The sequence below is a fragment of the Mesocricetus auratus genome, unplaced genomic scaffold (assembly GCF_017639785.1).
Source record: "Mesocricetus auratus isolate SY011 unplaced genomic scaffold, BCM_Maur_2.0 Super-Scaffold_100025, whole genome shotgun sequence".
Taxonomy (NCBI): Eukaryota; Metazoa; Chordata; class Mammalia; order Rodentia; family Cricetidae; genus Mesocricetus; species Mesocricetus auratus.
Window position 1 is genome coordinate 14,211,085 of NW_024429206.1, and position 468,936 is coordinate 14,680,020.

At 46.4% G+C, this 468,936-nt stretch overlaps 11 protein-coding genes, 2 long non-coding RNA genes, 2 other non-coding genes and 1 pseudogene across 38 annotated transcripts; 10 read left to right on the top strand and 6 right to left on the bottom strand.

The window, feature by feature from the left end:
• The first annotated feature begins 16,465 nt into the window (after positions 1-16,465).
• Psmd9 (proteasome 26S subunit, non-ATPase 9) lies at positions 16,466-31,721 on the top strand. The gene is made up of 6 exons (XM_040731353.1): positions 16,466-16,679; positions 23,201-23,303; positions 26,513-26,721; positions 28,574-28,675; positions 30,637-30,725; positions 31,491-31,721. Exons 1-6 carry the CDS (start codon positions 16,542-16,544, stop codon positions 31,516-31,518), a joined length of 669 nt encoding a protein of 222 aa, XP_040587287.1. The 5' UTR covers positions 16,466-16,541; the 3' UTR covers positions 31,519-31,721.
• Positions 31,722-34,366: 2,645 nt separating this feature from the next.
• Positions 34,367-109,054, top strand: Cfap251 (cilia and flagella associated protein 251). Of its 6 annotated transcripts, XM_040731121.1 has the most exons (22): positions 34,511-34,706; positions 36,185-37,169; positions 38,440-38,784; positions 43,286-43,423; positions 45,879-45,988; positions 54,684-54,795; positions 55,054-55,134; positions 59,806-59,883; positions 62,424-62,474; positions 65,167-65,378; positions 68,516-68,710; positions 69,793-70,043; positions 70,282-70,433; positions 71,347-71,520; positions 72,892-73,076; positions 79,629-79,743; positions 80,573-80,736; positions 85,321-85,411; positions 85,585-85,728; positions 105,152-105,380; positions 107,059-107,160; positions 108,792-109,054. In XM_040731121.1, the coding sequence occupies exons 2-22, from the start codon at positions 36,303-36,305 to the stop codon at positions 108,902-108,904; spliced, it is 3,909 nt and encodes a 1,302-aa protein (XP_040587055.1). In that variant the 5' UTR covers positions 34,511-34,706; positions 36,185-36,302; the 3' UTR covers positions 108,905-109,054. The 6 variants fall into 6 exon arrangements, 5 of the variants coding, with proteins under 5 accessions (XP_040587059.1, XP_040587058.1, XP_040587056.1 ...); XR_005870929.1 differs by lacking the exons at positions 107,059-107,160; positions 108,792-109,054 and adding an exon at positions 99,890-100,892 and having other exon boundaries at positions 34,377-34,706; positions 105,152-105,274; XM_040731122.1 differs by lacking the exons at positions 107,059-107,160; positions 108,792-109,054 and adding an exon at positions 104,527-104,680 and having other exon boundaries at positions 34,379-34,706; positions 105,152-105,282.
• Positions 109,055-123,684: 14,630 nt separating this feature from the next.
• Bcl7a (BAF chromatin remodeling complex subunit BCL7A) lies at positions 123,685-154,317 on the top strand. 3 transcript variants are annotated; one of them, XM_040731128.1, is made up of 7 exons: positions 123,685-123,906; positions 124,289-124,384; positions 131,093-131,174; positions 134,934-135,030; positions 143,435-143,602; positions 148,567-148,688; positions 151,388-154,317. In XM_040731128.1, the coding sequence occupies exons 2-7, from the start codon at positions 124,293-124,295 to the stop codon at positions 151,457-151,459; spliced, it is 633 nt and encodes a 210-aa protein (XP_040587062.1). In that variant the 5' UTR covers positions 123,685-123,906; positions 124,289-124,292; the 3' UTR covers positions 151,460-154,317. The 3 variants fall into 3 exon arrangements, with proteins under 3 accessions (XP_040587062.1, XP_040587063.1, XP_040587060.1); XM_040731126.1 differs by lacking the exon at positions 123,685-123,906 and having other exon boundaries at positions 124,136-124,384; XM_040731129.1 differs by lacking the exons at positions 123,685-123,906; positions 143,435-143,602; positions 148,567-148,688; positions 151,388-154,317 and adding an exon at positions 135,105-135,529 and having other exon boundaries at positions 124,123-124,384.
• Positions 139,903-140,069, top strand: LOC121134072. The gene has a single exon (XR_005871102.1). It is a non-coding gene; the product is annotated as a U1 spliceosomal RNA (small nuclear RNA).
• Positions 145,013-145,125, top strand: LOC121134083 (annotated as a pseudogene).
• Positions 154,318-156,696: 2,379 nt separating the features above from the next.
• On the top strand, positions 156,697-221,101 carry LOC101838513 (MLX interacting protein). 4 transcript variants are annotated; one of them, XM_040731051.1, is made up of 17 exons: positions 156,697-156,842; positions 203,518-203,624; positions 204,272-204,357; positions 205,702-205,791; positions 206,155-206,196; positions 206,449-206,620; positions 207,210-207,299; positions 207,776-207,867; positions 208,978-209,632; positions 210,386-210,507; positions 210,631-210,760; positions 212,513-212,637; positions 213,179-213,277; positions 213,358-213,485; positions 213,872-213,995; positions 215,955-216,084; positions 216,643-221,101. In XM_040731051.1, the coding sequence occupies exons 2-17, from the start codon at positions 203,618-203,620 to the stop codon at positions 216,762-216,764; spliced, it is 2,214 nt and encodes a 737-aa protein (XP_040586985.1). In that variant the 5' UTR covers positions 156,697-156,842; positions 203,518-203,617; the 3' UTR covers positions 216,765-221,101. The 4 variants fall into 4 exon arrangements, with proteins under 4 accessions (XP_040586985.1, XP_040586984.1, XP_040586983.1 ...); XM_040731049.1 differs by lacking the exon at positions 156,697-156,842 and adding an exon at positions 168,676-169,208; XM_040731052.1 differs by lacking the exon at positions 156,697-156,842 and adding an exon at positions 195,229-195,390.
• Positions 221,102-241,859: 20,758 nt separating this feature from the next.
• On the bottom strand, positions 241,860-250,282 carry Il31 (interleukin 31). The gene is made up of 4 exons (XM_040731650.1): positions 250,200-250,282; positions 249,100-249,193; positions 243,624-243,772; positions 241,860-242,430 (listed from the first exon to the last, which is right to left on the bottom strand). Exons 2-4 carry the CDS (start codon positions 249,122-249,124, stop codon positions 242,119-242,121), a joined length of 486 nt encoding a protein of 161 aa, XP_040587584.1. The 5' UTR covers positions 249,125-249,193; positions 250,200-250,282; the 3' UTR covers positions 241,860-242,118.
• Positions 250,283-253,399: 3,117 nt separating this feature from the next.
• Lrrc43 (leucine rich repeat containing 43) lies at positions 253,400-267,861 on the top strand. The gene is given in 13 exon segments (XM_040731645.1): positions 253,400-253,737; positions 256,422-256,682; positions 258,287-258,397; positions 260,666-260,805; positions 262,762-263,000; positions 263,482-263,531; positions 263,533-263,697; positions 264,078-264,457; positions 265,923-266,064; positions 266,266-266,379; positions 266,475-266,663; positions 266,966-266,999; positions 267,703-267,861. Coding segments are annotated over 13 exon segments (2,085 nt in total). The 5' UTR covers positions 253,400-253,605; the 3' UTR covers positions 267,831-267,861.
• An 89-nt stretch (positions 267,862-267,950) lies between these two features.
• On the top strand, positions 267,951-273,275 carry LOC121134059. Its single transcript, XR_005871071.1, has 2 exons — positions 267,951-268,167; positions 272,218-273,275. It is a non-coding gene; the product is annotated as an uncharacterized LOC121134059 (long non-coding RNA).
• On the top strand, positions 268,183-273,275 carry B3gnt4 (UDP-GlcNAc:betaGal beta-1,3-N-acetylglucosaminyltransferase 4). Of its 3 annotated transcripts, none has more exons than XR_005871069.1 (2): positions 268,183-272,432; positions 272,828-273,275. XR_005871069.1 is itself a non-coding variant. In XM_013120981.3 (2 exons), exon 2 carries the CDS (start codon positions 270,247-270,249, stop codon positions 271,297-271,299), a length of 1,053 nt encoding a protein of 350 aa, XP_012976435.1. In that variant the 5' UTR covers positions 268,183-269,819; positions 270,237-270,246; the 3' UTR covers positions 271,300-273,275. The 3 variants fall into 3 exon arrangements, 1 of the variants encoding a protein (XP_012976435.1); XR_005871070.1 differs by having other exon boundaries at positions 273,159-273,275; XM_013120981.3 differs by having other exon boundaries at positions 268,183-269,819; positions 270,237-273,275.
• Diablo (diablo IAP-binding mitochondrial protein) lies at positions 271,520-281,382 on the bottom strand. Of its 2 annotated transcripts, none has more exons than XM_040731647.1 (6): positions 281,235-281,382; positions 280,349-280,475; positions 275,796-275,927; positions 274,184-274,294; positions 273,971-274,067; positions 271,520-272,319 (listed from the first exon to the last, which is right to left on the bottom strand). In XM_040731647.1, the coding sequence occupies exons 1-6, from the start codon at positions 281,330-281,332 to the stop codon at positions 272,123-272,125; spliced, it is 762 nt and encodes a 253-aa protein (XP_040587581.1). In that variant the 5' UTR covers positions 281,333-281,382; the 3' UTR covers positions 271,520-272,122. The 2 variants fall into 2 exon arrangements, with proteins under 2 accessions (XP_040587581.1, XP_040587582.1); XM_040731648.1 differs by lacking the exon at positions 281,235-281,382 and adding an exon at positions 281,116-281,134.
• LOC121134099 lies at positions 274,654-274,778 on the top strand. The gene has a single exon (XR_005871126.1).
• Positions 281,383-285,230: 3,848 nt separating the features above from the next.
• Vps33a (VPS33A core subunit of CORVET and HOPS complexes) lies at positions 285,231-309,336 on the bottom strand. Its single transcript, XM_040731646.1, has 13 exons — positions 309,181-309,336; positions 307,770-307,835; positions 307,229-307,356; positions 305,704-305,890; positions 302,555-302,671; positions 301,094-301,268; positions 297,372-297,568; positions 294,285-294,411; positions 292,611-292,678; positions 291,194-291,331; positions 289,551-289,688; positions 287,421-287,589; positions 285,231-286,811 (listed from the first exon to the last, which is right to left on the bottom strand). The coding sequence occupies exons 1-13, from the start codon at positions 309,280-309,282 to the stop codon at positions 286,630-286,632; spliced, it is 1,794 nt and encodes a 597-aa protein (XP_040587580.1). The 5' UTR covers positions 309,283-309,336; the 3' UTR covers positions 285,231-286,629.
• Positions 309,337-313,784: 4,448 nt separating this feature from the next.
• Positions 313,785-422,314, bottom strand: Clip1 (CAP-Gly domain containing linker protein 1). 8 transcript variants are annotated; one of them, XM_040731654.1, is made up of 26 exons: positions 422,220-422,314; positions 389,149-389,339; positions 386,433-386,995; positions 383,833-383,957; positions 382,043-382,265; positions 377,530-377,727; positions 376,895-376,998; positions 375,875-375,935; positions 370,655-370,759; positions 366,008-366,724; positions 358,972-359,029; positions 358,455-358,538; positions 357,681-357,837; positions 355,815-355,980; positions 355,511-355,726; positions 349,892-350,008; positions 347,652-347,758; positions 343,407-343,527; positions 327,555-327,607; positions 323,115-323,135; positions 320,525-320,642; positions 320,301-320,451; positions 319,256-319,305; positions 317,904-317,909; positions 316,048-316,172; positions 313,785-315,586 (listed from the first exon to the last, which is right to left on the bottom strand). In XM_040731654.1, exons 2-26 carry the CDS (start codon positions 389,231-389,233, stop codon positions 315,361-315,363), a joined length of 3,957 nt encoding a protein of 1,318 aa, XP_040587588.1. In that variant the 5' UTR covers positions 389,234-389,339; positions 422,220-422,314; the 3' UTR covers positions 313,785-315,360. The 8 variants fall into 8 exon arrangements, with proteins under 8 accessions (XP_040587588.1, XP_040587585.1, XP_040587592.1 ...); XM_040731651.1 differs by lacking the exons at positions 317,904-317,909; positions 323,115-323,135 and adding exons at positions 362,581-362,697; positions 374,424-374,456 and having other exon boundaries at positions 365,780-366,724; XM_040731658.1 differs by lacking the exons at positions 323,115-323,135; positions 422,220-422,314 and adding exons at positions 362,581-362,697; positions 402,870-403,464 and having other exon boundaries at positions 365,780-366,724.
• Positions 422,315-426,192: 3,878 nt separating this feature from the next.
• Positions 426,193-430,852, bottom strand: LOC121133978. 2 transcript variants are annotated; one of them, XR_005870987.1, is made up of 2 exons: positions 430,576-430,852; positions 426,193-426,595 (listed from the first exon to the last, which is right to left on the bottom strand). It is a non-coding gene; the product is annotated as an uncharacterized LOC121133978 (long non-coding RNA). The 2 variants fall into 2 exon arrangements; XR_005870988.1 differs by having other exon boundaries at positions 426,193-426,599.
• Positions 430,853-440,103: 9,251 nt separating this feature from the next.
• Positions 440,104-465,405, bottom strand: Zcchc8 (zinc finger CCHC-type containing 8). 3 transcript variants are annotated; one of them, XM_005080632.4, is made up of 14 exons: positions 464,985-465,405; positions 463,790-463,832; positions 461,117-461,191; positions 458,765-458,870; positions 457,674-457,751; positions 453,592-453,695; positions 453,402-453,467; positions 452,767-452,827; positions 451,815-451,957; positions 450,981-451,123; positions 448,890-449,008; positions 447,065-447,151; positions 446,637-446,754; positions 440,104-441,436 (listed from the first exon to the last, which is right to left on the bottom strand). In XM_005080632.4, the coding sequence occupies exons 1-14, from the start codon at positions 465,190-465,192 to the stop codon at positions 440,673-440,675; spliced, it is 2,115 nt and encodes a 704-aa protein (XP_005080689.1). In that variant the 5' UTR covers positions 465,193-465,405; the 3' UTR covers positions 440,104-440,672. The 3 variants fall into 3 exon arrangements, with proteins under 3 accessions (XP_005080689.1, XP_021088945.1, XP_040587202.1); XM_021233286.2 differs by lacking the exons at positions 463,790-463,832; positions 464,985-465,405 and adding an exon at positions 461,319-461,495; XM_040731268.1 differs by lacking the exons at positions 453,402-453,467; positions 453,592-453,695; positions 463,790-463,832; positions 464,985-465,405.
• Positions 465,406-468,936: the final 3,531 nt, after the last annotated feature.

Sequence of the window (468,936 nt, forward strand, 5' to 3'; positions counted from 1 at the left end):
CCCCCAGCTCTTAGCACCATGGGATGCTGGGAAGGAGGAACTGACAGCTCTTGAGGGGAGGAATGCCCAGGACCCTTCACTTAAATCTTTGGGTCTTCCTTTCTAGGAAGATGAAGTGACAACAGCTGATATTTACCTGAGGGCTCTAGAACAATACCTCCATCCCCCATCTTCACTCTGGTTTCACACCAGGGCCTAAAACCTCTTTTTGCTGGTTGACAATGGAGAGCCTGGCTCAGGTTTTGACAATGTAATTGACAACTGACGGAATGAACCAGCCCACTCTAAGTCCAGGGTTCACACTTCAAAGATGTGTTGTAACACCAGGCGGTGCTGGACCACACTGTTCATCCCAGCACTCGGAGGCAGGGGCAGGCAATCTCTGTGCATTTGAGGCCAGCCTGCTCTACAGAGTGAGTTCCAGGACACCTAAGGCTACACAGTGAGACCCTGTCTCAACCCCTGCCCTCCAAAAAATGAGGGTTATCTTGTTATCCCTACCAGTGAAATGGGGAGACTGGGCCAGAGAGGTAACTCTTGGCAAAGTACTTGCTTGTAAGCACGAGGGCCTAGGTTGAGCCCTTTAACCCACATATGTTGTTGTGAGTTCTTTTAATCTCAGCACTGGGAAGATGGAGACAGGAGGATCCCTGGAGCTCCCTGGGCAGCCAGCCTAGTTAACACGATGAGTTCCAGGCCAATCAGAGGCTCCAACTCAAAAAGCAGGAACAGGGTGAACAGTACCTGAGGAACAACACCTGTGATTGACCTCTACATGTACATGCACATGCACACACCAGCAAATCATACATGTACATTACACATGTACACCGCACACACACACACACACAGAGTTATGGAAATGGAGTAAACACATCTTAGAGGTTGCCCAGATACACACACACACACACACACACACACACACACACACACACACACACACACGTTTTGCAGGTTGCCCAGCTGGTGAGAACAGAGAACCAATCTCTAGCCTATTAATCTGACCCTTCTAGATGTCACTTTTCCATTGTTAAATCTCTGTATCTGGAGCAGCTAAGTAGGCAGGAGAGGCGGTCTCGCTCCCTTATTCCTTCCTCTCCTGGGTGACTCCCTACTTCCCTCACTCAGAGAAGGTTCCACTCGGGGAGAAGGCCATCCGCTATTGCCCTGCCCTGGCCAGCAGGAACATCTTGTCCTTTGTTTGCTGTGACCAGCTCACCCCCTGCTGCTGGAACCTGACCTGGCTACTAGCCTAGGCACAAGACCAGCTTGACCCAACCCAGCAAGCACGTCATGAGCAGCCCTAGGGTTCACAAGGCTGAGGGGCAGGGATCTGGCTCAGCTGGGCACAGGTGGTGCCTGGGTCTCTCTTCCCCTCTGGCCTTTACTTCCATAAACACGCTGGATCTCAATCATATTCTACATATGCCACCAGGTGCTTGTACATCTCTGGGCCGAGTCTAGGGAGGGGACTCTCAGGACTTAGCCTCTGGAACCCCCATGTCCCTTCGTCATACTGCGCGCTCTAGCTGGGCTCTGTTGGACATCAGATTAGTGGTGGTTGGGATGTTACCATTCTGCTCTTGATGCCACGCTGTGCTAAGGGGTAGGTTCCAGAAGCATTGCCCAAGAAAGATATATATATATATATATATATATATATATAGATAGATAGATATAGATAGATGGATGGATGGATAGATAGATGGATAGATAGATGGATAGATATAGATATAGATGGGGTTTCTTTGTGTAGTTTTGGCTGTCCTGGAACTAGCTCTGTAGGGCAGGTTGGCTCTGAACTCACAAAGAGAAACCTGCCTCATCCTCCTGAGTGCTGAGATTAAAGACATGCGCCACCACCCAACTTGTTTTTAAGGCACAGAACAATGTATGTAACATGTTACCATTCATGTAAAATAAACAAAAAGCCACCACACACACTGTTTATGGGTGGCTTTAATTTTGTGCCTGTAGTTATGAATTTTACAAACTTGCCAAGGGCTCTGAGCCACTTGATGATATTTTAAAAACTAATTTATTTATTTTTATTTTATGCGTGTTGGTATTTTGTCTGCAAGTGTGTCCATGTCCGGGTTTCAGATCTGGGACTTGCAGACAGTTGACCTCTGTCTTCCTGGCCTTGATGTCTCCAGGATTTCCCACTCAACCCACCTGATTGCTCTTGCCACAAACCATACCCATGTGATTTCCATTACAATTTTCACGTCTTGTAAATGTGGCTTGGGGAGTCACATTGACAGAAACATGATTTCATGGGTCGGAATTCAGCCTTCTTAGCGCACAGCTCTGTGAACCTCAAAAACACGTGCAGTTGTGGTAATATCACATCAGTTAAGACAAAAAACGACTCTGTGACCCCAATATGTCCCCACGCACTTTTCCACTCCAGTCCTCCTCTGGCCCCATGCCTCATGACCACTCTTTTTATCACCCTCTATTTACTCATTTAATTTGATATGTATGCTCGTGTGCCTGAGTGTATACATGTGTGCTACATGCATGCAATGAGCCACCTATTCTTGCCTTTTCTTTCTTTTCTTTTTTTTTGGTTTTTCGAGACAGGGTTTCTCTGTGGCTTTGGAGGCTGTCCTGGAACTCACTCTGTAGACCAGGCTGGTCTCGAACTCACAGAGATCCACCTGCCTCTGCCTCCCGAGTGCTGGGATTAAAGGCGTGCGCCACCAACGCCCGGCTATTCTTGCCTTTTCTGGAATAGCATGTGGATAGATCTCACAGTGTGTAGGCTTGTGAATATGCTTTTTCATTCAATGTATATATTTGAGGATTTTCTAGGTTGGTTATGTACATAGACTCTGCTTTGTTTTGTTCTTTGAAGTGCAAGAGACAGGGCCTGCAGAGACGATTCGGTGGTTAAGAGCGCCTGCTTCTCTTGCAGAGGATCCGAGTTTGACTCGCATCACCCACTCTGCAGCTCACAGCTGCCTCTAATTCCAGTTCCTGGGGGAGCTGACCCCCTCCGCGGCCTCTGAAATCTCCTGCGTGCACACGGTGCGCATAAACCCGAATGGGCTGACACACACACTCATCCCAACCAGTGTGGGAGATGGAAACCAGGGCGTGGTGCACTCTGGGAAAGTGTTTTCCCAGTTTGAGGAACTGCTAAACTTTCCCACAGTGCAGGCATCATTCAGAATTCTACCACTGGGTGATGAGATGACTCACTGGGTAAAGGCACTTGTCACCAAACTTGGGGACCTGAGTTCAGTCCTTCCTGCCTACGTGGTTGGAGGGAAAGCACCTGTTCCCACAAGTTGTCCCCTGACCTCTGCACTCCTGCTGTGGTACATGAACACCCACACACAAGTAAGTAAGTAAATAAAGTAAGTACATATGCTGCAAAAAGAAAAATGAAGCCGGGCAGTGGTGGCGCACGCCTTTAATCCCAGCACTCAGGAGGCGGAGGCAGACAGATCTCTGAGTTTGAGGCCAGCCTGGTCTTCTGAGTGAGTTCCAGGACAGCCAGGAGTACACAGAGAAGCCCTGTCTCAAAAAACAAAGGCGGGAGGGAGGTGGGAGAAAAAGAAATTATACCAATGAGTTACAACCACAATTCAAATCATGTATCTTTCCCCTCCCTCCCTCCCCTCCCTCCCTCCCTCCCTCCCTCCCTTTCATCTTTGTGTAAGTGTATATGTAATGTATTTATTATTATTATTTTGTTTTTTTTGAGACAAGTTTCTCTGTAGCTTTGGAGGCTGTTCTGGAACTTGCTTTGTAGATCAGGCTGGTCTCGAACTCACAGAGATCCACCTGCCTCTGCCTCCTGAGTGCTGGGATAAAAGGTGTGTGCCACCAATGCCAGGCTCCATTCATGTTTAAAAAGTGGGTATGGTCATGGTGCCTCTTCCATCAGGTTTCTGTGATGCCATTTGCGGTTTGGATATGAAATGTCTCCCCATTGTGCTCACAAACTGAAGGCTTTGGCCTTTGAAGCAAACATTGTTCAGAGCTGAGGTTTGGGGGGAAGTACTTGGATCATGAACGCTCTGCTTTGCCAGTGGATTGATAGAATCCAAATCTTTTTTTAATTTTTATAATCCAAATCTTTTAAGTCCATAAAATGACAGCATAAAATAAACTGTATTTTTAGTGTGGATGGATGTTTTGCCTGTGTGTGTCTCTATGTGTACAGTGTCCTCAGAAGCCAGAAGACAGTGTTGGAGCACCTGGGACTGGAGTGACAGACAGTTGTGAGCTGCCTTGTGTATACTGAGAATTGAACTCGGGTCCTCTGGAAGAGCAGCCAGTGTTTATAACCACTGAACCATCTCTCCAACCCCCAAGTCTTATTTTTGTCACAGTAGGTATTGAACCTAGGACACCACACATGTTATGCAAGCACTGTGGCATTGAACTGTATCCCCAGCTATAAATTTTAAATCTAATTGTGTGTGTGTGTGTGTGTGTGTGTGTGTGTGTGTGTATGCACACATGAGTGGAGGTACCCTTGGAGACCTGAAGAGGTCATCAGATCCCCTGGAGCTGAAGTTAAAGGCGTTTGTGAGTTCTCCAGCACAGGTGTTGGGAACCAAATACCATACACGATGCTCTTAACCACTGAGCCCTTTCTCCAGCCCCTGAATTTAATATTTTATGGAACAAAAGGGAGATGATGGTAGACAGAAGCGGTGGGTTTCAGAGGTACAAGCCTATATGCAGAATGTCTTTCTTGCAGCTGGCCGTACAGCCCTCCCGAGCAAGGGCTAAGATTGCAGTTGGAGACAGAGAAGGTGAAATGTGCCATGGCGCTCATCCCATCCGGTATCAGTGCTGGCACAGCTGGGCAGGGCCATTTGGGTGAAACGAGTTTTATCTTTTGAGGCACAGTGTTTTAGCCTGAACTTTAGGGTGACAGGCAACTGTATCTCCAGGCATCACCGAACTCTTTTTTTTTTTTTTTTTTTTTTTTTGGTTTTTACGAGACAGGGTTTCTCTGTATTGTTTTGGAGGCTATTGGTGTAGCCCGGCCTCGAACTCACAGAGATCCGCCTGCCTCTGCCTCCCGAGTGCTGGGATTAAAGGCGTGTGCCACCAACGCCCAGCCACCATAGTTTTTAAAAAGTTAAAAGAACAAAAAACAAGGAGCTCAGCGATTAAGAGCATTGACTGCTTTTCCAGAGGTCCTGATTAATTCCCAGCAACCACAAGGCGGCTCACAAGCACGGATAATGAGATCTGGTGCCCTCTTCTGGCCTGCAAGGACACATGCAGGTAGAACACTATGTACATAATAAATAAATAAATCTTTTTATTTATTTTTTTTTTTTGGTTTTTCGAGACAGGGTTTCTCTGTGTAGTTTTGGAGGCTGTCCTGGCACTCGCTCTGTAGACCATGCAAATAAATAAATCTTAAAAAAAGAAATCTATTGCTAGATGGTGGTGGTGCATGCAGACACAGGTATCTCTATGAATTCTAGGCCAGCCTGGTCTACACAGTGAGTGCCAGGACAGGCTCCAAAACTACACAGAGAAACCCTGTCTCAAAAGAACAAAAACAAAAACAAACAAACAAACAAAAAAACAACAGAGACATACAGGCAATGTCCATACACGTAAAATAAAACAGCGATGATGATAATAATAAAAAAGTTAGAACATAAGCCGGGCGTTGGTGGCGCATGCCTTTAATCCTAGCACTTGGGAGGCAGAGGCAGGAGGATCTCTGTGAGTTCGAGGCCAGCCTGGTCTACAAGAGCTAGTTCCAGGACAGCCTCCAAAGCCACAGAGAAACCCTGTCTCGAAAAACCAAAAAAAAAAAAAAAAAAAAAAAAAAAGTTAGAACATTTTTTAAGAAGTTAAAAAACAAAACAAAAATAAGACCTTTGAGCCAGGACTCGGATCCACACCACACTCCGTAGTGCATTCCAGTCATCTAAACAAAACTAGTTCCCATCTTCAGAATGTCCAGGTGCTGAGCCAGAAGCGTCACACATTCAAGACCAGCCTGGGCTTGACAGCAAGATCCTGATTCAAAGAGAAAAACAAAACAAAAACAAAGAAGCACACGAATCAAAAATTTAAAAACCAACAGTGGCCTGTCCGGATTTGAACCACGGACAGTACAAGCTAACTCCTGCTTGGCGATCCAACCTCGGCTTGTGACACTGATTTCTGTGTTGTGAGCACTCCCTGTGGCCCATTTCAAGCTGCCAGTGGGGGGTCACTGGACTTGGGGTGGGGAAGGACAAACGTGAGGACACGCAGGTACAGAGGGCATAATGAGTCATGCCAAGAAAAAATGATCAGGGAGGGTCGAGATGTGAATATTAAATATCTCTATTCTTTATCGTGTGTGTGTGTGTGTGTGTGTGTGACAGCGCACACGGAGGTCAGAAGACAGCCTGCAAGACTGGCTTCCTTCTTCCACCCTGGGGGGCCTGGGGGTTGAACTTAGGTCATCAGGCTTGTTGACAGTGCCTCAACCCACTGAGGCACCTTACTGGCCCCTATTGTCCCTGCCATCCAGTGTCCCCAGGTTTACAAAAATCTCCTGTGGTTCCATTTGAAAATGCTGATTTCAGTTTTGTCAAGGGCCATGGAATTCACTGTTGGCCTCTGGTTTGCTGGTCACCTCTACTATAGCATTAGCCTCCCTGGATTTGACTAGTTGTGGGAATTTGCTACTTATAAACTTGGTTAAAATCGTAGTTTAAGTACCTGAGAAAACAACCCACAGACTTTCTTAGGGGTCAACAGTGAGCTCTGAGGAGCCAATAGCAATTGTCCCTCCGCTTTGGTTTCAGGGAAGTCCCACGACTGGGGGGCAGGTGCAGGGAGCCGATCCAGCCTTGGGCACATCAAAAGAATTTTCTCTACACTCTAACCAAACTGCTTTGACATCAGTAGCTCCATTGCTTGCATAAGCTACGGGTGAAATTACTCAAGACCAACCATTGATCCCCTCGAGGCTAAACCTGTGTCCTTGCCACCCAGTGTCCCCAGGCTTGCAAAAACTCTCCTATGGTTCCATTTGGAACGCTGACTTTGAATTTTGTCAAGGACAACGGGGGAATTCGCCATTGGCCTCTGTAACCTTTCTTAACCTTCTTATTTTTAAATATTGAAAGAGAGCTCTTAGTGGCAGGGTATCTAGTGCATTCAGCCTCATAGCCTTATATTATCTTTTTTTTTTTTTTTTTTGGGTTTTTTGAGACAGCGTTTCTCTGTGGCTTTGGAGGCTGTCCTGGAACTCGCTCTGTAGACCAGGCTGGTCTCGAACTCACAGAGATCCTCCTGCCTCTGCCTCCCGAGTGCTGGGATTAAAGGCGTGTGCCACCAATGCCCAGCCAGCCTTATATTATCATTTTGAGACAGGAGCGGGTGTAGCCCAGGCTGGCCTCAGACTCACTGTATAGCTGAGAATAGCCTGGAATTTCTGATGCTCCCACTACCACCTGTCAAGTGTTGGAGTTACAGGTTGTGCCAGCCATACCCAGTTTATTCATGGCTGGAGTGCCTAGAGGAAACTAAGGCTTGTAGCAGCTAACAGGGAGAGATGGAACTCATCTCTCCTTATCCCATGTCCTAGTTAGGGTTTCTATCACTGTGACACAACACCATGACCAAAGCAACTTGGGAAGGGAAGGGTTTACTTCTCAGCACTATGCATCATCAAAGGAAGTCAGGGCAGGAACTCAAGCAGGACAGGAACATGGATGGAAGCAGGAGCTGATGCAGATGCCATGGAGGGTGCTGTTTACTGACTTGCTCCTCATGGTTTGCTCAGCCTGCTTTCTTATAGAACCCAGGACCAGCAGCTTAGGGATGGCATCACCCACCCATTACTGGGTCTTTCCCCATCAATTGCTAATTAAGAAAATGCCCTACATTTGGATCTTATGGAGGCATTTTCTCTATTGAGGCTCCCTCCTCTCTGATGATTCCAGCTGTGTCAAGGTGACATAAAGCCAGTATACCCTCTATACTCTCTTCTTTCTGGCGGTCTTGTTGCCTTGGGCTTTTTACACAGAGAGGGGTATGAATTCAAATGCCTTAGGTGTTAAGAGGGTCACAGAGAGGGCAGAGCCATTTGAGGCTGTGAAGAGTTAGTAGTTTCCCACAGTCTGTCAACAAAGGCGATAACAGATCTACACTGTGGGGACATGGACCAGGTGGGGCTCCAGAGATTGAAGAGAAGCTAGGAATCTGAATGCCCCCCCATGCAATCTGTTGATAAAAAGTTATATTGTGCCCAGGCATAGCAGCAGTTGCCTGTAATCCCAGAAATTGAGAAGCTGGGGACAGAAGTATCTTGAGTTCAAGGCCACCCTGGGCTGCATAAATTCTTGTCTCAAGTAAAACAAGTTGCATTGTTGGTAAAAGCCATGGGTAGTTAATACTGATGTCAATAGGACAGGGTCTACAGTCACCTAGGAAACAAGCCTCAGGTATGCCTGTGAGGCATTGTCTGTATTATGCTGGCCTCTGGTGTATCTCTGAGGGATTACCTCTATTTGGATAGCTGAGGTGGATGTGGGCAGCTCCATCCCATGGGCTGAGAAAACAAGTCAACATCCATCACCCTCTGCTTCTCCCCCCAAAACTACCTGGGATAGACAAATCCACTGACTCTGTTTGCCAAAGCCTAGGACAAGTAACACGTATCCAGTGAGTGTAGCGTTTCCTTCAGGGACTATGGGAAGAAATGTTCTGGAATTAGAGAGGTGGTGGTTGTACTACATTGTGAGTATACTGGATGCCACTGAAGGTCTTACTTTATCTATTTATTTAGAGACAGAGTCTCACTATGTAACTCTGGCTGTCCTGAAACTCACTACATAGACCAGGCTGGCCTCGGACTCTCAGAGATCCGCCTGCCTCTGCCTCCTGAGTGCTGGGATTAAAGGTGCGCGCCACCAACGCCCTGCTTTATACATACTTTATTTGTTGTTTTTTGAGGTAGATATTCATGTAGCCCAGGCTGGTCCCAAACTCACTGCATAGTCAAAGATTGATTACCGTAAGCACCTGGCCCTCCTGTCTCTACCTCCAAAGTCTGGAGATTTATCTTTTATTTTATTTTTAGAAACACTCTTATTTACATATCCATCCCCCATTTCTTTGCCCTCCCATCCCCCCATGCTTCCCACCAACACCCCCAATCCACCCACCACCCACTCCCCAGGGACAGTGTCTTTTCATATTTTTCTCTCCATTTTCCTGTGTGTGTATGTGTGTGTGTGTGTGTTTGTATATATGTTTGCATGTGTGGGCACACATGTGTGAGAGTCTATGTGTGTGTACATGTGGAAGCCTCAGGATGACATCAGGAAATCAGTCTTAATTCCCCACTTTATTCTTTGTAGCAAGGTCTCTCAATCAAACGCCGAGTTTACAAATATGGCTTGTCTTATGAGCCAGTTTGCTCTGGGGATCACCTGTCTCTGTCTTCCAGGGCTGGAGTCATGGTTGCACCACCTGGCTCACCTGAGCTCTGCACAGTCAAAGACTGATTACCTTAAGCATCTGGCCCGTGTTTGCATGACAAGTGTCTTAACTGTTGTGTCATTTCCTCAGCCCTGCTCACATTTCCTGATGCTTCACAGTGGGGTTTCTCTGTATTGTTTTGGAGGCTGTCCTAGAACTCGCTCTGTAGACCAGGCTGGCCTGGAACTCACAGAGATCCGCCTGCCTCTGCCTCCCAAGTGCTGGGATTAAAGGCGTGCGCCACCAACGCCCGGCTGGGAATTAAATATGAATACAGTTTGGGGGGGGTGCTTTGAGACAGGGTTTCTCTGTATAGCTCTGACTGTCCTAGAACTCATTCTGTAGACCAGGCTGGCCTCAAACTCAGATATCTGCCTGACTCTGCCTCAGAGTGCTGGGACTAAAAGTGTATACCACCACTGCCCAGAGTCAATACAGTTTTTTTTAAGCTTTATTTATTTATTACATATACAGTGTTCTATCTACATGCCAGAAGAGGGCACCAGATTGAATTGCAGATGGCTGTGAGCCACCATGTGGTTGCTGGGAATTGAACTCAGGACCTCTGGAAGAGCAGCCAGTGCTCTTAACCTCTGAGCCATCTCTCCAGCCGCGTCAATACAGTTTTTGATGGGGACATTTAAAACGATGGCACCTCCTTTGGTCCTTTAGGTTTAGGGTGGGGACAGCCCTCCAAGCTTGCTAACCCAGCGAGGCTCCATCCTACCATGCTAACAAAGCTCTGTGCAGTCAATTCCCTACTCCTCTTGTGTGGGCTCTGGGGATTGACCTCAGGCTGTCCAGCATTATGTGGTAAGTATTTTTATCTGCTGAGCCATCTTTCCTTCCCTCTGCCTTTGCTTTGGAGACAGAACTCTCACTGATCCTGTGCTGTCCAGTTCAGCGAGGCTACCTGGATGGAGAACATCTGTCTGTCCCCATCCCTCAGCTCTGGGATTACAGGTCAGCAACACCATGCTGTTTCTATGTTAATACTGCGGATCCAGCCAGGCGTTGGTGGCGCACACCTTTAATCCCAGCACTTGGGAGGCTGGAGAATCTCTGTGAGTTCGAGGCCAGCCTGGTCTACAAAGCCAGTTCCAGGACAGCTTCCAAGACAATACAGAGAAACCCTGTCTCGAAAAACCAAAAAAACAAAACAAAACAAAAACCCAAAATACTGCGGATCCAAACTCAAGTCCTCAGGATTGTGTGGCAAGTGCTGTACTGACTGAACCATCGCCTTAGCCTGCTTTCTCTCTTTCTCCCTTCCTTCCTTCCTTCCTTCCTTCCTTCCTTCCTTCCTTCCTCCCTCCCTTCCTTCCTTCCTTCCGGGAGTAAAGGCGTGTGTCCCCGCACTTGGCCATATTGCTTTGTTCATCCCATCTTGCCCGACTCTTGCTGGTCTCCCCCACAAGTAATCCTCCCTTATGCTTCCATGCCACAGGAATTCCACTGCCCCATATTTTTTTCAACACAGGGTTTCTCTGTGACTTTGGAGGCTGTCCTGGAACTCGATCTGTAGACCAGGCTGGCCTTGAACTCACAGAGATCCTCCTGCCTCTGCCTCCCGAGTGCTGGGATTAAAGACGCGCGCCACCACTGCTTGACCATTGCCCTGTCTTTACAAAGTGTGTGTAGGCCAAAAGCTGATGTCCAGTGTCTTTCTCCATCATTCTCCACCATATTGGGGGGGCATAGCTTCTTTTTTTTTATCATTTTTTATTTTAATTTTAAATAGCTTGTTTTACATGTCACTCCCAGTTCCCTCTCCCTCCCCAGGCATAGCTTCTTTATGGGCAGCAGGGCCCACAGGACTGTGCCAAGTAGCCGGGTCATGGGTACAGGTAGTCAGCCTGGACGTTGGTGGAGATCTTAGCCTCTCATTTGTCGCACCATGTTTTTTTTTGAGACAGGGTCTCTTCATTGAGCCCAGAGAACATCGATATTGTTAGACTGGCTGGCTACCAAGTTCAGGGGATCCAATGGCCACCGTCTTCCCAGTGTTGAGGTTATGGATGTATGTTCCACAGCTGGCTTCTCATGGGCACTGGGGTCCCAGCTCAGGCCCTCATGCTGGTGTGTCAAACACTTTACCCACAGAGCCATCTCTCTGGTCCCCTTCTTTCTAATTTCTTTAAAACTTTTTGGGTCCTAACTTGCACAAATCCGCTACCCTTTGGGCTCTCGAAATCTCATGTTTTTACTGTTAAGAAACTCAGGAAAGCCAGTCAGTGGTGGCACACGAGAAACCCTGTCTCGAAAAACAAAAACAAAAACAAAAAACAAAAACTGGGAGGGGGGAAAGAGAAGAGAGGAACTCAGGAAAAGAGAGGATGTGCTCATGAGTCGAAAGACAGAAATAACACCAGACTGCTGATTCTGACCCACAGATCTCCATAGGGTGGGCCTCTGTTGCTGGCTCCCTCTGCGGTTCCCTATCTTCTGGCCTCTCTTGTTCTGAAGGGAACATGATAAAGACATGTTGCATAGAAGAGACAAGCAATTTAGGTTCCTCTAGATCCTGGCAGCTACCTAAGACACAAGTCCTGTTAGGCTGTGTCACTTCGGGCAGTGAACCAAACAGCCGGGTGAAGGAAGAAAGATCGGCCCCTCCACCTCTCCTACACTGCGACCCCAACAGACACTCAAACACCTAAAGTTAAACAAGGCTGTATCCACAGTTTCTGAGAATCCGGGCCAAACACGAACATCCAGGGCAAACATTTACATACCACGCCAGGCAGAAAGGGCAGAAAACAGCCCAGCATCGGATCTGCGCACAGAGATTCGGGGAGGAGCTGATCAGCCGGGTCTGCGATGCTGTTCTGAGAAAGACCCTGAGTGCTAGAGACTGCTAAGATGCTCAGTAGCGCTAAAATCCAATAGTGTGAGTATCAGGAGGAAGGAGGGAGGCTGAGAGCCTGAGAGCAAACAGAGACCAGAAGGGCCGTAAAGCCCAAGAGTGCTAGAAAGTCGTTGAAAGCTTTTAAGCAACACGGTGGTAATGGTGCCCTTTAGAGAGGTTATTCAAGCTGGTGGGGAATGGATTAATAGAAGTCAGCTGTTAGGCTGCAATTAGGGAAGATGGGGTATTGGCGAGAGATGGAGGCGATGATGGATTTGAGAGCTACCCAGGCAGTAGAAAGGGTGGGGCATTCACAGGCTTCTTGATCACAGCCACGCTGATGTAACTGCGGAACAGTCACTTAGACAGCAGCCTTGGTTTTAGGAGGCTCTGGTGGGACTCTTGACCTTGTTACTTGGATATATTTCAAAGCCCAGAAGATTTGCCAGATAGTTCCATAGACATCCATACATTCTCCAAACTTATATATTGTTACATTTACTTCTTCACATCACCCTGTAGCTTTTAAAACTTAACACCACTTGCAAGGTAGTTGTAGAAATTGTGATCCCCTCAATACTAGGGTATTTATTGCCTTTCAGTAAGGAAATTTTCTTATGTAATTACAACATCATGCCTGGCATCACCATACCTGGCTCCAATAGCATCTTTTTTTGGGGACAAGGTTTCTCTCTCTCTCTCTCTCTCTCTCAGGTTTCTCTGTGTAGCAGCTCAAGTTGTCCTGTAACTCACTTTGTAGACCCAGATGGCCTCAAACTCACAGAGATCCACCTGCCTCTGCCTCCAAGTGCTGGGATTAAAGACGTGTGCCACCACCTCCTGGATGAAATGGTTTTCCTAGCTGTCAAATAAGGGCAACAATACACTTGGTTTCATTGGGTTGTAAGGCATGTAGAACAGTATTTGACATCTGTTTTTCTCTTTCTCATCAAGGCCCTACCACTAAGTTAAACTCCCATCCCATCCCTTATAACTACTACAATTTTTATTTTTATTATGTGTGTAGGCTGGTTTTTATGTCAACTTGACACAAGTTAGAGTTATCTGAAAGGAGGCTGGAACTTCAATTGAGAAAACGCCTCCTTAAGATCCAACTACAGGGAGGCTGGAGAGATGGCTCAGTGGTTAAGAGCACATAATAATAATAATAATATAAATAAATCTTTAAAAATCCAACTGTAGCCGGGCGTTGGTGGCGCATGCCTTTAATCCCAGCACTCGGGAGGCAGAGGCAGGCGGATCTCTGTGAGTTCGAGGCCAGCCTGGTCTACAGAGCTAGTTCCAGGACAGCCTCCAAAACAATACAGAGAAGCCCTGTCTCGAAAAACCAAAGAAAACAAAAACAAAAACAAAAAATCCAACTGTAGGGCATTTTCTTTGCGTGTGTATCATGTGTACAGTGTTCTGCCTGCATGTACACCTGCACTGCCAGAAGTAGGGAACCAGATCTCATTACAGATGGTTGTGAGTCACCATGTGGTTGCTGGGAATTGAACTCAGGTCCTCTGGAAGAGAAGAGCAGCCAGTGCTCTTAACCTCTGAGACATCTCTCCATCCCTGTAGGGCATTTTCTTAATTAGTGACGGATGTGGGAGGGCCTAGCACATTGTGGGTTGTGCCATCCCTGGGCTGGTGGTCCTGGGTTCTATAGGAAAGCAGGCTGAGCAAACCATGAGGAGCAAGTCAGTAAGCAGCACCCTTCCATGGCCTCTGCATCAGCTCCTGCCTCCAGGTTCTAGTCCTGATTTCCTTCAGTGATCAACTGTGGTATGGAAGTATAAGTCAAACCAGTTTGGTTTTTGTTTGTTTTTTGAGATGGGGTTTCTCTGTAGGTTTGGAGTCTGGCCTGGAACTCATTCTGTATACCAGGCTGGCCACGAACTCAGAGATCCACCTGACTCTACTTCCTGAGTGCTGGGATTAAAGGTGTGTACCACCACTGCCCGGCAAACCCTTTCCTTGCTAACTTGCTTTGGTCATGTTTTATCACAGTAATAGTAGCCCTGACTAAGACAGTGTGCAGGGGTTTTGCCTGCATACGTGAACGTGTACTGTGTGTGAGCCTGATGGTCACGGAGGCCAGATGAGAGCATTGGGTCCACTAGAACTAGAGAGACAGACAGTAGTGGGCTTCCATGTGAGGATGGGAACTAATCCCAGGCCCTCTGCAGGCGCTGTGAGTGCTCTCAACCTAGCCTTCTCCCCACCACCTCCCCATTTCTATTTTACCTACATGTACAGAGACACTGCTTCATGTTCTTCACCTCGCTAGCCCATAAGGCAGAAGGGAAATTCACTGAGAATCTGAACACCCTTAAGAGGCATATGGCTGTCAGTGTCACACAATGTGAGGTGAGAGGTCAGAGGGTGAAATTAGCTAAGCTCACATGGGCTGCAGTCAGTGGCAACAGTTCAGCTTCCAACTCAGGTTTGTAGGGATTGTACCATGAGGCATAAGAAACCCCAGAGTGGTTGGTAGGATGCCCTCTAGCAGCCATGAGACCCTGGGTTTGATCCCAATATTACATAAACCATGCCTGGTGGTATGTCTGCAATCCCTGCCTGAGGAGGGAGAATGGGAACGATCAGGTGTACAAAGCCATTGTTGCAGAATATTTTACTATGCAAAGATGTGCTGCATTTGTTTAACTATGTAAAGATGTGTTACATTTGTTTATGGTGCATTTATTTAACTATGTAAAGATGTGTTGCTGTTTTACCTGACTTGCCTAAGGTACCTGATTGGTCCAATAAAAAGCTGAGCTGCCAATAGCTAGGCAGAGGAGGTATAGGCAGGACTTGTGGGCAGGGAGAGTAAGTAGGAGGAGAAATTTAGGCTAGGGAGAATAAACAAAAAGAGACAACAGGGAGATGCCAGGGGCCAGCCAGCCAGACAGACACAGAGGAAGCAGGAAAGTAGGACACACAGAATGAAAGAAAGGTAAAAAGTCCAAGGCAAAAGGTAGATGAATAGAAACAGGTTATGTTAAAAGAACTACGGGGCGGGGCTGGAGAGATAGCTCAGAGGATGAGAGCACTGACTGTTCTTCCAGAGGTCCTGAGTTTGATTCCCGGCAGCTACATGTTGGCTCACAACCACCTGGAATGAGATCTGGTTCCCTCTGCTGACGAGCAGGGTACATGTAGGTAGAACACTGTATACTTAATTTAAAAAAATCTTTAAAAAAAAGAACTACTGGGTGAACATTCATAATTAATAACACGTCTCCATATCTCCATGTCTTTATTTGGGAGCTGGTTAGGAACCCAAAGAAAAATCACAACTACAGGCCATTGGACTCAGTAGGTTATTAAAAAGAAAACACTGAGGACTTGAAGGTGTGAAGAGGAAGTGGGGGGTGGGACCCAGGCAGAATGGGAGGGGGTGTTGATGGTGGATGTGATCCAGACACATTACTGTATACATGTATGAAATTGTAGAATATTCTAAAAAACTTGAAAAATGTTCCAAGGTCATCTTCTTCTATATAATGAGCTTGAGGTTAGCCTGAGATACAGGTGACTCTGCCTGAAAAGCCCAAAATGCTTAAAACCATTTTCTAAATGCGCTGAACTGGACAGCAGCACAGAACCCTCTCACATGCATACAGTTGGTGCACAGTACAGGCTGAGTGAATGAAAAAAGAAAGTGTAAACTGGACATGGCGGAGTAGGGGGTGTCTACACAGTGAGTTCCAGGACAGCCAGGGCTACACAGAGAAGCCTTGTCTCAACAGAAAAAGAAAGGAAGGAAGGAGGGAGAGAGGCAAGGAGGGAGGGAGAAAGGGGGGATAGGAAAGGAAGAAAGAAAAGAAAAAGGAAGAAAGAAAAGAAAAAGGCAGAAAGGAAAAGAAAGGAATGCAAGAAAAACGGAAAGAATGGAAAACGAAAGAAAAGAAAAGGAAAGAAAATAGGAAGGAAGAAAAGAAAGAATGAAAATGAGTCAGCTGTGAAGTTCTAGTAAGAAAAGCCTAGGTTGTGTGTGCCTAAGTTTGTCTGCCGGGTCATTGGAAAACCACGTGGTCTACCTAGTTGGGGCTTCCGGTGACCTGGTCCTGGTTTCAAGCTCCACCCTGTACATTTCCCCCGTGCACCAGCGTTGGCTGAGTGTTTTGGCCCTCGGAGGGACCCGTAGCGGCTGTCTCTGCTGGTGTCTGTAGCCGGGAAACCCGGCGTCCAGCGCATCAGGTCGTAGTTCGCGATGTCTGGTGAGGAAGCCCGCCACGGGGCAGAGTCCTCCGAGGCCCGTGCGGCTGTGGTCAGCGACATCCAGGAGCTGATGCGACGCAAGGAGGAGATCGAGGCGCAGATTAAAGCTAATTACGACGTCCTGGAGGGCGTGAGTGCGGCTCGGGCTCCGGGCGGGGAGGACCGGGAGGCCTGCGGATGCGCGGCCCTGGGGTTCCTGCCGAGCACTAAGCGCTTTCCGTTCGTTACCCCTCAGTGACCCCTTGACGTGGGATTTGTTTTCATTTTCCGAAGCTTTAACTTTGTGGTTTTTAGTTTTTTAGTGCAGCCCAAGCTGGCCTCGAACTCTTGATCGTCTTGCTTCAGCATGTCAAGTGCAGGAATTGCAGGCCTGTGCCACCATGACAGGCTTGAGGCATTAGTTAAACTACCTTGGCCACTAAGGTAGACTATTTGCTGAGGCATAGTGATAATCGCCACTGTCACGGTCCGTAGGTAACGTTACCAGGTGGGGCGTGGCTTGCCACCCGTTTTTCACTAGGACTTAATAAATGTCAGTCTGTGAGAATTAACTGGGCCTTAAAGTGCAGGTTGCAGCCAGGAGAGGCATCCTCACTTGTAATTGCGGCTCTTGGAAGGTGGGGGCAGGAGGATTTGAAGTTCAGGATTATTCTTGGCTACATAGTTAGCTCGAGGCCAGCCTGGGCTGTATTGGACTCTATTCCAAAACGAATAAAGTGCACATTCTAATTGGGGTGGTACAGACTCTGCATTTCAAGAAAACTCCCAGCTGCGCTGCTAAGGACTGCTTTGATTGACAGGTAAAGCCCATTATCCTAGCAGGCGGTGGTGGAGCACACCTTTAGTCCCAGCCTTCCTAAGGCTGAGGCTGGTGGATCTCTGTGAGTTTGAAGCCAGCTCTGGTCTACAGAGTTCCAGGACAGCCAGGACTGTCACACAGAGAAAAACCTGTCTCAAAAACCAAACCATACCAACCAATCACACAAACAAACAAAACCCAAACAACCCACCCCCATTATCCTTACTGTAAAAAGGGAAACAGACCCAAAGTGGAGCAAATGCTCGCCAGATTAGCAGGTGTCGGTGGTGCATCAGGTTCTGTGATGTCTACCTCCAAAGCAGACATTTTTTTTTCTTAAAACTGCAAATCAGTTTGTAGAGGAAAGGGAGCAAAAGCGGAGCTAGTTAGGCTGGGTAGAGCGACTTTTAGATGATGGACACAATATGATGTACCATGCAGAGGTGCCGTGTTGTAGACTATTAGCTAGATGTAGTTGGTTTCACTTTTACTCTTTGGGGACCCTTCCCCCACCCCCCCCAGCTCCCAAATAAATACACAGAGACTTATTCTTAAGAATGCCCAGCCTTAGCTTGGCTTGTTTCTAGCCAGCTTTTATGACTTAAATTATCCTGTTTCTCTTTAATTATGGTTTGCCTCTGGGGTTTTTACCTTTCTTTATTCTATATATTTTTCTTTCCTTCTTCCTGGGTGGCTGGTCCCTGGTGTCCTCCTCCTCTTCTTGATCCTCTTCCTCCTTTTCTCAGTCCTTCTATTTATTCTCGCTGCCTGGCAGCCCTGCCTATCCCTCTCCTGCCTCACTATTGGCCATTCAGCTCTTATTAGACCAATCAGGTGTTTCAGGCAGGCAGAGTAACACAGCTTCACAGAGTTAAACAAATGCAACATAAAAGAATGCAACACATCTTTGCATCATTAAACAAATATTCCATCGCATAAACAAACGTTACACACCTTAAACTAATATTCCACAGTAGTACCTTATGCCAGGTACCATCTTACTATTGGCTGACCATGTGCCTGAAAGGTACTGGCTTATATGTGCACTGTATCAGGAAACTGTCACAGCTACACTGTTAAGTTGGTGTGTGCCCCTGAAGCTCGAAGAGGCAAAGTCTAGGGTTGGAGAGATAGCTCAGTGGTTAAGACCACCAGCTGCACAATCGTAAGGACTGGAGTTCAAATCTTGCGCCTACTGTATAACAGTCCACATGTCCCACAAACACCTGTAACTCCATACCCTTGTGGAAACATTTCAACAGACACTGTAACAAACACCCGTGTGTGTGTGTGTGTGTGTGTGTGTGTGTGTGTGTGTGTGTGTGTGTACATACATGAAAGGAGAAATGTGCTTGAATTGACAAGTGAGGTTCAGACCTCAGGGTTGGTCAGGTAGAATCAAATAACTCATGTATTGGCCGACTATTCATCATTTAGCCAGGTGTGGTGTTGTACTTGCAATCTCAGCACTTAGGAGGCAAAGGCAGGGAGATTATCACATGTTCAGGGCCAGTCTGAGCTACACAGAGTTCCAGGGTTATATAGTGAAATAGCAAGACCCTTTCCTGATACAGCGCACATATGGTTAATAAACAAGCACATACATCAGCCTGGAGAGATGACTCAGTGATCAAGAGCTCTGGCTGCTCTTGTCGAGGACCCGTGATCAATTCCCAGCACCCATGTGCTAACTTAAAGCCACCTGTAGCTCCACTTCTGGGATCTGATGCCTCTTCTGATGGTTGCGGGCACTGCATGCCCATGGTTCGCACACATTCATGGAGGCAAAACACTCATGCACAAAATAAATCCTAAAAGTGAAGCATGAGGAACACTTCTAGCTGTTAGGGAAATGTAGTTAAAATCACTGTGACATACTACTTCATACTCACTAGGATGGGTGTAATGAAAATGTAGGTAACATCTTGGGGAGAATACGGAGAAATTGGAAACCAGACAACTGTATGATAGTATAGCTGCTGTTTAAAACTGTTTTTCAGTTTCTCAAAAATTAAACAGTCACATAACCCAGAAAATCCATTCCTCCCATGTGATAATTATGATAGTTGCAAATATATATTCATCCCAAAATTTGTATACATTGTTTAAATTATCTAAGAAATGGAAAACGATACAAATGTTCTTTGGGTGACAGATAAATAAAATAGTCTATCCATACAGTGAAATATTATTTGGAACAATAAAGGGAATAGTGAATCTTATTGGATAAGAAAAGGAATAGTGAATTAATCATACTAATTCATGTATTTTATGTGTTCTCTCTCTTTCTCTCATCTTGCTATGTACTTCTGGCTAGCTCCCTGTACTTACTATATAGCCCAGGCTAGCCTTGAGCTCTTGGCAATCCTCCTGCTTCAGCCTCCTGAATGCTGGGATTATAAGTGGGCACCACTATTCCTAGCTTTTTTTGATGTACATCTGGGTAAAAATTCAAGCTGCCTTGAACTCTCTCTAGCTCAAGCTGACCTCAAACTTGTAATTTTCCTGTCTTGGCCTGCCAAATGTTGGGATTATTAAGTGCGTGTCAGTGCCTGGTGTTTCATAGTATCATATATATGAAATATCTTGTTTTAATATGAGTCTCTTCCCTGAAGACCTGAAAGTTTGGTGCTCTTAGATATGGTGGGACCTTTAGGAGGTAGAGCTCTGTCAGTCATTAGAGTTGTGCCCTTGCTGGGTTAGTTACTGTTGATCATTGGAGGCGTGTCCTTGCTGGGTAATTACTGTAGGTCATTGGAGGACTGCCCTTGCTGGGTAGTTACTGTTGGTCACTGGAGGGGTGTCCCTGGTGGGTAGTTACTGTTGGTTATTGGAGGGGTGTCCCTGGTGGGTAGTTACTGTTGGTCATTGGAGACATGCCCTTACAGAGGTAGGGGAGCCCCAGACCTTCCTTTTTTCTTTTCTTGCTCCCAGGATCATGATGGAAATGGCTTCCTCCATCGTATGCATGTGGATGTTCTGTCTCTCCACAAAGCTAAACTAAGATTCTCCCAAAATACATACATATACACATAATACATACATACATACATACATACATACATACATACATACATACAGTGTCTGTCTAATTCTGTACTGAAACTTCAAAACTATGAGCCCAAATAAACCTTTTCTGTCTGTGATTGTAATGCTCAGACATCTTCAGGACACCTCTGGGATAGGAAGCTCTGTACGGAGTTGTTTAATGGTTTCCAAAGGTTTGGGGAAGGGGAGGATGCAAATGTCTTCTTACAGGTCCAGGATAGGTTGGTCAGACATTCTTTCTCTACACGCCCCTCCTGTGTCTTTAAGAAAAAACTTTGTTTTTGTTTTTTGCAGTCAGGCTGGTTTTGAATTCCATATCCTTCTGCCTCAGCCTCCTGAATGCTGGGATTGTAGGAGTGGGCTATCCAAGATTTGTTTTTTTAAGGGGGTGTTGATGCAAATGTACTAAAACTGATTGTAGTGGTGGGTGATTAACTCTTGAACACATTATAAACCATTGAATTATATACTTTCAGTGACTCAGTTAGTTACCTGTATATGAATTCTGTTGAGTTACAACTGGTGTTTTTTGTTGTTATTATTGTTTTTTTGGTTTTTGGAGACAGGATTTCTCTGTAGCTTTGGAGGCTGTCCTGAACTAGTTCTTGTAGACCAGGCTGGTCTTGAACTCAGAGCTCCGCCTGCCTCTGCCTCCCGAGTGCTGGGATTAAAAGTGTGCGCCACCACCGCCCGGCTGAGTTACAACTGTTTTAAATGCAGGATCCCAGAGTTAGCTCGGAATCTAGGCTTGTTGTACAACTATCCCCAAATGGAACTGAAGAGACTTGACCTAGTCCTTCCGTCTCACCTTCCCTTGAGATCCTTCCTCACAGTCACAGTCAGAAGTTCTGGGGAGTAGGGTGTGGCCGTACTCGGGAGCCGCTCCTCAGTCCACCACGCTGAACGTGCCTGGCTCTCTACAAGCGTTCTTTCACGTCTGTATTAGTCCTCCAGCAGGTGCCTGCTGCATTCATTCCCATTGTGCGGCCGAGGAAACTGGGGTCTGGAATGTGTCTTAGACAAACATGCCCAGCTTGTATAAAAGTCTGGGCAGCTGGGCAGCTCCCGCCCACTACGGTGCAACACATTCCATTGCTTTTGTGCTTTGCCCCCGATTTACGTAGGGAAACTTCAGAAAAAACTTCAGTTGTGGCGACTCAGACCTGTGATCCCAGTACTTGGGAGACTGAAGCAGGAGGATTGCCATGATTACGAGGTCAACCTGAGCTACAGTGTGAGAACCTGCTTCAAATAAACACTTGGTATAACAGGCCCTAAAGCATAGGTACCTCTGGTTCCAGTGACTCAGGAGGCTGAGGCTAGAGAATTGGTTAATCTCAGGGAATTGAGAACAGCCTGGGTAAACATAGTGAGGCTGAGTATAAATTGTTAAAGTGCATGTATTGTTTTGAATAGGGAATATATTCCCAGTGTTCAGATTCAGACCCCACTAATGGTTATCAAATGCAGAACTCTCCCTTCCGTAATTCCCAGCCACTTAGTTTCTTTCCCTGGAGGCAGCCAGTGCCATCCTTCCAGTGATGAAAAGAACCTTGGTGAGCCTCTGACATCTTTTTGTTTGTTTAAAGAGTCAAAACCTGGCCACAGCTGGATCTCTTTAGAATTTACACCCTTTGCCTTCAAAGCTTCAGCCAGGTGTCAGCTGTTGGGAAGGAGGAGTTGGAGGGGTCAGGTCAGGAATGGCACTGAGAGGGAACCTGGGAAGGCTCTTTGAGTGTTTTGTTGTTGCTTTAATTAATTGGAGAGATCTCATGTGTCCCAGGCTGATATGAACTTACTGTGTAACCAAGAATGACCTCGAACTTCTGATTCTCCTGCCTCCACATCATTCCCCACCACACCTGGCTTCTGCAGTGCTGGGAATGGAGTCCAAGGTTTTGTGCATGCCAGGCCAGCGCTACAGCAACTGAGGTGCATCCTTTCCCTAGCCCTATTTATTAATTTGTTTTTAAGCTGCAGGGAATGAAACCCAAGGTCTTACATATACTAATCAAGTTCTCTGCCACTGAGCTCAGTCCAACCCTGGGGCCTTTGGTTTTGTGTGCACTGTGCTCATTCATTGCTTGCCTACACTTTTTTCTTTTTCCCCTTTCTTTCTTCCTTTCTTTCTTTCTTTCTTTCTTTCTTTCTTTCTTTCTTTCTTTTTTTCTTGGTATTTTGGCAGTATTTAATGAATATTGCAAAAAAACAGACTAAACTACATTTCATAGGCTTTGTTTAGTTGCATTAAATTTTTCAAAGATTTCGTTTTATTAATGTGTGTACAGTGGGGGGGCATGTTGTGCACAGAGTGTGTATGGAGGTCAGAGGACAACTTTGTGAAATTTGTGTTCCTCTTCTACCTTCATATGGGTCCCAGAAATTGACCGCAGGTTGTTAATTTTTTTTGTTGTTGTTTGTTTGTTTGTTTTGTTTTTCCGAGATGGGGTTCTTTGTGTAGCTCTGACTGGCCTGGAACTAGCTCTGTAGAGCAGGCTGGCCTTGAACTCATAGAGATCCACCTACCTGCCTCTGACTCATGTTGTTAATTTGACAACAGGCGTCTTTATTCAGTGATTGATCTCTGTGGCCTCATTGCTTTCATTATTAAGAATTAATTTAAGAAGTAGTACCTGCTGCAGAGGTAGCTGCAAGGACACAGTCAAAGAGCCTGGTGTGTGCTGAAGAGATTACTGTGTGACTTTACTGTTACTTTTGTCATGAGTTAGAAGGACAAGGGTTCAGGGAATTTCATCATGATGCTCTTCTCTGTGAGATATTTTAACCACGTGTCTTTCCTCCAGCAAAAAGGAATTGGTATGAGTGAGCCGCTGGTGGACTGTGAGGGCTATCCCCGGGCAGATGTGGACTTGTACCAGGTCCGAACAGCAAGGCACAACATCATCTGTGAGTGACCCTCCCTGGGACTCTGTCTTAGCCTGTGGTGGGGGTGCTGAAGACACGGGAATGATTAGTGTTGAGCGTTACAAAGCTTTTCTGCTCTGACAGGATATCTTGTCACCCTTGTGGGACTGAGAACCAAGGGAATAGGACAGACTGAAGAGGTTCACATTGATGGTTTTATTTTTCTATTTTAAGTACTTGCTTTAAAACCTGGTGTGGTGGCCCATGCCTTTAATTGCAGCACTCAGGAGGCAGAGGCAGGGAGATCTCTGTGAGATCAAGACCAGCTTGGTCTACAGAGCAAGTTCCAAGACAGCCACCTGTAGAGAGACCCTGTCTAAAAACAAGCAAACAAATCCAAATAAACTAAAAAATACAAAACAAACAAAAAACTTGGTTTCAAGCTGGGTTTGATGATGCAGACCTGTAATGATAGGAGTTTGAGGCCAGTCTGGGCTGTATAAGAAAGTAAAAAGCAAGGAACGAAAGCTTGACTTCATTATGGGAACTTTATTGAATTAGCAGGAGAAGCCCGTTCCAGTGTTGCTTACCAGTCTCATCAAATCCATGAAGTTGATTCAGCATCTCAGGGTTGTCACCAGAGTGCCACCATTAAAACAGAATCGACCTGGACTGGCTTGAAGTATGCAGTACAGGGGTCAGCAGACACCAGCCAGGCTCTGCCTGTCTTCAGGGCTCACAGGCTGTGTTCTAGTCAGGAGGCAGGCAACAGGAGAGGTTGGCACCCTACCCTCAACACACTGTGTCTCACAGCGTCACTGCCTGCCAGGAAAGCTGGGCAAACCCATTTCACTGTAGGTCCATCGCTTTCTTAAGTGAATCTGTTTGTTTTAATGAAGTAACTAGCAGAGCCTGGTGCCTGGAGAGGATATCAGGTTTGTGTTTCTGCCATGACAAGCCACAGACATGTCTTATCTCTGACTGTTCTGTAGGTGAGAAGTCCAGATGGTCTCGGTGACAAAGTCAAGGTGTGAGCAGGGCTGGCTCCCCCTCGGCTGGAAGAGGTGTATTCTTTGTCTTTCCTGAGGCCACCTGTGTTCCCTGGCTGTTGGCCATCTTCTGTCTTTAGAAGTGATCACATCTTTCTAGCCTTTGGTTCTGTTATCACATCTTTTTCTCTGACCCGCCTGCCTCTCTCGTTAACTTGTTAAGACCCAGTGGTGATATCAGGCCCTCCCATGAAATCCAGGTGCCTCCCTCCTCTCAAGATCCTTAATTATATCTGACCTACACAGTCCATTTTGTTTCATGAGCTCCCGTGTGCACCAGCTTCAGGAATGAGGATGTGAGCATGGGTAGATAGATAGCCAGCCCTCCATCCCATTTACACTAGGCGATTAATCACCCATGGTTTACACTTAATGATTTCTGTTGAATGTGCCTCAACTCTGGCTTCATCTGCAGACTGTTTTGGTAATGAGGCCTGCTTCTCAAAATAGGGATGCAGAGTAAGAGACGGGTTCCTTAAAGCCACAGTGTGATGATAGAGCGAGCCCTGCAGAGCATCCTCCTCACCCGGAGTATCCTGGTTTAAAGTCTCAGTTTTACAATAAAACAACCAAGGAGATGCAGAGAGAGACACCAGGTGTGGGGAAAATTCTGGGCTTTACTCTAAAACACTACGCCCCCAGGGATGTGGCCATGTTATTAGCAAGGACCTTGGGGAAGTTTGAGGAATGCTTTTTATTCAAATGATTAACTTCATGTTTTAACACCATTCTTTTCCCATTAATTTGAAACAGTGTGTGTGTGTGCCTCTGTGTTGCTGGGGATGGAACTTAGGTCTTCATACTGAGTACTTATGTTCCACTGAGCTACTGCCCAATTCCAGCATAGGTTTTCAGTTATGTTAGCCTATTTCCGGACATTTTACACTGCTCTGCTCTGTGTGTTAATTTTACATCATCCTAGTGACTTTATTATGTGTTAAGAATATGGTTGAACAACTCTCCCTTATTAGTATTCTTCTGAAAAACTGTTCCTACCAGTTTATTGTATTCTTAAACAGGGACTTTTCTTAAGGAATAGTCCTAGGGTTATAATGAAATTGGGAAAATAGTGCAGAGAGGTCTCATAAGCTTTGTCCCCAGTCCCTAGTCACCAGCAAGTGTTAGCATGGTACATTTATGACTTAAGCTTGGTTTTGGAATAATTGCTGCAGAAGTATTTACCCAGGCGATGAAAGCCTTTTGCATTCTGATGTGGAATTGTAATGTATTAGCAACCAAGTCACTTCTCCTCTCACCAACAGCTGTGTGGTGAATGTGGGTTGTGCAGGCATTTCTGGAGGTTCTGCGGCTCCTCATGGGTTTTACCACCCGGGTGTGGGGATGGGCTTTTCTAGTCTCATGGGTGCTCACAAACACTCTGCTAACCCCCAACCCCAGTGAAATCCTTCCAGCAGCCATTCTGCCTCACTCTTTGTTTTTTTGTTTTGTTTTGTTTTCTCAAGACAGGATGTTGTGTGCCCTACACTGGCCTCCTGATCCTCCTGCCTCTGTCTCCAGGCACTGGGACTGCAGACGTTGCATCCTGCCCAGCAACCTTATTTCTGTCTGACTTCTGCCACTGTCCCTGTTCGTACATGAGGTCATGGCATGGTTGCGGTGGGAAGTCCCTGATTTCCACTACATTTCAGGTCTCAGCAGGGGCTGTGCTGCTTTTCAGGGGCCGCCTTGATGCCCTGATTTAGGCGGTCACCACCTGCTCTGTAGTGCCTTCCTGACTACACAGCTCCCTAGTGAGGCTAGGTTGGCTCTGTGTCTGGTTCACGGGGTTGTCTGCCCCTTGGACTCTGGCTTTGTGTCTAGTGTCTAGTGAGCACTCATTAAACATTCTGGTGTGTTGTTACTCTTTTGGTTGCTGTGATAAAATATCTGGTAGAAGAAACTTAGGAAGAAAGAATTTGTTCAGGCTCACAGTCTGAGGGTGCAGGAGCCTGCCCCAGGAGACAGAGTGTAGAATGCTGGACTTCGGTCCAAGACCATCTCGTGGGATGGTGCTGCCTACGTTCAGTTAAACTTTCTGGAAATGCCCTGAAAGACACCCCCAGAGGCTTTTCTTGAGTGATTCTCAGTCTCAGGAGTTTGACAAGATACAGCATTGCAGTGAGCAGATTCAGGTGTCCTGTTTCATCTGTCCTGTGCCCTGTGCTCTTGTCCCTTGCCTCTGACATGTTGTTCTCCTCCCAGGTCTACAGAACGACCACAAGGCAGTCATGAAGCAGGTGGAAGAGGCCCTGCACCGACTGCATGCTCGGGACAAGGAGAAGCAGGCCCGGGACATGGCTGAAGCCCAAGAGGAGGCTATGACCCGCAGGCTGGGCTCCAACAGTCCCGCGCCACCCCAGGCCTTCGCCAAAGTGAACAGCATCAGCCCTGGTTCCCCAGCTAGTATTGCGGTAATCCTGCCTGCTCCCCCAGATCCACTCCTAGGAGTGCTGTGAGTTAGGTAGCCCTGGGCTGCAGAGGCTTGCTGTTCTCTCATTCTGTGGCTCTGAATTCCTCTGCTCCTTTAACATTTGCTGGCCAGAGTTTGGTGTACCTGGGTCAGCCCGCTGGACTTAGGGAGAGACACGTTGTGGGACAACATATCTCAAGGAAGAAAGAAGGCGTTCTCCTTGGAACCATTTTCCCTGAACACTGAAGCAAAAGAGAATGAGAAGAGCTTGAAATGAATTCTGTCTTTCTCAGTAGATGCTGAGCACACATCTCAGCAGCATCACTGAGATGGTTACACTCACTAAAGGATACAGAGTAGTCTTAGAGCTGTGTGTCCAGGACTGCAGCCTGTTTCCCAGCATCCTCATAGGTCCTAGGAAGAAGCCCTGTGGTCCCAGACAAGCCACCAGTCTTGTTGTCTGGACAGATGTGCCTATTGTGTACATTTCACGAGAAGGCGGTCAGTCCTGTGATAGGTGGTCTTTTGTGTCTGCCTTCTTTTACTCGGTCCTGTTTTCAGGGTTTATTCAGGGCTTAGTCAGATATCTAGGCTTCATAACATTTTATGGCCAAATAATATCCCATGTACAATAGTCATGTTTTGTTTGTCAGCTCCTGTATGTTAGGATTGCTTCTACTTTGGAACTATTATCAATAATGCTGCTGTGAATATTCATGTAGAAGTTTTATGTGGGCATGCATTTCAACTGAATACTGCAGCCATCCTCTGGGGTGGGACTGCTGTTCTCCCTGTTTGACCCTGAGGAAGAGCAGCCTTCGCTAGGACACACAGCTGCTGAGAAGCAGAACTGGATTCTGAATCCAAGTCCTACAAGTCATCTGTTGATCGTTACTGGAGGGATGGCTCAGTGGCTGTTCTTCAAGAGGACCCAGGTTCAATTCCCAGCACCCACCTGGAAGTTCATAATCATCTGTAGCTCTAGTTCTAGGGGATCCAGTGACCTCTTCTGGTCTCCGTGGGCAGTTGGCACACACGAGTGGTACACAGACATACAAGCAGGCAAAACACCATATACATTAAATAATAACAATAAAAGAAGTAAAGAAAGAAACGGTTACAAGACTGCTGGGTATGGTGGCATATGTTCATAATCCCAACTACTCAGGCAGCTAAGGAAGGACTATCACAAATTTGGGCAATTTAGCAAAATCCTATTTTGAAATTAAAAGTGAAGTAGGATTGAGGATGTAGCTCTTTGGCAGAGCTCTTGCCTAGGTTGGATTCCTAGTGCTGTAAACAATTTAAGAAGCAAAATAAGGGAGGCCGAGGCAGACGGATCTCTGTGAGTTTGAGACCAGCCTGGTCTACAAGAGCTAGTTCCAGGACAGCCTCCAAAGCCACAGAGAAACCCTGTCTCGAAAAACCACAAAAAAGAAAAAAAAAAGAAAAAGAAGATCAAGTCACAGGCTGCCGACTGCAGTGTGCTCTATTTTAGTCCTGGCTGGATCTGCAGCATTGAGTGCCTAGCTGCAGTCAGCCTGTGGCAGGTGTTTGTTAAGAGATGAGTAAGTGAGCATCTATAGTCCTGGGATCTGAAATGAAAGGACCATGTTGGTTCTGGCTGGCCTCGTGCCTGTGGCTGCTGTTTAGGGACTTCTAGGGGCAAATATTTGTCTTGTCCAAAAAAACAGGCCTGGCTTTAGCCTGCCTCTTCTTGCCCTTGAGCCTGGCTCAGAAACTCCATGTAGGAAGTGAGCATTGACCTTGCCATTGAGTTATGTATTGAGCAGTAAAAATGACCAGAAACGTATTTAACTTCTTGGTTGGTTTTTAATCTCTCCTGTCTTTAGGGCCTGCAAGTGGATGATGAAATTGTGGAGTTTGGCTCCGTGAACACCCAAAACTTCCAGTCACTGCAGAACGTCGGCAGCGTGGTGCAGCATAGCGAGGGGGTGAGTTAGGGGCGCCTCACAAGCCTCAGAGGCAGCATAGCGAGGGGGTGAGTTAGGGGCGCCTCACAAGCCTCAGAGTTAGGGCGGTGGAATGGAAGCCAAGAGGAGGGTACTGTCGATTGAGAGTCTTGTAGGGATGTTCTCAAGTCTGCAGATGGCACAGTTTGCTCAAGTGATAGATCATTAATTTCATCACCAGGGCTACACCCTTCTAAAGCCCAGTCTCCTACTCTGTCACGTCGGGATTAGGTTTCCAGTATTAGAGTTTTCTGGAGTTAGCTAGGCGGTGATGTCACATGCCTTTAATCCCAGCACTCTGGAGGTCGGGGCATGCCAATTTCTGAATTTGAGGCCAGCTTGGTCTACAAGAGTATTCAGGCCAGCTTGGTCTACAGAGTGAGTTCCAGGACAGCCAGGACTATTTTTACAGAGAAACCCTGTCTCCAAAACAAAACAAAACAAAAAAGAATTTTCTGGAGAGAAGCAAACCCTCAGTTCAGCCCATAGCACTGGGCATCTGTCTGGGATTTGATCGTCAACACTGTTTTTGATTTTGTTTTGTTCTTCTGAGGGGGTGTTGATGCTGTTGCTGTTTTGATAGAGGGTTTCTCTGTGTAACCCTGGCTGTCCTGGAGCTCACTAATGTAGACCAGGCTGGCCTTGAACTCAGAGAGATCTGCCTGCCTCTGCCTTCCAAGTGCTGGGATTAAAGGTGTGCCCCACCACCACCATAACCTGCACACTGGTTTTTGTTTGTTTTTAAATATAAATATATGTGCATGCATTGCTTTGTTACAAAAACAGTGTATATTTAGTTCAGCCATAGGAATGAAGTGAGTTCTTTGTTACAAGGTGGTATTGAAAATAGGATTCAAAGCGAAAGCACAAGGCCATATGATCTCACTCAGTGAAACTGTCTGAATAGCAGATCCACAAAGCAGACAGATAGGAGATTGGGGGTTGCAGGGGCTGGAGGGATGGGACCAGGACTGACTGGCTGCTGACTGTCTTTTGAATGATGCAAACATTTCAGTTAGATAATTGTACTAGCTCATAACTGAGTATAGGAAACCCACTGAGCCATATACTTCATTATATGTAAATTGTCTCAGTAATAATTATAACGTCTATTTATCTTACAAACAAAATCACATAGTGCAAAAATGTTGAAAGTAAAATCCAAAGCCCTGTGTCTCTCGCTCCCTCAGTACCTCCCCTGTGTGTGCTCTCTTCCAGACTGGGGCCTGGGGTCCAGCAGGGAACAAAAGAAGGAGAAAGCCCTTGCATTGAGAGCACATTGTGGGGGCAGACATTAATTCAATAATCCCAGGCATGCAATTTCACACCCTGACAAATGTTACAAAGGAAGCACAGGAGGCTTGGGGGAAAGCAGTGGGGCCCTGATTTAGTTTGGGGTTGAAGGAGAGTGTTCTAAGAACTGAGCCCTGGTGTGGATAGAAGTTGATCAAGTGGGGCGGCCACCCCAGGAGAGCCTTCCAGGCAGCAAGAACAAAGCAGCCAAAGGATGTTGGTTGGAGGTTAGAACCAGAATGGAGACAAGGGCAGGAGGTGACCAGGTGTCAGGCCACTCAAGGCCAGTCTTGGAGTGCCTCACAGTGATGATTAATTGGTGCCTTTACCTGGGGAGCAGCAGGGAGCTGCTGTACCTCCCAAGCTGGGGAGTTTATCTTAGAAACTTCACCGGTGCTAGTTTGGGGGTCAGTTCCCAGGGAACCGTGGGGACATTCCTACCCAAATCAGTCCTTCCTGCCACCGTGTTTTGCCTCCCACTACTTTGAAGTTGTACACAGCCCCTTAACGCCAGCTTCAGGGACCAGCCAGCCAGGAGCCCGGCACGCGGTAATTTAATTTCACGTCGGGAAACGGCGTCTCAGCTTTCTGCTTGAGTCCATTTGGAGTGTTAAGGAAGCTGAGGTGAGAGTGATCTTTTTGCCTTTCAGAAGCCTCTGAATGTGACGGTGATCCGCAGAGGGGAGAAACACCAGCTCAGACTGACTCCTACACGCTGGGCAGGAAAAGGACTGCTGGGGTAATGCATCTGCTTCATTCCTTTTCTCACACCACGGTATTGACGGAGTGTTCTTAGATGAGGCTGCAGTCCTCGGGTCATCTGAGAGTCTCTGGTTCTTCCGTTACCTGAGCATCAGCTTTAAGAGAAGGCAAAGGGCTGCTGAGGTGGCTCAGCGGGTAAAGGCACTTTCTGTGAAACCCTGCGGTCTCATCCCAGTACCCACATGGTAGAGAGAACTGACTCCCGCAAGTTGTTCATGGCACGCACACTCAGACTCACACACACAATGAATAAATCGAAAACTACAGCTTTGCACTAGAGAGATGGCTCAGCAGTTAAGAACACTGCCTGCTCTTCCAGAGGACCCAGGTTCAATTCCCAGCAACCACATGATGGCTCACAACTGTCTGTAACTCCAGTTCCCTGTGTGACTTCCTCACACAGACATACTTGCAGGCAAAACGCCAATGCACATAAATAAATCTTAAAAAAAAAAGACAAATACTTTTTTCTTTTTTGCGAGTCAGCGTTTCTCTGTGTAGCTTTGGAGCCTGTCCCAGAACTAGCTCTTGTAGACCAGACTGGCCTCGAATTCACAGAGATCCACCAGCCTTTGCCTGCCGAGTGCTGGGATTAAAGGCATGCACCATCACTGCCCATCGACAAATACAATTTTAAGAAAAGAAAAAAAGTGTTGACAAAAAGCCTACTAGGCTTGCTTCGCCTGTGGGTCTCGCCGGGTGGAACCACCAAGCTTGAGCATGTGTCTGTTTCCTTTCACAGCTGCAACATTATTCCTCTCCAGAGATGATTACCCCTGGGACCTGTGAGAGAGCTGCTTCAGCCAGGCCCTGCCCTTGGGCCTGGTGGGAATTCCTCGTTCTCTTTGATCCCTGAAGCGTAAGGGTCTGGAAGAGAGTGGGTGAACCCTGAACATCAAGGTGGAGGACTTGCCCTGGCTGCTGGTGTAATTTGTCTGGATTGAGGCATTATTAAAATCGTGATTTGTGCCTAGCTAAGTGTGTGCGAATTAGGCCATAGGATTTTCTACATTGAGCCAGTGAGTTGGAATGATTCTGGCAGGTAATGATTTGACTTCATTTTCTTTTTTTGAGACAGAGTCCCAGTGTAGCTCTGGCTCTGCTGGAACTCACTGTGTAGACCAGTCTGGCCTCCAGCTGACAGAGATCCTCCTGCCTCTGCATCCTGAGTGCTGGGGCTAGAGGCATGCATCACCATGCCTGGGAAGACCCTTCGGGGTATTTTTATACATACATGATTTGTACTTAAGCCTTTGAGAATTTCATACATGCACACCATGTATTTCTCCCTACTTAATTCCACCTTCAGCTCCCACAGACCTCCCCTCTTATCCACTTACTAACTTCATGTCCTCTTTTTGTAAATAAATAACCTACGAGTGCAATTTGTGTTGCCCATATGCTTATGGGTGTGGGGTCCTCCACTGGAGGGTGAGTGGTCTACCTACCAGAGACCTCACCTCTAACAGCCACAGGCACGTGAGTGCCCCTCCCTTTTTATTTAGCAGGGTCTCATGTAGCCCTGTCCAGCCTCAGATTTGCCGTGTAGCTGAGGATGGCCTTGAACTCCTGGTCCTTCAGGCTCCAACTTCCAAGTGCATATCACAACACCTGCCTAGGTGTTTCCTCTTGTGGGGAGTGGGGTTTGGAGACAGGGTCTCTCTGAGTTCAGACTGGCCTTAAACTTCCTGCCTCAGTCTGAGTGCTGGGTTACAGTGTGTGCCACCAAACCTGGCTCCTTGTGTAGGTCTTCTCCTCAGATAAGCCCAGTGTTGTAGTAATTGTGACCACTGTACCGTCCCACCTGGATTTCTTACAATCCTCAAACCAAGCTCAGGAGGAGTTGGAAAGAAAGTTGGGCAAAGCAAACCGCTTCCTGGGCTGAAGCCAAGTGGATTCTTGTGCTGGAAACTGAAGCCTAAAGCTCATCATACTCTGGGCAAGTGTTCCACCGTGGGACTACACATCCTCTAGCCTGACGTCGGCAGCTGGCCTCTCTGCTTGGAGCAGTATGGCCATGGGTAGAGAAAGCGCTAGTGTTCCATGCTTCCTCCAAAGTTGACTCTGTGTGTCCACACAGTTCCTCGAACACATTAGCAAAGGTCAGGAGGCTTCACAGGTTACCTGTTCCAGTGACCACTGGAGAGCAGCAAGCTCCCTTCCCTTCTGTAATAAAGGACCCTGCAGATGGCTCCTGATTGGGCTTTTATAGTTGAGCCTTGGCTATGCCCTGGACCTGTGTCTTGGGAAGTTAGGGTGAACATGTTTATGGTTGCTGCTTGCGTCCTTTTATTTTCTGTCTTGAGATTGTAAATTTGGCGTGTGTGACTCCTAGGTACCGTTGTCTTCCTTTCTCCATGTGCCCCACTTCCTTTCCGCGGTTGCCACCAGCCTCTTCTGAATGTCTGGCACGTTCAGAGAGGAAGCGCATATCCTTGGATTGGGTTGCTCAGGATGGAGGCTGACAACTCTGATGGCAGTCGGTATCGGCGTGTGCTACCTGCCTTGTCCTCACACTCAACTTGAACGCCTCCCTCAAACTGCTTCAGCCAGACAGCCTCATGTATTCCTCTCTTGTAGCCAGACGTGCTGTGTTTACTAGTGTTTGCTGTTTAAATTGTAGGTTATAATTCCAAGTACTTCCCAGCCTCTTCCTAAGTCCCACACTACAATAAACACAGCTTGCACCATTCAGTTTAACCCTTTGAGATCTGCATATGATCACCAGCACTGGGACATAGTGGTGGGCTTGCTGGAGGAGTCACTCATATTCTAAAGTGGTGGCTGCCGAGTGTTCTGAACAAGGTCCGTTGGCCAATTTCCTGCAGGCCTCTCCTTGGACAGATCAGGAAAGCCACCTTTGGGCTCTTCTGTGAGACACTTTGACATGAATGGCCCTAATGGATTTGACCAAGGTAGGTTTGCATAAACTCTTTATGATAACAGCAAGGTCGTGCACTTCATGTAACTCCAGTCCCGCTTAGCTAAATTTCTCTTCATGCTATGCCTCGGGGGGTGGGTGGGGAGGGGTGTGGGAGAGGTGGGCATATGTGTGTGTGTATGTATACACACATTCATACATACACACACACACCTGCAAGGCCAGGGAGTTGGGTTCAGTGCTGAGGGGATTTTATTAAATGCTTCATACTACGTCTTGCATGGCTTGCTGGAGAGCCATGAACAGGTCTGTTCACCTTGTGCTGACAAAAAACTGAAGGAGCAGTCCACCCCGATCAACCAGGTGAACCAGTGGGTCTTCTGGGGTTACAGGAGCGTCCCACTACAACAGTGAGGGCTCCGTTGCACCGTGGATGTACGTCTTCCAAGCAGCTCCACTCAAGAGTCTCCTTCCCCCCCAGTAAAGCCTCATGTAGCCCAGGCTGACCCCCAGTAAAGCCTCATGTAGCCCAGGCTGACTTGGAGCTGATCCTCTGTCTTCATCTCCCTAGTTCTGGGTTCTCAGGTGTGCTACACCACACCTGGCCAGGAGAATGCGCCAGCTTTTTTTTTTTTTTTTTTTTTTTGACTTCAGGGTTGTTGGGGTTTTGTTTGTTTTTCTCAGTTTCTTGAGCATGCTCCCGTTTATCAGCCCAAATTCCCAATTTGGAGACAAAAACTGTAAACATTGCTTCCTTTCCTTTTGCCCAACTTTGGGAAAACCACAATTGCCAGTGTTGGGGCAAAGCTCTTTCAAAGGGTCGCTCAGCAAAGATCAAGAGGGTGAGCCGTTCGCCCGGCAGCCGGCAGGGGGCAGCCTGGTCCAGGTGGGCCTGTAACCACCATCCTGCTCCCTCCCTTTCCGGCCTGGGGCTCCTAGCTATTGCCATGGAGACGGAGCTTGGGTGGCAACCGTCACTAGGGAGCGCGGACAGAAGACGCTGGGCCGCTTGGGAATCCCAGAGGCAGGACGACGACCCAGGGCTTTTGAGGAACGAAGTGGGTGCCCCCCCTCCCTGTAAGTGCAAAGTGGAGGGCTCGGCCCGGGTGGGGGTCTCGCCCAGGTAGGGCAGCGTTGTGGCACCTGAGGCAACCCAGAAAGAGGAAGTGGCGGCACTTGGACCTGGTGGAAGGGTTACACACACACCTCTGCCCTGTATGCCTGGTTGTGGTTTTCCAGACTAACGCGCTGGCGCAGTTGACATTGGAAATCATAGTGGCGCATTTTCAAACAAATAAATTCTAGCTCTGTCTAAGCCATGCCTCTCAGAGCCACAAACTTTTTTTTCTTTTTAAATTAAATTAGGCTGGTCTAAAACTCAGTTTTTCTCCTGCCTCTACCTTCAGAAGGGATTACAAGTATGGTGGGAGCAGCCCTGCTGCTACCAAACTCTTGTCTGTTGTAGGGGTAAAATGAGAGAACTGTATCAGGAATTGAAATTTTTTAGGAATTATTTTTATTTTATTTTATTTTATTTTGGTTTTTACAAGACAGGGTTTCTCTGTATTGTTTTGGAGGCTATCGGTCCAGCCCGGCCTCGAACTCACAGAGATCCGCCTGCCTCTGCCTCCCGAGTGCTGAGATTAAAGGCGTGCGCCACCACCGCCCGGCAGGAATTATTTTTATGTCCTGTGTGTCTGGTCTGCATGCATGTCTGCACATCATGTGTGATGTGCCTGCAGAGTCCAGTAGAGGACGTCAGATCCCCTGGAACTCAAGTTACACATGGTTGTGACCCTGTATTGGAGCTGAGAATCAAACCTGTGTTCTCTGGAAAAGCAGCCAGTGTTTTTAACCACTGAGCCATCTCTCCAGCCCAGAATTACATTTTTAATTTTATTTGTGTACTTGTTTATTGGGAGTGGTCACATACCAAGTTGTATTGTGTTGAGGTCACATGACAACCATTGGGCATTGGTTTTCTTCTTCACCATGTGAGTCTTGGAAGTCTACCTTAGGTTGTAGGACTTGGGGGTCTCATCTCCCTCCCAGAGAACTTTCAAACTTTCACGTACTTTGCAAAAGCAGAGTTGCTTTTATCTACATAATACCTGCCCCACCCCTTTTTGCAAGCTCTGAGCTGTATCTGTAGTAAGCATTTGACTTGGTGCCCAGTCTTCAAATCATGCTAGAATTTAGGATTATCATTCTTACTTTTGAATGTGAGCAAATTTGACCTCAGAAGGAAAAAGTGACTTGCTTCAGGTCACAGAACAAGGGTGGTGGGCATGGGAGTATAGGGAACCTTTGACTGTAAAACCCACACTCCATTCACAAGCCCACAGCGGTCTCTTGTTCCTACCTAGCACTGGGGTTTTTGCAAATGTCTATCTTATGCATTTTGCTGCCTGTGGGAATACGAATTATTTAAAGTGAGTTAGAAGACACTAAGATCCTTCCTAGAAAGATGAGAAAGCTGGGGGTCGATATTTTAAAGATTTTTAAGATTCAAGCTTGGCTTTCCCGAGAAGACAGCATCCCTTTTATTCCCATAGGAAGGGACCAGAGCTGCCGCTGTGCATTTCAATACGTTAACACATCGGGAAACGAAAGGAGAAAGCAGAAGGACTGCTGAGTCTGTGTCAGAATTTTTCTAGAGGAAACTACAGAAGAATGTCAGATGCAGAAGAAAGTGTTGAAACAGAAAAAGAAGAAGAGGAATATAATCCAAATTATGAAGAAGAAAATCTGCAACAGAGCCTAACTGAAGACACATCATCATGGGAGGAGTCCCAGGAGGAGGCGGGGTTGGAAGGGAAATGGATGGAGGAGGAGGAACAGGTAGAAGAAGGAGAAGCAGCAAGAGGAAAGGAAGAGAAAGGGGAGGAAGAGGACGTAAGAGGGGAAGAAGAGGAAATGAGAGGGGAGGAAGAGGAAATGAGAGGGGAGGAAGAAGAAAGAGGTGAGGAAGAGGAAATGGGAGATGAAGAAAGAGGTGAGGAAGAGGAAATGGGAGATGAAGAAAGAGGTGAGGAAGAGGAAATGGGAGAGGAGGAAGAAGAAAGAGGTGAGGAAGAGGAAATGGGAGAGGAGGAAGAAGAAAGAGGTGAGGAAGAGGAAATGGGAGAGGAGGAAGAAGAAAGAGGTGAGGAAGAGGAAATGGGAGAGGAGGAAGAAGAAAGAGGTGAGGAAGAGGAAATGGGAGAGGAGGAAGAAGAAAGAGGTGAGGAAGAGGAAATGGGAGAGGAGGGGGGGAGATGGGAGGGAAAGGAAAAAGGTGAAGAAAAAGGAGAAGGAAAGGGAATTGAAAAAGAGGAAAGTGAGGAAAAGGGAGGTGAGGAAGAGGACAGGGAGGAGGAGGAGGAACATACAGCAGAAAGACAGGAGGAACAAGAGGAGGACGAGGGAGATATTGTCATAAAAGAAATTGAGGAAAAAATTGGAAAAGTCCATGAAGAAATAACAAAGAAGTCTAAAAAAACATTAAATTTAGATGATCTTGTCATCAGCTCTGAGTCGTCCACATCAGCATCTTCAGTGGTGAGTCCAAACTGTAACTCACCCATTCATTCATTCACACTGTAACTCACCCATACATACATTCACACTGTAACTCACCCATACATTCACACTGTAACCCACCCATTCATTCATTCACACTGTAACTCACCCATACATTCATTCACACTGTAACCCACCCATACATACATTCACACTGTAACTCACCCATACATTCACACTGTAACCCACCCATTCATTCATTCACACTGTAACTCACCCATACATTCATTCACACTGTAACTCACCCATACATTCATTCACCCTGTAACTCACTGATACATTCACACTGTAACTCACCTGCCCATACATTCAGAAGCATTAGTTGTGTGCTTAATTTTTGTCAGACTTACAAAACCAAAGACACAGTCCTGGCAGGAGACATGACTCAGTACTTAAGAGCCCTTGGTGTTTTTCCTGAAGGCTTGAGTTGGGTTCCCAGCACCCATGAGGAAGTGTCCTGTAACTCCAGCTCCAGGGGAATCTGATACTCTCTTCTGGACTCCTTGAGCACCTGTATAAAACACACACACACACACACAAACACAAACATAAACACAAACACTAAAAAGAAAGAAAGAAAACCACATGCTATGTACAATAATTGTGAGATGCAAGGAGGGTGGTTCAATCCAGTTTGGAGGATGGTAAAAGTAAGCTTCCATGAAGTGTGGTCCTGCCTTGGGAATGGCCAGTGGATTACCTGAAGGTGAGACACACTTGTCTTGGGATTGAGTTCCTGTGGTATAATAGTGGTATGGGTTTCCCACAGTCTGCTCCTCAAGAAAGAACTCAGTGCTTGTCCAAGGGCGGGACTCCTAGTCTTTCTTACAAGGGACTACTGTGTAGTCTGTGCTGTATGGGTCTACTGGAAGATCAAGAATTAACCTGAACACAGCCATGATTCATTTCTTTAGTACAAAATACCTCAGGCACAGGGCTGGAGAGATGGCTCAGAGGTTAAGAGCACTGACTGCTCTTCTAGAGGTCCTGAGTTCAATTCCCAGCAACCACATGGTGGCTCACAACCATCTGTAATGAGATCTTGAGCCATCTACTGGTGGTGCAGGCATACATGCTGACAGAACACTGTATACTTAATAAATAAGTTAAAATAAAATATCCCAGGCTCCCTTTTGAGCCACCTGTTATCATGAGACTGGGTGACTGGGAATGGAAAAAGACAGTAAATGGGAGAATGTAGCCTTGGGTACTACACATGCCGACTCAGAATTTTTTTTTCTATTTAAAGATTGAAACCTCAGAAAGTAGCAAGTCCTCCTCACACTCCCAAAGTCCTGAAGTAAGCGAGATTTTCAGAGATAATGGTACAGGGTTTGAAGTTACTAAGGCTGTCAAGTCTGAGGAGGAAAAGATCGATTCTCTCAGGAGGAAGTCATCAAAGGAAGTTGAGAAAACGGGCCAGAAGGCAGAAGGTGTTTCAGCCCAAGAATGGAGAGGCACAGAACCAAAACAGGAAGAGGAGAGACAGAAATCATCCCAAGCCGAAACCGGGAGTTCCCAGGAGTCACTGGTGTCCACCTCCACAGAGGACACCTTGTTCCAGAAAGAGGAGGGCTCCAAGGTGTATCCTTTGGTGAGTGTCACTGTGTGTCATTTCTGGGCTTGGACAGCAAGTACTATGCGCTGTTCTTTTGCTTAAGTTAGAAAGCACGCTATGAAACCAGTGCGATGGAACATGAGCCAAGAGAGTACATTAACCATAGAGTTTATTACAGGTGAGGGAGGGGAGGGCGAGAGGGGGGGGAGAAGAGAAGAAGATACAAGAAGAGACGAAGACGGTAAGAGGAAGAGCAGAGAGGGAAGAGGAAGAGGAAGGGGAGTTAGGTATTGGCCAACTGGGAGCAGAGAGAGAGGGGGGGAGGGAGAGAGAGACAGAGAGAGAGAGGGAGAGAGAGGGAGGGAGGGAGGGAGAGAGGAGAAAAGAGAGGGGTGTAAGAGAGCAAAGAGGAAGGGGAGGGGATACCACGAGGAGGCGCTCACTTAAAAGGGGAAGCTTGCACATGTGAACTGAGTCTTTACTACGCAGACCCTGTAACAAGTGTCATAGTGATGATGTGACCAGGACACTATTCGTGCCCTGCCCGTTGTCAGGGGATGGGATCAGCATGGTGTTGAGTTCCAACACCATGAGATAGGGTGTCTGTGCGTGTTGGGAAAGTTCCAGTGTGTATGTGCCTGTGTGTATGTGTTACGTGTGTGCACCCATGTGCATAAGAAGGCCAGAGGATAACTGTGGGTGTCTTCTTCAGGCTCTGTTCACTATTATTAATGTTATTATTATTACTTTTGCTTTTTTTTTTGAGACAAGGTTTCTCCGTGTAGCCCTGGCTGTCCTGGAATTCACTATGTAGACCAGCCTGGCCTCAAACTCAGAGCTTGGCATATATGTATATAGTTTCCCATGGCTTGGAATTTGTATTGTAAAGTAGCCTGAGCTGCCTGGCCACCCTCAACCACCCCCTATCCACCTGTCTCTGCCTCCCCAGCACTGGGATGACCAGAAACTCACTTCTGTCATGCCTAGCTAGCCATTTTGTTATTTACAAGGGTCCTAAGGATTTAACTCAGCACGCTCAGTTGGCATCCCTTCAACCCAGAAACCAGAAGAACGTTTTAAATTAATACTTTTTAGACAAACTTTGTCTTTTAAAGTTCTGTCAAGAGCTGGGGGAGGGGGAGGCACCCATGTGTTAGACCTGGAAGCTGATGGCAACATCTGGGTTCTATAGCACAGCTCAGCAGGCCGGAAATTCCTGGCATAGTTGGACTGTTGCGTTGACTGTTTCACGAGGGAGACTCCCTCTCTCTTTTCCCTTCCCAGCCTCTGTTTCTCTCCTCCCTCCCTCTGCTCTCTCTTCCTCTCAGGCACTACCAATGTTCCTCCTGACTTTTACACCTCTTCTCCTCCCTCTGTTTCTGCCTCCGCTAGGTGGAGAGCTTTGAGAGGAAGTGGCAAATCTCTGGCCTTTGCTAGGAATCTGTCCTTGCTGTTGCTGACATGTGTCCCAGGGAGGTGCCATCTGTGAGGCACAAAAGCTTTGTCATTTGCCCAGCCAAGGAGAAGGAAGAAGAGGCCCCTCCCCCATTTTCCCCATCTGCTGCTTTCTGGAAATCCTTTGCTAGGATTCGTTCTTGCTTTTTGCTTCTTTTTTTTTTTCTGCCCCCTTTTTTCCCCCTGAGGATTCTTGCCTTCAAGAAGATTGATTCTATGTAAAGAACTTAGTCCTAACACAGAGTGAGCCTTTGTACCCACTCACATTAGATTTTGGTTTTCCTGCTTTACTTTGAGACAAGGTTTTGCTACGTAGCCCAGGCTGGCCTTGAATTCACAACTCTCATACCCCAGTCCCCTGAGTTCTCAGATTATAGGCATGCATAACTGTCAATATTCAGGGATTTCTTCCACTACTCTCGGCGTTGTTTTATTTAAGGAAGATTTTATAGTGCATTTATTTGTGAGGGGACATGCGTAGGCTCCAGTGTGCATGTGACAGTCAGAGGGCAACTTGCAGAAGCCAGTGTGGCCTTTGCACCATGTGGGTCTAGGGGCTGAACTGATGTCCTCAGGGTAAGCAGCCAGCACCTTTACTTTGTGAGCCATCTTGCCCATGTCCCACTTAATTTTTTTGAGACAGTGCCTCTCACTTAGCTCTAAATGATTTCATTTAGACTGACTGGCCAGCCCGCTTCTGGGATCCTCCTGCCTCCATGCTCCTTTGCGGAGGTGTCTTAGTCTTGGTGCTGTTGTTGTGATCATGGCAGCTCTTATAAAATAAAGCCTTTTATCAGGGACTTACTTACAAAGAGTTAGTATGTGACCATCATGGTGGGGAGTGTGGCAAGCAGGCAGGCGGGCCAGCATGGTGCTGGAGCTAAGAGCTCGCAGTCTAATCCATCTGCAGGCAGCAGGCAGAGAGAGACCTGGAATGAGCATTTGAAACCTCAAAGCCCACCCTCAGTGACACACCTCCTCTAGTGAGGGCACGCCTACTATTCCTTCCTAAACAGTCTGTCAACTGGGGACTAAGCTCAAAAATATATAACCTATGGGGACCTTCTTCTGTTGTTTTGTTTTTCGAGACAGGGTTTCTCTGTGTAGCTCTGCCTGTGTCTCCTGAGTGCTAAGATCAAAGGCGTGCGCCGACACCACCTGACCCAGTGAGAGTTCTTCATGGCCCCTTGTTTACTTGTATATCCCAGGCTGGTTTTACATGCACTATGTAGCCAAGGCTAACCCACTTCCCTCCACCTTTGAAGTGCTGGCATTACAGGCACTCACCACCACACCCCTGGAGTCTTTCCTTTCTCATGACCCATATTAAAATGACAAAATGAAATTTCAAGATGAACATGATGATCCCTTTAGGATTAGCAAGTCTCTAAAAGAACAGTTTCATTTGCATAAGTCGGCTTTTTAGAACCAAGGCAAATATTAGGTAATTCTGTTCCTAGAAGGTGCAGCTTGAGACAATTATAATTCCACAGTTCTACCACTCACACCCACGCAATCCCAGATCTAAACAGAAACACAAGTTCCAGGGAGCGGGCAGAAGGAAACAAGAAGTGTGGGGAACAAACACCGTGACAGCGAAAAGTCACCATGCGTGTCACCTGCCGCGTCTGCCCCTCCATTCAACTTCCTAAGCATTGTTCCAAGAGGAGAAGGACAGCTTGCTGCTGTGTGCCAGTGTAACTCATGGATCTTCAGCCATTGGTTATTCCAACACCACCACTTTCAAAGACTGCTTTTTAATTGACCTGATGGTGTATGAGAGAGAACAGCTTCAGGCTCCAGGAAAATTTGAGGGGACAGTACACAGATTTTCCACACAACCCCTGGTGCCGCCCTCTCCAGATTCCCGTTTCGGTACTAGTTTGTGTCAGCGTAGCACATTTGCCAGCACCGCCAGGCCAATGTGCATGTCACTATTAGCAGATGGAATGAGCAGGCAGGTGTGCTGGGCCTTTTGTGGCGGTGACAGGGTGTGACATCCCTGGCCACCACACTGGAACACTCCCTGCACACCTCCTGTCCACTCTGCTGCCTTCTCTAGAACCCTGGCTGCCACTGGTCATTCCCAGCATCAGGGTTACTTTGCCTTTCCTGGAATGCCTTGGTTTCTCATTCCAGAAAGTTCTTATTTTGGCATCCTTCCCAAATATCTAGCATCTATAAGGGGTGCTGGTATTGAACCCAGGGGCTTGCCCATGCCAGGCAAGTATTCTACCACTGAGCTATGGAAAGCAGCAATGACAACAAAAACACAAAACAAGGCAGAAGTAACAGCTATTCAGACTGAATGATTTCCTTTCTTTTTTTTTTCTTTTCTTTTCTTTTTGGTTTTTCAAGGCAGGGTTTCTCTATGTAGCTTTGGAGGCTGTCCTGGAACTCACTCTGTAGACCAGGCTGGCCTCGAACTCACAGAGATCCACCTGCCTCTGCCTCCCGAGTGCTGGGATTAAAGGCGTGCGCCACCAACCTGGGTTTACACGTTCTGCATCCTACGTTTTCAGGAACTAATGGAATTCATCATATTAAATACTCACTCTGTGTTAGTACTAAGTGTGCCTTTAGACCCGGGAGTAGAGATCAAAAAAGTGTTTTTTGTTGTTGTTTTTTTTTAATTTATTTTTTAAGTTTTGTTTTTATTTTATGTGCATTGGACTCTTGCCTGCATGTGTATGAGTGGCCATGTGGGTGCTGGAAGCTGAACTCAGGACCTCTGGAAGAGCAGCCAGTGCTCTTAACCGCTGAGCCATCTCTCCAGCCTAGAAAAAGTGATTTGTATGATGTTAAAGACCTCCCTCCCTCCATTCTTTCTTTTTTTTTTTTTTTTTTTTTTAAGAAAAACAACAATCAGGAGGATGGGGAGTAAAAGGCTACTCTTTAGCTATGTAGTGAGTTTAAGCCCAGCCTGAGTTACATGTGACCCTGTTTCAAACAAATAAAAAGTTTTCTTTTTTCCCTGGGACTGTCAGAGACGTTCTCCAGGGGCAGGCAGGGCGAGGCATGCATGAGCCACAGCTCTGGGCTCAGCACGCTCACGGCTCCCGTGTTTGTCTTTGTTCTCCAGACCATGACCTGGTCCTTTGGATGGAACAGTTTCCTCCCTGTCTATTATCTCCGGGAGAACCAGAGAGTCCTTCTCTACGCCTGTGCCCACACCGCCGTCATCTACAACGTCTTCAGGAATACACAGTACCACCTTCAGGTATGCAGGCCTCGTCTCCCAGTGAACAAAAAGATGTGTTTGCTTAGTTTTTTTGAGATAGGGACTCAGATATGGAGCCCAGAATGTCCCTGAGTTCTCAAACTTCCTGCTTCAGCCTCTGAAGTGACCGGGATGGCTGACATGTGCCTCCAGGCCAGGCTGGAAGAAAACACCTGTAACCCGCATATAGAACTTTGCTTTGGGTCCCAGGGTAACTTTGGGGTCCAACAGTCATACCTGTTGGCCTCTCCATTTTTCGGCAAATTCTCCCTTGATAGCAGTGGTTCTCAACCTTCCTAATGCTGTGACCCTTTAATACAGTTTCTCATGTTTTGGTAACCCCCACCATAAATTTATTTTTGGAGATAGAGGTTTGCCAAAGGGCCACCACCCACAGGTTGAGAACCACTGCTTTAGAGACACAGGGTAAGGTGGCTCACCCTGCAAGAACGAAGCCTGATGACTTGAGCTTGGTCCCCAAGGCCCACATGGTGGAAGGAGAGGGACAACTCTCATAGGTTGCCCTCTGACCTCCACGTGTGCACTGTGGCAGGTATGTGCATGCACACCTACACACACACACACACTCACACACGAGGATACACAAATCAATGTCATAAAATAAAAAGAACCGGGTGTTGGTGGCACACGCCTTTAATCCCAGCACTTGGGAGGCAGAGGCAGGCGGATCTCTGTGAGTTCAAGGCCAGCCTGGTCTACAGAGTGAGTTCCAGGACAGCCTCCAAAACAATATAGAGAAACCTGTCTCGAAAAACCAAAAATAAATAAATAAATAAAAAGAAAAAGAAAATAATCATGTGCTGCTGCCCACCTTCCATGAGTTTAATCAGTACCCAGTGGCAAACAGCTGATACTAATTGTAACATTTCAAGAATGGAAACATCTGGATTTTGTACATTTCTGCAAAAAACAAAACAAACAAACAAAAAAACATGACAGCATAGATTATGTCCCCACAGAAGTGCGATGAGTTACGGAGGGCAGCAGCTCCCTGGGGACAAAGACCCACCCCACTTAGACTCGGGTTGCCACTCTAGAAAGTAGGTATTAAGATGTCTATGTGTCAGAAGAGGAAACAGGTTCAGAGTGTTACAGAGACTAGTCCAGGGCCTCAGGACTGGGAAGTGCTCAGAGGCCAGGGGTCCCCCTGTCCTTCCCTTACCTCCGCAGTGCTCTGATTTCACCCCCTCCCTGGGCGTCCTCTACACCTGCCTTCCTCACACTGCCTGCTTCCCCGGCCCTGAGAGTTTGACCTCTTTCATTGTCATCATTTCCCTACCTAAATGTCCTGTTTCTTTTTTTTTTTTTTTTTTTTTTTTTTGGTTTTTCGAGACAGGGTTTCTCTGTGGCTTTGGAGGCTGTCCTGGAACTCACTTTGTAGACCAGGCTGGCCTCGAACTCACAGAGATCCGCCTGCCTCTGCCTCCCGAGTGCTGGGATTAAAGGCGTGCGCCACCAACGCCCGGCTCTAAATGTCCTGTTTCTAAGTGTCTACTATTTACTGTTGACTTGGCTGTTAGTTATATGTTGGCTCTTCATGAATGTGTGATGTTATAGGACCTTCCAGTCAATGCCAAGGTCAAAAGGATCACAAAGTATTTCCCAAACACCTAGGCTGTGCTCAGTGTGATAAGGGGATATACAACCTAAGGAATCTTCTTTCTGATAAAAACATCAAGCAAGTCCCATTGAAGCTGGATTAAGCATGTGTCACCAAGTACAGGAACCACAGACGGAAGGTGCTGGGGTGAACAGGCAGCTCAGATGCATGTAGCATGACCCACAAGAGCCTAACCATGCCAGCGTGCAACTAGGACTGACCTTGACCATTTGTTCATGACATAACTGCATCATGACTGCTGCTGAGTGTCGAGTTTTGTATGTGGCCATGAACAAAGCGAACCTGGATATCCCAGTCTGTGATAAAAACGGGCATGCAGGAAAAATGGGGACCAGAGCTCTGGGTTTGAAGTCAGACTGGTCTACAGAGTGGGTTCCAGGACAGTCAGGGCTACACAAAGAAACCCTGTTTTTTGGGGGGGAGGATGCTGTTCTCTTTGAGTATGTTTCTGGAAGATTCCTGTGTTGTGTGGGGAAATGACCCCCGGGGTATTGAGACTGGATCAGAGGACCAGTGACCTGCAGAGCTGTTCAGTGATCTGAGGTGAGCACTGTTTGTGGGGGAATGAAGCCAGCAGGGAGTTCAGAGGTCCTGGTTGGGTTGGCCACTTACCTGCATCCCTAGGGAGGACTTATTCCTTTAGAGATTACAGCTCCTTCAGGTTCGCAGAGGAAGAGAAAGCTTCGGAACGCAGCCCCGCAAGAGATGGAGAGGCCTCCGGGAGGCCTCCAGGAGCTGCTTCCCTAGCAGGCAAGCGGGAGGACCCTCCTTGAGGGGGGCCCCACACTAAGTATGTCTCCTTCATGTCCATAGGGCCACCCCAACATCATCTCCTGCCTCTGTGTCAGCGAAGACAGGCGATGGATTGCCACAGCAGACAAAGGACCAGACTGCCTCATAATCATATGGGACTCCTTCACAGGGTAGGCTCTGTGTGGGCAAAAGGGCAAAATAATGTTGTTGTCAAGAAACTTGGTTTGTTGGTGGCCCAGAGAAGACTGGATGGAGGGAGGGTTGTGTCAGGGTGGAGGATATGCTGGATGTCAAATCTGTCACGGTGAGGAACCTTACTTCTACATGTGGCTTTCTCTCGAGTTTTCTTTTTATCTGTTGAGACAGGGTCCCCTGCAGCCTTTGCCTATATATAACTAGCCCCCTCTTCCACAGTCCACCATTCTCTGGTTCTCTGTGTATGCGTGTGTATAGTTTTATATTTAACTAACTATTTAATTTGTGTGTGTGTGTGTGTGTTTACACAGTAGGAGTTTACTCTCTCCCAGATCTAGAGATATTAATTGGGGTGTCATGAGGACTATTCCTTTGGAGCTCTGAGGGTGACACTGTCCCACTGCTCTCCATCTTCTGCTAGCTGCTGGCAGTCCTTGGTGTTCCTTGGCATTGGTCTCTGCCTCCTCCTTCTCGTGGCGTTTCCTCCGTCTCCGCGTCTCCTCTTCTGTAAGACCTGGGCTTTAGAGCCCTCCCAATCCGGTGCGGTGTCACCTTAGCCAACTGCACCTGCAAAGACTCAGTTTCTTTCTTTCTCTTTAAAATTACATTCTCTCTCTCTCTCTCTCTCTCTCTCTCTCTCTCTCTCTCTCTCTCTCTCTCTCTCCCTCCCTCCCTCTCTCCCTCTGTGTGTGTGTGTGTGTGTGTGTGTGTGTGTATACACCATGGCCAGCGCGTGAAGGTTAGTGAAGTTTAGAGGAGAACTTGGAGAGTGTGTTCTCTTCTGATCCCCTGTGAGCCCAGGGTATTGAACTCTCAGACTTGCTGGCAAGCACCCTTACTCACTGAGCCGTCCCACCTTCCCCGATGATTCCATTTCTAAATAGCATAACTCTTTCAGGTTTTGAGTAGACATGAATTTGTGGGGACCCTATTAACTCACTGTGCCCACTCCTCAGGATTGCTGTGAGGGTCAGTGGAGCATGCTTCAGTCCTAGAAGCAGAGAAGGGCTCTAGAGTCCGACAGAATATAAGACTCTGGCCTTTTTTGGGGGGCTAACAATTGAGTCAAGAGGAATAAGACAGTTAAGCAGGACTTCTGTATAATATCCTGGAGTGGGGTGCAAGGGTTGCTGTCCATCAGCCAAGCAGTGGCCCCCATAGGTCCTGCTACCCAATCACCAATCCTCGCCTAATTCACTTAGTGATGTCCAACCTTTTGTCTCCCAAGGTTGCTTCCTCCAGGCTCTCCTCAGGTTCTCCTTCCCTGGGCATCCCGTAAATGTGGGCGGTGGCGATAGGCCGCCATGATGTTCTCTGGACAAGAGACAGTTATCATCACAACCCTATCCACACTTCTTCCTCCCAGCAGGGAGGCTACAGGATGCCCAGGTGTCTCCTGCTGAGATGGCCGGAAGTCATGTGGTGTGTACCTCACAAATAGCTTCTTTGTTCATCTCCACAGCCTCTTCGACCCACACGCTAGACTGCTACAACAACGTTCTAGCTGACCCTCAGGTTCATTCTCTGACTAGTCATCTGTTGGAATGGTCTTATTTTTAAATTCTATTTTGAAGGTCTCACTCTGTAGACCAGACTGAACTCACAGAGATCTTCCTGCTTCTGCCTCCCTAGTGCTGAGATTACATGCCCTGCATGACTTTATTTTTTATTGTAGTAAAATATAGACAACTTACAAGTCACCGTGCTAACCATTTTATTTATTTTTTTACAGTTATTTATGTGTGTGTGTTCCCGTACATGCCACAGCACGTGTGTGTGGTTTTAGATGTTAGTGGGAAACGGCTCCCTCTGTCTATGTGGGCTCTAGGGTGTTGAACTCAGGCTATCAACCTTGCGGCAGGTGCCTGTTCCCACTGATTCATCTCACCAGCCCTGCTTTATTTTCATTGTTTATTTTTGGGATGCTTTGAGACAGGGTTTTGCTGTAGAATACAGCCTGTCCTTGAACTCACAATCCTCCTAGTCCTGGGATTCTAAGTGTGTACCTCCATACCCGGCAGCCATTGTTTTAATGTATACTCTAGTGGCATTAGTTACACCACAATGAGCTGCTTCCAGATATTGCCATCGCTGCAAATAGCAACTGTGTTCTGAGCAGCTGCAGTCCTCTCGTCCCCAGCTCCTCTGACACACTTCTGCCTCCATAGACGTGTCTACTCCAGACATTGCCTGGGAATGGAGTCACACAACACGTGGACTTTGTGCTTCTTTCCTGTAGCAAAACACCTTTAAAGCTCATCCCTGTTATAGGTGCCCATCTTTTTTTGGTTTTAAAAGTATATTCATTTGCAGGTAGTGGTGACACACACCTTTAATCCCAGCACTTGGGAGGCAGAGGCAGGCAGATTGGTGTGAGTTTGAGGCCAGCCTGGTCTACAGAGCAAGTTCCAGGACAGCCTCCAAAACAATACAGAGAAACCCTGTCTCGGAAAGAAAAAAAAAAAAGCAAAAACAAAACAAACAAAAAAACTCATAAAATACTTTAGAGGCCTGAGCAATGGCTCAGTGGTTAAGAGCACAGACTGCTCTTCTAGAAGACCCAGGTCAACCCACATGACAGCTCACAATCATCTGTAATTACATCTTTTTCCAGGGGGGTGGTCCTCGAGACAGGGTTTCTCTGTGGCTTTGGAGGCTGTTCTGGAACAAGCTTTTGTAGACCAGGCTGGTCTTGAACTCACAGAGATCTGCCTGCCTCTGCCTCTTGAGTGCTGGGATTAGAGGCATGGGCCACCACTGCCTGGCTAACCATCTGTAATTCCCATCCCAGGGAATCCTATGTCCTTTTCTGGCCTCTGGGGGCACTGCATGCGCACAGTGTACAGACCTATATGCAGGTAAAACACCCATACACAAACACACAAACAGTTAAATATTTAATTTTATTTATGTGTGTGGGAGGTCATAAGAGGGCATCAGATCGCCTGGAAACAGTTGCAGATGATTGTGAGCCTTCATGTGGGTGCTGGGAACCGAACCCAGTTCTTCTGCAAGAGCAGCCCTTGCTTTCACCTGCAGAGCCGTCCCAACAGCCCTGCACTTTCTTTCAAATTCCATTTGTCATCAGTGTAACAGGAATGAGGCATGGCTAGTCACTGAAGGCATTTGTCACAGTTTTAATGAAAAGCTAAGTGGATTATTTTAGCTGAAAATTGAAGTCTGCACTGGCCATCATCGCCAGTTACAGTGCTTTTTCCAGTGATAATCAGTCTAGTGCGCTTCCTTCTAGAACATCTGCTTCTGATTTAAACACACACAGAGGGCCTTCACTGTGTGGATTTTCTGCACAATATTTTCCCAAGAATACATCTGATTGTGTAGCTCTCCTCTGGAAGCCACCACTGACCCATCAGCCTAGCGTAAAGGATCCTCAGAGAGGGACCTGCCCCCGCCTGCTCGCCTGAGGTCCCTGTGGGCCGTGTGGCGTCCCACGTTTCCTTGCTACAGAGCCCCTGTTACAGCCTCTATAAACAGTTCCCTGTGTGTCACAGCAGTGACAGTTGGCTGGGACAAAGTCTGTGCTCCCATTGAAGGACACTGGTTCTCTGTCATTTGAGAAGCGGCGTGACTAACTAAAATGCAGCCCCTGACATTCACGCGGCAGCCCTCACAGCGTTGGGAATGGCAGCCCACAGTTCACAGGGGGCGAATGGATCTCAGCCCTGAAGAGGTTTCACGTTAAACACTGAGAAGACCAATCACCCGGATTTGTAGTATTAACATGAGTATGACTCAGAAACGTGTTCACAACTTTAGGGCTGTATAAAGTTTAAGAGAACTGGATGTAGCAGGGTTTTTAGCTTTTTAGATTTGCAATTCTAATTGAAAATATGTGGCTGACTTAGGCTTCCAATTTTAAATAGAAATCATTTTATCTTTATAAACAGTGTTAGAAATACTTGGGAAAGCTTAAGGTTTACCATATTTATGGATAAATTTATTAGATTTATAGCAATTCAGTATTGTTGAAAAATTTGTTTCTTAATTAGACCACAAGAAACTTAACCATAAAACTGAATATATTACATTTCTGCACCCAGCTTAAAATTTTTTAAAGTTAATAGCCAAATTTGGATACATTAATTCAAGTTGCACAAAGGTGACTGCAAAAACATGCTACGTTTATGAAACGAGCAGGATCTGTTTTGAAACAGTGGCCTCCTGGGTAGTCTAGGGTGACCTGGAATTCACTGTGTAGCCCAGATTGGCCTAACGCTCAGGATCCTCCTGTCTCGGCCCCCAGCTGCCGGGCCATGTTTGGCGCCCCAGTTGGCTGATCTTTTGCTGTGGTTGTGGCTGCCGTAGTAAGTCTGAGCCTGGGGTCACACACTGCTCTGCGGGTAGTCAGGGTAGTCAGTCTGTCACTGCGCTAGGGCCCTAGCCCTGAGTAAGACTTTTAAGTTGAACAGAAACCTTAAGGGAAAACAATGTTTTCCTTTAATTTGCCACTTTAATAAAGAGACTATTAGCCGGGCGTTGGTGGTGCACGCCTTTAATCCCAGCACTCGGGAGGCAGAGGCAGGCGGATCTCTGTGAGTTCGAGACCAGCCTGGTCTACAGAGCGAGTTCCAGGACAGCCTCCAAAGCCACAGAGAAACCTTGTCTTGAAAAACCAAAAATAAATAAATAAATAAATAAATAAAGAGAATATTAATTCTAAGACCAAAAACAGCCTCTGAATAATCTTTTATGGGCCATTTTATCAGGTTGGGTATCATAAAGCTCCAACCAGGCACCAAGCTAGGCAGACTTTCTCTGTCCCGCCAGCTGTCTCCCAAATAACCACACAGAGACTTATTAACCACAGACACTCAGCTGGTAGCTTAGGCTTGTAACTAACTCTTACATCTTAAACTGTTCTGCCACGTGGCAGCGCCTTTTCTCAGCAGGTCATGTTCCTCTCCTGTTTCCCCTCCAGTTGGCTGTCGACTCCACCCTTCTTCCCTATGTCCTCTCTGCCCCAAAGCTCTGCCTAGCTGTTGGTGGCTCAGCTTTTCATTAAATCAATCCGAGTGACAAATCAGTTTACAAAGAGTTTATTCCACAGCACCAAGCCGGGCTACATGGTGAGACTGTTCAAGGAAAAACAAAACAAACAAACAAACAAACAAACAAAAAACCTCAGAGTCTAGCCCATGTCATAAACAAGAAAGCACTGGTGGGTCATATTGGGTCTTGCCATGAAGGCAACTGTCCACAGAGGCTTTCAAGAGGAGACACAGCTGATGATGCCCCTTCTGTGGATAGATTATTGTGGACATCCTCTCGCATGGATCAGTTTTCCCTCAGGGTCACGTTGGATGTTCCATTCATTACTTACAAGGGCTGAGATCCATTCGCCCCCTGTGAACTGTGGGCTCCCATTCCCAACGCTGTGAGGGCTGCCGCGTGAATGTCAGGGGCTGCATTTTAGTTAGCCGCCGCTTCTCAAATGACAGAGAACCAGTGTCCTTCAATGGGAGCACAGACTTTGTCCCAGCCAACTGTCACTGCTGTGACACACAGGGGACTGTTCATAGTGGCTGTAACAGGGGCTCTGTAGCAAGGAAACATGGGACGCCACATGGCCCACAGTCTTGCTGCCACTTGGCCCCTCCTCCCAGTTTAAGCCATTGGCCTCCCAACCCCACATACTTTCTCCTACTGTCTCTTGTGTTCATGGCTCCCACTGGAGTTTACATGCCACCTAATTGAATTCTGTGTGTGTCAAGGCTTTGAATGAACTTCACTGTTGTGAAGTCTCAGCAGGATCACAGAGTAGGAGCGTGTAAGTGAAAACAGGAAAATGTCCACTCACTCAAACCCGGTTTCCAAACCAGAACTACGTATAGTTGGGAATGTGTTCTAGGTCTTATGTGTCTGAAGGAGTAGGCATGCCCACCCGAGGGAGCAGGCTGCCTTTGCCTGTTTGCTCTTGGATTTCTTTCACATGTTTTGGTCACTTATTCAGCTCAAACCTTATTTAAAAAATGTTTTAATTGTGGTCTGGAGAGAGGGTTCGGTGGGTCTGAGCCCTGCTCTTCCAGAGGACTCAGGTCGGTTCCTGGCACCCTCGTGGCGGCTCACAGCTGTCTGTGTCTGTAGTTCCAGGGGATCCAGTGCCCTCTTCTGACCTCTGTGGGTGCCAGGCTCTCGTGTGGTGCACTGATATATTGTAAGAGAAAACAGCCATACAGATAAGGACAAAACAAGATAACTAAAGAAGAATGTTTTAATCCCCTGTCTACCAGCAATTGCTTTTTTTTTGGGGGGGGGTTTCTTTTCTTTTTTTTTTTTTTTTTTTTTTTTTTGGTTTTTCGAGACAGGGTTTCTCTGTGGCTTTGGAGGCTGTCCTGGAACTGGCTTGGTAGTCCAGGCTGGTCTCGAACTCACAGAGATCCGCCTGCCTCTGCCTCCCGAGTGCTGGGATTAAAGGCGTGTGCCACCAACGCCCGGCTCCAGCAATTGCTTTTTAAAACATTTATTTTTATCACATTCATTTATCGGGGAGGCACCGGTATGCCATGACTCAATCATGGAGGTCAGGAGACAGCTTGTGGGGGTTCACGTGGGGTCATCAGGTTTGGTGGTAAGCATCCTTTCCCCAGTCTGTTGGGAGGTAGAGCATGGCGACTGAAAGTCACAGTACTGCCCTGGAGCAAAGCAGCTCACCTCACATTACCAGGAAACATACAGGAAGGGGCTGGGCCAAGCTATCTCTCTGGGACATGACTCAGTGACTATTTCCTTAAACAAGACCTCACTTCCTACTCCCCCATATGAATGTGAGAGTGTATGCGCACATGCGCACACACATTTGTGGCCAGAGGTTGACTTTGTGGAGTCATCTTCTATTGCTGTCTACCTTATTCACTGACATAGGGGCTTTCAGTTGAACCCAGTTTGTCGATTTGGCTAGTCTAGCCAGCCAGCTTGCTCTGGGGATCCCTGTCTCTGCTTTCTAAGCATTAGACGAACAGATGGGCCACCACACCCCTTCAGCGTTTACACAAACGATCTGGGGACCCAAACTCTGGTCCTCCTGCCCGCATGGCAAGGGCTTCCACTGAGCTATCTCCCTGCCCTACTGTCACCGAGTAATGCCATCACCCTGCGAATCCATTCAGGGAATTAACTTATTGATAAGCCTTCAGGACTCAATCACTTCCCCAAAGTCTCTGAGCTGATAGCCAGGTCTTTGTGGACATGTCTGGCAAAAGTGCCCTGCATAGAATCAGCACCAGGATCAATGACTGAACCACCCGAGTGCCCCTGAAGACAGCACACAGTGCACTCACCCTGCTGCTCCTGCTCCCAGTGAGGCCTACTGTTCTTATGGAGATAAAGTTAAATAACGTAAAACAGGACACACGAAAGCACAGTGAGGGTTGGCACTTAGTCACAGGGTTGCACAAGCACCATCTTTACCTTGCTGCAAACAGTTTTAATCGTCCCCCAGGGGCATTGGCTCTGCATGTCCCCTCCCCGAGGCAGTCTCCAGTGTGTTTTCTGCTCAGTCGGTACATTTCCTATCTGTGGGTGCGTGTATGTGAGCTTTTGTGTCTGGCTTTTGCACTAGTGTCACGTTCTCAGGGTGTGTCTGTGTTGTGGCATGTGTCAACTCGTCTTTTCTCTTTGTGGAAGAATGAATAATAATGACGGTTTGCTCATGTATTATTAATGAATAAAAATGAATTAATTCAACTTGCCTACTAGCTGATAGCTGTAACCCCAGAACTCAGGAGGATCAGAATTTTGGGGCCAGCCCCAGAGCAAGACCCTGCCGATAAAAAGGGGTGGGGTGGGGCTGGCAGCTGGTGAGATGACTTAGCCATTAAGAGGTTGGCTACTCTTTTTTTTTTTTTTTTTTTTTTTTTCGAGACAGGGTTTCTCTGTGGCTTTGGAGGTTGTCCTGGAACTAGCTCTTGTAGACCAGGCTGGCCTCGAACTCACAGAGATCCACCTGCCTCTGCCTCCCAAGTGCTGGGATTAAAGGCGTGGGCCACCAACGCCCAGCAAGGTTGGCTACTCTTGCTGGCTTCAGTTCTTAGCATCCATACCTGGCAGTTCACCTGCTTGTAACTTCAGCTTTTTGGCATCCAATGCCCTCTTTTGGCCTCCACAGGCCAGTCACATGCACATATCTGTGCACATATACACATAATTTTAAAATAAAATAAATACTACAAAAATTAACTGCTGGGTAGTGGTGGCACTTCGGCCTACAGAGGAGTTCTAGGTCAGTCAGGGCCACACAGAGAAACTCTGTATCAAAACAAACAAACAAACAAACAAACAAAAAGCCAAGGGCTGAAGAGATGGCTCAAAGGTTAAGAGCATTGACTGTTCTTCCAGAGATCCTGAGTTCAATTCCCAGCAACCACATGGTTACTCACAACCATCTATGATGGAATCTGATGCCTTCTTCTGGTCTGCAGGCATACATGCAGATAGAACACTGTATACATGATAAATAAAATCTTAAATACATGATAAATGAAAATAAGAAGATAAATTATTTGGACACAGATGTTAATTAGACATGAATATTCTTTGCATAGACAGATCATACTTTTTTATGTTTTTGGAAGGTGTTCAGCCTTGTCACAGCCTCACTGGGAAGCCAGGCATCCTTGGGCAAGGCCCGTCCCTGTCTGTCCTGTTTTTCAGAATCCCTGTGCACACCATATTTGACAGCTGTCCGGAAGGTAATGGCATAAGGTCCATAACTATCTCCCGTGACTCCAAGTTTCTGGCTACCATCTCAGATGCTGAAGTCCAGGTAAAGTGTCCTTTGGGTAGACCTCTCTGAGCTGGCCAACATTGCCAGATGTCTTTGCAGCCACCTCTGCACAGGCTATATGTGTGTGTGTGTGTGTTGTTCCAGGATGAGCAGACTTCACAGTACAGGGGCGGGGGCATGCTTAGGACTCAACAGTCCTTCTCAAAGTTACCTGAGTCCTCAGGGTTTCCATAGCCGTGGGCTTCTCCTTGCATGCTCCAGAGCCTCTTATGTCCTCCACTGTGCTCTTTCTTGCAGAAAGTGTGCATCTGGAAGTGGACTTTGGCAGTGGAGACACCTGCATGCACTCTCGACCTTCCCAAAGAGTATGGTCTCCAGGTGCGTTGTGTTTGAGCCTGTGACTGCCAGCCTGTGCTGACACTGAGGCTGCCCCCTGGGGGCTCTTGTGTTAGAGGGGTTTTGTAATGGTGCAGAAGGGCCTTTGAACAACACTTTCCTAGTCCAGATCTCACTTTATCCTTCCTAATAACAGCTAATGTGTTTGACACACTTGCTACGTCCTAGATTCTGCTCAGTTCTTTACTTCTGTTATCTCCCATAATCTACACAAATATGCAGGTGCAGAGTTATTAATGTCTGTAGACTGTCACTATTAATTATTAAATAATCCATCTAAAGCCACACTGCCTGCAGCCTTCCTTATTCCAGAAGCAGGTGCTCGGCTGCTTCTGACCTCGCAGTGAGACGGTGAGGTACATGGACACGTAGTTGTCAGCTTGCCTAAGAAGGCTTGTCTAGGACACCCCAAGTGCTCACGTCAGGTCTCTCTGTGTCCACTGCACTGCTCTCTGCTTCTCGTTTTCTCGTTCTTCCTCCAGTAAGCATAGAGAGGACTGGTGTGCACCTGACTCTGATACCTGGGTCACGGGACCTGAAACCCAGAGTATTGAGTGACTAACTCAGCGAGGCTCAGACCCTGATGCAGTCACAGGCCCAGCTGCCCCACCGCCACTATCCTGTCAATCACTCAGAAAAATAAATGCTTCTATTTTTAAAGTTTGCACTGATCCAACAGCCAGCCATATGTGGTGTGTGTGTGTTTGTGCGCGCGCATATGTGTGTGCACGTGCATATGTGGAGGCCACAAGGGTTTTTGTTTGGAATTACCCTCCCACCTTACTCACTGAGGCAAGATCTCTCAATCAAACCCAAAGCCAACTGATTGGGTTAGTCTTGCTAGCCAGCTCTCTGGGGATTCCCCCATCTGTGCCTTCTGAGACTGGGATTACACACAGGCAGGCCACCGTGCTCACCCAACATTTACATAGGTTCTGGAGATCCCAACTTTTGTCCTCAGGCTTGTGTGACAAGCGCCTTTAACGACAGAGCTATCTCTGTGTGCTCTTTCTTTAGACATATCTGGGAACGGGGACTCCAAATTGAGGAATTGCCTCCATTACATTGGCCTGTGGAAAAGAGAGACATTTTCTTAAATGCTAATTAATGTGGGAGGGCTCAGCCCACTGGGCAGTGACATCCATGGACAGTGTGCCTGAACTGTGTAAGAAAGCAAGCCATGAAGAACAAGGCAGTGACCAGCATTCCCCTGTAGTCTCTGATTCCTCCTGTGTCCTCACTCTGGCTTCCCTCAATCAAGCCCTCTCTGCTTTTGATCAGTGTCGCATCACAGCAACGGAAAGCAAACTAGGACACCAGTCCCAGGCTTGACATTTTTGAGACAAGTCCTGGATATATAGCTAGGTAGCCTTGAACACAAAGTGGTTTCGAGTCTTGGCCTCCCAAGTGCAGGGATTACAGGTGTGTGCTGCTACAGTTGGCTTCAGGTTTTTTTTTGTTTGTTTCTGTACAAAATGCCTTTAGGACTTTCTGCCCACTGAGTCCATAGATCACTGTGTAAAGTATTGTCATCTTAATTATATTGTTTTCCAGTCCCAGAGCACCAGGTGTCACACTGCTTGTTTATGCTGTCTTTGGTTCTTTTTTGGGCAGTGCTTTGTAATTTCTCGTGTACCAGTCTTTTTTCGACTCCTGAGTTAAATTTATTCCTGCATATTTTTTCCCTCTTTCTGGTGCTTTTGAAAGTAGAATCACTTCCCTAATTCCCCCTTTCAGGTTGTTCATGGCTGCTGCATAGAAACACAGCTGGATTCTGCCACTTAGTTTTATGTCCTGCAACTTTGCCAAATGCACTATTTAAATTTAAATTGATTACAATGAAATCAAATGACAAGTTTGGTTCTCCAGCTTTACCAGCCACATTTCAAGTTCTCCCCAGCCTCGGTTAGTCCAGTGGGCTGTTGTCATTTCTACCTTCCTATGGCTGACCGCTGACAACATTCCTCATATGTCGTTGAGAGGGTAGGGGTCACCAGGGGCAAACACTAGCTTGTTCCCACTCCAAAGGCTCCAGTCTGCCTCCAACCCCATAGTGTTTTCCCCTCCCCCTCTAACTAACTGCCCCAAGGAGGGCTAGCTCACCAGATCCCTCAGTCTCCTCTGGGTATTTCCTCTTGGGGCCCTCCACGCTGCCTCTCCTTAACCCTGAACCAGTACAGAGCAGATGGCATTGCTGGTCTCCAACAGACTCCTGTGGACACTGCAGCCCCTTCCAGCTTTTGCCCTCTGTCCTTAGTTAGGGTTTTTGTTTTGTTTTGTTTTTTTAACTGCTGTGAAGAGACTGCATGACCACGACAACTCTTGCAAAGAAAACATTTAATTGTGGTGGCTCACTCACACTTCCAGAGGCTCAGTCCCTTTCCACCATGTTGGGGAGCATGGCAGTGTGCAGACAGATGCGGCGCTGGCTACGTCCTGAGCAGAAGGCAGCGGGAAGTTGACTGTCAGTAACACCAAGGGAAGCTTAAGCAAAAGAGTCCTCAAAGCCTGCCCCCACAGTGGCACACTTCCTCCAACAAGGCCACACCTCCTATTAGTGCCACACCCTTTAGGGGACCATTTTCTTTCAAACCACATACTCCTCTTCCCATATAACTTCTAGAAGGGCGCTGGAAAGATGGCTCAGTAGGTAAGAGCAGCTACAACACAAACCTGATGGCCTGAGTCAGACTCGGGAACTCACGGCTGAGGGAGCGATCTCACTCTCCTCTGACCTCCATGTGAGGGCCCGCGCTCACACATCACCCATAATACAAAAAAAAATTAAACCTAGAAGAGCTCTCATCCTCTATTTTGAAGCTCACCTTCTCTCTCCCTTTCTTTTTTTTTTCAACACTGCCACCCACCCAGAAAGTTTTGGCTTCTTAACGTTTAATTTCATAATGATTACTGTTATGTGCATGTGTGTTTGGGGAGTTGTATGTGTAGAAGTCAGAAGACAACTCTGTGGAGTCAGTGTACTCATTGTCCACCATTACGTAGGTTTCGGGGATCGAACTCAGGGTGTCAGGCTTGCATAGTAAGTACCGGACACCTTTACCCACTGAGCCATCTGGCCAGTTCCATTTTTTCTTTCACTCAGTTTACTTTGGTCACAGATTTTTTTTTTCCCCGAGACAGGGTTCTCTGTATTGTTTTGGACTCTGTCCTGGAACTCGCTCGGTAGACCAGGCTGGCCTCGAACTCACAGAGATCCGTCTGCCTCTGCCTCCCGAGTGCTAGGATTAAAGGTGTGCACTACCAACGCCCAGCCATTTTCTTTATTTTTGAAGGCTATTTTCCCTAAATGATGGCCAATCTGAAAACCTTTAATCCTGGCACATGGGAGACAATGGCAGGTGGATCTCAGTGAGTTCCAGGCCATCCTAGTCTGCAGAGTGCGCCCCCTACCTCAGGGGAAAAGAAAAAGAAAAAAGGAGCTGGGCGTTGGTGGTGCATGCCTTCAATCCCAACACTCGGGAGGCAGAGGCAGGCAGATCTCTGTGATTTCGATACCAGCCTGGTCTACAAGAGCTAGTTCCAGGACAGCCTCCAAAGTCATGGAGAAACCCTGTTTCGAAAAATAAAACAAACAAACAACAAAAAAAAGAAGTTATTTGCAGTTCAGTAGATAACTTCCTTGGCAGAAAAAGCACTTTAACTAGAAAGTGTCCCAGTTGAAGGCTTGTTTTCAGCTGTGGGGAGGTCTGGTCCAAGCACCTCCATCAATCTGCATCACCTCCAGGCCTGTGTGCTGCCCTGCGAGTCTAACACAGCATTGGCGGTTCACATTGACATTGCACCGATAGGGAGAGCGGCTGGCAAGGAATAGGGCTGGAGGTGGGGGAAGTGGCAGGAGTGCGGCAGAAACAGTTTGCTCCACTTCAGCTCGTGCAAGGCCTCTCTGCCTCCAGCATCCCAGGCTGCAGCCCCCAGCTCTTACCTTCCATTCCCTGGGGTTTTCCGCGTTGGTAGTTGTGGTTATTGTTTGGTTTCTGCATTTAACGTTTCCCTCCCTTCGGTTTCTGCAGAGTTGATTTTTGGGAAGGGCGCCAACAACTCACACCATACTGTCTTGGCAGGAATCAGAATTCCCTCCCAAAGCTGCATATTCATTCCAAGATCGCTTGTGGCCCTGTCAGTCTCAGAAGCATGCATTCGTGGGCCTTTGTCTAAAAGAGCACAGAACAAAGATTATTAGTGATGGGGCAGAGACTGAGTACATGCTTAGCTGTGTGACACCCTGGGTTCATTGCCCAACGGGGGGAAAAGAATAAATGAGAAACTAAATGGTGAATATAGTTTATTCTTTGCTGCACATGGATGACTTGTAATAACTAAAACTTGTAAAAGGAACACATCTTACACTATTCACTTTACAGCTTTAAATGCTCTTCTTTTTGTTTCCCAGGTTCCAAGTCTTTTGCATTTTTATGTATATCCCTACTCATTTATTTATTTAGTTTTTCGAGACAGGGTTTCTCTGTATTGTTTTGGAGGCTGTCTTGGAACTCGCTCTGTAGACCAGGCTGGTCTGGAACTCACAGAGATCCGCCTGCCTCTGCCTCCTAGTGCTGGAAGCCCAGCCTCAGTTATTTATTTTAATTAAAATTGTTACTTAAGTGTAACACATTTTCATTCTTTCTGCGTCAGAGTCACCTCACCTTTAACCCAGTGAACAATAAAGAAATGGTGAGCAACAGCCAGACACAGGCGGTCTACTATCACTGGGTGAGTGGAGGCAGCGCTGTCTCAAACTGTGCTTGGAAACGCATGCGTAGTTTTGATTGCAGATATTCCATAGTATAACAATAGGGCATCCTCTTAGGAAACAATGAGCATATATGTAAACATTTTGATTTAATTGTGGCATTTATTCTAGTCTCATTGGAAATTAGCATATTAAGTTAGAATCAGATAATTAAACTTCATTTAATTTTTTAAAGTAATGAGGCAAATATTTATTTGACTATATTTAATAGGTCTAAAAGATGGGGTTTTGTTTGGTTTTTTTGTTTGTTTCTTTGTTTCTTTGTTTGACACCTTGAACCCTATTCCAAATTTCAGAAAGAATTTTTTTTTGACACAGGATTTCCCTATATAGCCCTGGCTGTCCTGGAACTCACTCTAGACCAGGTTCGCCTTGAACTATGAGATCTGCCTCCCTCTGTCTCCCAAGTGCTGGGATTAAAGGCATGCACCGCCACCGCCTGGCTCAGAAAGGAAGTTTTTTGTTTTTGTTTTTCGAGACAGGGATTTCTCTGTGGCTTTGGAGGCTGTCCTGGAAATAGCTCTTGTAGACCAGGCTGGCCTGGAACTCACAGAGAACCGACTGCCTCTGCCTCCCGAGTGCTGTATTATTTGAAAGCTTCATCCATGTAACAATGCATCTTAACCATGTGCGCCCCGGCCCCCTCTCCATCTGCCCTCAGGAGCCCTAACTCTTCCCTCCAATCCCTTCAGGAGTCCCCACTCTTCCCTCCATTCCCTTCAGGAGCCTCCAACTTCTCCATCTACTCCCCTAGGCACCACAACAGGTCTCCCCTCCATTTTATGTCATGTATTTATTTAATGAGATTAAAGAAACACCCAGACAGCCCCATTGGAACACAGACATACTGTGACTCAGTTCCTAAGTGTTTACCTTACAGAACTACAGTCATTGCAGCAGCACTACTAACAACCAAAATGTTTGGTGTGCACATCTTTAATTCCAGCACTAGAGTAACAGAGGCAAGAGGATCTCTGTGAGTTCGAGGCCAGCAAGGTCTCATGGCTAGCTCTAGAACAGCCAGTACCTCACAGAGAGACCCTGTCTCAAAAACCAAGCAAATAGCATGAAAAGAAATGGCCGGCAGCCAGACCTCAGTGTCTATCAGCTGATGAACACGCGGGCGAAGTGTGGTCCGGCCACACAGTGAGTAGCGCTCATGCCTGCTGTGATGTGGATGAGCAAGAGAGAAGCTGATGCTCGGATGGCTCAGTGGGGTAAAGGTGCCTGCGGCCACATCTGATGACCCGAGGGAGTTCCATTCCCAGAATCCCTGTAAAGTTGGAAGGAGAGAACCAACTCCACAAAGTTGTCCTCTGACCTCCATACACATGCCATGGCACATGTATCCATACACACACACACACACAAATAAATAAAATGCCATGCTGGAGCCGGGTGGTGGTGGTGCATGCCTTTAATCCCAGCACTCGGGAGGCAGAGGCAGGTGGATCTCTGTGAGTTCGAGGCCAGCCTGGTCTACAGAGAGAGTTCCAGGACAGCCTCCAAAACAATACAGAGAAACCCTGTCTCAAAAAAAAAAAAAAAAAAAAAAAAGGCAAGCTAGATGTAGTAGTATAAGCCATTATCCTAGAATTGAGAGGCTAAGGCAGGGGCATCTGTATGAGTTTGAGACCAGTGTGCTCTAAAAAAGGAAAAGAAGTAAAAAATAAAGACAAAGAAGAAGCCACACCGTAGCCTTTAATTCCAGCACTCAGGAGGCAGAGGCAGGTGGATCTCTGAGTTCAAGGTCAACCTGGTCTATAGAGTGAGTTCCAGGACAGCCAGGGCTACACAGAGAAACCCTGTCTCGGAAAACCAGCCAATCAACCAACCAACCAAACAAACAAACTGGAAGCCACACCATTTGGTTGTAAAGCGAATGGTAAATGCTTCCATTTGTATGGAATGTGGGATCAGGTAAGTCCACAGAGACAGGGAGTAGATTCTTGGCAGTCAAAGGCTGAGCAGAGCAGGTCTCCCTGGCATGACAGGAACGGTCGTTGTGAGTATCACACATGCCACTGACATGACATTGTGAGTATCACACATGCCACTGACATGACATGACATTGTGAGTATCACACATGCCACTGACATGACATGACATTGTGAGTATCACACATGCCACTGACATGGACACCCAAGAAAATACACTTGCCTGGAAAAAAAAAAAGCAAAACAAAGCCAAAGACTTGCTGAAAAGCTGCCTGTCAGTGTGTTTACTGCTTTGGGTGTTAATTTTCCTTTGAAAGCCTCATTAGTGTAGAGCCCAGCTCTGCAGTAACCACCGTGCAGAGGCACAGTCACGCCTGGCTCTTACAAAGATTTGCGTTTCTTTTCGAATGTTTTTAGATATCCCCAGGTGACAGGTGTTCTTCCTATAGGAACTGCTCCCCTCCAAACCCATTTGGGTGCGTTTGCTTTGGGTTAGCTAGCACATGGGGCTGTTTTGGCAGCTTAGTCTTTAAATAGTAATGTCTTTTTCTGTGCTTTTCAGTTTGAAGAGAAGGGTATCCTTGCTCACAGTGCCCCAGTTTTAACAGAGAAAGTGAGTATTCCTGTTATATTTTCATTTCAGATACTGTGAAGGGTAAATACACTGTGCAGACCTAGTGGGTGTGGGCTGGGCCTTCATGTGAAGCCACTGGGAAATAATTTGAACTTTTTTTTTTTGGCTTGGATCCTCTATCCATAATGAATCGTCTTGCTAAAAATAACAGAAGTATCATAAAATAAAATAAAATGTTATGGAAAAAGATGTAATAATACAAAGGGGGACCTTGGAAGGGTCCCATGATAGGTGGGAGACAGCCAGAGACCTGCAGACATGACTTATGTGTAAAGTTTATCCGGGGAAGGGAAGGGAGTAAGGGAAGGAAAGAGAGAAGAGAGAGGAAGAGATAGTGAGAGGCAGACAGCTGTCTCCTCAGAGAATGACAGAAAGCGATTGAGGAAGTGGGTGGAGCTTGCCTCTTAAAGGGACCTCTGCACCTGCATCCAGAGCCAGGGTGCTGCTTGCCACGCACAGAGGTGGCACACTTTACCGGGTCCCCAGGGGGTGGGGCCAGGCTTGCCTGGATAACAATAATGAGAAAATATCCAGAGGATGGGTAGATTTTGTAATGTGTATAATAAGAATAGGTGTTAGAAGTATGACAGTGGGCACGCCAAAGCAAAAATATAAAGTTGAAACAAATGGACACAAGGAAAGATGGTTTTTCCTGGGTTCCATCCCCAGGACTATAAACCAACCAACCAGCCAAACAAAAACACCCCTCTGCCTGCAGACTTTGTTTTCCTGAATGAAAAGGTAAGAAATGTGGTCAGTGGTCATGACTACTGGTGGTCATGTCTTATAAAGTCCCTGTGAATAATGAGTTAGAAAGTAGTGAACCATTGCTCCTTAGGTCTGTAAGCCTGTACCATGTTTTGTGTAGGATCCTGCTTCAAAGATATTTTTTAGATGTAACATTGAGGGCCAGGTGTGATGGCACGTGCCTTGGGAGGCAGAGGCAGGCGGATCTCTGTGAGTTCGAGGCCAGCCTGGTCTACATAGCAAATCCCAACCAGCCAGGACCACACAGTATCTCAAACAAAACTAAATAAAGAGAATCCCAGCAACACTGAGGGCTGAGGATATATCTCAGTTGGTACGGTGCTTGTCTACCATTTGTCTAAAAGGAGGGAAACAGTTCAGAAAATGCCTCCATACAATCCAGCTGTAAGGCACTTTCTTTTTCTTTCCTTTCTCTTTTTTCTTCTTTCCTTCTTTTTTCTTTTTGTTTTTCAAGACAGGGTTTCTCTGTGTAACAGCCCTAGTGTCCTGGAACTCGCTCTGTAGACCAGGCTGTCTTCAAACTCACAGAGATCCACCTGCCTCTCCTTTCCAAGTACTGGGGTTAAAGGCGTGGACGTCCACCACCCAGCACATCTTTTAATTAGTGATTGTTGTGGGCAGGGCCCAGGCCCATGGTAGGTAGTTGCCACCACTGGACTTGGTGGTCCTGGGTTTTATAAGAAAGCAGAAGCAAGCCATGGGGAGCACGCCAGTGAGCAGCATCCCTCCATGGCCTCTGCGTCCAGCTCCTGCCTCCAGCTTCCTGCCCTGCTTGGGTTCCTGTCCTGACTTCCTTCAGTGATGGACTATGACATGGAAGTGTGAGCCAATTAAACCCCGCCCTCCCCCATTGCTTTAGTCATGGTGTTCCATCACAGCAGCAGAAACCATAACTGTGGTGTAAGCCTAGGATCTTCTAGGAGGGCAGAAACCATAACTGTGATGTAAGCCTAGGATCTTCTAGGAGGGCAATGGGCAGCTGGTTTGCCTTGTTATGTGATAGATTGCTGAGTTTCCTTCCTTCCTTCCTTCCTTCCCTCCCTCCCTCCCTCCCTCCCTCCCTCCCACCTTCCCTCCCTCCCTCCCTCCCTCCTTCCTTCCTTCCTTCCTTCCTTCCTTCCTTCCTTCCTTCCCTCCCTCCCTCCCTCCCTCCCTCCCTCCCTCCTTCCTTCCTTCCTTCCTTCCTTCCTTCCTTCCTTCCTTCCTTCCCTCCCTCCCTCCTTCTCTCCTTCCCTCCATAAATTCACTGAAGGGCTTCATCACAGCTCATGTCTTTTTCTACATTTTGAAAGTTTTTATTTTAACATTAAGTGTATGTGGCAGTGGGGTTTTGTGCTGTGAGTGTTGGTGCCCTTGGAGACCAGGTATTGGATTCCCGGCAGCTGAACTCACAGGTTGTTGTGAGCTGCCCAAACGGTGTCGGAAACCAGTCCTCTGGAAGAGCAGTGTGCGCTGTCTCTCCAACTCTTTCCTCTCTGAAACTTTGTGTAAGAAAGATGGCAAATGCTTTATTTCCCAAAGCAAAAGAGGTCTTACCAGAGTATTCTCATGTTAAGCCTGAAATACTGTCTTCTGATGAGACAGCAGGGTAATTACTTTATATTTTTCACCCAAAGCTCGCTCTTGCCCATGACAGACTGCGTTTAACAGCCTCCATGAGCGAAGCTGGGCAGGTGTCAGCAGTGATTAGTCACTCATTGGCCGAGTTAATCCGTGTCACTGAGCACAGCACATAACCTTCAGCAAACCTGCGGAGGGTCAACAGTCTACCAGTGGGCTTCCAGGCATTTCTTCTTTGTCTCACTGTATTTCATGCTATGTCATAAAATGCCGCACTGAAACATGTTTTGGTCTCCCCCACCCTGCCCCCAGCTGTAACTTATAACCTGTCTTTGAAACACAGACATTCAACAAACTTGTGGGAAAATTTAGCCAATCCGTCTTTCACTTGAAGTTATCACAAATACTGTCAGCCACAAAGGAAGGGAAGCTGGTTGTCTGGGACATCCACTACCCGCCTTCCTCCTCCTCCACGTTGGCTCTTCCCTTCATCAAGCCTTGTAAATTGGTCCATCTACAGAAGGAAGGCATCACCGTCCTCACCACAGTCGATAGGTAAGGAGCCCGATTACAGGGGATCCCACTGTGATCACACATGTAGGCCTCTGTTTTATACACACATATATTTGTAATTAAAATATAATTACATCTTTTCCCCTCTAACCCTTCCCATGTACCCCATTACCCTTTCTCCAATTCATGATCTCTTTTCTTAAATCGTTGTTACATATTATACACTATATATATATACACATATATATGTATATATATTCCTAAATAAATAGATACAATCGCCGGGCGTTGGTGGCGCACGCCTTTAATCCCAGCACTTGGGAGGCAGAGGCAGGCGGATCTCTGTGAGTTCGAGGCCAGCCTGGTCTACAGAGTTAATTCCAGGAAAGTCTCCAAAACAATACAGAGAAACCCTGTCTCGAAAAACCAAAAAAAAAAAAAAAAATAGATAGATAGATACAATCTACGCAGTCTGTATAATATTGCTTGTGTGTGCTACAATTTCAGGGTTGAACACTTGGTATTAGATAGATGTTTGAGGGGTTCTTTCAAACCATGTGGAAGACAATTCTTCCAGTTTTCAGCATTCCTTAGTGCCTGCGTTCTCTGTTAGACCCTTTTCGTAAACACAGTCACAGATACACAGTGTGTTTCTGGGGACAGTCAGAGCTAACAAGAATATTAGTTGTCTCTCAGCAGGAGAACTGAGCTCTTTGAAGTTCAAGATAGGAATGGGTTCTTTTTGTTTTAGTTTGTTCTTGAGACAGGGTTTCTCTGTAGCTTTGGAGCCTGTCCTGGAACTAGCTCTTGTAGACCATGCTGGCCTCGAACTCACAGAGATCTGCCTGCCTCTGCCTCCCGAGTGCTGGGATTAAAGGCGTGCGCCACCACCTGGCAGGAATAGGTTCTTGATACACCCTCTAACAGGATTCTACTTTAATATGTTTTCTTTCTTACTTTTTTGGGGGGATGGGCAGGTTCTCATTGAGTAGCCCTGGCTAGATTGGAATTCACAGAGATCTGCCTTCTTTTGCCTCTTCCCCCTGAAGTGCTGGAATTAAAGGCATGCACCACCATGCCCAACCCCTTGCTAGACTTTGAGAAAACTCATGGGCACGTATTGTGTTTAAAAATTCTTCTGTGTTAGTGAAACAAAAAGCGATTCCTTTACTTCTATGCCAATGAAACCTGTTTTGTTCCCCCAAAATTTCATGCTTTAAATTTAAGACAATACCTCAAGGGGCTGGAAAGGTGGCGCAGCCGCTAAGAACACTAGCCACTCTCAAAGAGGACCTGAGTTTGGGTCTCAGCACCACATGGTGTCTCACAGCCATCCATAACTCCATTTCCAAGGGGATCCAACACTCTCTTCTGACCTCTGAGGGCACCAAGCATACGTGTGGCACACATACATACATGTAGGCAAGACACTCATGCACAAAAAATTTTTTTAAACTAAAATAATTCTTTAAAAGAGGGCCCAGGGCGGCCGGAGAGATGGCTCAGTGGTTAAGAGTATTAACTGCTCTTCCAATGGACCTGAGTTCAATTCCCAGCACCCGCATGGTGGCTCGCAACCATCTGTCTCCAGTTCCAGGGGATCTGATGCCCTCTTCTGGCCTCCTCAGTTACCAGGAATGTATGTGGTGATACATACACATACATGCAAACAAACTATTCACATACATAAAATAAGATAAATAAATCTTTAAAAAAAGAGGGCCCAGATAGCTTTATCATTTTGGTTTTGAATGACATTTACACATTATATAAAGAGCAGAGATAGCTGAACTTTCTGTCCGTTTGACTGTGTGAGGCAGGGTCCCACTTTGTAGCCCGGGGCTGGCCATAACTTGCGGTTTTCCTGCCTCAGCCTCCGAGTGCTAGAAATCCTTTTGTTCGGGTTCTACCACCCCCAGCTTGCATATCATCATAGAATCTGCAACTCTTGGGCTGGAGTAAAAGCACTTGTCAGGAAAACCTGACAGTTTGAGTGCAATCCCTGGGGCCTGTGTAAAGGGGGGGGGGGTGTGAGAGCCGACTTCTCAAGTTGTTCTTTGACCTGCACGCTTGTGGCACCTGTGCTCATCCCCCAGCCATTTCATGAAGATTTCATGGATGCCGCCTGGCACACGGAGCCCTAGGTAAAATGCTACCAAGTGTGAGAAAATGTCTTATGTCCAGAACCTGCCCTGTGTCTGGTGCTGCTGTGCAGGCTGTCTTCACTGCGCGCATTTCATCTGCACTGCTCGGTGCCGGGGCGCAGGACAGTCCTGGCATCCTGGTATGCAATCACCATCTCAGAGGTGCGGAAAGACATGTTAACCGTGGGTTAGAGCCTTTGACGACCAGGCCTGGGTTCCCCTCTCCCCATAATAAGGAACACTAGCCAAGGGAAGGAAAAGGGTTCCACAAACACTGGGCAAGTTTTGCAGCTTCTCCCCAGCAGAGGGCAGTAGAAGCACTCCTGGCCAATTACTCTGCCCACCTGCCTTGCTTATTAATCAGAAACCTCATTTAATCACTCTGTGTAACATACCGAGAAAAATCACTCTTCCTCCCACTGTGATTAGAATTTTTAAGCCTTAAAAAATAAAAAAAGCTCTCTTGGGATGGATTGGAGGACTAGAAATAAAAGCCATTTTATCACCCGGCACTGTCTTTGCTTGTGATGACCAAGTACGACTTTATGATGATTCTAATATGTCCCACTGCTCAGCCTGTGTGACTGCCCTCCATTGTCATCTGGTAGTCATATGGCAGTGACTGTAAATCATTGTCACCCACTGTAGTAAGGGGCTGACCTTGGAGTCAGAAGAGTGTTTGAGAGAACATGCCATTTCCTTGAGGCACAATGGGCTCCTCTGTGCTCTGACCATGGAGTCCAGCTAGGTGTAAGTGGTGTTTGTTATATACTTATAGCAAATGATTATTCATTATTTATCTGAGATTCAGATAAATAGGACCTGCTGTGCAGTTCACCCACCATATCTGGCAACTCTAGGCTTTGAGCAAATCTCTTAACTTCTCTTTAGTGGGGTGCCAGGGAAAGCAGCCTCACTGGTGACTGTTGAATGGAGCGTGGCAACACCTGTGGTCCACAGCCTGGCACGATCAGATGCTCGATAAATGGCTTTTGCCATTAGCGCTGTTCTATAACCTGTTTTTCTCTGTTCCAGCTACATCGTCATAGGTGACATTAAGGGCAACATTAAGTTCTATGATCACACCCTGTCTGTTGTCAACTGGTACAGTACCTTCAAACTAGGTGCCATAAGGACTCTGTCCTTTTCAAAGACCCTGGCAAGTGCACCCACAGAGAGGTCCAACCTCCCCACAGACTGCACCTTAAAGGGGGACCTTTTCGTCATCAGGTGAGTCCTTAGTGAGTGTAGTGCCTCGGGTGGCAGTGCAATGAATGCCCTCTCGTTCCTAGGATATACAACGGAGAGAGCTGCTTTCCTAGTTTTTTTTTTTTTGGTTTTTCGAGACAGGGTTTCTCTGTGGCTTTGCAGGCTGTCCTGGAACTCGCTTTGTAGACCAGGATGGCCTCGAACTCACAGAGATCCGCCTGCCTCTGCCTCCCGAGTGCTGGGGTTAAAGGCGTGCGCCACCAACGCCTGGCTTGCCTTCCTAGTTTTACAGGTGGCTCTCCTTGGCTGATCACAATCAGTACTGGAATTTGGTTTTTGTTTTGTTCTGTTTTTGAGATAGAGTTTCACAGTGTAGCCCTGAGTATCCTGGAATGCACTCTGTATATCAGGCTGGCCTTGAACTCACAGAGATCTGGCTGCCTCTGCCTCTCAAGTGCTGGGATTAAAGGTGTGCACCACCACCACCCACCACCTCCTTGGTTTTATTTTGTTTTGTTTTCCAGACAGGGTTTCTCTGTGTTGCCTGGAGATTTTTTTAATTAGTTAAAGATGTTACTATGTAGAAGCCTGAGTAACTGGAAGCTGGATGCCTATATCCTTGAGTTCTCCGTCTCCTCTGTGCCTGGATTCCTTGGCCATAGGGTAGCCCTGTTTCTGGAGCTGAGCTGTCCTAGCCACTGAGGTTAAAGGCATTGGGTAATTAATAGCCATAACATTTTAAGACTGAATTATCTGTGAGTCTGCTTAATTACCCTTGCAGTCTTTACAGGCACATCTGTATGTGTGCACCCAACTCCATATTTGCATACACAAATGAATATTTGCATGTGTAGATTAGCTAATTGTACAACTGACTGTCCATCTGCATACTTAATGACTCAATTTACATGTGGAAAAGTGGGCTTTTTTCACTTGCAAATGGAGGCTGTTGGATGTTGGTGGTATATTTTTGGAGATGTTGGGTTAATAATGTCACCAAATTATAGACGACAAAGGCGGTTCATGTGCAATCAGAAGCAGAGTGGCTGGTGTGGCCGTTCCCTGCAAGCACTGATCCTGTCGGCTCTCTCCTTGGCAAACAGGAATTTTATTATTGGAACATTTGATGCCACCGTGTACCACATGACGGCAGATGGTACCAGACTTGAGAAGCTCTTTGTGGAGCCCAGGGATGCCGTGTATGCCATCTCCTGCCACCCGTACCAACCCCTCATCGCTGTCGGGAGTGTCTGTGGGATGATCAAGGTGTGGGATTATGAAAAGAAGGTGTATCTGTTCAGCAGGGCCTTTGAGAAGGGGCTTGGAGTCCAGAGTCTGACCTACAACCCCGAAGGTACGCGTACTCTCACGGGTCCCAGGACCCCAACAGGGGCTGTGCCCTGGGCTGTCACCAGCCAGTTGTCCCTTGCATACAGCTATGCCTTAGCGCCCTTCCCAAGGCATCTCTCTTCCGGTTTTTCTTGTGGTGGTTTTTCCTTTTGCTCATGGTTGTTGAGCAAAGCCTGCAGCAGACTCACTCCAGGAATAAAGGAAGTCCATTTTCCGTATTGCCCTTGGGCTTGTCTTTTCAGGAGCCCTGCTTGGAGCTGGATTCACCGAGGGGACAGTTTATATTCTCGATGCGATGTCACTAGAAAATGAAAGTCCAGAGCCCTTCAAATATTCCAGAACTAGCATATCTCACGTCAGCTTTTCGCACGACTCCAAGTACATGGCGACTGCTGTGAGTCCTTCCCTCTGCTCAGGCCTCTTCCTTACCAACAAAGGGGTGAGGAGTCTGAAGAAAGTGGGGTTTATGTCCCAGCCAAACTCTGATACACAGGGGAAGAGGTAAGGGTTGGTGAGGTAGAAGGAATTCCCAGGCAGACAGGAGCAAGGCCTCAGGACTGCCAGACTTGGATTCTGCAGACCCAGGGGCTGGCTGCCGTGTTTCTGGGACCCCGTCTCTTTGGCCCATCCTTCATCGTCACTCATTTTGACAAGGCAGCCTCCTCACTGATCTCAGTGTACTTCCTCAGGGTTTCGGGCTCCGTTCCTTTCCTCTGTGACTGGGGTGTGTGATCCAGGGAAGTGGTTCTGGCTGTCCCCTGGTCTGCCTTTCTGTCAGGTGTGGTAGCGGGGTGGAGGAGGAGGAGGAGGAGGGGGAGGAGGAAGAGGAAGGTCCTCGTGCGGCCACCTCCCTCGGGCATTCCACCCACACACACGGTCTGGCCCCTGGCTTGTACACACAGCACCGGTAAGGACCAGAGCTGTCCCGGCACCCAGAATGGACATCAGCTACCTGCTGGTTGCTCTGTGCTACTCTGGCCTGCTCAGACCTTTTATTTTTTTATAGCTAGACAGAGTAGGGAGGACAATGGTAAAAAGACTCAGGGCTCGGCTTTCCCTGGGGAGCTGTGGCAGAGCATGGGCAGAAGAGCGGGACTGGTCACGTGGTGCTCCCTCGCCTTTTACCTTTACCCACACGCCAGTAGCCTCAGTCTCCCGGTCTGCAGAATGGGCACTGCTCTTCCTACTTGTTCTGCTGTGCTAAGGTTTACTTGGATAGATATTCAGCAGGCCAGCAAGTCTGAAAACCGTGCCGAGGAGTTTTAGGTCCTAAAGTCAAGGGACAGCTTCTGCTCTTGCTCCTCTAGGATGCCAGTTTCACTGTGGCCGTGTATATGGTGGTGGTCAAAAACGGACAGAGGGTCTGGGAATACCTGGCGAGACTCCGCTCTCATCAGAGCACCATTCGAAGCCTCCTATTTGGGGTTCACCTGGACAGCAACGAGCCCAGGCTGCTGAGCCTCGGGAAAGACAGGTTCCTGGTGAGCTATCCAGTTTGGTTTGCTGATGACCAGTGTCGTGCCTGCCCCCACCCCCAATCCTGCCCATTCCGTCCCTGGCGTCGTGTGCAGACCCTGTCTATAACATGTCAAGAAAAATGACTGTATGGCAGAGTGTCACAGACCTCTCCATGTTGGCATCTCTGAGGTGACAGCTTACATGGCTCATGTCCTGAAGCGGGGATTCCCGGCAGGTGGGCAGCAGGGAGGGTGTGTCCCACATGGGACAGAAGACACAGCTGCCTTCACCTCCCAGAGGGCACTGGGAAAGCTGACACTTACTGAAACCTCCTCAGCATCCAGAGGTCAGGATACGACTCATGAGAGAGCAGCAGGAAGGCATCCCCAATTGCTTCCCGTTGCTGTGATAAAAACACTGAGCAAAACCAACTTGGGGAAGAGAAAAATTTACCTGACTTGTAGCTCACAGTCCCTCGCTTAGGGAAGCAGAGGCCATGGAGGAGTGCTGTCTGCTGGCTTGCTCTCCATGGCACGCTCAGCTGCTTTCTCACGCATCCCAGGCCTACCATGGTCATGGCCTCAGGACGGTCTGATGGCAGCAATTCCTCAAGTGAGGGTCCTTCTGCCCAGGTGAACTATTTAGCACCAAGTTGACAAAAACTAAGGAGAGCTGTGGGGGCAGTGGGGGATCTAACCCTAACCCACTCTCCCACCTGCCCCGCCCTCCTTCCCTCTCCTTTCTCCAGGCCGCCGCCTTCTCTTTATTTCATCTGTACCATCAGGGCCGGCCGGCAGATGCCGAGATTTAGGCTTGAGTTAGTTCCTAAGATAATGGAAAGGGGCGTGGCAGAAATTAATAAGTCATCAGAGTTCAGGTTTGGGGTCCCTTGGCTTACACTTAAGTTTTCACTCCTCCACTTCTTGGCGTGTGTCCCTGGGCAGGCCACTCCGAATGTCTCCGGTGCCGACTCATGGCCTGTGTGTAAAGAGACGCAGCACTGCAGGGACTTGGGGTGTCCACGGGCGTGATGGCTTAGGGTGCTGAGCCCACCATGCATCCAGTCACTGTGAGGGCTTCGTGAAGGTAGCTCACGGGAGTCAGGGAACTTCCCTCAGAGACCCAGCTGGTTACCATATAGCCAAGTTTTCCTCCAGCTGGGTCAGTAGTTCTCAACCTGTGGGTCACAACCTGTTTGGGGTATTCCCAGGGGGTCGCCTAAGACCATTGGAAAACACATATTTACATTATGATTCATAACTAACAAAATTACAGCTATGATAAAGCAACAAAAATAGTTTTATGTTGGGGATCACCACAACATTAGGAACTGTCTTAAAGGGTCACAGTATTAGGAAGCTGGGTCACCATGTGTCCCCTGTGCTCCTCTGCAGATAGAGTATAATCTTGTCAAGAGCTACAAAGACCACTTGGAAGTCCTGGACATTCATCGAACAGGCCAGGGGAGCTACCCCACCTGCATGATCTGGTACCCTCCGCTCACCAAGGAGCTGTTCCTCCTCATCTGCAACAGCTGCTACAAGGTGAAACTCTTCAATTCCACCACAAAGATGTGCAGGTAAGCACCAGGGCACCCCACTAATGTGCTGGTTACCTCCATTTCTCAGCCTCAGCTGGTAACGGCTTGTTGGTACCATCACCCCCTTCTCTTCTCAGAGGGAGACACTGAGTCACAGATAACATAAGTCAGGCTCTCCCAAAAACACACAGTAGGGTCATGTCTGAGGAAGGATGCCAGTCTGGGGTCCTTGCTTTAAGCCCAGACACCAGGGAGGTAAGGGACCCGGTGCTTGGTGCCCATGTACCCCTGAAGGACACAGCCCTGGAATCTGGAAGTCACTGGTGTCCCAAAACTAGTCATCCCTTTCCATATGGGAGAAAAAACAAACAAACCAAACCCCAAACCAACCACTTGACAAAACATGCCAATTGTTTGATTTCCGTTGTTTTTTATTTTGAGAGAGGGTCTCACTCTGTAGTCCTGGCCTCTGCCTCCTGAGTCCTGAGATCACAGGCGTGAGTACCACACCCAGCATGCTTGATTCTTCTCACGAGATTTCTCAAAGGAGTTTGGTGTCCGGCTGATCACATTCATTTGTTCATTCCTTACATGGGCCGGGTAGTGTTCGGGGCAGTGAAGGTGGTTACAAACCACCATGGGGACACTTCAGTGATGGGGACAACACATTAGTAAGTGGGCAGGGGTGATAGGGCTGTGCATAGTGACTGCAAAGACTGGTGTCCAGATGGCGCTCCTGGGGGGGACAGATGGGCTGCTGTCTTCAAGAGCACCAGGGTGACAGGGCGGGGGGTTGTCTTAGGGAGACACAAGTAAATCCGGACATGGGACATTTTGGGGAAAGCCCACAGTTAGGATCCGTAAGAACAAGGAAGGTGCTTGGGGTCCAAAAGGTTGTTAGAAAGGGGCTTGGTTGGAGTGGAATTGGGGAAGAGTGAGTGGAGAGGGTGAGGAGGACAGCCCGCCGGGTGACTGGCTGAGGGGTGCAGCGCGGGAAGGAGGCTGTTCTGTGGCCTGAAGCGGGCAGGGAAGGGTCAGACCCTGGGTTTGCTGAGAGCAAAAGCTAAGTGAGAGAGAGAGAGAGCCTATGAGGCCCAAGTAGCCAGAAAAATGGAATTAACCTTGAACGGGTAGGGTACAGACAGGGAAGGATGATTGATTTGAGTTCAGTAAGTTCCAGGTTTGGACAAGGCAAGTTGGAGATGTCACCACATATGAGATCACCGACTTAGACTCTTGATTCTGGGTGGAGGCCTAACTGGAGTCCAGAGCAGAGGGCATTAAAGCCGTGAGGCAGGAGACCATGAAGGGGAAAGGTAGATGGAGGTCGCAGACCACACCCAGGGCACCCACAGTTGCGTTTGGGAGGCATATCCTCCTCCCTGCAGAGGTGGCCTTCTCTTGGGTGTGGCCATAGGTTCTGTAAGACCCGTGGGTCCCAGGTTTCCCTCACCTTGGATACTGCCCTTGAGTGCTGTCCCTATAACGGGGCCACTGCCTTCAGCTTCCCAGAGCCTTATAAAGTACTGTCTCTCTGAGGTTTGGGGAGGCGTGGTAATTTCTGGCAACCATTAGGCAGGCAGGCCAAGACTCAACCCTTGGCTCTTGCTGTGTCTCCGCCCTCTCCTAGGGACTGCTCAGAGGGTTAGACCCTGTGGGGAGCGAGCCTCTCTGCCAGGGATTGGCTGCCAGTGGCTATGGCTGGAAGATGGAGGCAGAAGGAGTGTTTGATGGGGGAGCCAGCAGCAGCAGGGTGCCCAGGCTGCTGGAGGAAGAGCAGGGTTTTAATGGGTTGGTGGTTTTATTTCTGAGACAGGGTCTTGCTGTGTAGTCCAGATACTGGGATTGCAGGCATGAGCCACCATGCTTGGCCACATTCATACGTTGAAGAACATCTCAGATGGGATTTCCAAAGCTCCAGGACGCACCCCTACACCAAGATTCTCTTCCTCTTTGGTTTGTTTTTGTTTTGTTTTTCTTTTTGAGATGCTGTCTCATTCTGTGTCTCAGGCTGGCTTCCAACTTATAGTAAGGCCCCTGCCTCAACCTCTCAAATCCTGGGATTCCTCCTGCCCTCTGACCCCAAACCAAGACCAGTTCTTTTCCAGAAGGCAGGAAGGAAAACGACAGAGCCCTTACATGGAAGGACAGGAAACAGAATCTGTCTCGATGTTTAGAATCCTCAAGAGAATGGGTAACGAGCTTCAACGTGCTCTTCATGCTCCCTCTTTACCGGACACACACTTCTGAGCAGAGGACATCCCTAGAAACTGAATTCAGGGTAGGAGACAGCATGCTTACAGCTCCTGCTAACAGGTGATCACCAGTGAAGACAGTCAGCGGTACTGTGGTGTGTGTGTGTATGCAGTGTGTGTTTATATGTGGGGTGTGTGTATATATGTGGTATGTGGTATGTGTGTGTGTATGTGGTGTGTGTGTATATATATGGTGTGTGTATGCATGTGGTGTGTGTGTATGTGTGTATATATGTGGTGTATGTGTATGTATGTGGTGTGTGTGTATGTATGTGGTATGTGTGTATGCAGTGTGTGTTTATATGTTGTGTGTGTGTATATGTGTGGTGTGTGTGTATGTGGTGTGTGTGTTTGGTGTGTGTGTGTGTGGTGTATGTGTGTCTGTCTGTCTGTGTGTGGTGTGTTCATGTTTTTGCCCTTGATCATCCATCTGAAGTTAGTTCAAAGCATCGTTTAAGAAAATAGTGCAAAGGACTGGAGAGATGGCTCAGTGGTTAAGAACCCTGTGTTCAATTCCCAGCATTCACGTGGTAGCCTACAACTGTCTGTAACTCCAATTCCAGGGAATCTGACACAGACAAACATGTAGGCAAAACACCAATGCATATAAATAAAAATAAGTAAGTCATTTAAATAAAATAAGATAATCTATTTTTTAAAAGAAGAAGAAAATAGCCAGGCGGCGGTGACAAACGCCTTTAACCCCAGCACTCAGGAGGCAGAGGCAGGCGCATCTCTGTGAGTTTGAGACCAGCCTGGTCTACAAAGCAAGTTCCAGGACAGCCTCCAGAGCCACAGAGAAGCCCTGTCTTGGAAAAAGAAGAAAATCGTGTATAAGGCTGGAGGGAATGGCTCCTCGGGTAAAAAGTACTTGCCACACAAGCCCAGCATGGAGAACTGACCCTGAAGTTGTTCACACGGCGTGTGTGCACCACCTAGCCCATCAACACACACACAGTAACAAAAAATGAAATTAAAAACAAAAAACTACCATCACTTCTCAGCCTCTTGGCTAAACTCAAGTATAGGAAATAACTTAGCAAGGTTGGAAGTTAAATTCATACAGCATTTAGAAATGAAGGGCATATATAGCACTGTCTAACTGCTTCCTCCTCCCATAGTTCCAGAACTTTCCTATCCTTCTAAAATAAGAGCCCCTTGCATAAGGCGTCTCTTGAGTTAGAGAAATAGTAAGCCTGGCAATCACGGTTCAGTTGGGGAAGCATTGCCTTCTCCTGGAGAGTCAAGAAAGAATTGTAAAATGCATTTTAAAACATTTGAGAGGACACAAAGGTGGCTCACAGAAGAAGGCCAGTAGCCATAGGGGCAGGGGCTCAGCAGCCTCTCCCGATGAGGCAGATGCAAGCGAGACATCACTTTTTACAAATGGGATTAGTAAAGATAAAAGTGATTGATGGTGCTGAGCGTTGGCAAGGGTGTGGGGAAGTGGGCTTGCTTGTCCAACCACTGGTCGGAGTGTAAATTGGTGTAACCTTTGGGGAAAGCGATTTGTCATCCTCTGTTAAATTTTATACCCTCTGACTTCTAGGAATGGAGCCTGCAGAGGTGCCCGTGCACTTATGCCAAGACATAAGTAAAAGGATCTCTTGTATGGAAATACGGTTTGAGATGGAAGCAGGCCAAATGTCCATTAATAAGGCGTTAGTTAAATGATGTCTGTACACCAGAACACAATGACACTTCTAGCAAATGGGGAAAAAGACTAAGATAGCTGTCTATGCGGTAACATGGCAGTGTCACCAAGATGTAATAAGAGATAGAGCAAATCTCCAAATAAGCACGGATAGTATAGTCTCTCTTCCTATGAAATCATGTGCATGTAATCTTGGTGAGTCCGATGTGCCAAACAATCACCCGTGCCTTTCTTGGGACAGGATTCAGCATTGTAGAATGTGTTTGTCTTTCAATCAGAATGAAGAGATAATAATTTTGTAAAATTGATAGACAGGGTGACTGCCACTGGCTAATGGTTATGTACTCTGCTCCAGAAACTGTTCTGAGCACCTTCAGTAAGTTGGGCAGTTCAAGAAGCATCTGTCACACCCAAAGGGGACTTGGTTCCTGGGCTGGCGATTTGGTCTCTTTGTAGAATGCTTGCCTACCATGTACAAAATCCTGGGTTCTATACCTAGTACCTATTAAGCCAGGCATGGGTGCCTGGAGTGCCAGCACTCGGGAGTGAAGACAGGAGGACCAGAAATTCAGAGCTATATCCTTAGCTATGTAGTGAGTCTGAGGTCAGCATGGACCACGTGAAAAAGGAAAAAAAAGAATAAAGCAAAACAAAAATGAAAACTCTGGTTCCCATCAGTGGACCCTCCCCAGCCCTGCATCCCTGTGTGCCTGGAAACCACTGATCTGCTCCTGTCTTATAAACTCATCTACTCTGCACATGTGAGTATAAGTTCATATTCCTATAGATGGAGTTACACAGCATGTGGCCTGTGTCTGGTTTCTTTCATTTAACGTGTTCTCGCTACTCACTCCCTTTGTGATGTGAACTAGTGCTTGTTGTTCTGCTGAGGGTTGGCCCTATCCTGCCCACCCGTGATAGACATTTGCATTGTTTCTATTTTATCATCCTCGTGAGCACTTCAGTGTAGACAGACATGTGTATAATTTCTTGAATGGCCCTAGGATTGGAGTTCCCACAGCCCCCACTCACCACCAGGGACAAAGGTCCCAGTCTTTTCATACCTTGTCCCTGGGCTCTTGCCCCTGTCCCCTGCCTCTGTCCGCTTGCCAGCATTGGCTGATACACTGTCTAGCTGGCGGGCGCTGTAGTGTTTCCAGCGAGCTGAGCCTCCCACAGCCCAACGGAGAAAGCTCACTGCTCTGTCCCCTTGCTCTGCCTCCTAGAGCATTTATTTTCCCATCACTATTCACCCTTGCCTTCACCATTTCTTCCTGATGCCCATTCTCCTGCTACCCAAGCTGTTCTCGCTGCCTCTGAGCCATCATTCTAATCACAGCTGGCTGCCCCCCCACTCCGGGAATGCTTCACTCCAGACCCTGGGACTCAGCGCTGTCTCCACACTTCCCAGCTCACAACAGCTCTCTGTCTCCTGTCCCTGCTAGCCCATAGCCTCGGTGGCAGGGGCTAGACCTGCACATTTCTGCTGTGTGACATGAACCTGGTGCCTGACATGAGGAGGAACTCTCACGAGGCTGGTGTGATAGGATCAGCTGACCCTTACCAGCACTGACATCCCACAAAGGGACCTCACCTTAGGGAAGGCCCCTGTTCAGGGAAGCAGCTGGGGTTAGAGAAATCCAAGCTGGGTACAGCGGCGTGTGCCTGCAGTTATAGCTGGGCAGGAGGCTCTCTTGAAGCCAGCCTGAGCAAAATACCAAGATCTTAAAAAAAAAAAAAAAGTGGAGCCAGTGAGATGGATCTGTGGATAAATACTGCCACTGCCAAGCCTGAGGACCTGAGTTCAGTCCCCGGGATGGAAGGGGAGGACCACCTCCCATGAGTTGTGCACACCACCACACACGAACACAAAGGTGGAATAAATTTTAAAGTTGAATTAAAGAGGCCTGGCCAGAGTCACTACAACTTGATGCACGGGTGGATTTGGCGACCTATGCGGCTCGTGGACCTGTATTTAGGGATGACTAGGACAGAGGGTGGTGTCTCCCGGTCTGTGGGCCTGACCTGGGAATCAGATGCTTGCTTGCATCCTGCCAAGGCATGCCGTTTCCTCACAGGCTTCTTTCTTGTCTGTGATTCTCATAGTTTCTTAGGGCATAGTGTCAAGAGGGACAGGCACACCACAGCCCCTGGAAGAGCTCTTCAGTAAGTTTCCCTAGAGCATTTACTGTTGGGAGGTGATGCCCCTCACTTACAGCCGACACTAGCACCTCTTGAATGACAGATTCTGACGTAGGGATTAGCTGAGTGTCAGACAAGACAGGAAATTCAGAATCATAAATACACAAGGAGTCCAGCGTTAATGGTGCACGCCTGCGATCCCAGCACCAGGAGGCTGAGGCAAGGAGGATTGTGAGTTCTAGACCAGCCTGGACTACATAGCAAGACTGTGTCTCAAAAACAAGATGAAAACCCCAGAACAAAACCCCAAACACCAAATAATACATCACAAGTATGGTAGTGCTGATTCCAGTGTTTTTGTTTGTTTGTTTGTTTGTTTGTTTCAAGACAGGTTTTCTTTGTGTACCCCTGACTGTCCTGGAACTCCCAGAGATCCACCTGCCTCTGCCTCCCGAGTGCGTCACCACCTCCCAGCACCAATTCCAGTCTTAAAACATATTTTAAAGTTTATGGTATTTACACGTTTTTTCTCCTATCCAGAAAGACACTTCTCGGACCAGCTTATGGGTCTCCTATTGAGCACACACAGGTGCTCCCGGTGAAATCCACACTAGAGCTGCAGAAGCGCTACTTAGTATTCATCAATAAAGACAAGGTAGGCTTCCCTTCTCTGCCATGAGTCCAAAGACCGTGAGATCCAGGGCCAGGGAAGATGCCTGCTACCTCATCTGATGACCCCAGTTTGAGCCCTGGAACCTGGTGAGAGGAGAGACTGCCTTGGGAAAGTTGTCCTCTGACTTCCAGACAGGCCCTGTGGCACGAATGTCCTTTCCCAAATAAATACACTTAATAATAAAAGAGATGATAAGACTCGTGGGTCCTTAGTTCTGCCGCACAGAATTACATCCACATGGTCGTTGGCCAAACTGAAAATTGCCACACATTAGTGAGAGTGACTTCTGGGAAGCATTTCTTTTTGTTTTAATTTTTGTCTGTGTGTGTGTGTGTGTGTGTGTGTGTGTGTGTGTGTGTGTGTGTGTGTGTGTGCGCGCGCCTGTGCACACACGTCCGTGAATGCCCTTGCAAATATGTGCCAAAGTGTGCATATGGAGGTCAAAGGACAACTTTCAGGAATCAGCTCTCTCCTTCTACCATGTGGGCCCTGGGGTAGAACCCAGGCAGGCCTGGCAACAAGTGCTTTTACCCACTGAGCCATCCCATAGGCACCTAGGAGACATTTTTTTAATGGAGTTCTCAGAGTTTCCCAGTGAAAACTCATAGCCTTCCAAATGACGATTTTCTTTCTTTTTATTGGCCTGGAAAATTCTAATTTACATGGAAGACAGACAAATCAGTTGCACGTAGTCATATGTTAAGCTTGACTCTGACAGACGGCTCCAGATGTGTGCATGGCTTGGGTATGTCAACTGAGCGTGAGACTCGGGTACTGGAGTCTGAATAGCTAATTACATTTGCCTCTCTAGGTTGGACTCCAGATCTTACCTGTTGACGGCAACCCGCACAAAACATGTGCTATTATTTGCCACCCGAATGGGGTGGCTGGAATGGCCCTTTCCTATGATGGTCGCTATGCCTTCACAGCAGGAGGCCAAGATTGCTCAGTGCTACAGTGGGAAATCAACTTAAGGTACGTGAGGGGACATAATCTGGCTCTATAAGGAAATATAGACATCTGTTTAAAAAAATGTGTGTGTGTGTGTGTGTGTGTGTGCGCATGTTAGTATGCACTCATGTATGTGCGTGCCTCAGAAGGCCAGAAGAAGGAAGGCACTGGATCTCCTGGAGTAGGAGTTATGCAGTTGTGAATCACCTTCGTGAGTACAAGCGCTTATAACCACTGAGCCATCGCTCCAGCCCGTAGACACCTTCTTTTCGTTCAGTTGCAACAGACAGTTACAATTATATGCCCTGTGCTGTGCTAGGACGAAACCATACCTGGCTCTCAGGATGCTTCCTGGTGACATTATGTGTAGCTCAAAGGCTGCTGTGCAGTCTCATGGACCATGCATTACATTGCCAGCTTGGATGGTGAGAGTGCCCCTGGGTCCGCCTGGCTCCCTGAAGTATTTCTCGGTAGCTGTACAAACTCTTGCTGGCCAGAGGCCAAGGCCAAGCCTCCAAAGTAGGCATTACAGAAACAGTAAGGGTAAATTAAGAATCTGTTGTCAGTCGGCTCCTCTGCCCCTCTCTTCCCTGAGAGGTGACCTGCTCTGCCTATAGTGAGGCTGGAAAATGCTGGGCTTGTACATCAGAGTGAGACTATAGGGCATTTGCGTATGAGATGGGACAGGTGGTTAAGGTGACCCTCTCATCCACATAAACGCAGCAATCTGAACAAGGGCAGAGCCGAGAAGTGGGCAGCAGGACCACGTGTCCATGACCCCACCCCTGCTCCTGCAAGCTTCCTCCCTCAAAGAGCAGCCTGATGCGTGACTCCCCGCCACGTCTGCCCCTGCCGTCTGCACACCTTCCTCCCTATGGCAGATGCTAGTGCTTTCCTTCTTACCCCAAACTCGAGTGAAATAGCTGGCGAAATCTGTTTTGGTGCTGTGATGGCTTCAAATTGCAGGTGCATCTCTGCCTTTTGCCTCTGCCCTCCCGAGTGAGCTGATCCAGAGAACTCGGGGACTTGGCAACTGGAGGTGAGCTAGCTCTCCATCCAGAAGCACTTCTCCAATAGGCTCAATGTGTCACCCACTTGCCACCCACAGTCCTTGGGACCAGTGGCCCGCTGGAGGGGGGGTGGAATCTCCCCCTTTTGATTTTTTTTGTCCTCAGTCATTGTGGAATCCAGTAGGGATTTCCAGTAGCTTCCCTATGCTTGGCCAGAATCCAGGCTTCTGAGAATTTCAATTTAATCTGTTGTGGGGACAAAGGATCATTATAAACTAATTAGCACTTTATTGCTGCTTCTGGTGACTTAATATGTTCAGCATTTCACTAATGGAAAGAAGTGTAAAAACCCCAAACAAGTAAACAATGCAATTCTCTCCCAGGGCCCAGGCTGAAGCTTAATTGGTAGAGTGTTTGCCTACCATGCAACAACCTTTGGGTTCCATTCCGAATACCACATAGATGTATGTGCTGGCTAGTTTTGTGTCAACTTGACAAAGGCTACAGTCATCTGAGAGGAGGAAACCTCAACTGAGAAAATGCCTCCATAAGATCGGGCTGTTCACAAGCCTGTAGAGCATTGTCTTAACTAGTGTTTGATGTGGGAGGGTCTAGCCCACTGTGGGTGGGGCCACCTAGGCTGGATAATTCTTCTTCTTCTTCTTCTTCTTCTTCTTCTTCTTCTTCTTCTTCTTCTTCTTCTTCTTCTTCTTCTTCTTCTTCTTCTTCTTCTTCTTCTTCTTCTTCTTCTCCTTCTCCTCCTTCTCCTCCTCCTCTTCCTCCTCCTCTTCCCCTCCCCCTCCTCTTCCTTGTTTTAAAGACAAAGTTTCTCTGTGTAGTCCTGGCTGCCCCTAGACTCACTCTGTAGACCAGGCTGGCCTCAAACTCAAACTCACAGGGATCCACCTGCCTCTGCCTCTCAAATGCTGGGACTAAAGGCGTGTGCTACCACTGCCCAGCTGTCCTGGGTTCTATAAGAAAGCAGACTGAGCAAGCCATGGTGAGCAAGCCATTAAGCATCCATGGCCTCTGTATTAGCTCCTGCCTCCAGGGACCTGTCCTGTTTGAGTTCCTGTCCTAATTTCCTTTGATGATGAACAGAAGTGTTAAGCCACAAGTAGCTTTGGTCACTGGGTTTCATCACAGCAATAGCAACCCTAAGACAACCCAGTGGCACACGCCAACAGCCCCAGAACTTGGGAGGTGGAGGCAGAAGGATTTGACTTTATATTGAGTTGAAGGTTGGCCTGGGTTACATAAGACCTTCTCTAAAGAAAAAGTTTTGTACTAAATTTACTGGTGACAGAACTATAAAGTGAAGTGAGGTTGAGAAACCTCCCACCTCCACCGGATTCAAGTCCCAGCTTGATCAGACATGGTAGCACATGACAGTAATCCTAGTCCTCGGGAAGTAGCTGCAGGAGATCGGCAGTTCAGGGTCACCCTCGGCAACATAGTGAGGTCAAGGCTGACCTTGGATACATGAAACATAAACGACAACAACAAAGATAACCCTGGGCTATAGCTGCCCTGAGCCCCAGCTTTTCCATGCCTCCTTTGGGGACCATTTCCCAGGCACTTGCCTGATGCTGCTCGTGATGTACCTGGTGTCTCTAGCTTCTGCCCCTTGCCTAGAAGCACCACACTATTCCTGAGCACACATATGTTCAATACATGCCGCTTTCCAGGGCTGGAGAGCCGACTTAGCAGTTAAGAGCACTTGTTGTTTTTGCAAAGAACCGGGTTTTATTCTCAGCACCCACATAGATGCTCACCACTTCCTTAGGCACCAGGCATGCATGTGGTGCACACACACACACACACACACACACACACATGCACGCACGCACGCACGCACGCACGCACGCACACGCAGGCAGGCAAGCACCTGTCCACACAAAATAAAGTAAACCTAAAAACATAAATGCCACTTTCCTTCTGTGCCCCAGTGATGGATGATCTCCCTCCCCCTCTCTCTCTCTCTCTTTGTGTGTGTGTGTGTGTGTGTGTGTGTGTGTGTGTGTGTGTGTGTGTGTGAGTATTGAGACCCCAATTTAGGTACAAGTAGGCTTTTGGGAAGGTGGCTGGAATGCCCTGTGGCTGTTTGACGTGCAGGACCTACAGCATAGCTCGTGGCCCTCAGCCTTCTTTCTGCCTAGCTCTGCCCTCAGTGTCCTCCTCTGGCACAGACAATGAACCTCTCTCTTCTCTCTGGTTAGAGAAGTTTGGTCCCTCTAGGGTCAGCAGACAGTGGTGGGAGCGGGGCACGATGCTGACAGCAGAGCCGAGAACGCCGAAAGCCACGTGCATTTGCAGCCCTACCCTGAGGGGTTCCTGGTGGTGACCGGCTCCCATGTCACTTCTGGTCCTGATACCCTTGCTCTAGGCAGCATGCCCAGGCTTTGTCACCCTTTGGTCAGGAGCAGGCCAAGTTTGGCCACAGAGAAGGAACGGCCTGGATGATCTCCTGCCTTCGTAGCTTCCTGTCAGAGCAGGGCACTGTAAGCCAGGACCTCAGGCTCACGTGGAGAAGAAACGCATCAGGCCCTCCACTGGACTCCACAACAGGGCAGAGGACATAATGGGAAGGGTAAAGACATGTCAGTGCTCGTCAGCCCTTGGTACAGACAGAGCTGCGCTTCTGGGCTTGGCCCCTTCCTGGGCATTTTACACAGTCATCTTGACTTCATCCTCACAGCCATCCTGAGAGAAAAGTGCTCTTCTTCAAAATACAGGTCACTAAATTCCAAAGGGTCTACTGATAGCTAAAGTGATGGAATGGTACCAGGGAAAAATAAAGGGCCTGCAGCAAATCCTTCATGTGCGTTTCCTTATTTATTTCTTATGGCAGCCCTATGTGATCCTACCCATCTTGCAGATGAGTAAACTGAGCAGAGGCGGGTATTGCTCGTGGTCACACAGCTCGCAAGTGGCATAGTCGGGGCTCACATGTGTGTCCCTGTGATTTCAGTTCCCGATCCTTCAGCTCTCCATCGAAGGTCCCCACTGAAGTGGGTTCTAATTCTCTGAACTAGCAGAAACCCAGTGAGTGGCTTTTTTTTTTTTTACAGTAACTTTTAGATTGTTTGCCTTTTGTGTGAGGAAAAGTCAGTTGATCTCATGCAAAAGTAGGTTTTCTTCCCATTCAAAGGGACTATTTTTGGAGACTGACCCTGTGCTGGAGAGCAGAGGGGTATTTTTATCCACTTGGCATGGGTCCCTGCAATCTCTCGGGCTTTTCTGGAAGCAATTAGCGCTGGCGCTGCACCTGCACGGCGTCGGTCCTTTGGCGTTGGTTGGCTGTTCTCAGCTCAAGAGGGGTGAGGTCTCAAACTAGAGCCTCCCCTCACCCCCGGGAGAGATGTGGTCCCCAAAGATTGCAGACAAATTGCCAGTCACCCCCCCATCATCAGAATGAGCCTATCACAGTAATTAAAGTGGGTGCCCTGTACGGCTGTGTTCCACACCCAAAACTGAATTTTCTGTCACAGGCTTCATCACTGAGGGACAGAGACTCTGCAGAGGCCACCATCTGTGTGACAACTCCATGACTTCATGCATGAGTGCTTCCTAATGGTGATGTTTCTCATTGTTCCAGTGCCCTGGATGCAGCCGTTTCTCTTGGGGGTGAAGACTTGACCCCTTTCTACGGTCTGGTGTCTGGTGGCAGAGAAGGAAAATTCTATAGGGTAATTGTCGTCAAACATTTCCTGGGGACATCTAGTCAAGGCAAACATTAGAGACTAACCCACTTTCCATAAGGCTCCCTCCCCCCACTGAGCTTAGAATACATTTTCTGGAAAATGTCCCCTCCGTGGATGTATCTGACTTCCGAGCGCTGCTTCTGCCTGGTTCCACACAGGAGCTGGAGGACTATTTCTACTATTCTCAGATCCGCAGTCAAGGCATTGACACGATGGAGACCAGGCAGGTGTCGGAGCACATCTGCCTGTCGGAGCTCCCTTTCGTCATGAGAGCGATTGGCTTCTACCCATCAGAGGAGATGGTAGGTAGAACACACACAAGATCAGCACTGGGGTGGGCTATTTATATCAAGAGTCTCCGGGAACAGTCACTGCAGGCCAGCCTGGAAACATGCCGTTTTTCTTCTGAAGTAAACAGATCAGCAGGAAGATTCTGAGGACTTCAGATGAACTGAGTAACTAACTGGAGGTAAAGATGTGTCCGTTCCCCAAGAAAGATTCCTCGTGGATATGTGGTGTTACACGTAGTGGGGGCCTCTTTAACCTTTGCTGCTGTACCCCTCCTACCCCCTCTATTTTTTTTCTTTGAGACAGGATTTCTATGTACCCCTGGCTATCCTGGAACTCGCTCTGTAGACCAGGCTGGCCTCAAACTCAGAGATCCCTACCTCTGCCTCCCAAGTGCTGGCATTAAAGGCGTGTGCATGCCCAGCCTGCAAACCCTTTTTTGCCCAAGCATTTTTTTTACACAACCCTGGGTGTATTTGTGTATAAAATAGGTACATAAATCAAACATTTGCTGATAATAAACGAGGAAGAAACCTATTTCAAAGGAATTTTGTGGTTTCCATACAGTTTTACCATTTGCTGAAGATAAAAAACAAATTTGTATATTAGTGAGACACTGTGCTCATTTCTTCTTCCATAAAGAATTGAACCTCAGCTGAGTGTCCATGCTTCAGCGCTTTTCAGAGGTGCCTGAGATTTGATTTTGTAACTGTTAATACTAAACATACTGTTTCCCATAAATGTGTGATGCCAAAATAGTCAGGGTGTAGTTAGGGCCATTTCAGAAATTCTATCTAATCATGAGTCAAGATTCATTCAATGATTTTTAAAAAATGAAACTTGAGTCAGCAACTCAAACAGCAATTCTTTAATCAAACATTTTTGACTGAGGATCTAGCTCAACCACAGAACTCATGCCTAGCATGCCTGAGGCCCCAGGTTCAATCCCCAGGACCAGGGACAAAACAATGAAACTTCTCTCAGAGTACATTCTGAATATATTCTAATACTCACATGCCGAGTAGCGATGGTAGGGAAAATCTTTGTTTTCCATAGTCACACGACCACACCTCTGCAGTAAAGACACTGCAGTCTGCAGTGGGTAGCCTTGGATCCCTGCCGAGGTTTCCATGGGCACTCAGTGGTGTCTTGTGGTATGGCAGCATCCTGGTATGTTCAGAACCAAGGCTATAGCGAGGTTGCTTGATGCAGGATGGAGTGATGAGTGCTGCCACGCGACCCTTGGATTGATTGCAAGTTGACTTTAAACATATTTTCAGTTGTTGTGTCTTCAGAGAAACCATTTACTGTTGCCAAGCTTGCTGCAGTCATTTCATGACCCCATTTTGGGGACAGCAACCCATATCTTTAAAAATATTTATTTTTATTTAATATGTATGGATGTTTTGCCTCCCTTAATGTTTGTGTGTACCTGGTGCCCATGGAGGCCAAAGAGGGTGCTGGGTCCCCAGGAACTGGAGTTAAAGACAGCTGAGTCACCATGTGGGTACTGAGAACTGAGCCTATGGAAAGGCAGCCAGTGCTCTAACCACTGAGAAGCCTTTCCAGCCCTAAACTTGCAATTTAAGAAGCAGAGAGTCAGGGGATGACCTGATGAGCAGAACTGGGCATGTGATCAGGCAAGGACTAGAACGGGGGATGATGTGTTCGAGGCAGGGAGCACATCACCGGGCGAGAGAGCTCAGGGGTCGTGTTGTCCTTCTGTAGAGTTGCCGTTAACCTAGAGTGTGTTCTTGGGGCAGCTCTGGGAGCTGGGTGGATGCTGGTCCTGACTCTGTAGCTCAAACATCAGGCTGACCACATGGCAGGAATCCCCAAACACTAACAGTCTGCTCTAAATATAACTTACAGGGTTACATTCTCATTGCAGGAACATCTGGGAAAGATGCAGGTAAAGTGAAGAAAGAGCTACTTATAATCCCACCACCCAGCCTTGACAGTTACTACTGTTTTGCTAGTGTTTATGCATTTATACAGTGAATGGTCACCACACTGAATACATATGACTGTCTTGTCTCCTTACATTGCATGATATGTCATAAGCACTTTCCATTTGGTTAGAAATTCTCTAGAAAAAAATGTTCTTCAGATACTTATTTTGTGTTTGTATGTGGTGTATGCATGTGGGGTGTTACTACCTTGCCTATCACTTGCCATTTTAAAAATATTTATTTATTTATTTTTGAGATGGGGTTCTCTGTGTAGCAGTTCTGGCTGTCCTGGAGCTCACTCTGTAGATCAGGCTAGCCTCAAACACAGAGATCCACCCGTCTCTGCGTCCCCAGTGCTGGGATTAGTGTGTGGCTTAAATTTTGATTCTACTGGAGGTGTGTGCATGCCGTGATACGCCGGAGGACAACTATGTGGAGCCGGTTCTCTCCGGTGCTCTGGGGACTGAACTCAAGCTGCCAGGCTTCTTTTGCTGAGTGGCAACTACTTTTACCCTCGAGCCCATCTTTCAGATCCCAGCCTTATTTATCTATTCACCTTTTAAAATTTAATTATTTTGGGAACGGGCCTCTCACTGGGGCTGGACTCACACTTCTGGCTAGCTTCTGTGGCCAGTGGGCTCACAGCATGTGCCTGTCTCTGCGCTCGCCCAGCACGGGAGTCTCAGCTGCCCTTAGCTCTTTACATGGGTCCTTATGCTGGTTTATCCAGAAAGCTCTTTACCCACTGAGTCATCTCGATACGGGATACATTTTGTTGCTAGGGTATAGATCAACGGTAGCCCATTTACCTAGTGCATGTGAGGCCTTGGGCTCAGTCACTAATACAACACACACATAAAAAAAATGAATTTCAGGGCTGGAGAGATGGTTCATGGTTAAGAACACCAATTGCTTTTCCAAAGGACCCAGGACCAATTCCCAGCACCCACGTGGTAGCTTAGAGCCGTCTATAATGCCAGTTGCAAGGGATCTGTCACCCTCTTCTGGCCCCTGTGGACACTGCACACATCTGGTGCATAGACATATGTTCAGGCAAGCCTTATATACCTAAAAATAAGTAAAATCATAAAAATGTAAAAAAATAAATATTTGTACAACTTTTTGTAAATATAGAAAATAGGACTGTAGGCTGAGAATGTTATTGTATGGTCGAATCTTTGCCTGCCATGCACCAATCCCTGGCTTGAATCCCCAGCGCCATGTAACCTGGCTGTGCAGGTTTGTACCTGTAATCCCAGCCCTTGGGATGTGGAGGCAGGAGCTTCAGAAGTTCAGGGTTATCCTCAGCTACATAGCAAATTTGAGGCTAGCCTGCTTCAAACACCAAAACAAAAGAAAATCTAAGTTATTAAAGACAATCACTTAATATTTTGGTGAATTCTATTGTTTATTTTTAAACAAAGAATTGACATTCTGTGGTATAAATATGTACCGATATGTATGCCAGTGTTAAACTGCACATATATGTATGTAGCTTAGTGAGGTCATGTTTACTTATATAGCATCAGTATTCTAAGTTTCCACTCTTATGTGAGTTTGGTGGCAAAAATTTCAGTAATGTGCCTGTAAGAGGCGGGCCCAACTGGCTCCTCCCTCAGCATCCCTCAGCTGGTGCTATCTGAAGCATTTGGCTTTAGAGACCCAGCTGCCCTGAGCATCTCTGTGTGTGTGTGTCTTGTGTTCTTTTCATTTCCATGGTTCAGAGTCCAGGTAGAATGACTGCGGCTGAGCCCGTGAGCTTTCAGGCCCTGTTGCCAGCCGGGTATGGCGGCACTCACCTGTGACGTCAGAAAAGCCTGTGTAGCCCACATAAAAGTAGTATGTTGCCCTGCTGTTCTGGAAGCCAAGCCCAGGGATTCAGGCTTGACGGTTTTCTGAAACCCTATAATAGGTACCTTTTTAAATTCTTCTTTAGAGCTGAATTTTTTGTTGGGCTTTGGTTTTTTGATACAGGGTCTTCCCATGTACCTCTGGCCTGAAACTTGTTATGTAGTCCAGGTTGGCTTGAAATTCAGAGATCCACCTGTCTCTGCATCCAGAGTGCTGGGATCAAAGGTGTTAATGACACATTTCCCGCCCTTATGGCTGTATTTTACAAAACGATATTCTTAGACATTGGTTACCCAAACTGGCCTTCGTATTAGAATTACTTTGAACATTTGTCAAGTAAGTGAGATGGGATTCCTAGGCCTCACCACAGGCTGAGTACCATAGCCAGCTAGGACAGGGGCAGGCAAAGTAGGGTCTCATCTGTCCGGGGTCTTTCAGATATGCAGCCTCGTGGAAAACCCTTGCCTCAGACACTGGCTCTAAGTGGCATTTTCCAGGGCTACCCACCATCAAGGATAGGGGCTCAACACACACTGCAGGATTATTGGTCAGGAATCCTCTTTGGCTGTAAGTCACAGGTACCTAAGTCATGCCGGGCTTTGATTCTAAGAATCCAACTGTGAAGTAGAGACAGCGTGCAGCTTAACCAAACCCAGAGCCTCAAATGCGGCGCCAGGAAGCACCCTTCTCTCCGGGGCTCCCTTGCCTTTGTGTTGCCTTGGGCAGCGGCCTGTCCTCACCCCTGCCTGTGTCTATGCCTTGGACAGCGGCCTGTCCTCACCCCTGCCTGTGTCTATGCCTTGGGCAGCGGCCTGTCCTCACCCCTGCCTGTGTCTATGCCTTGGACTGTGGCCTGTCCTCACCCCTGCCTGTGTCTATGCCTTGGACTGTGGCCTGTCCTCACCCCTGCCTGTGTCTATGCCTTGGACTGTGGCCTGTCCTCACCCCTGCCTGTGTCTATGCCTTGGACTGTGGCCTGTCCTCACCCCTGCCTGTGTCTATGCCTTGGACAGCGGCCTGTCCTCACCCCTGCCTGTGTCTATGCCTTGGGCAGCGGCCTGTCCTCACCCCTGCCTGTGTCTATGCCTTGGACTGTGCCCTGTCCTCACCCCTGCCTGTGTCTATGCCTTGGACTGTGGCCTGTCCTCACCCCTGCCTGTGTCTATGCCTTGGACTGTGGCCTGTCCTCACCCCTGCCTGTGTCTATGCCTTGGACAGCGGCCTGTCCTCACCCCTGCCTGTGTCTATGCCTTGGACAGCGGCTGTCCTCACCCCTGCCTGTGCCTAGGAGGTCACAAACAGGAAAGAGCCTCCTTTCCAGAGCCCTAGTCACCACCTGGTAACACTGGGCCCGACCTCATCACTGTCCAGGAAGTGGTAGTGCACAATTTTAATCCCAGCACTCAGGAGGCAGAGGCAGAGGCAGGCAGGTGGGACTCTGTGAGTTCGAGGCCAGCCTGGTCTACAGAAGGAGCTCCAGGACAGGCTCCAAAGCTACAGAGAAACCCTGTCTCAAATAACAACAACAACAATAAGTTCAAGGTTATCCTCAGCTATGTAACTAGTTCTAGGCTATCCTGGGCTACATAAGACTGCCTCAAAAAACCCCAAATAACAAAAAAACATCTACTTGGGCTGGAGGCCTAGCTCAGTGATATGGGTGTTGCCTGGTTGAGGCTCAGATTCCCCCAAAACTCCACCCCACTGTGCACACAAACACTTTTACTCTTTGGAGACATTGTCTGAAGTTCCTGTGACCAGATGTGCCCCACACCAGCATGCAGACTTCGTTAGCTGATGCACAAAACATTTCTGATCCCGTTGTTCTCATGTCGGATTTATAGTGATTTTAAAGATTTTTAAAAAATCTTTTCATGGCTTTTAAATTTCTAACCCTGGCTCTGCTGAAGTCCACAGAACACTTCCTGTGAGACGTAACCCCCACCCCGCTCTCCTAAGAAGTTGTATGGAAAAGTTGGCCTAGCCAGCTTGAACACACACAAGACTCAGGTGCAGAGCCAAACCAGCCCCCAAGACTATTTAACAGTTATAATTGTCCTACGTCATTATAGCCACCTCTGGATTTAAAGCCAATGCAGTAGCTGAAGTCAAATTTCACAAGAAGACAGTCTTTCCCCAGAGTTTCCAGCCCCCTTTCTTCTCCAGAAAGGCTCATGTGCACAGAGTGACTGGATAAGCAGGGATCTAACCCTCCATTTTGTTTGTTTTGAATCTCAATCCCCCAGCCCCAGTCTCTGGAGCGATAGAAATGATAGGGTGTGTGCCACACCCTATTTTAAATGAACAGTGAGCAAAGCATCCAGCGGTATTGAAGGAGCCAGAACTAAGTGTCCAGTTCCTATGGCTGGTGTCAAGAAAATCGCCTCTGATGTCCGTCTGACTGGGGGCAGCCTGTGCACGGTGCGGGCTCCCACTCTCTGGCGGCCCTCTTTCCGTTTTGCTTACACAGCACGGTTTAATCGGGGCTGGGTTTTGTAGCGAATTAACATCAGTGCAACCTCTTTGTTCCATAAATTTAAGGCTAATCCTGGTAGAAACATATGTGCCCCCAGCAAGCGCCCCAATAGCAGGCACTCAGCAAATGTTAATTGAATGAATGAGTAAATGAGCAAATGGCGCCCAGTGGCCTCATTCAGCTGCAAGGACGGAGAAAAAAGTAGAATCCCTGACATTACTGTTTGGTCTCAGAATAATTATCAAGTTCCCTAACGTGCTGGGAAGAGTCAGGAGCTGTAGCATTGTACAAGAGTGTTTAGAGAGGAAATAAGTGATTGCCAGACTTCTCAATTTTGTGGTGTGTGTGTGTGTGTGTGTGTGTGTGTGTGTGTGTGTGCCCTAGTGTGTATGTGGAGATCAAAGGACAACTTGCTGGAGTTCTCTCCTTCTACATTGTGGGTCCCAGGAATTGAACCCACGTTGTCAGTCTTGGTGGCGAGCACCTCATCAGTCCCAACAATTTTGTTTTAAGAATGTGCCCTGGATGGGCATGGTGGCACACATCTTAATCCCAGCAGTGGGAGACAGAGGCAGGTGGATCTCTGTGAATTCAGGGCCAGCCTTGTTTGTGAGTTCTAAGACAGCCAGGACTCTGTTATAGAGAGAAACCCCATCTCAAAAACACCAAATAAGTAAGTAGATAGTATCCTAGAGCCTGGAAAAATGGCTCAGAAGTTAAAATCACTGACTTCACTTCCAGAATACCCAAGTTCAATTCCTGGCACCCATATGGTAACTCACGACCATCTGTTAACTCTAGTTCCAGGAGATTTGTTACCCTCTTCTGGCCTCTATGGGTATCAGGCATACATGAGGTGCATAGACATAAATGCTGGCCAAATACCCATATACATAAACAATAATAATTTTTTTAATTAAAAAAGGGTGTATCCTTCAGATAAAGTTTCACACATATAAGATGATTACACAGGGAAGGGAGAGTTATTTCAGCAAAAACTGAAAAAATAATTGAGGGTAGAGAGATGGCTCAGGAGTTAAAAGCACTGGCTGCTTTTCCAGAGGACCCAGGTTCAATTCCCAGCACCCACATGACAACTCACAACTGTCTGTAACTCCAGTCCCAGGGGATCCAATGCCCTCTTCCAGCCTCTGAGGACACTAGCCACACATGTGGTGCACAGATACTACTGCATGTAAAACACCACATAAAATAAATATATTCTGTCGGGTGGTAATGACGCACTGGGGAGGCAGAGGCAGGCAGATCTCTGTGAGTTTGAGCCCAGCCTGGTCTACAGAGTAAGTCCAGAGAAACCCTGTCTCAAAATCATTTTTAAAAAACTGGAGTAATAATGCTTAATGATGGAAGATATGATCAGTAAAATAAGGCAGGCCTATACTCAGGAGCCATTGAAAAGTGAAATTAGCCGGGCGTTGGTGGCTCATGCCCTTAATCCCAGCACTTGGGAGGCAGAGGCAGGCGGATCTCTGTGAGTTCAAGATCAGCCTGGTCTACAGAGCGAGCTCCAGGACAGCCTCCAAGACAATACAGAGAAACCCTGTCTCAAAAAACAAAAACAAAAACAAAAAGAAAAGAAAAAAGAAAAGTGAAATTAATGGGCTTGGCTCAGTGAAGTGCTTGCGTGGCATGCACAAAACTCTGGGTTCTCAACACCCAGCACTACATAAAATCAGGTGCATTTCTATAATCCCAGCACTTAGGAGGCAGAGGCAGGAAGATAAGAAAGGAATTTGGTGTTGACCTCAACTGTATAGACTGAGGGCAGTCTGGGACATACCTTGAAACTCTGTCTTGAGGGAGAGTGATGGGGGTTGTCCTTTTGTATGCTGTGAATATATGATTATCTTATTGGTCGATGAATAAAGCTGTTTTGGCCAATGTACAGGCAGGATGTAGCCAGGCAGGAAGTATAGGTGGGGCTGCCGTACTGGGAGGAGGCTGGGTAAGAGGACTGCAGAAAGGAGCTGCAGAGAGATGCCATGTAGCTACTGGGAAGAGAGGATGTGGGGTATTCTCCAGTAAGATAAGGCCACATGGAAATACATAGATTAATAGTTATGGTTAATAATTAAGAGAGAGCTAGCCAGTAAGAAGCCTAAGCCATTGGCTAAACAGTTTATAATTAACATAAGCCTCTGTGTGTTTATTTGGAACTGAACAGCTGCAGGATGGGGCAGAACAGAAACGTTGGTCTTCAGGAGAGCAAGAGCAAGGGTAGGGGCTCTAAGTTCTTTGATAATTGCTTTTATAGCCAGACCTGCAGGCCTGTCATCCTAACTACTCAGGAGGCTGGGGCAGGAGAATGATAAGTTCAAGCCTGTCTGGGCAACTCAGTTAGATTCTGTCTCAGTATGAACTTACCAGTGTCTCAGTGGTAGAACATTTACTTAGCATGTGTGAGGGTCCAGAGTTCAATCCCCAGTGCCACCAAATAATCATAATTATCATTATCTATTACTTGTATATTCATGTGCCTAACCTGAAGGAACAGGTTGCAAGCCTGTAATGACACTCATTCCTGGGGGGTGCAAGTTGGTTGGATACACTCTTCCTACTTTCTGCTGAGTACAGTCTGAGGTCAGCTGGGGCCTCTGGGGTCAACTGAAACCTGACAGTGGTTTCAGCAGGCTCAGGCCCTCCAAGCCTCCACACTCCCCCCAGGCCTGAGGCTCATCAATTCCTCACCCTGCACACAGACATGAAGCCCACTCCCTCAAGAGAAACCACCAGAAAGGATCACATATAACCTCATTCCATAGCAGTTTACCTCAAACTGCATGTGATAACCCTGGCTGGTCTCCACCCACTGGGCTCTCACCCTCTACTACCCCTAGCTCTTCCTGCCTCCTGCTGTGGGGACCCTGGGGACAGCCTCATTTTTCTTGACTCTTCTTGGCTTCTATCGCAGCATGCACCATCAGCCCATCAAGGGCCTAACCACGAAAAGCCTGCTTGCTTAACAGCTGTTCCCCGTTGGCAGTGTGGTTGTGAAGAGTGGAGTAATACAGTTTTATGTTATTGGGTTTTCTTAAGCTACCAGCATATAGTTTGTATTGCTTTTGTACTCAGGACCGAAACCCAGGAGATAAAAACACAGGATCCCCTGAAGGCCTTGTATGCTAATCTGCTAGAACTGGTCCCAGCTGGGGTAGAAACCACAGCCAGTTGGTGCAAGCTCACCCATAGGGAGGGGAGAAACTTGAGAACGAGATCACAGATCACGTGCAGTTTCCTTCTCTGATTAAAGCCCCCAGGGCGGCCCTTAGGGTGTTGGGTCCTGCTTTCTTTGAGAAGCAAATATCAGGTTATTTTCATCCTGAAAGTTAGAGGGGTGGTCTGCTGTTATAGGACCTAGAGTGAGACAACCCCCAGCGAGGTCCCTGCAGAAAGACTGCGTGGCAAACCGCGTGAGCATTTCAATAAATGAATCCCAGGCTACCTGAGTGGATAAAGCAAGCAGGTGATGACACTGTTAACACCAAGTGCAAAGCCGGTGGGGGTCTTCCTGTTGCCCCTCAGCATGCACCTCGCACCTTGAAGAATGCCCGTGGGGCTTGGTCTTCTCAGTGGCCTCTGGAAGCATGCTGGCCCTTGCCTTCTTTGTTCTGTCCATTTTACAGATGGTAAAAGTGAAGCTTGGAGCAGGGAGGAAGCTGGCGCTGCCACTCTGCTCCTGAGGGCAGAGCCAGAGTTTGGACCACACAGGCTGAGCTCAGACCTGGTGCTCTATGTTTGCACATGTGCCCTGGTACAAAGAGGGAGGACAACCATGGGAGTGGACACGCTGATCCCTGCATGTCTCTGGACTTCTGGGGATGTTTGTTTGTTTCTGTGCTAGGCAAGCACTTGGCCACTGAACTACACCCTGCCCAGGGCATTTAGTTTTTCTTAAGTCCCCATTGCTGGAAGCTTTCACAACAAGCATGCACTGATCTCTTCCAGCTTTGTGATTATAAGAGACTGGATGGAGCACCATGATGGTGGGAAAAATATATTTCCTAAGATACCGATGTTCTAAAATTGAACAGTTTGTTGCCTGCTTTTGCTATGGCTCTGCCTACATTAAAAAAAAGTTTTCTGTAACTTAACACACACCATATAATGCAGCTGTTTTCTGTGTGCAGTTCAATGGTTTTTGGGTTTTTCACAGAGTTGTGCAGTCATCAACCCTGTGCAACCCCAGGATATTACCATCCCCTTAAGAAACCCTATATTCGTTATCAGCCACTTTCTGCCCCTCCTCCCCCAGCCCTGGCAACTGCCAATCTGTCACTCATCCGTGTGGTCTTGTCTATTCTTGATTGCATAAAAATAGATGATACAGTATGCGATATGCCTGGCTTAGTTCACTCGGCCTGGTGTGTTCAAGATTCATTCAGAATGTAGCATGCTTCAGACCTCCATTCTTATTTTTTTAGGATTTAATTTTTTTGTTTGTTTGAGACAGGATCTCTCTATGTATCCCTGACTGTCCTGGAACTCACTCTGTAGACCAGGCTGACCTCCAACTCAGAGATCCACCTGCCTCTGTCTCCAGAGTGCTGGGGTTAAAGGTATGCACTACTACTGCCTGGCTCCTTAATTTTTAATTACCTGTGTGTTTTTGTGTCCCTGTATGGGTTTGTGCACATGAGTGCAGTTGCATATAGAGGCCAGAAGAAAGCATTATGTCCTCCCAAAGTGTAACAGGTACTTTTAACTGCTGAGCCTTCTCTTCATCCCCCTTGATGATGGTGGTGGTGGTGGTGGTGGTGGTGGTGGTGGTGGTGGTGGTGGTGGTGGTGATGATGATGATGTTGATGGTGATGATGATGGTGGTGGTGGTGATGATGGTGGTGATGATGATGATGGTGGTGATGGTACTGATGATGACGGTGGTGGAGATGATAATGGGTCTTCTTTTTAAATTTTTCGGATTTATTTGTTTTAGTTACCCAAATGAGTATTTTGTCTACATGTATGTATGTGCACCATGCTCATTTCTGGTTCCTATGGAGGTCAGAAAAGGAGATTAAATCCACTGAAACTTGGGTTACAGATGATTATAAACTACCATATGGGTGCTAGAATCCAGGTCCTCTGTAAGGACAGTCAGCATTCCTAAAAGCTGAACCATCTTTCCGATTCCCCTTCATTCCTTTCATTGTTGAATACTATTTTCTTCATTCCTGTGAGTTTGCCACATTTTATTTGTTCATGGTTTGATGAGCATTTGCGTTGTTGCTACCATTGCACTTTTATGAGTGATGCTATCGTGAATACTCGTGCGGTTCTAACACATTCCCCTGTGGATGGATAGCTTTCTGTTTCTCTTGTGCATGTACTCTTGGGGAACGGCCTTGTCAGGCAGGAGTTTTGATCTGTCTATTGGGGAACTTTCTATCCCTGTAATTTCTTGACTGGAACCAGCATGCATCTGGGTGCCTCAGAGTGTCCAGGACCTGATCAGAATTTCTGAGAGTGGTGGGCACCTAATCAACTCCTCCCTCGTGGCTTTGGGGGAAAGCTACAGGACTTGGCATTCAGGCAAGAGCATCTCTTTAAAACTTTAACAAGCGTCCATGCTATGAAGACTTGCCTCCGCCATTAGTTACTTAGTAGCTGTGCTTGTCTTTTGATAGACTGTTGCAATGTCACAAGGTAGTTTGTCACTCTCAGTATTATTGAAAGTCCCCATAGTGCAGACATAGTGGTGCTGAAAAGTGGCTATGCCACAGAAATCATAAAGTGCTGCTTCTGGTGGGAAAGTTAAAAGTTCTCTGCTTAAGCCGGGTGTTGGTGGTGTAAATTCCAGGACAACCTCCAAAGCAATACAGAGAAACCCTGTCTCGGGAAGGGGGGGAAGTTCTCTGCTTAATATGGTAGAAGGGCCAGGCAGAGTGCTTACTGAGCATGTACAATACTATGGGCTTGGGGCCAGGCGGTGGTGGTGCACGCCTTTAATCCCAGCACTCGGGATGCAGAGGCAGGCGGATCTCTGTGAGTTCAAGGCCAGCCTGGTCTACAAGAGCTAGTTCCAGGACAGGCTCCAAAGCCACAGAGAAACCCTGTCTAGAAAAACCAAAAAAAAAAAAAAAAAAAAAAAAAGCACATCTTTTGGGGCTGGAAAGATGGCTCAGAGGATAAGAGCACTGACTGCTCTTCCAGAGGTTCTGAGTTCAATTCCCAGCAACCACATAGTGGCTCACATCTGACATGCAGGAAGAACACTCTATAAATAAATAAATAATGATTAAAAAATACTATGGGTTTGATACCTCTGCCCACAAAACAGTGTCAATAACAACAAAGACAAAAAGACATGCTGTAATATCTATGGTAAGAACAGATCTTGTACCTGTCTGTGGGTTTTGAGGAGGACATTCTCCAAGTACATAAACTACGGGCATTCTGCATGAAAAGTGCCTCATTAATATTAAAAGGTGTGGCCATAGGAACTGGGTACGGTACAGTGGCACTTGTCCTCCCAACTTGAAGGTAGAGGCAGAAGGATCAGAAGTTCCAAGGTCATCCCGGCTGCATATAGAGTTTGAGGCTAGCCTGGGTGATGGGAGACCTTTTCTGTAAAAGAAAAGCAGTGATTAGACGGTTAGCACTCTCAGTGCTTCTGTTCCAGCATCTGTTGAGGTCTTGGGTACCATGTCCCCAGGATGAGAGGAGGCTGCTCAGGGATTTAAGAACAGAGTGGAGTGTAGGTAGCATTGGAGCTCGGGAGTCTCCAGACAGCCGCATAGAGAATCTGCCTGACTGTGGTTCACCCTCTGGAGCGCACTCGTCCTGCCCCAGATCAGTGTGAGATGGCTGGCGTGGACGACAGGAGAGGGAGAGAGGCCTGCAGGATGAGCTGTGGCGAAGGGCTGACACCCTTTGTCAAAGATGTTCTAGAGTCTTGTGCGACAGGAAGAGCGTGTGGGGAGTATGGAGCGTCCTCCAGCCCTGTGAGCCTCTGACACCCAGAGCCTTCCTCTGAAAATGGGAAAGGCCTTAGTTCAAGTGTATCATGTTCCTCTCCATTTAATAAGGAGCTAATAAAACTTAATTATAAAGCATGACTCAGAAGCCCTCAGTGGCTTCCTATGGCTGAAAACAGGGACTGTAAACCAAAAGGCCTTCAGGGTTCAGCAATGGGCTGAAGGGAAATTGTTCCACCGGAAGGACTCAGGTCACCCCTGTGTTGCAGGGTCTGTGGTAGCAACACCAACAAGGGCCAGCACGCTGCATGTCTAAAGGTTTAAAATATTCACAGGGAGGTGGTGGTGCACACCTTTAATCCCAGCACTCGGGAGGCAGAGGCAGGTGGATCTCTGAGTTTGAGGCCAGCCTGGTCTACAGAGTGAGTTCCTGGACAGCTAGGACTATACACAGAAACCCTGTCTCAAAAAACAAAAACAGATTATTCATCAGGTGAGAAATCATTCAATAAATGTTCTACCTCAAACTAATGCTGAGTCAGCACTAGACGTTGGGCCTCACAAACTCTGGCAGGAGGTGACTACTCCAAATGAGGCTTTTGTGATTTTTTTTTTGAGATGGTCTCTTACTAAATATCCTTAGCTATCCAGGAACTCATTATGGAGACCAGGCTGACCAAAAACTCACAGAGATCCACCTGCCTCTGCCACCCGAGTGCTGGGATTAAAGGCGTGTGCCACCACCACCCGGCCTGACTGATTTTTATTTTTAAGTGTGTGTGTGTGTGAATGCAGGTGTCCTCAGAAGCCAAAAGAGGGTGCGTCAGGACCTTTGAAGCTGGAGTCACAGGCAGTTGTGAGTTTCCAAACATGCGTTCTTGAAGGTGAACTTGGGTCCTCTAGAGAGCCCCAAGCACTCTTCACTGAGCCATCTCTCCAAGGCTGCTTTTGTGAATTCTAGGAGACGTCCCTCCCCCTCCGAGGTCCATCACCGCTTGCTTCGTTCATTCACTCACATATTCATTCATGTGAGGCCGGGCTCTGTCTACACAGCAGCAGAGGAAGTAGAGTTGAGAGCCACTTCTGCAGTTTCCCAGGGGAACAGATGCAAACCCAAAGGACCAGCTGCCACCTGCCCTCGCCCTGCTGAAAGCCACAGGCTTGGTGCTGACTTTCCGGCACGAATGTCACCTTTGTGGAACCCTCCCCCGCTGAACAGCGGCTCTAAGCTTAGAGTCTCCTGAGGATGTGCAAACACTCTATTCCCATCCCCAACTCCTGGCTCACTGAGTCAGTGGGAGTGCCCACTTGTTAACAAGGCCTTTCAGCCTGAGCAGTTGGAGAACCCTCGCCTTGGAGACAGGCTTCACAATCTCAGTCATACTTCACATAGTGTGACTGACTCTGTGCCCGAACTAATGAAATCGGGGTCTCTGGCCACAGGAGCTGCCCTCAGGACTTGGGAAAGCTCTCCATGCTGATGGACTGGCCCCCTGCCTCAGCGGATGACGGACTAGGGGAGAATACCACAGAAGGCCCGGCTGACGACAGCAAAGCATTCTATGTGATCATCTGGGCCACCTGAATCTCCAGAGTCGCCTCCACTCCAGGGCATACCGAAGAGGCTGGGTGGGACACTCCTATCCCTACAGTGCTCCTCCTGAGCAGGAACCTCGTTTTGACATGCCACAGAACCTGCCAGCAGACAGGCCCAGGAAGCAATTGGGGGGTGCCAAGCTGCCAACTTATTATGTGTGAATGATGTGTACTTGTGGAGGTCAGAGGACAACTTTCTAGATTCAGTCTCTCACCAGGGATTGAACTCAAGAAGCCAGGCTGCTGCAGCAAGCCCTCTTACACTCTGAGCCATGTCGACAGCCCAAGCAGTGATTGCTAGAGAGGAAGAAGCAAATCACCTGAGTGGTTTGTGCTGCCGATGCTTGTGAGACCTTGGGACTCTCTGGGTATGACTAATGCAGACATTTCAATTCCCTTTGTCATCATAGTCCCATACTTAGGAATTGAGCTAAATCATATATTCCATCAGTAATGTATATGCATTATAATTTATATACTTATTATTTATAAATCTGATCATATGTCATTAACATAGAATTATAATTTATATTGCAATTACATGAATTCTAATTAGTAAGCACATAGAAAATATAATAATCACAGTATAATTACTGTCTGTTCAGTCCCTACCCAATGCAGACACTTTACTTCCATGCTTCAAAACAACCCAGTGCAGGCAGGAGATGCAGCTGAGATGCAGAGGGCTCCCCTAGCATGCAGGAAGGCCTGGGTGTGGCCCCAGCACCACATAAACCTGGCATGCTGGCACACGCCTCTGAGGTCAGAAGTTCAAGGTCATGCTCCACTGCATAGCAAGGTCAGGCTACATGAGACCCTGTCTCAAAAAATTCTCAAAAATAAAACCCAGACTAAACAAAGCACAAGCCACCCCAGTGCGTATGTGTTATGCTTTGCTCCACTCTCAAGATAAGAAAGTTGGAAATAACTAGTATTAACTCACTCAGGAAGCCATACACAGAAAATGGCAGTGTTGGAATTTGAAGATAGATTGTTCTCTGAAATTACCACTTAACTTTACTCTCTACTAAGTAAATAATAGTGTGTGTGTATATTTTAACAATATTAAAATTAGTACATTTTACCTTTTAAAAATGTTTGTGTATATGGGTGTTTCACATGCATGTATATTTGTACATCTCTTACATGCCTGGTGTCCACAGAGGCCAGCAAGGGCATTAAATCCCCTGGAACTAGAGTCACAGTTGTGGGCCACCATGTGTGTGGTAGGAATCAAACCCGGGTGCTCTCAGCTACTGAACCGTCGTCTCTCCAGCCCTGATACTATTAAAATCATTAAAATTGGAACTGGAGAGATGGCTCAGCAGATAAGGGCACTGACTGATCTTCCAGAGGATCAGGGTTCAATTCCCAGGACCCACACAGCAGTTCACAACTGCCTGTAACTCCTGGACCTGACACTCTCACAGTCATACATGCAGGCAAAACACCAATGCACATAAAATAAAAATAAAAAAAAAGTTGCTGCTCTTGCAGAGGACCCAGGTTCACTTTCCAGTACCCACAAGACAGCTCACAGCCATCAGTAACTGCACATCAGGAGGTCTGACACACCCTTCTGTTCCTCTCAGTCATCAATCACATAATGTAAGCAAACATTCATACATATAAACTAAAAATAAATAAATCTTTAAAATTACTAAAATTAAAAACCTCTCTAGATAATATATATCTTTTTGCCTTGTACTATTCACATAGCATAACATGTTAATATCCTAACAGGTTTTTTTTTTTTCTGAGACAGGGTTTCTCTATGTAGTCCTGGCTGTCCTGGAACTCACTTTATAGTGAACTTACAGAGATCCACCTGCTTCTGCTTCCCTAGTGCTGGGATTAAAGGCATGCGCTGCTAACAGTTTTTAATATGCATAAAACTCATGTATAATCCAAGGCACAATTGTGTCTAATGTAAACCCAGTTAATCCTATGCAGCATTGTCCACAGTTTCGGTTACAGTTCCTCGTAACCAATAATGCTGTTTCCCAAGAGCGCAGGCTGCCAGGATCTAACAGTTCTACTTCACACCTTTTCCCTCCAACGTGACACATGTATCTACGCAGCAAAATTCTGCAAGGGAAAGAATGAAAACGGAGGCCCCAGCAGGCTGAAGTTGTGCAGGGAACAGATTGAGAGCAACAGGTTTTAAATCATCTGTTTTTAAGTATCCTTAAAGTGAAAGTAAATAACCCCTGGTTTGGAGACACGTGCTCAAGTAACAAAACATATAAACCAGTGAGGTGGTGAGAAATGAGAACCTGGGTAGTGTTTCCACGAAGCGTGAGATCCCTGACGTCTCAGGAAAGCGCCGCATGGAGGAATAGAGAGGTGCTGATAATTTTCTTCTTTAGTTAGTTGGTAGCTTTAAAAATCATAATAAAAAATGAGTAACTGGCTGGAGGCAATTGGATCACAAGCTAGGTCAGAAAAAATAAAAATTAAGCCAGATGTGGCGGCCCATGTCTTTAATCTTAGCACTCTGGAGGCAGAAGCAGGTGCATCTCTGAGAGTTTCAGGTCAGCCTGGTCTACAGAGTGGATCCTGGGCAAGTCAGGGCAACTCAATGAGACCCTGTCTCAAATAGAATAATAAAAAAATAAAATTAAGATTAAAACCAGCAGCCGGGCGTTGGTGGCGCACGCCTTTAATCCCAGCACTCGGGAGGCAGAGGCAGGCGGATCTCTGTGAGTTCGAGGCTAGCCTGGTCTACAAAGTGAGTTCCAGGACAGCCTCCAAAGCTACAAAACCCTGTCTCAAAAAAAAAACAAAACCAAAAACCAAAAAAAAAAAAAAAACCAAAAAACAAAAAGAAGGAAATGGGATTATTTCTTCATGGTGTCCATTGTATAAAAATACAATTGATTTTCAAATACTGAACTTTTTATTTTATGCATGTGAGTGTTTTACCTTCATGTATGTATGTGCACCATGTGTGTGCAGTGCCTGCTCAGGTCAGAAGAAGGCATCAGAACTGGAGTTGTGGATGGTTACAAGCTGTCGTGTGGGTGCTGGAAACCAGCTGTTACTGCTCTTAACTGTTGAGCCATCTCTTCAACTCTGATTTTCACATATTGATATCATGCCCTGAAATATCACTGAAACTTGTTTACCAGTTCTAATAGATTTTAGTGAATTTCTTAGAATCCTTTTCTTTTTTCATGAGACAAGGCCTCACTACGCAGCTCTGTCTGACTTGAAGCTCACTGTGCAAACCAGGCTGGCCTCGGACTTACAGAGGTCCACCTGCCTCTATTTCTGCCTCCTGAGTGCTATAATTACAGGCCTGCATCACCACAGCTGGCTGTATACTAACTTTAAAAATTCATTTAAAAAAATAAATTTACTCGGGTGTAAGTCACATATTTGAGTTGCTCTTTGAAATACTTATTCAGCTAAACTTATTTTTAAATTCTTTTTTTTTTTTTTTTTGGCTTTTCGAGACAGGGTTTCTCTGTGGCTTTGGAGGCTGTCCTGGAACTCGCTCTGTAGACCAGGCTGGTCTGGAACTCACAGAGATCCGCCTGCCTCTGCCTCCCGAGTGCTGGGATTAAAGGTGTGCACCACCAACGCCTCGCTATTTTTAAATTCTTGTAGGTTCTATCTTCATAGTTTTGGAAGCACTCTTTTTGCTTGTTTATTGAAACAGCATCTTGCTGTCTAGCCCTAGCTAACATAGAACTTGCAGTGTAGACACAGATTGGTCTCGAACTTATGACAACGTTGCTGCCTCTATTTCCTGACTACAAGGAAACAGGTGTGTACCAGCAAGCTTGGCTAGATTCTATCCTTAAAACGAACTAACACATATCTCAGGATAAGGAAGTGGTTAATCCTCAGGGTGAAAAGTGACATAGTAGAATAGTATTTGTGACAGCTACATGGTATGGACAGTGTGACATCTTCAGGATTGGGTGGCTTAAAAACAAAAGAAGCTAGGGACTGGAGAGATGGCTCAGGTGTTAAGAACGCTTGCTGTTCCTGCAGAGGACCAGAGTTTGGTTCCTGTACCATCGGGCAGCCTCACAGCCACCTGTGACTCCAGCTCCAAAGGGTTCCACATCCTCCTCTGGCGTACGCACGTACCTGCACTCACACGTGTGTATACAGAGAGACACGTGTGCATAGACATACTCAGAAAGTAAGTCTTCCAAAAAGTTACTTATCTGTTAGTTTATCTAATTTTGATGTAAGGACTGTGTCCAGGGCACTAGAATGAACAAAATCAACAAAATTTCATCCTCTGATAGAATCTAAAATCAGTGTCCTCGGTGCCATATGCTCCCTGTGACAGCTGTCGGGTTGGGGCTCCTCCTACATTCTGACACTTGCATTCTGTTTCCTGGCCACGAGGAAACAGGTGTGTGTGGCTCCAAACTGTAATGGCACAATGATGGATACATTGGATTGAAAGCCACCCTGCTCTAGCAGGACCTCATTTATAATTACATCTGCAGTGGCCCCATTTCCTACAAGGCCCCCAAGGTTAGGACTTCAGGACCATGCCTAGGAGGACATAGCACACGCTCCTCCAACAGCTTTCACGAGCAGCATAGCCAAGTATCTTTTGTGTGAACCACAGTCTTTGTTTTGTTTTCTGTTCTTTCTCTAGATTGATGACATGTTTAATGAGATCAAGTTTAGCGAATACGTGGACACTGGGAGGCTGATCGACAAAATCAACTTACCGGATTTCCTCAAAGTTTATCTCAATCATAGGCCACCTTTTGGGAACACCCTGGCTGGCATCCAGAATAGCTTTGACGTGCTGGGCTTCACCAATTCCCAAGGGAAAAAGGCTATTCGGAGAGAGGATTTCCTGAACTTACTCCTCACTAAAGGTAACATGCAAGCAAGGACATCTGGTGGCATCCTTGAGCCATTCCCAACAGAGAAGGTCTGGCCAGGGCACGCAGACTCGTGGGGATCTCCATCTGTTGTGAGGAACAGCCATGTGGCCGGGTGTCACCCTCCAGGGCCATCTCGTACTGTCTTGCATATCTGACAAGTATGGACTAATGAGAAGGTCCCTGACCTAGGAATGAGAAACATGTGACCCATGGACTGGCAAGGTGACACAGTGGGTAAAGGTGTTTGCCACAAAGCCGGATGACCTGAGTTCAACACCCAGAACCCACATGGCGGAAAAAGTTGTACTCCAACCTCCAAGCACAGGTCATGGCACGTGTGCCTCCCTTCATCCACAAAATAAATAAGTAAAAGTGCAAAACATACGTAAAGAAAAATGTGCTCCTCACGCAGCTTCCCAAGACTTCCAGTCTCGGCATGCTCCTGTGCTGTTTTTTTGTAGCCCAGGCTAGCCTTGAGTTGATGATGTTTTGTAGCTGGGGCTAGCCTCTTCATCCTCCTGCCTCAACCTCCCTAGTTCCGTCTGGGATTGGAGGCATACACCACCACACCCAGCTTGGCTTGTAAAATAGGGAGGTGTTTGCCAGTTTACCAATCTCCTTGGGCTATAATAAGGTCATGATGGTTCATGATATCACGACCACACCTCCTGTGTGAGGGTCTTGAACTGCCTTGCATATCTGACAAGTATGAGGGTTTTTCATCGCAGTCAACCTGGGATGGCTCTGAGAAGAGGGAGCTTGAAATAAAGCAGAGTCCAACCTTCGTGCATGCATTGCCTTGCCTCTTTCTTTTTTTCTTTTTTCTTTTTTTGGTTTTTATGAGACAGGGTTTCTCTGTATTGTTTTAGAGGCTGTCGGTCCAGCCCGGCCTTGAACTCACAGAGATCTGCCTGCCTCTGCCTCTCGAGTGCTGGGATTAAAGGCATGCACCACCAACGCCCAGCCCGCCTTGCCTCTTTCTACAAGCCCCAATGACTTCTCCCAGCATTGTAACACCGTATAAGGAAGTATTGTGACAGAATAGGACTCTGTGGGTTGTCCTTCTATTTAAGAATGGCAGAGTACAATTTTTAAGTTCTCTGGGCCAGTGAGATGGCTCTCAGCCGATAATGTGCTCACTGCTAAGTCTAGTGACCCAAGTTCAGTCTCTAAGACCCACAGAGAGGCGGGAGAGAACAGAAGCTGTCCGCTGACCTCTGAACATGCACACACACACACACACACACACACACACACACACACACACACAATGTAAAATTTAAGAAGAGAGAGCTCTCTAGCCTGAGGGGTGGCACACAACTGGGATCCCAGCACTCTGGAAGTCCAGGCAGGATGATGGAACGTTCCCAGCAGGGCTGGAGGTGTAGCTCAGTCATACAGTGCTTGCCTACCATGCTCCAAGATCTGGGTTGGATCCACAGTACCGCCTAAACCCGGTCTGGTGGCCCAAATCTATAATCCTAGCACTTGGGAGGTGGAGGCAAGAAGATTGGGAGTTCAAAGGTCATCCTAGCTTCATAGAGTTTGAGGCCAGGCTGTGATACAGGAGACCCAGCTTCACAACAAACAATAGACCTTCTCATAGTTCTCAACCCCGATGTTAGAGCCCCAAAGTTAACCAGACTCCTTTTACCCCCCCCATGCCCAGGCGAGCACATGACAGAGGAAGAAATGTATGACTGCTTCGCGACCCTGTTTGGCCTGAACCCTGAAGGGTGGAAATCGGAGCCTGCAGCCACCGCCGTCAGAGGTACTTGGCCTTTGTCTGGGCTTGTAGCAGCCGCTCACTAATTTGTTATAGACTTAAGTGCATTTGTTCCTCCCGACTGGTGCAGGCCACTCTCCTTAAGACCCTGCACACAACAGAGTCAGTCTGCTAGGAATCCCTTGAATAGGTGATGACAGCAAGTTTGAGCCAGATGAGAGCTCTGCTTGTCCTGGGATGTCTTCTGGCCTTGTGCCTTCCTCCCTTCCCTACCTCCCTTCCCTCCTTCCTTCCCCTCCTTTTCCTCCTGGCCTCCTTCCCTCTCTCTTTCCTTCAGACAGGATTTCCCTATGAAGCTCTGGCTGTCCTTGAAGTCACTAAGTAGTCTAGACTGACCTTGAACTCAGAGATCCCACCTGCCTCAGCCTGAAATTAAGGTCCTTGGCTGGCCTGGAACTCACTATGTAGTCAAAGCTGGCTTCAAGGTCACAGAGATCCACCTGTTGCCTCCTGAGTGCTGAGGTTAAAGACATGTGCAACCATGCATGGCTTTTTCTTTTTAATATGTGATTGGTCTCTTTATGTAGCCTGGGCTAGCCTTGGACTTCTGATCCTCCTGCCTCCCAAGTGCCAGGATTATAAGTGTGTACTGGCTCCAAGTTCTTTTTCTTAAAAGTTTCCTTTTATGTCTTTTTCTATTCTGTCTGTGTGTGCATGTGTCCCTGCATGTGTGCATGTGTGTGCGTATGTGTGTGTGTGCATGCACTTGCGTGTGTGCATGTGTGCATGCGTGTCTGTGAGTGCGCATGTGTTCTCTCTCCTCCTACCTTGTCAGTCCTGATGATAGACAGAGCCCATGTCTTTATGGAGACAAATGACGTCACCCACTGAACCGCCTCACGCATTTCTAGTTCTTTTATTCTTCTTGCGTGTGCACATGTGTACGATGCGCAGGTGTGAGTTCTTGTTTGTGTGTGTGCCAATAGTTATGCATGCACATGTGTCTGTGTGTGAGTGTGGAAGCTGAAAGCAAGCATCATGTGTCTTCCCCATCGTTTTTTCCTATATTCATGAAGACAGGGCCTCTCGTCAAACCTGGGGCTCTTCAGTCATGGAGGGTCCACTCAGTTATCGCCCAAACCCCCCGTCTGCCCACCTGGAGCTGGCTAGGAGGCCTCTCAGGCTGATGGACATGTGTGGGTCCTGGGAATCCGAAGTCCATCCTCACTTGTATGGAGAGCACTTTATCCTCCATGACATGTCCCCATCAGCTTCAAGCTCTCCCAAGTCATCCGAGCCTTGGAGTGTGCTTGATGGGAGGGGCTCTCCTCACATGCTCGGAGGTTAACAGGTCTCTCTCCATAACGACTAGTTTGAAGAGTCAAAGGTGGCCCTTAGCACACAGTACTGCCTGCTTCCTCTTTTCTGCCAAGGCTTTTGTTGTGTGTGTAGGGCGTTCTGCCTGAGTGTGTATCTGTGTTCCACGTGCATGCCTGGTGCCCAGGGAGGCCAGAAGAGAGCGCGGGGTCCCCTGGGGCTACAGATGGCTTGAGCTGCCTCTCCAGCCCGCCTCCCTCTTTCGCCTTGTGTCGTTCCCTTGGGTTTTTTGAGAACTCCCTCTTCTTGGGAGCTTCATCACCGCAAAGGCATTTGGTTTTCTTTTCTTGCCTGTCCAGATCCAGAAATCTGCCTGGAAAAAGAACTTCCAGACGAAATCACTGCAGAAATATTCACAACCGAAATTCTTGGCCTAGCCATTTCCGACAGTTCTGGACAGTCGCATGAGTGAAGTCACTGAGAATGTTGGCAGCGCAAAGGACTTCGTGTGTGCTTGCACACGCGTGTGCACTTCCCGAGAGTGTTCCTTTTTCTGTACGCGCCTACTCCCACCCTGAGTTTTAGAGCATCTAAGACATTAAAAGCCAATTTCTCACAGGCAGTGGAATTTGCAAAGGTGGACATTGCACTGTCTGTGAGTGAGAAGAGTGGGCAAAGGTGGGGACAGTCATGGCAGCTGGGTCCCCGGGCCTGCTGTGGGGTGGCTCAGCTGGCGGCAGGCCTTCCTCGTGGTGTATGTGCTCCGTGGACATCACCGTCAGCACTTCCTTTGGAGTGCTGTCTGCACTGCCGGCCTCCGTGACTGGGAGGAGGTGTTCTGGGCTCCTGGGAGTCCCAGACTGTTTTCTTTCTCAGCAGAACACCCAAGCAGTTGTGCGTGGCCGTTCCAACAAGCACCACCGGCCATGCTTAACTCTGGCGGCAATTGCCAAAGAAAATGCAGAAGCAGTCTGAGTCCCACGGACTGCACCCGGGTCAGAAGCCGCAGAGCCCGGCTCCTTCACGAGACAGCTGACAAGCGAGGCTTCCCCACCTCACCCTCTGCTGGACCGCAGTGCACTCAATGGGCAAAAGCAACGACATTAAGGGACATCTTTAAGTTCACAGTGATGTTTCGTTCCTGCGCTGTGGCATAATAAGAGAGCGCTATGGTCTACTTTTCGAGTTTGCCCTCAGTTCTAAGGTCCCGTTCCAGCAAGTATCCCCAGTGTTACCTCCATTAGACTCAGTCCAGCGGAACCTGCCCACCCCCACCAGGGCCTTCTCCGTACACAGAAGCATTAAGGAGACATTTCCCTTTTGGGGGGGGTAAACATTTAAGAAAAATGTTTTTTCTATTTTATGTACATTGATGTCCTGCCTGCATGTCTGTCTGTGAGAGGGTATCAGAGCCCCCCCCCCAACTGGAACTACAGACAGTTGTGAGATGGCATGTGGGAGAGAGGTGGGAATTGAACCCAGGTCCTCTGGAAGAGCAGACAGTGCTCATAACCATTGAGCCACCTCTGCAGCCCTGAGGAAACATTTCTGACCCTTCACAGAACATTTTTCCTGTGGCGCATGAGAGAGACAGAACTGTATCCGCATCTGTACATGCACCAAGCCTCCTCTTGAGTGTGCAGCTGCCAGTTTGTCGCACTGAGGGTCTTTGGAATAGTCTGGAACATAACCATCTTCCCCAAACCAGGCTGTGTCATGGTGACCTTGAGGCAGGCGGCAGGAGCCAAGGTTCTGCAGGCACCTGCTTGTTGGAGCATGTCACTAGGGCTTTGCAATTTGGTTTATGTTTTGTGCTTTAAAAAAAAATCAGGGAAAAGAAGCAAAAGCTTTATGAATCGATTTTGTAGCTGCTAAGGGCCTAGGAGATATATTACCAAGCTAGTTAAAAAGTTCCTGGGGACATTTTAGGGAACGGGAAACTCACAAATAACGTGTTCTCTTAAGAACAAAAAGGCTGGAATTGGGCACGGGCCTGGACACCAGGCAGGTCCTTCCTTTATCAAATATAGCACAAATATTCATCTCGCAGTTCCTGACTACATATATTGCAGGGGTTGTGAGCAAAATTGTTGGTGCCACTTGAACCCACCAGGGCTGCTGTCACCATCAGCGGCAAGTTAGGACTCCGTGCTCAGCCAGCCACAGAGAAGGAAGGCCAAGGTCGTAGCTATGGACATTTCTCCAGGAAGACCAAAAGAGCCAGGGATGGCAGAGTTTGTGGTGTCCCACCCTGTCCATCGCAGCATGGCCAAGGGACCCTTCCCCAGGGACACTTCCAGCAGGTGACTTGATTATGTTGTCTCTTGGTGTACTTGACCAAAGCAGAGTCAGTCAGCAGCTTCAGGGACTCCAGTAAAGGAGAGGACAGGCCAGCACCGTCCTCCCTGGCCACTGATCCTAGGGGTGGAGATAATATGGAGAGGCTCCGAAGTCACAGAGCTTGTCGGTTCAGAGCGAAGGACAGAAACCTGAACACTAAAATCCTTATCAGAATGTTTCTTTGAAAGATGAGCCTTCTGGCTAGGAGGCTGTGTGTTACTGTGAGACCGTGAATTCACAGACCTGTAGTGAGTGGTCTCCCAGAGCCACCCCCCCCCCCAGTACCCATGCATCTTCTCCATTCGGCCACCCATTCCCAGCATGCTCTGAGCACTGTGTGTGCCTAGGACAGCATTTGCACTGGAAACCCAGGGACTGGGTCTCTGGTCTGCTTCTGTTACTTTGTAGCTACCTGTGAGCCCTTGGGTGTGGCTAAGCCCTTAGACCTCAGTTTTGTCCTGGGGAGATGTCGAGGATTGAAAGTGACAAAGCAGCCGGGCGTTGGTGGCGCACGCCTTTAATCCCAGCACTCGGGAGGCAGAGGCAGGCAGATCTCTGTGAGTTCGAGGCCAGCCTGGTCTACAAGAGCTAGTTCCAGGACAGCCTCCAAAGCCACAGAGAAACCCTGTCTCGAAAAACCAAAAAAAAAAAAAAAAAAAAAAAAAAAGAAAGTGACAAAGCAGTCCTGGCACAGGGTGCCACTCCCAATAGGACAAAAGCTATTATTATCTCAGGCAGAGATTGTACCAGAGAACTGAGAAGTTGCCTGACAAGAATTAACTTCTCCCGGGACTATGGTTTGAGCATCATAACATACACTCAGAAGGGAGTCTCTCCTAGGTTAGAGCCTGGATCCGCAGTATTTGTAGACTGACTGAGCACACCAGAAACTTCAGTGTCCTTTACTGTTTATTTATTGATGGCTTTTATGTAGATGTTGATGTAGATGAGGATGGCTTCTAACCCTGTCTTGAAAAAAACAAAAGGGGGGGTGTTTTATTTTTGCTGTGTTACATTCAGGTTCCTGTCCATGCTAAGCAAATGCTTTGCCACTGAGCCACATCCCCAGCCTCTACGAAAGCTGGGGTCTCCATCACCACCCGCCTGTGCTGCCTTGTCTGTGTCTTTCCCCAGTGAACATTCCCGAGAGCACTGGCGCCTACCACACCAGATGCCCCGGGTTTCTGACAGTCTTAACTCATCCTAAGCAGTGCAAACTGCATGGATTTTCTTTGAGACATTTGCATCCTGGAGCTGCAGCTCCTGGAGCCACAGGTGCGTGTGTGGTGAGCATGTTCTCTAAGGGTTTGGCCAGCAGGTCCCCAGAGGCAGCTGTTTCACAACTGACTGCAATAAACAGAGGGCCTTGGGAACCAGGATCAAGTTGCCACCCTATGTTCATGTCATTTACCTACCCTCTGCTCTCTCTGCTTGCTGGGAGATGAAGAAGAAAGGAGTCAGGGACCTGCAATTCAGATACACACCTGTAACCCCGCAGTCGGGAGGCAGAGGCAACGATAAATGCACCTCGTGCGCGAAGCGACCTTCATAGTGAGAAGAGGGCATCAGATTTGCCTAGAACTGGAGTTACTGGTTGTGAGCCACCGTGTGGGTGCTGCGAACTGAACCCGGGTCCTCTGGATGAGCAGCAGCCAGACCTCTCTCTCAACCACTGAGCCATCTCTCCAGCCCAAACCTAGGGCTTTTATGCATGCTAGGCAGACTCCTTACATCTTAACTGCACCACCAACCCCTCATGTCTTCATTCATAAGCCAAGATCAAAGAACTTCATTGTTTACCCAATCCCGGGTTCCTTGTATTTACTACACGCCAGAGACTACTATGCCAGAGTTAGCTGTCCCCTGTGAAGTGCCTGTCCTCTGTGAATAAGACAGGCATGGCTCTTACCTCCTAGGGGCATGTGCTAAACAAATAGTCCCACTGTGTTGGGAGAGAAAGTCCTGGGCCCCAGAAGACTGACATCAGAGAGGACTGTATTCTGCAGAAGTAGTCAGGGTGAACCATGCAAGAAAGGAGAGCATTCCATACCGTGTACCCCCAAGCCGGGAGCTAGAGAAGGGTGGTGTGTGTGTGTGTGTGTGTGTGCGCGCGTGTGATGCCCTGACATGGTGATCTCTGAGTTACTTCCTTGGTGCCTTGTCATTTCACATGCGATCCTCCTGTGTCTGAACAAAAATGCTGCTTTCATACACAGAAGGGGCCGGAAGAACAGAGACCACCAAACGTTGTAAGTGGAAGCTTGCCCTGCCACTCTGTGTTCCCTTTCAGTTTTTTTTTTTTTTTTTTTTCTCGAGACAGGGTTTCTCTGTGGCTTTGGAGGCTGTCCTGGAACTAGCTCTGTAGACCAAGCTGGCCTCGAACTCACAGAGATCCACCTGCCTCTGCATCCCAAGTGCTGGGATTAAAGGCGTGTGCCACCAACGCCCGGCCCCTTTCAGTTTTATTGCGTTTATTTTCTTACTGTTGTGAGAGGAGAGACACATGCATACGAAGGTCAGAGGGCAGCTTTCAGGAGTCACTTCTGGCCTTCTACCATGAGGGTTTGGGGATTCAGATCATCAGGTTTGACAGCAAACACCTTTCCTTACTGAGCCATATAAGCTTCAAGTAGTACCAACCCTGGAGCTGATATGCTCTTTCGTGAAACTAAACCGAGGTCAAAACTCAAAGAGTATTTCAGTCCCACGGGTCTTGAGTCCTTGACGGGTACCTATTCAGTCTTTCAAGGTTTCCATTGAAGGTGATGCTGGGGCCTTGAACATGCTAAGCACATGCTAGACCACTGAGCCACACTCCTGGCTGAAAACTGTTTTTAATTCTTTTTTGCTTGTTTGTTCTGTATTGTTTACTATGCTGGGGATAGAGCCAGGGCAGAGCTTGCCACCCTCATATGCCCAAGCTAACAATGGCCCAGTGTCAGCCAGCCGTGAATGTGCTACTCTGTGCTACATTGTGACAGCCAGCCTGGTTCTTGCCTTAAGAAGGTTACATTACTGAGAAACAGGCCTCTTGAGAGAGACCTGGGGTCAGGGCAGGGACAGTGCAGGGGAGGAAGGGATCAGATGGGAAGGAGAAATTACATAAATGAAGCAAGATGTCCCAGGGGGTGACACCTGAGTGGGAACAGCAAGAGACAACTGGAGGATCCCAAGGGGGCCAGGGATGGGAGAGTGGGAGTACATCCGTCCAGAGGAGGCAGTGGATTACAGCTCTGGACTACTAAATCAAGAAGCGGGGTATGGCCGGTTGTGGTGGCGCACGCTGGTAGGATTTGCTGAAGGAGGCAGAGGCAGGAGGATCACGAGTTCGAGGCCAGCCTGGGCTACACATTTTAAAGCTGGGCGTTGGTGGCGCACGCCTTTAATCCCAGCACTCGGGAGGCAGAGGCAGGCGGATCTCTGTGAGTTCGAGGCCAGCCTGGTCTACAGAGTGAGTACCAGGACAGCCTCCAAAGCCACAGAGAAACCCTGTCTCGAAAAAACCAAAAAAAAAAAAAAAAAAGAAGCGGGGTATGGTTCATACCTTTTATCCCAGCACTTGGAAGGCATAGGAAGGCAGGTCTCTGGGTTCGAAGCCAGCTAGCCTGATCTACAGAGCAAGTTCCAGGACAGCCAGGGCTACACAGAGAAACCCTGTCTCAAAAAAAACAAAACGAAAACAAACAACCAAAAAAAAAAAAAAAAAAAAAACCAACCAACCAACAAACAACAAAAGCAAACAAAAAAGCTAGTTTGGATTAAAATGGAGGGGAGAGGAGGATCAAATTTGCGTATTTGAGTCTTGGAGGTGGAGGGACATAGGGGAAAAGGAACTTCGAAGTTCCGTAGTTCAGAAAAACAAAGGATTGTGTTGGAAGTGTACTCAGAAAGGATAAATAGGCTTAATAAGATGAAGGGGCGGCTGAGTACATATGGATCACGACCTCTAGTTTGTGGTAATAGAAGGTGGCTCTGGGTAGCTTAAGTGCGAAGGGGTTTTATCGGAAGACGTCAGATAATTGAGAGAAGCTGTGGCGAGGCAAGCTCTGAGATTGGGCAGGACCACCACTGCGCATGTCACCTTCCAGGCCCCACAGGCTGGCCAAGACCATGCCTCCCACACACCTTTCTCTTTCGCCTCGATGTTTCTTCTAAAGTGAAAATCAGAAGCTGAGTGTGTGCCAGCAAGATGGCTCAGCTGGTAAGGGGCTTGCAGACAAGGCTGACGACCTGAGTGGGAGCCCTGTGAGCCACGTGAAGAACTGCTCCTTGGACACTGTCTTCTGACCTCCACACATACCATGACACATGCACCGTGACACACGCACACGCCCGCAAGCATGAACACACAAACACACATACACTGTGTTTTTAAAAAACAATGGGAAGAGCTGGGTGTGATGGCATACACCTATAATCCCAGCACTCAGAAGACAGAAGCAGCACAATGGCCTCAAGTTTGGGGTCAGCCAGGGCTACATAGCAAGACCCTGTCTCAAAAATAAGCAAATAAATAAAGGCAAATAAAAACCACACTGTAATACCACTTCACTAGCCAAACTGGCTAAATAAAAAAGACTGCCAATGACAAATGTCGGTAAGGAGTCGGCAAAGTTAGACTCATCGCACATTGCCAATGGGATATAAAAAGGTCTTGCTTTGGAAAGTGGTTTGGAAGTCCCTGAAAATATTTAGCATAGCCAAACAAAGGGGAATTATCCACACAAAACCCAACACTAACATTCATAGCAACATCATTTGTAAAAGACAAAAGATAGAGGCAAGCCAGCGCACAGCAAATGAGAAGACAAACTCTAGCATAGTTATATAACCAAATACTGCTTAGCCATATTTTTATAATTTTCATTTTAGCCTCAAGAAGAAATATTAGTACATGCTACAACATGGATGAGCCTTGAGCACATGCTAACTGAAATCACACACACACACACACACACACACAGGCACACATTGTATTATTCTACTTTTGTGAAACACGCATGCTGCAGTTTGAATCTGGATGGCGCCCCATAGGCAATGTGTTAAAAGTTTGCTCTCCAGCCTTTAGCAGCCAGGCTGTGGGGAAGTTAGGTCACTGAGGTATGCTCTCAAAAGGTCTCTAGGGAGGCCTCTCCTCTCCCTCCTCCTTCCCTGCCCTTCCCTCTCTTCTCCCGTCTCCCTTCCCCCTCTGCACCCTGGCTGCTCCCTACCTATTCCCTGCATCTACCTTGCCACAGACCCACAATAGTGGGGCCAATCAACCACACAGTGTAGCTTCCAATCCTGTGAGACAGAATAAACACCCTGCCTTTGAAGTTGTACACCACCATCTGGGTGTGGTGGTGCCGGCTTTAATTGTAGCACTCAGGAGGCAGAGGCAGGTGGATCGCTGTGAGTTCAAGGCCAGCCTGGTCTACAAAGTGAGTTCCAGCCCAGCTATGGCTACACAGAGAAGCCCTGTCTCAAAAATAGATAGATTAGATAGATAGATAGATAGATAGATAGATAGATAGATAGATAGATAGAGTAAAATGGAATATGAGGCCAGCCTGGATGACAGAGTGAGTTCCAGGTCAGCCAGGACTGTTATGGAGAAACCCTGTCTTGAAAACCCTTTTAAAAAATTAATAAAATGAAGTATCTTTTCAAGTATTTTGTCAGAGTAGTAGGAAACTTTTAAAAAATTATTTAATATTTAATTTTGGAGGCAATGTCTCACTCTGTAGCCCAGGCTGGCCTCAAACTCACAGAGATCTGACTGCCTCTACATCCTGAGTGCTGGAATTGAAGGTGTACACCACCATGTCCAGCTAGAGCACTAGAAAACTTACTAATACAAGCTAGGTGTGGTGGCTCTAACCTATAATTCCAGCATGGAGTCACAAAGGACCAGGCTAGCCTGGGTTACAGAATGAGACCCTGTGTCCTAGAGGGGTGGGGAGTCAATTCATGAACAAGGCTGGGTGCCATACCCAGGACTGACATTCCCAGCTACTACAGAGAGATAGGTCCCTTTAAGTAGGTCCTGTCTCCAAACCCAAGGGCTCCCACCCAGACTGGAGTAGGATGTTCAGATGCAGTAAAGCCATACTCAAGAGACTCAAGGAGAAGGAATTTGGGCAGCTTTCTAGATCCGTGACTTTAGAATTTACTGATCCTAGTATAGCTGAGTTGGAGAGTTCTTGCCTAGCATGTGAGAGGCCCTGGGGTCAGTCCATAATCTGTGAAACAATATAAAAAGTGAAACTGTTCTGTTTTGAGACAGGGTCTCACCAAGTAGACCAGGCTAGTCTCAAACTCATAGACATTCATTTGCTTCTGTCTCTTGAGTACAGGGATTCAAGGTGTGTACCACCATGCCTGGCAACACGGAGTCTATTTATGGAAGGGTTCCAAACTTACTCCAAGTCACTAGGTCATAACCAGACTGCTGAATTTAATACTTCAATGTTAGAGGAGAATTTGGATATTATCTCACCTTGAACACATCAATCTTCCTTTCTTCCTACATCCCACCTTTGATAGGATGTCATGTAGCTCAGGCTAGCCTCTAACTCATTATACTGAAAGACCTCGGCATCAAAGCGCCGGGCACTGAACCAAACCCTCTGCCCAAGAACCGGGGCAGACCACTGGCTGCAAATGCAAGAGGTGATTTATTGAGTACACAGGCGCCTGCGGATGCTACTGCAACTCGGGTGCAGAACATACCGGGCTTTCAGGGAGTACAATATTTATAGAGTTTTAATGGTTACATAAGTAACAGGCATTTCATTGGCTCATCTTGGGGGCAGGGGTAGTTCCCACAGACTAAGTTTCCTGGTATTACTTTATGAAAGACCCCGGCATGCTTCAGCAATTATTATCCGGGTCCCATGACTGCTATAGTGATCAGACACAATTGGGAGCCAGGGTAGTTGCCAAGGACTAGGTTTTCTAGTATTGTCATATGAAAGTTCCCAGCACGCTTCAGCAATTATTATCCGGGTCCCATGACTGCTATCACAGACATCCTGTTTTGAGGGTGAGACACCTGGTCTGGGTTTCTTTCATTAGGCAACGGCCTGGCCTTGCTTTTCTTTTCCTAGGGGGTCCTGGGTAGGGGTCTTTCAATACAGTCAAGGATGACTTTCAACTTCTGATCCTTCTACCTCCACCCCAAGTGCTAGGATTACAGACAGGCCTGCACAAGCAGTTTCGGCTTTGCTGTGGAACATTACTTAATTAGGCAAAGATGTGTTACATTTGTTTATGCTGCATTTGTTTAACAATGTAAAGGTGTGTTGCTTTGCCTGCCTAAGGCACCTGATCCGTCTAAAAAAAAGCTGAACAACCAATAGCTAGGCAGTAGAGGGATAGGCGGGGCTGGTGGGCAGAGAGAGTAAGCAGGAGGAGGACTCTAGCTAAGTTCAGAGAGGAGAGAGCAAGGAAGACAGAGAGGGAGATGCCCAGGGTCAGTCATCCAGGCAGCCGTCAGCCAAACATGGAGTAGGACATAGAGAATGAAAGAGAGGTAAAGGGCTCTGAGGCAAGATGTAGATGAAGAAAAACAGGTCACAGACGTAAGAGCTAGTGTAAGCTAAGGCCGAGCATTCGTAACTAACAAGTCTCCGTGTCATGATTTGGGAGCTGTTTGGTGACCCAAAAGAAAAGCTTGCTACACTGCTTAGGTGTTTGAGGAGGGAGACGGCTTCAACTGGGTCTGCTTCATCAGCAGTATGACCTTTCTGTTCCTGTTTCAGAGGAAGGGACAATATTGTATTAGTGGCTGGAACTTTCCCATCACCCCCCCTTTGCTGGGCCGGGCTAATGTCCTACCCCCAAACCACAGAGCACCTCTGTCTGTGGATGCCACACTGGTGAGTTGCTAAGCGGCGAGAGCCCTGAAGGGAGGCTGCAGTTGCCTCCCAATTACACATCCCTATTCCCGAGATGGAAACCTCCTCCACCCAGCAGTGGTGAACCAGCCTCCACCTTGGAGGTATGCCTAACAGCAGACATGGAGAGTTGAATTTAGCAACCCAGGAAAGAGGAGAGTTTGACTTCAGTCTCCTGGATGGGGTTTCATGACGCCAGTGATCTCACAGGTCCTGTGTTTAGCAAACACTTCCTGGCACATGCAAACACATAAACAAAACTGTCTCATTCTCAGAAGACGCTGTGAGGTGACAAGTGTTAGTGCATCTTCATTTTAAAGACAAGGCAGGCTGGGCGTTGGTGGCACACGCCTTTATTTATTTATTTATTTATTTATTTTGGTTTTTACGAGACAGGGTTTCTCTGTATTGTTTCGGAGGCTATCGGTCCAGCCCGGCCTCGAACTCATAGAGATCCGCCTGCCTCTGCCTCCCGAGTGCTGGGATTAAAACAAGTTTGAGGCCAGCCTGATCTCTGTAGCGAGCCCTTGTTTCTAAAAGATAAAAAACAAAACCTAAGCAAGCATTTGAGTCAGCAAGAGGGCTCAGCAAGTAAAGCTGCCTGTCACCAAGTTGGACAACCTGAGTTTGATCCCCAGAACCCGTATAGTGGCAGGAGAAAACCTCTAAATCCCCCTCTAAATAAAGTAATTAAAATTTAAAAAGAAAGTATTTGGAAACATCTTAAGGCCAAGAAATTGGGAAGAGGCTAGACAACACTCCAGCAGGGAAGCTAACTTCTAACATTGTGGTACCTATTAGCTTTGGAATGATTCCTTTTTGTTTGTTTAGAAACTATTAATTTCTGTAATCAAGCCCACGTAGATAAGACCTTCCTTTTTTTTGGGTTTTTTTTTTTTTTTTGGTTTTTTGAGACAGGGTTTCTCTGTGGCTTTGGAGGCTGTCCTGGAACTAGTTCTGTAGACCAGGCTGGTCTCGAACTCACAGAGATCCGCCTGCCTCTGCCTCCCGAGTGCTGGGATTAAAGGCGTGCGCCACCAACGCCCGGCTTTTTTTTGGTTTTTACGAGACAGGGTTTCTCTGTATTGTTTTCGAGGCTGTCGGTCCAGCCCAGCCTTGAACTCACAGATTAAAGGCGTGCGCCACCACTGCCCGGCTCAAGACCTTACATTTTTAATACTGTGTTACCCATGTACAAATGGGGATAAATAAGTTTAATGTTTCTATACCAATATGAATTCAGTTTTATAGTGCCAGCTCAACAGGTAAATTAGGATTTTTTCCCCAAAGTTGATAGCTAAAGGTTTCCAAGGATTTGGGGCTGAAGAGCTGGCTCAGTGGTTAACAACACTTTCTGGTCTTCCAGAGGACCTGAGTTCAATCCCCAGCAACCATGTGACAGCTCACAACCATCTGTAATGAGATCTGGTGCCCTCTTCTGGCCTGCAGGAATATATACAGACAGAACACTGTATATATAATAAATAAATCCTTTAAATTTTTCAACAATTCAATATATATGTATATATTTGCATGTATAAGCATATAATGTTGTGTGTATAAAATGATCAACAATAGCAATATGTTAGGCAACAATAGCAACAACAGTTTTTCTGGGATCATGTGAACAAAACTGAAGAGATACCTAGCCAGTTCCATTTGAAAGGGAAAAAAAAAGCAAATTCTCAGGAAACAGCACAGTTTTGTCACTGTTGTGATAGCTTTGGCACATTTGAACTTGACCGTGAATGATTTTGTGGAGCAAGAGACCAGAAATTTAAATCTAAGCCCTACCAGGTATGGTGGCTCGTGCTTCAATTCCAGCGCTTGGGAGGTGAAGGCACAAGCATCAGGAATTCAAGGCCATCTCAGCTACTTAGTAAGTTCAAGGCCAGCCTGGGCTGTATGAGACCCTGTAGAGGGGAGGGGAAAAGAAGGAAGGAGAAGAAATAAAACAGTGTCTGACCTCGTAAAAGAGAGCTAGGCACATAATAAGGAAATGCAACACCACAAGCAAGACGTAGCAGAGACATTAGCACCGTCAGACACACACTATAAAACAACTGAATTTTGTTGAGAGAAAGAAGCTTAAAAATGTCTGCAGGGACAGGAAACTCTAAAAAATGACATACTAGATTTAGAGAGAACATTTGTAGAAAGCTTTATGGTTTAATCAGGGATCAGAACCACAAATACCTTCAGGGACTAGACAGCAAACAGAAATGAGTCAGGTTTGGGGGAGCAAACTGGTCACCTGAGTAGTTTGGAGGGCAAGGGCTGCTCGGCTCTCACTGCTGCTGTGTGAACTGGGGGCCCACTCCACAGAACTTTGGCTGGAGCTAATGAATTTAGATTTCTTTTTACGATAGTCAAATTCATGTAACATGACACTGACCGTTATGACCACTTTTCTCCTTTTTCCATCTTCATGAGTATGTGTGTGTGTGTGTGTGTGTGTGTGTGTGTGTATGTGTGTGTGTGAGTGTGTGGTCAGCATGTGTGTTGTGTATACATGTTTACAGGCATGGTATGGGTGCATAAGCACATGGTTGTGCGTGCATGTGGAGGCCAGAAGTTGAAGTTGGAATCATCCTCTATCTACCTTGCTAATTGAAGCAGCCTCTCTCAATCAAACCCAGAACTTGCCAGCATGGCTAGTCTCACTAGCTAGCTTTTTCTGTGGCTCTCCTGTTTCTGCCTTTCAAGGCTGGAATTGCAGGCCAGTTGCCATGTCTACCAGCACTTATATATGAGTTCTGGGGATCTGAACTCTAGTAGTTGTGCTTCCAAAGTCAGCATTTAAACACTGAGCCATCTGCCCAGCGCATTGTAACCATTTAATGTAATCAGTGACGTGGGACATTCACCTCTGTGTAGTCCCAGAGATCTTTCATTACAAAGGAAAGCCCACGCCCATTGGCCATCACTCTCTCTTCCCCTCAGTCCCTGCCTAGTCTAGACAGCTCATGTCAGTGGGGTCACACAGTATTCTTTCTTATTTATTTATTTATTTATTTATTTATTTATTTATTTATTTATTTTGGTTTTACGAGACAGGGTTTCTCTGTTTTGGAGGCTGTCGGTTCAGCCTGGCCTCAAACTCACAGAGTGCTGGGATTAAAGGCATGTGCCACCAACACCCGGTTTACAGTCTTCTTTCTTGTATTCACATATCTTCCCACTCAGCACACTTTCAAGCATGTTTAGCAGTGTGGGTATTCCTTTTATTTTTCATTGCTAAATAATCCCACTGTGTATAAAGGCATCCATTCATCAATTGGTGTTTGGATTTAAATTTTCATTGTATGTGTGTGTGTAAGCACGTGGCAATCAGAACAACTATCAGGAGTCTGTTCTCTCTTTCTATAATGTGGTTGCTGGGAATTGAACTCTTGTCTTCAGGCTTGGCTGCAAATGTATGTATGTATGTATGTGTATGTATGTTCGTTGTCTTTTTTTTTTTTTTTTTTTTTGGTTTTTCGAGACAGGGTTTCTCTGTATTGTTTTGGAGGCTGTCCTGGAACTCGCTCTGTAGACCAGGCTGGCCTCGAACTCACAGAGATCCGCCTGCCTCTGCCTCCCGAGTGCTGGGATTAAAGGCATGCGCCACCATCACCTGGCTACAAGTGCATTTACTCAGCCATCTTGCTGACCTGATATGTATATTATGTATATATATATCTTATTTTTAAAACATATACATACATACATACATGTACACACACGTATATTCTATGTGGGAACTGTGGTTCAGCACTTGTCTAGCACAATGCCTAGCACTAAACAAAAATTAATTCCCTTAGGCCCAAGCAGGGAATGGTCTGATGGACAGGCACAGAGGGTCAAAGTTATGAGACTTATGATTTATGGCATATTTTCCAATCCAGCACTCAGAATGGTTCTCTGACATAATTGTTCTATTTTTTTGTTTGTTTGATTTTCAAGACAGGGTTTCTCTATCTAGAACTCACTCTATAGACCAGGCTGGCCTCAAACTCACAGAGGCCCTCCTGCCTCTCTGCCTTGAGTGCTGGGATTAAAAGTGTGTACCACCAGCCGGGCGGTGGTGGTGGCACACGCCTTTAATCCCAGCACTCGGGAGGCAGAGGCAGGCAGATCTCTGTGAGTTCGAGGCTGGGTTGGACCGATAGCCTCCAAAACAATACAGAGAAACCCTGTCTCGTAAAACCAAAAAAAAAAAAAAGAAAAGAAAAGAAAAGAAAAAGTGTGCACCACCACAACCCGGGCGTTTGATTTTTGTTTTTGAGACAGGGTCTCATTATTTAGTCCTGGCTAGCCTGGAACTCCTTACATAAACCAGGCTGCCCTTGAACTCATGGAGATCTGCCATCCTTTGGCTCCCAAGTGCTGGGATTAAAGGAGTAGGCCACCATGCCCGGCTATTGTTATTTTTATTTTTCACATTAGGGCCATGTGTTTAAAATGGTAAAATGATATGCCTGGGGAAAAGCCCACAATTTTTTCACTCATTCTCCTCTAGCTCTCTCGACCAGACCCCTGCACTGCCCCCAAACTTCAGGGGAGATGCTTGGTAACACAATTGATAGTAGTCACAGAATAAGTTCATGGCTGCAACCTGGAATAACTCCTTGACTCAGTTTCCCCACCTGTGAAATGACTTGTGTTGGGTTAGTTCTTCTCCAGGCACTGGTTTGCCCACATTAGGTCATCTCTTTTCCCAGCATCCATCTGGGCAAGCATTCACTCTGGTCCAGTCGGTTTAGCCGCAGCTGCACACCTACCTGTTCCTGTCCTAATTGACCGCGGTAGATTCTGCCACCTAGCTCTGTCCTGGGATCGGGGGACAGCCTTTCAAAAGTCTTTCTGGGTTGGACCAGTCCAGTTTACCTGCTGCTCCTGGTCAGTAAACTGCGCTTCCAAATTAAGATTAATTTGTGGTCCTCTGACCTACGCCAGGGAGGTCTATCCCTGACTGGGGCAACTTATCTCCAAGTTAAAGGAAGCCTTGCGACAATGCCAGTAGCCACCGGCCTCGGGCACCTTAAACTACGACCCCGGTTTGATCATGATGAGGCAGACGTCCTAGCTCGCACATTTCAACAAGGCAGCTAGCTGGCTAGAAACCGGCGCCTCAACTCTTTCCAAGATCACGAGTCCGGAACCACCGCCTCTAACTCTGAGAAGTCAAGCGCCGGACAAGTAACTTGCACGATCGCGCCCGCGGCCACCAACCCAAGGCCAGGGCACCCACGGCCTCCTGTCTGCCATCCCCAGAGTGTGTGTCTTGCGGGGAGGGGTCCCCGCCACACCTGCGGCCTCCGGGGAAGTCCGCGCGCGGGCCAGTCCCGCGTGTTGGGAGGTCGGGTCACCCCTGATCGTTTCCCCGGGTGAGGTTCCCGAGGCTCCCCGGGGAGGGCGGCGGCGCCCGGAGGCCGCACTAGCGGCGGCCGCGCCGCTCCCCCTCGCTCTGTGCAGCTGCCGCCCGGCGCTTGCGCACTGGGCCCCGGGCGCGCGGCGGCACCAGGCTTTGTGTGTGCGCGTATGTGTGTGAGTGTGTGTCTGTGCGCGAGTGAGAGAGCGGGCGAGTGTGGCGAGCAGGACCCGGCGGGCGCGCTCTCCCAGCCTCTCTCTCTCCTCTCTCTCTCCCTCCCCGCCAGAACCATGTCGGGCAGGTCGGTTCGAGCCGAGACCAGGAGCCGGGCCAAAGATGATATCAAGAGGGTCATGGCGGCTATCGAGAAAGTGCGCAAATGGTAAGCCGAGGCGCCTGCTCGCTCTCTCGCTCGCCCCGGCTCGCTGCACCGCGCCACGGCCGCCAGCAAGCCGGGACCCAGCGCACAGAACCGCAGGGGCGCAGCGGCCCCGGGCCCGGAGTTGGCGAGGACGCGCGGCCCGGGTCACCTGCACCCCGCGGGGGCTGCGTCCGCTGCCCAGGTGTGCTTGGCGCGGGTCGCCCACCTGGCGCGGCGGCGAAGGCGAAGGCGAAGGCGACGGCGGCTGCAACCCGGAGCTCGGAGCTCGGGAGAGGGGGGTTCGCAGCCGGCCCCAGAAGCCATTTCGTTTTTTTGTGCAAGTCACATGAAAGCGGCTTCCCGCGCGCCGGGGCCGTGATGCCGGCGGCGGCGGGCAGAGCGCGAGCTCCATTGTGCAGCGCGGAGCGGGCCGCCGTCTCCTCCCGGGGCGGCGCGGCGCCGGTGTGCCCCCAACACACACACCCCACGCCCCGACCCGCCCGCAGCTCCCCGCCTCCCAGGCCTCGGCGCCCTCGAGTCTGCGGAGTTTGCAGAGCGCGAGCCGTTTAAATTTAGCGCTTTGGGCAGCCTGGAGCGAGGGCTCCGGGCGAGGAAGGAAGATGGGGGCGAGCGCCGGGAAGGCGGTGGCGCGGCCGGGGAGCGGGGCACCCACGGCTCCCACCCGCTCCGCGCGGCACCGGGAGCTCGGGGGACGCGATGTTTGCTTCCAGAAGCCCAGTCCTGGGCCGCGTCTGCCGTCTCCGAGCTGGAGCTGGTGTTTGTTTTGCGGGGAGAGCGAGCGACCGTTGTTTTTGTTCTCTGCACTGGGGGAGGAGGAGGGGACCGCGAGATTCGGTGTGGGCCGTGCGTGGTTTTCGAGCTCAAATTAGACCGTGCCCGGCGTGGCCTCGTTATAATTAGCAGGACGGAACATTTTCACGGGCCTCGGCCCCAGAGGCCAGGCCTGAGGCGCCAGCAGTCCACCACCAGGTTGGGTCAGACTTGTTGAAAACTCCCTGCTCCCTGATTTCAACTTTATTATGTTTTTTTTTCCTCACGACTTCATCGGGGTCCGAGAGGCAGACGAGCTGCCGCGAGGGTGGCCCCGAGTGTCAGCGGCCGTGGGCTGGTCCTGTCCTTCATAGGAACTGGCCAGGCCCCGCTGCAGGCTGTTCCTTTGGGGGGTGTCATTTCTTGAGTAACGTCTCTGTTGTGATTGTCTTTTTTTTTTTTAAACACTACTCGGAGGGGGGGCTGTCTCAGGTCTGGTGGTGTCACAAGTTAGCTGTCCTTCCAGAGTGAAACCCAACAAAAAAAGGCAAGGAGAAAAATCAATAAAGTCCACGTGCTCCCGGGCCTCCTATGGAAAGGGCTGTCTGCGGATGGCCGGATGCCCGCCGTGGGCTGGGTTTGGCTCCAATGGGACAAAGAATTTTCACAACCGTGAGAAGGGGAGGCTTTCCAAAGTTGAGATCCAAGTCCTGGGTGCCGGGAGCTCCCCTGCTGAGCAAGGCACCCAGTGCCCAACTGGAGCCATTTAAAAATGGCAGAAACAGCTGCAGGCCAAAACACAGAGGAAAACAACACAGTGCCCCTCTCCTGTGGGACTCTCAAAGGAAGGCTGGGGTGGCCCCCTCCCCTGGCTCGGTCCCGGTGAAAGAAGAAGTGATATCAGGGCGTGAGTCCCTTCTGTCTGTCACCCGCCTGGAGGGTAGAAAGGGGCCGGTGTAAACTGCCTTTCTGGTCCTGGAGCTGTGACAGCTGCGGCTGGGTCTGCCAGCTGCTCCGCGGGGCGGGCAGATGGAGGGACGGGGCTTTCCACCCCGCGGGCCCCAGAGCAGCAGGCTCGGAGGCTTCCATCCTGGCCGGTCCACAGCCTGGAAAGCCTGGGATTGGAGTGGGGGGTGGTGGTGGTGCGGCTGCCTCCTTCTCTCTGTTTTGGAGGAAATAAGCACATCATGACCTCCAAAGACCTCAGGCTTTGGGATCTCCTGGTTAAGTTCCTACTTCACTTCCTTGCTGTGACCTTGGGCAGAGTATGAAACTCACTTCACCCCGGAAACCCCAGGGATTCGGTGCCCCTACCTTCCTGAACTGTTGAGGACTGACAGACTAGTCAGGTGAAGTCATTGTAAAATGCCCTTATGTAAGGTGGACTTTGTAGAATTTTTGGGTTTGCTTCCCTCCCCGTTTTAAACAAAAATGAAGGGGACTTCCTTGAGGCGCAGAATCTGGTCTCTCCCTGTCTGTACAACAGTCTTTCCATCGACCCTGAAGGCTTTGGGGCTGTTTATTAACTGTGGTCACCAACCATGCATTTCACCACTGGCTGAACATGGGGTTGCCAGAATTAGCAAATGAAAATATAGAAAATACACCCATCTGAATTTGAATTTCAGATAAATAGCAACACGGTTTTTTAAAAAATAGACCTTTCTCCCCTGGTATGGTGGTGCATGCCTATAATCTCAGCATTTGTGAGGTAGAGGCAGGAGAATCAGGAGTTCAAGGCCAACCTCAGCCACATAGTGAGTTCAAGGTTAGCCTGGGCTACATTCAAGCTTCTCTCAAAAAAGCAAAAGTAAATGAATTTTTTTTTTTTGGTCTTTTGAGACAGGGTTTCTCTGTAGCTTTGGAGGCTGGCCTGGAACTCACTTTGTAGACCAGGCTGGCCTCGAACTCACAGAGATCCGCCTGCCTCAGCCTCCCGAGTGCTGGGATTAAAGGCGTGCACCACCAACGCCCGGCTGTAAATGAAATTTTCTGCTGAGATTAATGCTTTAGTGGTAGAATTGAGCTTAACATGCACAGGGCTCTGGGTTTTGTCTTCAGCCTGTACACACACACACACACCTTTGTGTAAGTATATATCCCACGAAATACACATACTGACACATATGGAAAAGTTATCCATTTATCTGAAAAAACTCAAAATCAATGAGTCATTCTGTGTTTTAACCAGAAGAGAGCTGAGGTGCCTGGCGACTCTTCAGTCTGAAAGGCTAGGGTGGTGTTTCTCCTCATGCCCACTCTGCCAGCTTTACCCTTCCATCGCCCCGCAGAGGAAGCCAGTGTGCGCCATGACCCCCCTACCCACAGCCGGCAGCAGTGTCTCTTTTCTGTCTGGTGTCCCTGCAGAGCAGGGTGGTGGGGTGTGAGGTGGCCCGCAGATCCAAAGATGGCTGAAGGAGGACAAAGTGTTTGATGCCCTTTTGGGAAACCGGGCCGGGCTTAGGGGGTCCAGGCTGAGTCGGAGCCGAGTAGCAGGCGTTGGTCCAGGACTTTCAGCACTAGGCCCAAGGGTCCTATAGGAACTGGGCACAGAGACAGAGGGGGGCCTTCCCACCCTCACTCAGAGAGGCCGTCTGAGTGAGGCACACCCAAACCTACCTGCTTAGGATGAGGACGGTTTCCCCGGTGACGAGTGTAGAGCTCTTTGGAGTCAGCAGGGACCCAGTAGAACACTGGGAACTTACCTTGGCCTCCACAACCTGAGAGGGACTCCTGTAGTTTGCGTGAGAGCCTGAGCTGGGGAAGAAGTTTGGAGCTGTGTGCCCACATCTGGGACCTTCCTTTCATCTCGGGGTACAATTCTGGGAGACAGGAGGGAAGCTGGCTTTCAGGGGCCATTGAGACAGGAGGACTCGGGCTCAGGGTAGAGTAAGTTTTGTGGCTAGGCTGAGCTGCAGCCTGGTGGTCCATGTGAATGCCTCCAGGTGGTGAGGTGGGGCTGGACAGCCAGTGTGTGTCTTCTGGAGCAAACTGCAGCTTCCAGGGGCCCATGGGCCCCAGAGCGTGCCTTGAGAGTAGTCAAAACTCTGGAGTTTTATGGCTCCCCCCTTTCCTTCATCCTTTCCTCTACTTTGGCAATTGAGTCAGCCTTCGAAAAGTACCATGAAGGTCAAGTCAAGCAAGATGTGCCTGCTGGCCGTTCCCTTGCCAGCCTTGCTGTAAGGCAATGGGGATGTCTAGTCCCCTTGTCATCGTGGGAGCAGCCAGCTGTGTGTTCCCCCATTGATGGGTTTAGGGCACTTGTAGGAGCTGCTCCCCTGAGCCAGTGTCTTTGTGAGAGCTCTGTCTGGCGTCCTGGGGAGGCAAGGGGCCAAGTCCCAGGTCAGAGGTCAAAGGTCAGTCCCAAGGTCTGTTGTTTTTTTCTTCTCCCCCCTCTCCCAAACAGGGTTTCTCTGTAGCTCTGGCTGTCCTGGAACTCGCTCTGTAGGCCAGAGATCCGCCTGCTTCAGCCTCCCAAGTGCTGGGGATTCTTTTTAAATTCTTTTATATTTACTTATTTTGTGTCTCTGCTTGCACAACAAGAGAGAAGGAGGGAGGGCAGGGGAGAGCACGCTCACACGTCCTGTGATGCTCTTGTGGTCACCAGAGGGGTAGGTCATCTTCCACCGTGCCGTTTCTGAGGATCTAAGGCCGTCAAGCACCCTTACCTGTGACCTACTGAGCCGTCCCACCAGGCCCTGTTATTACTGTCATTGTTATTGTTGAGCTCACCACGTAGCCTAGAACCTCTCGGGGCCTAGAGTCAGCAATCATCTTGCCTCAGCCTCCCAAGGTAGCTAGAACTGTATACCATCATGCCCGCCTCCCAAGTCAGGTTCATAACTCTTGCCTCTGTCTCCTCAGTGTCCACACCAAGTAATAGTGCGGCAGATTATTTCTATCTCTGAGGTGACCTGGGTACTCCAGTGATGAGGTTATCCACTGGGGATGAAGGAGCCAGTGCAAGGCTGGCGGCCCGTAATGCCTGATAACTTCAGACATTCACCCTGGTTCCTGTCGTCTTGGGAGGCCCAGAACTCTGGCGAGCTTTTCAACATGAACCATGGCCTTTCTGTTTCAAGTTACTTACTTAAATAAAAAAGTAAAATTAACATACTCCAACTTTGAGTTGGTTGATTTACTAAGGCTCAGACCAAGGAAGTCAGTAAAGGGCTTGTGCGTACCGACTGGGTGACTTTGGCCTTTTGATTCTAGAAACTTCTGCCCCCAGGTAGTCTTTAGAATGGACTTTCCTGTCTAGGACAGTACAATAGCAGAAGGCTGTTGTCAAAACCCATGTTCACTCTTTGTTTTACCACATGTTGCCTGTGTGACCCTGACTGTGGTAAAAGTTGCCGGACCACTTGTTTCCTCCTTGGTAAGACGTGTTCCTACCGTTTAGTACTCTCAGAGAAAGGAGGGGGAGGGCAGGGGTCATATAGCTTGGCCTCTAGTACACAGTGGCCATCAGGATTATGTCTCTCCTTGTCACTGACATTGTTCCTGGGAATAGCCCTGTCTCTGGGTACCTTCTGGGTCCTCCGAGTGCAGATTGAAAGATGGGGTTGTGGCTTGTGCACTCTGGCTCCAGGAGGCGGGAGAGGGATGGGTGATAGTCATCTGTCTCCACGCTCTCCCAGCTCAGAGGCGCATGGGCGGGACCTGATGGATGCTCTGCTAAGGGTTTGGATCCTCACCATGCAGTTATGACTTCACCTCCTCGGTCTCACTTCCTTGATCTGTCAATGGGAAGGTGACACCTGCTGCCACACATGGCCATGTAAACATCAGAGAGTATGTGGTGTATTGCTTAGCACATGGAAGCAATTAGAAATGGTGTCCTTAACAGCAAAGGCCAGGCCATGGCTGGCAGGAACTTGGAGACATGGGTGGGTGGAGTTTGTGGATGGAGGTGTATGGTTTGGTTAGCACACATACTCGCTCGCAGACACACAGACACACAGACACACAGACACACACACACACACACACACACACACACACACACACACACACACACACACACACACACACACACGCCGCTGCCCAAAGCCTCAGTAGGGGCATGGCAGAGACTGTAATGTGGTTCAGTCACATATGCGGGGAAGACCACAGGTAAAGTTTGGGTGGAGAAACCAAAGTCCTCATATCACCGGGGTAGCTTTGGGACTGATGTCATTGATCTTGACCCCTCACCTCATATGGGCCCCTCCCATCACCTGGGTTCCTCTCTGAACTCAGTGCAACTTCAGGCTGCCTCCTCCTGAGATGGCCAAGCCAGAGCCCAGAGTGTTGGGGTTCAAACCCCACCACTGCCCCTGGCTGTACCTACCCCATGCAGGTACATGGCCTCTGGATATTTAGAACAAGAAGGGACATCGTCTCACAGTAATAGTCTAGCAAATGGCAGTGGCTTGGAGAGGGCATAGTTATTATCCTTGATGAAACTAGTCACCGTTTCCCTTCTCACAGCCTCTAATTTCCTCTCTTATCTGTGTACCCATCTCTCTCAACTGGGCACTTGGATTCTGTCCAATGGGAATATAGAACCCAGGTGATCAGGGGTCTGTGTGAAGCCTCCACTGAAGGACAGATGCAAGGATCCATCCCCACAAGGCCAGACTCAGCTTCCTCCCAACACTACCCCCCACCCTCTACCCCCACCCTGCACCCCTGTACTGTTATGAAGGGAAGCTGCCAGGAGGGCAGGGCCATTGCTTGCTTTCTCGAGGGTAGGCAGTGCAAGGCTTACATAAAGCCAAGGGCTTTCCCAGAGGCCCCAGCCATCAAGGACCAAGCTGGGATTCCAGCCATATCTGTGTGATCAATCAAAGCTTGTTGTCTTAGCCCCCGGGCTACACAGACTTCTCTTTGTTGGTGTGACCTCTGCCACCCTCCCCATAAGCAGAGTCCTCGTCCAAAGCCCCCTGGTCATGGGCTCTTCCTCATTCCCTGCAGGGAGAAGAAATGGGTGACTGTTGGTGACACTTCCCTACGAATCTACAAGTGGGTTCCTGTGACGGAGCCAAAAGTCGATGACGTGAGTACATAGGGCTGTCACATCTTCATTCCCTACCCAGGGTGACCTCCACACTGCAGGGAAAAGAGGCTGTCGGTCTCTGTCCACTGGCCTGGGGACCTAAAGCCAAACTACTCGGAAGGCACAAAGCCCAGCCTAGGCCTAGAAAGCCTACTGAACTTGTGTCGTTAGTCCCTTACAGTCCTACCACAGAATCTGTCCCTCAGTGACGGGGGATGTCCCTTGAAAGTTGTCCTCTGTATGAAGAGACACCTTTTATATGGCTTCCTCCCCCTGGCACCCTGTGTACTCTGTGTAGGAACAGGCAGTGTGGTACCCAGTTATACCAAGCCTCTGCCTTCACCGTGACCCCATTTTTAAACACCCATCCTTCTGCTAGGCCACGGCTCATGCTTCATGCCGTCATGTGTCTTACTTCCTATCTTTTAAAACCTCTTTACAAGGGGAAGACATGGTTTCCAAGTACATCAGCTTACCTCAGAGTGGAGACTTGAACTCAAGTCCTCTGGCTTTGAGATGTGTGTGTTCTCTGTTCCTGGAGCGCCTTCTGACGGGGCTGTTTGTGAACCAGGAATGAGAGAGCCTGCTGTGGGGATGCCTGCACCACTCCCTAGAGGGGCTATAGGCAGATTAAGGGAGACAGGTGGGACCAAGCTGGCAGTGGTGACCATGCTATGTCCTGGAAAAGGGTGCTTACAAGCAGCCAACCTATTTCCTACCAAAAGGCCTTTGTACTATGGTCCTCTCCATGCCTGCCCCTGCCTGGATTTCCCACACTTGGCACCCTCCTTTGAGAAGATGAGTGTTTGACCCCCACCCCCGCTGCCTCAGGGAGCAATGTGGTCAGGGTTGATGTGTTTTGTTATGGGGCAGCGGCTTCCTCGGTAAAGACAGAGGCTAAGCTCTCTTTCGAGGGGCTTGCCTCTCTGGCCCATCCTCAATAACCTGCCCCTTGAGTGTAGGGCCTCTAGTCAGGGCTGAGATCACATGCTCACTAGGGGGTGGAGCATGGTGGATGGATAGAGACTGATACCGGCTGAGAACTTAGGTGACCGGCAACACTTCTCATTTTGACCTGGGTTTCTGAAGCCACTAAGGCCCCTCTTACCATAAAGGGATCAAGGCTTGGCCCATCCACATGGAACTGGACAGAGAGCAGCCCTAGTCCTCAGAGGCAGTTCCTGGCTACAGCCCCTGCCTGTGCCATTAGGTGGTATAGAAATGCTGGCTGTATCTGAGGAGACGTGGTCCCTGCTCTCAAGGAATTTCTAATCTTGTTGGGGGAAGATAATTATAGAATAGCATGAAGCAGACATCAGGGACGTGCCAAGTGGAATATGATCAAGGGGAACGTGTGATATATGGGCCGTGGGAAGGATGGGACAGCTCCCAGCTGGCAACCTGAGGCTGAAGGCATCACCTCACTGGGCCCCTGCCCTCTCCCCTGTGTAAAGGAGCCATGCCTAACCTGTGGTTTCTGTACCCAGAGTGTGCCCTGTGTCGCCTGGAGAATATTTAGCATAGCATAGTGTTCCAGAAATGCTGAGTCCCTCTGAGCCACGACAGGAGTGTGCTGCCTAACCCCTCTCTCTCTAGGGCTGAGCATCTGGGTAAGATGCAGATTCCTAGGCCCCACCCCAGACAGCTACTTTAGAGTCTATGAAGGTCAGACCAGGAATCTGCATGGCGTAGGGGAAGGGTCAGCTTTGTGGTTTTAGCAAATAATTAGGAGCCGGGCAGTGGTAGCGCACACCTTTAATCCCAGCACTTGGGAGGCAGAGGCAGGTGGATCCCTGTTGAGTTTGAAGTTTTCGTTCTTTCTGATAAGCAAAACAGGTGTCCTTCTTTTATTTGTTTTGTGTGAGTACATGCATGCGTGCACCATAGCGTGCCCCACAGCACAGGAGCGGAAGTCAGGAGACGACTCATGGGCATCAGTCCTCTCTACCATGCGGGTTCCGGGGATCCAGCTTAGATCTGCAGACTTAGCAGCCACTGCCACCTCGCCAGCCCCTGCTACAGAACTGTAGCCGGGAAATTACAATGACTATGGCCCTACTAACTCTGGAATGCACATTTTGGCTTTCATTGTTCATCTTATTTTATAGTTTTTGAAACAGGGTCTTGCTATACAGGCCGAGCTGGTCTTCAATTCTCTCTCCTCCTGTGTCTGACATGCTAGGATTACAGGCTGAAGTACATTCTTTGAAAGAGTCCATTTTGCTTTGAGAGTGTAGCTCCATGGTAGAATGTTTGCCTGGCATGCGTGAGGCTCTGCGTTCTTCAAACCACAGGATGCCAGTTGGAAGTGTCTACAACAGCTCAGTAGTAAAGCACTTGCCACCAAGCCTGACAGCCTGAGTTTGATTCCTGGAACCCACACAGTAGAATGAGGGAAAGTCTCCTCTGACCTCCACATATGCATGGTGCTCCCTCCCTGTCTCCACACCCCCCACACACACAATTAAAATAAATGTAAAAATAGTAATTCCATACCATTTCCTCAGTACCTGTTAGCAGTTACTCCCCGTGACACCGGTAGCTGTATATCCGTCCTGCCTCTGTTCGTTTGTACCTCCTTTAAATATTACTTGAAAGGAAAATGACTTAGTTCTTACATGCAAGAATATTTTGTCTGCGTGCATATATGTACACCCCATGCACTCGGCGATCAGAAGGGGGCATTGGATCTCCTAGAGCTAGAGTTACAGGTGGTTGTGAGCCACTAAATGGCTTCCCGGGAACTGAACCTTGGTCCTCTGCAGGAGCAGCCAGTGTCTTTAACAGCTGGGCCACCTCTCCAGCCCTATTTAAATATTAATTTTGCAGCATCCCTCTTCCTAAGTCTGCCTCTTGCCCTCGTGCACACAGCCCCGAAGTGTGGGTACCAGTGCGCCCACTTGGTGTTCATCCTTCCAGAGTGCACACAGAGATGCCGTCCCCTCAACACACCCCAGCAGTGCTGGCAGCTGCATTCTCTGCTCCTCTTTGTCTTGGGGATATTGAGGTAAAACATGTTCATGCCTCACAGATCTTTCTGATTAAAATCCAAAGAGAGCCGCCTTAGTCTCTGTAATTGTTACTTTGAGCAATCAGACCGTCCATGATTTATTTTAGGAGTGTTTTACCATCACTCATGGAAACAAAAATGATTCTTTTCCCTTGAGAGCTATGGGGCCGAGGGTGTGGCTTGCCCTGAGAGCACTCATCTAGTGTGTGTGACGCCTTGGGTTTGAGTCCCAGCACCCGAAAGCATCCCCTCCATTCCCCACTGCCTCTTGGGTTTGAGTCCCAGCACCCGAAAGCATCCTCTCCATTCCCCACAGCCTCTTTGAGTTTTCCATCCTTCCCAACACTTTGAGAAAGGCAGCCGCAAGGGGCTCAAGAGTGACCTGTGCCTTTGCTATGACTATATCTGCCCTCGCCAGCAGGATGGTGACCATGACCTTTCCCATAGTTTCTCCCTCTAGAAGAAGTTCCTACTAGCCAGGGCGTTTGTGGCTGTCTGCTGGTGACAGCCCCCCACACAGGTGAGATTATGTCTCAGAATCCCCCCTCAGTGAGACGCTTTGATTCCAAGGTGGGCACAGAGCACCTTGTGGACCTGCATTCAAATGCAGGCAAAGACAACCTGCCAAGGCTTGGGGGCTCTGACTGTTTGATGGAATTAAATATTCATGCCACTCCCCGGGGCCTCTTGTGTGCACACATACGTACGTGATTGACTGACTGGGTTTCTGTCCCCTTTTTCTCCTCTAGAAAAACAAGAATAAGAAGAAAGGCAAGGATGAGAAGTGTGGCTCGGAGGTCACCACTCCAGAGAACAGCTCGTCACCGGGAATGATGGACATGCACGGTGAGCCCCACCGCAGCCGGCTTCCCTGCCTGGGCCTCAGGAAGCCCTAAGTTGTGTTTTTGTTTCTCTAGCAGGTTTGTTCACATTCCAGGCAAAGGGTAGGAGGGCTGGGCAAGACTACCAGGCCTCTGTGCCAAGGAGGAGCTCTTCGGAGGAGACGTTTCTCTCCCTGGAGTACCTAGCCAAGAAACAAAGCAGGAGCAGAGAGATCACACCTCCTGCTCACCCAGGAGCGCAGTCTCACAGATGATCCCAGCAGCCCTGCCCACCCAGGAAGATTTGGGGGTGTGATGTGCCAGACTCATGACTGTATTTCTCATTCTCCATTTTTACTCAGAATGGATTTCTGAGTACTTCATGGTCACCATAGGAACCTGGGCACTGCCCTCTCTTGACAGCCTGACTTCCTGGGCTGTCTGATTTTAGAAGTTGTAACATGTGTCTGTTGCATCCGTTGGGGTGAGGCTGGGGCCATAATATAGCCAGTCTCCTGTTTTCATCTTGTCTGTCTGTCTCTCTCGCCTCATTGAGGTGAAAGGCTCAAATCACAGTCCTACGACTCCATGAAATGTCCATAAAACGTACACTCCTTAGAGCCAGCCCATTCCAAAGCACAAGATGGGCACAGCCTGTCCCAACAGGCCTCTTAGCCCCTCCTGGTGGCCCCATCCCTGCAAGGAAAGCCACCGTAGACATTTAGACCTGTAGATTTTGTGAGAAGTGATTAGCTTTCTGCCACTGTAAGACGATGCTTGAGATGATGCAGTCTGAAGGAGGAAGGGTTTGGGCTTATGGTATCAGAGGGCCTAGTCCATTCAGTTGATGGCGTTGTTTTGGGACGTCTGGTGGACTAGCACGTCATGGTGGGAGCATCAAGGTAGGGAAAGCTGCTGGCAAAGGAGGAAGAGGAGCCGGCTTCCTTGGAGACACATGCCTACAACCCCAGTCCTGGGGGCAGACGGGTAGAGGCAGGACGAGCACTACAAGTCTGGGGACAGCCTGGGCTACATAGTGAATTCTAGGCCAGCCTGGACAGTGACTCAAAACCCAGGGGGCCAGGGGACCCCTTCAGTAACCAGAAGATCTCCTTCCAGGTCCTACCTCTTAAAGTCTCTTCTGCCTCTGACTGTGCGAAGCTGGGATTTAGCCTTTAGGAACATTTAAGATTCAAACTATAGCAGCTTTTGATGTTTATAAATCAGAAACCCTGCTTTACTACTGTTGTTGGAGAAGTTAGTTGTTACTGTGCTGGAAGCAGCTGGCTAAGGCAGGAATAGCTTTCATCCCTTGGGGGAGACATGGATGCCCTATTCCCGCACCCTGTCCTGTCTCCATGCTGGCCCCACCCTACCAGAGTTTACTATGCTTGTCTTTCCCTCCCTCCCCCTCTCTCCCTCTCTCCTTAGTTTATTTATTACTTGTTTGTTTTGTCTGGAGAACAGTGTCTCACTGTTTAGCCCTGGCTGGCCTAGAACTCATTGTGTGGAGTAGGCTGGCTTGAAACTCAGTCATCTAACTGCCTCTGCCTCCCGAGTATTGGGATTAAAACCATGCACCACCACACCCCAAACATTTATGTAAGATATGTGCACACGCCATTGCATACATGTGGAAGTCAGAGGACGACTCGTGGGAGTCCTATCTCTCCCTCCACCGTGTGGGTCCCAAGGATTGAACTCAGGTCCCCAGGCTCAGTGGCAAGCATCTTTATCTACTGAGCCATTTTACCAACCCTGTATTGGGAATTTTTTTTTTAACAGCATTTTGCTCTACAGCCCAGGCTGGTCTAAAATTTATTATGTAGCCCAGGCTGTCCTTCTCGTCTCTGCCTCCCAGGTACTGGATATGAGTCCAGATTTTAATCTTAATTTTAATGTCTTTGCTTTTGAAGTTTTTTATTGCGTCTATTTCTTTTGTGTGTGAGTCAGGGAGACATATGTGTACTACAATGTCAGAGGACAACTTATGGGAGATGGTTTTCTCCTTCCACCAAGTAGGTTCCAGGGACCAAACTCAGGTCATCGAGCTTTAGTGACCAGTGCCTTTCCCACCGAGACATCTCGAAGGCCCAGGCGTGTGTGTGTGTGTGTGTGTGTGTGTGTGTGTGCGTGTGCGTGTGCGAGAGAGAGAGAGAGAGAGAGAGAGAGAGAGAGAGAGAGAGAGAGAGAGAGAGAGAGCTTTTGCCTCTCTAACCCTTTTATACAACAAGGTGGTATCCCATAGATCAGTTAAAGTCAGAGGGGAATAGTGGCTCTCTCGAGTTGCTGGTGCCCCCTGCCTAATCCTGGGAGGGCAGAGGCAGTAAGTACACTGTGCCTTAGCTGGGTTAATATTGCTATGATAAACACATGATCAAAAAGCATTCAGCTTACACTTTCACATCGCTGTTCATCATCGAAGGAAGTCAGGGCAGGAACCTCGAGGCGGGAGCTGATGCAGAGGCCATGGAGGGGTGCCGCTTACTGGCTTGTTCCTCATGGTTTGCTCAGCCTGCTTTTCTTATAGAACCCAGGACCACCAGCTCAGGATGGCACCACCCACACTAGGCTGGGCCCTGCCACATCCGTCACTAATTAAGAAAATGCCCTACAGGCTTGCCTGCAGTCAGAGCTTATGGAGACATTTTCTCAATTGGGTTCCCTTCTCTCAAGTGACGTAACACTATACAGCACTCCTACCTCATTTACCCAAACTAACCATTCTGGATCCCCAGTCCCTGGCACCTAATCAAGGAGTCTTATTTCTGAGTGACTTAGCTTCATAAAAACACAATGGGGTTTGCTGCTGGTTAATGAACAAACACCCAAGATCCCACTAAGTGTAGTGACACAGGTCTGTAATTCTAGCTTTCCAGAGATAGAGGCAGAGGGATCAGGAGTTCGAGGAAAACCTGGGCTACCGTGAGACTCCCCGTCTCAAAAAGAAAACCAACAACAACAAAAACTAGGGTTGAAGATGTGGTTCCACTGGGCTTGCACAAAAAGCTGTGGGTATGCAGGTACAGGTCTGTAACCACAGACATTGAGGGAGGAGCAGGAGAATCAGAAGTTCAAGGTCATCATCCGATAAGTACCAAGCTCAAGTCTCGAATTCATTTCCTTTTCAGGGTGAGGTATGGAATATGGCCTGGTTCCCTGGCGTTCCGAAGCAGTCCCTCTCTGACTTTCCCAGGACCTTCCCTAACTTGTGCCATCCTGAGTTAGTGATGTAACCTCTTGCCTTCTGGTTGGTTTTAACCTGTAGAATGCAGCGGCAATTCATGAAGTCCTTGTGATTAGATGAGACGATCTCTAAAGAGCCTTGGCATGTTGTTTGTGTGTTTTGCATTGGTGTTTGGCCTGCATGTATGTCTGTGTGAGGCTGTCAGATCGTAGTAACAGGTAGTTGTTAGCTTCCGTGTGGGTGCTGGGAATTGGACTCAGGTCCTCTGGAAGAGCAGTCCGTGCTCTTAACACTGAGCTATCTCTCCAGCCTCGAGCTTTGGCATGTTAACATGCTACCATGTATGAAACATTCACAATGTGCCAAGTGTCTGGTAACAAGGCGAGCCTCACAGATGAAGACAGAGAGATAGTCAACTCACCCCATTAGCAAGCTGATAACTTTCAGTGCTAGAGTTGACATGTGAGAGCCTTGTGAACAGAATCTAGACTTGCTGCTTGGACTGATTCAGAAAGAGCCGGCTCTAGACATAAGCAACATGTCTTCCTTCTCCATCATTATCATCTTAGCTCATGAACAACCAAGAGCAAGGCAGGGATGACCAAGCATGAAGGCTTGTGGGGAAATGTGGGCCTGGCAAGAATGTTCCAGAAGGCTGGGGAAGGGGCACAGCTGGAGCTGTGGAGGTCACCCACACTGGTGTCTACAGATTCAGCTGTGTCAGCTGTGAATCATGGTTCCCAGGCCCAATCCCAGCATCTGCCTGGTTAGACATTAATGTTCACTGTCATTTATTAACAGAATTTTCATCACATGTGCATTGGAGTCTTGACCTAGGAAAGTTTAGACCTTCTTGAAGGTAAATGAGGAGAGCACATATTTTTCAAGTCAAGAGGATGCTTTTATGTAACTGACATTCCAGAGCACAGTTAAATGAGACCAGTGGGCTGTGTGACTGCCTGGGGCTCCCTCGGGGTCTCGGTAAAGAGAGACTAGGGGTGGAGAGTTGATCCAAATCGAATGGGAGGCACACACCCATAATCCCAGCACTGAGGAGATAGAGGGAGGTTGGTGAGGAGTTTAAGGCCATCGTTGCTGTCATAACAATGAGTTGAGGCCAGCATGAGCTAGCTACACGAGACTGTCTTAAAACAAAACAAAAACAAAGAAACAGTAGATAAACCTGAGGGATGAATTCTCCCATCTGTAAAAACTTTGGTAGCAATGCTAGGTAGGGAGGTGCCCCTCAGTAGGTTGTTGATTAAATGCAGTGTCTGGGCATGGTGGTACCCCTATAGTCCCCAGCTATGTGAAAGCCGAAGCCAGAGGACTGCTCCAGGCTATAAGTTTTGGGATAGCCTGGACCACATGGCAAGACCTTGTTTTCAGAACAACGGGGTAATTGTAAATGCTGTTTCACAGTGCGTGACACATAGTAGGCCCAGAACGCTTGGAGTATCTCTGCCCTCCTCCTTTTTACAAGGTCCCACATGTGGCATCACCTACAAAGACAGCCTTAGATTATAGTGTTACTTAATTTGTTTGCATGTCAGTGTGAAGTCCTGGCTAGCCTGAGCTCACTATGTCTCAAATTATCAGTAATCCTCCTGGTTCTACTCCTGAGTGCTAGGATCATGGGCATGAGCTGCCGTGTTAGAGTGTTTCTGTGAGACCAGCCCTTGGGTATCTTTGGTCTAAAATGACTGTGTCATACTTCCTGGCAGAAGAGAGAGCAGGATTCAGAAGGTGGTTCCCAAGGGTTCCTCCATGACACTTGAGATCTGCTCATTCACACATCACCCCTGTGGTTCTCCCCAGTGTGGGAAACTCAGCTGTGTAATTTGTGGGAGTTGGGGGTGCGTTTATGCTTTCCCCTATAAAAATTAAAAATAAAATGACTGTACCCAAGAAGGGGGTTCAGGACAAGGGGAGGTATACCCTGAGCTCCAGATCTGTCTCCAACTTAACCATGAATGCCACTGCCCCATTATCTCCTCATCTGTCTCCTTGTAGAGAAGACGCGGTGCAATGAGCCCCAGTGACCCCCTGCTTTGGTTTTTATGAACATTGGGCTATATTTGCCACGTGCTTTTTAATGTGTTGTTTTCAGTTGACTTTTAATTTACATAAAAACCACATGTCTCGCCGGGTGTTGGTGGCGCACGCCTTTAATCCCAGCACTTGGGAGGCAGAGGCAGGTGGATCTCAGTGAGTTCGAGGCCAGCCTGGTCTACAGAGTGAGTTCCAGGACAGCCTCCAAAACAATACAGAGAAACCCTGTCTTGAAAACCAAAAACAAAAAACAAAAAACAAAAAAAAACAAAAACAAAAAACCACATGTCTCTTGGGTGTGAAGCCTGGCACCCTGGTGGTTGTCTGCAGTTTGAGCTAAAGTATATCTCCCTGCCTTGGCGTGTTTAGTCTGTACAACCCGTCTCAGCATATGTTGCCAAAGGGCGACATTTCCCCAGATTCACTGTGCCATTGTCTCTTCTAACCAAGTTACCCTAATTGCCGGGCGTTGGCAGCACACGCCTTTGATCCCAGCACTCGGGAGGCAGAGACAGGAGGATCTCTGTGAGTTTGAGGCTATCCTGGTCTACAGAGCGAATTCCAGGACAGGCTCCAAAGCCACACAGAGAAACCCTGTCTCGAAAAACCAAAAAACAAACCAAAAGCCAGCAAAATCCAAACAATAATCCCTAATAACTTGAATAAGAATCCAGGCCATAATCAAATTCCCCAGTTGTTCAAAAATGTGTTATAGCTGGTGCGTTCCAAATTAGACCCAAATAGTTGGCACATGTATTTACTGGCTAGGTCTCTTACATTTCTTTAATCTTTAGTATTCTTCCTCATTTCTCCTTCCTTGGTTTTTGTTTTTGTTTTTTATGATAGGAACGAACCCAGGACACTGTGAAGAGAGAAAAGTGTTTTACTGTGAGCCATACACTAGTCCTCTTTTAAAATTGATTTCTGGGTGGTGGTGTGGGAGGGGGATGGCTTAGTGTGCAAAAGCAAAGCCGGAAGACCCAAGATCAGATTCCTGGAAAATCTGTAGATGCTCTGACCTCCGCACAGGTGTGTGCCATTGCACACAAAATGTATGCACATCAAAATAAATAAGTGCATAGACCCTTTGTTTGGTTTTAAGTCAGGATCTTCCTAGGCAGGCGGAACTCGAGAGATCCTTCTGCCTCTGCCTTGAGTGCCAGGATTAAAGGCGTGTGCCACCATGTCTGGCCATAGAAGCAATGCTTTTTAAAAGTTGCTCGTGGGGTTAGGGTAGGAGCTCGGTGCTGAAGAGCATTGGTTGCTCCTCTGGATAACCCAGGTTCAGTTCTCAGCACCTAAATGGTGGTTCACAACCATCCGTAACTCCAGACCCAAGAGATCCAGTGCCCTCTTCTGGCTCCTGTGGGTACCGGGCCATGCATGAGATGCAGACAGACGTGTGAGCAGAGCATCATCCACATAAGATAAGTTGTGAAAGTTTATGGGTGAGGCTGGAGAGAAGAAGGCTCAAGTGGTTAAGAGCTCTTGATGTTCTTCCAGAGGACCCGGGTTCAGTTTCCAGCAGGAGTCAGGAGGCTTAAAACCAACTCCAGCTCCAGGGGATCCAAAGCCTCCAGTGGGCCCCTCCCCTCGTGTTCCTACCCACATGCCTGCCGCACAATTAAAAGAAGGGCACTCGGGGCAGAGGCAGGCAGATCTCCGAGTTCCAGGCCCAGCCAGGGCTACACAGAGAAACTCTTGTCTCAAAAAACAAAACAAAATTTTAAAGATAAATCTCATGAAAAAGGATTCCCAGGGTTGGAGAGAGGGAGGACCTGGCTTTGTTTCCAGCAACACTTTGCTTTGCACCTGCCCCCCAGTTTCAGGGATGCGGCTCCACCCTCCACAAGCACCTGGTGTGGCGACCGCACAGAATTGCCTGCAGGCACTCGCACACACTTAAAGAAATAAAGTGCTCTTATGACCTCTACATAGCCTTGTCTGCCCTGGAACTCCCAGAGAGATAGCCTTGTCTGCCCTGGAACTCCCAGAGAGAGATCCGCCTGCCTCTGCCTTCCCAGTGCTGGGATTAAAGGCGTGGCCACCATGCCTGACTAGCCCTTTGTTTTTCATCAACAGGAATTCAGTCTGGAGCTTCAGGAAATGAGGTGGAATGTCTTAATGATACTATTTATACCATTTCATGGCTAGCTGCACAAAATACCCGTTTCTTCTCCACCTAGACTAGGTTTCATTACCCCAAAGGGTTGTTTTTTTGATCAAATGTTTTTATTCTTTGAGAATTTGATATATGTATTCAATGTATTTTGTTTTAAAAAGATTTTTTTTTCTTTTTCTTTTGCTGTTCTGGAACTCACGCTGTAGACCAGGCTGGCCTCAAACTCACAGAGATTCGCCTGCCTCTGCCTTCAGAGTACTGGAATCAAAGGTGGGCGCCATCACTGCCCAGCAAGATTATTTTATTTGGGCAGTGTGGCGCACACCTTTAATCCCAGCTTTTGGGAGGCAGAGGCAGGTGGATCTCTGAGTTTGGGGGCAGCCTGGTCTACAGAGCAAGTTCCAGGTCACCTAAAGCTACATAGTTAAACCTCGTCTAAAGAAAAAAATGTGTTTTTATTTCATGTTTGTTTGCCACATGTTTGGAGGCAGTAGAGAGTCAGATCCCCTGGCAGTGAAGTTATGAACAGCCACATGGGTGCTGGCAGCCAAACCTCTGTAAGAGCAGCAAGTGTTTGTTCACTGCTGAGCTATCGCTCCAGTCCTGTGTGCTCCCTTTTTTTTGATAACCCACTGACTCTAATTTGTGCTGCTCATACATTCATGGGTCTGGCCCAGTCCACCGGAGCATGGTCAGCCTACCAAGGGTGGCACCCCTAAAGAAAACAAACTCCCTCCAGAAGAGTCAGGAGCCCTGCCTTCATGCTGATATGTTGCCTAGCTTCATCTTCAAGCAGCTAAAGCTATTGTGGTCCTGTCAAGGCCAGGACCATTCTCTGTTTTGTCTGGCAGGCCCCAGACACAGGGACCTCTTTAGTTAGCCAGGGGCTGTGGGGGAGGTGTAGGGAGGAGGAGGTAATCAGGCTAGCTCTGAGACTCCCTGGCCTCACAGGCTCTGAGGTCACTGGTGCATGGGAAAGCAGAGCCCCCTCCCACAGGCACCCATGTGCACACGCGCCCCTCTCCTCAGCAGCTATAGGATATCAACCTGTGCTCTGTTCCTGTGCAGATGAAAACAGTAACCAGAGCTCCATAGCAGATGCCTCGCCCATCAAACAGGAGAACAGCAGCAACTCCAGCCCTGCCCCAGAGCCCAACGCATCTGTGCCCAGTGACGGCCCTGAAGCCAAGGCTGATGAGGCACAAGCTGATGGAAAGGAGCGCCCTGGAGCTGAAGGTACTTGCTGTCCAGGGACAGGACACAGAGGGGCTGCTGCCCAGCAGCCTGCAGCCAGACAAGCTGTGGCCAAGCCTATGACTGTAGAAGAAAAGTAAGGCCTGGTTTAGAGACATTAAAAAAAGAAAAATCAGAAGGGCTATAGTGGCTCATGCCTTTAATTCCAGCACTCAGGAGGGAGAGGCAGGTGGATCTCTGAATTTGAGGTCAGCCTGGTCTACAGAGTGAGTTCCAGGACAGCCAGGGATGTTACATAGAGAAACCCTGTCTGGGGGAAAAAAAAACAAACAAAAAAAATTAAATAGCAATCACTAGAATTAGAAAAGGGAGTGAAAGTCTGGTTTAATTATGAAGTTGGTTAGGAAAGGCTTTTTTGTGGTGACATAAAGTGGGTGAAGATGTTGGGTGAGTAAACAATTCAAGAGGCTATCTAGGAGAAGAATGCTGAGCAGACAAGCAGGTGCTAAAATGCCCTGAGGCAGAGGCAAGGTCAGTGTGGCAAGAGAAGTGAGGGATTGGAAAAGTAAGACAGTCAGAGAGGGGGGTTGGGCTCCAAATGTGATGAGCTCATAAGGCCACTGCTCCCTGGCTTTTTTATGAGCAGTGAGACAAGACCATGGGTTGATAAGACCTAAAGAACTGGGAAAAGGTGATGTGGTGCTTAGGGTGGAGGTGGCAGCACCTTTATGAGATTGCAGCCATTGTCTGTGTGAGGGGGGTGGTAGCTGGGTGGCAGCAGCAGAGGGGGTGGTACAGAGCTCTAATCCCAGCCCAATGGAGCTGGTACAAGGTGACCAGTGTGAGGCCAGCCTGAGCTACAGAGCAAATCTGGGGCCAACCTAGAACAAAACGAAGAAGTTTGAGAGATGGCTCAGAGGTTAAGAGCACTGGCTGCTCTTTCAGAGGTCCTGAGTTCAATTCCCAGTACCCACATGGTGACTCACAACCATCTCTAGTGGGATCCAATGCCCTTTTCTGGCATACAGGTACACATGCAGATAGAGCACTTATACATAAAATAAATAAACCTGGGTTTTTTTGTTTTTTTGTTGTTGTTTTTTTTGGTTTTTTGAGACAGGATTTCTCTGTATTGCTTTGGAGCCTGTCCTGGAACTCACTTTGTAGACCATGCTGGCTTTGAACTCACAGAGATCCGCCTGCCTCTGCCTCCTGAGTGCTGGGATTAAAGGAGTGCGCCACCAACGCCCAGCAAAATAAATAAATCATAAAAAATAAAAAGAGTATTGGTTGCTCTTACAAAGGACACAGATTCCATTCCCAGCTACCACATGGTAGCTCACAAGTCCAGTGCCCTCTTCTGGCCTCCAAGGGCACTGCATGTATGTGGTGCACTTACATGCAAACACTCAAACACAAAGAATAAAAATAATAGATAAAAGGCTAGAAATTGTGCTCGCTTCGGCAGCACATATACTAAAAAAAAAAATGGAACAATACAGAGAAGATTAGCATGGCCCCTGCGCAAGGATGACACGCAAATTCGTGAAGCGTTCCACATTAAAAAAAAAAAAGGCTAGAAATAGCCAGGCAGTGCTGGCGCACGCCTTTAATCCCAGCACTTGGGAGGCAGAGGCAGGTGGATCTCTGTGAGTTTGAGGCTAGGCTGGACTGACAGCCTCCAAAATAATACAGAGAAACCCTGTCTCGTAAAACCAAAAAAAAAAGGCTAGAAATATAGATTGATGGTAGAACTCTGACCAGGCATGCAAGGACCCTAGGTTTAATCCCCCCTCTCTCTTACACACACACACACACACACACACACACACACACACACACACACACACACACACACACACACCAGAAAAGTTTCCTTATAATTGCCCTAGTGGCTTTGCTAAAGCCCTGTGCCATTTACATCTGTGAGTATGACCTCTCATCTCTCCTTGAGGGCTCTCATAGTCAGGGCGAACCCACTAGGCTTTCCAGCATCTTGCTGGTTAGATAACACTTAAGGCAGAAGGTGGAGAGGCTGGGATGTGACTGCTGTCTTTTATACCTCCACATTCCAATTGCACCAGATACTTCACAGGCCCAGTGGGAATCATACCAGGATCCTCTTCCGGTCACCCCAGGCCACACTGGGCTTGTACCCACCTGCCCCAGCCCTCATGCAAAGGGCATAAGCCCAGGGTCCATGTGACCTGTCCACAGGTCGGTGAACTGGGACCCGGTGGGTCGGCCACCAGCTGTTGACCTTGCTTTGAACTTGTTTATTGCTGGGTAAGCGCAAGGAATGACATAATGTCCAAGCTCCCCGGACTAAATTTAGGCCCCAGGAAAATAATTTCCCCTGGGTGCGTTCCAGAGGCACCAGGCTGCTCAGAGAACAGGCTGCCGTCCTGAGCCCTGGCGCACTGAGAGCACCATTGGCTCCCTCGGATCCCGCAGGCCTGGCAGTCAAGGAAGCCTCGAGCCCAGGCATGCCTGTGCCAGCAGACAGGCTGTGTGAGCCTCCAGATCTCTTGTGACTGCCTGGGGAGCCTTAAGCCTCCTCCCCCTCCATCTGCAGAGCCTGATGTATTCGTGCAGAAAACAAACTGGCCACAGAAGCCACAACACTGATAAGGCAGACTTTTTAGATCAGTTACAAATGTGTCTTGCTAAAGCAAGCAAATAGATTATGAAATAGAATGCAAATTAATGTGGATTTTTTTTCTTCTCTCTAAGCAGAGTGTCATGTAGTAGCCAAGGCTGGTCTCGAACACCTGACTTCCACCTCCCAAGTGCTGAGATTACAAATATGCACTGTCATGCCCAACTTTTTTTTTTGTCCCCCCCCCCCGTTTTTGTTTTTTGATTTTTGAGTGGGGTCTCACTATGTAGCCTGGGCTGGCCTGGAACTCACACAGATCCTCCTCTGCCTCTACCTCCTGAGTGCTAGGATTAAAAGTGTACTGCCATGACTGGCCTCTAACTTCTCCCTTTTTTGAAAAAATTATTTTCCACTTGTGTGTGTGTGTGTGTGTGTGTGTGTGTGTGTGTGTGTGTGTTTGCCTGTAGGTATGTATATGCGCCACATGTGTGCCTGATGCCCTCAAAGATCAGAAGAGGGCGTTACCGATGATTCTGAGCCACCATGTGGGTTCTGGGAACCGAATCCAGGTCCTCTGCAGGAGCAGCAGGTGCTCATGACCCCTGAACCAGCTCCCCAGCCCCTATTGTCTCCTATTCAGGAACTTGAAATTCATGGCCCAGGCCTGGCGGTGCTCGCATTGTAACCCAGTACTCAAGAGGCTGAAGCAGGAAGATCACAGATCGGAGACTAGGCTTCATGGCATCATTGTAAAACCTATCTCCAAAGAGAAACAAAAGGAAGTTTCACATGAAATGAGCCACTTTGGTGATGGTAAAGCCCAGCTGTAGCTTAGTCTATGAGAGAGCCTGAGGCCGGGCGTTGGTGGCGCACATCTTTAATCCTAGCACCAGGGAGGCAGAGGCAGGCGGATCTCTGTGAGTTCGAGGCCAGCCTGGTCTACAGAGAGAGATCCAGGATAGCCAGGGCTACAAAAGGAAACACTGTCTCAAAAAAAAAATGCTTAAAAAGTAGAAGGAGGAGGAGGCAGACAAAGAGACGTTAATCCTGGGTGAGGGCTGGACAGATGGCTCAGCAGGTAAGGTGATCTGAGTTAAGATTCCCAGCATGCATGTCAGGCAGCTTACAACTGCCTGTAACTCTGGTTCCCTGGAATCCGGCCTCTGTGGACTCCCTCAATGAGATGCATATACCCCCCTCCAATGATTAAAAATAAAATGTAAATAAAGTCAGTGTGATCTGTCACTGGGGCCGTGTGTGAGCAGCCCAGGCTCAGGTGGGCTCTTGCAGTGCCCCTCCCTTGTTCCCCAGAGAGCAGAGAGTAAAGGCATGCACCGCCTCCACCTGACACAGTTGATGGCAACTTCTTTTGCTCAATAGTTAGTCCTTGCTCTGGTCATCAGAGAAACACACTTATTAAGAGAAGTTTGGGGCTAGAGATTTGGCTCAGTAGGGTACTCACTTGGCCAAGCATTCTTGGAGCCCTGGATTTGATCCTTAGCACCAAGTAAACCAGTGCACACTTGTGGATCCCAGCATTGAGGAGGTAGGGTCCATAGGACCAGAAGTGCAAGGTTATTCTTAACTACATAGAGAGTCTGAGGCTGGTCTAGGGGCGGCAAGGCCACCCAGAGGTTGTCCCCTGACCTCCACATGTTCACTGTGTGTGCAAGCACAAATACTAAGCGAGCAAATGTGGAGTTTTTCCTTTTTTTTTTTTTTTTATGGTTAGAGGCTAGAGAGATAGCTCAATGGTTAGAGCATGTGCTGCTCTTGCAGAAGATCCCAGCTTGGTTCCAAACACCCCGTTAGTGGCTCAGAACCATCTGTAACTCCACTTCCAGGGTGTCAGACGTTCTCTCCGGGCCCCCACAGGCAGTGGGCATGCATGGTGCACAGGCATCCATGCAGGCACAAAACCCATCCACGTAAAGGAAAAATAAATAACTTGGAAAAACTTGCTTAGAAAAAGAGATAAGTGTTCGCCAAGAGTCAGCTCCCTGTGATGTTAGGAGAATGCTAGTTCTTTCTCTACAAAAGCCTGCTGAAGTTGCTTCCGCCATGGTTTCCCTGCTGGAGCCCTGAGACAGCATGATTGCTATGGTGCCTGGTGTCCAGCAGAGGGCGCCAGACGCTGGCAGCATTGCTTACAAAGTAGTCCTCTTCCTCCAGGCAGAGTAGGTATGTATGGGGGAGGGTTGGAGAACCACAGAGCTCACCCGTGGCCTGGCTGTTTATAACCACCTTGCTAGCAGATAAACGAGAAACTTCCCAAGCTTTAGCCCGTCTAGCTCTGGAAACCCCGAGCCACGAAACTACCCAGATCCGAGTATTTTTAGGACTTGGCCCATCTGGTGCTGCTTCTCATGTGTCTGAAAACAGCTTCTGTTATCTTGTCTTTGCTCAGACGCTTCTGATGAGCAGAATTCACAGTCTTCGATGGAAAACTCAGTGAACAGCTCAGAAAAAGCGGAGCGGCAGCCATCTGCAGAGTCGGGGTTGGCAGCAGAAACTTCGGCAGTCTCTCAGGTACCTGCAGCCAGGCCTCGGTGGGGCAGGGCTAGGGTTCTCCGTGGTCCATTGAAAGCCATGCCGTTTCCCTGTGGGACGGTGGGAACACTGCTTGTCCATTGGACAGCAGCTGAATGTGTTAGCCTCTGTCACCTGGGGCCACCGTGATCGGAGGGGCGTGTGGTCCTGCTTCCGGAAGCCTCTGGGGTAGAGCATGCGCACTCTGTTGTTCTAGTCTCAGTTTGGTGACTGTGTTATTCGGGTCTGTGAAGGTATAACCTCATCCCAGTGACCCCACATCCTTTAAGGTTAAACCTGAAGGCCAGATTAGCCTTTGGAATTTGGCTCCCGATCCAGCCCCCTGCTCAGACCTCCGTCTGTGTTATAACAGTGTCAGCATCTTTCTTGGACTGTTGGGTGCAAACACAAGTCCCAGGGCCAGGCGGCAGATACGATGGAATCTAGCCCAGGTTCGAATCCAGCTCCAATCTACTGGGTATGGAGGTGCAAGCCAGTAATGCCAGCTCCTTGGGAAGTTAAGGCAGGAGAATCCAAAGTTCAAAGCCAGCCTGGGAGACTTAATGAGAGTCCATACTTAATGAGAGTCTCTGTCTGGCCTGCCCTCTGTCCTTGCTGCCTGGATCTTTAGGAGATACTGGGCTAACCTTGATGAAGAGGCGCTACCGTAGGTGTAAGAAGGGTGTTAGACACGGAGACACAGTTGTTTCAAACATGACAGGACGTGGGGGGGAGCTAGGGTATAGCTCAGTGCAGAGCACCTGCCGACCATGTCTGAGGCCTCAGGTGCTACCCACAGCTGCAGCACTTAGCACCTGGGAATCTGCCATTGCCAAGCCTCGATCACTTAGCACCTGGGCACCTGCCATTGCCAAGCCTCAATCACTTAGCACCTGGGCACCTGCCATTGCCAAGCCTCAATCTGTCAAGCTACCAGATTAGACGAGAAAATATGGCTAAGGTGCCCAGCCAGAGCCCAGTGTAGATACACAGGTGTCATCCTCCAGGGCCACTGTGGCACATTGATATAAGAGGGGCTGGAGAGATGCCTGGGCGTTAGGAGCACTTACTCTTGCAGAGGACCCAGGCTTGATTCCCGGGACCCACGTAGGAGCTCACAGCCATCTGTAACTCTGGTTTCTGGGGGATCTGACAAAGGCACACGTGTACTTACATACATTCATTCATGCATACAAAGTAAGTAAATACACTTTTAAAGATGAAAATTTAGCTGGGCGGTGGTGGCGCAGGCCTTTAATCCCAACACTCGGGAGGCAGAGGCAGGCGGATCTCTGTGAGTTCCAGGCCAGCCTGGTCTACAGAGCTAGTTCCAGGACAGCCTCCAAAGCTACACAGGGAAACCCTGTCTCAAAAAACCAAAAAAAAAAAGCACAAAAAACAAAAATGAATGAATATAATCAAATATTAAATTCCAAAGACTAGTGAAGAAGAGGGCCAACTTCCCTGATGTCAAGTCCTGTCCACGGTCCTCAGAGAAAGCTCACTCAGCCTTCCCTTTAGTTCTGATGCCCAAGCTGGCGCCCCTCCCCCCTTGTCACAGTTAACACAGTTCGTACTACAGACCAAGCAAGCCCTATTCCAGGACCAGGGTGGCTGAGGCAGAGAAGTTTGATAGACAGACAGGGACACTAGGTCTCTGTGAGAGATGCTGCAGGTTGCTGGGAGGAAGCATGAGCCAGGTGACTTGGACCCGCTTTAGATTGAGAAGAGTCTCCTGTGTCTGAAGGTGGAGACCCGTGAGCCCAGGAAGGGGACAGGCTTCAAGACAGGACCAAGCAGAGAAACCAGCCAAAGAGCAGAGAACGCTGGGCAGCTAGAGCCTGGTGGCCCAGGACGAGAGCGGCCACTGGGGCTGGTCTCGGCCGCCGCAGGGCTGGAAAGAGGTCGGGCTTGTGTTTTAAAGTCAGTGGGCAAATGTCGGAAGCTTTGCTCCCGTGAGTGTTTACAGTTTAAGGGGGCAGGCTCAGGTGGTGTTCCGTGACACCTGTAAAGAGGGGTCTGCAGAGTTTATTCCATGCCTATGGTAACAGGAAGACACCTCAAAGGCCAGGGTGCCACAGTTAGCACGGAAACTGTCTGGAGTTTGGTCTCAGGTGATGGTTGAGGTCTGAGGACCAGAGGTGACTGCTGGTGAATGAATAACCTTTTGGATGGTCGTAAGACTTCTTGGGAATTCAGTGTCAAGAACAGACTGCTTCCCCCAGAATAATGGCCATGTGTCCATTCAACAAAGGCTGAGCATTTGCACCAAGTGAGGTGCCTGTAGCCCAAGGGACAGTAGTCCACACAGCAGAGCAGCCCTGGGTGTTTTGGGAAACCACCTTAGGGGTAGAGGTAGGGTTGCCAAACTGAACCTCACACTCAGATACTTACCTCCACAATTAATTACAGACTAGTCACAGGGGGAGCTTGGTCTAGACTGTGTGGAATCAAAGGCCAGGGGCTAAAAACACAGGGAATGGCACGTGTCATGGCTCAGAGTGACAGTGGTGACTGAGAAGGTAGGTTTCATGCGCTCTTCAAAGCATTTGGATTTAAAGTTTGCCATGTGTCTGGAACCTCCCCTCCTGCCCGGTGGTGCCCAGTCAGTTCCCTCTGGAGCCAGCCTTCTGTCCCGTCCCCCCCATGTCCAAGCCACCCTCCCTGCTGACACAGTCACTTCTCTTCTTCCCCTGAAGGATTTGGAAGGAGCGCCGCCCTCTAAAAAGATGAAGCTGGAATGTTCTCAACAGAACTCTGAAGAGATGTAGAGGCCCAGTGGAACCCTTTGGTCCATGTTTCATGGCAAGTACATCAGCAGGCTTAATTCTAGACGCTGCCCAAGCGAGTCCTCTTGGGTGCGAACAGAACTAACGTTTCAAGTTTACTAAGTGCAAATCCAAGAAAAACCTAGAACAGCGGAACTTCTCAGACACTGATGAACTGTGCTGTGAAGCGCAGCACTCGAACCTTCAAGCGACTGTCCTTGGGGAGGTGGGTTGACAGCTCAGGAGTGTCTGCACACTGTCTCGGAAGCCAAGATTGCATTTGTGTTGCTGCTGTAGTCCCCCGCCCCCACTCCTCTATTTAATGATATAAGCTATTTGAGGGTGGTACCAATCAGGAATTTGCTTTTCATCGGGCTTTTTCACTCCTCAACCAATTCCTTCCGCTTTCTTTTTTTGTGCCTTGTACCCTAGAGGTTACCTCTGGCATGCTTCCTGGTTTTTGCATCTCTCCTGGCGAAGTGCCCGTTGGTTTTGGTTGGCTGCTGCCCCCTTCCTGTCCCTCTCTTCCCTGCCCTGAGACTGCATCAGAACAGGTGGGGTAGATCAGCAGGAGATCAGGCTCTTGGTTCAGGTGGGCAGCGTTTGGGCACACCCCCGTGCCCTGCCTGGAGTCAGTCCCAGTTTCCAGGGCCCCTGGGGCTCCATGTGTCAGCCTCATTTCCCAAGGGCTGGCCTCCTTGGTTCAGGACATGCCCTCCCCTCCTGGAGCCATGGAGGCTAGGGGTTTGCAAGCCACAGTAGCCCAGATTGACACGCAAAGCCTTTGGATTCTTCCGGCACCTCCACCCCCGCTCCCTGACTCTAGCCACCACTGGCACCGCTTTTCTCCGGCCCTCCAAGGACGAAATGACTGACTGTGAGCTTGTCTCCTTAGGATAGTACAGGGCTGGGGAGCTTGGGAGCAGGCAGCAGGAATAGCTGGTGCTGAACTCTCCCACGGGACATTGATTGCTTGGATTTCAAATCCATGGAAACCTGCTGCCCTTTGTCCCTATCCCCTGTCCCCCCACACCCCAAATCCCAGGCAGGATGCTCCTGGCATCCTGTTCTGACTCTCAGAGGCAGCAGGTGGATGGCGTCTCATTCCCAGAGCATGCTGTTAGCCTCCACTGGGAAGCGGACCTTAATGATTGGGCCTCAAAGGCCAGAAACAAGGCACCGAGGAACTGGGAAGATTTGCACACACCCCCAGAAAGGAGCCACGGAGGCTCCCCCTTCCCCTGCCCTTGATTGCACCGAGACAGCTTTCTCTCACTCAGTGGAGACACCCTTTGGACGAACTGCCCGGCTGTTGAGTTCTGAGGCCTGGGTAGCCCCGAGTTCCTCCACGGACCCCGCAGACCTTGAAGCTTCCCCTACGCTCTCTTACTGCACCGGGGCTCTCACTCCCTACGAGTTGTGTGTTGGGGGTGGGGAGGGTGGGGCGTTTTGTTCTTTTGTTTTGATTTATTGTTCTGTTTGCTAACTGGTGCATATTCAGGTACCACCTTTTGACGTGTGGATCGTTCTCTTAACCACCATGAGAAGTGTCTGCCAGGCTCCATTTTCTAAGAGTTTCTGAGGGGAGAGCTCCTATTTCTTTTTCTGTTATCAAGGGAGCTGTCTATTTCCTATACTTCACGAAGAATCAAAATGTTCCTGAATTTTAAATACCTCATGCAAAAAATATCTCCTGAAATAAGGGAAGAAAAAAAAACTTTGAAAATCTTAATGTTGAAGTTAGCAATGCTAAAATGTTTCTGTCTTAAGAAAAAAAATTTTTCTTGTACTTAGCAATTTTGCCCCTCAGGCGGTCAGTTCTGTGAAGAACTGTGCTCTGCATCTTTGCTGGAATGCAACAGATGCATGACCTCCAACTTTTCTCAAGGTCAAGGCGGTTTTACCTCCAGATTCTAGAGTTAGGATAACATTTTTCTTTTGCAGCAAAACTCCGTTTTGGTGAAAGATGAATTTGGATATTTATTTCTTTTTCTGGGAAATGAGAGGTTGCAACATACACAGGTGAAAGAACCCAACACATTCACCCACGGAGCCAGCGGGGCCGCCAGGGCCGCCCGCACCCCGTCTGCCCACTGCAGCCTCTCCGGACAGTCAAGGGAGTTGACGCAGTTGAGGACGAGGACAACGATGAGGTCCACGGTACCCAGGCTGTCATTAGTTTTTCTCTGAAGTGCCTGAAGGTAGGAATGGGCCGTTGATGGGGACCATCCGGATGCCCCCCACTCCGACGGCCACGCCAGGCAAAGAGCCAGCAGCCCTGCACTGCGCGCTGGCCACGAAAGCCTTCCACGCGGAGCGGTCAGACTGCAAAATCCAATGTGCTTCCTTCCCCGCCACGGTCTCTCTCTGGAGCCCATGGTCCCCGTCCCCGAACCCCTCGCCCTCATCCCCGCCATAGAATCTAAGACCTTTCATCTGGCCGAGCCAGGACTGGGGATCCCAAGCAAATGCCTTCCGTGGACATCAGGCCCCATGGCCTAAAGGGCTCCCAGGGCAAACTTCCCCCCAAAACTTGAAGGCGGGGGGAATGGCGGCTACACACATTCCACAAAGTGCTGGCACTTACACCCACAACCCGAAAGGCTATTGACCGATTCTTAGAGGGTGGTGACTGCCCATCATCAGACGGTGTCATGGTTTGGAATGTTAATTATTGCCGAGGACCTGGTTAGAGATATAAAGACCTTTTTGTTTTCACTGTTACCTTTTTTTCTCTTACAATTTTTTTTGGTGTGTTGTACAGCAGTATAATTTTTCACTTATTTATTCCATCGGTAGATATTGTTTGTACAATGTACAATGGTTTCATTTCAGAAAATAAAAAAAAAATCAGATCCCGAGTTCGGTGGCTTAATCCATTGTAATAAAGAATAAAGTCAGGTGGATAATGAGATTGCCCTCCCCAGAGGCTCTTCTTCTGCACAAGTCTGCACAGGCTCGGCCACTGGCCAGAGTTATGATAGCAGCCATTATTAAACACCAGGTGGGTCCGAGGTCAGCCACTCCACACCCCTTTTTGTGGGTGAATGTTGTCAGTCACCTTGTAGACCAGAACGAACAGCTAGGTTGTACCTTGTCCAGTCTGGGGGAGAGCTCCAGTTTAAAAGCTATACCTGGGAGCCAGGATTTGTGGTGCAGACCCACAACCCCAGCCCTTGGCAGGCTGAGACAGAATTGCTGAGAGTTCAAGGCCTGGACTACAAGCTAGCCAGGCCTTGTTTCAATTCTCAGCACCACATAAAACACGGAGGTGGCGCATGCCCAAACTCTCAGCATCAGGAAGGTTGGTGGGAGGATTTAAAAGCTTAACGTTTTCCTAGCTACATAGCAAGTTCCAGATCAGCCTGGGCTACAGGACACCAGACGAGAAGAAAAAGACTGCCATGGTAGCAATTCTGGCAGGCAAATACTGAAGAGGATGAGGAGGGAGGATCAAAGGTCTGAGCCAGCTTGGACTAGACCTTTTAAAAAGGTTGAGAGCTAGCTCAGCAGCTAGTGGCACTCGCTGCCCAGGCCTTTGGTCCTGCTGCTGGCACCCACATAGCAGCTCACGGCCATCTGTGACTCCAGTTCCTGGGGACCCAACACACTCTGCTGGCCTTTCCAGGTACCAGGAATGCATGTGATGCACATACATATTGGCAGGCAACACACACACACACACACACACACACACACACACACACACACACACACACACACACCTAAAAACCCGTAGGTAGATATTTACATGGTGGGTGGCAGCTGGAGGACTGGTAAGATGGCCTAGACCAGTGCTTCTTACCTTCCTAATGCTGCAGCCCTTTGATTCAGTTCCTCATGTGACTCCCAACTATAAAAGCGTCTTGGTTGTTAGCCGGGCGGTGATGGTGCTATCAGTAGACACCTTTAATCCCAGCACTTGGAAGGCAGAGGCAGGCAGATCTCTGTGAATTCGAGGCCAGCCTGGTCTACAGAGAGAGTTCCAGGACAACCTCCAAAGCTACAGAACAACCAAAATTTAATTAGTTATTTGGTTAATTAATTAATTAATTAGTGAGCTGGAAATATAGCCTGGTTGGTAGGGTGCTTGCCTAACATGTTTGAAGCCCTAGGTTTGTTTCTTAGCACCTTATGAGCAGATACGGTACATCTCTGTAATTCCAGAGACAAGAAGATCAGAAATTCAAGGCTATTATCAGTTACACATTGTGTTTCAGTCAGCCTGGGCTAAAGACTCTCTCTCAAAGTAAATAAACAAATAAAATCTTCAGCATGGCAGATATATTTTTCTCTGGGGGGGGTTGTCTCTTGGTTTTGCATTTTTTCTTTGGGGTTCAATTTATTTTGCCTTAGGGTTTTTGTTTTTCGAGACAGGGTTTCTTCATGTACCCTTGGCTGTCCTGGAACTCACTCTGTACATCAGGCTGGCCTTGAACTCACAGAGATCTGCCTACCTCTGCCTCCCAAGTGCTGGGTGTGTGCCACTACTGCCCAGCCTGCTTTAGGTTTTTAAGACAAGGATTCACTCTCCAGCCAGGAGAGTGCCCCACACCTGAATTTCTTGTTTTTGTTTTAAAGCAGGGTCTTGCTATATAGCCTAAATTGTCTTAGAAGTTGTGACCCTCCTGTCTCAGCCTCTGAAGTGTTAGGGTTGTAGATCTTCACATAGGCAAGTACCACCATGCCTGGTTCAAAACAAAACAAAACCCTCCCTCCAGATCTGTGTTCCATCACAGATTGCTGCTGCTTCCTCGGTTGTAGGAGGCTCTAACCTACAGGAGAGACTCCGGTGGACACAATTGGGTTGTAGCCTCATCTTGACTGCAGCTGGGTATCTAGTCACTAGTGGTCAGGCCCAAACCAGAACCATCCGACTTGTTCTCAGCAGTCCCTCATGGACTTTTTCCTGCCTGTGCAACCTCACTCCTTCCAGCTGAAACTTGGCTCTGCTCCCAGGTGGTGAGCGTAGGAAGCTTGTCCAAGGGGTCTGGGAAGACGCCGGTTTTCTCCTTGTAGCTAGACCCTGTTCTTCCCGCTCCGGTCCTCTTCATCATGGACCCAGGTTTTTACCAGAACTGGTTGCTTAATTAAGTTAGCTCCCGCTAGGGAAAGTTCAGCTGAACAAAACACAAATCACGGGAACCTAGGTTGCTTAACTGGGTGGAAAAAAAAAAAAGCTGAATCCACAGCTGGCGCTCATCCGTACCTTGTTCCTGTCCTGCTCACTCTCCCAGCATCCACATCGCTCCCAAGTTGGCTCTCCGAGAATCTTGCTCTCTCTCTCCTCCCCGTGTCTCTACTCTCCAGCCTCCGTTCTGTCTCACTTTCTCCATGGCTCTGGACTACATGGAACTGCTCTCTCTGATGTCTCCCCTCATTGAGGGTAAGTCATTCGCAGATCCGGCGTTTGTTGAGATGTCTGTGAGCAGGGCCCTAGGCAGCTATGACTCACTCAGCAGAAAAGCCAGTCAGAACGCTGAGAAAGATGCCCAGTCTGGGTCAAGGGGATGTGCTTGAAGGCAGGGGTCAGTAGGGGTCCTCGAAGCTCCCAGGAGAATGGAGGAACCCCAGGATGGGAGCTGAGACATCCACTTTCCCCTGTTGACTGGAGAAGTGGCTGGTAGTTTCTGAGCCAAGGCTCCGCTGGACTAAGGACAGTGTTGCCAGTGAACAGCATGGGCTGAAAAAGGCTGCACCAGCGGTGGAGGCAGGGCAGAAGGAAACCGGGACAATAGGCCAAGCATTGTTAAGAGGGGCTTGTGTATTCCAGGCTGAGCTGAAGACAGCCAGTACTGGATCCAAATAATAGCAGGGAGGGGTCAGTGGGCTGAGGTAGGCAGACCAAAAAGAAAAGAAAAGAAAAAAAAAAAGCTCAAGTCCATGCTAAGTCAACAGTTTCATGGAGTTCAGTGATAGATTTTTTTGTTTTTGTTTTTCGAGACAGAGTTTCTCTGTGACTTTGGAGGCTGTCCTGGAACTAGCTCTTGTAGACCATGCTGGTCTCGAAATTACAGAGATCTGCCTGCCTCTGCCTCCTGAGTGCTGGGATTAAAGGCGTGCGCCGCCAAGTGGTAGATTTTTGAGGGTGGCTTGTAGATCCTACAGGCCAATTTAACTTCAAGGCTCATTACAGAACTGGACTTTGTCCAGTTGCATTTCCCCCTGCCTCCACCAGGGGACGCCCTTCATCACTATCTTTCTAATGGTTTGTCTGGGCTGTCCAGTTGACATAATCCCTCCTCTAGACTACAACTATTGGTTGAGGGATGGATGCATAACCTAAAGAGGCCCAATGAGAGCCAGCCCTGTGAATTTCGTGGGCACTGGAGAAATGATGGCTTCTGGAGCCAGTGAACAGTTTGTTAAATGTGACTGGAGCCAACATAAAGTTGCCGAGAGACGGTGGGCGAGGTTGAGCTTTGTGAGCGCAGCTTGGGAAAGAGCCCCAGCTGCCTCTCTCAAACCTGTTGGTTATGAGCTAATAAATGCCAGTTTGTGTGAGTCTTTCTCCAGGTGAGGCCTCAGCTTGGAGGGTCATATTTGATGATCAAGCTTGACCAAGCTCTCCAACTTGAGTCCTCTTCGCTAAGTCTTCAAGCCAAGACAATGGCAGGAATATATGTGCCTCTGCTCTAAATCATCCCCCTTTTAGAGCTCCCTCGTGACAAGGGCTTCAAAGTTTCACAGCTGGAGACAAGAAAATAAAAAGGATAGTAGGGTCCTAATTTGGACCATACATACAGCCTCTTGTAGACTCTTCAGCACTCCCTCAGGCAAGTCTTTTAAGTTTTCTCATTAGTAAACTGGGGAGAATAATAGGGCCTGCTGCTAATTTTTAAAATTCTCATTATATTTATTTGGGGGAGGGGGCGCGCATGCATGCCATAGCCGATATGGAGGTCAGAGGGCAACTTGCCTAAGCAGTGTGCCCTACCTAATGCACAGCTGAGCCAGCCCTCGTGGGATAAGTGGAGCTTGCAGGAAGCGAGAAGAGGCTCCAGGACTGAGGAAAGAGTAGGTCAGGTGAGATAGCACACCCCAGCCCTAAGCTGGGGCTCAGGAAAGCACGCCCTCAGTAGGTCAGCCCACCAGAGACCCATTCTTCTGGTACCGCCCTCCTGCTGTTCTCTGTTCGATCACTCAAACGGCCTCCAGGAAGCAAGGCCTTGGATGCTGTCTCCCTCTGGGACACCCCCTGGAATACGGGTATCCATGGATGTGGTTTGGCTTGAGGAGAAACCTTTCTCCAGACCTTGGAGGAAATAACAAAATGCTTTGCATCAAGGAACATCAAAAGGCCCTCACCCTACTCAGTTCTCCCTTAGGGCTCCCTCAGCCAAGAGCTCATATGACCTTTTTGCAAACCTTGAAAGGCAGCTTTGGCTAGAGAGTCAGCCCTCTACTATACAGCAAGGGAAACCGAGGCCAGCGACATAACTGAACAGGCTCCTATGGGGCTCCATAAGGAGATGTTGAAATCTAGTCAGTCATCTACTAGATAGGAGCTAGCTAATCCAGCCCACCCCTTGTTGTTTATAAATAAAGTTTTATTAGACCATAGCCATACTCATTCATTTACATTCTGGCCCTACCTGCTTTCACCATACAGTTGTGGAGCTCAGCCATGGCAGCAGAGACTATGACTTCCAATGCTTAACATACCCCCAGGCCCTTTACAGAAGTTTGCTAGCCCTTGGGCAAAACCACATTTTCCTGTAGAAACACTGTATAGTTGAAATAATGGTTTACAAGCTGGGGGTAGTGGGATATGCCTATAATCTCGGCAGTGGGGGAAAGCTGAGGCAGGAAGATCATGAATTCATGGTCATCCTGGCTACACCAAAAGTTGGAGGCCAGCCTGGCCTATAGGAGATCTTGTCTCAAGAAAAACAAAAACAAGGACTTCCTGCTTCCTGTGAGCCCTTGGGCTGCGATTTGCAGTCATGTGGAGATCGGTGGTGTGTTTACAGGACTTCTATGTCATTTCAATGCCTTCCTGATGTATCTGTACCGTGTTTTGAAGCCTGGCTCTAGGTCACAGTGAAATGAGTGCCCACAGTGGATAACTTACTACCTCAGCCAGTGAATTCTTCCAGAATATGCCTGCCCTGTCTCCTTCATTGATCAGGACTTGAATTCCTTTTTACTCTAACTTATTGTGGTCAGGGTTCATGAACCCCTATTAACTTTTTGCATTGAAAATTCAGTCGAGTATGACCTGGCACAGTTAGATTTACTGGCCACATCTCAGTATCATGTTGTCTTCAAAGGTATTTTCTAATCAGTTTGGTCGTGAAAGAGAAAGAGAGTAATAGGCGTGACTCTAAAAGGCCAACGGGACAGAAGTATTCAATGTCACTGAACACTGTTCGGGAAACCCACCAGGAGTGTTACCCAGGGATAGTCTGAGCCTTCTGCTTCAGTGTAAGAAGCTTTAAATTCTAGGAGGTGCAATTACCTAATAACCCTGCTGTGCTGGTTGTTCAAACCTTTCACAGCCTCTGGGGAGTGGAACTGGTGAATATGGACATCATCTCATTTTCAGGGTTATCTTTTGAAATGAAGAACTTGCTGTGGTGTCCATATTTATGAATGGCTTAGGTAGGATCAGGACTTCCCAAGACTTTTAATTTGTATGAAGACACTTTCTGGTAGTTTTATAGTTCTTAAAAGAGATAAACCAGTCGGGCGGTGGTGGCACACGCCTTTAACCCCAACACTCAGGAGGCAGAGGCAGGCAGATCTCTGTGAGTTCGAGGCCGGGCTGGACCGACAGCCTCCAAAACAATACAGAGAAACCCTGTCTCAAAAAAAAACAAAAACAAAAAGAGACCCTGTCGAGGGATGCTCTCTCAGCCTGGACACATGGAGAAGGGCCTAGGTCCTGCCCTGGGTGAAATGACAGGCTCTGGAGATCCCCCCAAGGAGGGGCTCACCCTCACTGGGGAATGATGTAGGGATTGGGCTGGGGGAAAAGGGGGGTTGGTGGAGGGACAAGGGAGGGGGGAGCTGGGATTGACATTAAAGAAAGAAACGCTGTCTTGGAAAAAAAAGAAGAAAACAGCTTGTGGTGTGTGTGTGTGTGTGTGTGTGTGGTGGATTGGATCCAGCTGGTAGCATGAACCTGCAATCCTAACACAGGAAAGAGACAAAGGCAGAATAATCAGGAGTTCAAAGTCATCTTCAGCTGCATAGCAAGTCGGAGGTTAGCCTCAGATACATAAAATCCGATTTCAATAGAAAAAAGTTGTTTGGTTTTTTAATATGTATGAATGTTTTGTCTGCTCCTGTGGAGGTGTGCTGTGTATATATATACCTGGTTCCCGCAGCGGCCAGACCACGGCTTAGATGCCCTGTGACCGGAGTCACAGGCTATTGTGAACTGTGTTATGGTGCTGGGAACGGAACACAGATCCTCTGTGAGAGAGACAAGTGTTCTTTGTTTTTGTTTTTTGTTTTTCGAGACAGGGTTTCTCTGTATTATTTTGGAGGCTGTCCTGGAACTCACTCTGTAGACCAGGCTGGCCTCAAACTCACAGAGATCCGCCTGCCTCTGCCTCCCGAGTGCTGGGATTAAAGGCGTGCACCACCAACGCCCAGCGAGACAAGTGTTCTTAACTGCTGAGCCATCTCTCCAGCCCTGGGTATGCATTTTTGATAAAACCGGAAAGAAATAAACAAGCCCGAACCTACACTTACTATTTCCTCACCCACCTATACTATATTTCCCTATCTGTAACGTTTGTTCTCACTATAACCCCTCTAGCCCCCGGAGCTTTGTGTAAGAACACGGAAACCCAGGTCATGGTAAGGTATGTAAGTTGCCTTGGGTGCTCCGCGGCAGGTGCTCTGCTGCAGAATTCTTCTGGGTCCTTCTAAGATTGGATGCTTGTTTGCAAAGGAGCCAGTGTCTCTCTGGCCAGAGGTGACAAGCGCAGTGCAGAGGATCCTGTTTGGCTCAGTGTATCGGACCTGCCCCGGGCCTGCTTGCCCAGCCACGCGCAGCGGATGCACCACCCCTGAACTCTTTCTCCGAGTGGTCCCCAGAGGCAAGGGCTGCCTTTCAGTTTCTCCGCTTGTTTATTTGCGAAGGGACGCTGCCAGACCACAAGGCCACCCCTGCCCTTTCATGGTTTGCTAGGGAGATTTCAGGAAGAGAGAAAAGTAAAGACCCAAAAACAAATCCTCTGCCAGCAAAGAACTGTAAGAGCCCCCACCCCCACCCCCAGCTGTTAATTGCAGGGGTTCATCCAGCAGGCCACTTGATTACAAAAATCAGGAGGTCCCCTAAAAACCAGGAACCGGGAGAATCCTGATAGCGTTGACTGTGATTTTGGCCATTTAATAAGTGATGCTGAAATAATCGGACATCTGTATACAAAAATAATGACCCTGATGCCAGGCGGTGGCAGTGCATGCCTACTTTAATCCCAGCCTGAATTTAGTTTGTCAAAATTGATTGACTGCAAGTGCCTTTAGTCAGTGAACTATCTCAAAGAACCAACCTTCCTTCCTTCCTTCTTTTTTTTTTTTTTAAACATCTGCTTGTTTGTGTGTCTCTGTGTGGGTAGGCACACACAAGGGCATGTGTCCACAAAGGCCCTGGAACCAGAGTTACAGAAGTTTGTGGCCTGCCATGTGTGTGCTGAAAATTGAATTCAGGTCCTCTTCAAGAGCAGTCACTGCTCTTAATCATCTGTGAGCCATCTCTCCAGCCCCCCCCCTTTTTGGGGGGTTGTTTTAAATATGCTCTCACTATTTAGTTCTGGCTTCCCTGGAACTTGCTATGAAAACCATACTGGTCTGGAACTCACAGAGATACACCTGCTTCTGCCTCCCAAGGACTGGGTTTAAAAGCATAGGCCATAGCCAAATGGTGGGGGTGCACACCTTTAATCCCAGCACATGGAAGACAGAGGCAGGCAGACCTCTGCGAGTTCAAGGCCAGTCTGGTCTACAGAGCTAGTACCAGGTTCCAAAGCTACACAGAGAAACTCTGTCTTGAAAAAAACAGAAAGAAAAAAGTGGGTCATTATGTTTAGCCAATACATGCTCTTAGCAACTGAGCTGACTCTCTGGCCCTTTCTGTGGGTTATTTTTGGTGACTTTTGTGATAAGGAACCAAGTACAGGGTTTTTTTTTTGGTGGGGTTGTTTTGTTTTTTCTTTCGAGTCTCTCTGTATAGCTCTAGCTGTCCTGGAACACTTGCTGTAGAACAGGTTGGCCTCGAACTCACAGAGATCCGTCTGCCTCTGCCTCCAGGTGTGCGCCACCACCGCCCGGCTCGTATCACTTTTCAAGTAATGTTACGGAATATTTGCTTAATTAAGTAAAGATGAATTAAGTAAAGATGTGTTGCTGTTTTACCTTGCCTGCCTAAGACACCTGATTGGTCTAAGAAAAATCAGGATGGCCAGCCGGGCGGTGGTAGCGCACACCTTTAATCCCAGCACTCGGGAGGCAGAGGCAGGCGGATCTCTGTGAGTTCGATGCTGGGCTGGACAGCCTCCAAAACAATACAGAGAAACCCTGTCTCGTAAAAACCAAAAAAACAAAACAAAACAAAAAAAAAACAGGATGGCCAATAGCAAGGGAAGAGGTACAGGCAGAACCTCCAGACATGGAGAGTAAGTAGGAGGAATTTAGGCTTGAAAAAGGAAAAAAGAAAGGGAGATGCCAGGGGCCAGAGGGACAAAGAGGAAGCAGGAAAGTAGGACATACAGATTGAAAGAGGTGAAAAAAGCCCTGAGACAAAATGTAGATGAAGAGAATTAAGTCAGAAGAGCTGGTGGGACAAGCCTAAGCTAAGACCAAGCAGTCATAATTAATAATAAGTTTCCATGTCTTTATTTGGAAGTTGGTTGGTGGTCCAAAGAAAAGTCCAACTTTAAAGTGATGTAAATTGGTTGTATGTAGTGCACAGACCTGGGGGAATCTTTGTGAGTTTGGGGCTAGTTTGAAGACAGGCTGGTGAGGAGTGAATTCCAGGGCCTGGGGAGATATCTCAGTGGTTGAGAGCACTGGCTGCTCTTCCAGGGGACCCAGGTTCAATCCCCAGCACCCACATGGCACCTTACACCTGCCTGTAGCTCCAGTTCCAGGAGATCCAACACCCTCACACAGACACACATGCAGGCAAAACACCAATGCACATAAAATAAAATAAAATAAAATAAACATTGAAAAACAATAGTGAGTTCCCAGGCCAGCTCAAGCTACAAAGCAAGACTTGTCTCAAAAAAACTAAGGATCAATTAAAGACACATGCCATTAATCCCAACACCTGGGAAGCAGAGGCAAGTGGATTTCTGTGAGTTTGAGGACAGCCTGGTCTACGTTGTAAGTTCTGGGTCAGCCAGGGCTAAATAGTGAAACCCTGTTTCAAAAACAAAACAGAAAGAAAAGGAAGAAAAGGAGTTGTACCGAATCATTCGTAGATAAACTGACAGACGATGTGACCACTCTGTGGTATGGCTAAGGGAAAGTTTTTTTTTTTTTTTTTTTTTTTTACGAGACAGGGTTTCTCTGTATTGTTTCGGAGGCTATCGGTCCAGCCCAGCCTGGAACTCACAGAGATCCGCCTGCCTCTGCCTCCCGAGTGCTGGGATTAAAGGTGTGCACCACCACCGCCTGGCAAGGGAAAGGTTTTTTATTGTAGATATAAGACAGCGAATAACTAGAGGCATCTGGAAAGAGTGAGAAAAAAAATGGACTGAACATGGCCGAAGACTGGACCTGGTCATGAGAAAAGCAGGAGCAGAGCAGAGACAGAGGGGGTGGGATGGGGGAATAGAGGAGCCTGGGGGGTCATGGAGAGAAAAAGTGGCATAGAGGGAGACAGAGAGCGAGCGTAGCAGGGTTATAAGGGGCTGTGCGGAGAGAAGCCCATGAGCTGGGGAAGTCTACGGTGGGCGGGGAGGCGAGAAGAACAAGGATGCTAGCATGGATTGTGAAATGTGTAACTAGTGGTACTGAGGGAACCTGAGGCCAGCATGAGCTTTGGTACACTAATAAGTGCCACAGATACCAGTTTGTCCCCTCTGCCTTTCAGTATTTGGAAAAATGGATTTGACAATGCTAAATTTAGGAAGCTACTGCAAAGGTGTGCAAGGTGGTACCTGTAATCCCAGGAGTCGGAGGGAGGAGGGTCAGAAGTTCAAGACCAGCCTCCATTGCACAACCCCCCCTTTTTTTTAAGATTTCTTTTATGTGTTTGCATGTTTTGTGTGCATGTTTGTCTGTGTACCATATGTATGCCTGGTACCTCTGGAGTTCAGAATAGGATATCAGATTTGGGACTGGAGCTACAGACAGTTGTGAACCACTGGGTGGGTGCTGGGAATTGAACCCAGATCCTTTAGAAGAGCAGCCAACATGCTCTTAACCACTGAGCCATCTTTCCAGCACCAAAATCCTGTCTTGAAAGAAAAATGAGGGGCTGGAGAAATGGCTCAGCAGCTAAGAAACACGATGCTTGTGACATGGAATCTTGGCTGTCATCCCCACACACCTATAAAGAAGGAATCTCAGTTGAGGAGTTGTCTCCACCAGATTGGCTTGTGGCATCTTGACTGCTAACTGTTGTAGGAGGGGTCAGCCCTCTGTGGAAGATACCATCCATAGGCAGGCAAGCCTGGGATGTTTAGAAAGGTAAGGGTGTAGTGGCAGTAATTGTGAATGCCTTTAATCCCAGCACTTGGGAGGCAGAGGCAGGTGGATCTCAGTGAGTTCGAGGCCAGCCTGGTCTAGTTCCAGGATAGCCTCCAAAACAACACAGAGAAACCCTGTCTTAGAAAAGAAAAAAGAAAAAAATCGGATATATTATTTATTTTTGTGCATATGCTGTTTGCCTACATGTACTGTGTATGTGAAGCATATGCATGCTTGGCACCTGAAGTCAGCAGAGGCCTTGAATCTCCTGGAGCTGCAGTCAGGGGTGGTCATGAGTCACTGTGTGGGTTCTGGGAATCCATCCCAGGCCCTCTGCAAGACAATAAGAACTCTAAACTGCTGAGCCATCTCTGTAGCCCTTATATGAGCTTCAGATAGCCTAATTGGAGCAGAGGCCAAAAGCTCTGCCTGATTAAATAGTCCTGCTCCAGGTGTGACTTGAGCGTTGTCTCAGTTCAGGTTCTGTCTGAGGGGTTCTGAAGAGGATGTTACAATGGCCATCACCAGTGGGGGACCAATAAGAACTGCTCCCGGGTGTAGCCTTCCCATCCTAGACTACTCCCATGTTTTAGAGGGGTTGGATGGGTGCAGAGGAAGGTGCTGTTACTGGGATGCTTTGTTCTGGAACCCAAGGTGACTGTCATTTAGGGAAATGACTTATTTTTGTGTCTTCAGCCTTAAAAAGGGATGAGATAGGCAGGTAGACTAGCACCCCTTGAGTGATTAATGTGCCTCTGCAGAGTTGAGCAGGCACGCAATGGAGGCAGAGATGTGGGAGGCTTTTATTTTGCTTTTAGTTCTCCTGTGGGCCAAAGAGAGAAGTCCATGCTTTTTTTCCTCCCAAAAAGCAGCTTGTAAATACCTGTGATGATGTGGCATCACTTGAACACACATCCTTCTTATAACCTCTTCTTTTTTTCTTTAATTAATTAACGAAACCCTGTCTCGTAAAAAAAAAAAAAAAAAAAAAGAAATACTCCCCAAGTTGTTTTTGGTAACCCTGAGAAACCTAATATAGAAAATATCAAATCATTTATTTCTTTTTTTTAACTCTTTTTTTTTTAAAGATGAATTTATTACATATACATGTGTTCTACCTACATTCCAGAAGAGGGCACCAGATTGAATTGTAGGTGGTTGTGAGCCACCATGTGGTTGCTGGGAATTGAACTCAGGACCTCTGGAAGAGCAGTCAGTGCTCTTAACCTCTGAGCCATCTCTCCAGCCCAAATCATTTATTTCTTGAGATAATCTCACTATGTACCTCTCACTGACCTAGGATTCACTATGTACACTAGGCTGGCCTGTCTCTGCCTCACAGGTGCTAGAAGTAAACGTGTGAGCCACTACACCTGGCACCTAGGCTAGTCTTGGACTCCTGCCTCTGAATTCCTAGTACCTAGGGTGCCAGCTATAACCTCCATTACTGTTTTCAGGTTTTTGTGAGTTGCTTTTTACTTTGTTTGCTTGTTTGTTTATATGAGAACTCTGCATGGATGGCTGCAGGCCAGAAGAAGGGGGCATTGGATCCCATTATACATGGTTGTGAGATGCCTTGTGGTTGTTGGGAATTGAACTCAGAACCCTTGGAAGAGCAGTCAGTTCTTTTAACCACTGAACCATCTCTCCAGACCCAACATTTTTTTTTTTTTTTTTTTGGTTTTTCGAGACAGGATTTCTCTGTGGCTTTGGAGGCTGTCCTGGAACTCACTTTGTAGACCAGGCTGGCCTCGAACTCACAGAGATCTGCCTGCCTCTGCCTCCCGAGTGCTGGGATTAAAGGTGTGCGCCACCAACGCCCGGCGATGCCTGAGTTTTTACACTTTTTAAAAATAATTATTTATTTATTATGTATATAGTGTTCTGCCCAGGCCAGAAGATTACAGATGGTTGTGAGTCACCATGTGGTTGCTGGGAATTGAACTCAGGTCCTGTGGACGAGCAGCCAGTGCTGTTAGCCTCTGAGCCATCTCTCCAGCCCCCTACACGTTTAAATATGATTTCACAGGTGTGCACTGCATTTGCATCATTTACACCCCACCCCCTCCAACTCCTGTCTTGTCTTCTCACCCTGTCTGAAGTAAGACCTCTTCTTCTTTAATTACTGTTTTTAAACATGCAGGCACACACATGTACATATATAAATATATCCTTCTGAGTCCCTTTAGTGTTGCTCTGTGTATTTAGTGGTGACTATTTGGATAACCTAACTATCTTCTCATTGGAGAAGATGAAAGAATTCTCCCTCTCAGCAGCCATTCTTTGCCTGTAACTCTTCATATTTCCCCCATCCATGTTGGGATATTAACTCATGCTGTCATTTTGTAGGTCTTGTTTAGCTCATGGAGATTTCATGGGTATAGCTTCCCTGTTATATATAGAAGACATTCTGGTATTAAAGGCATGTGTCACTACCATCCGGCCCTCACTGGATTTATTAAAAAAAAAAATCCCAGCCCAGCAGTGGTGGCACATGCCTTTAGTGCCAGCACTCGGGAGGCAAAGGCAGGTGGACTTGTTTGAGACCAGCCTGGTCTACATAGTGAGTTCCAGGACAACCAGGAATACAGCCAGTTACACAGAGAAACTTGTGTCTTGAAAAGCTATAAAAAGGGGGGGAGGTGTTTTTTCTTGGGGGGGGGAGCCGGTCTCATGTAGTCCAAGCTAACCTAAGATTTTGGGAACTTCTGATACTCCCGCCTTCTGCTTCCCTCCTGTTGGGGTTGCAGGCATGCGCATGCATTACCATGACTGGCTCAATGCTATTTTTAGGTGGATACAACTTTCTGAGGCATAGGAATTGCAGCGAAGAAAGCTCAGAACTTCCCCTTTTGGAATTTGGCTTCTGGGCCAAACTTCCAAACAATAGCGACAGTATTTTGATTTGTAGCTGAAGTTGCTGGGTCTGGAGGAGCAGGACTTTGTCCTTTAAGAGCAGCGATGCCCAGGGGACAAGCCTTAACCCGGGAGAGCCAGTTTCTGCCCTTAAGTATGTGAGGAGTCCATGAGCCACGTTCCTGGTCCTGTTGTAACCTTAGGAACATCCCTTAGGGTTCAGGAAACTCAATCTTCGCATCAACAAAATGGGAACGGTAACCTTAATGCTCCACAAAATCAGGAAGGCTTTTGAGGACTCAGTTCCGGGTATGGAAAGAGAAAGCTGGCCAGAGAGGGGAAGGAGCCCCACCCCTACCCACCACGTGGAGTGCCCTCTTCGCCCGCAGTGAGGCCTCTGGGCGATTCCCGAGCTCCGGGCGTGGCGGAGGCGGGGCAGGGGCTGGGGACTTATTTAGCTGAGGAGAGAGCCAATACCTCTCGGGGCACAGACACTGCGTAGGGGCGCGGCCTGGCTCTCGAGTCCCTCAGCTCCCCCGCCAGCCCGGAGGGGAAAGAGGACAGCCAGGGGCGGGGCATGGAGGCGTGGCCTCTCTCTTTTTTTTTTTTTTGTCCGCCTAGATAAGGAAAGGTTCCCCTGCGCCTTTAAGAGGTAGACGCAGGCATCCGATTGGCTGAGGCACCATGAGCGGCCGGCGCCCTCCCCCTCGGGCGGTGCGTTCCCGGGCAGTCTGCGCGAGGGCCCGGCCCGGCCGGCGGCCCCTCAGTCCCCTCGCCCTCTTCGCTCCACGTCGTCTCGGCTCCCGGGGGATGCCCCGGACCAGGTTCCCTTCATGGCTGCCGACGTGTTCATGTGTTCGCCGCGTCGGCCCCGCGGTCGGGGCCGCTCGGTGCTGCTCAAGCCTCAGGTGCCGGAGGACGACGACGACTCGGACACCGACGAACCGTCTCCGCCGCCCTCCGGCGTGGCCACCTCAGCCCGGGCCCACGCGAGCGCTGCGCCGCTGCCACCCCGGGCCGGGCTGGGCCGCGAGGAGCCTCCGCGCCGACAGCAGATCATCCACAGCGGCCACTTCATGGTGTCCTCTCCGCACCGCGAGCACCCGCCCAAGAAAGGCTATGATTTCGACACGGTCAACAAGCAGACGTGCCAGACCTACAGTTTCGGCAAGACCAGCTCCTGCCATCTGTCCATTGATGCTTCGCTCACCAAGCTCTTCGAGTGCATGACCCTGGCCTACAGGTAGGGACTCGGTGACGCCCCCCACCCCACTCCCGGGCCTGGCCGAACCCCCCAGCTTCCCCCCAGCTTCTCTTTGACAAAACCATCGTAGCCATTTGTTGGCTTCCCGCTGTCCCTTTGGAGGCTGCTTCTAAGACGATTTGTGGGTCTGGGGTCTCCACCGATGGAAGAGGCGCTAGGGTTCTGGCCTGTAACCCTGGCAGCAGTGCCTGGGTTCTTCCGGCTTCTTGTTCCCCATCCAGGTCCTCCCCTCCCCTGGTGCCCACGGGTCCGGTTTTGGGCAAGAATTAGGTGTAGCTTCAGTTTGCGTGCTGTTTTTACCTGGCTCTGTGGACCACTTCCCTGTACTGCTTTGTGTGTTACCAGAACCACCCAACGGTTAAGATCACCTGTCCCTGGTGTCTGGGGCGCTGGCTGTGCTATCTAATGATTGTGTAATGCCTTGGAGCCTATTTCCTCGTTTGTAAAGAGGGGGTGACAGTGGTATCGACCTCCAGAGGGCCGTTCCAGGGATGAATTGAGATAGGTGGAGTGTGTCTTAGGCACTCCTTAAATGTTAGTGACTTTTCCTGATTGTCGTGCATCTGGAGACTGGGCTCCGTCACCTCTCATTTCCTGGGAAGTTCTGAGGCAGGGCTCCCTCATGTACTTAGGAGGACATGTGGAGCTCCAGCTGCAGGAGGAGGTGCAGTCTGTTTCCCTGGCAAATTGGAAGGTTTTTCTTTTTTTCTTTCTGAGCCAGGGTCTCTTGTAGCCCAGGCGCCTCTCAAACTTGCTTTTGTAGTAGAGGCTGGCCTTGAACTCCTCCTGACCTTACTGCCCCACTTCCCAAGTTCTGGGATCATAAACATATGCCTTCCATGCCCAGGTCTAGCTAGAGGGTTTTCTCGTTGGCCCTATAATGATGTATGAGTTTTAGGTGTCTAGTTTATAAGGCTGGCATTCCAGACACTGTCCTGAAACAGGTATTCAGCTTTGGACGAGACCCCTTTTTTCAGACTCACAGAAATGCCTTTCCCTGGAGGGTTTAACCTCTCTTTCCACTCTCTCATTCTTCCCCAGTGTGTCTGTTAGGCATTCGCTTTAGGTAGTTGGTCTGTCTCAGCCACAGGCCTTCTCTGAACTCCTGCTAGTGGCTGGAGCAGCCCGGTGTGTAGTAGCCTCTGTTGAGATCCTTGCTGATTGGGCCTCTTTCTTTAGAAACTTTACTAGCTTAAGGCTTTGAGTCCTGCACACCTGGCAGCACAGGAAAAGTTTCCCAGGTAGCTCAAGAGACTGTGGAAGGAAGAGTAGGGATATTTCTAGTCCTTTTGTGTTATCTTGAGACCCATGTATCCAGGAACTCACTATATGATCTAGACTGGCCTGGACCTTGCAGTAATCTTCCCGCTTTAGCCTCCCTAGAGCTGGGATTACAGGCATGTGCTGCCATGGCCAGGCAGCCCTGTTTCAGTTTTGTTTTTTAAATTAGTTTTCAAGTTAGCCTGTAAAAGAGTAGGTGCAGTATGATATTTTCATACATAAGTGTCAGACTTCATGGTTTTTACTATTTTGGGCTTTGAGACTGGTCATGCTTTGGGAGGCTGGTTTTAAATTTGTGGGTTTAAGCAACCCTCCCACCTCATTCACTCTCCCCCTTTTCCCTCCCTCCTCCCCCAACAATCTCTTTCTCTCAGAGAGGTAGATAATGAGCCTTGATAAATCCAAATTAAAAGCTTTACTCAATTGCCTGAAGTTAAAATACTAGATAGTTGGCTCTGGATGGCATTTTCCCCTCTGGAATAAATGATTAGTCAACTGGCTCCTTTGTTTTGTTTCTGAAATGCACCCTCACCCCTGTTTCCTCTCGTGGAGGTTTCCCTGCTGGCTCTTCATTCTGTCACCCTTACATGGCACATTGGCCAGTCTTTGCTCTGACTCTTAGATCTTGCCAGTTTGAGCTGGCACTGAGCCTGTGAAGATTGTTTTTAAACATGACAGTGAAGCTGCAGTCCTGTCTCAGTCTCTTATTTTGAGCTCTTTTTTTTTTTTTTTTTTTTTTTTTGGTTTTTCGAGACAGGGTTTCTCTGTATTGTTTTGGAGGCTGTCCTGGAACTCACTCGGTAGACCAGGCTGGCCTCGAACTCACAGAGATCCGCCTGCCTCTGCCTCCCGAGTGCTGGGATTAAAGGCGTGCGGCACCAACGCCCGGCTTATTTTGAGCTCTTATATTGGAATCAGACTCAATTATATTACAGCATAAGCTCTTCTTTGAGAAAGGTTTTTCAAACAAAACCAGAGGCAAAAGTCAGGAATGTGTTTATTAAGAGAACATAATCTGCTTTTTTTTAAAACTTTAATATAAACTTCTGAATGTATATAGAGAGAAAGCTGCTTGAACCATTGGAAGCTTGGGCTAGAAAGGTCTCACTTAGTAAGCTCTGCCAAAGGAAAACCAGTCTCCGTTTGCTCTCTATGTGGATAACCTAAAGGATTATTAAATAGCACCAACAGAGTAATTCCACCTCCCATTTCTTTCAGAAACATTTTGGCACTTGGCCATTACTGAGTTAATTTTCATGATTGCAAAATGTATTCCTGTTTGGCACAAGAACTCCAGCCTCATGGACTCACTTGCTTTACTAGCTTAGGCTTTGAGTCCTGCCTGGTACTCAAAGTTAGTATTCGTCATGTCTGGTACTAGTACAAAGGCTCCTGGATGGGCATCTGCTGTTAACCTCCTGTGAAGATGTGTCCATATGAGGCTGATGTGGCCTTCACTGAGTTTTATTGGCAGCATGGACATTTGGTACAGATTAACTGAGAAGCTAGAGAAAGCGGGGTTTCTGAATTCAGCCTACCTGTCAAGGCCACCAGCTGCTTTCAGAGAAGTAAGCTCCCAGTGGGGGAGGAAAGCAGACCCAGTTTACATCGCTTGTCCAGGTTTCTTCTGCTTGGCCTGGGAGGAAGGCCAGCTGGGTCTTCTGTGTGACTGTTTCTGGCCTAGATTGTTTCTAACTCCAGCTTCCAGTCTGTTCCATGGGCTCTTGGTGCTACTGCCTAACTCTCTGGTACACTCTGTGCTTTTCTTTTTTGTTTTGTTTGGTTTGGTTTCCTGTTAACTGCTGCTTCCCAGCTGTGTCCAGATGAGGCTCAACAGCTTTTTGGAGTAGGAACCAAGTACAGGGGAAGTTATGGTTATTTTTACCCAATCCTGAGAGGTGGTCTAGGAATCTCTGAACAGGATTGAGCAAGGGCTTTTTATTTTTTTTGGAACTGGACTTGGATTTGTTTTGTAGGTCAGACTGGCCTGAAACTTACTGAAATCCTCCTGCCTCATCCTTCTAGTGCTAGGATTACAGAGGCAACTGAACCGTTTGACCAAAAACTGGCCATGTGGGACTATATATGCTCATTGACCTGCTTGATAAGTGGTCATAAAATGGGGTTCCAACTTCCTCAGGGCTAGCTTTTTAAACACTCATGTCCTTCCCACTCTGGTAAGTAGCCCTGTGGGGAAGCACCTTGGTTTGGTTCTAAAACGTGTGCTCCATCTCTGGGACATCTTGTAGGGAAAGAAACTGTCTCTCTTCAAGGCAAACTTATGTGACAGATGGCAGGAGAGAGCAACCTGGCTTTCCTTTCCTAAGCCATCCTGACATTGCTCTAGAATGAAGTGGATAAAACTTCCCTGCAGGGTGGAACCAAGGATTAACTGTGATGTCTGTGACTGGGTCTGTACCTGGCTAATTGCCGGTGAAGGGAGGGTTATAAAATCGAGTGTAAAGGGTGGACAATGTTTTAGCACTCTATCCTCAGTCATCTGATGGTTGAGCTAGGCTGGTAGTATATAACGTCAGTCACAAGATATAGAAGGCTAAGAAGGAAGTTCATGAGTTCAAGGCCAGCCTGGGATGTCCAGGGCAACTGTGTCTACAAACAAACAAACACCACCATCTATCATGACTTAAGTTTCTCATCTATAAACTGAAGGAAACAGTGTGTCTTATTGGAGTCTATCAGTGAAGCTTTCAAAGGCCTGCCTGACAAATACTACATAGAAGCATTCTTGGTTTGGCTGGGTCTATCCAAGGCCTCTATAGTGGAGTTATGCTTTAGCACATAGGTCATGGCTCTTGCCCTTTTAACATTTTAAGGAATGTCATGCATGTATGCCCCCCATACAGATCCTGAACACATTTAGTGTGTAGCTTTTTGTGGTTGGTTTTGGTTTCACTTCTCTCTCTCTCTCTCTCTCTCTCTCTCTCTCTCTCTCTCTCTCTCTCTCTCTCTCTCTCTCTCTCTCTTTTCGAGACAGGGTTTCTCTGTGGCTTTGGAGGCTGTCCTGGAACTAGCTCTTGTAGACCAGGCTGGTCTCAAACTCACAGAGATCCGCCTGCTTTTGCCTCCTGGCTACTTCTCTCTTTTTTTAATTAACTTCTTTTGGTATGTATCAGATGGTAGCAAGTGGTCTTTTGAAAAAAGTTCTTTAATTCATTTATTTAATGTGTATATGTGTATGTTGAGATCAGAGGGCAACTTGTAAGATCTCTCCTTCCATTATATAGATGCCAGGTATCAAACTCTGGTGTCAGGCTTGGCAGCAAACACCTTTTATCTGCAAAGCCATTTTGCTGGACCTAGAAATGGCCTTTTTTATATTTAGGCATAGTAGTAGTTTTTTTGGCAAGTGATATTTAAGTGGATATTGAAGAGACATTTTCTTTTTAAACATTTTTCGTGTGTGTATGTAGGTCAGATAACAACCGCTGAGGAGCTGAGTTCTTTGTCTACTGTCTTACCAGCCCTTAAGATTTTTAAATTAGGAGCTGTCGGGTATGTTGGGATATATAGCTGTTAGGATATGTTTTCAGGGTTAGCTTCCCTTTGTGTGCCTTGTGTGAAATCTGTTCATGGCCCAGGGTGGAAAGCTATGCCAGACTTAAGGAATAGCGAGGACTAAAGATTTAGCCCATCATGCCCTACAAATTTTAGGTGTCCAGTAGAGAAATCTTTTCTTTTTTCTTTGAGGAAAGGTCTCATATATACCGGGCTGGCCTTGAACTCATGTAGCTGAGGGGAAAAAAGAACTATCATTTTTTTGTTTCCTCTGTGTGTGTACATGCGTGCGCGTGCAGGTATTTTATGTACATGTTGATGTGTGTGGCTGCCAGTGCACTTGCGCCAAGGTTCATATGTGGAAGTCAGAGGACAACTTCTGATGTCTATCCCTTGCCATCTATCTTGTTTAAGATGGGGTTTCTTGTTTGCCACTGCATACACCAGGCTAACTGGCTTTTGAACTACTGGGTATTTTCTGGACTCCTCTGTAGGGGTACTGGGATTATTACAGAACGCTTCTGTTTTTACTTGGGTCCTGGAGAGCAAACTCAGGTCCTCACACTTGCACACCAAGCACTTTATATCCTGAGCCATCTCTCCAGCTGCAGTCTTGAACGTCTAATCCTTTTGCCTCCGACTCTGAATGCTAGATTACAGGTTTGTGCCACCATACCTGTGTTTTCCTGTGGTACTGCAGATCAAACCCAGGGCTTTGTGCCTGGGACGTAAGTACTCTACCAGCCGAGCTACAGGTCCCACTAGAGCAGAGGTTCTCAACCTGTGGGCTCTGCATATCAGATATTTATATTATGATTCATAACAATAGCAAAATTATAGTTATGAAGTAGCAATGAAAATAATGTTATGGTTGGGGTCACAACAACATGAGGAACTGTATTAAAGGGTTACAGCATTAGAAGGTTGAGGACCACTGATATAGAGGAATCCTACGATAGGCATGCAGAGGTCAGAGGTGAATATCCACTATATTCCTCTGTTGCTCTCTACTTTATTATCTTTTAATTCCTCCCCATCACCAGCTTATTTTTGAGATATGGTTTCTGGCTGAACGCAGAGATCATTGGCTGGACTGGCTGGCCAGTGAGTTTCAGGGACGTCCCTATCCCTGCTTCCTTTGCACTATAGTTACAGGTGACAGGACAACATGTAGGAGGAGGTTCTATTTTTCTACCATGTGGGGCCTGGGGATGAACTCAGGTCCTCAAGCTTGGTGGCAAGTACCTTTATCCACTGAACCATCTTGCTAGCTCTAATTCCCAGGATCTCATGCATTTTAGATGATTACTGCTGAGTTACACCCTTAGACCAGGAAAAGTCTCAAGAACTGAAAAATTCCCCACTCATCTGCTTACAAAAGCCTAGAATTCCATGGCAGAGGGAATGAAGGTTCCAGTTCCTCTCTTGGCCGTAAGGCACTTGGAGCAACCCAAATGGGAAGGTGGATGTCTTGGGCTACTTAGAATCCTGTTCCCACTGACTAAATCTTGTGCTTCCTTCTGTCTGGGTCTTCCCCAAGTGAATGACCCTCATATCCTTTGGAAAGCCATCACCTTGCTTGGTTTAGCCTTGTATGTGATGACTAAGTGGTCCTGACTAAGCTGCTGTCTTCACCTCTGAGTTCCCTGTGGAGCCCAATAGCCCCTCTAACACCGTCTATGTGATTAAGAAATGTGTATCGAGTTGAGACGGGATTCTCTAGAATCTGGAACCAACTTTATAAACTTACCCTTGTTGAATCTTGCTTACCTTTCTTTCAGTTCTTTGAAGATAACTGTATGGATTGGTGCATTAGGGAGTATTGGTGTGGAATGAAACAGGGGGGTAAGCCTTTGTTGGGGGACATTTGTATTGTTGCCCACCTGGATGGTATGGTGGGCAGGTTAGCAGTACCCTTTAAGATATGCTGGGGCTGATGAGACAGCTTGGTGGATTTTGCCAGCAAACCTGATAACCCACATAGTGGAAGGGGAGAACAGACTCCCAGAAGAAGAAAGAACCAACTCCTAAAATGTTTTCACACACACACACACACACACACACACACACACACACACACACACGATAAATGTAACAACAAAAAGACGGTTTTGTCCCAGTCCCTGAATCCTGTATGTTGTTACACAGCAAAGTGGATTTAAGGCTGCAGATGGAATTAAGTTTGCTCATCAGCTAAGATTATCCTGGATTATCTGAGTGGGCCCATTGTAATCACAAGGGCTCTTAACAAGTAGGAGAGAGAGCTGGAGCGATCACAGTAGAAGACTCATCCTGATGCAGCTAACTTTGGAGAGGAGGAGGAAGAGACTGAGCTAAGGAATTTGGGTAGCCTTAAGAGGTAGGCAACAAGGAAGCAGCACCTCTCCTAGTATCTAGAAGGGATGCAGGCCTGCTGAAACTTGGTTTTAGCCCCGTGAAACCTAAATTTGATATTTGGCCATGAGGATTATAAAATAATAAATTCATTACTATCTCACTAAACTATAGCATCAATAGGAAACTTGCAAAAGTTTTTTTCCCTTTTTTCTTTCTTTTCTTTTACTGGGGGTGGGTGGGGGAGGCAGGCCCTGGCTGTCCTGGAATTCACTACACAGGTTCACCTGCCTCTGCCTCCCGAGTGCTGGTATTACAGGTGTGCAGCACCATTCCAGCTTTTTTCTCTTTTTATAAGTGTGTAAATACGTGTGTGTGTATGTGCAGGGTGTGAGGAGGCCAGGGAAGGATGTCAGGTGTCCTCTCTATCACTCTTAATCCCTTAAGAAAGAGTCTCTCAGTAACTTGGAGCTGGAGCTGAGCTGGAGGCCAGAGACCCCTACTGACGGCCTGTCTGTGCACCTCACCATGCTGGACTGATTGCATGCATAGCTGCACCCAGCTTTTTATGTGGGTGCTGGGATCTGAACTTTTCATGCTTGCTATGCAAGTGCTCTTACCCATGAAACCACCTTTCTGTTTTTTTCTTTCTTTTTCTTCAGTAATATATTTTTACTTCCCTTGGAATACAAAACCCACACCTCTAATATTGAAAAAAAAAAGGATATGCACCTACATCTTTCACTGCTGTACAAGTCTTGAAATGGAAAGATATAAAAAGTACAGGTGTGAAACCACCTTTCTAACACCTTTTTCTTCTTTCCTATTGACAGCTTTTCACTGAACTCACGATCCTCTTGTAGAAGCCTCTCAAGTGGAGATACTACAGTGGCGTACCACTGAGCCTGACCTCAGTTTCTTGAGAAAATGTTTCTAAGCACTTAACTTCTCTTTTTTACTCACTTCTTCAAGCCTTCTTCCTCCACAGAAGAGCATGCAACTGATTGGGCCTCTTGCTATCCTGAATGTATTGGGCCTTGGCTCAGGGAGCTCTAGTGGTAGGAGAACCCTGGTCAAAGGAAATGTCTGTAGTGTATTGTGTCCTTGTTCTGCCTGGTGTAATTTCTGTAATAGGGCATTGTAGAAAGTCAGTTTGATGTTTTGTTTGGGTACTGGGCATTGAACCTAGGACTCAGTGCACTTTGGGCAAGTACTCTGAGAACCATGTACACCTTTTACCTTTTATTTTGAGACAAGAGTCTCACTAAGTTGCCCAAACTGATCTGAACTTGTGGTTCTCCTGTCTCAGCTTTCAGATAGCTGGGATTATAAATCCAAGCCACTGTGTCTAGCTTCAGTTTGGCATTTTCATTTCATTATGTTTTTGAGACAGGGTCTCTCTCATGTAGTCCTCTGTGTGTGTGTGTGTGTGTGTGTGTGTGAGAGAGAGAGAGAGAGAGAGAGAGAGAGAGAGAGAGAGAGAGAGAGAGAGAGAGAGAGAGAGAGAGGGGGAGTGTGTGCATGTGTGTGTGTACACTCAGGCCATGTGGAAGCAGCCCTCCCTTGGTGTTGGTTCTTGTCTTCTACCTTGTTTGGAACAGGGTCTCTTGTTTGCCATTGTATATGCTAGACTACCTGGCTCTCAAGCTGCTAGGGTTTCGCCTGTTGCTGCCTCATATGTTGCTGTAGAAGTGCTGGGATTACAGGTGCCGACTCTTGTATCAAGCCTTATGGGGATCTTCACTTTACCCATTGAAGCAGCTTCCCAGCCTGACCTTTAACTCTTTTTAAAATTTGTATTTTTACAGTTTTTTCTTCTTTTAAATATGTTTATGTGCATGTATGTCTATGCACTGTGTCATGCCTGGTGCCTGTGTAGGTCAGAAGAGTGTGTCGGCTCCCTTAAAGCTGTAGCTATGAGCAGTTGTGAGCTGCCTTGTGAGTGCTGAGAATGGAAACTTGATTCTCTGGAAGAACAAGTGCTCTCAAGCACTGAGCGTCTTGCCAGCCCTCTTACTTTGAACTCTTTTTTTGTTGTTTTTCGGTTTTGGGTTTTTTTTTTCTTCCAGACAGGGTTGTACTATTTATCCCTGACTGTCTTTTTTGTTGTTGTTGTTTGATTTTTCAAGAATTCTCTGTGGTTTTAGAGGCTGTCCTGGAACTAGCTCTTGTAGACCAGGCTGGTCTTGAACTCACAGAGATCCACCTGCCTCTGCCTCCTGAGTGCTGGGATTAAAGGCATGCGCCACCAATGCCTGGCTAGCCCTGGCTGTCTTGAAACTCACCATGTAGACCAGGCTGGTCTCAAACCCAAAGAGATCCCCTGCCTCTCTCTCCCAAGTGCATGGGCCTCCATACCCCAATGGATTTGACTTGTTTTGAAGGATTCCTATAATGGACCATAAATGATTCAGATTATTCCTTCTCCAGAATCAAATTACCTACTGGGTATAAAATGGGCAGTTCAGGCAACCGGTGTCTGTGGCTTCTGTCTTCTGTTGGAGCTTCTTTGTGTGGCTAGAATTCCAGGCCACAAAGGTTTGTGTTTCAGGTTGGGCTGTTTGGGCCACAAGCTCTCTGATGCCAGCCTAAGGAAAGGTGCTTGTTATTCCACACCAATTCTGGGTCCTGCTGGACTACCAGAGGGTTATGGAGACTGGAGCAAGAGCCAGGGTGTCCTCATTCTCAGCAGGTGAAGAGAACCTTCTTTACTGTTCCATCAAGAAGAGACTTTCCAGCCGGTCAGTGGGAACACACGCCTTTAATCGCAGCACTCAAGGCAGAGGCAGGCCAATCTCTGAGTTTGAGACCCACTTTGTCTATGGAGTGAGTTCCAGGACAGCTAGGGATACATAAGAAAACCCTGTCTGGAAAATGCCCCCCTCCAAAAAAAGTGACTTTCCTTGACAGTCTCTCTCCTGCTGTCTGCCAGTGCTCCCCCTTTGTCTTCTTTCTTGTCCTCTGCTGCAGGAGCCTCTGCATCCTTGAGTTTGCATGGCCAGTGTTCCCATGCAGATCTTGCTAAACTTCCTGTTACCGAGAGAACTCTTCAGCCTTGTTAAATTATCCCTATAGTCTCCAGTCTCAATGTTTGAAAAGAAGGCAAAGAGGGAGGTGGGGTGACTCTCTCACTGAGCAGAACCTCTCCAGCCACAGATGGAGGCTGGCTGTGATTTTGGCTTGAGTGCTGCCAAATCAAGTGCTCATTTCCTAACGTGTATTCATGAGGTCACTTTGTGTCACAGGGCGCTGGTCAGGCTGGAAGTACAGTAGATGACGAATTAGCTCTCTGTCTCCATCATGAAACTTCCTTTCTGACAGAAGTAAGCAAATTGGCTTTTGTATTTGAGTGCCATGAAGAGCATGAAACAAAATAAAGGATAGTATAATGGGTTTGGGGAGGGTGGGCAGATACTTTGAGCTGCTCAGAGATGTGTTCTGAGGAGGTGACATTTCAAGTTAACCCAAAACCTGAATGGAAAGTAAAAGCCAGGCCTGGATGGTAGAAGAGGCCCGAGGTGGTGTGAGCATGGCACATTTCAGCATTAGAAAGACCAGCATTAGAAAGACCAGCAGGACAGCCAGTGGAAAGAGGAGACTTGTGACTTGTAGTGGGAATGAGGACTCTATTCTTACTGAATTAGGATATAAATTTACCTCCACAGGCAGCTCACTGTGGCTTATCTACTGTTGATTGCTCTATAAGAAGCTAGCCTCTAGAGGCCAGACTTGAATTGAGCATCCCTCTTTTATATTTTTAAACTTTTTTTAAAGACAGGGTCTTTCTGTGTAGCCCTGACTGTCCTAGGACACAGGAAGACCAGCCTGGCCTTGAACTTGCAGAGATCTGCCTGTCTCTGCCTCTCAAATGCTGGGATTAAAGGCATGTGCCACCACAACTGGTAAGCATCCCTCTTTTTTTGGGCTAAAGAAGATCAGTACTTGTGAACCAGGTGTGATAGCATAAGCCAGAGTTCAAAGCTAGCCTAAACCACACAGGACTTTCAAGGGTAGCCTGTGTTACACGAAACCTTCTCAAAGTAAAAGAAAAACAAAACTGTTAGTTTTGAAGGAACCAGAGCAGAAGTTGACTGGGATAAACATGAGGTGTTTCTGGATGATGCTGATTTATAGCTTATTTGTTGTTATTGTTTTGATTGTTGTCCACCTTTATTATTATTATTTTCTTATTTTGTGCATGTTTGTCCACTGTGGTGCTGGGGATGAAACTGAGGACCTCATATGTGCTAGGTGAGCACTGTACCACTAAGCTATATCCTCAGCCCTATTTGTTGTTTTGAGACAGGATCTCGAATTGTATCGTAGGCTAGCCTAGAACTCATGGGCTTCCTCCTTCCACCTCAGAGATGCTGGGATATGCTTGACCATTAAGAAGGAAAAATAAAATAGTTTAGATACTTCTGCATATTTTAATATTATCTTTATGGACTCTTATCTGAAACGTGCAGGACTAGATATTCTCAATATGTCAATAAATTCCATTGTTCTGTTCAGAAATAGTTGGGAAGTGACCATGGTCTGAGGCTCTTCTAAAACAGAGATATGAGAATTGGTTTCTACATCTTGCCCAAGAGCTTGCCAAATTACTGTCTGTAAAAGTATCTCTTTATGACCTTTCTCTTAATATTATTTATCTGGGTCAGAAGTCACAAACTTAAATGTCCATAAGGGCCAGGATATAAAAGCAGGCCATCTCTAAGAACAAGAGACCCTCTGGTATTTTTTTCTTGTCCTCTATTGGGAGTCATAGTTACAGGAGCTGTTTATTAGGAAAATATATAAGCTGCAGTAAACTTGGCCTCAGTGACAAGAAGGCACCAGGAAGTGGTGGGAACTGTTGTAAACTAGGGTCCTGGCCTGAGAGCAGTTAACACTTAGTTTCAGGCAGGCATTTCGTGCTATTTGGGAATATGAGCTCCATGTTAAATGTGGCATATTTGAAAAGTTGGAAGGACTAGGTACTTGGGGGCACTGAGTAGTTTAATCTAGGCTGAATCTAGGTTAGATTTAAAGTTTTGATTCTTGACCTAAATGCTAATGGTAGTGTGTTGTTTGCCATCATCTGGCTTTGACACAGAGACTGTTCTGTGGGGGTCCTTACTGTTTTATGTATGTTTTCTTGCTCTGTTTGAAGTCACAGGATTGTAGTCTCCTGATAATAAATCTGAAACTGTCTAGTGAACCCCAAAGATATGCATGCTTCTTGAAGGCCATTACTACACCGAGTTAGGAGGTGCTGAAGCCCATGGTCTTGCCCTGGAGACAGAAGGTTCACTTCTTTTTGTCAAGTTCTTAGACTCTAGGTTAATCTTAATTTTGCACTATCTTCTAGTCTCATTGCCATCTCTGACTAGAGTAGGGTGGTCAGAACTTGGATATCCTTTGGTCGTAGTTGAAACAAAGCTATAACTTTTAGGTTATGCTGTGATGGTCTCCTGCTTAGTTCCAAACCACAAATATTATCTACATGGTGCTGGCTCAGTGTGTGTGTGTGTGTGTGTGTGTGTGTGTGTGTGTGTGTATCTGTCTGTCTGTCTGTCTATGCACCTGTGTTTGGGGTGGCTCACTATTATCTACATGGTGCTGGCTCAGTGTGTGTGTGAGTGTGTGAGTGTGTGTGTGTGTGAGTGTGTGTATCTGTCTGTCTGTCTGTCTATGCACCTGTGTTTGGGGTGGCTCACTATTATCTACATGGTGCTGGCTCAGTGTGTGTGTGTGTGTGTGTGTGTGTGTGTGTGTGTGTGTGTGTATCTATCTGTCTGTCTGTGTCTATGCACTTGTGTTTGGGGTGGCTCACACAGCAGTGGGTATATCTTCTCAGGGCCCCCTCAACATGTACCTGACTGACTGTACATTCACTTGTGCAGCACACGTTAGATAAGTTCCTCAGGCTGTCCAGTTATTTGCTTTTCTATCTCTTTGATCAGATTTAAAATGATATTGGCAAATAGCTTTATGATTTATAAGTGCTATTGCTTCTGCTTCTGAGAAGATTGAAATAGAATTTGTTTTTATCAGAGATGTAGTGTTTCTCTGATGAGGCATGTCTGCTGAACGCTGGGTAGCTTTTGTCAGCTTAGATATATATTTTGGAGCTTGACTCCATTTTCAGGCCTCTTTTCAGACTTAACTCATCACTGTTTCTCTGTGTCCGTGGTATTTCATTATTTATTTATTTATTTTTAGTGAGATGAGGTCTTAATATTGTAGCTCATACTGGCCTGAAACTTACTGAGTAGCCCAGACCTGTCTTAAATTTGTAGCAACCCTCCTGCCTCAGCCTCCTCACTGTTGAGATTATAGGTTTGAACTATCAATATCAACCCAACCATTGTGATTTTTGAACATTAACATAACATTTTAACTTTAAGAGATACCTCAGTGGGTAAATATGCTTGCTACCAAACCTGACAACCTAGGTTTTATTCCTGGGACCCACATGGTGGGAAAATCTGACTTCCCATGGTTGTCCTCTGATCTCCGTGTACTTGCTGTGGCATGTGAATGAATAGATAAAGCAATTTAAAGCCGGGTGTTGGTGGTGCACGCCTTTAATCCCAGCACTAGGGAGGCAGAGGCAGGGGGATCCCTATGAGTTCGAGGCCAGTCTGGACTACAGAGCAAGTTCTAGGACAGCTTCCAAAACAATACAGAGAAACCCTGTTTCGAAAAACCAAAAATAAATAAATAAATAAATAGATAAAAAATAAAACCCACCCTTTTCTTTTAAACTGCACTTTTACTTTACTATAGAAAATTTACAAAGTATGGATATAGATAAAAGAAAAGCTAAAAATTGGAGCACTCAGGGATAACCTCTCAGCTTCCCAGTATTTATCCTTCTACACCTTGTTTTTAAATTGTTTTTGGCATGCTGTGTGTATGCTCTTTTTCCTCTTAGCAGACTGTGAATGCCTCTCCGAGTCCCCAGATGCTCATCAGCAGTGTTTTCAATAGGATCTCATTGTGGGATGTGTTACTGTTTGTCTAATCTCCCTGTTGATCACTGGAAGTATTTTCATGGTGATTTTTGTAGTGTCCCAAGGCCCCTGCTGTTTTGTTTGGTTTTGGTTTTTGCAGAAAGGATATCAAGTGGCCTTGAACTCACTATGCAGCCAAGGATGGCCTTTCTCCTTAGTGCTGGAATTATAGGCATTTGCCACCACTCTGACCTAGACTCTCTTCTGTCCATCCTTGTCCATATTCCGAGTTGGCTCCATTCTCTGAAATGTCCCTCTGCCCCCTTTCCTTACTGATAGGATCTTTTACCCCGAGAACAGTTTTGGCAGTGCCCTGTATCACTACATTAAGTTCTCTCACCTTGTCACCCGACCCTACCCTCTTTTGGGTAGATGTGTGTGGGAATGGTGGTTTCAGTTGCACAGTTGAACAGTGGCCTCTTCTGTGCCCCAGGTTGTTTTCATGTATGTCCCTACAGTTGGCAGAGGGGCTGGGGACAGTGGCTGGTCAGCAGCTTTCGTGTCCCTGTTGTGAACAGGGCTAACAGACCCCAGAGACACTGGGAGCAAGCGCTTGATGAAGAGTGCAGTTGCACAGTGTGTGCCCCACAGCTAGCTGACCTGTGCTGTAGATTCTTATTCTGGAGAGTTCCAGGCCACACACTGGCTGATTCAGGAAAGGAAGAGCCCCTGAGCCCTATAAACACGTCAGGAGGAGTCCTGATACGATGACTGGCCTCCAGTTTGATAGCCATCCTTAGAGCTGCTTAGGGAGTTTCTGTGGAATTGACTGTCCTACCAGCAGCATGCTGGGCAGGGTGCTGGTCAGAAGGCCTATGTCTTCATACATGCTAAGGGCGCAATCTACCCCTGAGCTCTATTCCCAGTGTCCACTGTTGAAATCCGTGCTTTTTCTAAATGAGAAGCACTAACAGAGATTGGTGGCGCACGCCTTTAATCTCAGCACTCTGGAGACAGAGGCAGGTGAATCTCTGTGAGTTCAAGGCCAGCCTGGTCTTCACAACAAGCTCCCGCCAGCCAAGACTACATAGTGAAAAAGGGAAGAAAGAAGCAGGGGAAGTGGGGAGGCCAACCCTGATAGAGAGCTGTGCAACAGGAAAATCTGCCTTCACAAAGCAAAGAACACACTTATCAAGTCAGCTATGTATTGTCCTTGACGTTGTCCTTGCCCAGGACCTGAGAGTGTACAGGCGCGAAGCTTACCTGTGCCATGCACAGCCTCCTCCAGCTACCAGAGACCTGTAGATTGCAGTGGAACAGGTGTGGCCCATGTGTGGGCCACCTGCGTCTTCCTAGATAAGTCTGTTTGCTTATCTTCGTTGTTATGCTCGTTGCTGGCTCCTTGGTGCTCTGGGTGTATATGAAGTACAGGAGGTGACAATCTCATTGGTAAAGTGGGGACATAGTGAGCAGAACAAGGTGTGGTGTGAGAAATACTATAGTCTGCTTTCCTCCCCAGGCTCCAGAGGGAATGTTCTTCTGTTTTGTGTCTTAACAAACCCCAAGGCAGAGAGAGCTTTTAGGGCCTTAGAGACAGGAGTAGCTACCCCACTTGAGAGCGCACATCAAGGCCTTAGATGTGCTTCCTTCTCCAGGTCCTGTGCCATAGGTGGCAACACTGTGGAGACCATAATGTGTCAGCCCTGTGCTCCTCTAGTCTAGGATTACAGAGGATTTATCAGCAAGTCAGATTTAAATGTGTCCTGGGAGCCCGAGAAGGACTTCTGAGGCAGGAGATAGTGCGTAACAGCTGGCTGTGGTGATGTGTCATCTCCAAAGGGCAGGTGGAGGCCTCCTCCTGTGGCTTGGCTAATGTTGGCTTATGTGCATAATTTGTTTTCCTCTTTTTTAGATGATGTCTCAAAGTCACGGGGACTAGAGGACAGAAATGAGGGGAGGGCAGGTTTTTCAACCAGCTCTTGTTGGCTGTTGCAACCTCCTGACAAAGCCACCATTGTTTTGAATCAAGTGCCAGTTGGTTTGGCTTGAATCGCTCTGGTGCCCTGAAACTGGTTTCTCTTTTTCTACCTCTGCCGCCGCTCTTCCTGGGTCAGGCCTGGAGGAAGGAGGACCACCGGTGCCATGGGGGAACACCATTTCCTTTGCCATCCTAGAGCAGACAGCTGTGGCTAGTCCCTTCCTGCACCCTGGCTGGGCTGTAGCCAGCGTTGCTGTTTATTAATGCCCCTGGAGCATCACGTTCCCAGGAGTCCTGCTGCCTGTTCGTGGCCTTGGCCTTACTTGGCACTGTCCTGCTTTGTGTAAGGACCACCTGCTCTGGCACGGCTGTCTGCTTGCCGTTGCCACTACCACCACTGACCTCCCAAACAATTTTTTGGCCTGATGCCTGTCCCTATCTTGTGTACATGCTACAGAGATATCAGCAAAAGCCAGGAATTCCTCTGGCTGGGCTCCCAAAAGGCAAAGAGTGAGCCTCAGAGCCTCATTTGGTTTCAGAGCTAACTTGAGAGTGCATTTTCTCACCTCCACTCTGTAGTGTAGCCTGTGTTGGCTACAGGCATTTGGGAACGCCCAGCCCTAAAGGAGGAGAACTTTAAGAACTCTGCTGGGTGGAGGTGGCCACCTAGGACAATATTGGTAGTGACCAGGTTAAGATGTTCTCAGTGCATTAGAGTTAATTGCTCTTCAGATGCAGTATGATTGCACACTGACTTCTGAACAGCTAAGAAGGAGGAAGTACATTGTGGGGAAAATTGTATTCAACACTTTTGCCTCAGACAGCCAAATTAAAAGTTTCAAGGCTCTCCAAAGCCCCCAAACGGGGAGTAGAGTACATGACAGCAGTTGGGGGCAGAAGGGATGTGTGTCAACAGACCTTCTCCATAGGCCTAGCTGTTACTCACAGACAGTGTTTGGAATCGTCTTCATAGTTTGACTTGAGGGACACTTAAAAATCTTAAAAATAGACTATAAGTGCTTAACCTAGGTTTGTTGGAGTATACCTTAGGCCCAAACTGTTGGGGAGGTCTAGGCAGGAGTCCACTAAGCTCAGGAGTTTGAGGCCATAGCCATATCTCATCTCCATCTTAAAAAATGAAAGAAGTTGCCGGGCAGTGGTAGCGCACACCTCTAATTCCAGCACTTGGGAAACAGACAGGTGGGTCTCTGAGTTCGAGGACAGCCAGGGCTACTCAGAGAAACCCTGTCTCAAAACAACAAATAAAAAATAAAGATAAGAAAGAAGTTAAATTATGTTGAGTGGGGTGACTCATATCTATATTCCCCGGACTTGAGAGATAGAAACAGGAGGATCAGGAAGAATTCAAAGTCATCTTCCACTACATAGCATGTTTGAGGCTGGCCTGGGCTACATGAAATCCTGTGCCAAAATATCCACCACTAACAAAAAAAGATTTCTTCTAGGTCAATGCTTTGAGTTTTGTGGAGTTAAAGCTAGGTGTTTTCCTAGTAAAACTGAATATTTGAAAACCTATTTCTGAATACTGTTTCCTGTCTATTGTTATTTTTCCTGTCTGAGTGGGAAGTATATTTGCGTGTCTGTGTTTATGTGTCCACACTCATGTGTGGAAGCCTAGGGTTAACCTGGGTGCCTCTCAGTTCTCTACACCTTTACTTTCTACTAAGATGTAAAATGAATGGTTACTGTATGTGTGCATGTGACGTGTGTGTGTGTGTGTGTGTGTGTGTGTGTGTGAGAATAGGTGCACATGCAGTGGTGCACGTGTGTGAGTGGGATTGGCTCTTGCCTTCACCATGGGTTTCAGGGATCATCAAGCTCAGGGGTCAGGCATGTGGTGAGGGTTTTTCTCTGTTGAGCCATCCCTCAGACCCTCTGTATATGAGACAAGGGTCCCTCATTGAACCGAGAGGTAGGCTGGCTAGCTAGTGAGTTCTGCTCCCTCTGAGCCAGGATTTCAGGCATGTACCATCATGATGGCTTTTTATGTGGGTGTTGGGCATCTAAACTTAAGTCTTCATGTGTGTATGGCAGGTACTTTATAATGGAGTCATCTTCCCAGCCCCCTAACAGTAATTTCTAATAATTTCCCACTGTTAAGATGTATGTGGCTCTATGTGTAGAGCTCTTGGACTCTTCCGGAGCTGGGGTTTTACACATGTCAAACATAAGTGTCCATTCTACTCTGAGTCACATCCCAGCTCCTGACTTTCAGATGCCTGTCTCGTCACTGTAGTGAGTTCATAGCTTCTTCTCCCTTTGTCTAGAGTCGTTGGCACTCCATTGGTTTGTACAGCTTGTTAAACTAAATATAAAATAGGAATAATTAACTTAATGAGGACTTAGAAACTCCAAGTCAAGTATACAAACCTTGATCATCTTCCTAAATTACTTTTTCTTATTTGTGTGTAGATGGCTGTGAGAGAATGTTCCTTTTCTGTAATAATTCAAAGCTGCTACTCTTCCATCACATCACTCAAAGTATTGACCTGACTCAGATCTTGTGAGTTTGAGACCAGCTTGGTCTCCAGAGCGAGTTTCAGGACAGCCAAGACCACACAGAGAAACCCTGTCTTAAAACAAAAAAATATTGACCTGACAGTGTCTGTGTGATAGAGACGATCAAAAGAACAAGCTACCCATGGGGAAGGGTGGTAACCCTGAAGACATAAGGAAACCTCACTCTCAGGTCCTGTCGAAGAGCTGTGAAACTTGTCACCCTGCTGCCTTTCTTCTTCAGTGCTGTGTGAATGATCTAATAAATAAGAAAGACGTTGTCCTATGGTCATTCCTTTTCTGTGTTGGCTACAGAAAAGGCCTAGATGCCTTTTAATGGTCTTTAACAGAAGTGTCACCTTGGTACACAAATCCTTGCTCTGAGATACGGGTGTGTTCCAGATGGAACAGCCAGTCTGCTCTAACCGTTGACAGCTGTGAAATCTAGTGCTCACAGTCTCAAAAAAAAGTGAGAGTCAGAAGGTTAGCTGTCTGCCCTGATCCTAGAGCTGCAGTGACACTGGTGACTCTTCCCCTCTGCCTCTGACCACAGATGACAGCATGATTCCGAAGTGTCTCCTGATTAGAAAGGCTGACTCTTGATCCTGACTAAAAGGTACTCTGTGTTTCCGTGAGTGAAGGCTGTCCTGGCTGAGGTTCTGCTGGTAGGTGAGGTGGGTTTTCAGGACAGGCTCAGTGGACTAAGTCAGGTTCCTGCCAGGTCTGGGGCTGTGACTTAGAGTTGTCAGAGAAGCTCCTCTGTAGGCTGAGGGAGTGCTACTAGCCCTTAAGTCACACAGAGCTACAGAAACAGCAGTCAAAAACTTCAAGTTAGACATAATGGCTCATGCCTGTATTCCAGAATTCGAGAGGCAGAGGCAAGAGACCACTGCAAGTTTGATAACAAATTTTAGTGTAGCCACATCTACATACTGAGACCCTGTCTCAAAGCAAACAGATGGGGAGATGACTTAGTTGGTGACCTGCCTTTTGGACAAGCATGATAATGTGATTTCAGACCCACAGCACTCCTGTAAAAATCTGGGTACATCTGTGGTCCCAGTGCTGGGGAGGCAGAGACAGGAGGATCCCCAGAATTCTGTGGACAACCAATGTAGCCCAATCGATGAACTCCAGGTTCAGTGAGATACCATCTCCAAAACAAAACAAACAAAACAAAAAAAAAAACAAAACCATTTCGTATGTGTTTGCATTAGCAATTAAGATGGGAAATACCTATCATGGTTAATAGTATCCAAAGGGCTCAGGTTATAATTGGGATATGGTGATTAAACTGGACCTCAGCTTATTTCCTGAGGCTGTTTGGAATTTGCTGAAAAGGATGGTAGCCAATTCTTAGAAGCTTATGGAAGGGAGCTGTCTGTAACATGTCATAGAGGACTGATTTGGTCGGGGTTGGTGGGGGGGTGGGTGATGTTTTAAGACAGTTGCATTATAACTCAGGTGGCCTTGAACACCTCATCTTCCTGCCTCTACCTCCCAAGAGCTGTGATTACAGGTTTGTGCCTGATTGATAAAGACAGCTTTTATTGGAATTTTGGATTGTATGATGAAAGTAGTACAAGGCAGTACAATATTGTTATGTAATCATCTAATATTTTTTTGTTTAATGTTAGTTGGTGTGATCTAGCCAGCCACCCTAACTTTGGGCACCTCTTGTTTGTGAGGTGTTTTTTTTTGTTGTTGTTGTTACTGTTTTGCTTTTGTCCTTTTGTTTTTTTTTTAAATTGTTTTTTTTTTAAGATTTTATTTATTTGTTAGGAATACAACATCCTGCCTCTACATATGTCTGCATGCCAGGAGAGGGCACCAGATCTCATTACGGATGGTTGTGAGCCACCATGTGGTTGCTGGGAATTGAACTCAGGACCTCTAGAAGAGCAGTCAGTGCTCTTAACCGCTGAGCCATCTCTCCAGCCCCTTGTCCTTTTGTTTTTAAAGAATTCTTGTCATGTAGCTTGGACTAGCCTGCAGCTTTCTAAGTAGACCAAACTGGACTTGACCTTGTGGTAGTCTGTGCCCCTGTTTTCTGATACTGAGATCACAGGGTGTGTCTCCTGTTTGGTTCATTTGTGTTTCTTACATCTAGCATCTCTCTCTGGAGTGTACACTTCATAGTCTAAAAGCTGGAAAGCAAACTGAATTCTTGTCTAAAATGAGAAAAGCCATTAGAAGCCTATTTATAGGTCTTGGCTACCTGGGGAGTGTTACTTTATCCTTGAGACCAATCGGTCAGCTTCAGATTTCCCTGACTGCTAAGTAGGTTATGGAGCTGGCAACCCTCTGAAATGACTAATGATGGTGGGAACATGCTAGCTTCATAGGAGTTCAGAAATGTTTTGTATTAGTTGTGGTCCTTTAGAGGAATAGAACTTACAGGTGAATAATACTAAAATGGCTTACAGGCTATCGTCTAGCTAGTCCAACAATGACTGTCTACCAGTGGAACGTCCAAGAATCCAATAATGGTTCAGTCCCCAAGGCGGAATGTCTCAGCTTGTCTTCAATATTCGCCAGAATCCTGAAGAAGTAGACTCTAATGCCAGTGAAGGAATGAACTTACTTGCCAGAGAAAGAGCAAACAGGCAAAGAGAGCAAGCTTCTTTCTTCCATGTCCTTTGTTGTATAGGTGCCAGCAAGTTAAAGGTGTATAGGTGGCCTAGATTAAAGGTGGTTGGTTCTTCCCACCTTAAAAGTGGGTCTTCCCACTTGGAATGATTTAATTAAAGGAAAACAAAACAAACAGGAGTATCCAGCTGCTTGGGTTTTAGTTAATCACAAATGTAGTAGTTGACAAGCAAGAATAGCCATCACAGTTTCCCAGGAGGGTGGCGGTTGCCTTACCACCTCTCTGGGGCAATACTTCACCTGACCGGTGATTTGATCTTTGTTTTGCTGGTTTCACCTACTAACATTTTGTTTTTGTATTTTAAAATAATTTGAAAGTAATTGTGATTAGAAATGTGAAGTGCATAGATGAAAAATTTTTTAGAAAACTAACCATACTTATATATGACATGGAAATAGAAGCAGAACTGTCTTGGAGACAAAGGGGACCGATGAGAATGGCGAAATGAGGAAGGGAGGATAGGGTTTTAGGAGGAACATGCTCAAAGTACATCATATGCAGACACGAAAATATCCTTACAAAACCTGATACTGTGTGCAATAAGTATAACCCAGTTAGAACCAAGTAGCTTCAGGTGCTCCCTCTCTCCTTCCTCCCTTCCCTACACACATGCTAAACAGGTATTGTACACTAAGCCATGTCTTTAGTTTCTCTCTCCTCCTCCTCATTATTGGAGACCCAAGTTGGCTTTAAACTCCTGGGTTCAAGTAAGCCTGTCTTAGCCTTCCAGTTACTGAGATAACCTGTGACACCACAAAGCCCAGCAAGAATATCTTGTATAGTTGGCCTTTGGTGCCTTTCTATTCACAGACTCTTGAGCATTTCGGGTTTTGAGAGAGAGAGAGAGAGAGAGAGAGAGAGAGAGAGAGACAGACAGACAGACAGACAGACAGACAGACAGACAGACAGACAGACAGACAGGAATGGGGCTTCCCAGACTGTGCAGGGGCAAGCCTGAGGCTCCAACCGAACACTAAAAAGTAGGAAAAGGTTTAAAGTATGGCAGAAAAAACAGAAACAAGGAACTTTTGAAATTTTTTTAGCTCCACCTCTGGTACACTTCTAAGAATTAATAAACTTTAGTGGTAACTCATACAGTCCCATACGGGTATAAATACTGGAATATTCATTACAGCGTTGCTAATGGTAGACAAATCTGTTTATATAAGCAGACTATGGCAAATACGTAGATAGGAATATTCTATAACCAATAAAAAGAATGTTTATTGGCATAGTAAGATATGACATACAAGTGAAAATTGGGTTATAAAACAAATGCATGAACTAAGCATTATGGCCTTCATAGGAGGATTGCCAAAATTGAGGCCAGCCAGGACTAACTACATAGTGAAACCCTGTCTCAAAAAGCCAAACAAAAAAACCCAAACTAACACCCCCTACTCAAAAATAAAGCATTATTTCATATGTTTAGACAAGTTTGATTCATGTGTTATATCTTTATCTGAATATATGTAACCCAATGAATATGCATTATGGTCAACTGCAAACTTAGAGGGAGCAGTTCATAAGGCTGACTGACTGTAATAATGCCTAGTCTGCATGGTAGAACCTGCAGAACTCTCCCGATGTTTGGTTCTCTAGAAGGACCCAGAGTTTGTTCCTGGGATAAGGATTCAGATGATTACCAGACAGTCGGGAAGCTATGGCAGGGATCCAGACTAGTCATGACCAGTAGTAATGACCCAGTCCAAAGCAGAGCAAGACCCAGAGTCATCTAGAACAGTTTTTCCTGGGACAGCTTCTCTCTTCCTGCTGACCTTTCACCTCCAGCCCCTCCAGGGGTGTGACTGATACTTTCATTTACCCGATCTTCTGGAGTTGGAACTAAAGCCTCCATGGCAAGTCACTTATATTATCCCGTGGCTAAAGCTGTAGGCAAACACAGCACTCATGTCAACCAGAGCATTCCATGGGCCTTGAATTCACTACCCAAAGTCCAATCTTCTTTACTATGCAAGATTTATTTTTATTGTTATATATTTTTTGAAGCTGGGTCTTGCTATGTTTTAGGCTGTTCTAGAACTCACCATGTAGCTCAGGTTGGCTTTAAGTTTAGGATGATCCACCTGCCCAGATCATTATAGCTCTTTTACCATGCCTCACTTCTCTCTAAACTTTGAACAATGTATTTCTAGGTGGTAAAATTGCCCAGTTTTTGTGTGTGTGTGTGTGTTGTTTGTTTGTGTGTGTGTTTGTTTTTTGGGTTTTTTTGTTTGTTTTTTTCAGACAGAGTTTCTCTGTATTGTTTTGGAGGCTGTCATGGAACTCGCTCTGTAGACCAGGCTGGCCTCGAACTTACAGAGATCCGCCTGCCTCTGCCTCTCAAGTGCTGGGATTAAAGGTGCGCATCACCAACGCCTGGCAATTGCCCAGTTTTGTTTGTCTTCCTTATAACATTCACTGTTGCTTGACATTTCATTTGATGTGGTATGCAATATTTTAAAAAAATTAACAAAACTGAAAAGGTTTAAAGAGATAAAAGTGAAAACTCCTCTGTGGACTAGCAAGGAGGCTCAGTGGATGAAGGTGCTTCAGATTGAACCCTGGAGCCTACAGAGCTGTGAAGGGCAGAACTGAGTCTACAGGGTCCTGGGCCTCCAGGACTACACAGAGAAACCCTATCTTGAAAAAGAAAAAGAAAAAAAGAAGAAGAAGAAGAAGAAGAAGAAGAAGAAGAAGAAGAGGAAGAGGAAGAGGAAGAAGAAGAGGAAGAGGAAGAGGAAGAGGAAGAAGAGGAAGAGGAAGAGGAAGAAGAAGAGGAAGAAGAAGAGGAAGAAGAAGAAGAGGAAGAAGAAGAGGAAGAGGAAGAGGAAGAAGAAGAAGAAGAAGAGGAAGAAGAAGAGGAAGAAGAAGAGGAAGAAGAAGAGGAAGAAGAAGAGGAAGAGGAAGAGGAAGAAGAAGAAGAAGAAGAAGAAGAAGAAGAAGAAGAAGAAGAAGAAGAAGAAGAAGAAGAAAGCAAGAGGGCTATCTATCAAAAAGTATAAAAAGCAAATAATTAAATCTCTGAATGAGGCACATGAGCTGGGAGAGAAGCAATAAAAGAAATGGTAAGCACCAGTAGATCTAACTATACAAAGCCTTTTAGACTGCTTTGAAAGTAGAAGACAATCAGAAATCCAGGGAGGGGTGTGTCGTTCACTGGGACAGATTTTCCTGCTGTGCCTGAGGAGTTTGTTAAATTTCAGCTCAGAATAAAAGAGGAAGGGGAGGGGAGGAAAGCAAGCTGGAACATTCATAGACACTTCACAAATGGTAATTATTACTGTAATTTTACAAATATGAAAAAGTCTAACATCTCAGTGGATGGTGGAAAAATTGAATAAGACAATAGGGGCTGGCAAGATGGTTCATATATACATGCTCGAACACACAAAAAATAAATGCTTAAAAGCCGGGCGTTGGTGGCGCACGCCTTTAATCCCAGCACTCGGGAGGCAGAGGCAGGTGGATCTCTGTGAGTTCGAGGCCGGGCTGGACCGACAGCCTCCAAAACACTACACAGAAACCCTGTCTCGTAAAACCAAAAATAATAATAATAATAATAATAATAATAAATAAATAAATGCTTAAAAACAGACATGTGGGGAGGGAGAGGGAACTGGGATTGACATGTGAAGCAAGCTCTTTTCTTTTCTTTTTTTTTTTGGTTTCTTACGAGACAGGGTTTCTCTGTAGTGTTTTGGAGGACCAGCCCGGCCTTGAACTCACAGAGATCCGCCTGCCTCTGCCTCCCGAGTGCTGGGATTAAAGGCGTGTGCCACCACCGCCCGGCTGCAAGCTCTTTTCTAAAAAAATGTAATAAAAAAAAAACAATGAAAGGGGGAAAGAAAAAAAACCAAACACGTTACTCCATCCACCCCATAAAAAAAGACATAGGGCCTGAAAAGACTGTTTGTGAATGAAATGGATACAGAGCTAAACACACAGTAGGTGTCTGGGGGTGGGGTGTGTGTGCATCTGTGCCGTGACGAAAGTAGATGTCAGAGGACAATGTTCTCTTTTTCTGCTGTGTGAGCCCCAAAGATGAACTCAGATCCTTATTGGTAGCAAACGTTTTTATCAGCTGAGCCAGCTTTAAAAACCCTCAAGGCTCAGTTTTTGACTTTTTGATGTTGTTTTGTTTTTTGTTTTGAGACAGGGTCTTGCTATGAACCTGCCCAGGTCTATGTTGGCCTCAAACTCACAGTAATTTGCTTAAACTCTTGACTGCTTGTTTTTTTGTTTTCTTGTTTTTCGAGACAGGGTTTCTCTGTGACTTTGGAGCCTGTCCTGGTACCCTGGAGACCAGGGTGGCTTGACTGCTTGGTTTACAGGGACTCATGTCATACCCAGTCTTACAGAGAGTGAATGAATTATTAAGTATCTTAACAAATGATGCAAATTAAGCCCCCCCCCGCCCCTCTCTGTCCATATTCCAGAGGAATTAGGAGCACCCAGCTTTCGAGGTTCACATTTGTTTTCCTGGCATGGAAATGGAAGTCCGTCCCCGCCCCTCCCCTGTGCGCGCTCTTGCTAGGAACTGAACCTGAGTCTTGCACATGCTGAAAGGAAAGCATGCTGCTCCCTCTCTGAGCAACACCTCTGGTGTGAACCTGTGACTGTGGTTCTAAGTGGTGCTGAGGTGTGAATCCAGTAAGGGCCAGAATGTAATGTGCCCAGAACCAGGAACAGCCCTTGCTCTGTGCCAAGCCCAGATCCCACACCTGCTTGTGATCCACCCAGTGCTCCACTCAGTGACGGAAGCCGTCTTGTGGAAGGCGGGCAGCTCATCTGAGTTGCTCAGAAATGGACCGCTTTGCTTTCTAGGCACGTACTCTACCACTGGCCATATCACCTGCTCCTCAAGCACTCTGCTCTCTGCATTTACTTACAAGTGGTATGAGGCTTGGATAGTTTGTCTCCACGTGGATGACAAGACCACAGGTCAGTAAAAATGACAGCATGGAGGGATGTAAGTGAGATCATACCATTAGCTAAGCAAACTATAGTTTTCACTCAGGTTGCTGTACTTTTTATGTTTGTAGAAATGCCAATTTCCTGCTCTTTCTATCTAAGGACAAATATAAATCCTCACACATATTTTTAGCACATGTGAGCTTGTCTTCACCAATGTGTTCCAGCACACCTGTGTTCTCTTGCCCTTGAAGTAGGGCAGGTCTAGAATGGAGACCTAAGGCCCATGTTCCTGCCCCTCTCCTTCAGTTCTCAAAGCAGCCATCTTCTCCACAGCAGCCAGCTTCTCCTCAGCACTTCACTTCATTTTAAAGTGAAGACTCCAGTGCCTCCAGGAAGATGAGCTTCAGACACACAGGCTGGTTCTGAAACTCTCCCTGGCTTCCATGGGAGGTGCCTCTGCTGGAGAGGTGACTACAAGGTGCCAGGATGATTCCTGCTTTGTACTGATGGTAACTGGTCCCCGTCTCCTGGCTCCTCAATGAGCCTTTGTCCCTCTGCAGCCTGTTAGTTTTGGCTCTAATAGCCTCTGGATCAAGCCCAGATCCCAGGACAAGCCAACAGAAACGACTCTTTGAAGAAAAAGAGTTGGAGTGCTGGAGGAGAGACAAGATGGTACATTATCGCTCGGTTCACTCCTGAAAGGTGGCATGTGATAACCACTATCGGCCTGTCTGGGTTTGTGGCCCAATTGACTCATTCACAAGTTTATATCAGTGTGGCTAATTGCCTTGTGATTAACTAAAGGCCTATAAGGTCATGGGGTGTGCCTGGACTTTTATCCTTATATTAAAAAAGTAAAGCATTCCTATGTATAATTAATTAATTTTACCTCTCTCTACCCTTTGTATGTATATGGAGACCTAGAGAGATGACTCCGTGGTTAATTGTTTCTTGCTCTTAGAAAGAACCTGAATTCTTCCAGCAGACCTGAGTTCAGTCTCAACACCCACTAGAGGCAGCTCCAGGGAATCTGATTCCCTCTTCTACTCTTCTAGCATATGCAGGCGCTGTGTGTGTACATGTGCATGTGTGTTGTGCATCGACACACACATGCACAGACATACACATAAATAAATCTTAAAAACAAACAGCTGTGTGCGGTTCAATGGAATTGCACCTGCATAAGGTCCTGGGGTCAATACCAGAATGGTTTAAGAATAAAGGAAGCCAGCCGGGCGTTGGTGGCACACGCCTTTAATCCCAGCACTCGGAAGGCAGAGGCAGGCGGATCTCTGTGAGTTTGAGGCCAGCCTGGTCTATAGAGCGAGTTCCAGGACAGCCTCCAAAACAATACAGAGAAACCCTGTCTCAAAAAACAAAAAAACAAAACAAATAATAAAGAATAAAGGAAGCCATGCTATATAATTCATTGCTAGTTTTGTTTTCATTTAACAATGCACTGTATAGATTTTTGCCTATATAGCAGCATTATATATCAACACACTTGTGGTTTTAGATTATCTCAGAATGTTCAACTATGTAGATATATTTTAACTAATCTCTTTTATTGAACATGTATTTCATTTCTGACCTCTTCCTATGACTTATTATTTATTTATGGCTTTGTGCCCATCTTTAAATGAATCTCCAGAATTAATTCCTGCAGGAGGGATTTTGGCTAAAGGAATGCACATGTAAAGTATAAATAGGCAGTTGTCAGCTTGTATTTTCAGATGACTTAGTTGTTTTTGCCCATTGCCCATTGTTGTCCTCAATGGCAGCTCAATAATGAGACCCCTTTTCCCTGTATTGAACTGGCTTGGAAATGCTGTTAGCTGGGATTTATCTTGGTGCAGGTTTTCCAGAAGTTTGGAAGGATATGGTGGAGCAAAGTTCACCTTCTGCTGGCCCAGGGTACAGAGAGACAGAAAGAGGCTGGGGACAGGGTCTTTCTGAGGTCTTTCTCCAGACCACTTTCCTCCAGCGAGGCCAGTGGTTCTCAACCTGTGGGTCCTGACCCTTTTGGAGGTTGAATGACCCTTTCACAAAGGTCGCCTAAGACCATCCAAAAGCACAGATACTTATATTATGATTCATAACAGTAACACAGTTACAGTTATGAAGTAGCAATAAAAAATAATTTTATGGTTGAGGGTCACCATAATATGAGGAACTGTATTAAAAGGTCATAGCATCAGGAAGATTGAGAACCACTGATCTAGGCACTTCCTAATTTTTAATTTTTAAATTTTATGTGTATGGATGTTTTGCATTCATGTACGTCTGTGTACCACATGTGCGCCTGGTGCCCTTGAAGGCCAGAAGAGAGTATCAGATCCCTTGGAACCAGAGTTACAAATAGTTGTAAGCCATCATATGGGTGCTGGGAACCAAACTCAGGTCGTCTGGAAGAGCAGCAGTTCTTTTAACCTCTGAGCCATCTCTCCAGCCCCCCTAGACACTCCCTCTTAAATCCCAACAGTGCCATCCTTAGCTGGAAGTTTCTCGTCCTGCCTTCCAGTTCCCAAATAACCATCCTAAGGCTTAGTATTAATTATGATTGTTTGGCCAGTGGCTTGGGCATAATACTGACTAGCTCTCACAATTAAATTAAACCATTTCTATTATTCCATATTTTACTGCGAGGCTTGTGACTTGTTACCTCACATCTTGCTTCCCTGGTGGCTTCATGGCATCTCTCTGACGCCACCTTTTTTCTCTCTGTATCTTTGTTTGGATTTCCCATCTGGCTCTGTTCTGCCTGGCCGTTGCCAAATCAGCTTTATTTATCAACCAATAAAAACAACATATATTCACAGCATACAAAAGGATATCCTACATCATCTCCCCTTTTCTTTATAATTAAAAAGGAAGGTTTTAACTTTAACATAGTAAAATTATATATAGCAAAATAGTTGTCAAGCAAGAATTGTAGTTGTGATATTTAGTCTAATTGTATTTTGCAAAATTAAAGAAAATAGCCTATCATCTATCCTATTTTGTGAGTCTAAAGTTTTATATCTAATTTATCTTTTATCAGAACTAAGGAAAACTATAATTATAAGTATATAGTCTTCAGTTCCATCAAAAACCTCAGGAAGTGCATTGTATGCAACTTCCAAAACTCTAGAAATAACAGAGATATCTGGTTGCCTGGACAGTCACCCAAAGTTCTTCTGTAACATTGGGGCATCTATCTTCAACCTATTGGCCTAGACTATCTAACAGACTTCTCGGTGAAGCAGGAAATTTGAAACTCTGCTGCCTATATTGGCAGTTTGTTAGTCATTTTTTTCTCTGTGTTCTGTAGAATGTTTGGCAGACTCTCTCATGAAACAGGAATAAGCGTGAGTTTTCTGGCCCGGCAGGTCTTGCGGCCCTTGAGCCCCAAAGAAGTACATGGACGCTATATTAGTTATAATACTGTTGGCCATTGGCTTGGGCTTCTTACTGGCTAGCTCTGTCTTAATTATTAACACATTTCTATCAATCTATGTATTGCCACGAGGCTGTGACTTACCCAGTAATGCCCGGCATGGTGTTACTCTTCTGGCATCCTACATGTCGACTGACTCTGCCTGTGTTTCCCAGAATCCTCCTCATTTCCTAGCAACACTAGTTAACAGGATCTGCAGTCTGTCCATATGTTACATGGCTTTTCCTGGGAGATGTAAACAAATGTTTATCACCCTAGATAGGGTGTTGATGACAGAGCAGAAGATGTGATTCCATCAGCATGCACATTATCAAGTTTAATTGAGGTTACTTATAGTGGCCACACCACCAAAAAGCTGTCTAGCCCCCCACCTCACTCCTCAGGGAGTGGAAGGGACTTGTGGGCCTGCAGTGCTACCTTGTGAGCCCCCCTCACTGGCCCTTTAAGGGGACGTTAATGGGCCAGATCTCTCCAGCAAGCAGAATCCATGACCCCTCCTGCCCTCCCTGTTTTCTTGATTATCCAGTGCCTTCTTTTTGAGGCTTGCATATTAATTTCTATTCTAAAGTAGTCTCTTGTCAGACCACTCACGGTTTGCTAGCTCCAACCAACAAAAGTTTAAGAGGGCCTTTGTTGTCCTGTGAATTTCCTTTTTTTTTTTTGTCAGCAACCTTCCTTCTGTGAAGGGGGCAGCAACATAGTGTATGAAGACTTCTTCATGGAAACAGTAAGTGTTTATTTAATAACTGCATTTAAAAGCTCCTCTGTGCCTGCACTGGACCAGCAGTCCTAAGATGAGTCAGAGCTAGACTGTGGTGGCCTTTTCACAGTTTGGGGGTGGGGCTAAGTACCTGGTAAGTGTTCCTTGGAATCATGACTGTGACATAAGAAGAACAAAGTTCAGAAATAGGGGCTGGAAGAAGTGTCAAGGTACTGGGGAGAGGCCAGTGATCTTACAAAATTTCTTTAGTATTTCTGGTTATGTTTCTATGGAAGGCTTATGCTTGAACTATCTGGAAGATGTGTCCTTGTAAGTCAATGTGGGAAGCAGAAGTCTGATCAGAGAAGTTTCTGTGTGCTCTGCTTCTGGTGGAGTCTTTTATAACAGCTTTTCTTAGTTTTGTAGGAAACTGTAATGAGAAGGACTCCTGTATAAATAGATCCTCTTCCTTCTGTGAGGTGCTAAAGAGACCAGCAGGAAAGAGATTCATAATACTTCCACCGCTGAGCTGCATTCCCCCTCTTTCTTCACCATTTGTAACTTCTGATATGGTACAACTGTGAGCAGTGGCTGTAGGACTTGTCATCCATTCTGTACACCAGACAGGGTTTGGGTTTGGTTTTTGACTAGTTTCTTTATGGGTATACAGCGCCACCTGCTGGCTCTCGATATATAATATAAACATGCCATGATGGTGGAAGTTTAGAAATATGTATGTTCCTGCTGAAGTTTGACTGTATTTGCCCTAAGTATCCTGAACAAGAGAAATGTCTCAGCAAGCAGTGGGGGAGAAGCATGGAACCCTCACATTGTTTATATTTGGTATCCTCCTCTGTATCTTTTGCTCCTATCATACCTACCTGAGGGTGCCATGTAGTCTGATGGAAGTGAGGTTGTCATAGCACACTGGCCCTTTTTCAAAGGTACACAGCAGAGGTGAGATGGTCATAGGTGAGTCTGGTGCTTAACTCTGCACGGATAGTGACGGGGCCCTAGCACTGTTTCTTGCTGGGACTCTGGGTCCATCACAGCTCTTTGTAGGTCCTTTATAGCTGTCTCTGAGGTAGTTAGTACTCTGTCAGATTCTGCTACTGCTGAGCACATGGCACAAGAGGAAGGAGTTTCAGTTATAGAAAAGGAGTTTTTGTTTTAGTTATGTTTTGTTCCTTAATTTCGTTTGTATAATAGAACTGCACTCAGGCCTGAGGATGCTGGAGGAGTGTGCATGGAATGGGAAGGGGATTGACTTAGTTGAGGATAGGAGCTGAGTGAAGCCTTGTCTGGGCTGGCCCTGCAAGGATCTTATATCTCTGACCAGCCCCATTTGTATGGCCTCAGCACAGTCGCAAGCCAGGCAGGAGCAGTGTGGACCTTCTGTCTTCTCCGTGGCTGTAGCTTAGGTTTTAGTCCCTACATTGATGTTCTTTCACACAGGACCTGTGTGAAATGGGATGGCGTGGACCTGTGTCTCATCTATATCCTCCCCCAGTTCTTAGATCTTTACTCACAGAGTAGGTACTTAATACATGAGTAAATGCAAAGCCGTGGTTCTGTCGCTGCTTTTGTGTGTAGTGGGGCCAACCTTCCTCAGATGTCCGTTCCTGGGATTGAAGTAAGCACAAAGCATCTTCCTTTTCCATGTGCATACACATGTACATGTACAGACACATGCATACACACGTGTACATGTACAGACACATGCACACACACGTGTACATGTACAGACACACCCTCATCCAAACTTTTGTAAAAATACTGCGGAAGAGGTGCATTGTTGTGATTTTACCCAGCAAACAGAAGCACCAGAACACCTCTTTGCCAACAAAGACTCACAGCTGTGGGGGAGAGGCGGTGGAGGCTCCAGACCTGTAAGGCTCTGTTATGATCATGACGTTATGATCATAAATGGGGCTGATCAGTCACAGGGTGAGTAGGCATGCCTTTGGAGTGGCATTGAAAGGAGAGGAAGGGGGAAGACTCTTCAGAGGCTCCTGACTCTTTGGGTAGAGACTACTGTCATTGTGTCTCCCCTCCCAGATACTAAGAGATGTTCTCACTGGGTAGTAGTGGCACACGACTTTAGTTCCAGTGCTTGGGAGGCAGAGGCAGATGCATCTCTGAGTTTGAGGCCAGCCTGGTCTAGCCAGGGGTACACAAGAAACTCTGTCTCAGCCGGGCGTTGGTGGCGCACGCCTTTAATCCCAGCACTCGGGAGGCAGAGGCAGGCGGATCTCTGTGAGTTCGAGGCCAGCCTGGTCTACAAAGCGAGTTCCAGGACAGTCTCCAAAACAATACAGAGAAACCCTGTCTTGAAAAACAAAACAAAAAACAAAAAACAAAAAAAAAACAAAAAAAAAAAGAAACTCTGTCTCTGGGGAGGGGGGAAGAGATAGAGGATGTGCTATGACACTTTTTAGGGGCTGCATTTGCATCACAACTTATTTCTTTTCTACAAAAAATTATTTTTATGTATTTTATGTGTATGTTTGTAGCTGCATGCATGCTTGGTGTCTGTGGGAGCCAGAAGGAGGTAATCTAGTACCCTGAAACTGGGGGGGTTATAGGCTGTTGCAAGTGGTCTTGTGGGTGCTGTAACCCTCACACTGGTCCTCTGCAAGAACAGCAGTTACTCTTTAATGGCTGTGCTGTCTTTGAGCTCCCGGGGCCACAGCTTTCTGTGTGACATAATCCAAAACCTGATGGTGTGGGTGGAAACAGATAAAAAGTTCTGCCAGGTATTCAGCAGGGAACATTCCTTATGTACCAAGCTTTCAGGTTCACGCAGTGTCTTGCTTAGATACGTCTGAAAATACTTGAGCTTCCATGACTGGACACAGCTCTGCCACTCATGTGTTCTTTCTGAGTACATTTGGAGAAGGGACTGGGCTGTGACCTGTCATCAGATAGATGCTCTTCAGCACCTGTATGAACTAAAGATAGTGCCTTACTGTCTCAGTCCATCAGAAGGAGCAGCCTAGGAGAGGCCAGCACTGACCTAGAGCAGATGTGGTAAAGCAGTGTCTGAAGGTAGAGCAGGGGCCAGGTAGGAGGAGTTCTAAAGAGGAAGGAGCATGTGTGTCAGACACAGCAGAAGGAGCGTGGATGTCTCATGACTGTTCTCAGAGCTCCCATCAGTGCCATCTTTAATTGTCAGGGAATGCCTCAAAATTCTTCTAGAATTGGATACTGGGGAGATGACTCAGTGGTTAAGAGCACTTGATGCTCTTTCAGAGGACCCAAGTTCAGTTCCCGGCAGCTACTTCAGATGGCTCATAAACTACCTGTAACTACAACTCAAGAGGAACTAAAGCCCTCTTCTGGCCTCCATGAGTACGCACACATAAGTCACACACAACACACACACACACACACACACACACACACATTTTAAAATAAATCTAAAAAGTTCTTGCACAGTAAGTTGAAAGTGCTCACAGACTAGGCTAATAACAGGTAACATGAGCTCCCTGGTGGCACAACCATCATGGTAGTTCAGTTTCCCAGGAGCTAAGCCAGCAGCCACCTTCTAGCAGCTAAGAAACACTTTCTCAGATGGCTTGAGATGAGCCATTGGTGACTGAGAACAAAAGAAGTAGACCAAGACCTGGTAAAAAGTGCCTCGTTTCCATTGTCAGTTGATAGTCTAGGCTGACTTTGAATTCACAGTCTTCTGCCTCTATCTCCTGAGTGTTGGGATTAAAGATGTATGCCACCACACCTGACAACATGTCTTTTAAATGTTTATGAGAAACATTAAGGATAAGCAGAAACCCAAAGCATACAACAAACCCTATGTCTGATATTGAATTGCAGCATGTAAGCCTGAACATTGTCACGTCCTATTCTCTCCATATACTGTAAAGAAATCCTGGAGTGACTGTGATCAGTCAGGTCTATCTTGTAATGGATCAGCCCAGGGTTCTGAAGTCTGGAATGATTGGGTCCCATGTTTATTTTCTGAAGAGCTACTGACTCTCCCCTCTTTGTTGCTTTCCAGTGGGAAGTTAGTATCTCCAAAGTGGAAAAACTTCAAGGGTCTGAAGCTTCAGTGGCGGGACAAGATCCGGCTCAACAACGCCATCTGGCGGGCATGGTACATGCAGTGTAAGTGTGTTGCAGGCTTGGCAGTGGGTATGCTATACTACAGGGGCTCTTAATTCTGTGGTATCAGAGCTCTGCATCTTGGAAGCCTGAGCACCTTGGGTCTACAGTCTGCTCTTAAAAGATGTTTGCAGTAAAATATTTCCTGAGTGTCTGTGATAGGAAATCAAGTGCTAATACATTCCAGGAACCAGGCCACTCACCAGCCATCAGGCAGAGTCAGCCAACAGAGCCCAGAGTCTGAAGGGACAGGCATATGAGACCTTGACCACAATGTGTAGTGCACGCTGGGTATTTGGGCCCTACGGAATAAGGGTTCTTTTCAGGAGAGTTGGGAGAGTGTAGCCAAGAGCTAACATTTGGGGATCCAAAGAGCAGTTTCTGTTTCTAGCAGGTTAAGAAGATGTGGCTACCACTGTAGAGATATTTATTCCTGGCTAGCTTGAGGATGGGAGGATGCGTGCTTGAGGAGCAGGGTGGACTCTCCAGCTCCCTGGCTGCCTTTGTTTGATGAGCAGCTTCCTTTTTTACTCGGATGTTACTGGCATTCTTTGCCTTGGGTCTGAATGCTCCAGTGGAAGAAGGGAGAGCACTCCATGGTGTAGTGGTTTGGGTAGAGCAGGTATGATGTCTCTCTTCTCCCAACCCAGATTTGGAGAAACGCAAGAATCCCGTGTGCCACTTTGTTACTCCACTAGATGGCTCTGTTGATGTAGATGAACACCGCCGGCCAGAGGTACTTAACCAGCAAGTGATTGAATAGAGGGTAGGAGGGAGGGTGTTGGAAAGGAACCTTGCCTTTATTTCTCAAGAAACAACCCACCAAAGGGCCAGATTCTATGGGGAAACAGAATGGATTAGTGGAGCCTGTGTTGTGCTATTAATTGATATGACCTTGAGGAGGAGTGATGGCCTCCAGCAGTTCCCAGCCTCCCTAGACAAGCTGACCTTATAGGGCCTCATTGTCTGCTTTCACATAAAGTTGGTGTTTCTTCTGGGGCACATTCAGAAGGCTGGCTCTTTAGCAGATACAGAAGAACACACACATATGCTCTAGGTTCACCAGCAAAGCAGCAACTTCAGAGACGTTAGAAAGAACTCCATGTGCTTCAGCTCACACTAGAGGTGCAGTCCTAGCGTGCACGAAGTCCTGGCTCTCCAGTACCACATAACCTGGGCGTGATGTCAAACCCTGCAATCCCAGCAGCACTGGGAGAGAGAGAGACAGAGACAGACAGACAGAGACAGAGAGACAGAGACAGACAGAGAGCAGAGAGACAGACACAGAGAGAGAGACAGACAGACAGAGACAGAGAGAGACAGACAGAGAGCAGAGAGACAGAGAGACAGACACAGAGAGAGAGACAGACAGAGAGCAGAGAGACAGACACAGAGAGAGAGAGACAGACAGAGCAGAGAGACAGAGAGACAGACGCAGAGAGAGAGACAGAGAGCAGAGAGACAGACAGAGAGCAGAGAGACAGAGAGACAGACACAGAGAGAGAGACAGACAGACAGAGAGCAGAGAGACAGAGACAGAGAGACAGAGACAGACAGACAGAGAGAGAGAGAGAGGGACAGAGAATGAATATGTGTGCAGGTCAAAGGACAACATTTGAGAATCCTTGCCTTTCACCATGTGGGTCCCAAGCCCAGGGATCAGACTCAGGTCATCAGGCTCTATGGCAGTGCCTTTACCCACTGAGCCATCTCCCCAGCCCTCGTTTTCACTCTCTGACAGCATGGCAGATGCTGCTGGAAAGGGGCATTTGTGGGCCACCTGTGAGTTTCCCTGGCATCCTCAGACAAGGAGGAAGCAGCCCTCTGCCTTGTGTCTGAGTGCTTTGTGCTTACCCTGTCCCCAGTGCAGTCACCCTTGGTGTCATTTTTAGCCTGAGTCCAAGTAGTAGCTCAGAAGAGAAGAACTGTGCCCCGTGAGTGAAGCTGTAGTCTGAAGCAGCATGCGGATTTTCTGACCAAGAGAACTACCTGAGGCCACTTCAGTGATGAATGCTGGGTGTTCACGGGCTGACACATGATCATCCAAGACCTGCTTTTCATGTTGGCCTCTCTGTTGTAGGCCATCACTACAGAGGGCAAATACTGGAAAAGTCGCATTGAGATTGTGATCCGGGAATATCACAAGTGGAGAACCTACTTCAAGAAAAGGGTATCTATTGGCAAGGGCCCTCAAGAGCACATGTTCTGGGAACTCTGGGGCAGGGCTTGGGACTGGGTAGGCGGGAGATGGGCTTGTATTCAGAATATGGCCTGAGGCCCTGGGCTCCACAGCTGCTCCGCCAGTCATGGAGCATAATGTGGGAGTACTGTACTCAACATTGTAAACACCAAACAGTGGCTATGACTTCCTCAGCCATGAATGGGGCTTCTTTGGGCCCACAGTGATGAGATGGCAGCCAGCAGGATCCCGTCCCCAACTCGCTTCCCACATAGTTCACTGACATACAAGGGGGTAAAGCAGGGGCAGCCTAGGGTTCCTGGTGGCCGCCTCATCTTTTCCACTTGCCCACAGCTACAGCAGCACAAGGATGAGGACCTCTCTAGCCTGGCCCAGGTGAGTGAACTGACCCGATGAGATGCAGCAGTGAGAGTCCTGTAGTGGACGGCCACACCCAGGAGCAGCTCCTTCTCACAGGGAGGTCCTGCAGGGGACCAAGGGAGCAGGCGTACTCTGTTGGGTAGACTAAGGGAATAGCTCTGCGTGCCTGTACCTTCTTGCCTCTTTTACAAAGCAACCGTTTAATGCATGCCAGGACTGAGGGTGATAAATCCAACTGCCTTTGACTCTTCTTCCCCTGTTGACTAGGATGATGACATGCTCTATTGGCATAAACATGGAGATGGCTGGAAAACCCCAGTCCCCATGGAGGAGGACTCACTGTTGGACACAGACATGCTCATGTCAGAATTCAGTGACACCCTCTTTTCCACACTTTCTTCACACCAACCGGTGGCCTGGCCCAACCCACGGGAAATAGGTAACTAGTCTCTGCCCTTGGACAGCTGGCTTCCTTCTCCATGAAGATTTCTCTAGGCCAGGCTTTGCTTCAGGGCGTCCCTGAGCTGTTGCTTGATACTTATTTGGGTAGGCAAGGGAAAAGAGAAAGACTGCCCAAGCTCTTTGAGGGCGCCATGCGGCTGCATGGGAGGACACTGGAAATGGGGCTGTGAAAGAGCAGCAGGCTCTGAGCTGAACCTTAGGTTTCTCATACTGTTCTGGGAGTGTGGGGTGTATCCCATGAGTACTGCACTCGTCCTCAGGGCGGAGCTGCAGATGAGAAGTGAGCAGGGATGGGTGGCTGTGGGGACGTGGAGTGGGGCTCATAGCTTCCGGTGATTCTAGCGCTGCCTGTCTTCCCTGTGTTCTGAAGGTGGAGAGGACACGGCTGTCTAAGACTGGCCACAGACCCCCAAGAATGTAGAAATCCCAGTCAGCTTCCTGCAGTTGTTAGAAGATTCTAGAATGGGTAGGGCCAGGAGGGTCTCTTCCAGAACTAATTGTATATTTTCCTTTGACCTTGTTTGAGGTAAAAAAGTGTTCCCTTCTCTCACATGTAACTTTTGCAGCACATTTGGGAAATGCAGACATGATCCAGCCAGGCCTGATCCCTTTGCAACCCAACCTGGACTTCATGGACACCTTTGAGCCTTTCCAGGGTGAGGGCAGAGGATAACATGGTACTGGGGTCTCCCGTGCCCATCCCATATCAGACTGGTGCCCCTTTTGCAGAGAGGACAGTTGGAAATGGGTGTAAAGGAAAGGCTTAGAGTTTTTTGACAGTAACTGCAAAGCCTGGAAAGTTTCCTGGGACATTGGAAGGGAGTTGGCATTCTCCCAGTGAGTGCTGCCTTCCTGCTAGAAGCATCCACTTGGCCTTGACTGTGAGCAGTTCCTTCTTTAGGCAGCAGAGGGCACTGTGACACAGCCACTTCCCTGTAAAGTTCCTAACCTAAGGTTAGGCCACCTCCTTGAGCTCCACCATTGTCCAGACCTGAGTTCCCATCAGAATCTTCTTTCTGTAGAAAAAATTATTTTTTGGGGGGGTGTGGGGTAGGGTTCAGGACCCTGCTTGTCATAATTCTAGAAAATGGTTAGCTCACAAACTTCAAAAGGCTCCCATATTCTTTTTCAGATCTCTTCTCTTCCAGCCGATCCATTTTTGGCTCCATGCTGCCTACACCTACATCAGTACCTGCCCCAGATTCTAGCAGCCCACCTTCTCAGGTAAAGGAAGCTGGGGGAGCAGGCGTGGCAGGTACAGGGCTGTCATCAGACTTTACAGCCAGAGCTAGGCTCATGCTGTGACCATGAATTGACAACATGTTGGGGCCATTGCTGGGTCCAGTGCTGAATGCATGTGGATATGCAAAGAAATTATGGGACCCTATTTGAAAGCATCCTTAACTCCCCTCAAGGTGGGAGACCATGCCAACAAAGTTGTTTTCCTACCTAAGGGTCCTTCATTGGTGTTTTGCCTGCATGTATGTCTGTGTGAGGGCGTCAGAAGCCCAGGACTGGAGCTACACACAGGTGTGAGCTGTCGTGTGGGTGCTGGGAATTGAACCCAGATCCTCTGGAAGAGCAGCCAGTGCTCTAACTGCTAGAGTATGTGTCCAGCTCCCAGCCATCTCTTTTCTAAGACAAGATTAGTTACAGAAGAAAAACACTGGATCACTAATGAAAATATGTTGTGTATTATTTTTATTTTTTATGTAGCTATTAATAAAAGGCAATTGCAGGTGTTAGGGCTGCAGAGCTGACTGAGGCATAGTTCTCTGCCCTGGGGGAGATCTCAAGTTGGTACTAAATTCAGTTAGTCACCCGGTAACCTGGCACCTTCCCACCTAGCTCAGATAATCATTTCCTCTGTAGAGACTGAGATCTGCTCAGGTGATTCCTCATAGCTTTTCCACTCAGGAAGAGCCAGCCTGACTGGAAGTCGATACATGAAGCTGTCCTGGGGGAACCCTGAGCAGCTGTGGTCTAGGCTACTTCTGCTCTGTAACAGAAGATGGCAGGGACTGTGGAGAGATCTGAACCGGACTCTAGAAACCAGATATCCCCAGGCTTCTGTCCAGTTTTGTCTGAGCTCTGTGTTATCATTAGTTCTTATGGAAACAAGACCCGTCCTGACACCCCGGGAACACAGATCCGTTTCCCCAGCAGAGAAGTGTGTTGGGCCTGGCAGATAGCACTTCTGTCCCTTCATCCCTTGGACCCTCAGTCCCCGTGTCCCCATGTCCAGTTAGTCTTTGTGTTATGTAGTGCTAAATAGTGAGAACTACTTATCCAGTTGTAGCTTTGTCTCTTCATGTCTCCCTCCTCCTTCCTCAGGGGAACATCTTGTCAAACACAGCTCTTCCCACTGTGAACCTGCCCAGTAGCCTCATTGCACCTTCTGCAGCCCCTGCCCTGGATCCCACGGATGGGCAGGGTTGTGAACGCACTTCCCAGACTGTGGACCCATTTATTCAACCTGCAGACTTTGGTCCCTCTGAGCCACCACTGAGTGTCCCCCAGCCCTTCCTCCCTGTCTTTACTATGACCTTACTTTCCCCGGGCCCTGCCCCAGCACCTGTCCCGACTGCACTGCCCCTAGTCTCTCCTCCTGCCTCTGCTCTGAACGCCTCAACTCCACCAGCTTTCCTACAGCCACAGAAGTTTGCTGGAGTCAGCAAATCAACCCCTGTCATCACCCACACAGCCTCTGCCACTCTTACCCATGATGCTTCTGCAACCACCTTCAGCCAGAGCCAGGGCCTTGTCATCACAGCGCACCACCCAGCCCCCTCCTCATCGCCCTGTGGTCTGGCACTGTCACCCGTACCCCAGCCACCAGCTGTGGGGCCTCCCCAGCCTCACTTAACTTTTATACACCCCAAACCTGTGTCCTTGACGGGAGTGAGACCCAAGCAACCCCCCAAAATAGTGCCTGCTCCCAAACCTGAGCCTGTGTCTTTGGTGTTGAAGAATGCCTGCATTGCTCCAGGTGAGTTGGGCTAGGGTTGTAGCCTGCCAAGATTGCCTAGGGAGTAACATTTCCCTTTCTCAGGCTTTAAAATCATATCACCTCCTTCCCCATTTAAATGAACAGAGCAGTATGGATAATTCATATGTGCAATCTGCCTTTCTTTTTTGTTGTGGTGACCCATACCTGTAAACCCAATACCTGAGAGGCTGAGGCAGGAAGATTTTGGGTTTGAGGCCAGTCTGAGTTACAGAGTAAGTCCCAGGTCAGCCACGGCTATATAATGAGACCTTGTTTAAAGAAACTAAAATTGAGCTAGTGAGATGGATCAGTTAAGTAAAGACACTTACTGCCAAGCCTAACAGCCTGAGTCTCATCCCCAGGATCCACATGGTGGAAGGTGAGAATCAGTTTCCACACGTGTCCTCTGACTTCCACACATGTATCATGACACATGCATACCTGCACACACATACACACCATACAAAAACGAATAAAATATAATTTAAAAACTAAAGTAAATAAGGATTAGATCTAAAAGCATGGTTTGAGAATACATGGGCATGGGCATGTCTTTCAAGTAAAAATACAAAAATGTTTCAGATGCCCTGGGGTTTTGTCTCCCTGCCCCCTTGGTAAGGAGCCACATGCTTCCCTAGCAGGGTATGTGATACCTTGACTTTCCCGCCATCTGCACCTCAGCAGTGTGGTATTAGTAGCAGGTAGTCCCCTGAAGGGTCGGGACCTCACTGTCACCTTTCCTCATTCCTACAGCTGCCTTCTCAGGCCAACCACAAAAGGTGATCATGACGTCAGCCCCTCTGAAGAGAGAAGGGATTCTGGCATCTACTGTGTCCCCATCCAATGTGGTCATTGCTTCTGCTGCCATCACCAGGGTAAGGAGAACTACTAGGCAGGCTTTAGTGTGCTTACCTCCCTACAGTGGCCTGTGTTTGTGTCCTCAGCCAGTGTAACTGCTCTGCATTAGTGTCCATGGCCTTCCTCCTGTGTCTCTATAGGCTTCTGGAGTCACAGAGTTCCTCAGCCACAACACGAGCAACCAGTCTACCCCTGTCTCTCGGCTCTTCTCTCCAAGTACAGTCCAAGACTCCCTGGTGAAGGGCGAGCAGGCCCCTGCCACAGGCGCTAGTGAGTATTCTCCTGAGTGAGGCGGTAGGAAGAAGCGAGCGGCTTGCTCTGAGTGGGGAGACCATTCACAGGCTCCCATAATTAAGCTGGGCCTACAGAACCTTCAGTCTGCACAGGCTGGGGGAATGCCTACTGGGCATCAGGGTAGCTGTAGCCACATCAGCAGAATGGGTGCAAGGGGTGACAGGTGTGTCACAGCAGGGGCAGCTAGCACACTCGGGAAATGACACACAGACACAGAAGGCCAGGCTCAGAGCTGCCAGTTACATCAAGAAAGGGACTGAAGATTCTTGCCACAATACCATCTTTCCTAGTTTCTAAACCACTGCAAATCTGTGGCCATTTTCTTTTTTCTTTTTCTTTTTTTTTTTTTTTTTTTTTTTTTTTTTTGGCTTTTCATGACAGGGTTTCTCTGTATTGTTTTGGAGACTGTCCTGGAACTCACTCTGTAGACCAGGCTGGCCTCGAACTCACAGAGATCCCCTGCCTCTGCCTCCCAAGTGCTGGGATTAAAGGCGTGCGTCACCAACGCCCAGCGACAGCACTGGTTTTGCTTGGTGACTTGTGGAGTCAGAAGGTCAGGCAGTTAGTATTGGGCTGCAGGTAGAACTTGGGTTCCTTCCGGTGCCATACTATGAAAGGAGCTAGAAGCTCTGTGCACGCCTCGGGCAAGCAGTCTGTCACTGTGCTGCACCTTAACGCCTCCTCTTCTTTGCCAAAACCATGGCTGCTTCTGAGCGTCTCATCGGGAAGACATGATAAGGAAGGGTTTCCGGCTGAGAAGGGTGGACTTGTCCAAGGGCAGGTGTTGAAGAATGGGATTCTTCAGTCTGGAAAGATACAGACTCAAGAGACAGAAGTCAAGTTTCTCAAATTATCCAGGGAAGGGAAGCGGCCTTGCCTGTGGGACCGTAGAGAATAACATTTAGAGCTGTGAACAGAAGCCTGGGAATCTAGGAGAAAAGAAATGTAATTGGAAGCGTTTGTTAGAATAAAGTGAAACAGGCCAGGGAAGTTGTAAGGGACCTAGGAAATGGCTCCCAAGGGACACCAGTGAGTGGAACATGAACCCGTGTGGGTCACATTTTGTTTGGGTTAAGAGGTGGTAGTACTTTTTATGTAACATTTTCCGAGTGAGTGCCAAAAGAGTAAGAAAGTGTACATGTAGAGTTTAAGGAACAAAGATAAAGCGGATGCCAGTGTACCGAGCACGTGGGTTAGGAGTATTACCTTACAAACCTGTAAGGGCCCCTGGCTGCCTTGAGGTGACATTTTAGGTATTGGGTTTGCAGTTCGACCCTCCTTCTGAGCAATTGCTGACACCTGGGATGGGGTAGCATTCAGGCCATATTCCACATCTAACTTGCCTTGGAAACAAGAAATCCCATTTGGGATGTGGGTAAGGGTTTCTCTAATATTTTCTCTGGGGTAGTCATAAAAGGTTAAAAATGGACTTCCAAGCCTGAGGACTTCCAGAGAGTCCCTCTGGTTGGTGAGGACTGCTGTGGGACCGGTACAAGGAAGCCTCACTTGTTATTTTTCCTGTCCCCTTCTTTTTTTTTTTTTTGGTTTTTACGAGACAGGGTTTCTCTGTATTGTTTTGGAGGCTGTCGGTCCAGCCCGGCCTCGAACTCACAGAGATTCGCCTGCCTCTGCCTCCCGAGTGTTGGGATTAAAGGCATGCGCCACCACCGCCCAGCTCCTGTCCCCTTCTTAATTGTTTGCTTGTTAAGAGAATATTTTTTTCCTCAGGCCGTGACTGCCCCAACTCAGGGCAAGCCTCTCCATGCCCATCAGAACAAAGTCCCAGTCCTCAGTCTCCCCAGAACAACTGCTCAGGGAAATCTTCAGACCCCAAAAATGTGGCTGCATTAAAGGTATGGTTTATTTTTCTTGGGTCTTGATTCCCTTGGAGGGATGCTGAGGGAAGAAAACATCAGGAAGGGAGAGCCGCAGATCCAGAAACACTAAGATTAAATCGGCTCCAACCGTTCCCATCCTACCACAAGCCTATGAAGATTAGGACCTGTTCAGAGCTCTGGGTAGTCTCCCTGGGCCCAAGGACCAGCCCCGAGTCCTCATGACATGGTAGGGGTGCATGCAACCTTGACCACACTGGTTGCAGGGAAGAAACTGAGCTGTAAGCACAGGGTTGTAGAGAAGCCATAAGTCTGACCACCAGGGGCCAGGGCACAAACTGCTTCCTAGCCTGTGAGTCCTGCCCACTCCTGCTACCTCGCTACTCTTAGAGCTTTTTAGAGCCTCTCCCTCTGCTTAGTTTTCTGGCCCTGACTTGTCATGTGCCCCAAGACACTAGTCTTTCTCTGGCTACTTAGCTTTGTGTTGGGCAGTAAGGACAAACAAGTTGGTTGCCTAAGGTCTGGCCTGTGTCTCAGTGACTGGTTGATTCCTCAATAGAATCGGCAGAAGCACATCTCAGCTGAACAGAAGAGGCGTTTCAATATCAGGATGGGTTTCAACACCCTCAACAGTTTGATCTCCAATAATTCCAAGCAGGTAAATTGCCTGGGAGTGTCAAGGTGGCGCGATGGTAATCTTTCCTGTTCTGCCACCTCTGAGCCTCCTGCCCTCCACAGACCAGCCATGCCATCACACTGCAGAAGACCATGGAATACATCACCAAGCTGCAACAGGAGCGGATGCAGATGCAAGAGGAGGCCCGGAGGCTCCGGGAGGAAATTGAGGAGCTCAATACCACCATTATGTGAGGTTCCATCTGAGTGTTCCACCCCATGCATCTCTGTGTCTCAAAAGCGGAGGGGGCCGGGCGGTGGTGGCGCACGCCTTTAATCCCAGCACTCGGGAGGCAGAGGCAGGCGGATCTCTGTGAGTTCGAGGCCGGGCTGGACCGATAGCCTCCAAAACAATACAGAGAAACCTTGTCTCGTTAAAAACCAAAAAAAAAAAAAAAAAAAAAAAAGCGGAGGGGACCCGTTGTGGCCTTTGCTACCTGTATTGCAGCAGTTTAGTTTCTTGTCCTGGCCCCACAGGCATCTACCTGTATCTAGCTGTGTGCTGCCTGTCTGGTCCCCCAGGGTCCTCCTCTACCATCACCTGACCCAAAGCATCCCCTAACTGTGGTTGTTTCAGCTCCTGCCAACAGCTGCTACCTGCCACAGGAGTCCCTGTCAACTGCCGCCAGTTTGACCACATGAAAGACATGTTTGATGAATATGTGAAAAGCCGGATCCTGCAGAATTGGAAATTCTGGATTGTATCCTTGGATTTCCTTGTACTTCCCTTCCCCAGGCAGCACACTGAAACAGAAGACAGTGCTCTTGGGTACCCCTTGAAGAAGAAAGGTTCTCACAGTTGTCAGAGTTCAGGTCTAGCAAAGCTATTTTCTGTCTCAGAAAGAGAAGGCTCTGGGCTAGGCCTAGGGCTGGGGAGACCACATCCAAGAGGCTTTACAGGAAGGGGCAGGTAGGGTGGTGGCTCCTTTACTCTCCAGTCTTTTGCTGCTGAAGAGGCAGCAAGGTGAGGAGGAGAGGACCCTGACTGCAGCTCAGGCCCCTCGGTGACAGAGGGTGAGCAGCCCTGTCTGCTGTGACAGGTGGAAGGAATCATGGCTTACTGAAAGAATTACTGAGTGACCAGACCATGTGGTGTGGTTTGTTTTGTTTCTCCTCCTCCTCCTTCACATTGGGGGGGGTTAATTATTTGAAAATTTCGTGTGTGTGTGTGTGTGTGTGTGTGTGTGTGTGTGTGTGTGTGTGTGTGTGTGTGAGTAAGTTAGTGCCCAAGGTGGTCTTGAACTCCTGAATTCAAATGATCCTCCAGCCTTAGCCCCCCAAGTAGCTATGGGCAGGGTTTGAAACCTGTTCCCTCAGATTTTTCTTTGCCTTTGTGTCCCCTGGTCTTGAGCATCATATAAAGCATGTCCATCAGGTGCCAGGACCTGTCTTCTGTCCAAGGCTGCTCTGATCTCAGACTTCAAGACAGCAGCATTGCTATTGCAGAGTGATTGCTGTCTGTCTACTTAACAGCAACCCTGCCTGGAACATGATCAGTGTATGACAGGTCACCTACAGCATAGGACAGCCAGTGGAAAGACAATTGTGTGGACAGAGAGAAAGCATGGTGAGGGTGTGTGTGTGTGTGTGTGTGAGAGAGAGAGAGAGAGAGAGAGAGAGAGAGAGTCCTGTACTTTAGAAGCCAAGTTTGTTTATATTTTGTTTGTTGGCTGGTTTTTGAGACAGTCTCGCGTGTCGTGTAGGCTAGTGTGGACTTGCTTTGCAGTGCAATACCTTCTCTGTCTTAGGTGTGCCACCATGCCTGTCTGTGTGCTGGTATTGAGGATGAGACTCAAGGCCTCACATACACTGTGTAGGTAAGAACTCTGTCGTGAGCCTACAGCCTGACTCAAGGTGGCTGGCAGTATGCCTCAGTGCCTGATTTGCCTTGCCGTCTTACTTTCTGCCATCAGTGTAGCCTCATGACACATACTCATTTTCAGGCCAAGGTGGGAACTGAAGGCATCAGAAACATTTCTGTCTCCCCTGGGCCCATCCTATGACCCTAGGGAGCTCTGCAAGAAGTGGTGAACTTGCAGGCTGTGTATAACACAAAGTCGGGTCCCAAATTCAGACAGACACTTTATTTTTTTATTTTATTTTTGGTTTTTTAAAACAGGGTTTCTCTGTGTAGCTTTGGAGGCTGTCCTGGAACTCACTCTGTAGACCAGGCTGACTTCGAACCTACAGAGATCCGCCTGCCTCTGCCTCCCAAGTACTGGGATTAAAGGCATGTGCCACCACCACCCGGCACAAACACTTATTTTGAGTGTTGTATGCTGTGCCTCTCATGTTCCTGGCAGCCTACATGGCTCCTCTCTTTCCACACAGCTGTTTCCTGTAATTAACTGACCTATGTCTCATGGTCACCTCATTGTGTTTATCCCTGTACCAGGCTGAAGAAACTTGTTCTTCTGTCTTCTGTCTACTCAAAGCTCACTCATAGTAAGAACAAACCTCTGACTCTCGTGGCAGACACACCTTGCCTAGCAATACCTGACCTGTTCCTTCCTCTCCCTGATCAGTCTTCTGTAGGCAGGTCTTTGCCATTTCTGAGGGAAGTCAGCAAGTAAGCCTGGCTTCCTTGAGCCTCCTTCCTTTGTCTGTGTGCTCCTTAGCCCTCCTCAGTGCTCACCGTTTCCTTAACGCAAGTCCTGTAGTTCAGCATGATCATCAAGCCACTGTTTGAGTCTTTCAAGGGGATGGTGTCCACCAGCAGCTTGGAGGAGTTTCACCGGACAGCGCTTTCCTGGCTGGACCAGCACTGCTCTTTGCCTGTCCTTAGGCCAAGTGAGTGTGGAATACCAGAGTTTAGAACTTCATGCTGGTCCTGAAGGGAGAAAAACCCTCACCGGTTTACACTCTACTGCATAAAGCCAGGCCAGCCAAGCTAACCAGGCCAGAGGCATGAGGACCAGAAAAGCTGTAGGAGCCCTTGTGGGTCCCTGATCTCCTATTAGGCTTGCAGTCTAATCAAATCCAGCTTACATTTATCAAATATTTGCTGTTTGTCAGACTCTGTTTTAGGTGAGCTTGGTGTTTTCTTATTTAGTTCTAAAGCTACGCCCATATGTTAAAGTTATAGAAGTCCAGTATTAAAGCAAGAGCAATACTCTGGCAGCAAGAATAGCTTAGCATCCTTGGGCTGTTTGCAGCTGCTGCTGGGACCTGCATAGGCGGATGTGAGACTGGGTTCCAGAATGGTGCTTCTATCACTTTTCCCTGCAGTTGAGCTCTGGCCATCATCCTTGATGCTTGGGAATCATTGTATAGGGTTGCATGTGGGAAGTTTGCATCCTGTCTTTCTGAGTCTTGTGCCCCAGGCTAATGACGGCCTCTCTCTCACAGTGGTACTGAGCACCCTCCGGCAGCTGAGCACCACCACCTCCATCCTCACAGACCCGTCCCAGCTGCCAGAGCAGGCGTCAGAGGCTGTTTCCAGGATTGGCAAGAGACTGGGGGAGCCCTAAGCTTAGTTGGCATGTGGCTGCATGAGACGCCTGAAGATCCCCTGTACCCTTCCTGATGCACCGCCTCAGGGCTGCCCTTGACCCCAGTGACCCACTGCACTGGTCAGGGTGACGCTGTGCTCAGGTCTGAAGCAGGTTTGGGGCCTGCCCACAGCTGTGTCCCATCTTGGGAACTCTTGCTGTGACCCCTCACTCAGTGACCTCAATCACCAGGCTCCCCTGCATTTGGAGTGGCCCAGAAAAAGGGAAACATCGGCTGTTCTGTTCTTGCCCTCCTGGTGGCCTATTGGAGTGCAGTGTCAGCAAGTGCCAGACAAGGAGACGGAGCCTGCTCCTGTAGGTGGGATCATCCAGGGTCCTCAGAATTCCTTTCTTGAGACTTGAGCCTTGGCCGCTGTCACATTGGTACCCACTTGTGCTCCTCTGGCAACCCCTGCACACTTCTGGCCACTATAGCAGCAGTGAGGTCTCTGTCTCCTGCAACCCTGGCAGCACCTGGCCCTCTGGGCTACATTTCTGATCACTGCAGAAAGGAATGTGCCTCCTCTCTGGTGCATTCTATTGAAAGGGGGAAATCTCCACAAACCCCTGAGCACACATGGAAAATGGTGGGCATGGAGGCCAGCTGTACAGGGCGACATCACAGGCACTGCACAGCTGCTGCTCTGACTCAGAAACCCTCCAAGCAGTGTGCCATCTATTATGTCTCAGCTCTGCCTGGCATTGCAGTCACCATGGCATTCCCAACATTGCCAGGGACTTGGCCTAGAGCCTCTAAGGCCCATTCTCCACCCACTTGTACTCTGCAGTTGTGGAAAAGGCAGTACACTCCAGGAACAATGTCATCCTTGGTTCTAGCATTCAGAAGGTCACACTCCATGATGCTGCTGTCATCCTGGTCATTTTATCTGAAGTTTAGCTGGGAGCTCCACATCAGGACAGCTCTCAGACCAAAGATGCCATCCTACTAAAGAAGTCTGACCCATCTTGTATTAGGAGGAAGAAACAGAAAGTTGACAGACAGACAGACAGCCCTTGAAGCTGTCTCCATGCTAGATGGTAAAGAGTTGTACTCAGATTTGGACCAGTAAAGTTTGGAGGCTGACATGTGTCTGAAGGTTCAGTTGCCCCAGTAAGCTTGTTACAGTTGGTAGAGACGGGGAAAGGTTGGGAAGGTGGCACTTGAGCCTCATCCTTCTCTTTGCTGCCTCTGAGATGCTACAGGTGTGAGGTACTCTCTGCAGCACTCAGGGAGCCCAGTCAAGGGCACCTCCCAGGAAGAATGTCCTTTTTTGTCCTGCTGTGACACCTAGAGCGGGCAGCAGGCTTTTTCTTGGACTCTGTCCTGGCCCCTCCTCACCGCGCTGCCTGCTGTGGGGGGACCTCATGGAGAAGGAGCCCAGGATGTCCTCTGAGACTGATCCACCGGAAGCTCCTGGTGATGCCTGAGGCCTGCCCTGGACTAAGGTGGAGAACAAAGGAAGGGTAAGGGCTGCTGACTGCGGCACCATTGATGCTGTGAGCCCCTGACCTCATGCTTGCTCCCTGTCTGATTTCTGTCCTGTTTGGGAATAGCGTGGTGGTCCTCCTCAGCGTCCCCAAAACATGTTTACAGGTTGAGGGATGAACACAAAGCGCATAGGCTGGACCTTGCAATTTCTACCGGGCACCCCCTCCTTTCCCAAAAACAAGGTGAAATTTTTCTTCAGAAGATAAAGGCCACTGTGGCAGAAGGAAGAACTAAAACGCTGCTTTGAGGGTCTCGAGAAGCTCAGCCCTTCCTCCTCCTGTCCACGTGACACGGGCCACACCATGGCTGTGAGGGTCCTGGTTCTGTCCACCCTTGCTGGGGAGTAACCTTGTTTTTAAAACTCTGTGGATGTAAGATTGGCCCTGTGCGTCTCTTGCCCACCTCTCCATCTTGCTGAGTTAATCTCATCCTGTTTCATCGATTGTGTAAAATTGGGGGGAGGAAGGATGAGGGTGAGAGAGAGAGGAGAGAGAGAGAGAGAGAGAGAGAGAGAGAGAGAGAGAGAGAGAGTGTGTGTGTGTCCTGTCAGACTTTATTAGGTGCATTTTTTTTTTTAGTGACTCCATTTCCCTTTTCTTGGTGCTCACTTTTGCTGTGGCTGTGAGGTCACAATGCTTTAAAATCTCCAGGAATGATTCTACCTTGGAGATTTTCTTGTTTTGAAATCTTGCCTGATGAACCTGGCCAATCAGAGGGTCCTGGCCTTGGCTTCTGTTCTGTACACCCAGGACATTTGGGAATAGTCAAGGCCACTCCGCTGGGGATCTCCACTGGGCGCTGACCACACTGTTCGACCAGAGTTTGTTTACAGTTACTCTCACTTTCCCATTCCTGTCCCCACTCACAAAGAAGAACCTTCAAAATGTGGGCATGTTGGAGAATAAGAATATGGACCTAAAAGGATAAACCACAAAGCCACCTGGGAAATCTCTGCAAGTGTCTGTGAAATCTTCACAAGCCATCAGCGCATGTTCTGTCTGTTTTCACAGTGAGTGAGGGCTGCAGAGGTAGGGAGCTCTGGCTAAGGGCTTCCTCAGAGTTAACAGGATATACACCAGCTGTCACCCTCAGGAGAGGCTGGCCGTGCTCCCGTGGTTTTACACAGCACAGAGGAAACACTGCTGCATCGGGACTTGGTGTTGACATACTGCGTCTTAAAAGAAGCTGGAAATGGTCAGCCAGCATGAATTCTCATGTGACCCAACCGTGAACCTGGATCTTGTCTGTGTGCTCAGGACCTGTTCCCTCCCTCTGTCCTCAGATCTATACTCTGACAGAGAGTGGCATCCCTATAGATTGTAGAGACATGGCACCCATTCCTGCTGTAGTCCGGTGGCCTGTGGCACTATGGCTGCCTGCGGGATGGATCACCTGCCCTCAACTCAGGCCTCAGCTCCATTCACTTGCTGGCTCTTGTCTTCCTTCCACACTGTCAGAAAACCCTTTCTGTTCATCCTAACCTGACTCCTCAAGGCTCTCAGTTCCTGTGTGTGTGGAAGGTGGTTTTTCAGTGTCATCTTGTGGTCCTCTTGGCAAGATGTGTGGACAGTAGTACAAGAGTAGTTATCTAGAATGCCAGTGTAGTCAAGAAGTGCAGCTTGGGATCAGCCCCTCGGTGCCTTGCAGTGTGTTGAGAGGACCTGCTCTGGGCCTGCATGTCTAACAGGAAAGGGGCAGTTCCCGTGGAAGAGCATGAAGCTCAGGGCATGTGTGAACTGTGTCCTTCAGCACACACCTTGGCCAGGATCTGTTTTGCAGGGTTTGAGATTTTTGTTTGTTCATTTGTTTGGTTTGATTTGGTTTGGTTTTTCGAGACAGGGTTTCTTTGTGTAGTTTATAGCCTATGCCGGAACTCACTCCATAGCCCAGGCTGGCCTTGAACTCACAGATCCGCCTGCCTCTGCCTCCTGAGTGCTGGGATTAAAGGCGTGCGCCACGGACAGCTGTTGGGAGACACCAGGAGTGTGAGAAGCCTTAGAGAACAGCCCCCACCCTGTGTCTCTTCAAATGTGGGCAAGAACAGATCAGCCACCAGCTCCCTGAGGAATGGGCCTCCCTGTTCACTAGATAGGACTGTCTGCTTGTCAGAGCTTGCAGAAAGAAAAGGGAACTTTCCACAATGAATGTTAACATGTGTGTGCACGCGCACTTGCTCGAGCCTGTGTGTGTGCATGTGTGTTTACTTTGTGGAATTTTATTTTTGTGAAATTCCTTTCCAGTTATTTAGCAGAATTCACCTGTATCTCCCTGCCAAACTTTGGTTCCACACTTATAGCTCTGGGCATGGTGAATTTCGAATTCCTTTGGGGTTTCTGATCTGGCATTCTCAAGAGCTGAGATTGGACAAGGCAGGGAGACACTGACATTTTATACATTTCCTAGTTTCCATCCTGCAGGTTAAAAGGACAACTAGGCTGTGTCTCTCGGAGGGGTTCAGTCCCCACCCCAGGCACTTCGTCACTTGACCCCCACCTGTAAAGGGAAAGCAGGCTTTCTCTGCCTGCTCTGCAGCGCCTCAGCTGAAACAGCATGTTCTCCTCCTTCAAGTCCCCCAGTTTCAGCATCTGTGCACAGGCTGTGTGTTGTGTGCCTTGGTGATGGTCTAGGGCTCCTTTGAGGGCAGCTACACCTGGTTAGGGTGGCTGTCACCTAAACCAGAGATCCCTGGGACTGCCCACCTGAGCCCGGTCCTCTTGATTCCCTGCTGTTGACAGACACGATTCCACCAGCTGTACCCAACACTACAATGCATTTTTAAAACTATATTTGCATCTAAGACAATAAAAAAACTTATTTTTTTTGGAAAGCTTGTTCTGTGTGACCATCAATGCTGCCCAGTGAGCAGTGGGAGGGGTGAAATGCGGTCAGAGCCATGTGATGTCCTGGCTGGCTGGCTCTCTACAAGCTGAGGAGTTGAAAGTTCAACCAGGGATGTAGGTATGTGGAGTGGGTAGGCAGGAGGATTCTGGAGGTGTGTCCAAGAAGATGACGGTCCTAGAAGCCTGCATGCAGGGAAAACTGATGACAGACCCTTGACATGGTGAGTGCTAGCTCTTTTTTTTTTTTTTCTAGACAGAGTGTCTCTGTAGCTTTGCAGTCTGTCCTGGAACTCGTTCTGGAGGCCAGGCTGGCCTGGAACTCACAGCTACCACTGCCTGGCTACCTGTGAGCTTTTATACCCAATGGTCTGGTAACTTGTGGAGCTCTGTGCCCATAATGTACATTACTATTAGTAGGGCCTACACTGGCCCAACAGCTTTGAAAGGGTCCCAAGCCATGGTAGCGACCGAGGACACAGTGGGTGCCTTGCTGACGGTCGACCCAGCACCCTTTGTTCAGTGCTGAGAAGGTTCTGCTCATCTCTGTTTAAAGTGGGAGCTTTCCTGTCTCCATATCAGCTTCCCAAGTTGCTCACCTCACCCTGACTCCTCAAACCTGGACAGAGCAGCCAACAAGAGCCAGCCTCTGTGGGAACTACTGGCTTTTTCCCTGAGGTAACAACCTAGATCTAAATCTCTTTACCTGAAACTCTGTGAGCTAATAAGCACACTATCTTGTCAAAATGCCACACCTCCAAGAAAAAAATTCATGACATGAAGCAAGACGCTAGGCCTGAGAATGGGCGTCCCTGAGAGAGGTGAGTGCTTCACAGGCTTTGTTAGGGGAAGGACCTTGGAGCAGAGTGGGGAGTATGGTCAGTGTCCCGGAGAGCCCCTGCTGTGGTCAGACTTCACAGTGTATATGCCTCTGCACAGTTCTCAAGTTCATGGGATGCTCATTCCTGCCAGCATAGGGAGGCCAAGGTTCCATGGGTCAGAGAAGACTTCATCCTGTAAATGGCCTCCATATCCAGATCTAGAACATCGCCCTTGATATCCTTGTCGTCTCCTCCTTTGTCCCTTAATGCTGACCTGTCAGGTTACCTTCTCAATTCCAAGTCCATCCACTTTTTTCCAGCCTCCTGTCATCACTCATTGCCTGGTTATGTCATTTCCTATCTGACACACACAATGTATACTCCATCCCAGTCTGTCCGTCTCTGCCTCACAGTGGGACTTTCAGGGACCCATGTCTAGTCATGTCACTCTGTCCAGCTTTCTGGGTAAAGCTGCACACCCTGATGCAAGCCCTCTCCTATCTCGCAATCCCATCTTCGTTCTTTGTTCTGTGCACATGTAATGCATAGGTTAGTATTGTTTTATTTTCCAAGGTTAACCCCAAGGCACGATTCCTACACCCAAACCCTTCCCTGTTTTAATCACTGCCCCCCCACCCCTGCTACTTCCATTTTTTTCTTCTCCAGGTCTTTCCTTGAAAGCAGATTAATTGGGGACCAGTCCCAGCTCTCCCTCCATTCAGTTGGCCTGAGTGCCGTGTTCCTCAGAACACTGGTGTGTTCGGGGTCACCAGTGTTTCTTCACAGCCCATTTGGACCAAACTCACTGCCTCTTGTTCACTGTGGCACCCAGCACACAACTAGCAGACAGCGACCTAGGTAACCTGTGGATGAGCTCCAGCCCCAGGCTTAGTCACTGGCCACCTCAGCTGCCAGTCCCAGAAATGGTGAGAGAAGAAAGATTTCTGTGTAACAATTCCAGAAGGGAGGACTGCAGTTAGGAAGTGTAAGTGTCAGGCCAAAGAGGATATCAACTATGATTACATAGGAAATTATAAAACATTTTATAGAAGTTGGTTATTTGGGCTGGAGAGTTGGCTCAGTGGTTAAGAATGCTTGTTCTTGCAGAGGACCTGGGTTTGATATGCAGCCCATCTCTGAGGGCACCAGACTTGCATGTAGTGCACAGACACAGGAAAAACGCCCATACACACAGAATAATAGATGAATGTTTAAAAAGTTATCTCTATATTATGTGTATAGACGTATCTATATATATCATACCTGCATGCCTGGTACCTAAGGAAGCAAGAAGGTGGCATTGGATGCCCTGGATCTGGGAGTACAGATGATTTGAATCACCATGTGGGTCCTGGGAATCAAACCCAGATCCTCCAGAAGAGCAGCCAGTGTTCTTAATCTCGAGCCATCTCTTTAGTCCCAGGAATAACTTGAGTGATTTAGCTTATAGAGATAAAAGTGGCATTGCAAGCATCACTTTGATACGAACTCATCCCCACAGTACTGGTGATCAAACAGCATTGAGCACACTGGACAGATGCTCTACTACTGAGCTACGTTCCCAGCCCTTGATACTTTGAGATAGGGTTTCACTATAGAGCTCAGACTGGACTCTAGCATGCATCCTCATGCCTTGGCCTATTGAGGGCAGAGGCCAAGCCCAAGGCACTACCCTTGGCTTTAGACTTTTGGTTCTAAAGGTTGTAGTTGAGCTTCTTGGGTTTTGGTACCTTTTGGGGGGTGGGTAGATCAGGTCAGACATAGATTTGTGGAGGAACTAACATTTAGTGAACATGTGTGCCCCCCCTCCAAGTCAGGGTCTTACTATGTAGTTCTGGCTATCCTGGAATTCACTATGCAGACCAGGATGGTCTTGAATTCATGGAGATCCACCTCCCTCTGCCTCCCAAGTGCTGGGATTAAAGGTGTGCGCCACCACTGCCCAGCCCATAACAAGTGTTTTTAGATAAGGCTTCCCATGCACACACAGTAGTGGTTAATAGTATAATGGATACCTAATGTCATTAGGTGTCCTAATGGCCATCATCTCCAGTGGTCAGCCCTGGGCCAGTTTGCTTTGTACCTACTTTATCCTCATTTTCATTATTTTAAAGCAAATCCAGACACCACATAAATTTCAACTGTTAATAGCATTTTTTAAATTAGTGGAACATGGTGGCAAACATTTGTAATCTCAGCACTTGGGAGACCAAGGTCTGTGAGTTCAAGCCCAGCCTGGTCTATACAGCAAGTTTCAGGCCAGCCAGGGCTACATGTAAGACCCTATCTTAGACATGCAAACTAACAAAAATTCCCTCAAATCCCCCACATTTCCAGAAATGCATCAATACTTGTTAAGTCATTCAGAAGCTCCTGGAAGGCTAGAGTAGATAAAAAAAAAAAAAACTTGGAGAATGGAGCTTTGCAATTAATCAGATTTCTCTTTCACTGAATCATTATCTAGACAACCCTTATTTAGAAAAGGGAAGAACTTTCTAAGATAAGAGTTCACTTTCCTGCCTGAATGGGTATGGTACAGCAAGCTGCCTAATCTCTTTATCAAGTCTGATTGGGTACAGCTCCTGGGCTGTTTGGTTCCATTACAGTTATGGGGGGGTGGGGTCTGAGCAAGCAGAGACTGACACCCTGCCACCCACTCAGCCAACCAGCCCCATTCCATCACAGCCATCGCTGTCTCCTGAGTTACCCATCAGTGGGGTTGTGATTGACTGGGGCACTTACAAGCCCCTCCAGCATCTTCCCCTCTGTCTCCCAGTGGCTGTAGCTACCCAGCATCTGCTTCTCTCTTCTGGTCCCCTTTGATCAATATCTGTACACTGAAGCCTAGATTTGAGCCAGGTGTGGGGAGTTCAACAGTAACTTTACTGGAGATGAAATAAAACAGACATATGGGATCAACTGTGGGGCTCTGAGAGCCTACAGGAGCTGAGAGGATGAGGTAGCATCTGGGCCAGGAACCACCTTCCAAGCACAGTTAGCTAGGCTAAGGAGGGACTCACAAGCAAAGCCTGTGGAGATGAGTGAATTTCAAAGGAAGGAATGATTACCAAATCTTAATAACTTAATGTCTTAGATTTTTTGAGAGTTTTGCCTGCCCCAGGGTTTTTTCTTGTCCCTTACCTCCTCTGACTTTTGCAGTAATCTCCTTTGTCACTGACTCATCCCTTTCACAAGTTTCTTTCTCAACTCTCTACTTCACACCAACCTTTCTATAACTTTCAATCTCCTGCCAAGAAGTTTATTCCCAACACACGGGCCACAGCGCCGCCATCACTTTACTGCCTGAAGCCACAGCTTGAGGCTCCACCTAACTCTTCACGTCTCATGTTCTTACTGTCAGTAAGTTCTCCAGAATGTGTGCAATCCATCCACCATTCTTCCAGAACAGAGCCCACAGTCCTACTTTGTCAGTCTCCATAGCACAACCCCGATCTCACACTGCCCGTCCCATTACACGGCCCAGGCAGAGGAGCAACCCGTGACCTGCCAGCCATGCACCCCGGGTTCCCTCACCCTTTGCCAGTATTTCCTCCCCGCCCCCATGGCTTTCTGCCTCCATGGTCTGTCCTGGCCCCGCTCAGGCCACTCTGTCAGTCACTCCCATCACATGCTAACCTCTGTTTAGTAATGGGTACAGTACACTTTGATGTCATTACCGTGGCTCAAGGACAAGGACCACATCACATCTCAAGTTATCTGACATCTGTCATGCACACAGCTTCTACACCCAGAGTACTCAGTAAGGTCATGATTTAAATCACATCTACCACTACCTGTTAGCATAATGCATCAGCCTGTGAAGTAGGTACTATTATTACTCCCACTGTAGAGATAAGGAAATTGAGGCTTAGAGAGGCTTATGTAACACCCAGCACCAAATGCTGATCTGAGCTGTAGTCCTGGGTGTGTCTGGCTCTAATGCCCAGTCAGGGATTCCCCTGAGCTGGTAGGGTAGCAGGCATGTGTTAGCTCCTCTGCTGGACTCTTACATTAGCCCGTTTTGTCATCAGGGTCTACAGAATTTTGCACATGAAAGCTAAGGCTTCCCTTGCTTGCATCTGAAGAACACATGGCGAATGAAGAGCACGGGGAACTACTCCCAACTAGATAAAGGGCATCTGTGAAATGTCTACAGCTAGTACACTGAGTAGTGACAGAAAATCTCCTCTTGGATCAGGAACAAGATTGAGTTGCCACTTTGGGCCACCTCCATTCAGCACTGCCCTGGAGCCTCTATATGGGGCAGTTAGGCAAGGAAGATGAGTATGAGGTGTTCAAGCTCAGAAAGGAAGAAGTAAAACCATGTCTTGCATCTAAGCGCTAATGAGAATCCTGTTTAACTTCTGTGACCAGGTGAGACCAGGTGTGTCTACCATGGTGTGCCTGTAAACAAAAAACTAAGTATAGATGACATGATGCTATGCATAGAAATATTCAAAAGGGCCTGGTGGTGGTGGCGCACAGTTTTAATCCGAGTACTTGGGAGGCAGAGGCAGGCAGAGCTCTGTGAGTTTGAGGCCAGTCTGGTCTACAAAGCTACACAGAGAAAGTCTGTCTTGAAAAAAACAAAAAAAATCCAAGAGGATACATGCACACACACACCACTGTTGGAGCCAGTATTCGAGTTCAAGGAGGTTGCAGGAAGCAAGATTAGTATACAAAAATCAGCTGCACTCATGTACACCAATAAACACCCTGAAGATGAAATTAGCATCCTAGGGCTAGAGAGATGGTTCAGTGGATAAAGGCACTTGTTATGTAAACCCAATAACCAGAGCTCAATTCCTGGAATCCACATAAAGGTGAGAAGAGAGAATAGAGTCTGTAAACTTGTCCTCTGACCTCTATACACATACCATGATTCTGACATGTGCACATACATGTCACACACACACATTAATAAATAAAACAGTCCTACATAGTGTACCATCAAGAACAAAATCCTACCAGGCAGTGGTTGTGCACACCTTTAATCCCAGCACTCGGGAGGCAGAGGCAGGTGGATCTCTGTGAGTTCCAGGACAACCTACAAAGCCACAGAGAAACCCTTTCTCAAAAAAACAAAAAAAGCCAAAAAGAATCCTAGAATATAAATTTAATCAAGATAATGGCAAGACGATTACACTGAAGATTTTACAACAGGTTGGGCACAGGCCTTTAGTCTCTACACTCAGGTTGATCTCTGTGAGTTCAAGGCTAGCCTGGGCTACATAGTGAGACTCACAATTTTTGCAATATTGTTGAGAAGTATTACTAACAATAAACAGAAAGGTTTAATTGTTTTACTCGGTCCAATGAAACCAAGAAATGAACTGTAATACAGGTAAGTGCTGGAATTGCAGGTGTCACCATAATGGGCTACAAACAAAAGCATAGCAACTGGAACAGCCAGACAGGCCACATATTGTGCAACTACACACAGATGAGGGTCCTGGGTAGCATGTGTGCATCCAAAGAGAATGTGTAGCACCACAGGCAGAGGGAGGTGGCGTTGCTTCAGAGCCTGTTGGTAGTGGTTATACAGCTTTGCGGGCATACCAAATGCCACCAGAGCGTATGCTTTTTTTGTTTGTTTGTTTTTTTGTTTTTTTGTTTTTCGAGACAGGGTTTCTCTGTGGCTTTGGAGGCTGTCCTGGAACTCGCTTGGTAGTCCAGGCTGGTCTCGAACTCACAGAGATCCGCCTGCCTCTGCCTCCCGAGTGCTGGGATTAAAGGGGTGAGCCACCAACGCCCGGCTGAGCGTATGCTTTAATATTGCTAACTTTATGTTGTATGCATTTCTTTTTGTTTTGGTTTTTCTGTTTTTGTTTTTTGCTTTGTTTTGTTTTTGCTTTGGGGTGTTTTCCTTTGGGTCAGGGTTTCCTCTGTATAGCTCTCTCTGTCCTGGAACTAGCTCTGTAGACCAGGTTGGCCTCAAAGGCTATGAATTTTTCTATTTAAAAATGTTGAGAGAAATTACTTGGGCTGGAGAGATGGCTCAGCAGTTAAGAGCACTGACTGCTCTTCCAGGGGTGCTGAGTTCAATTCCCAGCAACCACATGGTGGCTCACAACCATCTGTAATGAAGTCTGGTGCCCTCTTCTGGCATGCACGGATATATGCAGACAGACACTGTATGTATAATAAATAGATACATCTTTAAAAAAAAAGGAAAGAAATTATCCCAGAACATGAAAGGTTGAGTGAAGCAGGAGAATTGGGAGTTTGAGGCTAACTTGAGCTGCATATTTACACACTGGCCCTGTCTCAAGGCATTCTGTGTGACATATCATTGTGAGCTATAGACTCAGTGCAGTCCTCATCAAACTTACATTTGCCTTTATGCAGAAACAGAAAAGCCAGTCCTAAAATCCATCTGTAAGTCAGGGAACCAGGAATAACCAAAACTATCTGGAAAGAGAACAAAGCTTAAATTTCAATGTTAAAACACTGTAAGCTTGGTGTCATGGCTCTGACTTGTTATCCCAGCACTTGGGGGCAGAAGCAGAAGGACTTCAGCAAGTTCAAGGCCAGCCATGACCGCATAAGGCTCTGTCTCAAAAAACAAACAAAAACCCCACTCATTGTAAATCTACACTTTTCCTAGAACTTGAGCAAGAGGATCCCCAGTTCCAAGCCAGCCTGGGCTACCTGAGACCCTGTCTCAAACAAAACTAAAAACAAGATAGATAGAGAGATGAGATGAGATAGATAGAGAGAGAGAGAGAGAGAGAGAGAGAGAGAGAGAGAGAGAGATCCCTAGTGGGAGTGGTACAGCAGTTGCCTAGCTTGTGAACGGACCACGGTACCGGGGAAAAGCAAACAGCAGAAAGTAAGACTTGTTGCAAAGAATATGGAGATAGCAGAACCTCTAGTGATTAGAGAATGGGAATGTAAAATAGTGCATTGTGGGAAATAAGCAGTGCTATGCAAGCACGAGGACCCCAGTTTGAATTTCCAGAACCCAAGGAAAAGACCAGATGGAGCAAGAGATGGCTGCTCTTCCAGAAGCCCAGGGTTCAATTCCCGGCACCCCCTTGGTGGTTTACAACCATCTGTAACTTCAATTCTGGGGCATTTGATGCCCCCTTGTGGTATCTATAGACACTAGATACACAAGTTGTGCACTGATAAACATACAGACAAAACACACATAGAGATTTTTTTTTATTTTATGAGCACTGCGTGTATGTGTGTTTTGCCTGCATGTATGTGTGAAGGTGTCGGATACCCTGGAACTGGAATTAACAGTTTTTGAGTTGCCATTTGGGTGCTGGGGATTGAACCCAGGTCCTCTGGGAGATCAGCCAGTGTTCTTAACCACTGAACTCTCTCCAGCCCCTGAGAAAAAGATTTCAAACAAAGAAAATGTCACCCGCAGTAGTATCTCCTGTAATCTTAGCATTCCTCCGGGGAATGGGAGGTGGAGACAGTGAATTCCTGGAAGCTCAAACTAGTCTGGCATACACGACAGACAGAAGACCCTGTCAAAGTAAGGGGAGGAGACTGACACCCAATGTTTTCCTCTGACCTCCACAGACATGCCATGGCTCCTGTTCACGCACACACACACACACACACACACACACACACACACACACACACACACCAAACATGGGTCTTATACTTTGGGGGTTGGGGGGGAGACAGGATTTCTCTGTGATCTTGGAGGCTGTCCTGGAACTCACTTTGTAGACCAGGCTGGCCTTGAACTCACAGATTCTGCCTGCCTCTGTCTCCCGAGTCCTGGGATTAAAGGCATGTGCCACCACTGCCCAGCTTGATCTTATCATACTTTTATGAAAGGTTTATGCCAACACTACAGTCAAATGTGGAAGCAGCCCTTGAGCTGTTGAATACGTTAAGCTGAATGAGATCTGTTCACATCAGGAAATGTTATTCTGTCAAGAGGAATGAAGTACTGACATATGCTTCAACGTGGAGTTTGAAAGCACTGACCGCACCAAACAAAAGAAGCCAAGTACAACTCTCCACATATTGATTGTGTGTGAGTGAAATGAGCGGAGTGGACACATCCACAGATAGAAAACAGATCGGTAACTGGCCAGGGACTAGAGAGAGACAGAGTAGAGGGTGACTGCTGACTTGGGCGTAAAAAATGTTCTGGAATTAGATCATGATAACTGGACATGCACTGTGGTGGTGTTTTACATGATAACTGTTGATATGCACGATAGTGTTTTACATGATAACTGTGAATATTCTCTGTAGTAGTGTTTTACATGATAACTGTGGGTGTGCACTGTATGTTTTATATGATGACTGTGGGTGTGCACTGTGGTGTTTTATATGATAACTGTGGGTGTGCACTGGGGTGTTTTATATGATAACTGTGGGTGTGCACTGTACTGTTTTATATGATAATTGTGGGTGTGCACTGTATGTTTTATATGATGACTGTGGGTGTGCACTGTATGCTTTTTTATTTATTATTTTTTTTATTTTCCATTTTAAATTTAGATAAGAAACAAGGTTGCTTCACAAGTCAGTTCGAGGTCCCTCTCCCTTTCCCTCCCCTCCTCCCGTGTCCTCCCCCCATCCCCCCCCCGTTATCCCCTCATTCCCCCAGGGAGGGTGAGGCCCTCCATGGGGGTGTCCATAGTCTGTCATTTCATATAGGGCAGGGCCTAGACCCTTCCCCAAGAGTTCAGGGTGAGAGTGCACCTCACATTGTTCTATGGGAGTCCAGAGTCCGTGTGTATACTTGGGATGGGTACTGATCTGCTGTCCAAGGCTCAATAGATTACCTAGGCCTCCTCACTGACACCCAGATTCAGGGGGTCTTGATCAGTCCCATGCTGGATTCCCAGGCTGATGCCTGGGGCACTGTATGTTTTATATGATGACTGTGGGTGTGCACTGTACTGTTTTACATGATAACTGTGGGTGTGCACTGTGGTGTTTTACATGAAAACTGTGGGTGTGCACTGTATGTTTTACATGAAAACTGTGGGTGTGCACTGTATGTTTTACATGAAAACTGTGGGTGTGCACTGTGGTGTTTTATATGATAACTGTGGATGTGCACTGTGGTGTTTTACATGATAACTGTGGGTGTGTACTGTGGTGTTTTACATGATAACTGTGGGTGTGCACTGTGGTGTTTTACATGATAACTGTGGGTGTGCACTGTGGTGTTTTACATGATAACTGTGGGTGTGCACTGTGGTGTTTTACATGATAACTGTGGGTGTGCACTGTGGTGTTTTACATGATAACTGCGGGTGTGCACTGTATTGTTTTACATGGTAACTGTGGGTGTGCACTGTATTGTTTTACATGGTAACTGGATATACACTGTACTGTTTTACATGAAAACTGTGGGTGTGCACTGTAGTGGTGTTTTGATTGTTGACTTGACACGACCTGCAATCCCCTGGGAAGAGAGACTCACTAAGAGACAAGAGCAGGCTGGCCTTCAGCTGTGTCTGGGAGAGGGATTGTGCTGACTGGCTGAATCGGTAGGGGAGGATCCAGGCGGAAGTATGCAGCACCACTCCCTGGTTTTGAGCCCTGGACTGTGTAGAGGAGAAAGCTGGCCGAGCACTAATGTATGGATGTATACATTCACCCTCTCTCTGCTCTTGACTATGGATGTGGTGTGACAGATACCTCAAGCCCCTGCCACTGTGACTTCTCTACAGTGCTACACAGTAACCTGGAACTGTGAGCTCAAATAGACCTTGCCCCTAAATTGCTTTTCTATTTTCAGTTCTGAGATTAGGTCTCAATGTATATCCCTGGCCTTGAACTCACCACCTTCCTGCCTCCTGAGTACTAGAATTACAAGCATGCAACGCACTCTCTGCCCTAAATGCTGCTCTTCAGAAAAATAAGAGTGATCTCTCTAAGGTAACATCACATAGTAAATGGTAAGCCAGAAACTAACCCAAGACTATCTGATGCTGCTGGGGGCAATGTTTCTAGGGCCCTTGCATAAGAATTGAGATTTAGAGTTGTCATTATAAAGCACTGTCGTTTTGGATAGTCTATTAATGGGCTGGGAGAAGCAACAGGGCTCTGGGCATCTCCCCTAACCAGCTTTGGTTGTCCTATGCAGCTGAAGACCTGGGGAGCAGAAGGAAACTTCATGTAAAACACAACAATGGAGTGTCTCATCTGGAGATCCGTGTGTGTTCCCAGCCCACCTCAGGGTGAGAAGCATTGCGACCGTCATTTACCTTTGACGGTAATGTTTTTTTTAACTATTTCATTTTAAAAATTGAAATCATATTTATTAATCTTATCGGCTTCCAAAATAATACTAGTTAAGCAAGGTGTCAGTTGCTCACAACTGTAATTCAGGCTTTCAGGAGAGCTGCCCCAAATCCAAAACCAACCTACATAGTGAGTCCCAAGCCAGCCAGGGTTCCTGTCCATCAAGGTGCTTCTACAGTGACACGGTGACAGGAGCCCCAAGAGTCACCACCAGAAGCAGACATCAGTCGTCTGGAAGGAGTATGCCCTTAACCAGGGGCACTCCTAGTCGCAAAGTGGACAAGGTGTGCACACTAGCGTTCACACCGGCGTTACAGATCACACTGAAACCAAACCTGTGCAAGGAGGGAGGTGGCCTGTGTCTGTAGGAACCTGGGGAGCCCGTGAGGGAGAGCGGGGCGGGGCTGCAGCACTGCGGAGTTCTCTGCCCCCGGGGAGTCAGACCCTTGCTGAAGGAGGAGGAGGAGTGAAGGGAAGTTGGAGGCAGCTCTCACCCTGGCTTGCCTTTCTCTGTCTCTCCTGAGATTAACGTGGTTCCACATATGCTGGCTGTTTGATTTTTCGTTTGACATTGGACTTTTCTGTGTGTTTGCGCTTCTAGGACTTTTGAGCTTTTCTTTTCCTCTCCTCTGTCCTTTCCTCCCCTCGCACGCTCCTCTCCCATCCCTCCCGCCTACCGAATCTCCCATTTCCTTACTTTTCCTCGTGTGTCTTTATTCTCTAGAATAAGAAACGACATCATTCAAAAGCCATTGTCTTGGGGCTGGAGAGATGGCTCAGCAGTTTAGGAGTTCAGTTCCCAGCACTCACGTCACACAGCTAATAAACACCTGTAACTCCAGCTCCAAGGCACCCGGTGCCCTCCTTCCAGCCTCCATGGGCGCCAGCTTACATGTGGCGCAAACACACACTGACACACATCTACGTGGATGCAAATAAAATCTTTTCCTTGCTGCCCACTGTGGTAAACACCTATTCTCCCAGCCGTTCAGGAGTCTGAGGCAGGGAAATCACTCGAGCCTATAAAGTCAAGGCCAGATTGGGTAGCATAATTTGACCCAGATTTTGTTTGTCTTGCTTTTATCTTTTCCTCACAGCTCTATATTCTGGACTTTCTTTATAAAGTAGGCAAAGCCTTTGCTCTCAGAGGCTCCCCCTGTAATAAATCAGTCTTATCTTTATTATTTCTTGCTTCTCTGTAACTCTGATTATTTACTTTTTTCTTCTACTTCTATGAGCCGGTGGTGCGTGAGTTTCTTTTTTGTTATTTGTTTACCTATTTATTTTTGAGGTAGAGTTTCACTACCTCAGGAACTCAACTTGTAGACTGGGCTGGCCTGAAACACTTGAAGATTTGCCTGCCTCTGCCTCTGGATTGCTGGTGTTAACAGCCTGTATCACCACACCCAGCAATGCTTGCCTTTTAACAGTCATTATTGTGTTCTGTTTAGACCACAAAAATACCATGAAAGATGTTTGGGATATTTAGTCTCCCACAAAATGCCCAGATCTGCTTACTTATTCTTCAGCCTCTTTCTAGGTTTTGGTTAATCATGACCCAAAGAAATTCTAGTTACTTGAGAGTTTTTTTTCTAGTTGGGTTCCAGGTAACTCAGGTTTATCATGCTTACCATCTGTGGTTGGCTCTATCCAGTGTCACTGCCTCTAGAAAAGGCAAATGTGAGTGAGATTCTCTCTTGCATAGTGCTGTGGCAGGTGGTCTTGATTTAGAGTGAATTTCCCTCTAATCTCTCCTCTACACTTTTCTTGTTTCTTGGAATCTGTGGGGGGAAGTAGGCATCAAGACAAATGTCACCATAGTAGTGGGCCACCTGCATCAGGCCTCAGGGCTTATATCAAAAGTAGTGGTCCCAGAATGAAAGTCTCTGGGTTACTGAGGAACAGTGAGTGAAGGCACTTGCTACCAAGCTTGCTACTGACGCAGGCCAGCAAGGACTCAAACAAACAAGCAGCAGTCAAGCGACAGCGCATGTACTGAGGCCTGTTCCCATACGGATGGATCTTAAAGCGTGACGCTGTGGGATAGGAGCCAGACTGGAAGGGCACGCAGCATGGGTGCCATCTCCATGACAATCTAGAATGGGCAAATCCATACAGCAGGGAGATCGGTGCTCACGAGGGCTCGAGAGGAGAGGGGAGCTGGGAGGGGCTGCTAATGTGATGGGCAGGGAGTTTCTTTTAGGAATAATAAGAATGCTTTGGAGCCAGGCGTTGGTGGCGCACGCCTTTAATCCCAGCACTCGGGAGGCAGAGGCAGGCGGATCTCTGTGAGTTCGAGACCAGCCTGGACTACCAAGCGAGTTCCAGGACAGTCTCCAAAGCCACAGAGGAACCCTGTCTCAAAAAACCAAAAAAAAAAAAAAAAAAAAAAAGAATGCTTTGGGACTGCATGATGGCTATGGTTGCACAACTCTGCAAGTACACAGTGTTTCACCAGTTCAGGACACAGCTACTTTCTGAGAAATGTGTCATCAGGTACCCTGTCCATGTATGGACACCATAGGGTATGCTTGGAAAAACCTAGAGGAACGGCTCTGTCACTAGGCTTAGCTCAACAGATGGGAGCATGAGGTATGCATTGCCAGCATAACATGGAGTCTCATTTTGTTGTGCTTTGCATTAGCAAGTAGGAGTATACTCTAAAAGGTGTATAGGGCTGGGAGTGTAGCTCAGTGGTAGAATGTTCCCCAGCAAAGTTCATCACTGAAAAACAAAAACAAAAAACCCCACATGTGTTGATGCAATTTGTAGAAGAAAGCATTTAATTTGGGAACTCACAGTTCTAGAGGATTAGAGCCTATGTCCATCATGGCAGGAAGCATGGTAGCAGGCAGGCAGAATGCTGGAGTGGGAGCTGAGAGCTTGCATCTTATCCACAAGCACAAGGCAGAGAGCAAAAGAGAACTAACTTGGAATGGTATGGGCTATTGAAACTTCAAAGCCCATCCTCAGTGAACCTTGTCAACAAGGCAACACCTTCTGATCCTTCCCAAATAGTTTCACAAACTAGGAAAGAAGTACTTAAATATATGAGCCTATGGTGGTCATTCTCATTCAAACTACTATAGATAGTATAGTATTACATAGCCTAGTACAGTACTGTAAAATATAGTACGGTGTGTAGTGTATGATACACTATAGTATGTATAATATACTACTGTTTGCTATAATACAATGTAGTGTAGTACAATACAGTATATCATATTTTTGTATGGTATAATATGGTATTGTATTGTATAATATAGTACAGTGTGGTATTGTATGGTATAGCACTGTTTAGCATAATACAGTATAGTAGAATGCACAATAGAATAGAGGAGCGGCGGAAAGCTCACATCTGATCTGAAAGTTGACGGTGAAGAGAGTGAGACTGGGCTTGGTGTGTGGACTTTTGAAACCTCAAAGCCCACCCCCAGTGACACTCCTCCAGCAAGGCCACAGCTCCTCATCCTTCCGAAGCAGTCCACCAACTGGGGACCACACATTCAAACATATGAGCCCATGGGGCCATTCCCAGCAAACCGCCACAGTACATTGCAGCACAGTGGGAAAAACCCAGATATCGGCTTCAGATGCTATCTGATGACATTCTCTTTTTTAAAGATTTATTGATTTTATTTTATGAGTATGAGTGTTTGCTGGTTTGTATGTATGTATGTATGTATGCCACATGCGTGTGTGCAGTGCCCACAAAAGTCAGAAATCCCCTAGAACTGGAGTTACAGATGGTGGGTTCTGGAAGTTGAACCCAGGTCCTCTGCAGGAGCAGCAAGTGCCCTTAACTGCTGAACCATCTCTCCATCTTCCCAGCTCCTGATGATATTATTTTTATTTATTCGACAATCTCATACATGTTTATAATGTATTTGTTCCTGTTCAGCTCATTACCTTCTCATGCCCCCCTCTAATGTCATCTGAATGTCTTCCCAAGAAATCCCTTCTATTTCATATAGTGTGTGTCTGTGTGTATCTGTGTCTGTGTTTGTGTGTGTGTGTATGTGTGTGTGTCTGTGTGCCTGTATGTATGTGTCTGTGTATGTGTGTGTGTGTCTGTGTCTGTCTGTGTATGTGTGTATCTGTATCTGTGTAAGTATCTGTGTGTGTGTCTGTATGTGTGTGTATATGTATGTATCTGTATTTCTGTGTGTGTATGTGTGTGTGTCTGTGTATTTGTGTGTGTGTTTGTGTGTGTCTGTGTGTGTGTATGTATGTGTCTGTGTGTGTGTGTGTGTGTGTGTATGTATGTGTCTGTGTGTGTGTGTCTGTGTGTGTATGTATGTGTCTGTGTATGTGTGTGTCTGTGTCTGTGTAAGTATCTGCGTGTGTGTCTGTATGTGTGTGTATATGTATGTGTCTGTGTATTTCTGTGTGTGTATGTATGTGTGTTTGTGTCTGTGTATTTGTGTGCGTGTTTGTGTGTGTGTATGTGTGTGTGCTTGTCTGTGTCTGCATGTGTCTGTGTATATATGTGTGTGTGTGTATTTGTGTGTGTGTGACAGAAGGGGGAGACAGAGACTTTAACTAGTGTTGCTTGTACAAACATGGATGTGAAGTATTTACTTAACAAATGGCTACAGCACTGATGAGTAGTGATATCCCTCCCGCTGAAGCTGTCAACTATCTGTAGGTTCCCAGGGGGCCTTTCTTCCTTTTAAGTTGATGATCTCAGGTGTGAACATGCATAGTAATTCTACAGACAAGCAACAACATTTATTTATACTATTTACTGTGCCTAATTTTATATGCTCTCCATATTTTTTGTTTTGGATGTTGAAGACTGAACATACACAGGCAAGTGCTCTGCCATTGAGCTCTGCCCCAGTCTCTGTTGTATTTTTATGTGATGGTAGCACAGTAGCTTGTTTACGGCTGTATGAGCACGCTCAGTAGGTTTGTTTGCACCTGTGTCAGCATGTGCACATATGCATGATGTGTTGTCCTATAACATTATGACAGCAGTCAGTAGGAACATTAGTGTACACAGTGACTGAAGCAGCTTTGATGAGTGTCTAATTCTGAAGACACATGCACATTCTACACATTAACTGTCAATTATAGATCAATCAGTAAAGGTGGCGCACACCTTTACTTCCAGCACTCCGGAGGCAGAGGCAGGCGGATCTCTGTGAGTTCAAAGCCAGCCTGGTCTACAGAGTGAGTGCCAGGACAGCCTCCAAAGCTACATAGAGAAACCCTGTCTCAAAAAAAAACAAAAATAAAAAATAAAAAAGAATAAGGTTGTTCATATTTGTTCCAGAGACCTACTTAGACCACAACTCAGAATCTCCAGGTGTCAATCAAGTCTGGGAATTTGTTTTTGTGTTGTTGTTGTTTAAACCCTCCAATAGGTCCAGTTACAAATTCAGGAATTTGGTTTTTGTTTAAACACTCCAATAGGACAAGTTACATACTTTGTTCAAAACACATGAAGGATTTGGGGACAGTGACAAGAACAGAGACTTCATCATGCCTGGCACATATGACTGTTATCCCGTACTTAGGATTCCCTCGGGAAGATTGCAGCTCCTAGGCAAGCTGAGTTATACAGCAGGCCCCTCTCTCAGAAGCAGAGTAGAGCATCAGGATACACAGGACCCCTCAGGACATGGAGCCTCACCCCTGCACACAGGCTGCACCACCAGAGTTTGCAGTGCTCCACCTGAAGCATCATTCTGTAATGTAGAATGATGCTTATCGCTGGGAGTAGCAGTGTTGTGTATATGTGGTATGTGTGTGTGAATGCACACACGTGTGCCCACTACAGCACTTTTTCGAAAGCCGGAGGACAGCTTCCACAAGTCAGCTCTTGCCTTCCACCCTGTGTTTAAGGTGAGTCTCTCTTGTTGCTCTGCAGCAAGCTCTGTGCTGGCTGGCCCAGGGTCGTCAGTGTGGACCTCCTATCTCCACCTCCCATCTTGCTGCAGGAATGCTGGGATTACAGATGTGTGCTACCACATCTGGCTTTTACCTGAGCTCCCAGGACCAAAACCAGGTCTTAAGACTTGAGTGACAAGTGCTTTGCCTGCCAAGACATCTCATGTCTAGTCAAGCAGGGAATTAAAGAAGAGTCAGAGCTGTCATAAGGTGTCTTATTCCTGCAAAAACAGCCAAGTGGGTTTTTATGAAGTGTATATATGTATGTATGCACGTGTGTGGCAGTCAGGAGACAACCCCAGCTGTTAAACTAGCCTTCTGCCTCATTGAGACAAGGTCTCTGGTTCACTACCATATATGCCAGGCCAGTTGGCCAAGGGCTGCCCATTTCCCGTCTCATCGTAGACATGCTGAAATTATAGGCTTGCACTACCACTTTGGCTTTACCTGGGTTCTGGGGATCTGAACTCAGGTTCTGGTGCTTTACACAGTGAGCACTTTACCCCCGAGCCATCTCCCCAGCCCAACAATGCAGTTTGAATCAGAAACTGCTGTGGAGTCCCCCAGCTTGGGGCTGAGTCATCTCTAGAACTGTGGGCTCTCAGTGACGGGAGACAGGACCCTAGCTCAGTCCCTCTGCTGACTGATTCCAGTGGAGCAGGAAGGTGTAGACACTAGGTAGGGATAGACAGTGACCCTCAGAATCTCTGTGAGCTCATTGTTTGTCACCACCTAAATCTGGGGCACTGTGTAGCTACTGAGACCTTAGCCTTCCTGTTCCTAGGCAATGGCCACCCTACGGTTCCCATCTCTTCCTGTGAGGGTTAATTTCCCACTATCTCGGCTGCCCTGCGTCATGGCCTCCTTATTCAAAGTCTGGCCCTTTGGTCATGAGTACTGAGAAGGATTCACACTTCCAGGTAGTGTGTTCTACTTGCCACCAAACACACATCTCAGATTATCTAAACAGCCCTCAAGCAGAGCAGGGCCGTCCTCGTGCGAGAGTCGGCAGCGCATGGTTGCTCCAAAGCTAGAACACACAGCCCAGCGAAGGGGGCTCAAGCTGGGAAGGAGTGGCTCAACGGCCACTTTACCCTGACCTCTGCAACCAGCTCCTCCACCCCGTAGAAATCTCTTTGGTTCTTGTCTCCGGGACTCTATCGGTAGTAGACTGTCAATCAAATGCAGTCCTCCAAGAGCAGTGCTGTCCATCGGGTTAGCTATGCTGACAGGAATGTTCTGCATCTGTGTTGCTCAGTGTAGGAGAGTGCGGCCATCAAGCCACTTGGACTGTGGCCAGTAAGACCGAAAACCGAGGAACAGAATTTAAAAAACTAACAATGTTTCAGAGGCTGCATGTGGAGTTCAGTGACTTACCATGATTGCAGCAGGTGAAAGACTCCAGTTCAACCCCAGCACAAAAACAAACAAGGCAAACCAAGGAGGTGGGAGGTGGTGGCGCACATCTTTAATCTGAGTTCAAGGTCAGCCTGGTCTACAGAGCAAGTTCCAGGACAGCCAAGACTATACAGAGAAACTGAGTCTCAAAAAACCAAAATATGAAATAAAATAAAAATATAAACAAAAATAAACAAGGAGCTAAGCACGTAGCACACATCTGTCACCCAGCGCTCAGGAAGCTGTGGCAAGGGGAGGCCAGCCAGGGCCACATATGAGAGTAGGATCTTGTCTCAAGACACACCGCCAGACAGGCATGGTTGCACGTAGCCTCAATCCCAGTCCTCAGGAGGCAGGGGCAGGAGGCTCTCTGTGAGTTCATCAAGGACAGTTGGCTCTAAATGTGAGTTCCAGGCCAGCCAGAGCTACACTCACCAGCCCACAAAGTAAAATTTGCATTCTTACACCCAACAAGGACTTAAGGAGATTTCAGTTGGTTGAAGAAAACATTTTGTAAATAAGAAAACATGTAAGAATGGCATGATCTCTCAAGTTAGTTCCTAAAAGAAAAGGGAATCCCCATCCACCTGTCACCAGGAGGAGGTGTGGAACAAGAATTTGTGGACATTTTGAAAACCATCACCTGGTTTGCTCATTACAGAGAAGATATGCTAAGCCATGCTAGTTTCCTCTAATTTTCATATTTCCTGGGGAATAACTGCAGCATTTTGATGATTTTCTCTAATCCTCATTCCTGTTCAGTCTGTCTGTCTGTCTCTGTCTCTCTTTCTCTGTCTCTCTTTCTCTCTCTCTCTCTCTTTCTGTGTGTGTGTGTGTGTGTGTGTGTGTGTGTGTGTGTGTTTCAAGACAAGGTTTCTCTGTGTAGCCCTGGCTGTCCTGGAACTCACTCTGTAGACCAGGCTGGCCTCGAACTCAGAGATTCACCTGCCTCTGCCTCCCGAGTGCTGGGATTGATAGTATGCTCCACCACTGCCCGGTTACTGTTTATATTTTTAATTAGAATTGTCTAAGGAACATGTGCCTGCCTCAATCATTTCTTTCATGGCGGTCTCATGTCTGCGTATTTTTCTTTGAAAGGACATAGAGTTATGTTTTGTCCTTACCTCCCAGTTTGGGGTAGCTTCTCTAATAACTAAGGTGACCTAAGACAATCTGAAGGAGTGATGGGACTGCCACGAAAGGCAAGGACAGCCAAACCCTGCCATTGAAGACAAGAGTGCTGGGATTCCAAAGTCTGCTGTGAGCCCATAACCATGCCAACCTGAATGCGCTTGACCACGAGTAGCCCGGCATGAGATCAGTGTAGAGATACCCACCAGAGCAAGAATGGGAAGTCTAGCCGGGCGGCAGTGGCACACACCTTTAATCCCAGCACTCGGGAGACAGAGACAGGCGGATCTCTGTGAGTTCAAGACCAGCCTGGTCTACAGAGCGAGTTCCAGGACAACCAGGGCTAAACAGAGAAACCCTGTCTCAAGCAACCACCAAGAAACAAAGAATGGGGAGTCCTAAGTCCTAGCTAACAGCTCAGAGCCCTGACCGCACCCCCCTTCTGTGTGTGTCACATCTCTCTCCCCTTGCATCTGTTTTCCTAAAGACACAGTGAAAGTAGAGGTCAGGGCTTCTTGGCATGAGCACATACGAAAATGAATGCTCAGGTCGTTTCAGGACCAGGACTGCAGGGCTGAGATATTACGCTCAAGTGCTATGCTCAAGGCCCTAGGGTCAATCACGGGCATCGCAACAAACAAAACTAAGCTGCTAGCCCTGTGCTTAGACTGTGCAGCTGAGCAGGTGGGTCAAGGCTTTGTGTGTCCAGCATGAGGCTTGGTGCTGTTGCTGGTGAAGTTTCCCAGACACGTTGAGACCCCCTCCATCCAGATGCTTTCACACAAACAGCAAGCCTTTACGTGTTCTGTGAAGAGGTCCCTATTGACATGGTCTACCAGGCAGAGACCCTGGGATCGAAGTGGGAATTGTGCAGTGGACACTGAGTTGCCACCCTGGACCAGGCATGACAATGAGCAGCCCTGAGACCCAGTCTCTGCCCAGGGAAGGACTAAGGTCGGTTAGAATAAGGAGGTACAAGCTGGAATCTGATTATACTAAGTAGCTGTGTAGCCCTGAGTAACTGACTAAATGACTTCTTGCCTCAGTTTCCCAGCCTACACACCAAAAGGGCATTGGTCATGCTTACGACCCACAGTAAAGAGCATGTTCACCCGACACCTGATGCTGTCTAGTGGAGGGAAATGGCAGTGACAGAGCACTAGCTACTTCCAGAACATTCCCACGCAGCAATGCCATCCAGTCTGGATTCCCACCCTCTGGTTTCAGCGCCATCACAGACTGCAAGCCAGACTATGAAACCATGTCAATATAATTTATTAAATAGACTCTGAGGGTTCCTCCAAGGAGTGTTAACAACTCAGTACATAAATACTAATAAATAAATATAGCTGCCACTTCCAGCCCCCACAAGGGTGGACAGAATAAAGACATCATAAATAACAAGGCTTGTCACGATGGCAGGGTCTCTTTGAGTTAATCCCTACAGTGCAAGCCCAGCCCTCCAAGGACAGGTACTGCTGAGGACACTAGAGTTCTTCCTTCCCTAGAGCTCTTCTCATCAATCAACATATCCTGTCCTTAACCTTTAGTTCTGCCATGCAGTCTGAGAACCGTTTCAAAACAGTCAGTGTAAAGATTTTGCGTGCATAGAAATCTTCAGGCTCATAAATGCTTGGTTTTGGTGGGTTGGAACACCTGATGTCGTCCAGCCGTTTTGTGACATTAGCGGTGTCTGCTCTGTTATCGCTCAGCCTTTTGGCCGTCTCCAGATATGCTTGGATAATTGAGATATTGGTTGATGCTTCGAAGCCCAGGGTGAAACACGGCAGCTGGAGGGACTCGTCTGTTGGCACCCCAACCGCATCCTTTTTGAGCTGTAGAAAGAAGGTTTGAAACACCATGAGGACCAGGTTTGTAAGAAGCCCCAGAGATCTGGACGGCTCATATCCAGTGCTTCCTCTGTATCTAGCATGACAGACTTACCTAATTGGCACAGCAACCCTGTGAGACTCGGGCTATCACTAACCCGGTGTCTGCAGGAGTCACTGGTTTATGAGCAGTCAGACAGACATGCATACCGGCCCAGGTTGGCCATATTGATGTTTCCTAAGGGTGCTCATAACCACTCTTCCCTCCTACTCCTGTACCCACCTGGCTGAAGTCACCCCAGCCCTGTGCAACTTGCTCTCAAATGCTCAGGGTTGAGTGGAGAAAGGGGGTTTATCTGAGTTCCCTCCTCTTCGTGCCTCTGTATGAATGCCACGGTGCTACTTGCTGGTAGAGGATGGTTTATGCATGCCTGCAAAGACCTTTGAGATGCTAGGGGGAGTTTCTCAAATAAACAAAGGACTCTAGTCCTTCCTTATCCTCTCCTCTTCCTCAAAACTGACAGTTGGCTCAGCACTTCTACCTCTGAGTCTGTTAAAGCCAAGGATAAAGCTTCAGTGCCAGGGCAGACAAGGTCGATACTAATTCACTGTCATTTCCAGTTTAGTGTTTAATTAAGTTATCCGAGAGGTCTGGAGGAAGTGAAGTATTCACACATACTAGGTCTTGTGCTACTTACACCTGCCAGGGTTGCCAAGGCAGAGGGCCTTCCAGTTATCTCCAAGCATGCACAGATAGTTGTCTGGTTAGTTAACTGTTCTGAACTAGCCAGAGGCACCAAGGGAGGATTTTCTTTACCTGCTTCCCCTAGGACATCTTTTGCTGCTTCTCAGGGGATTCCTGAATCTAACTGGCCCATCTCTACAGATGCACTTCCAGCGCCAATGCTCATTTCCTGGGATGGGGAGCCAGGCAGATTTCAGATAAAGAAGACTGTGAGCACACATCCTGTAGTCTTTGGGAAGTTGCTGGTGTGTGGGTCCCTGGACTAGTCTGCCTCTGCCTCCTCTGTTAGTGCATTTACCCCCTCATAAATACCCCTCCCCAGCCAGCCTGATTCTTTTCCATTCCTCTCTGGCCTCCATAGCTGGTTTCACATCTGGAAAGAATAGCTGTTCTGGAGAGCAAAATAAGGCATTTTAAAGAAGCGGATTGGAAAAGAAATCTCAAAGGCACTTACGTAGTCTTCATAAAGTTCCTTAGACTCGAGTTTCAGGAGTTCAACTATAGTCTTTATCATACTTGCTGTTGGCGCGCCAAAGGACGGGCAGCAGATGGCCAGCCAGGTTCCTACACAGCAGAGCAGCACCAGGGTGGGCTTCGTTGGTCCTGGAGAAAGAGAAGGACACCGTCAGGCTCATGGGCCAGATGCCCCTGCATGGGTCAGCTCTGCCTGGTGTCGCTGCTCCTATCTCGTTCCCCTAGTATGATAAGAGCCATGGAGCTGAAGCCATGTGAGCTACAGAGCCAAGGGTACCTGTGTGGAAGATCATAGCGATGGTGAGAGAGTGACCTGCTTTGCTTGTGACCTCTGGAGCTTGCTGGATGTGTTCGCCATGGCCACCAGGCAATATATAGAGGGCCGGCGTGAGGGAGATCAAAGGCCCGCCCATGGCAAAACCATTGCTCAGCTTTTCTCCAGAAAACACTTTCAAAATGCTGCCAGCCACGGCTCGGGGAAAGCAGGGCTGGAAGGAAATGCTGAGGTTACCCTCAAGGCAGGCAGAGGCTTGAGTCACGACCATACCCGCGTACGCACACACACAGATACATACACATACCACACAGGAAGGCACATGCATCTTGGGCATCTGTTTCTTCTTGGAAAGAGCCTGTTGACTTAATGAGAGGAAATTCTGAAGCTCAGAGTTGAAAAGTACAACCACTGAGGAAGAAGTGACTTCGTGGAGGCTGAGGGTCAGTGCCCTGCAGGGAATTTCTGTGAGGCCTTGCGGAGGCATGGAGTCACCGGTGCTTGGGGATGGCTCTGAAGAACACTGTGCAGGTGTGAGCACGACGCTCCCTGCTATGACGCTTGCTCTTGCCCGTGCATTCTGACCCGTGTCCTCATGACATCTGGGACCAGAACCAGGGCTCTCAGGAGCGACTTGGTGGTGGTGTCTTCCGCTTCCCGGGTAATGGGAGTAAGAGGGGGCGTACACCTGCAATCTTAGCCCTCAGCAGACTGGGAAGAGAGGGTTCGGGCCATACAGAAAATCACTGTCTGAAAAATAAGCTGCTTCTGAGCCTTGAAGAAACATTTACTACTGAATTTCAAATCACACTTGCAAAGTAGGTGAGACGTTCTTTTATCATCTTTAGAATCAAACTATCCTTTTTTTTTTTTTTTTGGTTTTTCGAGGCAGGGTTTCTCTGTATTGTTTTGGAGGCTATCCTGGAACTCGTTCTGTAGACTAAGCTGGCCTCAAACTCACAGAGATCCGCCTGCCTCTGCCTCCCGAGTGCTGGGATTAAAGGCGTGTGCCACCAACACCCGGCTTCTTTAACTATTTTTTAAAAATTAAGGAGTTATTCATGGTTTGGAGAGCTGGCTCAGTGGTTAAGAGCACTGACTGCTCTTCCAGAGGCCATGGATTTGCTTCCCAGCACTCACATGGCCACTCACAGCCATCTCACAGCCATCTGTAACTCTAGTTTCAGGGGCCCCAAAGCCCTCTTCTAGCCCCTGGGGTCACCAGGCACACACATGGTATATCGGCATACATGCAGGTAAAACACTCATACACATAAATTTAAATTAAAAGTTATTCAGTCAGGCATGGTGGCTCATGCTTGTAATCCCAGCATTCAGGAGGCAGAAGAGGGAGGAGTGACGTAAATTTGGAACCAGCATTTGTCTACACAGTGAGCTGCAGCACAGGAAGGGTCGCAGAGAGAGACTATATCAGAGAAGAAGTAAGTTGTTAGGCAGGTGGACACTCCCATCACCTGCCCAAAGCTCTACATCCAGTACCCAGTGTTTCAAAAATAGTATTGGAATCATTTAATTTTTGTTAGGATTTATTTTGGATGTGCATGTATGCTGCCAGTGTCCATGGAGGCCAGAAGAGGGCGTCTGTTCTCCTGGAGCTGGACTTGCTGGTGGTTGTGAGCTACCCGGTGTGGGTCCTGGGCATGGAACTGGTCCTCTGTGAGAGCAGCGAATGCTAAGCTCTCTCTAGCTTCCACTTACTCTTTTTTGTTTGTCTTTGAAGGTTCAGGGTCTGATCGCTTGCTTGTTATCCTATTGGAGGCTTGGCTTTTTGTTTTGTTTATGTTTGTTGGTTTGGGTTTGTTTGTTTTTGTTTCAGACAGAGTCTATGTAACCCTGGCTGTCCTGGAACTCATTACATGGACCAGGCTGGCCTCTGCCTCTCCAGTGCTGGGACTAAAGGTGTTCACCTCCATGCCCAGCTCTATTTTTGACTGGACTCCGACTTAAAGCCAAAGTGCTCGTCAGGGGATGGAGAGATGGCTCAGAGGTTAAGAGCACTGGCTGCTCTTCCAGAGGTCCTGAGTTCAATTCCCAGCAACCACATGGTGGCTCACAACCATCTACAATTCAATCTGGTGTATATGTAATAAATAAATAAATCTAAAAAAAAAAGTGCTCGTCAAGCACAGCCTCCTGGCGTCTTCCTTTGGCTTCCTTCATTCTCTTGGTCAAAAGTTTAGCATCTTCTGCAGCCTCCTCATTTTTCATAGTGTTGTTTTTTCAGAGCAGTATGTCGGCATTTATGTTACAGGTGTTGGGTACATTGGTCTTTGGCCTCTCCCTGTCTGTGAGGGCTTCTGACAGCGGGTTGGAGGGCGTGGTCTCCTTTAGAGAGATGGAAAAGCTTTTGGAGTCTGCTGACTCTTGAGTCCCAGCTGCTGAGGCACAGCAGGGTCTGTCCGTCAAGGAATATTTCTCTTCCCCCCCTCTCTCTCCCTCCCTCCCTCCCTCCCTCCCTCCAAGAGCCAAGGTGAGAACACTCAGATTGACACCCACAATGCATCATGAACAGACCTGTGCTTCTGCCCTCCCGTTCTCTTCAGTCTGTAACAAGAAAGCTCCTCACACCCCAGGCGGCAGTGACTGCACCTGCCATCCCAGCAGAGGCAGGCAGTTCAAGGCTTTGAGTTCAAGGCTAGCACGGTGTGCAGAGCAAGTTCTAGGACAGCCAGGACTACACAGAAGAACCCTGTCTCAGAAAAAAAGAAAGGAAGGAAGGAAGGAAGGAAGAAAGAAAGAAAGAAAGAAAGAAAGAAAGAAAGAAAGAAAGAAAGAAAGGAGGAGGAGGAGGAGGAAGAGGAGGCCCGTCACTCAACAGCAGGCGCACTCACTCTGCCGTGGGTTAAGACACCTGCTGCATGGGAAAACCTTGTCTGTGGTTCCCGCCACTGATTTGGACCACGTGACCCTCCACTCTTCACCAGAGGCTCAGCAGCTACCTCTGTGGCCACGCACTTCTCATAGGAAGTACGAAGTTTGCGTCCTCGTTTGCTTCGGTGAGTTTCTGACAGCCGGTGGCTGGGAAGGCAATGCTTAGCTTCATCTTAACACCGCCTGCCACCTAAGGGGTGCCATGACAGAGCTGAGAGACCTCCCAGTCTATTTCAGTTATTTTTATGGTTTTCTGAGACAGGGTTTCTCTGTGTAGCCCGGGCTGTCCTGGAACTCGCTCTGTAGACCAGCCTGGCTTTGAACTCACAGAGATCCGCCTGCCTCTGCCTCCCGAGCGCTGGGATTAAAGGCGTGCACCACCACCACCAGGCCCCAATTTATTCTTATTCTGAGTGTCAACTATATCCTCTTCTAGGTCCTCAGGAATGTGACAAACAAGCCCAACAAAGCCCCTATCCTTAAGCCTTCTAGGGGACAAGAGGCAAAGCCAAGCAGTGGTGGTGCACTCATGAGGCAGAAGCAGGCAGATCTCTGTGAGTTCAAAGCTAGGCTGGTCTACAGATCAAGTTCCAGGACAGCAGAACTACACAGAGAACCCATCTGGGGCAGGGGGGCAGGATGCATAAATAAGAAAACACCCAGCAATAATAAAACTATGGATAGCCGGGCGGTGGTGGCGCACGCCTTTAATCCCAGCACTCGGGAGGCAGAGGCAGGCGGATCTCTGTGAGTTCGAGGCCGGGCTGGACCGACAGCCTTCAAAACAATACAGAGAAACCCTGTCTCATAAAAAAAAAAAAAACTATGGATAACTACCTCATGATTGGCTAGAGGGTGATGTGCAAATACCGTAAGTCAAGGGATCAGACATTTAAACTGAGACCTGAAGCCAGGCGTGATGGCTCACAGAAAGTCTGAGCCCAACCTGGAGTGTGTAGTGTGTTTCAGGTCCGCCCGGGCTGCGGGGTGAGATCGTCTTAAAAAAAAAGAAAAAGCTGACTTATCAATTGATTGACTGACTGGTGGATTAAGACTGAGACCTGGAGAAGAGCAGCTGTGGAGCAATCTGGGCACAATGTTCCAGGTAGAGGATGCAGCTGCCGAAGCTTGGAGAAGAGGGGAGAGAAAGCTCGGTGACCGGGCACCACAGACCTTGAGGCCACGGTAAAGAGCATGGGTTTTCTTCTAAGTGCGAAGAGACACCACCAGATAGCTTTAGATAGAGACACAGAGGACCTGGTATGCTTCTGAAGAGAGAAAATGGGCTGCTGAGCGGAGAGAGGAGTCGGGATCTGAGATGGAGGCGGGGAGCTAACGAGAAGTTGTGTAGGTGCTCAGTGAGAGGATAAACAGAGCAGAGCAGCGTAAACGGGGGAGGAGGAGGAGGAGGCAGCGTCCTAATCAGTGCGGAGATGAATCCAAGGGATGAACCAAGGAAAGCTTCCGGGCTTGTAATGAGGAAAGAGAAGTCTGCGAGAGGAAGTTGAGAGCTCTGCTAGCAAGAGTTCACTGCGATGCCATTGGGCATCTTTTTTGTTTTTTGTTTTTTTTTGTTTTTTTGGTTTTTTGAGACAGGGTTTCTCTGTGGCTTTTGGAGGCTGTCCTGGAACTCACTTGGTAGTCCAGGCTGGTCTCGAACTCACAGAGATCCTCCTGCCTCTGCCTCCCGAGTGCTGGGATTAAAGGCGTGCGCCACCAACGCCCGGCGCCATTGGGCATCTTTTTGCTACACATAAGCCATGGCTCTGGGGTCCAGAGCTCAGAATGAGGCCAGGTGTGGGCAGCTCATAGTCCCCCAGTGTACAACAGAGGGCGCCCAGCCAGGGGCTCCTGCTGCTCTCAGCCCCCCCCCCTTTGCTTCCAGCTTCTTGTCCTTTTTTCTCACCCGTGAGTCTTTTGGTTTGGTTTTGGGAGATGTTCACTCTTGGCTATGCCTGTCTTGGAATAGACCATGTAGTCAAGGCTAGCCTCAAAACCACAGGGATCCTCCTGCCTCCCAGGTCCTGGGATTACATACATATCTGGCATGCTTCTCCACAGAATGGTTAACCCTTGCTATTTGCCTAACTTTCCAAACCCCAACTTAATCTAACTTCATAGGAAAGCCAGCAGCAGGCAGGCCTGGGCCCACTATGCCTGTCCACATTACATGGCATTAGCAATCAGGTTACTTGAAGATGGAGAAATTTTCTGGCTACTTGAGTTGGTTTAGTGCAATCGCATGAGCCCTAAGGACTAGACATAGTACCACAGTGTAGGGCTTGCCTACCTTTTCTGAGGCTCTGTGGATCCATCCAAGAAGCCAAGCAGACAACAAAACTGAAGGAAGGCAGGTGTGATGGCACACATTTATACTCCCGGAACTTTGGAGGTGGAGACAGGAAGATCAGAAGGTCAAGGTCACCTTTGACTACACGTCAAGTGCCAAACCAGCCTGGGCAGCGTGAGACCTACCCCCACAAAAAACAAAACAAAACAAAACAAAACCCCTATAAACTGTAACAAACGGGCTGAGGCTCAGCTGGTGGGGAACCTGTTTAGCCTGCACAGAGCCCCGGGGCCGTTCTCGGCACCACGGAACAGGTGGCGGTGGTGCACACAGCTCTCAGGAGGCGAAGACAGGAGGCTTAGACGGTCAAGGTCACCCTTACTACACACCAAGCGGGAGGCCAGCCTGGGTACGAGACCCTGTCTCAAAGAGTGAATACAGTATGACAAACAGAAACAGACGACATTAGGACAGGGAAGAAAGGCAGAGATGCCACTGAGGAGGAGTTAGATGCCATTGCATGACAGCGAACTAATTCAGCTTGAAGGTGTGAGCCTGGTGCAAGACCCTGAGCCCAGGTGAGAACAGGGGTCTCGGCCTGCAGCTTCCTCTCAGTCTGTAAGGGACGGATTGGAAGAGCTGCCGATGGCACCGCGCTCGGCCTCCATCTGCTTACTTTGTTTTTCAGGTAAGGGTCTCACTTTGTAGCCCCAGCTAAGCTGAAACTCCCTGTGTGGCCCAGGCTTTGAACCTAGAATAATCCTCCCGCCTCATCCTCCCAAGAAATGAGATTGTTTTTATTAGCATATAGTAATTTTACACAATAATGGGTTTCATTATGACATTTTCATGTATGTGTATAATGTATTTTGATCATATTCACACACATGCACACGTGTACACACACACACACACACATGCTTCCCTTTTGTCTCCCTTCCTCTCCCCAGCTAGTGTCCCCTTCTATTTGCATGTCTTGTTTGAATGACCCAACAACTTTCATGGGGTTTCTTATAGGAATAGGGTAAATTATTTACAACAGCATGAGCTCCTTACCAGCAGCTACCCCACTGAGGAAAGAGATCAATTGTTGAACTTACATAAATCCTCAGGGAGGGGTAGGGGGCAAGAGTCCTCTCTCCATGACACTGAGTCAACAGGCCCAGCCTTGTGTAGATAATTGTTTTGTTTTGTTGGTTTTTCAAGACAGGGTTTCGATGTGCAACAGCCCTAGCTGTCCTGGAACTAGCTCTTGTAGACCAGGGTGGCCTCGAACTCATAGAAATCTGCCTGCTTCTGCCTCCCTAGTGCTGGGATTAAAGGCATGCACCACCACTGCTCTGAAGATAATTGTTTTTATGAGAAGGGGTCTCACTATGTAGCCCATATTGGTGATCCTCCTGCCTCCACCTCCCTAGAAATGGGATCATAGGATTCACTATGTCCAGCAAACTTAACAAGAGAGAAATAATTTGGCCCCCAGTGACCGAATGTTATCAGTCTCACTAGTTCTTGTCAGCTCTCACTTTTCATGACCCCCTCCATGGTATGCCAGAATTCCAACCATTATTATGCCACAATGCCAATCATTTCAACTTCTTTCTGTGGAAACTGGATTCAGGTTCTTTGTGATACAAAACAGACTATCAAATGAGCTGTAGCCCAACCCCATTTCTACTTTCTTTTTTTGGGGGGGTGGTTCGAGACAGGGTTTCTCTGTGGCTTTGGAGGCTGTCCTGGAACTCACTCTGTAGACCAGGCTGGTCTCAAACTCACAGAGATCCTGCTGCCTCTGCTTCCCGAGTGCTGGGATTAAAGGTGTGCACCACCAACGCCTGGCTAATTTCTACTTTCTTAAGACCCCAGCTTGGGACTGCAGAGATGGCTCAATGGGTAAGTGATTGCTGTCCAGACACGAGGACAAGGTGCCCATAATCCTAGCTCTCCTGCTGAGGGCTGGAGGATCCCTGAAGCTGGTACATCAGTTAGCCTGGTTGTATGCACCTGTGAGCAGTAAAGAGACCCTCCCTAAACCAAGGTGGAAAGTGCGGACCTAGAGTTATCTTCCGAGTTCTACGTGAGGTGCCCCCACTCACACACAGCATTGTACATACAATAAAATGCAGTCTGAACTAGACATGGTTACACACACCTTTAATTCCAGCACTCAGGAGGCAGAGGCAGGCAGATGTCTGTGGGTTGAGACCAGCCTGGTCTACACAGTGAGCTCCAGGCTAGGAAGAGCTAGCTATACATGAGACCCTGTCTCCAAAAAAAATGAAACAAACAAAAATCCAATCTGGCAGAGCGGTGATAAACACAGCTGCCTTCCCAAACCTCTCTCTCCTCCTTCCGTAATGACACACTCTGTCCTTCTGACTGTGCCTCCTCAGGGTTCTAGGCTAAGCACCTGCATGCTTGGCTCTTTTCTTCATGGACGTGTCTCCAAGGCTTCCACCTTTGACCTATATTCTGTGCCCTTTAATGACCCCAAGACTGTCTTGACTGGACCTTAAACAGCACATATTCATAGAAGAGCCAGGGTGATGCCACGGGTGGATGCAAAGGGATGTGGCCTGGAAAAAGAAGGAGAGGTAAAACCCAGAGAAGATGGCTGGCTGCGGGGTTGGAGGACTAGGAGGGAACTGAGGGCAACTTGTAGGTTTCTGGCATAGACAAATGGATACCTGGCAGTGATGCGTAAGAGCACAGAGCAAAGACAGCCTTTGGGGCGTGAGGAAAGTAACTAATTCCATCCTGCCCCGAGGTGATGGAGCACGTAAAACACAGCTGGAGGCGGTTAGCAGTGCACCGGACTTGGATTTCCAACATAGAGGAGGGAACTAGAAATGCCCATTTGGAAGCCATCAGTATGTTATGCTTGACACAACTGCAAGCCTATGGCAGATAGCCACCAGAACAGGTGACAGCCACTTGTAGAGTCTTGGGACATGAGCCATCAGCAGAAGAAAAGAAAAACAAACAAAAATGGAAGGTGACTTGGTGTACAAGTCAAGAAGACACACCCAGGAAGGAAAGAGAAGGAAGCCGTCATGGAACAAGTTGAGAGGTGGTTTTCAAGCCATGGAAAGGATAACCCTGGACAGAGTCTGTAGGCTTGTAGACTTGAGGTCACAGGAGCTTTGTGAGGGAACTTTGAGGAAGTTGCTGGGGTGGAAGTCTCCCCGAGGCATCGAGGAAAAGGCAAGAGTCGACGGCATGGATGAGAAAGAAGACAAGTGGGGGTAGTGGGGGTGAGGACAGCAGGGGCGTCTTAGAGTCACTGGACTCTCCAGGGCTGGCCACATCCTGAAACCGAGGGGAAATCTAAACAAGCGCTCCAGATATTTCCGGGTGGTTACTTGTTACTTGCCTTTAACTTAAAACCACTAACCCGGGGAATGGAGACATGGCTCAGCAGTTATGAGCACAGGCTGCTCCTCCTGAGGACCCGGGTTCAGTCCCCAGGACGGACACGGCAGCTCACACCTGTCTGTGACTCCAGTCCTAGGACATCCAACACCCTCTTCTGGCTCTGTATGCACCAGGCTTGCACGTGGTACACACACTTACACTCAGGCAAAATACACAGTCAGTACATGTTTGCAAGACTGTAGTGAAGCCCCATACACAATAAACAGGTTATGAAGCCAGGCATGATGGAACATGCTTTGCAGCCCTGGGACTCAGGAGGTAGGGTAGAAGGATCGGATCAGGGTCCTCCTCTGCTATCCAGTGAGTTTGAAACCAGCCTGGGCTCCATGGATGAGTCTTGAAAACATCACAAATAAAGAAAAACAGGCATAAAAAAATCTTGCATGGGATTCCACCTTTGGAATAAGCCAACAAATGCACAGATACCCAAAGTGAATCGCTGTTTGCCACTGGCTGAGCAGATGGTAGGGTGCCTGTTTGCTTCATTGGTTTGTAACGTGAAGGAAAATGATTAGATCACAGTGGTAAAAACTAGATTACAGTTGCATTATGAATATATAAAAAATCACAGAATTGTGCACTTTGAATTTTAGGGTACACAAATCATACCTCATCAAAGATATTGCATTTCCGAATTAGTCATCTCATCCCATTAATTTCAGAGACCACAGTCGGAGAGCCCCTGCTATGTGGAGGTTGCTTCGGGGGATGGCAAGATAAGATTGGATAAGTCTAAAAATGGGTCTGTTCTCAAATGGCTCACCGATAGATCCGGAGAACCACACTGGGATCCCCTAATTGGAGTCCTAAAATGTTTACGCTTGGACTGATTTTTCCTCTTTAGATCCACCGAATGAGGACAACAGTCATCACTTTCCACAGACAATATTTGGGAGGATGGAAAGAATCCCCTAAGAGGCGCCCACCACCTGCTGTCGCAAGGTGCCTCCACCAGTCGAGTAGGAGCTCAGCTGGGGTCTTTGCTGCTGGGAAAGCTGGCTTCCACCTGCTCTTCCGCACCCAGGGTAACGCGTCTGGAGGTTGCCTAGCAACGAGCCTTCTTGAGGCAACATGGAGAGCATAGACTCCAGCGCGAGCAACGGGAAGATCGAGGACGGCGAACCCGGGACCTTGAGCACCGCCGTGCGTGAGCACCTGCAGAAGCTGTGTCTGCATGAATTCCCGTGTGGCACCGGGAGCTGGGTGCGTGCTCCCGCGCCGGGGGTGGGGGTTGGGGGAGAGAAGGATCCAGCAGGGGTGAACCTGGGACTGGACCAGAGTAGCTGCAGGGAGTAGACCGGAGTAGGGAGTACCTAGCTGGGAACTAGGCTGCCTTAGGGGTCAGGACTTGCTCAGATACAAGCCTGAGGGGAGGTTGGGATGTGGTCGTTTGGCACTGGCTGATTTGGGAGCTGGCGTGAACTGAGGAGACTGAACTCTGAAGGAGTTGAGGGACCAAGCATCCACCTTGCCTCGGGGCACCTACCCAGTATGGACTGATCCAGCCCATCAAGCTGACCTTTGGCCTCATGCTAGACTAGAACACCTGGCTGGCCAGGCTCCAGATGCCAGAGTGAAGACAAGTGGAGAGCCTTGGTCTCCCAACAGTTGGCTCTACAACTCCTCATGAGAAGATGTAGAGAAAATGGCTCCCCGGTGCTCTGGGGCTGTGGGACTCGCTTTTCCCTTTCTGAGGATCCAGTGGGAAGGGTCTTCTGTCCCGCCATCCCTGCCCCCTTTCCTCCTGTAGCAGTGCTGGACTTGGGACACCTCGGGTGCTCCATGACCTCTGCGCTCCTTCCAGGCTGAGGAGAGACTGAGGGAAAGACCGTCAAGGGAATGCCAACACAGCCGGGGAAAAACTCTGGCCCAGCAGGGCAGGAAGGTCCTAACCTGTTGCTTCATCTTGTGCATTCAGCCTGCTCAGAGAGCAGAGGGACCGATGTCACCAGCTGGGTGCACAGGGTGGGGGTGGGGATCGTGGCGAGACTTAGAGGTCCGTGGAATGTGGCTGTCAGCTGGGCCTCCCTGAGTAAAACTGCCCTTCCTACTGTGGAAGAAATCAGCCGCCCACCAGGGACACACTCCTTTGTTTAGTCAGCAGACGCAGGCTGAATGGCTACCCTGTGCTATGCAGTGTTGGAAGCTTTGGAACTTCAAAGATGGATCTAGGGAGAGAGATGTAGCTAGGTGTTTTCAGTAAGTGCTTGTCCAGGCTGAGGTCTTTAGTCCCACCCCCAGCACCAAACCAAGCCAAATAAAACAAGCCCAGAAAAATCCCAAGAGCCGTGTTTCAACCGTTGCCTGCAGGTGGTAGATTCTGAGGAGCAATTCGTCTTTTACTCACCAAAGCTCAAGTTTCACCTTTCACCTTCCCTCAGTGAATTCTCAGGTTCCCAGATTGCCCACCGAGCCTCTTGTACACACTTGCATTAAATGCCGTGTCAGACATGAGATCTCCTTCTATTCATCATGTTATTTTTAATCGTGTGTCTCTGTGTGGGCATGTGCACGTGCATGTTAGGACGGGCACGCTCAGGCTGGAAGACGGAATTGATCCCCTGAGGCCGGGATTACACGCGTTTGTGAGCTGCCTGACACAGGTACCGGGAACTGAACTTGGGTCTTCTGGAAGAGTGCCAAGTACTCTTAACCACTGAGCCCCTTCTCCAACCCTGAAATCTATTCTGTTTTGTACGTTCAAAGTTCCCAACTCCAGAGTGAAGTGAAAACAGGAAACTGGCATTTGAACTATCTGTGTCTTGCTGGCACACATCGGTAATGTTAGCACTTGGGAGACTAGGGCTGGAGGACTGAGGGTTCCAGGTCAGCCTAAACTGCACAGCCATGTTCTGCCCCCACAAATAATTACCGGGTACCAGGCACATAGCTCAGTCGGTAGAGTGTTTCCTGGCCTTCACAGAGCCCTGGGTTTGAGCGCCTACATCTCATCACACCTAGCGTAGGGTAGCATGTCTGTAGTCCCTCAACTTGGGAGGTGGAAGCAGGAGGGTCAAGGGGTTCAAGGTAACCATCTGCTACGAAGTGAGTTCAAAGTCAGCCTGGCCTACATAAGACCCTGTCTCAGACAGCCAGGACCAGAGCAATGGCTCAGGGGTAAAGTTCTATGAGTCAGTGATGGCTATTCTGGGTAACATCTGGAATAAACTAAAAATCCAGGTAGCTGGGTACATCTGTGAGGGAGTTTTTCCCTTAAATAAAGCCATCTGAAGTCATAAGGCCCACTTTTTGTTTTGTTTTTGTTTGTTTATTATTCTTTTGAGACAGGGTTTCTCTGTGTAGCCCTGGCTGTCCTGGAACTCACTTTATAGACCAGGCTGGCCTCGAACTCACAGAGATCCAGCTGCCTCTGCCTCCCAAGTGCTAGAATTAAAGGCATGCGCCACCACATGACTAGAAGACCCACTTTTAGTGGATCTATTAAGGTGGGAAGACCCACGTTTATCTGGGCCACACCTTCTCGTGGCAGCCCACTTGAAGAACATGGAGGAAGGAAGCTGGCTCTCTTTGCCTGCTTGTTCTTGCTCTCCCTGGCAAGCCCACTCCCTCACCAGCATCAGAGCTGCTCCTTTGGGATCTGGCACATGCTGAGACACCAGCTTTGTGGACTGGATCCTTGTTGGGTTCTTGGACCTTCCATTGGTAGACAGCCATTGTTGGACGAGTGGACGCCAGCCTGTGGGCCATTCTAAGTCCCCTGTAATCCTGTGTGGATGTGTGATTTCATATTCTGTAAATTCTGTCCCTCCAGAAAAGCCTGACTTGTACAGAGCCCCACACGCACTCGCTGTGGTGAACACACGAACACACACCCAGGCACAACACACTAAGTCGGGGTGAGAAGGCTTCCATCTCTCCCTCTGCAGAATAAGTCACGCTTCCTTCCTCAAACATGGCGAACCTGGAGGGACTTGGTCCCCAAAGAGGAGGAGACCGTGAGTGCGGGGGAAGAGACTGTGGAGGACCTGCTGGGCCTGGTGCGGAGCAACCACTCTCCTTGGGCTTTGATGAAGGACTCCAGCGCCGAGGACCAGTTCCTGAGAGAACTGGCCATCCAGCATCCACTGATGATCAAAGACACTTTCTTCTACTCCTACTTTCGGTCCCTGCGGGTGGTGGACAAGGGGGTAAGCACTGGTGGGGAGAGGCAGCCTCGGGAGGGCGCTGGTGCTGGGGGACCCTGTCTTTTAGAACTCTCCGTAGGTGTCAGGAGGGCCTCGCTGACCTTGGTTGTGTATCTCTCAGTCTCTAACCCCAGGGCAGCTGAGTCCTGCATCCTCTTTGGCTGACTCCTTGCACACTCTGCCGTGGGCCCTCCTAGTAAAGACTTTTGAAGGGACCACAGTGTTTCTTTTTACTTTGAAGTGTGAAGAGAGGGCCTGGAGAGGACTGGCTAACATCAAGCCAGCTGCTTTTGAAATGGCAAGGATGACAGGCCTCCTTGTGTCCTTTCTTCTCAAATGACCCACTTAGACCATTTTGTCTGGGACTTTCTGAATCCTGGGGAAACCCCCAATCCTGGGCACACTAGGAGACTTGGTCACTGTCAGCCTGGAAGGGCTTCTGATGTCCTTGAGGTCACAGGAAATGGGGATTCCTGGGTATGGTGGCGAGGCAGTCCTGCTCTATCTGACCCACAGTAATTCTGGAAGACCAGGCAGGACTAGTGCCGTATGATTTTCTTGGGAAGATGTAAAATTTAACAGGATGTGCCAATAACTCACTGAGGTTCATGTTGATGAGTATGGTGTTTATTGAGTTGCTTATAGAAGTGATGGATGCAGATCCTCCCCTCCCTACCCCACCTCCCTACATCCTTCCATTCTTCCGTTTACCAAAATCGTGTTGTGTTTGGCTCTGAGTTCACAGAAGGGTTTTTGCATACACGATTTCTCAGTACCACGCAGAGCTAAAGCAGTAGGGGTAGCTGCAAGGCTCAGGCAACAGGGCACAGACAAAACCAGACCACGCCAACGAACGTTTACATGTGCTCCAGGACCTCCGCTGGTCTCAGGAGACACTGTCTCACCAGGGGAAGGATGGCTTGCTTGCCTTAAAGAACAGCTAAATGGCAGCTTGCAGCAAGATGGAATCACCCCAACGACTGGCCCTCCTGCAGCAGTAGTTCCTTGGACTGTGTAGACAAAAGGATTCTTATTCTCCCAAGAGTCCAGTGACCTAACTTAGGAAAGACATGGGACACTGGGTCTGGAGATCAGAAGCCTGCTTTTAGAGTCAGGGCTGAGCTGCAAGAGCCCCTTAAACCCGCAGAGCTGTGCTGTGTGGGTAGTGATGTAGTTGGTGGAACTTGGGCTTAACTATGAGCAGCTGCGGAACTTTGACTGAGAGATGCCCCCCACAGGCGTCAGGTGCATGGGCACTTGTTCCCCAGTTCCTGTGAGAGGCACTGGAGCCTTTGTGAGGTGCAGCCTTGCTGAAGGAAGTCCATCACTGGTGGCCTGTAGCTTCACCCCACTTCCTTGTTCTCTCTGCTTCCTGCACGTGGTTAGCATGTGGTCACTCAGCTTCCTGTTTCTGCTGCCACGCCTTCCCCTCCATTCTGGACATCTAGCCCTCTGGAGGCATAAGCCAAAGCAAACTCTTCTTTAGGTGGCTTTGTGGTGGCATTTTGTCACAGCAGCAGAACAGTGGCTAACACAGCTGATGCCATCCTAATATGAATATGCTACCCAGCCTGCCAGGACCCTCCATTTCCCTTCCTTTCTTCCAGGTGAGTCTGGTGGACAAAGACCTCTTGAAATTTCTGAAGCTGGAGGAGTTGGTTCTGAGTGCCAATAAAATTGAGGAAATCGATGCTAACAATCTGCCCCCCACATTGAAGGTACAGGTTCTGTCTGTATGGGGTCTTACAGCCAGCAGCTCAGGGGTCCCTGCCCCAACCTGTCCCGCACGCTCTGGCTAGGGTGGCTGTGTGCTGAGACCCAGCCCCAGGCATTTACAACACAGGTCACGTTCCTCCAAAAGGTACAGAATCCTTCTGGACTCTGCAGCCCCTCCCTTCCACGGTGCATGCCCACAAGAACTGAAGGAAGGACTCGTGGGAGGAAGTTCTAGTCACCTAGAAAACATCACCTTAGATGAAAGAAGCTGGATTTTTAAAGAAAGAGTTTTTTTTATTATTTTCTTGTATTTTTTTATTTTTTGGTTTTTCGAGACAAGGTTTCTCTGTGGCTTTGGAGGCTGTCCTGGAACTCGCTCTGTAGACCAGGCTGGCCTCGAACTCAGAGATCCGCCTGCCTCTGTCTCCCTAGTGCTGGGATTAAAGGCGTGCGCCACCAACGCCCGGCTCTGTTTTCTTGTATTTTATGTACAGTAATGTTTTGCCTTTATGTGTGTCTGTGTGAGGGTGTTGGATCCCCTGGAACTGGAGTTACAGACAGTTGTGAGCTGCCATGTGGGTTCTGGGAGTTGAACCCGGGGCCTCTGGAAGAGCAGCCAGTGCTCCTAACCACTGAGACATCTCTCCAGCCCCAAGAGAGAGATCTTACATATATTTGCACTTAATGAAATATGTAGAAGTGAAAAGTCCACAGAAACAAAAGTCCAGGAGAAGTCTTGGGTAGGAAGGACCAGGAGAACTTACTGCTTAGTGGGACCTTTGTTTGCTTGTTGTCTTTCTTTCAGATATCCGTTTAGGTGAAGATGGTAGCTGATGTTATGAGTGTAATTAGTGCCTGTGGATTGTACACTTGGCATTGATAAAAATTTACCATGTTAAACAAAGATGAGGGTTAAGGAGATAGTTGTCACCAAAGGGATTGCCCTGCAAGCATGAAGACCTGAGCTGGGGCCCCAGAACCCATGTGAAAAATGTGGGGTGTGCTTTTAATGTCAGGGTTGGAAAGGCAGAGACAGGGATCATTGAGACTGTTGGGGGGCCCCCAGCCTGTCTATATAGTAAGTTCCAGGTCAGTGGGAGACAGCCTCAAAAAACAAGGGACGTGGCTTCTGAGGATGCTGAGGCTCTCTTCTGACTTACAGACAGACAGACAGACACGCACACACACACACACACACACACAGGCATACACACACAGACACACAGACACACAGACACACACACACACACACATGCTCAAATAATATACACACAAAACAGAGTAAAAGGGTAGACCACACTTCATCCTGAGTCTTCAGCTAAGCATATCAAAATGGCACCACAGAAGTTCAATGCCGAGAATAGCAGTCTTAGTGCCGTGTCTCGGCCCAACTCAAGACAGTCCCAGAGGGGCCTTAGGCACCACGTCCACGTGAAGGAAAGAACGCTACTAAAGCAGAGTTTATTCTGTGGCCGCCCACCCTGTCCCTGTGGATTCCCATGGACTAAGAAAGTGCTTGGGTGTGAGTTCAAGGACAGCCTGGTCTCCAGAACAAGTTCTAGGATAATCAAAGCTACACAGAGAAACTCTGTCTTGGAAAAACAAAGCAAAAACAAAACCAAAGACTCCAGGCTGTAAGCATCTGATCCCCACCACTCCCTACCACCTCCCCTTCCAAACTGTAAACAACCTTCCCTTCTGCTAGGGTTCACCCTGCCCCCCCCCCATTCCCTTTCTCTCTTGAGACAAGGTGTTGCTGTGTAGTCTGGGCTGACTTGGAATTTGCATTGTAGCCCAAGCTAGGCAGGAAGTCAGAGCCTTCTGTTTCTGGGCCCTGAGTCCTGGGCTATAGGTACACAGCGCCTCACCCACTCTTCCTACGTTAGATTGTTAGGATTTCATTATTTTGTGCTTCGGTGCCTGTGTGAGGCCAGGGGACAGCTTTACAGTGGTTTCTGTCCTTCCACCTTGGGATTTGGGAACCGAACTCTGGTCCTGAACTCTATCCTCCTGCCTCCGCCTCTCAGATACTGAGGTTACGAGAGCACGCACACCATCATGCTGGGTTATCTCAGTACTAGAGGTAGTACCTGGGTCCAGCACATGCTAGGTGGGGCCTCTACCAACCGAGCTGCAGCCCAGCCTCTTACTGCATTTTTTAAAGCAAGTTGGCAACACAGACTCCCTTCTGCTGTGTTCCCCAGGGCAGCACTAGGAGCCGGGTGTGTGAGACAAACCCCTGCAGTCATGGCTGGCCTGTCCTTTCTCAGGTGCTGGAGCTTTATGGCAACTTGATCACCAGCATGGCGTGTCTGTGCTCGCCCGCACCCCCCAGCCTACAGCACTTGGGGCTAGGCCACAACAAACTGATGGGCCATCAGGAGAGTCTGTTTGTCACCTCTCACAACTGGTAACTTGGGAGGACGGAGGGAGGGAGAGCCGTCAAGAGAGGTGTGGGTGCCTCGGAGGACTCAGCTTTTGCGTATTCTGTGACTTCTACATGGCTGCTAAACCCACACTAGGATTTTATTCTCACTCAGTCACAATGTCCCACTGAAGTCTGGGGGTGACAAGGATGACAGGGGCTGGTGGCCATGAGTGGAGCCCACAGTTTATGACAGGGTCCTCAGCTTAGCCCTGTGACATTTCTGCTGATCCCGTCTGGGGGACACTTAGCACACTGTTCTCCTGCTGCTCGGTCTCTGCCTCTCCCTGCCCTTCCTTGTGGAAATCAAAAGTCTCTCCAGGCAGAGCCCAAAGTCTTCTATGGGGACAGTGGTCTGAGAACCACTGTCTAGAGACAACTCTTGGGTGCTCCATTGTACTGAACATCCATTAGACTTCGTGCAGGGCACCCTACCGCCCGCCCCCCCATTTTTTGTCTCCTTGGTGGATTAACAGTGGAAGCTTTCAAATTCGGGATGTGAGAAGTGCGAAAAGATCCAGATACCATTTATAAAAGGCCACTGCGGGCAGGAAGCCGGCCCCTGGGAGAAGCCGCAGGGTTTCAGCTCCTGTGGGTATCTCTATAGGTGGAGTTTTATGCTGACCCCTTCCCCTTCTGTTTCCCCTCCCCTCTCCCCTTCCCTTCCCCTCCCTCCTTTCTTTTGAAGACAGGATTTAATGTAGCCCAGGCTTGCCTTAAACTCAATGCATATCTGAAGACACGGTAAACTCCCGATCTCCCCCCTCACCCCAGTATTTTAAGGATGGTCCAGCCATTCCCTCTTGGGGATGGAAGGTGCCGTGGAAAGGGAAGGCCCTCTCTGGCTGACCTCAGGCGTCCTCCCTTCTCTGCTACTCTCGTCCAGTCTGCCCAGTCTTGGGCTCACTGGGATCCCTTCCTCCCCCGTCTACTGCCTTCAGCAAACAGCACAGAGAGGAAACCGTGTACTTGATCTTGCTGGGACAGCCAATTTAGGTTCATGCCATTGACTGAGGGCAAGCATCTGGCTTTTTGATTCAAAATATGTATCATAACCTTGGGCTTAATGCCAGCTCTGCTTTCACAAAAAGCTTGCATGAAACCCATTTTTCGCTGTTAAAAGGGAGATCTTTCCCGGGAATCCATTTCTCCTGAGTTCTCTTGAGGAAGGATGACATTGTGCCAGGCCTGTGACGATCCCCTGCATTGTTCCTCTTGCGCTTTTCCAGGGACTGGCCAATGACCATCATAGCAGAACAGGGCACGGCAAGAGGGGCCCAGAGGAGAAGAGTGAAGAGGCTGGGTCAGCCTGTGAGAAGGCACTGGGTGACCATGGCAGTTGGTGTGACAATATTCCCTGCTGCTGCTTTGGCCTCTGGCCTCAGAGTCAGTTGTTCCGCAGTTTGTGGCCTGGGGCAGAGCTCTGCCTGCTCCTGAGTCTTTGTCTCTCCTGGATGCCCTGGCTTCGTCTTTGCCCACCAGTCTGTGTCATTTGCTCGTGCGAGCGTATTCTCCTCTCCTAGCCCCTAGAAAGTGAGCAGGTGCGCTCCCTGTGGCCACGGCCATGGTGGCTTTGAAGAGAGATCTCCAGCTCAGCATCTCTGGATGCCACAGCCTGGTGCACCTTCCTTTCAGGCCCCACACTCGCCCTTCTCCCTTACCTACTACCCTCCGGCAGCGACGTCCAGCAATGTCTGCCAGTGGGGGTCTGCGGAGAACATTCTAGAGGCGCGGCACTAGGCTGATATTTAACAGAGGGAAGTACAGATGGGAAGTGTGGTGGGAAGGGCTGGGAGAGTCCATGAGCATAGTCTGTGTTCTGGAAGAGAAAGGAAACACGGGCTCAAGAGCTACTCTGGGTCCAGACAAAAGCTATGAGGCCCAGAGTGCTGAGTCATCACTCACTCAGTTCCCCAACCTGCATCTTGGCCAACCTTCCAGGCCCAAACTCGTCTCCCTGGACCTGGGCTTCAACGACTTGACGGACCTGCAGAGCATGTTAGAGGGTCTCAGAACCTTGCAGCACCTGAGGCTGCTAATACTACAGGGGAACCCAATGGCTCTGGTGCCTCACTACCGCGGCTTTACTGTGGACAGCCTGGCACACCTCTGCGTGCTGGACGACATCACCGTGTCCCCCAGCGAGAAGCATCAGTTCCGGGGACTCAGCATTCATGGGGGTAGGTGCCTCAGACAGCCCGGCCTCAGCTTTGCCCACCCAGGTCCTCTAGGCTAGCCCACAGCTCCCCACTTGACCCTGACCCTGGCCAGGCACACTAAGCACCTCACTTGGGCTTCTCTGTGTGGGACGCTGTGGTGGGGGGGGAGGGGCGGCTTCTGGTCTTCCTGGCTCTTGTTTCTATGGTGGCCAGACATCACCCCCTTGTGGCTCCTGATACAAGGTGCATCAGAGCCCTTTGACATCCCGGTGGTGGTGGTATCCACAGTCACAGGTCTCACCTCTCCATCTCTCAGAACTGTCTCCGCCGGGCACCTCTTGGCACCCCATTTGGCAAATAGGCAAACAAGGCTTATCCCCAACTCACTCCCGTGGAGCTTGGCGGAGACGCGCCTCTGGCTGGCGGGTGGGGAGGTCATCAGACCTGTGCCTTTGCTTTGCCTAGCCCAGCCCCGTCTCAGCCCTGCGGTTACTCCTTGCAGACCTGTTGGCACGTGAGGCACAGTTTGTGGTAACTGTTGGAAATGTCAGGGGGGGTTATGGACTCCTCTGTCTTGGACCCAGAGCCAGGACCTGATGGCCCTTTCATAAGCTACAGCTATTATGTGACCTACGATTTTGTGGAAGATGAAGAGGGCGGAAGGAATGCGGTCCCCAGTGGGATGGCAGAGACGCAACCAGAGAGCGATCTGGCTGAGGTGTGTCCCGCCTACCTGGGCAGCAGAGTGGGCTTCACACAGGCCTGCGGGCTTTGGTGTGCACTTAACAACTTTTTAGCCCCCCCCCCCAAATCTTCAACATAGAATCACGTCCCCCTCCATGCAGGGACCTGGTTTCTGGCTGATATCCCCTCCCCCAGGCAGGGTGAGTCTCAGCCACCTCACCTCCTGTCCCTGAGGAAGCAGAGCAGATGTTTACCCTCCTGTCAGTTGTCCCTGGTCCCACTCTAGACGTTTTACAAAGTCTCCTGCCCGGCTCAGCCTGCTTGAGACTTGGCGTCCAACCCATCTCCAGCACCACATTTGCTGGTGTCAGCGGACTCTCCCCGGGATAACAGCCTGTTTGTCCTTGCCCCCAGATTGTCCAGCCCTCCTCCAGCATGGAGCAATTAGATGAGGAGGGTCAAGAGATGGGCGGCGAGGAGGACCAACAGGATCTGTTGGAGGACCATTCAGGGCCCCAGCGCCAGGCCCGACAGGCTCGCCTGGCCCGCCAGGGTGGCCGCCGTAGGTCTCATCCAGAGTCTCCTGAGGGCATGTCCAAGGAGATGTCTCAGTTTATAGCTGAGGAGATGAATGAGATGGCCGATGACTCCGAAGAGTCTGGGATAACAGATATGGAGGAGTCGGAGACGACCATTTCCATCCACTCCGCCCCCCTGCCACAGTCGATTGACTCTTCAGAAGAACTGTCCAAGCTGCGACCGCGCATTGATGTACCGCTCGGTCCAGCCCCAGGGTAAGGGGAGAAGGCGGAGCAGCTTCCCTTGACCGCTGCGCCACAAAGAACTGCCAAGGCTGTCTTCTGGTCAGCTGGCCTGCAGGCTGTGAGCTAGTGGTAGCTTTGGGCTTAGCCACAGACCCTTCTCTGGAGCCCTTAACCTTCCACTCAGTGCAGCTGAGCCCCAGATGCCTGAGGGTGGAGGACAAAACTCTCCTGTCAACACAGCTTCCACCTCAGCTATTGGAATCCGATTCTTATAGCTTTTATTTTAAAAACAAAACAAGGGCCGGGCGTTGGTGGCACCTGCCTTTAATCCCAGCACTCTGGAGGCAGAGGCAGGTGGATCTCTGTGAGTCCGAGGCCAGCCTGGTCCACAGAGCAAGTGCCAGGACAGCCTCCAAAACAATACAGAGAAACCTTGTCTTGAAATACAAAACAAAAAACCATCTCAAACGTGCTTATTTTCTATATATGAGTGTTTTTTCCTGAATGTACATGAGGGTACCGCATGTGTGTCTGGTGCTGGAGGAGCCCAGAATGCACAGCATCGTCGGGAACAGGAGTTATAGCTGGTTGTAAACTGCCATGTGCATGCTGGGAACCATACCTGGGTCTTCTGGAAGCAGCAGCTGGTTCTCCTAATCTCCAAGCTATGTCTCCAACCTCTTAGCTTTTCAATCCATCTAGGATGTGTTCATATAAAGTGTAGCAGGGCACTGGCTTCAAGACAATAGGTTCTTGGTTTTGTTTGCAGTGCTAGAGTCTGAAGCAAGAACCCCATCCTACTAGACAAGTGCTCTATGGCGGAGCCCTTGTTTCACTACAAAGACTCACTAAGTTTCCCAGGCCAGCCTTGAACTTGGGGTCCTCCTGGCTCAGCCCCCTGAGTAGCTCAAATTCCAGGCACCACCAGGCTTAACAACCAGGTTTTGGTTGCCCAGTCAACCAATTTTCATGCCTGAGCATGTGCTGTCGGTCCAGCCCGGCCTGGAACTCACAGAGATCCGCCTGCCTCTGCCTCCCGAGTGCTGGGATTAAAGGCGTGCGCCACCACCGCCCGGCTGATTTTTTTTTTTAAATTGGGAGTTGAGCATAGTGGTACAGACCTACAAATTCCAGCATTTAGGAATCGGAGACAGGGGGATTACTTCAAGTTTGAGATCAGCATTAACTATTTAGTGAGTTCCAGGCAAGCCAGGATTACAGAGTGGAACTTCCTATCAAAACCAAATCCAAACAAAAACCTTTGTGGATTCCAGCTGGTGAGCATCAGTTGCTCCACACCAAGCATGCCCAGAAGGAATTGTCGGCTCAGTCATTTGTCAGTGTTTCTTCCCAGCCTTTTTGGTTCCTCTGCCCGGCCCAGGTCTTGGCCTTCGCCGTTTGTGGGTGTTTGCTGTCTTCTTTGGCGTCCCTGGCAACCTTGTCAGGTGGCCAGCACAGCCCCTGACAATTACAGCACGTGTCTCTTGTCCCCAAGGACAACCCTCTTCAGCACCGTCCGAAAGCCTTGGACCGACGTCATCCCTTGCAACTATGAGATGAAGCACACCCTCAAGGAGCTGGTGCGGGCCAAGGCCTTCCTGCTGGCGGGGACCACCGTGACAATCGTAGAGGAAAAGGTGGGCAGAGCAGGGCCGCTGGCCTCTCGTTGGCTGGAGTGTCCAGTGTCCACGCCCTTTCCAATGACCTTCCTGGCTCCTGCTGTCATATCCCTGCCCCCTCCTTCGATGCCTCTCAGAGCATCTCCCGAAGGGACAAGGTGGGCCGGGGCCGGGTAACCAGCCTCCCCTGCCCACCTCAGCCTGGATCTTGTCCTCTAGATCCTCTCCTGGCCCGTGATGCCAACTCCTGTCGAGAGCCCCTTGCCTGCCAAGAAGGGGAAAGGAGACAAGAGGGAGAAAGAAAAGAAACAGAAGGCAGAGGAGGCAGCCAAGGTAACCGCAAGGCCTGCTTGGGTCACCTCAGGGCGGGGAGGGGAGTGCCCGAGGCCCAGCCCTGCTCATGCCTGTGCTTGTGGCCTTGCCCACAGGATAAAAAGGGACTCAGGAAAAAAAAGGAGCCTCCCAGGGAGCTTCGTCAGGACCCGCCGGTGCTGCGCGCGCTGGGTAGCGGCCTGGTGTACCTGGAGCCCTTGCTGGCAGGGGAGCCAGCAGTGACCACCGTGTGTAATTTTGGGGTGGTCCGCACCCTTGAGTCTGACAAGCTGACTTTTGCCAGGGTACTGAAGGGTCCTCGGTCTTGTCCTTCCGTCTCTGCCTACGCTCTTCCTTCTTTATGGATGGCTTGCTGGGCCAGGCAGGGATAGGGTGACGTCATGGGTGGTGACACCATGGAGGGTCCTGGTTGTATGTCAAGGCTGCTGGGCACCTTTGATGATGTGGCCCAGGTCAACCACCCTCCTCAGCAGGAGCGCCCAGTCCCTGGGTGAATCCAAGGCCCAGGGAGGGGTGGGTGTCCCCCAGAGTCAGCCTCTGGGCTGGCATCAGTCCTAGCGAGCCCCTGGCTTTGTGGTTCTTTCAGGATTCAAAGAAGATAAAGAAAGTTCCCAAGAAGGGTAAGCCCCACCAGCGGCCACTGAGGGCAGGGTGGGGACTGAGGCCAAGGGGCCATCCTGGGTGGAGAACCACAGGAGTGACAGCTGCAGAAGCATGGCTGCCAGCTGCAGGCTGTGATGTGCTGGGAAGGGCACTGGGCGGGAGCTGAGGTGGGCTGAGTCTTTCTGGCTCAACCCTGCTCTCCCAGGCCGATGCTCTGTGAACACCTGCATTTCTCAGCTAGGTCCTTCTCATGTTGGAGCTTTATAGTTTCCTTCCTTCACCTCCCCACCCGTCACCTCTTGCTTCTTTTGGCTACCTGTGTAGCCCAGGCTAGCCTGGAACTCAGTTTCCTGTGTGTTAGATTTCAGAGTTTTTGTTATTATTGTTCTTGAGTCAGGGTTCTGTGCGCCACCACCACCCTAATCTCAGTGTCTTTTCTGCTTTTTCTTTCTTTTTAATTATTTATGAATTTATTTTGTGTGTGTGTGTGTGTGTGTGTGTGTGTGTGTGTGTGTGTGTGTGTGTGTTTCCGAGGCAGGGTTACTCTGTATTGCTTTGGAGGCTGTCCTGGAACTCACAGACATCCGCCTGCCTCTGCCTCCCGAGGGCTGGGATAAAAGGCGTGCACCACCAACGCCTGGCTTTTTTTTTTCTCTATTTTTTAAATTTAAATTAGAAACAAGCTTGTTTTACATGTCAATCGCACTTTTATTTTCTTAGAAAAGTCAAAAATGGCGATTCCGACCTTCGAAAGCATGTATCAGCCAGAGCCCCTGACCGTGGAGATCCAGATCCAGCTGCATCAGTACCGCTCCGTGGAGGAAGCTTTCCTCAGTCTGGTTGACTAGCCGGGAGAGTAAAGGATGCTCTGCGGCTGGAGCCTGGTTGTCTCTCTGGCCGCTGGCCAGGGGTGGGGGGTGGGGGTAAGGGATGGAGGTTAGGGATGGGGGTGGGGGTGGCACGGGCAGCCCACAGAGGCAGCCCCTGCCTGGAATCTCGCCCTTCACGTGGCTCCGACCCCCGAAGTCCCGCCCTTCGGGAGCTCGGCGCCCTCATCGCCCCTCCCCTCCCCGGAGCTCCGCCTTCGCCGGGGGCCCGCCCCTGAGGCCCCGCCCAGCGGGTTTCCTTGCGCGCCCGGTGTTAGGCTGCAGCCTGTGCGGGTGCGCGGTCCCCACGGGAGCTTAGGTAGGTCTGGGAGTGGCGCAGGCTCCCTGTGCCGGGGGGCAGCTCTGCTGGCCGGCTTTCTGTTGCCCCTCCGTCTCGGGTCCGCTCTGGGCGGTCGCCCCGACGCACCGCGCTGCGGACTCCGGCAGAAAGAATGGAGCTGCCCGGGGCGCACTTCCCCGGAGCCTGAGGCTGGCGACACCCCAGGGCGAGGGCGCGCAGTACGGTGGGAGGACCTGGCCTTACGGGACGGAGGTTCGGACAGGGAAGTGGGCTTTTCAGGGACTTGGGTGGGCATGGGGTGCTGCGGCGTGGGAGGGCAACCAGGCCACGGGACAAGCCAGAGTTCTCCGTGAGTGGCACGGCCGGCTGCGGACTTCGCACACCTGCGATCCATTTCTCACACCTGAGACTCTGGAGCAGTTCCAGCTGCGGTCCCGCGAGGACTGGCTCCGCTTTGCAGCCTGAGAGCTTTCTAGCAGCCTTAGTTGCCTCCTGCCCCCCAGGTCTCTCACATCCTGTTACCTAAGCCACGGCAAAATGGCATTAAAACCATAGGCCATATTTAAACGTGGGCTACACCGTCAGGTGTTGCTCCTCAGCCTTTTGGGGCATTCCCAGTTTTCTCTAATGAGCCCTACGCCAACCCCCACATAGCTTCCTCGCCTTCAGATTGGTCTGCGTGGCTCCTACTCAGCGCGGAGCTTGGCTGTTCTCTCAGACTGTCGCGTTTTGTTCCCGTGCTTCAAGCACACGCTCAGATGTCCCCGAGGCCTTGAACCCTTTCCTCAGTCTCTTCATCCTTAGCATTATCTGGCCTGCCCGCCTGTGAGGGTGTTCCTAGCTGCTTGGCTAACACGAGAGATGCTACAAGAGGCTCTGAGCATCTCTAGGGGCAACAGGGAACGAGGCTGACCCAGATAAGACCGTTTTGAAGGATGGAAAAGAAATGCGGCCTTGTGTACTCGGATATTTGGCTGCCACACCTGTGACTCTGTACCCCAGGTGTAGGTGTGGAGCTGGCTCTGGCTGTGGCCCCAGGCTCCAAGGGAAGGAGGCAAGGAGAGCTACTAGAAAAGTTGTGTTGGGGCTGGGGTGAGGGTCAGTTGTGCTTGGGCAGCATGCTTGGTTCCCGACACCACATAACCTGTCTACGGTCCCAGCACTGGCGAGGTGGAGGCAGGACGCTCAGATGTCTAACGTCTGTGGCTATACAGCAGGTTTGAGGTTGTTTAGGGCACTTGAGACTCCTGCCTTGGGTGTGATCAGAAAGCTATTAGGCAGGATGCAAGACAAGGCTGGGCCACATCTGGAGGGAACAAATGGCAGAGAGGAAACTAAGGGTGAGCTGTGTTACCGCAGGCCTTGGGCAGGCTCCTCTGGTGAATACCGTTTGTCTTTGGGTCACTTTAAGACTTTGTGAGTGAACCAGAACTCTAGAGAAAAGGGACAGTGACATATAGCCCAAGCTGTGGTTCCTTGGATGAGCCCCTTCCCTTCCCCTAACCTCCTCATGCTGTGACTTTTGCTCTGTGAACCACCACTGCCTTTTTGCCATCGTGAAGTTCCCTCCCCTGAGACCTGGGACTCTGGTGTTGCTGGGACTGCATCACCCAGAAACTCAATGCAGAACCTGCCAGAGGCCAGACTGACCGCAGGCTTTGGTTCATTAGGTATGAGTCTGCAAAGCTCAGAATGTTAGGGTTCATGTTTATGATGCATGTAACCAACACTAAAGCCATGCCATTTTCTCTAAAATTCCCTGTTTATTAGATCTCAGCTTTACAACAGCGACAAGCCACATGAGAGGGAAATGTTGGCTGCTGAGCCCTGCCAAGAGGGTAGCAGAAGGCTGGTGTTTTATTTTAGTCTTTCCTCCAGGGAGGACCTGTGCAAAGTGGTTCATGCCCATAATCTCAGCACTTTGAGAGGCTGAGGTTAAGAGACTTACCAGTAGTTCAAGGCTAGGCTAGACTACCCAAAATGAGATCGTTTTGAAAAAAACAAGAACAGGTCCCAGAGTTGGGCAAGGGCTTGGCTGAGGGGTTGCAGGCAACTTAGAGCCTAGCTCAGGTGCTCTCTCCCCACAGGGCCTCAGCTATGTTGCGCAGGTTGGGCTGTGTGCTGTTCTGCAGCCTTGTGGCACTGCTGCTCAGCTGCCTGCTCTTTCTGAAGGAACACACACCAGCAGGGAGCTCGAAGGCCCATCAGCACTTAGGGGTGCTGCCAGAGTCCCAGCACAGCCAGTGCTCACCCAACCTAACAATTGCTAATGCCTCCCTGTCCCTGCCCAGCCGCCATCGCCTCTTCTTAACCTACCAACACTGCCGAAGCTTCTCCATCTTGCTGGAGCCTTCTGAGTGTGCCAGGGACACCTTCCTGCTCCTGGTCATCAAGTCACAGCCTGGCCATATTGAGCAGCGTGCAGCCATTAGAAGCACTTGGGGCCGGGCAGGGAGCTGGACTAGGGGCCGGCAGCTGAAGCTGGTGTTCCTCCTGGGGGTGGCAGGACCTGTGCCCCCAGCCCAGCTGCTGGCCTATGAGAGTTGGCAGTTCGATGACATCCTACAGTGGGACTTTGCTGAGGATTTCTTCAACCTAACACTGAAGGAGCTGCATGTGCAGCGCTGGATGGCAGCCGCCTGCACACAAGCCCACTTCATACTAAAGGGAGACGATGATGTCTTCATCCATGTTCCCAATGTGCTCGAGTTCCTGGAGGGCTGGGATCCTGCCCAGGACCTCTTGGTGGGAGATGTCATCCACCAGGCCCGGCCTAACAGGAACACCAAAGTCAAATACTTCATTCCCTTCTCCATGTACAGGGCCCGCCACTATCCACCTTATGCAGGAGGAGGTGGCTATGTTATGTCCCAGACGACTGTGAGGCGTCTTCACACAGCCATGGAAGAGGTAGAACTCTTCCCCATCGATGATGTCTTTGTGGGGATGTGCCTGAAAAAGCTGGGGGTGACCCCTACACACCATGCTGGCTTCAAGACATTTGGAATCCAACAGCCCCTGAACCCATGGGACCCTTGCCTGTACAGAGGGCTCTTGCTGGTGCATCGTCTAAGCCCCCTGGAGATGTGGACCATGTGGGCACTGGTGACAGATGAGAGGCTCAAGTGTGGGGCTCCCCCTAAACCCTAGCCCTGAGGGGTGGGTTGAGCAATCGCTCTAGTGACTGATGATTTCCTACCACAGAATGAGAGCCGGCCCTTGCTGGTCAGTAAGAATCAATTCATTTTTATAATGCCACCAACCTGAAACCTGGCAAATTTAGCCAGCATGTGCTGAATGGGAGTGTATGCTCCCAGGAAGGCCCAGGGCCCCTACAACTCCCACCATTTAGGCAGTGAAGGACATTGCATGAGAGCCACAAAGACTTTTTCTTTTATTTTTTAATGCAAACACCAAACTTCTCTTCCTTTGGATACAGCAGAGAAACTCGAAGGAAGGGAGAAAGGAAGGAGAAGCATGAGTTGGAGAAGGACCTGTGGGGAGCATCAGGTGGACACTGTCATGCTCTGATCTGAGAAACTCCTTAGCTGAGCTGTGCCCATAGGCACAAAGGACATTAGAAACACAAATTTTTACAAACCAGGCTCCCTTCTTTGGAGCAAACATTAAATTATACTTGAAAATCTGAGCAATATTAAAAACTGTAAGTAAACAGCTATTGAACTTAAGGGTGTGGCAGAAAAGGCCCCTTCTCCCCTGGCCCCGGTTGCTTTGGGTATGAGGTGAAAAGATGGGCGAGAGAGAGCTGAGTGGGACAGTGCTGAATGAACCACGCTCAGGCTAAGAACCAGGCCCATAGACTGAGGCCAGAGAAGGACAGGCACAGCTCACAAAGGCTTCTGGTCTGACTGGCAAGGGCAGAAGCTGTCTCCACAGAGTTGGGGCGACACTAGGTGGATGCCATCACCTGCTTCCCCACTGATAAGGCAGACATGGCAGTGGGCTCAAGCCCTCAATCTTCACGCAGGTAGGCGTCCTCTTCTTGGTCAGCCCTCTCGTCACCAGCTTCCTGGGTTTTCTGGTGCAACTCTTGTGTCTGTGTTTCAGCCAGCTTGGTTTCTGCTTTCTGGGAGAGCTGGCGCACCTCCTGCACCTGCGACTTCACCAACTGGATGTGATTCCTGGCGGTTATAGAGGCCTGATCGGCTCCTGTCAAGAGAAGGGACAGTGCATGGAGCACAGAGAAGTCAGACATGAAGGCCCGAGACTGCAGCTTGTTCCTCATGAGGTTTCCTTCCTCGACATCCTGCTTCTGAGTTCAGGTCTGCATCTTACTCATTTTCAAGACATGGGGTATTGGATGCTGGGGAGATGACTCAGTGGGCACCTGCTGCTCCACAGTACCCAAGATTGGGAGTACCCCATGTTGGGTGGCTCACAACCACCAGTGACTTGAGCTCCTGGGGATCTGATGCCCTATTCTAGACTCTATGGGCACCTACATGCACATACACCTACAAAAACATGCACCAAATTAAAACAGACAAAAAGGCAGGGCTTCTCAATACAGCCTAGGCTGGCCTTGAATTTTTCTGTCTCACTCCTAAGCTGTATCATCATACTCAGGTGGGTGCTACACTTGAACATTGTTGTGTTTGGCTATGTCTGTATTTCAGGACTTGTTCTCAGATTCTATATACTTTCTATTTCTCCTTAGCTTGGGATTGTTTAAATAATTTTGATTTACTATGTGAGTGGATGCTACATGTATGAGGTACCTGTGGAGACCAGAAGAGGGCATCAGATCCCCGTGGATGTGGGTCCTCTGAAGAGCAGCAAGCACTTTTTTTTAAAGATTTTATTTATTGATTATTTATTATGTATACAGTGTTCTGCCTGCATGTATGCCTTCCTGACAGAAGAGGGCACCAGATCTCATTACAGATGGTTGTGAGATTATAGGCATGAACCACCATATCCAGCACTTTAACATTTTAATACAAAGAAACACGAAGCAACGGCTCAATTTGTTTGCTTTCTAATTGTAGCCTGGTGTCTTCAGAGTGGGAGTGTACAGGAACTTCAAGACCCAAAAGTGCCTGTGAGGTCAGTGCCAGCACTGACCCCGAGCAGGGAAAGAATGAAAGAATGCTCTACTGTTTTCATCTCTGTCTCTGTCTCTCTCTTTTTTTTTAACGAGACAGGGTTTCTCTGTATTGTTTTGGAGGCTGTCGGTCCAGCCCAGCCTCAAACTCACAGAGATCCGCCTGCCTCTGCCTCCCGAGTGCTGGGATTAAAGGCGTGCGCCACCACCGCCCGGCTTCATCTCTGTCTCTTAAGAGTTCCTATATACATAGTGGCCTCATGTCCTCCTCTGTAAGGATGAAACACTTAAAGCTATTTAGAGACATTTCGATACCAGTTCTACTAGTTACTTTCTCCACACTTGCAGCCTGACTTCTATAAGTGCAGATAAAACGTTAAAGCTTCACGTAGCAGCTTGGCCTGCCACTGGGGACACTGACACCAGCCTCTTCTACACACAGTGAGCCTGAGGCTAGCCAAGGCTCTATAATGAGACTATGTCTCAAAACAACATAGAAATGGGGAAAACCTCGAAATCATTTGGGGGGATCATATCATATATCTTGCATACCAAGTATTTACACTATAATTCATAACAGGAAAAAGTTAAACTTATGAAGTAACAATGATAATTTGGTGTCCCATGGGACATGGCATACTGTATTAATGGTCACAGTATTAGATTTGTACCATCAATTAGACAGTCTAATTAACCTGAAGACATCATTTAACATCTAAATTAAAAGTAAAAAACAAAAAGCTAATCCTTTACTACCAGTCTGATAGGCAGCCTCTGCAGCCATCTCTGACAGGCTAACTGCAGTCATCCAAGTGGTTTCCAGCTTCATGTATTCCTGCTGCTTTGAAGTCATCTGTAGGTTCAGAAAAGAGCTCCAGATACCATGAAGGGGTTAACACAGTTACTCTCAAGATAACAGCTTAGATACCATAATGAAGACCATCATATGGAAATGACAAGTCTGCTCACCTCAACTCTGGCTCCTATAATCACCTGCCATACTTCATCTTCCTCCTGTGAATTCATTTTTCCAAGTAAACTTGTATATTGTCGATACAGAGACACTAACGTATAAACAGCCTACAAATACAGAATAAATGTGTGTAAAGTGAGGTACACTAGAAGGACTAGACAGTCACACCTTTAGAAAACTTTCACAAGTCCTGAGGTGGTAGTGCATACGTGTAATCTCAACACTCATCAGGAAGATGTGGTGGGAGGATTCCAAGTTCAAGGCCAGCCTGAGCTACATATTGAGAGTGTCTCAAATTTAGAAGGATCGGGGCTGGAGAGATGGCTCAGTGGTTAAGAGCACTGACTGCCCTTCCAGAGGGCCCTGGTTCAAGTCCCAGCACCCACATGGCAGTTCCAAGGGATCCGACGCTCTCATACAGAGGCCAAAAACACTAATGCACATTAAATTAAAAAAAAAAGGGGGGGACCTTGTGCCTACTGGGCTGTGGGGATCCCTTTCCTCAGCCAGGGCTAGAGGCCAAGATCAGCCCTTGACACAGTCATGAGAACTGCATGGGTGAGCAGCCCCGTATTCCTACTGCAGACATTCAAATGAGAGGGAGGAGGGGTGGCTGACTGCTAAAAGCTCTTGTAGAGTTCAGTTTCCAAAGCACAAGCCAGGTAGCTCACAACCAGCCACCCCACCCGCAGCCTCCCTGGGCATCTGCATGCACTCTTCCACATACCCATAATAAAAACCTCCACACAGTAAATCAGCTTAACATCCTTGTGCTTCACTGAGTTGTACCAATGCAAGAAGTAGAGCCATCATCCAGGACATCAGTGTCTTTTTTTTTTGAGACAGGCTCTCACTATGTCAACAAGGCTGGTCTAGAATTCAGAGATCTGCCTGCCTCTGCCTCCCGAGTACTAGGATAACATGCGGGCTGCCTCTTAAAAAATTAGTAACACAATCTTTGAGTTCAAGGTCAGCATGGTCTACATAGTGAGTTCTATGTAGACCCTGTGAACCCTGTCTCACACACAAAACTAAATAAAATTTTTGTTTACCATTTAGACAAAGAGGCAGACACAAAGAAATGCATAAAAGACTTTAAGACGGTGTCTTGCTTCCTGTGCTGGCTAGGATGGCTCCACAATACCAGGGTGGCAGGACTGGAGCAGGAACCACTGCATGCGGCCTGCTCTGGCCATCGTAGCATCACAGACCCTCTTGAACCCTACTGAAGCAGATGAGCTATTCATGTTCTAGGCTATCTGCCTTAACCTTCGCATCCTCCTGCCTCTACATTGTTGAGCATAAAACCAAGGCAAGTACTCTATAAGGAGCTACTACAAAAACCCAGCCCTTAGCAACCTTTTTTTAAAAGGGCCAGACTGTAAATATTTGAGACTCAAGAGCCCTATGACTTCTGCTAAAGCTACTTAAACTCTAGCAAACATACACAAGCCTGGCTAAGTTCCAATACAATACAAACACAGCTATCACACCAGGTATGGTTGTGAGCCACAGTTAAGAGGGAAGTGCAGATTGCAGCTCTGTAATAGAGGACTTGCCTGACACCATAACCCTCTGGGGAAAAAACATGCACAAGAGGACACATACCTTTGTATACTCAGTGATTGCTTCGATCAGAGCGTACGTGGTTTGGGACAGAAAGGTGGAGGTGCTGTCTGTCACCAAAGACACAGCCCTCCTCATTAATGCTTCGTTACTAAGAGATTGAGGCTCCGATTTCTGAAAGACAAACAGTCAACTTCCAACCTGAATAAAGCTTAAGTTGAGGAGTTCTCGGTCTCAGAAGATCCCCCTGCACTTTGTGCAGGTGAAGATCTGTTTGCATTCTTCTTTGGGTAACTTTTTAGGCTTTCTGTTTGGTGATTTAAGACAACACAGGTGGGGGAAGAGGGAATCATAGGTTAGAAGACAGATCTGGCACCAGTGAGACCTCTAGTGATCTAAAGGGATGACACCAACTGGCAAGCTAAGCAATAGTGGAGAAACCACCTTAAATGCCCATTCCTGATAATGAACTTGATTTTGATGTCTATAACCATCCTAGAACCTTCATCCAGTGACTGATGGAAGCAGAGGCAAACACCCACAGTTAAACACTGAACTGAACCCATGGGACCCAGTGACAGAGAGAGAGGAGCAATGAGCAAATTGGCAAAGAATGGGCTGGCAAAACCAGCAGAGACAGCTGATCTGAACAAGGGAGAGCTCTTGGACCCCAGACCGACAGCTGGGAGGCCAGCAGGGGACTGATTCAGAACCCCAGAGTGTGAGAGTCAATGAGGAGGCCTGGGCAACCTACGGGGCCCTGGGCAGTAGATCAGTGTTTATCCCTGGCATATAACGGACTTCGTGTGTCCATAACACAAAGAGGGATGCTCTCTCAGCCTGGACTCTTAGAAGAGTGCCTGGACCCCGCCCTGAGTGAAATCACAGACTCTAGATATATCCCCTATGTGGAAGGAAGTGGTGATAGGGTGGGAGGCTGGGGGGGAGAGGGGAGGGAGAGGGAACTGGGATTGACATGTGAAACAAGCTGTTTAAAATTTAAAAAAAAAAGACAACACAGGGACATAACCACAGGGTAATGTTCCTTCCACTTTCACTCACCTAGAGAACCTAAGGAGCTGTGGCAGAGTCACAGGAAACTATCAATCCTGTGTTGAGGTGTTACTAGCAAAGACTTCAGAGATCTGATGTGAACTGAGCTGAGTTTAATGGTGGATGTGGGATGACAGTCTGGGCAGAGCAAGTAAAACGCCAGGGGCTCACTATAACCTGAGCTATTACACTGAAAATCAGAATTATGGGACTTGGTCACTCCAACTAAAAACCTGCTGTGACTCATCACCTACATAGCTTTTTTTCCTTCTGGACAGAGACCTCGCTATATCAAAACCACTGTTCTGTGGTCTACTTACTGTCTTGGTTTTGCTGCGTGGAGTGTAAAACTCCAGAATAACTGTTAAAAGTATCATGACTATGAAACGTTTCTTTTGTTTTGTTTTTTGAGACAGGGTTTCTCTGTGGCTTTGGAGGCTGTCCTGGAACTCGCTCTGTAGATCAAGCTGGCCTCGAACTCACAGAGATCCGCCTGCCTCTGCTTCCCAAGTGCTGGGATTAAAGGCGTGCGCCACCAATACCTGGCTGAAATGGTTTTTAATACGTGAATAAATAATGTCATATGACACAGCATCTTGAAAACCTGAGTATAACAATGCTAACTTTACTATGTGTTTTCATTCATTTCTGGTGTGGATATCATTACTTTTTACAGATGAGGAAATCCACACACAGTCACATTACTTTCCCTAGAAATCACTTATCTAGTTAAACCTCAAAGCAAACCCTCTCCAAAGCCTGTATTGTTATGTTCTGCTGACCCAACACAGTGCCACACAGATCATCAAGCATGAAAACAGACACTTTGAAACCAGAGCCTCCTTGGCCCAAGAGAAATGAAGGTGGTTATGGGCAGGCACAACTAGACCCACTTTAGCTGTCTGAAGCACATAATGGAGTCCTGGGAGTTTGGAAGGGCAGACAGACACTGCAGGAGAGTGACAACAGCAGCTCTAGTCCTGTGGCCCAGAACTGACTAGTACCTGGGACTCAGAAAGGAATATCAACAGAGAAGGACAAACCCCACAATCCTCAGAGATAAAGAATATTGCAGGCTGGCACCAGCTGCTGAGCCAGACAACTAGTTCAACTACCGGAACCAGCTCCTGCAGTTGTCCTGATACCCCCACCTACCACACAAAAATGCAATTTTAGAAGGGCTGTCTTGGACTGGAGAGATAGCTCAATGATTAAGAGCACCGACTGCTCTTCCAGAGGACCAGGGTTCAATTCCCAGCAACCACATGGCAGCTCACAACTGTAACTCCAAGATCTGACCCTCACACAGACATACATGCAGGGAAAACACCAATGCACATAAAATAAAAATAAATTATTTAAAAAAGGGGGTGCTATCTTGTCACCAGGATGACTGATGTTAAGTGAACATTTTAGAGTTAAGGTTCATCAGCATGCAGAGATGATGGGTGAAAAGAGACAGACCGGCACAAGCCTCATGTTAAAAGTACTTGTAATAAATGGATACAAAAATATCAGGAATATTTTGTTGGCGTGAGTTTGCTGGTTTCTTTTCTTTTTTTTTGGTTTATGAGACAGGGTTTCTCTGTATTGTTTTGGAGGCTGTCGGTCCAGCCTGGCCTCGAACTCACAGAGATCCGCCTGCCTCTGCCGAGTTTGCTGGTCTCTTATCCAGCCTTTTTCCATAAACCACATATCCAGTGATTTTAAAAATTATTTTCATATCAGCTGCTGATAGCTCCACTGGGTTCTCCCTGACATGCTGTAACTTTCTTCCTATGGAGACCCACTCCTCTGCTCCAGCAAATGACAATTCTTCTCCCTCACTTCCCCGCTGCCTGCCAGCCTAACTACCCCCATCTCAGCTAGACTAATTATAACCTTAAAACCTACTCAAGATCCTAATATTCCCAGAACAAATCCTTTGTGGCCTCTTCAGAATAAAATGCAAAGTCTCAGTACCCACACAAATCAGGTCAGTGTCTGATCCCTGGTTAGCTCAGTGCCTCACCTATTAAACAGTTCCTCATTCCACCCAGCCCACCTTACTTTGCTGCACACCACACAAGATTCAGCCGCTGCTAGGCTTTTGCCTGCAATCCCTCTGCTGCAGGCTCCTCCCACACTTAGGTCATTCCCATGGCGCAGTCTCACATTGCCCAGAGTAGCTTTCTCAAAGCACACTTACATGGGGTGTCCCATCCCACTGCACCCTATTTCCTTCATATTACATCACCAGATGACCTTTCTTTCTTGTTTGGTTTTTCAAACAGGGTTTCTCTGTGTAGGTCTGGAAGTCTGGACCAGGCTGCCTCTGGGATTAAAGCATATGCCACCATGCTTTGTATTATTCCTTTTTTGGTGTGTCTTTTTTTGAGAAATCTCAAGAACAAACTAACCCAAGCTAGCCTCAAGCTTTGATCTGCCTGCCTTACCTCCCCCAGTGTTGGGATTACAGGAACATACCACCACACTCAACTTATGTCTGCATACTTTCTACACAGAATACATATTTTATGATAGTGTATGGCACAAAGAGCTCTTCAGTAAAGCTCTGCTGAATGAGACTTCTGCCAACAGACTCGTCGTCTTTTATCTCATTCTACCCTTTATGCAACTTGAAGTACTGTTTACCCCAGGACCGTCTAGGTGATTGGAACTTGATTCCTGGCTAACTCTCTGGCCTCACCAATTAAACAGTGCCTCTCTCCACTACTTCTCCTATTCCCCACTCCTAGTCTTGTCTTTGAAGACAGAATGCCTACACAAGTTCCTCAGTAGGTTAGTCTACCCTGGTGGATCTAAAATGGTGGCCAGTGGCAGCCAAGCAACCTCTAACTTCCTAATTGTTCCGAGAGCGTCAATTGATGCACTCTCCAGTGCCAAGACAGTTGAGGATTACCTCAGTGAAAACTGAACCATTAAAAAACAACCAAGGGGCTGGAGAGACATCTCAGTGGTTAAGAGCACTGGCTGCTTTTCCAAAGTACCTGGGTTCAATTCCCAGCACCCACATGGCAGCTCACAGCTGTCTCTAACTCCAGTTCCAGGAAATCTGACACCCTCACACTCCTCTTGCAAGTAAGAGTCCCAATGTACACTAAAAAAATAAATCTTAAAGAACAAAGAAAAAAGAAGCAGCATATGAATTCCCAGGAAATAGTCACCCATTCTCAGAAAAACAGAACCACACCCCCCCTTCAATTCCTTTACAATATATTTTTAACTTCCGGACTGACAAAGGCTGAGAAACTCATTTGCAAAGTTTATCTTCAACTTCTGTTTGGTACAAGAGTAAAAGTCTACTTCCCAGTTCAATTGGCGCTCGGTGTCACTGGTTCCTCACTTCGGGGGTGGTGGGGTAGGGGCCATGAGGGGTAACGCTACTGTTTCTACAACATCAGACAATGAAAAAACGGGAAATCTGCTCGACTCTGAGAAGATGCTGGTATAGTACAGTGAATAGCATCATGGGAGGTGGCACTCGTGCAACTATGGCAGCTTCACTGAAGCCGAGAAAGAGTCACATGACCGTCCCTTACCTGTGCAATGGGAACTGCACACAGGGTCATGCCGAATCCAGCCAACATCGTTTTGTGCCATGGTCTTATCAATGCTGAGAAACAGCGTTTCTTAGAGTTAGCCTCGACGGGGACACGCTGTCCATACCTGGAAACATAAATCAAATTTTAAAAATTTTATAAATTTTAAAAATCACAAGTCAATCTCCTGGGTCTGCAGGAGTTGGACGAAGCAGGAAACAAAACAAGGAGTTGGCGGAGGTCTTCCCAGAAAAGAAGCCACAGGGTGGCCTGTTAAATCCCAGAAATAGGGAAGAGGTGGTGGCAAACCTTTAATCTCAGCGCCCAGGAATCAGAGGCAAGCGATTTGAGCGCCAGGTCGGCAAGAACAAGCCAACGTGCCTGGGCGCTTTCCACTAGGTGGAGAAGTTTAAAAGTTGCCTCAGAGCTGCTTAGCAACCTGACGCCAAGATAAAACTCTGGCCCGCAGGATTTAGCTTTGGACCCCGGGCCTGGGTTCAAGGTGTCCCTCATGATCCCTGTTCGCAAAGCCCGGGGGCCCGCGGCCGCGGAGCACCACGGGCGTCGGGAGCCCGAGCTCGCGGGACGCGTGCTAACAACGCGCTGCCAGCCCAGGCCTGCAGCCAACGCCATGCCCGTCTGTCCCTCGGTGTCCTCGGGGACCTTGGGCTGACTGGAGGCTCAACGGCCCGATAAAGGCAGCCGGGCTGGGACGACCGGCTTTCGGGAGCCTGTGATGGAGGACGAGGCATGGAGGCGGCGCCCACCTCAAACTTCGGAGGAAGGCGGGACGCGGCAGCACGCGCGGCCTGGGGCCAACGCGCTGGCCGGCACTGCGGACCCGGCTCCTCTCGCCGACTCCCGCCTTCTGCTGCCACTGCCGTACCTGAAAAGAGAGGCTACGCTCCTGGACATCCAACTTCTCAGAGCCGCCATCCCGCGGCGGGCGGACGCCGGACGCACACGCCGGAAGTGACGCAGCATAGCGAGTAGACGGGAGAGCGCAGTCGGCTCCAGGGAGCCCCGGGCCTCATGGCCACGCCCCCACGAGAGGACCCAATTGCGATTGGACAGGCGGATGGGCGGGGCAGGAGCACTAGGAAACGGCTGTAACGGTCGCACCTGGCGTTCAACCGCTCGGACTACTTCGGCGCGGGACGCGGCAGGCCCCGGGGCTGCGGGGTGCTGAGCGGCATCGCGCGCCGTAACGCGTGCGGTGGGCTGGGGCCGGGGCGGGAGGGGCCGCGCCTGGAGAGGGGAAGGTGCTCAACCTGGAGGGGCTGGGTCGCGGCGGGGCGGGGCGGGGCGAGCCGGGGCGCTGTCACTTCAGCACCAGGAAGTAGGTGGTCCAGCCGGCCAGCAGCAGCGCCCCGATGAGCACCGTGTAGCTGAGGAGCACGAAGGCGAGCAGCTCCCGCAGCAGCTGCAACACGTGGACGGTGGACGAGGCCGGCATCGTCCTGCAGAGACCTGGAGCCTGAGCACGCTCAGGGTGCATGCGGTGGGACAGCACTCTTTCAAAAGCAAAGCCAAGGAAGCCCAAAGTGCTTTTCTGCACTAAAAAAAAAAGTGCCTTCTAAAGCCGTAGTTGCCCGCACTATTTCTCACTGGCAACTGAACTCCAAAAGGGGAAAGGGAAAGAGCCTGGCCTTTCCCAGTCCTGACTTTGCATTAGACTTCAACCCGGCCCTCTCTTGCCACCATCTCTTGCATTTTTAATGCAGCTGATGCCGCTAATGGGCTTCTGGAGGACAGCTTTATTTTTCCTTCACTCACACTGCAGTCCTGTCTGTGGGCCTGCCTCCGAGTGGAAGAGAAGCAGCAGGCCATTGCTCATTTCCCCCATTATTCTCCTGACCCCAGGATGGTCGACAGTAGACTTGAAGGATTTGTGTATGTGTGTGCCCAGTATGCTTGCCTTACAGCCCGCCAGCAATAAAACCAAAGGGTAGCAAGAAATAGGCATCAATTTGATCTTGGGCTCACATCATTCCCAATATGCTTTAAACACCCCATCCTTGAAATTTTCACTTCAGATGCTAGGAGTCACAAACCAGCTCATCTTCAATGCTGCCTTGCCTGGCAGATCCCCTCAATGCTAGCTGATAGCTTCCCACTCTTCCCAATTTACTCACTTGGCAAAGTTTCCACGACTGCTCCTCTGACACAGCTTCCACAGCTTCCCTCTGGTCTGGTGAAGATAGACTTGTGCACACTCCAGCAATCTGGGCAGAGCTGAGAGGTCTTCAGACTGCTAAAGCATTCAACAACTAGGTGTGGTCTAGCGACCAATTAGAGAGTCCGTGTGGTTTCTGAGCTCCTAGGGAGCTGCGCACAGGCAATCCTAGGCCAGGCGGGGCATTGGCAACCCTGCCCGCCCTCTGCCTGTCACCTCCACAGTCTACAGGATGAGGCATCAGCAGTTTCCAAGGCTCCTGACTTAAATGGGGGTATTTCAAGTCCCTTCCTGTCTTGCTTGTCTAAATACTCCAGAGGGGCCATACTTCCAATTTATCTCAAACTGAGAGCAGCCCTGACAAGAGTCTGAGACCTGGCAGAACCAGTGCACATTCACTGCAGTCTCACTCCGCTGTCTCAACTAAGGCACGTGTAAACACGCACAAGGGGATATGAGAACCACAGACGGTAGCCCCAGAGTGCACGATCCTGATTTACAAAGTTTAGCAGTTTGCAAACCCATTACCCAGGCACCTTCCTGGTGCAGCCACTTCCGAGTTCAGCTACAAAAGTGAGGCAACAAAAGGACCCAGCTGGGAATGCAAAGAACACTTTCTGTTCCCTGATGGCTACGAAGGGAGAGCAAGCACAAATATACAGCTCATTCTTCTGCTTATACTAGATTATGAAGACTATTTTTTGACCTTTGGAAAAGCAAGCAGTGTGGACATCAACTCTTTTATAACATCATCATCCAGAAGCAAATGGCCCCTTAATTTAATCAGGATCTCTTATTATCAAATCATTGCCTCGGTGAAGCCTGCTGGAAAACAGGGGCAGGACATCAACGCGCAGCTCAGGAAGCCAGTGAGTAGTAATTGCTCCCCCAGAGAACTGGACATCTGAAGGACTCCTAGGGCCTGCCTCACCACAAGATGGGAAGCATGGCTAAGATGCATACAGATGAAATGGCCAGGTGGTTCAGAATCGGCCTCTCTTTCCTCCTCACCCTCACTTTTCAAATGGATGCCTCAAGGTCCTTATGTGGTTTATACTCTGCAGCATCTACAAACCTGCCAGATTGGGGTATTTTATAGCAATGGAATAACTAAGACACACTACATAGAGGCTGACCAGATGGCTCAGCAGGTAAAGGAGTTTGCCACCACCTGACAGCCTGAATTGGACCCTCAGGACTCACACGGCAGGAGAGAACCCACTCCTTAAAAGCTGTCCTCTGATTTCTGTGTGTGTACACACACACAAAATATAATAAATGCCATCTTACTCTGCTGTCTTAACAAAGGCACGTGTAAACACGCACAAGGGGATGTGAGAACCACAGACGGTGGCCCCAGAGTGCACGATCCTGATTTACAAAGTTTAGCAGTTTGCAAACCCATTACCCAGGCATGCACCATAACTGACCAGCTAATTTGCTATCTTTTCTCACAGATACTTTGCTTCAGATACTCAGTTCATTTTGCTGTTTAAAAGATTTTGCTAACACTTGGTAGTCTGAGGCAGAAGGACTGAATTCAAGGCCAGCCTGGGCTACAGAATTTGTTTGCTTGAATTTAACTTCTCAGAACACGAACATTTCCTCTTAGAATTAAGCTACTGGAATTAAGCTTTTTTTCTTTTTCTCCACGTGGTTCTGAGGATTAAACCCAGGGCCACATGTGTGCTCTGTAGGGTTCTATTACCTGCTAAACGAATCCCCGCCCCCTCCCACACATTTTTTTGGACAGGATCTCAATGTACTGCCCAGCTGGCCTTGAGCTCTCGGTTTTTCTGCCTCAGCCTGCTGACGCTCACAGTGAAGGTATGCCCCCATGTGCAGCTTCTCGCTAGCCTTCATGTACAACTGAGAACAAGGCAGACCAGCACTCAACGTCAGCCACAACCCGCTTCTAGTGCAAGCAGAGCAGGAATGGAATGGAGTTCATATGAAGCCTGCCTAGCTCTCAAGGGATGTCCCATTTCAATCTCCCTCCCTTGGCCATTTCTCTCTTGCTCTACAATCAATCCAGTTATTGTACTTGCCTTCTGGATTCAAGACAACAGAAGATGTAAATTAACTCATCTATGTAGATGTCTTTAATTGGGATGGCCGCCGAAGCAGAATGGTCCGTCTAACCAACTCAACGAAGTGCAGACATGGTGTAAACATTCCACCTTCTCTCACAGTAAGTATTCCGTTCCCACACCCTTTCTCAGGTAGAGCACACTCTTAAGAGGCGAGGGCAGCTGTGTTAAACAAACTCACACCAAAGGGCATAAGATATGGTTAGCACTATTTCTCTTTGTATACAAAGGATGCAAGAGTGTGCTTATTAAAAAGTCTTCTGCGCAAGACAGTTTTGGAGCTGACCTTACTATGCCCTGAGCAAACAAATACAGACAACAGAGACAAATGCAGACACGTGAGATTACAGCTGGGCAGCTGTTCACTGGACCAACACCCAAGGGAAGGAGACCTGACCAGACTTGAACTGAATCCCGGGAGAGGAAGGCATAGAGGACAAGGTGGATTGCGTTCCCTGGCAGCTGACAGGCCACTGCTGGCTCAAAGGTAAAACCAACCCCCTGGGAGAACAAGAGCCTGAGAGACAGTCTTCTAAGCCAAGTGCTTTCCCATATGGGAATTACTCTCCACCCCTCCTCATACTGCATATCAAGGCTAAATTAATGAAAAACAGCATTACTTTTGCCATCCTTTATTCCTGTTTTTTTAAAAGTATGCAATTTCTTTCACATATAAAGTGCAGTGTATTGTTCTTAATCCTACATGAAGAAAACTTGTGGTTCATAGTTAACCATAGAAATCACACCTGGGATGGGACCTGGGCAATGCTGAGACAGGCTGATTTTTCTTAAGATCTGGGTGATGACAGAAAAGCTGTCATCTGGGTCCCATGCTTGGTGCCTTACTCCCCCGGATGCCGAGATAGGAGGTGGGTGGAAAAACGCAGGAACTCCCAGCTTTACCGACATGCCTGCTGTGAGCAACGGTTCACTCCCGACAGCAGTGGTGGCACCTGTCACTGCTGGGTTGAGACGAAGGCTGGCCACAGTGGCTTCAGTCACCAGGCCAGGGACTGATCAGCTGAGTATTTTCAAGCAAAAGGAGCGTGTGAACTTGAGTACAGGCTGAGTACTAGAGAGGTGCATATGGCAGTTACCATGGTGACAGAGAGGCTTGAAGAAACTTAAGAGCTGTCACTGCTCATCGGATCAGCTGGATGCTGGGCCACAATGAACATGGAAGAAAACTGAGGGCCCAGCAGCAGCACCTACACCGTGTGTCTTGGAGTTAACGCGCAGTCACAAGTGCCTCTGGATGGCTAATTCAAAGAAGCTACCTGGTAATCAGTTCCATCTTCACCAGAGTCCTCTGCAGGCAGAGAACCTGCACAGCTGCAGCTAAATCACAGAGGGCAGAAACTTCATTACGTCAGGAAGCTCCTCCAGGCTTCTCCGTTTTTTCAGAAGCAAACAAAACTTGCCTTAGGAATCAAATTGGAAGAGACAGAAGGCACAAATGTGCTCTTTTCTGCAGGGAGCAGGCACTCAGACAATGCTGGTTTAGTCGTCAACACAAAACCACGATCCTGGGCATGGAATATCTTCCAGAAGACACTAGATTAGTGGTCCAACTTGTTTATATTTACCCCTCAGACTCTGCTTTTTAGTTACTGTGCACATTTGTGTGGCCGTTGGGGCTTCCCACCTACATTCTTAACTATTTCCAGAAATTACTAATGAAGACTGTAAGCTTAAAAATTCCAAATCAGTCTCCTTTATTTGGGGAAGGGAGGCTTCTGTCTGAAACTCACTATGCAGTCCAGGCTGGCCTCAAGTTTGCAGCAATCCTGACTCTGTCTCTTTCTTAAGTGGGGGGGCTATAGGCGTACGCCACCACACCCAGCTCAGTGTCTCTTTACCCAAGCCGATTCTCCTTTCTTTAGGATCGGGGAGCACAGACAGAGGAGCAGGAGGGAGGATGCAGCAGTGACGTGAGCCTACCGCTGGGCTTTACATCCTTCCAGCGACTGTTCAGAGACAGCTCATTCTGTACTGACTTGTCCAGTCTGAACACCCTAGAAAGGCTTTTCCATGAGAGCCTCTATCCAGCTGCTTCCATTCATCAGTTTAGTGGTTGCAATTACATACTCAGTGCCTCCATCTTCCAACTGGGAGAGAAAGCGCAGGGCAGCGATTTCAGCAAAGGTGACACCCCCGAGGAAAAATATCAACGTGACTCTGTTTTCTCCTGGTTGGCCTAAAATGTAAACATTTCACAATTCAAACATTATCTATTACTGCTGCCTCTTGAAATATTTTTTTTTCATTTAAAAGTCAGTCTATAAAAGGGCTGGCGAGATGATGGCTCAGCAGTTAAGAATGTGTATTGTTCTTGCAGAGGAAGAGTTTAATCTTCCAGCACCCACATCAGGCAGCTCACAACTGCCTGTAACTCTAGCTTCAGGAGATGCTTCTGACTTCTCTAGGCACACGCGTATGCACGCTCTCTCTCTCTCTCTCTCTCTCTCTCTCTCTCTCTCTCTCTCTCTCTCTCTCTCTCTCTCTCTCTCTCACACACACACACACACACACAATAATTATATATTTAAAAACCAAGAAGCATAAAGAGGTCAAGTGCATCTTGGCACGGCTGGTTCATTTGAGACCTCGGAATGCCGATTTTGACCTTAACACCAGAGTCCTGGGGGTCTCAGTGCAGACTGAAAACTGCTATTCCCAAGGGCACAGCACAGCTCCAAGGCTTCCAATGTACATTAGCAGCTGACTGCTCTGACTCTTAGGAACTTTACAACTGCACAACACGAGCCATGTGAGAGGCGCAGATTGTGGAAGGGAGTTAACTCACGTTTCTTCTGCAGCCCGGTGGGCAGTGACTGCCGTTCTTCGAAGTGGGGCCCTGGGAGAATGCGGAGAACTTCCTCGATGCTCCGCCAACCCGGCCGGGAGAGGAGTTGGGCAAGTCGCACACTGAGTGGTGCGTAACCACTGTACACGTAGGATATGTCTGTGGGGTTCTGTCAACAGTTAAAGAAAAATACAGCAACTGAGAGCTACCCACAGTTTTTTGGTAACTGAAGTTATTTGACTGGGAGACAGAAACTCCAAACAGCCCTTGCCTGTGTCTTGCTCCAATCCCCTTGGATGGGTTTCATGCTTAGCACTCAGGGCTTTACAGTTGTCTTTTTTTAAAGTTTATTTTTATGTGGGGCATTGGTGGCGCACGCCTTTAATCCCAGCACTCGGGAGGCAGAGGCAGGCGGATCTCTTGAGTTCGAGGCCAACCTGGTCTACAGAGTGAGTTCCAGGACAGCCTCCAAAACAATACAGAGAAACCCTGTCTCAGAAAAACAAAAGCAAACAAACAAACAAAGCTTATTTTTATTTATGTGGACAGCTGACAGCGTGCATCTGTGCGTGAGTCTGGGACTGTAAGTGTGAAGGTGCCTGCAGAGTCCAGAAGGTGCTGGAGTTACAGGAGCTTGTGGAGCTCATGACATTGGTACTGGGAACTGTGCTTGGTCCTCAGGAAGAGCAGCAAATGCTCTTAACCTCTGAGCCTTCTCTCCAGCCTGACTTTACTTTTTCATTTGTTTGAGACAGGCTATCACTGTGTAGGCCAAGCCAGTCCCAAACTTATCCTCCTGCCTCAGCTTTCTGGAATGCTGTGATTATGATGTGCACTTGGGAGACTGAGACTGGAGGATCAAGGAGTATAAGGTCACTAGCTATATAGGGAGTTAGAGGCTAGCCCAGATTACAATGAGTCGGGGGGGGAGTAAGGGGGGTGTATAGCTCAGTGCTAGAGTGCATGCTTAGCATGTGTGAGGCCTGGGTTTAATTTCTAAGACCAACAATAAAACAAACATAAAGCCCTCACTATGTAGGATTACTAATTAGGATTAAAAAGAATCGGAATGGGGCACCAGGAAGGGTCTTAGAGCCCTTGTTAGGCAGCAGGTGGGTCCGAGGTCAGAAAAGCGGTGAACTAACACACTGTCTGTGTGACAGAACTCACACTTTGCAGCATCACACAAAAAGAATGGAAAGCCAGGAGAATCTTAGCAGACCAAGAGCACAGAACATGTGTAGTGACACTGCTAGATGTGTAGACGCCACCTGGCCACAAGGGTGGCGTCTGTGAGGCACACGTTAGCTGTGGCAGGAGCTGCTTCTCTTCCCTGTGCACAGCGGACGGGCTCACACATAAGGGACATCTCTGTGAGCTACTCTCCCTGGTGTCCCCTGCACCTCTCCTCAGGGCCCTGTGCCCAGAAGCCTGTAGGTGTTGTGCCAACACTCCCATGACTTCTGTTCGTGCCACAGAACAACTGGAGAGTGGACAACAGCCTGTGGCTTGGCATGAAAATTTTGCCCTGCCCTCTGGTCAGTGACACACATGGAGGTCAGAAACCCTCAGTCACACAATTCTCTCTGGTTCCCATGACAAGTTTCTCTCTGTCCCCCCTGGCTGTGATGTGCCTGGCTCCCTCAAGCTCCTGCTGCTGCAATTCCCCAGCTATGATGGTCTGCAGCCTGGAACTGTAGGTGACAACAGTTGGTGAGGGTCCCACGCTGCACCACCTCTCGCTGAACCACTCTGTTCACATCTTTATTAATCTGGAGCTATCCAATCTGACAGCATTCTGTCTGTCACTGAGATGGGGATGCACACAGCACACACATGCATTGCTTTTCCAGAAGCATAAGGAGATGATTAGAAAAGAGTAAAGAGCTAAGAGTAAGGGTGCTTGCTGCTAAGCCTGGCAACCTGAGTTCAAGCCCCAGAACTGACATGGTAGAAGGAAAGAAACAACTCCTTCAAGTTGTACATACATGCACGCACGCACCCACACACGCTAAGCAGGCGAGTGTGAAGAGATACCTAGACATGGGAACAGATGTATAGACTATGGTGTGTCCCCATGTCCCCTGTCACAATGAACTTCTAGAATCAAGCACAGGAACAACATCTTACTTGTTCATTGACGTCATCCATCCAGAGCCGTAACGTTTTCCGAATCGTTGGGTAATTGTTCCTGCCCCCTGTCTGAGCCTTTAGCAGGCCAGCCTTCTCCAGGTTATTCAACGTCAGTATGTGCTCATAGCCATAGGTCTGAAGGAGAAGACATTTGGCAGTGATGTTAGGTCAGGCAAAGGGCTTCTGCAGATTTCCAAAGAGGAGCACTCCAACAAATCAATGTGGTTTGTACCACAGGGCTCATTAGCAAGGTCAGAACTGAGTGTGGCAAGTGCAGGGGACAGGGCAGAGGGCGCTCTCACTGAGACACTCAGACTCTTGCCCACCAATATTAACCCTGCTCTTTGTCTCATGAATGATTTAAAACTTTTACTTTAAAGTCATCGTTTATGACCTAACTTGAGAATTAAAGAAATTAGATCTACTTACAGTATATACTTAGCTCTCAAAAACTGTATCTGCACACTGGTAAGACCTCTAGACACATGTAAGAGCAAAAATAATTAATAATAAAATATTGCACACATAATTGTATTTCTTGTCTTTAAGAGACAAGTAATGGCTAACCCTGTGGAGCACCAGCTGTAGACTGTTGCATCCAGACATGCTAACCCTGAAGTGATACTGTCTCCAAGCCTATGTACATAAACATCCTGTGTGCAAAGAAGAAACGGGAGTAGGAAGGAAGCAAACCAGACTGCTGGACTGCGTTCATCTGGGGAGAGGAAGGGAATTGAAGCGAGGCTGAGGAACAGTCAGTCTGCTCCACATACTCCTCCATTACTGGAATCTCATGAGAATTTGTCATTTGTGTAACTAAAGAAAGAGGAAAACAAAACCCACAAAAACTAACCATATTGAGCACTGACTGGTAATAGCAAATAAATATTGCCTGAGACATTTAAATTGGAGAATTGTTTTTTTCAGACAAGGTTTCACTGCCTCTACCTCCCAAGTGTACGCTGCCAGGCTATGGATAACATATTTTTTTAAAAATAGCAGTGGGCGTCCCCCTCCTATAAAGTCTAACAAGCTAAGCCTGTTAAGGAACAATCAGAAATTTGTTCCATACATGGGCTCGTAGACATACACATACCTGCAAATCAATCAAAGAATGTACTAAAACTTTTTTTTACAGAGGCCAGCAAGATTCCTTATCAGGTAAACATGCCTGCTGCCAAGCCTGATGACTGAGTTAGATCGTTGGGTCCATACGGTGGAAGGAAAGAGCTAACTACTGAAAGTCGTCTGCTGTCCTCCATAGGCATGCCATGGCATACATGCATGCATATGTACATGTGCACACACACATAAACATGCTATATAATTAAGTACATAAACATAATTTTAAAATGTACATTAAACAGATAGTGGTGATAGACAGGGCTTGTGGGAAGGCTCAGAGGGAGAAGCGCCTGCTACGCTGCCTGGTGAGCCACAAAGAGGTTGGAGGAGAACAGACTCTGAGCTGTTCCGCCCTGCCCCCCCCCTTGCCCCATGTGCACGCCATGGCACGTACACACGCAATAACAGACAACAGGTTCTAGAAACAAAACAAGATCGTGTTCACAACACACTAACAGTTATACTATTAGAAGACGCTTTCCTTCTCAGCAAATAGAACATCTTTAGCTTACTACCTGGAGAATTTCCCTTTTGTAGTAGTCCAGAACCTTCTGCTTGAGCCCACTATTGCACACAGACTGAAGGCAAACCAGTCTCAACACCTTGATGAGCGGGTGCTTCTGGGCAATACAGTCCTCGATGTAATTGTTGACCTAGGAATGAAGTATAAACAGACTAACCAGTCCAAGGACCTAAAATAACTTGATATCTTCTCCATTCATCTAAGACAGTGGTTCTCAATCTGTGGGTCAAGACCCCTTTGGAGGTCCAATGACCCTTTCACAGGGGTCACCCAAGACCACCTGCATATCAGATATTTACATCACAATCCATAACAGTAGCAAGATTAAAGTTATGAAGTAGCAATGAAATAATGCTATGGTGGGGGTCACCACAACATGAGGAACTGTATTAAAGGGTTGCAGCATCAGAAAGGTGGAGAACCACTGCTCTTGGCAAAGAGGATACATGACTTCCTAACACCTTCTGAAGGTATTCCCCCTCATCCTTATGTCCCCAACCTGATGGCCACCACCCAAACACACCAGCATGAGGTGGTTAGGACACCACTGGCACATCTACTTCATGGACAACCAGCTTAGTGGCTGCCAAATGTTTGGGGTTTATAGGTCTTGGTCTACCTTAAAAAAAAAATGATACCAATAATTTACTTAGCATGAAGTGACAGGAATACTTTAAAAAAAATAGGACCCTTTGAAAATTAAAAAAAATTTTTTTTTTTTTTTTTTGGTTTTTCGAGACAGGGTTTCTCTGTGGCTTTGGAGGCTGTCCTGGAACTCACTCTGTAGACCAGGCTGGCCTCGAACTCACAGAGATCTGCCTGCCTCTGCCTCCCGAGTGCTGGGATTAAAGGTGTGCGCCACCAACGCCCGGCTGAACAATTATTTTAATCGTGATGGATATTTAAAGAAATTACATAACAAAAAAAAGTTTTTTAAAGTTAACCTGGGTTTGTTGTTGTTTTGAGATAGGATCTCCTGTAATCCAGATTGGCCTCAAACTTGTTATGTAGCCAAAGCTGGCCTTAAATACTTCCATCTCTCAAGAGCTAGCATTACAGGTGTGAGCCACCATGCCCAGCTGGTGTGTGCGCACATACGAGTTGTTGCTATTTGCTTTAGGAGGGGTATTGAGTCTGAACCCAAGAGAGAGAGAATGCACAAATAGAACCAAATCAATGGCTGAGGGACAGGTTGACTGGTGCTCACCTTCAGTCTGAGCACTCAGGAGGCAGAGGCAAGGGGATCTCTGAGTTACAGGCTAGCCTGGTCTACATATCAAATTCCAGTCCAGCCAGGGCTACTAGGTGAGTTTAGGTCTCAAACAATAACACCATAGAGAACACCACAACGGACTGCTTATCTTAGGTGATGGACTTCCAGTTCTGGGGGAGAACAGGTTCCCACATACCTTATCAGTGTCTATCCCGGACATGAACTCTTGCTCCACTGTTAACTTATCAAAGAAGTCTTCAGAAGCTAAAATGTAATCAGCAAATTTTTGACTTAGAAATTCCACAGTGTCAGCTGGTTTGAGCAATAAGCTTCTGGTCATAAGCAGGATTAGCAAATGAGGCAGAGGCATACCAAACCAAAAAGGTGGAGACTCAGTGCAACCAGGAAACCAGAGCGCCGAGCGTCCACTTGCACACCGCTCCTGCAAGGTCCTTTGCTTCAGATGCGCATGTCAGGACAGGGCAGGAGTCTCAGTGTCAGTGAGCACTCACATCCCCAGGACAAGCCTCCTGTCAACTGACTGGGACCTTTGTCACCAGCAGACAAAGGACTACTCTTCTTCCAACCCTGAACTAAGATTCAAAGCGTATTTCTTAACACTTGTCCCAAACAAACACCATTCAGTGCTGAACACTCGCCTCTGCTTCCACCCGAGTCGATGGGCTTGAGTCAGGGTTTAATACATAGCTCATGACACTCTCTGTGACAATTCTGTAGCAAGTTTTTGTTTTGGTTTGGTTTTCGAGACAGGGTTTCTCTGTGTAGCTCTGGCTATCCTGGAACTCATTCTGCAGACCAGGCTGGTCTTGAACTCAGAGGTCTGCCTGCCTCTTGACAGTTGGGGTTAAAGGCGTGCGTCACTGGCTTAGTTTTTGAGGGAAGGTTTAGTGTAGCCCAGGCTGGTCCTGACCTCATTATACTGAAAATGACCCTGAGCTTGGGATCCTCCCGCTTGCAACAGCCCCAGTGCTGGAGTCATGGCACATGCCACCAGGGCAGACAAACACGCGCCACTGACCGCGCTACATTCCCAGGCCCTTTTCTCTCTTGTCTGAGAGTCTCACAATGTGATCAAGATGCCTCAGCCTTTCAGGTACTAGAATTATGGGTACCCTGCACAGTTCTTAAGGGGACCAAAGCTAGAGTCCCAGCACAACCCCAGAACAGCATACTGTTCTAATTAAATAATCCTTCACATAGGAAAACACCATGGGAAAAAGATTAACTGCTTCACATCATGACTGGGGCAATCTTCTGGACGAATGCTTTTTTCTTATCCAGGTTTCAGGTATTTTTCCTCATGGTTAATAAATCATTTTTTAGAGGTGTATGTGCGCCTGAGTGTGTCTGTGCATGGGTATGTGCTTATGAGTGCAGGTACCCTCAGACGTCAGTGGGACCCTGGAAGGAGTTATAGGCAGCTGTGAGCCACCAGCCGTGGTGCTGGGACCTGAACTGGGGGCCACTACAAGAGCAGCCAATGCTGTAACCTCAGCCGGGACAAACATTCCTAACTGTTAACAGTCACACACTTAGTCCAGCGGAGTGGCCAAACTTGTCATCCCATCCCAGAGGGGCAGGCGTTCGTGCCAGACCTGACTGTATATCAAGTTTAAGGCCAACCTGAGCTACATGAGACTCTACCTAAAAGAGTCACGCACTCACTTCTCTGGTGACGTGTGCATGATGCTAAAACGGAACTGACTGGGCGGCTGAGTGGTCGGGCACTTGCTTCACATCAACAGGCCCTGCTTTGGTCCCTAGCACTAAAATAACAAACAAACCAGGTGGCGGATGGTGTGTACACAAGCCAATCCCGGTGGGAAGAACCACAACAAAGGGTACTTACTGGTGACGTCTTTGATTAACTCTGCAATGGAGGTATGGTTGGCAAGAGAGCCCCTGGCGGCCTGCATGTGGGGCAGCTGGGAAACGAACTGCTTAATCTCCCCCACTGTCTTGGCATTGTGCCTCTCCTGCAACAGAGCACAACAGGCAGCAGCACCGTGAGGCAGGAGAATGTCCCAGAGGGTGTTTCATCAATATTGTCATGAAAGGGAAAATGCAAAGAAAGGTAAACCCAGCTCCAAAGTCATAGAAAAGCTAAGTCCAGTGACATGGTACAGCTCCATCCGAGGACCTACAGGGCCACACACACACACACACACACACACCACACACACACACAAATATTAAGTTCTACACATCTACACATAGGGAGCCACAACAGCAGAAAATGTCTAGGTCAGGCATGCCAGAGCTGACTTATAACCCCAGCACTTGGAAGACAGAAGAATCAGAAGTTCAAGGTCATCTTTAGCCATGAGACCATTTCAAACACCAAAAACAAACAGCAAAAAATTTCCTATTTAACAGAAGCAAATCCCACCTGGCATTAGATCTCAACAGTGAATGCTGCCCATGAACGCAGTGAACCTCGACTATTTACTTACTTATTTTTATTTTATGTGCGTTGGTGTTTTGCCATGGGTGTTGGGTCCCCTGGAACTGGAATTACAGACAGTTGTAAGCTGCCATGTGCTTGCTGGGAATTGAACCCAGATCCTCTGGAAGAGAGTCAGTGCTCTTAACCACTGAGTTATCTCTCCAGCCCCAACAAGAATGTTTTAATAACATCATCCCAAACTACCTACAGGAATATGGAGCTAATCTACAGGTAGAATCCCTAAGCAAGGTAACACCTAAATCCAGAAACACAACAACAAAATCAAAAAGCAGTTTTCAAAAACTCTCCCAGTTTCTGTCTCTAGAGTCTGAACAGTCATTTTGTAAGTCTACCGAATGCCCACACTGCAAAACCAGCTCAGCAAGAACAAACTGGTTAAAGACCAGGGGAGGCAGGAAGGTGGTAATGAAGCGGTGGGCGCTGGGGACTCTGATCTCATTATCATTTATCACACATGTGGGCTCCCCTGCCACTGCCATGCTGGCCAGACCTCAAGCGCTCTCCCCGAGCTGCACACTCCATGTCTGGCATCCTCTAGGGAGGAGGCGAGGATAGAACAGGAGGTCACAGGAACTCGTGTAGGAAAATGTCAACACCCATGCTCTCACATCCCCTAAAAGACGAGCCCTTAATACAGCGCTGCTGACACAGGCCGGAGAAAGTTTTAAGAGGATGAAAGCCTAGGCTGTGATGCAGCTCCAGGGTACAGCACTGTCCAGCATCATCAAGGCCCTGGGTTTAATCCCTAGCACTAGAAAAGTAAATTAATTAATTAATTTTTAAAGAAAGAAACCCTTAGGTCCTCCTGAATATGCAGGTGTTAGAATGAGACAGGTGGACTATAGCCCAGCTTCTTTAAAAAAAAAAGATTTATTTTTAATTATGTGTACTTGTGTGTATCTATGTGTGGCTACGTCCATGTGAGTTCAGGAACCAGAGAAGACCGGAGGGGGCCTCAGATGCTTTGGAATGTGAGCCACTCAGTATGAGTGCTGGGAACTGAATTCAGGTCCTGGCAAGAACAGCGCTCTCCACCGCTAAGCCGTCTCTCCAGTCCTAACCCAGCTAAAATGTGGGTCACGATCCATACAAGGCTATGTAAATGAACAAGGGGTTAACAAAGAGTTAGTTTCTGAACATGCGTTGTCCACAAATGAACTGAAACACATTTCTGGCAGTGCTCACTGAAGCTTTGGCCCTGAACACAACCCGGAGCCTCTGAGGGTGTGTGTCCTCACACCACTCCAGCCTCAAATGCCCAAACTCCAGACTCAGCACTACTTCATACTATGTGTTTTCACCCTATGAAAGGTTTTCGCTCCTATAGAAATATAATGGTTTAATTAAAAAAACTTACTACTTTCCTATAAGAGTTCCAGGCCAGGGCTACATAGTGAGACCAAAAACCAAAACAAAAAATACATAATTTTGAAAATGCTTAGCTGAGCAAGCTGTTAATCCCAGCACTAGGAGTTTGAGGTAGGTGGATCTCTGTGAGTTCAAGGCCAGCCTGGTCTACAGATCAAGTTCCAGATAGCCAGGACTACACACACAAAAAAATTCTGTCTTGAAAACCCACACCCCCCAAAAAACCAACAACAAAAAAAACGAATACCTCCTGAGAAACATTATCTGAAGGTGGGCTGATCTCTGGCTTCCATATGCACACTTTGGCAAACACACTCCCTCCCTCCCTCCCTCCTTCCCTCCCTCCCTCTCACACACACACACACACACACACACACACACACACACACACACACACACACACGAGTGAAGAGAACCTTTAATTGCCAATGATTTCTTTCTTTTTTTCTTCCTTCCCTGTCCCTTTTTTTCCCAGACAGGGTTTCACCTGTAGTCCTGGCGGGCCAGAGCTGCATCTGCCTTTGCCTATCAAGTGCTGGGATTAAAGTGCCGAGCGATCATGCCCGGTTCCAATTATTTCTGAAATGGCCCTAAACACACTGCTGCCATTCTCTATTATATATTACAAAGCAAGGGGGCAGTCTCAGCACTCACAATTATAAAATCAAAGTATCAATCCATTTTTTTTTAAGACAGGTTTTCTCTGTGTAATAGCCCTGGCTGTCCTAGTTCTCCTTTTGTAGACCAGGCGGCCTTGAGCTCAGAGACCCACCTGCCTCGGCCTCCCAAGTGCTGGGTTTAAAGGTGTGTACCACCACCACCCAGCCAATCCACTCTTAAAACCACTAAAGATGACCTATGTCCTGAGTACCAAATATTCACCTCCCTACCAAGCAAATTTGCTTTTGTGTTCAATAGTTGGTAAAATTATGAACCCGTCAGTAAGTTTCCTTATGCTTTGTTAGTTTGGTGTGTATCTGTCTTACAGACCTAAACATCTCAGGCAAACACAAGTCCGAGCTGCAAACACTCCAGCTGTGACCAGGCCCACTGTCCCCTCTGCACTCCCAGGAGGCAGGTGGCGGCCAAGGCTCGCCTCACCTCAAAGGCTGCGGAGATGATCTTCGCTTTCTTGCTGAGCACAGAGCCCACAGCGTTGAAGTTCTTGTCTCGGATCTCGGCGTAAAGCTCCTCTGCAGAGTTCAGCTGAAGTTTCTTTGCCTCTGTGGGAAGGTCCTTCCCGCTACCGCCGCCCTGCTTCTTGGGTGCAAATTTCTCTGGTGGTAACTTCACATAACCTGAAGTTGGAGGGAACACGCCCTTAATCCCAGCCTTGGGGAGGCAGAGGCAGGCAGATCTCTGAGTTCCAGGTCAGCCTGATCTACAGAGCAAGTTCCAGGACAGGCTCCAAAGCCACAATAAGAAACCATAAACAAACAATCAATCTGACCGATAATAAAAGGTTCTATACACAGATGTTTTGTTTGATGATTATAGAATGTCAAATGATACAAATGCCCAACATTAGGTGAGTGACTTCGCAAACCTGAAAACACTATGGATTGCAATATTACATCCCAAAGTGCTGAGAGAATATTCATCATTATACCAGGTCAAAAGAAGTTTAAAGCCAGCAAGATGGCTCAGAGGATGACTTGAGATCAAATCCCTGTAACTCAGGTGGTGGAAGCAGAGAACCAAAGATATAGTTGTTCTCTGTCTCTCACTTAAGAAATTTATGACAATTTGTATAATTTGATCCCCTTTTTACTCTAAAGTAAAGAAAGTAAGTTGCAAAGAAAGACTTCCAACAAGAATGGAATGCTATTGCTGTGGTTTGGGCCACAGGAAGGGCTCTGTATGTTTTCTTTGCTGTTTTCCCTGTTTCTCATTAATCAGCATTTTTGTTATGAGAAACATACTGAAGAGACTGAGTTCAGACATATTCTTTTCCTCTTGGAATAGTCCCTACCTGCCCCTCACCTTTTACACAGCCACGATGGGGCTCACTCAGAGGCCACCCCTGCCCAGGCTCTCCTTCTGCTGTCTTCTGGGTGTGCTCTGTGGAGGCCCACCCCTTGTTCTGATTCACACCTATGGTCCAGCATCTTGGAATGAATGCTTCTACCAATTAAGAATGAGGGAAAGCCAGGCGGCAGTGGCACACACCTCTAGTCCCAGCACTTGGGAGGCAGAGGCAGGCGGATCTCTGTGAGTCTGAGGCTAGCCTGGTCTACAAGAGCAAGTTCCAGGACAGCCTCCAAAGTCACAGAGAAACCCTGCCTTGAAAAACAAAAAATAAAAGCAAACACAAATAATGAGGGGGAAGATCCATTTTAGGGAACAAATTAAAAAATGACATATGACCACTCTACTAAGGGTCTGGCAACCCTTAAGTTGTGGAAATGCCTCTTCACCTCCATCCTCAGCCGTCCACATTCTGGCCCCTTAGCAGCACACTCATTCTCGTGACAAAAAGTCAGAACACAAAACTTGTCACTTGGGCCATTTTACAGTCAACAATTCAGTCATGCAGTGCATAGCTTTAAGGCTACAGCAGCCATTTCTAGACTTTCTCACCCCAAGGGAACCAGCAGCTCCACACCCTGCTTCCCAGTCACTGTACTTCACAACTTTTAACTATCCACAGCTCCAGAGCGTCAACAGAGGTCAGGCCGAGACAGACAGCGATGTGTGTGTGTGTGTGTGTGTGTGTGTGTGTGTGTGTGTGTGTGTGTGTGTGTGTGTGTGAGATAATTCCTCACACCTGAAACACTAACAGAATCAAACATGTTGGTCCAAACTCCAGCTGGTCTTCCAAGCCTTCCACCTGGTGACCCCGACCTCCTGAGCAGTTGCTGAGGATTTCACCATCTGTGCACACCAACTCCTGGCAAGCTGGCTGCCTCAGCTCCAGCATTTACCACACTGCTTGCTCCTCTTCTGAACCACCATATAAACTTTACTCCTCCTTCCAAACCCAGAAGCTGTCCTATTCTCCACCATCCACACAGAGCTAGCCTCGACTCACGAGCAGGCACAGCCTGGGCAAGGATCATCTGGGTAGCCCATGAGTCAGTGGTGTGCTCAGATGACTAACCTTAGGCTCACACGACTAGTCAGCACTGTTTCCAGCTGTGCTCTGCCTTCTATGCAAAGGGAACTTTCTGAATAACCTGTGGGCTGAGTAAGGCGGCAACTGTCCATAGCCTAAGGTTGAGTACGGTGGCAACCATCTATACCCTAAGGAGGAGTACAGTGGTGACCATCTATACCTTAGGCTGAGTACCATGGTGACTGTCTGTCTACAGCCAAAGGCTAGGAATGGTGTGACCATCTACTGTCTATAGCTTAAGGCCGAGTGTGGCAGTGACCGGTCTATAGCCTAAACTCCCAGCACTCAGGAGCATAACCAGGAAGATCAGAGCTCAAGGCCAGTCTGGGCTACAGAGCGAGACTTTCTCTCAAAAATATAAAAATCGGAGGGCCAGTGAGAGGGCTCAGGGAGTAAAGGTGCTTATCACTAAGTCCAATGACCCGAGTTCAATCCCCAGCGCCCACATGGTGGAATGAGAACCATACACACAATAAATAAACACATGTGGAAAAAGGTTTAAATAAAGTATGACCAAAATATATACATGTATGAAATTTTCAAAGAACAGATTTTTAAAACATTTTTTAATCTTTATTTTATGTTCATTGGTGCTTTGCCTGCATGTCTATGTGACGGTGTCAGAAGCCCTGGAACTGGAGCTACAGACAGACATGAGCTGCCATGGGAATTGAACCCGGATCCTCTGGAAGAGCTGTCAGTGCTCTTAACATCTGAGTCATCTCTCCAGTCTCAAAGAATATTTAGTCTCCATTCTTGGGAGGCAGAGACAGGTGGATACCTATGAGTTCCAGGTCAGCCTGGGTCACATAGTAAGACTAGGGCTCAAAATAGACAAACAGATAAATGACAGACAAACGATCAGAGTGAGATGAGAGCCCGCGGAAGCCCTCTCCCCCTTCCACTACTTCCCCGTTCCCTGTGTTCGCATTCGGCCACTCGTTCACTGTGCAGCAACGACACAGGCAGACACAAATACAAGCACAGTTTACAACGGGAATAAACCAGCTGTACAGTTTCTCATGTCCACATTGGTGACTTTCGTGGCTCTGCAATGTTGTATAATTTTTTCAACTACTTAGAACAGCCTGGAAAATAAACAGCAGCACAAAGTTCCATGCAAATCTCCCTCATGTTTTCTGGGATGATGATTACTCAAGTGAAATACATTCTTGGGATCTTTGCAGGCCAAGAAGTAATAACATTTTTTGTTTGTTTGTTTGAGACAGGGTTTCCCTGTTCAGCCCTGGCTGTCCTGGAATTCACTCTGTAGACCAGGCTGGTCTCAAACTCTGGAGGCAGAGATCCGGTCTCTGCCTCCGGAGTGCTGGGACTAAAGATGTGCACCACCACCACCCAGCTCAAGAATTAACAGCTTTATCAGCTGCCAACTTGCTTTAAAAAAAAACTGTATTAGTCTCTACTTTCAAACCATCATTAGAAAATGGATCTTTAGTTGTGATAATTCACACCTTAGTGTAATCACAACACTAGGGAGGAAAAGGTTAGCCTGAACTACACAGCAAACTCCACATTAGCTTGGGCTACATTCTATTTCAGAACACAGTGTGTGTGGGGAATTAGAGCCCTGGAACTTTACATTCAAACAGTGCTTGAGAACAAACCATAAAGCAGCTACTCTGCATGAAGAAGTGGGGGAGCTTCTATCCTATTAGTGACCAGTGAAAGCTGACGCCACTTCACTTACTGTTCTGAATGCCGTAAATCTCATCGATGAGTCCTTCGTACGTGAGCTGAGTGGCGAGTGGCGTTAATAGATCCACATTTCGATCAAGCAGCAGGAGGTTATCGAACACGGGGAACACGGAGTTTTGGCTTCCCGTAAACTCCCTCTTCATCCTGACCATCATATTGGCCACTTGCTGGAAACAAAACACGGGGTCAAATGAAGGCCCCTGGGAACTAGCAGAGTTTAAGATTCTGCTACAAATAGAACAAAAACCAAAAGGTTAAAAAAAGAGAGAGAGGGAAGCTGCTAAGGCCAGACAGATAATGAAATAAACAGCTATCAACAAACACCTGTGCTTAAAACCACATCCCACTTGGATGCCAAGAGTGGCCCCTGGGCTTCAGTCAGACACAGTATCAGACCCAGTGACACTTGCTACATGAAAAAGTTATATTCTAGTGTCTCTGGAGACAGTGAGGTAAGCAGCTGCTGCTCCAGAGAAAAACACAGGGACCTGTGAGCCCCTGGTCATAACTTTTAATTTGTTTCTTTTTATAGATTTAGTTATTTTTAGGGCATGAGAGATGGCTCAGTGGTTAAGAGCACTTACTGGTCTAGCAGAGAACCTGGGTTCAGTACCCAGCCCCCACCTTCTGGTGGCTCACAACCATGTGTAACTCCAGTTACAATGAATCCATCCAGACACTCTCTGGCCTCCATGGGAATCTGCACACAAGATCCATCCCATCCCATAATTAAAGAAGATTTAGTTATTTTTACTTATGGTTATATTTGTGTCTGGGTGTGGCTTTTTGTATATCAGTGCAGTGCCCACATTTGTCATAAGACAGCATCAGATCCCCTGAATCTGGAAGTGCAGGTGACCCCTGAATCTGGAAGTGCAGGTGACCCCTGAATCTGGAAGTACAGGTGACCCCTGAATCTGGAAGTACAGGGGACTGTTGCCTGATGTTGGTGCTGAGAACTGAACCTGGGTTCTCTGAAAGAGCAGGAAGTGCTCTGAATCACCGAGCCATCTTTCCAGCCCCTGGTCATGCTTTTGTCAACAGACCAATACTAAACCTTGTGTCCAGTCTGTGTTTGGTCGCCTGATGATACGTTATTGAGTCATACAGGACAGAAAGCCAAGAGCCCTAAGACTCTGTGCCAGATGGACCTTATCTGACGCATGACATTCACTGTCACACTACACACCTCACACCACACTTAGGATGCATTGAAACAGCAAAACCACCCAACAAGCTCACACTTGTGAGAAGCCTGAGCTAAGTGGACTATGAAAGAGACACCTGTCACCTTGGTCACCTGTACTAACATGTCCAGTGGGTGAATACTGACTGGAGAGTGATGTATGAATTGCAGGAAGGAGATAAAGTCCTTAGCATGGAATGCAAAATTGACAAGGAGTTTCCCTTTGACCACTATTCTGGATAAAACCAGAAAACAGAGGGTTCTCACCCGAGCACACTCTCCTTTCCCAAAGATGTGGGGGATGGTACCATACAGCGCCTGCAGGGTCATCAGTCCCTTGGCTGCATGGTACAGGCTTGTCTGGTCACCCTCCAAGTAGCACTCCTGTGGAGACAAAGGCCAGTTACTGTGGGCCATCGTTTATTTTGGGGCATTTTACAATCACCATCTGCTTACAAGTCAACAGTGGTGGCTGGGGGTGGTGATACAGAAGGATGAGCAGGCACATAGGAGTCCCAGGCCACCCTGGGCTACAAGAGACCCCATTCGAAATAAAAAGATGAAAATGAAAAACATGAAATGAAAAAAAGCCAAATGGTTCTTCTGTAGCCCAGCTCGGTGGCACATAGCTTTAATCCCAGGAGTCAGGAAGAGAGGCAAGAAGATCCCTGAGTTCAAGGCCTGTTCTACAGAGCATTCCAAGCCACCAGCAAGACCTTGTCTCAAAAAACATAAAACAAAACAAAACAAAAAATGGTATCTTTTGTTCCAAGGCCCCCACTGCTACTACCTCAGTGTCTCTTCAGTACTTAAGAGCCAGGGCTGAGGAAGGTACAGTGGAGCTCTGACCAAGAGGGGGGGCTGTCCCAACAGAGACATCACCGGAGTCTGTGTGTGCTTCAAGACACTGAGAGACTTGTCTTGGCTCCCCTAGGCTGCTACTTTTTACCTTCCCTCAGCACAACAGCCCAGGACAAGACTGCCAGGAGACCGCATGCTCTGAACACTTTAAAGTAAGAGAATATGACAATCCATGTTTCATTTCATCTTAAAAAGTTTGTACTACTACAAAGACTCTCCCTTTATAATGCTATCTTTTTTTTAAGATTTATTTATTTATTATGAATACAACATCTTGCTTCATGTATGTCTCCACACCAGAAGAGGGCACCAGATCTCATTATGGATGGCTGTGAGCTACCATGTGGTTGCTGGGAATTGAACTCAGGACCTCTGGAAGAGCAGTCAGTGCTCTTAACCTCTGAGCCATCTCTCCAGCCCTTATAATGCTATAAAAAAAAAAAAAGATTTCCAAACTGATGACAGGGTTTTTTTTGTTTTTGTTTTTGTTTTTGGTTTTGGTTTGGTTTTGAAGTCAAAGTTTCTCTGTGTAGCCCTGGCTGTACTAGAACTCACTCTGTTTATCAGGCTGGCCTCAAAGTCAGTTTCACCTGCCTCTGCCTCTGCCTCTGAGTGCTGGGATTAAAGAAGTGTGCCACCTAACCTGGCATTGCATAGTTTTTTTTTTCCTTGTTTTTGGTAGTTCTGGGACTCAAACCCAGGTTCTCAAGCACATGGTTCCACTTCTGACCTACACTCTCAGTAACAATAGATTTAACCCTGAATGATCATTATATTGGCTCTCACTGAAAACAACACTCATTAACTGGGGCCCTCATCTACCAGAGCAGTCATCAAGGGAATGCTATGCATAAACAGGCCACTCCTTGCATAGATAACCCATGTGGAACTTCAAGCTACAAGGACATTTTAGGATGAATGCTACTACACATTAATATTTAAAAGCTCATATTTTGGGAACCAAACTTACTCACCCACACAATGGAAACTCTGTAGTTTTTTACTAGGCTCACTTTAGATATATCAGTTTTTAGTTACTAAAATGAAGGTGCTAATGCTATATGCTGGCACTGAACATTCAGTGGAGTGAGCACCAACTCAGATTTTATATACGACACAATAAAGCCAGAAGCAAGCAAAGATCTAGACATCTCTACAGAAGCTAGGAAAAGCCAAGCTGTGCTGAACTATTTAGGAACATGTGAACTCCATTACAACTATAGCTGGCATTAACTTCAGTCATAGCTCTCAGTCCTAAAACCCAGGGAACATACAGACAGAATATTGTATGTGCTATGAGTGAGGGCTGCAGAAAAGTCTGACTGAAAAAGAACTTAAAAGAATTTTTGAAACCATTATAGCAAAAGAATAAGAGGTGAGCTCGGTACTGCCTCTGCAAAGAGGTCTAAGACCCAGGGAAAGATGGCCTCCTCATCACTCTCTGTTCTTTCTAACTAAACAAACTGTGCACTGGTGACCCAGGAATGGGCTACCTGTAAGAGGAGGGAATGAAAGGGGTAAACTAAACTCAAGGGCTGCACTTCTAATAATTTACAAACAAAGGGACCAGAGCCTCACTCAGCCCCTGCTTTAGCAGCCATGACAGGCTACAGAAGAGACATGTAGGCCTCTGACACAAGGAAACTCCAGATCCTCTGGCCTCCCAGAGCCCAGGGCCAAAACTGAACACAAAGAAGCTCCAGATGTCCCCCCTCTCCCCACCAGCCACCCTTGCCAGCCTCCTAGATGCTTGGTTTCTGGGAACTGTTTGGCCACAAAAGAAATTTCAGGGGGGACCTGTAGTCTCCAGGATATAGTTCTGAAAACTATTGGCATCTATGAACAACAGGCCACCTGCAAGTAACAAGACAATGCCATAGAAACCACAGAATGTTCCCTCTCAGCACTGACCAATGAAAATAATTGTTACACAGGTATTTCATGCCAAAATATGACTTTGAGAAATACTGATTGTTCCCAAATGACAACCAATCAGAAACCAACCCGTACCTACTGATGCAATCCTGTAACTTTTGTCTTTAAAACCTAGCAGTAGACAGGGAACTTCACTCCCTCTGGAGGCTGCTGTGACAGCTTGCTAGACGGGGTCCCTGTCATGGGTGGATGAACGATCATTAAACCTTGCTTTTGCAGCTTAGTGGGTCTGTCTTCCTGGTGGTCTCTGGGGACTTTGCAACTTGGGCACAACACGGCCTCATACACAGGAAAAGGAAGAAAATGAGAAGAAATAGGCAGAAAAATGAGCAGGAAATTTGCCAAAGAGAACATATGAGATGGGCCTCACCACAGATGCAAAGGGAAGTGGTGGCATGACACTTCCAGTAATAAGTCCAACAAAATAAGTCTGGAAGCCAGCCATGGTGGTGCTCGACTTTAATCCCAGCAGGCAGGAGGCAGAGGCAGGCGGAATCTGGCTTGGTGAGTTCCAGGTCAGCCTGGTCTATACAGTGAATTTAAGGCTAGCCAGGGCCACACAGGGAAACTCTGCCTTTACAGAATATAAACATTCGATGCTAAGGAAAAGTCAACCTTACTTTGAATGCACCCTCTGATTCCATGGATAAGAGGTCCCCATCAAATGGAATGAGATCCAAACTGTATTCCTCTCGATGAATAAAGGATCCCAAAACACCCAGGTCTTTCAACCGCTGCTCACACAGCAAGCTCCGGCGTGGCACAAACAAGATATGGAAATCCCTGGCAGGGCCACGCCTGTCTTCACTGCAAAGGAAGTGACCATTATTAGCTTCTGCGCTCTTTAGGGTCAGAGGTTTTCTTATTTTGTCCCCACTGCCTTTGAGACGCTAAACAAACACTGCTTAAGTAAACATATAAGGGCAGACTCTTCAAGGGTCTGGAGAGGTTAAGAGCACTTGCTGTTCTTCCAGAGGACACCAGTTTGGTTCCCAGCACCCACATAGCAACTCACAACTATTCCAGTTCCAAGGTGTCCCGTGCCCTCTTCTGGCCTCCATAGGCACCAGGCATGTGCACAGTACGTGTGCAGGCAAACACTCATACACATAAAGTAAAAATACGTAAATCTTTTTGAAAAATACACTCCAGACTCTCATACCAGAACTGTTAATCAAACTTTGATTCCAGCACCCCTATCACATGACTCACAAGTGCCTGTAACTCCAGTTCCAGGGGATCCAACACCCTCTTCTGGCCTACACAAAACGCACACACAAAAATAGAGACAGAAAAAGACACAGAGACAGAGAGAGAACTAAAAACCCCAGATCTCACAACAGGATGACTGTGTTTTGTTGAAAACAAATGCTTCTTTAAGCAAACCAGTTTAACACAACAGTCTTCTATCAAAGTGAGAGCTACCTCCAGACTCCTGCTTTCTAGTCTTCTTGTTTGTGGACTTCCAAAATTAGCCCATATACAGCCACAGCTTTCAGGGGCTGCATCAATCAGCTGCACCACAGAGTGCAGCCTGTGCCGAGAGCTTCCTTTATAGATTGGAATCAACATTAAACTTTAATCAGTTCTTACTTATTTCGCTGATGAAGTTCAAGCACACTACATCTGGCATTCTGAGGGGAAAAAAATGACCATTAGGGGTTTTTATTGCTGTGTTTTTAAAGGCAGAGTTCTCTCTGCTGGTGCAGGCTTGAACTTTTAGCTAACCTGAGGGAAGTAATGTCCCTCAAGCTACTCAGAGTATTCTCACAATATTCCCTAATATTCTTCCACGTCCAGTCTTCCTCTCCCAAAAGATGGCCTTCCAACACTCTGGCAAGAGGGTGCTACAAGGCCAAGGTACTCAGAACACTAAAGCCACTATAAAACTTTTAGGCAGTGAAAGTTCAACAGGGGAAAGTGCCTACTGCTAACCCTGATGACCCAAGTCCAATCCCTGGGACCTCTGTGGAAGAAGAGGACTCATTCCCACACAGGTACCATCACACACACACACACACACACACACACACACACACACACACACACACACCTTCCAAAATAAACAAACAAATAAACAAATAAGTGTAAAAAAGAAAATCTTTTCAAGCCCAACTTGTTTTGAAACGCGGAGCTTTGAGGTACCTTAGCACATTCTCAGCAATTATATCCATCAATTCTAGCCTGGGTCTGACCAAAAAAATGATGTTCTTGACATCAGCTGCCGGCAAACGATTTCCTTTAAGTGTGAACATTTTTTCCACTTCATGTTCCTAGGGAAGCAGACATAGCAGGTTAGTAAGAACCCTGACCTCTACCATCTTCAGATTTATAAATGATTCAATCACATAGAGGACCAAGCTTCAAGATAAAGACATTGTTTCTGCACGGCAGTCAAACTAGTGACACACCAAGTCATCAAAGGCACCAGGACATGTTCCCACCAGACAGTGCTGTGTGTGAAGTTGTGTTTTGTTTCTGTTTCCTCTCTGTGACACCAGACATCAATTCCAGGGTCTTGTACATGCTAGGCAAGTACACCGACCACTGAGCTGCACGCTCTACGAAGAAGGTTCGCCATGTACTAATACCAGTGTTTATACAGATCAAATAGCTCTGTAAGCAATTTTACGGGAAGATATATAAAAATTATTAATTCTTGAGCAAATCCCATACGGCGCATTACCTTTAGAAGGGAATACTGGGCGATCAGTCCAAATGGTCCTGTTAAGTACTCATCCCACACGATTGCCTGTAAGAGAGGAGAAACACGCCCTTATTGCAGATATTCTCAGGAGTCCCAACAACAGCGACAGAAAACAGCAGTCACACACAGTACAAATCTAGTTTTGAAGGTTTATTTTTCCCAGCACCCCACTCCCACTTTATTTTATTTTAATTATGTGCGGTCGTGTGTGTGTGTGTGCGTGCGTGCGTGTGTGTGTGTGTGTGTGTGTGTGTGTGTGTGTGTGTGTGTGTGTGTGTGTGTGAAGTTCCCTTTAGAGTCCAGAAGGGTCAGAGCCCCAGGACCTGAGTTATCAGTTGCCCGCTGTAGACGGAACTGAACTGGTTCCTCTCTTCATCACTGAGCAGCCTCTCCAGCTACCAGGAAATATTTCCCTAACATCTGGAGTTAAGAGTTTTACAGGCTCTCATCACATTCACAGCCTAAGGCTCTAAAATTTTCCTGAGGGGAAGATGTGATACTGGGGTCAGTAACCCCTGGTTCCTCCAGGAGCGACACTTACTGTAATGCAACACCGCAGTCACAATACGGTGTCCATGCACTCTATTATATCTATCTGATTTCAGCATCCTTTGTAGTCTAATCTGGGCCCCCGTGACTTACTCTGCCTTCCTGACTAAGTAGCAGAAAGCAACCATCTTTCTTGGGGTCCCATTCCCCCGCCCCAAAACTGGTTCCTTAAGCACCTCCGTTTTATTTTTCTCTTCAGGGTAGTATTGAGAGATCCCTAGAGAGTACTGGGGGATGATTCGTAAACCTCAGAATAGAGAATGAACGATGGATGCTTCAAAGAACATCTCACAGGTAGGCAAACGACGGCTCGTGTCTGTAATGCCACAACTTGGTAGGCTGACGCAAGAGAATGAGGAGTTGGAGGTTGAACCTGGGCTACACAACCAGGAACAGTCTACGCTGCCAGGAATTGACTCAAAAATAAAATGAAGAGCCGTGCACACGCCTTTAATTCCAGCACTCTGCGGTAGAGGCAGGTGGACCTCGGCGAGTTCGAGGCCAGCCAGGGCTACACAGTGAGCCTCTGCCTCAAACTAACAATGAGGAAAAAGAGGAAGGAAACTCTATTAAGTCCCCGGTCTAGCCCGCCTCCCTTGAAAGTTGGGTACTTTTATGGGCAAAACTCGCGTTTAAGGCCAAGTGTTAAAGTTTGGGTGGAGTCCATCCTCTCTCAGCGTGTGTGGAGTCAGCTGTGGGCGTGGGTGCTTCAGACTGGAAGGGACGACGCGCCCGCCGGCGGGAGAGCTGGGGGCTGTCACAGAGCAGCGGCCCGGTCGCCCTAGACGCCTCGCCCAGCCGCGCCAGGCCGGGCAGGGTGGCGCCGAGCCTCGCCCCTCACCTTGCTCCCGGCGCACTTGTCCAGAAACTCCCGCAGCTCGCGACGCACCGCCTCGCGCAGCACGTTCAGGTTCACTCGCCCGTATGACAGGTGCGCGGCCATCTTGACCCGCTACCGGCGCTTCCCAGACGCCACGCGGTCACGTGACGGCCCGCCCACGTGACCAGACTCTCTGACGTCCGTTTACCGCGGAAGGAGGACTCCTCCGCTGGGCTCGCCCGGAAGTCCTAGAGTGCCAGTGTTTTCACCCCGTGTCTCTGTCTGGGAACGGTGGGCACTGAAAAGTGCGGGGGGGTTTGGTGTGTGTGTGTCTGTGTGTCTGTGTGTCTCTGTGTGTGTGTGTGTGTGTGTGTGTCTGTCTGTCTGTCTGTCTCTTCCTCCCCTCCCCCTCCCCCTCCGTTCTCTGTGTAACAGCCTTTCTCACTTAAGATCCTCCTACCTCTGCCTTCTGAGTGCTGGAATTAAAGGAGTGTGCCACCACGTTGAAAAGTTGAAAAAAACTAAACAAAAGAATTAGATGTCATTTGTCCCGTTTAAAAGGCACCACACTTCTGTCTTAGCTGCTACAATACTGGTGTGAAATGGTGATTGAGGCCAGACTACAAAGTGTGTATTACCACACCCAGTCTAGTGTTAAAAGTGGCTGAATCCAGAACAGGCAGACCCCTGTAAATTCGAGGCCAGCCTGGTTAACAAAGCGAGTTCCAGGACAACCAGGGCTACACAGGGAGCCCCTGTCTCCAAGTAAACTATAGATGGCTCGGCAGTAACCTGAACTTGCTGCTTTTCCCAGGACCAGGTTTGTGGCTCGTGACCATGTGCAACTCGCGTCCCAGGAGGTCCGATACCCTTTTCTGGCCTACCTTCAGGCAAACACTTAAAGAGAAGAGAGAAATGGCTTAGTGATCAACAGTACTTGCTGCTCTTCCAGAGAACCCGATTGGGTTTCCAGGACCCACGTGGCAACTCAAAAATGTCTGCAACCCCAGTTCAGATCCACTAATACCCGCGTCCTCTGACCTCCACGGGCTTGTGCATGTGCGCGCACACGCGATATTTTTAGAGTTACTGCAAGAGCAGCAAGTGCTCTTGCCTGCTATGACAGCTCTTCGGCTCTCACACTCACCCAGTCACCTCAATACAACAGCGGATAATTTTATTTACTTTAACGCGGTGCTTTTGAAACTATTGTGTGGGGAGGTAGCCGTATAGCCAACTGGTTCAGTAGCTATCCTAGCAATTTTGAGAGTTGATAAAGGTTTGTGGGTTACTAAGAAGACAGAGCAGCACATGCCTATAATCCCAGCACTTGGGAAGCAGAGGGCCTGTCTGGTCTACATAGCAAGGCCCAGCCCAACCTGAGCTACACAGTGAGGGCTTTTCTCAGTCAAGGTCTAGGAAACAGCTCAGTGGTCAGGTGCTTGCCTGGGACGTGCAAAGCCTTAGGTTTAACCCTACCCCAAGCACCACAAAATAAGTAAGTGGAATTATATGTTGCTGTAACCAGAATACTGAAACTTGCTTCCTGTCCCCACAAAAGCCAATAAAAGGGGTCAGGAAAGGAATATTAAAGATTTATTTTTCAAAAATAATAATAAAGTTGGGCATGGTAGAAAGCATCTTTAATCTCAGCACTTGGGAGGCAGAGGCAGGTGGATCTCTGTCTGAAGTCAGCCTGGCTTACAGAGTGAGTTCAGGGACAGCTAGGGCTGTTATACAGAGAAAGTCTGTCTCCAAAAACAATGATTTATTTTTTTTAATTGTGTGTGTGTCTTGCATATGAATATGTGCATATGAGTGCAGGTACCCACAATGGCATCAGATCCCCTGGAACTGGATTTACAGGTAGTTATGTGTTGTCACCTGGTACTGGGAAACCAACACCAGTGTTCTGGGAAGAGTATCAAATGCTCTTAACCACTGAGCCATCTCTCCAGCCGAGACTCTGAGAAGGCCTGTTGGTGGCAGGGGGTGAAGGGAGTGCACAGGCTGTCAATTGTTTGGGAGCTCAGTGTCGTCCTTCTGGCTAGGTGGTCAACCACATTACCTCTTAACATCTGGATGTCTGAGCTGAGTCAGCCAGTGTCGAGTTTGTGTTACTACAAGGTCATCTGGAGCAATAAAGCAAGCAAGCTCTTAACAGTGTGCAAAAAACTAGCAATAACTTATATTGTAGATTCCTTTTTACCATATGGAGTGTAGAATATCTGCCCTTATCCTCCACCCTGTCAGTCCCTCTTACACTTTTTTTGTTTGTTTTTCTAGACAGGGTTTCTCTGTGTAGCTTTGGAGTTTTCCTGGAACTCACTCTGTAGACCAGGCTGGCTCGAACTCACAGAGATCCACCTGACTCTGCCTCCCGAGTGCTGGGATTAAAGGCGTGCACCACCAACGTCCAGCACTTACACTTTTTTAATATGCTGTGATAAAGTAGTGGATTACCCATGACATTTAATTTTTGAATGATTCACAAAAGAAAACCTATCTCGAAAAACAACAACAAAAAAATCAGTTTTTTTTTCACAGCTTCTAACACGGCCTCATATAGTCCAGGAGGTGTTGAACTCACTATGTAGCTCACTGTGACCTCAAACTTTTGATCTCCCTCCCAAGTACTGAGGTGACAGATGTATACCACACAAGGCTTCTTTTGATTCTTACTAAAAAAGAAAAAAGATGTGTCTCTCATGTTCTGGTGTGAGCACTGGTTAGTGGAGTTTCATGAAGTCACTTGGCAGCCCAGGATCCTTCCAAGAGGTTGTGCGGTCTTCTAGGACACCCTTCCTCTGCTGGGTAAGAAGCATTTTGTGCACCTACTCCGCCCCTGCCTTGAGACAGGGTCTCATCATAGAGGCCAGGCTGGCCTTGAACTCAGGTTAATCTACCAGCCCCAGTCAGGACAGGGCGTCTCCACCTGTCTCTTTCCAGTTCACAAAATCCACTACAACAGTTGCATCGTAGCATCCTGTCTTCAGGTGACAGTGGTTCCTTACAGAGATCAAAGCCTGCCAGCTCCTGGCGTTTATGCCTATCTGTCTCCTCTGTACAGGATCACAAATGTGTGCCACCATGCTCAACTCTGTGGATTCTGGGATCCAACCCATGGCCTGACTGAGCTATCTCCCCAGTTTCTTTCCTTCCCAGACAGGTTCTCTTTCATGTATCCCAGGCTACCCTTGAATTTGCTAATTGGCCAGGGAAGGCTTTGAACTGTTTTTTGATTCTCCTGCTTCCACCTTCCCAAAGCAGGGATTAGTACTTGCCACCATGCCCGGTTCTGTATTTTTTTTCCTTGTTTCAGTGATTGGCATCATCATTCCCAAGCAAGCCACATGACTCCCAAACAATATGCAAATCAATGAACCTCAGGAGGCTGTCATTGGCATTTGCGTGTGGTGCTAAGGATTGAACCCAGGTCTTTTGTGGGGGTTGGGCATGCACTGTAACCCTGAACTATATATCCGGCTCCTGCTGACATTTTTGTTATTTTGTGAGATGGGGTTTCTCTGTGTAACCCTGGCTGTCCTGGAACTCACTCTGCAGACCAGGCTGACCTCAAACTCAGAGATCTGCCTGCCTCTGCCTCCCAAGAGCTAGGATTAAAAGTGTGTGCCTGGTTCCTTGCTGACATTATTATAAGTAACTCCATCAATACTTACAAGGCCTAACACTCAGGACATAGTAGGTTTGTTTCTCTTCTTTTTAAACAGTCTTATGTAGCTTGCTGGCCTCCAAGTTGCTATGTAGCCAAGGATGGCCTTGAATTTCTGACCCTTCTGCCTCTGCCTCCAAAGGGTCTAGCTGGACACACCAATTTCTTATAGTTGTTTATGAAGTTGTTCTATTGAAGTGGAAAGACCTGTATTCAGACCTGTCATTGTGGCTTAGTGGTAGAGGCAGCAAGGGATTACTTTTAGATCTAAAGAGCTCTCCCCACTTCCACCCCTGAAACAGAATTTCTCTGTATAACAGCCCTGATTGTCCTGGAACTAGCTCTTGTAGACCAGGCTAGAAAACTCACAGAGATCCACCTGCCTCTGCCTCCTTGAGTGCTGGGATTAAAGCTGTGCTTTCTTTTTATTTTAGTTTTTAAATTTAAATTAGAAACAAGGTTGCTTCACATGGCAATCACAGGTCCCTCTCCCTTTACCTCCCCTCCTCCCACGCCCCCCCCCACCAACCCCCCAATACTCCCTCCTTTCCCCAGGGAGGGTGAAGCCCTCCATGGGGTGTCCAGAGTCTATCATTTCATTCAGGGCAGGGCCTAGACCCTCCCCCAAGAGTCCAGGCTGAGAGAGAATCTCTTATTGTGGGATGGGCACCCAAATTCCTTTTGTATGCCAGGGATAAATACTGATCTACTACCCAAGGTCCCATAGATTACCTAGGCCTCCTCACTGACATCCACATTCAGGTCATGATCAGTCCCATGCTGGATTCCCAGCCATCAGTCTGGGATTCAAGAGCTAACCCTTGTCAGGTCAGCTGTTTCTGGGGGTTAAACCAGCACAGTCTAAAGCTGTGCTTTCTTACTTGAAAAAAAAAAATGACAACTCATCCCAAAAACATGTTTACTACTACTGGCAGAAAAACAAAAGAATCGATTAAAGTAGGTACATGACTCAGATTTTAATACTGCTTTACATATTTTGTTTGTGAAATAATTCCTATAGCTTTATTAACCAAAAATGTCAACTGGTAACAGATTTATTTAATGTTCACTCGTCAAGCACAGTGGATAATCTTGAGGGGGATATGACAAAGGTTTATATACAATGATGGAAGTTCTTATCATGCAGGCTGCATGAAGGTGCATTTAATTCCTTTTTACATATTCTCAAAAACATTCAAGTGAAGACAGACTCAGACTGACTGATAAACTCTTTTGTATGATGAGGTCCTTCGTTTTATCTTTTTGTGATAAGAAAATTCAAAATTATTCATGTTGAATTTCTCATCGTACATTCATTAAAAAATACAGTAAAAACCCCACAAACACATAAAGCAGGGCTGTAGATCAGTTAGTTTAGCTGTTGCAGAGTGGCTTAGTTCACTACTGGGATTATCTGCTAAAGAAGGGAAATAAACCAAACAGCTGGAGGCCGTTCTCCCAGATCCTCAGATCTGGTTAGAAACATGGAAAGGAAGACAACAGGTAGGAAGCCACAGATGCTGTTTCTGGACTGGTCAGTTACATCCTGATGAGCCTTTTATGTGTTTTCTTATTCATAAAGGTAAAAAAAATCTGAAAAGAAGACACATTGTATATAGTTTTTCCCAAAATATAGATTTTTAAAAATATATATATACATATAATATATAGAGGTTGAAATTATGTAAAACTGATAAAGAAAACACCACTGTTGGGTCTGTGGGTGCAGCATGTAGACTATAAATGTCCCCACAGCAGTTTGGGGCATTCCCCTCCCTTTTACCTGTTTCATGATTTATAATCACACCTATGTATTGTCAAGCCTGGAAAAAGGCACTACTGAGAGCAGGTAGTGCAGAGAGCTTGGATATTTAGAATAAAATTATTTAAATGAGTACATGAAAATGCAAAGTGGCACATTTTTTGCAACTCATTCCAGTGTTAAAGCATAACAACAATAACAGCAAAAACCCTAAATATACATATGTAGCCAGGAAATATTTTAGTGCAAATATGAGAAATAACGGTATAATTTAACGTTTCTTTTTTTTTTTTTTTTTTCGAGACAGGGTTTCTTTGTATTGTTTTGGAGGCTGTCCTGGAACTCTCTCTGTAGACCAGGCTGGCCTCAAACTCACAGAGATCCACCTGCCTCTGCCTCCCAAGTGCTGGGATTAAAGGCGTGCGCCACCAACGCCCGGCAATTTAACGTTTCTTAAATAAGATGGTGTCAGGGTCCAGCTTGTCCCACGATGTTTCTTTAGGAACAGAAAAGCAATGGCACCCGATGCAATGTCTTAAATCTTAAAAATCCAGAAAATGAAGATGGAAGGAAAGCCACCTACCAAATATTTATTTTAACTTATGAGAGGAAATGAAGGGTAATGTGCTGAAGATCAAAATATTTTCTTAGATTTGCTGACGGAGTCAAAAAATAACAAGTTCTTGTGAAGTGGCACACGCGATGCTGGTGGAAAGCGGCTTGGATGATGGAGTCTGAAGAAGCCCAGTCCCGCCCTGAGGCTCCCTCAGAAGGTCTCATCGTCATTGCAGTTGGTTGCCCAGTGCCCAAACATCTCACAGATCTCACAGTATGGCCGCTCCTCGCTCCGACTGCCGTGGTGCGTAGAATGTGGAGGGTCTTCTGACATCTGTGTCTGGGTGGGGCAGTCCTCTGTATCGTGGAGATCAAAGCAGTCACAAATGTCACAGAAGAGGCGGGGTTTCTTCTTGGATTGTTTCTCCTGGTCATCACTACAAATGTCAACACAGGAAATCAGGAGGTTGGTAGAAGACATTCAGGAGGTCATAGCACTCACAGAGAATCTAAAAGCACTCAGGGACTAATGACAGCCACAGCTAGGGTTTCCAGAAGAGTCAGCACAAAGCTTTGTAGATGTGCAGTGTAGGCTGGAGAGATGGCTCAGCTGTTAAGAACAGAGTTCCCAGCACCCACAAGGAGGCTCAAAATTGTCTATAACTACAGTTCTAGGGCATCTGATGCCATCCTCTGGCCTTGAAGGGTGGCAGGCACACGTGTGGTGTGTATATATACATGCTGGCAAAATATTCACACAAACTGAATCTAAACATGAGCAGGTTGGACGGCTGTGCTCTGTCACTCTTGCCAGATGTATGGTGGTTTGTCCTGGCAGAGTGTACCCAGCAACCACTGGAGAACCTGACCATTGACACTCGAATCTCTTCTGTCATACCTGTCATAGCTATTCAGGTCATCCCCGTTGCCATTCAGAGCAGCTTCAGACATCATCTCCACCTTCATCTTAAGGTCTTGATTCTTTCTTTGAAGGTCCACTATTACCGAATTGAGGAAATCAATCTGATTTTTTTAAAGAAAAAAAAAAAGGCAGTGAGGTATGTAAATGCCTAACCCACATACAGCTGGGGTCTAGAAATTAGGAAGTGCATTCTCACTACATCTGCAGGCACATGTCACAGCAGGACCAACTGTGCCTGCTATAGAGCCTGTGCTTTCCAGTCTCTCCAAGGAACAGGCATGCTGAGCGTACAGGACCAACGACAGCTAGGAATGAGATCACAGCCAGGGGAAGGGGGCAAGGAGGGTTCTTTCTTAACCTTTCCATCTCTCAGGGTTTGCTGCTGAGGAAATAAATACGTGTATATTTAAACTCTTTAAATTCATGTCATTGAATCAGAAACTGTGAATGGATGAACTTCAATTGTCATTGAGACTCATGACATCACACTTAAACAACTAAACTGTGGATTGGTGAAATGCTACTGATATTTTTCAGCAAAACAGAACACATTATGCTGTCCACAGTCATAATTTCACATTCTGAATACACAGGCATGGTTTATTTTTCCTGTGTGTGTGTGTGTGTGTGTGTGTGTGTGTGTGTGTGTGTGTGTGTGTGTGTGTGTGTGTGTGTATCCAGGGCTGAAAATACAGTTCAGTGACAGAGATCTGTCTGGTATGTGTGAGGTCCTGGGTTTTCTGGATCCATAAATAAATCAACAATTAAATGAGCATTAAAGGTGTCTGAAGTCTAGAACTGACTTAGAACTTTTCTGCTACATAGATTTGAAAAAGTAACATGGAACTATTCTCAGGTCACTTGACTGCTCAGCAACAGGACAGCACACCAGAACATCTTCAGGGAAGATGTAGGGCTCCACAGAGAGGGCCAAGCTCCCTTTCTGCCAGAGAGATGTGGCATGTGTGACATACAGGAAGGGTACCTGTTCCAAGAATAGCTTGGCGGCAAGCACAACAAAGTGACTATCAGAAGGTAACATGTCCTGAACACTTCACATTCTTTTAAACCAGAGTACTCAAAATCAAGACATTTTCCCTCTTTTACAAAATAAAAGGTTTCATATCTCTACATTGATGTTTCTCTCTCTCTTTCTCTACACACACACACACACAAAATCTCTCTCTCTCTCTCTCTCTCTCCCTTTTCTTTTTTTAGATAGACTATTGCTACATTTCCCAGGTTGGCCTTAAATTGGGAATGATGCACACCTCTAATCCCAGCACTCAGGAGGCAGAGGCAGGCTGCCCCCTATTACTTTGAAGCCAGCCTGGTCTATACAAGTTAGTCCCTATTTGAAACAAACAAAAACAAAACACAAAACCCAATTCACTTTGTGGCAGAGGATGGCCTTGAACTTCTTTACCTTTTTTTTAAAGATAGGGTCTCACATTGTAGCTGGCCTCAAACTCACAGAGATCTCCCTGTCTCTGCCTCTTGAGAGCTGGGACTGCATGGATGTGCTAGCACACCTGGCACTCTCTCTCTCTCTCTCTCTCTGATTCATTTCATGTGTGTGAGTATTGTGCCTGTGTGGACTCTGGAGGCCACGAGTTAAGGGTGGTTGTAGACCACCACATGAGCACTGGGAACCTGCTCTTTTGTAAGCAAAACTGCTGCTTTAACCCCTGAACCATCTCTCCAGCCCCCACACCTGTCTTTCAAGTTGCATCTTCTAAGTCATTCTGTTAGGAGTTCCACTGCAAGGCCAAGGAAACCATACACACAGCCACACGCACATGTGTACACAAATAAGAAAGCATAAAACAAACCATTTGCTGATGGGAAGAAAAGTGTTGGCGGCAGCAGCAGAAACAAATGGAAGCAGAAAGGAAACGGGGAAGAGGGAAGAGAGAACAATGTTAATTCTGTACTATACCTATGACACACTAAGAGACAAAGCTAACTCCTAGTCAGTTTGAGTCTGACAGCTGTTTCCTTACAGCACTGTTTATAACACACACACAAGCTTACAAGGATCACAGTGTCCTGCCACGAAAAGGGAACTGACTAAATTATGGTACATCTACACAACGGAATACTATACCACTACAGAGGGGGCTGGAGAGATGGCTCAGCTGTTAAGAGCATTGGCTGCTCTTCCAGAGGTCCTGAGTTCAATTCCCAGCACCCACATAGAGGCTCACAACCATCTGTCAAGATCTGCTGCCCTCTTCTGGTCTGCAAGCATACCTGTAGGCAAAACACTGTATATATTAAAAAAAACAAAACAAACTGTAGGGGAGCCAGCTATGCTGGTGATGCACACCTGTGGTCCAACAATTGGGAGGTGGGACAGGAGAAGCACCAAAAAGTTAAAGACAAATTAGGGCTATATGAAATAATCCTGTCTCAAAAACAACAACAAAAACCAAACAAATAAAAAAAAATGGGCATGGTCATGCACACCTTTAATCCCAGCACTTGGGAGGCAGAGGCAGGTGGATCTCTGTGAGTTTGAGGCCAGCCTGTTTTACAGAGCGAGTGCCAGGACAGCCAGGACTATACAGAGAAACACTATCTCAAAAAACCAAAAACAGAAAAAAAATTAACGTAGGGGAGATTATATTATTTATATTGGAGTGAGTGAGTGTGTTAGAGGTGGGGCTCTTGCTATGTCACATTGAGCTGAGGCTGGTCTCAAAAGGTTGCAATGATCCTCCCATCTAAGCCTTCCAAGTGCTAGAGCTATAGGTATGTGCCTGACATACCACATCTAGCTGTACATTAAAACAAAAGAAAATTTCTGCAAAGGTTAAGATGTGGGTAGCGCCGGGCGTTGGTGGCGCACGCCTTTAATCCCAGCACTCGGGAGGCAGAGGCAGGCGGATCTCTGTGAGTTCGAGGCCAGCCTGGTCTACAGAGCGAGTGCCAGGACAGCCTCCAAAACTACACAGAGAAACCCTGTCTCGAAAAAAACCAAAAAAAAAAAAAAAAAAAAAAAAAAGATGTGGGTAGCAATGTCAGGAATGTGGGAGACTGAACAGTAGGGACTGGAAGACTTTTTACTGGGTACACTTTAAAACTGTCAGCATTTAGTCTCTAGGGATGCACTAAGCTCTCACGATATCTACTGACTTTGAAGAATAGGAAGACAGCAGAAGCACTAATGGAGGAGCATTACCTGACTCTCCTGGGCTCTCTCATCCTCTTCTGCCTGGGCATCAGTATTACCTTAGATTTAACAACAACAAGAAAAAGAGTAATTGGGGGATCACGAGAAAACACTGCAAGCCAATTCCTTGTTGCTGCAGTGATGGGCTGCCATAGGACACTAATTTTCAAGTGTCTCTGAGAATGGGGAAAATTTCCTGTCTGCTCTCTGGCTGCTTGCTACTGGATCTCACAGATGCTAGCTCCGCCCCTTCAGGGATTCTCTCTCAAGATGTCCACCTATGAGGTACTTGTTAGAACCCGGCCTTATGCTGACCCCACCCCTGACAACGGGTGGGACATGAATATGGCATTCAGGCAGATGCTTAGGCAGCTCAAGGGGCCCTGTGCTTCGTGGCCTTATTATGGCTGGTCACTCATTACAGGGCTTTGTAAGGACCCAGCACGCATGTGCAAGCTTCCCCCTTTAAGTGAGCACCTCCACATGCTCTCACTCGCTCTCCCTTCATTCCCTCCCCCTCCTCTTTCTCCTCTCTCTCTTCCTTCTTTGCTCTCTCTTCTCGGCTTCTATCTCTGCTCCCAGTTGGCCAACACCCCCTTCTCTTCTTCCCTTTCCCTTCAATAAACTCCACTGTGGGTTTGTTGACTCGTGGTTCGTGTTTCACTGCCCATCGCTGCAGCAGAAGCACAACAAACAGTACTAGTGTCTGATTTTTTAAGGGTGCAGTAATCTCTATTCTCCTTCGCTGCCTTGCACTTTGAGACCTCACCATTGCTTGAATGATGGCAGCTGTCATGTACTGCCTCATGTGTGTTTTAACAGTTACGGCATGAGAACACTCAGCACCAAGCGTACCTGTGACTAGCCCTTGTTGGACTCAACAGTGGGAGGGGTGGGGGCAGGATGGGATGGGGCAGGGCAGCTGGGCAGCACATTGGAAGGGCATCTCTCCTTGGAGAGGCCCCTGGAGGAGGCACAGTACGGGAGTGGGAGGAAAGTCGGGTGGGGAGGAGGCACACGCGTGTCTTGGAGCACCACGTGGGCATCCTTTTACCTGAGGAGCTGCTGAGCTGCCTCTTGTTCTCCTTGAGTTGAAGCTCCAAGTTCTTGACCTTGAGCTCAAGCTTCACCTTATCAGACTCCAGCGTCTGCACAACTGAATGCAGGGACTTGGCAGAGGCGTTCTCTCCCCGGAGCACCGTGACCTGTAACACGGATCCTGGGCTCAGGCAGGGAGGAGGGGCAGAACATGGGCGGGACCATCCTCACAGCACCTACCTCATTCCTCAGCTTCTCCAGCTCCGCGTCCTTCTCTGTGAGTAAGGCACTGGTGAGACTGATGGATTTCTGCAAGGAAGCTTTCTCTTCATCAGCGTCTTTTATGTACTCAGATTCTCTAAAAGACCAGAGTTCAGAGAGTTCCAGAAGTCAATGAGGGGCATTCAACTGTTTCAGAACAGACTTGAGAGTAACTTCAGTTAACATTGTAAAGAAAGGTGTAACAGGGAAGTTGCATAGGGATCAAGGCTGTTATGCCTGTAAATTTACTTACTGCGAGGGAGAAAAGGTTTAGCTATGCATAGGCATGCAGAACCTGCATGTCATTGTGTCCATTTGAACTCAAAAAGACAAGTTAATACTGTTGGAAGATGTAGATTTTTAAAAAGTTGTTGCATCACCCCCCAAAAAAACTACAGCAAAAGAGAACCCCACGTTGAATATTGTTACTTCTGTAATAAATAATTACCAAGCAATGACAATTAAAATGTATACATGCAAAGCAATTATACAGATGTCATGCAGAGCAGTTTGATGCTGGAAATATCAGTTGGTTCTCACTAATTTCAGTAACTTTTCAGTAAGTTCTGAGGTTGTGTTTTTAAGATTGTGTGAGCCAAAACAGTAGCAAAGATTATTATTATTCAAAACTAAAAGATACTGCTTTTCAACAAGTCTGAAGAAGGCAATGGCTACTTAGAAGTGAAATGCAGAAAGGCTAGGGGCAAAACTGAAGTGAGGCAGTTCGCAGAGCCCAGATCCTGTTCTCTGCTGGCTCACTAGAGGGCGGGAGAGACCTCTGGAGAAACTGTCCACTGTGGAGTCCAGGTCGAGAGAGGAAAGGATGATGGGGACACATGGAGGTCGGGCAGGACACAAGGGAGTCAGCCGCAAAGGACGGCAGGTACAGTGTGTACATGTATGATGTGCAGGTGTATTTAAGGTTATGCTGTGAAACACAAACATGCTGAGGTCATGAAAGGCACGACTTAGTGAGGGACTGCCACAGATCTGAAGAGACGAAGGAAACAGCACCATATGAGTGCAATGGTGTCTCGTAGCTTGGATCCTGGATGAGAAGCTGACTGCGAGGGACAACTGCAGAGAACTGAGTGGTGGTGACTTTGTGGTTTGGGTCCTGGTGCTGTGGCTAGAGACATTCATAGTGGGACAGCCGGCTAGGGGAATGAACTGGCCACGCCACCTTTATAACGTTTCTATAAACCTAAAGCCAGTTTTTAAAACAAAAAGGTCTTAATTTTTAATAAACAAATCATGTATCACCAGATTACTTTAGGGAAAATAAAACAAGGGAAAAAGTGTCTCAGGCTAGCGCTCAGGCCACACAATCTCAGACACTGCATCAGTGGAGGCGGTCGACAGCAAGAGTCTGCAACTAGGAACTGAGTCACTGCCAGTTCTATGGGAAGAGGTGGGTGAATGCAGAGCCAGTGGCATTCAGTATGTTTCAAATCAACTGGGGGAATAGGAAACGGAGGTCCAAGTTAGACATGGTAGAGGAATGGCTGGTTAGTGAGACCCAAGGTATCCGGCACATGAATTACAAAATTCTCATGGCTACACAAAGATGGAAATAAACGTGTTGTATTGATCTCATTGTGTGGCTTACATCTTTATGCTCCAGAATTATAAGTAGTAAGAGATGAATCTGAGACTTCACAGAAGGGTTCTGAATTAATAACACTAGGAAGGAAGGCACATCAAGTCCTGAGTAAGTGCTAAGAAATGGGGCCGTGTTAAGAGTTAAAACAGGGCTTCTGGAGTGGAGAAATAAACAGGCATTTCTGCAACGTGCAAAGAAGGGCTTTGTTTATCTTAAGTAGCACTCAGATTTTATTATTTTTTTAATGTTTTGATTAAAAATTAGCAGGACTGGGTTTGCTGAAGACAGATGTGGATTTTCCTATGCTCAAGACCTAGCTGGCTGAGATCCCACGGGCACCACTTAGTATTGGGGAGGGACAGTCACCAGTAAGCAGCAGAAAGTTCACCAACCCAACTCCGTGCTTATCCTGTCTACATACAGCCCCGAGCCATGCAGTTTGCTAAGATGGAGACAGGATGTTTATTATGAATCAAGCAAAGGACACATGCTGAAGAAAGAGGTGGCTCAGCACCAACCCTGATGAGCTTGATCCTGAGAATCCACATGGTGTAAGAATCTGCACCCTCTCAACACACTTTAAAAGAAGAAAAAGAAAGAGGAAGAAAGGAAGCAGGAGGTCTACCAGATGACAGGGCACACAGGCTTTGGCAGCTCATCTTTGTGACAGGTCATCAGTGATGGCTTCTTAAGCAATTTCTACGCCCTAATTCCTCTGTACAAACCAAGAGGGGCTGAATTAAATCATCCATGCCAACACTACTAATGTATGAGAAGCAAACAGTTTAAGCCATGCTGGCCGGAAGGGTTTCCTCATACTACCAATACCAAGAAGGGATGATAACACAGTATGAAAAAAAGGGCTTCAGGGCCAGAAACTCTTGTCCCATCCTCCAAAGGAATGTGTCACTCAGATTCTTCTCTTACTACTTACTTAAGAAATAAAGCCAGTAATGAAGCAAATACCTTAAAGTGTTACTGGGCAAGCTTTAAAATGCAAGATAATAAGAACCAAATATTAGAAACATGAAGAAAAATGCAAATACAGAAAGGAGAACTAAATTTGCACCCAAATTCTTTGCTGTATATCAATATCAAAAAGAAGTGTGTGTGTGTGTGTGTGTGTGTGTGTGTGTATGTACATTGCTGAGCATATTTTTACAAAACAAAAGCAAGACACAGAGGGACAAAGGCAGCCAAAATATATACAACAATTTGGTTTACTAAAAATATATGAGATTTATTTATTATAACGTGGATAGACTTTCTTTAGTCTTACCATGAAAGACACACAGATATAGCAAAGGAAGCAAGAGTAGGAAAGGGAAAAGAGAGGATGAGGTGAGCATTGTAAGTAGCGCAAGCTCGGAGACAGTCAGACAGTTACAACCCACAGGAAGCTGAATGAGCTGGGGCAGCGCAGGCTGCTTCACAAGTGGAGGCCATACTTGTGGTCAGCACAGGGTTGACATTCAGTACTACCAGTTGAATTTAGACCTCCCATAAACCTATGTCTAAAACTTTGGCTTTGCTGTTCCTTCTTTGACATTAAAAAGCCCAGAGCAAGCCGGGTGTTGGTGGCGCATGCCTTTAATCCCAGCACTTGGGAGGCAGAGGCAGGCGGATCTCTGTGAGTTCGAGGCCAGCCTGGTCTACAGAGCTAGTTCTAGGACAGGCTCCAAAACAATACAGAGAAACCCTGTCTCGAAAAACAAAACAAAAAACAAAAACAAAAAAAAGCCCAGAGCAACATGGGAGCCAATCTAGCTCCCTATTGTGCATCATCAGCCTGGACAGCTGTGGAGGAGCAGATGCCTCCACTCCAGCAGTTAGACAACCCCACCTTACCAGCCAGATCCCTGGGAACCTGATTTTCCCCCTCTCTTGTTTTTGTTTTGTAACCCTGACTGGCCTGAATCTCTCTGTGTAGACCAGGCTGGCCTTGAACTCAGGAAGATCCTCCTGCCTCTGCCTCCCTAGTGTTGGGGTTAAAAGTGGGAGACCATACACTGTCTGGAACCTGTTCTTAAAGATGTGTGTCCAACTGTATCCAGTTTTCAAATGATTACAGTTTTAAATTCAGAGAAAAATCTTCACTACATTTTGCCTGCAATACATGTTTACAGATACCAAAGCCACAAAGCAAATACAGGAAGACACTACTGATCTCTAAGACAGTCTCATGTAACCAAGTTGGTCGTCTACCTCTCAAGAGCTGGGATTGCAGGCATATTCTACCATGCTTGGTTTATAATTTAAAATTATTATATTTATTCATTAACTCATTCATTCTTTCATTTATTAATTTTGTACATATGTGTAGGTGTGCATGCCATGGGTGTGGAGGTCAAACAATAACTTGCTGGAATCAGTTCTTTCCTTCTGCCACATGAGTCTCAAACTCAAGTTGTCAGGTTTGGTGGCAGCAAGCCCTCTTACCTACTGAGCCAGCCACCTTACCCGTGTTTAGCTTACAATTTAAATTTACTCCTTAGGCCAGGTCAGCTTTAAGATCCTCAGATTCCACTGAAGGCTTTTCCTAGGGTGGGATGCTGTATGGAACCCAGGACCTTACACAGCTGGGCTGGAGCTCTCACACTGACTCCCCAGGCCTGCTTTACCTGATGGTGGGGTCCTGCAAGTCCCTCTCATGACCATGAGGAACATGGTCACTTCCTGCCTTCCCTTCTAATTTAAACCACAGACAGGCTACTGACTGCATCAATAAAGAAGTTTGTGTGCTATTATGACATAGGTCTTTGGAGTTAGCCATCATAAACATATATCCTGGGCTAGAGCGATGGCTCAGAGGTTAAGAGCACTGGCTGCTCTTCCAGAGGTCCTGAGTTCAATTCCCAGTAACCACATGGTGGCTCACAGCCATCCATAATGAGATCTGGTGCCCTCTTCTGGTACATGGAGGCAGGATGTCCTATTCATAATAAATAAATAAATCTTTAAATAAAAACAATTTCCACAGAGGAATCCTTAACAAATTGACACTGGGGAGGCATTTTAAGGTCTAACTTATAACTTGTTGCTATTTTAAAATACATTCAAATCCAGTCTTCTGAATTAACAAGAGAAAATCAGTTTAAATATAGAAACATTCTACAACTTTTCTGATTTTATTATCTTTATGTTTGTTCATCAATATTGGCAGGAGTCATTTTAATGTTTGGTTTTGGTGGTGGTAGACTGACACTCTGGCCTCCCACATGCGGGCAAGCATCCTATCACTGACTGTGGAGTCCTTCCAGTGTTTTCACTTTTCGAGACAGATCTCATTAAGTTGCTTGGGGCTATCATTGAATTTGTGGCCCTCTTATCTCAGCTTCCCCAATAGATACTAGGCCTGGTTTAAATTAGCAGCAATTTTTGAGAGATACTTTGCTAAACATATAATTTAGTCGGTCACATAAGTAAGAACTCATAAAGCACAGAATCTCTTACAAGGAACATGGAGAAGAAAACAGAAAATCCTGAAGCTCCAGGTCTCTAGCCTGCACCTATCACTTAAAAGAGTGAATTCTTAGCTAAGTTCTGGTATGGGGGCTTCTGCTTCATCATCTAAAAAATAATGCACACCCCACATCTTCCACTGGGATGTTTTACGATTACATGAATTTGTGAATTTAAAAGTGTTGTGTAAATGTAAAGTGATTACATATTACATTAGCACATTTTCTTTCATTTGCTCCCCTCTGAGAAAGATACAGGAACAAAACCTCATTATTTTTCTGTCCAGTGGAAGCAAGCCATGGTGAGACACATGTGCATTCTAGAAAGTAAAGACCTTGGAGAAACTCAACAAAGTAACCCAAGTATTTGTGTGTGTGTGTGTGTGTGTGTGTGTGTGTGTGTGTGTGTGTGTGTGTAAGAGAGAGAGAGAGCATGAATGCACATGTGTGAGCATATGTGTAGTTTTTTAAAGACAGGGTCTCTCTATATAGCCCTAGTTGTCCTAGAATTCACTGTGTAGACCAGGCTGTCCTTGAACTCAAAGATCTGCCCGCCTCTGCCCTGCCTCTTGAGTGCTGGGATTAAAGGCATGCACAACCACCGCCTGATGAACCTTAAGTGCTTTTTAATTAAAACCAGAGAGAAGGAAAGGCTTCCCCTGGACCAAGGCCCAACAGCCTCTAAAATACAGCAATCCACATTGTGCAATCCAAATGTTTTGCTAGGCTAAATAAAACCTTGAACTCCCAAGGGTAAGACACATCTGCCAGACATCAGTAGGACAGGGAATCCTCTGTTTTGACAAGGAAAGCAGTTCTTAACAGCCTGGGAAAATTTGGGGGTAGGCTGGGTTTCTTTTCTGTTTTTCATTTCCACTCTTTTAAAGCACAGGGTCTCAAACTTGATGTGTACTGGAGGATGACCCTGAACTACTGATTCCCTCACTCTCAAAGATTATAGGTGGTTTTGTTGCTTTGCTTGTTTTTGGTGTGGGAATGAACACGGGAGCTCATACATGTGAAGCGAGCTCTCTGTTGCTGAGTTATATTCTTAAGCCCTACTTTATTTTAATTACTTAATGTTAGCTAATTAAATTATTTATTTATTTATTTTTGGTTTTTTGACACAGGGTTTCTCTGTAGCTTTGGAGGCTGTCCTGGAACTCACTTTGTAGACCAGGCTGGCCTCGAACTCACAGAGATCCGCCTCCTCTGCCTCCCGAGTGCTGGGATTAAAGGCGTGCACCACCAACGCCCAGCTTAAATTATTTATTTGTATGGGGTCTCATTATATGGTCCTGGCTGTCCCAGAACTCAGAGACCCATCTGCTTCTGCCTCCCAAGTGCTGGCATTAAAGCCGTGCTCTACCACTGCCCAGCTTTGGTTTTTAAAGCAGGATTTTGCAATGTAGCACAGGTTGGAATCAAACTTATGATTCTCCAGCCTCAGCCTCCTGAGTGTTAGAATTATAGGCATATTCTACCCTGACCTGGCCTAAATATTTCATGTCTATGAACTATATTTATCTACTCAAAAGAACTTGGGAAGTTATAAAATATTATGGAGGATAATGAATAACAGAAAAAAAGTAATATTACCTATTATTGAAAACTCAAGCTTTCCCATAATTGAAATCAGTATTATATCTAAACTGGTTACTATGCATGCAATTATAATAATGTTCATTACTAAACCATCGATATGAGGTAATCTGAATTTAGTATAGCACTTCTGAGTAAATGCAATTGAAAATGGCTTAAAATTTTAAATTTCTGAAACTTGCACAAATGGATCTTCATAACTTGTCAACTGTAAGCACTCAGACACCACAATGCCATTTTCTGAATATAAGATGTTGAGTGTTTTCTACAATCTAGTACCCATGGCACGTTCTCAAGCTTTTCTTGTCAAACACACACATGAGTAAACACACAGAAAGCCTACCTCTTTTTCATTTCTAACAACTGATTATTGAGTACAGATCTTTCTTCTTCCAGCTGAAAAACAAAAACAGAAAGAGTTTGGTTGATAACAAGTCCACAAAGGTCCACTGCTCCTTCCCCACAACTCGCTCCAGGGCTGCAAGTGCCGCTGGCTTCTCTCAAGCTACCCAAGGGGGCAGTTACTACTTTAAGAATTGCTTATGAGGGCCAGGCGTTGGTGGCGCACACCTTTAATTCCAGCAGAGGCAGGTGGATCTCTGTGAGTTTGAGACCAGCCTGGTCTACAAGAACTAGTTCCAGGACAGCCTCCAAAGCCACAGAGAAACCCTGTCTCGAAAACAAACAAACAAACAAAACCAAAAAGAACTGCTTATGATCTAATGGCTCACCCCATCCTGATAGGCTGAGAACCAGAAATATTAAATCACAGCACTTCGAACAGAATACAGCCATTTTTTTTTTTTTGAGACAGGGTCTCACCATGTAACCCTTACTGGACTGGAACTCACTATTTAGACCAGATCTTCTGTCTTCTGCTCCTACAATGTTGAGACTGAAGGTGTGCAAAACCATACCCAGTTCCTTTTAAAGCACAGTCTCATGTAGTCTAGGCTGGCCTAGAATCTGCTATGTGGCCAACAAAGGCTTTGAACTCTTTATCCTCCAGAGTCCTGGGATATAGGTTAAGGTTACCACATCTAGTCCTATGTATATGTTAAACTTTCAATAAATGTTTGTTCACTGAATGACAGCTCCACCATTAGCATTCTGGATGCTTTATTTAGATCAAAGGGGTCAGTGTCAGGAACTTGCAGAAGTCAAGAAAGAGGCCACCTGTTCTTTGCAGAGCCCTTGTGACTCATCTACTGATTCAGCACACACCCAGAAAAGGTACTTGCTGTCATCTACAAAACGAGGTTACAAAAGAATTCCCTGTGGTTCTTTCACTTTATTACAAAATCCTGTTGTTGCTGTTATCCCATAAAATACCACAAACAAGGGCCAGGGGGTGCTCAGCAGGTAAAGGCATTTGCTGCTGCTATACAGACATAAGCCACCATGACCAGCTTTAAAAAAATCAAAGCATGCATGCATATGTGCGAAGATGAGTGTATATTTATCATGAAATCTAAAAGGTTTATCATCCAAGATTTTCACTAGAGCCTGTCTGCTTTCTAGTCTTTAGTACTGGCTTGGGGGGCCGGCAAAGTGGGTTAATGAGCAAGTGCATAGCCGCTAAGCCTGACGCCCTGAGTTCAGTCCCCAGAAACCACATGGTAGAATGGGAGAGAAGCAACCGCTACAAGTTGTTCTCTGACTTCCACACACCACTCTGGTACATGGACACAAACACACTTAATAAAAATACTAAAAACCACACCTTTACTGCACGTATAATTCATAGGAGCATGTTTCAAAGTGTTTAAGAGTGAAAAGACCAAAAACAGAGGCTGCAGCTTTGAAATGAAAAGAGAAGGAAGAACATCTGGGATGAAAAATGCAGGTTAGGGAATGCTCCCACTTCTTTCTGCCTTCCTGTTTCTGCTATGTTGCTTGAGGCAGGGTTTCATGTTCTCATCCCAAACACACAATAATCCTCCTGCCTTCGTTATCCCTGTGCTAGGATTAGAGGTATGTGCCATTGTGTCCATTTTATAATTTATATTTTTATAATAGTCATATTAAGATTGAGTAATGGTGGCACATGCCTTTAATCCCAGCACTTGGGAAGCAGAGGCAGGCGGATCTCTGTAAGTTCGAGACCAGCCTGGTCTATAAGAGCTAGTTCCAGGACAACAGCCTCCAAAGCCACAGAGAAACCCTGTCTCGAGAAAAAAAAAAAAAAGAATTAAGACAGATCATATCTGTAACCCCAGCATTTAGGAGGCCGAAGCAGGAGGACTCCTATGAGTTTAAGAACTATTTGGGCTACATAAAGAAACCTTGTCTCAAAATTACAAAATCGTGTGGTAGCACACACAGCAGCAAAAGGGTCGCCCATGCGTTTGAGTTCAGCCTGATCTATCCAGTGAATTTCAGGCCAGCAAAGGAAAGATAGCAAGACCCTGTCTCAACAAACCACAAATAAAAGAGCTGAATTTAAAACGTGGTTCTCATTAAGGAGTTCCAACACACACACACAGTCATAATCACACACATTCACAAAAGATGAAACAATATTTTAAAAGAAAAAAATCAGAATTTGTTGTTTTTTGCTGTTTTTGCTATAGTTTTGGTTTCTTGGGATAGGGTTTCTCTGTGTAGCTTTGGCTGTCCTGGAACTCGTTTTGTAGACCAGGCTGGCCTGGAACTCAGAGACCCGCTTGCCACTGCCTCCTGAGTGCTGGGATTAAAGGTGAGCACTACCACCACCCAACATATTTCTTTTGATAATCCCGTTGGCTCACATTTGGTCTGGATATGCTTTTGACTATCCTCATTATTCTTTGAACACTTCCTGCTGTCCCAGGCTTATCTCGCTCTGCTACCCCAGCCCTGAAATCAGCCACTTCTCCAGGGACTGTTGCTTCCTTTTGGTGAAGAGCACCAGAAAGCAAGCTCTGGCCGGGGGTGGTAGCACACACTTTTAGACCAGCACTCAGGAGGCAGAGGCAGAGTCAGTAAATAATTATAAACTTAAAAGCCAAAACAAAATTTCTGCTATACATAACAACATGGGTGCCTCTTCTAGGCTATTAATGCTAAGTCAGAGATATAAGGAGTATATATGATATTTGGAATTGCCCTAGTTTCCTTTTATTACAATTTTTAACTTCATGATACTATAGTCAGACTTTAAAATATTTCAACTTTTAGCCGGTGGTGGTGGTGCACACCTTTAATCCTAGCACGTGGGCGGCAGGCCCAGGTAGATCTCTGAGTTCGAGGCCAGCCTGGTCTACGGAGCAACCTCCAGCACAGGCTCCAAAGCCACAGAGATATCCTGTTGCGGGGGGCGGGAAGGGGGAGGGATTCAACTTTGTACTTGACTGAAAATGCTTTGGAGAATGTTCAATATGACATATAAAGACTATATATTCACACCCAGGCATGTTGGAGCATGCCTGTAGTACCAGTCATTCAGAAGGCTGGAGCAAGAGGATCATTTGAGTCCACTTCAAGACAAAAAAACAAAAGATGGAAAGGAAAAGAAAAATTTATAAACTCACATTTATAAACTCAGGGCATCGGAATGGTGGCATAACCTATAACCTCAGCAGTCACTGAGGGAGCAGAGGAAAAATGGCTATTGGGAGTTTGAGACCATGTTATATAGAGACCCTGCCTCAAAAATCAAAAGCCAAACCAAATCTAGCAATTTAGAGTATCTGGGTGTAGTAGTCTAGGCCTATAATTTTCACACTCTGGAGTCTGAGGCAGAGAATGGAGAGTTTGAGATCTGGGCTGCATAGCAAGACCCTGCCTCAAAAACAAAAACTACTCAGTTAAAACCGTAGAAGGTATGTGGTGCATTACTGAAACAGGAGCAGCCACAGACTCAGCACTAACCACAGACTCATCACCAGTGGTGTTTGATACGGGAGCACAGCACTGGGTGGTCCCTGCCCCTGCATATGCTTGGCATTTTTCATAATTAAAGCTTAGAAAGAAAATACAGATGACGGAGGGGAAAAAAGAAAGGTTAGTATTACGAGAAAAAGCATGCAATGAAAGTTGTACACAAATGATCACAGTTTGGGGTTATTAAACCAGGAGAGTACATAAGAGCTCACATCAAACACAAGAGACAGGTCAGGGCTGGACGTTGGTGGTGCATGCCTTTAATCCCAGCACTCAGGAGGCAGAGGCAGGCGGATCTCTGTGAGTTCGAGGCCAGCCTGGTCTACGGAGCTAGTTCCAGGACAGCCTCCAAAACAATACAGAGAAACCCTGTCTTGAAAAACCAAAAAAAAAAAAAAAAAAAAAAAAGGGGGGTGTCAGGCAGTGGCATAATTGCAGTATTTTGGAAGCAGAGGCAGGCAGATCTCTGTAAATTCAAGGCCAGCTTGATCTACACAGAGAAACCCTGTGTGGGAGAAAAAAAAGAGGCTCAGTAAAGCCACGAGTAACACGGGGCACGCACTTCCCATTTTGCCTCTGCTGTAATTTAAAACACACACGCAGTAGGTGTTGTAACCACATAGAGTGAATGATGCTGTGCTCTCGGAGAGTGTGATAGTAGCACACTTGGAAGCCCAGCTTCTCCTAGGATGAGCTCCCTGCTGACTGTCTAAGCGGAATCTTTTTCCACCAGTTCATTTGGGCTATTTCAGTCTCTTCTCCAAGCGGGTGTTCTGAGGTCCAAAATAGCAACTCTACCTTGACAGCAGAAAATGCATTCTCTGTGTCTGAGGGTTTCTTGTCTTGCCTCCCACACACACACAGACCGACTTCTGCTCTCAGGAGAGTGATGGAGATGGAAAAGGGAAGAAAAGATCCAGTGGCAGAACTGGTTACCAGCTGCTAAGAGCAGGCTCAGGAGACAATGCTTTCAGGGGCTGCCAAGACGGCAGCGCCACTTCTGCAGGGCCACATCCTTTCCTAGTCACTGGATGGACCTCAGTGGAGAATTTACAGGCTGTGGGTCATCAAGACGACTCAGTGGGTAAAGGCTCTTGCTGCCAACCCTGATGTTTAATCACTGGGACCCATATGGTATAAACTGTTCATATGTGTTCAGTGGCAATAAAATGTAACTTTAAAACTAAGGAAAGAAAAAGAAAAACCTAGACATTTCAGTCTAATTTGGGGCAAATTGAAGGACCACCCCAACTCCAGCATGCAGGTAGAGTGAGCCAAGGCTACTTTTAGGCTGGCAGGACAGCTCCCTTCTCCTTCTGGGAGGCAGGGGCTACATTTATAACCACTGTACACCACATATACTCTCAACCCTGCGGCCTGGGGAAGCTGATCTGCAACAGTGATACACATTTAGTTACCAATTGAAGTTTCATATGCTTTCAAGAGATGCACAAGGAGGTAACATCTCTTTGTGCTTCCTTCCTTGCTTCTTTTTTTGCCTGCATGTCTGTCTGTGTGAAGGTATCAGAAGCCCTGGAAATGGAGCTACAGACAGCTGCAAGCTGCCATGTGGGTGCTGGGAATTGAACCTGAGTCATCTGGGAGAGCATACAGTGCTCTTAACTGCTGTGCCATCTCCCCAGCACTGAAATAATATATCTTAATAGCTGGTTTGAGTTTATAGGAATATATACACACAGCTGCATTCTCAAATACATACATCCACAGCTAACACTGTCTGACAAAGAACGCTGTTGTGTGGCCACAGGGTGAAAAGGCTGTAAGTGACTGAGGCCAATACATACAAAGCAGGTCTTTGTGCCATGCACACAGAGTCTTAGCACTGGGTGCTGAGGAAAGCTACTTCCCCAGTGTCTCTGTGCCATATTCTCGAAACAGCAGTAAACACCCTTCACTGCAAGGCAAAGTGAAAAAGAACCATCCCCTCAGCCCTAATGCCCGGGCAGTCATTCACATCTGAGGCACCAGTCAGGTCCAGGGAACAGCCCTGTAAAACTTCCCTCAAAAGCCAGAGAGGTAGGCAGGATGCTGAAGAAGTCTAAAGTCTAAAGGGAGACCTCAAGCAAGAAACTTAAAACATGCCTCCTCAGGGAAGATGGTGAGCAACTGAACAGTCCCTTGACTTACTTCCTAATGTAATGTTTGACAAGCAAAAGAAACAGAGCAGAGGTTGCTGTCCTCAGGGAATACACTGCACCCAAAATTACTTTCTCAAAGAATAATTAACTTCTTTTTTTATAATTAACATAGCCAGGTGGTGGCGGCTCACGCATGTAATCCCAGCACTCTGGCAGAGGCAGAGGCAGAGGCAGGGGAATTTCTGTGAGTTCGAAGCCAGCCTGGTCTACAGAGTGAGTTCCAGGACAGCCAGAACTGTTACACAGAGAAACCCTGTCTTGAAAAACCAAAAGAGATAGAAATAGAGATAGAGGTAGAGACAGAGATGGAGATGGAGAGAGGGAGGGGGAGGGAGAAGGAGAGGGAGGGAGAGAGATATTTTAACAATACTATATAGAAACAAAATCAAAAGGAGGAAAATATCCCTTAATGTTGCACTTAGAGATAACTCAAAACAGCATTAGCTGAGTGGGACTGGGATGGACAAGCTGTTTTTATTTCAGTTGGTGTGTGTGAGTGCTTGAGTGTGTCTGCTGAGGTCAGAGGACTGATGGAGCTGGTCTCTGCCTTCCACTGTACTGAAGTGGGCAAGGTCCTTCTGCACTGCACTGTGTTCTGGGCAAGTCTCTTGTCTCCACTTCCCTTCTCCCTCCCCCCTCCCTCTCTCCAGCTCCATCCCATCTTGCTTTATAAGCACTGGAATTACAGATGCACACCACTACATTCAACTTTCTTGTTTTTGTTGTTATTCAGACATAGTCTCTCTCTGCAGTCCAAGCTGGCTGAGAACCCACTATATAGACCAGATTGTCCTGGAATTCAAAGAGATGAACCTGCCTCTGCCTCCCAGTGCTTGGATTACAGGTGTGTGTGACCATGCCCTGCCTCGTGGAACTTTTTACATGAGTCCTGGAGATGTAACTCATGTTATAAGGTTTGTGTGTATGGTTTAGCCCTTTTACCAGATGAGCCATCTCTCTGGCTGTCTTAGGGTTTTGTTTTCCTTTTCCTTATTCCTTTTTGGTTTGTTTTTCAGGACAGGATTTCTTGTGTAGTCCTGTCTGTCCTGAAACTTGCTCTGTAGACTAGACTGTCCTCAAACTCAGAGATCCACCTGTCCCTGCCTCCCAAGTGCTGGGATTAAAGATGTGCACCAGCTCAAACATGGCAAGCATTGTTCTGGCAGATCTTGTACTTCTCCTTCCATCTCCTCTTCCTTGTTAAAAACTGTTTAACATCCTAAAGCTGGCCATCAAGGTCTATTCCCTTATTTGGCCACTTCCTCCTCCTGAAGTAATCAAAAGCCCCCTTTGATTCACCTAATTAACATACTCAATTAAAATTAAACGTCTCATCCTAACATGGAGTTTCCCCTGGCACCTTTATAAACCACCATTTTCCTATGTGCCACCTGCTTCCTCTCTATCCTGAGGCAGTCCTTTGTCCCATTCAGTGACAGATACCCTTCCCCTTCTCCCTTGTCCTCTATGTCCTGTCTTACTTGTATCTTATTCCCTGCCCACTATCCCTTTGGGGCAGATAAATCTCCTTTGTGCTAAGAACTTGGTCTTGAGGTGTCCTGAGTCGATCATGCACAATTAGTAAAAAAAAAATACAACAACACAATAACAAAATATTAAATGAATTTTGACGTGGATTAGGACAGAACTTCCAGCATTTCTGAAATGGCCGTAAACATACTTCTGCCATTTTGCATTACACATTTATATGAAGTACTGTTTCTCAGTTATGGTAGTTATAAAATCATTGTTTGTTTGTTTGTTTTGAGACAAGGTCTTCCTATGAAGTTCACCTGCTTCTACTTCCCAAGTGCTTTGAGTAAAAATATTGATCAATTCTGACAAATGTTGAAGCTATTCTCCCTTCTGCAATATTAAATATTCATGCATTATTAATACACAAATTTTCCTTCAGCTTTAATAGATGATAAAATTACATGTACCTCAAAGAATTTTTTAAAAATAAATTTGTGATTATCAGTAAATGTTTAGTGGGTACACTTATTTTATATGCCTATGTACCTAGGGGCTATATTTCTCAAGCAAAAAGAGGTCAAGAGAGGAGGCAGTTCAAGAAGCCATGGTTTTATTTGGTACAGTGGCACACGACTGTCTCTAGACTGCTTGAGAGGTGGAAGCAGGAAGATTAGAGCTCAAAGTTCAAGTAGCTGTCCTTAGCTGCATTAGAGAGTTTGAGGCCAGCCTGTGCTACATAGGACCCTGTCTCAAGCAAAACAAAACCAGCAGTGACAGCAGGTCATATTTAAATCAGTTTGTATCATTAGACACCAAAGGAAGAGACTTCATGATCTAACTTCAGACAGCCCTATTTTCTAGTGTTCCTGAGCTTTAGATTAAAATTCTGATGGTTGTTGTTCACTATTATTACAAAATAATGCATAACAGGCTAAATCGTGGATCAATTTAGATGTGAACCCCATCCAACTTTTGTACATTCTCTGCCATAGCTTCACTCAGAAATAACTTTTTACAAAATAGCTATTGACCCATCTTATCTTTGTTAAGTTTCCAAAAATCAAGCCATAGCTTCATTTTGCAAATACCCCTGGGGAAAAGCTGTTGTTTCCATGGTGACTTCTCAGTATACCTGCTGACTTTATAAGATGGAATACATGTGAAGTTTGTAAATGATAAAGCAGACATTCATCTCAAAGGTGGTCTCCAGGTGTTCATGTCTATTGAAGACCATACATTATTGTAAATAGTTAAACGTTCTCTTTTTGCTCAGAATACATGTGAAGAAATAACAGAACAGACATCTCAAACGATAAATCAGTCATCCATCTCAACATGGACCACCTGAGGTGCCTTCTTGTATTGTAGAACTCACCTGGTTATTTTTAGAATTTTCTATGAAAAGAAAATAGTGCTTTGTACAGTGTCAATTTATGTGAGGACCTAAATTCAGTCTGAGTGCTTCCACCATGCACACAGCAAATCCCAGGTAGAGGGGTCAAGAGTTTATCCAGCCAGGTGTGGTGGTGCAGGCCTTTATCCCAGCACTCAGAAGGCAGCCTTGTCTACAAAGTGAGTTCCAGGACAGGACAGCCAGGGTCACACAGAGAAACCCTGTCTTAAAAAATGAGAAAGAGAGAGAGAGGGAGGGAGGGAGGGAGAGAGAGGGAGGGAGGGAGGGGTGTGTGTGTGTGTTAGGGTCACAGTGTGGAACACGCTTGAGAACTACAGTCGAGGAGACCATCCCAGCTTACAGAACATCCAAGGTGGTACTTAGAGGCAGCTACCATAGGCAGGGCTGCAGACCTCAAGGGAAAGGTACAAATGGAGAAAGAATGCATATAGCATCCAACAAAAACGGGTAAATAAACATCAATACATGTCTATCAGATGGAATAAAATTTAGCAATGAAAAATAATAACCCCCACTCCTGAAAACATTAAGTGAAGAAGACATACAATATTTGATTCCAATTATATGTCATGTCCAGAATAGACAAACCCTGGTGGTTTCCAGGGGCTGGGAGAAGGGTATGTGAAGTGACTGCTTAAAGAAGGCATAGAGGCTCCCCTAAAGTTTTGTTTGTTCGTTTGGTTTTGTTTGGTTTGGTTTGGGTTTTGAGACAGGGTTTCAAACTCGCTTTGTAGACCAGGCTGGCCTCAAACTCACCAAGATCCACCTGCCTCTGTCTCCTGAGTGCTAGAATTAAAGGAGTGTACCACCACAGCCCAGCCCTCTTTAAAACGGTTTTAGAACTAGACAGAGGTAGTGATTGCACAACATGGGCACTATAAAATTAAATGCCACCAAGTTGAACACTGAAAATGTGTAATGCGGAACTGGCATGCAAACCTTCATGTTCACACACACACACACACACATACACACGCACGCACGCATGCACGCACGCACGCACACTTGCAAAAACCAATATGAAACAACAAGAAATCACTCAGGGCATCAGGCAGAAAACTTGCTGTGAGCACAGTCCACGTTGTTGCACTAACAGTCGTAACTTCTAAGTCATGCCTGCTGTTGACTGCTAAACAAAGCAATTTCACTTAGTTCTACCTAACATATTCCATTAGAAGACAACGCAGGGCTGGTGAGATGGCTCGAAGGGTGAAAAGGCTGCTGTGCAAGCTGGCAACCTGGATTTCAACCTTGGAGTCCTCATAAGGGTGTAAGGAAAGGATCAGATTGTCCTCTGACTGCCATGCGTGTGTCATGGAATGCACACTTGCCATCGCACATACTCAACATGCTCACACAACACTATTTTTATGCACACATAACTTTAAAGGCTTAAAAGATAATGCACTTTACATACCGATACCAGATAAACACTTTGGCCACTTGCAATCCTAACTGACCCTAGGTTGTTGCCCTTCTTCTCACTTAAAGTAAAAAATCCCATACAAAAAAGAAGCTTAAGGACTTTAGGATTGGGAAGATGGCTCAGTGGGTTAAGGCACTTGCCACTAAGCCTGATAAACTGATGACAGACGATAACTGACTCCCTCTAATTGCTAATTGTCCTGACCTCTACATAGGCACTGTGGCATGTCTGAATTCACACACATAAAAAATAAATAAATAATAATTTTCTTACATTTAAGCTTTATTTATATTATTTTATATGTATGAGTATTTGGTCTGCATGTATGTCTTTGCATCACACTCATGCCTGGTTCCCATGAAGGTTAGAAGAGGGCATCAGATCTTCTGGAACTGGAATTGTGTATAGTTGTGAGCCACTATGTGGGCACTGGGAATTGAACCTGCGCAAGATCAGCAAGTGCTCTAAACTGCTGAGCCATCCTTTTAGCCCTCATTTTTTCTCTTAAGGATTTTAGTTGAAGAAAGCTATCTAATTGCACTGACAATGCCAGCTGTGGACAGGGGTGGGGAATCTGTTTCTGACCAAGCAGTCTTCCCCTCAGGGGACTGTAAGTAAGCATAGATGCTTCCCTTTGCTAGGATCCCTCCTTCACACCTCCTGAATGTGGTACCATGGGCAGGCTAATCAGGCAGGACTTCTAAGAAAGAGTGGCTTCATCCCAGCGCTCGGGAGGCAGAGGCAGGCGGATCTCTGTGAGTTCGAGGCCAACCTGGTCTACAGAGCGAGTTCCAGGACAGCCTCCAAAGCCACAGAGAAACCCTGTCTCGGGAAAAAAAAAAAAAAAAAAAGTGGCTTCTAGTTCACTCCATACCCACATCAGCCAAGTCCTGCTCATTATTATTGTCTTCCATCATTTCCAGACCCAATTCCTGGTTTTCTGAGACAGGGTCTCATGTAGCCCAGGCTGGTCTTGAACTAACTATATATGAGGATGACCTTGAGCTCCAGCCTCCTGCCTCCACTTCCCTGGCACTATGACAATAAGCGTGCAACACTGTATCTAGCTTCAGAATCCCTTCACGGCCTTTTTTTTTTTTTTAAGGGAATAAAAAGGAAATATTTTACACAACCACTGTCACAGGGAGACAGGGAGTCCTCTTAATTCAATAAACAGCTTTGCTTTGAAGCCTCTTGAGAACAGGGTTTAAAAATTCTGACAATGATTCATCCTGGTAATGTGAAAAGGACAGGCAGGAAGTAAACAGTCCTCAAATAAAGGAGGCTTCCCAGAGGAAGTAGAGCTTCCTTCCCAGTAACTCCAGTGAGAACCTTAGGATGCAGACATATTCAGGGGTGTCTTGGGATTTATAAGTAAATAAACATCTGAAAAGGGAAAAAACATACCAACAAAGCTCAGAGTGCATCCCCCACAAACACACCCTGGTGCTGGGCTCAAACCCACAGCCTCCTTATTTGATGGGAGCTCTTTGCCACTGAACAACACCCCAGCCTACAAATACATTTGTACAGTACTGTTTGGTCCCACCTACCCCATATTCCTGTCTCACAGTTTGTTTTGTTGCAAGTCTTTAAAACGGTGGTTACTAAGTAAGTAATGAGGTTTCATTCTCAGTAGGCAGCAGCCAGGAAAAAATGTCCTAAGCCACAGCTACTGTTTCACATCTCATTTCCACTGGGGTGTATCCTCAGCGAGCTGTCACTTAGGAGCTTCTGCTTCCTCACTTGTAAGACTATCTCATTTCAGAGGAAGGTCAGGACTTCACAAAAGCAGTGGTAAGGCTTCTCAGTGAATGTCCAGTGCATAATAACGTTGCTAAGTAAAGCAACCTAGGTCAGGATTTACCTAACCCTGTCAATGTAGTCTTTGCCAGTTTAATTTTAGAGTAAAACACTAAATACAGTAATACAACTGAACTTCTATATTTTAAAAATAGCATTTCTGTCAAACACTATAGCTCTGTAATGTAGTTGGTAATTTCTTTGGGACACCAACCAGTTCCCAAATAAAGACAAGGAGACTTGTTATTAATTATGAATGTTCAGCCTTAGCTTAGGCTTGTCCCATTAGCTCTTTTAACTTAATTTAATCTGTTTCTATTTATCTATGCTTGCTTTGAGGCTTTTTACCTGTCATTCATTTTCTATGTCCTACTTTCCTGATTCCACCATGTCTCTCTGTCTGGCCTCTGGCATCTCCCTGGTGTCTCTTTTTCTTTTTTCTCCTGAGTCTAAATTCCTCCTACTTACTCTCTCTGCCCAGGAGTGCCACCTATGACTCCCTCCTCGCTATTGGCCAATCAGCTTTTTATTAGACTAATCAGGCGTCTTAGGCAGGCAACATAACACAGGAACATGTCTTTACACAGTCAAACAAATGCCACACACCTTTGCATAGTTAAACAAATATTCTACAACACCATAATGCATTTCCTCTCTCTCATTCTTCCTTTTGTGGTACTAGAGACTAAACTTGGAATCTCGGGCAGGTTGGGCAAACACTGTATTACTGACCTATAGCCTTAGTACATTTATATTATATTTCTAACAGAGACAACCAATAAATAGCTTGACTACTGAAAAAAAGATCTAGGTTTTATCCCCAACACTTCAAAAAGAAAAGACAAATCAAAACAACAACTACAACAACAAAAAACAAAATCTCATTAACTCAAGGATGTTAACTAAGTGAAAATTCATAATTTTACAAAGTAATTAGCACAAAAGGTTCATAGAGATAGTAAGAGTCAGAGTCAGACAAGTTAATTTATCTTCTTTAAAATAAGGCTGATTGTAAACCATTTCATATATGTATACATGAAAGAATAAATGTATGTATGCATGTATCCATGCATGCGTGGATGAATAGATTATTGACAGGGTCTTGCTGTGTAGTTCAGATTGACCTGGAACCATGTAGCCTGGGTTGGTCTCAAATTTGCAAACCTCCTGCTTCAACCTCCCAAGTACCAGGATTACTAGGGTTACAGGTATGGGCTATTATACCCAACTAGGTTATTTTAAATAGGTGGCTTTCTCCATTCTTTTTGAGTGTACATATCAAGACAAGAATGATCTATAGACTTTATTGGTTATTACCACTTTTATTTTTTATCTCATTTTATTTATTTATTTTTGGTTTTTGAGTCAGGGTTTCTCTGTGTAGCCCTGGCTGTCCTGGAACTCACTGTGCAGACCAAGCTGGCCTCAAACTCAGAGATCTACCTGCCTCTGCCTCCCAAAGATTGGGATTAAAAGCATGCACTACCACTGGCTAGTGTCTCTTTTAATAATCTTCATAATCAGGGATGGGGATATAGCTCAGTTGGTACAGTGCTTGTCTTACATGAATGAGATCCTATGTTTGATCCCCAGTTTAAAAACAAAAACAAAAACACAGAAAGTGTCCCATCACCAAAGTATCATGTTTTAGTTGACATTTACTTCATTTTAGAATAAAAAACAAACAACAATCTAATAACCAACTTTTTAGTTGTTTGTTTTAAGGCAAGGTCTGTCATATAGCTCACATTGACCTTGAACTGGCCATTGTAGCCTGGGTAGTCTCAAACTCATAGTGTAGCTAAGGCCAGCCTTGAACTCCTGACCCTCAATGCTTGTATTTCCCAAGTGCTATGATGACAGGCTCTTCCACCATTTCCAGCTTCCACTCTTTGAAAGAAGTTTCTTTTATGGATGTAGCTGGTATCGGCTAACACTCAGCAAAATTACTTTTTAATCATTAAGCACAAAATCTTTTCATAGAAAGCTAAATAAAGAGCTGCTAAGACAGGAAGAGCTTTGAAAACGCAACCAAGAGTCAGGAGGTCTCAGCCCCTCCCAGCTGAGCAAGACACAATGGACATAATTAGTCCAGTTCAGATCACAGCATGAGAGGACAAGGCAACCTCCCCACCCACTCTGTAGATGAGCCACTGTCTCTACCAGAGATAGTATATTCAAAGAAATGGGTAAAAATCAAAAAGGAAGGAAGGAAGAAAGGAAGGAAGGAAGGAAGGAAGGAAGGAAGGAAGGAAGGAAGGAAGGAAGGAAAAGCCAGTGAGATAGGCACTTAACCCAAATCCTTCTCTCCCAGGATTGGTGACACCCTGGAATTCCACATCCCAGATGATGTAGATACTCCAGCAACAACAGGAAAGAAAATCTTCTTCATGAAATCAAATTTCTCACAAGCTGCTCAAAAAGGAGTGCAGTGACCTTGCTTAAGTCAACTCACTTTGATTCTGTTCCAAGTCAAAACAAGATGACAAACATTGTGGCACTGCCTGCCAGAGAATGCTCAACAAATTACTATCTTCTCTGTGCTTCCATCTTCTGCTATAGGTGGGCTAAGAGTGCTGTCACACACAACTGCAGAGGGGACAGATCACCACTGTCATCTCTGTTACCCAACACACTGAGTCTGCTACTGTCAACAACCTGCAGCACCTGACAACACACTTGGAGCTGGGAGACTGCAGCATTTCCTTCATGAAATGATGAAAGTGGGGACAGCTATAACAAAAATCTTTTTAAAAAAATATTTTATAGACAGGCAGTGGTGGTGCACGCCTTTAATCCCAGCACTCGGGAGGCGGCAGGCGGATCTCTGTGAGTTCGAGGCCAGCCTGGTCTACAGAGCGAGTTCCAGGACAGCCTCCAAAACAATACAGCCCTGTCTTGTAAAAAAAACAAAAAAAATTTTTTTAATGTATTTATTGTGTATACAGCCTTCTGCCTGCATGCCAGCAGAGGGTACCAGATCTCATTCAAGGTGGTTGTGAGCCACCATGTGGTTGCCGGGAACTGAACTCAGGACCTCTGGAAGAGCAGCCAGTGCTCTTAATCACTGAGCCATCTCTCCAGCCCAACAAAAATCTTAAAGTATGAAATAAACCGTGGACATGGTGACTTTCCCAATACTTAGGAGGTAGAGACTTGCTCTGAGTTTGAAGCCAACCTGTATTACATAGTGAGTTCTGGGTCAACCAGTGATACTCTGCCCTGAAAACACGAAAAGGAAAAAAAATGAAGTGTTTTCCCCACACACTGAATCATCTTGATGAACACCAAATGAAGTGACTCCAAACTATTCTACCTGGTCAAAGGCAATGCCTGCAGCATGTAATAGATCTTTTCCTTTGCAGTGCAGAGCAAACATAAATGTTTAAAAATCCCAGCAGCTGCTCTGGGATCAGATGTGACTATCATTTGATTCAAATGTTAAAGAATTCAAAGCAGAACACAATATCGTTTATAATCAGTTCTGTTCCCATGCTTAAGTAACTTCGGTCAGAAACCTCTGCGACACAGATCTCAGTGAGCAGGTTGTGATACACTCTAGTTAGAAACCACATTCCACAAATCAACACACACACACACACATTCACAAGTCTATTGGAAAAGTACTACCAAAATCAACCAGTAACCTTCACGCCAAAACCATATTCTTAGAATCTGTATCCTTAAGACCAATTTCAGTGAAAAGCGGGAAAAAAATTCTTAAGAGAAAAATAATTATAGAATCAAAGTTGTGGTAGAGAGGACAATGTTTGGTTCTTTGCACTGCTAGAAGACTATCTAAGAAGGACCTTTTCTCATTGCTGGTAAGCTCTGGCGCTGGATGTGGTAGTGGAACTGTCAATTCACTGTGGCCCTAAGTCCTATAGCAGTGTGCCTCCCTGAAAGCAAGAAGACATGTAACACGGGTAAACAAGCCATCCCATTTGAAACACCCTAGTCACCCGGAGAAAATTGGAGTAGCCTCTAGGAATGCTTCAAGAACAGCAAATGCCAGCACCCCAAACCTAAACCCCCCACTGGAGGTCCACTGACCTTTTGATGACTTGTGACTTCGTTCCGTGTTCTCCCCAGCTCCTCAGCAAGTTTGACGTTTTCTTCTTGCAGTGCTGAAAGCTGCTGGGACTTCTGAGCTGCTGCCTGCTTTAGGGTTTCTCTGCAAACACAGTGAGTGCAGGGTTACCATAGAAACAAGACAAGCAAGGAAACTGTGGGAGACAACAGCTTCACAGCACCGAGGAAAATAGATTTGGGTCACGTGCCCGATAAGATCTATAATAACAGGAGACCGAGTTAGCTACATAAAGGAGAGGTCACATTTTAATCTCTCAAAAAGAGACTGGCTGCTCACAATTATGACATTTTAAAATACCTAACAAACACTATCTCAACCATATTACCACCCACATCCCACACAAAAGCAAATTTTTCTGTAAAATAGATGACAAATGATATGGTCAGTACAACATTCACCTTTAGGAAAATTTCTGTTAGATAATTATACTAAAACCCACTATGGCAATAGTGATTTAATGGGCTGCCAAGGCACTCTGTTCCACAGACACAGTCTTTTAATCTATTTTTCTCTTGCTGAAATAAAAATTCAGTGGTCCCACTTACCAGTGTCCATCAGAGTCAGGTGCAACTGTGAATCTGAGTATATTTTTAGAACAATGGGAGGTGAAATGCCCAAAGCAATATTTTTCCTAAGTAAATAGCAGTTATTTGATGGCATTCTTTCTATGATGCTGATTATTAATTAAAAGAAGTAAATAAAAACATAACACAGCTTGCCAGCTAACTCGTATCATAAATGTCAATACAAACAATAATTTCATTATTAAAATTAACCTAAACATCCTGAACTATTATTCTTTACATATGACTATTCAAAAATATTTTTACTTAATCACTAGATCCTAGTTTTATGCCATAGAAGGTTTTTGAAGCAATTTTGAGTTTTAAGTAGGTCTATGCTGGGTAAACTCTTCTTAGCAAGCTGTCATAAGTGACTGGATTCTGAATCTAGTCATCTGGGTATGAATCCATCTGCCGATGCATGAACGCATCTATTTTTAACTTCAATTGTCTAATGGGTGGCAGTGCCTGGCATCTTCAATTTTCTCAATTTTTAATTCTCCACCTTCCTATATAACATGTACTCTATGTTGACCTCATGAGAATTTAGGAAAATAAATCTATACAAAAATTGTCTTAGCACAGTTAAGTTGGAATTTTTACAAAAATGTGTATTTAATAAGTACAGAAAAACAGAGAAAGAAATTATTTTAATTGTGAATCTATCAGCCCATCTACCCACTCACATATTGTCAGTTAGTTTTTGTCAACTTGACCCAGACCTAGATGTGCCTGGGAAGAGGGGAGCCCAACTGAGGAACTAGTTCCATCGCAGTGGCCTATGGGCGTGTCTGTGGGACATTGACTGAAGGGGGCAGGCCACCACGGGCAGCACCATCCCTGTTGTGTAAGGAAGGGAGCAGAGCATGAGTCTGGGAGTGAGTCAGTAAGTAGCACTCCTCACTGCTATCTGCTTTGGTTCCCGCCTTGGGTTCCTACTCTGGCTTCCCTCAATGATAGACGACAACTATAGCCAAAATAAATCCTTTCTTCCCCAAGCTGCTTTTGGTTGTAGTATTTATCACAGCAACAAAAAAGCAAGTTAAGAGATACACATACACACACACACCCCCCATAGCTTAAGCTCATCGGCTGGCTAAAGTCTATTAATGCCTGGAAAATCAGAAGATTTTAGTTAGGATGAAACCATCATAAACTAAATACTGTATTTCTCAGAGTGTCACTGACTTCATAGGAACTTGTTTATTAGCCAGGAGGTGGTGCACACCTTCAATCCCAGTGCTCCAGAGGCAGAGGCAGGCAGATCTCTGTGAGTTTGAGGCTAGTCTGATCTATAGAGTGAGTTCTAGGGCAGTCAGGATTGTTACACAGAGAAACCCTGTCTCTAAAAAAAAAAAGAAAAGAAAAGAAAAGAAACTTTTCTGTTTATTGACACATGGTCCTGCTATGTTCCGAAAGCTAGCCTTGAACTGGAAATCCTCCTGCCTTGGCCTTCAATGTTCTGGGATCATGTGTACACCACCAAACCTGGCCCATCAGATGCCTGTGCTCCACAAAGCTTTTGAGAACAGTGTTTTAAAGAACATACAGTGAGGTTGGGTAAAGTGGAACACGCTTTGTTTGTTTCTTGTAGTATTTGAGATGGGATCCAGCTCTGTGGAGCCAATTCTCTTCTTCCACCTTTATATTAGTCCTGAGCATTGAACTCTGAGTCATTAGGCTTATAGGGCAAGTGCTCTACCTGCTGTGCCCAGTGGCCATTTTTAAATAACTGGTTTCTTGTTGGAGTCTTTTTAATCCAGGGGTTTTGTTTGTTTGTTTGTTTGTTTTTAGGCGGTGGTACTAACAACTGTGTAAGTGTGTGTGTGTGTGTGTGTGTGTGTGTGTGTGTATGTGTGTGCGTGCGCGTGCGCATGCAAGTGTGTGTATTCACATGTGAGGTTAGAGGTCCACACTGGATTCTTCTTCAAGCCTTTTCCATCTCACTTTATGAGATGGGTTCTCTCACTGAGCCTGGAGCTTGAGGATCAGCTAGCTGACACCAGCAAACCCAAGGGATCCTCCTTTTGCTGCCTTCCCAGCACCGGCCCTGCAGGTGTGCACCAGCCAACTCCAGCTTTTTACACAGGTACTCGGGGTCCAAAATCAGCCTTCATGCTCCCATAGCAACCATTTTACCAACTAAGCATCTCCCAGCCAGCCACTCTAACCAATTTTAAAGTTACTTTTTTTAAAACAGGACAAGACAGAAAATATTTGCTAGCTTTAAAATGAGACAAAGTAAACATTGTTGATACTGACTTACATTTTACTCATACACTATTTATTTACTTGCTTTAGTTTTTCAAAACAGATTAAGTTAAATAAAGTCTAGATATCTTACAAAACCAGCCATGTAGAGATAAAAATTGAACTGTTTAGTCACTTCTTTTAATTTTTTTTTTCAGGTTTTTCAAGGCAGGGGTTCTCTGTGGCGTTGGAGGCTGTCCTGGAACTAGCTCTGTAGACCAGCCTGGCCTCGAACTCACAGACATCTACCTGCTTCTGCCTCCCGAGTGCTGGGATTTTAGAGGCGTGCGCCACCACCGCCAGGCTGTTTTGTCACCTCTAAGATAGAAAGTCACACAACAATGGGAGGCTACTTCATTGTTGTTCTCCTGCTGAAATTAAGCGCTGGTTTTCCAGTTGTAAGAGCAATGGCCAAGAGGAAGCTTGGTCAGGCAGCACAATTCCATCAGGTGGGGACAGATACCACCACAGTTCTGGAGGGCATGGTAACCAGACACACACACACACACACACTCACACACAAGCAACTGCTCATTCTCTAGCTTTAGGAACTGAAGAAAGCAATTAAGGAATGCAAAACAACCCAAGAAGTACTGTTCTCCTCACACAGTCCTTTGAAAGCAGATGTCCTAGCCTTGAAGTGAGGCCAAGACAAGGGCAGAGTCACTGGCCAGGCCTTTTCACCAACTCCCCAGGCCTCCTTCCACTAGTTTCTACACAAAGTTAGGATCCAGCCATGGGGTGCCCTGTCAAGGGCAGGAAGAAGGACTTTCCTCAGGCTTGGTGGGCAGAGAGAATCTAAAGCAGTCCTGGCATAGGGCCTGTTTCTCTCTCATCTCAGCAACTTCCCTTAGTGCAGGATCACAAGAAAGACAGGCGTCCATTACTAGGACAGCAACTGGCACCTCACTGTCTTTTACTCCCACTCCTCAAAGGCATGAAGCAGGGCACAAAGACAAATTGGGGGTAGTGGTGAGATAGGTTCTCACTAGATAGCACCGGCTGACCTGAAACTTAGAGTGATCCTCTGGCTTCTGTTCCTGATTTCAGGGATTACAGGCACGCACCACCATACCCAGCTGTAAGGACAACCTTCCTCTCCCGCCCCCACCCTTGCCTCAAGACTCAACACCTCCCACATGCTAAACATGCCCTCTACACCTGCACCGAGCCACCATCTATCCCTTTGTAAGTATGACATTGATCCTACACAAATCCCAGCACTCTGGAGGCAGAGGCAGGTGGATCTCTGTGAGTTCGAGGTCAGCCTGGTCTACAGAGCAAGTTCCAGGACAGCAAGTGCTACACAGAGAAACTCTGTCTCAAAAAAAAAAAAAAAAAAAAAAAGGAAAAGAAACCCTGAAAATAATTTCCCTCGAAGGAGAAACTTACATTTCTTTCTTGAATTCTTCCATTTTCTGGTTCTCTACATTCAGAAGTTCTTTTGATTTGTTCAGCTCTTCTACATTTTTCAAGTTGTTTTCTTTAAGTGTGTCCAGCTTAAAGAGAAAAAACTGATGAAATTATTTCATTTTTTAGTGATATAGCTAGATAAATGACTCAGGAAAACATGTGTTTAAAAATAGATGAAATGAGTCATTTGTAATAAGTGTCAGGGAGTCATCCAGAGAAGAGATTACAAATGACAAGTTGAGCCAGGTTTTGGTGGCGCACGCCTTTAATCCCAGCACTCGTGAGGCAGAGGCAGGCAGATCTTTGTGAGTTTGAGGCCAATCTGGTCTATAGAGCGAGTTCCAGAACAGCTTTCAAAACAATACAGAGGAAAAAAAAAAAAAGACAAGTTGATTATACACTGCATATCTCCTCCTCCTTCTGTCCTTCATTTCCCATACATCTGGCCAAAATGTCAAACCAAAATACCATCGTACATCAAAACAGAAGCTTTCTTTAATCTTGTGTGGTTATGTTTGTTTCTTAGTTTCCTGTATAGTCCTCAGTAAGTACTTAGGTTGCCATTCAAAACAATCTATCTTTAAAAAGCAAGAAGTGAATTGTCAAACAGTGATATTATCAAGGATCAATCTTTATAATCAAACAAAAACCCCTTCCCTCCCTTCACTGACTAGTAATGTAGGAGATACTTTCAATCAATGTCAGTTCTAAACTTACCTAACTATCATTACAAAAATTTGTTTATTTGAACCAACCATTTGTCAACTGGAGGAAATTGTTATCCATCTGCAATTTCTATGAAGAGGAAGAATGAGACTGCATCATAGTCCATTCCACCACTGTCCTGCAGCCCCCTTGGAGCCTGCCTGCCCTCTAGTGGGCAAGTCAGGCATTTCATTAGCAGGAGTTGACTGATCAGAAGTTCTGGCAGGTAGTTGGAATTCTAGGAATGGAGTATCTACCAAGGACAGAACTTGTTCTACTCATCCACCATACAAGATGCGATTCTGGGGCCAGGCTAGCAATTGGGGTTTTATGTCCTTATCGTTTATAGCCAGAGGAGGGCGCTGCCTGCCTTTACCATGTCACATGCCATCAACCAGAAATCCAGAAAGTACCTGTTAATTTTAACATTACCTTCCTTTTAATGTTCTTTAACATCCTAGATTTATGAATGAAGAAAATAAAGCATTGTAATGGGCCCCAGGAAACAGCTTGTCCACCTTGTGGTCTGGTAATAACAGATACACTGAGGAAGGACACAATTCTGCCTGACCCCATCCACTAGGAAAATCTTCTATTTTGGGTTTCTAATTTTAAATTGCATCTAAGTGCATTCTGTAATCTTTTATTTACCCTAATTACCTCAAATATCCATTTTAGAAGGTCATAATCTTTAGCTTTGCATGAGGAGTCCTGGTCTTCATGTACCTATTCTACCTGGAAGTCCCTTCCTTTCAACTTTCTGAATATTTTACCTGCCTGTGACTTTAAAAAGCACAAGAAGCTATATAGAACTTCACAGCCAATGTCAATAAAGCAAATGACTTTTCAGATAGTAGCTTTTCAGGAAGGATTTTTAAGAGCTGGGAAGATGGAAACAAAGTATCAAGGAAAGGCCCAAAGGGAAATGCTACTTGTAGACAGAACAAAAATAACCTGATGTCACCAATTTGTCCCAGCTCTAGAAATGACTCATTCAAGATAACACAAAAAGAGGTAAATACTGAACTAGGCCAAGAAAAAGCCTATATGGGGGCTGGGAAATGGCATCTGGTAGCTCCAAATTAGGAGAAAGTTGAGGGGGGAAATATGTAGAATAAAAAGGAAGGATATGAAAACAGAAAGTATCATCACTAAGCATTTATCTAAGATGCCACAATATTAGAGCTTTCTTTTCATTTTTGGGGTGGGTTGCTTGTTTAGACAGGATCTCATGTAGCTCAGACTAGCCTTCTGCTGCCATCTCCCAAGTACTGTGTCCACAGGCACGCACTGCCATATCTAGTGTCACCTTGAGTTCAAGAAGTTTAGTGCTATTAAGTAAATAATGAAGTAATGCATTTTATTCAACATTACCATGGCATGGTGTACATTCAACTCTAACATATATCAAACCTGTCCACACTTCAAAAAGACATTAGAGGTAAGTGACCGAACACTCCATGAAGTTGGGAGGCTGTGCTTGGAACAAACAAATGGAACTGAAATCTGCTTACTTCAGTCTGCAGTTTTGCGTTTGTCTGCTTGGTATCCTCCAAGGAGGCCAGCGTTTCTGTCTTCTCCTTGGTCATCTGTTCCATGATCTGCATGGCGTCTTCTGCAGTCTGAGAAGCCTGAGCACAAGGAGACACAGTGAGGATGTGGAAAGGGCACTCTCTCCTGGCACCGTTAGGGGCACTGAAAAGGCACTGCCGAGGCAGCCCTCAGAGTCTGTGTAGCTACGCAGCACACAGAGAGTGAGAGTCAGCAACCCTAAAGCAAACAAGCCAAGACGGGAAGGGTCTGAACTGTGAAGAACAAGGTAACGGACCCTTCCCATGGCATTTTTCATGAAGTCAACTCTGAAACCATCTCCATGTTCTCACATCCTTCTAAACCTACATCCAAGTTCCAAGTTCTACTGCAAGCATGTGCTCCCTGTTCTGACTCATATTTAACAGGCTATTTGGTGATGATGAAGAATAACGACCCTATATAACTGAATGGCTCTCAATTTATTGCTGTATGTGCAGAGTACTTTTCTGGCTATTTCACTCACTATTTAGGGCTCACTCAATTTAAGCTAAGACGTTTTCATATAATATAAATTATTTGGGCAATTATAACTTAAGGCTCAAGTGATCCATGAGAAGCATGAAATGGGAAAAAAATCTGAGAGAAACTGAGCAATGAATACAACTGTGTCTGTGAATAAAAAAGATGTATATATAGGAATACAAATTCTTAGCTACTGAGTATCAAAAATAATCATAAAACTTTTTAAAGATGATTAATTATAATTTCATTTGGTAGGTTTAATAATGTTCATGAGAATTTTGTATTCTACATGTTCTACTATCAGCCACAGAGATTTCAGTGGAATCCTCCACCTCCAAATGGACAGATATAATGAATGAAATAAAAACCAAATAGTAGACTGTATTTCAGTGTGTGCACATTCTAACACTGCTCTGAAATCTCCAAAAAATAGTTAACTATTGCAGTTAACAAAGCTTCTCCTTAAAGGAAAAAAGAAATGAATCTTTTTTATTCACAGTTTCCAGGTCTTTCTGAAATGAAGGGAGACTACAATTAGACATTCAGTAATGAAATCTGCCTTCCTGGTTGTAATGGAGAGCAGGACATACACACATAGTTGGCTTACTTAGGTGCATTTCCTTAGGTTGCAAAGAAGAAAAATCATCTAAGCCACTAGTGTTAATGCAGTTAGTGAGGAGTCTGGGTGTTCAATACTCAAACTTCTCACTTTACCGTGAATGTGTGAAGGGTCTCAAGCTCTCTAATTTTAAGGGTAAGCTTGCTCTTGTCTTTTCTCAAAGTGCGGTTTTCACTTTGGGATTCTAAGAGGTTGGCTGAAATGTGGCTGTTGGTTTGGGCCAGCTGGCTAATCTCTTTCTGGAGGATGAAGTAGCTCTCTTCCAGCTTCTCCTTCTCCTTCAGGACCTCTCCATTTCTCAGCATCAGTTCTCGTTTCTCAGCCAGGAGGTTCTTCTTGTCCTGAAGCGCCTCGGCTCTCTCGGTCACGGCCACCTCGTGATTCAGGCGGAGGTCATCCAGGATCTTGGTGAGGCAGCTGTGTAGTTCTTGCAATTCTAACTTGGACTTGGAAAGGGCAGCAAAGTCACTTTTGAGAGTCTCAATGTTGGCAGCGAGCTGAGCTGTTTCTGCACTCAGGAGCTCCTTTTCCTTAATGATTTCCACTACTTTTTGCTCTGAGTTTGTCTTTTCTTGGACAAGTGTAAAATTCTCAGTCTGGAGCTGCTCAGTACATGCCCTCAACCCCTTTATCTCCTCCTCCAAGAGCACCATTCTCCCATGAAGTTTGTTGTTTTCATATAAAGAAGTCTCGTTTTCCTTTGCCCTGGCCTCTTTCTCTAGGATTAACGTCTGTTGAAGTTCACGGATCTCCTCCTTTAATTTCTGACACTCTTCCTGCAGGTTCAAGCCATCCCTCAGCAAGATGTTCTTCTCACAGCAGCAAGTCTTCAGCTCAGCATTCAAGCTCTCCTTGGCTTGCATCATGTTAGTGTGCTCTTTTTCCAGATTCCTTCTGGCATCCTGAGCCTCTTTCAGCATCAGGGAGAGGTCACACTTGCTGTTGGCCAGCTCTTGGTTTTCCTTCTTTCTCTCCTGAAGCTCTTTCTTCAGAGCATCGATGCTGCCGAGCAGCTTCATCTTCTCCTGCACAGCCACTCGCCTGTTTGCAGCCTCTTGGTCACACTTTCTTTTAAGATCACCTACGGCTTTGATAGAATTTTCCCTCTCAGCAAGTAAATCTCCATTCTGCGTCTCTAGTGCTGATTTTTCTTTCAAGAGACTATCCTGCTGCTTTTTAAGCCTAGCGATTTTCTGACAAGCCATCTCCTTCTCAGAAGTCAAGTACGTGATCTTCTCATTTAGGCTCATCTCAAGATGAGTGGCCTCTTCCGAGTGCTTGCTGAGTTTTTCAGAGAGGGTTCTATTTTCACTTAGCAGTTCCTCTTTCTCCGCCAGGAGCTTCCTCTCAGAGGCTGCCAAACTCTCCTTCTCGTGGAGAAGCTGGACACACTCCGAGTCTGTGATTGCCCGACAGGTCTTAATCTCTTCCAGGAGCTTCGTGAGGCTTGCGTTGGTGGTCTGAAGCTGTCTCATGTCCAGCTCCGCCTTCCTCAGCGCTTTGCTGGTACAGTCCAGCTGCGCGCGCAGGGTCTCCGCCTCCGTGGTGAGCAGCTGTTTGACCTGCAAAGTGGCCTCCAGGCTGGCGCTTAGCTTCTCCTGGCCCTGGCGCAGCGTGTCCTTCTCAAACTGCAGGTCTCTGTTACTCTGGAGAAGGTTCTCCCGCTCTGCCTTTAGGGTGAGGCAGGTGTTATCCAGGCTCATCTGCTTCTCCGCGGCTGACTTCTTCTCAGTCGTGAGCTCGTCGATCTCCTGGACCAAGGCTTTCTGGTCCTTGACAAGCTCCTCATAAGCGCTTTGAAGTTTCTGAATGACATCATCTTTGTCTTTCGACAAGAACATGTTTTCGGCAGTGAGCTTCTTGACCTGCCCCTCCAGGTGCTCTTTCTCTGCCCGGGCCTTCTCCGACATGGCCATCAGCTTATCCTTGCAAAAGCGGAGCTCCTCGATGAGCACCTGCATGCTCACCTTGGAGGCTTCCAGGGCGTCGTTCTCCATGTGCATCTTCAGGAGCTCCTCCTGCACAGCACTGATTTCCTTAAGCAGTTTCTCTCTCTCAGCCGCCAGGGACTCTTTATCCCGATGCTCCTGCTGATAACGCTTCTCAGCAACTTGCTTTTCTTCTGAGACTTTCTCCTTCTCTAAGTGGAGGGTTTCATTTACTGCCCACAGTTTCTGCTGGTCTTCCTGAAGCAAAGTTATCTTGGTCTCCGCTTCTACAAGCTTTGATAAAAGTGAGCCTTTCTCTAACTGTAAAGCATTGGCCTCCTGCACAAGAAGCTGCTTCTCTGACTTCAGACCCCTCAGCTCTTCTGACATTACTTCAATCTCTTTTTTGGCTGATGTTAACAAACAAGTTAGAGACTACAGGGACAAAAGATGGAAAGAATGGGAACAAAATGAAATCAAGCAGACAAATGCAAGCCCAAATAACTTAATGTAGCCTAAGGCATGAAAGTTTAGAATTTTCTACAATAAGCTTCATAAAAACCACCTGAATAACAAAGGGATAAAAACTAGAAAAGTACTGCATAAAAGGATAATACAAAGCAAAATTAACTGCAAAGTGCCTATTAGCTTTTTCTCTTTGAACTGATGTGTGACATCATTTCTGAAAACTTGTTTGGTTTTCACACTATGGATAAGACTTTCCTACTGTTCTGTCTGATTATCTCTCAGAAAAGATTCATAGAATTTTCAAAAACAAGTCAGTGAACTATAAGTAGGTGGGTATTTTTAATCAAAATGAGAGGTAGCAAAGGAAACTCTATCAGTGTTTAAACCCTTCCCTAGTAGGAAGGGGAGTCAACAGGCTAAAAGTGTCAGTCCCAGTAACACACATACATTACTCAAGTGCAGACTGATTTCTAGGCTTTGCTGGCTACAATGAAATGTTTTCAAATGTACTTTTTATAAGATGAGTTAATGATGTCTATATTGGCACTACCCAGAATTTTCTGTGATGAAATAAATGATAACATGTTATTTATGCTCCTGTACATGGTAGACATGTGACCAGTAAGCTCTCAGCATGCACTGGATGTACCTAGAGGGCTGAGTTTTCTGGTGCACAAACTTAGCTCTGCACAGTCTCATCCAGCTAGTGGCTACTGGGATAAACAGCAGAGTTCTGAGTCACTGGCTTTCTGGCTCAGTGGCCTCCTGAAGTGTTGCATAAAGCTTACAGACTGCACACACAACCTTCCTTGGGGAGACACACTGAGGTCTCAACAGACTCTCTAGAGTTTGTAACTCACTAAAATCAAGTATCCAGATGACACGTTTGTAAAAGGAATAATCCTGATATTTTAACCAAAAGGTTTTTATATAAAACTGCCAAAGTCAGTGCAGCTTCACACAAGCCATTAGAATGCTGTGGTGTAGTCCATAAAACTGAAAGCGTTTGAGACACGGGGGACCACACAGATATCATCAAACATGGGAATCATATCTATCATTAATTGATGTATCAAGCTGGGGTGTTTTTTGAGAAAGAGGGCACAGGAAAAAACTCTGACAACATGTAGAAGAGGGGAAAATACACCCATTACACTTGATATGTACTACATCATGGTTCTCTTAATTAACAGAAGGTAGTGTGAGGCTTGTATTGCTGTTCTGCTTTGGTCCTGGGATTTGATACTAGGGCAGGGTAGGCTGGCACTCTACAACTAAGCCACATCCTAGTCCTAACAAGAAGTTTTTAATAGTTTCAAGTTCTCTTTCATAATTTCTAGTAAACTTATATATAAGCATTTCCCTAATGCATTAAAAATAAACATTTAAAACAAAATAATTTTTGGGCAATAAAAAAGTTAAATAGTAGTAGTAAAAAGGGTAAACTTTACTAAGTTATCAAAGTCAAAGAACATATTGGGGTGCAGATACAATCCTGACACCATAAAGTGAAACTCTATACCAAGTTCTAACTATTTCCAACTAATAAGATATTTTCTTGATTTACTTGAATGCAGCTTGCTTGTCAGCAAGTTCACAGAGTTCTCCTGGGGACATTCCTGTAAGACTCTGCTCACCACCAGCTCTCCTCTACAACGCCTACTTGCTTCCCTGGGCTTCTGCCTCCTGCTTTTCTGACCTATGTCTCTCTGTACCCTCGTGTAAGGTGAAGCAGGCTCAGCCAAGACCAAAAGATGCTTTCCTAAACAGAGAATCTACTGCAAGCAAGCAACAGCAAGAGGTTGTAACCGCTGGGGACAAGCAGCACAGGGGGTGATGATGGCTACATAGTACATTCAGGAGAAAGACTTATAGCCATTACCCTCCCCTACAAGGAAGAACAGCTGGCATGAAACACTGAAAGCCAAAAAAGATGCAGTAAAACACTCTACCATGCATGCAGAGTGTAACAGACCACACATACCCCTAAGCTCCCTTGCAGACTCCACGTGCAACTTAGCTAAGACATAACACAATTTCACTATTTCTGCCCCAGAACATACTTTGGCTTTGTCCGCCTGCATTTTCAGGTCCTCCACGTCCTGCATCAGGCCTCTGTTCGCCTCTTGAGCAGCCTTCAGTTTTTCCTCTGTGTCTACCAGCATCTTCTGTACGTTCTGCAGGATTTCTTCGTGCTTTGTTTTTGTCTCAGAACTGGCTTTTTCATACCTGGCTTTCAGGTCCTGAAACTGGTTGTGGCTTGTTTCCATCTCCTTTTCCTAAAGAACCCAAAGGAAGGGGTAAGGCACCTGGCCACACAATGACGACCCATGCATGTTTCCAGCAGTCCCCTTCATGTCTCCTTACCAGTTCCAACAATTTTTCCTCCAATTCTTTCTTTTCTTCTTCATGCCTTTTAGCTGCTTCCTGCTGGGTCTGTTCAGCTTTAAGAGTAACTTCCCCTATACTTTTCTGCAGAAAACTTGCATTTTCATTAGCCTTTGTAAGTTTTAGCTGTAGTTCTTCCACAGATCTAGAATAAGTTTCAACATAAGTTGTCAGATAGTTCTTATATGTGTGCATATGCTATGTGCATGTAATGGGCATATGTGTATGTGTGTTTTGTTCATGTGTGAGTCCAGGCATGCATATACCACAATACAGCACATGGAGGTCAGAAGATAACCTTGGGTTCCAGTCCTCATCTTCCACCATGTTTGAAGTAGGGTTTCTTGTTTACTCCTTCATACTGGGAGATCCCCATCTCCACCTGCCATTTCATTGTAGGCACTCTGGGATTACCTAGATTCTGGGGATCTGAACTCTAATCCTTGTGCATCAAACACTTTATCTACTGAGTGAGTCATCCTGACAGCTAGATTTTTCATGTTTTTTTTTTAAACAGCAAGAAGCCAAGAGTTATTTATTTATTATGTACACAGTGTCCTGTCTGCATGTATGCCTGCATGACAGAAGAGGGCACCAGATCTCATTACAGATGACTGTGAGACACCATGTGGTTGCTGGGAATTGAACTCAGCACCTCTGGAAGAGCAGCCAGTGCTCTTAACCTCTGAGCCATCTCTTCAGACCCAAATTTTTCATGTTTAAACTGAAGAGTTATATTAGAAATATACTATAAAAAACAACTGTATCAGGTTGTATAATTTATGAGTAATTACATCTGAAACCAAGACAAATCTGAAAATTACCTGCTTGGAGAATTTTAACTGTTATAAATACATTTAGAGTAACAATTACTACAATTGCAAGAATTTACTACTATATATTAATAGATCAATAAAGAAATATGAGTTGAGATAAATATATTAGGCCAAGTGTGGTGGTACACACCTTTTATCCCAGCACTGGGGACAGAGGCAGGTAGATTCCTGGGAGTTGAAGGTCAGTGTGGTCTATACAGTAAGCTCCAGGACAGCCAGGGTTACACAGAGACCCTGTCTCAAATCAGATAAGCAGGCTCACAACCATCCATAACTCCAGTTTGTGGGGTCTGACGCCCTCTTCTGACCTCTGCAGCACTGCATGCACATGGTGCATTTAAAGATGCATAGGCAAGAGACACATTCACACAAAATAAACCAATCTTAAAATATTTATTAAAGGTCTTTTTAATCTAAAAAATTCAAGAAAAATATTAAAGAAAATAAGTTTCACATTTTCAGCAGAGTAGGTTACGAAAAGTCATTTAAGTGCCTATTGGGAAAAGAAAAACTGGTAATTACCATAAATAATTCTTGCTTAAAGAGCACCAGCTAGGTTCTGGGGAGATATTAACGTATTTGTTTTGCAAGCTATGGGCCCAAGTGCAATCCCAGAACACAAGTAAAAAGCCAGGTGTGGTGGTGCGTGCTTACAACCCCAGCACTAGGGAAGCAGAGACAAACCAATGCCATTAGTGTAGCCTACTTAACGAGTTCCAAGCCACTGAGACCCTATCTTTAAAGGGGATTGAAGATCTAGAGGAATGACTTTTGACTACAGAGAAACCCTGTCTCAGAACAACAACAACAACAACAAAGACAGGGTCTCACTATGTGGCCCTGGCTGTCCTGGAACTCACTTTGTGGACCAGGTTGGCTTTGAGCTCACAGAGATCCACCTACCTCTGCCTCTCAAGTGCTAGGATTATGCCCACCCAGCAACCCAGAGCCTTTAGTTCTCTACTGAGCCTACTCTACAACAGGCGTACTCTCTGGCAGTCAGACGTACCTTTCCTTCAGACGTAATTCATCGTTCATCTTTGTCAGCTGAGAAGAGTTATCTCCTGACATCTTCATTATTTCTGCAATGTCATTTTCTAATTTTTCCTTTGCCTTTACCAGCTGCTCTTCTCTTTCATCTTTCTCTCTAAATTTTGCCTCCATATCTGAATATATATAGAAAAGAAATAGCACCACTATGTTAAGAGCAAGAAAAATTTATTGAATGTATCCTTATCCTGGGGATAAGTAAAATATTACATGGAACCCTTTGAATTGGTAACATTTAAGCAAAGACCTGAAGAAAGGATAGGAAGCAGGAAGCAAGTCAAAGGCTCCCAAGCAGCATGTGGCTTGACATGTCCAACAAAAGCAAGGAGGCAGATACGGCCAGAGTGCAGTGGGTGCGGGGAAGAGGAGCCTGAGACAAACTCCTACAGACGTGGGGTTTGATGGGCAAGGACTGCACCTCTAGTGAGTGAGCCGGAAGAAAGGTCACGTGATCTGACTCTCTGGCCACTATGGAGAAGAAACAAAAGGGCAAGGGTAGAACAGGAAGTAATCGGTCATCTGTGTGGTCGTCTGTGTGAAACACTGAACCAGGACAGCAGCAGTGGTAGATCTTGTTTTTGTATAAAACAGAGGAAAGAGGGAATGCTCAGAGCTGCAGACCAAGTGTTAGGCTGGCACACAGAGTGATGCAGTGTCTGTGACTGTAACATAAACTCTTATCCTAGATACCCTACTGTATTTAATGGCTTGTCACCAGATGACATCACCTTACCTGTTAAATTTCCTCTCAACTTCTCCAGTTCAAAAGACAATGTGTTAAACTCTTCCTCCTTTTGGTGCAGCTTATTTACAGTGTCTATTAGGATAAAATTAAAAGTTGAATATATATCACATTTAATAGGTCCCCCAGAGCTTGGCTGGCTTACAACACAACCAAGCATATGCTGACGAGCTCTGAGGACCCTACCAGTCACACACCACAATGACAGGGAGGCCCTATGCCTTTCCTAGGCATCTCTTTCCTTCTTCCAGTCAAAACCCAAAGCTTACCAAAAGCTCAGTTAAGATCATCCTTCTCAGCAACACTCAATAAGCTTTAGGTCAAAAGAAGAAATGACTATTTCCGGAGTTTGAAGATTTGGGAAACCAATGGAATGCAGTTTTTCTGTATATTGTATAACTTCCAAAATGATGACATTAGCTACACTAAGCAATCCCGAAGCCAGGCCCCAGCCACCTAATGACACAGACAAAATAAAAAACTCTGCTCAAACTTCAGTGAGACATACCTTGCATACTTCTCTGAACAGAGATGGCCTCCTCTGAAACACCTGCAAATTTTTCTTTCTAAAGAAAAAGAATCAGATATTGATCACACAAGGATCTCAGCCAATAGACCAAACATGCCTATCAGTTACAATAGTATTTATTTTTTTGCATTAAGACTATGCACCTAAAACATGAAAACACCAATGAACTACCAACTGTGTATTGTACACATGTGCACATACCAGTAAGTTTGCATGTATATGCATGCATATATGTTTGTTCACAAGTATATGACTGGGCATATATATGTAAGTTGGTTCATACACATTTATATATATGCTGCAGGAAGATGCTTTGTCATGACTAACCCTTCAAGAGCTGTTTTCTCCTCTGAAACCTGCCTGAGGGATGGGGATGTAGCTTAGTGGCATTACTCTTACCTAACAAGGGCAAGGCCCTAGGCTGAATCCTTTGTACAAAAAAAAAAGGGGGGGGGAGAAGAAAAGCATCTGTCCGGACAATGGGCAGAGCTCTGGATTTCTGTCTGCTGAGAGAGCACCCAGAGGAACCTGAACTAAACTTTGTCCACAACTTTATAAGCAGACGCTCCACCTGTCTTCACCTACTGCTGAAGGCCTCCTGCTCTAAACATGACGGCAAGTCAAGCTAAAAGAACTTCTCTGGTTTTCCTGAAATAAATTTTGATGTAACTGTAACATGGGATCTTTTAAAAGATTAATTATTTTATGTGTGTGAGTGTTTTGCCTGGATGTATGTCTATGCACTGCATGCATGCCTGGTGCCCACAGAGGGCAGAAAGAGGATACCAGATACCCTGGAACCAGAGTAGTGGATGGTTGTGAGCCACCGTGTGGGTGCTGTGAACAGAACCTGAGTCCTCTACAAGAACAGCCAGTGCTCTCAACAACCGAGCAATCTCTCCAGCATCCCAACAATACTTTAATGAATATTTCTAACAGAGACTATTAAAAGATGGGCACATAAGCTAGCCTAAGCCCACAGAGTGCCCATTTGTGTTGCTCACAAAGCCAGGCTTCAGGTGGCATGTGTTCCTCCAAGAGCACGTAGAGGAATACGCTTACATTGTTTTCTAAAGTAACTCGCCAGGCATTGGTGGCACACACCTTTAATCCCAGCACGGGGGAGGCAAAAGCAGGAGGAGTGCTATGAGTTCGAGGCCAGCCTAGTCTACAGAGCCAGTTCCAGGACAGGCTCCAACAATACAGAGAAACCCTGTCTCGAAAAACAAACAAAAAAAGATTTAATGTTATGCTAGATGTGGCCCATGTCTTTAAACCCAGCACTGGGAGACAGAGGCAATTGATCTCTGAGTTTGGGGCTACCATGATCTACAGGATTACAGAGAAACCATATCTCAAAAAAAAAAGATTAAGTTATTTTTAATTATGTGTAGGTGTTATGTGTATATGTACACTTAATTATGTGTGGGTGCCCTTGGGGCCACAGGTGTGTGCCAAATCCCCTAAAACTGGAGTTACAAGCTGTTTTGAGTTGTCTGACATGGCTCCTGGGAACTGAACTCTGGTCCCCTGAAAGAGCAACAACTGCTCTTAACCACTGAGCCATCTCTGCAGTCCCATTTACTTTGTTTTAAAAGTTATTGTGTGTACGCGTGTAGGCACTTGCGCCATGGTGTGCATGTGGAGGTCAAAAGACAACTTTCTGCAGCCAATTGTCTCCTTCTACTAGACAGGTACCAGGGCTCACATCTTTACCAACTGAGCCATCTCACCAGCCTCTAAAACATTTTCTTAAAGGACTCCAAATCACAAAATAGCCAGATATGGTGATACAAGCCTTAAGAGTCAGCACTCAGAGGGTAGAGGGACATGGATCTCTGTGAGTTCAAGGCCAGCCTGGTCTACATGGTAAGTTCCAGGACAGCCAGAGCTACAGAGAGACCCTGTCTCAAAAAAAAAAATCATAAACTAATTCGGAGACCATTTTTAATGTAATTTATTTATTATATACCAGGACTGTCCAACAGAACCTTCTGCAATGTAGCTACTAAGAACCTAAAATGCAACAGAGAAACTAAATTGTACTAAATGTAGCAATTTAAATTTACATAGCTATATGTGAATAGTAGTATGATGAATAATATAGTCTTTTTGAGTGGGGTGGTTAGAGAGAGGGTTTCTCTGTGTAACAGCCCTAGCTGTTCTGGAATTTGCTCTGTAGACCAGGCTGGCCTCAAACTCAGAGATCTGCCTGCCTCTACCTCCTGAGTTCTGGGATTAAATGCATGTGCTACCATCACCTGGCCCAATATAGCTATTTTTAAAAGTAGAAATTTGGGGCTAGAGAGATGGCCTAGTGGTCAAGAGTGCTAGTGCTTACTGCTTTTGCACAGGACCCAAGTTTAGATCCCAGCACCCACAGCAGGCAGCCCACAGCCACCTGTAACTCCAACTCTAGGGAATCTGATGCCCTCTTCTGACCTCCACAAGTATTGCAATCAATGTGCACATACCACCCATGAATGCTCTTGCCACACATAATTAAAATTAAATAAAATCTTTGTATTAGGTAGAAAATTGTGCTCATGCCTATAATCCCAGCTGTCAAAAGCCCAGAGTAGTCTACTATGAGTTTGCTATGAGTTTTAGGACAGCCTGGGCTACATAGCTGAGTGAGTTTCAGACCAGTCTGCTGCAGAATTAGAATGAGAAAAATAGAAAACTGTAACCCAGACATTTACATAAGAAACAATACTTCACCACTGTGATAAGAGAAGTAGCACAGTAACAGGGAGGAATATGGAGCAGCTGGGACAACTGCTCCTGAGAAGCTACCTAGGTTCTCTGCAAGCTTACATGAATCCCAAGGTCCACAATTATCAGCCTCAACTAAGGTAAAATTATGGTGTAGGAGGCAAAGGAAGGGGGAAGAAAAGTGACAAAAGTTTTTGGTTCTTTACAACCTGGTGGGGTGGTACCTTTAGTCAGTTTTGGTTTTGTGTTTTTGAGACAGGATCTCACTATGTAGCTTTGGCTGGTCTAGAGCTTGCTCCGTATACAAGACTGCTTAGAACTCACAGAGTCTACCAGCCTCTGCCTATGGAGTGCTGAGATTAAAACCTTGTACCACTACATAATTTGGGATTAAGAGGAAAGATGCAAAAGGAAATATAATTTCCTAAGGCAGAACACAACCCAGTAGCAATTCCATTAGCTAGCACGCCACCTCGCCAATAGAGGGCACTGAAGACAGGGACGTTGCTGCCCACAGTCAAAAGGAGACGCTGCAGGCACGTGAGGGAAAGAAGTTCCGTGCACCCTGACCACGCTGGATGTGCAAGCGGGAAGATCCGTCTGTGTTTCCTAAAACTAGCAGCCAACAACTGTGCAACTGCTTTACCAGAGGAAAAGGACTTCTTTTAAAGAAAAGTTAGCACGTACCTTTCACTGCCAGTTTGATTTGATCCAGTTCCCTTGAAGGCATTTATCAGCTGCTAATATACTCAATTAAATCCATATTTTTGAAGAAGTAGAGACATAGCTACAGTATTTTTTACTGGAGAATGTTCTTTTAAGTAGGAAAAGATGGAAACAATGAGGTTCAGACCCCATCCGACAGGTACTTACCAAAGTCTTCAGTTCTTTTTCCAAAGTCTCCTTTACTTGACTGACTTCACTCAAAGTGTCCTGCAGGTTACTGAGCGTTAGCTCTTTTCCCTGGAGCTCTTTGGTAATGCTATTAGCCTAACACACCAAGTTATATGGTACAGAAGCAAATGAATAAAAAAAAAAAGAAACAAAAAACAATGATAAGGAAAAAATAAAATGTAAAAACAATGAAAAATACAACAAAACAATACTGAAAAGAGTTGGGTTTTTTTTTTTTGGTCTGTTTTAAAATTCTAAGAAGCCAATGACTTTAAAAGCAAGCATGACTATCTCCTTAGGGTTTTTGTTTTATTTTGTTGAGGTTTTTTGTTGTTGTTATTATTGTTGTTTTATTTTTTATATTTTTTGAGAATGGGTTTCTGTGTAGCCCTGGCTATCCTGGGATTCTCTTATGTAGACCAGCCTGACCTCAAACTCAGTGTGTGCCAACACAACTAGCCAAAATATACTAAATTTTATTTATGTGTATGTATGTTTGCCTGTCTGAGTTTACGTGTGCCATGTATGTGCATAAGACTGTTGGAAAACAGCATCAGATCCCCTGGAACTAAAAACCAAGCCTGAGTCCTCTCTAAGAACAGTAAGCACTCAACAGCTGAGATATCTCTCCAACCTCTACTTTTTTTTTCCTATTTTTTATATTTTTATTTATGTATTTATTTATTTATATTTTTACTTTTTTTTTCAAGACTGAGTTTCTTTGTGTAGCCCTAGCTATCCTAGAACTTGCTCTGTAGAGCAGGATGGCCTTATATTCACAGAGATCTGGTTGCTTCTGCCTGCCAAGTGCTGCAATTAAAGGCATGTGCCACCACCACCACCTACCTGACCTCTAACAGCTATTTGTAAAAAGTCAAAATGTACTACTTTTCTATACGTAAATTTGAACTCCAACATGGCCTAAAGCAAGAAGTGCTGGTATTGCCAGGCGGTGGTGGCGCACGCCTTTAATCCCAGCACTCAGGAGGCAGAGGCAGGCAGATCTCTGTGAGTTTGAGGCCAGGCTGGACCGACAGCCTCCAAAACAATACAGAGAAACCCTGTCTCATAAAAACCAAAAAAAAAAAAAAAAAAAAAAAAAGAAGTGCTGGTATTTAGTTCCTAAATGAGCGACCTGATCAAATTCAGCTGGGTATGTAGTTCAGTGATAGAGCATGTGATTAGCATAGACAGACTGGGCACATTATAATGGCAGTCTGTATTATTCTGCATATTTGTATGCTTAAAATATTTCACACTTGAGTCATGTTTAAAATCCACTAGACATTAGCAATTAGAACTAAGTAGAACTCAGTTTTCATCAAATCTTTATGTGAAAACATGACCCATTTATTAGTCACATATTCTCTTCTGGCTAACTTGTTTCTTATTGCTATTTCAGAACCACATGAGATTAGGGAAATTTTTTTCCTATAGCTATTTTATTTTCAAGTATGATTACTTAGCAGACTTTTGTTGTTTATCTATCTTCATCTCTCCCCATTTAGCCATCACAACACTTTCTTCTTTGCCAATAGAACAGCTTTTTCCACAAAAATCATTCATCATCAATACCAGAGCCACCCCCTCTAGTGGCAGGATTGGGAAAGACTTCCCTGAATAACTGAAGCTGACATTTAGCAAGGGTTGGCTGGTAGGAGACATAGCTGGTAGACACTTTTGTTTCTTAATCCTTGACAAGACATTTGTCTAGTCTCCGCATCTCCCCAAACAAAAATGCAGAAAATGGAACAGCCATAAGAGTAGAGGCCTATGTTCAGTACTTGGAAGACCAAAGTAGAAGGACCACTGAGAACTCAAGGCCAGTGTGGGCTACAAAGTCAGTCCTACGCCAAGCTGGACTACAAAATGAGCCCTGTCTCAAAAAAACAAAAAACACAAGCAACAGGGATATAGGGATATGTGTTGTAACCCCAGCACTTCTGAAGAAAAGGCAGAAAGGTCATGATTCAAGGGAAGCCTGGTGTATACCGTAAGACCTAATCTCAATTATCCCCACACCTCCAAAAAAGAAAGGTTAGATGGTGTGGGGGTTTGAATGAGAACGGCCCTCACAGGATCATATATTTCAATACTTGATCTCCAGCTGATGCATTATTTGGGAAGTATTAGGACATGTGGTCTTGTTGGAGGAGGTATATTTATATTATTGTGGATAGGCTTTGAGGGTTCAGAAGCCAATACTATTTCCAGAGTCTGTCACTCCACCTCATGGTTGTGGATTAAGATGTAAACTTTCAGCTAATGCTCCAGCACCATGCCTGCCTGCTGCCTGCTGCCATGCCCTGGCCACAATGAGCATGGACTAACACTCTGAACTATAACTCCATCTATATGTTGCCTTTGGTCATGGTGTCTTACCGAAAACAGATGGTGTCTTCGTTGTGGCATAAAAGTATGGTAATAATGCAAATGGCTCTAGCCTCCTACCCTTAATCTGTCATGAGCATTACTTATCATAGCATGTTAACTAACAGAGGTCATGTTCTACTTTTATATATAAAACCCTATAAGCAAGGGCAGAAAGGGAAGAGATGAACTTATAAAGTGGTTTCTGTTTTGGTTAACTGTTTTGAAAGGGTCTCTATGTGGTTCAGGCTGGCCTGGAACTGAAATGGCAAACCTCCTGACTCACCATCTTAAGTATTATAAACATGTACCACCATGCTGGGCTTATAAATCTCTCTCTCTCTCTCTCTCTCTCTCTCTCTCTCTCTCTCTCTCTCTCTCTCTCTCTCTCTCTCTCTCTCTCTCCCTCTCTCCCTCCCCCCCCTTCCATATCCACCTTAACACCACTGTTTCAGGGAGTTAGTTCTAATTAAACATAGATTTTTTTAAACAGCTCTATTTTTAAATAACCTAGAATTAAACTGAGATAAGAGTTTATGTCATGGCCAGGAGATAAAGTAACAAATAAGGTTTCCAGATGATAGGAAACCAACATTCACAAGGCTGGTCATTATTTGCTCTGATCTCAGCTGAAACCATGCTTGAGATCCTCAGAAGGCAATTGATTATACTCAAGGGGTTGCACCACACAATTCCTCTTAAATCAGGGACTTTGAAGATGAATGGCCTCAACTCAAAAGTAACATACGATGAAAAATAACAAACGGAAAAGAGTTAAAAAGAAATGATGGAAGATGTCAATACAAACCTTGCTACTTTCAGCGTTTCTTTCAATCTCTAAATTTTTAATCTGCTTTTCAGCTCCCTCAAGCTGCTGTCTAAGTGTCTCGATTTCCAATTTACCTTCGGAATTGGCTTTCCGAAGCACATCAAGATCCAAGAGCTTTTCTTCGACAACCTGGAGCTGTGATGTAAAATTACCAATGACCTTGGATTGTTCATTGTACTTGGCTTGGAGAACCTCTAGCTCCTTTACCTTTATTTCAGCCTCCTGCAGTTTATTTAATGTGTCCTCCATTTCCACTAAATGCTGGTCTTCTGCACTGTCCAGTCTGGCTTTGATGGCCTCTAGGCTGTCCTCCTTCTCTTTAATAATTTGCATTAGCTTGGTCTTCAGGGTCTCCATCTCTTTAGCATGAGCAGACCGCTCAGAGTCCTGTTTACTCTGTAAAGTTTCTATTTCGTGCTGATAATCTAGTCTCAGTCTCTCTATTTGTGTCTTTAACTCAGCAAATTCAGCTGAGTCCGTTCCAATACCTTTGCTGAAAGATACCTTCAGCTCCTCCATTGCCTGCTGGTGGGATCCGATGGCGGTCTCCAGCTTAGACTTCCATAGAGCTATCACATCTGAATTTTCCTTGTTGGCATGGTCAAGCTTGCTTCTCAAGGACTCATTCTCTTTGGAAAGCTTTTCGGTGGCAGCGTGCAGAGTCTTGATCTCCTTCTGAAATGTCTCTTCCCGAGCTCCAAAGTGGCCCTTCAGAGAAGTTATCTCGCTCTGGTGCTCAGTACGAGTGGCTTCAAGCTTTTCTTGCAAAGCACTTATTTCTTGCAAAAGAGAAAGAGACATATCCACATCCCCGGGAGGTTTACTGGACTCTAGCCTTCTTCGGAGCTCAGCTACTTCCTGGACTCTCAAGGCTAGATCTTTTTCTAGTTCCATTATCCGGGACTTTTCTGATACTGTAGCCACCTATGAACAGTGGTCATAAGAAACAGAAAGCATTGAAATAACAAATCACTGATGATTTTCAATATTCCTGAAGCTCTCTACAAACTACCCAGAATCCAGCAAAGCCAAGCTACTACACATAGGAATTGATGTCTTCCTTGCTGAGATAATGGCTTAAGCTCAATTCTGGAGGCTCTAACATGGAATTACAATCTTTAGCAAACTTCCATTGTTATGAAATCACTAATGGATATTGATCTTACCTCACTCCAACCATACCTCTTTCTGCTCTAAAGATACTTAAACCAGGAAGGACTCATTAACTGATAATAAATTAACAGAAACAGTAGCTTCCAAAGTGCTCAATAATCTGCCTCCTGGAGGCAAGCAAGCTGGTTTGGCCAGTTTTAATTCCTTCCTGCATTCAGTAGTACTCACTTCAGGTACTACTCCACCCAAGGCTAGTGATTACAGCCTGAACTGCCAGTTAAAGTGCACACAGTCACTAGCCACACATGGGTGGGCACTGAAATGTGGCTCATCTGGAGCAGGGTGCACCGAGAGACACATTAGGATTTGAAGACTCCAGAGAAAACAGATATAAAATATCTTAATGATTTTAATCATCATTGTATGATGAAATAAAATTTTAAATATACTGTTTTATATATTATTCAAATTAATTTCACCTGTAACTTACTAAACAGTTCATGTGGGTATCAGAAAATTAAGATTCTGTATATGTGACTTGCATTCTACTTCTATTATATAGCAGGTATACAAGAGCTACAATTACCCATGTTTCAGTGAGAAATGCATCATCTGTAGAATAAAAGCCTAAGTTGGATAATCAAAAATTTACTGGCTTTTTAAAATGACATTAAAAGATCACTTACCTGCAATTATACATTAGACTCTCACAGAAAGACCCCTCTCTGGCTTTTGTAACTCTGTTGTCAGCATTCTGACGTACACATCTTGTTTCCCCTAACCCAGTGGTTCTCAACATCAGTATGTATACAAATGGAATGTACAATTAAATTGCAAGACTCTTGCTACTTCCACACACTTGGATTCTACCTGAGCTCTGGAGTTTTAAGGAGAAAAACACTTTCTCAGCTTGTGTCTTTTAGTCTTAGAAAAATTTTCTCTGCTGCTTCCTCCTAGGCTCTCAGTTGGTACACAAAATACGTGGAATATGGTATCTTACAACATAAAAATCATTTAACTAACCTGGGAAACAGAAGAGAATACAAGTAGTTTTAAAATCCCAGTGGTCCCAGATTTCAATGACTAAATTCTTCCTAATTTTAGACTCAGCCCACGCTGCCTTTACAGGGGCAGAGAACACAGGACTCATGTCTTCTGCTTCCTCTGCCCACCCCAGCATGCTGTGATGCTCAGTAAGCTATCCAGAAGAAAAGAGGGAGGGATGCACGGAACAGCCACTGACTATTTCGGAACTGTCCAAAGGTATGGTGCTTTGTGGTATAGAGATGCTTCAGATTAATTATGTTAATTCATTTATATTCTGTCCTCTAGAGGGGAGGATCCATGAATTTCTTACATACAACTAAGACACAAAGCATCAATGAACCCCTTGCTACAAGGTTATAGCATAAATATAACAGGTGACAGTTCTTAGTCACAACAAAACTGTCAAATTGAGAGAATGCCAAGTGAAGAGCAAATAAAAACAATAGGATGATGATTCTATATATGGCATTCTGTCACTTCTATTTTAAGATTTATTTCCCAAAGTCTGCCCTCAGTTGAAATGTTCCTGCTAGCTTATGACCATAAAGGTCAGGAACTGTTTCTTATTCTTGCTCACATTTCTACAGCACCAGGGAAGCTGGTATAAACTGAACCCACTGGTTATTTTCACACTTGGCAAAGCAAGAGTGAGGGCCAACAGAAGACACTGTTGGTTATGGAAGGTTGTAAACTCTGATTTGAAATGGCTGCAGAAGTCCATTTGCAAATGGACTGCTTATCATCCAGCATAAAACCAGAAAGTTGTCTGCTGACAAAACTAAGACATGGGAGGAGAGTTTAGAAGTAAAAAAAAAATATGTATTTCCTTACTTCAGTCACACCAAAGGTTCTCTATCTCCTAAGCACCTAAGCACCATGTATTTCCCAGATCACGTCTTTTGCCTCAGGTTGTAAAGAAATGGTACCAAATTATCACTTATTCTTGTCTCATCTTTCTTTTTCCCCTTACCAAATACAGGTTGGGAATCTTTCATTTCTGAGACCAACTAAAACCATTTCCCCTCCCTCTCTCCCTCCCTCCCTCCCTCTCTCTCTCTCTCTCTCTCTCTCTCTCTCTCTCTCTCACTTCTTCAGACTGAGGCTGGCTTTGGTCTGTATGGCCCAGGCTAACCCTGAACTTGTGGCAATCCTCCTGCCTCAGCCTCCCTAGTGCTAGCATTACAGGCATGAACCACTATGCCCAGCTTTGTTTATTCACTCATTTATTATTTTATTTGTATGTATGTGTGTCTGTACACACATCTATGTGTCTGTATGTGTATATATGCACAAGTGCATACGGAAGCCAGATGACAATCTCAAGTGTCTTTTCTTAGGCTCTGTCCACCTTGGTTTTTGAAACAGGGTCTCTCATTGGCTTAAAGTTTGCCAAATAGATCAGACTGGCTAGCTGGCAAGCAAGTTTCAGGAATCCTGTCTCTGCCTCCCCAGGGCTGGGATTACAAGCGTGCACCACCACGCTCGGCATTTTTCCTTTGGGATCTGAGGACTAGCCTCAGATCCTCGTGCTTGCAAGGCAAACACCTTACCAAATGAGCTACCTCTCTACCCTTTCTTCTTTATCAGAAAACAAAAACTTACGATTGAGAAAATAAAGATTATTCATTTGTCTAGATTTTTATATCAATGATTTCACACCAAAAGAATTCCATCAAATACTGATTCAAAAGAAAAGTCAGGGTAACAAATTTGATCAGGTAATTAACAAAGTAATTTTTGTTAAAGCCAATCACAATCAAACATAATTTAACAAGTACATATATAAATATATATTAAATGAGTGATTCTGATATTTCTTTTAGCACAAGTTAAAAGATTCCATCCTGTAATGGTTAAGAGCATAGACTCTGGAGCCAAATGACCTAGAAGGAAATTCTGGCTCCACTATTATAATTAGCTGTGTAACCTTAAACAAAATTTTTACATCTTTATGCTTAGTGTCCTTGCTCTGTGAACGTCTGTAGAAAGGGTAAGAGTAATTCTGCCTGCCTCCCAGGACCATGAAAAGGCTGGATGACATTACAGAGCACTCAGAAAAGGGCCTTAACATATCAAGTAAGACAGAACTGAGGTCCTGGCCCTAGAAGAAATCATTCTTTTCCCAACACACCTGTCCTCCCTAACCTCTGAGATGTTTAACCTTGGTGACAGAAAGAAGGGAAATGTGAGCTCAGCCATCAAGAGGAAAAAAGAAAACAAAAAGGTAATTCAGGCTGAAGTCCTTAATTTTCATCAGAAAGAGCTAATGTTTCTATTTCTTTTTCCCAATAGGCCAGAGCAAGGGCAGGAAATTGAATAAATTATTTAGAAAACCCTGTAACTAGGGATATGAGAACGAGAGGACAATTGACTGCTTGTGGAAACTGGAGTGGAGTATTTCCAAGTATTAACACAAAGAACCTCAAATACAGTTGTGGGTAACCATGGAGTTTTTACAGTTATAAGGTTGCCAATCTTGATTTTGGTTGAGTCTTCACCTTTGACAAAATACTTTCATAAATGTAAACACCTGTACCTACTCATCACTCTGTGCTCATGAGTACCTGAGTGGTACTGAGACCAAACTCAGGCTGAACCACTGGGTCAAGGCTCAGGCCAACAACAGGCACGTCACCCGACGTGCCCACCATTCACACACGTGAAGCTGCTTCATCAAATAGTGAAAACCATTACCCTAGTGTCTTCTAACTCCCTCTGCAGTTTGTCAGCTTTGGTCTTTTCAAAGAGCAGGCTCTGTTCAAGCTCCTTAATGCGGGCATGCTCCAGTTTGGTCTGCGTCTGTTAGTAGAAGGGAAGAGGAAAAGAACACAACAGTGCCACCGTGACATGCCAGCACAAGAGGAGAGAGCGGCATGCAGGCCGAGCCACCAGTACTTTCTGCCAAAGGACGAACATAAAGGGGAACAGAGAAAGAAACGGGACGGAGCTGCGAGAGGAAGAGGGAGTGAGGACGGACACTGTGAACACAGGAATGAAGGTGGGAAGAGAACATGAGCTAGTCTGTTGAGAAAGAAAAAAATGGAAAACACATGAGGCAAGATGAAGTTTCAGATGCATGCAGCCAAAAATGTTATCTCGATAAGTGAAGTTTATCAGCACAAATTAGAATAGTTAACACTCCTCTAACTATCCTCTTCCCTCCCCCCACAATGGCTACTTGACATTAATGTGTATGTAATTGACTCAGGGACTTCACAAGGTTGCTTGACCCTCAAAAACATCATCACTTTCACCGATGCGTGGGGAAAGACAATGCCACAAATTTCCAGGCATTCAGCAGGTCTCCAGAGCAGACTGCTGGATCTGGCAAACACCTTCTAATAAAAAGGGGTAGAAGAGTCATCTTCCGGGCTGGGTATGGTGATTTAGGGTTACAATCCCAGCACTTGGGAGGCTGAGGCAGGAAAACTGCTGCAAGTATGAGGCTAGCCTGGAGAAGTCTTATACATAAGTGAACAGAGACGCCCGGGCAGTGGTGTCTTGGGAACTGTGTGGTTCGCCTCTGGTGGAGGTTCTCTACAACAGAACAAGAGCTGGAGAAGCTCTCATTTCCTCCCAACTGGGATTTCTCAAAGGCTTAACTGTCTGGAGAAAAGGGAAGGTTCAAGATTACAAAGGCAATATGTAGTAATGATTACCCACCATTGCCTCTTCCTCTGAAAAAGCCAATTAAGGAGATCAGAGCAAAAGAAAAGCTACAATCCAGATTTAAGGGACTTATTTTTATCCTACAATGAAGTCATTCTTTACCAGCTCAGAAGATAGGAAAGGATGACAATGCAATCAAGCTGAAAGAACTGGTAAGATCCTAGCGTGAGTGGGACCCTCGAAACCTCACAGTCACTGTGACTCTCTTTCCACAAATCCAGTTACCTGAATGGGACCAGGGTGGTTTGCTCTGCCTAACAGACTCAAGTGCGGCTGAGTCTGGCTCCACTTGAAATAATTCTGCTATTAGTCTAAAAGTACTACCCCCACCATCTCTCCTATCCAACTGGTCACTGGAACAATTGACTGACAATATCAGGACAAACTTTAGATAGCTATCAGGCTGAAAAAGTTTGGGCAGTGAGAAAATTACAACAGAGGTCATACCAAGTAGTACAGAGCCTGAGTAGAAAATCAAAGAGCTATGAATGTGTTCACTGGTATTCTGGTGACTTCAAGGCACTCAGGGGTCACTTTGCTTATGAACCAGGTATAAACAACCATCACAGGATATATAAAAGTGAACAGAAAACATTTTTAAAAATTCTTATTTACTTATTCTTTTATTTTTATATGTATTAGTGTTTTGCCTGCATGTGTGTTTGTGTGAGGGTGGTTTTACAGGCAGTGTAAGCTGCCATGTGGGTGCTGGGAATTGAACCCTGGTCCTCTGGTAGAGCAGTCAGTGTCTTAACCACTGAGCCAACTCTCCAGTCCCCAGAAAGCATTTTTTGAGGCAGGATCTCATTATAAGGTCCTGGCTGGCCTGGAACTCCATGTAGAGCAGGCTAGTCTAGATCTCAGAGATCTGTCTGCCTCTACATCCTGGAACTGAAGGTGTACACCACCATACTCAGACAAAAGACTGTTTTTTTTTGTTTTTTTAAACATTCTTTACTACACTCTCTATATTTTGTTGTCTGGATAGTCCCCTGAATCTACATGTGTTGCAGAGAGAAGCAGTTCAACACTCTTCTTTTACAAGAAAATAACTTAACCCAGATCTACACTGTTAGGGTTACAGCTTCAGGAATTCAAGCTAAAGTGAAAGGTCACTCACTATGTGCAGATAAAAAACAAATATCCAGCCAGGCATGGTAATGCAAGCCTATATAGTCCCAGCACCTGGGGAAGCAGAGACAAGGAGATCAAGAGGTAGAGGCCAGCTTGTAGTGCAAGTTCTAGGCCTGCCTATTATTTCATAGCCAGATTCTATTAAAAAAAAAAAAGCCAAGAGATGACTCTAACTTGCAATTGCAGCACTAAGCAACTTGAGGCAGAATGTTCAAGGCCATCCTGGGCTACAGAGTAAGACCCTGTTTTTTTTTTTTAAAGAAAGAAAGAAAAAAAAAAGAGAGAGAGAGAGAACCAGGTGGTGGTGCTTCCTTTAATCCCAGCACTGGGGGGTGGGGGTCAGAGGCAGAGTCAGGTGGATCTCTGTGAGTTCCAGGCCAGCCTGTTCTGTACATTTCCAGGACAGCCAGAGCTATACTGAAAAACTGTCTTGGAAAAGAAAAAAGAAAAAACATCCATGTATTATTCCCCCATTCAGACCTTCCAGCTGAGTGAAGCAAAGCATCCTGCCCCTTCCACCTTATACAAGGGATGTGCTCCACAATGGACTTTTACCAGTCAGCAGCAAGGGGACCAGTGATCCACTACCTCCATGCCACAGCCTGTGGTAAAAGTGTGATGCTGAACAGGACAGTCCTTTAAAATGATTGCTTTCTGAGACTGGTATCCCAAGAGGAAAGTCCTGGGTCAGGAGCTTGGAAGGAGAGCAAAGGCCTTGCAAGAAGTGCACAGAGAAGCAGGAAGGAAGTCCCATGCACACTGACCCTGAAGGCAGCAAAACCTGTTCTGGAGGGAGAGAAGAGAGACCCAGATCACTGAAATAGCCTCATAAAAAGGAACCTCTCATCAAAATGTCAGTGTGAGTTCTCTGGTCCAGCTCAATAGATGGTGAGAAGAAAATGACTCCGTTTTGATTTTGTTCCTTTGAGCCAGAAAATCAAAGCAAAAGGTTTTGGGTCTTCTCCATTGGTAGCACGGCTGGCAGTGTGGATATGAAGCAATGTTCTGGAGGCCAGTTTGGTAGTTTATATTGGGTACCGAATCTCAGTAAGAAGAGGGAAAGAAGGCCACACCTTATCCTAGAAAAAGCTCCCTCAATGACAGTAAACCTTAATATACTACATATTCAGGGAAGAATACTGGCCTTGACTTGCAGATAGGAGGGAAAGTTAGATTTCTTAGCAGCTACACTGGCCAGCAGTGGGAGCATGCGCAAAAGCAACCAGAAGCATCTAGGCGAGGTACTCAGGAGGTCAGACTACTTGGGAAGTATCTGCCAGCATTTCCACAGCTCTCCTTCTACGGTGTTTATGCTTCCCTCAGCTGCCGTTCCTTTTGAATTAATACTACCAAAATTAGAAAACATACTATGAGGTGAAGGAGGCCATGCCCTCAGACAATTTCTTTCCTTTTTAGTAAAAGTTCTTTAAAAAGCAAGTATTTACCTATCATTAAACAAATGAATCCACAGAGCTTAGTCATTACACACAGTTTCTTAAATATACAAATGCACTTGCTTTGGAAGCCACATGCAAAGAAATACTAAGCGAACAGTCCCAAGGTCAGATTATGCAGTTAGTATTTAAGTGTATCAATAGCATTTTAGTGTGGAACCAATCTGTGTTAAGGGAAATGTCCACACAGTTAAGTGCCCTCTTACATTCTCAGAGTCTTCAGAAATCTGGCTCTTTTGCTATCAGTAAAAAAATAAAAAAAGTAAACAACAATAAAGGAGATTCAACTGTAGTTTCAATCTGTGTTAGGGTTTCAATATAACTTTATTTGATTAATTTCAAGTAAGTTTATCAAACAGACTATATTAGCCTACTGCTAATGTAAATATTTTAACTCCACCTTTCCCAAACTCCAGAGGCAGTAATTCTCATGAATTAGATGATGACATGAAACTTCTAATGAGACTTTGGGGTGTTTTTAAATGAATGACAACAACACAAAACTCAATTAAAGGATGTGACTATATATGAAATGAGTGAAGAAGGTTTCTATTAAATTATTAATAAGCAATTAAATTCTAAACCTTATAAAATCAGAACTCAAAATGTTCCTTTTATTCTTTATTGACAATAAAAATACTATTTATTTCCAAGGAGATCCAAGTTACTGTTTGGAAGGATTCCTGAAATTTAAGCCAACAAACTCCAAAATTCTAATGGAAAAAACAACAACAAGAATTATATATATCTTCTGCTGGGCATGGTGGTGCACGACTGTAATCTCAGCACTGGGAGACATAGGCAGGAGGATTATTACAAATGTGAGGCAAGCCTGATTTGAATTATAAATTCCAGACCAGCCAGCTACATAGTGAGGCCATGTCTCTACCTCTGCCCAATATCCAAAAACTGTATAGACAAGTGTAATTTTTATTAAAATGATAGGAACAATCTTACAGAATCTTCAAATTTTGAAATAATTAATAATTTGTATTTGTCATATATGTGGCAGTGGCTTAAAAAAGCATCAAAACAATTTAACAGTAGTATCTACTTCAAAACTAATATGAGTAATTGTTAAGAAGATAAAAACCTATTTATAGGAAAATGGGTGAGTATTAAGTAAGCCCATAGAAGTAGCATAAATTGCTCCTGGTTTGTGCTCTGGTAACTATATTATTTTAAAAAGAAATTGTCTAATCTCTGGCACCAAAAGAATACAATAAACTATGAGGACACATCATTTACTTTTACAGGGTTATAAAGGAGTTATTCTGCCTACTAAAGAACAAAGCCAAGCCACAACAAGTGATTTGTTATGCACTATTATATTGAAATTTAGTTCTTTTGAACAAGCAGTCTTAAGACTGCCTTAGTGCACACTGCCAGATTTATGACTTGATTAAATCCAGTTCATAGCTTCTAGTTTTGAAGCATGAGAAGAGTTCTGAGCATTTTAATTTGCCACATGAATTAGGATACCACAATCACAGGCACAAGGACCAACCATCACCTTAGCACAACCCGAGTGGCCAAGGGGCAGAATGCCCGCCATCCTCTTGACTGGCTGTTCTAACAAGGACAGCTGGTCCAGTGTGTCACTCATATTTCTCAATATTGGTATCCATAAAGGCTTTAGAGAGTTGGAAGGGTTTACCTCAAGATCACCTTTGGTAATTGATTCTTCTTCTACTCGGAACTGAAGGTCCTCAACCTTCCTGTGGGATAAAAAACAAAACAAAACAAAACACTGAGGAAAGTGCTAAGGAACACCTTACCCACAGCAGAAAGTAAGCAGCACCCTGGTAAATTCATTGTCCATTGATGAAAACAAACACCTTAGGGACACAAAAAATAAAGGCATGCATCTTTAGGGCACTAGTGTATAAAAGCTTTGCTGTAATTGGAAATTCCAAAATTTTATTAGGTATCAACTCTAGAAGGAATTAGGTTTAAAAACTGAAAAGAAAAAGAAAATCAATTGTTTCCCTTGGGTACATACACCAGAATGCATCAATTAATAACTAAGATAAGATCAACCAGGGGGCTAGAGAGATAGATTAGGGGTTAGGAGCACTGGCTGTTCTTCCAGAGGTCCTGGGTTCAATTCCCAGCACCCACATGGCAGCTCACAGCTGTCTGTAACTCCAGTTCCAGAGAACCTGACACCCTCACTCAGATATACATGTAGTCAAAACACCAATGCGCATAAAATAAAAAAGTCTTAGCCGGGCTTAATGCTAATCTCAGCACACGGGAGACAGAGGCAGGTGGATCTCTGAGTTCCAGACCAGCCTGGTCTACAGAATGAGTTCCAGGACAGACAGGGCTACACAGAGAAAACTCTGTCTTTGAAAACAAACAAGACAAACAAAATGATTAAATTTCTTTATAAAGGCTAGGTAAATGAAAGCCGGCTGGAATTCCCTTTAGTAATGCTGACTAAAGTTATCCTCAGGATGTTCAGCATTCAGTGACAGTAAGTATCTATTAATCAAGCCATGTCCAACTGGTATCAGGTTTCCTGGAAATGCTAATCAATGTCTACTCTCTTTACATAGCAGAGTTCAGTTTCTGCTGAACACAGTCATTCCCTTGGTTTTGTCAACAAAATTGTCAACAGTAAATTTCTTGCTAAGACATCACTGAAAAGGAAAAGATTACACTCAAGGATCACCTTTTCTCCTCTTCTAGTTGGTTAAGAAGCTCCACTTTCTCCCTGTCAGCAGCTTCTACCATTGTTCGCAGTTGGTCCATCTTGGCCTCCAGCTCCAGGACATGCTGGGGAAGCAAGGATGTCAGTGAGTAGCCCAGGGATCCCGCCAAACAGGTATGGCTAAGTGCGACCATGATGAGTGGGCATCGGTCTTGATACATTCTAATACTTTCTAGCTTAGTAGGTTATTCCTGGCAACTTTCCTGGAAACTAGATGACAAGAAAACTCCACATCATATAGCAACAGAGGGCAACAGTAAAACAGATCTCATCTTTTCCAATATGAAACATAGGTCAATAATAATCTACAAACAACATCTGTGTTCACTAAGACCCTAGTAATGATCAATTAATACAAACTCACAAAGCCTAGACATAAAGACCAAATGGCTAAGGTAAAATCAAGAAGAACAAAACTTTATGATGATGGAAACTGGCACCCAGACCACAGCTTTCCAACAAGCTCAGAAAAAAATTGGTACTCATTTCCTATGTTCAGATGAACTCCATGGCTCCAAACATCAGGCACTCTTTTTAGCTTCATCACTCAATTTAGAAACCACCACCATATCCACAAGATCAACACCAGACTTCACCTGGTCATGCCCATCCCGGGCCAGGGCTAGCTCCTGCTCTATCTCCCCCACGTGGCTGGTAGCCTTGGCCACCTCGGCCCGCTCCAGGTCCCGCTCAGCCAGCAGCTGTTCAATGTGCTGCTGTTTCTCCTTCAACGCCTCCTGGAGGGCAGTGGTGCCCGAAATCTTGCGGGCGTAGCGGGAGGAGGTTTCAGTCAACTGCAAAGGAAAGTCAGAGAAGTGAAGGGCTACGGTGCCATCGGGGAGGAAAGGTGGACGCAACACATGCGGAGCAGGCATCTCCTCGGCAAAGCAAAAGTGCTGATGCAGCCTGTGGGTTTGCAAATTATTAGGCAAAGTTCCCGCCAAGAAAACAAGACCACTTAAAAAACACAGAGATAAACAAGCTCACAGCAAAGTTCAGAAGACATTTAGAAGATGAATCTGTAGTTCAAACATGGGTACTCTGAGATCAGCTGACAGGGCCTGCAGTAATCTAGACAGTTTTCACAAAACCCATTTTAAAAGTTCTAAAGCCAGATATAGAGGCTCACACCTATAATCCAAGACTCAGGAGGCCAAAGCAGAGGGACTGCCAATAAGCTTGAGGCCAGCCTGGACTACAGAGTAGGATCCTGTCTCAAAACAAAACAAACACCCAAGATTCTTTAAATTACTTCAGCCTATGCTACGGTTATCTTCTGATGATGACATCTGGCCAACGTTCTGACCTTGCTCTGAAGGCTGAGATGTTTTAAAGCTTCCAAACATCATCAGGAGATGAAGACATCACCCTCAGAGTCACATCTTCTCAACTGATGAAACAGCCAGGTTTTTGTTCGGATTTCCTTCATCTTTCTTTCCAAAGAAAGCTTGGCCTCTAGGACTTGGATCCCAATCACTAGATATTTGTAAGATTTAAGAGAAGTCTGGATAAACACAGACAGACAGGCAGACAGGCTCAGAAGAAGGAAATGAGAAGACAGGCAAAGGAAAAGAGGGGCCTGTGAGGAAAAAGAGGCAGGTTGGAAGAAGAAAGTGCAGCATGAGACAGGAGGGAGTAAGGACAACAGGGGGCAGGAGGTAGCAGAGACAAGGGCTGGGGACCCTGAGAAAGAACGCATCTTTTTGTCATCTGTTAATTTCTGTTGCTTCACCTACATCTCTGTCTTGAAGCTAACAGTCACATAAAAGCTAGAGGCAAAGACCCTGACTAAGTGGCAGCAGGTAACTGGGCAGAGTGAAGACCCTCCACTCTGCAGGCTTCCACAGGTTCTGCAGTCTGGGAGGGTGTTTGGAAATGGCCCCACCCTGAGCAAGCATTTCTCCATGGCCTTGACTTAGCAGTTGCTGGCTCCAGATCAATTCAACCTTTGGTTCTTCTGCAAACAAAGCTTCATTTGTCACCCAAGTGCTGTCACTCAGTCTGTTGAGCCCTCAGTTCAGTGAGCACAGTGGGGATCTTCACCAATTAATCCAGCAATTTGATGACCCTGAGAGTAAAGGAATCTAATCAAACCCACACTGTTTTTTGCTGTCCACTTTGTGGGATTTTTTTAAAAATTACTTAAATATATTGAAAGTGAATTTCATTTCTCTCTTTTTAACGTTAGACAAGCTTTCCTTCCTCGCTGCATGGTTAAATTGTATTTCTAACATCTCTTTGAGTACATTAAGAATGAGGTCACCATTCCAAAACAATACGGAGAAACCCTGTCTCGAAAAAGCAAAGAAAGAAAGAAAGAAAGAAAGAAAGAAAGAAAGAAAGAAAGAAAGAAGGAAAGAAGGAAAGAAGGAAAGAAAGAAAGAATAAGGTCACCAAACCATTTGCAGAGATTTGCCTCAAGGGCCATGAAAACTCTCAGGGACACTGAAGAATGTGTAAAATCCCAAGGCAATGCAGAGGTAGTTGTTGAGCAGCATGCAAATGACTAGATCAGTTTCAGGATTAGATTGTAATCTACTCAGTTCAATAGCACCATGTCTACAGAGCTTGGTGTTGGCGATTGTGAGGACAAAACACAAATACTATGCACAAACCAGGGCAGCACAGGAAATGAAGGTCCCAGTGATAAATACAATTCCAAGGTTTGACAAGATGCACAATGTCCAACAGGAGCACATTCCCTAACACTAAGACACTCTAGTTACTGAAGAATTAACTTCAAATACTAACTTTTCTGGATGCTGTAGAGATGGCTCAGTGGCTAAGAGTGTTTGCTGGGAAATAATAAGGACCAGAGTTCTGATCCTAGCACTCACCTAAGTAAACCAAGTGTCCCACAAATGCCAGCTCCAGAGTGTCTGACACCCCTCCACACAAACACAAACACAAATTAATCATGCAAAAAAATATTAACTTTCCAGCCAGGCGATGGTGGCGCACACCTTTAATCCCAGTCTACAATAGCTAGTTCCAGGACACCCTCCAAAAGCCACAGAGAAACCCTGTCATGAGAAACCAAAAAAAAAAAAAAAAATTAACTTTCCAATTTCTATCTTCCAAGGACAGAAATACACCTATCAAGGAAAAGTTAAAGCCACATTGCTTTGTGCCCACTAATACTCTTTCACATTTTCATTAGAAACTATAGCTACCCCCACAGAAACATGCCGAGAAACAAAGCTGTCTCACAAGACAAGGAGATGTCTCTTTCGACAGTTTTCTTCAATAAATAAAGTGAACTATGAGAAATTAGAACTTGTCTGCTAAATGTTAGGCCAGGAGAGCATGGTATCCTCCAAAGAAATGGACAAGATTCACAAGATGGTAAAAGTTACTCAAGGAAAGGACTCTTCCAGAGCAGACACATCATGGAATTGTTCCTAGAACAGCAGAGTAGATCCATGTTGGGGTGTGCTGAGCCTTTTGGAACAAGGCTTTGTTCTTCACCTCCACTCCACTGGTCCTGTGACATTTTTCTCCTGAGAATCTTTCTCCTGAGAATCTTTTTTTGTTTGTTTTTTTTTGTTTTTGTTTTTCCAGACAGAGTTTCTCTGTGTAGCTTTGGAGCCTATACTGGCACTCATTCTGTAAGACTCACAGAGATCCACCTGCCTCTGCCTCCCAAGTGCTGGGGTTAAAGGCATGCACCACCACTGCCTGGCTTCAGAATCATTTTTAATCGTACAATTGAAGATGCAAACTAAAACAGTCTGAGACACACTTATTTTACCTATACATAAAAGGAAGAAACTACAACTGTCTAGCAGAGGAGCACCACAGCTACTTAAGAGACTTTACCGCCCCACTCCTTTCTCTTCCTGAATAGAGGGTAAATGAGATCAGGGACTGGATACCCCAGTGATGAAGTTGCCATCTAACTTTCTGTTGCCTCAAGTTCAGATAAAAAAGCTGAGGTCCTGAATTCGGGTAGGAGAAAAATCTTGCTGCCATTTCTGATGTAAACAGCATCTGTTTCCCTTCCAAGAGATGAAATTAAGGGCAGGGAATGACATCAAAACAATCCGAATAATATAGCACATTAGCAAGAAGAAGAAGGTGTTACTTTAACTCTAGCAATTCCACTTTCTAAGTGGAAAAAGGAGAAGAGAAAAAGGGACTAAGAGAAAGAGATAAAGAGAGAGAAAACAAAACCTAACATCTTCAGGTTCCATAAGTTCCCTCTGAATCCTCTGGTCCACACAGGAATACTCCACACAGTAGCTGTGGGTTAGACCACACTAAAATTATAAAGCATCAAATTCTCTCAATACATTGATCCCTAAAATTTAGAAATCAAAAAGAAAGAGACCTATGTCCACAACAAATGGGATACCTCCAATTTCCCTGTCATTTGGGCTCAAAGAATAAATAGTAGTTACTACAGATTTCCCAAGAACTAGCATATAACAAAGCTACTATGAATAAAAGTACCATTAGAAATTCTTATTCCAGCCGGGCGTTGGTGGCGCACGCCTTTAATCCCAGCACTTGGGAGGCAGAGGCAGGTGGATCTCTGTGAGTTCGAGGCCAGCCTGGTCTACAAAGCGAGTTCCAGGACAGCCTCCAAAACAATACAGAGAAACCCTGTCTCGAAAAACCAAAAAAAAAAAAAAAAAAAAGAAATTCTTATTCCAAAAAGCCAGGTATTAATGGTTCATATCTGTAATGCCAGCACTAGGGAGGCAGAGGCAGGCGGATCTCTGTGAGTTCCAGTACAGGCTCCAAAGCTACAGAGAAACCCTGTCTTGAAAAACCAAAGAAAGAAAGGAAGGAAGGAGGGAGAGAGGGAGGAATGGTGTGAGGGAGGGAGAGAGGGAGGAAGGAAGGGAAGGAAGGGAGGGAGGGAGGAAGGAAGGGAAGGAAGGGAGGGAGGAAGGGAGGAAGGGAGGGAGGGAGGGAGGAAGGAAGGAAGCAAGCAAAAAAAGAAAGAAATCCCTATTGCAAAACTCATGCACTTGCTGGAGTTACAGTTCCAAAACTGCCTTGCAGGGACTTTCACAACAAGCTACAGCCAACACTCAGAACACACAAGCAAAGCAGGGCACTGGCTGTGGGCATGGGGTGCGTCAGGAGAGAGGGGAGGCTTACTAGTCCTGTTCGGCTGGGCTTGCTGCTCACAGAGGAGGCCACAGAGCTCATGGAGCTGAGAGAGGAGGCAGATGGGCTACGCTTCAGGTTGGCAGGCGTGGTGGCCATCACTCGCCTCACAGCAGCTGCTTTGGCTTTGGCTGGTGTAGTGGAAGGGAAGCCAATCTTTGTCACTTTATGGACAGGAGCAAACAATCCATATTTGGGTTGACACTGAAAATACCTTTAGAGAACAATAAAAGGGAGAACAAATACAACTTAATTACAAAAGGTAATAACTATAACCAAATACTCTTCCAACTCAAAAATGCATGAGATTGTGTAAGGACATAAGTAATTCTATCATGTGATAAATGTAAACAGAAGTTTAGAGACATGGGCACTCCCACTTAAAGCCATGGCAAACAAGACCAATCAGACAAGCCCCTGACTCTGGTAGATCCAAAATAAACTAGAAATGTCAGCAATCTGAGGACACTAGAGATTGTGGCAATTACAATGTTTCAGTAACAGGAAAGAATGGCTTTGGGACTGGGGATGTGGCTCAGTGGTAAAGGCTTGCCTTCCCATGAGTGACCTAGTGTTTTTTTCCATACATGGGACACACACAAAGCGTGAGAAGGCTTGATGGCTTCACAATCCTTTTTCAGAGAGATTTTTATCTCCATGAATCATGATGTTTGGAGAGTTAAAATCACATGCTTAGATATGGTTTATAGGTCTATGTTAACTAGATCATCATCTCCCATCGCTGAAATATTCTAAGTCAGGCATGACTCCACACACTAAAATCCACGAACTTGGGAGATGAAGGACCAGGAGCTCAGGGGCAGTCTTGGCTACTTGAGGAATTTGATGCCAGCTTGAGCTATGTGAGACCATAAATAAATATGGGAAATCCTTGCACCTCCCTCTGTACTATTTGAGTCCCATCTGCATTCCAAGGGCAGAGTAGGGATGCTCTTATAACAGAGGGGGCTGCTTGACAGTCAATCCCTCAGCACAGGAGGGAATTCTTATCAGATAGGAAGACACATTTTACATTTCTTTTCCTGACAAAGACCATCTCTTACGCCAACTCTGTCCCTGATGCCCAGGAACTTGCAGAGGCCCACTACTTGCAGAAAAGAAAGTCAGAAGGAAAGCGATCTTTGCTGGGCAGAGTGGTGCTCAATTGTCAGCTGGTCTACCCTAATTGGTAAACTCCAGGCCAATGAGAAATCTTGAAGCTGACACCCAAAGCTGTCCTCTGACATGCATATATATATATTTTTTTTCTAGCTAGGTTTCAGGGATTAAAAAAAAAGTCTAAATGGGGTAGTATACACCTTTAATCACAGCACTGGGAGGCAAAAACAGGTAGATCTTTGTGACATGGAGGCCACTTGTCTACACAGCAAATTCTAGGACAGCCACAACTATATAGAGACCCTGTCTAAATACATTAAATTAAAATAAGGTATAGCTCCTAGTCAGTCACAGTAGCTCTTATCTTTAGTCCTGACACTTGAGAGACTAAGTTGTGCTGGAAGATTGCCACAAGTCCCAGGCTAGCCTGGGTTACACAAGTAATCTCAGGCTAGCCTGGGTTATACAGGCAGTTCCAGGCCAGTCTGGGTTACACAGACAGTTCCAGGCCAGCCTATTCCAAAGACAGTGTCTCACAAAACAAAACAAAAAGTATAGCTCCTCAGATCCCATTTCCACTTTATTACACATACATGGTAGCTTCTGCTAGAGCACATTTACATGTAAGAGGGAGACACACTAGCACACAATTCCAAACCAACCTTGTTCCAGCAACAGCACCATCATTCTTTCCCAAAGGTTCATCTAATTCCACACCACACCATTCCCCCTTGGCAAAGTCCGTCTCTCCAAGAAACCGGACTACACCAGCCTTAGTGCCACCAACCTAAAAGAAGAATAAAAAGTGAAACTTAAGATAGACAGAATCCAATAGCTTACTCCTTTGTGGTCCTAACTAACGACAGGTGGTGCAGTCCATCATCCCAGCAGCAACTTCTTTGCTTTGTCTTCTCAACTCCTCTTAAGTTATCCAGACGCCATACTAGCAACTTACTGAGTGACACACTGCTAGACTGACCTGATGTCTGGTATAGTCCAACAATGAAACTTCTGTATCTAATCATTAAGGCTTTTTACCAGAATACTCTCTTACTTAGTAAAACCCCTTGATTATAGGCCAGCAGATGGTTCATTAGGTAAAGGCACTTGCTGTGCCAGCATACAAACCTAATCCCTGGTACCAACATAAATGTGGAAGGAAATAACTAATTTTACAAAATGTGTGCCCACAAATATACATATACACAATAATAGTGAATAAAACAAATTTTAGAAAAATTCTCGATTACTTCAGAGCAATTTTCCTGGTTGGAAATAAATTATTTGCTGTAAAAGTAAAAATCCAACAACATCAAAGAGAAGTAAAACTTCTCTGTGACCCTGGATTTTTGGTATTTTCTTATACTGCCTATGCCTCCCACAGTGACATAGAGGTACTAAAGACCCAAGCTATACATTTGGTTTCCACTCACTAATTGCATAGCAAATGAGAATTTAAGTACTTTATGCCAGGCAGTGGTAGCATACCAGCACTCAGGAAGTGTAGGAAAGAGGCTGAGAAGCCCAAAGTCATCTGGGTTACATAATAAGTTTAAGGCAAAGCAGGTGGATCTCTGAGTTCCAGGACAGCCAGGGCTAATAGAGAAAGTGTCTCAAAAAACGAACAAAAGACAATTTAAGTACTTTAAAATGATTGATTCTACTGTGAAAGTTCTGTTTCCTTACAACTGTTAAAAACACCACTTCTCATGATTTTATTCATATGAAGTGCTCAAACTAAGATTCTTTTTAGATGTTTTCCCAACTATTTTCAATAAACATGTGAACATCAGTGGTCACCAAAATTATCCCATCATTATTTTGTTTTCCCTTACACATACATGAGAACACACACTTGTGTCTGGGTCCAGAGCCATACATGGCAACAGCATTTCACCCACTGCTGCTTAGCAACCTGCATCACTCGCCCCACCACACTTCTTCAGAACATGCTTTCCATTTTCTCACCTTTTCCTAAGCTTGCTGTCCTTCTCCCGCCCCAGTGTGGAAGACGGAGCACAAAATAAATTTAAAGACAGCCCAAGATACATGAGACCCTGTCTCAAAAACAAAATCCTCACATTGAGGCTTAGTTTCCAGTGCTACAGTGTCAGGAAATAGAAACTAGCAGGGGGTATATGGTTTAAGGGTAGAGGAGTAGAACTCTCATAAATGCACTGATGTCTTTCTGCTGACTGATTAGACACCATGGACACGGGTTTGTCATAAAGCAAGTCTGGTTTCTCTGAACTCCTCTCTGGACACACACATTGATTGTTCTGCCACAGAAACAGGAGACGTGGGGCTTGCTGACTAAGCTAAATCAGGGGAGGTGTGTCCACCTCCCCTGGCTGTAAGTGTGTGTCAGCAGCAGTGTGTGCTGCCATGCTCGGCATTTACGTGCATGCTGGAGATCAGGCTCAAGTCCTCCTGCTTGCAAGGCAAACACTTTTTTTGTTTTGTTTTGTTTTGTTTTATTTTTCAAGACAGGGTTTCTCTGTATTGTTTTGGAGCCTGTCCTGGAACTCGCTCAGTAGACCAGGCTGGTCTCGAACTCACAGTAATCTGTCTGCCTCTGCCTCCCGAGTCCAAACACTTTACTGTGCTATCTTCCCACACTCCCTGTCTCTGCCCAATCATTTCTTTGTTTTGTTGTTTTGTTTTTGCTTTTAGAAACAGGATCTTGCTATGCAGCATAGCCAGGCTTTGAACACTCAATCCTCCTGCCTCTGCCTCGTCAGAGCTGAGAATTCAGGCACACAACACCATACCTGGAATTTTTTTAACTATTAAAATCTTAAGTCAAGTATTTCAGATTTCTAAGTAAGTGTGTACATGTGCCTGTGCGTGTTGCTCTCTTCCTCTCTCTTGTTTGATTTTCGTTTTTTGAGACAGGATTTCTCTGTGTACCGTCCTGGAACTCACTCTGTAGACCAGGCTGGCCTTGAACTGTCTCTGCCACCTCCAGTTCTGGAATTAAAGGTGTACCACCACTGCCCGGCCACCATGCTTAGTTCTAAATCTTATTTCTTCAACTAATTTAAAGTTAAAATGCTTCTTATTTCTAAATCAAAGATTTATGTTTAAAAAACAAATGAGTGTGGTGGACAGAAGCATAATAAACAACACTGCTGCAGGCTAGGCTACAAAGAAAGACCTTATCTCAAAGAGGAGAAAGAAGGGTAACTAGAAAGAGGAGGAAGACGATAAAATGGGAAAATGAAGGACCAATGGCCACAATGACTTGTGCACATTGACTCACCAACACCCTGTCTCCAATCTTGAGTTCCCGCTCTCCTTTCTTGACAGAGCCAGCCTCTGAAAGGTTGGAGATTGACTCACTGGCAGTTTTCGTAAGGTTGCTGATTTGAGATGGTGTTTCTTTTGCTGTCGAATGGGATGGTTTGTGGGGAATGTTCGAGGGAGTGGCTGAAGAAGAGGACACCGTGGTGGGGGCAGCAGTGGACAGAGGTGAAGCAGCTCTGACATGAGCCGTCTGAAGGCCATTGGCTTCATCTTCTGCTTGCCCCTTCCTTGTTAACTTTGAAGGTCGAGTAAATATACCCTTTAAAGGTTCACACTGGAAATACCGAACTCCTGCCACCGAACCATCGTTCTTTCCTATGGGTTCATCTAAAACAATCCCAGCCCACTGGCCTGGTGCGAATTGAGTTTCCCCAAGAAACTGGATAAATCCAGGTTTATTCCCATTCACCCAAACACGTTCTCCAACTCGAAAGTCATCCACAAATTCTTCTTGGGTCTCAGAGGATGGAGGGCCTGCAGCTTTTTCACTGGATATTGTCTTCTCCACTGGAGCTGCAGCTGAAAAAAAAGGAGGGTCAGAAAGATCCAACGTCATTCATAGTCATGCAGTTGTCTTCTAACTTAAAGCAAAACAGAGAGTGGGCTAGAGAGATGGCTCAGTTGTTATAAGCACTAGCTGATCTTGTAGGGACCCAGGTTCAACCCCCAGCACCTACATGGTGGCTCACAACTGTCCATAACTCCAGTTCTAGGAATCTGACATTCTCTTCTGGCCTTAGCCAGCAACAGGCATACCATTGTGCACAGATATAAAGGCAGAAGAAACACCCATACACATAAATAATAATAATAATAAACTTTAAACATAAAAAGAGAAAAATAGCCGGGCGTTGGTGGTGCACGCCTTTAATCCCAGCACTCGGGAGGCAGAGGCAGGCGGATCTCCGTGAGTTCGAGGCCAGGCTGGTCAACAGAGCGAGTTCCAGGACAGCCTCCAAAACAATACAGAGAAACCCTGTCTTGAAAGACCAAAAACAAAAAAACAAAAACAAAAACAAAAACAAAAAAAACTGAGCTGGCGAGTGAGCAGAGGCAGGCAGATGTCTGTCTGTGAGTTCGAGGCCATCCTGGTCTACAGAGTGAGCACCAGGACAGGTTCCAAAAGCTACACAGAGAAACCCTGCCTTGAAAAACCAAAACCAAATGGATGGATGGATGGATGGATGGATGGATGGATGGATGGATGGATGGGTGGATGGATGGGTGGGTGGGTGGGTAGATAGATAGATAGATAGATAGATAGATAGATAGATAGATAGATAGATAGATAGATAGATAGATAGAACACAGGGTATTTTCTTTGGTAGTGCTTCTAATGCCACCAAATTAAGATGCTATTAAGATGTTTAAATAAAAGAGTTCTAATTAAAAAAAATACAGGGCTGGGCAGTGGTGGCACACACCTTTAATCCAAGCATTTGGGAGGCAGAGGCAAGAGGATCTCTATGAGTTCAAGGCCAGCCTGGTCTACAGAATGAGCACAGAGAAACCCTGTCTCGAAAAACAAAAACACACACACACACACACACACACACACACACAGACACACACACACACACCTTTTAGACTAGACTACTGTTTATTTCTAATTCCAGGGAGAAAGATCTGAAAAATTAAAGAAGAGAAATCAAAATGCCTTAATACTGTAGGGATCAAATAACTCAAATGACTTTATTACTTTAACTACTCTCACTAAATCAACTAGATTATGAAAGGATAACCTCCAAAAATGTGACTCTTTAAGAATTCTAGATCTGGCCGGGTGGTGGTGGCAGACACCTGTCTGTGTGGGAATCACGACTCACTAGACAGGTGAAGTGAAGTTTATCCCGGGAGAGGGCACTTACACAGGAAATAGATGACTGCCCGGGTTCCCTCTCCAAGGATTCACACAGGTTGCTCTCCCTGACCCGACCAGAAGCAACAGAGGGCGCTAGCTGGGCTTGGGACCCCAGACCCAGCCCTACCCTCCATCATGTCCACACCTGTGACTATACCCAAACTGGCGTGGTCAGTGCTACAGGTGTGGGGAGCTGGATATCTCACTACAGACACCTTTAATCCCGGCATTCAAGAGGCAGAGGCAGGCAGATCTCTGTGAGTTTAAGGCCAGCCTGGTCAATTTTATTTTATTTTTTAAGAACTCCAAATATAAAACTCTGTTTCTTCAATAAAACTTTTTCAAATATCAATTTTTATAGTTGTCTTTTCAGGAAAAAAAATCTTTAAATCTGAGGCCTTTATACATGATAATGTATGATCGTTCAGCGATTAAGAGTGTCTGCTACCCTTTTAGAAGACCTGAGTTTGGCTCCCAGCACCCATGTCAGATGGCTCACAATTGCCTACAACTCCAGCTCCAGACAATCTGAAACCCTCTTCTGGCATCTTCCAGCAACTGCAAGCACATGCACATATACACACACAGACACATTAAATAAATAGTAAAACAAACTTTTTTCTAAAAAATTAAAAGTAATTTGGCGTGGTCACATACACCTTTAATCCTAGCACTCAGGAAGCAGAAGCAGTCAAATCTCTTTGTTCGAGGTCAGTCTGGTCTACAGAATGAGGTTCAGGACATTCAGGGCTACACAGAGAAACCCTGTCTCAGAATGAAAAAAACAAATAAATAAAAAGTGAAGCATTACCAGCAACAGGTGTCTTCAAGGCTGTGCTTCCAGGCTTAAGGATCTTGGTAGGGGCCTTCAGCCCACTTGGTTTTAGCATACTCATTTTCTTGGAACGTCAGACAGCTTTCCCTTGTTGGTGCCACTATCTTTCCCCAATCATCCATACAAATGTGGGTGTTTCTATAGAGAACTTAGTCTCTCGATTAAATCTGAAAAGAAAAATATGTCAAGAGAAAAAGAACAGGGACAATAGTTATTTCAGATTCCAAACTGGGCACAGTAGTGGTGCATGCTTTTAATCACAGGAAGCCATCCTTTTGTTTATTTGAGGGTTTTTTTTCCCTGAGGGTAAGGGTGGTTTCTGGAAAACTCACTACTTTTTAAGAATGTAAAGGAGCTCTAAGAAAAGTGTTCCCCAATTGTTGCTATATTAATTTTTGTTTCCTACAAAAACTTACAAAGGAGTTTTGTTTGAGACAAGGTCTCACTATGTAGTTCTGGCTGTCCTGGAACTATGTAAACCATGCTGGCTTCAAACTCCCTTTTATGGGCTTAAAGGCTTGCAACACCACACCTGGCCAGGAGTTAGAGACTTTAAATCTTCATTTTACATTACAGGGCCTTCCAGCACCAAGTGCCTCTAATTCAGATAAAGACTTGGGTGCCAGGGCTGGGGAGTTTGCTCAGTGATTAAGAGCACGTGTTGTTCTTGCAAAGGACCACATCCTCAGGAACCAGGCCTGCATGTGGTGCAGACAGACATGCAGACAAAACTCTCACACACACTGAATAATGAGGAGAGGATAGCAGAGGTTGGGTGAAGGAACTGGGAGAGGAGGAGGGAGGGAGGGGAAACTGTAATCGGGCTGGAAAAATAATTTAATAATAATAATAAAAACATGAGTCAAGTAAGCATGTTTGGTATTTACTGTTTTCATTACTACTGCCTAACACTGCACTAAGGACTATGAATACCAAAGCCTGATTTGCAGCCTATGCCAAGAGCAGTAACACCACTGTGTGTTAACATCAAGGGTTCATATACACAAATTATGCATCACCACAGGCAATTATTAGATGTGTTGGTGCTCACAGGGTGAAGTATCATGGTGTGAAGTACCACCTACAACTTGTTAGAAATGAGGACCTCGAATCTATTGAAACAAACCCTGGATGGGCTCTGCTATCTGTAGTTTAATAAGCCATGAATTCAGGTGATTCTGATGGGAGCATTTGAGAATCACTATTAAATTATTGATCAAAAAATAACCACTTAAAATGAAAAATCCCACACAAAAAAAGATTTAAGAACTTTAGGGTTGGGCCAGGCAGTGGCGGCGCACACCTTTAATCTCAGCACTCAGGAGGCAGAGGCAGGCGGATCTCTGTGAGTTCAAGACCAGCCTGGTCTACAAGAGCTAGTTCCAGGACAGCCTCCAAAGTCACAGAGAAACCCTATCTCGAAAAACAAAACAAAAATAAGCAGAAGAGTAACACGATTTCTGAATTGGTCTTAAACCCTAAGTCAGACATGGGGTAAATGCTGAAAGAGAAGCAAAGCAGTCAGCCACTAGTTCACACTTCTACCCAATTCTCAGACAGAATAGGCGATGCTGTCTCTACGAAATCTCAGACTGAATCCTAAGCTCCTGTCTCCTCTCACCTTACCACAGTTTGGCTCTGTTACTCTTTTTTTTTTTTTTTTTTTTTTTTTTTTTTTTTGGTTTTTCGAGACAGGGTTTCTCTGTAGCTTTGGAGGCTGTCCTGGAACTCACTTTGTAGACCAGGCTGGCTTCGAACTCACAGAGATCCGCCTGCTTCTGCCTCCCGAGGGCTGGGATTAAAGGCGTGCGCCACCAACGCCTGGCTCTGTTACTCTTTTAGACTGATTCAATCTTGTGTAGCCCAGAGTGAGTTTGAGCTCACAGAGAAGATCTGCCGGCCTCTGTCTCCTGAGTGCTGGGATTTAAGGTGTGTGCCACCACTGCCTGGCCTCTATGGCTAACTAGTGGCTTAGCTCCACACTCTGATCTTCAGGCAAGCTTTATTAGTTAGATCACAAACCAAGTATCAGCACAGGCAGGGAGGTTCAATTACTCAATTGCATGCATATAAATCATCCACAACTGGCTCTCAATACCTCTACAGCACCTCAGAGCTTTTCCTCCTCCATGGCTCTGTTCTAGTAGTTCTCCCTGTCCTTTCCAAGTCTTCAGCTTACCCTGCTGAAATCTGCACTCACCCACCATACAAAACCTACTCAGCTCCTCACCAATGCAAATATATTCCACTTGCTATTTCCAATACAGTGTCCATTGTGTTTAGTCTATCTGCTATTTGTTTGTGACAGTCTCATGGATCCCAGATAGACTCAAGCTTGCTATGTACCTGAGGATGACTTTGAACTTCTGATCCCTCTGCCTCCATCTCCTGAGTGCTGAGATATGCATATAAAACCAGATGGCTGGCTGGCTGGCTGGCTGGTGTGTGTGTGTGTGTGTGTGTGTGTGTGTGTGTGTGTGTGTGTGTGTGTGTTCACATGTGATGGGAAGCTACAACAAGTGCCAGGGTGAGTAAATGGAGGTCAGAGGACAACTTTATAGAGCCAGCTCTCTCTTTTCACATTTGTAAGCAGGTTCTAGGGGTTGAACTCAGGATCTCAGGCTTGTGTGGAAGTGTCTTTAACCCACTGAACTGTCTCATCAACCGTTTCTTGTACCTAGTATGGTTTTTTTTTTTTTTTTTGGTTTTTACGAGGCAGGGTTTCTCTGTATTGTTTCGGAGGCTATCAGTCCAGCCCAGCCTCAAAGAGATCCGCCTGCCTCTGCCTCCCGAGTGCTGGGACCTAGTATGTTTTTAAATCATACTTCCTGCTCACTACAGATAAGCAGAATAATATACGATAGACACAAACATATGGAACATACAATGTAGCTGGGACACACACACACACACACACACACACGCACACACACGCACGCACGCACGCATGCACGCACGCACGACTATGCACAATGTGATTTTTGAGAAATACCAAACCATGTGACTATCCTGGAAATGTCCTAGAAGACCAAAAGAATGAAGTAGGATGGAAGATAAAGGCTGCATGAGCAAGGTGAAGCCGAATGAGCTGGAAGGAAATATTCAGTACACTGTCAGTCAGGAGACCAAGGAAGAAAGAGGGAAAGGACAAGGCCTATGAAGTGGACAATGAGCTCAGCTGGACGAAAATCAGAAGATTCTTATAAGAACTCAAGTTTAAGGGTAAACTGAAGGGGAGGCTCAGGAACCTGAGATCAATCTGATCAACTTAGTGCAAAGCCTTCATTTCAACATTCTATTGCACAATGAAAGCTGCCTACAGCATTTCTGACCTTGTATTTATTTCGCTTATTTGTTTCAATTACTTTAGTCTAGTCACCGTTAACAAGCAAAGTCTGAAGCCAAGGGTTTGCAGCCTTTTCCTGTACCATTTGAAATCCTCAGAGTTAGTACAAGCAGGATCTTAGTACAATTAGCCAGCATCAGGCTAATTCAGGAGAGAAGAGTCCTGAGCATCAGTGTTGATCCTTACAATGTGACTACCAGGGAAGATTATCACCTAGAACTCTTAAGATCACAGTCTGGCAAGGACCAGCACAGCTGTGAAGACTAGCTGCCACTGAGCACAAGAGTCCAAGTCCAGCCTTTCCGACTACACTGGGAGGTGGACTAGGATAAATATTCTACGGCTTACCTTTACTTGATACATTTTTATATCTTAACATAAAGGACTCCCCCAGTCTGTGAGATTAAAAGCTCAATATTCTGCCTCTATGTTTTCACATGAAGCCACCAGCTACACATGATTTTTGGTTTGATTTTGTCTTGTTGAGATAGGCTCTCACAGTGAATCCCTGGATAACCTGGAAGTTACATCAGGCTGACCTAGAACTCGTACAGATCTGCCTGCCTCAGCCTCCCAAGTGCTGGGAATAAGGATGTATACATCCATGCCTAACCTACCTTTTTCCTTTTTAAAGATTTGCCACCCCCTCTCTGTATACTGGTGTGCAGGTGCATGTGGAAGCCAGAAGAGAGCATAATGCACCCTAGATGTGGTGGTGAACTACCTGACTGAGGTGCTGGAAAATGAACTCCAGCCCTCTGCATGAGTAGCAAGCATCCATAACCTTAGAACCCTGTATCCAGCCCCTACTTGTTAAATTGAATGCCTCAGTCACATTCAAATGTGCAGATGAATGGCCACAGTGCCCCAGAGAGAAGTTGTCATCATCGCACACAGGACAATTCTACTGGACAACAGCATTCCACAATCTCCTCCACCCAAAGGTACTCTCCTTGCCAAAGAATCCAAGTATCAAATGAGTGCCCAGAGAGCTCAGCAATTAGGAGCACTTACTGAGAGGACTCTGTTTGGTTCCCTGCACTCAGGTCAGACAGTCACAGCTACCTGTAACTCCAGTTCTAGGGGCTCTGTCACCCTCTTCTGACATACATACATGCAAAATGCTTATACATATAAAAATCAATAAAAAAATTTTAAAGGTGACTGTCTGAGCTCAAGGTGGTAATGTAAGTCTTTGATCCCAGCACTCAGAAGGCAAGAGGATCTCTGTAGTTTGAAGACACCCTGGACTACAGAGCAAGGTCCTGGACAGCCAGGATTAAAGACCCTATCTCAAAAAAACAAACAAAAAAATGACTGCATGAAGAAACAATAAATACTTCACAAAAAATGTTTCAACCAGTTTGAGAGAGTAAGGCTTTTGTAAAACTTGGTATGTAGCCGAGGATGACCTTGAACTTGGGTCCTGAGGCCTGTACCTCCCCAAGCACAAACTACCTTACAGTTTCTCTGGTGCTGAGGATAAAGCCCAGAGCTTCTTCATGCATATTAGACAATCACTCTAGTAACAACTATTATCTTCCATCTTTCAAAATGCTTTAACACTATTTTCAGACTGGGTGGTGGTAGCGCACACCTTTAATTCCAACATTCTGGATGCAGAGGCAGGAGGATCTCTATGAGTTCGAGGCCAGCCTGATCTACAAAACTAAACAAACAAAAAAAAAACCAACACACTATTTTCAGAAGTAATTGTAATCTCAGAATTTTGAGGAGGCTGAGGCAAGAGTAAAACAAGTTCAAAATCAGCCTGAGCTACAGAATGAGACCTTACTTTAAGAAAAACAAGCACTGAGCAGTGGTGGTACATGCCTTTAATCTCAGCACTTAGGAGGCAGAGGCAGGTGGATCTCAATGAGTTCAAGGTCAGCCTGGTCTACAGAGTTAGTTCTAGAACAGCCAAGGCTGCACAAAGAAACCCTGTCCCAAAAAACAAAACAAAAACAAACCAAGCAAATGAAATAAATTCAGAGGCACCGTGGTGGTGGTCCAAGACAGTAGGTAGGTAGTGGTGTGGCTCTACAACACTATCAGCTGTTTCCAAAACCTGGATCAAAATATCTCCAAGTTGGCCGGGCGTTGGTGGCCCACGCCTTTAATCCCAGCACTTGGGAGGCAGAGGCAGGTGCATCTCTGTGAGTTCGAGACCAGCCTAAACTACCAAGTGAGTTCCAGGACAGCCTCCAAAGCCACAGAGAAACCCTGTCTCGAAAAACCAAAAAAAAAAAAAAAAAAATCTCCAAGTTAAATGGATGTGCAACTACTAAACAAAGCAAAATATATCCAAGGTCCACCCAAAAATTAATGGCTATGTCATCATAATAAACAATACGTACCCCCATGAAAGACCTTGTGTGGATGTATATAAACTTTTAAATATATTTTTTTCAATTAGTCACATCGAAGGAGGTCATTCAGGAGTTAAAAAAAGTAGGATAGCAACAAGTTCTAGGCCAGTCAGGGCTACATAGTGAGCCCTTGCTTCAACATGCCAAAAAGAGAAGAGTGAGACCCCTTTCCACTGCTTGATCGCCTTGCTTTCCAAACAATACTGCAATACTGGTGTGTGTGTGTGTGTGTGTGTGTGTGTGTAATCCAAGGGTTTTACATTTTATGACCCTGAATGATGCCTTACAGTTTTTTTCAAGTTAAGAACTATTTGTGGGCCGGGCGTTGGTGGCGCACGCCTTTAATCCCAGCACTCGGGAGGCAGAGGCAGGTGGATCACTGTGAGTTCGAGACCAGCCTGGTCTACTGAGCGAGTTCCAGGACAGGCTTCAAAGCCACAGGGAAACCCTGTCTCGAAAAACCAAAAAGAACTATTTGTGCCAGGCGGTGGTGGCACATGCCTTTAATCCCAGCACTCGGGAGGCAGAGGCAGGCGGATCTCTGTGAGTTCGAGGCCGGGCTGGACCGACAGCCTCCAAAACAATACAGAGAAAAACCCTGTCTCATAAAGCCAAAAAAAAAAAAAAAAAGTTAAGAACTATTTGTAAAATGTTTATCTTTAGAACTTACATTACCTCTGAGAAGTTAAAAATAGCTACTGTTTTGCTTGTACTTGTAAAAGGAAGAAGCAGGAAGACCATTGACTTCCAAGCACTAAACAGTACCGGTAACAAGGAGCTCCTTCTCATTAAAGGGTTTACACTTCCACCCCAAAACAGGAAGCTGTGTTGCTCAACATCAACACTAAAGAAATGTTTGCTGTCTATCCTGTGTACCCTGCTGAATTACTTGGAGACAAAGGCAGGCCTGAAATTTTTGAGCTAGATTAATATCTTAAGTTTGTAATTTAACTCAGATCTGATCTAGAACCCAAGGTCAAAGGAGCAAGATATTTATTTCAAAGAAATAGATAACCTTAGATGACTTGTCCTTGGGCTTAAAAAAGTGTGTTTTATATTTCTTAAGCTTTGCTTATGGCTATGATTCCAGAAAGCAGGATATTCTTCTATTCCAAAAAGGTGTGCATCCTCTATGACATTATGGTTTAGTACACATTTGTCTTGGGGGGAGGTGTTATTTGGATATGTTTGTTTACTTGGTTTTCAAATATTTGCTATTATTTTTAAGTGTGTGTAGGTGCCATCAGAGATCAGAGGTATCAGATCCCTATAGAACTGGAGTTATAGGCAATTATAAGCTGGGAACCAAACTTGGATTCTTCACAAGAGCAGTACCCTATTTATTTACTGGGGGAGGGCACATATGTGCCACAGTGCATGTGTGGAAGTCAGAGAATTTCTCAACAGAGTCAGGGGATTTCACTCAGGTATTCAACTTTGGTAGCAAGCACCTTTATCTGCTAAGCCATCTCCTTAGCCCCTGGTTTTTGCTCTGAGACAAGGTATGCTATGACCTAAGTGCCCTCGAACTTTTGGCAGTCCTCCTGCTTCAGATTCCCAAGGTGCTGATATTACCCACTCCCAGCTTTGGGGTACACACTATCAAATATATTGTTACAATTTAATATCTAGATGATACCACCACACAGAGCAATATTTCTCAACCTTCCTAATGCTGCGACCCTTTAATACAGCTCCTCATGTTGTAGGACCCCCATTACTAATTTTTGCTGCCACTTAATAACTGTAATTTGCTATTGTTATGAATCAGAATGTAAATATCTGTGTTTTCCAATGGTTTTGGGTGACCCCTGTGAAAAGATCATTCAACCACCCCTAAAGAGTCAAGACCCACAGTTTGAGAACCCCTGGTCCAGAGGATGCCTCCAACCATGAGAATGGTGCCCACGCTCAGTAAGCACCACAATGATCTAGTTTCAAGAATTCAAGGTTCCTAGCCAACAGTGGTGGCATGCACCTTTAATCCCAGCACTTGGGAGGCAGAGGCTGGTGGATCTCTGAGAGTTCGAGACCAGCCTGGTCTACAGATCCAGTTCCAAAAACAAAAAACAAAAAAAAAAAAAATTCAAGGTTCCTGTTTTCCTCAGATACAGCCTCTCTCTAAACTTTGAACAGGAAATTATAGAAAAATGGTCTTCTGTTTGGAACAAATCTTTAAAGATTAAGCATGCAGTTCAATGTCACAGCCTTCTCAAAACATAGGGCACATGTTTATTATGTACTCTTTTTAACAGGCAGTCACCTAAAACCTGCCCATGAAAGGGAAAGTAGGAATGCCCGAGTCTGCAGAGAAAATGCAGCAGTTAAGAGCACTCAGGGGCACATACGTAAAAAAATTTAAGTGAGAATATTCAAAACATGCAGATAAAGAAAACATTTCTTGTAGCAAAAAAGAATGGGTGAGTTAGCAGATTTTTTTTTAAAGGGCTAGAACCATGCTATAGTATAAGTGTTCTGTCTACATCCCTGGCCCAATCACTGGAACCTTAAAAATAAACAACAACAAAAAAAACCCTATGGAACACAGGTGGTGGTGGCCTCAAGCTCACTAAGATCCACCCACCTCTGCATCCCACATGCTAGGATTAAAGGTGTACACCACCACCACACTCAGCTAGCTCCTAAATTAAACATAGGAGGTGACAATTTATCAAGTGTCTGTGTCAGGCATCTGGAAACATAAAGTTCTTTAAGAATTTGCCCCTGCAGTGCTAGCGACCAATCCCGGGGTCTTGAGCATGACAGGAAAGCACCGTACAAATCAGACAATTCCTATAACCCCATGACATTCTGTTGGCTCAGGGAACAAGCAAAGAGGTGCAGGCCTGCATTCCCAGCACTGAAGAAGGAATGTCACAACTTCGAGGCCAGCCTGACAGCCAAGGAGACCTAAGCAAATCCTAGGTTAACCTTCAGAGACTGTCTTCCAGATACATGCATGAACTTACACTGGCTCTTATAGCTCCACCTGTAAGACAATAATCAAAACCCAATGCTGACAGCTTCCCAACTGTCATGTGTCTGACTTAGGTCATAAGTTATTTATACTCCTGATAACTAGATCTAGCCATTCCAAATTGTTATTGCCTGATGTTAAAGACGTATTTTCACACAACTAAAAATATTATGTCTATTTGCAGAGAAATGTGATGGCAAATTACATAACAGGGCATCGTTCAGCCCATATAGCCACTCAGAGTAAAAGCACACTGCTGCTCATCTTCTGAGGTTTCTACTTTTCACCCTCCTGCCAGTGAGAGCCACAGCGATTTTCTTACTGTTATATAAGTCTTCAAACTGTGTAATTTGAATACATAAATATAAAAAAGTGGAGACATCAGTTTCTACTTTGTATCTATAGAACTGTAGAAAATTCAACCCAAATAAACTAACAGAGGACAGACTGGTACCTCATGGTGTCTATGGAATCGGGCCAGGCCTCAGGTAACATCTTCCTAGAAGCCAGGAGACATTTTGAACTCTCTGACTGTGAGTGAGGTCATACTGGTGACCTCACAAATGGGAATTCTGATGTGTCTGTCTGCCTCTCCAGTCTCACCACTTTAAAGAAGAAAAAAAAGAGAAGGTTCCACATTCCTGAACCTGGAGCTGAAGCCCAAAGTATATGTACTTTGTCTCCAGACACCCTCCTCCTACCAGACAGCAGCACTTTCTACTGCTGAGTGGCAGAAGCAACACAGGTGAGCGTGCACGAACACGAGAGAGAGAGTGAGAGAGAGAGAGAGAGAGAGAGAGAGAGAGAGAGAGAGAGAGAGAGAGAGAGAGAGAGAGAGAGAGAGAGAGGAGAGAGAGCGCTCAAAACCAGTAACACAGGGACACAGTCTTCCAGTTTGCACATTGTTATTTTGGTTCAGTTACAAACACTGTTTTCTTTTTGTCCTAGAAAATTGAGTAGGAAGTAAGTCACAAGCTTAAAATGATTGTCGCCCTTTCCCAGCCACTCTGGTACACTGAAAAGCCACCAGGCCTAACATGTATTGTTTACAAGCAAGTGGAGTAAAGATTAAAATGTGGAACGAGTTCATTAATTAATTACTTTACGTCTGACTGCAGTTTCTTCTCCCTCTTCTCTCAATCTCTGACTCCCCTCTGCCTGCCACCCCCATTCTACTTCCTCTTCCACTACAAGTTCATTTTTAAAATGCCAAAACTTCCTGCAGCCGCACTGCAGCTCTGGAATATCATATCTCACTGGAAACGGGCAGAATGGCCAGCTACTTCCCTTCTGACTCTTAGAGCTTACAACCCAGTACAGAATAAAGGTAATATATATCTCTTTGCTTTATCTTATGATTTTCTTTTTCTAACTGTCTCATCTGCTACTCTATTTTATAACCTAGGCTGTCCTCAAACTCACCACCCTCCTTCTGAAGTCCTGGGATCAGAGACATGAGCCACTACACCCCATTCACATTTCATTGTTTCTTTTACTCTTGCAGCACAGAGCAGCAAAGCTAGTACTCTTGTATAACAGGCAAACACTACTGCCGAGCTAAACTCCTCAAGCCTAAAAATTTCATTTTGGTTTTCTCCCTTTCTCCTCTCTCTTCTCTCTCTCTTTTGATTCTCTCTCCCTCCTCCCTTCCTCCCTCCCCCCCTCAATATTGTTAAAAGGGCTGGAGACATGGCTCAATAGTTAAAAGCACTGGCATCAGCATCTCTTCCAGAGGACCCAGATTCAATTCCCAGCACCTCCATGTAGGCTCATAGCCATCTTCAACTCCAATTGCAATTCAACACCTTCTTCTGTTCTCTGTAGTCACTGCACACATGTGGTGGGTGCACAAGCATATGCATACAGGTAAAACACTCAATAAAATAAAAATAAATTGTCAGGCATTGGTAGTGCACGCCTTTAATCCCAGCACTCGGGAGGCGGAGGTAGAGGCAGAGGCAGGCGGATCTCTGTGAGTTCAAGGCCAGCCTGGTCTACAGAGTAAGCTCGAGGACAGTCATGGACACACAGAGAAAACCTGTTTCAATAAATAAATAAATGAATAAATAAGTAGATAAAATGAACTTAAAAGGCAGGAATAAAAAAATCTAATGATTTCTAACCCTAAGAAAATGAAAACTATTCTACTCAGTTTTGTTTTTAGTTCTCATTACACCTATTTGTGTGTGTCACACACACACATATTCACACCCCACAGTGGAAGTCAGAGTACAATTGTGGGAGTCAGTTCTCACATTCCTTGCACCAGAGATTGAACTGAAGTCAGGCTTGGGCGCAGGTGACCCTGCCACTGAGCCATCTCGCTGGCTCCCTGTTTTGTTCTTTCTATCCAGGACAGGACTCAAGACAAACTGTGATGAGTGGGTGGGCTGTGAGCTAGCGGCCCGGCCTGTCCATTCACAAACCCTGTTTCACCTTCTCCTTCCTCCTGGACTCAGATGGCACTTCAGTCAACCACATGACCGGATTCCAGCCAACACAACTAAAGCAGCATGACAGGAGTGAGCCATTTCTAGGCCCAGACCACACGCAGTTGCCAGTCCCTGCCCTAGTGGCTTGAGAGAGAAGAGTGCAGCACCGTGGAAGCCCTGGTGAAGATGCTGCCCACGTCTTAGAGTAACTGCTCTCCTCTTCCCATCGTGAGCATGAACCTATCCTGACCGGGGTGGAGCTCAGTGCAGGCTTTGCCAACTACACAGGAAGCACCACATAAACCGGCGTGGAAGCACACATCTGTGACTCCAGCACTCTGAAGGGACAGGGGGTGGAGTCAGGAAAACCAGAAGTCATTCTCCACCACACAGTAAGTTCAAGGCCAGGCTAGGATACATAGTGAGACCCTGTCTTAAAAAATCAAAATAAAAAGAAAGAGGAGTCAGGGAAGGGAAAGATAAATCTTAAAACCAAAGTACTTGATGTTCAGTAAAGCAAGAAGGCATTTTACTGGCAAGAGCAAGACATGCGTGTAAAGAAGCTGGTCACTCTCGGTTCAAGTCGGCAATGGCCCTATTCCTTCTACTTCCCCACGTCTGAAAAGTTTCATGATTGAAAGGTTTTATTATGTGAGTTATCTATTTTAATAAAATCAACCTCCCCCATTCTCTGTGACTTGATACCATTGAAATATACACTTCGGACTGGAGAGATGGCTCAGAGGTTAAGAGCACTGGCTGCTCTACCAGAGGACCTGAGTTCAATTCCCAGCACCCACATGGTGGCTCACAACCATGTGTAATGAAATCTGGTGCCCTCTTCTGGATACATGCAGACAGAACACTGCATACATAATAAAGAAATAAATCTTTAAAAAATATATATATATATATACTTCATCAAAATAAACAGGGCCCCAAACAAAAATGAAGTAATTTATGCTCAAATTAAGAGAAAAAAAAAAAGCCTGCCAGTAATGGTACATTTCTTTGATCCCAGCATTCAGAAGGCAGAGGCAGGAAAGAACTTCTTTTTTTTTTTGCCCTGAATTTTTTTTTTTAGATTTACCATTTTTTACATGTGGTATTTTGCCTGCATGTATGTGTATACACCATGTGCATGTTTGGTGCCTAAAGAGGTCAGACAAGCCGGGCGGTGGTGGTGCACGCCTTTAATCCCAGCACTCGGGAGGCAGAGGCAGGCGGATCTCTGTGAGTTCGAGGCTAGGCTAGACCAACAGCCTCCAAAACAATAGAGAAACCTTGTTTTGTAAAACCAAAACAAAACAAAAAAAACAAAAAAAGGTCAGGCAAGAGTTAGGCATGGTCATGAGCAGCCATGTCCTGGGAATTGAACCCAGGTCCTCTGCCAAAGCAGCAAGTGCCCTTAACTTTAGAGCCATCTCTCCTGGCCACACCAAAAGAATAACCTTTCTTTTGTAACAGGGCCTTACTACACGGTCCAGCCTAGCCTTGAATACACAGCCGTCCTCCTGCCTTAGCCTCCAGAGTGCTAGGATTACAGGCATACACCACCACACCAGTGCTGGGGGTCAGACAAGGCCTTGAGCATGCTAGGCAAGCAACTCTACCAATCAAACCATACCCCAGGCCCAAACTCTCCTTTTTAAAATGTCATGCCTGGCCGGGGTGGTGGCACAAGCCTTTAATCCCAACACTCGGGAGGCAGAGGCAGGCAGATGGATCTCTGAGTTCCAGGACAGCCTGGTTTACAAAGCAAGTTCCAGGATAGCCAGGGCTATATGGAGAAATCTTGTCTCGGAAAAATCAAAAAGGAAACAAAAACAAAACAAACAACAACAAAAAAAAAAACACCAAAACCAAAGTCATGCCTCTAGGTAGGTTTGGGTGGCTCACACTAGTAATCCCAGCACACAGACTGCTAAAACAGGAAGATCGGGAGTTCAAGGCCAGCCTGAGCTACCTGAAGGACTGATCCAAAAACAAAAACCCAAAGTTTTGACTCAGGAAAACAGTACGAGAAGCTGATCTGGGAAATGAAATGTGTGGTTTCTGCCTCAGCTAACCAACCTGGAATAATTTATCTAGCCCTTACCAGACCTCAGTATTCCCATTTATAACCTGAGACTACTAGTCATTTCTAATTTCATCCTTTCGGGGTTCTACCAATGGCTTAGATTTCAAATACCAGTAAGGGAAAGGATTCAAAAGTGAAAGGAAAGTGATTTTGGCTCCGTCTTTACCAAAGTAAAACTATCTGCCATCGGTGGAGTGATAGGATCACTCCTGTCATGCTGTAGTTCCTCCACTCCCGTGCAGCAGTGAGCTGCCCTGAGCAAACCACACTACACTCGGCTCAGGTGCTTCGAAGGTTGCTCTTTCCATCTGTAAACTGGAAACACCTCTTTATTCTCAACCTGAGTTAAAGAATTTGCGATGAAACTTCCCTGCCAGGAGAGGGATTTTAAAACTAAGTATCCACAATCAGGCTAGTGTAGATGAGCAAATCTCAACCTGAGCTCAGCCGCACAGTTGTGAGCAAACAGAAGCAAAAGGGCTCAGCCCCTTACCTGACAACAGCTGCACTCTGAAGATTCTGTCTTAAACCATGCTAGCATGAGCTGAGGCTCTGAGAGTCCTGCTGATGACTGTCAAGTCAAGCTTGACAGAAGTCAGACTTTGTTCTAATACCATCTCCTTGGTCCTGGGCAGTTCATTCACAGCTTAATTCTGTCTCCCAAGTCATGGTTATGTAAGTGTGGTTGCATGGTTATGCTGTGTCATTTGCCCCAGCTCCCAATACGGAAGAGGCCATGTAACCTGAGCTGCTGGGCCATGGCCATTGAAAACACTGAGACAACATGGGGTAGCTTTTCAAAGGCCTTGCATCTATCTCACAGAAGACAGGCAGCTTATTCCATTTGTTTTTCTTCTTTCAGTTTTGTTCGCTCATATTTGAAAGACAAAATTGAAAGGCACTGGCACAGTTTCTTTAGCTCCTGAGTGAATAACAAAAGTCAGTATTTCAGTTTCAGGGCAGGCTATCAAAGCCCAGTCAATAAGTGCATAGGTCTGCCTGGGGCCAACTTAACCATCTCACTTCCTAGCTGAAAAGAGCATGAGGCCCACAGATGAGAAATGCAGGGTAATGTCTCCCATATAGGATCCCTTACACACCCCATCCACCCTCCACTGCCATGCAAAGGTTTCTGGGGGATCACAGGATTGACTCTAAAAGAACAGAAGGGACTAGAAAGATGGCTGAAGGGCTAAAGGATTAAGAGTACATGCTGCAGAAAACTTGAGTTCAAGTTCTTACACCCAAGTCAGGCAGCCAACTGCTTGTAACTCTAGCTCTAGGGGATCTGATGCCTCTAGCCTCTGCAAGCACCTGGGCTCATGTGCAGATACCTGAGTCCTCACCCCTGCCACAAAGCATAAAAAATAAAATACGCCAGGTGTGGTGGCACAGACCTCTAATCTCAACAGTCCAGAGGTGTTTAAGGCCAGCACAGTCTATGTAGTGAGGTCCAGGACAGCCAGGATATGTAGGGAAAAAACTAAACTACGAAATGAAAACACAAAGCAGCACAAGTCTACAGCAACTGTCTCTTCTGAGCTACTGGGCAGTGATCTGCTGCTCAGTGACAAACCACATTCCCAGTCTTGTTTGCATTTCATTCAGTGACTAAGTTCCTCGTGGCCAGGAAGATCTGGCTTGTTCTGCTTCTAAGTAAATTTACAAGATTATCTGATCTACAACCCATTTTTAAAACGTATTCAACTGACTCAATATCAAAACAAGAACCCATAAAATAATGCCAATTGATGCGATTTTCAACTAAGCACCAAGTAGAACTATATCTTACCTCATGAGCCACCGATGAAGATGATGTCATTATTATCCCAACTCTGCAGGCTCTTTTTAAAACTAGGCCAAGGAAGCTATGAGCAAACTATTCAATTACTACCTCTTGTGAATGCTATTTGAACTAGCTGAAAGTCTTAACATCTGTTGACACTGCTGAACTTTCTAGACTACCACTGTCCATCAGGAATATGTTGCAAGACAAATAAGTAATGCTGGATTTTCTAGTAACCAAATTATATAAATTAAAACAAAACACAGCCAGGCATGATGATCTACACCTTTAATCCCAGTAGAGACAGGTGGATCTTTGTGAATTCAAGGCTAGCTGGTCTACCTAGTGAGTTCCAGGACAGTCAAAGCTGCAAAAAAGCAAAAAAATGTTTAATTTTAGCTCAATATATCTAAGCTATTATTTCAAAATATTATCAAGGACCAACAAGAAGAGCTCAGAGAATAAAAGCACTTGCCATCAATCCTAAGAACTTGAGTTCAGTCTCCAGGACTCACAGGGTAGAAGGAGAAAGAACACTTAGACATTTCTACCCATCTCCAATAAAAAATAAGCATTAAAAATATTACATGCAGAGCCGGGCGTAGGTGGCGCACACCTTTAATCCCAGCACTCGGGAGGCAGAGGCAGGCGGATCTCTGTGAGTTCGAGGCCAGCCTGGTCTACCAAGTGAGTTCCAGGACAGCCTCCAAAGCCACAGAGAAACCCTGTCTCGAAAAACCAAAAAAAAAAAAAATATTACATGCAGCCAGCCAGTGGTGGCCCACACCTTTAGTCCCAGCACTGGGGAAGCAGAGGCAGGTGGATCTCTGTGAGTTTAAGAACAACCTGGTCTATAAGAGCTAGTTCCAGGACAGCCCCTTCAAAGCCACAGAGAAACCCTATCTCGAAAAACAAAAACAAACAAACAAACAAACAAACAAAAAAAACCACAAAACAAAACCAAAAAAACTATATGCACACATGAAAGAATCACAATGAAAGCTGGGCGTTGGTGATGCACGCCTTTAATCCCAGTACTCAGGAAGCAGAAAAGCAGGAGAATCTCTGAGTTCAAGGGTAGCCTGGTCTGCAGAGTGAGTGCCAGGTCAGACTCCAAACCAATACAGAGAAACCCTGTCTTGAAAAAAAAAAAAAAGAAACACAATGAAATTCATTATTATATATAGTCAGTATATGTTACTGTCTTGGTTACTTTGCTATTGCTGTGATAAAGACACCATTACTGAGGCAACTTATAAAAGAAAGCATTTAACTTGGGGCTTTTGGTTTCAGAGGGAGCATCCACGATGGCCAAACAAAGGCATGCAGCAGGAGCAGCTAAAAGCTTACATCTGGATCCACAGATGGGAGGCAGACAGAGAGGGGGAGACTGGGAATGGCTCAATCTTTTGAAATGTCAGAGCCTGTCCTCAAGTGACATACCTTCTCTAACAAGATCACATCTCCTAATCCTTCCCAAACAGTTCCACCAACTTGTGACCTGTGCTCTAATTGTGTTGGGTGACATCACACATTTTCCCTTGTTGCAGGAGCAAGCTTCTGAGAGGTCAGAGTAAATGATGGCCTAAGGTGGCTTGTCAACACCCATTATGGTTCTCAAAGGCTGAGATCCCTCTCTAGATACTCTACTTCACCGGAGACTCTGTTCTCTATGTATCTTGTGGTTTTGCTCCCTGGGCCACAAAAATGTGGTTGTGACAAACAGTGGCCAGTTACACTGTTATGCCATTTGGCTTCTCTGCCTAAGCATGCACAGGGAGGAGAATTCTGTCTTCATTTGCAAGTCTAGTAGCCTCTACATGAAATGGGTGAAGCTTTTCTTCCCTGGGCTATCATTTTCACTGTAACATGCTGGCCTATGTAAGCTAGTCTTGAAACCAACCATTTTCTGTCTTAGCCTCCTAGAGATGTGTGTTGTACCCAGGGGCTGAATCTTGCATTTATTTTAAATGATAGCTAATGGACTGTTTCAAAGTCAGAGGCAGTCTATGAGTGTTAGGGGCAGTGAGGAAGCAGATTAGTAAGAAATGAGCAATAGGTCTTTGGCCATGATCTTCACCTTTCTTTTTTTTTTTTTCTGTAGTTTCTTCTGCAGTCTTTAAGTCTCTTTTCTTTTCTTGAGACATTGTCTCATACTCACACTAGGCTGGCCTCAAATTGGGTCTTCCTGCCTCAGTGTTGGGATTGCAGGCATATGTGCTCTACACATTTTATTAGCACATTCCTGTTGTTGTTGTTGTTGAGACAGGATTTCTCTGTAGCTTTGGAGTCTGGGATCAAAGATGTATGCCACCACCACCAACTATTAGCACATTCCTTGACTCTGCATGGCTTCCTGAGTGGAAACCCTGAAGAAGCTGATCTAACCCTGCTTCAGGAGGATTGTCCTCACTCTTAAAACTTGACATGCTGCCTCCTGTGGTTGCCTGAATTCTGCAAACTCACTCTTGAGTTTCTTTCTTGTATGTTGAGACATACTTCATAAATTTTTCATTTGTAATTCACTCAGTCTTTGAGTTTTTTGTGGGGCTGGAGAGATGGCTCAGCCGTTAAAGGCTAGGCTCACAACCAAAAATATAAGAGTTTTTTGTGGATGTGTTTTCAAACTCTTTAGTACTGAGCTATCAGTTTTACTGGGCAGTGCCTTGTGCTACCGCCAGGGCTTCCTTATACATTATACATCACCCACCAAATAGGGACTTTAAAGTTCCTTACTCTGAGTGCCAGTTTTCCTTTTTTTAATCCTAAGAACAATTTAATTATTCATGTTTTGTTTTTTGAGACATGGTTTCTCTGTAGCTTTGAAGGCTGTCTTGGAACTCGCTCAGTAGACCAGGATGGACTTGAACTCACAGAAATCCACCTGCCTCTACCTCTTAAATTCTGGGATTAAAGGCCTGCACTACCACCGCCCAGCTAACTTATTCAGTTTTATATTCAAGAGTTTTACATTTTTTTCTTTTCCCTCATATAGAGTGGGAAAGATTAATGTTGCATACCCGGGGTCTTGGGTCACTGATCTGATGACAAGAACAGAACTATTTTATTTTTGGCCTTAGACATATATTCTATATAACCTCTGTCCTTTATTTATTTTGTCTTGTCTGAGATAGTCTTGCTATGTTGACTGGGTTAGCCATGAACTCCAGGGCTCACATGAGTCTTTTGAGCATTTTAAACATAGCAAGTCCAAATTAGAATGTGTTGTAAACATAAAATACACAGTTGATTTCAGAGAACTAGTATGAGAAAAATGCTAACTGTATATTGATTGCACCTTTTTCCCCCTGCACTTATGCATATGCTAGCCTCGTGTGTGGAGGTCAGAGAACAATTTGCAAAAGTTGGTTCTTCTGTGAGTTCGAGGTCATCCTGGTCTACACAGCAAGTTCCAGAATAGGCTCTAAGGCTACAGAGAGAAACCCTCTTTGGAAAATCAAAAGAAAAAAAAAAAAAAAAAGAGGTTGGTTCTTTCCTTCCACCACGTAGATCTGGAGGGCTGAACTCATTGGCCAAGTTTAATGACAAATGCCTTCACCTCTGAGCCATCTTGCCAAAACCCATTTAATGTATTTTGATCACATTCACACATCTCCATCCTGCTACTACTAGTTCAACTTCTACTTTCATGTCGTGTGTGTGTGTGTGTGTGTGTGTGTGTGTGTGTGTGTGTGTGTGTGTGTGTGTAGTTTCACTAGGGCCAGGGATTAAGGTACTATGGGTTAAGAGTTAAGAGTTAAGGTACATGGGCACCTTACCAGTCGCTATACCATTGAAGAGAATGTCTCTCATGAGCCACCCCTTCCCCAGTTACTACTAATCCTCAGGGGAAGATAAGGTCTCAAAAACCTCTCCCAGATTCATGACATAAAGCTGACAAGAAGATTGAGAGCCTGAGGCTAGCCTAGTGAGTTCCAAGCCAGACTATGTAATGTAATAACTGTCAAAAAAGTGAAAATACCAAGAAACCCTGAAATATAAAACATAGCCTAAACATGCAGATGAGCCAAAAGGTAACCACAACCTAAAAAAAAAATCTATACAAAATAAAACTGAGAAGAACTTTTCATATAAGCTAGAAAACACAAGATCTTGGTCTAGTTCAAAAGTGATACGTAAACCAGGCATAGTGACACATGCCTGTAATTCCAGAACCTGAGAGGGTAAGACAAGAGACATAAGATGCTGCTTTTTTTTTTTTTTTTTTTTTTTGGTTTGGTTTTTCGAGACAGGGTTTCTCTGTATTGTTTTGGAGGCTGTCCTGGAACTCGCTCTGTAGACCAGGCTGGCCTCGAACTCACAAAGATCCTCCTGCCTCTGCCTCCCGAGTGCTGGGGTTAAAGGCGTGCGCCACCAACGCCCGGCTAAGATGCTGCTTTTTAAAAGGCAATATTGGGGCTGGAGAGATGGCTCAGAGGTTAAGAGCACTGACTGTTCTTCTAGAGGTCCTGAGTTCAATTCCCAGCAACCACATGGTAGCTCATAACCACCTTGAATGAGATCTGATGTCCTCTGCTGGTGTGCATAAGATTGTATACATAATAAATAAATAAAATATTAAAAAAAATAAAAGGCAATATTTGCCGGGAGGTGGTGGTGCACACCTTTTTAGTCCCAGCACTCTGGGAGGCTGAGGCAGGCAGAGCTCTGTGAGTGCAAGGCCACCTGGTCTACAGAGTGAGTTCCCCATCAGTCAGAGCTGTTACACAGAGAAACCCTGTCTTAAAACAAAACAACAACAACAACAAAACCAATGTGGGTGGGGAGTGGACACTGGCTGCTTTTCTAGAGGATCCAGGTTCAATTCCCAGCCCCTTCATGGTAGCTCACAGCTGTCTGTAACTCCAGTTTCTGGAAATGAACACTTTCTTCTGGCCTCTGTGGGCACCAGGCATGCACATGGTACACACCCATACACTTAAAATAGTTATTTTATTTTGTTTTTTACAACTTATTTTCTGGGGGTTTTTTGTTGTTATTATTGTTTGTTTGTTTGTTTGTTTGTTTTTGTTTTTCAAGACAGGGTTGCTCCATAGCTTTGGAGCCTGTCCTGGAACTCTTAGACTAGGCTGGTCTTGAATTCACAGAGATCTACCTGCCTGTGTCTCCCTAGTGCATACACCACCAACACGCAGCCCTAATTTTAACTTATTTTTACTGGGGAGGGGAGTGACAAGCATGTGGAGGTCAGAGGACAGTTTCATGAAGCTGGTTCTCTCCTTTCATCCTTATATTGGTTTAGATCAAACTCAGGTCAGCAAGCATCTTTACTTGCTGAACAATCTCACTGGCCCTGGCTCCCCATCTTAGTTTTTGAGACAGACTCTCTCACTCCTCCTAGAGCTCACTTATTTGGCTAGACTGACTAGCCTGCCAGCAATCCTCAGAGATTCTCTGTCTCCAACTCCCCATCACTGGAAATACAACAGGTAGGTGCCACCATGCCTGGATTTATTTATTTGTTTGTTTTGAAACAGGGTCTCTCTATGTAGCCCTGGCTGTCCTGAAACTGTGTAGATGAGACCAGCCTGGAATCAGAGATCCACCTGCCTCTGTCTCCCAAGTACTGGGATAAAAGGTGTGTTCCATCACACTTGCCCTTACATCTAGATTTTTCCAAAGTCTAGATTTTTCCAAACTCTAGCTCAGCTCCACATGCTTATGCGGCAAATACATTATTGGCTGAGCCATCTCCATGCCTGGCAGCCAGCTTAAAAAAAAAAAACATGAGATGTACCTGTATGTAGTATACCTATGTGTCCAGGTACATACCCATACGCCTATGCAAGAACATGCAGAGAGGTCGGAGAAGGACATCAAATGTCTCTGTTGCCAGGCAGTGGTACACACCTTTAATCCCAGTACTTGGGAAGCAGAGGCAGTTGGATCTCAGTGAGTTCAGACCAGCCTGGTCTAAAGAGTGAGTACCAGGACTGTTATACAGAGAAACCCTGTCTCAAAAAAAGTCTTTGTCCATTGCTCTCTTACTTACTCCCTTAAGACACTGTCTCTCACTGACCCAGAAGCTTGCTGTTGAAGGTAGGCTGGCCGGCCAGCTAGCTCTTGGAACTCACCTGTCTCCACCCCCAATGCTGGATCACAAGTCTGTGCAGTGTGTCTGGTTTTTTAATGTGTGTGTTATGTATTTCAACTCAGGTCTTCATGCTTGCAAAACAAGTGCTTTTGCCCGCTGCGCCACTTCCCCAGACTCTTGTTTTGTTTATTGAGACAGGGGCTTATGTAGCACACACTGACAACGGAGCCAACAAATAGTTAAACATACAGAGTCAGCAGCTTTAAAATGAACAAGCTGAAAAAGCAAACTACTTCTCTCTAGCAAGAGTAAGGAACAAAAGATGACAGTAAACAAAGGAGTCACTAGTCAAAAGATCAATGTGAAGAAGCTTGTACAGACACTCCAGGGCCAAAACAAGCCAATGAGAATCAGAAAATTAATTGGCTCCTTAATTCAAAAGGTGTTACAAGGGAATCTGACTTTCTGTTTCTACCGATCAAGTCCTTACAGAGCAATTTATAAAATCAACCTGTCAGCATTAAGTGTTGGTTTGAGAGAATCATACAATAAGACACTGACAGTGAATAGAAAGGTTTACAGCATTTTTTCAAAAAAGTCAGCAGACATAATCCTCTGAAAAATTAAGTCATACTTGAAAGTTGTATGGTTTTAAAATAGGGTGTATGACACAGTATAGAGTACAAGTTGTACTCTGTGCTTTTTAAAAAGAAGGGGAAAGAGAGACACAGAGACAGAGAGAAAATGAAACCAACCCCAGCAGAGGACTAAGACATTAGACAATGCTTTTTTTTAAGAAGGAACTCTGATGCAACTGCCTGAGATTATGAATATCTGCTTGGCTCAGTGGAATGAGAACTATTGTTCTTTATGACTTACATACACAAAAACAAACAGCCTTCCAAAGCTCTTCCTTCTGCAAAAGAATGTGGAAAAATAAGAAACCCAGAAAGCTAAATAATTTAAGATATTCTGTTCATTTATATAATATTCTACAAAATTCCCAGTGGTTCTGTAATTCATATATATATATCTGCTTAGAAACAGATCTTTAAAGGAGACTAAAATACTAGCTTTGGTTAGTATCTCCCAGAAGAACTTAAGGTCAGCAGCAGTCAATTATACTAATTGTGTAAAAGGGAACAAGATGTTTAATACAACATAAAACTTTAGACCCAGAAAAGACCTTAGCAATTTAGTTCAACAAACTCACTTTACCACTGAGGAAACTGATTCTAAAAGTATAATCACTTGTTACTTAACAGTCTATGACTTAAACTCCAATCTCCAGACTCCTGACCATAAAGCACGCTGTTTCTGACCTGTTATATACACAGGGAGATGAAAGTCATTTCAGGTGTATTAAATCGTCTTCCTTTCCAGTCCTCACAGAGAAATAAATAAAAGAAGGCACACTGTCGCTGCTCCTTCAGAGCACATGGTGGACACGGAAAGCAAAAGCACACCTACTGTTCACAATAACAAAAGGACACAGACGCTCAGAAGAATCCAGACCTCCCCTCATCACTCGGGGTTTGTGCTCCCCTCCTTAAAGGCTTATGTGCAACTATAATGGTTGCTGTGGGTCATGAGAGCCAACGGAAAAAACAACATTTCCATATTGATAACACTGCAGATGATGATTTCAAAAGAAGCCATCGGTTTATTAAACGCACTCACGGATCCACCACTGTCTCCAGCAGTCAGCCTAGATGCCATCAGGGGAAACGCAGAACTGCTTTCATTTGGACTTTAAGTGCCAACTTCCGTGCTGGTCACCATCATATGCAGCTAACCTGCAATGCAGACACTCAAGTTCCACCAGACCAGAAGGAAAACTCCACCCTTAATTAAACTTTGAGAAAGAAAACTGGGAGCATACAAAAGGGCCTGAAAGCTGGCAAGGCCCAAGTTCTGACAGGGGAGCACAAGTTGCTTTTCCATTCGGAACATTTAAGTCCTTGTAAATCACAGGTTCCCCAATGACAACTGCTCATTAAAACATGCCCTTTCAGTCATGCAAGTCACTCCTACTCAAAATTAACTTTGTAAACATGGCAGAAAGAAAACTTTAATTTCTCAAACCAAGAAGCCTCATTGTCTTCCAGTACAATTTAAATGATATTACTGCTACTTGAAAGGGGCTGAAGCAGAAGAAGAGCATTTACTGAGTTTACACCCATTGATCCATTTAAACTACATGACCACTATCAAGCAACTATTATCTACAACTTATACACAAAAGATCTGGGCTCCAAAGGTTTGTATAGTCTCCCACAAAGTAACAGAGCTGGAGTTTACAGTCAAGAAAAGGGTGAACTGGACATAAGACTCCAGACCACAGCAACAGCAGACCACTAGTTCAAAGATATCCTTGGTTCTACAATTTTTTTTTAAATATCAACAGCGGCTAGGCAGTGGTAGCCCACACCTTTAATCCCAGCACATGGGAGGCAGAGGTAGGTGGATCTCTGTGAATTCAAGGCCAGCCTGGTCTACAGAGTAAGTTCCAGGATAGCCAGAGCTACACAATGAAATCCTGTCTCAAAAAACAAACAAAAAAAAGGATCTCTACGAAAATACCCCTACTATCACCTATTTTTCCTGAAAGGGGGAGTTGAAGAACGTATAGGACCAGAAAAATGGCTCAGTGGACAAGAGCACTCTGCTGCCAAGCCCAGTCACTCTAGCTCCCACCCTGGAAACCACATGGGGAAAGAAAGAACTGGCTCCCCTTTACTGTCCTCTCTGGTGGTTTGAATGACTGTCTCCCAGAGGCTCCTTTGGTGCTGTCTGAGGAGGTAGCGCAGAGTCACTAGGGGTGGGCTTTGAGAGGTCACAGCTTCACCCCACTTCCAGATTGCTCTGTCTGCTTCACGCTTGCAGGTGAAAATGTAATCTCTCAGCTTTTTGCTCTTGCCCCCTGCTGCCATGTCTCCTCTGCCATTATTATAGACATCCTCTGGAACCATAAACCCAAATAAACTCTCTTCTATAAGTTGACTTGCACAGTAACTAACCTATCCCTCTGACCTACACACACATACACACACACACACACACGTAAATTAAAATGAAATAAAAATAATATGTACATGCAGAAAGGGGATGGGATGGGATAGGTGGGAAGCAGGGGAGGAAGGGAGGGAGAGGGAACTGGGATTGACATGTAAAACAAGATTGTTTCTAATTTAAATAAAAAAAATAATCTGTACATTCAGGAAGAAAAAAACTAATCAGAGTTGCCTTTCTGGTATACATCAAACCTAAATTCCAGATGATTTGCACATCCTGAACATCTGGATCCTTAACCCCTTGGCTTCAAAAATAACATTGTTAATCAAGGACTTGCCACTTTCAAGTGTCAAAAAATGGGCAGACTCTTCAACTGGGATTTAATCCAAGCTTAGATATAAGTAAGCAAGGGAGAATATAAACACCAAACTACATAATTCAAGTTGGAAGTATACTGAGCCATATGATTACATAAAATTCAGGAAAGCAAAATGTCTGCCTTAGCCTCATGAAGATTCCTGAGAAGAGATAAGACGTGAAAACGCAAGCTTCTCCAGGGACAAAGATGCCAGACAGGCCTTCCAACAGGGATTCTGTAACAGAACTATTTGCTCTTTTCAAGAACTTTGCAAAAAATACTTTTTTTAAAGATGTTGTTGCTGAACCACAATAAACAGACAATCAAAAAACAGACCCACCCATTGAGTTAGTGCTAATGGAATCTGTTCTACAAGTGCCAGATGGAGACTTAAAGGGAAAAAAAGCTCTTTACTGACTGTGGCCAAGATTCCTTGGCACTTCATGCCAGGTCCAGGATATTAACCCAGATGTCCTAGCCAAATTCAAGGTTGGTTAAGTACAATCTGCCAACCTGTTAAAAAAAAAACAAAAATGGAGTAGGAGAAGCTCCTTCTGTACCCTGAGTACAATTTGAAGAGGTCATTCTTCCCTAAAATTCCTGCATACTACCATCAATCAATAACTCTCTGTAACACAAATACTGACTTAAAGCATATGGATTCTTGAGTTCCACCTATATGGGAAACATACCCTATGTTTATTTATAAATCTATAAGATGCTGTAATAGCTTAAAGCCTCAAACAGCTATCTAAAAAATTCATATACAGAATATTACAGACACTGTTTTCCAATTAAGATTGAAAATACTTATATAAAAGTTTATGTTAAACTGGATTTAAACCAACCAGGCAGTTGCAGTACACACCTTTAATCCTAGTACTCGGGAGGCAGAGGCATATAAATCTCTGAGTTCAAGGCCAGCCTGGTCTACACAGTTCCAGGACAGCTTGGCCTACACAGAAAAACAGTCTTGGAAATTGTGACCCCCACTGCTCCCCAAAAAGAAAGGAAACTGAACCATGAAACCTTTTTATTGTTGTTTTTCTGCCCCCCCTTTTTTTTTTTTTTTTGGTTTTTCAAGACAGGGTTTCTCTGTGTAGCTTTGGAGCCTGTCCTGGAACTAGCTCGGTAGACAATTATCAGACGTGTTGATGATTGCGGTATGAAGCATCATGGTGTGAAGTACCACCTACAACTTATCAGAAATGAGGACCTCTAGCCTATTGGGAGCATTTGAGAATCACTATTAAATTACTGATTAAAAACAGACTGGCAGCCGGGCGTTGGTGGCACACGCCTTTAATCCCAGCACTCGGGAGGCAGAGGCAGGCGGATCTCTGTGAGTTCGAGGTCAGCCTGGTCTCCGTAGTGAGTTCCAGGACAGCCTCCAAAGCCACGGCCCTGTCTTATAAAACAAAAAAACAAAAAGCAAAGAAAAACCAGACTGGCTTGTTTTTGTTTTTCCAAGAGATTCTTGAAAATTTTAAGACTAAAAAGCAGGGCTGTGCTGCCAAAAGTACAGCTGGGGAAGAGAGCATATGCAGATGTCATGACATAGACCCCTTCCTTGGGTTAAACAAAGATCCTGGGTTGATGTACAAAAATAGTAAAGTAAGAGCTGGAGACGGCTCAGCGGTGAAGAGCACTGGCTGCTCTTCCAGAGGACTCAGGATCTGTCCTCAACTGCAGCCACTAACAGCACCACCTGTGCAGTCACTACGACCCTTTTAAAAGGTGGACCTTGCCCACCTCCAGTCTTTTTCTCTCTTTCCCTTCCTCTCTCCTTCTCTTCCACTTTTGCCCCCAGGGACTGGTCTCTGCCCCCCCTTCTCTCTCCTCTTCAAATAAACCTATGTGAGCCTTGTTGCATGGTGAGGCTTTTCTTCACAGAATTTTTTTTTTTTTTTTTTTTTTGGTTTTTCGAGACAGGGTTTCTCTGTGGCTTTGGAGGCTGTCCTGGAACTCACTCTGTAGACCAGGCTGGCCTCGAACTCACAGAGATCCGCCTGCCTCTGCCTCCCGAGTGCTGAGATTAAAGGCGTGCGCCACCAACGCCCGGCTTCTTCACAGAATTTTTTTAAGATTATTTATTTAATATCTATACAGTGTGCCAGAAGAGGGCACCAGGTATCACTATAGGTGGTTGTGAGCCATCATGTGGTTGCTGGGAATTGAACTCAGGTCCTTTGGAAGAGCAGCCAGTGCTCTTAACCGCTTAACCGCTGAGTCATCTCTCCAACCCTCTTCACAGCATTTTTTTTTTTTTGGGGGGTTTTTTCGAGACAGGGTTTCTCTGTGGCTTTGGAGGCTGTCCTGGAACTCGCTTGGTAGTCCAGGCTGGTCTCGAATTTATAGAGATCCACCTGCCTCTGCCTCCCGAGTGCTGGGATTAAAGGCGTCGGCCACCAACGCCCGGCATCTTCACAGCATTTTCAAATAAATTACAACACAGGAGATCTGGCACCTTCACACTAATGCACATAAAATAAAAATAAATTATATTTTAAAAGTATATACTCAATAGAAAGGTGATGCTGGGAATATAGCATGTATGAAACTCGGGGTTTAATCTCCAGTGTGGGTGTGGAGAGGGTCAAGCCCGTATGTCAAGTACCTGGCCAGCCAGCTTTTGAGCACCCACTGACTTGATGTTCTATTGCCAAAGCATTTTGCACATTTATTAAAGTAACACGAACTAGGGTTCAGTTCTTGCTCTGTTTTCGTTAGCTATATGAGTCAGACAGTAAAATTCTTAAACTTTAATTCTCCCTATTTTTAAATTCAACCTTGATCACAGTTAATAATACAGGAGAAAGCTGGGCATGGTAGTCAATGCCTGTAATCCCAGCTACTGCAGAGAGTGAGGTGGAAGGTGGTGAGATCTATCGGATCAGAGGCAATATATAAGGCTCCATTTTGTTTAAAGCCAGGTGTGGTGGTGGCCCACATCTTCAATCCCAGCACTCAGGAGGCAGAGGCAGGTGGATCTCTGTGAGTTCGAGGCCAGCCTGCTCTATAGAGTAAGTTCAAGGACAGCCAGAGCTACACAGAGAAACCCCATAACCAACCAAACAAAAAAGCCAGGTACAATGTATGAAGACCCCCACCTGCATCCCAGCATACAGGAAGCTAAGTCAGGAGGACTGTGAGTTCCAGGCTAGCCTACACTGCACAGGGGAATCCCATCTCAATAAAAAAGCTAAATGGGGTGGCGGTGAAGGAGGGCAGTGTGTGCACAGCTCAGTGGGAGAGTGCTGGCCTGGCACATGTGAGGCCTGGGTTCAGCCTCACCTCCAGGACAGACAAACGGGTAGACGGATGAATGGAAGGCACATTAAATCATTGAGTTTTCCATAGTCTAACAAATACCTTCAGGATAACAGCCTGTAAAGCTTTAGTTTATCTGTTCTCCAAGCTTCCACTATGAAGGCCTTGCAATTCTCTGGTCCCTCTTCCATACGATCCCTGTTTCCTTTAGGCACCAACATTCTCCCAACATTCTCCAGCTTTCTTTACATTTCTGCTGAAATCACATTCTCAGTTGTGTCTCTTGCAACCCTATCTGAAATTCCTATAAATTTAACCATTATCCATAACTCTTAGTATTCCTCCTTCTCTAGTTTGTATTTTTTCTTTACTATGCATGACATTCTAATATACAAAATAATTATATTTTATATGTGTATCATCTACCTTTCCTTGGGGAAGTGAAGTTGGGTTTTTGTTTTGTTTCAAAACAGGATTTCTCCATGCAGTTCCGGCTGTCCTGGAACTTCCACTGTAGACCAGGCTGGCCTTGAACTCATAAATCCACCTGCCTCTGCCTCCAAGTGCTGGGATTGGCTGGCAGGGAAGTTCTAAGAGTGTAAGGATCAGTCATTTTATCCACAGCTGTGTCACTGGCATCCAAAAGGGTATGTGGCACAGTAAATGATGTGACTATTGAATAGACTTCATTACACAGGCAGATATATCACAGCTCCATTAACAGCCATTGGAAGAAGCAAAAGATTCCAACAATATTGAAAGGAGAAGTACAGTCTTGCCATGACTAATCACATTTACTCTTTTGCTTGCTTCTTTTTCATGTCAAATTAAAACTACAAGAGCCAAGCATAGTGGCTCATGCCTTTAATCCCGGCACTTAGGAGGCAGAGGCAGGTGGATCTCTGAGTTCAGAGCCAGCCTGGTCTACAGAGCAAGTTCCAGAACAGCCGGGGCTACACAGAGAAACCCTGCCTCAAAAAACAAAAAAAGGAAGAAAGGGAGAAAGGGGGGGAGACAAGAAAAACTAGTTGACTTCTCACCTCATTTGTACAAGAAAGTTGGCTATTCTGACAGTAGAGTTAAACAGGATGAATGAAAAATCATCTAACACTTCATAGACAGTTGGCTTTTTTAAAATTACATTTATTTCATTTAGCGTGCATGTGTGTGAGGTCAAAGGACAACTTTCAAGAGTCAATGAGTCCCATGAACCAGATTTAAGAACAGGAGTCTTTACCTTCTGAGCTATTCTGTGAATCCCAATTGGCTCTTTTGACTGTTTTTAGAGTTTTTGGAGACAAGCTCTCACTGTGTATCCTTGGTTGGCCTAGAACTCTCTCTGTAGACTAGGCTGGTCTCAAACTCAGAGATCTGTCTGCCTCTGCCTCACAAGCTCAAGAATTAAAGGCACGTACTACCATTATGATGCATGCCTTTAATTCCTACTGGGAATTATGAGTCAAATGGCTTTTTTTTTAAGATTTATTTATTTATTACATATACACCAGATTGAATTGTAGATGGTTGTGAGCCACCATGTGGTTGCTTGGAATTGAACTCAAGACCTCTGGAAGAGCAGTCAGTGCTCTTAACCTCTAAGCCATCTCTCCAGCCCCCTCAAATGGCTTTTTTAATGTTAACAAATATTAAGCCATCTCCTTGTATCTTTACTATGATCACTTTTTTTTCCCCTTTAGTTCTGACATCTACAAAGTCAGTCTTGAAATTTATGAATCACATAATTTCAAACATTTTGTGCACAAAAATGGTAGAATTCTATAAAGGATTCCACAAAATGAGGAGCAGGGGGAGGAAAGCCCCTTGCCTTTGATATGTAGATTCAAAAGTTCCTACCTATGTATGGGATACAAGAAGACCAAATCATCCCTTACACACAACCCTTTGGATTTCAAACCCAACAGACACAACTTAGAAAGAGTAAAAAAAGAGGCTGGAGTTATGCAGTTAAGGGCACTTACTGCTGTTATTACTGCTGTTGCAGAGGACCCAGGCTTGTTTCCCAGTGTTCACATGGCAGCTCACAAACACCCATGACTCCAGGGGTGAACATAAAACACGCAGGCAAACACCCATACAAAAAATAAGTAAATAAATAGATTTTAGAAAAGAGGGTGCTGGGCTGCAGAGATGGCTCAGAGGTTAAGAGCACTGGCTGCTCTTCCTGGGGTCCTGAGTTCGATTCCCAGCAACAACATGGTGGCTCACAACCATCTACAATTCAATCTGGTGCCCTCTTCTGGCATGTAAGCAGAACAGTGTATATGTAACAAATAAATATTAAAAAAAAGAAAGGAAGAAAGAAAAGAGGGTTCTGGAGAGATGCCTCAGCAGTTAAGAGCAAGTGCTGTTCTTGCAGAGGACCCAAGGTGGGTTCTTAGCACCCACCCATATTGGGAGACAACTACCTGGCCTCCCTGGGCACTTTGCTAACATGAACATACTCCCTACCTCGAGACAGAGAGACAAAGTGTGTGTGTGTCCACGCCTGTACAATTAAACAGGGATAGAGAGATAGCTCAAAGGTTAAAGTGCTTACTCCTCTTGCAAAGGACTTGGGTTTGGTTCCCAGAACCATCTGTAACTCCAGTTACAGGGGATTCAACATCCTCCTTGGCCTCCTCTAGCAGTGCACATACATTCAAACACATAAAATAAAAATAAATCATTAAGCCAAGTAGTGGTGGCACACACCTTTAATCCCAGCACTCGGGAGGCAGAGGCACAGGGATCTCTGTGAGTTCAAGGCCAGCCTGGACTACAAGAGCTAGTTCCAGGACAGCCTCCAAAGCCACAGAGAAACACTGTCTGGAAAGAAAGAAAGAAAGAAAGAAAGAAAGAAAGAAAGAAAGAAAGAGAGAGAGAGAGAGAGAGAGAGAGAGAGAGAGAGAGAGAGAGAGGGAGGGAGGGAGGGAGGGAGGGAGGGAGAGAGAGAGAGAGAGAAAGAAAGAAAGAAAGAAAGAAAGAAAGAGGAAGAAAACAAAAAAGAAAGGAAAACCAAAATAATAATAATAATTTTAAAAAGCCACATTGGAGATGTAGCTCAATGGCACAGTGCTTGCCTAGCATTTCTAATGCCCTCAGTTCAATCCCAAATATGGTTGCTAAAAAAAAAGGAATCAAATATTACTGAGTTCACACACACACACACACACACACACACACACACACACACACGTACGTATGTACGTAACGGGTCATGTAACAAAGTTAGTATTAGTAGCTGGGTAAACATAAATAAAAATATCAAACTTCTAGGGTAGAAAGATGACTTCATCAGGAAAGGGTGCTTGCAGCCAGGTGTGACAGCCTGAGTTTGGTCTACCAGGCCTACCTAGTAGGACAGACCTTGACCCACTGGACTTACATGACAGAAGGAAGGACCCTGCTCCCACAAGTTGTCTGGCCTCTGACCTCCACAGGCACCCACCTACATACATATACAAACACACACACTAAATATGTAACATGCAAAAAATTAATTTTTAGGAACTATTAAACTCCTGGAAGTTTATATCCTTAAAGAACCCGGTTGGCTTGCTTTTTTGAGCTCAACAACGACAAAAAGAAAAAAAGAAAAAGAAAAAGAAAAAACAGAGAATGGCAAAATCCTCATGTTCAGGGATCCTAGGAAAGTTCCCAGCAAGTTTCAGTTTTCACCCCTTTGAACTAGGCCTAGTAGGGCACGGGGCTTAACTCTCAGCGGAACACTTTACTATAATGTCCAACCTTGCTGTTTTGCCATTCATTCACTGTCCAGACAAAATTACTAAGCAGACCGAAGTACAACTCCCGACAACACTCACTGGCTGTGACTCTGACCTTTCAATGCCCTCTCGGTAAAATGAGGATGACAACAACCTCCATAGGTTGGGTGGATTACACAAGATTAAATACCCTGCACTTGCCCAGAGCCCGAACATACGAAGCCCTCCATAAATGTTAATTGTTACTATGACAAGAGGAAGAAATGCCCCCGAGGCTGAAGAGCAACATACCTGAGGATTCTTGCCTAGAAGCCAAACTGCACTCCTGACTGGGAGCCATTCACAAGAGTAATAATAATAATAATATCCTAGAATCGGAATCATGAGATCGCAGCAGCCAGCCATGGCATAAATACTTACACAGCCCCAAGAAGCCAGGCACAGTCCTAGCCTAGAAGAGGAAGAGGCCAGGTCGCTGAAGCACATACAGAGAGACACAGTCACAGAAATAGAAACATAGTCTCACACACACACACACATATAAAGAAAAAGGAGAAAATTATCTCCACGCTCCTTTAAAACAAACAGAAAAAAAGTAACTGGCGCCCAAGTTCCTCCTAAAAACAAGTATCCACACCGATTACAGACTTAACGTGTCATTTCTTCATACCCAGAGGTGGGGCTGGACAGGGAGGAAGGGGGTGGTGCGCGGTTCCTGCCAGATGGGAAAGCCACACCAAGTGGAGAGACTGCAGGATTTCAGGGCTGGACTCCAGAATCAAAACCCCGTATTTCTGTTGCTTCTCCTAATCACGCAAGACCTCCAAATTCGAGAGAAAACCAGAAGGCTCTGCTTTTAAAATGCCCCCCACCCCCACCCCCGAACAAGTGTCATCTGTCTCCCGCCAGTGCCCGGCCGCGGGAGCAGGTTCGGGTTACCCGGCAGCGGTGATTTCAGAGCTCTGGCACCCCACGTCGCCCTTCCACCGTCTCAGAGAACCATGATCCAAGGGGTCTGAAGGAAAACAAAAGCCCAGGGACGAGCAGGGACGAGGCCGGGCCGACCGGGGCCCGGCTCAGGCGACAGCGGCAAGGGCGCCCTCCATGCCGGCTCGCGGGCACCCGGCGTCCCCGGCCTGACTGAGGAAGGCTCAAGTGACGAGTGGCGGCGTCCAGGGCAACAGGTCCAACCGGACCCGCGGCCTCCACGAGGGGCAGAGCCGTCCCCGGAGCCCCCCACTCAGCCCCAAGAGCTGAGGAGAGTACGCGGCCAGAGGGGAAGAGAGCGCGAGCGAGCGGCGCCTGAGGCGGCCGCGCAGGGGCAAGGAGTCCGCGCTCCATCTTGAGGCGGCGGGAGGAAGGCAAGGCCGGGGCCGCGGCTGACAGGGCCGACCGCGCGCGGCTCGCAGCCAGCCCGTCCTCACAGGCGCTGTCTCCGCACCGCCCGCCACCCTCACGGGTGCGCCCGTGTCTCCTCCGCCGCGGCCCGGGTACGTGGCGGGAGCGTGAGGCGAGCCTTCCCTCCCAGCCTCCCCCGGACCGCAGCGGCGGGAAGGAGCGGAGGGAGAGAGAGAGGGTGGGACGGCGAGGAAGGAGACACAGAGAGAGAAAACACAGGCCCGCGCTTCGCTCACCGCCTGAGACGCCACGGGTCTCCGCCACCTGCCTCACAGCAGCAGCAGCAGCCGCCGCGGCCGCCGCCTCCCGCCTCCCCGGCTCTTGGGCTCGGGGCGGGGAAGAGAACGTGACGCGCTGCCGCCGCGGGGCCGGGACAAGACGCCGCGCCGCCCCTCCCAGCGCCCGAGCCGCTGCGGCTCGCGCGCTCCCCGCTGCCCCTTTGTCTGCGCGCCCCGAAATCCTCCCCGGTCCACCGCGATGTCGAGCGAGATGCCCGAGACCGACCGAGAGGCCTCCTGCAGCCGCGGGCGCCTTGGCATTTCAGGCTATTCCCGCTTTCCTAGCCAAAGTGGGCCCGGAATTTGCAAGTCACCCCGGATGGCTACACGTCGACCTGACCACAGCCGGCGGCTGGGATGGGGTGGGGTGCTGCTGGGGCGGGGGTGGAGTGGGGGAGTGTGTGTGTGTGTGTGTGTGTGTGTGTGTGTGTGTGTGTGTGTGTGTGTGTGTGTGTGTGTGTGTGTGTGTGTGTGTGAGATTCATTTCTTTCTCGCACAGAGCAGGGTGAGAAATCCGTTTGCCTCAAGTTGGAAGGGAGATAGATGCCCGTGTGCCGGCTAAGCTTGGGATGAACGTCCCTGCTCTCCAGGAAAACACTGAGGGGTTAAAAAAGAAAAAAAAATCCTTTGAGACTAGCCCAGGGCGGTAGCCCATTAGTTTAAGAAAAGCCTCTTTTATTCGCCCCAGTCGTTTGGACAGAAGCCCAGGTTAATGTCCCGTCCGAGCTCCTCCCCACGTAGGGATCCCCTTGAAAAGCCTTTGAAAGGGACTGGGGAGGACGCTGCAGCAGCCGGCTCAGGGCTGCGGGACCAGAGGGTGGCCAGCATTTCGCTCTCATGGACCATGGCAACCCCAGAAGTTTTTGCAGCTCCCCGGCAGAAATCGGCAGCTGTTGGAAGCCCAGGATTTTGCAGAGACTCCTTGGTGTAAAAGGGGCCACAGGCTTCCTCCTCCTTCCCGGTAGGAGAAAACATTCCAGAGGGTGACCTCCCTTGTTGACCTTTATTCAAAACATTGTGTCTGGACAAACAGGCATGCACGCAGCCCAAGAAGGGAACTCCACTGGAAATGCACGAAGTTCTGAGCAAAGTAAATTTATCCGCGGACCTACCTGTCTATTTAAGCCTTAAATCACAGTAATAGGGCTGGAGAGATGGCTCAGAGGTTAAGAGCACTGACTGCTCTTCCAGAGGTCTTGAGTTCAATTCCCAGCAACCACATGGTGGCTCACAACCATCTACAATTCGATCTGGTGTATATGTAATAAATAAATCTTTAAAAAATCACAGTAATAAATTATATATATAATCTATTACCTAATTTCACCTGGGCCTGCTATACGAGTTCCAAGGTCAAGAGGTGATAATACCCTTGGAATCCAGAATTCATTCCTACTCAGAAAGGCAGCCCTAACCCCCTCATCAGAATACCATTCACCTCTTAAGCATCTCAAGTAGTCATAGATACCATAGAATGGGGCAAAAATCATTGTCAGTGATAGAGTCAATATACACTTTCGGGTTTTGCTTTTTTTGAGCTCCCCCTCCCTTTTTTTTGTTTTTTGTTTTTTTGTTTTGTTTTGTTTTTCAAGACAGGGTTTCTTATTGTAGCTTTGGTGTCTGTCCTCGAACTTGCTTGTAGACCAGGCTGGCCTCGAACTCGCAGATATCCACCTACCTCTACCTCCCCAGTGCTGGGATTAAAGATGTGTGCCACCACCTCCTGGCTGAGCCCATCTTTTTAATTTTTTTTTTGTTTTTGTTTTTGTTTTTCCAGACAGGGTTTCCTCTGTGACTTGGGAGGCTGTCCTGGAACTAGCTCTGTAGACCAGGCTGGCCTTGAACTCACAGAGATCCACCTGCCTCTGCCTCCTGAATGCTGGGATTAAAGGCTTGCAGCGCCACCAATGCCCGGCTCCATCTTTTTAAATTTTGAGATTATATTGTCCTGGAACTCACTGTAGCAATGAGATTAAAAGCATGCCCTTCTGCACCTGGCAAGCCTATGATTTTGTTACTGGAGTTTACTTTGTTTATTGAGACAAGGTCTTACTATGTAGCCCTGACTGTCCTGGAAGTTACTACATAGTTGTGGCTGGCCTCAAACACAGAGATCTGCCTGCCTCTGCCTCCCGAATGCGGGAATTAAAGGTATGTGCCACCACCACCCAACTTCAGTGTGTTTTCTCAAAATGTGTGTCATCTGTAAAAGTACAAGAACAGGGGCTAGAGATTTAATTCAGCTCATATAGTATTTGCCTTCCATGCATATAGCCCTGAGCCTAATTCCCCAGTACCACAGAAAACTAGGCATACTTACACTTAGGTAAAACTAGGCATACTTACACTTAGGTGTAATCTTAGCACTCTGGAAGTAGAGGCAAGCATGGGCTACATAATGAGTTCAGCTACATAATGAGTTCAAGGCAAGCATGGACATATGTATGATAGCCATGTTTAAAAAAATAAATACATAAAAAAATAAGCTAGGTGATGGTGAATAACTTTAATCCCAGTGCTGAGAAGGCAGAAGCAGTTGGATCTCTGAGTTTGAGGTCAACCTAGTCTGTAGAGCAAGTTCCAGGACTGTCAGGGCTACACAGAGAAACCCTGTATCTTTGTAAGGGTTTCTGTTGCTGTGAACAGACACTGGGACCATGGCAACTCTTATAAAGGAAAATCATTTCATTAGAGGGGCTTACATTTTCAGATCATAGGCCATTATCAGAGGAAGTCAGAACAGGAACTCAAGTTGGGTGGGAACCTGGAGGCAGGAGCTGACGCAGAGGCCAAGGAGCGGAGCTGCTTACTGGCTTCCTCAGAGTTCAGAGGTTTGGTCCATTATCATTATTGTGGAAATGGCAGCATGCAGGCTGCAGACTCGATGCTGCAGAGGTAGTTAAGGGTCCTGTGTCTTGACTCACAGACAATAGGAAGTGGTCTGAGACACTGGAAGTGACTTGAGCATATATGAGATCTCAAAGCTGACCTCCACAGTGATACACTTCCTCCAACGAGGCCATAAGTACTCCAACAAAGTCATACCTCCTAATAGTATTACTCCCTTTGGGGGCCATTTTCTTTCAAACCACCACACCCTATCTCGAAAAACAAAAAAAGAAAGCTGGAGATGAGACCCTAGATCCAACCAAGATTTATTTTCATTCTTTCAGTCTTTCCTTCCTTCCTACTTATTCATTGAATTTTGAATTTTTAGGACAACTTGAGGGAATATGTTATCTCCTTTTACCATGTGGGTTCTAGGGTCCAGGGAATCAGGTTTGGTAAAGAAACACCTTTACCTACTGAGCCATCTTATTACCCACCCTCATTTGACTTTTCTCTATATCTTTTTGTTTAGACAGGATTTTATTTATTTATTTTGGTTTTTCGAGACAGGGTTTCTCTGTATTGCTTCAAAGGCTGTCCTGGAACTTGCTCTTGTAGACCAGACTGGCCTCGAACTCACAGAGATCGATCTATCTGCCTACCTCTGCCTCCCGAGTGCCCGGATTAAAGGCATGTGCTACCACCTCCCAGCACCCACCCTCATTTGACTTTTCTCTAATTTTTTTGTTTTTGTTTGTTTTGTTTTGTTTAGACAGGACTTCACTTTGTAACTGTAAGATGCCCCAGAGCATACCATGTAGATAAGGCTGGTTTCGAACTCACAGAGCTCTGCCTCTATCTCTGCCTCTGCCTCCCAAGTGCTGGGAGAATGATATTTCTATAAGCAACGCTGCTACTTCTGGTTTTTTTTTTTTTTTTTTTTTTTGGTTTTTTCGAGACAGGGTTTCTCTGTGGCTTTGGAGGCTGTCCTGGAACTCGCTCTGTAGACCAGGCTGGCCTCCAATTTACAGAGATCTGCCTGCCTCTGCCTCCCGAGTTCTGGGATTAAAGGCGTGCGCCACCAACGCCCGGCCGCTACTTCTGGTTTTACAGAATTATTTATTTAAAGCAAAAACAATGAAAGAATGACAAGCTGCTATGTTTAGATTCCCAGGATCACAAAAGCACCATTGTACACATGCAATTAACAAAGAGCAACAGCAGACACACCATCCTGTGAACGGCACTTCAGGCCTTCTAAATAGACTAGGGCTTTGAGTACATGCAGCTTTGTACTGCGAGGGTGGGACAAAATCCCTTATAAAGCTGCTACCACATTTTTAAGATTCTGTGGCATTTTTTTTCTTTCAGTCCAACAAAGCAAAATATTTGTGAGATGGGTCCTTGATGCAGTAGGCTCTGATCAGCACGTTTTCCGAGTACACAAAAGCAGCCGGGAACACCTTCAGCAGAAATCCAACAGTCATTGGTGGTGGTGCTGAACCCTGTCTTGAAAAAAAAAAGCTGTCATCACTCTCTCAAAAAGCAGAAGCGAGTCCTATGAGTCATGCTTCATGTCCCTCTCCTCACTTGGTCACCGGGCCTGAGACCCATGAGGTAATGCCCTTGGAGTCTCCAATGAGCAAACACCTCACCACACACATTCACTGCACCACACACTCTCACTCTGGAGCAACAGGAAAAGTGTGAGGGCACAAACTGGCACCTTTAGTGAGGAAGTCAATCTTAGCTTAACAAGAAGTTCTTTTGTTATTGTAAAGCGTGGTTTCAGGCTGCTAAAGTTAACACTCCTTTCTCTGAGGGCGTTAAGGAGTTTAGATCCAAAACAAATTAGTTTATTTTCTTTCCTTCTTCTTCTTCTTCTTCTTCTTCTTCTTCTTCTTCTTCTTCTTCTTCTTCTTCTTCTTCTTCTTCTTCTTCTCCTCCTCCTCCTCCTCCTCCTCCTCCTCCTCCTCCTCCTCCTCCTCCTCCTCCTCCTCTTCTTCTGGACATTTTATGTTGGCGTTATATATGCTAAGGCTGAATAGTGAAACCCTGACTGAAAACTAGCAGAAAAGTGGATCCAGATGCATCTGTGTGTGTTAAAAAAAAAAAATAAACAAAACTAGGGTTTCGTTATATAGCCCAGGCTGGCTTGAACTAGCTGTGTAGACCAGGCTGGCTCAAACTCAGATGTCCACCTATCTCCGCCTGCCACACCCAGCTGAATTTGTTGTTTTTGTTTTAAGGTGGAAGCTTCACCCCAACTCCCCCCATCCATACCCAAAGAGTCTGGAATGTTGTGGTGGAGGTTCCACCCAAGCCCCTCTTCCCCATCTCCCACCAAAACCTGCTGTATCTCAGAAAGCCTGCCAAATGATGGCCACTCCCCCAAAGATACTCAAGACCACTCCCACAGGGTATTTAAACTGTCCCACAGAGAACAGTTTTCTGGTCTCCCTTTCCTGTCTCCTCTCTGGGGGGGCTGGAAGGCCACCTGGTACCGGGAGTGTTGTATCCATTAAACGTGGGCTTTTGCCGGGCATTGGTGGCACATGCCTTTAATCCAAGCACTCAGGAGGCAGAGGCAGGCGGATCTCTGTGAGTTCGAGGCCAGCCTGGTCTACAAAGCAAGTTCCAGGACAGACTCCAAAACAATACAGAGAAACCCAGTCTTGTAAAAAACAAAACAAAAAACAAAAAAAACCAGAATCCTTCTCGACTCCTAGTCCCACCTATCTTGCTTCCCTATTGGCCAAAAGTGCTTTATTTATCAACCAATAGGACAAACATATACACAGAAGGACCTCCCCCATCACCAGTGCATACATATAAACTTGCTGTCTGGAAATATTAAAAAACAAAACAAAACAAAAAAACTAACCGACAGGAGGGCAGATCATCTGTCTGGAGAATGGCCCTTGGGAGGCAGAGGCAGGAGGGTTATTATAAGTCTGACACTAGTCTTGGTAAAGTCATCAGCAATATGAAAAGGTATTTGCCACTAAGCCTGAAGACCTGACTTCTATACCCCAGCCTCCCAGCCTATATGGTAGAAGGCGACAACTCCCAAAAGTTGTCATCTGTCTTCCACACGTACATTGTGGCATACTCATGACCATGCACATACATATACCTCTACACACACACACACACACACACACACACACACACACACACACACACGCACTAAACATGAAATAAAAATTTACGACAGCAATCTCCCAAACTACTGACTTAACTAATCACCTTTTTTGCTATTGTTATTGTTTTATTTTTTTTCAAGACATGGTGTCTTAGTTTGGGTTCTATTGCTGTGAAGAGATACCATGACCATAGCAACTTTTATAAGAAAAACATTTAATTGGAGTGGCTTGCGTATAGTTCAGAGGTTCAGTTCATTATCATCATGTCAGGGAGCGTGGCGGTGTGCAGGCAGACATGATGCTGAAGAAGTACCTGAGAGTCCTACATCTTACAGGCAACAGGAAGTTGACTGACACACTGGGCGGTATCTTGAGCATAGAAGAACTCAAAGCCCACCCCCACAGTGACTCACTTCCTCCAACAGGGCCATACCTACTCCAACAAAGCCACACTTCATAGTGTCACTCCCTTTGGGGGGCATTTTCTTTCAAGCCACTCCCTGGCCCCCAAAGGCTTGTAGCCATATCATAACATAAAAATGCATTCAGTCCAACTACAAAAGTCCCAATCATCTGTAACAGTCTCAAACTCTAAAGTCTCTTCTGAGACTCATGGCAGGCAATCTCTTAACTGTAATCCCCTGTAAAATTAAAATAAAAAAGAATATCTGGGGGGCTGGAGAGATGGCTCAGAGGTTAAGAGCACTGACTGCTCTACCAGAGGTCCTGAGTTCAATTCCCAGCAACCACATGGTGGCTCACAACCATCTATAATTCAATCTGGTGCCCTCTTCTGGCATGTATATGTAATAAATAAATAAATCTTTTTTTTTTTTTTTTTTTTGGTTTTTCGAGACAGGGTTTCTCTGTAGCTTTGGAGACTGTCCTGGAACTCACTTTGTAGATCAGGCTGGCCTCGAACTCACAGAGATCCGCCTGCCTCTGCCTCCCGAGTGCTGGGATTAAAGGCGTGTGCCACCAAGCCCGGCTATAAATAAATAAATCTTAAAAAAAAAGAATATCTGCCTTTAATCCCAGCACTCGGGAGGCAGAGGCAGGAGGATCTCTGTGAGTTCGAGGCCAGCCTTGTCTACAGAGCGAGTTCCAGGACAGCGTCCAAAACAATACAGAGAAACCCTGTCTCAAAAAAAAAAAAAAGAATAGCACAGCCACAGAGAATCCCCGCCTCAGAAAAAACAAAAAACAAACAAAAAAAATCACATACTTCCAACATATAATGATACAGGATATACATTACCAATCCAAAATGTAGGGAAGGGAGCCTGGTGAGGAAATACTGGACCAAAGCAAGACTGAAAACCAGATGGGCAAATTCTAAACTCTGCATCTCTTAAGTCTGAAGTCAAAACACTCTTCAGATCTCCAGCTCTGCTCAGCTCTGTTGACTGCAGCACACTTCTGTCTCTTGAGCTGGTTCAACTCCCCGTTAGCAGCTCTCCTTGGCAGCTATCCCAGGACTCTGGCATCTCGAACATCTTGGATTCTCCAAGGCAACCCAGGCTTCAACTTCACAGCTTCATGCAATGGCATCTTTTTTTTTTTTTTTTTTTTTGGTTTTTCGAGACAGGGTTTCTCTGTAGCTTTGGAGGCTGTCCTGGAACTCACTTTGTAGAGCAGGCTGGCCTCGAACTCACAGAGATCCGCCTGCCTCTGCCTCCCGAGTGCTGGGATTAATGGCGTGCGCCACCAACGCCCGGCATGCAATGGCATCTTTAGGCCTTCATTCAGGGACACCCTGACACATGCCTGGCCTCGGGGACTTTCCTTCATCTCAGAGGCAAATTCCACAACCCCTTTCTTCTATACTTAACTCTAAAGCCGGACCACTTGGCTGAAGCTGCCAAGTTCTGCTGTTTGCTGGGCCTGGAACACGGCCCCTCATTCAATTACACCTTCTCCAACTCTCTGCTTTTGATGGCTCCCTTCGCTGCCTAACCTTGGCTGCTCTGGAACTCGCTCTGTAGACCAGGCTGGCCTCAAACTCACAGAGATCTGCCTGCCTCTGCCTCCCGAGTGCTGGGATTAAAGGCGTGTGCCACCAAGCCCGGCTATAAATAAATAAATCTTAAAAAAAAAGAATATCTGCCTTTAATCCCAGCACTCGGGAGGCAGAGGCAGGAGGATCTCTGTGAGTTCGAGGCCAGCCTTGTCTACAGAGCGAGTTCCAGGACAGCGTCCAAAACAATACAGAGAAACCCTGTCTCAAAAAAAAAAAAAAGAATAGCACAGCCACAGAGAATCCCCGCCTCAGAAAAAACAAAAAACAAACAAAAAAAATCACATACTTCCAACATATAATGATACAGGATATACATTACCAATCCAAAATGTAGGGAAGGGAGCCTGGTGAGGAAATACTGGACCAAAGCAAGACTGAAAACCAGATGGGCAAATTCTAAACTCTGCATCTCTTAAGTCTGAAGTCAAAACACTCTTCAGATCTCCAGCTCTGCTCAGCTCTGTTGACTGCAGCACACTTCTGTCTCTTGAGCTGGTTCAACTCCCCGTTAGCAGCTCTCCTTGGCAGCTATCCCAGGACTCTGGCATCTCGAACATCTTGGATTCTCCAAGGCAACCCAGGCTTCAACTTCACAGCTTCATGCAATGGCATCTTTTTTTTTTTTTTTTTTTTGGTTTTTCGAGACAGGGTTTCTCTGTAGCTTTGGAGGCTGTCCTGGAACTCACTTTGTAGAGCAGGCTGGCCTCGAACTCACAGAGATCCGCCTGCCTCTGCCTCCCGAGTGCTGGGATTAATGGCGTGCGCCACCAACGCCCGGCATGCAATGGCATCTTTAGGCCTTCATTCAGGGACACCCTGACACATGCCTGGCCTCGGGGACTTTCCTTCATCTCAGAGGCAAATTCCACAACCCCTTTCTTCTATACTTAACTCTAAAGCCGGACCACTTGGCTGAAGCTGCCAAGTTCTGCTGTTTGCTGGGCCTGGAACACGGCCCCTCATTCAATTACACCTTCTCCAACTCTCTGCTTTTGATGGCTCCCTTCGCTGCCTAACCTTGGCTGCTCTGGAACTCGCTCTGTAGACCAGGCTGGCCTCAAACTCAGAGATCTGCCAGCCTCTGCCTCCCCAGTGCTGGGGTTAAGGGCGTGCGCCACCAACGCCCAGCTTTATTGTGGTATTTAAAAGTAGGGTCTTTTATAGTCCTGGCAGGCCTAGAAGTTACTATTTAGACCAGGCCAACCTTGAACTTGCTGTGAGTCTCCTGACTCTGCCTCCAAATATTGACATTACAGACATGAGAAACCTGTGGCCTTCCGGAGTCCCTTCTCTTTATTGGTATAAAGGGAAAGGTCTCTGGTTAGGTGGTTGTATTCTCTCTGCCTGCTGGGGGTTCTATGTAGTGACATGTTTATCATGGTCTGCCCAAGTCGGGAGGACTTATCCCTTTCTGCATAAAGGGGATTAAACAGACGTCAATTAGTGGTGACCAATCATGTGACACCAACACATACAATCTGAATTTAAACATCATATTTCAGGCCAGTCATAAGACAAACAAATCCTGAAAAGAACATTCTATTTTTGGAGGCCACGTGGATAAGACTGGCGTGTTAGAAATTTGGTGCACTCAAATGAGGGAGGATTGTTAATGTTACTTTGACAGGCTCATCCCAGAAGCTGGCCTACATGAGCTACACAGGTTTTTTTGTTTTATCTTAAGATTGGGTCTCTCTAGCTTTGGTTGGTCTGGAACTGGATGTATAGATGAGGCTGGCCTTTAACTCACAGAGATCCTCCTGGGATTAAAAGCATGAGTCACCATGACCAGCCTGAACTTCTGGTACACACTGCGGTCATAGTGATGTCCCGCCTCACCATGGGTCTAAAAATCAAAGCAACCAAGGACTGTGAAGTGAAACTATATGCCCAAGCAAATCCTACCCCAATCAAGTTATCTGTGATGGGTATTTTATTAAAGTAATGGAAAGCCTACGTGGACAAGATGGTGTGATAAGTAAAGGTGCCTGGTGCCAAGTCTGAGAATCAGAGTTCCATCCCCAAGACTCACATGATAGGAGAGAACCTACCCTATCCCACGACTTCCAAATGTGTGCCCTGGTATGAACACACACACACACACTGCAATTTAAAATGTTAAAAGGGGGAGGAGGAAGGGAGGAGTAGACAGAAAGAGGAGGAGAAAGAAAAGGAAAAGAAAAGTCAAACTAATACAGTAAGACAGGGTTCTGCTATGTAGCCCTGGGTAGCGTAGAAGTCACAATCCTGTCTCAGCGGTCTTAGAGCTGGGTTACGGGTGTGTGCCACCATGCCAGCTAGGCAATACATTCTGCTACCCACCTGCTAACCCTGTGCCGCGCCCGCTGCGCAGCCTGTATCCGAGAATGTGGCGAGGGTGTCGGGATTGATGACACAGAGACCAGACGGTTGCGTTAAGAAAACTTTATGCTCCCCAAGAAGGCTCAAGAGAACTTCCCAAGAAACGCTTCCCTCCAGAAAAGCTTCTGCCACACACACACATACATTTCCTCCTCCTGGCTGGTGGTTATATCCCTGACACTAGAATGGGCAGCAGCAGCAGGGGGCAGGAAGAGGTGGCTAGCCATCTGAAAGATCAAAGTCAGGGTGTTTCAGTGAGGGAGCCCTTATCGGGAACTTTTTTTTTTTGTTGTTTTTGTTTTTTTTGGTTTTTCGAGATAGGGTTTCTCTGTATTATTTTGGAGGCTGTCCTGGCACTCGCTCTGTAGACCAGGCTGGCCTCAAACAGAGATCCACCTACCTCTGCCTCCCGAGTGCTGGGATTAAAGGTGTGTGCCACCACCACCCGGGTAAACATTTCTTAGGGCACTGGATTGTTTTCAGTAAACATGTTTTCAGTAAACATTGTCTCACAGCTGCCTGCTCCCAGGCTGATGGGGAAGTGGGTCTCCGGCCAAGGTCTGTTGTTCCCACAACCCTGTCCTGATTTCTTACTGTCCTAAGACCATTTTCAACTGTCCTTAACATATCAGAGCCCATCAGTCCTCATCGCTCACCAGTGAAAGTTTCAGAGCAACCTTGCTGGGGCAGTGAACAGAATGGTGATTGTTTTAAAGGCCCCAGGTCAGGACAGGTGCAGTCAGCATGTGGAAGAGAAGGGAACTCCTTAGTCTGTGAGAAGTCAGCCTTGGGTCGAATCCCACAGCCTGTCTGGACCAGTTTCATTTGTCATTCTCAGTTATGACTAACGCCCAAGCCACAGCGACGACTGAAATTGAGAACTCATCGTTATGAGGTCATGCTGCAGAGGAATGGTGTCAGCTGAGGGCCCTGATAGACAGCTGGATAAAGGTTCCAGCTCTTATTGTTGCAGTCCCTCCTTGGGTTGCAAAATTCCAAAAATACCACGTCATTGGCAGTTTTGTTCCAAAAACAAATTTCTCACTGCTTCAGACATATAAGAGGATTGGGATTGCAAGTATATATTATAGATATTTATAGTCTTTTGAAAGAGTCTCACTAAGTAGCTCTGGCTAGCCTGGAAATTGCGATATAGACCAGACGCCTTGGACTCACATAGATCCACCTGCCTCTGCCTGTCCAGTACTGGGATTAAAGGTGTGCACCACCATGCTCAACAGGTTCTCTTCTACCTTGCGGGTCCTAAGGATAGAACCCAGGATGTCAGGCTCAGTGGCAAGCATCTCTTAACTACTGAGCCCTGCTTTCTTAAATGGATTAATGAATTTCTTTTGGGGAGAGTCTCATGCATGTATTCTAGGCTGGCTTTAAAGCTGCTATGTAGCGGAGGATGACCTTGATCTTCTAATTCTCCCAACTGCATCTTGAGTGCTGGAATTACAGGTGATTTATAAGGTGCTGGGTTGGAATCCAGGGCCTTGAGTATGCTGGATTAGCACTCTACCACCTGAGCTCCACTCCCAGCCCTGAAGGGATGCTCACAGAATTACAAAACATCATTCTGTAACCCAATAGAAGAAGCAAAAAAAAAAAAAAAAGAAAGAAAAAAAAGAAAAAGAAAATAATATGTATAGAAAGAAAACATGGGCCAGGCATTGGTGGTGCACACCTTTAATCCCAGCACTCAGGAGGCAGAGGCAGGCTGATCTCTGGGAGTTCCAGGCTAGCCTGGTCTACAGAGCGAGTTCTAAAACAGCCTCCAAAACAATACAGAGAAACCCTGTCTCGAAAAACCAAAATAAACCAAAACAAAAGCATGCAATAAACATGTAGGTGGACCATATGTGTTTCCCTAAATCCTCAAGTGGGACTATAGGTGTGAACCACCAATAAGCCATTTCCTTTACCAAAATAACTTAGTCCTAAAGATCTGCACTGTGGTATCAAATGAACCTATGAGACTGAAGGAAAAGCGATTTTCCTAAATGCTGGAAACCCAGGCTGTCTGAGGGCATTGTGATCTCAGAAAATGAGTCATATCTTACAAGCTGCTTGGGCACTAAAAGTTGTTGCAATACTCTTGTTGGTACTGTCTGCTCACTGCAATCTTTAAACTGAAGGGGGGGATCAAATGAGGGCCAGTGAGATGGTTCAGTAGGTAAAGGTGATTGCTGCCAAAAATGACCCAAGTTCTGTCCCCAGGACCTGCGTGACAGGAGAGAACTGACTCCCACAAGCTGTCTTCTGACATCACATGTGCAGTGATGTCTCCATGCACACACACACACACAGACACACACACAATGTACACTGTGATGTCTTCATGCACACACACGTAAGATAAAAATGAAAAGTTAAAAAAAATAGGGGAAAAAAAAAGCATTCTAGCAAAGAACTTGAAAATCCAGTCACCTGGGAGGGCATCTGTGGTTATGAGAACGCAGACGGTTCTGAGACACCAACGTTTTGAAGAAAGCAGCATCAGGTTTTTTTGCCTTAGTCAGGGCAGTGCCTTCTTCCCACTTACTGGCTCAAGAAAATGAGAGCTGGCCTTGTTGTAGCAACCTGTGGGACTTCCCTCGACAAACAGATCCCCACCCCTGCTCAACAGTCCGTCTTGAAGTGTTTGACTATTACCTCATTGGCCCACACCTGGAGACCTGTCACACACTGACAAGTCCAAACAACCCTCCTCCCTCTGTTCAACATTCTCATTCTAACAACCAAATGCAGCAGCGCACATTTAAAAAGTGGGCTACCTCCATGAAGCAATTTCATCCTATTCTTATGCCCTCCCACCTATGAATTCCTGTCTTTAAAAATAAATTCCATTCTGGAGCTGTAGACGGCTCAACAGTTAAGAGCACTGGCTGCTCTTTCAGAGGACCCGGGTTTAATTCCCAGCACCCACGTGGCAGCTCACAACTGCAATTCCAGTGCCAGGTGATCCAGTGCCCTCACACAGACACACGCAAGCCAAACACCAATGCACACAATGCTACTAATGAAAACCAATGAATCATTACGAAATAAATACATTCATTCTGAATTCTGCTTTAAAATTAATCTACTTAGCCAGATATGGTGGCGCACACCTTTAATCCCAGCGCTGGGAAGGCAGAGGCAGAGGCAGGTGGATCTCTGAGTTCTGAGTTTGAGGCCAGCCTGGTCTATAGAGCAAGTTTCAGGACAACACAGAGAAACCTTGTCTTGAAAAAAACAACAAAAATTAATCCGCTTTAAAGGATGGCTTGGGAGCTTGAGAGATAACTCAGTGGCTAAGAGCACATACGTCGTCCAGAGGCTCTGAGTTCAATTCCCAAGAACCCAGTGTGAGGTGGCTCACACCTGTCTGCCTCTAACTCTAGCTCCAGGGCAACTGAGGCCTTTGCCCTCCTCGGGCACACACACACACACACACACACACACACACACAGACACACACTCACACATGCACACACACTCACACACACTCACACACACACGCACGCACACTCACACACACGCACGCACACACGCACACACGCACACTCACACACACGCACGCACACTCACAACACACTCACATGCACACACACACACTCACACACACATACACACACATACACACACGCGCACACACATGCACACACACATGCACACACACACATACACACACATGCACACACACATGCACACACACACACACACTTAAAAAGCAAAAAGATAAAAAATAAAAATAAGAATGGCTGGGACTGGAGAGATGGCTAAGCGGTTAAAAGAATGGCCTGGGGGGCTGGCAAGATGGTTTAGCAAGGGTACCTGATGACTTGAGTTCTATCAAGGCCCACAAGGTGGAGAGAACGGACTCCCACAAGTTGTCCACTGATCTCCACCTACACAATGAGGCATGCGCCTCCCTCAACCCCCATCACATGTTAAGGAGTAAATCTGATTTTAGACATTGTTTGGAACCAGGTTTGATGGTAAACATCTTTAATCCCAGCACTTGGGATGGTCAGACAGGAGGAAACTAATTTCGAGGCCAGCCAGGGTTACATAGCAGTGCCAGAGTAGCCTGGGCTATAGAAACTGATCTCAAAAAGGAAAATGAGTACATTACTTGGATGAAGTCACTCCCATTGAAGAACCTTACAGGCCTTTCACCTCATAAATTTGAAACAGCAGTGAAGCGTTCTCAGTATTCATCAGTTTTTTTTTTTTTCAAGAAATACCATTCTTTGCAGGGATGTGGTGGCACGTGTCTATATATTTTTTTCAAGACAGGGTTTCTCTGTAGCTTTGGAGCCTGTTCTGGAACTCATTCTGTAGACAATGCTGGACTCAAACAGAGATCCACCTGTCTCTGACTGCCAAGTGCTGGGATTACAGGCGTGTGCCACCACTGCCCGGCCACCACATACCTTCTAATCCCAGGACTCAAGAGGCAAAGGCAGGTACATCTCTGAGTTCGAGGCCAACCTGGTCTATAGAGTTTGTTCCAGGACAACCAGGGCTATACAGAGAAACCCTGTCTTGAAAACCAAAAAGGAGACAGGGTTTCTCTGTATTGTTTTGGACGCTATCGGTCCAGCCCGGCCTCGAACTCACAGCGATCAGCCTGCCTCTGCCTCCAGAGTGCTGGGATTAAAGGCGCGCACCACCACCACCCGGCTGGAGACAGGATCTTATCAGCTCAAGCTGTCCCAAACTTGCTAGGTTGACAAGACAGGTATGTACCACCACATCTGGATCTATCCCACATTCATTCTATTTTATTATGTTTTCCAAGGAGGCCAATACCTTTATCCACTGAGCCATCTTGCTGGCCCTTGTATCTTTCAGTGTGCATTTGGTCTGTACTATCCTCCTTTCCTATGCTTTATAAGTCAGAGGTTTTCTCTAGCCTTCTGTGCCCGCCAAGCCATACACTGCTTTATGCTGGGACCCATTAATCGTGAAGCTCCTTCAAAGCAAAGGGTGAACTCTTGCATTTCTTTTTTTTCCTGAGGCAGGGTCTTATTGTGTAGCCCAGGATTGTAGGTGAATCTTTTTTTAAGATTAACAAAAATGATTTTATGTGCATTGGTGTATTACCTGCATGTATATCTGTGAGGGTGTCAGATCCCCTGGAACTAAAGTTATAGATGGTTGTGAGCCACCAAGTGGCTGGGAATTGAACTCAGGGTCTCTGGAAGAACAGCCAATGCTCTTAACCGCTGAGCCGTCTCTCCAGTTTAGTTCTTCAGCTTTTTATTAGTCCAAGTGACAAATCTTCAGTGTACAAAAAGATTATTCCACAACACAGGTTGGCTTATGACTTGCCTTCCTCCAGCCTGTCTCCCAGTGCTGGGATTACAAGCAGGAACCATCCAGTGGGTAGTTGTCCATTTCTTCTCTTCCTGGTACTGGGGAATCTAACCTAAGGCCTCATACCTGATACCTGTCAGGCAGACTCAACCACTCAACTAAAATTCCACCCCTAATTGAAAAAAAAAGGACAGCCCAGTTTTCAAGACATCAATACTTTTGTGTAGAGCTTCTCACAGGGAAATAAGTCAGTGGGTAAAAGCCCAGATTCCGGGGATGGAGAGATGGCTGAGCTGTTCAATTTGCTGTTCTTGGAGAGAACCCAGGTTTGGTTCCCAACACTCACATCAGCTCCCAACCAACCACTTGCATCCAATTTCCACTCCAGACAATTCAATGCCCTCTTTGGGGCTCCAAGGGCACCTGAACTCACACATACACACATACAAACATAACTAAAAATAAAAAAATAAAAAAAGAGTTTGGATACAAAGGCAAGAGATCTGAATTTATTTACAATGAAGCTGCTTACCATCTTGTCTTAGACATTTACTTAAAAAAAAAAAGAAAAAGACAATGCCTATTCAATGAAGTGAAAATGGTATAATCTATACCTTAACAGGGTACTATAGGTTGGAAATAATTGCTGAGCTATCTCAATATTTGGAGGATACTAGTAATATAATAGTTAAAGGAACATTTAACTTTTTTTTTTGAGGCAGGATCTCATGTAGCTCAGGCTAAGTGAACTTGCTATGCAACCAAGGCCAGTCCTGATTCTCCAGCCTCTCTTCCAAGTGCTAGGCTTCCAGGCACAAGCCACTACACCGGGCTAGACAGTTAAGCCATGTCACTGGGGCAGGGAAGCAGTGCGGTCGGTAGAGCGCTTGCCTAACACACACTGGCTCTGGCGGGATCCTCGGCAACTGGGAGTGGTGGTGTACACACACCTTTAATCAAGAACCAAGAAGGTGGAGGCAGATCAGAAAGTACAATGTCATTCTCAGGCTGTGAGCAGGCTCACCAGGTAAAGGTGCTTGTCGCCAAGCTTGATGACCAGCAGTGGTGGGAAGAGAACACGGACACCCTCCATATGCATGCCAAGGAAAGCCTCCCCAATAAATAAATGCTCTTTGAAAAAGAGTCATGTCATCTTGTCTGTAATGCCAGCAGTAAGGTAGTCAGCAGCAGGGAGACTGAATAAGGTCAGTCTCCTAGGCTATACAGCAAGATAGGAAAAAAAGAGCGGAAAACCACATCTAATGTTGACAAGACCCCTTATCTTCTCTGTCTCCCTGACCTCCTTCCTTGTGCAGGACTGCTGGAAAGGCTGAAGCTCTCCTGTGTCACAATGCCAAGTACACCCCTGAAGAATTCACTTAGAACTTGGATGACAAAAAAAGCTCGTCCTTAACATTTCATTCCCACATGGCTTCATTTGCCCTTGCTTGCGACCAACCTTCCCTTTACTGTTTACAAACCAGTAAGTTTGACTATTCAAGTTCTCAGAAATGTAGGCTACATCCAGAATGATTCCCTTTCCCCTCCTTGGTTGGCCTGGGAGCAGGGGAACACTACGTGAGTGGTGAGTCACGATCTCTGAGTGTTCCTGAGCTTGGCCAAGCAGAGACTAACAGCACCCTCGGAGAACCAGACCCGACTCCAGCTTGCACTGCGGACAGTCACACGCAGTTTGTCTGTCTAACTATTGTTACCCTAGGGTTTGAATGCACAATATTATCTTGTAAAGCCTAACTGATTTCTGAAGATGGAGATAACGCTATCTGAAAAGGAGGTCTAATATATTTATGAAATATATTTACAAGACAAACAGGGGTAGAGGCTCTGGGAATGCGGCTAGCTTCCAGGAGAGAGTGCTTTTACTTTTTCTTTCCTTAAATATCTTACCTGTTCTAAGTACCCTTTTGGGCGTGGACAGTATTTTGGGCTCACCCCTACAGACCTCCACCTTCTCCCCAGAATAATTAAACAATTTTGTCTCTATATTATTATATATAAGGCTGGGATCCACTTACAGCAGCCAAACAAGCAGTTTCTTTGCAACCACATTATTTTGTCCAGGTTTAAAAGAAAAATTTAACTCGGAAGGCAGAGGCAGGCGGATCTACCCAAAATCTTGGTTCATGTATAAGAAAACTAATTTATTAAACCTCTGTACACAAAGGTGAGCACACCTTTATTGGATTTGAGTAATTAAATTACAAAAAGTAAAAGTGTTATTAAAATTCATGCATGAAAATCTTACAAAAATACCCTAAGCAGGACAAAGCTGCTCATCCCTGATTTTTCTCATTTGGTTGTTGGAATTGAAATGTGAATTTAAAATTGTTAGAGTTTCTTTTAAAAAGTGATATATTAAGCTTATATATACAGGATAATAGCAAAATGTAGAAAGGGAAAACAATTTACAAAAGACATTAAAAACAAAAAACAAAAACCATTACTCTTGACAGATACTCACGATCCAAAAATAGTATAACCAGAACCAACCATCTCTGAACCAGCTCATGTACACACCCCTTGGTTGTTTCAGTGAGAATAAAACAGCAAACTCACATGCCCAGTCTTTCATTTTGTGAAACAGGCTTGAGTTGAGATCACAATTAAACCCTGGGCAGATTCTAAAAGGTGGGAAGGACAAACGGGAAGTGATTTCACCCGCCATCTCAGTCTGCTACAACAGCATAGAGCCACAGATCATGCAGCCAACAGTGAGGCAGGAGCTCACTCGGAAGCCTTTTTGTTTTTCTGCTGATTCCGGGGTGAATTCTTTAACAGGCTTCTTATTCTGAGGTACATTCCAGTGGATTCAGCCATGTTCTCAAATTCAAAGGGTGTTATTCCAGTGGCAAACTTGCTCATGTCGGGTACCGGGCTGTGGATTTTTGAGGCTGTTGAAGGCCGGGTGTCCAGATGAAGGAGTTTCTGGCTGCCTCCATTCCTCATGTCACAGTCCGACACACTGTCATTGTCAACAAGAGCATCTTCAGTGTCTTCCTCTTCTTTCTGACAGAGCACTGCTGCCCCAGCTGCTGTGCTAGAGGGAGGCTCAGGTGCAGCTGTCTCTACAGAAGTGGTTGGCCCCTGGGGCTCAGACAGCACTGGCTTTTCCAGGGTCTTTCCTTCTGGGACAGAGAGGTCAAATTCATTTGGACAAGGGGAGGAGGCGACTGAATTCCCAGTTAAAGGTGTGTCCACGGGAACATCAGAGTCACTGTTGCCTCCCTCGGCCTGCTGGAGAGCTGCCCAGATCTGTCTCTGCTGCTCTTCAAGCTCCTCCAGAGTCAGGGCGTCCTCATCCATGGCTGCAGCTGTGGGTCTGGGCTGGGGTGAGTCACTGGGAGTCAGCGGTGGGGTGCCCTTAGGGAGTGGAGGAGTGAAGACAGGTGGAGGTGTTCCCTGCGGCAGCGGAGGAGGTGTGCCAGGAGGCAAGGGTGGCTGAAACTGAAAAGCTTTGCTGCTCTGAGAACCAGGTGGAGGCTCCACATCTGAAAAGGGAAAGATGCTTTAGAAGGACTCACAGCATTCCAAACCAAACCAAACCACTGTTTAAACGTGGGGGTCCCTAGAGATAGAATGACATGAAATAACTGTCTTTGTGAAGGCAGAAACGGGTTAGACATCGTGGTACATGCCATAAATGCCAGCACTCAGCCAGCCAGGACTTAGTGGTGAATAAATTGCTTTTCCAGAAGAGCTGGGAATTCCCAGAACCCACATGGCAGCTAACAAATGTCTGTAACTCCAAAATCTGACATCCTTAAACAGAAATACATACAGTCAAAACACCAATGCACATAAGATAAAAATAAATAAATCATTAAAACAAATATAAGATTTGCCCAGTCCGGCGTTGGTGGTGCACACCTTTAATCTCAGCACTTGGGAGGCAGAGGCAGGCGGATCTCTGTGAGTTCAAGGCCAGCCTGGTCTACAGAGCGAGTTCCAGGGCAGCCTCCAAAACAATACAGACAAACCCTGTCTTGAAAAACAAACAAACAAACAAACAAAAGATTTGCCTGGAATGGTGGCACGTGCCTGTAGTCCCAGGACCCGGGAGACAAAGGTAGGCGGATGGATCTATGCAAGTTTGAGGCCAGCCTGATATACAAAGTGAGTTCCAGGATAGCTAGGGCTACACAGAGAAACCCTGTCTTGAAATTCACCTCACCCTGAAAAGATTTATGTCCATTGGTATGGTAGCATATGCCTCTAACACTAGTACTTGGCAGGGTGAGGCAGGCAGGATTATCCCTGAATTTGAAACCAGTTTGGGCTACACAGGGAGACCTTCCACTCCATCTGTCTGTCTCACACACAGACACAGACACACACACAGTTTCCATACAAGAGTCAAGCATGGTGGTGTATGCCTATAATCCTAACATTTGTAAAGAGGACGGAGAGCAAGGTCATGGGCTACACTGGACCCTGTTTATTTTATTTATTTACTTACTCTTTTTTTTTTTTTTTAAAGATTTATTGAACTCAGGACCCCTGGAAGAGCTGTCAGTGCTCTTAACCTCTCAGCCATCTCTCTAGCCCCCCAGGAATTCTCTCTCTCCACCACATTCCTGAGGAATTGACTCAGGTCACTAGGCTTGGTGGCAAGTTCCTTTACCTACTGAGCCATTTGGCTCTCCCAAAACTAAAGTTTTTAACTTAATCTTCTCTCCACCCCCAGGGGGTTAATGATAGGAGAGCTTGCCCTGTTCAGTTTTCCACTAAGGAGCTCTAATACTTGGCCTTGAGCATCAGTCACTGCATGATCACTACTTGGTCATTCAGAGTCAGTGGGCAGGTAACCTAAGTGCTGGGTGAGAGGATAAAAACAGACCTACTGGACTCCAGAAAATACCCAGAAAGGCTTCTGGGCTGGTCAGGATGTGGCTTCAGTGTCTGCAGTCATTTTCCTATTCTGTGGTTGGGCAGGACGGTTTCTACCACATAACCTTTTGTACATGCTAAGATGATCTCCTTTACTAGTTTCACCCCCTTTTAAAAATTCAAGCCAGTAGCCTGGTCTACAGAGTGAGTTCCAGGGCAGGCTTCAAAGCTACACAGAGAAATTCTGTCCCCCAAAACAAAACAATTCAAGCCAACAGTGGTGGCGCACGCCTTTAGTCCAGCACTTAGGAGGCAGAGGCAGAGGGATCTCTGTGAGTTTGAGGCCAGCTTGGTCTACAGAGTGAGTTGCAGGGCAGGATTCAAAGCTACACAGAGAAACCCTGTCTTGGGGGAGGAAAAAAAAAATCATGGGGCTGGAGAGATGGCTAAGAGAACAGGGTGCTCTTCCAGAAGAGCCAGGATCAATTTCCAGCGCCACACGGTGGCTCCCAACAACCTGTAACTCCAATTCCTGGGTATCTGACAACCTTTTCTAGCCCAGACATGCATGAAAGCAAAACACTCATACATAAAATAAAAATATGTGTCTGTATGTTTGTTTGTATCCCACAGCATACCTGTGGAGGTCAAAATAGGTTCTTTCCTTCCATCATATGGATCCCAGGAACAAACTCAAGTCTTTAGGCTTGGCAGCAGGAGTCTTTACCCACTGAGACATCTCACCAGCAGCCCCATTTTTGTTTTAGCACTGGCTCTCCATAAAAACAAAAAACAAACTAACCAAAAACCAACAAAACAAAAAGTCTAGGCAGTGGTGGCACATGCCTTTAGTCCTAGGACTCAGGAGGGAGGCAGAAGCAGTTGGATCTCTGTGAGTTCAAGGCCACCCTGGTCTACAGAGCGAGTTCCAGGGCAGCCTCCAAAGCTACACAGAAAAGCCCTATCTTGAAAAACAAAAAAGGTAGGATCTTATTATACAGCTCTGGCTGACCTAGAACTTGCTCTGTAGACCAGGCCCTGACCTTGTGAGGACCTCTGCCTCTCTCTCTTTTTTTTTTGGTTTTTCAAGACAGGGTTTCTCTGTATTGTTTTGGAGGCTGTCCTGGAACTCACTCTGTAGACCAGGCTGGTCTCGAACTCACAGGAGGACCTCTCTTTTTTTAAGATTTATTTTTATGGGGCTGGAGAGATGGCTCAGAGGTTAAGAGCACTGACTGCTCTTTCAGAGGTCCTGAGTTCAATTCTCAGCAACCACATGGTGGCTTACAACCATCTACAACTCAATCTGGTGCTTTCTTCTGGTGTGTAGGCAGAATACTGTATATGTAATAAATAAATAAATAAATAAATCTTTAAAAAAAAAAGATTTATTTTTATTTTGAATATAGTGTTTTGTCTGCATGTATATCTAGGGCCAGAAGAGGGCACCAAATCTCATTACAGATGGCTGTGAGCCACCACGTGGTTGCTGGGAATTGAACTCAGGACCTCTGGAAGAGCAAGCCAATCATCTCTCCAGCACTTGTCTACGTTTCTTAAATGCTAGGATTATAGAGTCTATCATCACATCCAGCTTGTTTCAAACTTTCATGAATCTTTAGAAAAGGCTGTTAGTGTTTTGTTCCCTATTAAGTCTATCTTGTTTAAAAGAAATTATACCAGAGAGCCAGGCATGGTGGATCATTCCTGTGATCCCAGGATTTGGAAGGCTAACATGGAAGGATGGGGGGAACTTTAAGATCAGCTTAGGCTAGCTACATGATAAGTTTGAAGCTAGTCTGGGCTATATGAGCTCCTATCTCCAAAACAACCAACCCCAAAATTTAAAGAAAAAAAAAAAAAAAAAAAAAAGGAGGGGCGGTTGAGACTGGAAACTGAAGTAAGGCTGCAAAAGCTAGAAGCCCAGTTTGAAACCTCAGGACCCTGTGCTGAGATGATACAATAAAAAACGATGATGCAGCTGATGTGGGATGCACTTCTGTATGCTGTGAATATGTGCTGCTTTTATTTGGTTGATAGCTAGGCAGGAAATCCAAGCAGAGATACAGGGAGAAAGAAGGCTGCTGCCAGAGGAGTAAAGATGCCAGAGCAGTACAGTAAGCCACGGTCACGCGGCGATACACAAATTAGTAGAAATGGGTTAATTTAAGAGCTAGCCAGAGCCGGGCGTTGGTGGCGCACGCCTTTAATCCCAGCACTTGGGAGGCAGAGGCAGGTGGATCTCTGTGAGTTCGAGACCAGCCTGAACTACCAAGCGAGTTCCAGGACAGCCTCCAAAGCCACAGAGAAATAAGCCTGATTCATCAAACAACTATAGCCTTTGAGTGATTATTTTATAAGTGGTTTCAGGACTGGTGGGCAGGACAGAAGAGCTTCATTTACAGGCAGCTTAATTGGTTTGTCTTTTGGGGACAGGATCTTGCAATGTAGCCCAGGCTAGAGTTGAACCCACAATCTTCCTGCCCGTTTCCCAAGTACAAGGAATACAGGACACCAAGCCTAACAGATTACGAATTTTTTAAAAGTAATTAATTTTGGACTTCAATTCCTTTGAACTTTAAGAGAATTTAGTTCATAATCTTTAAGTTATCAATGGGAATTTTTTTTATTTTATTTACTTATTTATTAATTATGTATACAGTATTCTCTCTACATGTATGTCCACAGGCCAGAAGAGGGCACCAGATCTCATTACAGATGGTTGTAAGCCACCATGTGGTTGCTGGGAATTGAACTCAGGACCTCTGGAAGAGCAGCCAGTGCTCTTAGCCACTGAGCCATCTCTCCAGGCCGGGAAAATATTTTTTTGATTTTTCGAGACAGGGTTTCCCTGTGGCTTTGGAGGCTGTCCTGGAACTAGCTCTTGTAGACCAGGCTGGTCTCGAACTCACAGATATCTGCCTGCTTCCGCCTCCTGAGTGCTGGGATGAAAGGAGTGCACCACCGCCACCCAGCCTCCTTGGGAATTTGAAAATGGGGAGAGTTCACATTCAAGTTTGGAATAAAGTACATACACTATCTGTACCTCAAAGGTTTTTCCTTCAGTGTTGGCATTTAAAACCAGCGCCTCACATATGCTAAGTATGCACACTCCCTCCCAGTTCTACCGCTGGGCTATTTTTTTTTAATGCATTTTCTTGTAATGTTGACATTTTACCTCATTTCAGAACACCTGTCTTTGCTATGTAGGACAAAACTAGACAGGCCTACTTTGGAGTCGAAAACAATTTTTAGCCTTGGGTCCAGAATAGCCCCAGAGCTTATCTAATTAACCACAAATCAGGCAACCACAAAGGGGCAGTGGTTGGGGCTGGGTCAGAAGCGCTCCTAAAGGGGAAAACTGGATTTTCCTGTCAGAGTCATCGCAATCCTGGTTAAGCACAGGTTCCATGGGAAGGCATAGAGGAATGAAATGACAAAAGGACAAAGGGGTGTGTCAGAGGGAAGGATTTGAGTTCTCAGGGGCACACAGTCTCTGGGAGATAACTTACTTATAAGGACCAATATGCCTACAAAGGTAAATGCCCAGTCGCTCAACTCTTGAAGCTGGAGCTGCTGGAGGTGTGTACGCCCTTTTGATGCTTGTTCAGGAGTGATGTACATCATAGTGGCAGACTAGATGTGGCACTATAGGTGCTGACCTTGCCAAATTCAGGGACTCGATTAACTGGTCCCTATGTCTCTTACAGCAAGTGTGGCCTCCAATTCAGGTTATAACAGCGACAATGGCAATGCTCTGATAGCTAAGGTTAAGGATGGTGAAGCTTTGTCCTCCTTACAGACCCAGGAACATACAGACTGACCTTGCCTTTTTAGGAAATCAAATCCACAGAAACTTACCTGAGTCAAGCTCCATGTCAGCGGGGGAGGCTGCTGAGCTGCCTTCCTTCCTCTGCTTCTTTGGACTATTAGGGCTGGACTGAGATGAAGACCGCTTGCTGCCAGACTTCATGCTCGGCTAACAGAGTAACCAATAGGAATACAAGTTACACAGGGGAGACAGAGAACCTCTACCCCATATCTAAACCAGTCTGGACCCAAGCAATTGCTGAATGGGCTCTTATTCAACAGCCACTTGATTAACCGGGTATCAGTAAGATACTAAAGAGCCATAAAACCTCATGGCCACAATCGTTTACCAACTACGCCCTGAAAAACTATGTACTGAGGCTAGGAATATAGTTCAGAGGTAGAGTGTTTGCCTAGCACATCTGAGGTCCTACGTTCAATTTCCAGCATCATACACATGCACACACAAATCTATTTACCGACTGGGTATTAGAAGTAAGGTAACTGGCAAACACATCCTTCTGTTGACACGCCTGCATTGGTATGGAACCAAACATTCTCCATTCCTAATGTGGAAAAACAGGATAAATGGATTTGGAAAACATCACCTTCTTGAGATTTTGCTCCTAGCACAAGAGGAAGGGGCTAAGGGTCACTGCAAATCCTAGGCCAGATTGGGACACACAGTGACTTCAAGGTTTTTCTGGGTTACAGTGAGACCCCCACCTCAACACCACCCCCAAAAGCCCTAAAACAGAAATGTCACAATGAAACCCATTACTTTGTATGCAAACTAGAAAATGACAATAAAAACTGTAAAACTAGACTACATGGCACAATATTGGATCCCAAGACATGGAAGAGGAAGAAGCAACATCATTGAGTCATAATAAAATATCTCAAAGAAGCCAGGTGGCGGCGGTGCATACCTTTAATCCGCACTCAGGAGGCAGAGGCAGAGGCAGAGGCAGATGGATCTCTCTGTGTGCGAGGCCAGGCCAGTCTAATCTATAGAGTGAGTTCCAGGAGAGTTGGGGCTACACAGAGAAACCCTGTCTCACAGATTCACCTTCCTCTACCTGTCAAAGTGGGATTAAAGGCATGCCACAGTATAACACTACACTGCAGAAGTCCTATTCTAAGACTCAGACTCCAGTCAAACTTGGTGCAGGGTTATGATTAAAGGGCCTAACAATGGACTTTTGCTCCTTTGCTTAGGATAGTGTCAGAAAATGTAGTAACTTTGAGACATAGTTTTACACCTAATATTCTAATTAATAAGAGAAACCAAGGTTGGGATGTAGCTCAATGTAAGTGTGGTACTAGTACATAAGAGGTTCTGGGTGTAATTTCTAGTACTGAAAAGTATAAGCAAAAAAGCTCCATATAGGGGCTGGAGAGATGGCTCAGCACTTAAGAGCACTGGCTGCTCTTCCAGAGGCCCTGGTTCAGTTCCCAGCACATGGTGGTTAACAGCCATCTATAATGAAATCTGGTGCCTTCTTCTGGTCTGCAGGTGTACATGCAGGCAGAACACTATGCATAATAAATAAATCTTAAAATCAAAACAAACAAACAAAAAAAAGCTCCATATAGGCCAGGAGGTGGTGGCAAACACTTTTAATCCTAGAACTGGGAGGCCAAGGCAGGAGGATATCTGTGAATTCAAGGCCAGCCTGGCATACAAAGTAAATTCCAGATTGGTCAGAAATGTTGCACAGAGAAACCAGACCTCAAAAAAACAAAAACAGCTCCATATAGGATCTGGGAGACTCAGTGCATAAAGAGTTGCAGCACAGCCTGATAGCCTGAGTTTGGCTCCCCAGAACCTACGTCAGAGCAGGATGTATGTGCACCTGTAACCCTAGCTTCTGGGAGTGGAGGCAAGACTAACTAAGGTCAGCCTGCAACATGATACCTATCTAACAAATGAAACGTTAAAACATGTCAGTAAAACTCACTTCATTTTTGCCTCCACTTCTCAGGTGCTATGATTACATGTGCATCATCATGTCTTGCTGCTACTACTACTACTTTTTTTTTTTTTTTTGATTTTTCGAGACAGGGCTTCTCTGCATTGTTTTTGAAGCCTGTCCTGGAACTCACTCTGTAGACCAGGATGGCCTTGAACTCACAGAGATACGCCTGCCTCTGCCTCCCGAGTGCTGGGATTAAAGTTGTGCACCACCAACGCCTGGCCCGAAATTTACTCACTTATTAAGTAACAAACTGCTACATATATTAGAATTTTGAAAAATCTTTAATATAACTATCTAGAAGAAAAAATTTAAAATGTATACTTACATCTGGAATACCTCTGGGAGTAGAGATATTAAAACCTGGATAGTTTACCAATTTTGAGAGATCATAAGTGACATTTTTATTCTGTATTTCTCCAGTTTCTGTTTCTCCATCAGCATCATCTATTAGAGACCAGAGAGAATATTAGCAAGGCTAGACACTAAACATATTCCCCCTCACATCAAACAACACAAGCAAAGTGCTGAGATACTATATCAGAATTAGTGTAGGAATGTCTATCATTTTCCTGAACCATCACAAATTTTAAATCGGCCCTGAGCATGGCAACCTATGATTGCAACATTTAGGAGTCCGAGGCAGGAGTTCAAGGCCAGTCTTAATTCACAGCAAGTTCCAATCCAGCCTGGGATACAGATTCTGTCTCAAAAAACGGAAAAGATTTAGCCAGGCAGTGGTGGCTCATACTTTTAATCCCAGCACTTAGAAGGCAGAAACAGGTGAGTTGGAGGCCACCCCAGTCTATGGAGTGAGTTCCAGGACAGCCAGGGCTACACAGAGAAACTCTGTTTTGAAAACCCAAAAACAAAACAAAACAAAACAAAAAACAGATCCTGCTTCTAAAAAACAAAACAAAACAAAATTCTTAGGACGTCTGTGTCATGGCTGGTGTGTGGAAATTAGTGGAAATCTCTCTTCACCCGTGTGCATTCTGAGGATCAAACTCAGGTCATCAGGCATGGCAGCAAGTTCCTGTTCCCACTGTGCCATCTCTCTGAGCCCTTTACTTTTAAGGCAGGGTCTCTCATGTTATTTTCGTCAAGGAGCTACACCCAGTCAATTCTCTTGTCTCCCCTCCCACACCACTGTAGTAGTGCCATGTGTCTTCTTGTCTTGATTGGTGTAAGTTACCAACACCAAGAAAGTAAAAGTTTCTCAGGACTACCTCTAGGTTTCCCCTCTGGCTTCAGTGAACACAGACCAAGCCAAAGTAACAATCTGATATTCCTTCTTTTTCAAGACAGGGTTTCTTTGTGTAGACTAGTGTGGCCTCCAACACACAGAGATCTTGCCTGCCTCTGCCTCACGAGTGCTGCGATCAAAGGAGTGCACCATTATTTCTACCTACCTACCTACATATACCTACATACCTCCCACCTTTCTTTTTAATTTTTTGAGACAGGGTTTTCTGTAGCTTGGAAGTCTGTCCTAGAACTAACTCTTATAGACCAGGCTGTCTTCGAACTCACAGAGATCCACCTGCCTCTGTCTTCGGAGTGCTGGGTTTACAGGTGTGTGCCACCACTGCCCAGTTTAATGGAAAATGACTGTGTGTGTGCGTGATGCGGGTGTGTGGGTGTGCTACAGCACACATGTGGAGGTCAAAGGACAACTCTGTAAGACAGTTCGTTTCTTCCTGGATGCCAAGCTTGCATAGCGAGCACCTTTACCCACTGAGCCATCTCCCTGGCCCCCACCTCATACTACTTTTTCTTTTCATCTTCTTTTTTGTTTCTCAAGACAGGGTTTCTCTGTGTTAACAGCTCTGGCTGTCCTGGAACTCACAGAAACCCACCTCCCTAGTGATGGGATTAAAGGCATGTGCCACCACGCCTGGTCTTTCTTTTCCCTTCCTTCCTTCCTTCCTTCCTTCCTTCCTTCCCTCCCTCCCTCCCTCCTTCCTTCCTTCCTTCCTTCCTTCCTTCCTTCCTTCCTTCCTTCCTTCCTTCCTTCCTTCCTTCCCTCCCTCCCTCCCTCCTTCCTTCCTTCCTCCCTCCCTCCCTCCCTCCCTCCCTCCCTCCTCTCTCTCTCTCTCTCTTTCTTTCTAAGTCAGAGTCTTGTCAAGCAGCTCAGACAGGCTAGCCTCAAACTATCAATCCTCCTGCCTTAGCCTCCTAAGTGCTGGGATAACAAGTGTGCACCATCACATCCAGCTAAACCACCTGATAATTCTATATGCTCAATGAAGCTTTAGTTCCTTCCTTTTAAGATGACAACCATCTACAATTCAATCTGTGCCCTCTTCTGGCCTGTAGGCAGAACATTGTATATGTAGTAAATAAATAAATCTTAAAAAAAAAAAGGGGGGAGGTGGAGGGACCCATAAACTGACTTATGGATCCTAACATACTATACCATTTCCATCATAGAGTGCAAGCCCTGAATTCTCCAGTTCGGCCTCCTTGAGCCAGCCTGGAGGGTAGCCCAGCTGGCGCATTCGGTAGATGAAAGGAGGAAGACTCTTGTCCGTCACACCCAGTGCATCCTGAAGTTCCTCGCTAAGAAAAAATAAAGGGGAGGAAGATGATGAATTCATATTTCTATGAAAACACTATTTTGGCATCTTTCTTCTTTGAAAGTATTATTATTATTATTATTATCATTTTTTATGTGTATAAGCATTTGTGCCTATATGTATGCCTATGCAACATGTGTGTGCTTGGTGCCCAACCTGGGTCCTCTGGAAGAACAGCCAGTGCTCTTAACTTCCAAGCCCATATTTTACTTAAGATGGGGCTCTTACTCTGTAGTTCAGGTTCACTTAGAAATCATGGCAATTGTCCTGGGATCACAGGCATGAGCCACCATGCCTGCCTAAAACACTTCTGCCCCTTAATTCATAGCATGAAGTATGGTATCTGCCAAGCACATAGTAAGTCTTTGATAATGGCTTTGAAAGGACACATTCTGTATGGACTTGCTATAGCATGCTTACAATCTTTGTTTTGTTTTTCAAGACATGGTTTCTATGTGTGTCGCCCTGGCTGTCCTGGAACTCACTCTGTAGATCAGAGTGGCCTCAAACTCAAGAGATTTCCCTAGCTCTGCCTCCCAAGCGCTGGGATTAAAGGTGTGTGCCACCATTGCCTGGTTCACACTTACATTCTTATAATACCCAGAAGAGACAGAGAATGTTCTAAATACTAAGAAAATAAAAAATAGCACTCCATGGTAAAATCACAGTAGTACCTAATAACTCCTGGCTTGAATCGTCCAAATCTCTCTTCTACTTCTTCTGCATGGTATCGCTGCTGAAAACTCTGAGTGTTTGTCTCACCACAGGCATCCATATACTCTTTTCTCTTTTCACTTATTCGAGCAGCATTCCGAGGCTAAATCATAATCATGTTTGAAAAGATGATATCAAGTGATTTAGAAATATATCAGAAATTTATTGATAATACTCACTTTTTAACATATAAAGCATAGATTGCGCTAGTTTTAATGTAGAGTATATGCACAAAAGCGGGCAGACATTTTTGAAAATCAAGCATTTTTGAAAATCAAGTAAGAACAGCCAATTTAAGTGATTTTCTTTTTTGGTTTTGCGAGACAGGGTTTCTCTGTATTGTTTGAGGCTGTCGGTCCAGCCTGGCCTCGAACTCACAGAGATCCGCCTGCCTCTGCCTCCTGAGTGCTGGGATTAAAGGTGTGCGCCACCACCGCCCGGCTAATTTAAGTGTTTTTATTTTAGTGTTATCTGAACCTAAAATTAACTTTTTAAAACAAACTGTCTAAAAATGAATTCATACTTCATTCACCTCAAAAAGAGTACTGTTATTCTCTTTAAAAAATTCAATGTCAGCCGGGCGTTGGTGGCGCACGCCTTTAATCCCAGCACTCGGGAGGCAGAGGCAGGCGGATCACTGTGAGTTCGAGACCAGCCTGGTCTATCGAGCGAGTTCCAGGACAGCCTCCAAAGCCACAGGGAAACCCTGTCTCGAAAAAAAAACCCAAAAAAAAAAAAAAAAAAAAACCAAAAAAAAATTTCAATGTCTTAAATATAAGCATGAAATCTGCAAAGATTTAAAGTACCAATGAGTGTAGCACAGGAAGTTCATGCACATTACCCAGAGCCACACATGCACAAAACATCCACCAGCTCTTGTTCAAAGACACTCTGCTTATGGGAGAGATTTACCATTGGGCACTCCTTCATCTGATGCTCTTCAGACCCACAATTGAAACAGTGAGGCTTTGGCCTATTAGGTCAGAACACAAAACAAAACAGAAATCCAAAGATTTTCATGATGTAAGTGACAACAGAAACAAATCAATACATTCTAGATGCCATTGGAGTGCCAGAGAAAGCAGAAGGCAAGTTGCACTGTATCTGCAACTGTTGTGCACAGCAATGTGTCTTCTGCTCAGTTACATAAGCAGCAATATGTAGTCTTTCACCCCAAACAAGCCTGCTCCAGATCAGCACGTTACCTCTCAACTTTTGTCAGTGGTTAACAACAGAGGAACCAAAGCACACAGAGCATCAGTTTCCTTCAGGTAACATGGGAAGAAGGCAGATGGTTCTAAAGATGGTAACCATACTGACAGTAATAATGACTTCTTTCCACCCTCCCAGGCACTGGGCCTGAATTCCAAGAAACGGATGTTCAATTTAAACATTTAACACATATCTTCTGATACCAGGATTCTAGCTCAATGTGTAATTTATATTAAGTCAGAGATAAAGAATATTAACTTTTAAGAGTTGATAAAGAGTTTATGGTTCTGGTATTGGAAAACAAAGAATAAAACATAACAACACCCCAAACAAACCTTTTTGCCTTTACTTGCATTTCTTGCCCTTCTAGAGAAACAATGTGGCTGAAGACTTGCTGGTACCTTTAGTGAATTTTATTAAGGAACAGTTATCATAGTCTGCAAAATTGGGTAAGCTTTTTTTCTTTTTTTAAAGGTGAACTTAGTGGCAAGATGCATAAAGATCTTCATTCACTATGTAGGATACTTGGGTATTTCCCATCCTTCCGTAAGCTGAGGGTTTTCATTTAGTAGCGGTTGCCCCAATTTATCAAGGCAAAAATTAGTAAAATACAGGACACTTCCTACAACCTGCAGAAAACAAGTCAAAAAATATCGCTATTTAAGCAGAAAAAAAAGACATTAAATAATGTAAGTCTATGATAATGAAAGTCTAAGATTCCCCATTAACAGTTAGCTTGAGAAGCTACAAGAATAAAGTCCTAAAGGGGAGCTGGACCCTGGTGTGCAAATAAAGCCACACCCAGGCTTCCACTGGTACAGTCAGTACTACAGACGGTTCTGTTTCAACCAAAGCTGGACTCTCACTGGTCCCTCCAGTACCTCGTGTGTTTTCAGCAAGACCCTCACAGGCTGTATTTTATTTATTGTTTCTAGTTCCTTGGTTCCCATTTACTTTGTCTCTTACTGAGTTATTGCAGTCATTTTTTAAAGACAGGTTGAAAACACAGTGCAATAAATATTCATGCAATCTATACTTAGACTGAATAAGTCTGAAACTTTTCTGTGCATGACTCTTTTCATGTGTATACACACACACACACACACACACTCTCTCTCTCTCTCACTCTCTCTCTCTGCTTAACCATTTAAGTCAGTTGTAGACAGAGTAACACTTACCCTTAAATGCTTCAGTATGAATTAAGAACAACTCTACATTTGAGTTTCTCTATCTCCAAAGCTTTTTATATATTTTTTTGCCTCCAAGTCAGGATATATTAAGGTTCATGTGTTGTATTTAGGTTTTATCTAGAGCATGCTCCTCTGTCCTGTTCTTAAATGACACTACCAGGAATGCTGCATTCCTATAACACTAGCTTGACAAAGGAGCTAAGGACTTCTCTGCAGCTTAGTCCTTTGGGCAACTGTCAATCTTCATCTCTCAATCTATTGGCAAGTAATGACACAGCTGATTCTTCCTTACTTCCTTCCACAAACACCTTCCATCCTTGAAAGGCTTTCAAGACGCCACTCTCAGTTCTATTTTGCTTAGATGAGATGAAACCTATTTTTGCCCCAGGTCCCTCTCATCTCCCCATACTGCTGGTTTTCCACTCTCACTTCCCAGGCAATTCACCCAGGTGTAGCGTATAAGAAATAATTTCTATGCTGACCGCCGCAGGGCCTCCCCCTGCCCCCAACTAAATTCTGATCCCTTAGCTCCAGTTCTGGATATTCAAATGCCAACATGACACCTCTTTCTAGACATGTAAGGTATCTCAAACTGACCTATATAAATGGCACTGGAAGCCAGGTAGGGTGACACCTGCCTGCAATCCCAGCACGTGGGAGGCTGAGACAGGAGGACCACAGTTCAAGGCCAGCTTGGGACACACAGCAAGACTGTCTTAAAAACAAAAACAAAACAAAAAAGGCAGTAATTCCCAGCCCCCTCCAAAACTACTCCTCCTCTATACCTCAAACTTCCCTTGGGCAAGGCCTGAGTTCTTCTGACTATTCTCTCAGGAGCTCTCTTATTCTACATCTAACTCATGAACATATTTGATTGGTTTTACTGCCAAGTATACCCAGATTTTAGCCGTGCATCACCATAACTAACACGCTGACTCAGTTATGCTTTCTCATGCCTGAGGTTAACACAGCAGCTTTCTAACTGGCTGTAGACCTATGCATACCAGGGATCAACTACTTTCCAAAAGAACCTGGTAATTTCAATTAAGATGTAGCACATCACATTTTCACTTATGATCCTTAAATGGTTTCTCAGACTATAATCTGAAGTCTCCATTATGGCCTATAAAGTAATGTAAGGATGTAGATCATTTGGTTCTGTCACCTGTCTATTCGTGAGTCTTAGCTTTCCATGTGATTGTTTTAAAATAAAATGGCAAGAATATTATCTCCGTGAGTATCATCCGTAACCAGCTCCCAAGTGACATACCAGTACCTGATGCACAGAAACCAATTTGAATACTGGCTACTGGTATCTACTGCCCTTTCCTATTTGCTGAGCCCTCTTCACTCAGAACACAGCTTCAAATTCTCCTTCAATTCATCCAGATCTTGGGCCACACAGTAGCCACCAATAACTCACTATACAAACCACCCATTGTATCACTCCTCTCCCTGCCATCCCCCACTGGATTTAGGGCCTCCTACATGGTAGGCAAGCAAGTGCATGCTTCACCACTGAACTGCAGCCCCAGCCATTTCTTTACTTATTTTGAGCTAGAATTTCACTAAGCTGCCCATGAACCAATCTCTCTCCACCACCCTGCCTCCCACTCCACATGTACCCACTATATACTACTGGGGAATTAAACCCAGAGCTTCACGCTAGGCAAGGGTAACTACTAGCTTACACCCCAACCTTACTTTTGTTAGGAATTTAACATTCTCCCACTCAACTACTCATAAGACCAGAGCTGGCCTAGACCTTCTTTTTCATTGCTGTCTCTGAAACCTCTTTGCTCCTGGCAGAGCAGCTATCAGAACTGTCTAAAGAACTAAAGCGACAACTACAAAACTCTTATTCTAGACAAGCATTACTTTAATCCCATTGCCTCTGAGTTGAAAGAAAAAGGAAAGCTACCTAGCTGAACTCAGAAATCCTTCTTTAAGCTAAATGTGGCTCATACCTGTAAATTTAACACTTCAAAGGCCAAGGGAGAAGTGCTGAGTTTGAGGATAGCCTGGACTACAGAGTGAGTCCTTGTCTCACAAAACAAGCAATTTGTGCTGGTGAGATGGCTCAAATACCAAGCCTGACAACTGGAGTACCCTATTCAGGACACATAGGGTGGAAGGATAAGAACCAACTCCAGAAAACAGTCCTCAGACTCCCATACACATACCACAGCACATACATGCATACATACGAACACATTTAATCTAAAAATTAAAAAACAAACAAACAAAAAACAAGAAATAGAAAACGTAAAAATATTCTTGATAGGACCAGGTAGTAGTGGTTGACAAGCCTTTAATCCCAGCACTAGGGAGGCATAGGCAGGTGATCTCTGTGAGTTCAAGGCCAGCCTAGTCCACAGACAGTCAGGGCTACACAGAGAAAGTCTGCCTCAAAAACCTCTCCAGGAAAATAATAATAACAACAACAACAACAATACCACCCAGTGACTCACACACTAGGTAAGTACTCTGCTACTAAGCTACATGCCCAGGCGAACCTTTTTCCTTTTCCATTCTGCCTTTAACTCTTGGGTGCTAGGATTACAAGTGTGAGCCACCAAAGCCACATTCTGTTAGTTCTCTAACACTGAGCTGAAATGTACCTTTTTTTTCCTTTAGAGACAGTGTTTCTTTGTGGCTTTGGAGGCTGTTTTGGAACTAGCTCTTGTAGATCAGGCTGGTCTCGAACTCACAGAGATCTGCCTGCCTCTGCTTCCCGAGTGCTGGGATTAAAGGGGTGCGCCACCAATGACCGTGGAAATGTACCTCTTATACTCAATTCTATCACTAATCCTGTTCTGCCAGGGATGCTATGAAGCATGATATATAACAACTACTATTGAATTTGCTGAGACGCAACATTCCTTTCAAGTCTTTTCACGAGGCTTGCAGCTACTCATCATCTCCACAGCCCCATGTCTTTAAAATCAGGATACAATTATCAAGGAGCATAAGCATGAAAACCAGCGATCCTTTGAGAGCACGCTACAAAAATGGTTTGATATCAATGAATTCTGCAAAAGTGCTGAAGACCTAAATACAGTTCTTCTTAAGCCTTTGCTTTTACCCACAATTAACATTTTAAACTACAAATATGCCACATTGTATCTGCTACTTCTCTCAGCTTCATCTGCATGTAAATTTACAAGTCTGCTTTCTACTTTAGTCAATATTTTCAAGATAAACATGAGAGGCTGGTCAGGACCAACACAAACTCTTCCAAGTAAAGTATACCGTGTCATCCCAATGGAGTGCAACAATCACTAAAGAGCAGATGATAGTCAGAGGATGACAACTACAATACTGCACATGACTGTCACCTATTATTAAGCCACCCAACTGATAAAACACAGAAGTCCGCATCTGCAGAATCCAAAATGAAGGGTCTGCTGAACTTACACTGAAAGCTTCCTTGTTGTTTTTAATGGCACACGATCCTTCCACTTTATGGTCCTCTTCCAAGGTAACACTTGATGGCTAAGACCAAACAAGAAGCATTACAAGAGGCCGAGGAACACCTTTGTTTCTGATTATTTAGTGGTGTTTTGCTTGCATGTATGCTTGTGTGAGAGTGTGGGATCCCCGGAACTGGAGTTATAGACAGTATAAATATATATAAATAAGACACCATGTCAAGGTATTTATGTACTCGAGAGTTAGTGGGTGTGCCTGTCTGTGCACACTCATGCAGGAACCACAGCAAGACACAGCACAGACCAGTCCTCTAACTCTCTACCTTATCTCCTTGGCACAGGATCTCTCACCAAATTGGAAACTTGTCATCTGGCCAGGCTTGCTGGCCAGTGAGCTCTTGGGATCTGACTGTCTTTGCACTTCAAATGCTGGCTACACACAAGAAGTGGGTATCGCCAATTCAAACTCAGGTTCTCACACTTGCACAGCAAGCACTCTGACCCAATGAGATACCTCCTTGGCCCATCTTTTAAAAATCTCAGATAAAGGCCGGGCATTGGTGGCGCACACCTTTAATTCCAGCACTCGGGAGGCAGAGGCGGGCGGATCTCTATGAGTTCGAGGCCAGCCTGGTCTAAAGAGCGAGTTCCAGGACAGCTTCCAAAGCTACAGAGAAACCCTGTCTCGAAAAACAACAAAAGCAAACAAAACAAAACAAAACAAAAAACCCAAACCAAACCAAACCAAAAATCTCAGATAAATAAACCTGTCCTTCAATCAGGTTCCTGCCCAAACCACTTGCCCAAGTTGGGAAATGGGAAGGACACCTTTAATTTTGTGCATAGCCATACATTATTCTGAGCAAAGGCAAAGGCAAGCCAGCTGGAGGTGAGGGAGGCATCCAAAGGACAGCTGGGAGGCAAGGTTGGTCACTTTGTAGCAAGAAGTCACCAACAGGATACAAAATCAGTACATAATCTTCACCATTTTGGTTTTGATTTGAGGAAAGTTCTAGTGTAACAGCAGTTGTCAGCAAAAGCATAACCACTTAGCATCGAGCCACAAGTTTAAAATACCTGGGGTAAAAGGCTGAAGGACGTTCTTTCCACATCATTTTTTTGCTGTTCCTCAAATCGTTTTACTAAATTTGATACAAACTCCTCTATTTCTTGATGGTATTGCCTGTAGGAGGGTAAGATGGACAGATGGTTAGAACTTGGACAGAATGAAGCATTAGAAGAATGAAGTCCTCTGCAGTAGTTTAAGAAGGCTCAATTTTACTTTGTTTTTCATGGTTGTTACATTAGGGGCTTTGTAACTCAGAATGCTATTTCTTAGAAACTCTATGTATTGGCCAGGCATTGGTGGAGCATGCATTTAATCCCAGCACTTGGAAGGCAGAGGCAGCCTGGTCTACAGAGTGAGTTCCAGGATAGAGAAACCCCGTCTTGAAAATCTTGAAAAACCAAAAAAAAAAAAAAAAAAAAAAGAAACTATGTATTGTTTGTTGCAGCATTAACAGTTCGATCAATTCTGATCATCCATAGGTGTCCGGCACAGAACCTCAAACAGTTGGGAGAATTATAAATTTCAGATACTTAATCTTTAATAGATATTATATGCGAATGGCTCCAAACCCAAGAGAAAAACCTGGTATGGTGGTGTATGCCTGCAGTCCCCGCATTTGGCAAGTAGGCAGAGGTGGGAGGACAGCTGCAAATCTCAGGCCAGTCAGGGCTACAAAGAGAAGTCACTGTCCCAGAAAACAAAATCCACCAAGAGAGTTACATAATGAAAAGGTTCCTTTCTCCTCATATTTCTGTAACACAGGGACATCCAATGTGGTCAATACTTTCCTTATCTTCCTTCAATACTCATTTAAGAAAGCACCCATTTCACATGAAAACTACAAAAGGCATAACCAGCCGGGCTGTGATGTGCACACACCTTTAATCCCAGCACTCGGGAGGCAGAGGCAGGCGGATCTCTGTGAGTTCGAGGCCAGCCTGGTCTACAGAGCGAGTTCTAGGACTCCAAAGCCACAGAGAAACCCTGTCTCAAAAAACCAAAAAAACCAAAAAAAAAAAAAAAAAAAAAAGAACTACACTGATCAAATATTCTGGAGTGATCCCTTCAGGTGTCAAGGAAGCCCAGGTTTTGCTATGCTGGAACAAGGCAGTCAGGGACCTCAGACAGACCTGACATTCCATATCTTTTCTAGCTCTAGCAGCTAAGATTCTGCATGCGGAATAATGGATGGTATTGAAGTTAGACCATTAAGAGCTAGAATAGGTTAACACCTTTCTCATCTAGGGACCACAGTACCCAAGCCCAGGCTGGCCTAGCATCTTACTTCCTACTGCTGCCACACTCACAAGCTACTCCTAGCTCCCAATATTTTGGGTTCCACTCCTGGACTAAGGCAAAAGCAGGTGATGGGCCTGGACCCTACTCCTTTATCTTCTTGCCATAGCCAGTGCATAAGACAACAATAGTGACTCAGGAGGGGTAAGCCACAGGGGGAGTACACTGAGCCCTGCACTCAAGCATGCCAGAAGACTTGCAGTAGTTAAGTTTTGCTACTGAACAAAAATAACCATGTGGGTAGGCTTCAAAGACAGCCAATGTGGAAAACTGTTATCTACATGGTAGAGTGGAACAGCTAACCTTGTTATTATAGTGGTGGTGGCATTTTTATGAGATGGTACTTCCTGGGCTCTCACAGATTCCATTTAGGGACCTGAAAGGTATTTATTTTAGCATACAGTTTTCCAGTGAGAAAACTAATAGATACCAAGAGCTGCTCACAGATGTAGGAGTCCAGACTCAAATTCAGGTCCATGACTCTCATACTTTTACTCAAAACCATGATTGTTTATACTTTAACCCTGAAGCAATTAAATAATAAAGATGAGCCCCTCAAGATGGCTTAGCAGGTAAAGGTGTCTGCAGCCAAGCCTGACTACCTGAGTTCAAGGCCCTGGACCCACATGGGGAAGAAAAGAACTGACTCCTACAAGTTGTCCTTTGACCACCACATACCTGCTGTTAGTATTCAGGCAACTGTACTGGCCTACCCTTAGGGTTCTGACAGGACACACCCTCAGCTGCAGTCACTAAGAGCACCACCTGTGCACATTCACTGTGCTCCCTTTTAAAAGGGCCCTGGGCCCCCCTTCCTCTTCTGCTGCTCCCATTTCCAGATGCCTTTTCCCAAATAAAAAACCTTCCACGTTAGCTCTGTCCCATGGCACCTTTTCTCTCACACGGTTTTTAAATTACAACACCCCCAACATGACACGTGTATCCATACACACACAAGCACACAATAAACTGTAATAAAAAAGAACAAAGATATAAACAAAAATGCAAACATTTACAGAATCCAGCTTCATAAACACATATGAGGAAAGAGAAAAACTACTTACTTTGATATAGCATTGTTCATAAACAGAATTTGTAATAAGGGTCCATCTATCTTGGTATTGCTCACCAGTATGCCACTAAAACAGAAGTTAAACATATTCTTAGAAGACATCAAAGTACATACATAGCACTTATAAGCACATGAGCTTTGTGATCACAATTATTTTTTGCTGAGACAAGGTCTCCTCAGTCACCCTTACTTGCCTCATGTTTGGGATGCTTCTACTTCAGCCACCCCAGTCCTGGGACCACAGGTACATACTACCACACAGCTAACCTTTCTAACTCTTTTTTGTTCGTTTGTTTTTCCGAGACAGGGTTTCTCTATATTGTTTTGGAGTCTGTCCTGGAACTCGATCTCGAGACCAGGCTGGCCTCGAATTCACAGAGATCCACCTGCCTCTGCCTCCCAAGTGCTGGGATTAAAGGCGTATGCCACCAATGCCTGGCTTATAGCAAACACTTTTACCATTCAGCTATCGCCTCAAGCCCTAGAAAGTCCGTCTGACTGTCTTTCTTTGAAATAGGGTCTCATTATATAGCCCTGAAATTAATTGTGTGCATCAGGCTTGGCTTTAAGAGCACAGGAAACTTACTGCTTCTGCTTCCTGAGTGATCATTAACAGCCTGTACTACCACACCTGGCCCAGAAATTATCTCAACAGTAAAAAAAGGAAAAAAAAAAGTTACACACACACACACACACACACACACACACACACACACACCCTCGAAGAACCATAGGTTCATCTTTTAGTTTTTAATGAAGTTTTTTTTGAGAGACTACTTTCCTTACAAATCAGGGCATCAGGGAAGAGGACAAGCAAGCAAGTTATAAGAATATACTTCCAAACATTTCCACATGAATTTGGTTTGGAAGTATAAAAGAAAACAAACACTTCATAAGCAAGTGAATTTTCATTTTATTTTATTATAGACTCCTGGAGGCAAAGCACACTGCTTTAACTACTACAATCCAAGATTCACAAAACTCAGGAATTGTAGGCAGCACTGCTCCCAGTTTAAGGCCAATATGAGCCAGTGTGAATTCTAGGTAAGCCTGACCTAATGAATGAGAACCTACTATCACAAATGACCTCAGCTGACAAAGTGGCACAGCTGATAGACAGCTTGCCTAGCATGCATGCCTGTAATACCAAGACTTAGAAGAAGAGAGAGACAGAAGGATAAACAGTTCAAGATCAGCACAGCTACACAATGAGTCCTGGGATAGCTTAGGCTACATGAGACCCTACCTGAAAATTTAGTCACATCCAAGCCAGTACATGAACAAACAACAAAAAGCACAGAGCAACAAACATCCCAGTTCCAAAGCCTGAAAATTCTTCAATGGGACACAACTCCTATCTATAATGTCAGCACTTGGGAAGTTAAGGCAGGAGGCATGCCATGAGTTTGAGAACTGCCTGGGCTACATACACAGACTCTGCTGAAAGAAAAAAAGGAAGGGATGGAGAAATGAAGGAGAAAACGAGGAAGAACCAACCATTCCACATAAATCAGTACTTTAGGCTGCGAGTGGTGCCACATGTTTTTAATGCCAGCACTCAGGAAAAAGCAGCAGCTGGGTTAGAAACCAGGCTGGTATATATATATATAAAGTGAGTTCCAAGCCAGCCAAGGCCACAAAGTGAGACCCTGACTCAAGAATAAAATAAAAATTAACTTGTTAAATTCATAGAGATGCCAGCACTTAGTATATTTGTTATGACCATGTCTGAATACATGCCTACATGCTGTACTTTCTCAAAAGCGCATTACCTATTCTTCTCCTAACATGCTAGGCTTTGTCAAACTTGGTGGTACCAGGGTATATTCCCAGCAAGAAGGGGAGGCAGGAGGATCGGCAGTTCAAGGTCACCCTTAGCCTCACTGTGAGGTAAGGCAGCTTAGGCAACAATGAGACTGTCAACAACAAAAAATGCTATTCTTTGCACTGTCTGTATTTATAATTTTTTCAAAAAGTTTTCCAAGACAGGGTTTCTCTGTGTAGCCCTAGATGTCCTGGAACTCACTTTGTGGACCAGGCTGGTCTCAAACTCACAGAGATCCACCTGCCTCTGCCTCCTGAGTGCTGAGATTAAAGATGTGCGCCACCACCGCCTGGCTGTATTCAAAAAAATGTTTCAATTGTATAAGTAATGCTAGTGTGGTTGCTTGCATCTGTAATTCCAGCACTTTCCAGGCCGAGGAACAAGGACCGATAAGTTTAAGGCCAGTCTAAGCTACACAGTGAATTCCAGTATAGTTGGGGCTACAAGATGAAACCCTGTCTCAAGAAACTGACTCCTGCTCAGAAAACAAAGCCAACTAATAATAATAATAATAATAATAATGTAATAAGCTGTAAAGAAATCATTATCTAAAGTAACTGTAGACTTATTTCATCTTCCCAGAAGTGTGTTAAATATGAACAGCTAGGTTTAACTTGCTTTTCTGAACAGTCAGGCAAAATTTTCTAGATCAGAAAAATGACACATTAAATTCATTTAAATGTTTAACCCACTTGCCAGAATTCCTTTATACCATAAGTCAACAATATAGTATTCTGAATGAATGACAACAACAAAGTCCCACAACCTCTTTACAAAGATGCTGTGATTAACAAGATGAACAGCAAGGGGCATCTCAGGTGTAACTTCAAGGTCTCATACCTGGGTCTTGTCAGAATGTTCAATTTTCTTTTAAGTTCTTGATGTTATCACTGGTTAAGGAATATCAACAATCATTGAAAAACACAAGTATGTAGGCCATAAAATTCAACCACTACAGCTCTTACTTTTGTTATCCAACTGTTAGAAATGTAAAGGAAGGACGTGCAAGTATTTTGGGGGGGAGACACATTGAGCACGTGTTTTGCTGGGGGACAGGACAACTGGACCGTAACATTACAGTTTTCGGCTCTTTGAACATCTATTCCAAAGACATGACTCTGAAGTTCAGAAACAGTCTAATGTCAGACAATGGTGTTCTGGAAAAAGTTGAAGCAGTCAATTAGGAAACATTTTCATTTCAAAGCATCATGATAAATGATAAAAGTGTTAACAAAAATATGGGACTGCATCTATGGATATGAAATGCACAATCCTCTCAACTCTATTATTTTATAAATATTCATAATAAAGTGTCATAGAAAATAGTATATAAAAAAATCAGACTTTAACTTCAAAAACTAACCTATCAACCACTCTCAAGATTCATTATCAGTTTTAAAAGGAGAGTTACCTGAACCAAAACTACCTGTGCATGCAAATTCAATGAAGTTAAAAATGAAAGTTAACATACTAGCAAACCCAGAACCTGGAATCATGCTAATAAAGTCAAAGTGAAATTTGGCGCGTTTTTTTCCCCGCTAGCGGCAATGCAAGCTAGCTCAAAGCGGAAGACCTCGAAAAGTAAAACTATCAGGCCAATTAACCTTTTCTCTTTGCATGCAAAGTCTCACTCGAGCTTCTGCCCCTCCGCAAGGATCCCACTACAAGGCTAACACCCCCGCATCTCCAAACATAAAACTACACCACGACTGTCTCCACCTGTGCACAGAAAGAAAACACGGAGACCTCAGAGAGAGGTCGGGAACCGTTTGCAAAATAACAGCTACGGTTCTGAAGTTACCCAAAGGAGCAGCCAGGGTGGTCTGCGCAGAAGGAGCCTCACACGGAAGGGCTTGCGCGCAGGCCGCGCAGCAGCTAAGTGCAGCCCGCCCGAGACCGCCTGCCCGCCGGGCCGCCCGCCGAGCCGCGGGAGAAATGACTTAGAATGCTGGTCCTCTTGGAATTTCCGCTGTGCCAGAGCCCGCACGCAGAGACCCAAGTCCCAGGTGACAGGGCCAACGAGCCGGAAGGATATTCTCGGCGCGGAGTTTTTGGATGGTTTCCTCACAGTGCCGAAGCTGCTCCTGTAGCTCCGCGTCCCCCACCCCATTCTCATCGTCGTCGTCGTCCTCGTCTTCGTCGTCGTCCTTGAAGCGGGTGTGAACCGGCTTCGGGGTCGACTCCTCTTGAGGGTCAAACGCTTCGAATAGCTCTAGGTCGCCAAAATCCACACCAGCGGCCATTTTGGGTTGTGGGAAAGATTCGAGGGCAGGGGGCGAAGGTTGTAGGGCGACACCGCTCTCCCTAGAGGCTTTTCTCCACACGCAGGCCTCCAAAGCCGCTCTAGGGGCGGGACCTGCACAAGACTACAACTCCCAGAATGCCATGGCCTCCCTCAAGCCTCCTTCCAACAGAGTTTTGGAGCGTGGCATCCTGGGATATGTGGTTTCTAAGCGACTGGACGGATTGTTTGCATTGCACACTGGGATTGATCCTTTTCGAAACGATTCCGAATGAGTTAAAACAATATGGGTTGTCCTTGTTAGGCGTCCGAAGCTGAAGAATCAGAGCCGGATACTTGGTTTATGACGCATTGTGGTGCGTTTGCTCCTCGTCAAAAAGAGATAACAGGAACTCTAGCTTTGCCGCAGACGACATTTGTGCTCAAGCCACTTAATTTTATTGTGCTTGTTTCATTTTTAAAATGAATGTAAGTAAAATTAGGTCATTACATTGTTTTAGATTTCTCTGAGGAGGCTGCCTTAGGTTCATAATCCATTCATTCGATATATATTCATTGCCTTTAATGAGTCAGACCCTTCTCTAGAACCAGAGTGCTAATATCTGCCCTCATGAACTCAATCTAATCAGGGACAAAAAAAAGTAAAACACCATAATTACAAATGTTTCTGCTTTCTTGTTGTGCGGGGTTTGAATGGATATTCGTCATCACATGTTAACAACATAGGTAATTATAACGTGTAACAAAGAAACAATAATAGTCTGGTCAGTTGTGGCATATTTGGGATCAGGAATTCAAGGCCTTCCTCAGAGACAGTGTGGCAAGCCTGGGCCACATGAGGTATCCTGTCTATTCTCCCAACTTATAAAAGAATAAAAAAAGGGAAAAGAATACCCTGTTGGTGTCTGTCAGTGAAGGGAAGAACAGGAACTGAAATGAAAGACTTAGTGAAAGACTAAGTGGGCAAATTGGTGGCCAGGGTAGAGGAGAAAATGAAGATAAAAGCAGTGGGTAGGTTGGGAAAGCAAAGTGTAGTAAGATGAATATGGAACATTAGCCAACTTCTTCTGCACTGTCTACCAGCTAAAGTCATGTAAACATTTTGAATAGATGGTCTGTAACAGCAAACTTGCCTTTTGACAAGATAGTATTAAGGATGGCGAACAAACGAGATAAAACAATGAGTCTAGCAAACAGATTGATAGATTTTCGTTTTGTCTTTTGTGTTTTCTTTCTGAGGTAGGGTTTCTCTGTGGCTTTGGAGGCTGTCCTAGAACTAGCTCGAGAGACCATGTTGGTCTCTCGAGGTCACAGAGATCTGCCAGCCTCTGCCTCCCGAGTGCTGGGATTTTTATTTTAATTTTAAATAGCTTGTTTTACGTATCAATCCCAGTTCCCTCTCCCCTCCCCTCCTTCCACACCCCCGCACCCTCCCCCCCATCCTCCCATCCTATTGCCATTTCCTTCCGCATAGGGGATATCTAGAGTCTATCATTTCACTCAGGGTAAGGGTCCAGGCACTTCCCTAAGAGTCCAGGCAGAGAGAGCAACCTTCTTTGTGTTATGGACACACGATGCCTGTTAGTATTCGAGGGATAAACACCGATCCACTGCTCAGGACCCCATAGGTAGCCCAGGCCTCCTTACTGACTCTCACATTCAGGGGGTCTGGATCGGTCCCATGCTGGCCTCCCAGCTGTCCGTCTGGGGTCCAAGGATTAAAGGCACGCGCCACCAACGCCCCGCGATAGGTTTTCATAATAAGAAAATTGTAGCTTGTAGGGACTGGGTGAAGGTGGGGTCCTAGAGGTTGCAGCTCGGGAGTTGAACTTTTCTGATTTGTATGATGGCCCAGAGTGTTTGCAATCCCTCACTGAAAGGGGGTAGGGAAAGCAAGCTTGGATTATAGCAGCAATAGTGGTGGGAAAAAATAGATATATTTAAAAGATAAAAGAGATGGATGCAGGGGCTGGAGAGATGGCTCAGCGGTTAAGAGCACTGACTGTTCTTCCTGAGGTCCTGAGTTCAATTCCCGGTAACTACATGGTGGCTCAGAACCATCTTAAATGAGGTCTGTTGCCTTCTGTTGGCATGCAGGCAGAAGATTGTCTACATAATACATTAAAAAAAAAAAAAAGAGGTGAATGTGTGTTGGTTAAAGGTATTGAGAGAAAATATGTAGTATTGTTAGGGTTCATACTTAAACTGGTCAAATAAGTGGTGATTTGAAATTAATGGGATATGGAAAAGTTTTGAGAATGGAGATGGTTTTATTTTGATGTGATACCTTGAGGCAATTCACCCTACAAGCAGTAGAGAAGAAACTAGACTTGTTTTTTTTTTCAAGACAGGGTTTCTCTGTATAACAGTCCTGGCTATCCTGGACACTTTGTAGACCATGCTGGCCTTGAACTCACTAAGATCTGCCTGCCTTTACTTCAGGTGTGCTGGATTTAAAGGCATAGGCCACCACTGCCCAGCTGTATTTTTCTTTTTTTCGAGACAGGGTTTCTCTGTGGCTTTGGAGGCTGTCCTGGAACTAGCTCTTATAGACCAGGCTGGCCTCGAACTCACAGAGATCCGCCTGCCTCTGCCTCCCAAGTGCTGGGATTAAAAGCTTGTGCCACCAACGCCCGGCTCAGCTGTATTTTTTTTTAATGAGAGAATGACATAGTCTCCATTTATTTCAGATAACACACAAGTGAAAGGAAATCAATGAAGTCTGTACAGTTTTAAATTAGTGGCCATTTCCTTTAAGTTTTTTTTTTTAATTTAAATTCGAAACAAGTTTCACATGTCAATCCCAGCCTTCTCTCCCTCCCCTCCTCCCCGGCCCCCCTCCAACCCTCCTATTCCTCGGTTACATTTTTAAAAAAATCTTTTTTAGTGGTGTTGCGTATTAAACTCAGGACTTCATACACACTAGTCAAAAGTTGAGTTGGGCAGTGGTGGCAAATGCCTTTAGTTCCAGCACTTAGGAGGCAGAAGTAGGTAAATATCTTTAAGAGTTGGAGGCCAAGCCAGGCGTTGGTGGCACAAGCCTTTAATCCCAGCACTTGGGAGGAGGCAGAGGCAGGTGGATCTCTGTGAGTTCGAGGCCAGCCTGGTCTACCAATCGAGTTCCAGGACAAAGACAATACAGAGAAACCCTGTCTCGAAAAAAAACCAAAAAAAAAAAAAAAAAAAAAAAAAAAAGAGTTGGAGGCCAGTCTGGTCTATGGAATGAGTTCCAGGGCAGCTGAGGGTACACTTTGAAACCCTCTCAAAAACCAGTTAACTAAAATAAGATGGGGGGACATTACTTACTGGATGACTTGCAAGAAGTTCCAACACCAAAGTTTCACTCCCAATGATTTTTTTTTTTTTTTTGGTTTTTACGAGACAGGGTTTCTCTGTATTGTTTTGGAGGCTGTCGGTTCACCCTGGCCTCGAACTCACAGAGATCCACCTGCTTCTGCCTCTGGAGTGCTGGGATTAAAGGCCTGCGCCACCACCGCCCGGCTCCCAATGATTTTTTTTAAGGTCTTGTTAGTCTATAAACTGGTGATAAGTCCATAGTATGACTGAGAGGAAGCTTTTTATTGGGGATACGAGGGAGAGAACAGTCAGTGGCATTTGGAAGAGTCCAGAGCAAAGACAGTATACTGAACAGAATATGGCTAACAAATGACATCACCAGGGCTATCTGCAAGGAGAGGGGAGAATAGGGGAAAGAGAATAGAGAAAACATAGAATAGCAGGAGCA

Coding starts and splice junctions, on each gene's coding strand:
- Diablo (XM_040731647.1), bottom strand. CDS start 281,332: ATGCTGCGTCACTTCCGGCGTGTGCGTCCGGCGTCCGCCCGCCGCGGG. Junction 280,476..281,234: donor AGCGTAGCCTCTCTTTTCAG/GTACGGCAGTGG, acceptor TTATGTTTCCAG/GTATGGACAGCGTGTCCCCG. Junction 274,068..274,183: donor TTATAGGAGCCAGAGTTGAG/GTGAGCAGACTT, acceptor CTGAACCTACAG/ATGACTTCAAAGCAGCAGGA.
- Vps33a (XM_040731646.1), bottom strand. CDS start 309,282: ATGGCCGCGCACCTGTCATACGGGCGAGTGAACCTGAACGTGCTGCGC. Junction 301,269..302,554: donor GGAAAGGAGAGTGTGCTCGG/GTGAGAACCCTC, acceptor TTTTGTTTCCAG/CAAGTGGCCAATATGATGGT. Junction 297,569..301,093: donor GATTTACGGCATTCAGAACA/GTAAGTGAAGTG, acceptor CTCCAACTTCAG/GTTATGTGAAGTTACCACCA.
- Clip1 (XM_040731657.1), bottom strand. CDS start 389,233: ATGAGTATGCTAAAACCAAGTGGGCTGAAGGCCCCTACCAAGATCCTT. Junction 355,981..357,680: donor GAATTACGTCTGAAGGAAAG/GTACGTCTGACT, acceptor AACTTATTCTAG/ATCTGTGGAAGAACTACAGC. Junction 315,587..316,047: donor GACCTGAATAGCTATGACAG/GTATGACAGAAG, acceptor TGACATTTGTAG/TGATGACCAGGAGAAACAAT.
- Zcchc8 (XM_005080632.4), bottom strand. CDS start 465,192: ATGGCCGCTGGTGTGGATTTTGGCGACCTAGAGCTATTCGAAGCGTTT. Junction 458,871..461,116: donor ATGAACAATGCTATATCAAA/GTAAGTAGTTTT, acceptor ACCCTCCTACAG/GCAATACCATCAAGAAATAG. Junction 449,009..450,980: donor TGCACTCTATGATGGAAATG/GTATAGTATGTT, acceptor GGTCTCTAATAG/ATGATGCTGATGGAGAAACA.
- Bcl7a (XM_040731126.1), top strand. CDS start 124,173: ATGTGTGTGAGTGTGTGTCTGTGCGCGAGTGAGAGAGCGGGCGAGTGT. Junction 124,385..131,092: donor ATCGAGAAAGTGCGCAAATG/GTAAGCCGAGGC, acceptor CATTCCCTGCAG/GGAGAAGAAATGGGTGACTG. Junction 143,603..148,566: donor GGAGCGCCCTGGAGCTGAAG/GTACTTGCTGTC, acceptor GTCTTTGCTCAG/ACGCTTCTGATGAGCAGAAT.
- Cfap251 (XM_040731121.1), top strand. CDS start 36,303: ATGTCAGATGCAGAAGAAAGTGTTGAAACAGAAAAAGAAGAAGAGGAA. Junction 38,785..43,285: donor GCTCCAAGGTGTATCCTTTG/GTGAGTGTCACT, acceptor TTTGTTCTCCAG/ACCATGACCTGGTCCTTTGG. Junction 70,434..71,346: donor CCAAGTACATGGCGACTGCT/GTGAGTCCTTCC, acceptor TTGCTCCTCTAG/GATGCCAGTTTCACTGTGGC.
- B3gnt4 (XM_013120981.3), top strand. CDS start 270,247: ATGTTGCGCAGGTTGGGCTGTGTGCTGTTCTGCAGCCTTGTGGCACTG.
- Psmd9 (XM_040731353.1), top strand. CDS start 16,542: ATGTCTGGTGAGGAAGCCCGCCACGGGGCAGAGTCCTCCGAGGCCCGT. Junction 23,304..26,512: donor AGCAAGGCACAACATCATCT/GTGAGTGACCCT, acceptor TTCTCCTCCCAG/GTCTACAGAACGACCACAAG. Junction 26,722..28,573: donor GTTCCCCAGCTAGTATTGCG/GTAATCCTGCCT, acceptor TCCTGTCTTTAG/GGCCTGCAAGTGGATGATGA.
- LOC101838513 (XM_040731049.1), top strand. CDS start 168,799: ATGGCTGCCGACGTGTTCATGTGTTCGCCGCGTCGGCCCCGCGGTCGG. Junction 213,278..213,357: donor TCTCCAATAATTCCAAGCAG/GTAAATTGCCTG, acceptor TGCCCTCCACAG/ACCAGCCATGCCATCACACT. Junction 213,996..215,954: donor AGAATTGGAAATTCTGGATT/GTATCCTTGGAT, acceptor CAAGTCCTGTAG/TTCAGCATGATCATCAAGCC.
- Il31 (XM_040731650.1), bottom strand. CDS start 249,124: ATGGATCCACAGAGCCTCAGAAAAG. Junction 243,773..249,099: donor TCCACAGAGCCTCAGAAAAG/GTAGGCAAGCCC, acceptor CTCTTTCTCCAG/GACCAACGAAGCCCACCCTG. Junction 242,431..243,623: donor AGGAACTTTATGAAGACTAC/GTAAGTGCCTTT, acceptor TTCTTTCTACAG/CTCAAAAAGGATGCGGTTGG.